This window comes from Macaca fascicularis, chromosome 7, assembly GCF_037993035.2.
Source record: "Macaca fascicularis isolate 582-1 chromosome 7, T2T-MFA8v1.1".
NCBI classification, from domain to species: domain Eukaryota; kingdom Metazoa; phylum Chordata; class Mammalia; order Primates; family Cercopithecidae; genus Macaca; species Macaca fascicularis.
In genome coordinates, this window is record NC_088381.1 from 159769315 (window position 1) to 160215000 (window position 445686).

The 445686-nt window shown below is 42.0% G+C and overlaps 6 protein-coding genes, 4 long non-coding RNA genes and 1 pseudogene across 56 annotated transcripts; 6 read left to right on the forward strand and 5 right to left on the reverse strand.

Annotated features, from left to right (window-relative positions):
- Nucleotides 1–7796: 7796 nt before the first annotated feature.
- Nucleotides 7797–94061, reverse strand: TC2N (tandem C2 domains, nuclear). 12 transcript variants are annotated; one of them, XM_005562042.5, is made up of 13 exons: nt 93674–94061; nt 80843–80996; nt 39696–39817; nt 38154–38387; nt 27668–27835; nt 25824–25915; nt 24223–24298; nt 23543–23643; nt 23028–23144; nt 17665–17856; nt 12843–12957; nt 10492–10691; nt 7797–8196 (listed from the first exon to the last, which is right to left on the reverse strand). In XM_005562042.5, exons 3-13 carry the CDS (start codon nt 39760–39762, stop codon nt 8086–8088), a joined length of 1473 nt encoding a protein of 490 aa, XP_005562099.4. In that variant the 5' UTR covers nt 39763–39817; nt 80843–80996; nt 93674–94061; the 3' UTR covers nt 7797–8085. The 12 variants fall into 12 exon arrangements, with proteins under 12 accessions (XP_005562099.4, XP_045253557.2, XP_015309619.3 ...); XM_045397622.3 differs by lacking the exon at nt 80843–80996 and having other exon boundaries at nt 93787–94061; XM_015454133.4 differs by lacking the exon at nt 80843–80996.
- Nucleotides 62315–97692, forward strand: LOC102143577 (uncharacterized). 5 transcript variants are annotated; one of them, XR_012416075.1, is made up of 6 exons: nt 62315–62417; nt 62922–62985; nt 76945–77002; nt 86694–86781; nt 92554–92728; nt 95159–97692. It is a non-coding gene; the product is annotated as an uncharacterized lncRNA (long non-coding RNA). The 5 variants fall into 5 exon arrangements; XR_012416077.1 differs by lacking the exons at nt 62922–62985; nt 95159–97692; XR_012416074.1 differs by lacking the exons at nt 62922–62985; nt 92554–92728; nt 95159–97692 and adding an exon at nt 66163–67443 and having other exon boundaries at nt 86694–86795.
- FBLN5 (fibulin 5) lies at nt 95937–175016 on the reverse strand. Of its 2 annotated transcripts, none has more exons than XM_005562039.4 (11): nt 174817–175016; nt 170484–170538; nt 168129–168180; nt 164482–164736; nt 123462–123584; nt 119685–119801; nt 115667–115786; nt 111445–111567; nt 109793–109919; nt 105762–105957; nt 95937–96906 (listed from the first exon to the last, which is right to left on the reverse strand). In XM_005562039.4, the coding sequence occupies exons 1-11, from the start codon at nt 174831–174833 to the stop codon at nt 96745–96747; spliced, it is 1347 nt and encodes a 448-aa protein (XP_005562096.1). In that variant the 5' UTR covers nt 174834–175016; the 3' UTR covers nt 95937–96744. The 2 variants fall into 2 exon arrangements, with proteins under 2 accessions (XP_005562096.1, XP_005562095.1); XM_005562038.4 differs by lacking the exon at nt 174817–175016 and adding an exon at nt 174314–174636.
- Nucleotides 100471–103483, forward strand: LOC141407320 (uncharacterized). Its single transcript, XR_012416079.1, has 2 exons — nt 100471–100634; nt 103387–103483. It is a non-coding gene; the product is annotated as an uncharacterized lncRNA (long non-coding RNA).
- A 9588-nt stretch (nt 175017–184604) lies between the features above and the next one.
- On the forward strand, nt 184605–185363 carry LOC102145344 (peptidyl-prolyl cis-trans isomerase A pseudogene; annotated as a pseudogene).
- An 8537-nt stretch (nt 185364–193900) lies between these two features.
- TRIP11 (thyroid hormone receptor interactor 11) lies at nt 193901–264502 on the reverse strand. 4 transcript variants are annotated; one of them, XM_005562045.5, is made up of 21 exons: nt 263987–264502; nt 257356–257414; nt 251050–251160; nt 247312–247590; nt 243325–243393; nt 241030–241195; nt 239562–239924; nt 237085–237125; nt 236327–236413; nt 232978–233190; nt 228775–231807; nt 227003–227143; nt 226284–226477; nt 222360–222523; nt 220833–220936; nt 216412–216511; nt 204222–204303; nt 202978–203092; nt 202434–202550; nt 200507–200651; nt 193901–197779 (listed from the first exon to the last, which is right to left on the reverse strand). In XM_005562045.5, exons 1-21 carry the CDS (start codon nt 264123–264125, stop codon nt 197559–197561), a joined length of 5943 nt encoding a protein of 1980 aa, XP_005562102.3. In that variant the 5' UTR covers nt 264126–264502; the 3' UTR covers nt 193901–197558. The 4 variants fall into 4 exon arrangements, with proteins under 4 accessions (XP_005562102.3, XP_005562101.3, XP_073854208.1 ...); XM_005562044.5 differs by having other exon boundaries at nt 257356–257417; XM_073998107.1 differs by lacking the exon at nt 257356–257414.
- On the reverse strand, nt 264100–332120 carry ATXN3 (ataxin 3). 22 transcript variants are annotated; one of them, XM_073998115.1, is made up of 15 exons: nt 332056–332120; nt 322058–322222; nt 321480–321524; nt 319318–319403; nt 318828–318894; nt 313986–314073; nt 308312–308444; nt 307496–307662; nt 306191–306287; nt 304424–304477; nt 295322–295437; nt 282520–282664; nt 273782–273991; nt 272075–272268; nt 266274–266612 (listed from the first exon to the last, which is right to left on the reverse strand). In XM_073998115.1, the coding sequence occupies exons 1-10, from the start codon at nt 332077–332079 to the stop codon at nt 304444–304446; spliced, it is 906 nt and encodes a 301-aa protein (XP_073854216.1). In that variant the 5' UTR covers nt 332080–332120; the 3' UTR covers nt 266274–266612; nt 272075–272268; nt 273782–273991; nt 282520–282664; nt 295322–295437; nt 304424–304443. The 22 variants fall into 22 exon arrangements, with proteins under 22 accessions (XP_073854212.1, XP_073854222.1, XP_073854209.1 ...); XM_073998111.1 differs by lacking the exons at nt 266274–266612; nt 304424–304477 and adding an exon at nt 264100–264937; XM_073998109.1 differs by lacking the exon at nt 304424–304477 and having other exon boundaries at nt 265972–266615.
- On the forward strand, nt 264607–330992 carry LOC102117378 (uncharacterized). Of its 2 annotated transcripts, none has more exons than XR_010588608.2 (5): nt 264607–264746; nt 288264–288382; nt 324076–324246; nt 329676–329963; nt 330672–330992. It is a non-coding gene; the product is annotated as an uncharacterized lncRNA (long non-coding RNA). The 2 variants fall into 2 exon arrangements; XR_010588609.2 differs by having other exon boundaries at nt 324112–324246.
- Nucleotides 332121–344373: 12253 nt separating the features above from the next.
- NDUFB1 (NADH:ubiquinone oxidoreductase subunit B1) lies at nt 344374–350585 on the reverse strand. Its single transcript, XM_005562050.4, is given in 4 exon segments — nt 344374–344482; nt 345736–345880; nt 350295–350339; nt 350342–350585. Coding segments are annotated over 4 exon segments (312 nt in total). The 5' UTR covers nt 350427–350585; the 3' UTR covers nt 344374–344445.
- On the forward strand, nt 350143–393579 carry CPSF2 (cleavage and polyadenylation specific factor 2). Of its 5 annotated transcripts, none has more exons than XM_015454135.4 (16): nt 350143–350542; nt 355006–355064; nt 359852–360034; nt 362876–363035; nt 363115–363220; nt 364232–364361; nt 367088–367203; nt 370993–371180; nt 371834–372124; nt 383103–383203; nt 384186–384386; nt 385540–385692; nt 386731–386956; nt 388048–388347; nt 390193–390327; nt 390734–393579. In XM_015454135.4, the coding sequence occupies exons 3-16, from the start codon at nt 359886–359888 to the stop codon at nt 390824–390826; spliced, it is 2349 nt and encodes a 782-aa protein (XP_015309621.1). In that variant the 5' UTR covers nt 350143–350542; nt 355006–355064; nt 359852–359885; the 3' UTR covers nt 390827–393579. The 5 variants fall into 5 exon arrangements, with proteins under 5 accessions (XP_015309621.1, XP_005562104.1, XP_005562103.1 ...); XM_005562047.5 differs by lacking the exon at nt 350143–350542 and adding an exon at nt 350623–351006; XM_005562046.5 differs by lacking the exon at nt 350143–350542 and adding an exon at nt 350623–350783.
- Nucleotides 393580–394028: 449 nt separating this feature from the next.
- Nucleotides 394029–418152, forward strand: LOC141407321 (uncharacterized). Of its 2 annotated transcripts, XR_012416081.1 has the most exons (3): nt 394029–394135; nt 408336–408453; nt 417455–417562. It is a non-coding gene; the product is annotated as an uncharacterized lncRNA (long non-coding RNA). The 2 variants fall into 2 exon arrangements; XR_012416080.1 differs by lacking the exons at nt 394029–394135; nt 408336–408453 and adding an exon at nt 410588–411854 and having other exon boundaries at nt 417455–418152.
- Nucleotides 418153–445686: the final 27534 nt, after the last annotated feature.

Below are 445686 nucleotides of genomic sequence, written 5' to 3' on the forward strand. Positions count from 1 at the left end.
GTTGATAAACACATCGAAGAGCCTGCAAGGTGGCACTCCCCGAGCGGGCAGGGAAGTTCCACATCCCTCCCCGCTGGCTTGCCCATGCATCTCTTCCATTTGGCTGTTCCTGACTTGAATCCTTTATAAAAAACTGACATGTACATAAACTGTTTCCCTGAGTTCTGTGAGCAATTTTAGCAAATTACCAAACCTGAAGTGTCATGAGAACCTCCAATTTGTAGTCAAGTCAGACCAAAGTTGTGGGTAGCCTGGAGACCCGCTACTTACGATTGGCATAGGAAGTGGGGGGCAGTCTGTGGAACTGAGACTTTAACTTGTGGGATCTGTGCTAATTCTGGGTAGTGTTGGAATTAAGGTAAATTACACAACACCCAGTTGGTGTCCACAGGGAATTAAAGAATTGTTTGGTGGGAAAAGCCCACACACTTAGTGTCAGAAGTATTGTAAGAATAAAGAAACAGCTTTTCTTCTTTTAATTCTTCCCCCTGCACATCCAGAATACAGAAAGAGAAATAGTTTTTCCATTTACATGTGTTAGTAACCGGTAGAAAATGATTCCAACAAATTCCTAAATAATTATTAGAATTTAAGTGTAATTAACTCAATGAATAGGTTTCTGGGATGACCAACTAGGTAGATGATAGTGCCTTTTACTCAGATGGGGAAAAGTGAAGATCACACTCGTGGTAGGAACGGGAAATCAAAAGTTTGACTTAGAACACATTCAAGAAAAGATGTCCACATTAGCTATATGACAGTGGAACGCACAGCAAGATTTGGGTAGAGATGTAAATTTGACAGCCTTTAGACAGTAGATAGCATTTCAAGTCATGGAAACAAATGAGGCTGCCCAGGACAACAGTGTGGAATGACAAGAAAAGATGGCCTAGGACTGAGTCCTAAAGACCTTCTACTTTTTAAAGTCAAGTGCATGAAGATGAGCCAAACAGAGAAGAAAAGAATAGACTAGGAAGGTGTTTAAAAAAATAAGCATAGCATAATGACATGAAAGTCAGAGGGAGAGATGGTTTCAAGGAGAGAGGCAGATAGAGAGAGAGAGACAGAAAGCTATTGTTAATAAAGTTGATGAGAATAAAGGGAAAAAAATAGCTGAAAAGCATTTATTAAGACTTTAACATGAACTCTGGTGGAGTGGTTAGGATGGAAGATTGAAGAGAATGGACTAAGGACAGAGCGGTTAGAAATTATCTATAGGCCGGGCGCGGTGGCCCACGCCTGTAACCCCAGCACTTTGGGAGGCTGAGGTGGGCGGATCACGAGGTCAGGAGATCGAGACCATCCTGGCAAACACAGTGAAGCCCCGTCTCTACTAAAAATACAAAAAAATTAGCCGGGCGTGCTGGCGGGCACCTGTAGTCCCAGCTTCTAGGGAGGCTGAGGCAGGAGAATGGCGTGAACCCGGGAGGTGGTGGAGCTTGCAGTGAGCAGAGATCGCGCCACTGCACTCCAGCCTGGGCGACAGAGCCAGACTCGGTCTCAAAAAAAAAAAAAAAAAAAAAAAAATTATCTATAAAGGGGAGAACAGATAAGGCAGAATCTAGAACAGGAGAGGAGGTCTAGGAATATTTTTTAAGAAGAAACCACAGAGAAAGGTGACCTAATGGATGCTATGCTGAGAAACCAACCTTCCTATTCATTGAGTTAGTTATACTTAAATTCCAATAATTACTCAAGAATTTGTTGGGATTGTAGACTACCAGTTACTAACACTTGTTGAGCAAGCAGACATGAAGGCTATGCTTGGGAATAGTCAGGTGGAAGAAGGAAAGTGAGGAAAGAAACTCCTGTGAGAATGAAAAAGAGCTTCTGGTGCCCAGGAGAATCTTCACTGGCTATGCGTAGACTCACCCATAGCGGTCCGACCCAGGAAAAGCTTTGGGAACCTGGGAAGACACACCTCTAAGGGGAGCATGCTGCATTGGCTCCTGCTTTATGTAATGTTTCTTAGTCTATTCAGGCTGATATAACAAAATACCATGAACTGGGTAGCTTACAATGAACATTTATTCCTCACAGTTCTGGACGTTGGGAAGTCTAATATCAAGATGCTGGCAGATTTGGTTTTGGGTAAAGGCTTGCTTCCTCATAGAAAGTCATCTGTTCACTGTAACCTTAGCCGGTAGAAGGGGCGAGGGTTTTCTTTGGGTCTTTTTTATACGGGCACTAATCCCTTAACAGCCTAATTACTAATGCCTTAAAGACTTAATCTTTTCCCAAAGGTCCCACCTCCTAATACTATCATCTTGGGGGTTAGCATTTCAACATACGAATTTTGGGGGGACATAAACATTCAGTCCTTTGAAGTTTACATAGGTTCCTTCATCAACACAAAAACCTAACCCCCAAAACTGTATCTGTAGGGTTCTTTGCATCAAACACATCACCAACCAATTTTGCGACAGCCACACACCAGAGGTTTCAAAGATGAAACAAAGAATCCAGTAGAGTGAGTGGGAATGGCTCAAAAATAGGAGAGAATGGGCATAACAAATGGAATGAAATCCCAGAGAAAGCAGAAAGGACTGGATTCAGAAGTCACAAGGAAGCACTGGCTTTCTAACATAATGGGGGAAAGGATGGATATGGGTAAAAACAAGTTTGTGGATATGGTGGTAGGAAGTTGGAGGAAAACCCGACATTATTTTCTTTGCGAATCATGACATAAGATCTTCTACTAAGAGCAAAGAAAGCAGCAGGTGGGCTAAAGGTTAGAAGAGAGTGAAAGAAAGTATAAACTTTTTCACGGTGAGTCAGCTGACAACACAAATGAAGTAAGATGGCTAGGGAGGCAGAGTTAGTGATCATGAACAGCAGTGCTTGGTTTTGTGTGTTTCAGGTCAGGGACCTACCAAACCTTTCCTAATTCCTTCAGGTGCATTAAATTCTTTATTTGAGCCTCTAAAACATTTTGTTCACACCTTCAATCCTGCTTTCTCCTAGAATCTTGCTTTATATTGTTTCATTTACCTACCTAAATATAAAATCTCAGTGTAAACAATGACGGCTTATTCATTCTTGTATCCCTGAAAGCACAAAGCATGGTTCTTTGTGTGAAGTACTAGATTTTTTTGCATTATTAAATATATCACATAAAATGGCTCATTAAAAAATGTGGTTTCAAGATTGACTTCATACATTATATAATCAAGAAAGATGAAAGACGCAGAAATTAAAAGACAATTTTAAACCACAGTCAACCAAATTTATTTCTGCTAAAATAAGTATCCTATCATGAAGGGCAGACATTTTTATCATCCTACTGCCTCAGAAACTAAAGGCAGAGCAGTGGCTCACGCCTGCAATCCAAGCACTTTGGGAGGCCGAGGCAGGTGGATCACCTGAGGTGAAGAGTTCAAGGCCAGCTTGGCAAACATGGCAAAATCCTGTCTCTACTAAAAAAAAAAAAAAAAAAAAAAAAAGGAAAAAAAAGAAAAAATTAGCCAGGCATGGTGGTGGGTGCCTGTAATCCCAGCTACTCAGGAGACTGAGGCATGAGAATTGCTTTAACCTGGGAGCGGAGGTTGCAGTGAGCCAAGATCGTGCCACTGCACTCCAGCCTGGGCGACAGAGTGAGACTCCATCTCAAAAAAAAAAAAAAAAGAAAGTGACCCAGAACCAAATCCCACAGCACAGAATATGAAAATTAATACTGAATAAACATCATCACCATTTAAAATTCATATTCTCATTTGGTGGTTTAGTTTGGCATAGAATCAGATAGCTTTCTATCCTTTGAAAAGACATACAAACCGTTCTTTCTTTTTTTTCGGATAAGAGTCTCGCTCTGTCCCCCAGGCTGGGGGTGCAGTGGCACGATCTCAGCTCACTGCAAGCTCTGCCTCCCGGGTTCACACCATTCTCCTGCATCAGCCTCCCGAGTAGCTGGGACTACAGGCGCCCGCCACCATGCCTGGCTAATTTTTAGTAGAGACAGGGTTTCACCATGTTAGCCAGGATGATCTCGATTTCCTGACCTTGTGATCCGCCCACCTCGGCCTCCCAAAGTGCTGGGATTATAGGCGTGAGCCACTGTGCCCAGCCCAGAACTTTCTTTCTAGACATCTACTGCCATTATCAGAGTCCTACAGTTTAATATAATGATTTATTGTAATCATTGTTTATAGAAATCACATTTTTTATAGATTAAAAAACTTAAAAATAAAAAAGTACTAAGTTAAAAAAAATCCACTAGATTACTAAAAATGCAGGCCACATTCATCTTCCTACAATTCTTCACCCACAAAATAAAATCCAATTTAGGAGGTTCCATTAACTCTTTTAATATATTTCTAAATCTTAAATCTATATTTCAAAATGAACATGGTACTTCATATGGGCCCACTTTTCATAATTCTTTCAACTCAATGTTTTAGCCAAAACTGCAAACATTTGAAATTTAATTTTGAATAAAAATTATAGCTTATGCACCAAGACATTAGAAAGTGCCCTCTGACATTTTATCAGGTACTTTCCCCATTACACCCCAACCAAACACAGAAAGGAAATATATATTTTTGAAATGTCGATTACTGCCATGATATCAAAAGCTGACATTTATTACAAATTTCTGAAATCCTTTATAAGCAAATATTTGATTAAAAAAAAATAAAAAATGTTACTAGGAGATATAATTTCCACCTGGTTGTTGAGTACATTAGTATCAGAGAAATTCATATAACTATATTTAAACAGAACTTCAGTTTAGGTTCTTTTCAGACCACAATTACATAACTTGTTCAAAATCCCACTAGTTTCTTTTTAACAGTCTTGGTAAGAGATGAAACTGATATACTTCAGAGGCCATTTCCGTAGGAGCACTGCTTTTAAAAATCATGCAAAAAGCCGGGCGCGGTGGCTCACGCCTGTAATCCCAGCACTTTGGGAGGCCGAGACGGGCGGATCACGAGGTCAGGATATCGAGCCCATCCTGGCTAACACGGGGAAACCCCGTCTCTACTAAAAATACAAAAAAAAAAAATTAGCCGGGCGTGGTGGCGGCGCCTGTAGTCCCAGCTATTCGGGAGGCTGAGGCAGGAGAATGGCGGGAACCCGGGAGGCGGAGCTTGCAGTGAGCTGAGATCCGGCCACTACACTCCAGCCTGGGCTACAGAGCGAGACTCCGTCTCAAAAAAAAAAAAAAAAAAAAAAAAAAATCATGCAAAAAAAAAGCCAAATACAGATGTTATATTTTAACCCGGGCTGCAGCTATTTGTGTTGATCTGAAAGCTTACAAGTAAATCCACTGTTACGAATCAGCACTGAGGGAGCTATCAGCTATCAATGAGAACCTTTCTGTGGTTTCCTTTGGTCACGTGGCATCATTATGATTCCCTTCTCCTTGCTGTAAGTGGGTAAAGGTCAAGAAATGCCTAGGCAAATACAAAGAGAAGTTATTTTGGCATAGAATCTCATTTTTTACTACCAGCTCCTAATGTTTTTCTCACAATACGTGCACCTATTAGCAGGAGACAGGATTTCTATTTACAGATCCACATAAAGCTTCAAGGAAATAACCAGTGTTAGTACCTCCTCACCTGAAAAGGCTTAAGTAAACACTAATTAAAACATTTAGGATCTTAGTTGCATCAATACTTCTCTACTTGAAAGGTCGTTTAAATGAAAAGGTTTTCTTCTTACTGTTTGATTTACCTAGGACTCTAAGAAACCAAGAAGTCATAGCTTTCCCTTAAATTACACATATACATATGTCGTAAGAATATAGGCCAGGCGCAGTGGCTCATGCCTGTAATCCCAGCACTTTGGGAGGCCGAGGCAGGCACTTCATGAGGTCAGGAGATCGAGACCATGGTGAAACCCCGTCTCTACTAAAAATACAAAAAATTAGCCCAGCGTGGTGGCGGGTGCCTGTAGTCCCAGCTACTTGGGAGGCTGAGGCAGGAGAATGGCATGAACCTGGAAGGCAGAGCTTGCAGTGAGCCGAGATTACGCCACTGCACTCCAGACTGGGCAACAGAGCAAGACTCCATCTCAAAAAAAAAAAAAAGGAATATAGAAAATTAAATAAATAAAATAATTAAATATTGAGTTAAATGCATGACTACATATATTAAATTTGGAAATTGAAAGCATTAATAGAACAGAGAAACCAGCTAAAACAAATTGTAGCTTTTAAAATAAACAATAAAGCCTGTTATTTATTATCTGAAAGCCAGTAAATACATTTACTTCTTTGGTACCCATCAAAATAGTTGCATTTGCAGAGGATGTATAGGGCAGTGAAACTACTCTATATTATAATGATGGATACATATCATCATACATTTATCAAAACCTATAGAATGTATAACACCAAGAGGGAACCCTAATGTAAACCATGAACTTTGGATGATAATGATATTTGAGAGTAGGTTCACCGATTCTAACAATGTACCATTGTGGTGCAGGATATTGATAGCGTGGGAGGCTGTTGAGGGCTTTGTTGGGGGAGAAAGGAAACTCTATCTTCCTCTCAATTTTTCTGTTAACCTACAACTGCTCTAAAAAAAAGTCTATTTTTAAAAACAATTTTTAAAATTTGTATTTGTCTCAGATTCAAAATAGTATCACACAGGTGATTTATCTTAAAAGTCCATGTCAGTATTGACCTATACGTCATTTTTTACAAATCTAAAACAAAAGTATTTCAAAATGTTCAGTGGCAGAGAGTACTGGTACCACAAAATCAGGGCAGTAGAAGCAAAGGGGATATAAGATATGGATATTTTGTAGCTTGAGGAGATGGCACCTAGGGAAAGGAGAATTAAATGTTTATTTGGGAAAATGTTAATGATATACATAGAACATAGGAGCTGGAATAAACAAGGCATGCTTAGGTTATAGCAAGGCATACTCTTGGCCTAAAATATCACCATCTATCTCTGCATGTGTGTGACAAAGTAAGAATGTGGCGGGGGGGAAGGGAAGACTGAGAACACAGAGCACTTGGTCTACTTATTAGCAAAAATAAAGTGAGATTTTCTAACATCAGGTATAATGTCATCTGCCCCTTCAAAAAGCTGTTCTTTTTGGCCACACTTCTTATGGTCAATTAAACTGAAATTATTTCCAAATACTGAGTTCTAATTAAAGTACTGGAAAGAAAACTACAATAGAAAATACTTATTTGTTACACAGTATAATCAGGTATGGTTATAAATAAAAAAAAAAAATGGGAAAATACTCAAACATTGTAAATTACAGAATAATCTAAATTTTAAAAACTAAAAACAAAGAACTGATTATCATAAAATACTGAATTTGCTATTTAAGCTCATTTAATTCTGTGAATTAGGATGGACCATATGGATGATACTCTCACTTTTACTCCAAATAAAACAAATAGTAAAATATTTGAGGGAAGAAAACAGTAAAGTATGTATATTCTGGGTTTCCAATTAAACTTCAACCTTCTGGTGTTTTCAATTATTCCTGCCAAAATGTAGTTTTCTATTTCTGAAGTTTCTTGGAGATAAGTAGCTTACAAAGTGGTAATGTGATGTCTTATGGGTAAAAAATTATAAAACACAGGGATTAAACTTTCCCCCAATATAGAAAATAGTTGAAATGGTTCAATTCATTTTTACCAGGAGAAAATATATAGCAAGAGGTAAACAGTGGAGCCAAGACCCAATCAATAATGTCTAGCACTGAAGTAATGTTGAAGTCTTCTAAATATCAATAGTACTAAGAGACTTGCTATACCAGGTTTTGAATATCTAAGTAAAGCTTAAAATACAAAAGCAAAAACATAATATAGAAAGAACTATCAGCGGTTGATATTCTCATAGACTTTATAATTTATTTAGTCATCTTAATACTATCCTTTGATTTTACTATCTGTGTCGTGTTGCACAGTTTTAAAACATTTCCTTTACTTTGGATATCTGATAAAATTCATTATACTTTCTTATCAAATTTTCTATCAGATACAATATATACTGTAATTATAGCCCCCATAAATTGACAAATTTATTGATTTGTCTCTTCTCATTGGTAGCAAATTGAAATCATAAGTCTTCTAAAAGAATGTCAAATTCTTCACCAAATTAATGTGTGAAGTCTTCAAGATGGATTTAATTTGTGCCACTTGATAACAACCTTTTCTGGATTTATTACTGTCTCTTTCCACTGGTTCACTGCTTCAATGTTATTACTGTCTTCACTTATCCAAATCTGTAAAGGAAAGTAAGTACAATCATTTAACTTGACACAGTAATAATAACTAAGTTCAGACAGTTAGTTACTCTTACTGATGGAAGAAATTTGGAAGTTTGGTTCATATATTTGAAATTAAACATCTTTCTTTTTTTCAAAAGTCAGTTTGATTTCTCTATTTGACATTTAAATGCTAAAACATTTAACCTGTTTAGTCATTCTGAAGACTAGTTTATAAGGTTCAATTCAATTAAAAAATTCAAGGTGAGGCAGTCAGGCGCAGTGGCTCACGCCTGTAATCCCAGCACTTTGGGAGGCCGAGGCGGGCAGACTACGAGGTCAGGAGATCGAGACCATCCTGGCTAACACAGTGAAACCCTGTCTCTACTAAAAATGCAAAAAATTAGCCAGGCGTGGTGGCGGGTGCCGGTAGTCCCAGCTACTTGGGAGTCTGAGGCAGGAGAATGCTGTGAACCCGGGAGGCGGAGCTTGCAGTGAGCCGAGATCGTGCCACTGCACTCCAGCTTGCGCAACAGAGCGAGACTCCATTTCAAAAAAAAAAAAAAAATTTCAAGGTGAAATATTACAAAATCATTTCCCCTAGAACAGTTATTAGTATCCTTTCCTATTCAAGAAATCTAGGAGCTCAACTTAAAACTGATGCCGACCACTCAAAAACATTCTTGTAAAGATCAATTAAAGTGAGGCTAATCATGATTCAAGTTAGATTGGTAAGGAATGTGCATTTTAAAGGAGCTTTTACATGAAATAAACCATAATCTCAATTAAAATCTAATAAATAGTCATTCTTGATCAATAGTAATTTCATAGTACCCATCACTTATGTAACTTAAATACTACATGTGAACACATACATAGTATTATGCAAATTATACAAAAGACATCACAATAATTATATTATTATGAACCTTTATGAAGACAAGGAATAAAAAAACTTGAATTCTCACCTTACCTCTAGCACTAACAAATGCTTTTACCTTGGAGTTAACTTCTCTGAGATTCAGTTTCTAAGAGATTAGAGCAGGTCATTGGTTTAAATCTTTTTCCTTTTCTTTCTTGTTCTAAAGAACCTTCCTTTCAAATGAAATCTTACAAATAACCCCAGTATGTAAAACAGACGTTAGAGTACTTTGGTTGATACAGGGGTGGAAGACCTTGAGTTCACCTTTGGCTGCCCCATCATGGTTCCTCCTAAGGCTACACCAGATAAGCCATAGGGAGCAGATGAACAGCAAGAACCTTTCCAGAATTATTATTCTAACTAAAATCTTAGCCAAGAGAATGGAATCACCACAAATGTTATCATGAAAATCATTTCAAGTAAATTTCCTATTCCATTCATACCATTAAGTTGAGGCTTGATGATATACGAAAACTTTAACTGAATTGACTTCATAGGCTTAATGGCTTTCAAAAGTGTGCTGGTTATATGAATTCTTGAATTCAAGTTATTTTCCAAAGAGTAAATTATAAACAAAACAACATCTTTATTAATATTTTATGTAAAAGTATATATTAAAAAGTAAATCAAGGAGCTGATATCAATCTTTGAAAAGTCATATATAATTTGAGGATTTCATGCAGACTGTCAATAATATCTTATCAAGTTGAAGATTTTAAACCAATAATATAGATTGTGGAATTTAAATGTGGTTCAAACAATTGTAATTAAGGTGAAAGATAATGGATAGCTACCACTAGTCTATTCAGAGTAAGGAAAGGAAACAAGTTCCTAGAAGACTTGCAAGTTAGCAAGTGTTATGTTGTTTTACACAAATTGTACCAAGACTTTAAAATAATTCAGACAGTAGTATTAACTAAATAATATCACAACCACTGTTAAAATGGACATGTTCTAGGAATTCAAAACTAACATAACTCAGGTAAGAGCATATAAAAAGTGCCCATGTTAAACATTAAATCAAAGATTAAACAAAATAAAGTAAATTTGATACTCAAAGTCTTAAGAAATTGATTTAAATACTTAATGTTCCCTCCTTCCACAAGGAACAAATCAGTAGTACTGAAAAACTGATAATGCTCATCGTTTTTAAAGTAAAAAAGCTCAGAAAAAAACATATTTAAAGATAAACCTGATTGCTCAGAAATTCCAACTATTTATATTAAAGCAAAAAGTCTGACAAGTTTTGATTTTTGTAGCAACAATGAATTTTGATTTATGATGCTAAAGAAGTGTACTCTATTTGACTTTAATATTTCCTGTATTCTCTTTGTTAAGTGACTGTTTGAATGCATAGAAAAATACAAGGAAGGATAAAAAATCCTACTAACCTGGCCCACAAAGTGTTTTCTTCTTACAGAGCTTCGACTATAAAGCTTAATGAGAAAAACAATGTCTCTTTCACTCTGTATAAGTGGAAAAATCATAGTCTCTCCCCACTTGACTCTTCCATTGGAGGCCTTCAGTAAGCGTGTCTTTTTCTTGTAAATCAACTCTCCCGAGCTAAACATTCCCACCTTCACAAAAAAACCTTAAAAATTAGAAATACTGGTTTATAAAATGTTTTTCAAAATACCATATAAAGGTGTGTATATACACATCCAAGTTGGAATTTATATATATAACATTTATTGTAAAAATACAGGTAAGTCACTTTTAAATGTTCGATGAGCTACAACCATAACAGAAAACAGCTCTAGTCAACTTTATAACTTTGGCCATACTTTACTACTATAACTTTAAATGAACTTAATCTTTCTGTGGCTGAATACCATTAAAGACTGGAAATGGAGGCATAAACAACAATTACAGTAAGAGTGCACACTGAAAAGGATCACACTAAAGAGAGGTGCCAATTTTTTAGACAGCTGGAGGTATTTATTTCACAATTTTATATAAGTAAAATATAAAATACTCCAGGAGTTAAGTATATGCCCACTAGATAAAACCTATACATTAAATAAATTTGAGATGTAGAGCTTCCAGTAATGGCAGAAAAGTTTGTATAAAGTAACCTTCCCATAAATAACAATTATAAACTTAGGAAAAAAATTTAAAAACACTAAAAGCAGAAAGAAATCGGAGGGAAGTCAACTGGTAAGAGATGGGAACTTCCCTGGGTCAAATTCAGCTTGATACAGCTTTTCACCTAAGCATACTCCCCTATCTGACCGACACAGCGCCTACAGCTCAAGCAGAAAGTACAGTCTGACTAACTGGAGGTGACAGAGCTGGGCTGCCAGGGAAGCAAGAAAGTGAGAACCCCCAGAAAGGAGGGAGCCACAAAGTGAGGGCTGAGAACTGACCATCAGATTGATAGAATGAAGAGCTGTGGTCATCCTGATGAGGATGTTTTAAGGGAAGCCCGTTATAAACCGCAGCTGTTGTCCTTGTTTCCTAGAATTAATTATATATAGTCCTGATGATTTATTCCAAGTTAGGTTTTATTTGCTTATTTTTATTTTAGGATTTTCCATCTATCTACATAGGTGACATTAGTCTATAATTACTTTTTGTGTGTGCTGTCCATTCTGTTTTGGTATCAAGAATATGCTGACCTCACAAAATTACTTTTTCCATCTTCTTTTCATGCTTTGGAGCAGCTTATATACAATAAAAATTACATGTTCCTTGAAAATTTGGTAGAATCTTCCAGTACAATTACCTTGGCCTAGTGCTTTTATTAGAGGCAGTTCTTTAACTACCTTTTCATGGTTATTCTTTTATTTAGATTTTCTTCCTCTTTTTAAGATTCTACTTTCAACCACTGAATTTCTCAGAAAGTCATTTATTTTACATAGATACCCAAAAAATTGGTATAGTTATATATGGTATTGCTTTATATATGATAGAATCTCTTCTGAATTTGAAATTATATCCTCTTCATTGCTCAGAACATCATTCATGTTTTCTCTATTTTTTTCACTTGATCTCACCTGCTACAGATTTGTCTATTTTAATGATTCTTTCAAAGAAACAGCTTTTAGTTTTATTGATTATGCCTTTTGTGGTTGTCTCCATATCTGTCACCTTCAACTTTAGCTTTAGTACCTTACTTCTAATTTCTTTGTGTTTGTTGTTTTTCTAGCTTCTTGAATTGAATGCTCCGTTTCATTTATTTTCAGTCTTTCTAGTTACAGTGAACATGCATTGCTTTTGCCTGCCCCCAGATAGTTCCCTTCTTTTAGTAGGGAAAAGGGGCACTCCTACCCCAACTCAAATCTTTAGGACTAGACAACCAAAGTATCACAACTCCTGGTTGTACACAAAACACAGGGAGGGAAAAGTGTTTCTAGGTTTGTTTTTGATATATATATTTTTTTACAATTAAGTTTCTAGTTAGCAGGGCATTCCACAAAGGGCACAGACCTAGAGAGAGGATAAATCATTTCAGGGGGTAAAATATAACTGAGAATCCTCTAGACATTCAACCTGTATGAACTGATGAGCTAAATAAAAAACAGTATCAAAGGCAAAGAGGTCATAACTGGATAACACTCAAGAGACCACTGTATTAAGGTAGACACAATGGCTAAAATTTGAAATCCTATAATTTTAAAGTAAATAAGTTAAATAATAAAAGTTACTAAGATTTTAATCTCCATTGTAAGAAACGTAGAAAAAATACTTTCTATTACTAATACTTTCTGAAGATTCTACTTTGAACCATTGATATACTTACTCAAAGTCAAAGGTGTTGAGGAGCTTGGAAGGTATTGTGCCTCAAGAATTTGTAACTGAATTCTGCTATTTACTGCTTGAAAACAAGTCCCCAATTCAAGTTCTGCATGGCAAACCTGCATATCAAAAAAGTGTCATTTGGTAGTTAAGAATAAAGTTTTTGGGATAATTAAAAAATTCAAAGAGAAAAAGTTAAGGTTAGAAATTTTGAAAGTATTCCTTTCCAATGATATTCAAAACTATAAGCTACAAGAGAAAGTTAAGAAGATAAATATCATGAATTCTTTAAAGTACTCATTTGCATGGATTCTGAAAATACAGGTTCTATCTACGTACTGAAACTTCAAAATCAGTGACACCTAGAGCCAATTCAAATTAAAAGTAAATTAAATTCATAAGCAGTATCACTGGAGAAAATGCCAGTGAAATTAACACAAAAGGAATACACTTTCAAAAGAACTAAATGTAACCAAATTATTTTTAGAGAACACATGAAATATGATTAAAAAGTTACATATGAAAATCATCATTTTTTTCTAATTGTGGAGATCAGGGTAGGTGCTACCAAAATCAGAAGACAGCAATAAACAGATCTGTGGATTAAGAGTTGAATTACTATGCTGAATGGAAGCAAGCAAGCTAAAGAAAGCTGGCAAGAAGCTAGTCAACGTGATGAGGCAGTAAATAATAAGGAAAAGGTCAAAGAAAACCTGAGGCAAACAGTAAAATGAAGGAGACTTAAAGAAGAGGAAAAATTAAAACGTGTTCTTCAGCACTGCTGACCAACAGCAGAAGAAAGTTGGTAATTTGTCTGTGAAATACAACACAAGTCAGACTACTTAGGTGGATTCCAAGGTCCTTGGACTGAAAAATAAAAGGGAGAACAGTAGTCCAAACACAAAAACACTATTGTTTACATGTTGAAAAGAGTAAGAATAGGAATAAAGTAGGAACATAATGTTTACAGATCATACTAGGGCTCAGCATAGACAGACACAAAAGTCTTTGCTAGTACTGATTCCAATAAAGTTACAGAACAACTGAATGACACTTGATGAGGACATTTATATTTGACATTGCTCAGTATTCCCCAATAACTGGCTCATGGCTCACTGGAAAAAAAAAAAAAAAAAACCACCTTTCCATATACATAACATTGACAGAGGCTTGGTGTTTTCTTAAAATATGATTCTGTATTTTAAACTAGTCATGCCATAAGAAATGAAGAGATAGAAAATGAAAAGTGAATTGCTTAACAAGTACAAACTCAACTGTTGGAATTTAATTCCCCCTTGAAAAGGTCTAAATTGATGATAAAACTTGTTATTTGGCAACAAATGATGACTTCTAATAAGTAAGTTAATTTATTGCTTTTGATTGTAATCAGAATGAGAACGAACTAACAACTTTTCACATGAACTAATTTGATAGCCATAAAACAAAACAAAACAAAACAAAAAAACCTTTGCTGATACAAAAAAATTGCTGCCCTTGGCATTTAAAAAATATATTTTAAAAGATAGAGTCACACTGTTTATAAAACACAAGGGAAATCATGGTTAAATTTTTTTATTATTTTTTATTATGGTTTTGTACCCACAATGTAATAACACTTATGAAAACACATAAAGGTGGCAAAACTTCTCTTATTGTTACACAATTGTAGAGTTCACTCTCATAAAACAGAGCAGCATTTGGCAATAGGCTTACCATTTCCCACTTGCCAAGGTTATTTCACAGATTCAATTCATGTTCCAGGACATTAATTCAGATCATGAAAAACTATTCAAAGATTTAAACTATTGGCCAGGCGCAGTGGCTCACGCGTGTAATCCAAGCACTTTGGGAGGCCGAGGTGGGCGGATCACCTGAGGTCAGGAGTTTAAGGCCAGCCTGACCAACATGGAGAAACCTTGTCTCTACTAAAAATACAAAAATTAGCCAGGTGTGGTGACGCATGCCTGTAATCCCAGCTACTTGGGAGGCTGAGGCAGGAGAATTGCTTGAACCCGGGAGGCGGAGGTTGTGGTGAGCTGAGATCGCGCCATTGCACTCCAGCCTGGGTATCAAGAGCGAAACTCGGGCTCAAAAAAAAAAACAAAAGAGCAGCATTTGGCAATAGGCTTACCATTTCCGGCTTGCCAAGGTTATTTCACAAATTCAATTCATGTTCCACTTATTTTAGATCATGAAAAACTATTCAAAGATTTAAACTATTTAAATCTCATAGTAACCAAAAAATTAAAATTCCAACCAATTAGCAGGTATGTATTGACTGCATTTAATAAGCACAAAACTGCTCCTGAATAATGTATCCTTTTATTCAGAAAAGAAAATATTGTTAGCCTTCCTGGAAGGGTTGAAATGAAATGTTGAGCATCATTATAGAACATCACGATCTGGTGATGTTTGAGAATATCTTCTTAGGGGGGCAATACATGGTAGAGTTAAAAGAGCTGGCTTTGGAATCAGACTGCCTCCATTCAAATCCTGACTCCCCAATACTGGCTGTATGACCTCAGGCAAGCGTTCCCCTGATCTCCACAAAAGGGATAAAGAGCACCGGGGTGATAATTTTGGTGTGATCATTAGATCACATAGCATTGAGGCAGCCGTAAGATAAAATCTCTGTAAATGCCAGCTGTTTCTTCAGGAAAACGTATTTCTTCCACATTATTCAACACCAAAATTTGAGATCTGAAGTAACTATTTACATTACTATTTGTCAAGGTCAAGAATTCTTTATTGAGTAAAAGCCTGAAAGTTGTGCTGCTCATGGTGAAACACTTGTCAGTGTGGATGGTTAAATCCGGCTCTTTTTTTTGAGACAGAGCCTCACTCTGTCGCCCAGGCTGGAGTGCAGTGGCGCGATCTCGGGTCACCACAAGCTCCGCCTCCCAGGTTCACGCCATTCTCCTGCCTCAGCCTCCCAAGTAGCTAGGACTACAGGCGCTCGCCACCACGTCTGGCTAATTTTTTGTATTTTTAGTAGAGACGGGGTTTCACCATGTTAGCCAGGATGGTCTCGATCTCCTGACTTTGTGATCCGCCCGCCTCGGCCTCCCAAAGTGCCGGGATTACAGGTGTAAGCCACCATGCCTGGCCAAGTCTGGCTCTTTAAATGTCACAATTAGAATATTTATTTTCCTCTTCAACACATTAAAACAAAGCATACTATTATTGCTTTAGCCAATAATATGAAACAGTCACACTTACTAACATAAACTCACTGGTCCAGTATAGCCCAAACACTCTTCTTTCAGGGTATCAATCTATAACCCTAGCACTTGGCATTCAGAAAATACACAAATATTTATAAGATCTCTGATACATGAAATATAATTTAGTAGAAATTTAGCCATAATTATTCATTCATATTTTCCAATGCAGATAATAATGTCTCAATTCCCCAGAAAATCCCTGAGTTCTCTTCTTATATACTCTGTTTTTAATGTTTTAATATATGAATTATCTATTTAAATAGTGTATTTGTGCCTTCTGTAAACTATGGCTGCAGATTACTACCTACTAAGCTAGTGTCAAATATGCCAGTGACAAACTCCTGTCATAGTTACAGAACAGCACATTGGGGGTTGAGATAAAGAATAATAGGCAAGGCTGGGCGCAGTGGCTCACGCCTGCAATCCCAGCACTTTGGGAAGCCGAGGCAAGAGGATTGTTTGAACTCAGGAGTTTGAGACCAGAATGGGCAATATAGTGAGACTCCTCATCTCTACTAAAAATTTTAAAAATTATCTGGGCATCGTGGTATGCCTGTAGTCCTAGCTTCTCAGGAGGCTGAGGTTGGAGGATTGCTTGGGCTGGAAGATGGAGAAGGTAGTGAGCTGTGATTGTGCACTGCACTCCATGCTGGGCTACAGAGCTTTCTTTCTTCCTCAAAAAAAAAGGAAGGGAAGGGAAGGGAAGGGAAAGGGAGGGCAAGGGACGAGGGGAGGGGAGGACACGAGGGGAGGAGAAGGAAAAGGAAAGAAGGAAGGAAGGAAACATGTTTCTGCCCCATATCCCCCAAAATTCTGATTTTTTTTAGTTTATGTATGGGCATTTTTTTAAAGCTCCCAGATGATTCTAATGTGTACCCAGAGTTAAGAAGCACTTCCAGTCACCTTAAATATTTTTGGAAAAAGGTAAAATATAAATCCCATATAAATTTAAAACCACATATAGGTTTGACCTTATAAAAGCTTAAGACTGATTTTTATGAATATTTATCCTAACATTTGATCTATATAATTTAATTAGAAATTCCTAAATGATTTAAAAACAGTGTTCAGTTTGCTGAGAGAAGCAAAGAGCAGGTCCCAATCAGCACCATTAGGCAATAAAGCTTTTTACAAAAAAAAAAAAAAAAAAAATCAGCTGTAAAACTTCTAATCAATTTATGAGCTGCTGTATAGCTTACTCATGGTTAAAACAACTTTTCTAATCTATTTCAGGGCAATCTCTGATTGAGTTTGGAATTTATGATTCTTTTTTGTTTTTCCTAAGTTATCAGCTACCTAAAAAATCTTTTTAAAAAAAGGTTATTCATACCTCAAAGTTATTTCCCCTGAAGTATAAAATATTAAGAAGAAATGTGCTAGGAGAAGGTAAACTTGAGGTTATTTTCCAACAGAGAAAGAAAACAGTTCTGTTAACATTTTATCAATAATTTCTAAAATATTATTTGGAAATAATATTATTGCTACTTGAGAGCCTTCTAGATGCTCTAATATTCTATTCAGGTTATCTTCTAACAAACAAAAACCCATCCACCAAATAATTCTAAAAGTATGAAATACTCTTAACATACTATTATCACTTACAGAAATTTTTGAAGGCGGTGTTATATCCAGAGAGTAATCCATTTCCTGTGTGCTAAGGGTTCTGAGTGATAGTGAGCATTTTCCAATGGTTTTCTTCCTGGGAGTCTGGGTTTGAATCTTAAATATAAGCCTTACGGTTTGTAGACTTTGAAGTTTAATAGCAAATACAAACGTTTCCATAAATTCAATAGCCTTTAAAAAAAAACAAGAAAACATAAAATATATAAAAGGCTTATATGCCAGTACAAAATAATATTTTATATTCAGAAAAGGTATATTTAATTCTTTTTACAACAAAACATCTTTTTAATGTGAGTGAAAATAAGAATGGCAATGACTTGCTTTTCTAGAGTTTATCCTGGATACTCCCTTTCTTAATTTGACAAATCATCCTTTAAATTATTTAGGAATTCGGGTCATATCAACACCATGCTCACCACAATACAGCTTTTTCCCTTTTTGAAAATTAATTGTTTTTCCATCTTTGGTTCTGGCATCTTTCCTGTCATCATCACCATTCTTCAACAGTTTAGGAGAGTGGTGCAGGAATCTCATATGCAAGCACTCTCTTGTTCACAGTATCTAACTAGTTCACATAAAGAGACTTGAATTATTTCTTTAAAGGAGTTATTTTTTGTCTAACGAATCTTCCCATCTATCTTAGGCTTCAGTTTCCTTTTTGGTGACATTTATTCCACCCTTTCCTATCTGAAAAACTAACTCCTTGATAGAGAAGACAAAGGAAAATATGAGTTTAAAATTATACTTTCTCTCCTAATCACCCATCTCAGTCAGCAAGTCAGTGTTTTCCAGCCTCAGAACATTTTTAAATGCTCTTGTTACTTTTAATATTTTTAAATCCTTGGCTTACTATGGGCTAACATGTTCTTGACACTAGACCGTTCTTTGCCATACACTTCCTTCTTTCCATCTTTAATGCATACATTTAGAAAGGAACTTTTACTCCTTTTGAAAAGGCAAGATATCTGGGCAACTAGCTTAAATATTTTGAATACAGGCATACCTTATTTTACTGTACTTTGCTTTAATGTGCTTCACAGACATTACATTTTTTGCAAATTGAACGTTCGTGGCAACACTATGTTGAGTAAGTCTATCAGTGTCATTTTTCTAATAGCATGTGCTCACTTCATGTCTCTGTCACATTTTGGTAATTCTCACAATAGTTCACACTTTTTCAATATTATTATATCTGTTATGGTGACCTGTGCTCAGTGATCTTTGATATTACTATTGCAATTGTTTTGGAGTGCCACAAACCACACCTATATAAGATGGGCAACTTGATCGATAAATGTGTGTGTTCTGATGGCTCCGGCAACCAGCTGTTCCATCTCTCTCCCTCTCCTCAGGCCTCCCTGTTTCCTAAGACACAACAATATTGAAATTAGGCCAATTAATAACCCGAAAACGCCCTCTACGTGTTCAACTGAAAGGAACAAACGTATATCTCTGACTTTAAATCAAAAGCTAGAAATGACTAAGCTTAGTGAGGAAAATACGTTGAAAGCCGAGATAGACCAAAAGCTAGGCCTTTTATATCACTTAGTCAAGTTGTGAATGCAAAGGAAAAAATTACTGAAGGAAATTAAACGTACTACTCCAGTGAACATACAAAGTGAAACAGCCTTATTGCTGATGTGGAGAAAGTTTTATTTGTCTGGACAGAAAATCAAATCAGCCACAACATTCCCTTAAGCCAAAACCTAATTCAGAGCAAGGTCCTAACTCTCCTCAATTCTATGAAGGCTGAGAGAGGTGAAGAAGCTGAAGAAGAAAAACTAAAAGCTAGTAGAGGTTGGTTCATGAGGTTTAAGGAAAGAAACAGTCTCCAATACATAAAAGTGCAAGGTGAAGCAGCAAGTGCTAATGTAGAAGTTGCAGCAAGTTATTCAGAAGATCTAGCTAAGAAGGTGGCTACATTCAACAACAGATTTTCAATGTAGACAAAAGAGCCTTCTGTTGGAAGAAGATACCATCTAGGACTTTCACAGTTACAGAGAAGTCAATGCTTGACTGCAAGGCTTCAAAGGACCAGGCTGACTCTCTTGTTAGGGGCTAATGCAATCAGTCACTTTGAGTTGAAGCCAACACTCACTCACTGTTTTGAAAATCCTAGGGCCCTTAAGTATTACACTAAATTAACTCTGCGTGTGCTCTATAAATGGAACAAAGCCTGGATAACAGCATATCTGTTTAAAGCATAGCATGGTTTACTAAATATTTGAAGTCTACCACTGAGATCTACTGCTCAAAGAAAAAAAAAGATTCCTTTCAAAACACTATTTCTCATTGACAATGCACTTCGTCACCCAAGAGCCCTGACAGAGATGTATACAGAGATGAATGTTATTTATTTTCATGTCTGCAGACACATCCATTCTGCATCCCATGGATCAACTTTCAAGTGTTATTACTTAAAAAATAAATTTTGTAAGGCTATCGCTGCCATAGATAGTGATTCCTCTGATGGACCTGGGCAAAAGCAATTGAAAACTTTTTAGAAAGGATTCAGGATTTTAGATGCCATTAAGAAAATTCATGATGCATGAAAAGAGGTCAAAATAAGGACATTAGCAGGAATCTGGAAGAAGTTTATTCTAACCCTCATGGCTGACTTTGAGGGATTCAAGATTTCAGCAGAGGAAGTAATTGCAGATGTGGTGGAAACAGCAAGAGAACTAGAATTAGAAGTGGATCCTGAAGATGCAATTGAATGGCTGCCATCTCATGATAAAATATGAACAGATAAGAAGTTGCTTCTTACACATAAGCAAAGAAAGTAGTTTCTGGAGATGGAATCTACTCCTGGAAAAGATGCTGTGAACATTGTTTAAATGAATTCAGAGGATTCAGAATATTACATAAACTTAGCTGAAAAGCAATAGTAGGGTTTGAGAGGATGGAATCCAATTTTGAAAGAAGTTCTACTGTGGATAAAATGCTATCAAACAGCATCACATACTACAGGGAACATTTTTGTGAAAGGAAGAGTAATAGATGTGGTCAACTTCACTGTTGTCTTATTTCAAGAAATTGCCACAGCCACTTCAACCTTCACCAGCCACCACCCTGATCATTCAGCAACCATCAACATCAAGGCAAAACCTTCCACCAGCAAAAAGATTACAACTTTCTGAAGACTCAGATGATCACTAACATTTTTTAGAAATAAAGTATTTTAAACTGAAGTGTGTAAATTACTTTTTTAGACATAATGCTATTGCACACTTAATGGACTACAGTATAAAGATAACTTTTGTATGCACTGGGAAACCAAAAAACTCATGTGATCTGCTTTATTGCAATGTTCGTTTTAGTGTGGTGGTCTGGAACTGAATCTACAGTATCTCCGAAGTATGCCTATACTGTGCCCAAATTGTTACTCTTGTTGTAATAGTTTATGTCTCTCTGTATAGCCAGAATTGTCTTTCTGAGGGTCTCACAACTACTGAGCTATCTTTTTCTTTTAGAGTCTCAAGTCATAGAATCAAGCCAATTATATATTAAACACAAAATGTTTAATGAGCTTACAAATTAAGCAAGTGTGATGCTTCATTTCACACTTTCCATATTTTGCCAAATAGGAGTCTCCCAAACAACTTTATATATAATAACAAAATTGTAAAATGAAAGACTCCATACAAGTTTTAATATGGGAACATTTTTCCTAACTTTTCCTAAGCTAAATTAGCTTTATTTGAAAATCAAAAAGTAAACTTGTTTAATTTAGAAAGTAGTCATCTATGAGTGTCAAGGTTATAATGAGTTAAGGTTTATTTCTAGCTAGACTTTCAATGATACATATTTTCATAAAGTGAGATCCTAATATATACATATACACATACATATATACACATTCATACATGTATACACATACACACACACCCCAATTTTGATCACTGCCTTTTTCATTTATTAAAAATGTTTTTCCAGCTCCTTAAAAACTCTTCCTAAACATTAGTTTTCATAGCTACCTAGGTTTCTATCACCTGGTGTTATGGGCTGAATTACACCCTTCTAAAAAAGATATGTTGAAGTCCTGAGCCCCAGCATCTCAGAATGTGAACTCATTTGGAAAGAGGGTCACTGTAGACGTGATCAGTGAAGTTAAGAAGAGGTAATACTGAAGTAGGGTGGACCTCTACTGACTGGTATCCTTTTAAGAAGATGGCCATGTGAATACACAGAACACAGGTATAATGCCATGTGAAGACAGAAGCAGAGACTGGAGTGATCTACAAGTCAGGGAATGTTAAGGATTGCTGGCCATCACAGTAACTGGAAGAGAGGCATGGAACAGATTCTCCCTCAGAGAAGGAATCAACACTGCTGACATTTTAATTTTGGACTTTCTCCAAAGCTGCAAGAGAGAAAATTCTGTTGCTGTAAGTCACTCAGTTTGTGGTACAGTACTGTGTTATGGTAGCCCTAGGAAACCAATGCACATAGGTACACCATTAGGTTTTTCAACCATTCCTCTGTATGACGTTTGGACTTTTTTCAATTTTTCTTCAAACAAAACTTCCAAGAATATTTTATATATTTTTGTTTGTATTTTAGATTATTTCCACAAAAATAATTTCCAGTTTCAAAGCAGAATTACTGTTTAAAAGTGTAAATATTTTAAGGTTTTGACATGTAGTGTCAAGATAATTTCTAAGAAGTTGTATGTTCTAGAATACCTGTAAAATTTTTCCTAATTCTAAGAAAGGAAAGAAAGAAAGAGGAAGAAACAGAAAGCAATATGCAATTTAAATTTGTATTTCTATGATTAATAGTGAGAAGAAACTTTTTATATGTTTATTAGTCATTTGAATATTATTTTTAAATGATGTCTTTTAGAAGATATATTTTCATTTGCATAGAAAAACAATAGTCTTTTAACCTATAACAAACGACAGAAATGAACATGTATTTAAATTAATGTAAAATCTAGAATCTACAAAACCAAACTCAGGATCGTAAGTCCTTCTGTTATACTAATTGGAAGTATTTAAAAGAAATTCATTGCAATCATGAAATTATTTTTCAAGGCCAAAGTGGGTTGGGGGAAACAGAAGCCAAGATTTATTTCATTTCACACAAGAAAAGTAAATAGGTTTCTTAGATATTATTCATCTTCTGTATATTCTAGTGAATAAGATGTTCTTTTCAAATGCATCTTAATACTAGACAATGAAATATCAAATATTTTAGAGACTCAAAGTTGTCTTGAAAAAGCAACAATACATAGTTGTAGTTTCCCTGAGATAAAAGACTTTCTTATTCTGATTTGTTTACATGGGTAAAAGTGACATAAGAAAAACAGAAAAGAAATTCAAACACAAACAGCCACTTACGTTGGAACCTTCCTTGGCTGAAGATTTGAAATGCACTGGTTTGGGCAATGTAAGTATTCCTTTTATAGAAACAGTAGGAGTGTCTCCATAACTAGAGGGCCAACTTAAATCTCTGCACTAAAAAAATTAAAAATACAGTTTGAATTTTACAAAGGATCCAACAATACAAACATTTGATGTATTTCTTGAGGTACTGACTTTAGATAAAAACTGTAAAAATAAACTTGTCTACTGAGACCTCATGTTGCATCCACATTAAGCAAATTTTGACATATAATATTCTAGATGTCATGTCAATTTTCCTCTTGAGCTTAAAAGCACACAAACTTCCATCATACTACAGATTTTTTTTTCTTAGATGCTTTATTAAATACTATTTTCTGTAAAAATATTAAAGAATTCCAAATTTCAAAGGTGTCACTGGCCCATTCCCCAGAAAAGGGCAACAGTAAATGTTTACAATGTCTAAATATTCAATTTTGTAATAAAAGCTGGTATTAACTATACTAATTTACCTGTAAAACTGTGATCCAGATCTGTTCTACTGAAGAATTATAAAACAATTTCACATTCAGTCTCCCAAAGTCCCTTTCATCTCCTGATAGAGTAATTGTATCTGAATTATAAAAGGACAAAGATGTTTCAAATGCCATGCAATCCTTCTAACCCAATTAAGCTTTGATACAATCCAATTTTAAGAGCACAATTTTTAAATGCTACAATTATTTTTTAAAGTTCACAATCTAAGAAGACAAAAATCACACTTTAATGTTTTCATTGATGCACTAGAGGGAAGATATATACTATAAAAAGGTCTCATGGGTTTAAAAACTTAACCCAATTGCAGTAAGGGATTTACATTAAAACTAAGAGAAATCTTTCCAAATAATATATATATGGCCTTAATACTGTATTCTTCTGGAGGCTCCTTCACCAGCACACTTTAATACAAACAAAAGATACTCAGCTGCTTCACTTTTTAAAAAGCCACACTTGTACCTGAACACTGAGAAATGTACCATGTGACCTGAGTATCCATATGCTGATAACACTACCAACATAGTTTTATTTAGACTTAATTTATTATATCAACATAGTAGATATAATCATCTAGAGTTTTTCACCTTATATACAATTTCAAGTTACTAGAAATAATTATCTTAAGAGTTTAAAAATAGGATACTTTATTCCTTACCCAGGCTTCTGTTACTCCCCTGAGAATTTTTCCTTGAAGAAGAACTACTGGGTACACTGGACAATGAATCATGTCTCTATAAATAAAATTATTCTTTAGTCAGAAATTGCATATGAAACCTTAAGGATTCTGATACATATGCCTCAATATCCATCCTCATAACAAACTGCATGCTATTTTGACAGTGTTACAGGTCAGAATTTCCCACTTACAGGTAGTGAAAAAGAAAAAAAGGTTTTGGCATTTGTTAGGAATGTCTTAAACATCTTACAAGATAATATACTGGAAAGCCTTTGCTGTTTTTGATTTGGTTTTGTAATAAGGAGAAAGATGTTACTGCTTAGGTTTCATACCTGAGAGTATTAATGAAAATGAGAATTTATTTAGAAATAGCCTGCTATGGAAAAACTTGTAAAGCTGCAATTATCAAAGCATAGTCAATCTGAACCTGCAGCATCAGTATCATTTGGAACTTGGTAGGAATACAAACTCAGGCCCTACTGCAGAGCTACTGAATTAAGAACTCTGGGGATGAAGCCTGTCATCCTGTGTTTTAACAAGCTCTCCAAACAATTCTGATGCATGTTAAACAACTGTTGCTATAAAAATTTAAATCTATAAAAAGTTAACTCAGTTGAGGATTAAGGATTATCTAGAACATATTTCCATTTTATAAAATATATGTATATGTATTCACATGGAAACAAGACCATGAGTACATATAATAATATTTTCACATTGCACTTACTCTGAGTTATAGGAAATACAGGAATTTGTCTTTCTACTTTGCTTACTTCTATTTCCTAATTTAAATAATTACAGCTTACTTGTAATAAAAAAGAAACTTTTTTTTTTTTTTTTTTGAGACGGAGTCTGGCTCTGTCGCCCAGGCTGGAGTGCGGTGGCCGGATCTCAGCTCACTGCAAGCTCCGCCTCCCGGGTTTACGCCATTCTCCTGCCTCAGCCTCCCGAGTAGCTGGGACTACAGGCGCCGCCACCTCGCCCGGCTAGTTTTTTGTATTTTTTAGTAGAGACGGGGTTTCACCGTGTTAGCCAGGATGGCCTCGATCTCCTGACCTCGTGATCCGCCCGCCTCGGCCTCCCAAAGTGCTGGAATTACAGGCTTGAGCCACCGCGCCCGGCCGACAAAAAAGAAACATTTTTTAAAACATCAAAATAATTCTTAATTCCTTTTCAAAACCAAGAGGATGCAGTGTTAATATTAGTGAATAAAGTCCTACATCTCAAAAGAAATATAATTTTTAATAACTAGCTGGTTATATTCGGTAAGAAAAGCTAAATTAATAAGCACTTTTAATTATACCATTTTAAATACCAACTGTTTCAAGGTTCCCTGAGAGCATACCAACTGAGATATAAAATTTATTGAAAAAAGAAAAACTACTGCCTTTTAGCAATCAAATAACAACAGCTTTCTAAAATAATGCACATGGGAAATATCAATTATTTATTCTTCAGATATCAGAACAGATACATCTACAAAAAATATACAACATATTCCTAATGTAATTCACACATTTCTGAATTTTTAATTTGAAAGGAAATTATCACATATAATTAAATTTATGTAGCTAATTCACCTGGATGAATCGCTGAGGTGAGCTTGTAAGATCAAACATAGATTTGCTTAGCCCAGGGGAACCGGGAAGTTTGTTGGTCCTTAAATCACAAACTACAAAGGGATATGAGAAAAATATATATTTTTAAGAAACACTGGAATTCTACTTAATTACCATGAACTAAATCTCTGTAGCAATACATCATGAATATTATGTGTAAATCTACAGAAAAGATAAAGCCTTCTAATAAAATATTTTTTAACTTAAAAATTTTTTTTCAATTATTTTATTTTTGTTCGAAACAGAAATCAACATAAATCAAACAACACATTTTCATATCCACATCAAATATCAAACAGGGAAAATTCACTTTTTTCTTTACATTCCCCATTCCTTGATCCAATAAAAATAATCTAAGAGTAAATACTCTGTATTAAGTGTAATGCAATTATTTATTATTAATAAGCACGTATTACTTTTAAAAATCAATACTCAATCCCATGTGCTCCCATATTTCTAGTCTGTATTTTTAGTTTCCCTCCTACACTGTAAGATCTGTGAAGAAAGGAACTTTGTATGCCAATTATATATTCAAGCACAGTAGTGAATGCAAGGCAGGCCCTTAAATAAGTATTTCTTCTTTATTTTCAGTACCTCACACTAAATTCAGTGGTTGAGATATATAGATATAGATATAGATATAGCCCCTGAAAAATTGAGAATTTTGTGAATCACAGATGAACATGGTAGACTCTAATTCACACAGTCTCAAATATGAAACTACAAAAGCTCTATAATCACTTAAGCAGTTTCTTTGTTTATATTTCCCATCACACTATGAGTTTCTAAATTCATCATTTTCACTGAATACAGAAAATGAAAAAATATTACCGTATTTAGTACAAATATCTATGTACAAATAGCTGTTATAGAGTTCATGAATATACAGATGACAAATGAAATGCACACAAAATAATCTGGGCTGGTGCAGTGGTTCATGCCTGTAATTCCAGCAATTTGGGAGGCCAAGGCAGGAGGACTGCTTCAGCCCAGGAGTTCAAGCCCAACCTCAGCTACATGGCAAAACCCTGTCTCTACAAAAAATACAAAAAAAATTAATCAGGTGTTGTGGCACATGCCTGTAGTCCCAGCTTCTGGGGTGGGGGGCAGGGGTGATGGGGAGCTGAGGTGTGAGAATCACTTGAGCCTGGGAGGTTGATGCTGCAGTGAGCTGAGATTGCACCACTGTGCTCCAGCCTGAGCAACAAAGTGAGACTCTGTCTCAGAACAACAACAACAAAAAGACAAAATAATCTGAAAACTAAACTTCTTGCTTTTTCATGTTTTCTTCCCTTGTACCTGGTATGCAGCTAACTCCCTTCTCTTTTGTTGTATGTATTTATTATGAACAACATAATGTTTTAAAGTATATATACATTGCAGAATGATTAAGTCTAGCTAATTTACAAATGTATTACCTCACAGTTATCACTTTTGAGTGATAACAAAAAGTGTTTTGAGAAAACCTAATATCCACTCTCTTAGCACTTTTCAAGAATATATCATAATTAACTATAGTCTCCATGTTGTACAAAAGAGCTCTTGAACTAAAGCTTCTTTCAAAAAAAGGAAAATTAAATGGAATGTAGAACTACCAACAGATGTAACTCATTAACCTTTCAATTTTCATATTAGATATAATACTACAGAGATGTCATAATGTTTATCACATTTATGAAGCTTGCTTTTTTCTTATTTTTAAATTGCTTTTAATAGTAAGAACCATTTATTCCCAGATCTTAGATTTGATTTCTAAATTTCTTAAAGAGAAACACAAAGAGAAAAAGCAGAAAAAATTTTCATACCTGATCCATACAGTCTCGTCACTTCTGAACGGGGAGGAAAGCGTCGACTCAAATCAGGTGAAATGTGCTGATACATATAGAATGGGTTATACACATCATAGCTGGGTCTGTGCTGGGATGAACTGGAAAGTTCTACCTTTCGATCTCCAAAAGATGCTCTGGCAGATGCTGAAAGCAAATGTTTCTAAAAGTTTATAACATCCTTTTCTTGGAGTTATTAGCCAACAGCTGGTACACCCAGGGCAAAAGAAAAAATATTTTGTCTCAAGTAATACTAAATCACATGCCTTTGATAGCTAAAAATATCAGCACATATTTAGGAAGTTCTCTGTGAAGTATTATGCCAAGGATCAGCCATGAAGCCTGCACTTAAGACAGTTTGGTATATTTCTGGCATTTTTCTTTGCCCCATAGACAATTCTGTATTTTGTGATCTGAGTTTCCTCTTATTTTTCTACTTGCATATAGAACATCTTTTAAATTACAAGATCGGGTGGGGGGGGATATATCCTTTTCAAGAAGACATAGAACATTTATTAAAATTGACCACATGCCGAGATACACTAAGAAACTTTCAAATTTGGAAGGATTGAAATCATACAAAGTACATTTTCTTACTACAATGTAATTAAGTTGGAAATCAAATAGCAAAAATAAAAATTAAAAATATTTATATGGAAACACTGAAGACCAAGAATAACCAAAAACTAAATCTTTAAGAAGAAAAACAAGACTGAAAGATTTGCTCTACTGGGAATTAGGAATATAATATTGGTAAGTGATAGAAAAAGAGATCAATGGCAAAGAAAAGAAGGCCCAGAAACAGATACCCATTTCATGAACACTTAATTTATCATTAAGGTGGCATTGCACAAGAAAGAATGATCTTTTCACTAAAAGGTGGTAAGACAACTGGATATCAATAGGGAAAAAATAAGCCTGCATTCAACTAAACATATTCACAAAAAATTAGTTCCATGGGGACTGTAGATCTAAATTAAATATTACAGGCAAACCAATAAAGCTTCTATATGCAGGTTAACTTATAAGAAAGTTATCATGACCTTAGGACAGGGAAGTACTTCTTAAATGGAACATAAAGAGCATCAATCATATACATAATTTCATTTATTTATTTACTGAAGTTGATTCTCACTCTGTTGCCCAGGCTGGAATACAGTGGCACAATCTTGGCTCACTGTAACTCTACCTTCTGGGTTAAAGCTATTCTCCTGCCTCAGCCTCCCAAGTAGCTGGGATTACAGGCACCCACCACCACGCTGCCTAATTTTTTGTATTTTTAGTAGAGATGGGGTTTCACCATGTTGGCCAGGCTGGTCTTGAACTCCCAGGTTCAAGTCATCCACTGCCTCAGCCTCCCAAAGTGCTGGGATTACAGGCATGAACCACCGCGCCCAGCCTAATCATAGACATATTTTAATAAACTGAACTGCATTAAAATTTAAAATTCCCATTTGTCAAAGACTATTTAAGGTAACCCACAGAGTGCAAGACGATATATGCAACAAGCATAACTGGCAAAGGGCTCATATCCATCCAAGTACTAACCAGGCCCGACCCTGCTTAGCTTCGGAGATCAGATGCGATCAGGAGCATTCAGGGTGGTATGGCCATAAAGGGCTCATATCCAGAATACATGAGGAACGCCTACAAATCAATTTAAGAAAAAGAGAGAAGAGACTATATATAAATTGGCTTAAGACATTAATAGGCACTTCAGAAGACAGACTATCAATCTCATTAGTCATGAGGAAAAAATAAGCTGAAAACCCAAGGAAATACCACTGCACACTCACCAGAATGGTTAAAAGTAAAAAGACTGACAATAGCACGTGTTGACAAGAAAGTAGAGGAATGTAAACAATCATACTCTGCTAGTGGAAATGTAAATTGATATAATCACTATGGAAAAAGAGTTTGACAATTTCTTCTAAAGCTGAAGATATTGATAGTCTATGACCCAACAAGCCATTCTGAACATATACACAACTGAAATGCTTGTACATGTGCACTAAGAGATAGGTATAAGAATGTTCATAAGTATTATTACCCATAATAGCCAAAAAATTGGAAAACTCAAAATCCCATCAACAGTAAAATGGATATAGTATATACTTACTACATAAAAATACCTTATAGTATGCTACACAGAAACACTACTGTACACTATGCCATTTAGAATACAGAACAAATTATAATATACACTTACTGTACAGATATAAAAACAAACTAAAACTACTGACAATTACTTGAATGAATCTCAAAAACATAATGTTGAATGAGAAAACCATAAACAAAAGAATACAGACTGAATAAATTGTTTATTTTATATAAAGTTCAGAAAACAGAAAAAATTAAACTACAATATTCAGGGATATGAGCTTAGGTGGTAAGAAGAAAGGCAAGAGAGTCACGATTGTACCAGTTGTGACACTGAACACTCTAGGGTGACTGAAAGGCAAAAAAAAAATGGAGAGAAGCTTTGGGGTTACTAGTGCCACTCTATTTCTTTACCTAGGTTGTACCTATATGGGTCTTCTGCTTTGTAATAAATCACTGAGCTATATGTTTCTGTTTTGTGCATTTTCCTATGTGTATAGTATTTCATAATTTAAAAAGGATAAAATATAGGTCAAATTCCTTTCAAGGTTAATAATCATGTTGGGAATAATACGTAGACATAAAGGTAATATCTTCAAAGGTTTAAATTACAGTAATTCTCCATATAACAACACTGTGATCAACTATGGACCACATATACAACAGTGGTTCCATAAGATTATAATGAAGCTGAAAAGTTCCTATGGTCTAGTGACATGGCAATGATTGTCATCAAGATGTGAAGGCCTAGGCTAATGTGGATGTTTGTGTCTACGTTTTTAACAAAAACGTTTAAGAAGTAAAAAAAAAAAGTTTTTAATAGAAAAATGCTTATAGAGTAAGGATATAAATATTTTTGTATAGCTGCACACTGTGTTTGTATTTAAGCCAAGTGTTATTACAAAAAAGTCAAAAGTTTCAAAATATTTAAAAGTTTAGGCTGGGCACAGTGGCTTACGCCTGTAATCCCAACACTTTAGGAGGCCGAGGTGGGCAGATCATGAGGTTAAGAGATCGAGACCTTCCTGGCCAACATGGTGAAATCCCGTCTCCAGTAAAAATACAAATTAGCTGTGCGTGGTGGCCCATGCCTGTAGTCCCAGCTACTTGGGAGGCTGAGGCAGGAGAATCGCTTGAACCTGGGAGGCAGAGGTTGCAGTGAGCCAGGATCGTGCCACTGCACTCCAGCCTGGTGACAGAGTGAGACTCTGTCTCAAAACAAAACAAAACAAAAAAAGTTCATAAAGTAAAAAAGTTACAGTAAGCTAAGGGTGATTTATTATTGAATAAATAAAGACATATTTAATAAACTTAGTATATCCTAAGTATACAGCATTTATAAAATCCACAGTAGTATACAGTAATGTTCTAGTCTTCACATTCACTCACTACTCACACACTGACTCACCCAAAAAGACTTACAGCCCTGCAAGCTCCATTCATGGTAAATGCCCTATAAGGTGTGATATGGCTTGGCTGTGTCCCCATCCAAATCTTATCTTTAATTGAGCTCCTATAATTCTCATGTGTTGTGGGAGAGACCCGGTGGGAGATAACTGAATCATGGGGACAGTTTCCCCCATACTGTACTTGTGGTAGTGAATAAGTCTCAAGAGATCTGACAGTTTTATTTTTTTAAGGGGTTTCCCCCTTTGCTTGGCTCTCATTCTCTCTTGCCTGCTACCATGTAAGATGTGTCTTTCTCCTTCCACCATGATTGTGAGGCCTCCCCAGCCACGTGGAACTGTGAGTTCATTAAACCTCTTTTTCTTTACAAATTACCTAATCTTGGGTATGTCTTTATCAGCAGCATGAAAATGGACTAATATAGTAAATTGGTACCAGGAGTGGGGTGCTGCTGTAAATATACCCAAAAATGTGGAAGCAACTTTGGAATTGAGTAACAGGCAGAGGTTGGAACAGTTTGGAGGGTCAGAAGAAGACAGGAAGATGTGGGAAAGTTAGGAACTGCATAGAGACTTGTTGAATGGCTTTGACCAAAATGCTGATAATGACATAGACAATGAAATTCAGGCCAAGGTGGTCTCAGATGGAGATGAGGAACTTGTTGGGAACTGGAGAAAAAGTGGCTCTTGCTATGTTTCAGCAAAGACACTGGTGGCATTTTGCCCCTGCTGTAGAGATTTGCGAAACTTTGAACTTGAGGGAGATGATTTAGGGTATCTGGTGGAAGAAACTTCTAACCAGCACAGCATTCAAGAGGTGACTTGGCTTCTGTTAAAAGCATTCAGTTTTAAAAGAGAGCATAAAAGTTCGAAAAATGTGCAGACTGTCAACACAATAGAAAAAAACACATTTTTCTGAGGAGAAATTCAAGCCACCTGCAGAAATTTGCATAGGTAACAATAAGCCAAATGTTAATCATCAAGACAATGGGGAAAATGTCTTTAGGCTATGTCAGAGACCTTTGCAGCAACCCCTCCCATCACAGACCCAGAGGCCCAGGAGGAAAAAGTGGTTTCATGGGCCAGGGCCAGGGCCCCCCTGCTGTGTGCAGCCTAGGGACTTGGTGCCTTGCATCCCAGTTGCTCTAGCAATGGCTAAAGGAGCTGAGGTACAGCTCGGGCCATGGCTTCAGAGGGTGGAAGCCCCAAGCCTTGGCAGCTTCCACGTGGTGGAGCCTGCAGGTGCATAGAAGTCAAGAATTAAGGTTTGGGAACCTCCACCTAGAGGATGTAAGGAAATGCCTGAATGCCAGGCAGACGTTTGCTGCAGGGGTAGGGCCCTCATGGAGAACATCTGCTAGGGCAGTATGGAAAGGAAATGTGGAGTTGAAGCCCCCACATAGAGTCCCCACTGGGGCACTGCCTAGGAGAGCTGTAAGAAGAGGACCACCGTCCTTCAGACCCCAGAATGGTAGATCCACCAACGGCTTGCATTGTGCACCTGGAAAAGCCACAGACATTCAATGGCAGCCCGTGAAAGCAGTTGGGAGGGAGGCTGCACCTTGCCAAGCCACAGGGGTGTAGTTGCCCAAGACTATGGGAACCCACCTCTTGCATTAGCATGACCTGGATGTGAGACGTGGAGTCAAAAGTGATCATTCTGGAGCTTTAAGATTTGACTGCCCTGCTGGATTGTGGACTTACATGGGGCCCTTAGCCCTTCATTTCAGCCAATTTCTCCCATTTGGAAGGGGTGTATTTATCCAGTGTCTATACTACTATTGTATCTGGGAAGTAATTAACTTTTGATTTTGCAGGCTCATAAGCGGAAGGGACTTGCTTTGTCTCAGATGAGACTTTGAACTGTGGACTTTTGAGTTAATGCTGAAATGAGTTAAGACTTTGGAGGACTGTTGGGAAGGCATAATTGTTTTGAAATGTGAGGACATGAGACTTGGGAGGGGCCAGGGGCAGAGTGATATGGTTTGGCTGTGTCCCCATCCAAATCTCATCTTGAATAGTAGCTCCCCTAATTCCCACATGTTGTGGGAGACACCTGGTAGGAGACAATTGAATCATAGGGGTGGTTTCTCCCATACTGTTCTCGTGGTAGTGAATAAGTCTCAGATCTGATGGTTTTATAAGGGGTTTCCCCTTTCGCTTGGCTCTCATTCTCTCTTACCTGCTGCCATGTAAGACATGGCTTTCACCTTCTGCCATGATTGTCAGGCCTTCCCAGCCACATGGAACTGTGAGTCCATTAAACCTCTTTTTCATCATAAATTACCCAGTCTCGGGTATGTTACTCATCAGCAGCGTGAAAACAGACTAATACAAGGTGTATCATCTTTTATCTTTTATACCATATTTTTACTGTACTGAATACTGTATTCAGTATAGTATACAGCATAGTAACATACTGTATAGGTTTGCAGCCTAGGAGAAATAAGGTATCCATATAGCCCAAGTGTTTAGTAGGCTACACCATCTAGGTTTGTGTAAGTGCCTCTACATTGTCCATGCAATTATAAGATAGCTTAACAACATTTCTCAGAACATATCCCCATTGTTAAATGATTCATGACTGTGCTTGCAACACAATTTTAATCATTATTGATAGCAGTCTGCCCTATTCACTCAAAATCTTCTCTTTTCTCAACCCATCATTCACATATGCATACATACATAAACATATTTAACTTCTATAATTAGGTACCACCTTACTTTCTTGACTCTAATAAAAGTAATTTTCTCTCTAATATATAAAAATCAGATGGTTTTACCACTTCTTCAGTGGACCTATAATTTAGGAGTTAACCAATTTCTTCCTCATTCAACTCAAAAAGCAATGTTTTCTAGTGAGCACAATGTCAAGAACATAAGAAAAACCATCACATACTGCCAGGTGGATATTTCTTATCTTTTTTCTGATTATGAAAATAATAGAGTAAAAACTCAAAATTATTTAATAATAGAAAATTCATTAAACAAATTATCGTATATCCATATGAAGAAATACTATGTATTCATCAAAAAGCAACAAATATGAAACGTTCACAATATATTATGTGGATAAAACAACTTATGGCCGGGCGCAGTGGCTCAAGCCTGTAATCCCGGCACTTTGGGAGGCCGAGACGGGCGGATCACGAGGTCAGGAGATCGAGACCATCCTGGCTAACACGGTGAAACCCCGTCTCTACTAAAAAATACAAAAAATTAGCCGGGCGCGGTGGTGGGCGCCTGTAATCCCAGCTACTCGGGAGGCTGAGGCAGGAGAATGGCATAAACCCGCGAGGCAGAGCTTGCAGTGAGCTGAGATCCGGCCACTGCACTCCAGCCTGGGCGACAGAGCGAGACTCCGTCTCAAAAAAACAAAACAAAACAAAACAAAACAAAAAAACAACTTATAAGACTGTGTGGTTTAATCCCAATGTTGTTAACAAGTATGAAAAAAAGAGAAAGATCAATTGATTACGTATTCTGTAAGCCAGAACTTTTTAAAATTATTTTTGAGAAACACTATTGATATGCACAAAGTAAGATGATAGGCCAGGCACTGGGTTCATCTTTTCTCTTCTTTAAAAAATTCAAACTGGTCCAGGCATGGTGGCTCACGTCTGTAATCCCAGCAATCTGAGAGGCCAAGGTGGGTGGAATGCTTGAGAATATGAGTTCGAGACCAGCCTGCTCAACATGACGAAACCCCATCTCTATAAATACAAAAATTAGCTGGGTGTGGTGGCGTGCACCTGTAGTCCTAGTTACTCAGGAGGCTGAGGCATGAGAATTGTTTGAACACAGGAGGTGGAGGTTGCAGTAAGCCAAGACCACGCCACTGCACTCCAGCCTGCAACACAGTGAGACTCTGTCTCAAAAAAAACAAATTTTAATTTAAAGTCTAATTTAAATTAGAAAATCACTCCAACCAGACCCAACTCTCTTGTAGGTAACAATAAACTCTAGATCGAAACTAAAACAAAGCAAGAAAATAAAAACCTTGAAAGCAATGACGAGTAAAGAAAATAATACAAATCTGGACAGGAGATGACTCTGGGGAAAAAGGTAATGGCACAAAGTAGAGTTCAAGGAAATCAGAGCTGCAGGAAAGTAAGATGGGAATCCTGGAAAGGAGAGATTCCAAAATTCTGTAAATAAAGCCTTTTCAAATATGTGTCTCATCTCTGAACTACCACCCAAGAGCTGCCACCCAAGACAAGATTTGTAGTTTAAGTCCAATCAGTTTACTTGTCTGGTAGAAGGGAGGAAGAAAGAAAGGAAGGAAGGGAAGGAAGGTGGGTTAGTCTGTTTGTGTCACTATAAAGGAATATCTGAGGCTGGGTAATTTATAAAGAAAAGAGGTTTCCTTTGCTCGCTGCTTTGCAGGGTTTACAGGAAGCATGGTGCAAGCATCTGCTTCTAATCAGGGCCTCAGAAAGCTTACAATCACGGCAGAAGGCAAAAAGAGAATAGGCACATCACATGGCAACAGCAGGAGCAAGAGATGGGCAGTGGAGGTGCCAGGCTCTTTTAAACAACCAGATCTCACATGAACTCAGAGCTAGAACTCACTTACCACCAAGGGATGGTGCTACACCATTCATGAGGGATCTGCCCCCATGATCCAAACACCTCCCACCAGGCACCATCTCCAACACTGGGAATCACATGAATTTGGTGGGGCCAAACATCCAAACCATATCAGGAGGGAAAGGAGAAAGGGAAGGAGGAAGGGAGAGATGAAAGAAGAGAAGAAGGGAGGAAGGGAGAAAGGGAGGAAAGAAGGAACATTTTCAGAGGAATATAACTGAATCTAGAGTCTCCACAACATAACATTCAATATTTTTGATATTGATATCAAGAATACAAACCCAAATTATTCCATATACAAAGAAACAGGAAAATGTGATCTATTTTCAAGAAAAAGGGCAATCCACAGAATGACCAAGATGCTGAAATTAGCAGATAAAGATTTTAAAGCTTAAAAACATAAAAGAAAATAGGTTTGCAATAATGTAAAAATAAGAAATTGCCGTAGAGGAAAACTATAACAAAGAACCAAATGTAAACTCTAGAACTAAAAATTGCAATGTCTAAAATAAAAAATTCATGAATAGGCTTAACAGCAGACTAAAGATAACAGAAGAGGCAGTGAACTTGAAAAAAAGATCAGTATTATTGAATCTAAAGAACAGAGGAAAAAAGATACTTGAAAAAAAAAAAGTCTCAGAGACCCATAGAACAATATCAAAAGGTTCAACATAGGTATAATTGGAATCCCAGAAGAAGAAAAGAGAGAAGATAAGACAAAAAATATTTGGACAAATATTGTAGATCTTGATAGAGATTTGGATTACACTGACAGATACTTTCGTCAATATTCAACAAATATACACTTAAAATTCAACAAATACACACAAAATTCTACAGACATTCACTTGGGCAGCTTGTTGTGTATAAAATTTATGCCAAAAGAAGAAAACTGTAAAGAGATAGTTGGACCCAGTAAATGATATATATGTTTAAGCGTTTGCAAGGAAATATATTGGTGTCTTCAATTTACTCTGAAATTCATTCCTCTTCAAAAAGTGGATTACTAATGGATAGAAGAATGGATAGGTAGACAGATATTTGATAAAGCAAGTATAGTAAGTAACGTTAATGGCAGAATTTATGTGGTGGACATACAGGTATTCACTATTAAGTTTTTTTTTTTTTTTCCTATATGTTTGAAATTTTTCTAATAAAATTTTGAGGGTAAAAAAGCCATTGTGACTTACGGTATTTCAATGGACTAACACAAATTGTTTTTAAAAAAACAAGACAAGAGCTACATGTTGTTTCATCTTCTCTCTAATAATTTGGCTTCTACATCAGCCACATTCAGCCAATGGATCTATCTTATTCAAGTAACTATTTAGACTGGGAAGTAAAGACTGGTGAAGAAAGAAGGGAAGGAAAAGTGACTATTAACCAAATATTAGAAAATAATAAATAAGAAACATGTTTTCTATGTTTACTAACCAATACAAAATAACTCCTTTACTTTTTCATTCTAGACATGTGACGGATAACTGAGGTATTCTAATTACAGTCATCCCTCAGTATATGTGGGGGATTGGTTCCACCCCTCCATGGATACCAAAATCCATGGATGCTCAAGTCCCTTATATAAATGGTGTAGTATTTGCACACAACTTATGCACATCCTCCCATATGCTTTAAATCATCTCTTAATTACTTATAATACCTAATGTAAAGGCTGTTGAGATAGTTGTCATACTGTATTATTCAGGGAAAAAAATGACAAGAAAAAAGTCTGCACATTTTCAGTACAGACGCAATCATTCTTTTTTTTTCTGAATATTTTTGGTCTGCAGTTGGTTAAATCCACAGATGTGGACCCCACAGATATGGAGGGCCAATTATATATTATTTCTTGAAAAAAGGCCAAATCTACATACAAATTATTGTATTATCAGATTTCAAAACGGGACCTTTTAAAACTACTGCACATTAAGTTCTTCTACAGAAAGAGCAAAATATAAAAAGTAAAATAAAAAAAATTTATATGAATTTTGTATTAAAAATATAAAAGCGGCCGGGCACGGTGGCTCAAGCCTGTAATCCTGGCACTTTGGGAGGCCGAGACGGGCGGATCACGAGGTCAGGTGATCGAGACCATCCTGGCTAACACGGTGAAACCCCGTCTCTACTAAAAAGTACAAAAAACTATCCAGGCGAGGTGGTGGGCGCCTGTAGTCCCAGCTACTGGGGAGGCTGAGGAAGGAGAATGGAGTAAAACCCGGGAGGCGGAGCTTGCAGTGAGCTGAGATCCGGCCACTGCACTCCAGCCTGGGCGACAGAGCAAGACTCCATCTCAAAAAAATATATAAAAGCAAAATAACAGCACTTATATGTTACATATCGATTTTAAATCCTGCTATTTTATTGTTTACCTTCAAGTTCTTCCATATGTGAAGGAGTTTCTTGTGTCCTGGGTTGAATATAAGATAACTTAAACTTGGGCACCACAAATGGTACTTCTTTGCCATCAGATGGTAATTTGGAAAGCAAATAATCCTCAGTACAGCCAACCTGAGGCTTTACAGAAACAGAAGTCAGTGGAGGTACAGAGATAGTAGCATTTTGACTATGTGGGACTGTTGCTTTAAAATCTCTTTCCACAGAAACTGCACATAAAAGAAAAAAGAAAAGAAAAAAGTCACAAATATGAATATAGGTTACATATAATAATCTAAACCTAGCATACTTCAATATTTATTTAACCATTTTAGAAAAAATTCCTGACATATAAACTACTCTTGGTTCTTACCAAACACTTATGGAATCTACATTAATTTTGTCCAGACAGTATTTGAGAATTAATACACTATTGTTAAAGTGCATTAACTTATCATAACGGTAAAAGCTGCTTTCAAGTCTTATTCCCACAAGAATTCATAGACGGAAAACAATTTTATTTTGTAGTCAGCAGTGCTTTCGAGTAAAAATCTAGTCATTTAAAACTACTGCCAACAAAAGCAATTCTTGTCAGTACTACCGGTTAACATCAGTCTTAATTACATAGAGCAACACTACAAGGAAGCTAAAGGTTCCCAAGCCTATAAAAATCACAACCAAATCACAAAATAAAATGCACTCTGACCCTAGATATACTTCATAATAGCAGCTACCCCAGTCGTAGCTTCTATGACCCATTTTATTCATTCTTTAGAATCATATGTGATTCCTAAGCTACATGATTTAAGATGGGAGGTAAGTTATTCTTTATATATATATATATATATATATATATATATATATAATGCTATCTGTAGACTGAAAGTACAAGTATTATTCTGTAGAAATTTATGAAATGTTTTAATGTAAAAAAGAAGCCTTCATACTCAAATATACTATGAAGCTCTGCTACAGATTAGGAAATAAAAGTGCCAGAGAAGAGTTAAGGAAGCCATGCAATAGAAAAAGAACTCTCCAGGGGTCCTTAATAAATTTGAGTCTTCATAGTTATGGGTCTCTTCCCCATTGGTCATTCATTCATTCAAGGCACTTTAATGTTATATAAATACTGAAGATTCTCTCTATTTAAATCAAAACATTGGTCAGAATATGTTGTCTCCCAAACACACTTCTCTTCCCTCCCTGCCTTTGCCTGTACTATTTCATCCACCTGTAATGCCCATGTCCAATTTTCAGCTTCTCTTCCTTCTTCCCAACCAGCTTCCTAAATTCCTATTCAGATTTCCGTGGCAAATGCAATCTTCTTTATGGTAATATCTTACATATGCCCTGGGTTGAATTAATCTCTCTCTCCCCTATGCTCCAGACTACTTGAAGTTATGGGATATTTACTTAGTGTGCCTTATGTTTCTGCCTCCCCCAAGAAGTTGGAAAACATGCCTAATTCTTTGTATTACAAAATGCCACAAATGAAGGAGGTGCTACATAAATGTTACTGAAGTCAAAACAAAACTCACAGTTGTGTTTTTCTGTTTCACCATAGAAACATCCTCCACAGCAACTCTTTATAAATTCTGTTGCCATTACTTCAATTTCCAATATCCAGCAAAAGATACAAACTTCCAATCTTAATATTAATCTGTTGGTAGAATAGAAAACAAATTAACCTGCTTGTCATGCTTAATACCATTAGATATTACTAAATAAACCACATTATCCGTCTTTTTAAGACATAATGAGGATTCTGAAGCAAAAATACTTAAGAGGAAGACAGATTTTTCTAACCATATGAAATCTTGTATAACTTATTTATAAGTTATTAAAATTATATGTTTAAAAATTACTAAATGAACAATCTCAATATTAAAATCTGAAAAAAAGAAAAATTCCATTCTCAATTTTCTTTCACGAAAAATAAGATGGAAGATTGAGTGGAGAGACAGAGTAACAAGGGGGGGGGTGTGTTTATGAGAGAGAGAGAGGGAGAGAGAGAGAGAAGGGACAGTGTGGAAAAAGAACAGCAACATGGAAGAAACACAGAAAAACAAAGAAAAAAAGAGAAATAAGAAAAAAGAAAGAGGTAAACTCGGACATTTGCTGATAAAACAGCAAGAACCTAAGACAAGAGCACATAGAATTAGGAAGAAATGTTTGGGAAGGGAGATGAAAAGGGAAAAGTCAAAAAAAAAAAAAAAAGTCAGGGGCAAACCTAGAAATAGAGAGTGGAGACTAGACAGCAGGAGAGAGTGAACTGAGGCAGAGAGAGAGAGATAAGAAATAAAGAGGGCAAGAGTAGAATGAAGCGGAGAGAGAGGGAAGGAGAAATGCAGATGAGAGCAAGATGAGAGGTACAAAAGGACAGAGAAATCAAAGAAGAAAAAGAAGGATGGAGAAAGAGGTAAGAAAAGGAGAGAGGGGAAAACACAAAATGTAAAAGAAAAGAGATGAAAAAAATGTTCAAAGAAACAGTGAAAGTTATAAACTGAAAAAAGGATGAAAGATGAGAAAAGGGGAAAAAGATTGAGATAGAGAAGCAGAGTAAATTTAGGAGCACTGGTCAAAGAACACAAAATTAGTTTTGATAGGAGAAATAGGTTGAATAGCTCTATTGTACTCCATGTGAATACAGCTAATGAAGATTTGTGGTACTCTTGAGAGATGCTAAGGCTGGATGTTTAATGTTCTCTCCACAAAAATAACTACGCCAGGTAATGCAGATGTTAGCTATATTTAATCATTTCACAATGGATAGGCACTTCAAAACATCACATTGTATACAATACATACATACAATTTGGTCAATTTGAAAAGTAAAGAAAAAGCATATTTAAAAAATGTAGAGAGAGAGTGGTAAAGGAGATAGGGTTAGAGAGGTAGGAGAATACAGGGATAAATAAAAACAGACTAGGAGGCCGGGCGCGGTGGCTCAAGCCTGTAATCCCAGCACTTTGGGAGGCCGAGACGGGCGGATCACGAGGTCAGGAGATCGAAACCATCCTGGCTAACACGGTGAAACCCCGTCTCTATTAAGAAATACAAAAAACTAGCTGGGCGAGGTGGTGGGCGCCTGTAGTCCCAGCTACTCGGGAGGCTGAGGCCGGAGAATGGCGTGAACCCGGGAGGCGGAGCTTGCAGTGAGCTGAGATCCGGCCACTGCACTCCAGCCTGGGCGACAGAGCGAGACTCCGTCTCAAAAAAAAAAAAAAAAAAAAAAAAAAAACAGACTAGGAGAAATGGAGACGCAATTAAAAAGCTGATAGGGAAAGAAACTAAGTATCTTAAAGGAAAGTTTATTCATTATTATATTCTAATAAATACACATACAGTATAACTAAAACAATTTTTCTCTTTCACCTAATCTATCTAAATCTATGTCCAAGCAAAAGCTAAAAGAAAACATGGCACTGCATAAAGTGTGAGAAAACATTCACTTCCTCCAGATCAATTATTCTGGTAATTCAAAGGCCCTATAACGGGCACCAATAAACAAATAAACTGCATACTTCATGAATTATTTTAATCTTTAGAGTTACACTAATAGAAAAGTATACCTTAAGCACTACATCACATACATACAAAAAGACACTACAAATAAGACATAGTGCAAATAAAGGAAGTCTATTTTATATTTACCAGGAAATTAAATGTGTAAGAACTTCATGTCCAATTTCTTATTGTCCTTGGTCTCAGTGCCTTTGTTCTATTTGCACTCTCTTCATTTATGCCTACTTAAAAAAACTCCATACGCTTTTCACAGGAGGTTTTAAACATATGCGAAGTATAACAAAACCCTAATCACTCAGATTAAAATAATTATCAACTCATGGCAAATCTTATTTCATCTCTGCCTCCCCATTTACCCTGTCCTTTGGATTATTTTGAAATAAATTCTAATCATATAATTTCATCCATAAATACATAAATAATGATCTCTAAAAGATGTGGCAAAGGACTTAGGAGTTAACTTCAAGGGGTTCTCACTGGCTGAAGGTGAATCATTTCAAGTATTAATACAAACAGTAACTGTAATGAATGGTAACATAGTAAATATTTCTAAAACATTGCTCTTTTTAAACATAACCATAATAGTATTATCGTGTGTAAAATAATGCCATCAACTACTTGTTCACTGTTCAAATTTCCCCTATGGTCTCAATTTGTATAGCTGTTTTGTTGAAATTAAGATCAAATTTTAAATTGTTTCATCTTTTGTTATTAGAAATAGTGCCACAGTAGCTTTGTGCAAACATAGTTCTCAGATATTTCTCAGAATATATCTGTAAGATAGATTCCTAGAGATAAGACTATGAGGTCAAAAGGTGTATATATGTAATTTTGCTTGTACTGCCAAAATTCTCTCTGAAGCACATCATTTTGCATTCCCAATAGCAATATATAAGAGTATCTTTTTCTGTTACCAACAAAATACATTGTCAAACTGATGGACTTTTGCCAATGTGATAGGAAAGAAATGATATATTGTGTTGTTTTAATTTACATCTCTCTTATTATAAGTGCTGTTGAGCTTCCTGTCATATAAGATTAATCTGTAATTGTTTCTATGAATTCTATTCATTATCTCCTGCCGATATTTTCATAAAGCTGTTGGTCTTTTTCTTCTCCAGTTTTTGAAGCTCTTTAGATATTTCAGAGACTAACACTTTGTCCATTATACAAGTGGCAAACATCCTTCTGGTTTGTCGTTTGTCTTTTCACTTTGATTATGGTGTTTCTGCTATGCAAAAGTGTGTGTGTTATGCAAATCATAAAATAATTTACCCATATGTTCTTCAAGTACTTAGTACAGTGTTACTTTCTATACTGACATCCTGCTATACAGTATGAGAAATGGATTAAAACTTACCTCTTCCCAATTTACTATCTCAACACAAACACCACATATTAAAAATTCTGTATTTTCTCCACTTACAGGATGCTCCCTTTAGTACACATTAAATTTCCATATGCAATTGGGTTTATTGTGTATTTTCTAGTCTCTTCAATTGTTCTGTCTATTCCTGTACCAATAGTATATCATTTTAATCTTAAATTCATATACCATGTTATAACATGTAGCAAGACAAGTCATCTTTACCCCTCTTCACTTTCTGCATTTTCTTAGCTATTCTTGCTTGTCTGTTCTCGAAAATGAACTTTATAAACTGTCTAGCCTTAGGAGGAAAAATCTGATGGTACTTTCATCAGGATCATATTAAACTTATAAATTATTTTTTTAAAACTGACATCTCTAAGAATATTGAGTCTTCCTACACAGAACATAGTATATCTTTACATTTGTTCAAGTTTATGCTATGCCTTTGGGAGTTTTTATAGTTCTCATAAAAATTCTGAAGATTTCTCATTAAGTGTATGCCTGTATAATTTGCTTGACTATCATAAATGGTATCTTCTCTTCTATTACATCTTGTGACTATTTCCATTTTTAAACGTATACATTTTCAAAAGCCCTGTTCAGCCCCAGCATATCAGAGTAAAATACTCTGTAACCACCCAAATCAAACGAATAGTCTCCCATTTCTAAATGTCTAGAGTCTTTAAAAAAAAAAAAGTTCAACATTTTTCTTAACATTTGATGAGATCTTGTTCTCTCTCCCCCGTTAGAATATAAACTGTTCAAAAACAATATTGTACTCGCTTTCTGCTTAGCACTCAGCACACTACATGATGCTGGGAATATAGTTGGAACTCATCAAATACCTAGTTGATAGATAAGGAAACAAAGTACAACTATCTCCCATAAAAACTCACAATACATTCATCAAATCACATCTCTGACCCCAATCAGCTTGCAAATACCTAACGTTAATCATGACAGCAATGTGGAAGAATTGGTTAAAAATGACTGCTACTTCAAGTGGAAAAGTTCTCAGCACTGATGGCCTTGAATCATCCAAAACGAGTTGGGGAAGATGGAGGAAGGTAGTAGAAAGAGTGAAAAGTTTATATGAATGAAATGTGAAATCTGCTTAAAATGAACACCCAGTAATACACTACAGGAAAGACAGTTAAAAAACACAAGGATATTTTACTTTTGTAAAAAATAGAGTAACAGGGACAGATTTACCCTACCACCTGAAAAGCAAATAAAATATATGGAACAGCAATTTTCAAGACATTGGCTATCAGACAGCAAAGAACTGAGAAACAGGAACTGAATGAAGTAAGCCTTTCACCTTACTCCCTTGAAGGAGTTTCCAGGCCATGGGAATTTACCCAGGCAAAGCTGAGTAGATTTTCTGAAATGAAGAGACAAAGCTGAAAGTATGTGGAGAATAAGGCAGCGAGAGTGCATAACAGACTACTATAGAATAAAGAGGTACATACAGAGAACAATGGAGATCAGCAGAGGGTCCCACTCAAGTATTCACAGAGCACTGATCAGCACACACACAAAAAAGGAAGCTACACAAGACTGGGAGGGAAAAACACCAGAAAAAATTACAAAAACCATACATAACCAGTATTCACCAAGGTCAGGAGTGATGCCTGTCCCCACAAATCAGACTGGAAAAGGGATCAAATTGTTTACACAAAACTTAACTGTGTCCAAAGCAAATTTACAGAAATCCAAAAATATCCAGCATACAAGGTAAAACTCACAATGTCTGGTATCCAATAAAAAAAGTACCGGGTATGCAATGAAGCAAAACATATATAGAACCCATAATGAAGAGGAAAAAAAAAAAAAGCAATCAATTAGAAACAACCTAAAATTGAGGCAAGGCAGTTGAGGACATTAAAATAGTTATAGCTGGACTCGATATGTTCAAAAGGTTAAGTAGAGATATGGAAGATATTAAAAAGAGCCAAATCCAGTCTCTAGAGATGAAAACTATAATGTCTGAGATGGAAAATATACTGGATGGGATTAATACCAGATTGGATATTAAAAAAGAAAATATTAATGAACTTGAAGGCACAGTAAGATTAACTAAAATGAGACACAGAGAAAAGATCAAACATCATAATTTTTAAAAGATTTAACATCAAAATGATAAAAAGCATCTGTGACCCATGGGACAATTTCAAGTTACCCAAAATACATGTATTTGGAATCCACAAAGGAGACTGGAGACAGTGGGGAGGGCACATATGAAGAAATAATAGCCAAAATTTTCCAAACTTGATAACTACCAACTACAGATCTAAGAACCTCCATGAACACTAAGGTCAGGAAACATGAAGAAAACTACACTAATGCACACCACGCCATAATAACATCATTCAAAAACAGTGATGAGAAAATGTTAACAGCACCCAGAGAAAAAATACATGTTACATACATCAGAGTAAAGATTAAGAATAGCAGCATATAACTGAGCATGGTGGTGTATGCTTGTAATCCCAGCTACTCAGGAAGCTGAGGCGTAAGAATCACTTGAACCTGGGAGGCAGAGGTTGCAGTAAGCTGAGATCATGCCACTGCACTCCAGCCTGGGTGACAGAGAAAGACTCCATCTTAAAAAATAAATTGATTAATTAAAAAGGATAGTAGCATAGTTCTCAATGGAAACAAAACAAAAACAGTGGAGCAAGATCTTTAATGCACTGAAAGGAAAAAAACCCATCAACCTAGAATTTGACACTCAGAGAAAATCTCTCAAAAATGGAGGTGACATAAAGACTTCTTCAGACATACAAAAGTTGAAAGAACATATTACCAACAGATCTACACCACAAGACGTGTTAAATGATATCCTTCAGGCTAAATAATTCATATTTCACAGAAATATGAATCTATACAAAGGAATAAAGTGCACCATGAGTATAAATATATGATTTATTATTATTTAGATTTCTTTACAAGTTTATTAAAACTTAAGACAAAAAATAATACTGTGACAAAAGGTTTGTAACATATGTAAAACTAAAATGTATTATATCAATAGCACAAAGGCCAGGGGGAGAAATAAAAGTAAATAATTATAAGGTTTTTATAGTATATGTGATGTGGTATCATATCATTTGAGGACTGACTGTAGAAAGTTAAAGATATGTACTATAAACCCTAATGCAACCACTAAAATAAGAAAACAGAGTTACAGCTTATAAGCCAACAAAGGAGATAAAATGGAATAATCTAAAAATACTCACTTAATAAAAGAAAGCAGAAAAAGAAAGGGGGAACAAAGAGCAGATAGGAGGAGTAGAAAACAAATAGCAGGATGATAGATTTGAACTTCATTATATCAAGAATCACAAGTGTAAATGCTCTAAAATAGGCCAATTAAAAGGCAGAGATTGCCAGACTGGATAAAGAAGTATCATCCAAGTATATGCTGCCTATACAAGAAACACTTTAAATACAGATAAGTTAAAAATAAAAGGATGGATACCCCTCAAGAATATACACACAAAATCCTCAACAAAATACTGGCAAGTCAAATCCAGAAACATATAAAAAGATTTATATATCATAACCAAGCAGGATTTATCCCAGGATAGTAAGATTAGTTTAACATCTGAAAATCAATTCATGTAATGCATCATATTAACAGAATAAAGGACAAAAACTATGGGATAATCTCAATAGATATAAAAATTTGACAAAATCCAATATTCGTGATAAAAACACTGAGAACAGAAGAGAATCTTTCAACATAATAAACAGCATCTATGAAAAATCTATAGTTAACATCACAGGAACCACTGAAAGATTGAAAGTCTCCCTCTAAAGCCATGAAAAAAAAATATTTCTACTCTCTCTACCTTTATTCAACACTGTATTTGAGATTCTAGCTAGGGCAATTAGGCTAAAAATATTTTGTAAAAGGCATTCATCTGGGAAATCAAGAAGTAAAACACTCTTCATTCACAGACAACAAGATCTTGTAAATAAAAAAAAAAAACAACCTGAGAAATTCACTAACAAACTTATCAGAAGATCACTAAGGTTACAAGATATAAGAGGAATATATAAAAGTTAATTATATTTCTATATACTAACCATGAACAGTCCAAAAATGAAATTAAGAAAACAATTCCATTCATAATAACATTTTAAAAAAACTAAAATACAAATACTTTTAAGAAACGAAGTAAAAGACTTACACACTGCAAACCACAAGACATTACTGAAAGATATTAAAGAAGAGCTCAATAATTGTGAAGATATCCCATGTTCATGGATTGGAAGATGTAATATCATTAAAATGTTAATATTATTAATATTGCTAAGGTGGCAACACTCCCCAAATTGGTCTAGAGATTCAACACAATCTCTACCAAAATCCCTTCCAGCTTCTTTACAGAAACTGACAAGCTGATCCTAAAACTCATATGGGAATGTAAAGGGTGCAGAATAGCCACAACAATCTTGGGAAAAAAAAAAAGAGTAAAGTTGAAAAACTAACTTCAAAATTTACTACAAAATTAGTCATCAGGACAATGTAATATTAGTATAAGGACAGACAAATAAATCAATAGAATTAAATTCAGAGCCCAGAAATACACCCTTACATTTATAGTCAATTGATGTTTAACAAAGGTGCCAAGAAGTTTTAAAGGGAAAGAAATAGTGTTTTCAACAAACGGTGCTAGGACACCAAATATCCACATTTATATCCACATTATATCCACATGCCCTTCTCACCAAAAAAAAAGAAAAAAAAATTGGATCCCTGCCTCCCACCATATACAAAAACTAACTCAAAACTGATCACACACCTATATGTAAGAGTTAAAACTTCAAAACTCTTAGAAGAAAACATAGGAGTCAATCTTTGTAAACTTGGGTTAGGCAGTAATTTCTTAGACACAACACCAAAAGCACACATGATCAAAGAAAAATTTGATGTACAGATTTAATTGAAATTAAAAACCTTGTGCTTTAAAAGACACCACTAAGAAAGTGAAAAGACCACTCGGAGACTGAAAGAAGATATTTGCATATCATACACCCAATAAAATATGGATTATATCCAGCATATATAAAAAACTATTACAACTTAATAAAAAAGAAAAATAACCCAATTAAAAAACAGGCAAAGATTTGAACGGACACATCTCCAAAAAAATCTACAAGTGGCCAAAAAGCACATGAAAACATGCTCAACACCATTAGTGATTAGGAAAATCAAATTAAAACTATAAAAAGACAACAATACACATCGATTAAAAAGGATAAAATTACAAAGATTGACCATTCCAAATGTTTATGAGTATGCGACAAGTAGTACTCTCCTATTCTACTGGTGGGACTGTAAAATGGCATAACCACTTTAGAAAACAGTTTGACAGTTTCTAAAGTTGAACATATACCTGCTACATGATTCAGACATGCCATTACTACATATTTATTTAAGAAAAAAGCAATATGTTTACACAAAGAGTTGTACACTGGTGTTCATAGCAGCTGTATTCAAAATAGCCGAAAACTGAGAACTATCAAATATCTATCAACAGATGAATCCATTCAGAAAACAAACTGTGACTCAATGGAACACTACTCAGAAATAAAGAAGTAAACTGGTTAAACATGCAACAACATGGATGAATCTCAAAAAAATTATGCTGGGTGAAAGAATGCCAAAAAAAAGAGTATGTGCCATACAGATACGTGCCATATTCTCTTGTATTTGCTTTATTAATAACAAAGCCATATTTCAGTTCTTATTATTTTTGCTTTAATTTGGCTTTTCTAGCTATCTTATTAATACTGATTTGTAGCTGAACTCCACTGTGTGATTCAAATTATATAAAATTGTAGAAAATGGAAATTAATCAATAGTAACAAAAAGTAGATCAGAGGCTGCCTCGGGAGAGTGAGGAGTGGGGAGACAAAGGGCAGAGAGGGACAGAAAGGAAGGACATGGTGGGGCAGGAGGAAACTTTGTGGGGGTGATACACTCATTATCCTTTTTTTTCTTTTTTGAGACGGTGTCTCTCTATGTCACCCAGGCTGGAGTGCAGTGGCACGATCTCGGTTCACTGCAAGCTTCGCCTTCTGGGTTCATGCCATTCTCCCGCCTCAGCCTTCCATGTAGCTGAGACTACAGGCGCCCACCACCACACATAGCTAATTTTTTGTACTTTTTAGTAGAGACGGGTTTTCAACGTGTTAGTCAGGATGGTCTCGATCTCCTGACCTCGTGATCTGCCTGCTTTGGCCTCCCAAAATGCTGGGATTACAGGCGTGAGCCACCGCACCCAGCCTATACTCATTATCTTGATTTGTGGTGATGGTTTCATAGGTACATACATAAATGAAAACATCAAATTGTAGATTTCGAGTATATGTTACTTACTACATATCAATTATACCTCAATAAACCTGAAACAAAATAATACATAAACAGAATTATGGAACATTAACAGAAAAAGAAGCCTCAAAAACATTAACAGAGCAGAAGGCTTAGAAATCATTTTATCAGGGCCAGGCATGGTGGCTCATGCCTGCAGTCCCAGCACTTTGGGAGGCTGAGGCGGGCGGATCATCTAAGGTTGGGAGTTGGAGACCAGCCTGACCAACATGGAGAAACCCCATCTCTACTAAAAATATAAAATTAGTCGGGCGTGGTGGCACATGCCTGTAATCCCAGCTACTCGGGAGGCTGAGGCAGGAGAATCATTTGAACTCGGGAGGGAGAGGTTGCAGTGAGCTGAGATCGTGCCATTGCACTCCAGCCTAGGCAACAAGAGCAAAATTCCATCTCAAAAAAAAAAAAGAAGAAATCATTTTATCAAAGTCCTTCTAATTCTACCCAAGAAAATAATGAGTCAAGCAACTAGATAATGTTAGGTTTAGAACCAAACCCTAAGCTTCACAACTTTTTCTATCATACCACATTGCTTTAGGTAGGGTATGGGTAGAAGGGCAGGACCAGTCAGGTTAACAGACTATGTGCTGGCTATCTATATAGCCACATGTTTGCTTTTTTAGCAACAAGGAGAAGCAAATATAAATGGTTAAAAGTATACTGCCTAGGTTCCAATCCTGTAACTTTCACTTATTAGCTATATGACCTTAAATCTGTTACTTAACCTAACCTTCAACTTCTTCATCAATTAAAAAACAAAAACAAAAACAACAACAACAACAACAACACAAACACTTCTTAGGGTTATTGTGATGATCAACCAAAGTAATGCATATAAAGTATAAAACTAGTGGCAGGGCTGTTTTAAGAATAAATGTTTGCTGCCATCAGCAGCATCATTATAATATTTATTATCATCAGATCCTACTTACAACTGATCTGATTCATGCTAGGCACTTTACCCAATGCCAGGAATGATATGAGGACATTTAGCTAGAACATTCTAGTATGAGGACAGACTGTAAAAAGACTTAAATACTTCCATATCAATAGATAAAAGCTATAAGCACCCTAGTCACTTTAACTCCCCACTATGTACCCCTGAGATAAATGTCTGAGAAAGCAGGGGCCTCCATGACTCTGCTCCAGTACTATGGTCAGTGGTCATGCAGGACAAGTTGTTAAAATACTTTTAACATCACTCTCTGTTTGGGGTTCCCAAAGGGCTTATTTGCCTATGCTGGCCTGACACAGTCTAGGAACAGCCCTGCCTATGGTATTCTCACAAATGAAGGACAGTACATCATCATGACTTTCCCCTGCAAATCTGCTTTTCCTCTGGAATTTCCTACTACAGTACCACTATCCAGCTAATAACTAAGCCAGAAATATGAGTGCCATTCTTGAGTCCTTCTGCTCCCATAATCCACACATCCAATTCATCCATTCACTTACTTACAAGCATTTATTGAGCATCTACTATGTACTAGGCAATGTGCTAGGCACTGAAGACAAAATAGTGAACAAGACAGGCAAGCTTCTGAAGAGCTTACCACAGAGGAGGGAGACAAATAGAAAAATAGACAAACGTGATACATTCAATCCAATGAGGAAAATTAACCAGGATTCAAGAGGAACTAATGTTAACTTTGTATAATCAGAAAAGACTTCTCTGAGGAGGTTAACAATCCAGCTGGAACATAAACACAAGAAAGGATCAGCTAGCAAAGTTCTTGATGGTGGAGCATTCCAGAAATTGCAAAGATTTTGAGTTGTACCCACTTTGCATTATTTTGCAAGGTACCAAGCAACAGAAAGAGTGGTTAGAAGGTGAACTGTGAAATAGGCAATGGCTAGAATTCTGTTGAGTAGAGTCCCTTAATCCTTGTAATTTTTTTTTTGGGGGGGGGGTGGGGGACACGGAGTCTCGCTCTGTCCTCCAGGCTGGAGTACAGTGGTGCAATCTCGGCTCACTGCAACCTCTGCCTCCCGGATTCAAGCAATTCCCTGCCTCAGCCTCCCGAGTAGCTGGGATTATAGGCACCCGCCACCATGCCCGGCTAATTTTTGTATTTTTAGTAGAGACGGGGTTTCACCATCTTGGCCAGGTTGGTCTTGAACTCCTGACCTCATGATCCACCCACCTCAGCCTCCCAAAGTGCTGGGATTACAGGTGTGAGCCACCGCGCCCAGCCATCCTAGTGATTTTCACACCTTCCTTTCTATTCTCAATTTGACTGTTTTGATTCAGATGTTATGATATCCCAAATTACAGAGAGCCAGCTAATAGGTCTGCCTTTCAAATTCTTTTTATCCCCCCACTGTGCTGCTAAGGTCCTTCATCTGCTTTAAATAATGCTATGTCTCTCTGTCACTTTCAGGATAAAATTTATTCTGCTAAATACAATATGTGACCCTTCTCTTGCTCATCTTCCACTACTTCCTTCTGCAAATACCAAGCTTCAAAACATAACTACCTGATGTGCTAGAAACACACCATTTCTCTTTTTTACTTCTGCGCCTTTGAACTATGTTAGGGTGGGAATGTCTCTAGTTTCTTTGAGACAGATTTGTCTGTATTAGAAAAACTACTTGCCTGCAGATACATGCCATACTCTTCTATATTAGCTTTATTAATAACAAAGCCCTATTTCAGTTCTCCATCTGCCTTATTCTTTTGTTTTTCTTTAATTTAGATTTTCTGGCTATCTTATTGATATTGATTTATAGCTGAATTCCACTGTGATCAGGGAAATTGTATATGATCAATGATAGGCATAGTATATGATCAATTTTAATAAATGTTCCATGTACATTTGCAACTTTGAGGTGCAATGCTCCATGTACATCACTAAATCAAATTTGTTAGCCATGTTAAAATCTTCTGTATCTTGGCAGGGCATAGTGCCTCATGCCTGTAATCCCAGTATTTTGTGGGGGCCAAGGCAGGAGGATCATTTGAGTCCAGGAGTTCAAGACCAACCTGGGCAATATAGGGAGACCCCCATCTCTACAAAAAATTAAAGAATTAGGCCGGGCGCGGTGGCTCAAGCCTGTAATCCCAGCACTTTGGGAGGCCAAGACGGGCGGATCACGAGGTCAGGAGATCGAGACCATCCTGGCTAACACAGTGAAACTCCGTCTCCAGTAAAAAATACAAAAAATTAGCCGGGCATGGTGGCAGGCGCCTGTAGTCCCAGCTACTCGGGAGGCTGAGGCAAGAGAATGGCGTAAACCCGGGAGGCAGAGCTTGCAGTGAGCTGAGATCCCGCCACTGCACTCCAGCCTGGGCGATAGAGCGAGACTCCGTCTCAAAAAAAAAAAAAAAAGATTTGGCATCTAAAAAGAAAACTCCAACTATGACTGTGGATATATCTATTTCTTCTGTTAGTTCTATCAGATTTGTTTCACATATTTTGATTCTAATTTATGAGGTGCATACAAATTTATTAATCTCCCTTTCGATCTCTAGTAATACGTCCCTTAATGTTGGCTTTGTCTGATATAACTAGAATTTCTTTCAGTTAATATTTGCATGTTACATCTTCTTTCCATCATTTTCTTTTCAATCGTTCTGTGTTATGCTCAAGGTTCCTTTTATAAGTAGTATGTAGTTAGATTGTGTTATATTATCCACTCTGACAATCTTTGTATTTATTTGTATTTTAACTGTATTTAGTCCAGTCATAAAGATTTAAAGCTGTTTTAACATATTGGTGATTTAAATCTCTTATCATTATGGTAACTTTTTAATTTCTAAAAATGCGTTTACCCTAAAAACAATTTTGTCTGATAGCAATATAGCTGTGTAGCTTTCTTTTAGATAGCATTTGTATGGAATATCCTTTTCTGTTTACTGTTTCCGTTTGTTTATCAACCTTTCTGTCTCCTCATATTTTAGATATGTCTCTTATAAACAGCATTTAGTTGAAGTGTTTTAGTCCAGATAAACACTCTTTGTCTTTTGACTGTAATATTTATTCCATTTATATTTAAGATAACTGGCTGATATATATTTTAATTTAAACCTATATTTTATCCTGGGATTTCTATTTGTCCTACTTGTTCTCTGTTTCTTTTTCTTTCCTTTCATCCTTCCTTGGATTGACTGAGTGTTTATGATCTTCATTTTTTTCCCTCCAATAGATTGGATATTGTATTAGTTTCCTACTGCTGTTGCAACAAATTACCACAAATTTAATGGCTTTAATAAACTTACTGTCTTACAGTTCTGGAAGTTTGAAGTCTGAAATGGGTTTCATTGAGCTAAAATAGAGGTGTTGGCAGGGCTGCATTACTTCTGGAGGCTCTATGGGAAATTCCATTCCTTTGCCTTTTTCAGTTTCTAGAAGAAACGCGCATTCCTTGCCTCATGGCCCCTTCCTCCACTTCAAAGCCAACAAGACAGCATCTTCCAGTCTCTCTGACCCCTGCTACCATTGTCACATCTTCTCCAACTCTGAATCTCCTACAATCTCTATTTCATTTAATAAGATTCTTGTAATTACATTAGGCCAACCTGGATACTCCATAATCCAAGATAATCTCCCCATCTCAAAATCCTAAATCACATCTGCAAAGTCACTTTTTCCATGCAAGGTAACATTCACAGGTTCTGGGAATTAGGACATGGTAATCTTTGGGAGGCCATTATTCTGTATACTATAAATTTTATACACTCAATTTCCTTTTCTTTAGTTACTTTGGTTGTTTTAATATGCACACTTAACATGTCAAAGTCTAAAGTTAGTCCTTTTATATTCTCCTGTTGCATAGTAAAAGGACTATTAAAGATTTTTAGCTCCTTTACATGCCAACCCATGTGTGACTTAGGCATGACGTCACCATTGCACAAATTTTGATTCTATCTTGTTAAAACCCCAGAAAACATTATCATTCTTTTGTACAGTCAGTGTTCATTTGTATTTACAAACATATTTCACCAATTACTTTCCACTTCATTCCTTCTTACATTCCTTCCATTTCATTCTTTCTTGCATCACCAACTATTCATGTATGATCATATTATTTTTGCTAATATCCTTTATGATTACTTCAGTGAAGGTATGTTGGTAGAAAACCCTCTCAGTTGTTGCTGATCTGAAAATGTCCCTGATTTTTATATTTTTTTGTGAAAAATATCAATAACATACAAAAGTATAGCAAATATAAAATAAATCCACATGGACCCATTACTTAGCTTTAATTATTATCAACTCATAGTTAAACTTTTTTCCACAATATCCTCCCACTTCCAGAAATTTTGAAAAAAAAATCAAGATATAATTTTATCTATAAATATTTCAGTATGTATCTCTAATATTTCAGTATGTATCTCTAAAAGACAATATTGAAGAACATCTAATACCAAATATAACTTATATTTATATATTTATACTTATATTGTATATCTCTTTTTAATGCAACTACAGTACCATCACACTTTTAGAAAAATCTATAATTTCTTCATATTATTAGTATTCACATTTCCCCAATTTTCCTATAATTTTTTATAGCTTATTCGAGTGAAATAGGTTTAAATATTTCTTAAATCTCCTTTAATCTACAAGTATCCCTGTAATTATTCTGATGCTGAAACCAGGTCTCTTATCCAATAGAGTGTATCATAATAGGATTTTGCTGATTGCATTCCCATGGTGTCATTCAGCAAATCTCTGCTTATTTTTCTATAAAATTATAGTTCGATCTATAACTTAATGTAATACGGATTTTTAGGTTTGACTTTTTATTTTTATCAAGACTACTCCATAGGTTGTAGGTACATAATGTTCAACTTTTATTTTTTAACAGTGTTAACAACCATTGATCATCACCCTGTATTACTCTCAATGTTAAAGATATTTCCTCTGGTTATGAATTCTAAATTATAAGCTATTTTCTTCAAGACAAAAATATCTTATTCCATTGTCTTCTGTCCCACCATTGTTATAAAGAAGTCAGCTGCCAGCATAACCACTGTTTTTTTGGGGGGAAAAAAAAAATCTTTTGTCTAGGCCCTAAAGCAATGTAAGATTTTTCTCTTTGCCTTTGGTTTTCTTCATTTCACTGTGATGTTTCTAAGTATATACTTTTTCTTGATTGAAATTCATTGAGATTCTTGAATATATGGATTGGTGTCTTTCCTCAGTACTGAAAAATTCTCATTCATTATCTCTTTAAATATTGTTTTTGCCCATTTCTTTTCTCTTTATTTTCTTGCAGAAATTTTTCCTAATTAGTAGTTAAGGTGAAAGATGAGTTTTGAGTTTTTATTACTGCATTTTTCATTAGTAGAAATTACATTTAGTTATTTTTTCAACCTGCTATGTAGCTCTGTCACTTTTTAGACTCCTGATCCCTGAACGTATCTTTAAATCTGTCTTTTATATACTTAAACTCAGTCCAGTATAGTTATCGTGATGATCTACGACTGGTTTTTCAAGCTTTTGTAGGTTTATTTCGAGTTTCTATCATTCTGCCAATTCTCGCTCAGGATGTCCTACTTCCTTGTACAGCTGGTTATCTTTGACAATGAATTATTCATTGACCATGAAACTTTACTGGTAGAACTTTTTAAGCTAAAAATGAAAGTGTACTCCAGAGAATATCTGCATTTGTTTACCAGACCATTTTCAATTCATGCGTTGACAAATAACCCAATTCTAAAATGGACAAAGGAATTAGACATTCCTGCAAAGAAGATAGACAAATGGCCAATAAACACATTAAGAAATGCTCAATGCCACTGATCATTAGGAAAATGCAAATCAAAACCATAATGAGATACCACTTCACACACACTAATCAAAAAGACAGACAAAAAAATAACTGTTGGTGTGGCTGTAGAGAAACTGGAACCCTCATAAATTGCTTATGAGAATGTAAAATGGTGCAGCTGTTTTGGAAAACACTTTGGCAACTCCTCAAACACTTCACACAGAGTTACCATATGACCCAGGAATTCCAATCCTAGGTAAATATACCTATGAGAATAGAAAACATATTTCCACACAAAAACTTTTTACACAGATGTTCACAGCAGCATTATTCATAATAGCCAAAAAGTAGAAGCAATCCAAATGTCCATCAACTGATGAATGAGAAAACAAAATGTGGTATATAGCCATATGATGGAATACTATTCAACCATAAAAACAAATGAAGTAATGATTCACACTATAACACAGATAAATCTTGAAAACATTATGCTAAGAAAGAAGTGAGACATAAAAGACCACATATTGTGTGATTCCATTCACATGAAATGTCCAGAATAGGCAAATCCACAGACATGGAAAATAGATTAGTGGTTGCCAGTGACTGAGAAGGAAGAGGCAAATGGGGAATGGCTGCTAATGGGTACGAGGTTTTTTGGGAAGGTGAAAAGAATGTTCTGGAATTATATAGTGATGATAGTTGCACAGCTTCATGAATATACAAAAATAAAACCCACTGAATTGTACACTTTAAAGGGGTGCATTTTATGGTATGTCAGTATCTCAAAAACGAAATGATTTTTTAAATTTACATCTTGAAATATTTTTAGACCATCAAGGTAATATAAAACTTCCCATGGTCTGTTTAGTGGTCACAACTTCCCAAGGACAGGCTTTTTTTTCTTCCTTGTTTTACCTGGCATCAAGGCAACTTTTCTTGCATTCCCTTGAAGGAGGCAGAGTGAGTTTTTCACCCTTTTAGTGACATCACAGCTCTTTGTGGTCCCAGAATTAGTCTCTTAGCCTACATTGAATGAACCCTGGGCTGACTTCCAACTATCCTTGGTGACATGCAAATCTACCAAGTTCCTATTCAAATCCATCAAGTTTCCCCAGTTTAGCAAATGCCCTCAGGGCAAACAAGACTTAAAGCCTCCTTTAGTCTCTCATACGTTCAGCTTTCTCTTAGATTTTGGCATATTAATTCCTATCTTTTGAATTGTTTTTTAAATACAGCATTCTTAGCTGTTTTCAGCTAAGGCTGTCCAATACCTCAACTTACACTGTTCCCAAAATGCAAATCCTGTATTTACTTTTCAAGTTAAAATTAATTCTAGCGAGTAAGGAAAGGATTTGCAGTCCGATATAGTCTACCTTAGAGTAGCCTCGGTATTATTTATGACTTCAGGTGATTACAGTAGATATTTAAGAATTAAATAACACATTTTATTCCTTTTAAAAAGAAAAAAATTAAACATTAATTTGAGGAGCAGTCTAATTTAAAAGAAGCATGGGTGGATAACTTGTTCTCACTTTCAAGTATCAATGTGCTTTAAACAGCTAAAGTAAATAAGACTGTGGTAAGGATACACAAACAGATCTGTTTTAGAAAGAGTAGCTTGGAAACAACTACACATATATGGAAGTTTGATCTATGATACTTGTAGATCACTGGAATGAAAAACAGAATATTCAGTTCTATAATGCTGGGAAAAACTGATTAGCCATATGGGAAAAAAAGAAATTGGACCCCCACTTCACACCACACAAAAATCAGTTCTACAAGGATTAAGGACACAAATATGAAAGACAACTTTTTAAATAAACTTTCTTTTTTAGAGTAGTTTTAGAATCACAGTAAAATTGAGAAGGTACAGAGATTTCCCATATACTCCCTTGCTTTTAGTAGAAAATATCAGACTATATTTTTATAATCTCAGGGCAGGTAAAGATTTGTTAAACAAGATGCCAAAAGCACAAACCATAAAAGAAAAAGTTGACATAGTCAACTATATTCAATTATAAAATGTGTTAATCAAAAGACACTATAAAGAAAGTAAAAGACAGGCTGCTCACTTGGAGAAAAAGAAATGTGCCACATACATAACTGACAAGGGATTATATACATATCCAGAATATATAGAGCTTCTATTACAGAAATCCATTTTTTAGACGTAAAAATAGAGTGCTCACGCCTGTAATCCCAGCACTTTGGGAGACCGAAGCGGGTGGATCACCTGAGGTCAGGAGTTTGAGACCAGCCTGGCCAACATGGTAAAAACCTGTCTCCATTAAAAATACAAAAAAGTAGCCAGACATGGTGGCACGCACCTATAATCCCAGCTAGTCAGGAGGTTGAGGCTGAAGAATCGCTTGAACCCAGGAGGCAGAGATTGCAGTGAGCCAAGATCATGCCATTGCACTCCAGCCTGGGCAACAAGAGCAAAACTCCATCTCAAAAAAAACAAACAAAAAACAAAAACAAAAACAAAAAAATCCATGCTTTAAAGTAAAAAACAAAAACAAACCAAAAAAATGGCAAAAGACATAAACACCCACAGAACATAAACTATGAAAGGTTCAACATCACCAGTAATTAAGGAGATTTAAATTAAACCCCCAATGGGATACAATTTCTCACTCACCCGATTGTCAAAAAGAAAAAAATTTCAGGTAATTATGAATGTAGAAACGTCTTACTCGTTGCTTAAAAAGGGAACAAAGTGAACACTTACATCCTGCTTGTGAGGGTATAAACTGGTACAGCCACTTTATAAAACAATCCAGTATTTTCCAGAAAAACTGAGGGTTCTTAAAATTATGAACACAAAGAGACATGAATTAGAAGGGTCACTTAAAAACAGATTTTAGTGGAAAAAAATAAAAATTAAATTTAAAAGCAAAAAAATTTTTAAAAGACTGAAAACATCCTAAATATCCATCCACAGGATAATGGATAAAGAGTGGTAAAGTCACACAATGAAATTATGTACAGCAATAAAAAGTGAACAAACTATAACACATCAGCATGAAGAAATCTCACAGATAGAATGTGCAAAAAGCAAAGCCATAGGAATCACATAGTAGAATATCATTTATACAGCATTCCAAAGTAGGCTGAACAACACAGTGTTTGGAATGCATAGACATGTGGTAAAACCATATAGAAAATCAAGGAGAGTGGAAAGAAAAAGATATAATCAGGAAGAATACACAGGTTGGCTTCAAAAAATGTTGGTTATGTATTATCTCTTAAGCAATACATAGGCACAAGGGTATTTATTTTATTTGTATTCTCTGAATCTGTAGATGTGTCAAAAGTACTATTTTGCACATATGAAATAATTTCTCACTTAAGAAGTAAATAAATGGTTGTGGTACAAAACATCAAAAATTCAGAAAACTATATGAATAAAATAAAAATTATCCATAATTACATTACCCTGAAATAACTATAGTATTTGAAGGAGGTAAATATACTTAAATGATGTGTCTTTCTTCTTTATTTTTATTTAATCTGTTTTAAAGCTTTATTGAGGTATAATTTACCTACAATAAATTTCACATATTTAAAATGTATAATTAAATGAGTGATATATATACAAATAAATACATACACACACATTGGTGGAAGCATCATCTCATCAAGAAAATGAATATATCCATCATCCCCTAAAGTTTCTTCACACCTCTTTTGAATCCATCCCTCCTTACTTTCTCTTTCCCCTACCCCCAAGTAACCATTGATGTGTTTTCCATCACATTAGTTTGCATTTTCTAGAATTTTGTTTGGTATATGTTTTGGCATAGCTTATGCGTATGTTTTACTTTCGCAGACAATGCCAAAAAGTTTTCCAAAATGATTACAGCAATTTACATTTCCACCAGCAGATTATGAGACTTCCAGTTGCTCCACATCCTAATCAGCACTTGGTTGCCAGCCTTTTCCATTTTAACCATTCTTTTCATATTCCTAAGGAAAATACTCATAAAATGATTTGTCTGAACTGTTGAGCAACAAAAAAATCAAACTTTCAACGAAGAACTGAAGTGAAACTCATTACACAGAAATTTTAATCTAAGAGCCATTTCCCCTGAATGCATAATAATAATTGAAGCAAAGGCCCTAAATGATATATGCCTCACAGATTCTGATTGAGTCCCAACACCTGATTTCTACACAAGATCTTTAGAAGAACCATTGGGACATACATAAAAGAACCGCATAACTTAAAAGCAAGTTGGGAACATCAACGTACTGGAACTCAGGTAAAATAGAGTCCAACACAGTTTATATGTGTGACTTAAACACCTGTAACACCTGAACCCAACACACCAAACAAAATACCACTAAAATCGTGTTCATAATTTGGATGGGCAGGGCATAACTACTTTATCACGAATAGTTCTTTTCAATATGTTCAGCTTCTTGCTCTCAGCTTTTGCTACTTAACCATGAGACAGGAACAATATTATGAAATGATGCACTTCATTTTTAAAATTTGTAACTATTATGGATAACATAAAGGTAGTCTACCGTCCTTATTTGTCTTTTTCTTTTCTTTCTTTCTTTTTTTTTAATCATCTCCCTAATCAATGGATCGCCTCTCCTTCTAACCTTTATTTCTCAAAATACAGATTCTAAACTCACATTTACTTGTGAGTGCAGAATCACTATTCTCTCCTCAGATTCATTCAAACTTGGCTTCTACCCTTATGCTGTACTTAAATTATGTCTGCTGAGGTTAAAGCCCCCCTCCTAACTTCCAAAGCCAATAGGTGTAATCAGTTCTTGACTCCCAGATAGACTTCTCTCCTTTTTAAAACTCTCCTCTCCTGGCTTCTATGAGACCACTGCCTCCTAGATTTCCTCCTTTCCTGATGCTCCTCCTCAGACTCCTTGGCTGTCTCTACCCAGCATTAAGTGATTAACTGCCTACCTAAAGGGAGAACTAGAATAATATTTTAATAACAAAGGCAATCTTTTTATATGCTGTATTTTAAATGTTCTAAAGAAATCAGTGCTCTTGGTTTGGCATCTATCTTGTCTCTACACAGACGTCTATCGGTGTGCACTATAGCCCACAGTTCATCCACAGTATCTTCCCGTAAAGAAAAGCATAGCAAAGGAAAACCTGGAAGAAACAGAAGCCAAATCTAAAACCTAGCTGGGTAGATTGTGGTTTGCAGACACCACAGTAAAGTGACACTTTTAACACCCTTTCGCCACTTCACAAAGTTTCAGAAACATCACAGGTAAAAACTCTGCGAAGTTCTTCTCATCACACCCCGCCAGGGAAAGGAAATTCGCTTCTCTCTTTCCGCAAAGCCCAGAGCCCACCTGGACGCGCCGTCGGAAGCCCGAGCACGCAGCAGGGAGCGGGGCGCGCGGCCGTCCCCGCCGGGGCTGGGGTCTCGACCGTCCCTGGTCACGGGTCCCCCTAGGCAAAGCCGCCCACTTGGGCAGCGAGGGACCCAGCCTCGCCTCGTCGCCCACCCCGGTGCCCTCCAGACCACCGCGCTTGCAGCTGTCGCGGGGCCTAAAGCTCCCTCAGACCCCCGCGACACAGGCGTCGCTGAGGAGACATGGAAACATCCCCGGGGCCCGACCACGGCCCCATTTTAGAAAAAGTTAAGGACAAAAGAGACAGAACGGGCGCTCACCGCCAGCCCGCAAGGCCGGGCCGCCCCGACAGGCGCCCCCCACAGCCCTGAGCGAGCAGCCAGCTGGGAGAAGCGCACCTGAGCCACGCCGCGCTCTTCCCCGCCCGGGTCCCGCCGCCCTCCTCAGGGTCTCCACGTCCCACGCTCGCGCTGAGGCGGCGCAGCGCGACCGCGGCTGGTTACCTGCTGGAGGCAGTGGGCGCTCTGCTGTCGCCGCCCGCGGGAACTGTGACTCCGGTCACCTCGCGCGGCCGCGCCTCGAGTTCCCACCCTCCCCAGGGCCTCCCCAGCCCTGTCACTTACCCCCTCCCCTCCACTTCCCTCCCCATCCCCACTCCAACACCACCCACCAGGGCCGCCCTGCCCCGTGGGACGGGCGCGAAGGGGCGAGGCAAGGCGGGGAGGGGCGGGGCGAGGCGGGGCGGGGCAGGGCGGGAAGTGGAGTGGCGCGAGGGGCTGGGCGCGGAGGGGCTGGGCGCAGAGGGGCGGGGCCTCCCGCGTACCTGAGACGAGCTGCGCCTGCGTCCTCCGCGACTCCGCGCTTGGCAGCCCCTTCTGGGAAGGTGTAAAATGCCGCCAGGTATGGGGTGTGTTGTGGGAGAAGAAGGGAGACAAGCGGTAGGAGGGGGACAGAGGGGAAGCTATTGGCCTGATGAAACTTCTCTGACTTGGGTAGGCAGGAGCAGTCTTTCTGGCTGGAGATGTTTCTGCACACTTTTCTTAGAAGCGGAGTAGGCATGTTATTACTTGACTTTTAGAGTTTTTATAAAAAGTCTAATTTATAAAGTCTAATTTATAAAGTCTTTGAGGATCAGCCCTGCTCTCTTCGCTTTTGTTGCTTTCTATCTGCTACTGCCTTGCCATCATGGGTGTCTTGGAAAGAATATTAAATGTATCCACCACAGCACCTCGCACCCCGGATTCTGAGGGAATCCCCTCTAACCCTGGCAAAGCGGGGGCCTGGCCCTTTTCTCTGGGCTTCCTTGGTGGAAATCTCAGCACTGCTTGGAAAGTTGTTGAATGAGTTTCCTAGATTGTATGATGAAGAATGGCTCAGCATTTTTTGTTTGTTTTGTTTTGACAGAGGGTCTGTCGCCCAGGCTGGAGTGCAGTGGCCGCTCATGGCTCAGTGCAGCCTCGACCTTCAGGTCTGAAGTGATCCTCCCGCCTCAGCCCCTCCCCCAAGCAACTGGGAATACAAGCGCGAGCCAGCATGCCAGGCTAATTTTTTAATTTTTTGGTAGAGATGAGGTCTCATTATGTGGCCCAGGCTAGTCTCGAACTCCTGGACTCACGTGATCTTCTTACGTCTGCCTCCCAAAGTGCTGGGATTACAGACATTGAGCCACGGTGCCGGCCTGGGTGGTGGGACTATAAAATCGAAAGAAAGATTCATACTTTTCTTGCTGGAGAGCAGTCTTTCCCAGAGTGAGTTCTGTCCATCTCAAGGTCCTAGAGATGCTGGAGTGGGGGTAGGGGTAGATCCCCAGATCACATTAATCTGGGGGAAAGAGACACACAATACTTGTTTTCCTTGAGATTCACAATGCATGCTAGCATTTTACAGACCTAAGAACCATGTTTTACTTTCTTTGATCCTGCATCTCCCAAATGTGTTTGACCATAGAACTCTTTTCTTGAGAAATGCCTATTTCCAATCTTGGGCATTAGTGTTTCAACAAATACTTTGAAAACCACTGCTTTCAAGTCCTAGTAAGCTCACCTTTAATAATGTATCACCACTGTTTGCAAAGTTCTGCACTGTTTACACAAAGGTTTCATGAGTCATTTCATTTAATCCTGGAAATTGCAATGTAGCTGTTATTATCTTCATTTTGCTTTTGAAAATATTTAAAGGTTAGACAACCTGTTAGTGGTTGCCCAAACATACAGTCAAGATTTGAATCTGAACTTTGAACTCCAAGGCATTTTAGACTAATATTCTTTCTCTCTCTCTCTGCTCTCTCTCTCATTTGTTCCTTTTTTTTTTTGGACAGGCTCTCACTGTTGCCCAGACTGGATTGCAGTGGCACAATCATAGCTCACTGCTGTCTCAAACTCCTGGGCTCCAGCCATCCTCCCACCTCAGCCTCCCAAGTGTGCTTGGACTACAGGCACATGCCATCATGCCTGGTTACATTTTTTAATTTTTTTATAGAGACAGGGTCATGCTTTGCTGCCCAGGCTGATCTGAAACTCCTGGCTTCAAGCAATCCTCGCGCCTCAGCCTCCCAAAGTGCTGGAATTACAGGCATGAGCCACGGTGCCCAGCTTCCCTTGCTACCTAAGGAGAGCACATCCTTGGTTAGAAATTACTGGATTCGTGTGTTAGTTGAATCTTCTCAAGGGCAAGACCATAAGTTTACCTATATTTTACTTCCTTACAGCACCTGACTTAGTGCAGGGCACAAAAGTGTCATTGAAATGTACTGAATGAATGAAGGAGGAATGAATGCTCGATAACTACTAATTGAAGTGAGCTGATACTTGGTTCCTTAAATGAACACCTTTAACAACCTCTTTGCTGATGCAGAAGTACCAAGAGCAGGAGCTTCCCTAATTGTTCCCAGTTTTCTTCCCTAGTCCATCTTAAAACACTTTCCTAGAAGAATCCTCTCTATTGACAGATACAGTTTTTCTTGTAAAATCATGAAGCCAATTCCTTTGTTTTCCTTGAAATGGGCCTCCTTCCTGTTCTATCTGAGGCAAGGCTACATGAATGGAGGGTATTGTACACCTTTCTTTGTGCTCTTATTTCTAATCTCTTCCCACAAAAGGATTGTCCTCAAAATATTATGAACAGGTTTTTGTTTGTTTTTTAATTTAGCAATTTTATATTATTTGAAGCTGATCTAAGGAGAAAAATAGACTGGTCAATATGGATAACGCGGCTGCTTAGATATACTGTGTGTATCAATTCTTTCATTTGATAGAGAAAATCACATAATTCCTACTCTAAACCCCTATTCATTCTTTATTTAATGCAGTTTAGAAGTGCTTTGTGACTCAGCCCAAGCCTACCTCTCCAGCCTTATCTCCCAGTATTTCCATCACACCTTTTTGACCTACTGAAGGAATTGCAGTTCCCTAAACTGTCAAATTTGCACATACCATTCCCTCTACCTTTCTCTTATGAGTATCAACTAGCAAACTCATGTTCATCCAACCAAAATACCACCTCTTCTAGACAATGAAACCCCACAACTCCCATTCCTGACTCAATTAGGTGCCATTTCCCAGCATAACCACCACAATCCATGTGTATGTCTATCATGGTGCCTATGTAATAGCTGCAATTACTGGCTTCTTTTCCCACTTCCCTCTAGATACATTCCAAGTGAGTTACCAATGGGCAGGAATGATGACTTCAACCTCTATTTCCTGACCACACAGCATAGCACTTAACATAGAAGGCACTCAACAATTTGTTGAATAAATGAAAACATAGCTTCAAAAGAGTATGAATTCCTAGAGTGCTTGTGAAATAATTTTACAAATAAATGGTCATGAATATAGTGGGTAGCAGACAGATGTTTGCTTCTCTCAAAATTATTTCCTTCCTATTTTCTGCCTTAGAACATAACAGCAGAAGCCTATACATATTCATTCATTTCATGTATTTGTTCAAAAAATATTTCTGAGTGCCTACCATATAACAGATGCAGTCCTAGGCACTTGCTTCAGAGACAAAGTGACATTTTAGAAATATCATGGATGCTCACCAAACCTCAATTCTTCTCCCTGGGCATGAAGCTAAACTGCTTTGCCCATTCACTCCCCTTGCATCTAGATAAGGTCATGTGGCCAGTTCTGACCAATGGAATTTGAGCAGAAATAGAGTTTTACTTTTGCATCTAGGCAACTAAGAACAGGTGAGCCTTCACCCTACTCTCTCCCTCTTTCCATTCCATGACAACCTTGGACTAAACCATGGTAACCATTGCTAAAGCTCACAATATGACAAGATGGGAGAAATATCTGTGTCCTTGATTGGCTTCATGGAACAAAGCTCTCACCACTGCCCACTAACTTTGATTGGATGGTGATGTGAGTGAAAAATATACTTTATTGTGTTAAGCCACTAGTATTTGGGTTTTTTTTTTCCCAACACCTAGCTTTACCTACTCTGATAGGCACTGTCATGGATGATGACATATAGATTACATTAAACATATCAAAAAAATGTTTCTCATGCTATCGGCATTCTACGGGAGACATAGAACATGAAAATTTATCAAGGAGTGTATTAAAGTCATAGAAAATTTAAGTTTGTCCCAAGTAGATAAAGAAAAATCTTTGTGGATACATAGCTCTCTATCTTTCAGGTGGCCACCTTATGAGAATGCTGACATCTTCACCTGAAAGCAAGCACAGAGTCACCATCATGCCTTCTTCATCATCTTTATCTGCACTTCTCTCTCTCTTTCAAGCACTTCGAAGGGTTTCCCTGAGTGGGCTTCAGGAGATCCAGTGTTACTCAAAGTCTAGTATATATTTGGGAGAAGAGAGAAATAAAAAGGCTAGGCTCTAAAGGGTCTTGAATATCTTACTGAGGAATTTGCCCATTAATCCACAGGATACATAGTCGAATAAGCTAGGAACTATTTGTAGTGAGATGAGTTGCTTTTTTCTTTTTTCATTCCCTCCCTCATCATCTTCTTACCTGGATAACTGTTACCCACCAAACTAAGGTAACAATGGGATAATGCCTGGTCACAGATGCTCCACCAAGAGAACTAATCATGAAAGTCTCATTTCTCAGTGCCCTCCCACAAAGCCCTTCCTCAAAACACCCGTCTGCCTCCTCCAAACCCCACTAATCAATGAAACTTCATAGCACTAAAAGGCTGACACAGTTGTATTAGAGGTCTAAATGAAAAATATTCAGCACCTAGAGCAGGAGGCAATAGCACCAGTGGGGTCAAAGGAAATCTATGAAGGAGGAAACAAAGAGAGAATCCAAAAACAAAAGGTTTTCCACCAACCACATGATTGGCTCACCCAGGCTGAGCAACTGGTCCAAAGAGGATGAGAGCACATGAAACTGATCAGGATTCAAGAACAAAGGCCCCAAACTCACTGAGAAGAGCAGAGAAACATCTAAACCCCTACTTCTGTGACCTCTGTATGGACTGGAAGAAATGACTCAAACCTGAAGCAAATGACCCTGCATTCTTCTGGACCCATGTCAACTTGCTTAAATTGGAACTCCATTTCCCCAAATTTATTTCCCTACATGGTTACAAGTTAGGTTGGCCAAAAAGAAGAATTGAGGCAAGATTTGGAAGGTGAAAGTGGAGCAGAGCCACTCCCTCTGAAGATCCTTGTGACTACACATGGTGGTAGACACACAGAGATTCTGGCAGGTTCCAGCTCGTCCTCCTCCCCATGTCTAGCTCTTCTTTCCAACTCCAGTCCCTGCTGGCCAGAGGACCCAAGATGACTCCAGAGCTTGGTGGGAGACCTCCAGAAGTATCAGCTATCTATGGACTTTTCCACAGCTCCTCTCCTGGGTACCACTCCAGCAGTTAGACATGTGCGGCTTCCTAGAATCATTACAAGTTCTGGCCTTACAAGTCCACCTGTACAGGACTTCAAGATGGCTGGTTAGTGACTTTTCTCTAATCCTTCAATTCTGCTTTCAGACCTTTACTTCACCAGTTTCTCACATAATTCTGCAAGAGATTAGTCTCTTATCAGTAAGATTCTAGTGGTTCTGCTTCCCTGATTAAACCCCTCTAATACACCATTCATGTTCTTGGCTACCTAGCAATAAGATTGTGTGGATTGTACTACCCTTCCCTTCCACCTTTTTTGTTTTGTTTTGTTTTTTAGACAGGGTCTGGAGTGCAGTGGCGTGATCATGGGTCACTGCAGCCTCCACCTCCCAGGCTCAGCTGGTCCTCCCGTCTCAGCCTCCTGAGTAGCTGGGAGTATAGATATGCCAACACACCCGGCTAATTTTTTTTTTTTTTTTTTTTTTTTGTAGAGACAGGGTTTTACCATGTTGCCCAAGCTGGTCTCAAACTCCTGAGCTCAAGCCATCTGCCCACCTTGGCCTCTCAAAGTGCTAAGATTACAGGCATAAGCCTCCATGCCCGACTTCCTTCTCCTACACTATTAAAGGCCAAGTGCTGAAATTATTTATATATAGGAACTACAGAAATTTGGGTAACAATTATGCCCTGGTAGTAGTCTCCCCATAAGAGGGTGACTGGTTGCCCACTGCCTTCACATTGAATTTACGTAATAGAAGAACTGACTTTCAGTTTTTCAAGCTTAGAAACTTGCTCCTTTTCTCTTTTAGCATACTGAGTAAATCTCTCTTGAAGAAGGAAGTTTGGTCAGGCTCACCAGAAGTAGACAACAGTATGTCTGTCTATTAATATAGAATGAGAAATAGGATTGTTGCAAGGCCCAAACATGTGTATTTTTTTGCCAAAACACTATGCCCTGAAGAAATAGCTATCCAGGAAGCTAAATGATAACCAAAAGGTTGCGTGATCAGGGAAATGGAATGAAAATTAGGAGAGATGGGAGTAATATTGAATGTTAGCATTGAGTTATGATAGCTACCATCAATACTACAGAAGGGACTAACCTGTCAAAGTTGCAGATAAGCTATGTGGTTCCACTTTCTGGAGCCACAGTCCTAGTCATATTCCTTCTTTTTAGTAGGTTACAGTATTGGCCCCAGGACTTCATCGTGTACTGTATCCATGCACATATCCAAAGCCTATGACTTCGAAGTTCCTTCCACTGAAGGAGTGGAGTTTATTTCCCTACCCCTTGATTTTGGGTTCAGCCATGTGACTTGCTTTCGTCAATAGAATGAAATGGAAGTAATTGTGTTCAAGTTCTGCACTTAGGCCTTAAGAGACTTCATGTGTTTCTGCTTGCCTTCTTGTACTTCTACAAATGCTAGAAGACTTCCCTGGGCCAGCCAGCTGGTCCAAGGAGGGTAAGACACCCTAAAGCAGAGTCATGCCAGGTAAACCCAGCTTAGAACAGCTAATCCCCAGCTGCCCAGCAAGCATGAGAAATAAAAGATGATTTTTTTTTTTTTGGTACCATGGCATTTTGGGGATATTTGTTACACAGAAATAGTGACCTGACATATCCTCCCACCATGATTTTCTGGAATAGGGAAAATCTAACCCCATCATGGCCCCAGAGTTCCAGACCAATGTTCCCAGGACTCCTCTCCCAAGTCACTAGGCAGCACCAATTTAGCCAATGGTAAGTTAAAAGATTCAGTTTCTCACACTCAATACAATTCTACTTGGAATTTTCTGTCCTTTGGGTTAGATATAAAATCTAAATATTTGTTAATAGCAGAGATGAGAAAGATTTAACAACTTTTCAGAAAGTTACTTCTGAATATTAGTGATTGTACATGCCACTCAAAATCACTGTGTGAAATAACATTCGAAGCCTATCATTTGTAACTTCTGCTTTCATCAGAGCTTTAGGAAAATACCTATGCCCAGCAAAAACCCCAGGCAGTTTTAGGACGCCAAAGCTTTCTTCATCTGTCTTTAAACCCGCTCCACATCCATAAAGATAATTCATGAATAAATGTGGTTGGCAGATGAACCAAATATTCAAGGACATCTTTTTTAAGCCTTTAGTTAAGACCTTTCGTTTGTTAGTTTACACATTAGTCTCTCTATGAATTAGAAGTGGAGGGAGGGGCTCAAAATGCTTTATAATCCTATTTTTTTCAGACATTCCTTCTTTCTCCACCACTCCCAGCCCTTCACTATCTTCCTCCACCCTTCTAGCTTATGACAGGACTAATGATGTTGGGATAGTTTTTGAGGAAATGTGGGAGGTCTGTAATACATTTCCTACTTGACGTGGGTTACATTTTTACCAGAAGAAAGGAAAAGAGAAAACAATGCAAATATATTTCCAGCACAGCTGGGCGGCAGCTCCATAAAGTGGCTTTTAAAGAGCTATCCCATTGCCCTGCGAGTTGACAGCACTCCAGGGAGGGGACAGGGTCTGTGAGGGCCAGAGAGGCATACCCTTCCATTCCTGAGAAACATCCCCTCAGGAAACGATTTGGCATTTCCTACAAAACATGAACTTGTTTGGCAGCCTGACCAACTCATCACCCCTGTTCATCTCATATTGCATGCCTGATTAATAACAATGACATAGTGAATACAACTTCAGTAGGAAAGGGGGGAGGAAGAGCCAAACAACACCGTTGTCAAACAAACACGCATGCGCACGTGCCCACAGACTCACTCACACACCCCAATATATAAAGCCACTCTTTAAATGTTGGGAAATATAAAAATGCTTCCATCAAAACCATATTATGGGCCCAATGTGGTGGCTCATGCCTGTCATCTCAGCATTGTGGGAGGCCGAGGTGGGCAGATCGTGAGGTCAAGAGATCGAGACCATTCTGGCCAACGTGGTGAAACCCCGTCTCTGCTAAAAATACAAAAATTAGCTGGGCGCCGTGGCACATGCCTGTAGTCCCAGCTACTCGGGAGGGTGAGGCAGGAGAATCGCTTGAACCCAGGAGGCGGAGGTTGCAGTGAGCCAATATTGCACCACTGCATTCCAGCCTGGGTGACAAAGCAAGAGTATGTCTCAAAAAAAAAAAAAAAAAAAAAAAAAAAAAGCCATCTTATGTTACTGGGAGGGACCAGGGTTGAAGATTACTTCCTTTCTCCCATCCAAATAGTACATCGACATACTTGGGGATGATAATAGCTGTCATTCTTCATGGACCTACTACGTGCCAAACACTGTGTTAATGGTCCATATAAGTAAGTGTATATACATTGGCTGGGTGCGGTGGCTCATGCCTGTAATCCCAGCACTTTGGGAGGCTGAGGAGGGGGTGGATCACTTGAGGTCAGGAGTTCGAGACCAGCCTGGCCAACATGGCAAAACCCCATCTCCACAAAAAATTAGTGACGTGGCGCACACCTGTAATCCCACCTACTTGGGAGGCTGAAGCAGGAGTATCACTTGAACCCAGGAAGTGGAGGTTGCAGTAAGCAGAGATGGTGCCACTGCACTCCAGCCTGGGCAGCAGTGTGAGTGAAACTCCATCTCAAAACAAATAAATATGTTTATACATCTAGTTTAATTCTTGCAACAACCATTTAAGAATTAGTAGGCATTATCTAGAGGTTACAGATAAGTAACTTTTTCAAGATCACAAAGAAGTAATGGTACAGATTGGACTTGAACCCAAAGCTAGGTGTGACTCTAAAGCTCAAGCTCCTTTTGTTAAGTCACAGATTTAGTTGGTAAATTGTAAAGCCTAGACTTAGGGTTGCTTCCTTACTCAAAGCCCAATGAAATTGTCATCTCTTCTGTGGGTTCTTGCCTTGTTCTGGACAAAATTCTTATGGTTACAAATAACAGAAAACCTCTCCAATTAGCTCAAGTAAAAGTCAGGGAATGGTATTCTACTCCTACCCTTACTTTGGGTAAGAAAACAATGGGAACATATTCAGAGAACTGAACAAGCAGGCATCAGAAAGGGCAGGAGCTAAGGTAGCCCAGACACCCTTCAGCCTCGCATTTCATGGAGACTGCTTCTTTTTGCACACCTGCACATCCCAATCAGCTTATCTGAGTCACCATTCTCTCAAAGCTGCAGTCTACACCTGATTCTCTAATTACTTCCTCGATGGTATATTTGTCCAGCCTTTGGGCTCAGGACCCATCTTAGAAGTAAGTGCTTCTCCCCAGTTTTCTGGGGACGAATCTGATTGGCTCAGCTCATATTTTCCGACCAGGCCACACACAAAGTACAAATTGCTGGCTGGTCTATGGTTGGGCACCCGTTGGTCAGATGTTCGCCCTGGTCCACTCAGAGGTAGCTGGGGAGGAGAGGGTGAAGGGATCTGCTGCTGCACCTCTGGGCAGGGAAGTACCCTGAAATCCAGCAGATAGATGCTTAGCTCTTTCTCTCCTTTCTTTTGTAAGACTGTCACACCTGCATTAGGATTGAATTTTAAGTAGCCTCCCATTGCTCTCCAACTGCCCTCTATTTGTTTTCTAGATTCTTGCAGTAACATCTTGTTCTGGTTCTATCTGCAATGCCTTATCAGAGTGCTAAAAACACAGTGGACCCTAAAAAATGATTTGTTGTATTTAGGTAGAGTTCATCGTGGAAAGGACCAAGACAGAAGATCAATAATTTTTTTTTTTTAATATTTTCCCTTGTCCACCAAAAGATCATCAAAACTAGAGAGAATATCAAATGCCTGGTGACAAGTCTTCGGCTGCACTGGCTTCACAAGAGCTTATGTGGAGAAGAAAAAGAATTTGAGCCAGAGCAACGAAACTCTAAAGTTGTTTCCAGCTCTCTTACCAAAAGAGGCATCCAGCCCAATAGCTCTCAACCTGGAGTAAAGCTCCCACGTGCCAGGTGGAGCATCCTTGCTTTGATTCCATCCCTTTACTCCCATTCAGAGAATTCTATTTGAATTTAAGTAAATGACTCTTCTGCTATTATTGTGGTAAGCTTGATTCTGCTGTGATTAGAAAAGAACAAAAAATGAACAATTGCAAAACCTTTGTGTTAAATTACTGGTAACAAATTACCGGTAACTTTGTTACAATTGGCATTGTGACTGAGAACTGTTAGTTAAGGACATTCTGCTGCCCGCAGCTGAGGTGACACTAACTGTATCAATAAGGATGTTTTCAGCCCCAAATAAACAGAAAACCCAATTCAAAAAGGATGCTTTCAGCCCCAAATAACAGAAAATCCAATTCCAATGGTCATAAAAACAAGGAAGGCCGGGCGTGGCGACCCATGCCTGTAATCCCAGCACTTTGGGAGGCCGAGGTGGGTGGATCATGACGTCAGGAGATCGAGACCATCCTGGCTAACACGGTAAAACTCCATCTCTACAAAAATACAAAAAATTAGCCGGGCATGGTGGCAGGCGCCTGTAGTCCCAGCTACTCGGGAGGCTGAGGCAGGAGAATGGCGTGAACCCAAGAGGCAGAGCTTGCAGTGAGCCAAGATCATGCCACTGCACTCCAGCCTGGGTGACAGAGCAAGACTCCGTCTAAAAAAAAGGAGGCTGGGTGTGGTGGCTCAGGCCTATAACCCCAACTCTTTGGGAGGCCAAGGCAGGTGGATCACCTGAGATCAGGAGTTCAAGACCAGCCTGGCAACATGGTGAAACCCCATCTCTACTAAAAAATACAAAAATTACCCGGGCATGGGGGTGGGCACCTGTATGTAATCCCAGCTACTCAGGAGGCTGAGGCCAGAGAATTGCTTGAACCCAGGAGGCGGAGGTTGCAGTGAGCCGAGATCATGCCACTGCACTCCAGCCTAGGCAACAGAGCAAGACTCCATCTCAAAAAAAAAAAAAAAAAAAAAAAAAAAGGAAATGTTTTAGTTTCTGTAATGGTTTAAATTGTCCACAATTCTTTGAAACTCCTTTCAACAAAAGCTGGAAACTGTGTCCTCTGAACTGCATCTAGGCTAACCATAGTGACTGATCAACCAGCAAAGTACAGTGAAAATGATACTATATGATGGCTGATGGTAGGTCATAAAATGTGATGCAGTTTCTACATAGTTATCTTTGTGTGCTTACTCTTGGAATTCAGCCACCATGCTGTGAGGAAGCCTGCGCAGTTTGTGGAGACCCACATGAAGAGGGCCACGTAGAAAGGAATGAGGCCCATGACCTTCACATCTGACTGAGCCAGCATTGACTTTCCAGTTTGTGAGGGAGCCGTCTTGGAAGTGGATTACCCCGGGTCCTGGCTAAGCTGCGCCACCTCACCCCTTGTCGAGTAGATCCAAGCCTTTCCCACTCAGCCCTGCCCACATTGCAGATTCATAAACTAAATAACGATAAAATGCAGTTGTTTTGAGCCACTGTTTGGGAAAAGTTTGTTGCACAACAATAGATAACTAATATGGTTAACCTATGAGGAAATCCAAAGATAGATCAGCCTTCAGACTCATTTATTTCCAATTCAACCATTTAGCATTGAGTGTTTTCCTTCCCTTTTCTCTGTTCTGCATTGTGTAAGTTTCGTCCTTAATCTAGTTCCATTTGTGGTTGTAGAATGACTGCCAGGGGAAGACCCTCCTCCTTCAACTCAGGTGAAGAGAATAGAATAAATTCTCCTGGAATGCTCTTAAGAGAAAGTCACTTTCCCAGAAGCCAGCAAACCTCTCCTCTTATCTCTTTGGCCAGAATTAGGTCACATGCTTACTTTTGAACCAATACTGGCAAAGAGGATAAGATATCATTTTGACTGATCAGGCCTATCCCTTAAATTGAGACCAGTTTCCCAAACCACATGGCTGCTGCTTATGGGATAGAATGGATGTTGGGAAAGTCGCTTCACCAATTTAAGATATCTGAAAGAAGGGACAGGTAAATGAGAAAACCCTCAGGTGGTGACCAGCCCAGGCACATAACTAAGAGAGAACCCACAGGATTAGGAGTATCCTGGGTAAACCAGTCGAGGGTCTAGCATGATACAGATTGTCTACTTTGAAGACCCACGTGACTGCAGATCCTCCCTTTTCCCCTTTTCTGGCATTTCCTATTTTTGTTAACTGCCTTACCTTCTTCAGCCATCTGCATATTTATTCCAGCTCCCTTGCCTAGTGGGAGGAAAATGCACTATTCAACTTCTGGTAACTTTATTCCAATTTCTCTCTGAAGAAAAACCTCCTGATATATGTAAGGGTTGGTCTCATTATTTTTCCCATTTTTGCCAATGAAATAACTAAGGCTTTATGATAGTCTTGGGAAGATTACTTCTCCTCCCTGGATCTGTCTACTCACATGAAAAATGAAGGGAGTAGACCAGAAGATTAATAACCTCTCAAGCTCCAGGAGTTTCTGTACTCTTCCTCCTGTCTTTTCCAAGATGACTTCAGCCGTGGCTGAAAATTCGTGTCGTTTGTTGCTGCGATGCTGTATGCCTAGCTCTTCTTCGTAGTCATCATCTCTCCAACATTCACTATTTTGCTTTCACTGCTTTGGGCCATATGCAAATCCTGCCTTCCTTTTTCACTTTTTGGGCAGGCTGTCACTAAAAGTAATGAGGATTCCTTAATTTTCTACATGGCTTTTTCCTGTTTCTACCTTTGACCTTGTGCTGCCTCCGTTAAACACAGCACAACAGTGTAATGGAGTTCAGCGAACATTTCATTTCCAGAAATTTAATAGGATATTTCATGAAAAAAACATTTGTGTGAATTAAGTATAGGAGACAGAGTCGACATCTGCTTTTAGTCTCATCATGAGGCCCACTCTTCCTCCATTCCAAAGTTGTGTGGCCGCTGTGACTTCCCACTATTGCACTTCCCCAGTCAGAGTTGATTGGTTCATGAGATGGTATCTAACCCAAGGCGATCAATCAAAATCCTTCCCTAGAATTTTTTTTTAAACTATAACTAGAAAAAAACAGTCAGTCCTCTTTGTAGTAACAGAAGACACTTTAGGTAGAAGAGGTCAATCCATAATAACAGACTGTGAAGTTGATGTGCCGAGAGAAGTAAAGATAAGAGATGGTGAAGGATTCCAAAGGCATTAGATTTCTTGGTTGCATTCTTGGTTGAATTCACCTCTACTTTTCCCCTAGTACTAGTACACAAACCACACCAGGTATAAGCCCATAACTAATATATTTTACCTAAGTTAATACATGTTTAGTTCTTGTCACTTAAACACAAGAGATTTAATATGAGTACTGAGAAAACTGTGTCCCTATAAGATTCTTTAGAACTGAGTCTAGCATTTTTATTCGACTGTGATTTGCATACATTTTTATTTTCTTTAATTGCTTGCCTCTGAGTATTTGTTTATGGCATTAAAGATTGGGTTTAGAGGCCAGGCACAGTCACAGCGGCTTATGCCTGTAATCCCAGCACTTTGGGAGGCCGAGGTGGGTGGAGCATCTGAGGTCAGGAGTTTGAGACCAGCCTGGCTAACATGGTGAAACACTGTCTCTACTGAAAGTACAAAAAATTAGCTGGGCGTGGTGGCATGCGACTGTAATCCCAGCTACTCAGGAGGCTGAGGCAAGAGAATCACTTGAACCTGGGAGGTGGAGGTTGCAGTGAGCCCAGATCACGCCATTGCGTGCCAGCCTGGGCAAGAGTGAAACTCCATCTCAAAAAAAGAAAAGAAAAGAAAAGATTGGGTTTAAAAAATGGGATTTAGAGGCAGAAAACCTGAGTTGAAGTTCGGGCATTAATACTTTTTAAACATGATGACATTGCAAGAGCTTCCCTGAGCCTCAATCTCTTTCCTAAAAAAAAAAAAAGAAAAAAAAAGGGACAATTAAAATTGTTGCCTTAGCAACCGCTCAGAGTCATGATGATAATCAAAATAAAAATTGGGGAGGTATGGGGCCATATTCATCTTTGCATTTCCAACGTCTACTTTAAAGCCTAGGACAGTGTAGTACATACTGAATAAATATTTGGTGAATGAAAGAAAAAACACAAAAGTATTTTATACACTATAAAGCGGGGATCCCCAAACCGCTGGCCTTGGATCAGTACCAGTCTGTGGCCTATTAGGAACCAGGCCACACAGCAGGAGTTGAACAGCAGGTGAGCAAGTGAAGCTTCATCTGTATTTACAGCCTCTCCCCATCACTCATATTGCCACCTGAGCTCCGCCTCCTGTGAGATCAGTGGCAGCATTAGATTCTCATAGGAGCACAAACCCTACTGTGAACTGCACACATGAGGGATCTAGGTTTCATGCTCCTTACGAGAATCTAATACCTGCCCAGGCACAGTGGCTCACGCCTGTAATCCCACCACTTTGGGAGGCCAAGGCGGGCAGATCGTGAGGTCAGGAGTTCAAGACCAGCCTGGCCAACATTGTGAAACCCCTTCTCTACTAAAAATACAAAAATTAGCCAGGTGTGGTGGTGGGTGTCTATAATCCCAGCGACTCAAGAGTCTGAGGCAGGAGAATTGCTTGAATTTGGAAGGTGGAGGTTGCAGTGAACCGAGATTGCACCACCGCACTCCAGCCTGGGTGACAGAGCAAGACTCCATCTTGAAAAAAAAAGAAAACAGTTCTAATGTCTGATGATCTATCACTGTCTCTCATTACCCCCAGGTGGGACCATCTAGTTGCAGGAAAACAAGCTGAGGGCTCCCACTGATTCTACATTATGGTGAGATATATAATTATTTCATTATATATTATAATGTAATAATAGAAATAAAGTTCACAATAAATGTAATGTGCTTGAATCATCCCCAAACCATCCCCTCACCCCTAGTCCATGGAAAAATTGTCTTCCATGAAACTAGTCCTGCTGCAAAAAGATTGGGGACCACTGTTCTAAAGGACTATTTAAATGCGAATTATATAATGAAGACCACTTTACAATAATATAGGGTGTGTATAAATATTAATATTGGCAACTTACGTTGGTCTTGGGCTGAATGACAATTTCAGTGTCATGAACAGAGCTTCCTGTAAACAAACTGCAAAGTGAGTGGAATTTGTGGACAGTACCTCTCCAACCTTTCTTTGGTTGTTCTCCCTCTGTTTGGTCTAAATAGTGTCTCTGGTCCCAAGTTCTGTAAGTGGCCAGTGCTCTAGAGCTGTTTGATGCTGTTGCGGTAGCATCGGAATGAAGAAGTAGGTTTTAAAAATCATCTAAGGCTCTTTCACTTATAATTAGCACATAACCTTACCTGTCCCTTTGAAGTATCACTATGGCTGAGGCTCCCACAAAATTCTCAGGCTGAAAATTGCTTATTTATAGCTCCTTTTTCTCTTCCCAAATGCCTATGTAAAATTATTCAAAGAAGACATGCAGATCCAAGAAGCACACTAGCCTGGTGCCATTCAGCATATGGGCAAACAGACCTCCACACTGTATTATGCCACCAGTGTTTATCCTGAATCATCATGAAGTAGAACTCTATACATGGAGTCTAGCTACTAAGACAAAAAGTGGTCCACACTTTACTTTTAGCATCCATCAAAATGAATAAAGTTATTTAAAGGTTTAGTGCTTCAAAAAATATTATCTGAATTATCTGAAGTACATTTCCCAAAATGATTCATTTTCTAACTATTCAAGATAGCCTTAGTTTTCAAGTATCATTGCTCATTCAATGGTTCAATAAGTTAATCACGGGTTCTAGATTCCCATAATGTAAATTTCACAATCCTTAACATTATACAGTAGGTGAAAACAGACAGCCTCCCAGCAATAGGCATATTCTATTGGAATAAAAATGCAGCCAGGCGTGGTGGCTCATGCGTGTAATCCCAGCACTTTGGGAGGCCGAGGTGGTCAGATCACCTGAGGTTGGGAGTTCGAGACCAGCCTGACCAACTTGGAGAAACCCTGTCTCTACTAAAAATACAAAAAAAAATCAGCCAGGCATGGTGTTGCATGCCTGTAGTCCCGGCTACTCGGGAGGTTGAAGCAGGAGAATCGCTTGAACTCGGGAGGCGGAGGTTGTGGTGAGCGGAGATCATGCTATTTCACTCCAGCCTGGGCAATGAGAGTGAAACTCCGTCTCAAAAAAAAAAAAAAAACAAAAAAAAACATATATATGCTCTGCCTCACTAGCCTTAACTTTTTCAATTGGGAAACCTGTCTTTGATCACATTTCCTAAAGCAAAGATTGTTGTGAAAGAATAGATTATCATGAATTTTTGAATTTTGTTACCCCCACCAATAGATCACTAACTTGTTGTTTAAAACAAATGATCTCCCACTTTCCTACCTTAATAGATGTAATATAATGTGTGTGCTTTAATCTTTGCTTGACCAGTGAACCATACCATATCAAGAAAGTTGCATGATATGTTTGAGGAACTGAGAGGGCCAGAGCCACTGGAGCAAGAGAAAGAGAGAGAGAAGGGTAGGAAGAGAGGGCAGAAGAACATGGGGTAGAGTTGGCCTGGCCCAGTGGCTCACGCCTGTAATCCCAGCACTTTGGGAGGCTGAGTGGGTGGATCACGAGGTCAGGAGATTGAGACCATCCTGGCTAACACAGTGAAACCCCGTCTCTACTAAAAATACAAAAAATTAGCCAGGCGTGGTGGTGGGCACCTGTAGTCCCAGCTACTCGGGAGGCTGAGGCAGGAGAATGGCATGAACCCAGGAGGAGGAGCTTGCAGTGAGCCGAGATCACGCATCTGTACTCCAGCCTGGGCGACAGAGCGAGATTCCATCCAAAAAACAAACAAACAAACAGACAAAAAGGAACATGAGGTAAAGGAGATGGCATGGCTGTTATTAAACCTTTGCTGCTACTCTAAATAGGCTGAGAAGCCATTGGAGAGTTTGGAGTTGAGGAATGACATGAACTGATTTTTTTAGTACAGATCGCCCCAACTGTTGGGTTGAGAATAGAGTGAAAGGGACAGGGGCAGAGGTGAAGGCAGAGGGACCAGGTAACTGATTCTGCCTATAATCAAGGTGAGAGAGGAAAGTGGCTGGGACTCAGAGTGTAGGAGTGAAGGTGCCAGGTATGAGGGTTAAATGATATAACATATGCACAGCATGATAATTGACACAGTCAGTCCCCAGTAGATGTTCACTATGATAACAGCATTCTGAACAACAAGACCCAGTAGTAGATGGTTGGTTCATTGCATGGCAGACCCAGGTAAGTGATTACAAACTAGGTAGTCGACGTCAGAATTAGAAAAGGAACTTTTTGAACATTTCTGCATGTATCAATTGAAGTGAAATTGAGTCAAAAGTAAGAGTTCATGCTGCCCTTCATTGAATTCTCTGCTTGGATTTTTTTTTTTTTAAATACACACACACACACACACACACACACACACACACACAATCTGTGATCAAAAAAGTTATTGAAGTGCCGTGGTTGCCCAGAATTCAGCCTGACCTTGCAGCACTCCTAGTTATTAAAAATCATTTCTATGGGCTTACATTTTTTGGTTTAACAAGCACAAGAGGCCATGAACTCTTAATATCTGAAGCAAACGTGTTAAACATCTGGGATCTGGCATGAGCTTCTCCTGTGGGATGCATTGTTTGTGCAAACTTTTATTGAATTTAAAAAAAAAGTAAGTACTGAGTTTCAAAATATTCGTGTAACCTAGTAAGAATATTTCTCTGAATCCAGAGTCAAAATACAGAGTTTTAAAAACTGATTTATAAACTTAAATTTAAAATTAGGTTAGAAGTCTGTTCTTAAAAAACAGCATGGTTTTGAAGTGGAACCAAACTTCAGCTCTAGCTCTAACAGCAGATGGCTGATCTAAGTTAAATAGGTTTTTCCAGGCTAAAGGCACAGCTTCTGACCACTCTAAGAAAGCCATGGGGTTTGCAGGAAGGGTACTGGCCTAGAGTTTAGGGCAAGTTCTGTGACAAACACAGATAATTTGGGCAACTTACTTTACCCTGGGCTTGATTTTCCTTATTTTCTATAGAAACTGGAAGGAAAAATACTTACCCATGGATCTTAGAAATGTACGAGGATAAGAAATAAAATAAAATAATAAGTGACAGAACTTTTAAAAGTTCTACACATAAGATGAGGAGGAGGAGGAGGGGGAGGGGGAGGAGGAGGAGAAAGAGGAGGTGGAGGAGGAGGAGAAGGTGAAGGAGGAGGAGAAGGAAGTGGGGGGGGAGGGGGAGGTAGAACATACGAGATTCCTATTTGAAGATGCAAAAGACCAAACAAACTGAACAAAGCTTTTTAATGAAGAAAGACTAAGGGTTGTCTTTGGAGTGTTCCTCTAGGGAGGGACAACCTCTTGTATTCCTTTAGTATCTCCTTGAAGTGTTCAGGGAAGCATCCGGACACAGGGGACAGTCTTATCCATCTAGAGTAACTGACAGACGAACAGGTCCCTCTCGACTTTCACAATCCATAGCCTGAACATTCTGAGAAGTAAGAGAGAGCAAAGCCTGGCTCAGCCCACCCCATTGCCTCTGCTAGACTGAAGGACAGGAAATAGAGAAGGAGCCAGTCCTCCCCAGAAAGGGACAGGGATAGCTTTTTAAACTCACCTCTCCCTTCTGACAGGAGGCTGCTATTCCTTGCAATGTATTTTTGTGCAGCTGAGGATCTGGAGGGTTTCTGACCTGAACAGTGGGCTGGGAGCTGAGTGTGGGAGCTGGAGTTCTGCATAATAGAGTAGGATGAATTTGGAGTTTGGGGACTCTGTAGAAAGAGGAGATGAAGAAACAAGTTGAGTCGGGGAAAGGAAAGTGGGAACCAGTGGAACAGCAGGGATGGAGAGCTGAAAAGCAGGTTCCCTTCTGTCCTACCCTCCACTCTCAAATCCTCAGTAAATTTGCCTACACACCCAAATGCAAATGGAATGTATTCATTTCTAGGGCTGCTGTACAATGTACCACAAACCGAGTGACTTAAAACAACAGACGTTTATTCTCTCACAGTTCTGGAGGCCAGAAGTCCAAAATCAAGGAGTCAGCAGGGCCATGCTCCTTCCAGAGGCTCTAGGGGAGAATCCTTCCCTGCCTCTTCCTAGCTTCTGTTGGTCATGTAAATCCTTGAAGTTCCTTGGTTTATAGCCTCAAAACTCCAACTCTGCTTCCATCTTTGCATGGCTGCCCTCTTCTCTGTGTATCTTTGTGTGTCCTTTTGTAAGGACATCAGTCATTGGATGTAGAGCTAACCCTATTCCAGCATGACCTCATCTTAACTTGACTAATTACATGTGTAGAGATCCTGTTTCCAAATGAGGCCACATTCCATGTGGACGTATATTTTCGGGAGGACACTATTCAACTCACTACAGTGTTGTTTATTTTTGTTCTTATGGAAATCAAGTAAGAAGTAGAATCTCATCTCAGGGGCAACTGGCAAGGGACGATTGGATGGTGGGGGACAAGGGGAGTTGTGGCGGGGGTAAAATGGCCTGTGAACCAAACGAATCCAAGGGAAGTGCCGAGGTTGGAGTCAGAAGTGACCACAAAAATAAAAGCCCCCTCCACTTCCCATGGGAGTTTTAGAAGTGTGGGAAGACTTTGGAATTCCACAGGGCATAGAGTAAGTTCAAAGCAATATCATCCAGATCTCAAAGGCCAGGAAACCACAGCTGACTTCTGGGTTACAAATAAAACAAAGACATATGAGAGAGGAGAAAAAAAGATGAAGCAGAAGGAAGGACAAACGGTGGAGAGATGAGCATGAAAGACAGATGAGTTTTTTGAAGAGAGACAAGGGAGGGAAAATCACCAGTTCTTTGGGGTCAGGGTTAAGGCTCTAGCACCTGGCATATAAAAGGTATTCAAGATATGTTTAGGGGCCAGGCGTGCTGGCTCACACCTATAAGCCCATCATTTCAGGAGGCTGAAGTGGGTGGATCACTTGAGATCAGGAGTTTGAGACCAGCCTGGCCAACATGGTGAAACGCTGTCTTTACTAAAACATACAGAAATTAGCTGGGCATGGTGGTGCACACCTGTAGTCCCAGCTACTTGGGAGGCCAAGGCACGAGAATTGCTTGAACCCAGGAGGCGGAAGTAGTTACAATGAGCTGAGATGGCGCCATTGCACTCCAGCCTGTGTGACAAAGTGAGACCTTGTCTCAAAAAAAAAAAAGAAAAAAAAAGTAAGTTTAGGGAAGGAAAAAGGAAGATAGGGAGGAGAGAGAGCTGTGCCTGGGAGGCCTCATGTGGTGTCACTAACAATTGCCTCCCCTGTCCCCAGAGCTGTCTATATTGTGGCTGTTTGTTCATGACCCTAATTAATGTCAAAGCCCAGAGTGCCATGTGGGAACCCTCTCTGCACCACAGGTCTTTAGACTGAAGAGGCAGCAGTCCCTCTTCCACCAAGGCCTCTGGAGTCTCTCCATCCTTTTCCAATGGTGCTTATTCTATCTAAACTCTCATTTGAGTGGCCACATATCCTGGCCTCTTTGTGGTTTTTGCTGTCCCTAGTGCCACCAGAGTTTACCCTACCTTGAAAGGTCACAGAAGTGGTCTAAATTAGGGAATATCCTTCAACACAAAAAGGCAAGGAGAGCCCTGTGGATTAAGCCAATTGTTTTTAGATCACTTGAGATACAAGTAGTTAAAACAGCTTAGGATTGGAAAGATCTTGTGGTTTATGAGAAACAGCACTAGACCAAAGGTAGATCAAGCAAGAGACCCATCTGCCAATCTGCCACTCACTCCCAGCCTTCCCTGAAACTAGTCAATCCCCAACTCCAACCTCAGAGTCCTCATTGTAAAGGCATTTGTCCCTCATGACGGAATTTCTAGATCCTTTCAGTTGTCTTGGACTATATTCTATACTTTTCTGGAAGCATTCTCAACAAAATATAATTAAAATTACCTCCCTGGTACACCCATAGTGCATTTCCAGAGGGAAAATGTTGCTAGAGACTCCCTTCCCAGTTTGTAGAAAGTGGCCAGGAAATGGGTCTGATTTCAAATCTCTCTGAAATGCAATGAGAGGAAAGCACTGAGGGAATGCTGAAGTGGGGTCACTTTTGTCCCCCAAGTTCCAGGAACCATTTATAAACCGAGTCATGGCTTGGGTGAATGGCTTGTAAGTTTGAAGTGAAGAAAGATGTAGGGGTACCAGCTGCTTGCTCAGATAACAAGGAAGAAAGACACCAAGCACCTCCATACACATCACCTTATTTCTCAAAACAACTGGAGGAGGTATTATTATCCCCATTTAACAGATGAGAAAAGTGAGGCTCAAAGAACCTCAGTAAATTAGTCCAGGTCACAAACTAGTAAGTGGCAGGGTTGAGACCCAAATCCAGGTCTATTCAACTCCAATCCCAGCATTCCTTCCACTATTGGCAACAGATTGGCACTATGATGTCCACTCACCTGAACCACAACAAAATTCCTATAAAGAACCAGAGTGGTACCCAGCCCACTTTTCCAAGTTTGCGTAAAGAACAGAGCCATGCTTTTGAGTTGGGAGTAACAGCTGTTTGGGCAGGGACCAGAGCAAGAAATTGTTCATGCAGGGATATTTAACCAGCTCAGTGCCCAGAACAGAGTGGAAGATTGAAGAATATTTGGGTTTTTGTTGTTGTTGTTTGTTTGTTTTTTGAGATAGGGTATTGCTCTGTTGCCCAGGCTGGAATGCATTGGTGCCATCATGGCTCACTGCAGCCTCAACTTCTTGGGCTTAAGTGATCCTCCCACTTCAACCTCTTGAGTAGCTGGGACCACAGGCATGCACCATTATGCTTGGCTGATTCTTTCCTCCTCCTCCTCCTCCTCCTCCTCCTCCTCCTCCTCCTCCTCCTTCTGCTTCTTCTGCTTCTCTTTCTTTTTCTTTTTTTTTCTTTTTTTTGGTAAAGATGGGGTTTCACCGTATTTCCTAGGCTGGTCTCAAACCTCTGGCCTCAAGCAATCCACCAGCCTCAGCCTCCCAAAGTGCTGAGATTACCAGCATGAGCCACCACTCCCAACCAAGAATATTTGTTGAGAAGTTGAGTAAATACAGGATTCAGGGTTGACATCGACATCTTTTCTTTCTTTTTTTTTTTTTTTTTTTTTTTTTTTTTGAGACAGAGTCTTGCTCTGTCGCCCAGGCTGGAGTGCAGCGGTGCGATTTTGGCTCACTGCAAGCTCTGCCTCCCAGGTTCACGCCATTCTCCTGCCTCAGCCTCCCCAGTAGCTGGGACCACAGGCGCCCGCCACCACGTCCGGCTAATTTTTTGTATTTTTAGTAGAGACGGGGTTTCACTGTGTTAGCTAGGATGGTCTTGATCTCCTGACCTCATGATCTGCCTGCTTCGGCCTCCCAAAGTGCTGGGATTACAGACGTGAGCCACCACGTCCGGCTGACATCGACATCTTCTGCAGGTTACCAAAGAAGGATCTGAGGCTCAGAGAGGCCAGATGACTTGCCCTAGGTCACATAGCAGAAAGAATTGGACAAAGAACCAAAGATGTCTAGACTTCAGACAGAGATCTTCCTTCACATCACCATAACTCCTCTGGCCAGGAGAATTTTTCCTGTACATTTTAATTAAATGCAGTATACTTTGAGCCAAATGATTGCTAACCTCCAACTGAGAACACTTATTTGCCTAATGAGTTCTTTAGCAAAAGACTCTGCTGCTTCAGGATGCAGAGATAGCTTGGTTAATGCATGTTTCAGTTTTCATATTATGCTATGAGTCATTTTTGTTTATCTTAGAATTCTTTCCCCATCTGTTGTGTGTGGTGGCCCCAGTCACCAGGGAAAGGAACTTTGTCACTCACTCAGGAAGTGATGGACTGACTCCCTGTGAGTGGATGAAGAAACTGCTTTCATAAGCGTGGTCATGCAGATCAAAGTGTGGGTCCTCTACACATGTTCCCAATTAACTGTGGCCATCCCATTCCGTGTCCCTTGCACTCTCCAGCATAGTTTCTAATCCTTTAACAGCCCAAACAACAAGAGGGAAGCCCAGCCCAGCCAAAACAAAAGCAGAAAACAGCCAAAGGAAGATGAAAACATCCTAGTGATTAGTGAGAGAGATCCAAATATCCCAGTATCTGGAGCCACCTCGGGGTACTGGGATATTTGGAGCTTCTCACCGCAGGGGGTTGCCTCATCTGCACCCAGTGTCACTTCCCACAAGGACCCCAGAGCTCAGTCTGTAGCACTAGACTCTGTGCTTTGATACACACTGCTGGCCATCTTCACAATACCTTCACCCAAATGTGGCCATCTTCAATTCAGCATGTTTCATTTGTCAAACTGTGTAGTTAAGATCTATCCATTTAACTGTATGTAAGTATTACCTTAACAAAACATAAAAATTTTTTAAAAAGAAGCAAGTTTAAAATGACATTCACCTTTCCCTTCTACCAAAACTCTTCCTCCTGAGGTCTTTAGCCCACTCAGGGTGTCCTTTGGCTCCCTAAACCTCCATACCCAATCAATCACCAAGACCTATTGATTCCACCTATTCCATTTCTCTTGAAGCTTTCCCCTTCTCTGCATTTTCCCATCATTGCATTCTGCTCAACCTACTGACACTGACCACCTACTATGGGCCAGGCACTGTGCGAGACTGTAAGTCTACATTATGAACAACACACAAATAGTATCATGCTGGAGTTTGCATTTTAGAACCCCCGGGTGGAAACTACACCACAGGGGCACTGGTAATACAAAAGGAGTGACTCCCTCTACACAGGGGTGGGGGCTTGGTGGGCTGCACAGACCACACAGGTCAGGGATGGCTCTGGAAAGTTCCTAGAGAGGCTGATCTCTGTTGAAAGATAAATAGGTATTTGCCAAGTGGGCAAAGAGAAGAACTGCATTCCAGCCAATGAGAAGAGCTCAGACAGGAGCAGCTGGAGGGAGTACCTCAGCCATTCTGGTTTGTCGGGGATGTGTTTGTTTCTTCAAGAATGTGTTCTAAAGGAGGGGAAAGTGGTAGGAGCTGGAACTGGAGAATCAAGCAGGAACCAGATCACGGAAGGTTTTGTCAATCTTATTCAGGAGTTTGAAACTTAGTCTGTGGGCCTGTGGGCAGACGGAATGTCAGTAGAGTTCTAAGTAAGGACCTAGTCAGCCTTACTCTTTAGAAAGATCACTTTAGGAATAATGTTTCTTATGTGAACAACTGCAATTATTTTTCTTAACTCTCATCTCCCCTCCCTCCATATACCATTTCCAAAGTGGAAAACAAGATGATGTGTTTTCCCTAATAAAAAATGGAAACAAAATTAAAACCTCACCACAGTTTCCCATAGCAGACAGCAGCAATTCCAGACTCCAAGGAAAATTGTTCCTGGAGATGTTAATAGTTGTTATGGGGAGTAGGGGGGCTGGGAAAGGGGGGAAATCATTTCCTTGCAAAAAAAAAAAAAAAAGTTGGATTAACCTTTATATGAAATTAAGCAGGTTTCCTTTTCATTGCAGGACTTCTCAGAGGCTTCAATTTTCTAAAATCAACTGTGACTGTTTGAAAAGGGGATTCAGCATTCAAATTCCCCAACTTATTAAACAAGTGAGTTCCTTGATCTTGGAGCGTTGATTAGCATCTTCATGGGCTAGTCTTCTGTGAAATGCTGACCTGCACAGTATGAAGTCCAAACTCAGCCGGGCACGGTGGCTCAAGCCTGTAATCCCAGCACTTTGGGAGGCCGAGACGGGCGGATCACGAGGCCAGAAGATCGAGACCATCCTGGCTAACACAGTGAAACCCCATCTCTACTAAAAAAATACAAAAAACTAGCCGGGCGAGGTGGCGGGCGCCTGTAGTCCCAGCTACTCGGGAGGCTGAGGCAGGAGAATGACGTAAACCCGGGAGGCGGAGCTTGCAGTGAGCTGAGATCCGGCCACTGTACTCCAGCCCCAGCGACAGAGTGAGACTCCGTCTCAAAAAAAAAAAAAAAAAAAAAAAAGTCCAAACTCAGCTAGAATAGTGTTCTGAATAATCTAGCCTCAACTTTAATCCCTTCCTGCCATACACACATCCTTGTATCCTCTGTTCCAACGACACTTGTCTTCTTAGTGCCCTTCCCCTCTCTCTATGCTTGAGGAATTCTGGGTCATCCTTTAAGCCATAGCCAAATAGCAACTCCACTGTGAAAAAGTGGTCTGTAGTGAGGGTTGCAGAGATACAGGTTGATCTGAATCAAGGCTACTGTCCGTGAAACCCTTTATATAGTATGTGGAAATTATTTGGATGAATAACTCTGTAATCTGTGAATCTGTGAAGAGGGATGGACTACATTTTACAAAGCAATTAGGGGTTCTTTGTGACTGGCAAAGAGACCGTGGCCTCTGGAGACTGTGCACTGTCTTGTGTTTAAAGAGACTTCAGTTTTTCCCAGCCTCTCTGCTCTAGATTACATGAAGAACAGAAGCATCATGTCAAGCCACTGGATACCATAATGGAGTGGGACAAAGGGAGTGCTGGAAAGATGTCTGGAAGTCCATGTTTGGGAATGAGTGGGGGTAGCCTGGATCTCTAACAAGGGCTATTGGAATGAAGGAAATTGACTCTAGGATGGAGAGACTGGAAATCAAAAAGAACCCGGAGAATGAGTCTTCAGAAGAACAGCCACAAGAAAGTACCATGTTCACATAAGTGGATACAGCTACTTTCTTTTTTAAAGCAGGAACAGGAAGAGGGCAAGTAACAACAATAACAAAAAGCTGTGACTTTGCTCAGGAAGAGATGTTCTAGAGACTGCTTCTGTGTGCTTAGGAGAGAAGAAAAGAGGAATTTAAGGGAGAAGTAATAATGCATAAAAAGCTTTGTACTTTGTCCCTTGGACCCAGCTTTGCTTTCATTGGACAGGACCTAACCCTGACTACCACCTTGCAACTTTGGGATGGAGAACAGGTGAAGGGGAAGGTGGGCCAGTGCAGAGAAAGAAAGAAGAGAGAGAAGAGAGGCAGGGGAAGAAACAAGAGGAGGAAGTGGAGGGAAGCAAAGGCGTCACCAGCTCTTATGCAGAAGTAAACAGGAGCTGGACATGATGGCTGATGCCTGTAATCCCAGCACTTTGGGAGGCCAAGGCGGGTGGATCACTTGAGGTCAGGAGTTCAAGACCAGCCTGGCCAACGTGGTGAAACCCTGTTTTTACTAAAAATACAAAAATTAGCCAGGCCTGGTGGTGGGTGTCTGTAATCCCAGCTACTTGGGAAGCTGAGGCAGAAAGATCACTTGAGCCTGGAAGGCAGAAGTTGCAGTGGGCTACCTGTACTGCAGCCTGGGTGACAGTGAAACCATGTTGTTGGGGGAAAAAAAAAAATATATATATATATATATATATGCATTGCATTTGACTCAGCAACTCAATTTTGTAATTTTAACTAATTTTAAACAATTGGTCTTAAATTATAGGCTGGGTGTGGTGGCTCACACCTGTAATCCCAGCACTTTGGGAGGCTGAGGTGGGCAGATCACTTGAGCTCAGGAGATTGAGACCAGCCTGGGCAACATGGCAAAACCCCATCTTTACCAAAAATACAAAAAAATCAGCCAGGCAGGCACCTGTGTTCCCACCTACTTGGGAGGCTGAGGTGTTAGGATTGCTTAAGCCTAGGAGATGGAGGTTGCACTGAGCTGAGATCACACCACTGCACTCCAGCCTGGGTGACAGAGTGAGACTCTGTCTCAAAAAAAAAAAAAAAAAAAAAAAAAAGGAAAGCATGGATTCAGAGTTTGACCCGGGGAGGAAGAGGAAGAGAAAGAGAAAGAGAATCAGCCACATCTCCACCTCCTCTTAGTTTTCACCTCAGCCATCAACAGGTTTGTTGGTCTTTGTTGAACCGGCAAAGGAGTGGAGTGGAGCTGAGGGAAATCTGGTGAAAATTAAGATCAAGAGCAGCCTTGAGGCGATTTCCCAGGATGGAAGCCTCCTGCCGCTGCAGATCAAGTGTGAGCAGCACAGGGCGCCTTGGCTCAGCATTTGCTGGAAGGAGCCACTTCCTCTCCTCCCTGCGGCCTGCCCCATCCCTGCAGTCACGCCAAATGAGGCAGCCTGCTTCTTTTTGGTGTGCCTTATTGTTCCAAAACTTCTTGGAGTACACCTGGGAACTCTTCACCACCTACTGATGAAAAGTCCCAGCTTTTATGGTGAAAAATGATGTCCCGGATTCTTTTTTTTAATCGCATTGAAGTCCCTAAAAAGATAACACATTCCAAAGTTCCAACAGACCAAAAAAAAAAAAGAAAAAAGGCCAGAAGCAAAGGAGTCTACCTCTCTGTATGACTTCTGAGTTGAAAAGATCTCCCTGACTAACTATGGTTTTACTGAGAGATGTAGATGATGATTTTAATAATGCCTTTGCTCAACAAAAATGTAACTGTTACTGGCCATAGGGCTGCTTCTTAGAAAGACTGGTATGGAGAGACTGGCTTAGAAAGACTGGCTGTGTGGAAATGCCAGCCTTGGGGCAGAAACCTCCATGAGATCTTTTTAAAAGTGGAACTAGAACAAAACAAAATAAGACAAAACAAAACTATGAGGTTACAGCATCACCATAAAGATCTAAGGTATCTACAAATATCATAGCTTGGTTTCGATGATATTACCAAACAAAACTGGAGTCGGCTTGCCCAGCGCAGTAAGGCCAAACGTTCACATCAAGGTTTTCTAGTGGAAGAAGGAAGGGGATTGATTTACGAGACACCAAGCAAGGAGAATTGAGCAGCTCACGCCTAAGACCTGATCTTCCCAATGGCTTACAAGCAGGGGTTTCTAAAGGCAAGGGTAAACTTCAGGAAAGCGAAGTTACAAGCAAAATTGTAAATTGATACATGGAGGTTATATGCCGGTTTGGCCTAAAAAGGTGAGATAGCTTGGAGTTGGGGGCTTACAAGGTCCGAGGTGGATTCAAAAATTTTATTTGCAAAGAAGGGAAGCTTTGTCAAAAGACTTGAGTTCGGCAGAAAAGAGTGTGGGGTCTGGCCTGTGGGTGTGACTTCCTCCAGGTCCTTCAGGAAAAAGTTTAGAACAAAGAATGGAGGCCAGGCATGTTGGATCACAGCTGTAATCCTAGCAGTTTGGGAGGCCAAGGTGAAGGGATCACTTGATGCCAGAAGCTCAAGATCAGCCTGGGCAAAAAAGCGAGACCCCAGACCCCATCTCTACAAAAAAAAAAAAAAAAAAAAAAAAGTAAACAATTAGCCAGACATGGTGGCACGTGGCTGTAGTCCCAGCTACTTGAAAGGCTGAGATGGGAGGATCACAGGACAGGAGGTCGAGGCTGCGGTGAGCTGTGATTACGCCACTACACTCTAACCTGGGCAACAGAGCCAGACCCTGGCAAAAAAAAAAAAAAAAAGCCAGAATAAAGAACAGAGGTCAGAATTCAGTCCTCAGTTCTCCCTTATCTGAGGTCTGCATGCCAGGGGATCCATTTGGTAGGGGTCTGGGTTTCTGAAAACAACTCAGGGATATATGTTAAGATGTTACCTTTAGTTTCTACAACTCTAACTTCCCTGACTATTGTTTTAAGCTACTATTACCTTCTTGCTTCTCAAGTTGCTCCTTACTTCTCAGGGCTAGCTGGGTGCCTGGAATTTCCCTTGCAGAAACTCAAGATTTTGCTTTATTTCCATGCTTGTTGGGGAGTGGGGGAAGGAGGCCCCTAAAAGGGGTCCCTGCTTTATCTCAGTAATGCCTTTTTTGGTAAGTTTTCAGATGAGGGGATGTAGAACATTCACAAATAAAACAATCCACACTCGCTTGAGGGATAAATTATGAATGGTTCGTACATTAAAACTCCAAAGATCCCAAAGCACCTACCCTATTTTAAAGCACAGTAGCTATTGTGATACAAGCCAGTTTTGCAATGTTAAATTCATTCTGAGTAGAAGATTGGAAAGGAACACTTAGAAAAAAGGAACAGGTTGAAACCAAAACAATCCTCTCCAAATGAAAACTTATTTTAAACAGAATCAAGTGATCCAATGACTCTGTGGCCTTAAATCAATATTAATTAATTTCTCAAATCCTAATAAGTAGGTATCATGACACTGGTATTTGCATGTGTGTACAATTTACCCTGCCTTCATCTTTTTTTTTTTTTTTTTTTTTTTTTTTTTTTTTTTTTTGAGACAGAGTCTCACTCTGTCACCCAGGCTGAAATGCAGTGGTGCAATCTCGGCTCACTGCAACCTCTGCCTCCTGGGTTCAAGCAATTCTCCTGCCTCAGTCTCTGAGTAGCTGGGATTATAGGTGTGTGCCACCACTCCCACCTAATTTTATACTTTTAGTAGAGACGGGTTTCACCATATCGGCCAGGCTGGTCTCGAACTCCTGGCCTCAAGTAATCTGCCCACTTCAGCCTCCCAGAGTGCTGGGATTACAGGCATGAGCCCCTGTGCCTGGCCCCCCTGCCTTCATCTTTACATTATTGCTCAAGAATATTCCAAATTCCTGAAAAAGTCACTGCCTGTCAACATGCAGTTCCCCTCTGAAAGAACACCAATAATGGCAATTCAGTAGATCATTCCTGTATTGACACCTATTTTTTCACTTTAATGATTTATTTCTCTGATGGCTGCTGGCTAAGACTCATTATTAAGAACCATTAGTAAGTCAAACATTCTAACTTGAGGCTTTCATGCCAGCAAAAGCTACCAAAGTAATAAATTTTGCCTCTGTGCACTCCTTTGTCTTGGAGCCTCTTGGTTATTAAAAAACAAACCAAAAAAAGCATCTTTTAGCTATGTTCAGGGATTCCAACAAAGATATCAGTCATTTGTTAAGTAACAGGACTAAGAAATTTGAAAACAAAAATATCAGCACAAGGAACAATCTGTGTATTTGTTTGTAGTTTATGAGCATTGGCCAATTCCAAAATAATGAAGAGATTTGCTAAGTGCTCACTTTTTTTTTCAGATAAGAAAATATTGCATTTAAAGTAAACACAAATTGTATCAAAAAGAAAAAGTTTATCTAGCATTTATTAGTGTTTCAAAGTATTTAATAATTCTAAGCAGAAACAACTTATTCTAAATTTCAAACACGTCTGTAAATGTTCCTAAGAATTTTTCTTATATAAAATAGATATCTTAATAATTTTTAAAATCTAACTAAAATAAGTTTTGTTGACCCTGCTACTGCACCTACGACATTATATTCCAGTTTTGTCTTGTATGCTGCATAAATCCTTGGATAAAGGTATTATTAAAAAGTTATTAAAGTTTTAAATTAACTTTTAAATTAAAGTTATTAAAAAGTTATTTAAAGTTATTAAAGGTGTTATTATAAAGTTATCGGTGGACTGTCTATCCTGTTCATGTCTCTGAATCCAGCAACCGGCTTAACCAAAGTGGATTCTCAACCAAAGTATGTGATCCTCTCAAGACAAAGACCTTTTACAAACAGGATTTCATCTGGCAAGAGGGGAGTGGAGAAGAGCTCCTTCATCAAGTCTTCTCTCTGTGGGTGAACCCGTTGGCTCAGAATGAACAACTTAGGCACATTACGGTAAACACCCAGGCCACAAAAATGCGTTGAAACCACTGAAAATGAAATAATCAGACCTACTTAAATGTTTTTACCATCTGGGCAAATAACACCCCAAGGGCCAAGATTTACCTAAGAAAGTGTCTAAGTATGTTACCCAAGGCTGAGAGGCAACAGGTAGGTGGATTTTGTGCCAATTAGAAAGTGTTATGATTGGCAAACCACTGCAAAACTCTGAAATTGCAGTGAAATGGAAATGCTGGCTGTCATCCCCAAAGTACATTTCAAGGAATCACAAAACTTCAGAATTAGAAGCAACTGAATTAACGTTTTCACTCATATGAAAGTTGGAAGATGAGGTGGTAACACGAGAGCTTTTGCAGGTGTCCCTGCTCTTAATCTGTGCCCCTTCCACCTTGGTACCTTTCATTCTTCAGGACCTGATGGAGTGGTACAAAGCAGGGGTCACTTGACAAGCTCTCAGCCCAGCTCCTGGATAGGGCAAAGCTGACAAGGAGGAGACACGGGGAGCCTGGAGATCTCAGGGTCCAGGAAACAGCCGCCCCTTTGGAACTGCACAGCAGAGCATAGCACTGGGATCAGAGAGCAGACTCATCCCCAATCTTGTGCAAAAAATAACATTTGATGATTCCCAAGGTAGGTGAAGCAAGTAGCATTTGGGGTTCCAGCAGCCCCTACAACTGTTTCCCAAATGTTTGGAGTTTGACTTTGCAGTGTACACTTTGCCCTGGACTGTTTTTCTCTTAATTTTTAGGCCCAAATGTATTTTAAGGTAAATGGATCCCACATGCCTCTGATGCATTTACACTGAACTCATCAGACCATGTTTTGAAAGAGCAATCTGAGGTCCAAGAAGCCCTTGGAGGCTGCTTTTATGAGCCTCTCTGTGCTTCTTTTCTTAGAAGCAGGAAGCCACATTTTGATACGAACAAATAAAACACAAACCTTAGAGACTCGGATCTGGTTCCAAATGTGGCACCTCTGAAACTGGTGGGTCCTCAAATCATCAAGACAGAAAGCTTCCCAGCCTTCTTTTTGAGAAGTTCATGGAAACGTACCCGTGTTCTGTTGAGCCTAGAGGCAGTGGTTCAGAGGTGCTCGGTGCAAAGCTCACACAAACCTTCAGCGTTTCTGTTTCCACACTTCTTCCCAGCACCTGAGTCTCCTGACACAGCCAGGACCCAGGCTCACTGCTGCCTTCTGGCCTTTGCTCTTCGGAGAGCTGAGCTGAGTGAGTCCCAAGGGAATCACCCTCTGTTTTCTGAGCTTTGAAACCAGAGCATCCTGAGCCATTTGTTGCTGATGTGATTGCTAACACCACTTGACCCTGACTGAAGAACCACAACTAGGGATGCTTTAGATATGCTTAGTTAGAGAAAAAAATAACCACAGCCAACAGCAAAGTGAGGTGTGTGGTGTGGGTGTGAGAAATGTTCTAGGGGTGAGGAGGGAGGACTTGCAGCTTCTTGGATGCTACAGGGAGTGGAACATGCTGTTTCCTTCCACTGAAGGCCTAAGATACTACTAAGTGGAACAGGAGAGTTCCCTGGCCCCCTCACAGTATGTGCAACAGGGGTGTGGCTCTCTGTTCATCTGCCCCAAGCTAAAACCCCTTATGGGAAGGGGAGCACGCAGACAGGCAGGTGCAGGAACCAGGGTGAGCACTTTTGGGCCCCAGTCCCAAGACAGCATCTAGGGGTGGGCGTCTGTGACTTCCAAAGCCCAAGTAGGCACGTGTTACAGTGCATTCTTTCAGCCTTGCCATCTGTGGCAGCTTAAGCATTAACCAGCTTAGTGGACCCTCTCCCTTTTCGCAAGGGCAGAGGGCCAGTATGACAGCTTCCTATATCCCGAGCTCTTGTCCAGCATCCTGGAAGAATCAGGTCACACATGAATTTGCAGGATGAATGCAGGCGTTTTATTGAGTGGTGGAGGTGGCTCTAAGTAGGATGGATGGGGAGCTGGACAGGGGATAGAGTGGGAAGATGATCTTCCCCTGGAGTTTGGCCATTCAGCGGCCAATTTTCAGATCATCTCTAGCCGAATTCCTCCCAATGTTCCTTCTCTTCTCTTCTCTCCTTCTTTGCCGTGCTGTTCTGCCATTCATGTCTGCTCATCTTCTTGTCTCCCCATCTGCTTCTGGAGCCTGGAGCCTGGGGTTCAGGATGTATATGGGTACAGGATAGGGGATGTGGCAGGCCAAAAGGCAACTTTTTAGGGATGAAAACAGGAATACCTGTCCTCATTTAGGGCCCGGGTATTTAGGCTTGAGGGTGGAGCCTTTGCCAGGGAACCACCCTCTTCTACCCAGTATTTCTCTGTCTCCTGTCCATATCATAAGGATCTGTGGAATGCCTACTAAGACTAGGGGTCCAGGGCACAACTCCTGGTAGGCACCGTGTGGGTCCTTAACGAATATCTCGCCAACAGGTAGGACGGGAGCACCCTCAGATGGATCCGTAGACTCCACCTTGGCTATCAGGGAGTGCACTTTTTTCCTGAAGCCTTGGGATGATTCCTGGGGTGGGACATAAAGACAGCCATCCCAACCTGTCCTCCTGTGACTTGCAATGTTGACTGTCGGTTGGCCCCTGCCCAGGGTTCTAAGATTTGAAGGATATCCAGAGGCCCTGACCAGGAAAAGAATAATGAATCCTACAATGAGCAGAAAAGACATTGAAGGTAAGGCAGCTAAGTCTCCAGCCCCATCTGTCCACCTCTCTTTCTACGATTTATAACAATACATTCTCGACTCTGGCTATGTAGTCAAGTTTTCAAAAATCATGATGGCCAGGCCCTACCTAAGCCCAATGACATCAGAGTGTCTGGGGGCATGTCCCAGGGAATCAGTCTTTTCTCCAAAGTTCTACTGGTTATCCTTCTATGCAGCCAGGATCGAGGGTCACTGGTTCAAAGTAACTTGAATACATTCCTGTTCTGCAGGAGCATTGGAAATAATCTACATAAGAGAAGAATTGTTGGTTGTTTTCTAATCAGATGAAACAGGACTCAGGGATGATGCCTCCCCCTAACTTCCCCACCACCCCCATTTCTCTGCCCCACTGCCCCCCTCCATCGACTTGCCAGAGTGACAGATAATGCCCTAGCTCCCTGGAGAGCTTTCTAAGCACATGATAAACAGGTTTAAACAGAACTAGAACCCCAAATGCTGAATCATCTATGATGTCAAAATGAACCAAACACAAGCTCTCTTCAAATATTTAATCAGTTTGGAGACCTCTGCCTTCCAATCCAATTGGGTAAAAATTCTAAAGAAAGCAAGATTAAGGGGTCCTCAAAGAAAACATTGGGCTAAAATGGAGAGGAGACTGAGTTTGGGAAGACAGAACATAGCATGTGTCTGAAGGCCTTTTGAAGGAATTCTACAACATATTTTTAAAAAATACTCAAAATGAACAAGACAGGATTAAACCGTTATACAAATTTACGGACAACTCAAACTTATTTTATGGCTGAAAATACCAGACATGGTTTTGAAATACATTCTCAAACCCTTCCATCCTGCTGTGGTTTGTTTACATAGCCTTCTCAGTGTAGGCAAAAAGCAAACTAGCTACTCCCAGCGTTCCCCACCAGCTCCCGGGTCTTTGCAAAGCAGTAACACAGTGAGAGAAGGAGTGAAAGAGGTGAAGAGGTGACAGCAAGCTGTTCACAGTCTTTGAACACAGACTCAGACCCCCGCAAACCTAATCTATTTTCTTTGAGAAACATGGAAATAAACTGAAGGCCTTGAAAATTCACCAACAATCTTACATCAGGGGAGCAATGATAATACTTTTTGATAACTGCATCATAGGAACTGGGGGTGGCATGTCCTTCAGGGTGACAGGTCTGCAATAGTACAGGTGAGAGTCAGGATGTCGGGGCTGACTCTTCAGGGAAATGTTCAGCAGGAAACGCATAACGTCTGTGTCGCTCTCATTCTCTCTGTTATTTCCTCTTCTCCTGTCCCTTGGTGCCGATGAGAGCCAGCGTCGGAGGCTCCAGCCCGAGGCTCAGAATGGGTACTGCGACACATATATCCGCAGTCGGATCACGGAGCTGCCTCTGAAGTTAATGACAGTGTTGACAGTGATCATTTCCAAGTCCAGCTGGATTTCCCGGGGCCCTTTGATGGGGCGTGTCATCACCAGGGTGGCACTGATGGGGCCCGTTTGCTGTGGACAGAACCGGGGGACACCAGTGAGAAAAAGCCTGCATGGTGTCCCTGCAGCCCCACCAGGACACTCCCCTTGCCTCCATCAGTCAAACTGGTACCCCCTCGGTGCCTCAAATGTGCCACACTCTTTCCCTGGCTTTGCCCACTCTCCACCTGGCTCTTTTCTGCTAATCCTTCAGGTCTCATCTGAAAGGTCACTTCCTAAGAGGAGCCTTCTCTGATTCCCCAATCTAAGTCAGGTCCCCTCTGACCTCTGCCGCTGCAGCCTCTACTTTATACAGGATGGAAAGCATTTATGACTACGCATGATTGTCCACACTGTCTACCTGATCCATGTCTGATATCTGGGCCCCCACTAGGCTATGAGTTCTGTAAGAACAGGTACTGGGGTCAGGCTTTTCACCACTGAGTCCCCCTAGAACCCAGCATGGTGCCTTGAACACAGAAGGTGTTCAGAAAATATATATTGAATGATGAACGAATCATTGATTGAACCTTCTACATGGCTTAGGGCTGTCACTTCACCTCTCTGGGGCTCATCTCTAAAATGAGGGTTTGGCATTGAGTACACATGGACACAAAGAAGGGAACAACAGGCACCATGGTCTGCTTCAGGGTGGGAGGCAGGAGGAGGGAGGGGATCGAAAAACTATCCACTGGGTACTGTGCTTATTACCTGGATGATGACATAATACGTATACCAAACTCCTACAACACAGTCATTTACCTAGAGGACCACCATGCACATGTACCCTTGAAAGCAGAATAAAAGTTTTAAAAAACGTGTTTGAGAAGAAATAAAATGAGGGTTTGGACCAGATCAGTAATTAAAAAAAAAAAAAAAAAAAAAGGCATCAAAAGCTACTGGAACTTTTTTTTAAAACTAACAATTCCAGGGGCCCATTCCAAGATTTTCTAGGTCAGTATATTTTTAGGTGATGCCTGGGCAAGGTGGAATTTAAGAGTTCCCCTCTAGACACCCTAGAGTCATCTCCAGCTTCACCGTTCTGCAACCTGATCACTGTGGTCCTAATAATTTCACGTGAACTCTCTCCTCCACTGAGTCTTTTTCTAAAACTTTCAAGGAGGAAGGCAGAGAGGAATGACATCAGTTGAGCACTCATCATGTGTGAGGCACTCTTCTAACCATGTTTATGTACATCTGCTTATTTAGTCCTCATAAAATGGCTGGGCACCATGGCTCACAACTGTAATCCCAGCATTTAGGAGGCAGAGGTGGACGGATCACTTCAGGCCAGGAGTTCGAGACCAGCCTGGCCAATATGGTGAAACCCCATCTCTACTAAAAACAGAAAAATTAGTGGGGCATGTTGGCAGGTGCCTGTAATCCCAGCTACTTGGGAGGCTGAGGCACAAGAATTGCTTGAACCTGGGGGGCGGAGGTTGCAGTGAGTAGAGATCGCACCACTGCACTCCACCCTGGACGACAGAGCGAGACTCCAGCTGGAAAAAAAAAAAAAAATCTCATAAAATCCTGAAAGGCCTTGCCAAAGTGTGGTCCCTGGACCAGCAGCATGGGCATCACCAGGGAGCTTCTTATTTTTATTTATTTATTTTTTTTTTTGAGATGGAGTCTCCCTCTGTCACCCAGGCTGGAGTGCAGTGGCCAGATCTCAGCTCACTGCAAGCTCCGCCTCCCGGGTTTATGCCATTCTCCTGCCTCAGCCTCCCAAGTAGCTGGGACTACAGGCGCCCGCCAACTTGCCCGGCTAGTTTTTTGTATTTTTTTAGTAGAGACGGGGTTTCACCGTGTTAGCCAGGATGGTCTCGATCTCCTGACCTCGTGATCTGCCCATCTCGGCCTCCCAAAGTGCTGGGATTACAGGCTTGAGCCACTGCGCCCGGCCAGGGAGCTTCTTATAAATGAAGAATCTCAGGCCCTCGCTAAGATCTACTGAGCCAGAATCTATAGCTTAACACAATCCCCAGGGCTTTGTGTGCACATTAATTATTGAGAAGTGTTGATCTAAAAACACACGACCCAGGTGGAGGGCCCTGGCTGTCCTTTCTAAGTGCTGTATGGAAGGTATGACTCATTACTTCCCCGTTTTATGAGTAAGCAAACTGAGATCTCATGAGGTTAAATAATTGCTTAGGGTTACCCAGCTAGTCTTGGGCAGAGCCAAGAGCTTCCATTCGGGTTTTTCTGACCCCAAGCCCCAGGCTTTTTTCACTGCACAGCAGGTATTAGAAAAGGCTGATGTGTGTTTCACTTCTTCCTAGCACCGACCTAATGAGAGATGCTCGCGGTCAGTGCAAGAGACAGATATTGGCACTGGTAGAGGAAACAGCGAGAGGGAGAAAAGGGATGGGCTGGACAATCACTTCCCATACACTGCAGAGCTCAACCCTGTGTCCAGAAGCTGAAAGCAACAGTCTCTGCAAAATAAAGGAACTCAGCTGGTCTACAGCTACACTAGATGTTTTATCTGTCTCCATAAAGGGAGGGCGCCCCATAAAGCTCTGAACATCCCCAAAATCCACCACAGGTAAGACAAGGGTGGGGCTGGCAGACAGGTGCAGGCCAGGTGCTGGGACCTCCCCTATCCATGAGGCTATTGGCAGTCTGACAGCCACACAATTTCCCCTTGGCACTGGTTCCTCCTGTTCCCGTCAGCATCCACGTGATTGGCACCTCCTCATGCAGAAGATCGCTTGGACTTCCTTGTCAGCCCTTATGAAACCTGAGCCCTGGGCCAGGACTTCAGAGGGTAAAGCCACACAAGGAAGTGCCGGCAGCCTTTACATATACAAATATCTCACCAGCTTTCACTGTGTGAACAAAGACCAAGAGTTGAGAACCCTGAGCTGGGGTAGCCCTCCGGAGGGAGATCTGCGGAGCCCAGGGTCTAGAAAGGAGAAGGGGGCAAGTGCAAACTTCCAAGTTGTTCCTTTGGGCTCCCCTGGTAAATTCTCCTGAGTACAAAAGAATCCTAGACTCTCCCATTTGGAATCCTAGACTCTCCCATTTGGAAGTAACTGTAGAAGCTGGGGAGTCCAGCCTCCACCTGGGTCCACCCTACCCACAAGCACCTGGAAGAGCTCAAGTACCTGCCACAAGAGCTGAGGACAGCCACCTCCACATTCAGCTTTTAGGGCAGAGCCAGGGCCTTAATGAAATAACCCCCCGAGAGCCCGTGGGCATTAGTAGCCTTGGTGGTGTGAAAAGATGATGAGGAGGAGGGTGGTGGTGGTGGTAGTGATGATGGTGGTGGTTATGATGCCAGGCATCTGGCTACAACCTTTCCTACACCTCTTAATTAATCCTCATAACCCTATGCTGTAGGTAGGTTAGGGATACTACATAAGGCCACAAAACTACTGCATGGTACTAGATTTTATGGCTCCAAAAATCATGTTTCTAACCACTACACTCTCTGATAAGGTCTCTGTACCTCTCCATTTACTCACCATCCCGTGGGTCTTGACTCGAGAATCACCACTTTGTGTTGTGTTTGCTAGGTTGTTTTCCCCCTCTCCGCTAAGGTGTGTGTGGGTTCCTCCAGGGCAGAGACCACATCCTGTTTGTTTCTCAGCGCTCAGTGCCTGACCTGAAGCCTCATACACAGTGGTGCTGAATGCATGCTGGTGACGGAAGAATGCACACGAATGACTGAACACCAGTGGACTTGACCACGCTGGGCGTCGGCTGCCAGCAGCCCACCAGCCGTATGTCTTCCTGGCCCTGATCCCACATGCACTCAGGTTTGTTCCAATCAGCTTGTGGGATGGCATGGTCTGACCTGTGGCAAACAGCCACGCTGCAGCAGGCCAGCTTCCATGGGCCCTGCCACTTGATCCATGTGTGACATGGAGTAAGTGCACTTTGGCACAGTCTGAACCCCATGACCTTGCTCCTTCTTCTGGCCCTAATTATGACCCCCAAGCCACCTGACCAGAGCCAATCATCAGTCCTCTTTCAAGGGCTCAGTGAGAGACAGACAGCCAGTAAGGCTTATGAATGGGCTTGTGTGTGCATACATGTACGCATGTGGGCATAAGTGTGTGCGTGTGTCCATGCGAGTGTGTGTGGTTTGCCTGTGGGGTGAGATGAAGCTCCTCCCATGTGCTTATAATCAAATCAATGAATCTTAGGGTGTGAGAGCCTGGACGGCCATCCAGCCCCACCTCCCACACAATGCTCTAGTCTCCTGGGTAGCATTCCCAAGCCCTCATGGCCCAGCAGCTCACAGCCTCCTTACAACAGTAGCAGCAACAGTAGCAGTTGCCACAACAGTATCTATACAATCGTAACTGCTATTTATTGAATACTTTCTATTGTAACTGGATGTTAGATTTTTCTTGTGATCTCAATTTCTTCTGAGACCCGGAAGCTGGAAGAGCAGGTAAAACATACCTCCCCATCCTAAAAGAAAAGTGTAACAGCACAGATATTTGGTGCCAGGCTGCTTAAGTTCAAATCCTGCCCCAGTGCTTATTAGTTGTGAGACTAGTTGGGCAGGTTGCTTGGCTTTGTGCCCCAGTGCTCTCGTCTGTAAAATCTGGATAAAACCATCCTATATCATAGGATTCTTGTGAAGAGTAAAGGGTTACTGTATAGAAAGCACTTAGAATAGTGTCTGGCACATACAGGTACTATACACGGCTTGCTGCTGATGCTGTATGTGGAGTTATTGGGGGTTATACAGGACTTACAAAGTTGTGATCCAAAGCCAGATGTTTCCCTAATTCCGTCACCCCCTCCAGCCTACAAACATACTTTTTTGTTTGTTTGTTTTTGTTTTTAGAGGCAGGGTCTCGCTCTGCCACACAAGCTGGAGTGCAGTGGTATAATCATAGCTCACTGCAGCCTCGAACTCCTGGACTCAAGTTATCTTCTCGTCTCAGCCTCCAGGGTAGCTGTGGTTACAGGCCATGCCACCACACCTGGCTAATTTTTTTAAATCTTTTTTTGTAGAGATAGGGTCTCACTACATTGCCCAGGCTGGACTTGAACTCCTGGGCTCCAGCGATCCGCCCACTTCAGCCTCCAGGGTAGGTGGGATTACAGGCATGAGCCCCTGTGCCCAACTCTACATATATTTTATTAAACACACTTACCAGCCTCCATCTCAATCAAGAGGGGTTTCAAGAAAAAAACAAAAAAACTGCTCAGAAATGCAGACCCCTGAAGTTCAAGGATGCAGAAGGTGGTACCAGTCTCTCCAGGAGAAGTCTGGAGGTGTGAGCCCTGAGCTGCCCGCACACCATAGTGAGGAATGGGGAATGCAAGGAGCTGATGTTGACATCCTGAAAGGCCCTTGTGTAAGGTCTGCTGCCAGGATGCCATGACACCCTCCACCTCACTACCACCACGGAACATCTGTATGGGACGTAGCCCCAGAATTAGGGGCTGAGAGGTTTGGAGTAGCAAGTGACCAAGCACAGGCCCTACTGCCCATATCATGGACTGGTCAGTGTGAAGTCCTCAGGCAAATCTCCAAAAGACCCAAAAAAGCATCCTGTGAAAGCCACAGCTTTGGGGTCTCTGCCCCTGAGGGAGCACCAATGCCTGGTTACAATGGCAACAATCAGGGAGGAGCCTCGCTCTCCCAACCTTACCCTTTCTACCACCTGCTCCTCCACCGTGAGCCCTGGAGGATCCAGGGCCAGCACTACCATTACTGGGAGGGTAAGAAGAGGGCAGGGCAGAGGCCAACCACACCCCGTGCCTGCTCTGAACTAGGAGACAGGGAGAAACTTCACAGTGGATAAGAGACAGAGAGGTTGAAGTTTCCATTTAAACTAGCACAGACTTTTGACGTGAGAGAATGAGACAGTCCAATAGAAATAGAACATGCCTGTGAATCCTAGGGAACTGACCTGAGATGTAACCCAGGTGCTCAGAGGTTTGATCCAACAGCGTGAGAAAAAGAAAGTCATTGACTGTTTCACTCCCACCACCAAACTCCGCTTCTTTGATAAAAACAGTATTCCAGACAGGGCGCTAAGTGGATGATCTCATCTAATCCTAAAGTAAACACTCATCTAGAGGTCCAGAGAGGTTAGGTCACATCACACAATTGTTAAATTGTTAAACTGTAGAAGAAATGGTTCCAGAGCCCACATTAGAATGACTGAGTGGCTTGCCGGGGAGGGTCCCACAGCTTTGGACAGCATGGACCCTTGGAAAGCCAGCCTTATCGGACAATTTCTGTCTTCCTGCTTTGTGGCCCATGACTTCATAGGGCCCAGTCCCTAATGAAAGCACATAAACTCCCATGGACCTGTCCTTTTCAATATGGCTCCCCACAGTGACCCTGGAGGATCACAGCAGCATCTGTTAGAAATACAGATTCCTGGGTGCAGTAAACTGAATAATAGCCCCCAAAGAGATCCAAGTCCTAATCCTTGGAACCTGTTCTGTTATAAGGAAAAGGGTTTTTGCAGATGTGATTAAGAATCTGGACAGAGAGACTATCTGGATTGTCTGAATGGTCCCTAAATCTACTCACAGGTGTCAATATAAGGAGACAAAGGGAGATTTGATACACACCGAAGAGGAAGAGGAGGCAGCGTAACCACAGAGGCAGATATTGGAGTGATGCAGCCACAGTCAAGAAATGCTGGCAGCCCCCAGAAGCTGGAAGAGACTTGGAACAGATTCTCCTCTAGAGCCTCCAAAGGGAACACAGCCCTGCTGACACCTGAATTTCAGCTCAGTGAAACTGATTTCAGACTCCTGACTTACAGAACTATGAGACAATAAATTTCCTTTGCCTTAAGCCACCAAGTTTTTATTTTTATTGTTTTTCAGAGATGGGGTCTCCCTCTGTTGCCCAGACTGGAATACAGTGGTGTGATCTCAGTTCACTGCACCTTCGACCTCCTGGGCTCAAGCAATCCTCCCATCTCAAACCACCTCCCTACTACACCGCCCCAGGTAGCTGAGACTACAGGTGCCTGCCACCATGCCCGGCTAACTTTTTTTTTTTTTTTGTAGAGACAGAGTTTTGCCATGTTGCCCAGGCTGGTCTTGAGCTCCTGAGCTCAGACATCTGTCCACCTTGGCCTCCCAAAGTGCTGAGATTACAGGCATGAGCCACCACACCCAGCCTTACTATTATTATTTTTTAAAGTAAAGGCAGGGTCTCACTACATTGCCCAGGCTGGTGTCAAACTTCAGGCCTCAAATGATCCTCCCACCTTGGCCCAGCAAAGTGCTGGGGTTACAGGCGGGAACAACCACTACTGGCTAAGCCACCTAGTTTGTGGCAATTTGTTACAGCAGCCCCGGGAAACTGGGAAATTAATACACCTATGCCTCACTCATCATCTTCCGAAATTGATTCTCTGGAGAGGGAGCTCTGGAATCTGCTTTCTGGGCAAGTGCCCAAATTCACACTGAAATGTGAAAAACATTGTTCTAAGCCAGTGGTCTCTATTTATTAATTTAAGACGGAGTCTTGCTTTTGTCGCCCAGGCTGAAGTGCAATGGCAAGATTTCGGTTCACTGCAACCTCTGCCTCCTGAGTTCAAGCGATTCTCCTGCCTCAGCCTCCTGAGTAGCTGGGATTACAGGTGTGCGCCACCACGTCCGGCTAATTTTTATATTTTTAGTAGAGACGGGGTTTTACCATGTTGGTCAGGCTGGTGTCAAACTCCCGACCTCAGGTGATCCACCTGCCTTGGCCTCCCAAACTGCTGGGATTACAGGCGTCAGCCACCGCGCCCGGCCAGCCAGTGGTCTCTAAAGAGGGGTGGTCGCTCCCAAGAGTTGCAGGATATGAAGCTCAATAATACAAATGACACAGTATTAGATGCATACAATTTACAAAAAAAAAAAAAGTAAACATATTGTAGCATGTCTGCTTTAAAACCTTTTGCTGATGTGGGTAAGTCAGTGTTGTCTAATCAAACTTCCTATGGCAATAGACATGTTTGTATCTAGGATGTCTCATACAGTAGCCATGTGTGGCTTTTGAACACCTGAAATGTGGCTAGTGCCCTGAAAAAACTGAATTTTTAATTTTATTTAATTCATTCAGTTTTAAAGAGCCACAGGGGCCACTGTGCTGGACCACGCTGATAGAGCCCACGTCTAATAGAGCCCACGTCTGCGAGCCACACCTTTAACACATTCTCTGTAAAGTAAGTACCCTGAGGGCAAGGATTTGGGGAAGTTTTCTGCATTGCTGTATCCTTGGTTTCTAGAAGTGCGTGGTAGGTTGTTTTGTTTGTTTGTTTTGTTTTGTTTTTTTGTTTTTGAGACAGTCTGGCTCTGTCACCCAGGCTGGAGTGCAGTGGCATGATCTCAGCTCACTGCAACTTTCGCCTCCCAGGTTCAAGCGATTCTCCGGCCTCAGCCTCCCAAATAGCTGGGATTACAGGCTTGCACCACCACACCTGGCTAATTTTTTTATTTTTAGTAGAGATGGGGTTTCACCATGTTGGCCAGGCTGGTCTCAAACTCCTGACCTCAGGTGATCCACCATCTCAGCCTCCCAAAGTGCTGGGATTACAGGCGTCAGCCACTGTGCCTGGCCTGCATAGTAGGTACTTAAGAAATACTTGTCACATGGGTGGGTGGAAAAATGGAGAAGTGAATGCCTCTCCAACAGAATGTTAGGAGAAAAGAGGCCTGAGATTGAGTCTTGGCCTAACTTCCCATTTCACAGATGAGAATCCTGAGGCTCAGGAGGAGAAGTATCTTTTGTAAGACTACACAGAAAGTGGTGGAAACCAGGACCTTGAACCACACTCTCCACTCTTCTCTCTCAATGCCTGTCCCTCCTAGCTCCACTCTTACCTGCCTGCATTCAGCATGTTCCTGGGAGAGACAGCACAAGGCCACTGTTACAGATGGTGTCCCCAGTCCCCACTCCCTCTTACCCGCATATAAAATTCTCTGCCCTCATTCCCAGATTTGATCTGGAAAATGTAATAGGCCCCAGGGTAGCGGGTCGTGGCTTGCATTTGGAAGATGTCAGCAGGAACGGAGCGTCCTGACACCACGTCCATGTCCCGGTACAAGATGGTAAAGGGCTGGTCTCTGCAGCCAGGGTTCTCAGCAGGACACATACAGCGGCTGTGGAAAGGGAAATCATGTGAGAACTCAAGAAATCCATTCCAGGTGCTGGTTGTGCCTACTTCCTCTCTTAAAACACTGAAAATGAGGCCATCCCATTTTTAACATCCAAATGCCATAACTGTAGAATGTCTCTGCTCCTAGCTTGAGTCTAAAAACTCTCCAGCATGTAGGCGAGCTCTGTTTCCTAGAGAATGGACTTTTCTCACCAATCAGACGTTCTGGTACTAAATAGAATATAAACCTTAGATCTCTGGTTTTCAGAATGTTAGAACATTCTCCAAGATAGTTTACACTTGCCATGTAGGCCAAATATGCCGCTCCAGCCTGGGCGGCAGAGCAAGACCCTGTCTCAAAAAACAAAACAAAAAGAAAAAAAAAAGGAAGAAAGAAATTTTTAAAGTAAGAAATTGGATTAACAGGTCTTGGAGATCCTTGTACATTCTCTATTGCACTCAGCTCAGTCTGCATGGAATGGAATTGAATAGAATATAATCAAATATTGTCATTTGATAATTGATAAACAAGAGTTAGAACTATGTACAAGATAAGACATTGGACATTTTGGAAATTCAATGAATAATAAGATCCTGACCTCAGATAGTTTGCTTTCTAATAGGAGAAATAAATCACAGACACAAATATCTCTAATACGAAGCAACTATTAACAGAGTGCCCTAATATAAAATCACTGACTTTTACTACCAAAGAATGCCTGTTATAGACACCCCTTGATTCACCCCTAACACCCCCTTCCTCTGTCTCCGACCCTGCCCTGAGACTCCACAATAGGGTTCACAATAGGATGAAGATGTCTGTTGATACGTGCGGTGGTGGCCAACGCTAGGAGTCAGTCTTACTGTGTTTCTGCCGCTTTCTAACTTCCAGTCTATCCACAAAACCTGTTGGTTCTATTTCCAAAAGAGAGTCCACATCCAACCATCTCCAGTGCCTTCGAGGCACTTTTGCCTTCTAGCCCTTGCACATACTGTTCCTTCTGATCTTCCACTCTATTTAGTTAAAATCAACTCATTTTCCCGTTCCAGCCCAAATGTCATTTCTTCAGAGAGGCCTTTGGACTCCTCCATCTAAACCATCCAGCCTACTCTTCCTTTTTATAAATTTCCATTCATTCTAAGCAGAGTATGGTGTCTCATGCCTATAATCCCAGCACTTTGAAAGGCTGAGGCAGGAGGATGACTTGAGTCCAGGAGTTCAAGACCTCTGGCTTTACCAAATATATATATATATAAAATATATAAAAATATATTATATAATATATAAATATATATTATATATTATATAAAATATATAATATATAAAATATATTTTATATAAATATATTATATATAATATATATAAATATATATTATATATAATATATATTATATATTATATATAAATATATAAAATATATATTTTTTTATATAATGTATATAATATATAAAATATATATTTTTTATATATTGTATATAATATATAAAAATAAATATATTTTGTATATATATATATGCCAGGCACACTGGCACACACCCATAGTCCTAGCTACTTAAAAGGCTGAGGCAGGACGATTGTTTGAGCCCAAAAGGTTGAGGCTTCAATGAGCTGAGATTGCACCACTGCACTCCAGCCTGGGTGGCAGAGCAAGTTTCATTTTTTTAAGGCTGCATCAAAACAGCCAAGTCAAAACGTCTCTAGTGCCTAAATGGCCACAACAAAGTATCATGTGTGGCATATAAAATCATTGTTTTCTAAAAGAAGTTTGGAGGAGGGAGTGATGGCTCCCAGCTGAAGAGGACCACAAACAGCTGGGAGAGGTGGCATCTGAGCTGAAGTCTGAAAGATGGGGCAGCTCTGGCTATGTGGAGATGAAAGGAATGCCTTCCCTATGGCTGGAAGTATGTGCACACAAGCAGGGAGGTTGGCCATTCCTGGACACGGGTAAAGGCGTGAGCAAGTCCTATTCAGATTGGCAGAAGCACAGGACACCTGAACCGGACAAGGAGTTGGAAGGGGCTGCTGGCGTCCTACTGGACTGGAGCCTGGAGCGAGGGAGTCATGGAGCATTGTCAGCGTCATGCCAGAGACTCCACCAGTAACTCCAGCTCAGTGCTGCGAGCTGAAACGGATCAGCTCCCCAGCCACAGACAGGGGCGGCCTGGAAAAACCCAGAGAGAACCAGGAAAAGCAGCTGGGAAGAGCAGCCTGGAGCTCTGCTCTGCCACAAACAGCCCTTATATCGGGGGTCAAAAAGCCCTGTTCTAAAGAGTTGCTTAGAAGCACAGCTCTTAGCAACAAGTGAAGATGTCTCTAATGGACCCACCTGTCCCGGCATCATCCTCTCTTTTGCCAATTTGTTATCAAAGTGGGAACCACTGGTAAGCCATGAATTCCTCTCTTAGAGGCTGTATTCTGAGAGGGCAGGATGGGTGTGTTTGATTCATCCTTTCATCTCCCATGCGGGGGTTTGGTGTTGCTCAAGGGAAGTCAATGTGTGAACATTTGGAAGATAGGAGGCCAAGGAGCAACTAAGACGGTTTAAAAAAGGGATAAAAGAGAAGGAAAAGGAACTCCTAGTATGCCAGGAACAGAAAGCCACTGTCCTACTGCATTTACCTTTTGGAAGTTGTCTTCACTTTAATTCTATCCTCAACTCTAATATTTGCCATCTGGTGATTTAGTAAAATGTTGACCAAGATGACATCAGAAACTTGATTAGCACCAACTAGAGAACTGTCCAGCACCTCAATACTCAACTCTCCAGCACCTCAATACTCAACTCTCCAGCACCTCAATACTCGCAGAGCAGTCCAGGGAGATTGGAAGCATTCATTTCACCTGGGAGCTTGCCAGAAAGGCAGAATCTTGGGCCCCACCCCAAACCCACGGAATCACACTCTAACGAGATCACCAGGTGAGTCCTATGCATGTTACATTTAGGAGCCAACCTCTAAAAGACCCCATGTTTCCAGAACAAAGTCATTAGAGGGAAGAGGAGATTCTAGAACCCTGACTCAACTCTCAGCTTGGTTAGCTTTCTAGAGAATCTTTGCATAGCTCTGGCATGAGTGAGGGAGTGATAGATAACACTGTGTGTGTGTGTGTGTGTGTGTGTGTGTGTGTGTGTGTGTGTAGACAGTCTCATTCTGTCACCCAGACTGGACTGCAGTGGCACAATCTCAGCTCATTGTAACCTCCTCCTCCCAGATTCAAGCGATTCTCATGCCTCAGCCTCCTGAGTAGCTGGGACTATAGGCGTGGCACGCCCAGTTAATTTTTTTGTATTTTTAGTAGAGACAGGGTTTCACCATGTTGGCCAGGCTGCTCTCGAACTCTTGAGCTCAGGCAATCCACCCACCTCAGCCTCCCAAAGTGCTGCGATTACAGGCATGAGCCACCACACCCAGCCTTGTATGTGTTTCTTACTATGTGTTGTGGTCAAACATTTTGAAAAATAGTTGTTTCTTGTATGTAGGTATGTGTTTCAGATCCTATAACTTGTAATGGAATGTTCTGCAAACTTTCTGACAACCCACAGTAACACATTTTGCACTGCAAACCAGTAGCACACAAAACTAAAAGAGAAGTTGCAGAAAACAATATTGACTCTCGCTATGTGCAATGTACTCTGATATTTTCTATTCCAGTCTGTTCTATCTATTCTACTCGGTTCTATTCTATACACACACACACACACACACACACACACGAGCACATGACATAGGTAGTGAGCCAGGTCCCCTGACTTCCTGGCTGGTACACTCTTTCACACCACACCGCCAACCTCCTGAGCCCTCGTCAGGTTTCTATTCCCCAAGGGGACACCATGACTTACTTATCACTGATCCTCAGATAAGGTTCCTCACAGCGGATGGGGTCAATGCATTTGAACCCCCCTTGTAAATTGTAGCAAGTCTGCTGCAGGTTGCACGTGTGGTTTCTGTGCTCACATTCATTGATGTCTGAAATGCAGGGTAGACAAGAAGCAGAGGCAGAGCATTATTGGCCAGGCCAGATGTGTGGAGGTGGGGTAAGCTGGGTCTTACTACAGAGCTGTACTATCCAATATGGCAGCCACAGGCCATATGTGGCTACTGAGTACTCGGAATGTGGCTGATCCAAACTGAGATGTGCTGTAAGTGGAAAATACACACCAGATTTTGATGACTTAGGATCAAAAAGTAATGTGAGCCAGGCACAGTGGCTCATGTCTGTAATCCCAGCACATTGGGAGGCTGAGGCAGGAGGATCACTTGAAGCCAGGAGTTCAAGACCAGCCTGGGTAACAAAGCAAGGCCCTGTCTCTTAATTTAAATATATATATACATATATATATGTGTGTGTGTATATATACATAATTTTAAAAAGAATGTAAAACATCTCATCAATAATTTTTATATTGAATACATGCTGAAATAATATTTTGGATATACTGCATTAAAGAAAATATAGTAGTAAAAACAGGAGTTCGAGACCAGCCTGGTCAACATGGTAAAACACCGTCACTACTAAAAATACAAAAATTAGCCCGGCATGGTGGCATGCACTTATAGTCCCAGCTACTTGGGAGGCTAAGGCAGGAGAATCACTTTAACCTGGGAGGCAGAGGCTGCAGTGAGCCAAGTGCAGTGAGAACCACTGCACTCCAGCCTGGGCCACAGAGTGAGACTCTGTCTCAAAAAAAAAAAAAAAGAAAAAGAAAAAAGGAAAAGAAAAGAGAATATAGTAGTAAAAGTAATTTTACCCATTTTCTTTTCCTGTTTCAATGTGGCTACTAGAAAATGTAAAATTACATAGATGGCTCACATCTGTAGCTCACATGATACTTCTGTCGCCTGGCATCACTATGGAGAATTCTTGCTTGGCGATGGGCTAAGGCAGGTTCAAGGAGGCTGAGAATGGGTCAGTCGCTTCCACAATGACCCCTCAGTGTGTGGAGCATGGGGCTGGAAGCCAGGCCAAGCAGGCAAACAGGAGAAGACCCACCCTTTTACAGTCTGGGGTCCCAACCCTTCCAGGAACAGAGCAGTCAGGTGTGTGAGGTCTCCCTGGCAACCATGCTCTAGGAGAGATCACTTGGAGAAAGGCTAACCAAACTGCCCTCTAGGCCACGTAAGAAAGCCCAGGCTCTGGCCAGGCCATAAAAGTCCTGCTTAGCTCTGGAGCAGTTCTCAGAGGAGCCTCAGAGATCTGGCTGGGGAGGCAGAAAGCCACGCTTAGAGGCTGCCGTCTGCATCTGCAGAGTTCATTACAGAAGTTTAAGTGGCCAATATCCTGGCCAAAGGATGGGTTACAGGGAGGGAAGACACCAGGCCAGGCATCCTGCCCAGAGCTGCCACTATGACAGCCACCAGCACCCACTCACACCCCCACCCCTGCCACCTTCCCAAAGCTGCACACGATTCCCCAGGTGAGGACCTCCAGATGACCCCCTGAAGCAGCTCCACCTCACACACACCCCAGCCAGGCCCCTCCGGACAGCCTTACCCTGGCAGCTTCGGTTGTCATCCAGCAGGATGTAGCCTGGAGGGCAGGAGCAGAAGTACGTGCCAGGCTGGTTCACACACTCATGTTGGCAGAGGAACTCAGAGAAACTGCATTCGTCCATATCTGGGGTGACAAGTTATACCTGCTGTATATAATCCCAGTCTACGTGGGGATGGGAGCTGAGTGGTCATCTACTCCAACTCCCACACTGTCTCGATACATATGATGGCTTTACTGAAAATAAGCTGTCAATTCACTTCCTGAGCACTTCTAGCAATGGGGAGCTCACTACCTGCTGAGGATACCCATTGATATTTGGACAGCTCTAATTGTCAGAAAATTCTTCCCTGCATGGAGCTGAAATCCACCTCCATCGAGCTTCCAACATCTGCCTCTCACTCGGCTGCACCTTCCATTCACGATAAACTTATTTCACCAGGTAGGGGAATCCGCCCTCCACCTCTGACCTGCCCAAGGGGCTGATTTCTTTGCCCACTGGGGTTTTCTGGGGGTTTCCCCAAGACCCAAAAAAACATTCCCTGGCCCTAGAGGGTCCTCCGAAGGGGCAGCTTTCGCAGTGCCAACTCCCCTTCAATCACCCCTTTCGCCAACTTCAGGAACAATATTGTTCCTAAAGTCATAATGAAGGGATATATCCAAAAGGCCAGGATTTTTTAATTATATTAAAACTTCACTGTGAAAAACAAACAAACAAACAAACAAAAAACTGCCTGAAAGAGAAAACTCCGGAGTGGTGAGGGATGGGCAGGGATATTATTTTTCTCTTTGTGGCCCGCCTACCTTGGCTCCTCCCTGGGACAAGGGAAGCAGCAGCTTCCAGCCAGCCTGATGTGGAGGGGGAGCCCCTGTCCATGTGATTTACAACTCATCTGCATGGGCTATGGTGGTTGATGCAGAAGCAGACGTTCCAGAAAAGCCAACTCTTCATCACACACAGAGTTTGGCAACAGAGCCCCTGTTTGAACCTTATTCGATAAGCATGCCAAAGAAAACATGTTTTTCTTACATTTGTTGTTTCCCGAAAACTTGCTTTCCCTAGTTTCCCCATGTGACATGTCCTCGGATTACTCTCTCACTCACAGACCGCTGGTGGCTGCAGTCACCCAGAGAGGGTGTCAACGCAAAAGAAGCTACTTCTCCACCATCAGATAATTCCGGGTGTTACACGCCTCGTGCCTCTCACATCCCAGAAGGAAAAACTCCTTCCTGTCTCTCTCAGGGGTCCTCAGGTGATGGGTTCTCAGCCAGCAGAATTAGGATGCTGATTTGAAAAGTCAAGTGTGCTCAGGTAATATCTGCTTCGGTCGTGCCTCCCCACCTCCCCCAGAAGCCTTGTAGAGCCCCGGGTCTCTGGCTCCAGCCCATCATAACTGAGAGTGTCCTATTTTATGTCTAAGTTTGTAGATTCCATTCATACTTTCAGTAGAGTAGTAGTGATGTTTGTCAATCCCTGAGGCTCCCTACATGCCAAGCACTGGGTTAAATGCTTTACATGCCTCCTCTTATTTAATTCTCGCCTCAACCCCATGAAGGAGGTGCTATTACTCTCCATATTTTCCAGAAGAAAAACTGAGGCTTACACAGGTTAGCTGACTTGTCCAAGTTCACAGATAACAAGTAAGGAGGAAAGCTGGGACTTGAACCCAGCCTCTAGATCTCACACTTGGAAACACGACACTGTAATGTCTCCCTGAGGAACTGTGCTGAGGGATCAGTGGAGCTGGGGAGCCCTGAGGTTGGGGCAATCGCCCAAGAAGGGTTAGCGCCAGGGCAGATGGAGAGTGTAGCACCCACTCCCAACTCCCACTGGGCAGGGAGGGGCTCTAACAGACCCTACTCGGTTTATCTTTGGGTCTGCAATTCCCAGACTTTGCTTAGGGCTGTGGCTCCACCCTCCAGGGGAAAGCTGAAATACAAGGTCAGTTTCTGGCAGGGAGCATGTATTAGGCCACTTTCACTCCTCCACAGGAGAACGCACCATGGTTTCCAGGAACAGCTCAGCTTAGCAAATCCCTAAGAGACAAGGTTAGGAGGGGTCGGGGGCTACATGGAGGGGCCACTCAGCTGTGATAACACAGTGAGGATAACAGTGCCTGCGGGAAATGGAGAAGTGCAGAAAGGGGTTAAGTAGGAAGGCGCAGAAACAGACTCTCTCCATCACCCTGTTATCCTGGGCCAGTCTGCTCTAGAAAGCCTACATATCCCGGGGTCACATTAAATCTTCAGGAGGGTGTGCATCATGGAGAACATGGAGGACAAGTTGGCCATTTGGGGCAAAATGAGTCAACTGAAAATCTTTGCCAAATTGACATGGATGTAAGCTTCTCAAGAAGCCAAAAGTCTCTTACACCTACACTTAGGGAAGATAAATTAACACGTAATGACTAAAACTCCACTGTGTCCAAAAAAACCTCCTTGAAAGAGAAAAGTCCAGAGTGGTGTGGGGTGGGCACGAATATTTGTCTCTCCATGGCCCGCCTACCTTGGATCCTCCCTGGGACATGGGAAGCAGCAGCTTCCAGCCAGCCTGGAACCAGCCTGGAGCTGGGCCACCCTCTGGACTGTGCCAACCTATTTAACTTTTGACCACTCTAGGAGGGTGGTTGGTTGGTTGGTTGGTTGGCTGGTTGATTTTTTTTAACAAAGGATGAAACTGAGACTCAGGGAGTGACCTGCTCAAGAAAAATAGTACATGGTAGAGCTGGAATTTGAACTCAGCTCCTCCAGGGTCACTCTACCATACAGCCTACGCAGTGGGGCAATAAACATCTGTGGATTAACAGAGCATTCTGGAGAAACAAATCATCTCACCACATCATGTTAGATTTTCTAAACTTCTTAGTTCCTTGGCCCCAATTCCCCAAGGAATGCCATGGAGGGAACTGAAATCTAGGAAGAAAGTGGCTTTTCATGCCTGAGGGTATTTTATTTCTGTTTCTGGGCCTTGTATTTAATCAGCCCAAGGCTCTCTGTAACTGCCTGCTTGTGGCTCTGACTGTCCTGGCCCTGGGGAGAGGTGTTCATTTGTTTCATGGGACTCTGTCCCCAGAACACTTCAGGCGTCAGTGAGACTATCACACAAGTTCCATTCATGACCTGGGTCAGTTCCTGTTACAATAAAACCCGGATTAGGAAACTTTCCATTCTGCAGGACAAAAAGATTTTTCACGCCCTAGTGTATGGCCCACTTATTTTGAAAAGCACAGTGAAGCATTATTAATTTAGACTTTGCTAATTCACAACTGCTGATGATGCCAGAAGTGGCTGAAATGAAGTGTACTTTAATCCAACCTTTAAAAAAAACAAGGCAAGAAAGGGAAAGAGAGAGAAAGAAAGAAAAGGAGTTGTGTGTGGTTCTATGTGGGATGCTACAGAGATAAATATGAGTAAGAGGTGGCCCCCATTCTCAAGGAGTTTACAATCCAGTAATATTTTTCTAACTAAGAAAAAAAATTGAACTTTCTAGGGGAAAAAAAGAGGGAGTTAATAAGAAAATTATAATAGAGTCCATAAACTAGCATGGGCAGAAAATCATATTTCCTTGGGCTTGGAAGGAATTTATAAAAGGTCAACTAACCCATCACATCTATGTTCTCACAACAAATTATTATGATTTCGTTCATTCAACATTCAATCATTTATCCATTGATTCGAGAACTATCTTTTTTTTTTTTTTTTGCATGTTCCCTGGGTGCCAGGCCTGGAGTGAGGCACTGATTATTTCAGAAGTTCACAGAGCATGTGTGCTTCCATACATGATCTCATTCATTCAATGTTCCCCCCAACCCTGCCCAAAAAGATATGCTATTATTCCTGGGTCACTGTCCTCTGTAAGTACTTTCTGTGATATCGCCAAGACTTGAGTCGGTGCTGGGTGAGGACAGACAGCTCTCAAACCAACATGCCAAATCGGGTGACTCCTCTCCCTCATCAACCCTACCTCTGTCCCAGAAGGTAGCCCCATTGATTTTTGCGTCAAGGGTCAGATGACAAGGAAAATGAGACTCCACATCACCTTTTGGGAAGTGACTCATCTCTGTTCTGTGTGATTGTGACCCCACTGCCCTGGAGGATGTCCCAAACTAGACATGTGTCCAGGAAACGAGAGGAAACACCTATGAAGGAAGCCCTTGCCCTTCAACCCCCAACTCTTGCCAGGCCCCAAGTACAGGTGGAAGTTTCCAATGCCAAAGCCCATTACCACTGCAATGAACGCCATCTTCCTCAAGTTCATATCCTGGGTCACAGCGGCAGACGAAAGAGCCGTAGGTGTTGACGCAGGTTTGCACACAGGGGTTCTCGGTGGCACACTCATTCACATCTGTGGAAAGCCAAGGCACATTGCTGACTGTCCTCCCAACAGAACAGCCACAATAACTAGGCAGAAAAAGCACCAGCAACTTAATCTACCACTACTAGGAGACCAGAGTTGCAGGTACCAAGGCTCTCCATCCAGGACCTTTGGGAGCATGATCTCAGATCTGAAAGTGTTCACTTAAGGACCAGGGCCTCCATCCACATGTCCCTTCTAGGGTCAAAAGTCAGGCAAGGTGGAAACCATATGTATACACATGATATAAACATATACGCATATACACCTGCTAGTAAGTCTATGCTCCAACACCCCCCCCCCAGGAATTTCCAGGCAACACCTGCTCCTTCCTATCACCTGTTACATTTCGTCCATGAACTCCCCTCACCCTCACTGACTTGGAAGTTTCAGGTTAACAAATAACCATGATGATTCTAATAATATATTTATTATGCATAAATAACTTTGCTCATTAGGAAAGGATCTTACACTCACTTAATCCTTACAATGAGGACCATTGCCCCACTTTAGAGGTTAAGTAGGTTAAGGAGAAGACCACCAAAGGACACAAGGAGTAAGGGGAAATCTATTATCTTGAGTGCGGTGGTGGTGGTTTCATGCAGGTACACGTATGTCAAAATTAATAGAATCATGGTGCGGTTTATTATACACTGATTATGCATCAATAAGATTGTTTAAGCATTTTTCAGGCACAGCGGCTCATGCCTGTAATCTCAGCACTTTGAGGCAGGTGGATCGCTTGAGCCCAGGAGTTTGAGACCAGCCTAGGCAACATAATGGGACTCCATCTCTTCAAAAAGATTAAAAAATTAGCCAGGTGTTGTGGCACATGCCTGAGGTCCCAGCTACCCAGGAGGCTGAGGAAGGAGAATCACTTGAGCCTGGGAGATTGAGGCTGCAGTGAGCTGAGATCATGGTACTGTACTCCAGCCTGGGTGACAGAGTGAGACCCTGTCTCAAAAAAAAAAAAAAAAGTATAGGCAGGGTGCGGTGGCTCACACTTGCAATCCCAGCACTTTGGGAGGCCAAGGCAGGTGGATTACCTGAGGTCAGGCTTTTGAGACCAGCCTGACCAACATGGTGAAGTCCCGACTCTACTAAAAGAATACAAAAAAATTAGGCCAGGCATGGTAATAGGTGCCTGTAATCCCAGCTACTCAGGAGGCTGAGACAAGGGAATCGCTTGAACCCGAGAGGCAGATGTTGCAGTGAGCTGAGATCATGCCACTGCACTCCAACCTGGTAGACAGAGCTAGACTGTCTCAAAAAAAAAAAATATATATATATATATATATACACACACACACACACACACACATATACACATACATACATATAATTGCTTTTGAAGATCGACAGGTGTACCCAAGTCCACTAGCTAACAAGGACATAATGGGAACTGGAACATGAGTCAGGGACCTTTCCATAAAAACCAAGATTCATTCTGCACAGCTCATGGTGCGGGGAGGGCAGGGAAGAGCCCCTTTCCCACTGGCGTTGGCGGACCCACAGTAAGTACCATCCCACAATGCTCCATACACCAATGGCCAAAGTTCCAGCTGAGAGATTTTCTATCCTCTTCCCAAGTCCAGGTAAACCTCTTAGGCCTCTGAAAAGAGATGTCAGTGTTTTTAGAGCTAAAAGCCTTCACAGTGAGCAGCTTGAGAGGCTTTTCTTAAAGGGGAGGCGAATCCCATGGCCACGAAGTTCCTGCCTCCTGGCATCTCTGGAGCTCTCAGGGAGAAAACAGATAAATAAATGAACAGCTCTAGAGAGAGGGTCAAGCAAGACACCGGCCCCCACTGGTGCCCGTGGGAGGTTGGGGTTTCCTCACTGGGGACAGGACGGGGTAGGAAAATGTCCACTGTGCTAAGCCACTGAGTGCAAGTTCAGACAGGACAGTGCTGGCAAGTGTTAGGGCTGGTGGCCTCAGCCTCTGGCCAGGCGCTGGCCACTCAGAGATGAATGAACTCATTCCACCCTCTCACCGCTCTCAGCTGCTTCTGAGAGCAGGGCGACCAAAATGATTCTGCCCACCTGGGGTTCTCACTGCCCTTTCCTGCCAGCCCTTTCCAAATGCCCTTCTGAATCTGCTGAGGGCACACAGGGCCCCACTCCAACCTGCTGGACAAGAAGTCTGGGTTCCTGGTTTTACTCTTAGCTCTGCTACCACTTGGCTGCATGACTTTGGCCAAGCTGCTTAACCTTTTTGAGCCTTGATTTCCTCCTCAGTAAAGCAGAGCCACAAACACCTGCCTGCTGACCTCACGAGGCTATTTATGATTAGAGCTCAGTGAGATGAACAGACGTGATAATGCTCTGAGTGTGCAAAGCACTCTCCCACACACGAAGAGTCAGGATTGCAAAAGCTCACTGGAGTATGCGACACCCTGTGCTGCCCATCAGCCCTGCTGATGCAGCATCCCAGTGGCCAAGTGCCCATACCCAGGCCTGGGTGCCGGGCCTGCTGCTTTATTGTGCTGTGGACTTGGCACTGCCAGGTGTATTATCTGCTTTTTCTCACACACCTGTCCCTCAGAGACCTGAAGGACACAGGTGCCTTTTGGATTGAGCATGGCTATGCCTCAGGAGGTACTGGGTGCACTGTGCCAGCCTGTGGCTGGTACCTCCAATCTCAGGCCTTGGCACAGAGCAGCCTGCATCTGCCCTAAGCTGCTTATCGCAGCAGTAAGGGAGCCAGGCGCCCGCTCCTGCTCCAGTGGGAAGGAAGGGCCCTTGTTTATCCGCTTCCTCAACCTCCCGGCCTGGCGACTACTCTCAGAAGAAAATGACCTCTTTTGGTGTGAGGAACACAGTCCAGACTTCTTGGAACAATTAGCAGAACGAGCTTTGGAGGAGAGACTTAGAAAGAATCTAGGATCAAACTCTTTAACACTGATGCCTTCCTGTTTACTGACAATTTAGCTACAATTAAAGTAAAGGAGACATAATATCCTCCAAATTCGATGGCCAGGAGCCTGCCAGCCAGAACTCCAAGGGTGAATGAAACAAGGAAATGGGCCTTGCAAAACCTGAGGTCTCCAGACAAAGACCTCATTCTGTGTCGCAGCACTGCCTCCAACTCCAACCTGGGCCAAGCAGCTGCCAGGGGCTGGAGGCCTGGGCCGGGAGCTGGAAGTTGAGGAGGAAGCCGGGGGCCAAAGCAGGATTTGCGCTAATTCCTTGGGTCTTAAGTCCCCCGTTCACTTCCTGAGCAGAAGAAACCTTCAGATGGAAACCACAATAGGCATGCAACTTGTTTTTCTTACTTATCAGTATTGCAAGTGATCATGTGAAAGCCAAAAAATGCCTTTGTTTCAGTCTGGTTTTGTGGGGGCATGCTGAGCAGCAGGGGACGTTACCACCACCACTAGACCCTTTGCTAAGGAACAGGCCGTCCTGGCACAGGTTGGAGGGAAAAGTGTAATGAGAGGCCTCAGAATTGCCCACGACACCCCTGCCTAGCATGGATGTGTTTATTTTATGATTCATGGAGGGTCAGGGACCCTGACCAACCCTCCTCAGACCTCAGAAACTGAACTTAGGCTATAGGACATGGAACCAAATTTCTGATTAGGCCAGAAAGCCAGCAAGGCTACTTCTGGATAGTAGACACAGAAAAGAAGCAAATCCATGAAACTGTACACTCCCAGCCGGTGGAGGATTAGGGTCCTACCCTCAGCCATATTCAGAGCACTTTTTGAGATGCTTCGCATAGCAAGGTTCAGGTCTCGGGTTTCTGCAGCAATGGGGATGGGTGCACAGTGACAAGGAATGGGAATACACCGTAGCAGCAGTGTTTCCCACAAACATAAGCTGCCAGGGGCTGAAGAAGGCTGCAGCTAGTGTCTCACATCGTGTCCAAGTTATCATGCATGTCACATACCTTGGCAAGACCTTCCATCCTCATTGAGGGTAAAACCAGGATTGCATGTACAAGAATAGGATCCAGGAACATTCGCACAGAGCTGCTGGCAGTAACCATAGCGACATTCATCAATGTCTGGAAACAGAAATGCACGCAAAGTGAGACAGGTCTCCATCTCACTCAATGATGCCCCCACTAGTGTGGCATGATTGCCTAGCTCTTCCCAAACAGGATCACGAAGGGAAGCAAAGGGGAACAAGAGCCAAGACAGTGCTTACTGAGTGTCATGGATGGTGATGCTGTCTCAATTACAAGGCTCAGTCTCCCCACAATCTTTCTCCTCCTCAACCCATCTCAGTCCCATAAATACCTGAACCTATCCTAAAAGTTGCAGAAGAAATTTCTGCTTTGAGTGGGATGTTGGGCAAGATGAGCTCTCCAATTTTACCCAGCTCTAAGATTCAACACTAAGGTTTGTCCAAGATGGGCTCTCCAATTTTTCCCAGCTCTCAGATTTGAGATTACCCAGCTCTTAAGATTTATCCAAAGTTAAGATTCAACTAGAAGATTCCATATAGAGGCTCCACTACCCGGGAAGGGTCCAGTCTGCTTAACATGTAAGAAGAATCCATAGCATCACTCCAATAGGCTCCTTGCCAGCTCCATGAACAATGAATATGTCCAGCTGTCAGGAACAAGAGCCAGTTAGGCTGGGACGAGCTGGGCAGCATGACCCTGGAGACCCATGAATCCAGTAATATGAGGACGCTGGAGTTCACCCTGGATCTCCTCCTTGCACCAGAGTGAACATAAAACTCTGGATAAACACACCTCTTCCAAGCCATAGCTGGCCTTGCCAGGGAAAGTGGCGGCACTGTGGGTGAATGGATCCTTTGAGCAGAGCTGGGCAATGTGACCTCCCTGTAACATGTATCCATCAATGGGGAGCCTGACATCATTGGGAAAGCACTTCTCAACACCCCAAGCTGATGTGATAATGGGCTGGAGAATTCATTCCTGTGGGGTAAGGGTAGTGAATGAAATCACCAGCCTCCTGGCAGACTCTGAGATGGCACCAGTACAGGCTCCTGCTGTGACCAGTTGATCTGACTGTAGCTGGAACTGGTCCTTATCCCCACCTCCCCAAATCTCACCAGGTTTCCTCCCTGGTCCCCCCGTTCCTTTGGAACCAGGGGCCATCCAGGTCTCTGGAGGCCGGCTTAGAGCCTCAGTCCTTGGGCCTGGTTTCCACCTACTGCCAGGAAGGACTCCACCTCCGAGACCCATTTTGATCCCTTACCTATTGTTTAGCCCTTCTCAGATTCTGTGCCCTGTCCTGTGATTCTGTTTTGTCTCTAAGTCCCGGCTACTTCTAACCTGGCCCATTGCACTGCACCTGAGTGCAGGGCAGCTCTTGCACAGAAGGTCCATTGGCTGTACAGTGGCTGGCCCTGACTTCTTCACAGAGTGCAGCTGGGCACATCACCAAGGCCAGGCAGGCAGCAGGGGCTGGAGAGGGTACCCTTCACTGGGGGTAGCTTGGAGAAAAGGCAGCCCCCCCGACCCCTCATTTTTCTGCAAAAGCAGCATCTCCAGTGGTACACAGAACAGAGAGTGTGTGGCTATGGAACTTGCATTTTGAAAGGGAAAGGTGAGTTTAGCCAGGGGAGGGCAGGAGTTCAGCCATAACTGGGAGAAGTCTTCCTTTCAGATGTGAATATGAGTGGCTGGGCCACATGGTACCATGCTAGGCATCTATGAGCATCCTTCCCAAAGCTCCGTGCTCCCAGGAGGAGAACAACCCTCCCAGGCAGAGGAATGTCCGAGTTGCTGGCACCCTTCACATCAGAGGGTTTCTGTAACAGGGCTGGTATATCCCGGTCTCCCCCACCACTCCAGCGCCCCTTGTGGTGGGGAAAAAAAAACTAGACTGAGACACAGGAGACTTGGAAGTTTGACCCAACTCGCTTTAACTTTGTCTAAAATGTTCCTTCTCTTTGAGTCTCAGTCTGCGATGCTATAAAAGTTGGATGACATAATATTCGACATCCTTTCCAGCTCTGAAATTCGACATATTAAGTTCCTGTACAAATAACTCTCTCTCACTGATCTGCTTATGTTCAAATAAGTAGCATCAAATTTTCCATTATAGCAGAGGTTGGTTTGAATGCACAGGAACTGTCATATTCACAGACGCCCGCGTGCAAGCCTGGAAAGGAGAATCAAGCCAATCTAGGCCTCAAGGAAGCTTCGGACGGGGCTTGAGGGCAGACCTACTCAGCCTCAATCAAGAAACTTGGAAAGAGGTAGCTTTCCTTTGTTTCCATGATTTTGTTTGGATCTGTTTCTCAACTCCTCCAGGACTGACTTTCAGGCAACAGAACGGTGTCTTAGAGAATTCAAACTGGCAGGGCTTTTCTAGAAAACACAGCATAGAAATCACACCCTAGAATTAGAAATTGAAGTGACAGCTACAGTTTGCTATGAATTCATTCACTTGGCTAAACCCAAAACTAGAAGGGAAGAAAGGAAAATAACCTTCCAGTAAAAATAAACAGAAAGATCAGATAGCAGATGCCAACTGCAAAGGCAGTTCTCCACTGGTGACGACTGACTTCTCAGGAGTAAAAGGCTAAGGCCATCGCCCGTGGGGTGGGTGTGGTCATCGGGGGGAAGGGCAAAGACAGGGTGTTGGAAGGAACTGATATAAGATCAGGATTTACTGATCCACATTCAAGACTTGCCACTTTTCTGTGACTAAGCGAAAGTGTTCCCTTCTCTTAGCATTATTTCTAACTAAAGCAAAATAATCCTCACCTCTGTCACTTCCTGGCCTGGATATAAACTTCGTGAAGACAGGAAGAAAGTTGAGGTAAAATCAAACTTAAAAAATATATCCAAAACTATAGCCCTTAAAAAATATATTTGAGGCTGGGCACGGTGGCTGATGCCTGTAATCTCAGCACTTTGGGAGGCTGACGCCTGTAATCTCCGCACTGTGGGAGGCTGAGGCAGGCAGATCATTTGAGCCCAGGAGTTCAAGACCAGCCTGGCCAACATGGCAAAACCCTGTTTCTACAAAAAATACAAATATTAGCTGGGCATGGTGACACACGCCTGTAATACCAGCTACTCAGGAGGCTGAAGCAGGAGAATCACTTGAACCCAGGAGGTGGAGATTGCAGTGAGCCAAGATCGTGCCACTGCACTCTAGCCCAGGCAACAGAGGGAGACTCCATACAAAAAAAAAAAAAAGAAAAAGAAAAACAGAAAGAAAAACATTCAAGGCCATGCGTGGTGGCTTACGCCTGTAATCTCAGCACTTTTGAGGCGGGCAGATGACTTGAGCCCAGGAGTTCAAGACCAGCCTGGCCAACATGGCGAAAGCCCCATTTGTACAAAAAGTACAAAACGTATCTGGGCATGGTGGCACATGCCTATGATTCCAGCTACTCAGGAGGCTGAGACAGGAGAATCGCTTGAACCCAGGAGACAGAGGTTGCAGTGAGCCGCAATTGCGCCATTGCACTCCAGCCTGGGTGACAGAGTGAGACTATGTCTCAAAAATAAATACATACATTCAAAAACCATAATGATGACAAGATGGCGATGATGGCAACTGATTTTCAAGGGTGGGGTTACACATGTAAGTTCAATAGCCTTCCACCCCTCCCACCCTTCCTGGCAAAGAAAAGCTTACTACCCTTAGGCAGCCAGCTATGCCCACACCTCACAATGCCCCTGGCAACTGTTAACTTCCAGGAGTCCCTGTGACCCCCCCCAGAGAGCTGTTACCTAAGCACTGGCCTTCCAGAAGCCAATATCCATCGGTGCAGGAGCAGGTGTACCCGCCCTCAGTGTTGATGCAGATCTGGGTGGGGTTGCACTGGTGGGAATCCGTTGCACACTCGTCCACATCTGTAACACAAGACATAGGTCAAAGAATGTCACCCACATCCATCTAGAGCCCTGGAGCCACCAGGGGTGCCAGTGGCTTGCTTGTCTTGGCCGGGAGGCAGTTGATAAGGTTGCTAGGTTACACCCAAGGAGGTGGCAGCACCTCCCTGATGGGCACCTCTAGGAGACACTAACCTCTAATGAGGGCTGAGCTAGTCTGCTCACCAGAAATCCACAAAGGGAAATGCCAAGAAGGGAACACATATCCTCAGGCACCCTTCTGCCATCCTATACCATTGCTCCCTGAAGGTGCATCACCTTGACAATAACCATTACTTGATTTAGAAAGCCATTTTGTATTAGGCTTATTCATTCATATGTTAAACAGGGGTCTGCTGCATACCTACTGTGTCCACAGGACTGTGATAAACACCACTGAGAACAAAACAGAAGTAAAGGAAATGTCCCCAGCCAGGCACGGTGGCTCACGCCTGTAATCCCAGCACTTTGGGAGGCTGAGATGGGTGGATCACCTGGGCTCAGAAGTTCAAGATGAGCTCAGGCATCATGGTGAAACCCCGTCTCTACTAAAAATTTTAAAACTAGCTGGGCCTGGTGGCATGCGCCTGTAGTCCCAGGTACTCGGGAGACTGAGCTGGGAGGATCACTGGAGCCCAGGAGGTGGAGGTTGCAGTGAGCCGAGATTGCACGATGGCACTCCAACCTGGGAGACAGAGTGAGACCCTGTCTCAAAAAAAAAAAAAGTTCGCTGCCAACAGAAGCTGGCAGTTCAGTTTCTTAATGGTATTTACTCATGAAAATCTTTCAGTCTGAAGCTCTCCAGTCTTCCCTCCACTCCACAGTTCCTGGGGCTAATCTTTGTCTGTCCTCTGCTCACAGCAAGTCTCTCTAGGCTGCTCTAGAGCCCACTACCGTCTGTCTGGTGGCATGAAGATACCTGTATCCATGTCGGTCCCTTCTCCTTAACTTAGAGCTTCAGAGCACAGATATCAAGCCATACTCATGGCCATTCCCAAGTCATCTGGCACAGACACTTTACAGAGTCAGTGTTCAAAACTGTTGAAACTGAAACATCCTCCTCTCCTTTCTTCCCTGCACGGCACTTTAGGGGAGAGCGCCCAAGATCCTGAAATGGACCTCCTGATGCCACGCTCTCACTTTGACCTAAAGGAAGAGACTTTTCACTAAACATTCACACACTAATTTACTCCACAAGGATCCATGGTGCCTCCTGGATCTGCCTGGCCCCGCGGACCCCAACACCTTTCCTCCTTGTCAGCCCTGCCTTCACCAGCACCTTGGTGGGTCGCCTGCCCTCCCCCTTCATTCCTGCATCAGGGTTTGCTCATCTACACCCTTTCTCCACCTTCACCGAATGGACCATCGTGCAGTCCGAAGTAATACTGAAAGCTGCAATTCTCTGAGCCTGTGTTATGTGCCTGACACCTACCTTGTTACTTGTATTTACTCTCACATCACCCTGTGAGGTGGGCTCACAATCCCCATTTTACAGATGGGAAAACTGAGTGGAAAGAGCTAATAAGCACCATGCCAAGAGCTGAGTCCAGGCCTCCCTGCCTGCCTGACTCCAAGTCTACTCCATGCAGGTCTGACAGACGTCATACCACCCAGGACCAAGCAGATTCGGTGGCGGGGAGCTGGCAGACTGGGCTGAGGAGGGAGGACTGAGCTTTTGTTCCTTTTTACTGACCCCACTCCCATGCTGTCTGCCTCCCAACACTGCAGATTGCAGACTTGATCATCATCTATTCAGTTGGCTTCTTTGAATACGTACGGTGGGGATGGGGGTGTCTAAGACCGAAAAGTGTAAGCTCCTTGAGGACAAGGGCCTCGTGTAGCATGGGGCTTTGTTCAGTAAAACATTCAACTGGGTGAGCAGTGGTCCCTCTGGTTCAGGGGATATGACCACAAATCCACCATCCACCTGCAGCAGCCCCACACTAACAACCCTGATCAGTCCCCACCCTACCCCAAAACGACAGCTGTCTGGGAATCCCACGAAACTGCCTTTCCCTCCTCTAAACATGAACAACCTCCAAGAACCTGGTGCCAAGATGACGGTGGCCTCCACTCCACCCTGATGTTCAGCATGTGCAGCCTCAGCGAAAAAGACTCAGCCCTGTTCTCAGCTGTGAGGACTCCAGCCTCCCCTTTGCCTCCCTCCCACCCAGCTCTGCCCACCCAGCATAGCCTCCCAGGGGAGCTGGTGAATAATGCTTGGCCAGAAGCCGCTCCTGCTCAAACCCACAGTGAAGTCTATGACAATAAATAGTGCCACTATCGACTGGTGCATATTTACATTTTCCCAGCAGGGAGTGATGGATGGCAATTGTGTCCTGGGAACAACACTGCCTTAGGAATTTCTGTTCTTTTTCCTGCCTTGAGGGGAATGAAGGGTGAGGGTGACCAACACAGGAGAAGAATCACTGGAGGGGCTTGGTGGCGGCAAGTTCCCAAGCCTCTGTGCTTGTGTAATTTGCGTCCCACACAATGTGCCTGCCAAGTCCTACAGAGAGAAACCAGACACAATCAAGTAGGCCAGGCTGGACTCAGAAGGGCACAAAGGACCCCATCGTGGGCATGTGTGCGAAGTATTCAGGCCGAGAACCAAAATCCTTGAAGTTCACTCTTTTAAAAATTCCAGCACTTTTACTGAACTAAAGAATTAACTCAGCCAGGCGCAGTGGCTCATGCCTGTAATCCCAGCACTTTGGGAGGCCAAGGTGGGTGGATTGCTTGAGTCCAGGAGTTTGAGACCAGCCTGGGCAACATGGCAAAACCCTGTTTCTACTAAAAATACAAAAAATTAGTCGGGTATGGTGGCGCACACCTGTAGTCCCAGCTACTCAGGAAGCTGAGATGGGAGGATCACCTGAGCCCAGGAAGTTGAGCCTATGGTGAGCCAAGATTGCACCACTGATCTCCAGCCTAGACAACAGAGCAAGACCCCATCTCAAAAAAAAAAAAAAAAAAAAAGGAATTAACTCAGTTATATGACACTTTTGTTTATATAGATTTTAAAATTAAAATTTTAACTTTCACTAACTTTAATGAATTGTCAATAGAAACTATATTTTGAGAAGTCAATAAGTCCTTTTATATCCTCAAAACACACCTGGTGTCATGCTGTGTCCCTGGTAAATGTTCAATAACTATTGAATGAATGAACACATGAACGGCAAACATCAATCCCTCGCAGCCCCCAGAAAGCTTTTTCCAGCCAACTAGCTGACAAGCCCATCTGGGCGTGTGTACTTTAAAAACAGCCACCACCATGCAAACCACTGTCAGCCTACACACCTGATGCAGCTAAAACTGGAGTGTTCACACGGTGGGCTTCCTCGGGGGGCTGAAACACTCATCACACATTCCAGCTCCCAGCGGAACTTCTTACATTAAATACATTTGACTTAAATCACAGAAGGAAAAATACATCGAATCACTCCAAGGACATTCTTTGGCAAGGCCTCCGTTTCTGCATCAGTGGAAAAGTACAAGCTATGACAACCTGAGCAAGCGTCAGTATCCTCATGTGCAAACAGGGTCTGCTTTCCTTTCCTGTGCAATAGTCAGGAAGAGTCTCCTAAGAGAAAAGAATGCTGGGTGCATTCAATCCTTTATTCATTCACTTGTTCGCTCATTCATTCGTTCATTCTTTCTTTCTTTCTTTTCTTTTTTTTTGAGACAGAGTCTTGCTCTGTCGCCCAGGCTGGAGTGCAGTGGCGTGATTTCGGCTCACTGCAAGCTCTGCCTCCCAGGTGCACACCATTCTCCTGCCTCAGCCTCCCGAGTAACTGGGACTACAGGTGCCCACCACCACACCTGGCTAATTTTTTTGTACTTTTGGTAGAGACGGGGTTTCACCATGTTAGCCAGGATGGTCTCAATCTCCTGACCTCGTGATCTGCCCGCCTTGGCCTCCCAAAGTGCTGGGATTATAGGCATGAGCCACCATGCCTGGCCCCCATTCATTCATTCTTTATGCTCTACAGTGGTTGCGTGTGCATGTGCGTGTGTGTGTGTGCGTGTGTGTGTGTGTGCGTCTGCCCTCCCCAGCCTCCATGACCTTTGGAAGAACTGGCATCGAGCATATTCCCTCCCGCTGTATGGTACCCAGAAGCGGACTTTACTGAGAGTCCTCTTGTCTCCCTGTTCCCTCCTGGGTGCTGTCACCCCAGTCAGCTGCCTGGGCACTTGGAGGATTCTGCCACAGCAACCATGGCTTGGCTCTCCCCAGGTGAGGCAATGTCTATCTGCTGCCCAGGTGACCAGCACCCTGGCAACTGGAGGAAAGCGCTCACCAACTCTCCCAGAACCTGGAAAGCCCAGCGCTGCCCCTGCCAGGAAGAAGTCGTCATCTGCGTCAAGCAGCACAGCTCTGCCCACCTAGCAGTCTCGCCTGCACTGGCACCTCTCCCTTGAGACATCCACCGAGTGGCCTTTTCAATCTGAAACAACTGCTCCCTTAGGAAAGTCATCAAAACCTATCAGTATCACCTCCTCGATGCCTTCCAAGGAGGCCATAGACAGAAAGGGCTTTCAGGCCCCAGGACAGTGGCCTACATATTCGGGAAGCTCTTTTAGGATTTCATACCCTTAGCTATGTCTCACATTCCCCAGCCAGACAGTAAGCTTCACGTGGGCAGATATGCAAAGACAATGGAAATAAAGGGATGTCCCTCAGGCTGGTATGTTTTAAAGGAGTAAAAGAATGTCCTTAAAGTATAATCAAGATCTTACAAAGGCACCAGATGAAGGAACTGGCCTCAACACATCAAAATAGAAGTGTCCAACAATCTTGGGGACAACAAAGTGAACAGAACCTTCCATTCTGACTCACAGGACAGCATGGGAAGGGGCCACAGCCCACACACCTGCTGACCATTCTAGTCCTTGGAGCAGGACTCTGCAGAGGAAGCCAGTGGGGATTGGCACTCCTCTCCTTCACTGCATGGACTTCTCAGACAGCTTCGTGGGTATCACACGGCTGATTTATGCCCATTTTATGTCCTCCCCTTGGGAGTGGGCTGGTTCTCAGAAAACATCACACAACCCACTTTTCTGTCCCATATAAAAGTAATGGTTCCAAGTACGATCTTAGTATTAACTCACATATTATTAAATAAAATCTCTATAGGCAGTTATAACAGACTTAATATACCACACTAAATATGCATAAATATGTTCAAATATAAATAACATGTACATGTATGACAGCTATTTGTTCTATTTGAATGCACATATTATATACATACACGTGTTTGCAGTTCAGCATTTATTCCTGAAAGCTGAAAATACTTTGTTTTCATAACACAAATTCTAACAGAAATAAAATGTCCTTTAAAAACTGTACACAACAAAACAAAAACACTAATGGTTCCCCATGCCCATAGGTAGAACATTTTCTAGGTCATTCTCCAAGCACCAAAGTTTAAAAGGAAAACACACCAAAGGGCTGAGAACTCCCTAGAAAAGGCTAGCAGGTGAAAGAATAAGAACTTTGGGAGCAGACAGAGCTGGGTGTGAATCCAGGCTCCCACATTTGATAACTAAATAAGGCAGGGCAATTTACTGGATCTTTGGGGGTTCTGCAACAGGGCTGATGTAGCCTGCCTCGTAGAGAGATGTGAGAGTTCATGAGTTAAGAGGCGCACAGGTGCCAGCCTGACGGCCTGACACAGAGCTCCCTTCCCCGGGGAGGTGCTGTTTCTGACAGATGTGGAAGACAGAAGAAGCTTGGTTTCTGCCTCCTGCAGACGCTGTTCTAGAATTCACTAAAGACACCAGGATGACAACGCAGGGGTTTCATGGGCTATAAGTATGGTTAGTTCTGTGATTCAACCACAGCCAAAGGCAGGGACTTCTCCCCCTTGAGCCCCAGGCACATGGCGGAAGATCTGGACAAGAGGTAAGGAAAGCCAGGGTACATTCCTTCATGGAGTCTCCCTCTCCACCTCTGCACCCAGGCATCTCTGGGCCCATCTATGATTCTATAACTGTAGGCATCCAAAAGCATAAAGGTACATGTGTCTAATGGCCATGTATGATCAACCTTTCCACAATCTGATTCTTGCCTCTTCCAGTGCCTTCTTTGCTCCAGTACTGTGAACAGGCAAGGTCTGACTTTGTGAGCCTGTGTACATAATGTCGGCCGAATGTCTCTGTTCTTGTGTGAGAACGGCCATCAGCCAAAGGGAAACATTCTCACTGGGTGACACTGGGAGAAGCTGTCCAAGAGCCCTTGGAAGATACACCTTTCCGAGGCCTCCACTCTTCCTTTTTTGGACATGGCAAAAATCATTTCCTTGGTAGTAAATTTTTACCCGGTGAAATAACATGTTTTCCCAGCCCATTTTTGTTCCTTCCTTGCTCAAGCTAATGGGGCTTGATAAGAAAGAAGAAAATAACAATGGCACATTCCTACGCCTCCAAGTGAAGCCAGTTTCAGGCCTGCTGCTGGGCTGGGTCGGTGCCATTTTTCAGCAAGACGAGCCCAGCCAAGGCTGGAAGCTACACAGGACCTACTTCCCAAACACCTGTTTAATTAAAGATCTCAACGTTGGAGAACTCGCTGTTGAATTCCTAGGCCATCTGCACTCCATGTGTCTTACGGTCCTGGCCAATCACTAGGAGCCAGATCTTTTTGTGTTTACAGCACTTTCCCCGACACTTGAGATTAAGCATGGAATACAAAGTTGGTTCATTTTGCGCCTCTGATTAGGCAACAAATATGTGGTCCGTTTTCCAAACAACAACATATCCTTCCCTGTTGAATGAAACCAGCTGGAATCCAGGTCCCAACCTCTCCATGGATTCTCTTTGTCTATCCCTAAAGTGAGAGCTGGAGGAGAGTTCTGACAGGCCCCTTCAAGCTATGATCTTCTACAGAGACAAACTATGCAACTAATGGAGATCACATTGTTTGGTTCTTGGGTAATTGCTTTCATCCCCAGAGCACTTGGTAAACATCAGCTGACTTTAGTTGCTTTCAAACCGGGCAGTGAATTGGCCAAGCCCATTCAACTTTTGCCAGTGTACGGTGCCTGCCACGGGCCCAGGGGAAACACACGTCCTCTCGAGCGTCATGCATCAAGATGTCCCCAGAGGAAGGGGACAAGTCATGTCTAATGTCAATCTAGACATGCTTGTTTGTCTTTTTTTTTTTTTTCCAAAAAGCCATGAGGCTTTGGCTATTATCGTGAATGTAAAGCAAACAGATGTGGAGTTCAAACTAGATTTCCATTTACTAAAATTTTTGCCATTTTGTCCATCGATAGAGATTTTGGAATCTTTAGAAGGCAGTAGTTTCCAAACCTGGCTACCCAAGAGAACTGTCTGACTACATATCAGAATTTCTAGGGCTGAGGCTTGGAAAGCTGTGTTATTTCAAAGTTACCTAAATGAATCCAATGCAAAACTGCATCTAAAATCCACTGTGCCAAATCAATACTTCTCCAACTTTAATATGCGTATGACTCAGTGGGGATCTTGTTAAAATGCAGATTCTAATTCATTGGATTCTACATTCCTAACGAGCTCCCACGTGAGGCCAATGCTGCTGGCTCAGGGACCACACTTTGAGCAACAAGGTGCTAGACTGTTCCAAGTGGTATTTGGTTCTGTATCCATGCAACCTGCTCAGAGTTTCAGAAACTATTAGGTTGGTGCATAAGTCATTGCAATATTTAAGAGAGTCTAAGAGGGAAGTTAAGTTTTCAAAAATCAAGCAGCATGTTCACTATAAGCGGGAGCTGAGCATGAAGATGGCCACAGTAGACACTGGGGACTACTAGAGGAGGAAGGGAGGGAGGCAAGGGTCAAAAAACTAACTACTGGGAACTATGCTCAGTATCTAGGTAATGGGATCCCTCAGACCTCAGCATCACACGAAATACCTAGGCAACAAACCTGCACATGCACCCCTGTATCTAAAATAAAAGTTGAAACTATTTTTTTAAATGGGGAAAAAATCAAGCAGTGATTCTTAACTAGATTCTTCTCTAAGATAAAGCCTGCTGGTTATAAGAGAATTGTTATTTTTGGAGTCTTATTAAAGACTCTAGCAGTCTAGCCAAAACAGAATGCTTTTCTGGTGTAAGGACAGAGCCTTTCTTTAACTCCACCCTGCAGTGGTTGGGTGCCTACGGCTGCAATGCCTTGAGCAGGGCATTGTGTGCTTCCAGAAGGTTCTCCTCCCTTCAGGTCACTGGTGGGGTTTTGATTTCCTATGAACTCAATTCCCTGAATCTTGACTAAGTTCTTAGGAATACTACCCACAAAGAGATGACAAAAAGTACAAAAGATTCCAATGGGGAGAAAGGACAACATATTTCCTCCAACACAGAGCATCCCTTTTTTAACTGAGTACTCATGAACACGGTTTCTATATGCTGTAGATCCTGACTCCCATAATCGCCCCATCTCCCCAAGGGCCCCTCCTTCTCATTTCCTCTGAGCCTATTCCTCACCCATCCTGACCCGTATCATAGTCTGTGAACTCCTTGCCCCTCCCATCTACTCCCCACGCCAGCGCTCTCTTCCCAGCACTCTGTCTCCGTTCACAGTGCCACCGTTTTCCAGTGGCCAAAGGCTAGAGACCACAGTCATCCTAAGATCTTCCCTTCACATCCCACTCTCAAACAATTGCCAAGGCCAGGCAGTTCTTCTAAAAATCTTGCAAATTTCCCACTTTCCTTATATCCCCTACCCCGAAGACTCCAGGTCCTCACTGTCTTTTCTCTAAATGATTGTAATAACTTCATCACTTGTCTGGCAGCTCCAATCCCTCCCTGGTGAAAGCGCACTAAATATTAAACCTCCAGAACCACTAAAACACAAAAATGGCAAGTTTACGTTTCCTCTTTAGAACCCTCATGGCATGCGCTATATATTTTGGCAACACTGCGAGTTAAGCCTACTTTCCTATTCACACATGGGCCAAGCACATCTACTTTTATAGCAGTTCACTTCCTACAATATAGTTAGCCACGTGCATCGGAACCTCCAGTTTCTTGAAAGCAGGAAAAGGACCTTATTCACAATCATATCTTAAGCACCCCACACAGTGCCTGGCATACTAGAGAGTATTAAAACGAATTATACTGGAAATGAAGATACTTGACTCGAAGACTGTTCTGAAAGGAAGAGGGAAATTCAGTTAAGCCACCAGACACATTGGAAGAGACAAGTCCACCATCTACCTTATTGTGGCCCATCTCTCATTCCCAGAGGACGAAGACTATCTAGGGGACATTGGCTGACAATTCCAAATCCAACGGAGCCTCAGGCTGAGGCTTATAGTGCCTGGAGGCCTAGTCCTACCCTACCCATGGCCCAGGGCTGATTTGAAAGCGTCCTCAACTTCCAGAAGTTCTAACATACTATGTGTGTCTTAGTCCTGTGGCGCTGCTCTGACAAGAATACTATAGACTGGGTGGCTTAACTAAGAGGCATTTATTTCTCCCAGTTCTGGAGGCTGGAAGTCCATGGCCAGGTAACCAGCACGGCCAGGTTCTAGTGAGAGCCCTCACAGGGCGGAGAGAAAGCTCAGGGTTCTTCATCCCCTTATCAGGGCACCAGTCCCAACGTGGGGGCTCCATCCCTGTGACCTCATCCAAGCATAATCACCTCCCAAAGACCCCACCTTGTAATAACGTCACATTGCAGATAACGGGCTTCAACATATGGATTTGGGAGGATACAAACATTCAGTTCATAGCAAAGCGCTTGGCCTGATGGAGTAAGGAATTTCCTCTTTCCTCCCGGGAGAGCTTGACATCCCAGAAGAGAAAGAACTTTATTCTCAACAATCACAGGAGGGAGGAGCATAATAGAAGGGAAAAGATACACCTTCCTGGCCTGAAAACTGACATCAACAGGACCTCTCATGCGATACCCAGGAAACCTATTTTTCAAGCTGGCTGTGAGAATCCGCGGTGCGCATGCTGGGATCAATCAGCCCAGCAGCAGCAGCAAACATTCCCAGCTGGGTCACTCTCAGAGCATGATCTTGAAATACACACGTGCACCCTTCCCACGCCTGCAGTGAGAAGACCCTGCCACCACTTCCGATCCTATCACAGCTCACCAGGGTGATCTTGTGCACATCAGTGACCTTCTGCATGGCAGCCTCCTTATGTCTAAAATGGAACTCCTATCACCTGCCCCCCCTAGAGCCTGCAGGCAAGAGAGGAGGGCAGACATGGCACACAAACAAGCATGTGAGGGCGCTGCAGAGGGCTAGGAACACACAACAGGGTGTGTCATGAGGCTGCTGACAGGTGAGGACAGGTCTAGATACTGGACAATGACCTAGGGGAAGGGGGTCCCTCACATACACACATTCCTGGAACCCAAAGCCTCCTAGGACAAGGTGCAGAAGTGCCAGAGGGCTCTTTCACAATAACAAGTTACAAGAAACAGGCCAGTAGGTGACTAACAATATGAGTTTGTTTTTTTTTTTTTTTTAGATGGAGCCTAACTCTGTCGCCAGGCTGGAGTGCAGTGGTGTGATCTCGGCTCACTGCAACCTCCGCCTCCCAGGTTCGAGTGATTCTCCTGCCTCAGCCTCCCAAGTAACTGGGATTACAGGCACACGCTGCCATGCCCAGCTAATTTTTGTATTTTTAGTAGAGACAGGGTTTCGCCATGTTGGCCAGGATGGTCTCAATTTTCTGATCTTGTGATCCGCCCGCCTTGGCCTCCCAAAGTGCTGGGATTACAGGCGTGAGTCACCACACCTGGCTGAGTTTTTTGTTTGCTTTTTCACACAAAGTCTCACTCTGTCACCCAGGCTGGAGTGCAGTGGTGCCATCTTGGCTCACTGCAACCTCTGCCTCCTGGGTCAAGTGATTCTCATGCCTCAGCCTCCCAAATGGATGGGATTAAAAGGCGTGTGCCACCACGCCTGGCTAATTTTTGTATTTTTAGTAGAGACGGGGTTTTGCCATGTTGACTAGGCTGGGTCTCGAACTCCCAACCTCAGGTGATCTGCCTGCCTCAGCCTCCCAAAGTGCTAGGATTATAGGCATGACCATGTCCGACTGAGAATATGAACTTTTTGGTCACAGACCAACCCACTCTGCCAATCCCCTGCCCTCTCCCCACCCCTCTACCCCAGCAGGGTCCAAAGCTCCCTGCTCCTCATCTCTAGCAGACGACCCCAGTGTAGCAGAAAATAGCGTGGAGGCTATGATCCAAGAGGAACTGGAAGCCCTGGAAATGAGGGGAAGAGGCTAAAGCCTGCTGGGACCATAGGGGTGGGGGAGAGGGAGCAAGAGAGAAAGAGCCTGAAACATGCCACCTCTCGGTCAAGGGGCGGCCACATGCCCTGGGAGTCTAGAAGTGCGAACCACACCCACAAACAGCGCAGGACTCAAACAGCCACGCCCTGCTCCCCATCACCCTTTGGACTTGGTAAGAGTTAGATTCGATTACATGAACCTAATATAAATATTTGGATGGATTAAACACTTTTCAGGATTGCATGTTTACCTGGCTGAGGAATGTGGGGTGGCACCCTTTCCCAGCCACCCCTCTGTGGGCACCAGCAGATTCCTGGATGTCTCCAGTGAGGAAGGCAGGGAGGCGAGGGAGTTACACGTGGGGCCAACCAGCTGGCTGACCTGCCAGACCACCCTTGCCCTCCCTCCCACCAAAAAGGCACAGTGCCCGAGTCCCACTGCCCACAATGCCTCTGCTCAGGAGTCACTTATGCTATACCAGTGGGGCAACACTGCTATTGGTACTAGGGATTCAAAGATAAATGACACACAGACCCTGTCTGTTTATAGTCTGGTTGAGAACGGACAAGGGACAAGGTAATCCCAACTCAGGATGGTGAGTGTCATGCTGGAGAGAAGAATGGGGGCATTTCCAGGTGAAACAGGCTTCCTGGAGAAGACACCAGACGGATCTAGAAGGATCCTGCAGCAGAGGCTATCATCCGCCAACATCTATTCTCCCAACCAAAGACTGCATTTTTAAGCTTCTCTCACAGTGAAGTGTGGCTACATACTAAGTTCTGGTCAGTCAGATATAAGTAAATGTAACATGTGCAATGTCTGTGTCGTGCCTTTAAAAAGAATTGGTGCATAGTCCCCTTGTCCCTTCTCTCCTCCTTCTAGTTGGGATGCAGATGTGATGGTAAGAGCCAGAGCAGCCATTTTGGACCCAGAGCTGAAAACTACACATTGAGCCTCCCTACCAGCCCTAAACCACCTGCCTGTGGACTGCAGCATGAGAGAGAAATAAAATTCTCTCCTATCTAAACCAGCGTTTTGAAGGTCTCTTTGTTACAGTGGCTTAGCATGTACCCTAATACAAGTGAGTAGGAGTTCACCAAAAGAAGAAGGTGGGGGACAGCACGTGCAAGGGCACAGAGACATTAGAGGCACTGTACAGTCAGAGAGCCGAGGGGAGCTTAACTGGAGCAGTTAAAACACATGGGAGTGCACTGGAGCAGCCAGACACGTGGGAGGACACTGTGAGAGCTGGGCTGGGGGTGGAGGATGAGATGGGAGCCCATCTATAAAGGCATCGTGTGCCAAGCAAAGGAAGCAAAAGAGAACAAGGAGGATAATGGAGGCAGAAAGGATGGTAAAGAGGAAAATAAAAGAAAAGAGAAAGATGAAGATGGAAAAGTAGAGAGAAAAGGAGGAGTGAAAACACAGCCATCCCCTCCTGCATGTGGGAATTGGTACTGGCTCTGTCTTAGGAAATGTTTTCTCCAGTGAGACGCCCCACAGACTCTAGTCCTAGCCCCTTGTAGGTCAGCAAAAAAAAAAAAAAAAAAAAAAAAAACTGGCATTAAGTTTTATGCTTTGATAATGTTTCTGAGTTAGCTTCAATCAGAACAATTTGACTTGCATATTTAAAAAAAGGACAAAAATCCCAAATGCCATAATAAAGTGCTCCCCAAAATGTATTCACTGACACTAAAGGGTTGCATCAAGAGTCTGCTCATAAGTGCCTGCTCAATTGGGTTGTTAATAAACGCTTTTCCAATCAGTGTTAGCAGTAGTGGAGGAAATTCTAATAAAAAACAACTGGCCCAATGTACTTCTCCATACTTCTCTGCGCCCCTCTGCCACAGACTTCCTAGAAGTTGCTATCTACAGTCACTGCTCTGCCTCCAAACCTCCCGTTCTTGACTCCAATCAGACTTGCTTCTCTTTCATTCCATTAAAGCCTCTCTCATCAAGGTCACCAATGACCTCCTCAATGACAAATCCAATGATCCTTTTTCATTCCCAGTCTATATCCTTCACACCTTCTCAGCAGCATTTGGCACAGTCAACCTTTCTTCATTAGGCTTCCATCACCCTCTCTTGGTTTGGGGACTTCTCAAAGGTTATCCTGGTCGTCAGTATGAATGAGTCAGGAGACGAACTCAGGCCTTCTATTTGAGCCCAGTCTTTTCTTGACCCTCACACCCTAGCTGACCCAGAGCCCTGAACAGAGGAGACAAGTCAATAAATATTTGCTGAACTAAAAAATGCTCCTGGGGGCAGAATTTTACAGCTGGAAAGAATTTAGAAATCACCTAGTGTTCCGCCAAATGTGCCTTGACTGTACATTTGAATCACCTGGGAAGTTCTAACACATAGGAGCCCATCCCAACCCAGTTAAGTCAGAACCCCTGGGAGGAACCCAGAAATCGATTTGAATGTACAGCCAAATTGAGAACTACTGATCTAGCCCAAAGGTGTACACAAGAGTGTCTTTGGAGGCTTACTTAAAATAAAATAGAGCTCTTGATTCAGGAGGTCTAGAGAGAGTCCCGGGAATCAGTTCTTTCACAAACATTCAGATGATGCCAGTGCAAGCGTTCGCACCTGCAGAAACACTAGACTAGCCCAGCCGTAAGACTGTGAGTGGTACGAGCGCAGGAACCACACTTTATCTTCGTAGCCGCTACCCCAAGCACAGTGCCTGATACAGAATATCAGTGTAAAACCCAGTCACTCACCTCATAACTGTTAGGATGATTACTGCTATGGTTTGAATGTGTCCCCCAAAGTTCATGTACTGAAATTCAGTTGCCACTGTGACAGTATTAAAAGGGTGGGAAATCCAACTAAAATTCTTAGGCTGATTACAGCTGGGGCCTTTGGGAGGTAAATAAAATTAGATGAAGTCATCAGGATGGGGCCCCCATGATGGAATTGGTGGCTTTATAAGAAGAGGAAGACAGACCTGAGCTGATATTCACACTCTTGCTTTCTGGCCACATGACGCCTTCCACCGTGTTATGACACAGCCAGAAGGCCCACCAGATGCTGGCACCATGCTTTAGGACCTCTCAGCCTGCAGAACCATGAGCTAAATAGGCCTCTATTATCAATTACCCGGTCTATGGTGTTCAGTTATAGCAACACCAAAGGGACTAAGACAGCTGATATGATTTAAAACAACAATTAAGAACAAAAAACAACAACAAAAAATAGAAAAGAAACAAGTGTTGGTGAGGACGTGGAGAAACTGGCACACATGTGTGCTGTTAGTGGTAACGTAAAATTGGGTAGCCACTATAGAAAACTGTATGGTGGTTGTTCTCCCAAAAATTAAATACAAAATTACCACATGATCCAGCAATATTACTTCTGGATATATATACAAAATAACTGTAAGGATCTTGAAGTGACAATGTTAATGATGGTACTTCATTCATGGGGTTTTATGAGAATCACATGTAACTAAAGCTTTTAACACAGTACCAGGCACAGAATTGGCCCTCAGTCAAGACTGGCAATAGCTTCATCTCAAGGAGGAGGAGGAGGAAGAAGAGGAAGAGAAGGGAGTGTGAGGGTGGGGAGCCCACCTCCTAAAAGAAAAGATAAAGAAGGAACTGAAAGCCAGGTTCTAGTCCGGAACCTTCCACTAGGTCCACAGTGGTCCTCCAGCAAGTCTTTCTCAGCTTGTTTGAGAAGGTGATACCTATACACCTGTGTTCACAGCAGCATTATTCACAACAGCCAGGAGGTGAAAGCAACCCAAATGTCCATCAGTAGATGAATGAATACACAAAAAGTGGTAATTCACACGGGAGAATATTGTTCAGCCTTAAAAAGGAAGGTAACTGGGCCAGGCGCGGTGGCTCACGCCTGTAATCACAGCACTTTAGGAGGCCGAGGCGGGTGGATCACGAGGTCAGGAGATTGAGACCATCCTGGCTAACACGGTGAAACCCCACCTCTACTAAAAACACAAAAAATTAGCCAGGCGTACTAGCGGGCGCCTGTAGTCCCAGCTACTCGGGAGGCTGAGGCAGGAGAATGGCGTGAACCCGGGAGGCGGAGATTGCAGTGAGCCGAGATTGCACCACCGCACTCCAGCCTGGGCGACAGAGCGAGACTCCGTCTCAAAAAAAAAAAAAAAAAATAGGAAGGAAACTCTAGCACGTGCTACAATATGAATGAACCTTGAGGACAGTATGCTAAGTGAAATAAGCCACTCACAAAAAAGACAAATACTGTATGATTCCACCTATATGATATATTTAAAGCGGTCAAATTCATAGAAACAGAAAGTAGAATGGTGGTTATCAGGGGCTAGAGAGAAGGGAAAGAGAGTGTTGCTTACTAGATTTGGAGTTTTTGTTTGGCAGGATGAAGAAGTTCTGCTGCACGACAATGTAAATGTACTTCACACTACTGAACTGTGCACTTGAAAACGGTCAAGATTAGAAATTTCTTGTTATGCATTTTTACTACTATAAAAAAGTGAATATTTGTAAATCAAAACATATTTCTTCATTGATTGCATTCTAAGTTCTATAAATGGTGCCTACTGAAATAATCAACCTGTGATCTAAAACAAAACCCCGTGAAGAAAAGTCCAGCAGCCATCCTGTGCTCCTGAGAAACTGAACTCCACCCAAACAGCCCACATCTCTTCTGTAGCCCCCATCTCCACAGGGGAATTCAAATTCAAGTATCACGGAATGGGAGCAGAGTGCTGGGGAGAAAGGGATGGAGAGGAGAAAGATGAAGGTGGAGAAGGGGTGGCAGGGAAGGACAGAAGCAGGAACAAAGAGGTCTGGACTATCATGTGGGCATCTTGAGCCTCTAGTAACTCGAATCAAAGAACAACACAGGCAGGTGGGAACACCAGCTTTGGTGGTTCAAATCCTGCTGCCCTCATTTTTTTAGCTTTGTAATTTTTTTTTTTTTTTTTAATACGGAGTTTCACTCTGTCACCTAGGCTGGAGTGCAGTGGTGCAAGCTCAGCTCACTGAAACCTTCACCTCCCAAGTTCAAGTGTTTTTTTGTTTTGTTTTGTTTTGTTTTGTTTGATACGGAGTCTCACTGTCACCCAGGCTGGAGTACAGTGGCATGATCTCGGCTCACTGCAACCTCCACCTCCCGGATTCCAGCAATTCTCTTGCTTCAGATTCCCAAGTAGCTGAGATTACAGATGCACGCCACCATGCCCAGCTAATTTTTGTATTTTTAGTAGAGACAGGGTTTAACCATGTTGGCCAGGCTGGTCACAAACTCCAGACCTCCGGTGACCCGCCCGCCTCAGCCTCCCAAAGTGCTGGGCTTACAGGCATGAGCCACCATGCCTGGCCAGCTTTGTAATTTTAAACAAATTTTTTGGTTGGTTGTTTGCTTGCCCCTAAAAACCTTGGTTTCCTCGTTTGTGAAAGGAGTTAATGATGGTACTTAATTCATGGGGTTTTATGAGAATCACATGTAACTAAAGCTCTTTTTTTTTTTTTTTTTTTTTTTTTTTTTTTTTTTTGAGACGGAGTCTCGCTCTGTCGCCCAGGCTGGAGTGCAGTGGCGCGATCTCGGCTCACTGCAAGCTCCGCCTCCCGGGTTCCCGCCATTCTCCTGCCTCAGCCTCCTGAGTAGCTGGGACTACAGGCGCCCGCCACCGCGCCCGGCTAATTTTTTGTATTTTTAGTAGAGACGGGGTTTCACTGTGGTCTCGATCTCCTGACCTTGTGATCCGCCCGCCTCGGCCTCCCAAAGTGCTGGGATTACAGGCTTGAGCCACCGCGCCCGGCCTAAAGCTCTTAACACAGTACCAGGCACAGAAGTGGCCCTCAGTCAAGACTGGCAATAGCTTCATCTCAAGAAGGAGGAGGAGGAAGAAGAGGAAGAGAAGGGAGTGTGAGGGTGGGGAGCCCACCTCCTAAAAGAAAAGATAAAGAAGGAACTGAAAACCAGGTTCTAGTCCGGAACCTTCTACTAGCTCCGCAGTGGCCCTCCAGCAAGTCTTTGTCAGCTTGTTTGAGAAAATAAGGCCTCTGAGGTCTCTGTCTGGAAAGGTTGGTGAATCCGAACGCTCTGGGGCCCAGTTGAGCTCCCTGCCCTCACTACTCCCTGCCTAAACCTCTTACCTCTGCAGGGCTAAGGAGGCCCTCTGGAGGATGCAAGAGGAAAAGACGATAAAAAAAAAATGGCTGGGAGATGCCCACACTGTGCCTCTGCACACAAAATGAGGGCATGACCTTGTAGACCTATTAGCAAGTAGGAAGAAAACTTGCTAAGAGGGTAACCTGAAAGGGGAAGACCTCCTCATCTGATGTTATTATATTTAGGAGCACAATTAAGTTATTTTCCAGATGGTCTCATGTCATATGTATATTACACTGTGCATCATCGTTACATTGTATGCAAATTAGTTTAATGCACAAACATTGTTCTAAATGTTGTTGCACTATCTAAATGTTATAATGTATAAACACTGCCATATTTCCTAAGATTTGCTCTAAAATAAGGATGTTCTAATATTTCCCTCTGGACCTCTTTCAAGACTTTTTAAATAGGCATCTTCAAAAGGCACTTCGGGGTCGGGTATGGTGACTCATGCCTGTAATCACAACACTTTGGAAGGCTAAAGTGTGAGGATCGTGTGAGACCAGGAGTTAGGGACCAGCCTGGGCAATATAGCGAGACCCTGTCTCTACAAAAAATGAAAAATAGAAAAATTAGCTGGGCAGGACGCAGTGGCTCACACGGGCAATCCCAGCACTTTGGGAGACTGAGGTGGGCAGATCACTTGAGGTCAGTAGTTCCAGATCAGCCTGGCCAATGTGGTGAAAACCCGTATCTACTAAAAATACAAAAATTAGCCAGGCGTGGTGGCATGCACCTGTAACCTCAGCTACTTGGGAGGCTGAGGCAAGAGAATCAATTGAACCCAGGAGGCAGAGGTTGCCGTGAGTCAAGATTGTGCCACTGCACTCCAGCCTGGGTGACAGAGCTAGACAATATCTCGAAAAAAAGAAAAACATTAGCTGGGCATAGTGGTGTACACCTGTGGTCCCAGCTACTCGGGAGACTGAGATTGGAGGATTGCTTGAGCCCGGGAAATCGAAGCTGCCATGAGCCATGTTTGCACCACTGCACTCCAGCCTGGGTGACAGAGTGAGACTCTGACTCAAAAAAAAAAAAAAAGAAAAAAAAAGAAAAAGCACTACTTCTTAGGGACTCAGGAATAGACTGAGACACCTTTCTTCTTTAATATGCTAAAGAGGTTGTTGATCCAAAAAGCAAAAAATGTACTCATCAAAATAAGCACTGTTCACTCATCCATCCATTCATCCATTCATTCATTTAACCAATATGTATTAACCAATGTGTAATAACTCAATGTGTACTCCATATTGAGTAGTGTAGAATGGATTAATATTTTTCTTTTTTTTTTTTGAGACGGAGTCTCGCTCTGTCACCCAGGCTAGAGTGCAGTGGCCGGATCTCAGCTCACTGCAAGCTCCGCTTCCTGGGTTTACGCCATTCTCCTGCCTCAGCCTCCCGAGTAGCTGGGACTACAGGCGCCGCCACCTCGCCCGGCTAGTTTTTTGTATTATTTTTAGTAGACACGGGGTTTCACCGTGTTAGCCAGGATGGTCTCGATCTCCTGTCCTCGTGATCCGCCCGTCTCGGCCTCCCAAAGTGCTGGGATTACAGGCTTGAGCCACTGCGCCCGGCCCAATATTTTTCATTATTTGTCTTCAAACGTCCTTTTACAAGTATAATTCAATCACAAGTTTTTATCTACCTCTATTCCCTTAGGGAAGTCTAAGGTGTTACTACCCTGTCGTTATAAGTGATAAAAATGAGGTGGACATGGTTCGTGTACAGAACAAAAAATACACATCAGGAACCCAACCAGTCCCCCCGCTAACTAGCTTTATGTCCGTTTCCCCATTTTTAAAGTGGGAATATCGTGCCTGAATATTTTGGAGGATTCAATGAGATAAGAGATTCCACTGGAGGAAATGCCACCTAAAATGTATTAATAGAGCCTATTACTATTAAAGAAGAAATGCTTTTCTCTGGGTCGTAGAAGAAATAAGAGGGAGAGCCATTAACTAAATCTATTATGTATAAGACTGGGTCTGATGGTCTCACACTATCAGTGTTACAAGTATCCTCTCGCTCACCCACTCAGTGTCTGTTTCCCGGGCCAAAGGAGGAAAGGAGTGAGCGGCATAGAAGATAATTTTGAGGGGACATTATATTTCCAGTGCCCATTTGCAGAGTTATTTTGGAATATCAAGTAGCTGTAAGGATTGGACAATTTGAGCAGAAAGAGATAATTCCTCTAACGCCTGGTCAAAAGACATCCACTCATCTATCTTTCAATTATATCAGCAAATACTTACTAAACGACATCTACGTTCTTGGCATTGTGCTAGGCATTGTGGATACCAAAGTGAATAAATCATAAAGACCATATATCCTGATGACAATGCAATTAAGTTATAAATGAAAAACAAAAAGATAATTTAAATCCCCATAAATGTGTAAAATTCAGAAACTCATCACTAAATAAATCATGGACAATAAGAAGTGATTACAGGGAAAATTAAAAATTCTTACAACTTAATAGCAATAAATACCATACATCCAAACTTAGAGGTCACACTAAAAACTACGTAGTCTTAAGTGCTGACATAATGAAAGAAGAAAAGCTTACAGTTAATGAGCTGAGCAACCCGCTTAAGAAATTAGAAAGGGGGCCGGGAACAGTAGCTTATGTCTGTAATCCTAGCACTTTGGGAGGCCAAGGCAGGCAGCTCACTTGAGCTCAAGAGTTCGAGACCAGCCTGAGAAACATGGCGAGCCCCTGTCTCTACAAAAAATACAAATATTAGCTGGGCAGGATGGTACACGCCTGTGGTCCCAGATACTTGAAGCCCAGGAGATCAAAGCTGCAGTGAACCGTGATCACGCCACTGCACTACAGCCTAGGCAACAGAATGAGACTCTCGAAAAAAGAAAGAAAGAAAAAAATTTAAAGAGAAACAAATCCAAAACATAGAAAGAAAATAATAAAAAACAGAAATTGATGCAATAAAAAAGCAAAAAGAAAAGAGAGAGATAGAGGAGAGCAACAAAGCCAAAAATTTCTTTTTGAAAATACCAAACTGATATGCCTCTGGCAATATCTCTGCCTGTTTTCTTTTTGTTTTTTGTTTGTTTGTTTTTTGTTTTTTAATTAAAGAACTAGCACAAGGCTGGGTGCAGTGGCTCATGCCTATAATCCCAGCACAAAGTTAGATCATTTTAACTTTCCAGAGAATAGGAAAGGAACAATATCTCACTCTATCAAGCTTATATGTGGACACCAAAACTAGCAAGAGTAATTTAAAAAAGAAATGTGGCAGGTCATTCTAATTTATAAACATTGATGACAAAAGTCCTAAACAAAATGTTAGCCAAACAAATCCAGCAGTATATTTTAAATAAATCATACTATAACATGGCCAAAGATAATGATGGTTATACACGGTAAAAGTCTCCCATTCTTTGCCTTTTATTTTTTGTTGTTCCTAAGGGCAGGATGAGAAAGAGCAGCTCAAAAGAATTCAGGTGGCCAGGCACAGTGGCTCACGCCTGTAATCACAGCACTTTGGGAGGCCGAGGTAGATGGATCACTTGAGGCCAGGAGTTTGAGACCAGCCTGGCCAACACAGTGAAACCCCATCTCTACAAAAAAATTACAAAAATTAGTCAGGCGTGGTGGCCGGCTCCTGTAATCCCAGCTACTCGGGAGGCTGAGACAGAGAATCGCTTGAACGTGGGAGGTGGAGGTTGCAGTGAGAGGAGATCGCGCCACCGCACTCCTGCCTAGGCGACAGAGCGAGATTCTTTCTCAAAAACAAACAAACAAACAAAAAAGAATTCAGGTGAGGCACTAGGCATTTCTTCAGATGTTCTATAAAGAGGATTCATGGTATTATCTACCTGATAACTTTTAATGAAAGGGAGAGTTAGTTCTCTTTGGGGGCAGTATTGTTACCTGCCTACCTGAGGACAAGTGAGCAGCTCAGATGGCAGCTCCAGGCCCCTCCTTTCATTACTAGGGACCATCCCCTGATGTCATGGAAAGGTGTGTGTATGACTGAGATAGTGTATCCTTTAGTGAGTGAAGTGCATCCTTTGTTATCTGTCACTGTGGGCTCAGAACAAACTTTGGGTCCTTCTGTTTCTTCTCTTTCCATGCAGAAGCTGGGATTCCAGGTATAGCTCTTTGCCTCCCACCATCCGAACTTCCTTCATCCGGTAACAGCACCCTAATTTTCCTTTAAGGAACTGCCTTTCAGCACTTTTAGTCCATGCATGGCAGGTAGCTTTGGACCCACTGCTGGTTCCAGGGGTGGGCTTGGGATATAGGCTTGCTAAATCAAACCCCATGTGTTGCTAGTCATTGTGATGAACTCAGGGATGGGCTTGTGACCCAAGCTGGCTACTAGAGCCCACCTATGACCTTTTGCCAGAGCTCGAGATTGAGGCAATCTCTCTGGGTTGTTAAACTAGTAAGACATAAGCCTGGAGCTACCAATGGCCTCCACTTGAGAGATCCTGCCCTGAGAATGAAGAAGCTTATGTTTTGGAGATAGGCATTGGAGAGAGAGAAAAAAATGAAGGCCATATGACACTACTTAAGCCCTTGCACTCAGGCATGTCTGAAGCTAGCTCTACTTCTCAACTTTCGGTTATGAAAAAACAAATTAGGCTGGGCATGGTGGCTCATGCCTATAATCCCAGCACTTTGGGAGGCCGAGGTGGGCAGATCATGAGGTCAGGAGTTCAAGACCAGCCTGACCAATATAGTGAAACACACACATTAAAGCACACATATTAGCTGGGCATGGTGGCGTGCAACTGTAGTCCCAGCTACTCAGGAGGCTGAGACAGAAGAATTGCTTAAACGTGGGAGGCAGAGGTTGCAGTGAGCCAAGATCAAGCCACTGCACTCCAGCTTGGGCGACAGAGTGAGACTCCATCTCAAAAGAAAGGGAAGGAAGGAAGGAAGGAAGGAAGGAAGGAAGGAAGGAAGGAAGGAAGGAAGGAAGGGAGGGAGGGAGGGAGGGAGGGAGGGAGGGAGGGAGGGAGGGAGGGAGGGAGGGAGGAAGATAAATGTGTTTATGTAGTTCATTGTTGTTTTGCTTAATCTACTTGGAGCTGGGTTTCTGTCAGTTGCAACCAAAAAGTCCTGATGACTAATACACTGAATTTAATCAAATTTCTCTATAGCTTTATGGAGACACAGAGTCCTAATATTGGCGTTTGCTTCATCAAAAATCAGAGCACCAAGAGTAACAAGTGAATGTATTTCATTTTAAAAGGTAAATGAGAAATTTGCTCTATGTTCCTAGAAATCTCTGCAGAGCACGCCAGTCTAAAGTTGTCCTTCTTAACCTTTTTCATGTTGAGGCACACATAGAACATTACAAAGGTGTGTAAGGCACAATGGAGTGGGCAAATTGGCCCAAGGACTCAGCTCTCTGAAGCCCCTGCCAACCAACACAAGAACTGAAGAGATCAATATTCAGGTACCCGTACCACCTGTGAACCAGCTGGGAAGGTCACATCTAGAATAAGGTAAAAGTGGGAGGTCAGGGAAGCTGTTTCAAGGGACAGTCCTCACATGAGTCTTCTCTTAACAAGATGGGTGACCTGCCTCATCTGATGGTACATTCCTCATCCTCCACACACCATTTGGGAACAAAGTGCTTCTAAGTGATTTGAAGCTTTTCAGAATCAGCCTGCCAGCACCCAGCTGTTTCTGCACAGTCAGGCTTTCTGGAGTGTGTGGCTCTGGATTCGTGAGAAGGACCCCAGTTCTGCTGAAACTGCTCCTGCTCTCTACAGCAGACCAGATTTTCAGCCAAGAAACAAGAGGGCAGAAGGTCAGGGGACTGGGGGCGGAAGAAGGAGTATCCACAGAGCTGAGCCAAAAGAATGACATTATTTAAGATATGATTGAAGAGTCTCTCCAAGACTGGCCAAAAGAGGAATTTGATTTGAACTCTGAGGGCTTAAGAATGCTGAGCACCCAGTTTGTAGATTCTTCTGTTGACCTGTTGGGGCCAAACAAGGATGGAAGGATGGAAAGAGCATCTTTTCTTTATAAATCCAGTAGCTTGACTTTGTCTACGAGTGCACACAATCTAAGGAAAGGCATGTTGCTGTTGCTGTGTTCTAACAACCTCATCTTCCTGTTTATCCAGCACTTATTACTCAACTTTCTTGGACAGCTGACCTATCAACAAGCCAACAAACATGATTGACCCTGTTCTATCTGCAAGACAGGAGATGGGGGTATGAAAGAGACATAAAGATAACAGAACATGAAGCTTTAATGTGTAAGTGACACAAGCACATTCCTAAGTCTAAGGTAGATGGTGAGAAATGTCCCAACAGAGGCACAAGCACGGTGTTTTGGGAACTCAAAGAAGGGGAGGTTCCAATGGGCTTGAGATGAGACCAGTAAAGATTGAAGAAGGCCTCTGGGAAGAAATCACAGATTTAGGTCATTAAGGATAAGAAAAAAGAATGGCAGCCGGGCACTGTGGCTCATGTGTGTAATCCCAGCACTTTGGGAGGCCGAGGTGGGTGGATCACTTGAGCCCAGGAGTTCGAGGTCAGCCTGGCCAACATGGTGAAACCCTGTCTCTAGTAAAAATACAAAAATGAGCTGGGCATGGTGGCATGCACCTGTAATCCCAGCTACTTGGGAGGCTGAGGCAGGAAAATCATGTGAACTTGGGAGGTGGAGGTTGCAGTGAGCGAGATCGCACCACTGAACTCCAACCTGGGCGACAGAGCAAGACTCTGTCTCGGAAGGAAGGAAGGAAGGAGGGAGGGAGGGAGGTAGGGAAGGGAGGGAGGGAGGGAGGGAGGTAGGGAAGGGAGGGAGGGAGGGAGGGAGGGAGGAAGGAAGGAAGGAAGGAAGGAAGGAAGGAAGGAAGGAAGGAAGGAAGGAAGGAGGGAAGGAAGGGGAAAGAAAAGGAAAGGAAGGAAAGAAGGAAAGAAGAAAAGATATTACCGGGGGTCTCTGACCTCAAAAGGGTCCCGGCTGGAGGAAGAGGGCTGTGTCCTGTGTTATAGGGTGAATCATGTCCCTCCAAAATTCATATATTCAATTCCTATCCCCCAGTACCTCAGAATGTGACTGGAATTGGGGACAGGGTCTTCAAAGAGGTAATTCAGTTAAAATGAGCCCGTTACGGCAAGCCCTACTCCAAAATCTCTAGTGTCCTCCTAAGAAGAGGAAACTCAGACACAGACACCCACAGAGGAAAGACATAGTCAAGTAAAGGAAAGGAAAGACACAGGGCCAGCTATAAGCCAATGAGAAAGACAAGGAACAGATCCTTCTCTTGCAGCCTTCAAAAGGAGCCAACCCTGCCGACACTGTGATCCCAGACTTCTGGCCAGCAGAACCAGGAGACAATACATTTCTGTTGTTTAAGCTGCCCAGTCTGTGGTGCTCTGTTATGGCCACCTTAGCAAACTAGCACATTCTGTGGGCTTTCCCCCTGGCCCTGAGCACCTCCCAAGCTTCCAGAGGGAAGTAGATGGCCTTGTCCTTCCCCCTCCCCTGTCTGGTCTCAGAGTTCTTGTTGACTAGAACTTATTAGTGTGCGTGTGGCTCTCGGGGCTCAATCTGGAGTCCCACACACTCTTCCCCATGGTCAGTAGGCTGTGCTGGAATGCAATCCTGGCAAGCCTTCCCTCCTCCTCAGAGTCAAAAGCCAAGTTGCACTATCTCCTGTTGTCTTGATGACTTTCTATTTTATTAACCCATTTGTGGCTTGTCTGCCTGCTAATGTACCAGGGTCTCCTGCCCCATATTTTCTGTCTTTGGAAGGAGATGATGCTAACAGTCAAATTCATTCAATGTACAACTATTTATTGAGCTTGAATATGGAAAGAATAGGGCTCTATGATTTACAAAGAGGACTGGTCACTTACTATCCCCAGTGTCTCGAAATGAATGAATTATCTCAATGAATCTTAAAGATCATCCTCCAACCATGGAGAAGTGACTTGCTCAAGGTCATTCAGTTGCTGAATCTGATCTCTTTCCACAACTCATGATTTTTGGGGATTAAGAAACCAGAGACTTTGGGCTTCATTCAGCGCTGCAAATGGCCTGCTAGGTGATCTTGGACAAATTCTGTCGTATCACATACCTATCCTCCAGATTTCTCAACCAAATTATAAATGTCCCTTCTTGGTGAAGACTTCCTCAACCCCCTTGGGCAGAATCAGCTGTTCCCAGGATTCTCAGTCCATAGCAGCCTTGTGGTGGTTTACCCAAGAGTTGCCAACCCTCCTCTCTGAAAGCCTCCAACCCACATACTCCATTTCCTGTGGCCCCCACCCCGGATGGTAGGATGAAGTATGGACCAGGTCAGCCCAAGCCTACCCTCAGCACTCCCTTGGCCAAAGCAATATCTTCGGGAGATCTATCATTAGAACTGGTCTGCAACTCCTCTTTGTCAGGGAAGATAACATTTCATGGTTAAAACCCAACTCCAATCTGGCAAAATTTCAACTTTGTTCTTCTGACGCCAAAGGCTAGTAGGCCTGAGACAAAGAAGGTTCTGAAAGTACCACTTTGGGAATTCTAAGAGGTGTTCTATGCAAACCAGTCACGACATTTTAATTCTCTTACCCAGATGTCCTGTGGCTTGGTTGGAATCCTGAACCCAGAAAGTAAAATCCGTTACCTGGGATTTTATAAAAATTATCCATGTAATCTTTACCCAAAATTAATAATGACCCTTAGAAAAGGCTCAAGTATGAAAAAGTTAAAGAAAAAGGTAGTAAAGGAGAGAAGAGATGAGACAAAGTGGCTCCCAGAGTCTCTACCAATGCTTGTCCTTCTTCCCTCTCAGGTGCAAGATGATTGATTATGAAGCAAGAGGTTCCAGCTGAGCCTTCAGCCAGTAGCCAGCTAACAGGTACTTAGCAAGCACCAACTATGGGCCAGGCAGTGGGGATGCAGCAGGTAACAAGGCATCGTTTCTTCCCCTCATGAAGTTTACAGCAAAGGGATGGGAAAATCAACAAACAAATACATAAAAAGCCACCAATCAGTGGCTCTCAAAGTGCAGCCCCCGGGCCAGTAGCATCAGCACGACCCAGAAGAACACACCCCACCCCAGACCCCAGAGTCAGAAACTGGGCAGCAATCTGTGTTTGAAGCCGTCCAGCGGATTTAATGTATGCTCAAGACTGTGCTGGAAAATGATGAGGCTGTGACTGGGAGTAACTGCGGTGTAATTTCAGACAAGGCGGCCTGTGTAGGACTCTAAGAGGTGCCATCTGAACTGAGCTGAAGCCCAAGAGGAGAATGAGCCCAAAATGTGAAGAGCCAGGAGAGAGTTCCAAATAGAAGGAAGAGAAGGTGCAAAGGCCCTGAGGTCCGGAAGGGCCTGGTATGTTCGGAGAAGAGAAAGGAGCCGGCATGGTGCCTATGACCAACCAGGGCACCTTGTGGGATGGCCTAAAAGGGCCTAAAGCTGGCAGGCCCACATGCTGGTCAGCCTAAATCACAAGTGAACTGTGGGATGTGGGACAGTCATGGAGTCCTTCCACATTTTCTCTAAAATGAAGGGGTGGACAGGCGCCGTGGCCTGTAATCCCAGCACTTTGGGAGGCCAAAGCGGGTGGATCACCTAAGGTCAGGAGTTCAAACATGGTCAACACAGCAAAACCCCATCTCTACTAAAAATAAAAAAATTAGCCGGGCATGGTGGCACACGCTTGTAGTCCCAGTTACTCAGGAGGCTGAGGCACAAGAATTTCTGGAACCCAGGAGGCGGAAGTTGCAGTGAACTGAGATCACGCCACTGAACTCCAGCCTGGGTGACAGAGCAAGACTCTGTCTCAAATAATAATAATAATAATAAAGTTAAAAAATAAATAAATAAAATGAAGGGAAGAACATTCCTGGGCCTGCCTTCCTCCCTGGGCTTTTTTGAGAATTCCATGAGCTGGTGGACACGAAAGCATTTGGAAGAGCGAGAGGCAGTGTTCCAGTGGGAATTACTATAATGAAAGGACTCATGGCACTAACCGCAGGACCCAGCCTCCACGGGGCGAAGTGGAGGCCACAACAGACCACAGGCCAGTGCCGCCTGGCCCCCAGCCACTGTCTGCTCTCTGGAGAGAAATGAGATGGAGACGATCCTGGAAAAAGGATCTGTTGAGGAGGTCTGAGGTGGGATTTTCCAGAGATGTCTGACAGTGGGATCACTTACATCTCTACCTTGTTGGTCAATCTGGGAGGATTCTTGGCTTCCTAAGGAGCTTGTGCTTTGCTCCTGCTGCTTGCAAACTTCCCCCAGGGGTTATAAAGTCAGTATCAGTTTTCTCACAGGACGAGACCAGGTCCCATCATCACAGTGAGGGCCAATTTCATCCATCCACTGATGCCCCTTTTTCAGGGGTCTTGGCAAAGGGATCATCTCTGTTTCAAGCTTAAAGGAGACTTTGATCAGGACCCTGAGAACATGGAGGTGATGTAATTACAAGATGACCCAGTTATTAGCCCCTATAGCTTAGACTACATGCAAAATCACTGCCTCAAATGATAAGACACCATTTCTGAAAGCTGCCTGTCTCCACAAGCCCCCCTTCACCTGGTTGTCAGAAGCATCTTCGCATCCTGAATGGTCAAGGCTGGAGGGAGCCTCACAGATAATGGCCCAGCCCCTCTCATGCAGATGTGAACTGGAGCCCCAGAAAGAGAAGGAACTAGAGCACAACACCCAGTGAGCTTGTGGCAGTGCTAAGGCTAGACTAAGCAGAAATCTTCAAATAGGCTTGTAAACATTTCACTCCCCTGCTCAAAAACCAGTGTTCACAGAATAAAGCCCAAGTCAACTGCATGGCATTCGAGGCCCCACAATCTGGTGGGGAACCTTGAGTGCCAACCTTCTAAGCCTCATCTCTTATTCTATGCTGCCCTGCCCACAACCCGTGCCCAGGCTGCAGCCACACTGGGTGTCCTAAGTGTGCAGGTGACTGGTTGACTCATGACCAAGGCTGCTCACCATGCAGTGAACTTTCTTGCCTCCATGTCTGTGCCCACGCTGTTCCTTAACCCTGAATGCCCTTCCTCATCTCTGACGAGGAAATCCTATTCAATCCTGCAAAGACTAGCTAAAGACCACCATAAACATTCACTTTCCTTGTGGGCACTCCCATAGCACCTGGGACATATTGCCCTCATCAGTCACATCTGACACTGGCTCATGAAGAGAATCTGATGAGTTATGTACACCCCCTCCCAAACCCCCACTCACACCCACTCAGCAGAGAGATCCTGAGGGCAGGGACGGCGTCTTGTTCATCCTTAGACCTTCCTAGCCCTTGGCAGTGTCTGACACAGAAAAGTGATCAGTCAATATCTGTTTAATCAAATGGACACACAGATGTGCAACACCTGTCCATAGGAAAGCTTCTGTGACCACTCCAGCCAGAGCCAACGAAGTGTCCCATACCTACACATGTTGCCATCCTATTTCACTGGGCTACGTATAATTATTTGGGTTTCATATTTCCTGCCAACCCACCTAACTCCTGCCAAGAGGCTGTGAACTCACCAGGAGGTGATGATGTCTGATAAATTATGCCTAGTGTTCCATTATTGGAACACTAAGCATGTGGGAGTTATTTATATCCTCCTGTTCAAGGTCATCACCAAGGTCTGATTGCAAAAATTTTAAAAATTGCTACATCAGGCTTAAATGGGTTAATCTTTACATGCACAGCTCAGACCTCAACACATAAATGGTAAATGGATAAATGAATTCCATCAATGGGTCATAAGTTAACCTATGTAGAAACTAATATATAATCCATTTCTCTTTCTCATTTGAATCCCACATATACAGTTCACTCAGGTAGCTTTTCTGCTCATTTAACAAATATTTATCAGGCACTAGAAAAATACAATGGTGACACCAGGTGTGGTGGCTCACGCCTGTAATCCCAACACTTCGAGAGGCAGAGGTGGGCGGATTGCCTAAGCTCCGGAGTTTGAGACCAGCCTGGCCAACACGGTGAAACCCCATCTCTACTACAATACAAAAATTAGCTGGGCATGGTAGCACGCGCCTGTAGTCCCAGTTACTCGGGAGGCTGAGGCACGAGGATTGCTTGAACCCGGGAGATGGGGGTTGCAGTGAGCCAAGATAGCACCACTACACAAGAGAAAAAGAAAAAGAAAAAAAAAAAAAAACACAATGGTGAATAAGACAGAAAGCTCTGTTGGGTGGAGAATTGTTAAATAAATAATCGCAAATGTCTATTTATCACAGCTATGGAGTGTGAGCCGGAGGATAAGTACAGGGTGCTGTGGTCACCCCTGAGTCCACTCTGAGCTCTCAGTTGCCCCAGCAGTCCTGTCCCATCATACTTCATCCCTGTCCCCGCAGAGAAGGCCACCCCTCACTCAGCTCAGATGCAGAAAACAGATGACCCGTCTTTTTCCCTAATGGAATGAAGCAGAGTCAGGGTTTTTTGTGTCTTTGCATTGTTTCATATAATCGCCCTCCAATTCTTAACCCCCCCCTCCCATGAAAACTGTTGAAGATGCCAATTTCATACTGATTCCGGATGCAAAGTCTGTTGTGTCTGACCTCACTGATTCCTGGGGGACATGTTAAGACCTGTGAAATATGTAGAGCTCATAAATCAACTCTGGCTGGATTTCCACAAATGTTTCAGTTTGAAAGAAAGTCAGACAGCACTGACAAGACCCCAAGTATTCTGCTTCCCCGGCCCCAACATACCCGCTGGCCCCAGAGTCTGTGGATGCTGGCTGCCTGCAGCAGGGCCCAGCACTGGCTGTCCCCATCTCCCCTCTGGCCCGGCTCCGACAAGCTGGAGGGGAACAGGCGGTCAGTCCTTGACATCTAGTCTGTTGTCTGAGGCCCTCTGGAGGGAAGGAATCCTGTGAATGTCCTTTCCCTGCCAGCCCCCAAGGAGATGGCCCAGAGACCCTTCCCCAAGTATGCTCCTCTGTTTCCAAGACAAACAGGAGCCTCGGGATGGTTGTTGGGCTCCAGGGGGTGCCAGTGACATGTAATACAACTGAGCAGTGCCCTCTGGAGTTGTGCAAAGAGCTAGCGCTGGCTGGTGGTGAAGCCCTGGGAGCCAGTCTCTCCCACGGCAGGAGAACAAAGCTGTGGCTTCAAGGTATGAAGGGCACAGCCTCCCACAGAGTTTCCCCTTAGGGAAGGGGACAGAGGACGTGGGTTTATCTGCAAATTAATCTGACTGGAAGGTTCTTCACGGGCATCTTTTTCCATTAGCCCATCAGTGCTGCTGTACATTAGATTAGACTGCATCCAACACTCACGGAGCGCCCGTGGTGCCCAGCATCTTGCTGGGTGCGGGACGGCCACAGTGCCCCTGGCCCACAGGGCGCTCAAGGAACAAGGAGACTCTTGGTCACCTTAGTCTCCACTTGACATCCAGTACAGTGGGAGGAGTCAGCAGGGGGTGCGTTGGAGGTGAGTGCTGGGAGACTGAGTGACGAAAACAGTGGCGCTCCCCTCTGGCTAGCTTGGGTTCAACAGCACCCGCACTCTTCCTTCCTGCCATTCATTCATTCAAAAATCACTCCACGAGAGCCCCACTCTGCCAGATGCTGTGGATAAACCGTGGAGGCTGGCACTGTGCCTTTGTCTCAGGAATCCCCCTGCCAGGCACCCCACCCACTTCCCTGAACCCCCGACAGCCATGCCCTCCATTATGAAAGACAAAAGCCCGTGGGCACCTGCCTGCCCTCTGTGCACATACCTGGGGCTGCTGGGAAGCCCTGGCCTCTCTGCCTCCATGCTCAAGGCCCAGGGCTGGCTGCTGGAGGGAGGTCTCTGGCTCGTGGGTCTCTCTGATGAGGGGTCAGCCCAGCTCACCAGCACTTCCCCAGTCCCAGCCTGCCCGGCCTGGGCACCACGTGGCCTGTGTGGTACATGTGTCCACAGAGGATGGCAGCCCAATGGATAGGAGAACGAAGGTACCCAGGTAGCTCTTCAGCACTCCCAGAGTCTAAGACGACCCCAGAGAAAGGCTCGAAAGCTACCTCTGTGGCCTGAGTGAGGTCAGAGTGGAGACAGAGCGGGAGAAGTGTCAAGACATGATCACGAATTGAAAGGAGGTCCCTCTTCTTCTCCCTCCCCAACTAATGCTCCTTCCCCAAACTTCCCCATCTGAGATAAGTAGCCAACAAGCACTCAAAGCTGAGGTTTCGATGCTTCTCTAAGGAGCATCGTAACATGCACCTCCGACTAATTTAAAAGACATGTGCTAAACAGTCAGCCCAGCTCTGGCCCCGGCATTCGAGGCTATTTACAACCTTGAAGGTAGCTTCAGCCTCCTGCCCTCCAGGCAGTGCTCTCTGGAGACTTGGTAATGCAGCCACTTTTGCCAGACCGGAGCTGAATGGTCCTGCCATTAAAAAGTCCACACTTCATCCATCCTCTGCAACACCACTTGCTTTTCGCACACAACTGGCTAATTCCAGAGTGGAGTAGAAATAAAAGAAACATGACCAGACCAAGGAACATAAGATGAGAGCCAAGAAAAACTTGTAGGTCAATGAAAAGACTGCCACGCTAGACACTGGGGAAGTGACCTACTACACAAAGGCACCAAGGGCTGGGCATGGCCCACCAGTGGGACCCCACCCAGAACGTGAGGCCAGCCAGTGCAGCGAACCTCACCAGACCAGTGCCAGTAACCAAAGCCAGCTACCACTGGGGGTGGGAGGGACTTCCTCACAAACGGAGACTTGGTAGGGCCCCGGCAGATGTCAGTAGGCATGTGTGCTGTTGAAATACACACAACAGAGAAGAGCCGCATCACCTGGGCAATCCAGGTGGGAAAGGGTTAACGCAAAAAAAACGATGTTTCCTAAAGATTGGGAAGATTTAGAATAGTAGAACATTCTTGAGTTGCAAGAAACCTGAGAAATCATCAGAACCAGGGAATTTGAACTTTTGTGTGTGTGCCTTGAACCTGTTTGGCAGACTGCTAAAGCCCATGGACTCTCTTCTCAGAATAATGCTTTAAATTGCATAAAATAAAACTCAGAGGATTATGAAAGAAAACAATTGTATTGAAATGCAGCTATCCAAATATTTAAAAATCAAATGTATGGCTGGGCATGGCAGCTCACACCTGTAATCCCAGCACTTTGGGAGGCCAAGGAATGAGGATTGCTTGAGCCCAGGAGTTAGAGACTAGCCTGGACAACATAGCAAGACCCCGTATCTACAAAAGATACAAAAATTAGCTGGGCATGGTGGCATGTACTGGTAGTCCCAGCTACTCAGGAGGCTGAGATGGGAGGGACACTTATTTCCGGGAGGTTGAGGATGCAGTGAGCAGAGATCATGCCACTGTAATCCATCCAGCTTGGATGACAGAGCAAGACCCTGTCTCAAAACATACACACACACACACACACACACACGTGTGATACAGTAATACAGATACTTCTTTATCAGTGCATTAAAAAACAAAATTAGGCAGATCTAGAATCTTCTACAATTTTGAAGTGATAAGCATAGATAAGGTTTCAAAATATTTCAAAATATTTCCAAGTATTTCAAAATAACTGCCACAGCTGTAAAGTGATATGTAAATATCTGATTCTCTTGTCAATACCATCCCAGGTACTACTAATAGTCCTGTGACCTGTTGACTACAATGGACAGTAATGCTAAATCTCAATTCAAAGTTAGTGGGGAAAAATATAACGATAGATCCCTTGATTTCTATCCACAGACCCCAGATTACGACCCTTAGTATAACACCATCCTTTCTTTTTACAGATAATAAAACTTAGGCCAGAGAGGCCAAGTGGCTTTCTAAATGCCACACAGGTAGTAAGTAGCAAATCTGGGATCAAAATCCAATTCTTACTAATGTCTCGTCTCATCCCTTTACCACTACAGCATGCTACCTCAATCTAGGCCTTAAAATCATTTCTTTCCGGTTTGTGTTTTGTTTTTAAATAAGTAATACTTTCTTCTAAAAAATTCAAACAATACACAAATTGCATGAAAAAAATAAACCTTCTACCTTTCTTTAAATACAGTTCTGTTGAAAAATAGACAGATGAACGAGGGCCCTTCTAACTAAAGGGTGGTCCCTGGAGCAGCAGCGTGGCATCACCTGGGGGCTTCTAAGAAAATGCAGACCCTCGGGAGCCACCCCAGACCTCTTGAGTCAGAACTGCATTTTCCCCGGTAATTCATGGGCACAGTAACTTTTGGGAACAGCTGTCCTGGACAACTTCCTGGGGTCCTGTCTGTGTTTGGGTCTCCCTGGAAGCACAAGTTAACCCCAACTCCTACTGCTGAAAACTGGCAAAAATTCAACTTTCAACCCCCTAAAAGACACACACTATTAAATCTAATTCCCAGAGGAAAGAATAAAAAATAATGGAATAACAGGACTAGGGGTTTGGAGCAGGAGAAGTCATCATGGAATGATGAGATTTGAAATAATGAAAACAATAATTACAGTAACTAACTTATGAAGCCCCTACGATAAGGCAGCCTCGATGTTAGACAATTTGCATGCATTATCTCACTTAATTCTCCAAATTTCCTGTGGCAGTTAGTACTGTTATCCCTGTTTACAGGAGGAAAATCTGAGGTTTAGAGAAGTGAAGCCACTTGCCCATCATCCCAGCAATGATAAGGAAAGACTTGCAGCAAGGTGGGAAACCTGGGCAGGCCATGCCCGTGAACAAGCCTGCTGGGGCCAATTCACAAAGACATCTAAGCAAACCCAGCTGCAGAACCCCCGCCTCAATGCGGGTCCCATTTCCTCTCTGGGCCTGCGTAGTCCCAACGCCCTCAGCAGCTAAAGAATCAGTTTCAGGGTTTCACCCATTTTCCTCCAGATCTTGGTTTCACGCATTTTCCTTCTGGTCTCAGCCTGAGGACTGAGTTTCAAGTTACAGCCCAAGCCAGAGGCCTGTATAAAAAATAAAAAAAGTCTGTTGGAGTGAAGGATGCCTTCTCCTCCTTAGTTTTTGTTAACCACAGTCCTGCCAACATTAGGGGCTGAGGTTTCTCCTTGCCCCCGGCCTTTATGCCACATTTGTTCCCACTTCCCACTTTTCTGTCTCACAAGCTAAATAATCCCAGGCTCTGCTGCCATTTCCAAGCAGATTCTAAGTGAAGCCACATCAGGCTTAGCTGGGCAAAGCCCTTCAAGGCCTGGAAGCTAAATGTGCACTGGGTTCAGTTTTAGGTCATTTTAAAGGTTTTGAAGAATTAGACGTGCGATGCATTTTCAGACTCTCTGAATCTTCCCATGGGTTATCATCTCAAGACCCTAGCAGCCTCTTCATGAATCTTTCCCAGTTAACATTTACTGCGGGGTACTCCGCGTAAACACCAGGCAAGGTGTTTGCACGTGTTATCTATGAGACAGGTGTTGTTATACCCATTTTACAGACGAGGAAACCGACCCCCGTTCTCACAGGTAGGAAGTGGCCAAACCAAGGTGAGGCTCAAAGCCTGTCTGACTTCCAAGTTCCAGCCCTCTCCACCCCAGAAGCCTTCTTATCTCTGCCTTCTCTTTGTGCCCTCTCAGGAACTCATCAGAGGCCGTCTTGAATTTCAGCTGCTTGTGTTGTGTCTAATCTCCCTCCCTTATCCACAAAGTCCAGAGACAGCTCCATGGCCGTGCACAGCTCCACATCCCCCTCAGTGCCTAGGCCAGAGCCTGGCACCAAGAATGCACTCTGTACACATTGGCTGGCTGAAGAAATACTGGCTGGCTTTCAGGAAAAATAACTCGAGAGAAAGCCTCAGACCAACACCACCCCATGTGTTAAGATCCCATGTGTTGCTCTCTGCCTGCTTGGGTGCCCTGATCAACAACAAAAACAAAAATCCTGGACTAGAAGAGAGAATCAAGATATTGCTTGTAACTTCACAAATGGCCAGAATTCCTGCAGTCCCCTGAGTCGAGGGCTCTAGTAAAAGGCTGCTTTCTCAGCTGCAAAAAATTTCACAAACAAGAGTTACGGATGGAGTCCCTACATTTGCCACTGAGCCACGCTGGTTAGCGAAGCTCGAATTTGGAATGTCCACCCAGAGAGATGACAAGGTGAGCCCCCAAGGGAATAACTGACAGAGTTGAGTGGCGGCCACATTCAGCGACCTGGTCTCAGAGGCAGAGTGCCATGAGAGGAAGGTTCCTGAATGGGAGTCCACATCTTGGGTGCCCCAGTCACTTGGCACCAGCTCACCCCACTCCCTGAGGCTTCAGTACCGCACCATCTTCAGCCCCACATCATCCTTCTCTGGGATGTCTATGTGACCCGCTCAGAACTCTATGCATGCATTTGATTTGGCCTCTGTCTGTGTCTTGATTGTGAGCTGTTGGGTGAGGCTCTCCTCCAGCAGCCCCTCCCTGCTTACCAGTTAACCATGTTTGTCTGGCTCTCCCTCCCCTGAGAATCTGGTCACCAGATCTCCCAAGGGTCCAGGATCTGGGTGACACACTCTAATGAGCCATGAGTCCCATCACTGTCATGCCAAGATGCCAGTTTTCTGAACAACACAAAACTTACTTGGCTCATGGACTGTAATTACTAGGTCACTGTTCACTCTGTCTGCAGAAGTGTCCCAAGTGATCCAGCTTTACATCTAGGGGCCCGTGGACTCAAACCTACGGCCAAACATTGTTTCAGAAGGGCAGGGTCTAGTCACCTCCAAAGTGGAACCAAAAACAGAGAAATTGAGGAGGAAGCTCTGAGGGACTGGCCACCCAGGCGCTGAGCCCGGCCCCGCCCAGCCTGTGGAAATAGGCACGGCCTCATGCGGCACCAAGGGATGAGAGTGATTCCTTGGAAGTGGGTCCAAACCCTAGAAAAAGTAAACCGCAGTGAAAGGGATGCTCATTTGCCTCCCAAGGCAGACTGTCTTACACTTTATGAGAAGAAATCAGTGCATGAAGAGGGCAAAAGATCAAAGATGCTACCTACAAAATAGCCTGCCCAAAAATTTAACCTGAATTGGATCAAGTCTATTGATTGGATCAAGCTCTGTTAGCAGCTTACAAGAAAATATAGGGGACTAAGGAATAAGATAACCCGCCCCCGACAAGAGTGCAGTCAGTCACCTCCCAAACGTATGAAATTCTACAGAACGAGCAGCTCGGCCTCTTCAGTAAATAAGTGGCCAGGGAAACAGTAAAGACTAAAAGACATTTAAGAGACTTGTCAACCAATGCAGTTTGCAGAGCTTGCACGAGTCTGATTCCAAGAAACCAACAGACAACCGGCTGCTGAGATGGTTTCGTACGCATGGCCCCTTTGGGGCTCAGCTTGTCACCCCTCTGGGTGGACATTCCAAGTTCTGGCTTTGCTAACCAACTTGGCTCAGTGGCAAATGTAGGGACTCTAATAACTAATGTTAGTGAAATGTTTCATGGCTGAGAAAGCAGGCTTTTGCTAGAGCCATGCTATTCCGGGGACTGCAGAGATTCTTCCAGCCATTTGTGATGAAATTGCAAGGCATTTATGAGACAATCAGAGAGATTTGAATACTACCTGGATATCTAATGATAAAAAGATTATTATTGACTTCTGTAGGTTTGATAATGGTATTGTATTTTTTGGAGGTTTTTTTTATTTTATTTTTATTTTTTGAGCTGGAGTCTCGCTCTGTCGCCCAGGCTGGAGTGCAGTGGTGCAAACTCAGCTCACTGAAATCTCCGCCTCCTGGGTTCATGCCATTCTACTGCCTCAGCCTCCCCAGTAGCTGGGATTACAGGCGTGCACCACCACACCCAACTAATTTTTGTATTTTTAGTAGAGATGGAGTTTCACCATGTTGGCCAGGCTGGTCTCGAACTCCTGACCTCAGGGGATCCGTCCACCTCAGCCTCCCAAAGTGCTGAGATTACAGGCATGAGCCACCATACCTGGCCTTAAATTTGTTTTTGTAAATAATTTCTTTATCTCTTAGAGATAATTCTGAAGTCTTTAAGGATGAAATTATATGAAGTCTGAGATTTGCTTTAAATTAATGCACTGAGTAGAGTGTAAAGAAGAAAGGAGATTGTGCCTGTGCTGATAACTACAGAAGTTGGGTGATAAGTAAGTAGGTGCTCACTACGTTCTTTCTACTTTTGATTAGGTTCGAAATTTTACAGAGCAAAAAGTTTCATTAAGAAAAAGAGAGACAGAGAGCTGGGTGCCACGGCTCACACCTGTAATCCCAGCATTGTGGGAGGCTGAGGCATGAGGATTGCTTGAGCCCAGGAATTCGAGACCAGCCTGGGCAACATGGCAAAACCCTGTCTCTACCAAAACAATACAAAAATAAGCCAGGCATGGTGGCATGAGCCTATAGTCCCAGCTACTTGGGAAGCTGAAATGAGAGGATCACTTGAGCCCAGGAGGCAGAGGTTGCAGTGATCGAGGAGCATGATGGCACACGCCTGTAATCCCAGCTACTGGGGAGGCTGAAATGGGAGGACTGCTTTGAGCCCAGGAGGCAGATGTTGCAGTGATCGTGCCACTGTACTACAGCCTGGGTGACAGAGCCAGACCCTGTCTCAGAAAACAAAAAGAACAAGAGAAGGACCTTGTTTTTAATCCTGACTTCAGCACTGACTCTGAGCACCCTTGAACAAATCTATACCTCACTGAGCCTGTTTTCTCATTCAAAGCTTGAATTGTTCAAATCGTAGCTCAGCCCCTCACTTGCTGTGTGACTTTGAACAGGTTTCTTAGCTTCTCTTCTTCAGTTTCCTCATGGGTGCAAAAGGATTGATAATAGTTTTACCTTGTAGATGGCTGTGAGGATCAAATGCATTAATTATTGTAAAGGTTCTAGCACACAAGTACTATCTAAGTGTTTGATTTTATTACCACCGCTGCTGCGGATGTTACTGTTGATCATTACTTTTATTTTGATGAAGAGGAGAAGACACCTTTGGAGATGTTGTCCTCCTCTCCTAGAACGCTAAAGTTTCAGAAATGTTTCCCAAGCCTCCCTGACTCACCCGCTGCTCATGCAAAGCCTCCTCCATAGGACCAGAGCTGTGCTCTGGAAAACACCCACATTCTCTGGGCAGTGACACCTGCACACTCACCTCCTTGTCTTTTCTCAATGATTTCCCCATCTTGTCTCCTTCCCTCCCACCTTCCACCACAGTGCCTTGCTTCCCTTCCACCTGCTCCCAGGCCCACCTCTCTTCCATCCCAGTTCTTGGAAGGAGCGGTAGGTAGAAAGAGCCTCCCTTCCCCATTCCTTCTCTTACCTCCTCCCACCCCCACAATGCCAGCTCTTTACAATACGCAGAGGGACCTCAGCGAGGGCCATTTGAAAGCCTTCTGTAAACCAGGAAACCATGGGGTGGGGTGAAGGGAAGTTAGAAAGAACTCAGGACTTATGAATGCATAATGCTGAACTTTTTGGAAATGGATGGGCCTGGTGCCAGTCCTCACTAGGGCTCCTAGATTGTATTCTCCTTACAAAAGGGCCATTATGAAAGTTCCGCATCTCCCGTGTGACAGGTTCAGAGCCATAAATGGCATGACGTCAGAGGGACCAGGGGAGGAATAGCTTTCCCAGCCATGTCCTCGTTGTAAGGGCACTGGGACCCTGGAAGGAGGTCTAGGGGAACGAGGGAGACACTTTGGAGAAACCCGCAGCAGCTCCCAGCTCTTCTGCAAAAGAGGCCACTGAGCTTGCCCAAGGCATCAGCTAGAGCTGTCTGCACCACCACCACCCAAGGCCCCTGCCAAAACCGCAGAGTGCCTCCAAGGAGTCATTACACCCTCTTCCTCAAGACATTTAAGGGCTGATCACTTGGCTCATCCAGCCCCCATGTGACATCCTGGAAGAGCAGCACCTTCCACCTCTCTATCTCTGCATTTTCTTTTGGGATCATTTCTTTTCTACCAGCTAGGAGAGGTCATTTCCTATAGTTAGGAGACTGCAGACACGGGAGAAGTTAGGAGAGCTAGAAAAGAAAAAAAAACAAGTCCCTTCCAGTTACAAAGGTTTTTCCTCCTGATGCTGGTTATAAGGAAGCATGTTACCATCTTCTCCACCCCGTGCTGGCTTGACTGGACCCCATGCTCATTCCCTTTGCACACTCATCAACATTTAAGGTAAACAGTAACCAGCTCTCTCTTTCTCTTCCCCGCCCCACCCCCATCAACACACACAGAGACCACACCCCTTGAGACCAGTGAAAATGTAGAAGTTTGGGTTCACGCATATCCAGCGTTTCCTGGTAGCTCTGAAGACACTTGTCTGCATATTATTCATGTGTATTCGAATGAGAAGGCACGCTCCTTCACATAAGCATGTAGAAGACACTTTAAATTAACAAACACAGCTCCCCTAATAGTGGGTTACAGCTCAGCACTCCAGAGCCCTGAAATAGGACAAAGAAAAATCTTGCTAGACCAATGGTCTTCCAAACTTTTGGGATAGAGGAAAAAATATTAAAATTTCAATTCATATATATATTTTCTTAAGAGACAAGATCCCGCCATGTTGCCCAGGCTGGAATGCAGTGACTATTGACAGGCGCGATCATGGCGCACCACAGCCTTGAACCCCTGGGCTCAGGTGATCTCCCCCTTCACCCTGCTGAGTAGCTGAGACTACAGGCACGTGCCACCACTCCCAGTTTCATATTTATTTTTTATCTCGTCCTTTTAAATTTGATATTTCTTATGTGAAGTTTATATCCTGCAATCCATATTAGTATGACAGGGTACGTATGTAACTTATAAAAATCCATATAGTGGGGATCCAGGCTCAAAAAGATTTTGCAGATGGGATGCATGATCAAAAAGTCTAGAGCTTTCACTCTATACACCATCTTCCAGAGCTGGAGACAGTTGCAAGATTTTGGCCTGACCACAGCTAAAGACCAGGGAGGATCCTAGGTAACTCTCCTCCAAGGCCACACTGGCCCACAGAACCTAAAGCTCTCTTGGGCACTGGTCACGCCCCTTGCCAATTCCTTTGTGCCTGCTTCTTCCCAGAGGTCCATTCTTGCTATGAGTTCCTATCAGTGAGGCTCCTTTTGGCCAAAAGCGCATTAGTTCCAACCCAAGTAACCTGCTTTCTTTCCAGAACAGTTGGCGGTGCCCTTCAAGGCTTCTTCTATTGCAGAAGCACATGTTCCAATCAAAGGTGTGGGGGCTGAGGGCAGAGCTGTGGTCCTTTCTAGATCTTCCTCTGAGATTTACTTACTGTAGTAAGTCTGACCAGATGTATTTGTTATTTAATTGAGAAAATATTACCTTGGTCTTTAAATATATAGATGAGTGATAGATAGATATAGATAGGTAGATTGACGAAAATAAAATAAAGAAAAAAATTGGTTTTCTGGAGAACTGTGAACAAAACAGCAAAATAACCTCCCTAGTTGGGCAGGAACCCGGAGATACAGGCTGCTGGGAGTGAAACTGGGAATGCAGAAAGTCAGTCATTGTTTCACTGGTGCATTGAATGGCAACTACCAACCCATTTGGGGTGAGCATGCTAGATACAGACGACGTCTTCCCCAAAGCACAGCAGAGAGGAACAAAAGGCTGGGCTACTTACCCACACATTGGTTGCCTTCATCCATCTGGTATCCAAAGCGGCATATAAGAGGCCTGGAGATCGTGGGATAGTTTGGAGCTGAGAGCGGTGGGGCAGCTGCTGGGTACGGACCTGAGTAGGGGGTCGAATAGGGGTTCGAGTAGGGCCCTCGGTACACGGGGTTTGTTCGGGGAATGCATAAATACCCGCCATTTTGGTTAACACACATCATGTCTCCTCGGCAGGCCTCGGGGATGGTCCGGCATTCATCAATATCTGCAAGGCACAGAAAGGACAAGCATTAGTGCCCCCGCCTCCCCAAGCTGCGTTGTGTCCGGTGCATATTTAAGCAGAACTTGGCACCAGGCGTGGAGGAAGCACTCCCAAACACACTTCACCAGCATCTGCTCCTAAACACCTGGGGCAGCCCCAGCTCATCATGGGAAGGTACCTTTAAATGCTGGCTGAAGTGAATCAAAGTAACCAGTGTCACCCAAACATCAGCCTTGCAAATACCACCATCATGATTTTGACCATATCTACAAAAACCTTGCTATAGTTTGAATGTCCCTCCAAAACTCATGTTGAAACTTAATCCCCAGTGTTGCAATATTGAGTGGTGGGGCCTTTAAGAGGTGATTGGATCGTGAGGGCTGTACTCTCATGAATGGATTAACCTACTCATAGATTAATGGGTTAATGGGTTATCTTGGAAATGAAACTGGTGGCTTTCTAAGAAGAGGAAGAGAGACCTGAGCTAGCAGCCCAGCCCCCTCACCATGTGATGGCTTGCATACTTCAGAACTCTGCAGAGAGCCCCCACCAGCAAGAAGGCCCTCACCAGATGGAGATCCTCAACCCTGGACTTCTCAGCTTCCACAATTGTAAGAAATAAATTCCTCTTCTTTATAAATTACCCAGTTTTAGGTATTTCGGTATAAGCAACAGAGAACGGACTAAAACAAACTTGTACGATCATTTGCACATACTCTTTCTTTAAATAAACCCATATTTGAAGCACAAATAAATGTATTTTTAAAATCTTACATGACTACAGCAGGTGAAAATTAGCATAAATAGAAGGTAACAGTAAAAATAAATATATACTATTAAAATAAAGAGTGTTTATCTGCAGGTGTACCATCTAATATGCCAAGGACCCTCGTGTACATACTACACTCTGAAAATACTGGAATGGGCCAACAATTGTCTCCACTTCTATTTCAAGTAACAGTGGTCGGGGAGAAAGAGTCTCTTGCATCAGGAAAGACAAGGCTTAGGCTGGGCACAGTGGCTCACGCCTGTAATCCCAGCACTTTGGGAGGCCGAGGCAGGTGCATCACCTGGGGTCAGGAGTTCAAAACCAGCCTCCTAACATGGTGAAATTCCATCTCTACTAAATACAAAAAATTAGAGGGGTGTGGTGGCGCATGCCTGTAATTCCAGCTACTTGGGAGGCTGAGGCAGAAGAATCACTTGAACCCAGGAGGCGGAGGTTGCAGCGAGCCGCGATTGCGCCATTGCACTCCAGCTTGGGCAACAAGAGGGAAAATGCTGTCTCAAAAAAAAAAAAAAAAAAAGAAAGAAAGAAAGAAAAGAAAAAAGAAAAGGCTTGACTGAGAGCTAGTTGCTTGTTAAGAAAGCAAAGCTTTGCTTTCTAGTCAGCTCTGTGCCAGCCAACAAAGCCCATTTCCAGCCAGGCTGGGCTCTGCTTGTTATGTCTGGAAGGGGAGAGGTGGACTCTCTAGAAAATCAGCCTTGCTAGGTAGGGTACAGACAATGGGAGGCCTGAACTGTGGCTCCAGCAAGCAGCAGACATGATCCCATATACCGAGCCATCTCACCAGCCTTGGAGTCTGCTCTGTGCAGGGCTGGAGACTGGAGACCACACGCCTGCACCCGACAACTCACCCCCAGCATCTCATCTGAGAAACTCACACCCAGTCCTACCAGAGGAAGGAGCAATGGCAAGGTGCAGAATGCAACAGCCTGTTCTTCAGCTTGAAGCCTGAAGCCATTGTTGAAACTGGGGGGCCAGAAAAGAAGGCCACTGCTCCACTCTTCATTCCTCATCAAATCTTCAAGTCAAAACGCCTTACTTTAAAATCAAAATGTTAGCCCAGATTTCCCAGGACAGGGTTTATTCCTCACCTTTCACCAGTTTTTCAAACCATCTATCTCCCCTCTGGAGTATGCCTGACATGAGCTTGGAGAAGACAGATGATTTTGCCTAAATTAAGTATAATGTAAAAGCTAAATACTTCCCCTAAGGTGGGGGGAAGTAAGGCTGTCTTACTCCGTTCATATGCCCTATGCTCTGAGCGTCCTTTCCACACCCTGTCCTTGTTAATGCTCTTCCTTCTACCTGGAATGGCATTTCTTAGGATCCTATTCATCCTTCCATACCCAATTCAAATTGACCTCCATTAATGCTTTTTTTTTTCTTTTTTTTTTTTTTTTTTTGAGACAGAGTCTCTCTCTGTTGCCCAGGCTGGAGTGCAGTGGTGCGATCTCAGCTCATTGCAACCTCTGCCTCCCAGGTTCAAACCATTCTCCTGCCTTAGCCTCCTGAGTAGCTGGGGCTACAAGCACATGCCACTACACCTGGCTAATTTTTTTGTATTTTTAGTAGAGACAGGGTTTCACCATGTTAGCCAGGCTGGTCTTGCACTCCTGACCTCAGGTGATCCACCTGCCTCGGCCTCCCAAAGCGCTGGAATTACAGGTGTGAGCCGCTGCACCTGGCCCCGTCAATGCTTATTGACTCTGGACATAAGGTATCACTCTCTCCTCATCTTCCACAGAGTCCATTGCAAAAGATGGCATGCTAAGAGAATGCCCCTCACAAACACTCCAAAATCTCCTCTTCCTAGTCCTCAGAACCTATGAATATGTTGGGTTACATGGCAAAGGGGAATTAAGGTAGCAGCTGGAATTAAGCTTACTAAGCAGCTGACCTTGAGATGGGGAGGTTTTCCTGGATTTTCTGGGTGGGCCCGATATATTCACAGGAGTTCTGAAAAGTAGAAGAAGAAGAGGCTGATTGGTCAGAGAGATGCTACAACAGAAAAAGAAGAGATTCAAAGTGAGAAACACTTGACTTGCTGTGTTGGCTTTGAGGATGGAGGGAGGAGCTGCCAGCCAAAGAAAGCAGGAGGTTTCTAAAAGGTAGGAATTGCCCTCCACTGACAGTCAGCAAGGAAACAGAACCTCAGTCCTACAACCATAAGAAACTCAATTCTGCCAACAACCAGAAGGGAACAAAAGTCTCACTTAGAGCCTCCAGAAAAGCACACAGCCCTGCTGACACCTTAATTCTATTCTGGTGGAGACTCAATTCAAACTTCTGACCTACTGAACTGTAAAATCATACACTGGTGTTGTTTAAGCCCCTAAGTTGGTGGTAATTTGTTGCGGCAGCCCTAGGAAACACCAATCCAATAGAAACCTTCAAGAGAACAGAGATCAATTCTTCCACCCCTCTCAGTGCTTAGCTCAAGGCCAGGCACAAAGAAGGTGATCAATAAAAGGGCACCATTGACTTCAGTCATTCCATGTCACTGTGTTCTTCCATGGGCATGGCTAATCACTGAACAACAGAGAAAGAAACAGCCCTGCAAGTCGGCGGAATGCCTCCACCCCAATGAAGGATCCGCAGTGGCTCATACCTAAACACTGTCCTGACTGGCGATCCAGGTCAAAGCCATTCGTGCACTGTGCCTGCAGGGAAGGAGAGAGGAGAAACAGGCTAAGTCATTTCACACCATAGAAGTCTTATTGCTGCAACACAGAAAGTTGGGGAAATGGAGCAAAAAAGAAAGGCCTGCAAAATACCAATACCTGTATTATAACCCCTATTTGTTCTTCTAAAATTTTTCCTTACAATTATTTTACACTTAGAACTACTTTCTAAACTCCCCACACCAGGCCAGGCGTAGTGGTTCATGCATGTAATCCCAGCACTCTGGGAGGCTGAAGAGGGAGGATTTCTTGAGCCCAGGAGTCTGAGACCAGCCTCAAGACCCCATCTCTATGTTTTTAGAAAAACTTTATTAAAAAAATAAACTCCCTGCACCATTGCTTCATAGCTCCCATTTTTAGCAGACAGTTTTCAGGTTTTTTAATGCTCTAGTTATGAAGAGCAAGAGGAATCACATCTGCTGAGACTAATGTGGCATGCTCCCTGTTCATCCCCTTTCTGGGAATGAATGAGACTGCTTTTAAGGGCAATGACTCTTTCTTTAGGTGCGACCTCACCTTCAAAGCGCCGAATATGAGTTATTTGCCCCCATGAAACCCTCTACCTGATTTTGATGTCTGTACATAAATAAAAGCTACACAGAGATGCAGTCGGTTTTCTAAGAAAAGTTGAATTGAGTAAATTTCTCCATTTCAGTCTCAGCAAATCAATGACACAAAGATGCTTCCAGAAAGAGATAGACCTCAACAATCCCAGAGGGTTGTAGCTTTTACATACAACTTGAGCTACAAGTTTATGTACTTTAAAAAAAAAAAAAAAGTGTTGGGTGGGCTGTTTGGGAAGATCCCGGGGCCTGACATTTTCCAGGAACTCCCATCCCTGGCCTTTTCTACAGCTTCGGAGGTTGGGCTTCCCTGAGCTATTGGCTGATTTGCGGAGACGATGGATTTGGCCTGCACTCCCAGGAGAGGGTTCAGGGGTCCCAGGGAGTTGGGGCAAAGGAAGTGGAGCAGACGAGCCAGGAAGCTGTGCCGGGAAGCTGGGAGGCCAGGAGGCCCAGGTTCCAGTCCTGGCTGTCAAGGACTGGCATAGGTTCAAGTCTGCTGGACCAGGGCACAGCTTCAAATTCTCACTCTAGCCCCTACTCTCTGCGTAACTGTTCTATGCCTCAGTTTCCCCATCTGTAAAATGGGGGTATGTACATAGTTCAAAATGGTGGTAAGGACGATGTATGTTAATCTATTATATAAAGTGCCTAAAGTGCAGTAAACACAACCCTGAATCGCTGCCCTCAGGGCCTACCTGTCTTCACGTGTATGCCATGAGGCTGCCTTAGAAAACCCCAAGGTCTAAAATTCTTTGTTACTCTTCCCAAGATCCTTCCCATTGCCAGTGGCCTGAATATGCTTCAAAATTCTTAACATGAAGAGAGAAAATGCTCCCCTACCTGCCTGCAGCCCTCAGCCTGCTCAGAGATAGGGCTTCTCTCATTTCTTTCCCGAGCCAGAGCCACAGAGAGGCCACTCGGAGTTTTCAGGAGGGATCTGCCCACATTTCAGGGCTGACACACAGGGGTCCATCTCTCCGGTTGCTTAAAATAAAGCCCAGGATGCTGCAAGCTTCTTCCAGAACTCCTAAGGCCCTGAGCCTGGCCTTGCCCACCCGCTTCTTACTCCTCTGAGGGGTTTCGGCCCAGCGATGGGCCCTCCTAGGTTTGGAGCCGAATTATGCAACACTGCATGCTGGGATGTTTGGGTAACCCCCACTTCCTCTCCCACCTCCTCCAAGAGGGGTGTGTCTGTGGCAGCACATGCAGACCCGTGGGGGTCCTCGGGTGCCACTGCCCAGAAACATTAGAGCATATTGTACTTTTCAACATTGAAGGTAGGTTGAGGCCTGCTGTGAGCGGCACAAATGAGGCCATGCAACCTGATTAAAAATGTATGCTGGGCTTAACACCTAGGTGATGAGTAGATGGGGGCAGCAAACCACCATGGCCCACGTTTACTTATGTAACAAACCTGCACATCCTGCACATGTACCCCAGAACTTATCATAAAATAAAATAGAAAAGAGTCTTGGACTGGGAGTCAGGAAACTGAGCACCAGCCCCAGCCTTGTCACTTACAAGTCATGCCACCTGGGCCGAGTCTCACTTTCTCTGAGCTTCCACTGTTAACCTCTGAGAATGAAGAGCTCAGATGAGGTCAACTGTAAAGCCGCTCCCACCTCCAGAACCCTAGGGTTCCATAACACAAGGCTGGACTCCCTCACCCTGGTTTTTAATACGCTTGTAGATATTTTTTCAAAATAAAAATCTTACCTGTGCATTCCCAGGGCTTGGAAGACAGAGAGCCAGAATGGTAACAGTGAGTATCCTGTGGAGGTGAAAAGTCAAATATAAATGCCCAAGGCAGATTCAGGTCTAGGGGAGTGTGGGTTGCATGCGGCCCATGACGTGTAACGGAGATATCACCTTGGGCTTGTATGGGGGGGTGTGCTCCAGGGAGGTCATGGTGATTCCAGACACCCCAACTACCCAAGCAGAACCACACCTCTTCCACTTGTCTCCTACATTGGGATAATGTGTTAGATCACACTTTTTAATAAAAGGTTTGGCTGCTTCAAAAAAAAAAAAAAAAAAAGGCTAAGGTCAGGTGCAGTGGCTTACACTTGTAATCCAGGCAGGAGGATTGCTTGAACCCGGGAGTTTGAGACAAGCCTGGGCAACATGGTGAAACCCCATTTCTACAAAATTAAAAAAAAAATTAACTGGGCATGATGGCATGCACCTAAAGTCCCATCTACTCGGGAGGCTGAGGTGGGGAGGATCACCTGAGCCCAGGGGGTTTGAGGCTGCAGTGAGCTGAGATTATACCACTATGCTCCAGCCTGGGTGACAGAGCGAAACCTTGTCCTCCCCCCACCATAAGAAAAGCTAAAACCTCCCACTATGGTATTAACCAATTCCTTGGTCTTTATTCTTTATGCGAGATGTGCTTGACTTTTGAACATCTTTATGCTGAAATGATTACAGAGTGAATAAACCATCATCGTGCCCCCAAACAATGAAAGGAAAAGAAAGTGAGAACATGAGGCACTTTGAGTGGCACTAAAGAAAGGTGTCATAGGAAGTCACTTAACCAGAGCATTGAGTCCACATGCGTGAAAATCCCCCGTCAGTGGACGGGGTTGGGGTGGCCCAGTCCCCTGAAGAGTGTGGCCTGCGGGAACTGCTGCCAGCAAGTCCTGATGGAGGAAAGGACTCAGGGAACCTGCGCAGCCTGGGGAAAATGAAACCCACGGAAAAATAGGAGGAGGAGTTACAAACCCAGGGCTCAGCTCTGCCATGCACAAGCCAGTGATGCTCTGGGAGCCTGCAACTCTGCCCTTCGCCACGCACAGGCTTTAATCCAGTAAGATTGTGGCCAGCAAGATTGCTTTAAAAATATAAAATCTGGCCAGGCGCGGTGGCTCTCGCCTGTAATCCCAGCACTTTGGGAGGCTGAGGCAGGAAGATCACCTGAGGTCAGGAGTTCGAGACCAGCCTGGCCAACATGGTGAAACCTTGTCTCTCTACTAAAAATACAAAAATTTGCCAGGCATGGTGGCACATGCTCTGAGACAGAGTGAGACTCTGCTTAAAAAATAAAAATAAAATAAAAATACAAAATCTCTACTACTACACACTGATGAGGCTATTAAAAAATGGAAAAGAGCAAGCGTTAGGAAGGATATGGAGAAAGTGAAACCCCTGTGCACTGTTGGTGTAAATATGGTACAGTCTCTATGGAAAATAGTAGGATGACTCCCAAAACACTAAACATAGAATTTCCATGTGATCCAGCCATTCTACTTCTAGGTATATACCCTCAAAAATTAAAAGCAGGGACTTGAACAGGTATTTGTAAACCTGTGTCCACAGCAGCATTATTCACAATAGCCTAAAGGTGGACACGGTCCTTTGATGGATATGTGAATAAACAAAATGTAGTCTGTACATACAAGGGAATATTATTCAGTCTTAAAAAGGAAGGAAATTCTGACATATGCTACAATATGAATGAACCCTGAGGGCATTATGTTAAGTGAAAAAAGCCACTCATAAAAAAGACAAAGGCTGCTTGGGTCCACTTATACGAGGCACCTAGTGTAGTCAAAATTACAGAGACAAAAAGTGGAATGGTGGTAACCAGGGGCTAGTGGGAGGGGAAGATGGGGAATTGTTGCTTAATAGGTACGGAGATTCAGTCGTGCAAGGTGAAGAGTTCTGGAGATTGCACAGCAACGTGAATGCATTTAACACTACTGAACTAGACTTTTCAAAATGGTTATGGTAGAAAAAAGTACAAAATCAGGCCGGGCACAGTGGCTCATACCTCTAATGCCAGCACTTTGGGAGACCGAGGTGGGTGGATCACCTGAGGTCAGGAGTTTGAGACCAGCCTGGGCAACATGGTGAAACCCCGTCTCTACTAAAAATACAAAAATTAGCCAACCGTGGTGGCGCACGCCTGTAATCCCAGCTACTCAGGAGGCCAAGAAGAAGAATCACTTGAACCCAGGAGGCAGAGGTTGCAATGAGCCGAGATTTCACCACTGCACTTCAGCCTGGGAGACAGCGAGACTCCATCTCAAAAATAAAAATAAAAAAATAAAATCTATGCAAAAACAGAGCTTTATGTAGTACTATTATTCAGTTCAACAGCGGTTTATCCAAGCAACTACTGCTTGTGGGTGTGGATGCTAGACAGAGGAGCTACAGAAACAACCAGTATCCTTGAGAACCAATTGGAGAGCCACGACAATGTCTATACACCTTGGCAAGGGCATGGAAAGAAATACCTATTGGGTGCCATGACAACCAGGCTGTGCGTAGCGACGACTTCCTGGAGAAGGTGATCTTGAAGGCTTCTTCAATAGAGCAGTGAACCTGGGGACATGGCTGAATTCTGTGGCCCGTTACTACAAACGTGCACTGCAACAACATAATCCCTCCCTTTCAGGACACATGGCTTATCTGAATTAGCAACCCTGGGTATTAGAGGACCTGGAATTAAGGTTACATCCAGAGGGAATAGGGCCCTGATGTGATCTTAGGAGATGCAAGGCCATTTCCTTTATCTAGTCCCCAATCCAAAAAATAAGGACGCTGAGAGTCCACAAGTTTTCATCTAAGTGCCTGGGTGAGCCAGATTCTAGAACACTGGAGACAGCTCTGACCTTATAAAGTGAAGAGCCAAATCCCAGGGCTTTTTGATATTTGCCATGGCCAGATTTATATCTGGAAGGAATGAAAGAACAATAACAAATTTATTTTCCAGTCTGTATATTATGAATTTCAATGTTTTCCTGTTTCTTCACATGAAGTTTCCTTTCAGTTGGTTATAAAACCCTGTCTCGTTTATGTTGGAGACAGAACAGGCTGACTGCAACACAGTGGACTTCAAGAGCTAGTGGCAAAGGCATGCTAACCCCATTTTCCCCTCACTCCCCACAGCCCCATTCCCTTTGGCTAGAGGCAGCCCCGGGACAGGTCTTGCCTCAAGCCCAGCCTCCTGGAAGAGCCACAGCTGAATCCTGGAGGCCAAACAGGTTCCAGGCTAATAGGATTTTCCTAAAATGAAAGAATACCCAAGCACTTACTGCCTCACAGCATCATGAACAGCTGCACCTTGTGATTAAAAAAAAAAAAAAAGACCTAGAAACTCCAAAAACGAACTAACTATAAGAACAGCTGGGGGGAGGCAGGTTGGTGCTCATAACTGGTCCTGGGAACTTTCTAAAGCAGGTGAGTTCACTCGTTTTGTGCCTCAGCCTAAAACACAAGGAAAGCCGGAGAGACCAACCAAATACCAGGACTGCCTGTCACAGAAGTGCTGGTCCCCAATCCAGGATGACATTGTTACAGCTTAGTTTTCAGCACACACACACACATACACACACACACACACACACACACACACACACACACACACACACAACCCACAGACACGTACATGCACACACAAGGTTAATTTGTTCAAAGCAGTATGTTTTCAAGAACTCGCTGAATAAAGACTGTGGGTGTCATCTAGGTAAAGTTCTCCAAGACTTAAGGATTACTTAGCTGGAATTGCAATTTCCTTAAAGAATAGCAAAACATTTGCTTACATGTATCTCTGTCTGAAGTTCCCACTTCTCATTGGCTTGAAACTTCTGTGAGAATCCCACACAGACATAGAGCAAATCCAGCCCCGCGATGTTTAGCTGGCCCGTCTGCTTGTCTATCAGCCGATGCGGCACAGTACTTGCTAGTGAACTAGTAATTGGCCTCCCAAAATTTAAAAAAATATATACACGAATCCCTTAAAACGACAAAGTTGCTGCCCTTTCCAAAAAAGAAAGAGGAATGAAGCGCTGAGAATTTCGCAGCCCTCTCTGATGCTGACTTTTGAAACTGTATTAGAAAATACCCACTCCCAAAAGAACCCTTCAAGATGGAAATTACAGAGGCGCAGCTTTTTATAATTAACAATATCATTGCATCACTAGCTCATGCCTTTTCCAATATCCTGACACCGCCTGAATCACAGCCATAACCAGTTTCCACCCATCGGATTTTTAGCAAGGCTTCCAGACCCTGGAGAAAGAAAAGTCCAGCGCCGAGAACCCACCTTTTTATTCCTGGCATGTCCAAGATGCGCGAGGAGGAGATGCGAAGGCGAGAAGAAAGCTCGCGGGCGGGACCCCCGGAGGAGCTCGGGCACGTCGGCCTCCTCTGGGCCCTCGGGGCTCGCGGGCGTTTTATTCCAGAGGGGCCGAGCGAGTCGTGGAGAGGACACGGGGAGAGCGCCAGGGTCCTCCGAGCCACTGCAGAGCCCGCAGCGCAAGCACCTGGTTTTGCTTAGCCCTCTTCAGTAATTCAGCATTAAACCAATTGGAGGAGGAATGTTAAAAATGAACACTTCATTTTCTAAGTATGTTAAACAATGCAAATGGGGCCTCCGTCTGGACACAGCTGGTTCAGATTACAGCGCTCACCAACTGGCTAGACTCCTCACAACAATCTTGGGGCGTCTGCCAGGGCCCAGTGCTCGGCGCTGGGAGGAGAGCCCTTCCCCGGCCGGGCTCGGCTGCGAGCGCCCGGGCAGGAGGCGAGGGGCGGGCGCGCGCAGGGGTGCGGGGGGCTGGGAGGGCCCGGGCCCCTTGACCTTCCCACCCAGGGGCGGGGCGGGTCTGGCAGCGCGGCCCGGCGGGGAGGGGCGTGCACGCCCGCGCTGCGTGGCACGGGGACCCGCGGGAACGTTGTCGCCTCCGGAAGGAAAGGGACTTGAACTCACGACCCACGCAGCTCCAGGGACTAGAAACTCATGATCGATTGGGAAACCAGAACCTGCGAAGCAGAGGCTTGGGGCGAGTCACGGGAGAGTCGCGATCTTCCCGAAGAAGGGGTGGGGAGCAGCGGGGTAGGGAGGAGGAGGAGGATGGAATCCCGCTGGTGCGAATTCCAGACTTCAGCTTGTGCAATGCAAGTCTTAGTTAGGACGCTTTTCTCTCCCTGCCCTCATCTCCCGATTCTCCCTGGCATTTTCTCGCTTTCTGCCCTGGCTCGAAAGTGATTTTAACAAGTTAAACGGTGATTTGAAGAAGGGACAGTCTGGAAAAGCAGAATGGTGGAAACAGCACATAAGACATGTTAAGTCCTTTGCGTTCATTCTAGTGGAGGCTTCAACTGATTTCTTTTTCCTGTTTTGTTTTTTGTTTTTTCTTTCAAGCCATTGGAGAACTTTGGTCAATGAAATCTTACAGAAGGCAGTCACTCTATAAAACGCCAGTGGATTGACTGTGGCCTATCCCATCTGCTTCCACCTGCATCTTCTACCTGCAGCCGAAAAGCCCTGATCCAGGTCCCCTGTCCTCACCACCACTCTAAGCAGTAGGAATAATCATCTCCATGTTATTGGAGGTGAAGATAAGAGAGGTTAGGTAACTTCCCCATAGTCACACAGCTATTCATTGGTACAGCTGAGCCTCTGAAGTCTACATATTCAGCCTTCCCTAAGGCATTTTTGGGGGTAAGTAAATGGAATTCTACTCAAAGGAGAATAACAGAATGTGGATAGTTGTTGAAGCTGTGTCCATTATACTAGTCTAGTCTATTTTCTGTGTATGTGTTTGAAATTTCCTATAAAACACTTTTTAAAATACCTTATGTTTATATGGTTGTTCATCCCCCATTGTTTGTAAAAGCAAAAGATTATAAACACCTTTAAGGTTGATCAGCAAGGCACCAATAGGGTTAAATAAAGTAAGGGGCTTCCAAAGGGACTATTGTGCAACCAATTAAAACCTAGACACATAAGAGTCCACACTGGACGACTCCATTTATATAAAATTCAAAGTCAGATAGTGACTGGGAGGGGGCCTAGCCCCTTCTGGGTGCTGGTAATAATCTAATTATTGATCTGGATGCTGGTTATGTAGGGATGTGTACACTTAATATTTGTGAAGTCTTACGTATGTTATACTTATTTTGAAAGACTGAAACAGCTCTGTATGCACTGATATTGAAGGATTTCCAATATATTTTGTGGGTCAAAACAGTAGAATATTGGTAATTTCACATAGATTGATCTAATATAGTAATAAATGTAAAAAGTAAGCTGCAGAACTGTGTGTAAAGCATGCCATCATTTGCGGGGAAAAAAAATAAATACATAAGTTCTTGCTTGTACACGTACAGAAAAGATATCACCTGAAGGATGCATGAGAAACCATGAGTATTATTGGTCTTCACTCAGGCTGCCATAACAGAATACCATAGACTGGGTGGCTTATGCAATAACATTTATCTCTCCCAGTTCTGGAGGCTGGAAGTCTAAGATCAGGGTGTGGGCATGGCTGGGTTCCCATGAGGGTCCTCTCCTGGTTGCAGATGGCTGTCTTCTCGCTATGTCCTCACATGATGAAGAGAGGGAGACTGGTGTTCCTTTTTTGAGATGGAGTCTCCCTCTGTCACCCAGGCTGGAGTGTGGTGGCGTAATCTCGGTTCACTGCAACCTCTACCTCCTAAGTTCAAACGATTCTCCTGCTTCAGCCTCCCAAGTAGCTAGGATTATAGGCACACACCACCATGCCTGGCTAATTTGTGTATTTTTAGTAGAGATGGGGTTTTGCCATGTTGGCCAGGCTGGTCTTGAACTCCTGGGCTCAGGCAATCCACGGGCCTTGGCCTCCCAAAATGCTGAGATTACAGGCATGAGCAACCACGCCTGGCCAGAAACTGGGGTTCCTTTTATAAGGGCACTGGTCTCATTCATGGGGGCTTCACCCTCATGATCTAATCACCTTCTGAAGGCCTCATCTCCTAGAGCCATCACCTTGGGGATTCAGATTTCAGCATATGAATCTGGGGGTTTAAACATGTGGTCTGTAACCGTCTCCTAGGAGGGAAACTGGGCAATTGGAGAATAGATAGGAGAGGAAAATTAGCTCCTTATTGCTCACTTTTTGGTATAACTTGAATTTCGTGCCTTGTACCTGTATTATCTATTCAAAGTATGAGTAATATTCAAAATAATAAAACAAAATATCTGATATAGAACTAGTTGTGGGGGTAGGGAGAGTTTTAAGGGACTCAGTCCATTCACCTCGCAGATACTGTCAACCTTCCTGAAGAACAGGGAAGCAGAGGAAATCAATATACCCGTTTCCTACATAGGTAAATTGAAACCATTGGAAGCAAAACTGTCCCGGGACCCATCTTGGATGAGAGATTGTTTCCATCTTAAAACTGCAGGGTTGGAAAGGGGGAGAAAACGAAGACTGCCATAAAACACTTGGGTCTGAGTCTTGGTTTTGCCTCCTACCCTCTCGACATCTCAGTTTTCTCATCTGCAAGATGGCGATGATAACATCTCTCAGGGTTGTTGCAGGAATGAAATAAAAGTTATCCTTTTGATTTTCACTGTGTCCACATTCCCATTCCCTACACAATGCCCTCCAAAATATCCTTAATAAATAGTAAATTACACACTTCCGTGGACAAGGAAATCACAGCCTTACAAAAGAGCCGATCTCACTATTGAATAGCTCACATTGTTAGAAAATTCTCTCTTCAGTTGAACCCAAATCCACTTCCCTGTATGTAATTACCGTTCATGGAATCTAATTCTCCCTTCTAAAGCCAGGACCCCCTCCCTCACTTGGAAACAACGAGCATCCTATTACCCTTCCACTCATTGCCCGCGCTACTATTCATTCTTATCTACAGGCTGAACATCCCAGGGATTTTCAACTGGTCCTTATGTGCCCCAAGACCCGGAGGCAGCCTGTCTATCTCCTCTGGCAGTTTCCGCCTCCTGGTTCATACTGAATTTGCACCAACAAAAACAACTTGTAATGCACAGGCTACGTAAGAGCGTCTTCTCTGCCCTGTACTTGGACTGCAAATTCTTTTTAAGCAAGAACAAGGTTTTACATATGTCCTTATTACATTTTTATTCACTGTTTAAGATCTTTCTTTCGGCCAGGCGTGGTGGCTCACACCTGTAATCCCAGCACTCTGGGAGGCTGAGGTGGGCGGATCATGAAGTCAGGAGATGGAGACTATTCTGGTCAACATGGTAAAACCCCGTCTACTAAAACTACAAAAATTAGCTGGGTGTGGTGGCATGCATCTGTAATCCTAGCTACTCAGGAGGCTGAGGCAGGAGGATTGCTCGAACCCAGGAGGCAGAGGTTGCAGTGAGCTGAGATCTCGCCACTGCACTCTAGCCTGGCGACAGAGTGAGACTCTGTCAAAAAAAAAAAAGATATTTCTCTCAACATGAATTGTTGTCTAAAGTACTAAATGTCGCTCTCAGCTTTGACAGCTACAGAGCTGCTGAATGTGACTTCTTTGACTTTATCACAGTTATCAATAAAAATGCTATCAGGAGGGCGGGTGCGGTGGCTCATGCCTATAATCCCAGCACCTTGGGAGGCCGAAGCAGGCGGATCACCTGAGGTCAGGAGTTTGAGACCTCATAATAATACAAAATAATACTAATACTACTAATAATACAAAAATTAGCCAGGCATGGTGGTGCATGCCTGTAATCCCAGCTACTAGGGAGGCTGAGGCAGGAGAATTGCTTCAACCTGGGAGGTGGAGGTTGCAGTGAGCCGAGATTGCGCCATTGCTCTCCAGCCTGGGCAACAAGAGCAAAACTCTGTCTGGAAATAAAACATAAATAAATGTTAGCGGGACAGTCAGAGTGAAGCAATCCACCCAGATTGGCACTAATCCCTTCTCTTTCTTCACTATTTTGGGGTCACTGCTCATCGTCTGACTCCAGTCGAGACCATCTTCTCTCACAAAAGAGCCAGTCTTACTATTGAACATCTCTAATTATTAGAAAGTTCTTTCTTGAGCTGAACCCAGATCTGCTTCCCTGTATGTAACTAACATCCACGGATTCTAATTCTCCCCTCTGCAGGGACATTCCTCCCTCTTCTACATAACAAGCTGCCTATCCATTAAAACGGTTCCCCGTGTCCACAAAGACTTTGTGAGACACTTTGTCAAGCGATCTGCTAACATCAAAACACATGTTACCTATAGCATTTCCTGACCTAGCAAGTCTATTTTAAAAAGGAAAAAACTTCCTCTGGCATAAACTGCTAAATAACCCTTGCTGGCTTCCAGAGATCATCGCTTTCTTTTCAAATGTTTTTGCTGGGCCAGGCACAGTGGCTCCTGCCTGTAATCCCAGCCTTTGGGAGGCTGAGGCAGGCGGATCACCTGAGGTCAGGAGTTTGAGACCAGCCTGGCCAACATGGTGAAACCCTCCTGTCTCTACTGAAAATACAAAACTTAGCCGGGCGTGGTGGCATGCAGCCTAGTCCCAGCTACTTGGGAGCCTGCGGCAGAAAAATCGTTTGAACCTGGGAGGCAGAAGTTGCAGTGAACCAAGATTGCACCACTGCACTCCAGCCTCGGCGACATTTGCAAAATGGGAATCCTATCATCTGCTCCACCTCCTATCATCAGAATCAAACACAACCAAAACTATAAAACAACTTTACAAAATGCAAATTGGAGTATCAATGTAAGAGGTTATCATCCGCTGAATGAGATCTTCCTGGTTCCAATGAAGCTCAATTTCTTCACTTTGTCACTGTGGGCTGAAAGACAAATAAGCAATTTTATTTTTTTGTAAAGCAATATGTCAAATTGGCGGAAAACTCACAAAATTATAGATTGAATGATATATGTTGACTATTAATATTAAATCAGAGCTGGGCAATGCGGCACATGCCTGTAATCCCAGCAACTCGGGAGGTTTAGGCAGGAGGATTGCTTGAGGCTAGGGGTTCGAGACCAGCCTGGGCAACACGATGAAACCCTTGTCTCTATAAAACATTTTAAAACTTAGCCAGGCATGGTAGTGTGTGCCTGTAGTCCCAGCTACTCACTAGGCTGAGGCAGGAAGATTGCTTGAGCCCAGGAGGCCAAGGCTGTAGTAAGTCATGGGTGTTCTACTGCACTCCAGCCTGGGCAACACAGCAAGACCCTATCTCAAAAATAAACAAAACTTTTATTTTTTTACTGTCCAAAAATAATTATATTGTAATGCCTTTTTATGAGCAAATGCAAAATAGGGAGGGGGCATTATTGAATGTCTATGATTATGTTAGACGCTACAGCTCCTCTCCTTTGACCCCCACAATAACCCTGTGAAATAGGAAACCCTCCGTTTTGTGGATAAACAGGTGCAGGAACATTGGGGCCATGCAGATAATCAGGGGTCCAAACTCCAGCCCTCACCAGCCTGTTGGATTCTAGAGCCTTCCTTCCTTCCAGTTTACCAAGCCTGCTTTCTCTACTCACAGCTTCCCTGGCTACTTTCCTCCCTGTCTCAGCCCCACAGGAATATTCCAGAACTCCATGGGCCCTTCCATTATTGCTCTGTCTCGCTCGCTCTCCTTTTTCTGAACACTAGTAAAGCCTTTGGTTTCATATATTATCCAAACTTGGCCCAAAACAGTCAGAAAACTAAAATGACAGCCAACACCTGAGTTCAGCATTGGGCAGAGGCTCCACCCCACTGTTCCGCCCGTCCTGCCGTTGGGGAGTGGGGGAATGTCTGTTGTTCCTGATGCCCCCAGAGGCTTCCTCTCTTCTCCTCCCTTGGTCAGACTTCTCACTGAGTACTTGTCTCAGCCTCCTCCTCACTACCTAGTCCCACCTTAACGCTCTAAAATCTGGCTAAGTTCTCACCATTCACCCACATAATGCTCCCTAAGTTGCCTAGTGATTCCTCCTGGCCAAACACAGTGCTCTTTTCTCCACCTCTAATTGTTCCTGTGTCTCTAATTGATGATGCATCTTCTCTCTTTCATCCATGGCTTTAAGTTTTCCTGAGTGTTTACCCCTACTTTTTTTTTTTTTTAAGTGACAGGGTCTCATTCTGTCACCCAGGCTGAAGTGCAGTGAATTATCATAGTTCATTGTAACGTCAAACTCCTGGGTTCAAGGGATCCTCCTGCCTCAATCCCTGGAGTAGCTGGGACTACAGGTGTGCACCACTATGCCTGGTTAATTTTTAAATTATTTTTAGAGATAGGGTCTCGCTATGTTGCCCAGGCTGGTCTCAAACTTCTGACCTCAAGCAATCCTCCCACCTCAGTCTCCCCAAGTGCTGGGATTACAGGCATGAGCTGCTGAGCCTGGCCTTTCCCTCTATAATTCTGATCACATACTCTTTTTTTTTTTTTTTTGAGATGGAGTCTCCCTCTGTTGCCCAGGCTGGAGTGCAGTGGTGTAATCTCGACTCACTGCAACCTCCGCCTCCTGGGTTCAAGCAATTCTCCTGCCTCAGCCTCCTGAGTAGCTGGGATTACAGGCACCAAGCACCACGCCCAGCTAATTTTTGTATTTTTTTAGTAGAGACGAGGTTTCGCCATGTTACCCAAGCTGGTCTTGAACTCCTGACCTGAAGTGATCCACCTGCCTCGGCCTCCCAAAGTGCTGGGATTATAGGCGTGAGCCACAGTGCCCGGCCTGTACTTCCATGTAACCAACTGGTTTGAGAATGTCAGGATTTTCTAGACATACCTGGAATTTCCAGGAAATTCAGCAAATCATTAAAACACCTGGGCTTTTCTTATTGTTTTCGCTGACTGTGGTTTTGACATATAACCATGTGCAAAATGTGGGCTCTGTCCTAAAGACTTCAGGCAAGCAGACTCTGCCGGGGAGCCCCAGAGCTGCGCTCAGAAACTGGTAATGGCCTTCTTTCATCTGCCGTCTCTGTTTTGTTCTTGTCAATTTGTTTTCTGACATTTAATATGGATTGAGATTTTGGGCAACCCTAACATATTTACTGTGACTGTAAAAGGGTATGATGGTCCATTTACCTCATTTCCTATTTACAGTCCACATTAGACTGTATTAGTGGCTCCCAGATTCTTGAACGTACCAGACTAGTAAAGTCAACCACCTTGAAATTGGAGAGAATAATATTAGGTGCCAATTTTTAATTTTGCCAGTAAAAACAAAAGAAAATACAACCATGATATATCACATCATCATATTTCATAAGAGAAAGAACTTTTAATACCACATGTAGGAGGGACAGGATCTCATAGCTTGAATGTTTGGTCTTGAAGACAGTTAAGACTGTCTTAAAACCGAGGTTTCAAATGACAGAGTGCAGCAGCGTCATCTGAGAGCTTGTTAAAATGAATAAACTAGGCCTTACATCCTGAGATTAAAGGGGTGGGGGGGGAGGAATCTGCATTTTACAAACACCCCAGGTGATTCTGATGAGAAAATTGTTACTTTCTCAGCAGCTCCGAATGATTTTTAAGCAACAGGTTCTCCCAACACAAGCCTTCCCTGTAAGTATTCTTACCTAAAAGTATTGGACTTGAATTTAATCGAGCTTCTAGAATGGCAACATCAAGCTGAACTTTCTGCCATGCTGGAAATGTTCTGTGTCTGCCCTGTCCAATGTGGCAGTGACTAACCACGTGTGCCCACCGAGAACTTGAAATGCGGCCAGTGCAAATTTTTTGTTTCATTTAACTAATTTAAGTTTACTTTTTTTTTTTTTTTTGATACGGAGTTTTGCTCTCGTCATCCAGGCTAGAGTGCAATGGCAAAATCCCGGCTCACTGCAACCTTTGCCTCCCAGGTTCAAGTGATTCTCCTGCCTCAGCCTCTCGAGTAGCTGGCATTACAGGCGCCCGCCACCACGCCCAGCTAATTTCTGTATTTTTAGTAGAGACGGGGTTTCACTATGGTGGCTAGGCTGGTCTTGAACTCCTGACCTCAAGTGATCTGCCTGTCTCAGCCTCCCAAAGTGCTGGGATTACAGGCGTGAGTCACTGCTCCCAGCCTAAGTTGACATTTAAATAACCACATGTGGCTGGTGGCTCTCATACCACCCAGCACGGCTCTAGATCTGACATGACTGACAGTTTGCAGGAAGTATAGAGAATAGAGGAAAAAAATTAAAAGACCCTTGAGGAAGAAACAATAGCAAAAAAGAATTCAAAAAGGGAGGGAGGGTGTAAAGACATAGAAAGAAGGGGAAAAGCCTGTGTCAGTCAGGACCTGTCCAGGAAAAAAAAATAGCCTGTACCAGGTAGTTCGGCAGAGGAATTGAACACAGGGAACTAGTTTCAAAAGAGTCAAAAGAGCTGAAATGCCAAATGGAATGTTGAGACAACCCAGAGCTATGCTCCCTCAGGAAGCCACTACCTCCCCTAGAGCTAGAAGGACTAAGGAAGAGGAGATGATGCGACCAGAACCCAGGAGTGGGGGCCACCTACAAGAATCGCATCAGGTGGAGGCTGCTAGAGGGCTGGAGAAGCGGTCACTGTCAGAGGCAGAGGCTGGGAGAAATGCCCTGGCTTTTCCCTCCTCTCACCCTTTGAGTCTCCTATGTGTACTTCCCATTGAGTTGGCTGAACTCAGTGGGAAGCCATTGGCAAAGAAGCTTGGGAAGAAAAATGTGCAGGATAACAGCAGAGCAAGGAGGAGACAGGTCAGTGAATAGATCCAAGATCAGAGGCAAATGACTGGTGCAGAAACAGAATAAGCAAATGCAACATTTGCATTGTGTTTGGGTCCTGATTTGTATTAACCAAGTGTGCGTAAAGACACACCTTCGATACAATGAGAGAATCTGAATATAGACTAGGTGTTAGAGAATGAAGGATTGTTGTTATTTTGTAAGATCTGATCATTTCTAACGTGTCTTTATCACTTAGAAAGGCCTACTAAATTAATGGAGGATAAATGAAATGAGATCAGCAAAATCGTGTTAACTATCAAAGCTGGAATGGATTCATGGATGTGTATTAACTCTTCCTTAGACTTTTCTGTTTGGGAAGAATTATGTAACAATTTAAAAATGAGTTTCAATAGATTTTTTCCACTTTATCATGTGTGATAAAAGTCTGACTTTCAGCTTTTTGCAGATGCTGCCGCCGAGGAAAATCCTGTACTACTAGCCATGGTCAACCCCACTGTGTTCTTCGACATTGCCGTCGACGGCGAGCCCTTAGGCCATGTCTCCTTCGAGCTGTTTGCAGACAAGGTTCCAAAGAGCAGAAAATTTTCGTGCTCTGAGCACTGGAGAGAAAGGATTTGGTTATAAGGGTTCCTGCTTTCACAGAATTATTCCAGGGTTTATGTGTCAGGGTGGTGACTTCACACACCATAATGGCACTGGTGGCAAGTCCATCTATGGGGAGAAATTTGAAGATGAGAACTTCATCCTAAAGCATACAGGTCCTGGCATCTTGTCCATGGCAAATGCTGGACCCAACACAAATGGTTCCCAGTTTTTCATCTGCACTGCCAAGACTGAGTGGTTGGATGGCAAGCATGTGGTCTTTGGCAAAGTGAAAGAAGGCATGAATATTGTGGAGGCCATGGAGCGCTTTGGGTCCAGGAATGGCAAGACCAGCAAGAAGATCACCATTGCTGACTGTGGACAACTCGAATAAGTTTGACTTGTGTTTTATCTTAACCACCAGACCATTCCTTCTGTAGCTCAGGAGAGCACCCTCCACCCCATTTGCTCGCAGTATCCTAGAATCTTTGTGCTCTCACTGCAGTTCCCTTTGGGGTCCATGTTTTCCTTGTTCTCTCCCATGCCTAGCTGGATTGCAGAGTTAAGTTTATGATTATGAAATAAAAACTAAATAACAATTAAAAAAAAAAGTCTGACTTTCTTTTCCCCCCTCTTCCTTGACCCGTTCTCCTTTCCTTCAGGATACCTGTGAAAACCATCAGTAATACTTACAGGCACGGTGAGTTTTTACCATTATCCACCTTAATCTACGGATAGGATCTCTAATTACTCCTGGGACTCCTCTAAGGAACATTCTGTTCTAAAATCTCAAATCTAAAGCTGCATTGGAAGTTGGTTTAGGATGAGAAATTATGACAGCAAAAGTATGATAATTTAATTTCAAATTAGACTTTTTTGAGTCTACGATGAGACAGTAGTCTTGAAACACAGACTTTGCTGGAAGAAACGTTTTCTAAGGTCATAACGTAGAGAAATTTTATGATATCAGAACAGCTTTTCTGTGCCCAGGAAAATAAATGTGGGGGAGAAGACAGGAAGTAGAGAGGATCAGAGGATGAAAGCAGAGTAAGAAACTACCTGGGCTCAACCCAGGAGGTGAGGGTTGAGACTGTAGGATCATGTAAGAGCCCCAGATAAGTTGAAGGAGAAGTGGAGAACACGTGGGCTTCACTTCCCTGCAGCATCCAACTTAGAACCAAAAGAATGGGATTAGTGGTGAGACGAGCCTCGGGAGATGGCTGGGTGACGCCATTGTCCTACTGCCCTGTGCTTTGCACATGACAGGTGCACAAGTTCCTGCACCCCTCTGGGGCACTGGTGGACACTGATCAAATAGCAGTTCACTTCAGGGCAAAAAGAATGCAAAGTACAGAGGCCCCAGGCCAGGTCACAACCACAGAGGGTAGCACAGGGTCCAGGATCCGTCAGGAGACCCCCCACACCCTAACTGGCCCAAAGCCATGTAAACTTCTCAGTGTATACTGATGGGATGTCAGATTTCAATAACATTCCTGTACCAGGCCAGATACGGTGGCTTACACCTGTAGTCCTAGCACTTTGAGAGGCCTAGTCAGGACTGCATGGGCCTAGGAGTTTGAGGCTATGGTAAGCTATGATTGCACCATTGCACTCCAGCCTGGGTGATACAGACCCTGTCCCTAGGTGAAAAAAAAAATATATATAAGTAATTTTAAACAGTTGGTCTTAATTTAAATTATAGGTTGGCACAGTGGCTCACGCCTGTAATCCAAGCACTTTGGAAGGCCAAGATGGGCGGATCACTTGAGCTCAGGAGTTCGAGACTAACCTGGACAACATGGAGAAACCCTGTCTCTACCAAAAATACAAAAATTATCCAGGTGTGTGGCGTGTGCCTGTGGTCCCAGCTACTTGGGAGAATGAGGTGGGAGAATTGCTTGAGCCCAGGAGGCAGAGGCTGCAGTGAGCCGAGATGACACCACTGCACTCCAGCCTGGGCAACAGAGTGAAACCCCCCATCTCAAAAATAAATAAATAAATTATAAAGGCATTTTTCTTTTTTTGGCCCATGAAGTCCTACATATCATTTACATCTCCAATAAAAGTATTAAAATATCTAGTAATTTTAAAAAATCTACTTACGCAAAGAGTATGACTAGAAAGAAAAGTTTTTGTACACGCATGAAAATTTCTCATGATTTAGTCTTTGAGCCACTGTAGGTTTGGTAGATAATCAGTGTCATTTAAACTTATCTCAAACATTATTCCATTTTGAAAAATGAATGAAAATACTCAACATAGTTCAGGTGGATTAATTTACATATAGTTGGGTTTCATTTATAGTTCTGAGTTTTGAGAAAATCTGAATGAATTGAAAATAAACGGAGAACTTTTTCTTTCTTTCTTTTTTTTTTTTTTTAAAAAATGGATGGGGTGTTGCCCCATGTTGCCCAGGCTGGAGTGCAGTGGCTATTCAGAGGTGCCATGATAGCACACTACTGTAGCCTTGAACTTCTGGTCTCAAGTTATCCTGCCTCAGCCTCCTAAGTAGCTGGAACTACAGGTGCACACCACCATGCCTGTCTTCTTTTTCCATTTGACTTACATGTATTTAGACTATCGGACCGTGCTTTTTTTTTTTTTTTTTTTTTTCCAATAAGCTGTGAATCTAGGTTTCTCAGTTTTGTTGGCTATTTTTGTTTGTTTGTTTGAGACGGAGTCTCGCTCTGTCGCCCAGGCTGGAGTGCAGTGGCGCAATCTCGGCTCACTGCAAGCTCCATCTCCCGGGTTCAGGCGATTCTCCTGCCTCAGCCTCCAGAGTAGCTGGGACTACAGGCACCCGCCACCACACCTGGCTAATTTTTGTATTTTTAGTAGAGACGGGGTTTCACGAGGTTAGCCAGGCTAGTCTCGAGCTCCCGACCTCCAGTGATCCACCTACCTCAGCCTCCCAAAGTGCTGAGATTATAGGCGTGAGCCACCTCGCCCGGCCTTTTTCTGGTTTTTGATTTCTTAGACATAAACAGTTTTTAAGCCATGCTATATAGATGATGCTAGCGTGGATCCCTCTAGATTCTAATCTTTTGGCTAGTATTTTCCAACTTGTAAGAAGACAGATCAAATGGCACCTCTCCTGTGAGATTATTAGAGACCTCCAAAGTTGGATCTCCCAATTTTTTTCCCACGATATCTTGACTCTGCCTCCATTTTATAACACATTTTATAATGCTCTCTTTCAGTAAACAGTGAATTCCTCAAAAGCACTAACAGTCCTTTTCACCATTATAACTATGTGCACAGCCTGACATGTACTCAGTAATATCTGCTGAATAAAGACTAAGTTTTTCCTGGTAGATGTTATATCCTAATGAAATTACTTCAGCAAGTATTATCACTATAGTGTAATATTTGGGTATTTTATTAAATATAAATCACATGAACAGTGTAGAGCAAGCATGTCCGGTCCCTGGCATGTGGCCCAGGATGGCTCTGAGTGTGGCCCAACACAAATTCATAAACTTTCTTAAAATATGATTTGTGTGATTTTTTTTTTTTTTTAGCTTATCAGCTATCAGTAGTGTATCTTATGTGTGACCGCCACTGTGGCCCAGGGAAGCCTAAAGATTGGACACCCCTGGTGTAGAGAGTCTTTATCCAGCATATCTCAAGAATTAGACAATAGAGGAATTCTGTTTTCCTAGATCGAATTTCGAATTAATTTTGTAATAAGTAATTGTGATCTAAATTGCCCATCTAAAGCTTAAATGATGTGTGTGTGTATGTGTGACACACGAGCTGAACATGTAGCCTCCTCCCAACAGCATGGTCCCATGATCACTTTTAAGGGAATGTTCAAGAAGTAATTGACCCTTTGGCTAATTTTTCTCAGGAGCAACAACTCATATCACTAATGATCAAAACAAAATTTTTGTTTTTGACAAATGTCACCAAACACCTAGATAGACTGATAGATTGCTGCTTTATAACATGTTTTACAGTCTGCTGTGGAAACAAGAGTAGCTCTGACAGTTTGGCTATGGGGTAACTTCTTTCCTCCTTTGTGAAATGGGATCATAATACCAGCCTCACAGGTATGTTTTTGTTTTTTAAAAATATATACAAAATGTTTATTTTGGCTTTATTTGTACTGTCAAAAACTTAAACCAAACTGAAGGTCCACCTGGAAAGGAATAGTTGAATAAAATTGCTACACTCCTGAAAAACAAAACAAAACCAAAACAAACCCCAAAACATTCCTAAGAGTTCAGGAACAGGAGAGACAGACATCATTTGATCATCTACATTGTCCTAAAAAGAATAACAAGATTTGTTACTCCTCTTTGCTTCTTATGGTAGTTTTAAGATGTTATGTAAAAATCCTTTCAAAATTTTAAAAAAGGAAGTAGGTGGGGGCCCAAGATGAAACAAGAGTTGATAAGCTTGGGGTCGGGCGTGGTGGCTCATGCCTGTGATTCCAGCACTTTGGGAAACTGAGGCGGGCGGATCACCTGAGGTTGGGAGTTGGCAGCCAGCCCGATCGACATGGAGAGACCCTATCTCTACTAAAAATACAAAATTAGCCGGGCGTGGTGGTGCATGCCTGTAATCCCAGCTACTCGGGAGGCTGAGGCAGGAGAATTGCTTGAACCCAGGAGGCTGAGGTTGCAGTGAGCCGAGATCGTGCCGTTGCACTCCAGCCTGGGCAACAAGAGCAAAACTCCGTCTCAAAAAAAAAGAAAAAGAAAAGAGTTGATAAGCTTGAATGGATAATTGTTAAGGCCGGTGATGGAATCACTATGTTACTGACTCTACTTTCATGTCTATGTTCAAAGTTTTAAGCAAAAGTATTTTTTAAATTCTTTAGAAAATGTGGCATCCTGTTTGATTGAAAATACGGCACCTGATTTGATAAAGCTAGGGAATTAGTACGCAAGTGTTAATATCTTACTCGGTGTTCTTAGACATACTTTCCTTTAATACTTCATATTTACGATTGCTGCTTTCAAGTTTTTGTGGGTTAAATCCAACTTCCAGGTCCACACAGTTTCTTTGGACTGCTTTTTTCCTGAGTATGGGCCTCACTTTCTTCTTTGTCTTACTCAAAATTTCTGGTTAAAAACTAGACGATTTATAAAGTATTGATTCTGACATAGTTTGATTTTTTTTAAAGCTTGATTGAAGGTAACTGCAGAATCTGCCTCCCACACAAGAGAATGTGGCGGCTGATGTCTCTGCTTAGTTTTACAGTCTTTTTATCTTTTGGTCTGGCTTCCCAGGGGTCGCTCCTGCATAGCTGTGCTGGTTAAATACCTGGAGCCTCGGAGGGCTTCCATGCACCGGGGATGGATCTGAGTGTAGGTTCAGCAGCTCACTCAAAGGCCAGTCTCATGCTGGTCTAGGCTTTTCCGTCCCATGGGGTGCTCTCAAGTCTCAACGGTGGCCCTTCTATGCCTCTCTGTTTCAGGATGTCCGCTTTAAATTTCTGCTGACCACTTGCCCTATCTGGAAGTGCAATCTCAAGCTAGCAAAACAGAGTTTTCTCCATTTGTTTCCTTCCAAGTTCACCACTTTTAATTGACATCATGGGTCCTGCACTACCCAACCTCCACCATTGTTCACCACCTCGGGTAACAAAGCTGCTGGTTTTCATACCAGCTTAGGGCTAGAAAAGCCAGGAGGTTTGAGGGGTGACGGAAGCCCCAGGTAGGAAGGCCACAGACTCCAGGTTCCCACCCAAAGCTCTAGAAGCTTTTCAAAAATAACTCAATTTCCAGAGCTCCCAAATGGTTGGTTTTGACAATTTTAGTTTTATACTTGTTTCTTGCAAGGAGAATTGGCTGACCTCTTCACACCACCATAGTCGGCTGTCCCTCCTAATATCCAATTGTCTCCTCGTAAATGTTTTAAACATTTGACACATACACATGCATACACACAAATTAAAGAATGACATCAGGGCCGGGCACAGTGGCGCACGCCTGTAATCCCAGCACTTTGGGAGGCCGAGGCGGGCGGATCACCTGTCAAGAGTTCGAAACCAGCCTGGCCAACATAGTGAAACCCCGTCTCTACCAAAAATACAAAAATTAGCCAGGTATGGTGGCACACACCTGTAATCCCAGCTACTCGAGAGGCTGAGGCAGGAGAATTATTTGAACCCGGGAGGCGGAGGTTGCAGTGAGCCAAGATCGCGCCACTACACTCCAGCCTGGGCAACAGAGTGAGACTCCGTCTCAAAAAAAAAAAAAAAAAGACATCGAGGTAAAATTTCTTTTCAGCAAGTAACACTGGTGTCTAAAGCGGGGGGAGTGGAAAGACTCAGAAGAAAAGTCTTAATTCCTCAAGTAGCAATTTTATGAAGGATTGATTTTTACGATCATCATGTTTTCAACACAGAAGCTACAGTTGCCAAGTGCACTGCCGACGAGAGCAGTACGGGTTGAATGCAGGCAGGTGAGACTGCCCTCGGAGTACGTGTGCATGTGGCATGGAAATGCTTTAGGGAGAAGACTTTAAAATGATTCCAAAAAATTTCAAAAACTAAGCAGTCCATATAAATTTTCAAAAATAAAACTTATCTCATTAGATCTTGTAAATTCATCACCACCATCATCTTTTTACTCAGAGAGTGTCTGAATATACCTTTAGTAAAGTGATCCTTTAGTAAAGGGATTTATGTGTTGACTCACATCTTTAAATACATCTAAACAGATGAAGAGGAAACCAGAAGCAAATATATATTTTCTAATTCTTAGAAAAATCATGTCTTCTTTCACCATCTGGAGGTGGGAACCTTGTCCTTTGGGAAATGTATGAATTTCGAGTACAGTACGTTCCCGTTTACACATGGGTTACCAAGGGCTTGAGACTGACTCATTGTGAGAGGAAAACTCACAATATCCTTCAACATCTAAGTGCCTTACATTTTACAGGAAGAAATGATGTATCTTATATTTTTAAGAGTCCACGGACACTTACAAAACAACTTTACCAACTCTTAAGTTAGCAGTCAAATGTTTTCAAATCATTGAGATTTAATTTTTAAGGTAAAAAATAATTCAGTGAAGTCAAAGAATGTTAGAGCTGAAAAGATTACTCTTGTAAAAAGTCACAGCTGAAAATTATCACAGTTAAAATATCACTACAGTGCAAATTATTACTCTCTTAACCCCAGAAAGGCTAAAAAGACTGATATACAGGAAGATTCCATTTTAGGAGCTAAGACAAAAACCAGCTAAAGGTTCAAATATTTGCCCTAAGTGATCCATTTTTTAAACATTTTTCTCTCAGTAACATTTTTGAATTTTTTTATCTTCAAGACAAATATTGTTATAATTATAGTGGCTTATTAATTTACTGGATGTACTAAATTATGACAATAACATGCTATAAAACCCTCAGCTATATCATTATTCACATGACCTAAGTCCCAAAGGCAGGAAAACAAGTTTTTGATTAGTGACATTTTGTATTCAATTGGTTAGGGCAAGAACCATTAGGCTTTTATCTGACATTTCATTTCCTAGCTTGCTTCCTTCCTAAGTGCTCAAATGTTTCTTTCAAGACGTGCTGAATAACCACTCCCCCTCCTCCCATCAGTCTTCCAGGCCCAACTCAGGGCCCCTAGTGCTTGGCATGAGCCCCCCGAGTGTTTCTCGTACTTCTTTAGTAATCTGGACATGTGTCTGTCTCTCCCACCTGTGAATTTCTCAAGCCCCAAGCCCTACTCCCCTTGTTTTTAGCAGATAAGCTTCCTTTCAACTGCAGAGAAAAATTCCCGCAACTTCCCCCACCCAAATCCACCCGCATCTACATCTCCTGTCTCTTCCATAGTGCCAGCCCCGATAAAGGGGTCCTTCCCATCTAAGGCCAATCCCTTCAAAACTGTTCTCCGGTCCTGTTTCCCTTTCTCAGGAACTCTTCGCTCTATACTCTCTTCAGCCTCTCCATCTAATCGTGTCCTCACCATAAGCATTTACCATAAGCTCGAGTCTCTCAGCTTCTAACAACTCTCCTACCGCCCCCACTTTCCTCTCCTACTCATGCCCTCTTCCCCTTCTGCAATCTGGTTTCTCAGCAGAGTTGCTTACAAACACTATCTCCACTTGCTCCCCGCCCACTCAACAATGAGGCTTTGTTCCTACCATTCCATCTACACGGCTCTAGTCAAAGGCAACAACCACCCTCTGGTCCTCGAGTCCGCACAGGATTCTTAAAACCCCTCTCCAGCCCTCACAGCAGCAGGCACTTCATGCATTGACCTCTCCTCACCTTTCGGAAAGAACTCCTGGCTTCAGTAACTCCCTGACATTCTTATCTACCCTTCGACAGTGATAAACTTTGAAAATCTGTATAGAATTTTGGACTTTAGAAGGCATTTCCACAAGTGGCACATTTATTCGTTTAATAAACATTGTGAATGAATGTGTCATTTGAATCTAACCCCATGGGGTTTACTAGGTAGGTGCTGGCTCATTTCAGAGATGAGAAAAATAAGACCCACAGTCAAGGTTAATTCTGACAGGTCACACAGAAAGGGTCAAAATCAGTACTCCAATCATGCTGTCTACTTTAAAAGCCACGATCCTTCCAGTATTGCCATCATATGAACCACTTAGCAGCACTCAAGATCCACAGCTAAGAAAAAATGAAGACATACTGATTATCTTGCAAAAGGACCAGAGGCCAATGATGTACAATACCCTCTGAAGGAAAAAAAAAGGCTGGTTAAAACCTCTCACATCCTCTTTTAATCTTTTTTTTGAGACAGAGTCTCGCTCTATCACCCAGGTTGGAGTGCAATGGCGTGACTCTATCACCCAGGTTGGAGTGCAATGGCGTGACTTCGGCTCAATGCAACCCCCACCTCCCAGGTTCAAGCAATTCTTCTACCTCAGCCTCCTGAGTAGCTGGGATTACAGGCATGTGCCACCATGCCTGGCTAATTTTTGTATTTTTGTTGAGACGAGGTTATGCTTGAGATTATGTATGAAAACAGGATTTTCAAATCCTGTTTTCATACATAATCTCAAGCATCTTATAAATTGTTCATGCTTAAAATTTCCAAGGCTCAAACAGTATCCTAATAGCAGACATCCGGTGAATAAAGACATTAGCTTCAGTAGTTCATCAACTCCTGCTACAAACAACATGTGTAAGTCATTTCTAAAGAAAAAGTCAGCAGCTGTTTGCTAAACATTTTTTTATTGTGAATGAAGACATTGCCAACTTACATATATCATTTTTATTTGGAGTATTTTTTTTGCCTTGCAGTGCTCCTGAGAAATTCAAAAATGCATTAACTTTAGCTCTATAAATAACACAACCTAATATTAAGGTTGTGTTGGAAATTTCCCACATTTAGATATTTCCCTAAAAATCAAAAGACAATTTAAATTGTTTTACATAGAGAAACCTTAATAAGTATTTAACTTTTTAATAAATTAAAAAGTAAAGACTGGCAAATAATCACAAATGTCAGAACATTAAAGCAGCATTTTTTTCCATAGGAATATATAAAATAAATATCATCTATACTTACTTGATATTTACAAAACTTAAAGATAAATTTTTGTGGATGGAAGATGTTTTAAATACTTCGATATGTGGAAAACTTCATTCTTTAAAAATCAGGTTCAAATGCTTTTAAGTGTGACGCATAATAGCGTATCCTAAAAAATTCTCATCACTCTCCTGTCCCTGAAGACACAGCTCTTCCCCCCATTGATTGGATAAGTATTTTGATAGTTTCTGTACCCTTTTCAATTAACCATTAAGACGTTAAAAGAAACCTAAGGCTTTAGGACGTTTTAATTGGCTAGTTGGAAAGAAGCCATTCCTTTTTTCCTACGGTTTTGTTGTTTAGTTTTGTTTCATTTTTTAAAAAGCAAAAATGACAGGAATGAAAATTCAAACAATTTGATCCAGTATTATGCTAAAACTAAATTCAGTAGTTGGATGAATTTTCTACTACAGTATAGAGGTTGAAAACCATTAGGAATGTGGTAAAAAAAAAACTATGGCAGCGAAGGTGGAATTCAACCACAAATTCTACTGAGTGAATAGAGAAATAAACAGAAAAATTACTGTAGTTAAAATATTGCAGTTAAACGCACTGTTAGCAATGTCCTGTGCCAACATTAGAATTATATGCTTCATCACTGTCTGGTTACTAAGATGGTTCAGTGAGCAGGTGGTTCATCCCTGACACAACTAAGTTTCAGAAAACTCGATGACTTATATCTGGTTTAGATCAACGAACACTTAGTATACATACCAGTCAGCTATAGTTTCAATGGCACAATGAAAACATTAGGTACTACAGCTTTTTTTTTTTTGAGACGGAGTCTCGCTCTGTCGCTCAGGCTGGAGTACAGTGGAGTGGTTGCTCACTGCAACCTCCACTTCCCAGGGTCAAGCGATTCTCCTGCCTCAGCCTCCAGAGTAGCTGCGATTACAGGCGCCTGCCACCATGCCCAGCTAATTTTTGTATTTTTAGTAGAGATGGGGTTTTCAACATGTTGGCCAGGCTGGTCTTGAACTCCTGACCTCAGGTGATCCACTCGCCTCAGCCTCCCAAAGTTCTGGGATTACAGGCGTGAGCCATCATGCCCGGCCAGTATTATAGCTTTAGGACAAGGTCACATACTTATTTAAATAGCAGCCATTTAATATCATGCTCTGTGATGTTTAGCTATGCAATCCACCCACAACAGCTTTTAAACTTACATTGAACTCTGGGATGAGAGGGGGACAACTTGTTTTGGTCAGAGAAGGAAATACTCAAAAATATCACAAAAGGCATTTCAAATATGATGACATAGTACTTAAATACCAACCATGCATCTCTTTTTCAAATTAAAAGAGAACTTTTTTTACATATTCTATTTCTTAAAAATAAAGGACCATGTGTCTTTTTTTTTAACTTAGAAAGTAGTATTTCATTTCTCCACACTGAAATGAAATTTCAGTGGCAAGCAGCAAATAATGTAGGATAGTCAGTGAAAGTATCTTTGTTAGGAGCATATAAAAACCAAGGAGTAATAACTCACAGAGAAATAATAATAGGCAAAAACCAAGAAGAGGCAGTTTGACAGTTCTAATATAGAACTTGTATGACAACTTCCTTTAAAGTATAGTAAATAAAGAATGGCAATATAAATTAGTGATCTAAGGAGATACAAGACATTCTGAAGCAGCATTCTCAGTTACTTCATTTTTCAGAAAAACAAGTTTCACCCATCAACATGGAATTAAGACTTCTTGTCTTCCAAATACATTAGAAAGTACAGTTAATCACAGTAAAACCTGCAAATAACCAAATCCAGTTCTGACCTCAGCCAGGACTATTCACATATTTGAATTTGTTTTATTTTCATCCTTCCTTGTTATACAAATGTTTCTATTTTAAAAGCATATAGAAATTTACAAAATTTGCAAGAAATGTCTTTTTAAATGTACAACTTCAACAACTAATAAAAATATGAACATCCAGATACAGTTAAGTTCCAAGTTGGGATTTTTTTAAATAATGGGTTTATGAAAAATTAAAGAAATACTTTAAGTTTCAAACATCTGGGTACTGGTGCTATCAAAGTGATTTCACTGCCCTCAGTGGCCACCGTGATGAGAACAGTTGACTCTCGGATTGCTGTACCTCGTATGTCAACACTGTGGACGGAGGCAGGAAGTGGCATGCTCAGTGATATTGCTAATTATACTTATGTAGATGCAGCTGTATGGTTTAATGCTTATATGAAAGTTGTATGAATTTGTGTAAAGAAACATTTAGTTTTAAGATGGTATCTTTAAATAGATAGCTTAGCTGCTAAAACTAAGTGATATACCTGCACTATATGCTCAACAATAAAAAGGAACAAACTAGTGGTACATCCAAAACCTTGGATGGATCTCAAGGTGATTATGCTGAGTGAAAAAAAGCCAGTCTTAAGAGGTTATATATTGATTCAATTTATATAACATTCTCAAAATAACAAAATGACTGAGATGGAGAACAGTTGGTGGTTGTCAGGGATTAAGGAGGAAGGGCCAGGGAGAGAGGTGGCAATGATTATGAGAGGGCAACATGGGGGATGCTTGTAATGGAAGTCTTCTGTGTGAATCTACACACAGGGCCAGGTGCGGTGGCTCATGCCTGTAATCCCAGCACTTTGAGAGGCCGAGGTGGGAGGATCACTCGAGCCCAGGAGTTTGAGGGCAGCCTGGCGACATAGTGAGACCCCATCTCTACTTAAAACAAACAAAAAAAGAATCTACACACATGATAATATTGCACAGGACCAAATACATACTTCACCTCAGGGTACCTATCACCTTCCAGCAACAATCTTGTTGGCCTGTCTCCACAAAGTCCTCCAAAGATGATCAATATATGCTTCAAATCAACTTTCGGCACTATGCAGAGAAGCCAATACTAGTATTTTTTTATCCTTCATTAAAACAAAAACAAAAAAACAACTCTCTTGATAAACCACAATCTCTAGCTTAAATGAGCTTGGAAATCATAGAAGGAAATAAAAAGCTGCCATACAGGTAACTAGTACTTTTGTCTGTCTGTATTTTTGTAAATTAAGGTAAAAGATAAATTAAATGTTCCTAGCTTAAATTAGGTCAAATCAGAAGGAATAAAGCAGATTATATAGCAAACACTTGCTCCTGACACCTGCAGTTTCTAAAAGCATTAGGAATATTTTTATTAAATTCAGAGAACGCATAACTGCGAACAAATACATGACTTTTTCCCAAAGGCCACTTTGTGATAAAGTACATACATATAGTGTTCATGGTTTCTTTAAAGTGCTAGATTGTCTCTGGCTGAGAATCATCTATTGCTTTAAAAGGTCTTTCAGCACAACCCCAGCGCTGCTGTCAGGCAACGCTGGCAAAGGTGTAAATGTGGGCAAAACATCTGAGATGGGTTTGAGAAGAAGATGCCCGGGCCCACCAGGTCCAAGTCCAGCTGGGTTAATAAGAGGCACAGCTGCCGAGCGAGGAGCCAAAAACGGATTTACATCTGTTCTTCTACCAGACCTGGATTCCGCTGTATCTAAAGAATAAAATATGGATTTAGTCTCCTATCTTGCACAAAGAAGTCAAAATGAAATAACTCTCTGAATATAAGTAATAGCATGAAGAAAGTTATCTATGTAATATTGTTAAATTGATTAACAGATAAATAAAAATAATCAATGTATCACTTATCAACTTAAAATTTCTTCCTTGACAGTAATAACACTGATATTCAGCACATCTTTTTGGACTGTTCTTAATTCAAAATGAAAACATAGCCAGGCGCGGTGGCTCACGCCTGTAATCCCAGCACTTTGGGAGGCTGAGGTGGGCAGATCACCTGAGGTCAGGAGTTTGAGACCAGCCTGGCCAACATACTGAAACACCATCTCTACTAAAAATACAAAATAAAAAATTAGCTGGGTGTGGTGGCGGGTGCCTGTAATCCCAGCTACTTGGGAGGCTGAGGCTGGAGAATCGCTTGAACCTAGGAGGCAGAGGTTGCAGTGACTGGAGATTGCACCATTGCACTCCAGCCTGGGCAACAAGAGCAAAGCTCCATCTCAAAAACAAAACATTAAAATTAAAAAAAAAAAATGAAAGCACAAATAGGCCTCAATTCCTAAACACAAATACTAATCTGTATGGCTAAAATCTGACTAATGTTCACTCTTGGTATTTCAAAACATTTTCTGATAAAAAACCAATGCTATACATGACAGGAGGATGAAAGAAGATAAGGAATACGAGGAATGAATAGGGAAAGAAAAGGCAGGAGAATAGTATTTGTATGCTTATCTAATACTTTATTAAACACATTAAAACTCCTGTTTTATACTTAAATACCAGTTATGTAACTGATGAACTTCATTTACCATAATAACAGCTTTTTAAATGGTGTCATCTATGTTGCAAGGCAAACTCTTTACTTACCCACCTGAATAATGAAGGATTTGAGGAGTTATATTTTCCCCAAATAATTATAATAAAGAAAAACAAACCCATATTACAATAACAGTTCAGAAGAAAAAACAATATATACATACCTTACCTGATCATGTTTTAGGCGGTCAAAAGTTTGAAAACAATCTTGATTAGATTATTTTTCTGTGACGTTGGGCTAATACAATTCCTTTTTATTGGAATAGGTAAATTCCTAATGTTTTAGTGGACAGATTCTGCTTTAATACCCAACACCACTAACAGCTTCAATGGTAAGAGACAAGCAATCCTCTGAAGGTACCCACTTCAGCAATGGGAAACTCAAATAAAAAGACCTCCTAAAGCAAAGAAAGCACTAAGACAAATTCATCAAATCTGCTTATCATTGAGCACTCTTAGGGTTCCCAAGCTGTACTTTCCTGTGAATGACAACTTTCCAAACTCTGGGCAAGCTTCCGGTGTTACCTAGTGAGCTCTGACATACTTCCAAATTCAGGATTAAAGATTAAGCTTGCTTTGTTCATGCAATGCCTATATCAACCCAAACCATCACTAGCTTTTGTATCCTATCAATGCAAATCAAGCTGGGCATGGACTTAATAAAATAAAGGGGAAAGGTAGGAAAGAGGAAGAAAAGGGAGAGAAAAGAGGGAAGAAAAGGGAGGGAAGGGAGGGAGAGAGAGGGATAAGAAAGAAGAAGGGAAGAAAAGGGGAAGGAAGGGTGGGAAAAGAAGGGGAAAGGAGGAAGGGAAGATAGGGGGGAAAGAGCCTGCCATAACGAATTTGGGAATCTATTTCAAGATGCTACCACCTAGTGTAACAAGAAAAACTGTTTTCAGTATAGTCTACATCTCTTATATAAAGTTATGACTTTTCACTAAACTTAGCAGTCAAAACTACTATCTAAAGGGCTGATAAATTTTACTACTTTCCCATCCTATACAAGTCCAGAAAAATAGAAATATTTATCTAAATGACAGAAGTTTTAAAAATTTCAGAATATAAATTCTTTATTATTTTATCCAAATTTAAGCACTGATGTGTGATATAAATGAGTATATAACATATACCTTTACAGTCCAATTAGTAAACACGTTAGTCTATATTAAAATATGAAGATTTCAGAAAATAGCTCTTTCAATAAAGAATTTGTTTATTGTCCAACAGATTATAATTCAATTTCAATTTGACAAATTTTCCTGCATGCCAGTATACATGACATGAACATAAATAAAACCCTTACAATTTAGTGGGACAGAAAAATATGTACACATGTTAACAACCACCAACCATCCGCTCTAGGAAGATCTTTCAACATAAAAGAGTGATTTCTACATTCTTGGAGTCTCAGTCAGTTTGTTAAACTGCGCTTATATACATTAACATGCCTATGTTTGGTTACTGAGTGTAGCACTTAAATTTTCAAAGGAGAAAAACCCTTCTCAAACTATATACACACATCTAACTTGGATTAGCAAGAAACACCATTAGTGAGAAAGGAAAGCAGGTGGCCAAGAAAGATGTAACCAGTTCCCCATTACTTCCAGAGGAATAATTCAAAGCTGGTTAGGCAGACAGAGAATTATTATTCGGATATAGAAAGGGAGGATATTTCTTACCATTTAAATTAATCTAAGTCAATTAAATATCAGATTGCTACAAGAATATATGAAGCAAAAGTCTGATGCCTTATTGGAATTCTGGAAGTCCTCATTACACAGTTTCAAAAACACTAAACATTTAGTTAATATCACTGTGAAACATAATCATACATTAAACATTCAATTTTTAAATTATAGAAAAATTAAATCTCTAGTTTTACCTTTAAAACTTTCTGGTGCATTTGTATCTCGTTTTCTTCTTCCTGGTGAATCCAGAGGTTTCATATCATGAACAGAAAGCTTTGGTGGTGGAATGGATGGATGAGATTCTGTTTCTAGAAATTTAACAAAAAGTTCTGAAAAAGACTAAGAAAAAATATTTTGGTTATATTAGGCTAGATAATTACGTTATATTCACTACAACTAAGGACATGTACCAGCTTTTCTAATTAAATATTAAAAACTAATCATGCCATTTGAATAATTTTTTAACAAATCAGCTTTGTGAACAATTGAAAATACTAGCATTTTTTTAATTTTTATTTTTTTTGAGACGGCGTCTCGCTCTGTCACCCAGGCTGGAGTGCAATGGTGCTATCTCGGCTCACTGCAAGCTCCGCTTCCCAGGTTCAAGTGATTCTCCTGCCTCAGCCTCCTGAGTAGCTGGGATTACAGGTGCGTGCCACCACGCCCAGCTAATTTTTGTATTTTTAGCAGAGATGGGGTTTCATCATATTGGTCAGGCTGGTCTCAAACTCCTGACTTTGTGATCCGCACACTTTGGCTTCCCAAAGTGCTGGGATTACAGGCGTGAGGCACCACACCCAGCCTAAAATACTAGCACTTTAGATAGACGATCATCATTACAAAAATTTAACAATTTAATCAATAGTCTTTGATGGTAACACTCACTTCTAGCACCTCATGGTCAGAATTAGCCAACTGATAATACTTATTTTTCTTGCCATCAATGAATAGCACTTAATGAATCTGATCATTTTAATAACTATTAACACAAACATAAAAAATTAAATGAAAGGAAAACACACATTAGACATAATTTTCTAGTTAGGTCCAACCAATGAATATAACAGCAAAAGATCACCAATAACATTATCAGATTAAAATAATGTAGTGTAGACCTTTCCTTTAAATTAAATTTTATGCCAGTCAAGTAAAATGGGTTTTATCTTTAACCAGCTCTGGGTAAGTCACCTATCCTTCATGTGCTCTTTATTAAAAAAGTAAGAGAGGTCGGGTGTGGTGGCTCACACCTGTAACGCCAGCACTTTGGGAGGCCGAGGAGGGCGGATCACTAGGTCAGGAGTTCAAGACCAGCCTAGCCAACATGGTGAAACCCAGTCTCCATTAAAAATACAAAAATTAGCTGGGCGTGCTTGCTGGTGGGCACTTGTAATCCCAGCTACTCGGGAGACTGAAGCAGGAGAATTGCTTGAACCCAAGAGGCCGAGGCTGCAGTGAGCTGAGATCGTGCCACTGCACTCCAGCATGGGCGACAGAGCAAGACTCACTCTGTCTCAGAAAAACAAAAACAAAAACAGTAACAAAAAACTAAGAGAAAGAAACTCCACATTCTAACTCATAATGCTACTCAACTCAATTAATATTCATCTAGAGCCTACAACATACCAGGCACTGTGTTTTCATGTTTATTAACTGCCTCCTCCTTTGAGAATCTAAGTTTTATGAGGGCAGGCGCCTTGTCTATCCAGTTTGCAGCTGCATCCTCAATGCTTAGAACAGTCTAGTTCATAGCAGGTACTCAGTAAGTATTTACTGGCTCAATGATTTGGAACATATATACACAAATAAAATAAATCCTCTATCTTGCTATCATAATTTAGTAGCAAGACTGCCTATGGCAGCATGATCAAGTACAAAGGAAAAGTTAATATTTTGAAAAATAAAAGCACCATATAAAGTTAAAATAAAACCTATATGCAATAAATTATGAAAACTGGCTTGTTATCCTTAAGCTTAATCACCTCTCTGGAACTCAGTTTCTGCAACTTCAAAATAAAAGGGTTGTATAAAATAATTTAAAAAAGAAATCTGATTCTTTGCAAGTGAATGTAATATATAGTCATTTCACTATTCACCTTAAGCAAGAATAAAATTGGTTCTTACACTATTAAGCACAGATTGCTGATTTGGTCTCAAAGGTGTGTTGGGAACACTTTTTGATCCTCCTCCAAGCCACCCAGTCATCCACCTGGTAACACCGCCCTGATCATCATGAAACAACTGAAAGATTATTTTAAAACAGACAAATATTATCAGTACAAGAAAAAAAAACAAGGACCAGTTTTACATAATTTCTGATAGTTGTAAAGCATGCTCTTCAAGTTCAAGTCCTAGTAAACGTTTCCTACTGATAGAGGCTACAAATACAATAAAATGCCATCCCAAGCACCATCGCAAATGAAAGTTTGGGGATATTTCAACATTTCAGCAACCTGATATGAGAAGTGGTTTGTAAGTTACAAAACATTTAAACTATTATCATACATATTGAACAAATCAGCCTCTTCAATGTTGTATGAAGTAATTCCATTTCCACACTGGGAAAATTACACTCAGTAAAAGTTACATAGAGTAAAAGGAAGTAATTGTCTACAAAGCCACTATCTGGGTTATGAATGTGTTCAGATGGCTTTCATCATCCAGTCACCTGCTCCATCTCCTCCCTTCTGACGCCCAGGATGCTCCCCATCAACCGTAACACTTCATGACGCTGATTTTTCGGTGTGTGGAAATGACCAATGAAGAGGTTTCTCATTAGGACTCTGAAAATAAAGGCAGAAACAGCTCAAGTGAACTCAACATTAAGTGCACGCAAACACTAAACATAGAAATATTTAATTATATTAAACAATTAAGTATTTACTTATTAAAGTCTAAACAAAATATTTTAAAGTGTCTTTAAAAAATCTTGACAAGTCTAATATTTCAAACAAAATAAAATAAAAAAGAATATTTCAAACATCCCAAAATGTATTTTTTTTTTCTCGCTCTGTCGCCCAAGCTGGGGTGCAGTGGCCAGATCTCAGCTCACTACAAGCTCCGCCTCCCGGGTTTACGCCATTCTCCAGCCTCAGCCTCCTGAGTAGCTGGGACTACAGGCGCCCGCCACCTCACCCGGCTAGTTTTTTTTTTTTTTTTTTTTGTATTTTATAGTAGAGACGGGGTTTCACCGTGCACCATGTTAGCCAGGATGGTCTCGATCTCCTGACTTCGTGATCCACCCGTCTCCGCCTCCCAAAGTGCCGGGATTACAGGCTTGAGCCACCGCGCCCGGCCGATGTATACCTTTTAAAACCTCACTTACTAGCCACCCACTTTCTTCAACCCAGTAACTGACTGAGGTGGTGCCTCCTTAGTAATTCCAAGCGCCTGACTGGGCCAATGTTCACCTGAAGCAGAAACTTAAATGGTGATGACTGTTGTGTTTAATGTTATGCTTATATTTCCCCATCCAAATTTATTAAAAATTTACTAATAATATATACATTTTAAAAATATTAAAGGAGCTACTGTTACATAGATACCGAGGTTTCAGATCTAATACATTTGAGCAAGATTACATTCATTTAAGGACAGTAAAAGAAGCAACAAAGAATGGTAAACGTAAATTTTTTATTTTCTAAGTACTTCTTACTGAGGTGATATTTTAGCTCTTCCATATGGTTTTAAGAAAAAAAAATGCATTGGAAAAAAATCTACATTAAAAATAAAAGAAGGTAAGTGATTCTGCTGACTTCTCATTAAAGCTGCATCCTTCCTTACTACAGAGTAAGGGGAAAAAAGGCTTTTGAAAAATTTAATCACATATAAATATCTATATTTAGAAGTTTTTTTTTTAACCATAAAAGCAATTTCCACAAAATATACAAACATTAAAAGGAAAAAGCATACTTGTCCACTTTTCCTTCTGAGCTGTTTGCTAAGTTCATCAATTTCTTTTGTACATCATCCAGCATTTCTTGTCGGAGCTCATCTGTTGTAAAATATGTGAAAAAAGATAGCCATTAACTGATTAAAATAGTCTGGATGACTATATAATGAGATTTATGAGATCTTTATTATAACCTCTGAATATATACACTTATTCTAATTGGGAATATTCAATAACTTCCATTTCTTCTTTGGTCCAGGGAACCAGGCTCTCATATAGAAATCCTCTAGAAGCCAGAGTGCATTAATTCACATGGTTTACTCCCAAGAAAGTAATCAACTCTGTAATACAATGCTGAAAAACCAAGAAAGGTTTTCATCCTCTTTAAAAACTTAATAGCAAAGAAGATATTTTCATCACTGCCTCCTTGCATGAAACATTTCCAGAGCCACTCTTATTTAATGGGAGGAAGTGGAAAGGACAATTTAATATTTTCCTTTTTCTATTTTCCTGGCCAGACTGTTTTTGGTGAGCTGACTAAGAAGTGTATCTAACACAACTAAGACCATGGCTCAAGATGCAGCAGATAGGACAAACCATTCTGGGGGTAAGGAAATTGCAAAATGTAATAATCGGCTCTAATATACAAATCAAGATACTACAGCTTACGACTGGCTTAGAAAGATGCCCGGACTATTTTATTTTTAAATTAATCTTTTAAAAGGAAGCAAAATCCATAAAATCTTGCTGGAATAGCTGAAATTTAAGCAGTATTAAAGGCAAAGTCTAGAATTACAACAGGAGATACCCTGTTCCTAAATTCAGCCACGCCACAGGGCAAGGATTTCTGGACTTAAGGAACTCTCCATCAAACACGGAGTTTACAGCTGTTATGCCAGAAATGAATAGTTTGAGCTGAAAGAGATGCTCACTAATTTTAAGCTAGATTATCAGTTTTTGTTCTGAAAGAAATGAAGAGGAGAGCTCTGTCTAGAAACATTCACATCCAAATGCTAGACTCTGCCACAAACCTTTTTCTTTGAATTATGCTGTATTTTCCTAGTAGTAGCTGGATACAAGTTCCTTTACCAGATATGACTTACAAACATTTTTTTCCCCATTCTGTGAGTTGTCATCTCACTTTCTTGATATCTTCTGAAGCATAAAAGTTTTCCATTTTTATGAAGTCCAATGTAGTTTTTCTTTTGTTGCTTGTGCTTTTGGCGTCATATCTAAGAAACTATACCTAACCCAACACCTATGTTTTAAGCGTTTTATAGTTTTAATTCTAAAATTTAGGCCTACTCTCCATTTTGAGTTAATCTTTGTGCATGGTGTGAGGTAGGGGTCCAACTTCATTCTTTTGCACATGGATATCCACTTGTTCCAGCATTATATGGTGAAGAAACTATTCTTCTGGCACCCTTGTTGGAAATCAATTGATCATAAATGTATGGTATATTTCTAGACTCTAAATTCCCACTGTAAGAATTCTGCAAATGTTTTGTCATTTTTTTTCTTTTTTTCCTGCCTGGAAAGCTCTTTTCCATCAGGACTGCCTATTAACTCCTATTCACCTTTCATGTCTCTGTTTCCAACTCACTTTCTTAAAGAATTTTCCTCTGAGCCTTACAGATGAGGCCAGGTATGCTTTATGTTTTCATTCTGCTCTGTACAATGCTTCTGTACAATGCCCAAAATTCCGATTTGTGGTACTAAATTCATTATAAAATATCTTGTTTAACTGTTTACGATGGCTTGTGGTTTTCCTAAATTGTAGAAATCTAACTTGCAAAATGTCATTCATATAATAGGCCAATTTTACCAAAACAGAGATGGTTGCCATAACCATATTATAAAAGCAAGGTCTGTATTTGGAAAATCTACTACAAACTTTTCCTTTCCTGTCTTTCCAGTAAGGAATTTAAACTTGGATGAGAGAGGGAGAGAGAGAAGGGGAGAGAGAGGGCGAAAACGTGGGGGTGGACAGGACTGTTATTAAAGTCTGAGTCAGTAAAAGACACTTTAGATTCCTAATGTGCACATGTATACTACTAGCACATGGTGTTATCTGGGCCTTTTCTAGTACTACATTCTGAATGTAAATAGAACTCAGCAAATAAGTCAATCTCTTGTTACTGTTTTGACTTAACTGTCCCACTCACAAACTAAAGTAAGAGCCAGTAAAGATGGGCATGGTCTTCTCCTTCTTCATCCATTCCTCCCCAAGGCTACAGAAAGATAGCACAGAAACAGAGGTGAAACTTAGCTACCCTACCCCCAATCCTCACCTTCCTTTTCTCTGAGATTTCCCTTCTCCTACCTACTTTCCTCTAAAATTAATAATTTGTATATTGATTACATGTCTATATAATAATTTGGTTATATTGGGTTATATATAAAATATATGTGTGTGTATATATATTTGAGACAGGGTCTCGCTCTGTTGCCCAGGCTGTGGCATGATTACAGCTCACTGCAGCCTCAAACTCCTGGGGTCAAGCCATGCTCCTGTCTCAACCTCAGGAATAGCTGAGATTACCAGTGTGCACCACCACAACCAGCTAATTTCTGACTTTTTGTAGAGATGGGGTCTCATGATGTTGCCTAGGCTGGTCTCAAACTTCCGCATTCAAGTAATTCTCCTGCCATAGCCTTCCAAAATGTTGGGATTACAAGTGTGAGCCACTGTGCCTGTCCCTATATAAAATATATTATCAAACTTAATTTCACCTATAGCCTTTTACTGTTTTAACATGGTCACTAAAAAATTTAAAATTACACATGGCTCACAGTATATTCCTACTGGACAGTACTACTTTAGAACATAACCAGGATATAACACTACACTATACTGTCTCATATTAAAAAAAGACAGGCTGGGCACAGTGGCTCACGCTTGTAATCCCAGCACTTTGTGAGGACAAGGTAAGCACACTGCTTGAGCTCAGGAGTTTGAGACCAGCCTGGGCAACATAGCAAAACCCTGTCTCTAGAAGAAATACAAAAATTACCCAGGTGTGGTGGCATGAGCCTGTAATTCCAGCTACTTAGGAGGCCAAGGCGGGAGGACCGCCTGAGCCCAGGAGGCAGAGATTGCAGTGACCTGAGATTGCGCCACTGCACTCCAGCCTAGACAACAGAGCAAGACCCTGTCTCTAAAAATAAATAAATAAATAAATAAAATAAAAAGAGAGAGAAAGTGAAATGACAGACATCTTCAGAGTAAAATTCACAAAGCAGAGCTGAGCCTAATACAAATTTTAGTAAAATAAAGTAGAAAATTTTAACTTTGCTCTATGAAAAACTGATCAAGAAATCAAACTGTTTAAAAGTCCAAATCAAAAATACTTTCTTGATGAAAACTTACTAAGATTGGTATGATTTTTATTAAAGTCTCTGTATTCAGAAAGATAGAGTCAAAACATCCTTAAGGTGAAAATGACAGGGTTAAAATTTCCTAAACTCACTATCAGAACACACAGTTTGTCCCTGAGCTACTGTGATGTGGAATACAAAGGGCGTTTAAACTCAAGCAGTAGTTTAAATGTATTCTGATATTTGAGACTGGGGGGAAACTCGGAATTTAAGGAAGGGTGCTAAAAGGATGGTATTAACTATGAGGGGTTCGGAAAGGAAAAGAAAGTCAAACACCTACTACAAAGGTCTCCATAGATGCCTCTGTTTCTCCAGGCACCCTTATTTTCCTCCCATCAGAGATTCTGAATATTTCTCTACAAAAACTGAACTCTAATTCAAACCACAATTTTAAATCAGAACTGTATTTATATGGGCAGAGAAAATATGGTTATTCAGAAATGAGTTTTAAGCCAAATGAAATATTTCTGTGAAATAATCTCACATGCCAAAATAATTTTTTGGAAGTTAAAAAAAAAAAAGGTGGAGGGGCGCACTTTAAAAGTTCAGCAATAAAGCAACTGACATTTAGTCTAGTTTGGAAAAAGAGAAAAAGAATTACTCTACATCTATGACATAGTAAAACTTGCCGTATCAGTCTTTTCTCTGGAACACCTAGACATGGTGCCATGGTCTTCAACATTTGGTTTAAAATAAAATTGAACATAAAATGTAATTGATTGCAACAAATCAGCACATCATAATTTTACATTTCATTTGTAATTAATGACAGTATACTACAATGCTGCCTTCAGAGAACATCTTAAAATGAATCATACCACATCTTAAAATGAATCATACTGCTTACAAAGTCATTTGGATATTTCATGACTAAGCTCCTGTAGGCAAGATCCAAGTCAGATTTACTGAATAGTCACCTGACTGAGAAAAAAAAGGAACACAGAACTTGAGAGTAAGTGGACATGAATCATGGACCTATCACCAGGGCCAGACTTTGTTGCCTATTTTGTAAAATGAACATGCTTATCTCAAAGGATTTGAGGGAATCAACTGAATGATCAAATGTGACTTTTCTAAATAGTAAAGTGTTATATAAAGCATGAGTACTTATCATCCAATTTCTTAAAATAACTAAAAAGTTCATATTTCAATCTAGCCTGAATCAGTATCACATATACTACTGTCTCATGTCAATATTTTGTGAGGTTTTCCCACCTCCATTTTGCATGTTTGTCATCTTTGAGGCCAAGGAGTCAATAGAAGGAAGAAAAAAATGTTAGAAAGATGATTTCACAAATATATATATATGTAAATAAATAAATTGCATCTGGTGTCTTATCTGCATCTGGATACCTTAAAAATAAATTTAAATATGATACAATATTAAACCTAATAAGGAAATTTAACCTCTTCATTTAACTAAATATAATCAAAGCAAAAGCTAGAAATTAGGTCTTTTTTATTACAGAATTTCAAGTTATACAAGATCACTTTTAACATATAAAATTATATATATATATATATATATATATATATATCTTTTTTTTTAAAGACAGAGTCTTACTCTGTTGCCCAGGCTGGAGTACAGTGGCGCCCCAGCTCAGTGCAACCTCCACCTCTCAGGTTCAAGCAATTCTCCTGCCTCAGTCTCCCGAGTAGCTGGGATTACAGGTGCCTGCCACCACGCTAATTTTTGTATTTTTAGTAGACATGGGGTTTCTCCATGTTGGCCAGGTTGGTCTTGAACTCCTGACCTCAAGTGACCCACCCACCTCAGCCTCCCAAAGTGCTGGAAGTACAGGTGTGAGCCACCACACCCAGCCCAAATAATATATTTTTAAAAGATACCATACTATTTGCAATTTGAGGTTAAGCTTTATAAGCATCTGCTTTGTCTTTCTTTTCTTTTCTTTTTTTTTTTAGACAGAGTCTTGCTCTGTCACCCAGGCTGTAGTGCAGTGGCACACCCTCTGCTCACTGCAACTTCTGTCTCCCAGGTTCAAGTGATTCTTGTGCCTCAGCCTGCTGAGTAGCTGGGATTACAGGCATGCGCCACCATACCTGGCTAATTTTTTTATATTTTTAGTAGAGACAGGGTTTCACCATGTTGGCCAAGTTGGTCTCCAACTCCTGACCTCAAGTGATCCATCTGCCTCAGCCTCCCAAAGTGCTGGGATTACACGCATGGGCCACCGTGCCCAGCCCTGCTTTGTCTTTTAACTCTATTTAATTTTCAACTGTATCCGACCCAGAATTTGAAGGTCTAGAGTATACGGTAAATGTTTTGTTGTCCCATAATCATAATTGTTCATTGCTGAGTGAAAAGTATCTTTTAAAATTCTAGGCCTGGCCCAGTTGCTCACGCCTGTAATCCTAGCACTTTTGGAAGTCAAGGCAGAAGGATCATTTGAGGCCAGGAGTTCAAGACCAGCCTAAGCAATATCGAGAGACCCTGTCTCTGTCTCTATAAAATAAATAAATAAATAAATAAATAAGACCTTGCCTCTTAAAAATAAAAGTAAACTTCTACTTCTTAGCAATGAACTCCTAGGAAAATAATTTTATTAATACAGTATAACTTCATTAATCTGAATTCCACTAGATCAGAATCTGTGATTGGTTGAGGTCTACTGGATTATATATAAACCAAATTTGGATTATTCATCAGAATTACTACGTACACTTGATTTTACATAAATATTTTTAATGTAACCGAATTGAATTTATTTTTCCTCACCATTCTCTTCCCTCAACCCTTCATTATGAATTCAGATAATCTGTACTATATTTCTCCATATTGAAACAGAACTAATTTTTTTAAAAAGAGTAAATATTATGAGTGGTTATATATTTAATTTTTACCCCTCTGGCATGTGAGACAGAATATATATTTAATTTTAAAAGTGTTACCCACTTTCTTACTTATAGGCGGGAGCCACACGTTGGGTACGTATGGACATAAAAATGGGAACAGCAGGCACTGGAGATACCAGAGGGGGAAGAGGGAGAGGGAGAGAAGGGCTGAAAAACAACCTAATGGGTACTATGCTCACTACCTAAGTGACGAGCTCATTTGTACCCCAAACCTCAGTGTCAAGCAGTATACCCATGTAACAAACCTGTACAGATACCCCTGAATCCACAAGTTGAAATTAACTTTTTTTTAATGGGATATTTCACCAAAAAAATGCAGATTTCCAATGTCTCTTCAAAGATCTGAAGACATGGCAACACTGGGCCCACATTCTTGCATGGCAGCAGCTGGATGGAGCTGAGAATCTGCTGCCTCCATAAGAAACACTCTTCAATTGATTAGTCTCTACCTAGTTTCATGTGCTCTTTTATATTATCATCATAGCCTCAGTTTACAATTTGTGCTTATGATCCATACTAAGAGATTCTTATTTCCACACGGCAACCCACTTCCACCTCCACCTTGTCAGCATTCCACTCCAACACATGCATGTGCACACATACCCACCACCCTTGGTCATTACTAGTCAACTGTATCTTCAGCCAGTTTCCAGATTATGCCAGTTTCACAGGAATTCCTCCCTCTGTCTAGAACACTCTTCCCCAGTTCTGTCTTCTTAGCTATACCTATTCATCATTCAAGTAAGTTCAAGTGAGCCCTTCACTAGCCTTTTCTACCCTTCCATGCTACCAACACCAAGTACAAAGGATAGCTCTTTCCTTTCTAAACCATTTGTTGCATGTATTTGACACATGTCATCTTCCCTTCCTGCCTGACTGTAAACCTGAAGGCAGGACCCCTGTCTCCTGCCTTTGTATCTTTAGTGCCTATTGCAGTGCTTAGCACACAGCAAATAAACAATGAATATTTGATAAATAAGTCAAATAATGATTTTCTCTGGGAAAAGAGAATATCTGCAAAGAACAGAACACTGGACAAAAAGAATAACTTATGTTCTGAATTATGTACTCATCCATACATAAATAAGGGCAAGGACACAAAACACATAACTCAAAACATTCTTATTGCTATATCATTTACTTTTCCCTTTAAACTTAGAGGAATTTTTTTTAAACTGCAACTTCTAAAATACAGTTCAGTTGAAAAAGGTTTAATTATTTACCTAATTGACATACACTTTTTTCTTAACTCATAATTTGGCATTGTCTAGTATACCCAGATGTTTATATCATCAAAATAATTTTTTAACCATTTATGGCAATTCAGAAAACTGCATCTGGTACTTCTTATATGTTTCCTCTAAAATCACCACTTCTGCCAAAAACATCTATAAAGAAATCCCTCAAAAGGTTTGGGTAACAAAGCGTCTGGGAATGTATTTGGCCTATGTTCAACAGGACATTATATGTTTTCTTGTATAAATCATGTCCTGGAAAACGGAATGTCTTTATTTAAAATAAAAGCTTTACCATCCAGCACCGTAAAGGTAGTTCCATGGAAAACATTTTAAGCTTCTTTTATATCTGTAGTTTTAAAACATGTTTTCATGCTTCATATTACAGTAAGTTTTACTGGGACTCATTTTATACATTCTTCTAGATTTTCTTTTAAAAACCGGTCTAAGGAAATTTTCCATCCTCAACTCACAGGAGACTTTTAAAAGTAGTCATTCAACCTTCTTAAAAAAAAAATCAGTTATGCTGCCCTTTCAGATACAGGTATAAATGAGCAGACAGACCAAAAGATCTTCCTGATGTTAGAACTAAATTTGCATTGCTTATGAAAATTCACTTTTCTTTGCACAACATAAAATTCACCACCTTTCTGAATCATAGTTATCAAAATAACAATACCTTGTGCTTTCTATTTCAATTTATCCAATCATTTTCTTTTTCTTTTTTTTTTTTTGAGACTGAGTTTCACTCTGTTGCCCAGGCTGCAGTGCAGTGACATGATCTCGACTCACTGCAACCTCTACCTCCCGGGTTCAGGCAATCATTGTGGCTCAGCCTCCCAAGAAGCTGGGACTACAGGCATGAGCCACCATGCCTGGCTAATTTTTTTGTATTTTTAGTAGAGACGGGGTTTTACCATGTTGGCCAGGCTGGTCTCAAACTCCTGATCTCAGGTGATCCACCCACCTCGGCCTCCCAAGGTGCTGGGATTTACAGGTGTGAGCCACTATGCCCGGCCAAATCATTTTCATTTAAGCAGGAATTTATGTCAAGGATGATGGTAGAGAACAAGAAGGAAAGGAAAATGTCAAATTTGGCCATAAATATAGCAAGATAACACATTTTAATGGTTCAGTCACAGGTGTATATTTTCTCATCAATAACAATTCCATGGAAATTCTGAACTCTGATCAGCTCAGAGCAGTTAATGAAAACCACTGTCATATGTGCTTCATAGGCCACTGTATTGAGTTTGGATATGGGATGGAATGTGAAGTCTTTGGAACTGTATTGAAGAACGCTTTCAGGTAAAATGCTGAAAGAATAATTTTTAAAAGGAAGGATAGCAGTAAATCTTTTACCAGCCAACACCATCTACTAAACTATAGAACTCTTAGGATCATGGGATTTATTTTCTTCGTTACTTTCCCGGGAAGAGGGATAGACGGGGAGGGAGACAGGGAGAAAGATTTAAACAGTTCCCTACTACTGGTTTATGTCTCTACTCAAGTTCCTTTTCTCCATGGAATGTTGCCTGATCCTTAATGGGATTCTGGAGGAACTAAATATGCCCTGTCTTATGATCACTGTTGTGCACCACTGTCTTCAATTACTAACCTGCGGGGTATCTACACTATGTGTCATTTCCTTAGCTAAACTCCTTGGAAAAGGGATACTATCTAGTATCTCATACAGCACCTAATGGGAAGCCAAGCAGTTGGTTCTCATTAAATACTTACTGCCTGATAAGCATCTGTCTTCATACTTTTCACACAAGGCCCAAAAATACTCTTAATTCATAACCACAGATGCACATACATACTCTTAAGAAATGACTGAAATTATCAACAGTCTACTGTTTCAATATTGGTGTTATTTGCAACAGCTCTCTTCTTCATGTGTTTGACCAGACTGAATCATCTCATCTCTGGTAGCAATGACATAATCAACCATTTTGAATAAAATACTTTTTAAAAGTGAGCTTCCTATTCTTAATATTGTTTAAATGCTGAAACTGTGCATCAACTAATCATTAGTCTACAGATGCTTAGAAGTAAAACAATACTTCTTCTTTACAATTCAAGTCTCCATGTACTTTCTTCCAACAAAAGGCAATCTGTCTTTTTCAAAATTGTTTCTCCTGGCAAATACTTTTGCTGTCTGGCCAAGTTTTGTGTTAAAAATAAAGTACAGTATTACAACATCAATCAACATTTAAAGTACTTAATGATCTAGGAGAGAAAATATACAGTGATTCTTTTGAAACAAGTGAGCCAATAAAAGTTTTGTTTATATTATCGAATCAAGAGTGCAGCTTTGAGAAAATAAAATTGCATTTGTATTTAGAGATATAAAAGTGATATTAAAGCACTTAGGTAATACAAGAAAACAGATTGTTAAGAAGAGCTGTAAATGGCAAGAATGACTTAGAGACATAACAGAACCAACTGTCTCTTTACACCCCTTCCTGTCTGTGCAACACTGGCCTCCTGCCTGCCCTTTCAAATACTAGTTATACAAGCATAATCAGAGCTTTCTCTGTAGCTAATCCTGATTCCACAAAATAAGTCCAAAGTTCATATACATTTACAATGAATATTAGTATTTTTTATATGAATAGGAACCTAGGCCACCTAAGCCTTATCATCTATAATCAAGAACATCTGAAAATATTCTACTAGTGAGGGCTTAAATGAGTGTCTGAACAAGTACTAAATACAGATTGAGTATCCCTTACCCAAAATGCTTGGAACCAGAAATGTTTCAGTTTTTGGATTTTTCAGACTTTGGAATATCTACATTATAGTACTACCGGCTGAGCATCCCTAACCCAAAAATCCAAAATCCAAAGTGCTCCAAGAAGCATTTCTTTTGAGCATCATGTCAGCATTCAAAAAGTTTTAGACTTTGGAGCATTTCAGACTTTGGATTAGGGATGCTCAATCTGTATTTCAAGAACTCTGATAATATTTATTAACTACAATAAATCACAGAATTTTAAATTTACCATCAACTATTGGGAATTACTCAGGTAGGTGTCTAAAAGAGGATGCGGCCTTAGATATTACAATAGCATAACATATAGCACTGAGCTGTCACAAAGCAATGAGCTGATTCACAACACTGCTGTTTCATCTCCATCAGTCTAGCCCAACCCGAAGATTATCAATTCCCAGTGTGTCTCCTCTCAGTTGCCCATATGTCTTCTAGATAATGCTGTAGTTGCACTGGCCTTCAATCTAACTAGACTGTTTTCTAAATAAATACTGCTTTTGGTAAAGGCAACCATTTCAACATTAGGGCACAATACAGAAGATGCTACCATATTTTCAGGGGAAATTGGAGATATATAGAACAAAATACAAGTCAGACTATAAATAACCATTTTCCTGACAGAACTACAATAACATGGAAAGACCATGAATTATGAATTATGGTAATAGGTAAAAAGATCGGAGTTCAAATCTTGCCTCTTTAATCCATAAAATGGAAGTAATACCACCTATTTTAGAGATGCTTATAAGAAGTAAATGATGAGAAGACTAAACACATAAATGTTATGTCAAATGTCCATAATAGACACTCAATGTATAATTGTTTCCTTGCTGCCCATTTCCAGGCCCTCTACTAGATTTAGAGATCCTAGCCTGGCCAATCTTACAAGGTAGAAGACTTTTGGTTGGGCAGTAACTTGCCTCAGAATCAAGTCATTTTGAGGAAAATTCCTTCACATCTGTCTTTTTTTCTTTATATTCCTAAAAATCTCCCCTCTCCCGTCTCCTACTGGATTTAGGCCAGCTTACTTTGGCTTGTCCTTTGGTGTCCATGCGTCAGTGGTTCCTGCTGGCTTGCCTCCCTAGTGCCTAAGTCACTGCTTCTGTTGTTCACAGTTCCTCTGCTGTACCATCTCCTATTTTTGCTTATTTCTAATTTCATGTTAGGTGGTATTTATTAATTACATGCCTTGTTACTATTGTGCCTAACCTAGACATCTAATGTTGATGCATTTCTAGGCTCCATTATCACCTTTCCAATAACCTTGAATCATTACCTACTAAATGCAGCCCTAGAATAGTTTTGACTTCCTGGTTGCCTCTAAATCAGAGATGAAATGAGGATATGCCATCTTTGTCAGCTGTTGGATTCAACAAAGCCCTGTAAGCCACCTGATCATTGAACCAATTAATAATCCTAAGCATAGGACACACCTTAGGGAATGGACAGGGCATATAAGACACTTTATAAACATCAAAAAATACATGATGTGCCTGTGGTAAAACACCATCTACAATCATAAAAATCTAGCTATACCCAGACGTTCATTCCACAGAAAGATACTCTTTTATTTGAGAATTCTGCCTTCCCTAACAGATCAGACGGCTTTAGGTAAGATGCATGTGAACTGATAAAGGGAGAAATCATATCCACAAAAAGTCCAATCAGTCCAATCAATCCCTCTGATGGTCAACAGGGTGACAGTCAACGCAATGGCATTGCCTCAACATCCAGGAAAACTAAATGGACAGCCAGGGCCAACTTAATGACTCTAGTTTCACTAGGACCATACTTAAATTGAAGCAAATCAGTCAGGGAAGATACAAATGGAAGTCACACATCAGTGAAGTTGGTCTCAGTCAACTGTGCCAATTTATGACAGAAGACTACATTTGACTTAATACTAGTATTGTAGTGGGGGAAAAATGAAACGAAAAAAAAACCTACTTTGTTTTTTAAGTTCTTCGATTTGTTCTTCTTTTACATCTAACTGTTCTGTAAGTCTTGATGCTGAATCCAATGCAGCGTTTGCTTCATCCAAACGTTCCTGAGAAAGAAAACTTTATTAAAAAGAAGTATGCAAAAATTATTTCACAAACTAGAAGGCTGAGAGACATCTTAGAGTCAACCTTTACATTTCGGCTGGTGAAGCTGCACCTCTATGACCTTGGGCAAATGTATCCAACCAATAAGTATCAAAGGCAGAACCCACATTCTTTTCAATACAATACTGCCTCATGTAGAGGAACTACATAAAAAGAGCAGATACTACTGAAAGACAACATGACAGAAGTTAAAAAACAACAATATAAACTACAAAAAAACAAAGATACAGAAAGTCCAGAAATACAGCAACAAAAGTTCTTCTCTTTTTAATTTTTGAAAGTCCAATAAAGTGATGCTTGATTATGACTTTGTTACTTTAATTTCCCTGACCACTACTAGCGAATTTGAGCATTACTTTTCATGTTTGTTTACAGAGCAAGCTGGATCTGCCCTTCCGTGAAAACCTCTTAGGATACATTGCCCAAGATTCTACTGAGTTGTATTTCTCCTGTCCATCTGTAAAAGCACCTTGTATAGTAGATATGAAACTTTTTCACCTCTGCTATGCAAATATCGTTACCATATCTGCCATTTTTCTACTGACTCTATGATATCTTTTGTCATGTAAACATTTTAAATACTATATAGTCCAACGTGTTCTACTTTGCTTTTACAGCTTCTTAAGTTTTAGTCTTGGTTAGGATCCTCCTTGCCCTTAGAATGTACGTGCAGTCTTCCAGATTTTATTACAAGATATTTTGTAATATATTTACATCTTTAACATAGTGTTTCTTAATGGGAGTGACTTTGACATTCCTTGCCCAATAAATGCCATCTATCCCCAGATAATCAGCACCACTCCCAGTTGAGAATCCCTGCTTTAATATAACTAGACTTTACTTTTGTTTATGGTGTAAGACGGTGGTCTATTTTTTCTTTCCTTCCTTCCTTATGGACAGCTGGTTTTATTAACATTGTTAATTAGATAAGCTATCCTTTTTCTCATTAAATTAATTTCGGTTTTAGTTTCAAATTCTCAAATATATCCTGGGCTCTATTTCTGGATTCTCCTTAATCCACTAATCTAGTCAATATTGTATCAATTTATGGCTCTATTATGATATCTAGTAGGCAGATCTCTCCTCACTGCATTATTTCTCATAATTTTCTTGGCTATTCTCAAGTATTCTCCCATGTAAATTTAAGGTCAAGTCTTGCCATCTTCAATCAGTGTGATAGCCTTTTTACTGTGTGTCATCTTGGATAGGCCACAGTCCCCAGTTATTCAATCAAACATAATCTAGGTGTTGCTGTGAAGGTATTCTGCAAATGTAATCAAAGTCCTTAATCAGTTGAATTTAAGAAAGGCACATTATTCTGGATAATCTGGGTGGGCCTGATTGAAGCACTTTTAAAGTTCTTAAAAGCCAGGGTTTAGGCTTCCCCCTAAAAGAGAAGAAATTCCTTCTTTGGACCGCAGCTTCCGCCTGTGCCTATGGAGTTCCATCCTGCTTGTGACTTTCCTTTCCTGGCTGCCTGTGGACAACAGCTTTGGCCCATGCCTGTTGAGTTCCAGCCTGCCTTTGATGTGGTCTTCCCATCTTGACTGCCAACCCAACAAATTTCAAACTTGCTTAGCCAGCCCCTACAATCATATAGCAAATTCCTTGTAATGAATTGCATGTGTGTATCCATATACATCACATATATAAATTTGATACATATACATGCATACCCTACTGATTATGCTTTTAGAGGATGAACCCTGATTGATTTATAGAGTGACTGAAATTAAAAATTTTAAATGAAATATTTAGTATTCAAAAATCCACAAAACTAAATTTAGTGTGAAGGAAATTTAAACTTTCAAATGATTTTTAACCCCACAGCATTTGTACTTATGAGGTTATTAAAGCTTAAATCTACACTTAGACTTTTTCCAAAATCAGCATTTAGATTTTGTTATTCTTTCTACCAATAGTTTGGTTTTTATTTCATTAATTACAGCTTTTATTGTTATTAATTCCCTCAGTTTCTTCTCATTTTGTTGTTCTTTTAAATGTATATTACATTTTAAATTTTTAAAAATAAAACTAGTTTTAAAAGAAGATTTGGCTGGGTGCTGTGACACACGCCTATAGTCCCAGCTAGTCAAGAGGCTAAGGCAGGAGGATTGCTTGAGCCCAGAAATGCAAGGCTGTAGTGCACTATTATGATCACACTGGTGAAGAGCCACTGCATTCCAGCCCGACAAACATGGCAAGATTTCATCTCTAATTAAAATAAGAAAAAAATGACAGGCATAGAGGCTCACACATGTAATTCCAACACTTTGTGAGGCCAAGACAGGAGGACTGTTTGAGCCCAGGAGTTTGAGACCACCCTGGGCAACAAAGCAAGACTCTGTCTCTAAGAAAAAAGAGAAGAAGATCTGGACTTCCATTCTAGCAGTTCCACAGACTGTATACTCTGGATCCACTAGAAACTGCTAAGCATGTTGGATAAAATACATCTTTTTAAATGTGTTAATGAGCTGACAAGAAAGTGAGTATAAATGGTCAATAAACATATTAAAAGATGCTTGACCTCACTGGTAATTAGGGAAGTGCAAATTAAAACCACAGGAAGATAGCCCTTCTGCTATGGCTTGAATGTATCCCCACAAGTTCATGTGCTGGAAGCCTGATTTCCAATATGGCAGTATTGGGAGGTAGGGCCTGATGGGAGGTGTTTGGTTCATGGGGGCACCACCCTCATGAATAGATTAATGTCCTTATTGTGGGAATGGGTTCATAATCAAGGGAGTAGGTTCCTTACAAGAGAAGGAGTTTGGCCCCCTCTTGCTGTCTCATCTCGCCCTCTCTTTGCCATGGGATGATGTAGCAAGGAGGTTTACCAGTTGCTGGTACCTTAATCTTGGATTTCCCAGCTTCCAGAACCTGTGAACTACTAAGTTTCTGTTCATTATAAATAATCCAATCTGTGGTGTTCTATCATATCAGCACAAAATGAACTAAGACACTTCCTATCCATCAGATTGGCAAAAACTTTGAAAGTCTGATAACGTCAAGTGTTGACAAGGATATAAAACAAGAACTCATGTGCACTACTAGTGGGAGTAAATTAGCACAACCACTTCAGACAACAATTAACCATCATCTAATAAAGCTGAAGCTGGTCATATATATCCTATAACTCAGCAATTCCAATCAAGATATACATCTAAAAAAACTTCTTGTATGTATAGAAGATCTCTGAAATACCCTTTATTAATAAAATGTGTAAATTATATATTAATGCAATGCATACAGAAGTGAAAATAACGAACCACCTACATACACTAACACACAGTAATATGACTGAATCTCATAAACACTATGGTAAGTTCTTTAAAAAAGCAAGTCTCAGCCGGGCCAATGGCTCATGCCTGTAATCCCAGCACTTTGAGAGGCCGAGGCGGGTGGATCACGAGGTCAGGAGATCGAGACCATCCTGGCTAACATGGTAAAACCCTCTCTCTACTAAAAATACAAAAACTTAGACAGGTGTGGTGGTGGGCGCCTGTAGTCCCAGCTACTTGGGAGGAGAATGGCATGAACCTAGGAGGCGGAGCTTGAAGTGAGTGGAGATTGCACCACTCCATTCCATTCCAATCTGGGCGACAGAGTGAGACTCTGTCTCCAAAAAAAAAAAAAAAAAAAGTTTCTCCTAAATCTAAAAGCACATTATTTTGGTGTCCTATCTTTTCATAGGGGTTCATTTTTATTTATTCCTTATATATAATTTTTGTATGTATGAAATGTAGCATGTAATAGAAAAATCTTTTAAAGGATGACATTATATAAAAGAAAAAGATTTAATGGAATTATGTATATTGTTTTAATCCATGTGAAATAGAGTGCTCAGTAAATTTTGCTGAAAAAAGAAAATTACACGCCAGGTGCAGTGGCTCTCGCCTGTAATCCCAGCACCTTGGGAAGCTGAGGTGGTGGGCGGAGCACCTGAGGTCAGGAGTTCAAGACCAGCATGATCAACATCGTGAAACCCCCATCTCTATTAAAAATACAAAATTAGCCGGGTATGGTGGTGCATGCCTGTAATCCCAGCTACTTGGGAGGCTGAGGCATTTGCTGTGTCTACTCTAAACTATGACACCTTAGGGAAATCCTGGGTATCCTGTTCACTGTCAGGCTGCAGCAGAGGGATTCAGGGTAGAAAATTTACTAAATGAACAGTTTAGGAGATTATTTCCAAGACAAAGACTCTACAAGTAACTGTTGCATGAATAATAAAACCTACAAGAGAAAACTATTTTGTCCTACCTGTAATGATATCACTTTTCCTTCCAGATTTTCTGCCTTTTTCTTCCATTCAGCTATAAGCTGTTTTTGCTTTTCGAGTTCAGCAGAATACATAGCTTTTTCCTCTAAAGAGAAAAGAAAGTTATATTAGTATTTTGCAATCGTGATAAACTAGAATGTTAAGCCATTTGAAATTTTAATACTGTAACGAAAACAGTCCAAGTGTCTCAAACAGAAAAGAATATACGCTTTAGTGATGATGTTAAGTGGTACTACAGTAATGAGATGACTTTCTTCTGCCTAAACACTGCTCCATCTTGTCTATCTTGCAGATTCTTCTCTCCCTTCATAACTCTACTCAAATATTTCCTCTTTGGCAATGCTTTCTCTACAGTCTCAGTTCTACACTGCTTTGTATACATACCCACTCTAATAATTACATTATACTGTAAAGCAGACCTCAAGAATTTGTTTTTTTTTTTTTTTTTTGAGATGAAGTCTTGCTCTGTCACCCAGACTGGAGTGCAGTGGTGTCATCTTGGCTCACTTACTGCAACCTCCGCCTCCCGGGTTCAAGCAATTCTCCCTGCCTCAGTCTCCTGAATAGCTGGGATTATAGGCATCTGCCACCATGCCTGGCTAATTTGTGTATTTTTAGTAGAGACGGGGTTTCACCACATTGGCGAGGCTGGTCTTGAACTCCTGACCTCAGGTGATCTGCCCGCCTTTGGCCTCCCAAAGTGCTGGGATTACAGGCATGAGCCACCGTGCCCGACAAAAATTCTTATATCTAAAATTTAAGATTTCAACCCTGAAGAGACACAGGTACAGATTTAAAGTTTTGCTTAGGCACAAAACTACAAGTCCCTGTTACTTCCTCATTCTCATATTCCCTAATCACCTCCCCCAACTAGCAGTTAATTTATTGCCAATAATTATTGAATGCACAAATAAACAAATGGATGGATGAATGATCTAAAGTGAGTAAATGTAAGGATAGGAGGTAGAATGTGAAAAGGTATATTTGGTTCTCAGGGTAGAACTGCTCGGGTTACTATTATTGTGTCTCCAAAAAAGTATCTTCCATATGGACTAGAAAACGCAGTTACCTCAAAGCATAGACGAACTGCTATGATCATGTGAATCACTATTTCAAAGAACAGTAATTAATGATGATTATCTGAAGTAGGTTCAACCTCTAGCCCTTATCTTAAAACCTAACTATTCTTTGTATGTACGTATCTCTCTTTCTTTGTATTCTCCTCTTTATTACTTGATCATCTTTCCTTGTATTTCCTCAACTCTCACCTCTCACTGGTAATAGGATACTAAAACAAATTTTTAATAATTACTAAATAAAGTTTGTTTTCTTGTCTTAATTGTAAAAGGAGTCTAAATTAACTTTTTGATGGCTACTCACCCTTCCCCTCTACCAGTGGGTAACCTTTCAGAGATTTCCCCATGCCTCATCTAAAACAGGTCTCAAATTAGGCGAAATTACCAATAACTACACTTTTTCTTCATTGAAAGAGTGACCGTAGAGCTTACCTTGTTGGAAATGCTCTAGTACCATCTGCAGGTTGGTCAGTGACAGAGCATACTGCTTTACTTGTTCCTGAGAGACAGAAAGCTGCAGCGCAGTTTCATCCCTTTGCTTGGAGACTACATTCAATTGTTCTTGCAATGACTCTACCTGCACACTGGCTTGATGGCTTCAAACAAAAAGAATAAAAGTCAAACTACTTCTATCTATTTAGATACTTTAAGAAGAAGAAGCCACCTTCCCTACATCTTACTGCTTTATTTTATTTCATTTTTTTGAGACAGTGCCTCACTCTGTCACCCAGGCTGGAGTGCAGTAGCGCAATCACAGCTCACCGCAACCTCCACCTCTCATGTTCTAGCGATTCTCCTGCCTCAGCCTCCTGAGCAGCTGGGGTTACAGGTGCCCACCACTGTGCCCCACTAAATTTTGTATTTTTAGTAGAGATGGGGTTTCACCATGTTGGCCAGGCTGGTCTCAAACTCCTGACCTCAGGTGATCTACCCACCTTGGCCTCCCAAAGTGCTGGGATTACAGGCGTAAGCCACCGTGCCCGGCCTCCCGGCCTCTTATTGCTTTAAAATCAAGTTAGATTTCAAAGTATTTAGATACTTTAATAAGATGAAACATCCTCCCTACATTTTTTATTATGGTAAAATACACAGAAAATTTACCATTTTAACCAGTTTTAAGTGTACAGTACAGTGGCACTAAGTACTTTCACACTGTTGTACAACCACCACCACCATCCATCTCCAGAACTTTTCTGACCGTCTCAAACTGAAACTCCATACCCATTAAATAGTAACTCTCCTTTCCCTTGAAAACTACCATCCTACTATCTATCTCTGCTAATGTGATCTTCTCTACACTTTACTGCATTAAATTCAAGTTAAATTTCAAAGAAACTTGAAGAGTTCTTCTGGTACTTGTTGCCCTGCTTTTGTAAATTCAATCACCCTTCCTGTGAAAGTGACTTTGAACAAATGGCAGTCCTTTTAAAGACTAAGAATTAAGTTAAATAAGAAAAGTCAGCAAAATAAAAATGTAGGCCAGGTGAGGTGGCTCTCACATGTAATCCCAGCCCTTTGGGAGGCCAAGGCAAAAGGACTGCTTGAGCCCAGGAGTTTGAGGCTGCACTGAACTATGATCACACCACTGTACTCTAGCCTGGGCGACAGAGTGAGATCCTGTCTCTAAAAAACACAAATAAAAGAAAAATGTACAAATGAATAGCCTGTTAAATATATTTGAAAATATATTATGAAAAATAAATTTGTACTTCCAGGCTAAAACTCTAAAATTCATGAAATGTTTTGTAAGGAACCCTGGAAGTCATTGTGTCCAGCTCCCAATTTAATACAAAATGGATTCTATGACACTCCCTTGCCTTAGACCCCTTTGCATTCACGGTGAACTCACAACTTTCCAAAGGCTATCCCACTGATGAAATGCTCTGAATATTAGTTATCTTTTATTATCATCTTTCTTTTTGCCTATATTAAACACAACCTCTATCTCTGACTCCAGAGATTCCTAAGAAGTAGATACAGATATAGCACCTATCTAGGCTTATGTCACTGGTGTACTTCCTTAATGTATAATGATTACACTCAAAATACTGCAATAGTCTCCCAGGGGTTTTAATTTCTGTTTAAATTTTTATTCAAGAGCAGCCCATTAAAGTTCATTAGGATCAACTCATTTTGAAGAGACTTTACCCATTAGCACCCTCTTGTGGAAAGAGTGTAAGTTGGTCATCAGAAGGTGTAAACTCAGCTCCCAAATATCTCTGGACCTTATTCAACTTTGCTGGTTAGCAGTCACTCAAAGGGTGACTGTAGGAATGAAAGGGGGATGAGTTATGATGGCACTCTAAAAGTTAATAAATACCAGGTGTTACTACTGTTAAGTAAGGGCTCACACCATCGTAATCCGGTTTGTACATCTGAGTTACTCATACAACAAGTATTTACTGAATAGCTATTAAACTGTGTAATATATGCTATGCGATAGGTAGAAAATGAATGGGCCCATTCCTACCTCCCAGTGACTTTACATTTCATTGGGTGGGAAACAGTATAGGATATGTCAACAATTACCTGTACCCTAAATTAAAATATAAGTGTCCTCAAACTACAAGACTCAAACTAAGTATTATGCAAGTTTAAAGGAAAAACATCACACCCGGAAGGTTTGTTTTTGGATATGACAAGTGGGGTGCTAAATAAAGCATCTTTTAGGAAGAAATGGAATTGAAGAATAGGCACGATTCACAGAACAACTTGCTGGGGATCAGGTTCACTCTTCAGGCAGAAGAAGGCATATGAAAAGAAAAAGCAGAAGAAAAAGAAATCGGAAAACAGTGGCTCTATCTGAGAAAGTGAGTAATACAGTTTGGCTGGATGTAGCTGACAATGTGAAAAAAGGCTAAGGTGGTAGGATCCTGGGACCATCCTTGAGTCAAGACCAGTTTTTGAAAAAAGGAGTAACAAGATCACAGCTCTAATATAAGGAAGGTTATTCTGGAAGTTATTATGAAAAATAAACGAAAAGTGCAGAGACTAGAAACTATTTTAATTAAGAGAAAATAAGGGCTTGAAAAGTGCAAAAAAAGAGTGAGAATATAGAACGTTATAGCGTTTCTGCCAAAGTGAAACATACAGCCAAACGATCACTCATTGTTTTAATCCCCGTTTTAAATAAGTTTTCCAGCTGAGTCTGAAGGTATAATAATACACTCTGCAAAGGTGGGGTAGGGGTTAATTCTCAGGAATATTGACTCTACTGGCCTATAATCTCTTTGCAGACAGATAGAAACTATTATCTCATTTTATCTCCCTTTGGGTCATAAATAGCAAAAAGATAAATAAAAAGATGCATATACAACTAATAGGAATACAAATGGACACAATTTTTTGTAAAATAATTTGGCAGTATAATCCCAGAAGTTTTAAAATGCTTCTTAATCTAGAAGTGCCATTTCTCAAAACTTAACACTAAGGATATAATCTGTCATCAACAAAAAATTCGTGTCTTGGGATATGATAACACTCAGTGATTTTGAAAAGCTGTAACATAATAAATGACTGGGTTAATCAAGGCAAATCCAAATAATGGCATATTATGTAGCCATAAAATATTGCAAACATACATGGCTTAACATGTACTGACATTCATATTATTGATAGAAACAGGTTACAAAACAGTATATTATAATCTCAGTTTTGCTTTAAAAAGGGTTTATAATATATACACACAGACATGAAAGTATAAAAAGGCACACAAAAAGATTATCTCTGGGCATGTGGGGCTCTGTGTGATTTGTGTGATTTTCCTAAACATGAAAAATATAACCTTTTTATAACTAAAAAAAAAAAAAAAAAAAAAAAAAAAAAACCAGGAAAAAATTTTATTGAGAGAAATAAAAATCTAAAGTATATAAACAGGGACCAGGTCACTCAAGAGTGCTAATAAACCCAGTTAATTCTTCATACTGACCTTGGTCTCTACTTTGCTACTTCCTTTACTCTCTTCCTTCTAACATCCACACCCTGTTCAACTTTAAATCATTCGATGAAAAATAAAACCACATAAATAGTTATTTGGGAGTTGGACAGAGCCAATTAAAATTAGTCAGAATTTCAAACTATACTCCTAAAATGGTATGGTAAGAGGCAATGATCCAGGGTGACGGACAAGACACAGAGAGTTTGAACGCCAGATCTGCTTAAGAGTCACAGCCTCAAGTGTGAAACCCCCACACACTGTTTGTGCCTACCTTGGGCAGGTAATGAAATGAAACTGTTTCTTCATCCATAAAATACAGATAATGAATTTTGCAAGGATGAGCTAACATACAAAAAATACTGAGTCTGATATTTAAGAAGTGTTCAATTAAAGTTAATGCAAAAAAATGAAACAATTACCTTGCATTTTCCATTGCATTAGAGGATGAAACTAGCTTTTCCTCCAATACTGTGACTTTCCTTCTTAGTTTAGCCTCTCTATCTTCTGCAGCCAAAGCTTCACGGGTATAAGAATCTTCTGATTCTAAAAGATGATTACGCAATCTCTCTAGCTCCTGGTTTGACCGAAATTCTTTGTCACGTAAACGTTGAACCTGTAGAGAACATTATTTTTCTTCTACAAAATGTTCCCTTACCCCACTACAAACCATTGTCATCAAATCTTTTTCCCATTATTGAAGTGTATTGATTATATACCAATTTCTCATACTGCAAAATGTATTTATGCTAGGAAAAAAATATCTTGAAATCATCTTGAATATGCATCTGGAAGCTTTACTTCGCAAAATTTAATTCCCTGTGGCTATAATGGAAAATGGAATTATAAAATTCATTCTGTATAAAGTACTCTTTGTGACAGGCCACTTTTTCAGCAAATCTCATTTTTTTCATACTGTATGGGTGGGCAATTTTTCTTATATCCGAGATATGCCATGGTTTTCACTTTTGAAGACTGAAATAAAATGCACCATGGGAGATTAAAATTTTACTACTGCACAGCAGAGGAAGACTAAGAAAAATCACCTAAGAGAGAAATTCATTTTCATTGGTCATCTTTCCAGTTCTCTTAATAGTTATTAAACTTGTTGATTCATAATTCCTTTAAAGTGAAAGTATACCTCATTCTGTAGGGCAGTATTTTCCATTTGTTTTTGTTTCAGGGCCAACATGACTTGGTCTCTCTCCTGTTGAAACACAACTGTCTTCTCCTGCATTGATTTAACTGCGTTTAAAAGCTGATTTAACTCTCCAGCCTTGCCCTTTTGGAAAGAAAAAATTTTAGCTTTAAAAACACACACACACACACATATCTTAAAAGAGACATTTTCTTCATTAAATTATTAATTCATTTAATTTTTAAATCGGGCACTGGCAAATGAAGTTAAATCACTTTGTATCTCATGCCTGGCAGCATGTAGTGTTCAAGAAGTGCTAGTTGAATATTTTGTTTTGCCTATCATCTCTTTTCAAAATTTCTGCCACTAAAAGCACAGAAATCATAGCAAAAAGGCACCACCAAACAAGCCCTACACAGCACCCTATACACCACCGAACAAGCCCTACACAGCACCCTATACACCACCGAACAAGCCCTACACAGCACCATCATATAGTACAGTATATAGTGTAACAGGAAATCCCCAATAATTCTTTCTAAAATGAATTGTATATAAAAATTTAAATATTATCAAAAGTTTTATATAGTATAGTATATAGTGTAACAGGAAATCCTCAATAATTCTTACTAAAATGAACTGCATATAAAAATTTAAATATTATCAAACGCTACTGGCACTATCCATATAACTGCTATGACCTCCTGTTATATATGGCTGAATAAACCAAAAAGGTCAAAATATACCCAAAGTCACATCAGTGACAGAACTGGGATTAGATTATTTACTGAGCCTATTATGAGAAAAACATTACCCATGGCTAATACTTTTCAAATTCCAGGTTGTGACTAATCAGTTCATAAAAATCAATTTAATGAGTCATTCAGCACATTTTCTTATTATTTTTTAAAAATTTCTAACCGAATGTGCTACCTGAATAGCACATTTTTTTTTTTTTCTTTTTCTTTTTTGTTGAGACAGAGTCTTGTTCTGTCACCCAGGCTGGAGTGTAATGGTATGATCTCAGCTCACTGCAACTTCTGCCTCCCAGGTTCAAGTGATTCTCCTGCCTCAGCCTCCCGAGTAGCCGGGATTGCCCACCACCATGCCCGGTTCATTTTTTGTATTTTTTTTAGTAGAGACGGGGTTTCACTATGTTGGTCAGGCTGGTCTCAAACTCCTGACCTCAGGTGATCCACCCACCTTGGCCTCTCAAACTGCTGTGATTACAGGCATAAGCCACCGCGCCCAGCCAGCACATTCTTTTTCAAACAGAGTATCACATGTAATAAGAGCAATTTCTGGTTCCTGAAACTTTTCAGTTACACACACACACACTCTTACTGTGTCATGATGTAAAATGTATTTTTTACTGCAGATGGTTAAAGATGTATGTGTATTTCACAGTGCTTTCCTTATATATAAGAATCTCTAAAATGTTAGCTACTGAAATATACCTAAAATTTGATTAAATTGAAGTGACTTCAAAATTCTCTCATGACACACTTGTTTTCTAAAGAAAAATATTAAGTACTACTTAGTAATCTGTAAAAAATTAATGTACTACCAAAAGTATTTGGAAGTATCTAACAATTTGAGGGAGAACTTCCAAATGTCTCTGAGGAAAATTTATTTAGAATGAATCACACCTTGAAATAAATATTTCTGAATGAACAAATGCACAGTCCTCTTCAAAGACAATATAAATGAAATAACATTAAAAAAAGTCTCCTCCACCTCCAACTTACTTCTGCAATACTCCATCCAGAACATACCTGTTCTTTCTCTTTCAATAGCTGTTCAAAAGCAAGAGCCTTCTCCTTCATTGAGTGGCACTCAAACTCTTTTTCTCGCAGCATCATAGAAAACTTCATGTTAGTCTCTTGTAATGCTTGATATTCTGTTTCCTTTCCCTTGGATGTTTCCACTATTTTTTCATTTTCTCCTTTTAGTTTGCCAATGTCCATCTCTAGAATTAATACTCTCTCCTTCAGGTTTGTTACTGCCTGCCTCAAAAGTTCGTTTTCATTTACTTTGTTAGTGAAATTTTCATTGGAAGAAAGTAGTTGATCACTTTTGGCTTTGATTAAGAGGTCTTTTTCCTTAAGTAACTTTTGCAAAACATCTTGTTTCTCCTTTAGCTGCTTGATTTCTGAATCAGTTTGTTCGTGTTCTTTTCTTTCTAGCTCTGAGGTGGCAGCAATTGAATCAGACAATCTGTGATTATTTTCCTGGAGAGTTCTAATTGTTGCATCTTTTTCCTGTAGTGATTTTCTTAGCTCTTCTACCTCTTGCTGAAGCAATTCAGAAGATTGACTCAATACATCAGACTTACTTGCTCTAAGAGACTCTGCAGATTGGGGAGTAAGCAATGATGCAGAAGACAGCTGGGGTGAAATAATATCAAGTTTTCCTAAAAGAAGATCCTTGGTATTGCAAAGCTGCCCAATGCTGTGCTGAACTTGTGCTAATTCCTGCCCAAAATTTTTGAGTTTGGTTTCATTCTGCTCATAACTTTGGATCAGGCCAGTATAGTCCACTTGTAATTTAGAATTATTATCACTGTCAACCAAAACCTGTGCCTGAAGTTGGTGAAGTTCTTCCTGAAGCTGGGCTGACTCGTGTTGCATATTTTGTACCGTGGTCATTACCTGCTGCTTCCACTCTTCCATTTTCTTTACTTGCTGTTTTAACTTGTCACGTTCCTGTAGAAGCTCCTCAAATTGATTACTGTTAACACCTCCAGCCTCATTACCAGTGCTGGATGTCTGTAAGACTGCCAATAAAGTCTGACATTTCTGACTTAGAGCATCTATTTCAATGTCTTTTTCTCGAATGATACGTGATAAATTCTGAATAGTTTCTCTAAACATATCTTGGCCACTACTTTCAAATCTAGTAGACAATTTTTTATTTTCATCTTGCAGTTTGATGAGAGCTGCTTCCTTGGCAGCAATGATATCCATCATTTTGTGATATTCTGTTTTTAAATGGCTATTTTCCCTAGTCTTCTCATTCAAAACAGCGAATACCTTTTCTCTTTCCATAGCATAAGCCTGCAGTTGCTGTTGAAGGTAAACAACATCTTGAGTATAGGAAGTTGAAGAAATTCTAGCATGAAGAGCTTGTATCTCCAAGTCTTTCTGCTGAATAATCTGAGTTAGTTTACCAACTTCATCTTTGGATAACTGATCAATCTGTTTAGTTAAAGATATATTCTTTTCATTTAGAAGTTTAATCTCCAGTTCTCGCTCCTTTATTCCTTTCACTAATCTTTCCGTTTCAGCTTTAGATAAATCATGCTTTTCACTTCCATTTTCTATATTAAGGCTCTGAACTTTTGTTTCTTGAAAAATATCAGAGTTATCTGTTTGAATGTCCTGTCTTTCTTCATGTAACTGGGTTTTGATTTGTTCGATTGTTTTTTGCAAACTCTTAATTTCCTCATCTTTCTCTAAAAAGAGCTGGGTGTGTGTGGCGTTCATTTGCTCATGCTGGTATCTAAACTCATCCATTTCCTTCTTTTGCTCTTGTAAAGACTGAAGTAGTTGCATCTTACTCTGGTTTTGATCTTCAATTATCTTTTGATGATGTTTAATTTCCTCTTCAAGATGATCCTTGATCATATTCAGTTGAGACACCTCAGATGCTAGTTCAGCAACACTATCAAGGGTTTTAGGGTCAGTCACAGGTGCGGTTCGACTCTGCTGTTCCCTGAGTCGTTCCAATTCTTCTTGCAGATGATTATTTTCTTCTTTCATGGATCCAAGACTTCGGTCCTTTTCCTCTATGGTCTGTCTTAAAATTTCATTTTTTCTTAAGGCCTGAGAATATTTATCCAATTCCTCCTGCAGCTTTGAACTTCTTTCTTTAAGCTTTTCAATAAAAATTTCTTTCTCCTTTATAAGTTGTGCCAACTGCCTCTGCTCTTCTAAACTAGATGACAAAATGTCCTTAGTTTCTTTATGGTCAGTATCCATTTGTTCAATATTCTTTTTGAGTTCTGCTATTTCCATGTCTTTCTTTTGATTGAGTTTAATTAAATGCTCATGTTCCAGCTGTAAGGGAGAGGTATTCAAATTACCTGCATTTGACAGTTCTTCAATGGTTTTCTCATACTTGTTTGCTTCTTCCAATAGCCTCTTTTTAGCCCGACACAATTCTGCTTCTATCTCTCCTTTTTCCATTTTTAGAGTCTCCACAATAGTGTTTTTTTCCAGAGAAAGCTGCTTGTTACCAGCAAGAGATTCTTCTAACTGATGCCTCACATCTTCACATGCTAAAACTAACTTTTCATTCTCCATTTTGACATCAAAAGCAACTTTCTTTAAATTTTCATTGAGCTGTTCTAATTCTGAAAGATTTTGCTTTAAGTTTCTAACTTCAGCTTCTCTTTCTTTAAGTAAGGTATCCTTAAAATTATTATCAGAGTCTTCTTGATTTAGAGACTGAGTTAACTCATTCCTCATTCTAGAAAGCTCCTCCTCATTTTGTCTAATACGCTCCTCAAGTTCTAAATTCTCCTTCTGGATGCTTACATTACTTTCTTGTGATTTATTTAGCTGATCTACTAAATTTTCTACTTTGTCCTCAAGTTTCTGCTTGGTTAAATGTAAATCATTTAGGGCCACTTCACTTTGAAGTAGCTTTTCTTTCTGTACATCTAACTCTTTAGTAATGTCCATTTTATCATCTTCAAGTTGATGAACTCTATTTTTTTCATCATTTAGATCTTGTTTCAGTTTACTGATGATGTTATCTACTTCATTTTGTTGCTTTGATAGCTGATCTTTTATCAAAATCATGTGCTGAAAGAAAAATTTGCATGGTGACTTTACATGTTCTCATTTTACTACTTAAAGAAAATTTTATAAAATCTCATACATAATAAAAGAATAATCCTCAGATATTTCTAATCCTTCTTCAAAACATTGTTTTTCTATCAAAACACCCACTGTGAAATTACTTATTACTATTTTACAGCAAATCCATCTTGCCTTTTTTTTTTTTTTTTGAGACAGAGTTTTGCTCTTGTTGCCCAGGCTGGAGTGCAATGGCATGATCTTGGCTCACCGGAACCTCCGCCTCCCAGGTTCAAGCAATTCTCCTGCCTCAACCTCCCGAGTAGCTGGGATTACAGGCATGCGCCACTACACCTGGCTAATTTTGTATTTTTAGTAGAAATGGGTTTCTCCATGTTGGTCACGCTGGTCTCAAACTCCTGACCTCAGGTGATCTGCCCGCCTAGGATTCCCAAAGTGCTGGGATTAGAGGCATGAGCCACCACACCTGGCCCCATCTTGTCATTTTTTAAAGCATTTTAGGGATAAGAATTTAAAACCAAAGATGGTAAATAGTACTTTTTTTTTTTTTTCAGACGGATTCGCTCTGTTGCCCAGGCTGGAGTGCAGTGGCATGATCTCAGCTCACTGCAACCTCTGCCTCCTGGATTCAAGCAATTCTCTGCCTCAGCCTCCTGAGTAGCTGGGATTACAGGCACCTGCCACCACGCCCAGCTAATTTTTTGTATTTTTAGTAGAGATGGGGTTTCACCATCTTGACCAGGCTGATCTTGAACTCCTGACCTCGTGATCCACCCGTCTCTGCCTCCCAAAGTGCTAGGATTACAGGTGTGAACCACCGCGCCAGGCATATTGTTTATTTTTAACCCTACACTAGAGTAAGAGTCAACAAACTATAGCGATTGGCCAACTCAGGGATGCTGCCTGTTTTGTAAATAAAATTTTACTGAAACATGGTCATACTCATTTGTTGATATCACAACAGAGTTGAGTAGACTGAGACTGTATGGCCTACAAGGCCAACGATATTTACTATCTAGCACTTTACCAAAGAGGTTTGTCAGTCTCTATGAACTAAAATATTAATTAAATCAAACCCATCATTTCTGCATGTTAATCCAGTGTTTAGTCTACTTAGTAGAATGTGCTGCCTCACTGTATTTAATACAGTGTTACCTTTGTAGCTTCTTGATTCTGTCTGTCCAATTCTTCTATCTCAGCTATCAGTGTTTCCTTTTCACTAATACTCTGATTGAGTTCTTGTTCCTTTGCCTCCAAATTAAGTCTTAAGTCATGTAATTCTGAATCCAAACTTATGTCTCTTGTAGCTGTACTTTTAATTACTTCATATTCATTGTTCAATTTTAAAAGTGACATCTGAAGTTCTTCCTGAAATGATAAAAGGAAAAAAGCAACACATACTTTCAATTGGAGACACCAAAAGATTAAAAACATACATAGAAGCAAAACTTGGGAATCTATTTTGAGTGCTCTATATTGGAAACAGTACTGAACAATACCTCAATAATTGTATGTAAAATTCAACAAACCACATCCTTCATTCATGTGCAATTTTACTTGTAGCTTCAAGCAAAACATTTCTACATCCCTAGACAGATGCAACGACTCTAAGTTTGTCCTCTAGCGCCAAGTTCTTCTTTATAAAAACATTCCCATTTGAGAGCCTCTCCTATCCTGCTCCACTGTGGCTACCCTTTGTCCATCCCCTGACCCCACCCACCGTACATACATACTTTTCAAAATGTCCCCAAGTCTTTCTGCCTTCCTCACTTCCATTCTCTAACATCCAGTCATTAACAGCCTCAGACTAAATAAAAATATAAAAAAATCAATGCTCCTTCACCCAAACGTTTAGCCTCTCTAATTAGAAAATAAAAAGTTTCTTTTCTCTTACTAAAGGAATTTCCTTTATTACTTTTGCTTCTGTCAGAATATGGAACTTTTTCTTGACCCAAGAAATAATCCTCCTTCCTTCCTTTACCTTCTAACCTGAGCATGGACTAGGTTCCCCTCTGTCACACCTGACATTCCTAAAGATAGTATATATACATTTTATAGTCTACTACCTGGTATTTAATGCTTTCTCCAAAATCTCAGAAGTGGGACAGGTCTCTATGCTTCAACATTATTTCAGTCTCTAGTTATAATGTTTGTAATAAACTATATATTAAAGCCTTCTTTCACTGACAGATTTTTAAACATCAAACCCATATGGGATCTACTTTAAATAAGAGTCTTGAACCAGGCGTGATGGCATTTATCTATAGTTCCAGAAGGCTACTTAGGTGGCTGAGGCAGAAGGATTACTTGAGCCGAGGAGTTCAAGGCTGTAGTGCACTATGATCATGCCGTGATCAGCCACAGTACTCTAACCTGGGCAACACAGCAAGACTCTCTCTAAAAAATAAAATTAAAAAAAAATAAGAATCTCAAATTCCTTCAAATAAACAGCCTAATAGAAACCTTATAAAAGAAACTCAACATCGCGTTGGAGAGTTAGTTGAAAAAACAGAGATCTGATAAAAGCTATACTAGAGCATCTGTATCACAATTCCTATTTCCTTCCAATTCAAAAATTTATTCTGACTACAGCTGAAAGATGGAAACAGCATTCTCTTAAGTCTTTCTGAAGTTATCTGTTCAAATTAGGAGAACCACAAAAATTTTCTTCAGGTGGATCTTAAAAGCACAGACAGCCTCACAGGTACTTTTAAAAAAAATTATTTAGTGTGTTTTTGTAGATATGGTGTCTCACTATGTTGCCCAGGCTGGTCTCAAACTCCTGGCCTCGAGCAATCATCCCACCTTGGCCTCTCAAAGGGCTGAGATTACAGGATAAGTCACCACACTCGGCCCTCATAGGCACTTTTGGTATTCTTAATCAGTAAGCAGACACAATTCATGGACTACTTAACATCAAAAGAAAGGAGAAACAGCTATCAGAACTAGCTACTGAAACCAAACACATCATGAAAAGGTTACAGGTCCTACCAGATAAGTGCAGGGAGTTCTGCCAACTACAAACTACTAGGTCAGTCAGGGAAAGAGCAGAATACAATGGGAGCAAAAACAGGAAAGATAAAATATATATAATATAGTAATTTTTAAAATGATGGGGAGATACTGCTAGCACATAGTGGGTAGAAAGAGTGGCAACAAAAATCCCACAATACACAGGGTAGCACACACAACTAAGAATTTTCCTGCTTAAATGCCAATAGCAGTCCCTTTGAGAAACACTGCATATATACTAATGTGGAAAGATGTTGGAAATATGGTATGTAAAAAGGGTATTTATAATAAGCTGAGATTTGTATTTTTTAAAGCTACTGATATATACAATCATACATGCATAGACATAGTCCAGAAAGAAACACTAGAAACTGGTAATGGAGACTGCCTCTGGGAAAGAGGCCAAGCCACAGAGGTACAAAAGATGCTCTACTTGTACTGTCCGAAGGTTTTCAGTATGTATGTTTTCTGAACACATATATCAGAAAATATGTATCACTTTTTAAAATTAAGAATTTAGATTAAGACACTGGTCTTTAACTTAATAATACTAGCTTACAACTCTCCTATATTTAAGCACCTGCCTTAGCCAATAAATTTCACCCAAGTGGTTCAAACATAAAAACACTTCTAAATACCTTTCCCTTTCAGAATCTTATTCCTTCCTGATATGAACACATACAATAAAGACCTTCTTTCTACCACTGAAACTGTTGCTCTGTACCCCTATAAAGACCTTCTTTTGCCAGGCATGGCGGCTCACGTCTATAATCCCAACACTTTGGGAGGCCGAGGTAGGCAGATCACCGGAGGTCGGGAGTTCGAGACCAGCCTGACCAACACGGAGAAACCCCGTCTCCACTAAAAATACAAAATTAGCTGGGTGTGGTGGCTGGCGCCTGTAATCCCAGCTACTCAGGAGGCTGAGGCAGGAGAATCGCTTGAACCCAGGAGGCAGAGGTTGCAGTGAGCCGAGATTGCGCCATTGCACTCCAGCCTGGGCAACAAGAGTAAAACTCCATCTCATTAAAAAAAAGAAAAGAAAAAAAAATTTAACTTCTTTCTACCACTGAAACTGTCGCTCTGTATGCCTCACCACTAAGAAAGTACTGTCCACCAAAATGGACACATTCTGAAGCACATAAGTAGCCTATACAGTTATTACAGTATGCCACTCCAGACCTCCTGACCTACCTGTGTCTGCTCCCGCTGTCAGGACATCATCAGAAACCAAAACAGAACCTCCACCTATCTTTTCTGCTTGTTTCTGTGTGCCTACTAGCTTATTTCTAAATATGAACTCAAGCCAGCCACTTACACTCTGAACTTTGCCCAAGTACTTCCACCTAGCCTGACAAGCATCAATGAGATCAGCTTTATTCTAAGGACTTGAGCTCAATTACTCAACATTCCATTTGGATATCAATTGGCCTTTGGCTGTGAACTATAACACACAACATTTTAATTCTGCCCCCATTTTTACAGCACCAACCTTTTCTTGACTCAGCAATGACTTCTCTTTTTCTAAAACTTCGATATGCATTTTAAGTTTCAGATTGTCTTCAGCAAGACTGTTATCCTACAAAAATATTAAAGCAGTGTTTTCAGGTAACAAGAAATTTCCAGTTTATAAAAAAGCAGGCAATCTATACAACTGTGTGTTTCTATTCAGTATTTCTTTAATGATATGTAATAATTATAAGAATGCAATACTTAGCCGGGTGCGGTGGCTCATGCCTGTAATCCCAGCACTTTGGGAGGCTGAGGTAGGCGAATCACAAGGCCAGGAGATCAAGACCATCCTAACACAGTGAAACCCTGTCTCTACTAAAAATACAAAAAATTAACCGGGTGCAGTGGCATGCTCCTGTCGTCCCAGCTACTCGGGAGGCTGAGACAGGAGAATCGCTTGACCCCAGGAGGCGGAGGCTGCAGTAAGCCGAGATTGCGACTCCAGCCTGGGTGACAAGCAAAAGGCTCCGTCTCAAAAATAAATTTAAAAAAAAGAATGCAACACTTATAAGAGTGTGTAAAATGAATGAAAAAAGTCATGCATTTTTGACACTCTTACAGAAGACTTCCTTATTATGCTTGAAAAAATATAAAAATATATTTACAAAATAACTTCTAATTATTAGAAAAGAAATAACTCTTTGAATCACTTAAGGAAAATTAAAACTCATTTCGCACTTGGTATAGGATCTGCTTCCACTGTCTCTATGCATATAACATTTGTCAAAATTAATTTACCTGGTTTAAACTACTCAATCTCATTATTTCGTTTTCGGCATCTGCAAAAACAGCAAATGAACCTGACATTAAAATTATTTAGAGTAACCTATTATCTTCAATATTAAACTCAGAAATGTAACCCAATTAAAACAAAGTGTATATCTAAGCACCAATGGCAAAAGCAGTAACAGTTCTGAGTGAAACATGTATTTGTATTCCTGTTTTGTTGTATCAAATAAATCATAAATGCCCGTTAAAAACCACATTAAAATCCAATTCTATGGATAAGTATAAGAAAAAATTAAAATTGTATTGTGGATGAGTCGCAAGTTATTGCCTTGATAAAAATGCTAAATGTACTATTTTCCTGCTTCTCAAACAGGACAACCAGGTTTCAACATGAATTGACTAGTTTGAGAAGCAGGAAATAGTACATGGTTTAAGACTGGAGGAAAACAATTTAAAAGTAATATTTTATTATGTATATTTATACCACCACAATACCATAATCTCTCAATTATCTAACGTGATTTAGATGTGAATGCTGAGAAAAAGACCATTCAATCTGTTATTATAGACAGATCCATAAATAGAAGAGGTACACAAAAAAACACAGCTGAAATCATTGATTTGACATTCACTCAGGAATATTTAGCATTTACTATGAGGCCAGGTGCTAGACAAAAAGCTGGAAAAACTTAGCCTTTGCTCTCGAAGAACTTACAACTTAGAGAGGAAGAAAAATTAGTAAGCACAGGATTATAACACAGTATGACAGAGCAAGCACGGGATGCTACGAGAACAAACAGGGTAAACGCCTAATCCAGACTAGGAGGAGCAAATGGGGCCAAGAAGTGGCAGTGCTAGGTACTTCTCAGGGGAGGTTAATACCTGCACTGAATCAATATACTGAGAGTCGACTAAAAGAGCCATAGAGACACCCCACACAGAGAAAGCAGAAAATGCAAGGGTAACAGAGTGAAGAGGCAACATTGCTTGTTTAAGGAGCTATAGAAAATTCAATATGGCTCAAGTTTAGAATGCAGGAGCATGGGAATAGTTGAAACTGAAGAGGCAGGCAGGAACTAGATCATGAGAGACATTATCACGTCTAAGAAATTTAAACATCATCCCGAAGTTCACAGGGAGCTACAAAGTACTAAAAGCAGGGGAGTAACCTGCTTTGCATTTCTGACAAATTATTCTGGCTGCAGAATGAAAAAAATAGATTGAAGGAATCGTGGAGAAGAGAGAATTTTAAAAGCTAACTCTTCAGCTGGGGGCAGTGGCTCACGCCTGTAATCTCAGCATTTTGGGTGACGGAGGTGGGTGGATCATGAGGTCAAGAGATCGAGACCATCCTGGCCAACATGGTGAAACCCCATCTCTACGAAAAATACAAAAATTAGCTGGGCATGGTGGCACATGCCTGTAGTCCCAGCTACTTGGGAGGCTGAGGGAGGAGAATCACTTGAACCCAGGAGGTGGAGGTTGCAGTGAACCGAGATCATGTCACTGCACTCCAGTCTGAGCTACAGAGCGAGACTCCGTCTCAAAAAAACAACAAAAAAAGGCTAACTCTTCAACATCTACTATCGGCTAGACACTATCCTAAAGAGTGGCAGATAGTAACTCATATAATCCTCATTACTAAAACTACAAGGAAGATACCATTATTATCCCAACCCTATAGATGAAATAACCAATGCATAGAGATGTTAACCTGTCCAAGGTCAGCTAATTAGTGATAGAGCTCGATTCCAACCCAGTCATGTCCTTAACCACTATGCTGTTCTGCTCCATTCAGAGAGCTGCCATAGTTAACATAGGCAAAAAGCAATTATGACTGGCTGAAGTAATTCTATGGAAATGGAAATAGAAAAAAGAGGAAGGACTAAGGCAGTGGGTTTTTCAGGCAAATAAACTCATCTGGATCACCCAACATGATAAATAAGTAAATGTATTATTCTTACATAAGTAAATTTATTTTTTAAATAAGTAAACATTTTTTAAAACATAAGTACAATTACTTTAAAATGTATTTTATTTACTGGTGTTTGGCCTATTTCATTTAGCACTAATTTTTTATAACACAGAATACTGGTATAGTAACTAAATATCATCATGAGCATAGAAAATGGTGGAAGACCTATGGCTCTAAGCACTCAGGGCTTTGCTTGGATATAGGAGATCATTTCAAACAGGTAACAACTGACTTTGAAGAAGAAAGGCTGTATTCCCTAACTGGAGGATGTGGGCTGTGATGAGTTACAGAAAGTATAGCAATACTTAATCCTTTTTAACAGGAAATTCCTATTTGCAATCTATTAACTCTTACACTGAATCCAAACCACACAATTCTACCCAAATGACACACAGTCATTTCCAGGAATATGCCATTTCCACTAAGTATTCAGTTAGTGAAGCATCTGTCTCTAAAAACAACAACTATGCAATGAAACAGCAATCTGAAATAAGTTCCAAAGACTGTATACCAGACAGTGCTTGTTGTAGTCTGAACACTGCTTCCACTGATGCACTCTGGGCAAGAATTCTTTCCTTTTCTGTCACAGTATCACTTTGCTTCACAGCAGAAGGCTGCAATTTACTACATTCCAATTTTAAGTTTTCACATTCTTCCATTATTTGTCTCTTTTCCACATTTAGCTGTTCTTGTTCTCTCCTCAAAGTATCTCTGTCATTTTCTGCAGAAGATAATTTTTTATTTATATCTTTTATTTTATCCTCAAGTTCTTCCATTTTTTTGGTAGACTCCACTTTTTCTGTTTGTAGAACTTGAATAGTTTTTTGCATCTCATAAATTTTAGAGATATCAGTTTCTACAACTCCAGAGCCACCTAGAACATAAACACAAAACAAGGACATCAAATGTTAAGTACCAAGAAATAAACGGCTTGCTATATACAACTAAGAGATTTAAGACAGTTCAGAATTTGGAAAGCTTAAAAGTTAAATTACTATAATGAACTAAGTGTTTTAAAATAAATAAGTTTGGGGAAAATCTTTGAATCAACTACATAAAGGCCTATGTCTCTTAGTTTGAAAGGAAGTGATAATATCTCTAATCATTTATTACCAAAGTATTATCACCAAATAATACAAAGAAATCTATAAATTATAACTATTTACCACAAAGGCAAAAAGGACGTTTCCATTTTCACATAATTTTTTTTTTTTGAGATAGAATCTCACTCTGTTGCCCAGGCTGGAGGGCAGTGGTGCCATCTCAGCTCACTGCAACCTCTGCCCCCTGGGCTCAAGTGATCCTCCCACCTCACCCTCCCAAGTAGCTGGGACCACAGGTGAGCACCACTATGTCTGCTAATTTTTGTATTTTTAGTAGAGATGGGTTTTCGCCATGCTGGCCAGGCTGGTCTCAAACTCCTGGCCTCAAGTGATCCACACACCTTGGCTTCCCAAAATGCTGGGGTTATAGCCATAAGCCACCACTCCCAGCCACAGAATCTTAAAAGGAGAGGTGCCACTGCAAATTTCTGGCAGATAAGCAGAACTAGTCATTTACTCTTCTTTATAACTTAGTGCAAGTTTACAGCACTGTCCTGGTCTTAGAATGCTAAGTCTATCATTTAATTATGTCATCTAATATGTTAAATTAATAAAACTATCAACTGGCCAGGTGCAGTGGCTCATGCCTGTAATCCTAGCACTTTGGGAGGCTGAGGCAGGTGGACCACCCGAGGTCAGGAGTAAGAGAACAGCCTGGCCAACATGGCAAAACCCTATCTCTACTAAAAATACAAAAATTGGCTGGGCATGGTGGCGGGCACCTGTAATCCTAGCTACTTGGGAGGCTGAGGCAGGAGAATTGCTTGAACCTGGGGGGCGGAGGTTGCAGTGAGCAGAGATCGCGCCAGTGCACTCCAGCCTGGGCAACAGAGGGAGACTCCATCTCAAAAAAAAGAAAGAAAGAAAACTAATAACCTTGTTGTAACAGATTTTCAAGTTCTTCAATTCGTTCTTCATAGTCACTTAATTCTTCTCGATGTCGTCGACTTATTTCTGTCAATTTCTGTTGGTGTGCATTCTGCAGTACTGACATTTCATGTTGATGGTCATCAATTTCCTGACTTCGGTTCTGTTTTAGTTCCTTAAAAATTAAAAACAAAGTTATTCACATTTATAATCAATAAATTTATATAAGCTATATATTTAATTGTTGTCCAAAAGTCTGCATTATTAAAAAGAATTCTCAGAACATGTTAAGGCTGAAAAGAATTTAAACACAGACCCAAAATTAGGACAATTCTGAACAACTTCACCCTTTCCTTTCCTAGGTCTCAAAAACAGTTTTTCTACTTCTAATGAGGGAACATCAGCAAGAAAAGGCTGAAACAAATGATGAGTAAAAATGTCTTTTCTTGAATATCTGTGACCATGAACTTCTCCTTTTCCTAATGACACATTCCACCAATACCAGTGTCACCCCTCTGACCAATCTGTACCTGCTGTCCCACTACTTCCACCCTCTCACTCAGCCTTTCCTTTCACCAGGAAAGGAACTCCCAAACTGTCAAACTGGCGCCTTCTTACCCAAGTTGAGCTCACTGTGTCTCTCACAGGAACCTGGATCTTGAGCTGAGTCCATCAACTAGGAAAACTGGTTTGACAGGAAGCACCAGGACAGGTGCCCTCTCAAGAGTCTGTCTACTGGGTCCCGCCACCCAGATTCCTAATACTCTTCCCACTCCTATCCACCCTGAGGCCAAAATATTCAACTCCTCCTTCAATCCTGCGGATGGACTACCCTGGGTTCTTCCAGTAAATCCTCTTTTGCTTTGCTTGGCCGGAGATGGTTTTTGTTGCTTGTAACCAAAAATCCTAATCTATGGAAAAATTGATGCTCTTATGGAAAAAAAAAGAAAAAAAAATCCTAATCTATAAATTAACTTCTTACTTAAGTGCCAGCACTTAAGAGCTTTACATTTAAACCTCAAAACAATCCTACAAGATAGGTATTATGATAGTCTCTATTAATAATAAAACAGAAGTAACTTGCCCAAAGTTAGCATAGCACGTAAATAATACAGCCAGGATTCAAACACAGGTCTGATCCGGATTCTGTCCACTTTAGTATTGGAAAAATAATGAACCCAAAACTAAAAATTCTGTATCTGACAACAATTTTAACAATAAAAATAATTCACTGCCACAATAATATATGCAACTAAGACTTTTCTTTAAAGAAATAATAATTGGCTGGGTGTGGTGGCTCACGCCTGTAATCCCAGCACTTTGGGAGGCTGAGGCGGGTGGATCACGAGGTCAGGAGATCGAGACCATCCTGGCTAACACAGTGAAACCCCATCTCTATTAAAAATACAAAAAATTAGCCAGGCGTGGTGGTGGGCGCCTGTAGTCCCAGCTACTTGGGAGACTGAAGCAGGAGAATGGCGTGAACCCAGGAGGTGGAGCTTGCAGTGAGCTGAGATTGCGCCACTGCCCTGCACTCTAGCCTGGGAAACAGAGCGAGACTTTGTCTCAAAAAAAAAAAAAAAAGAAATAATAAATGACACGAATTAGCAAAATTCTACCGCTAAGGTAAAATAAGTATTTCCAATGCATGATATTAGTATTTTATTTTGTCCATATCCTTTAACCCTAAACCTTGAAACTTCAGCAAGCCTGCAATTATGTTTTAATAAAGACAGTTTTACAAGATACAATAGAGTATAGAGACTTATGAAAGATAAGCTCCGTAATAAATGTTCAAAACCAAATGATTCTGGAAAGACAGAGATTTTTATATACTTTACTTGCCATAAATAATAAAGAAGATCAACAAAATTTTTAAAAAATGGGCCAGGGCCATTGGCTCATGCCTGGAATCCCAGTTTTGGGAGGCTGAAGCAGGAGGATGGCTTGAGGCTAGAAGTTTGAGACCAGCCTGGGCACCATTAGCAAGCCCCATCTATAGAAAAAAATCAGAAAAAAATTAGCCAGGCATGGTGGCATGTGTGCCTGTAGTCCCAGTTACATGGGAAGCTAAGGCAGGAGGATCACCTGAACCCAGGAGTATGAGGCTGTAGTGACCTGATCATGCCACTGCACTCCAGTCGGGGTGACACAGTGAGACCCTCTCTCTAAAAGAAAAAGAAGTATCATAATCTATAGAATGATAACGACTTTTATAACTGAGACCTTTACTAATTCAGGCCTATGCTTTTATAAGCAGATTTAGATGCATAACTCCCCCCATCAATCAACAATTTGACTTACCTTAATGATATTTTGTAGTTTACATATTTCACTTTGCTCAGAGTTATGTGTTCCTTGTGCTTTGGAAATCTAGATCAGAAAAAGAGAATTAGTAAATAATTATACTGATTTTCTTGTCACCAGAAAGCCACAAACTAACTTCATTATAAGATAGTTTTTTAAAAAGGGGGATTTTCACAGATTCTGATTAAAGAATAGTGAATAATACACAATAAATAAAAGATGTCATATTTAAGAATTTATTAACTAATGGGGGGACAACAATTTGACAAAATAACTAAGTTAAGGTAGAAAAATTTATAGAATATTTTACTTAGCTTGACAAAATGTAAGGGTAAAGATAATTGAGCAGCTTTCTAAAAGGAAATTTCTTTTTTCTTTCTTTATATTTTGAGACAGGGTCTTTCTCTGTCACTCAGGCTAGAATGCAGTGGTGTGATCATGGCTCACTGCAGCCTCCACCTCCTGGGTTCAAGCAATCCTCCCACCTCAGCCTTCCAAGTAGCTGGGACTACAAGCACATGCCAGCATTCCTAGCTAATTTTTTTTTTGTAGAGACAGGGTCTCACTATGTTGCACAGACTGGTCTCGAGCTCCTGGCTGCAAGCAATCCTCCTGCCTTGGCCTCCCAAAGTGCTGGGATTAGACATGAACCACCATGCCTGGCAAAATCAAATGATTTTACCCAGAAGATCTCTACCCAATAAAGAATAACCTTTGTTTTAACAAATAAATATAACAACCTTTGGATTCTTCTCATTCAAAGCTGTATGTTGTTCATATATCTTTATTAGTATTACTATATAGCATCTTAATGAACCAAAAGCTACTCTAGGACTGAAAGAAAGAATAAAGTATAATAGAAAAAATACAGGATTTAGTCAAAACACGTGTGTTTGAATCATAACTTAACCACCGCGGCAATGGATAGTATGACTTAAACTTTTAGTTTCTTAGGGCTGAGCACGGTGGCTTACACTTGTAATCCCAACACTTTGGGAGGCCAAGGTGGGTGGATCATGAGGGGAAGAGATCAAGACCATCTGGCCAACATAGTGAAATCCTGTCTCTACTAAAAATACAAAAAAAAATTAGCTGGGAGTGGTGGCGGGCGCCTGTAGTCCTAGCTACTTGGGAGGCTGAGGCAGGAGAATCGCTTGAACCTGGGAGGCAGAGGTTGTAGTAAGATGAGATCACGCCACTGTACTCCAACCTGGCAACAGAGTGAGACTCCATCTCAAAAAAAACAAAAACAAAAACAAAAAACCCTTTCCGTTTCCTTATCTATAAACTACAGGTAATAAATACATCTCATAGTTATTAACATAATAATCTACTGTGATAATACATACGGAAGCATCTTATAAACTGTACTGCAAATGTTAATTTTATTATGTCTTGCTAGAAAATTAAGTCCTCTGAAAGGTCCCAAGTACACCTTTTTTACCTTTATAGTCGAGTACAGGTCTGTCATGGAGTAGGCATTTAAGATACATTGAAGTGAACACACCAAAAACCATTCTCTTCCCTATGAAATCTTGCCCTAACCAATGTTTCTTAAAATATGTTCCTCAGGTTATCAGAATCACCAGGGCTATTTGTTTAAATACAGTTTAAGGCCCTAAAACTGGCTAACAAATTGGTATCTCTGAAGGTACTACAGAAGATCTCCAATACTGCCAAGTTCCCCAGGTCAGTTCTTATACATATAAAGTTTAAGAACTACTGCTTTTTGGAGATGAGATGGACAAACAGATCATCCTCTCTAAGGCTTATTTTGGGTACTGAGAATGTCTAGCAACTTGTGAAAGAAGGAGATAATTTTAATTGGGAAGATTTCTCCTTTACATAACTAGATTACATTCACAAAAACACAAAAAATAATCTCTTTACTCATATAATTTGTTTCCTTACATTGACGAAATTAAATCTAAATGAACAATGTTTCAGTTTACTCCAGGTCTCATGTCTACTGACAATTTCCATAGTATACAGGTTGAGAATCCCTAATCCAAAAATCCAAAATCTGAAATGCTCCAAAATCTGAAACATTTGAGTGCCAACATGAAGCCACAAGTGGAAAATTCCACACGTAAGTAATTAATGCAAATTTTGGTTCATGCACAAATTATATAATATTATTTAAAATTACCTTCATAAGTACCTATGGGTATAAAGTTTATATGTAACATAAATGAATTCCATGTTTGGACGTGGGTCCCATCCTCAAGATATCTCATTATGTTTATGAAAATATTCCAAAATCTGGCTGGGCGAAGTGGCTCACGCTGTAATCCCAACACTTTGGGCGGCCTGAGGTCAAGAGTTTGAGACCAGCCTGGGTAACATGGTGAAACCCCATCTCTACTAAAAGTATAAAAAAACATTTAGAACTACTGCTTTTTGGAGATAAGATGGACAAACAGATCATCCTCTCTAAGGCTTATTTGGGGTACTGAGAATGTCTAGCAACTTGTGAAAGAAGGAGATAATTTTAATTGGGCGTGGTGGTGGGCGCCTGTAATCCCAGCTACTCAGGAGGCTGAGGCAGGAGAATTGCTTGAACCCGAGAGGCAGAGGGTGCAGTGAGCCGAGATGGTGCCACTGCACTGCAGCCTGGGCAACAGACTGAGACTCTGTCTCAAAGAAAAACAAAAAACAAAAAAGAAAGAACAAGAAAAGATTCCAAAATTCAAAATCTGAAACACTTCTAGTCTCAAGTATTTTGGATAAGAGATATTCATCCTGTATAAAATCTAATATGTAAGACAAAAAAGGGTTCCTTGGAAGGAAGTTTACAGCCCCAAATAACAAAGAATTAATTTCTAGTGCATGAGAAAAAAGACAAAATAGTTTATCATATTTTATAATATCAATTGCTGGATTTTCATTTTACATGTAACTAGAGCTAACAGAAACCTCAGACAACATCTAAGCAAGCAGTTTCAAACACGGTGTTTCAGAGTCCCGGTGTTTCCACCAGAGGAGTCTCAGGAACTCCAGAAGATAAGGTTCTTGGTTCAACCACAGCAACCCAATTTTTTTTCCTCTCATAATGTTTTATTTAAAAAAAAAAAAAAAAAAAAAAAAGGGTCTGTTGCTTTAATTTTTTTTTCCAAATAGTGTACAGAAAGGGAAACTGAGACTGGGAGAGAAAGATGACATGACCAAAATCAATTAGAAAGGCACCAGCAGAGGCCAGGCGCAGTGGCTCACGCCTGTAATCCCAGCACTTGGGAGGCCGAGGCGGGCGGATCATGAGGATCACAAGGTCAGGAATTCAAGACCAGCCTGACCAACATAGTGAAACCCCGTCTCTACTAAAAATACAAAAATTAGCCAGGCATGGTGGCACACACCTGTAATCCCAGCTACTTGGGAGGCTGAGACAGGGTTCATTTGAACCCAGGAGGCGGAGGTTGCAGTGAGCCAATACTGTGCCACTGTATTCCAGCCTGGGTGACAGAGTAAGACTCTGTTTAAAAAAAAAAAAAAGAAAGAAAGAAAGTAAGTCACTGGCAGAGGTCAGGTGCAGTGGCTCACACCTGTTATCCCAACACTTTAGGAGGCTGAGGTGGGCAGATCACCTGAGGTCAGGAGTTTGAGACTAGCCTGGCCAAAATGGTGAAACCCCGTCTCTACTAAAGATAAAAAAACTAGGCATAGTGGTGTGCTCCTGTAATCCCACCTACCCAGGAGGCTGAGGCAGGAGAATCGCTGGAACCCAGGAGGCAGAGGCTGCAGTGAGCCAAGATCGTGCCATAAGATCTGTCCTCTAGCCTGGGAGACAGAGCAAGATTCTGTCTCAAAAAAAAAAATAATAAAAAAAATAAAAACACACACAAAAAGAAAGTCACTGACGGAATTAGAATTTCTATTTCCTAGTCCAGGGTTCTTTCTGATATCAAAAGCTCTACATACAGCTTTTTATATTACACCTGTAATTTTACTCAAAGTTTTCAAAAACTCTAAAAAATTTTTATCTACCTGAGCAATATGCCTCCAATGGCCAACTTCAGACTCAAGTCTTGAAACTTCACTTGAGAGTCGGTTTATTTCTTGCTGGGACGAAATTATATCACCAAAGTCCATGTCATCATCATGGAAAGTTGAAGGATGATGACTAATCCCGTAAGCGAATGAAGACGATGCAGTGGTTGCTGGTACACCACCAGCTCCTGAAGGTACTGAATGAGTAGCTGACTGCAGTTTCAGCAACTGATCCTGGAGTGCAATCTGTCTGGCTTTAAGATGGCTGATTTCTACCTATATATTTATAATCCATGTTTTAGAAAAGGTACTTTAAAACAATCATATTGACCTTTCATAGATTTGTATTAAAAGACACAATATAATAATTTAAGATTATCCAATGATGGTCCTCTATTAACTGAATCTAAGTCTTTATTAAAAAAAAAAAAACATTCTAACTATAACATTTTTATTTAAAACACACTCACAATTAAGGCATAAATAATGTTACAAATAGTAGAAATATCAGAATTTTGTACGTTAATAAAAGAATGAATTTCTCAGTTAAACACGGGTTTGCTATCTTCTCTGTATGAAGTAGTATAGGCAATTTCTTAAGGTTCTGTTTGTGATTACCAAATCTTAAATGATGCGAAAATGAAAGCTGTGTCAGTCTATACACTGGAAATTTTCTTAGAATATCTTCTGTTACAAGAGTGTTGTGTAACTGATTATGGCTGGATGTAGGCTTAAAATGCACCATGAATCAGAGGTAACTTTGTACTGGCCTGCACAGCACAGCTGGAAGAATGCTTTGATTTATAAATCCAATCTTTTTAGATAAGAAAACAGTGAAACAGTGAGCCCATGGTTGTTATTAGCCCATGAATCTTAAAAAGAAATAATATACTGAAAGAGGTCTTAGCTCTAGCTTTGGCAAAGAGGAGCCAGTGAAAATCTGACCTATTTAGGAAGAGAACAGTATACAAGTTCTGAAATTACCAGCAGAGTTTTGACTGAAGGCAGGTAAGTCTTAGTGCAAAAAAAATTATAAACACGGACCTACCAAAATGCTACATCCATTCTTGTAAAAGATTATTCAAAACACAAAATCAAACAACCTAGACAGAACTGAAATAAGTTTTCTGTAAAGTAGTCAAAAGTAGTCCAGAAGACACTGCCACAACTGAGGAAAATTTGATATTGGGAAGACAGTCAACAAGTAAGGTATTTCTATATGCATAAAGTTAAGCAAGTAGACAAAAATTAAACACATTTATGTCGTATGCCATAACAAACAAGTTTTTCATATTGGAGCCCCTTCTCGAATGGAAATCTATAGTAGTGTGCAAATTTCATTCATTTTCCCACAAATGACATGAAATAAATTACATCTTGGAGAACATGAACATCACAATGAGGCCCACACATAGATTCAGGAAATAACAGATCTATATAATCATATCTTTCATCCTTGTAAAAAGTACTAAAATCCACATCTTTTTCAAAGTATCTATGATATTTAAAAAACTATCATTACATGGTATTTATATCAACTTGTAGAGTTACACAAGTGCAAGCTATAATAACAGATGCTTCCAAACCTGAATGCTTAATGTGCCCTCTAACATTGATAGTTAAGTAGAAAATACCAAAATTTCCCACACCAGTGTTTTCAACTGTGAGGTAAGCATCAGAATCACCTATGGATCTTTCGAAAATGACCAATACAGGTTGAGTATCCTTATCCGAATGCTCGGGACTAGAATCGTTTCACATTTCAGGTATTTTCCAATTTGAGAACATTCTCATAAATATAATGCGATATCCTGGGGATGGGACCCACGTCTAAACACAAAATTCATTTATGTTTCATATACACCTTATACCCACAGTATAAGGTGTGAAAGTAATTTTATAAAACGCTTTTAACAATTTTGTGCATAAAACAAAGCTTGTGTTCTGTACTTATGTGTGGAATTTTCCACTTGTGGCATCACACTGGCACTCAAAGTGTTGGATTTTGGAGCATTTCGAATTTCGGTAGGAATGCTCAACCTGTACCAGGGCCTCTTTCCAATACACTAACTTAGAATCTCCTAGGTGGTGTAGACATGTATATGCTTTTAAAGTGTCATAATGATACAGCTGTAAACCCCTGGGTAGGAGGAACTACTGTTCTATCATAATATTTACAACTCAATGCTACTCAAAACGTGGTCCACGGATGAATGCAGTGAATGTTCACTACCAGTTCAGAGCACGTATAGCAATGTGAAGAGTTAGATTTAAGACTTTTAAAGCAATTTGGTAGTAATTTTATATCTACTGAATCTTTTTTTTTTTTTTTTTGAGATGGAGTCTCGGTCTGTCACCCAGGCTAGAGTGCAGTGGCGCGATCTCAGCTCACTGCAACCACCACCTCCCAGGTTCAAGCAATTCTTCTATCTCAGCCTCTCGAGTAGCTGAGACTACGGGCATATGCCACCACGCCCGGCTAATGTTTGTATTATTAGTAGAGACAGGGAATCGGGAAAAATAAAAAGGTAGGTTTGTAACTTTACTTTGAACTTGTGGACAGGCACGGTGGCTCACGCCTGCAATCTCAGCACTTTAGGAGGCCACCTGAGGTCAGGAGTTTGAGACCAGCCTGGCCAATGTGGTGAAACCCTATCTTTAATAAAAATTCAAAAATTAGCCAGGCGTGGTAGTGCATGCCTGTAATCCCAGCTACTCGGGAGGCTGAGGCACGAGAACTGCTTGAACTGGGATGCAGAAGTTGCAGTGAGCCGAGATCGCACCACTGCACTTCAGCCTGGGTGACAGAGTAAGACTCTGTCTCATCAAAAAAAAAAAATTAATTGAACTTGCAACTTTGCTTTTTTTAGTATTCACTTTATTTTTATAGTAATTCATTTTTTATTGTATTTTATGAAATTATCACTTTCCAACAAATTGGAAATTTAAGCACTACTCTCAAAACCTATGTATATCTTTAACGTGCTATACTTTTATCTTTCATCTTAGCATGTCACTAAAGGAACTAGAAAGCATGACACCTAAATCTTAAAAACCCAAATATAAAGTTATGGTAGAAATGAACATTTAGTCAACAAACGAAAAAACATCCAAATGATCTGGATAATAAAACAGGAAACAGGTCAATTCAATGTAAGTATTTATTCGGGGCCACTCACGTACTAAACACTAAGGAGAATTCAGTAACAGCACAACACATGAGGACACAGACTGTATTTTAAGGATTCAGAGTAACGTTAAATTATATAATATCTACTACCAGCACTGTAAAGCAAAGATAAATAAATTCCAAAGCAGCCATTTCAAACTAAAAAAACCCAAAAACATTTATAAAGCAATTATACATAAATTATATTTAATATTGTTTTTCCATGGAAAATCAAGCACATGCCAATACAACAAACATTAGGCTTCATAAAATCAGAAATTATAAGCAACAGATGCCTAAAGATATTTTATACAAAAACTTTTTCTCCTTTTGGAAAGAAAAAATTATACTTCACACAGGTTGGTTTATATAATGTAAACTTAATAGAAAACCTTATAAAGTTCTTATTAAATAAGGGATATCAAACTGAGTCGAAAATTATTAAATTCATCACTTTTTCAACATTTTTGTAGATCTGAATACACCTCGATTTATATTCTAACTCTAAAAACATACCTAAATACATTATAGTGAAGTACGTATGAAGTAACTGTGATCACATTTACCTCTTTTTGTTGCAGTTGATTTCGATAACTTGTAGACTGCTGCTTTATTTGAATCTCTGATGCTTCATGTTTCTCTTCTAGATCAGTACAAAGTTTCTTAAGCCTTTCATTCTAGGAAAAAAAAAGTATTTTCAACAAAAAGACTGCAAGTAAAACATGTAATTAGTTTTGTGCATGGCTTTATGAAAAACGTACTGCTTCCCCCCAAAAAAATGTCAAATATAAAAGGTCTCGGACAGAATTCTGGACTTCAAAATATGCTTTTAAATTAAAGTTAAAAATGCACTGACCAGCCGGGCACGGTGCCTCACGCCTGCAATCCCAGCACTTCGGGAGGCCAAGGCAGGCAGATCATGAGGTCAGGAAATCGAGACCATCCTGGCCAACATGGTGAAACCCCCATCTCTACTAAAATACAAAAAAAAATTAGCCGGGCATGGTAGTGCGCACCTATAATCCCAGCAACTCAGGAGGCTGTGGCAGGGGAATTGCTTGAACCTGGGAGGCAGAGGTTGCAGTGAGCCGAGATCATGCCACTGCCTTCCAGCCTGGTGACAGAGCGAGACTCCGTCTCAAAAAAAAAAGAAAAAAAAAATACACTGACCATGTTTATATAGAATATGCATAATTCTAAACCAAACAGTGAAATAGTAACATTTTGCTCAGATTGATTTTCTGTTAAGGCCACTAATCAATGTTTCCCCAACTTTGTCTACCCAGTTCTAGCATACAGTAGTCAATACATATCTAGTAAATACATGGATTACATGTTTTGAGTTTTTGTTTTCTCCCCAAACAGAACTTTTTTTAAAAGAAATCCTTCTGGGTGAAGTACAGGGAGGAGCTAAAATCTCACATCGTTTGCTTGTCCTTCAGAGTCCCTGAAGGACCTCTGAAAAATCCAATTTGAAAACCACTACTAGAACTGCTTGAAAAAAGTTCAAAGTATACAAAATAGCCTAATTCAATGAATCTAGACATCACACACTGTCTTTTAAGATGTTGAAAAACATGAAAAAAATTACTCAAATTGTATGTACCTAAATATTAAATTATCTTAACCTATTATCATTCCTTATTTGAATGAAATATGAAGAATATAATGGGGCAAGAGAAATGGACACTAAAACTATCTACAAAAAAGAATTTACAAATCACTGCAGATAACAATTTACTAAGCATTCTACTAATATACCCACAAACACAGTTTAACAACAATGAATGAGAAAAAGGAGACTGATGGTGAGAAAGAAAGCTCTTGCTAAAAGGTGAAGACTTTTTCACTTTGGGGATGTCATTTGTTTTCTTCTTAGATTCTAGGAACTTCTGATGTCAACAGATGTGAAAATAATGATCCAGGAAGATTACATAAATTCGCAGAGAAAATCAATGGAATAATCAAAGGAATAATTACAAAATCCACAAATCCTAGTTTGGGACTCTATCCCCAGAAATCTGACACAGACCTTAATTATCCTGAAGAACTAGTAGTAAGAAACAGGACCAATGGTCACAACAGCTGATTACTTTCTATTCTATTGGCTGCTTTTGCATGATTTTCTGTAAGCTGTTAATAAGAAAAACACCATATATAACTTAGCAATATAATATACTGAAGTCAAACCCTGGTTATAAAAGATCACTTCAGGGTTTTTTTTCACACAAAAATACCTAAGGCTATTTATTTAACTCTGATTAATAAACAGAACTTTAAAACTTTGAATATGGTCAGTATCTACTTGGTTGTCTGCCCTCATCTACATAGCCATATGAGAGTCAGAAAGATTGAGAAAAGGCTAGGCATGGTGGCTCATGCCTGTAATCTTAGCACTTTGGGAGGCTGAGGCAGGAGGATCACTTGAGCCCAGGCATTCAAGACCAGCCTGGGCAACATAAGGAACAAAAACTACAAATAGAAAAATTAGCTAGGTGTGTTGGCTTGCACTCATAGTCCCAGCTACTCAGGAGGCTGATGAGGGAAGACTGCTTGAGCCTGAGAGGTCATGGCTGCGGGAAGCCATGATCACACCACTGCACTCCAACTTGGGTGACAGAGCAAGACCCTGTCTCAAAAGAAAAAGAAAGGCTGAGAGAGCAAATGAAGGACAGTTTCTCTTCATGTGGCTGAATCCATAAAATATGAAGAGAGTTGCCAGAGATAGTATTTTCTATTATATGGAATATGGAACAGAGGGGGCTGGTCTAAAAGGAGAAAAGAATAAATGCATGGAAAGAAGACAAGAGAGTACAAATGAAAAGAGAGACAGACTCCTGATGGCCTCCAGGTCTAGCTGCAGTCCCTCTAAACTCTGACTACATTTCTGCTGTTGAGTCCATAGGACACTCATATCTTAAAATATTCTGTCCTACTTAATCCTTGGTTATACCATTAGGGTCCACAGAAATCAACTTAATTTCTTTTTTAGGCAGTCCTAACTATTTGTAAAACTTATTCTTTCTGAGAGGTCTACCAACAAAGAGAAAATTTACCTATTTTTAAAAATAGAATAAAACATTCTATCTTACAATTACCATAAGGGTACCATGGATCCTTTTATAAATCTAACAAAAATCACAGGATCATAATCAACTTGTATTTTCTGTATCTTAAAACATTTTGCTCTTTTACTATCACGGCAATTTTTAAAAAAACATTTAAAAACTTATTCCCAACTATTTTAAAAATGACAATAACAAAACGGAAAACCTATGAAATCACCTAGGAGAATGATACAATGGTAAAATAACCAGTTTTCTGACTGCATTGCCCAAAGTATTACATCTTTTTTTTTTTTTTTTTTTGAGACAGAGTCTCACTCTGTCGCCCAGGCTGGAATGTACTGGCACAATCTCAGCTCACTGCAACCGGGCTGGAGTGTAGTGGTACAATCTCAGCTCACTGCAACCTCCGCCTCCCAGGTTCAAGCGATTCTCCTGCCTCAGCCTCCTGAATAGCTGGGATTACAGGCACACACCACCACACCTGGCTAACTTTTGTATTTTTTGTACAGATGGGGTTTCACCACGTTGGTCAGGCTGGTCTCAAACTCTTGACCTCATGATCCGCCCGCCTCGGCCTCCCAAAGTGCTGGGATTACAGGCGTGAGCCACCACACCTGGCCTATATCAACTTTTTAAAAGAAAACAGCTGTCTACAGACACCACTTTTTGCAGTTGTTATTTTGTCTCTTTCATTGAAGACAGCTAAAAACTCAGAATTTTTAATTACTTGATGAAGAGAAGAAAACTGACAAAGGTAAACATTTCACAATTATCAGACAACTCAGAAGATGAATGCAAAGAGACAGAGAGCAGCATCCTAGAGTCTAATGGTTATGGTGAAATGGACTGTAGAAGTGAAATCTTATACAAATCTTCAGATGGCAATATCCTGGATGAATTTTCTGAAAGTCAAGAATTGATAAGTGAACAATATATTTCTAAGAACAAAAAAGAATATGGCTTTCACATCATTCAACAGGAAAATACTTCACTCTGCATTGTTTTGTGACAAGGACCTATACCATTTCATTTTGCTAAGCAGATATGTGACAGTATTATTTATTTATTTTGAAACTGAGTCTCGCTCTTGTTGCCCAGGCTGGAGTGAAATGGCGGGATCTCGGCTCACTGCAACCTCCACCTCCCAGGTTCAAGTGATTCTCCTGCCTCAGCCTCCCCAGCAGCTGAGATTACAGGCATGCGCCACCAAGCCCAGCGAATTTTGTATTTTTAGTAGAGACGGGGTTTCTCCATGTTGGTCAAGCTGGTCTCCAACTCACATGATCCACCCGCCTCAGCCTCCCAAAGTGCTGGGATTACAGGCGTGAGCCACCGCGCCTGTCCACGTGACAGTGTTCTTTCATCATGTATATTTGTACACCAACATTTACTTGATATGTTCATATGTAGAAGGCTGAAGGCAGGTGTGTATACAAAAGCAACTGGGAGGAAACAGATGACACAGAAATGAAAAAAGCTCAGTGGACTGACCATTCTGATTGGCATTTATAAATCTAAGAATAAACATGCTTTGTAATTATGGAGCAAAGATGACAGCCATCATCTCTTCAATAAAATCATGAGCCATTACAATTTTCAAAAGTATTCGTTTTAATGACACAATCAAGAACCAGGCTGGCCATGGTGGCTCACGCCTGTAATCCCAGCACTTTCAGAGGCCAAGGTGGAAAGACTGCTTGAAGCCAGGAGTTTGAGACCAGCCTGGTCAACAGAACAAGACATGGTCTCTACAAAAAAATTTATTTATTTATTTACTTACTTACTTATTTATTGGAGACGGAGTATTGCTTAGGCTGGAGTGCAGTGGTGTGGTCTCGGCTCACTGCAACCTCTGCCTCCTGGGTTCAAGTGATTCTCCTGCCTCAGCCTCCCAAGTAGCTGGGATTATAGGCGCCCGCCACCATATCCAGCTAATTTTTGTATTTTTCGTAGAGACGGGGTTTCACCATGTTGACCAAGCTGACCTCAAGTGATCTGACCACCTCAGTCTCCCAAAGTGCTGGGATTATAGGCATGAGCCACCGTGCCCAGCCTATTACAAAAAAATTTTAAAAATTAGCTGGGTGTGGTGTCGCATGCCTGTGGTCCCAGCTATTCAAGAGGCTGAAGCAGAAGGATCGGTTGAGCCCAGAAGTTTAAGGTTGCAGTGAACTATGATTGTGCCACTGTACTCCAGCCTGGGCAAAAAAGCAAGACCCTGTCTCAAAACAACCACCACAACAAAAATAACTAGAAGTAGTAATAACCTGAAATCTATTAGGGAGGTAACTGAAATTTGGAATCAATATTTTATGAGATAAAGATATTCCATGTTATGCAATTAAAGGTTAAAAAGCAGTTAACTGAATTCAAAGAACATTGGTTATTTTGAGTCTTTCAAAACCAGAAAAAAATTACATAAAAATTTGGATTTGCTGTATTTAAATTATTAAAATGTCTTTTTCTTTTTTTGATACAAGGTCTTACTCTGTCACCCAGCCTGGAGTACAATGGCAGGATCACAGTTCACCGCAGCCTTGACTTTCTGGGCCCTAAGATCAGGTAATCCTCCCACCTCAGCCTCCCGAGTAGCAGGAACTACAGACACCCACCACTACACCTTGGCTAATTTTTTTATCTTTATTTTTTGTAACCAGTCTCAAACTCTAGGCCTCAAGCCATCCTCCCACCTCCACCTCCCAAAGTGCTGAGATTACAGGCATGAGCCATTGCACCTAGTCTAGACACTAATAATGAATAAAACAGTAAAATTAATTTGCTACTCCTATATCTTTTTTTCTTTTTTTGGATGGAGTTTTTCTCTGTCACTCATGCTGGAATGCAGTGGTGTGATCTTGGCTCAATGCAACCTCCGCCTCCCAGTTTCCAGCAATTCTCCTGCCTTAAGCCTCCTGGGTAGCTGGGATTATAGGTGTGCGCCACCACATCTGGCTAATTTTTTTTATTTTTAGTCAGAGATGGGGTTTCACTATGTTGGCCAGGCTTGTCTCGAACTCCTGACCTCAAGTGATCCACCTGCCTTGGCTTCCCAAAATGCGGGGATTACAGACATGAGCCACTGTGCCTGGCTGCTATTCCTATATTCTTAACTTCTTTGTATCCAAATATTATTATCATTTTAGTGTTTAAAAAGCTCCAGGTTAAACAGAATTGCATTCTTAATATTATACTTAGTCAGGCGCAGTGGCTCACGTCTGTAATCCCAGCACTTTGGGAGGGTAAGGCGTGTGAATCACAAGGTCAGAAGTTTGAGACCAGCCTGGCCAATATGGTGAAAATACAAAATTAGCCGGGTGTGGTAACAGTCCTATAATCCCAGCTACTCAGGGGGCTGAGGCAGAGAAATTGCTTGAACCCAGGAGGTGGAGGTTGTAGTGAGCCAAGATGGTGCCACTGCACTCCAGCCTGGGTGACAGAGTGAGACTCTATCTCAAAAAAAAAAAAAATTATTCTTAAATAAATGTACCTCTGCAATTTAGTATGCTGTTAGAACACAGTAAACCCCGGATTATGATAAATTATTGATACTATTATTTCTACATTTGGCAGTTTTCCTACTTATACAGAAATAGAGATGGAAATATTAAAGAATAGCAAACTGCAGTACCAGGTAAATACATTTTTCATCTACAGAGGTTGATAAAAGCTCAAAAAACAATCGAGATTAAAGAAGAAAAGAAAAAAAAGTGCTAAGCAGTACATTTAAAAAGGATCAAAATAATGTTTGTGTGACTTTCATGACTTTGAAAAAGAAAAATCGAAGTAGTCTTTGATTTTCCTTACCTCTGATCTCAAGATTGCATGAATGGCTTCAATTTCCTTTGTTCTAGAATCAGGTAATTCTGCTACAAGAGAAATATCAAATATTGAATATTTAATCAATACCATACGAAGTAATAAACAGGTATTTTCAGGAAAATATATTTCACTGAGTTTATACAGAATAGTAGGCTGATACGAGAGGATTCAGAAGAAAAAAATTACTTTATTTCCATAACAACTTTTCACTGATACTAATGTTGTCATAAAAGTCATTCTTTTTGCCTATGCCCTCTATCTTAGGATGTCTACCTTTATCCCTTAGAAATGTTCATTAAAATTTTGCTGTGGGAAATTAAGCTTTAGAAATTAAAACTATTTCTCTGTGGGCTTATGCTGCTATAATTTTAGATGAAACTTATTCAACTGGGGCTTCAGGCCTTATTTCTAACTGTAAGAATTAAAGAAAGAGGAGACAAACACAAAGGGTGGCTTGCCAGTTAAGACAGGTTTATTTCAGAGAAAACAAACTTGAGAGGGGCATTTGGCTGAGTTAGGTTAGAGGCACTCTCTCTTCCAGACTAAGAGTTTTTAAGGATTTAGGGTGGGAGAGCATATTAGAGGCTTAGACTGCCTCTGTGTTTTTTTGTAGTGCTTATCTGGGAGGGAGAGTTGTGTGTTTGTTCCATTTTTTCTGGAGTTGCAGGCATACCCCCTGAATCTGCTTTAGCTTCCCTATGTTAGTGCACCTGAAGGGAAATGAAAGTGCTTATTAAGGCCCACTGCTTTAGTGGGGCCCATTGTATGAGAGTGAAGTTTGGCAGTTATCCAAGAGACTTCCCCCCACCTCCTTTTGTGCTCGAGTACCCCCTCTGTATGTGTTTTACTGTCTGCTTTTTCTGGCTGCTTGTAGTTAGAAGAGAAGTGACTTCCTTGAAATGCATGAGGCTAGAAAGAGAGCTAGAGGTCAGGTGCGGTGGCTCACGCCTGTAATCCCAGCACTTTGGGAGGCCCAAGTGGGCGGATCACATGAGATCGGGAGTTTGAGACCAGCCTGGCCAACAGGTAAAATCTCATCTCTACTGAAAATACAAAAATTAGCCAGGTATGGTGGCACATGCCTATAATCCTAGCTACTCAGGAGGCTGAGGTAGAAGAATCACTTGAACCTGGGAGGTGGAGGTTGCAGTGAGTCGACGTTGCCCCACTGCACTCCAGCCTGGGCGACAGAGTAAGACTCCGTCTCCAAAAAAAGAAGGGGAGCTGGAACTTAAAAGTGGCAGTATTTGTCTGAGATAACAGTGTACCTGCTCTGTCACTAACTTCTGCTCTTAATACTATCAAATAATGACCTCTAAACTAAGAAAAATATACTGAGAACACTTAAAGTAACATAGACGCAATTTATTAAAAATGTGAATGAGCTCAGTCTGGTTTTGTACATTTTCATTTTTTAATTTTCTCGGAGAAAGTCTCACTTCACTCTGCCACCTAGGCTGGAGTATAATGGTGTGATCATGGCTCACTGTAGCCTCAAATTCTCTCGCTTCAGCCTTCCAAGTAGTTGGAATTACAGGCACATGTGACCACACCTACCTAATTTTTTTACTTTTTTGGAGAGATGAGGTTTCACTATGTTGCCCAGGCAGGTCTCGAACTCCTAGCCTTAGGCAGTCCTCCACACTCAGCCTCCCAAAGTGCTGGGATTACAGGTGTGAGTCACCATGCATGGCCCTTGGTTTTGTATATTTTCATTTAAAGTAGAGACAGAGCCCAGCAATATCAACATGGTAACCACAAATGCTAGTAGAAAATCATCATCCGGCTGCTCTCGGTGGCTCACACCTGTAATCTCAGCACTTTGGGAGGCCGAGGCAGGTGGATCACTTGGTCAGGAGTTCAAGGACAACCCTGGCCAATATGGCAAAACCCCATCTCTACTAAAAATACAAAAAAACTGGTCAGTCATGGTGGAGGGTGCCTGTAATCTGCAATCCCAGCTACTTAGGAGGTGAGGCAGGAGAAATTGCCTGAACCGGGGAGGCAGAAACTGCAGTGAGCCGAGATTGTGCCACTGCACTCCAGTCTGGGCGACAGAACAAGACTTGGTCTCAACAACAAAAAAAAAGAAAAGAAAATCATCATCCAGAGTTAGATTTTTTTTCCTAGGTACTAGTATTTTTTTCATTACTCACAGCTCCTTAATATAAAAATAACTTCTCTGGACTACAGTTTATTAAGAGTTTCCAATTTTTTGGCTTCCCTGGGCCATACTGGAAGAACTGTCTTGGGCCATACATAAAATACACTAACGCTAACAATCGCTAATGAGCTTTAAAAAAAAAAAAAAAACGCAAAAAAAACTCTTTCTTTTTTTTTTGAGACAGAGTGTCCCTCTGTCGCCCAGGCTGGAGTGTAGTGGTACAATCCCAGCTCACTGCAACCTCCACCTCCTGGGTTCAAGTGATTCTCCCAACTCAGCCTCCCCAGTAGCTGGGACTATATGCCTGTGCCACCACGCCCAGCTAATTTTTGTATCTTTTACTAAAGAGACGAGGTTTCACCATGTTGGCCATGCTGGCCTTAAACTCCAGACCTCAGGTGATCCTGAGGTCCTCCTCGGCCTCCCAAAGTGCTGGGATTACAAGCGTGAGCCACCGCGCCCAGCCAGAAAAACTCATAATATTTTTTTTTTTTGGGACGGAGTCTCGTTCTGTCGCCCAGGCTGGAGTGCAGTGGCCGGATCTCAGCTCACTGCAAGCTCCGCCTCCCGGGTTTATGCCATTCTCCTGCCTCAGCCTCCCGAGTAGCTGGGACTACAGACGCTCGCCACCTCACCCGGCTAGTTTTTTGTATTTTTTAGTAGAGACGGGGTTTCACCGTGTTAGCCAGGATGGTCTCGATCTGCTGACCTCGTGATCCGCCCATCTCGGCCTCCCAAAGTGCTGGGATTACAGGCTTAAGCCACCGCGCCCGGCCAAAACTCATAATATTTTAAGCAAGTTTGTGAATTTGTGTTGGGTCTCATTCAAAACCCATCCTAGGCCACATGTGGCCTGCAGACCACAGGTTGGAGAAGCTTGGTTTAAATCAAAAGAAGCATGCAATAATTACAGTGACAAACACTCTTGTTTAGAAAATCACCAGGGAGGGTTACATCTGTGGTTGGTTGTACGTCTTGCTTGAAAGTATGAAAGGACTGTTTAATTGCTACTCTGAAGAGGACAAGGTATAATCTAATTTGTTTAGGAAGGTAATTGTTAAAAGCAGCAACTATTTTAAAGACGGATTTTACAAGTTCATGCAAACTTCATACCCTCCCCCACAAGAAAAACTTGGCCTTTTTAGGTATAAAGGGGAGATATTATGCAGACAAAAATATTCTGACTTTGTCAATGAGGGCAAATATGACATTTACCCTTCATTAATGTTTACGATTTGCTAGGCACAATTCCAGTCATTTTGCACTCATGATTTCATTTAATACTCTCAACCTCACAATAGATATGATTATCCCTGTTTAAAAGATAAGGAAACTGTGCTTTTTGGAGGTTCATTTCTAATAATTTGCCCAAAATCCCACAACTTGTAATGCACAAAAGCAGAATTTCAACCCATGTCTCTCTGATTTAAAAGCCCAAGCTCCTAACCTTGAATAAATCAGTAGTGTTAGGTAAAATTGCAACCTTCTGATATTACAAATATGGATGGCTTTTAAGTTGTCTCCATAGTGCTATTTTGGAACTGTTTCATTTTGCATTACTGACACAGGGTAAACACTAATAAATACTTGTTGAATGAATAAAAGAACTGTAGTCTGACCCTCCTTTCCCTTTATTTTTTTGAGACAGGGTCGTCTCTGTCACCCAGGCTGGAGTTCAGTGGTGCAATCACAGCTCACTGGAGCCTTGAACTCCTGGGCTCAAGCAAACCTCCCATCTCACCTCCCAAGTAGGTGAGACTATAGGCACATACCACCACGCCCAGCTAAAAACTTTTTGTAGAGATGAGATCTCTACAAAATCATACGTTGCCCAGGCTGGTCCCCAACTCCTGGCTTTAAGCTATCCTCCCACTTGGGCCTACCAAAGAGCTGAGATTACAGGTGTGAACCACCACACCCGGCCAGACTCCTATTTTTAAAAATTTACAAAATCAATAAATTAGGTGTTAAGCAAGTCTCACTGAAATACAAAGGGAAAAGAATAAAGGCATTAAGCAACTTTGCAGATTTCTCATCACCCACTTATGCCATTTTTATTAATAAGCATCTACTATGTGCCAAAAGCAAGGTGCCACATATTTGGGAATATAAAGAGCAAAAAAATTCAGTCCCCACCCTGGGCATCAGGAAAACAGATAAACTATAACTCAACATGTTAAATGCTGTCAGAGAGAGATCCACAAAGTTCTGTTAGAACACAGATCACCAAATTCAACTCAACAACTCAACCTGTGTGGGAGTCAGAATGGTTCACCAAATACTTAAGTACCTGACATGTGAGCAGGGTTGTACAGGAAAATTGTTTTCTGGGTGAAGGAGGAAATAGAGAAGAAAGGGCTTTCCATACAGAGGCTTGAAGTTGTGTAGGTGCCTGACAAAATCCCACATGACAGAAGCTGTGCGTATAAGCAAGCTTATGTATGTGCACATGTACAGCAACTGGTATGGCAACTAGAAGAGGTTCACTGAAGGTCAGTCACAGTGGCTCATGCCTGTAATCCCAGCACTCTGGGAGGCCGAGGCGGGAGGATCACCTGAGGTCTCAGGAGTTCAAGACCAGCCTGGCCAACATGGTGAAACCTCATCTCTACTAAAAACACAAAAATTAGCTGGGTGTGGTGGCACACGCCTGTAATCCCAGCTACTTGGGAGGCTCAGGTAGGAGAATTGCTTGAACCCAGGAGGCGAAGGTTGCAGTGAGCCAAGATCATGCCACTGCATCCAGCCTACGCAACAGAGTGAGATTCCATCCAAAACTGAGAGGTTTGGATTTTGTTCTGTAACAGGGTCAAGAAATTTTTAAGCAGGTTTGTTTTTAAAAAGTAACTGACAATACAATTGAAAATGGACTGGAGTAGGGAGAAATGGGTGACAGGACATGAAAGACGAATAGTCCCTGGGAAAGATTATAGGGATCAAAAGAATAAGGAGTAATAAAGGAACGGACAATTCTGGCATAGGATAAACAAGATTTCATGACCAACTGGAAGTAGGAGATGAAAAAAGACATAAAACAAAGACATGAAGAGTTACAGTTTAGGAAACTGAGAATGAAGCCATTAAGATTGAGAAAATAGCACATTTGGCAGGAAAACAAAATGAATACCACCTTAAACCTGGAAGACATCCAGGTTGAGGGATGCACATTCTCTGGCTTAGGGTCAAAGGAACAGCCAACCGTTTTCCCCTATCTAGGATATAAGGAGCGACTAGTCATTTCCCATAGTTATCCAGCTCTTCTGTGCTTCCGACTGCCCTCAAGGTCCCATGCTTTCCCCAACACATAAAGACGCCCTTTCATTTCTATACCCAAACCTGTCTCACTGATGCACCTTTATGGCATGGGGAACCTCAAGCGGTAAAGTGGATTTCGGTAACTCCCCAGTCTATTCTTCCTTCCATCTAAATAGACCCACAGAAACTCAAAACATAAGCATTATCTTTCTATCAAACCATCTTTCCCGATTTCAACCAAATAAATATGAAGGACCTGTTAAATAAGCAATTAAACAAAACTAAGCCAGAATACTAATTTATTAAATTTATTTATAAGAAATACAATTGTCAAAGCAGCAGCTCTCACCCAGAAGAACAGTCCATTATCTCCCTGGAGCAGACTTAGATTGAAACTTAAAAACTGTTTCGATCCAAACATTGCTTACTGAAATGCCAAGAAATCAAAATAGTAATTAATGGATAGTAATTAATGTAGCCATTGATTACCATGTAACTCTGGGTCACTATTGTGTGTGACTCAATCTTGTTTTACTAACAAGATTGAGGACTTCAAAAATGAGTGAAGATTGCTAAGGGTACCTTAATAATAGGGTTGTCTTCCCTAGTCTACTGTCGAAATACGGACGAAATGAGCGACTATACACAAAAATACATTCTCAGCTGGAACGCTACAATGTATCATCACAATAAGGAAAAGTAAAAAATAATTAAATGGAAAAATATGGACGTGTTTCATAACATACTCAAGACAGAAAAGAGCAAAACTCACCGAATGTTTAAATTATGAGTTATTTCAACTGTTACAAAAATAGAACACATACACAATTCTTTAAACTGTGTCAGAATACAGGGAAGTAAGAATGAGCTCAGACCCCAAACTGAGGGCAAAGTGGTGGGCGTGGATAAACCAAACAAAAATAAATTCGACATAACGTAGGAGCAGTTTCACTCTACTGTACTTTGAGATATCCAGAATATTTAAAGGAGGAGAACCAGGAGTCTTCCCCTGGCCCCCAGTGGTCTTTCATCATAGAAAATCTGTTGAGAAGAGGCAAGAGGAGGTGTGTGAAGAAAAAAGGGAGGAGCAGCATTCCTTGGCGACCTGTCCGCGTCTCCTGACTGATGGAAGTAGGGACCAAACGGACGTTCCCAGGGTCTTAGAAAAGCCCTCCCTTCCCTCGCTCCAGCTGTTACCTTCCACTTCCTCCGTGCCCTCCATCAGCATATCCTTTGTAAAGTTTGAAATCTGGCCAGTGAGGGAAGCCAGGCTGCCCCCGACATGACCCAGAGACTGGCCCAATCCGGAGCCGAGGCCCCCAAGCCAGGACGACATCGCAGCGAGTTTAGAGAACGACCTGGTCCGCTCGGGAGAAAAAAAAAAAAAAAAAAAAAAGTTTAGCGCCGTCGGACGATCGGACCAAATATCCTTGAACGCCTGCCTTCGCGAGACAGGATACGATATCACAAAGCGGGGTTCTCAAGCAAGGCCGGCTCCAGGTTCTGCCTAGCAACGCAGAGGCCTGGTCTGGAATTTTACCAGGGTCCCGCCTCTAGTGACACAGTCACCCACGGAGGGCCTTCTGCTCATTCCCGCCGTCCAGATTGGGCCACTTCTTCCTCAGCTCTAGTGAGTTTCCCCAGTTCCGTGGGCTACTCCTGCCAACTCGACGCCGGCCGCCATGACACTCGCTCGGAAAGCGGCAGCGGATCATAGAAAGGCGTCGCGGTGGCGTAGACAGGCCCCGCGAAGCCGCCGGACGTGTCCGTGGCGCAAGGGAGGCTGGGATCGCGGAGGACCGCGCGCCGGTTGGATTGACTGCCGCTAGCGCCTAGCGCAAGGTTAGGTACACGCAGCCGGCCGGCTTTGGCCGGGGTAGGAATGGCCTGGATAACTGGGGCATCGCGGCGCTTCTCGGACTCCTGCAGCTGCGTTTCAAACCAGAGCCGACCCTTGGTGGGTAGTCGGGGGACCCTGCGAACCCTCCTTGTGTTGTTGAAACCTAATGTTTTAACTGGGACTACCTCCAGCGGTGCCTGGAGACTTGGCGGGGACTTTCCATTGCGCAGGAAGCGGCTTCAAATAACTTATACGCCTCACTGTATCGATTAGCTGCTCCGTGACAGGCACTATGGTAGGAACTGAGGCTGCAAAGATAGAACGGACGGGTTACAAAAAAAAAAAAAAAAAAAAAAAAAAAAAAAGAAAGAAAAAGAAAAAAGAAAGAAAGAAAAGGAAAAAAAAGGATGGGTTGAAAATTCAGGTGTCCAAGCAGGAAACACACTTTCCTTCTATAGGAGAAATCTCTGGTGCCTTTATAGCTCACAGTTGAAACCCTACCTTCTTTAACATAGGATGAGCTATTTCCGTGAAGCTGCCCTCACCCAAGTAGTTAAAAAACGGTCAACCGTTTTTCAAAATGACTCTTTAAAGGACAGCAGGGCAACTTAATAGAGAAGTGCCATTTAGTGTCAACGCTCCTATGGTATTGGCGGCACTCGCTATGCAAGTGCTACACCTCCCTCAGTCCTGTTAGCCACACTGTGGCTGTAACACAGTGTCCTGCCTTGCTTGCTTCCTTCCCTAAAGGAAGAAAAGTTGTCATGTGACTTTCAAGCAATTGGTGCAGGATACGTGGACACACAGCATCTAGCCAGGGAGACTTCCACATTTTTGGTTTCAAAAGGATATAAATCTGCAGTTCTTTTAAGCATAGCAATAGGTATACTGGCATCTTTCACTTTGATTGTATTCACAAGAGGGGCTACTGCAGATTGCACAGTTTGTGAACAGAACATTGGGAATGCCTCCAGTATTTGAGATCTGATAGCAGCAGGCAATAGTAGTTCTCCCTGAAAGCTGAATTTTTTTTTTTTTGATATGGAGCCTCGCTCTGTGACCCAGGCTGGAGTGCAGTGGCGAGATCTCGGCTCACTGCAACCTCCGCCTCCTGGGTTCAAGCGATTCTCCTGCCTCAGCCTCCGAAGTAGCTGGGACTACAGGCGCCCATTCTTCATTTTACTAATGAGAAACCAGTGCCCAGAAATGTTAAGTAACCCATCCAAGGTCATACAGCTAATAAGTGACAGACCCAGGCAGTCAGGCTTCGGAGTCTGCACATCTAACCACTGGGCTATGATGTTCACATGAATGCAGGGAAAGCATTTAATAAACACTTAAAGAATGAGATGTAAATTTTATTTTAAGCACATTCAGATATCCAGTGTGACTCCTGGATGTTTTAAAAAAAAAAAAAAAAAAAGCAGGGCCGGGGGCAGTGGCTTACGACTGTAATGCCCTGTAATCCCCTGTAATCCCCAGCACCTTGGGAGGCCAAGGCAGGCGCATCACCTGAGGTCAGGCCTTCAAGACCAGACTGGCCAACATGGTGAAACCCCATCTCTACTAAAAATACAAAAATTAGCCAGGTGTGGTGGCAGGCACTTGTCACACGCGTCCATGTGAAGAGACCACCAAACAGGCTTTGTGTGAGCAATAAAGCTGTTTATTTCACCTAGGTGGAGGTGGGCTGAGTCCGAAAAGAGAGTCAGCAAAGGGAGCTAAGGGTGGGGCAGTTTTATAGGATTTAGGTAGGTATTGGAAAATTACAGTAAAAGGGGGTTGTTCTCTGGTGGGCAGGGGTGGAGGTCACAAGGTGCTGGGTGTGGGAGCTTCTGAGCCAGGAGAAGGAATTTCAAAAGGTAATGTCATCAGTTAAGGCGGGAACCAGCCATTTTCACTTCTTTTGTGATTCTTCAGTTGCTTCAGGCCATCTGGATGTATATATGCGCAGGCTTGGGCTCAGAGGCCAGACATTCCTGTCTTCTTATATTAATAAGAAAAATAAAATAGTGTTGAAGTGTTGGGGCAGTGAAAATTTTGTGGGGTGGTATGGAGAGATAATGGGCGATGCTTTTCAGGGCTGCTTCAAGTGGGATTAGGGGCGGCGTGGGAACCTAGAGTGGGAGAGATTAAGCTGAAGGAAAATTTTGTGGTAAGGGGTGATATTGTGGGGTTGTTAGAAGGAGCATTTATCATATAGAATGATTGGTGATGGCCTGGATGTGGTTTTGTATGAATTGAGAAACTAAACGGAAGACACAAGGTCCAAATAAGAGAAGGAGAAAAACAGGTATTAAAGGACTAAGAATAGGGAGGACCCAGGACATCCAATTAGAGAGTGCCTAAGGGGGTTCAGTATAATTGGTTGGCAAGTTTTTGGGCTCTATTACTGAGTTTTTTTATGTTGTCATACACCAGGCCAGATTGATTTAGGTAAAAACAACACTCTTCATTTAAAAATATACAGAGCCCTCCTTTTTCAGCAGTAAGTCAAGGCCTTGGCGGTTTGGAGGACAACTGCAGCTAGAGAGTCAACTTGGGCCTGAAGGACTGATAAAGTTTGTGATATGTCTGTGATGCTAGCAGAGAAGTCATTAGAGAGGCTATGGAAGGTTGTGACAGAGGTTGAAATGCCTGCTATTCCAGTACTGAGAGCAATAGTGGAGGTAGAAAGTCCTAAACCGACAAGCAAGGGAATTAGTGGAATAACTCTTTTTTTGTCGTATCAGTGTCATAAGGGGAAGAGGAAGTTTATGCCACCCTCTACCTCTCCCCAGCTATCTCCACCATACTATCAATCTTATCATAAGGGGAACAGGAAGCTCTTCAGTTCCATTTGCAAATTGAATTTTGGGAGTAAGGAAAACTAGTGTACATGTGCCTGTCCAATTAGCAGGTAGACACATGTAGGTAGAGGATCCACAGAGGAAGAAAAAGCCTTGTGCAAGGCAAAACTGGAAATGCAAAGTAAAAAGATGAGAAGGAGTGCTGAAAGGGGTGTGTTTTACCCAGACTCCTAGGGCTCCAGCTAGGGCGGCAGCCATCAGAGGTTGTAATGGGGACTGACGCAGTAACTGTGTAGAGGGGGAGGTTCAATTTTCATGGTGTATGAGAAAACGTTGAGTGTCTACGAGCAACCTTTCAGTGTTATTTCTGGGGCTGGGTATAAGTAAACAAGAAGAAGGCCTGGGAGGACAGTCTCATGAGCAAGGGGAAGGTAGCCAAGGATGGAGTGAAATACAGGGTAAGTGTCTTCCTAAGCAGTAATTACTGCTAATGTTTTCAAGTTTGCGTGTATTGATAGAGGGCTTATCTGTAATATGGAGCTGGAAGGCTCCAATTGTTTCAGTGATGCGTGTAGTTGGACTTTGGAGATAAAGAGTGAAGGAACATCGAGAAGGTGAAAGGTTACCCAGGGGAATTCCAGTGGGTCTTTCCCGAGAGATACATAAAGGAGCGGCCACAGGAATAGTAGTTTGTGTTGTGAGGGGTCCAAATATGGGGGGAGTAGAGTTGATAGAAGGAGAAAGGTTTTTTAAGAAAGTGTGGAGGATGGCAGCAGCTTGCTCATGTGAAATGTCTGGGGAGGTCTTGCTGGACCTGTCTAGAAAGTAAAGAAATTCTTTAGGAGGGTAAAGGTGAGGGCTGTTAAAGGAAGTTCGGAGGTGTACGGAGACAGGAGATGTTGACCAGTCTGTATGTAAGGTGGGGACAGCTGTGTAGGCACAAGAAGAAAGGGAAATGCAAAGCCAGCAATTGTTCGCTAAGGAGGAATTAGAAACGGCTAGGAGAGAGTGAGTAAGATTGATAGTATGGTGGAGATAGCTGGGGAGAGGTAGAGGGTGGCATAAGGATGGGAATGAGAATAAGAGTGAGTATAAAAGTAAGGAATAGAGCTTCATCAGGGTGTAAGTATTGGAGGGTGCCCTGCCAGCAAAGATCATCTATCCACTCTAAGAGGGAGTTAAGAGTGGCAGTTTGGGGATAGCACCAGGAGATATCAGCTGTGATGGCTTAGAGAAACTGTAAACGGGCAGTGTAAACAAAAGCAGGGCATTTATGAGTAATTGAGAATGGTGAATAGGAGTATGACTAGACAGAAGATAGTAGGGATGACAAGTTTTTGGGGCACAGTCCAAATAGTGAGGGTGACTGTGTAAAGCCCTGTTGCAAAAAGTAGGGTAAGGACGAACAGACCTAATAGAATGAAGAGATGTATTAGGCTCATGAGGGTTATTACTGTTCTTCAGAAATGCAAGTGAGTTTAACGGAAGTAGGGGAGTGTTTGCGACTTCCAAGAGGAGGAGGAGGGATTAGGCTGGCTGTCCGACAAATACAGCTTTATTCTGGAACGGTGAACCCAGTGGGAGGATCCTGCAGGTGGATGGCAGTTGGGGTGCTATAGATGACTAAGTACGGTTTGGTCCATTGAGGTTGTAGCGTGTGAGGGATCAGGTTTTTAACAAGAACTGATCATCCAGCTAGAGTGTCTTCATATGGCTGGGAATCTCGAGTAGGCAAGAGAAGATTAGCAGCCTGGTGAATTTCCTGTCTAGCCTGCTGGAGGACTAGAAGATTGTCACCTAGAGGGCTGGTGTCTGGGACAAGGTTGGGGCCGAGCAAGAAACTGCATCCATTTAAAAGTTCAAATCGACTGTACCCTGTAACATCTTGAGGACAGGCTCTAATTCTGAGAAGGGCAAGAGGTAAAAATACTGTCCAGTCCTTTTAAAGTTGGAGGCTGAGCTTGGTGAGGTGTGTCTTTAAAAGACCATTAGTCCGTTCTACGTTTCCTGATGATTGAGGACAGTAAGGGGTATGAAGTTTCCACTGAATACCAAGAGCCTGAGAAACTGCTTGGGCGATTTGACTAGTAAAGGCTGGTCCATTATTGGACTGTATAGAGGTGGGAAGGCCAAACTGAGGAATTATGTCTGACAGAAGGGAAGAAATGACCACGTGGCCTTCTCAGACCCTGTGGGAAAGGCCTCTACTCATCAAGTGAAAGTGTCTACCCAGACCAAGAGGTATTTTAGTTTCCTGACTCGGGATATGTGAGTAAAGTCAATTTGCCAGTCCTGGGCAGGGGCAAATCCCCGAGCTTGATGTGTAGGGAAGGCAGGGGGCCTGAATAATCCCTGAGGAGTAGTAGAACAGCAGATGGAACACTGAGAAGTGATTTCCTTGAGGATAGATTTCCACGTTGGAAAGGAAATGAGAGGTTCTAAGAGACGGGCTAGCAGCTTTTAACGTACATGGAAGAGGTTATGAAACAACAATAGAATAGAATGGGCCAGTGAGGTTGGAAGGAGATATTTTCCTTGGTCTAAGAACCATTTGCGTTATGTGGGAAGAGATTGATAGGTGGAAGTTTCAGTCTGTGAGTAGGTGGGAGTGACTGATGAGAAGGAGAAAAACTGGCCATGAGGGACAGAAGTTGGAACGCTAGCTGCTGCTTTAGCTGCCTTATCAGCATAAGTGTTGCCCAGAGCAATAGGATCTGATGCCTTTTGATGGCCCCTGTAGTGAACGACTCCAGCTTCCTTTGGAAGTAAAGCAGCCTTGAGAAGAGTTTTTATTAAAGAGGCATTAATGATGGAGGACCCTTGCGTAGTGAGGAAACCTCTTTCTGCCCATATAACAGCATTGTGGTGCAGGATATGGAAGGCATATTTAGAGTCAGTTTATATTGACAGGTAGTCCTTTTGCACGAGTGAGGGCTTGAGTTAAGGCAATGAGTTCGGCTTGCTGAGAGGCAGTGGAGGGGGGCAGAGCGGTAGCCTCAAGGATAGATGTGGAAGATACTACTATAGCATAGCCTGCCTTTGCTGGTGAATGGCAATTAGGCCTGCCATCAGTAAACCAAGTGTGATCAGGGTGAGGAACAGGAAAGAAGGAAATACGGGGAAATGGAGTGAATGCCAGGTGGATTAGAGAGATACAGTCATGGGGATCAGGTGTGGTATCAGGAATAATGTGGGGGCTAGCCTAAAACAGTAAGGTCAAGTTGTTTGGACAGAAAGGCTACAAGGCACAGTCCTGGCTCTTGTGTAAGAATTCCGACCACACAGCCCTGCACTTCGGCTGTGTGTAATGAAAAAAGAGTTGGGATGAGTTAGGGAGAACTAGTGTGGGAGCAGCTTTTAGGGCTGTTTTTTAAGGAATGGAAAGGGAAGTGGGGAAAGGACATAGGATTTATGGGGTCAGCTAGGTTTGCTTCTGTGAGTTTATATAATGGTTTTGTTAGGATGGCACAACCAGGTTTCCAAAGGCAAAAATATCCAACCATGCCCAGGAAGGAAAGGAGTTGTTGTTTTGTAGAAGGGGTTGGGGTTTGAGAGATCAGTTGGACATGATAGGCAGGGACAGCATGTATGTTTTTATGAAGAATTATGCCGAGGTAGGTAACGGATGGAGAAGAAATTTGAGCTTTGGAGGGAGATACCTTATATCCCTTGGAGAATAAATGTTGAAGGAGCAGGAGGGTGTTTTGTTGAGAAGATTCAAAGGAGGGGCTACAAAGTTGAACGTCATCACTATATTGAATAAGGTGAGAAGCGAAGGAGTGGAAAGTAAATCATGAGAAAGAGCTTGGCTGAAGTAATGAGGGCTGTCCCTGAAGCCTTGTGGCAGTACAGCCCAGGTAAGCTGCTGAGACTGAACTGGGTATCAGGGTCAGTTCAGGTAAAAGCAAAGAGAGGCTGGGACAAGGGGTGTAGGGGAATAGTGAAAAAAGCATCTTTAAGATCAAGAATGGAATAGTGAGTTGTGGAGGAAGGTACTGAGGACAAAAGAGTGTACGGGGTTGGGCACCACAGGGTGGATAGGCAAAACAATTTGGTTGATAAGGCCCAGATCCTGAATTAACCTGTAAGACTTGTCTGGTTTTTGAACAGGTAAAATGGGAGAATTTTAAGAAAAGTTTATAGGTTTTAGAAGCCCGTGCTGTAGCAGGCGAGTGATAACAGACTTCAATCCCCTTAAAGCCTGTTGTGGGATGGGATACTGGCGTTGAGCCGGGTAAGGGTGATTAGGTTTTAATGGGATAGTAATGGGTGTTTGATCAGTTGCCAGGGAGGGAGTGGAGGTGTCCCATTGTGGGTTAAGGTGGGGGGATAAGAGAGGAAGACGCAAAGGAGGCTTTGGGTTGGGAAGAAGGTTGGCAATGAGATGTGGCTGTAGTCCAGGAATAATCAGGGAAGCAGATAACTAGGTTAAAATGTCTCAGCCTAATAAGGGAACTGGGCATGTGGGGATAACTAAAAAAGAGTGCATAAAAGAATGTTGTCCAAGTTGGCACCAGAGTGGGGGAGTTTTAAAGGGTTTTGAAGCTTGGCTGTCAATACCCACAACAGTTATGGAGGCAAGGGAAACAGGCCCTTAAAGAGAAGGTAATGTGGAGTGGGTAGCCCCCATATCAGTTAAACAGGGGATGGACTTACCCTCCACTGTAAGAGTTACCCAAAGCTCAGCATCTGTGATGGTCCAGGGGGCTTCTGAGGCAATTGAGCAGTGTCGGTCTTCAGCTGCTAAGCCGAGAAGATCTGAGAAAGAGTCAGTCAGAGAGCCTTGGGCCAGAGTTCCAGGGGCTCTGGGAGTATCTGCCAGGTTGGACAGTCCGATTTCCACTGGAGTCCTGCACAGATGGGACATGGCTTAGGAGGAATCCTGGGCTGCGGGCATTCCTTGGCCCAGTGGCCAGATTTCTGGCACTTGAAGCAAGATCCTGGGGTAGGCGGTCCTGGAGGAATGCCTGACCACTGCGGTTCAGGCATTTGGAAGGTCTTGTGTGCTGGAGATGTGGCTGGGGTTTGTCTCACAGTGGAGGCAAGGAATTGCAACTCAGAAATATGTTGCTACTTGGCTGCCTCTACTCTGTTATTGTACACCTTGAAGGCAAGGTTAATTAAGTCATGTTGTGGGGATTGAGGGCCAGAATCTAATTTTTTGGAGCTTTTTCTAATGTCGGGAGTGGGTTGGGTAATAAAATGCTTGTTGAGAATAAGACGGCCTTCTGGCCCTTCTGGGTCTAGGGTGGTAAAGCATCTAAGGGTTGTTGCCAAACAGGCCATGAACAGGATTGAGTTTTTATATTTGATGAAAAAGAGTCTAAACGCTAACTGATTTGGGAGAGGTCGGATAAAGAAAAAGGAGCATTAACCTTGGCTATGCCTTCAGCTCCAGCCACCTCTTTAAGAGGAAATTGTTGGGCAAGTGGGGGAGGGCTAGTCAAGGAAAGAAACTGTAAGCCAGATGGGATGTTAGGAGGGGGTGATAAAAGGATTATAGGGTGGGGGAGTGGAGACTGAGGAAGAATTGGGACCTGGGTCAGCCTAGCGAGGAGCAGCCTGGGGAAGAGGGGAGAGGTCAGATGAATCTGTAGAAAAGGAGGACGCAAAGGACTCAGAGCTTGGGGTGGAGACTGAAGGAAGAGACAGGAGAGAAAGAAGAAAGATTCGGAACGAGTCACATTGGGAGCAGAGACTAGGGAGGGACCAATGTGTAAAAGAATGTGTGGACGTCAGGCACCTTAGACCATTTGCCCATTTTTCAACAAAAATTATCTAGATCCTGTAGGACAGACAAATTGAACGTGCCATTCTCTGGCCACTTGGAACTACTGTCGAGTTTGTATTAGGGTCAAGCAGTATTGCAGAAGAAAATAAGACTTTTAAGTTTTAGGTCAGGTGTGAGTTGAAGAGGTTTTAAGTTCTTGAGAACACAGGCTAAGGGAGAAGAAGGGGGAATGGCGGGCGGAAGGTTGCCCATAGTGAAGGAGGTAAGTTTAAAGAGAAAGGTAGAGACACAGAAAAGGGGGTGGGTGAGCAGCCAAAGCAGGCGTCCCCGCAATTGACTTGCCACCAAGGGAATGTGGGTGAATGACCAAGGCAGGTGCCCCCCGATGATCAGTCACCAATGGAGTGTGAGCGAAAAATCAGGCAGGTGTCCCCACAGTGATTAAACACCAAGGGAAGACTGTCTTCCCGAGTCTGTGACCAGCGCCAGAGTTTTGGGTCCATGGATAAAATGTGTCTCCGTTGTCTCTACTAGAGAGGAAAAAGAACTGGAATTGGAAGGACAGGGAGACTGAAGGGTAGCAAGAGAGGGAGATTGAAGGGTAGCAAGAGAGGCTGGAAAAGACCGCTTACCTGATTTGAAATTCATGAGCTGTTCCTTGGGCTGGTTGGTCTGAGGACCCAAGGTCGCAAGTGGATCTCCTCATGGAGTGAGGGCGAGGACAGGGGACCGGTCTCCCAGAGGAGTCCTCCTGTCAGGTCGTCGGCACCAAATGTCACACACATCCATGTGAAGAGACCACCAAACAGGCTTTGTGTGAGCAACAAGGCTGTTTATTTCACCTGGGTGAAAAAGAATGAGACATGTAAGTATCTGGGAAAGAGCAATCCAGGCAGAAAGAAACAGCTGATGCAAATACTTTGAGGCAGGAGAATCCTTGGCAGGTTAGTAAATTAGAAGGAAGGTAAGGATAGCTAGTGCAGAAAATTAGAAGGAAGGCAAGGATGGCTAGTGCAGAAATTAAGTAATTAACATAAAAGCTATGTCCTAAAAGTTTCTCATGGGGGATTTCTTTCTGTGAGATAGACTATGACCCAAGAAACTTAATAAATAATGTGATAAATAATGCGATGTGATGTCTTGGATGTGCTTCAAAATAATGGAAGTTGACTTTGCTCCCGTGTGTGTGTGTCTGTGTGTGTGTTTGTATGTGTGTATAATAGAGGTGGGGTAGGTGAAACAAGAATTGTCAGGAACTGATAATTGTTGAAGCTGGGTGGTGGGTACATAAGGTTCATTGAACAAGTCTTTTGCTTTTGCATATGTTTGAAATTTTTTATAATAAAAAGTTAAAAGACATACAAGTTTGATAGCATTTGAGCTGAAGACATCTCTTCCTTTTTCTGCAAAATATCTCAGTAGCGAATACATTGCTCTTCATCACTCATTAAGCAGCAAAACAAACCCAGCACAATTGAACATAATATCTCAAACAGCCTATGAACCTCAGTGGCTACAGGTGGTGGGATCAAAGCTGCCCAGCTGAAATTTCAAACCCAGGACAATGGATAGAACAGGAAAAAAGACAAAAAATAACTTATTAGCTGCAAGCTGCTTTCCATTACTCAAGCAGTGGGATCATCAGTATTCCTTAAGGAAAAACAATTCATCTGTTTTTTGTTTTTTGTTTTGAGATGGAGTCTCACTCTGTCGCCGGGGCTGGAGTGCAGTTGTTCGATTTCAGCTCACTGCAACCTTCGCCTTCCAGGTTCAAGTGATTCTCCTGCCTTAGCCTACTGAGTAGCTGGGATTACAAGTGTGCACCACTGCGCCCAGCTAATTTTTTGGCTGGTCTGGAACTCCTGACCTCAAGTGATCCATCCGCCTTGGCCTTCCAAAGTGATAGGATTACAGGCATGAACCACTTTACTCAGCCAGTTCATCTGTTCTGAGAAAACCATCAAAATGAATTTATTTATGAAACTATAAAGCAAAAACTCAGTTTTAAAGTAGACTTTAAAATTTAGTCTGATATTTTTCTGAATTTCTAAGCATTAGGCTTATGATTGTCATTTTATTATTTTATACATTACCAACTTACGGAAAAAAAAAAGATTTAGCACTCTGGTATTTCCCTTTATTTCCCTTGCTTCTGGGCTTTCAGTATGGTGATATCATAATTATTGGTAAAGTAAGTAATCAATGCTTACCTTATTTGACTATGTAAGTCTTATTCATTGCAGCTGAGTCAAATGTTGTACCAAGATTATATTGCCTTTTCTACCTTTTGTTCTTCCTGAAATTAACAGGTTCCATTTTTTAAATTTGCACAATTTACCATTACTACAGAAACTTTCTAAAACTTACCCAGAGAATTATAAAGTGCTTCTGTTTTCAACAAAACATCAAGAATTCTATCAATTGGCTAGACTCAGTTCTCTCTACCCAGGACCCTGTTTTCCTGCTCTACTCTCCTCTGATTATTCTCTGTGCCTTGTTTTCTTCCAAGAAGCTTATCAGATCTTCTCTTTATTTCTGATGCTCTGAAATTAATAATGGTGTACTTTGATGTGGGTTTGCTTTTGTTTTGTACATTATGCTGGGCACCCTGAGCCCATTCAAAAAGGGCTTTTAGTTCTGCGAATTATTTTAACTCTCTCTCTCTCTCTCTATATATATATATATTTTTTTTTTTAGTGATGAATGTCTCCTCTCTAGGGAATCTGCTGTTTCTTTTTTCTTTCTTTCTTTTTTGAGATGGAGTCTCTCTCTGTCGCCCAGGCTGGAGTCCAATGGCATGATCTTGGCTCACTGCAACCTTCCCCTCCCAGGTTCAAGCAATTCTTCTGTCTTAACCTCCTTAGTAGCTGGGATTACAGGCATGCGCCACCACGCCTGGCTGATTTTTGTATTTTTAGTAGAGATGGGGTTTCACATGTTGGTCAGGCTGGTCTCGAACTCCTGACCTCGTCATCACCTGCCTTGGCCTCCCAAAGTGCTGGAATTACATGAGCCACCACACCCAGCCTCTTTCAAAGAGTTTTAACCACACCTCCTGATTTCAGTCTACATCTAACCCCACCTCCCGGGATACTTGTTGCTTTCCTTTCCTGCATATTGCTAGGAACTCTTAAACACTGAGTATCCAGCTTCCTGGTTCTGCTCATTCTTGCATCAACTTGTCATCTTCCAAAAAACAAAAAAATGTTAGCATCTCTCGCTGGGCGCGGTGGCTCATGCCTGTAATCCCAGCACTTTGGGAGGCCAAGGCGGGCGGATCACCTGAGGTTGGGAGTTTGAGACCACTCTGACCAACATGGAGAAACTCTGTCTCTACTAAAAATACAAAATTAGCTGGGTATGGTGGTGCATGCCTGTAATCCCAGCTGCTCAGGAGGCTGAGGCAGGAGAATCGCTTGAACCCAGGAGGTGGAGGTCGCAGTGAGCCGGAGAGTGCACCATTGCACTCCAGCCTGGGCAACAAGAGCGAAACTCTGTCCCCCCACCGCACCCCCCCAAAAAAGGGAAAATTTAGCATTTCTCTTCTGTTGCTGTCTCACCTGGAAATGACTGATAATTATTCCTTAAAGTCTGTTCTCCCTTTCATATATAGTAATTGAGCCCCCACTTTTTACCTGGATGCATGACAGCCAAGATGCCAGTGTCCCTATTGCACCCGCTCATCCCTTTACCACTTTTGTGCACACCAGCCAGCACCTGTGTCTGTCAGCAGACTGCCTCCAGGCTACTGGAGCCCATACTTTCCAGGTGCCCGGAGAGCTGAAACGCAACCTTATTCAGCCAGAGTTGAAAATTCTGCAGCTTGCCTGTCCTGTTTTGGACAACTCTAAGATGTGAATATCCTGCCTCCAAAATGTCTGCAGGACTGAGGCTTTGCTTGATAGGATCCCCTTGCTTGGCTTCCTTCCTTTCCATTTTCCACTTTCTTACTCCCCTATGCCCTTTCCGTTTCTTCCTGGAACACTTTAAAAAAAATCATTTTCGGCCAGGCGCAGTGTTTCACGCCTGTAATCCCAGCACTTTGGGTGGCCGAGGCAGGCAGATCACCTGAGGTCAGGAGTTTGAGATCAGCCTGGCCAACATAGTGAAATCCTGTCTCTACTAAAAATACAAAAAAAAAAAAAAAAAAAAAAAATAGCCGGGCATGGTGGCACATGCCTGTAGTCCCAGCTATTTGGGAGACTGAGGCAGGAGAATTGCTTGAACCTGGGAGGCAGAGGTTGCAGTGAGCCGAGATCATGCCACTGATCTCCAGCCTGGGTGACAGAGTGAGACTCCATCTCAAAATAAATTAATTAAATAAGTAAATAATCATTTTCACAGGAATCCTCGTCTCAGGATCTGCCTGTAGGGTACTCAAGCTAAGATGCATGGCAACCCAGAATAAAAACCACCTTGTAGCTAGTAGTTGTCATGTTAAGCTCTGGCCAATATAATGTAAATGGAAGGGGTATGCACAACTTTGAGAAGGTAACCTGAAAGAAAAGGTACATAGACTTTTTCTGCCCTCCTTTTTTTTTTTTTTAATTGTTTGAGATGGGGTCTCACTCTGTTGCTCAGGCTGGAGTGCAGTGGCGCGATTATAGCTCACTGCAGCCTCAAACCTCCAGGTTCCAGGTATCCTCTCACCTCAACCTCCTGAATATCTGGGACCACAGGTACACGCCACCATGTCCGACTGTTTTTTTTATATCTTGTAGAGATGAGGTCTCCCTATGTTGCTCAAGCTGGTCTCAAACTCATGGGCTCATGTGATCCTCCTGCCTTGGCCTCCCGAAGTGCTGGGATGACAGATATGAGCCACCAAACCCGGCCTCCCTTCTCTTTCTGATTGCTGGGCATGATCACCAACACAGCCATATCAGATCCACGAGCTGACCTTAACCATGGAAGCCATGTACATAAAGCCATTATGTCAGAGGAATGTAAACCAGAGCAACTCCATCTTTTCTTCTTTTTCCTCCCCAAGACGCAGTCTTGCTCTGTCGTCCAGGCTGGAATGCATGGCGCGATCTCTGCTCACTGCAACCTCCACTGCCTCCTGGGTTCAAGTGATTCTCCTGCATCAGCCTCCCAAGTAGCTGGCATAACAGGCGCACGCCAACCACGCCCGGCTAATTTTTGTATTTTTGGTAGAGACGGGGTTTTGCCATGTTGACCAGGCTGGTCTTGAACTCTTGACCTCGTGATCCACCCACCTCAACCTCCCAAAGTTCTGGGATTACAGGCATGAACCACCGCGCCGGGCCGCAACTCCATCTTGAATAGGAGCTGGGTAAAATGAGGTTGAAACCTACTGGGCTGTATTCCCAGATGGTTAAGACATTCTAAGTCACAGGATGAGATACAAGGTCAACATAAAATACAGGTCATAAAGTCCTTGCCGTTAAAACAGGTTACAGTAAAGGAGCTGGCCAAAACCCACCAGACCAAAAAGGCCACACAAGAGTGATTTCTGGTCCTCCTCAGTGCTACGCTCCCACCAGCACCATGACAGTTTGCGAATGCCACGGCAATATCAGGAAGTTACCCTATATGGTCTAAAAAGGGGAGGCATAAATAAATCCACCCCTTGTTTAGCATATCATCAAGAAATAACCATAAAAATGGGCAACCAGCAGCCCTCCGGGCAGCTCTGTCTATGGAGTAGGGAATTTTTATTCCTTTCTTAATAAACTTGCTTTTACTTTGCACTGTGGACTTGGCCTGAATTCAAGAACCCTCTCTTGGGGTCTGGATCGGGACCCCTTTCCTGTAACAATTATACAGAAAGAGCAGATTCCTGACACTGTGATGCTGTATCATCCCTGGACTGGCCGTCTCCGCATTTCTTGAAGATGAGAGGAGAAAAAAAACCCATAGCATGTAAAGTCACTGTTATATTAGTTTTTGTTTCCATTTGAGACGGAGTCTTGCTCTGTCATCTAGTCTGGAGTGCAGTGACACGATCTCAGCTCACTGCAACCTCTGCCTCCCTGGTTCAAGTGATTCTCCTGTCTCAGCCAACTTCAGTAGCTGGGATTACAGGCATATGCCACCACACCTGGCTGGTTTTTATATTCTTAGTAGAGATGAGGTTTTACTATGTTGGTCAGGCTGGTCTCGAACTCCTGACCTTGTGATCTGCCTGCCTCAGCCTCCCAAAGTGCTGGGATTACAAGGTGTGAGCCATCGCGCCCAGGTGTTTTTTTTTGTTTTTGTTGTTTTTGTTTTTGTTTTACAACCAAACCTAATCCAATGAATGCATCTCCTCTCCTGGTCCCTGTGTTCTTGTGGGTTTATATATTTTTCTTTAACCTAGGTGGGATTTTGGAAGGGAGCAAATATAGTGATCAGTCCTCTGTATTTTTTATGTGATAAGATATGCATAACACAAAATTGACCTTTATAACCATTTTCAATTGTTAAATGGTTATACGGTTCACCGACATTAAGTACATTCATATTGTTGTGCAGCCATCACAACTATCCATCTCCAGAACTTTTTTCATCTTCCTAAACTGAAACTCCATACTCGTTAAATGACTCCCAATTTTCCCCTCTACCATCCCCCGGCAACCACCATTCTACTTTTTGTCTCTGTGAGTTTGGCTATTCCAAGGATCTTACATAAATGGAATTATACACTATTAATACTCTGTATTTAACTAGAAGCCCCTGGAAGATGTGTGAGATGGTGGTTCAAAGCAGTTAAATCTGGCCGGGTTAGGTGGCTCATGCCTGTAATCCCAGCACTTTGGGAGGCCAAGGCGGGTGGATCACCTGAGCTCAGAAGTTCTAAACCAGCCTGGGTAACATGGCAAAACCCCACCTCTAAAAATACAAAATTAGCTGGAGGTGGTGGCCCGCACCTGTAATCCCAGCTATTCAGGTGGCTGAGGCAGGAGAATTGCTTGAGCCCAGGAGGCAGAGTTTGCCGTGAGCCGAGATGGTGCCACTGCACTCCAGCTTAGGCGACAGAACGAGGCCCCGTCTAAAAAAAAAAAAAAAAAAAAAAAAAAAAGGCAGTCTTCTCTGGGTCTGGTAAAAGGGGTTTCAGTGTTGGAGACAGAGATGCCCCTGCCCCTGTGCAGAATTCAAACACAGCTTTTGGAAAAAATGGATCTGGAGAAGGCGCAGAAGCAATGGAGGTGGCATAGAATCTGCTCCCTCCTGGCCTCCTGTGCTAGTTTGAGCCACTTTAGAGGAGTGAAGAACAAGACTTAGCAGGACTCTGAGCACAAGAAGAGCTGCTTGGGGCCCATGTAGTGACATGTGGCTCAGGGCTGAGACAAGGGCCATTCCTTTCTGCTCAGCTTGAATTATAGTACCTCTCTGGTGTTCAACAATTTGACATTTTTGGGCTTGGTATTTTTCCATCTTATTTTTTTTAACCAGGTTACTGGTATGTAAAAAAGCTATTGGTTTTCTTTGATGGATAAATGAATAAGCAAAATGTGCATATATCATTCAATGGAATATTATTCAGCTTTTAAAAAGAAGAAAATTCGGACATATGCTACAACATGGATGAACCTTGACATGCAAAGTGAAATACACTAGTCACAAAAAAAACCCTACAAATACTGAATGATTCCACTTATATGAGATACTTAGAATTACAGAGACAAAGTAGAATGGTAGTTGTCAGGGGCTGGGGAAGGGAGGAAGGATAGAGAGCCATACTGACTGAGCTCCTTTCTACCCTAATACAAGAGACTCTCATAGGCAGGAATATCATCACCCTTATTCAGCCTGAAGAAGTTACAGAAGATGGATCTTCATCCCTCTGCAACCCTTAGGATTAAGGGTTGTCTTACAAAAGGGAATAGGGAAATATCAGAGGCGTTTGAACCAGAGCAACTCCATCTTGAATAAGGGCTGGGTAAAATGAGCCTGAGACCTACTGGGCTGCATTCCCAGATGGTTAAGGCATTCTAAGTCACAGGATGAAATAGAAGGTCTGCACAAGATACAGGTCATAAAAAACTTGCTAGTAAAACAGGTTGCAGTAAAGAAGCCAGCTGAAAAAGCCAAGATGGCGATGAAATGACCTCTGGTCCTCCTCACTGCTGCACTCCCGTAAGCACCATGATAGTTGACAAATGCCATAGCAATGCTGGGAAGTTACCCTAAACGGTCTAAAAAGGGGAGGCATGAATAATCCACCCCTTGTTTAGCATATCCTCAAGAAATAACCAGCCAGGCGAGGTGGCTCATCCCAGCACTCTGGGAGGCCAAGGCAGGTGCATCACAAGGTAAAGAGATGGAGACCTTCCTGGCCAACATGGTGAAACCCTGTCTCTACTAAAAATACAAAAATTAGCTGGGCATGGTGGCACACACCTGTAGTCCCAGCTACTCAGGAGGCTGAGGCAGGAGAATTGCTTGAACCCAGGAGGCAGAGGTTGCAGTGAGCTGAGATCATGCCAATGCACTACAGCCTGGCAACACAGTGAGATTATCTCAAAAAAAAAAAAAAAGGGGGGGCGGGGTGGGCAACCAGCAGCCCTCAGGGCTGCTCTGCCTATGGGGTAGCCATTCTTTTATTCCTCTACTTTCTTAATGAACTGGCTTTCAATTCTTTCAATTTATGGACTTGCCCTGAATTCATTCTTGCACAAGATCCAAGAACCCTCTTGGGGTCTGGATCGGGATCCCTGTCCTGTAACATACTATGTTTCAAAATTTGTGCCCAATCCTAATTAAAGCTAAAATGAATAGACAACCCTAAATGTGAAGACAATATATTCCTCAATCAGTCTAGGTGGAGTCCAATCATTACATTTGGATTCTGGTGTCCAGAGTTAGATACAATGAGGAAAAACAGCACTCTTAAAAATTGCTACTAATGTGCTTTGTTTGGCCCTCAGGGTTAAAAATCAATTGAGCAAACATTTATGATTTTTTTAAGGCAGCATTCTGTCTCTATTTTTTTTTTAATAGAGATGGGGTCTCTTTATGTTGCCCAGGCTGGTCTCGAACTCCTGGGCTCAAGTGATCCTTCCACCTCGGCCTCTCAAAGTGCTGGGATTAAAGGCATGAGCCACTGGCACCCTGCCAATTGAGCAACCATTTTAAAAATATATTTCAAATAAAAATTTGGAATTCTTAGCTTCTCTTGGAAAAGACTCGGGATCCAGTAATAATGGACCTTTTGGCAGGCAGTAAGCTGGAATAGAATATCAATGGACTGTGCTGGCCTGCGTTACTCATATTCACCACCACAGCTGGTTAAGAACAATCCATAAAACCGTGCTTCTCAAGCTTCACTCTACACTTCAGTGTCCTGGGGATCTTGCAAAAAGTGCAAGTTCTGATTCAGTAGGTCTGAGTGTGGCCTGAAACTCTGCATTTCTGAAAAACTCACAGGTGATACAGATGTTGCTGGTCCTCCATCCACACTTTTTTCCTGCTTTGTCGACCAGGCTAGAATTACAGTGGCAAGATCATAGCTCACTGCAGGCTCAAACTCCTGGGCTCAAGCAATCCTCCTGCTTCTGCCTCCTGGGTAGCTGGAATTACAGATGCAAGCCACAAAGCTCAGCTCTAATCATACTTTGAATAGCTATGAATTAACAATAAACACAAATTCAAAAGGAAATAGAAAAGCAGACATTATCTTTATTTAATAATCTTTGATATTTAAAATACAACTCATTGAACATCCACACTAACAACAGAATCCTCAGTGTTCAACAGTGCTTTGGAAGCCCGTCTTTTCTAAGGACCAGACAGGAAGGCCTGTGTGTGTAATAACAGCAAATGAACTTACGAGGGAGCACACACAGAGGGGCTGCAGGGCTGGGTCCTGAGCAAGGGGCACTGCCACAGTGCACTTGTATCATGGCCAAACAACAATGCTTTTTGTTTCAGATATTTTCTGCACTTGAATTTCAAATATTTTATTTATACAGAACAGTAATTTTTAAAAAGTTATTCCTAATAGCCCAGTGTTGTAAAAATTAGATAATCACATTTAAAATGTATGTTTTTGTCTTTCAAAAAAAAAAAGCATTAAAAAAATTCAGAAAACATTCCTTGAACTATGTAAGAGACAACTGAGAGCTTCCTAAGTGCCTCAGGAACATCCGTGTGTATTTCACTAGTTTCCCATTGCTTTGTCTATGCATCCACCAGCTTAAAATGTTTTTTGATATGCTATTAAACATGCCAATGACGATAAATTTAGAAGTTAAGTTATTAGCATTCATTCTTAAAATGTCAGACCATTTGGAAAAAATAAAAATAGCAAAGGTTTTCTTCAAATTAAAAAACAAAATCAAAATTCTAGAATTTACCAACCATGTCAATGATCTTCATTCATGAAAGCAAATAGAACAAAAGACATTTTTCTTATGTTTAAAACTTTAAAAAACTACAAAGCCAGCTCATTTTTCAAAGCAAAAAATGCTGGTTATAAAGGGACCAGGAATAAAAGAAAGTTTTTATTTTGAATATGAAAAATAAAAAGTTATTTACATTGCTGACATGATTAGTTGATCCAATCTGGTATTTCTTAATTAGGATCACATATATCATATGTCTATACTTGTTAAGGACTCGATACAACAAACAATTCACTTTGAAAACAGTAGCCCAAGGCCAGGCATGGTGGCCTGCACCTGTAATCCCAGCACTTTGGGAGGCTGAGGCAGGCGGATCACCTGAGGTCAGGAGTTTGAGACCAGCCTGACTAACATGGTGAAACCCCGTCTCTACTAAAAACAAACAAACAAACAAAGGAAAAGAAAGGAAAGAAAGGAAGAAAGAAAAGAAAGAAAGAAAGAGAAAATAGTAGCCCAAGGAAAAAAAAAACCTTTAAGACAAGAGTTTCACTCATTGCCCAGGCTGGAGTGCAATGGCACAATCTCAGCTCACGGCAACCTCCGCTTCCTGGGTTCAAACAATTCTCCTGCCTCAGCCTCCCAAGTAGCTGGGATTACAGGTGCCCGCCACCACACCCAGCTAATTTTTATATTTTTAGTAGAGACACACACACACACATATATATATACACATACACATACATATATTTTTTTTTCGGAGACAGAGTCTCACTCTATTGCGCCAGGCTGGAATGCAGTGGTGAGCCCTCGGCTCTCTGCAACCTCTGCCTCCCAGGTTCAAGCGATTCTTAGTCTCCTGAGTAGCTGGGATTACAGGTGTGTGCCACCACGCCCAGCTAATTTTTGTAGTTTTAGTAGAGACGAAGTTTCACCATGTTGCCCAGACTGGTCTTGAACTCCTGCCCTGAAGTGATCTGCCCGCCTCAGCCTCCTGAATTGCTGGGATTATAGGCGTGAGCCACTGTGCCCAGCCTGGAGGTCATCAATATTAATTATCGAATCCTCCTAAAAATTTAAAACATCAAGATTTATTTTTCTACTTAAGATTTTAAAATATTTTGATTATGCATTGAATCTATTTTGTATTTGTACAAGTCCAATGGGCCAGTTTTAAGAGTTTTAAGAATTTCGTAGCTCTTGGCACTAGCATGATTTTTTTTTTTTTTTTTGAGATGGAGTCTCACTCTGTCGCCCAGGCTGGAGCGCAATGGCACCATCTCGGCTCACTGTAACCTCTGCCACCCAGGTTCAAGTGATTCTCCTGCCTCAGCCTCCCAAGTAGCTGGGATTACAGGCACCTTGCCACCGCGCCCAGCTAATTTTTGTAGTTTTTACTACAGACGGGGTTTCACCATCTTGGCCAGGCTGGTCTTAAACTCCTGACCTTGTGATCCACCCACCTTGGCCTCTCAAAATGCTGGGATTACAGGTGTGAGCTACCACGCCCGGCCGGCACTAGCATGATTTCAAAAATAGTATCAAAAATTCAGACATTCAAAATGTGATTTAGGCTCTGACTGGAATAAAATTTATTCAACTTAATATTAAATGAAACAATATGGACTACTGGTAGTTTTGTCTATAATGATACTCAACTGGTTTTGAGTTTTTTTCCTCATTGGCTTTGGCATCATGAATAAAGCCTTAAGAAAAATCAAGTTTTAAGGACAAAAACAAAGCACCTCCTTAAACAAAATATTCTGTGAATTGTAAATTATTTGGCCAAGATCTTAGTATAGAGTTTACCTGCAGCAGCCTTTTCAAACAGTTTATATTACTGAAATATTTATATGTTGATTATTGTAAAAAACATATATTGATGGTTTTAGATCAGAGATTAACTATTCTGAATTTTTAAAACATATTAAATCCATGACATCTGAAAATATGAAAGTGGTATTTCCAAGGCTTATTTAAACTTCTACTAGCATCACCACTGTACATACTTGATCCCAGTAATACAAATTATACATTAGAAAAATGATACCAATAGTTTAAATATTAAACATTAAGATGTTCCCAATTAGTAAAACAGAATGGAAATCTTTAATACAGTTCTTAGCAGGACAGTTCTTGTGAATTTAGTTGTTCCTGACTTTCTTGCAGGTGGTTTACAGTAAATGGCAGTACCTGATATATAAGCTATAGCTTTGCATAACTTTTAACTTTTGTGATACTATGGTTACTTGCACTGGCATATTTTCATACTGGCCAATCAATTAAGAAATAGAATCTAAACATTCAATTACATTTAAGCCAACCCCACCAAGATGGCAGTTCACTAGTGATTCTGGATCTGCCTGCTAAATGTAACAATTTCACAACAAACTACACAAACACATTCAAACGCATCCAGTGTGTGCTCACCTCTGCTTTAAAAACTCTCCAGCTGGCCAGGCGCGGTGGCTCATGCCTGTAATCCCAACATTTTGGGAGGCCAAGGCAGGCAGACCACCTGAGGTCTGGAGTTCGAGACCAGCCTGGCCAAACATGATGAAACCATGTCTCTACCAAAAATACAAAAATCAGCTGGGTATGGTGGTGGGCGCCTGTAATCCCAGCTACTCTGGAGGCTGAGGCAGAAGAATCGCTTGAACCCAGGAGGTGGAAGTTGTAATGAGCCGAGATCACGCACTGCACTCCAGCCTGGGCAACAGAGCGAGACTCCGTCTCAAAAAAAGCAAAAACAAAAACAACCAAAAAAACCTCTCTAGCAAATAAAAGTCAAACATGCCGTATTTTCTTAAGTGCTTTAACTAGGGTATATATGAACTTTATAAACGCTAAAATTAAAATTTTTAAATGCATATTGGTTTTCTCATTTTTATATTAGGTAGCTCATCAATTCAAGTGTATGAAAAGTTTAACGTAACTTTTCAATGGAAAAAGGTAATGAACAAATATCCATGGAAAATATGACTAACACACCTGTAATAACATAAATGTTCAGTCTTAAAATATTTAGCTTTTTAAATCTTGAGGGAGTAGTACTAAACTCTAACATCTCTTATAGTTTTAAAGTTTTATAATTCTTCTGAAACATTTTTAATTATTAAAAGAAAACTTTAGATTTTAAAATAAAACTATCCTTTTGTGTAAGGGAAACTTCAGAAAACTTTGGCACAAAATAATGACTTAAAAAATCTGTTATATCCAAGAAAAAGCTATTTCATAATCATAAATAAAAGATATTTTTTCTTCTCTTTTCAGTTAGCAATAAATCCTAGATCAAAAAACTTTCCCTGATGAAATGTGTGCAGCCACACACCAGTAGGGCAATATACCATACTTTAATTTTCTAAGTTGTCAGCTGAAATTTCTTGGATTTTAGCTTATGAACAATTCAACATTCAAAAGAGCTTCAAAAGGGGCTGGAGAATGAGGGATGGGGAACACAGAAACTAAAACATCAAATTCAGAGAGACACGGTTTTCACCAAAATGGTACTATCCTACTGACCCAGCAAGAAACTCTCTATACATCTCAGTTAAAGAGAATATTTATCAAAACTATGGACTTTCTTATTTACAGACCCACTAAGTACTGTGACTTCTACAGTTCTTAAGCTATCTAAACATGATGCAAGTGCCAAATCACAGTATAAATTTAAACATTTTCATTAATTATTTTCATGTTCCAGATCACCATCTTTGACAAGCTATACCTACTAAAAGATGTGAAGTAGACACCTATATTCCATGACTCAACTGTAAAGAGAACAGAAAGCTCCAGTCATAGGAGAAAAAAATAAAATAAAACTGCTATTAAAATTGAAGGCCAAATTTCATGTATTATACATTCATGGTGGGTACGTATGTTTAGTCTTCTAACAGAAGGAGACTTGCCTGCATACTATGCTTCTCCTAGTTTTCTCAATTGGAGAAGGAAAAAATAAGGCGCAGGAAGAAGGGGTTGCAACAAAGCTGTAAGGTTTTGATGTAAGTGAAAAGATATTCATAAAGCATCTGGGAAAGCATCTGGGAAAGCACATGCTCACACATTTTAAAAAACGCTCATTTATTCTCAAGTACTTGCGCAGGGCTGATTTCAGAGTTTAGGAATGCACCAGTCATGAAATAATGATCCCATCACAGGACTTAAAATGCTAGACCTCAGAAAAGATTACCATCTTTCAAAAGAATTGTGGGAAAATAATGAAAACCAGGTCGCAGAAAAGTTGTGATCAGAGAAAATAACACAAGAAAACACTGGAGCACACAGTATACAGTTGAAGGGAGGACTGTTTATCCTTCTAGAACCATTACTATTATCAACACAGACTAGAGATACTTTCCTGAAAGGTTAATTTGGTTAATAAGAAATGAAAGTCACTATTAGATGATGTGAGCCAAATTATCTACAAGAGAGAAAAAGAAAACTGGAAAAAGCCTGAGGCAAGAGCTAATTAGCTGGTCTGCAAAAAGATCCAAGAAAAATGCCCCTAATTTTAGACATGTTAGATATTGCACACTCAAAAAAGAAAAAGAAACATTTAGAAAACTATTTTATATGTCTTTAATTGCTGAATGCCTCTTTGGCTAATATTTGGAAGATCATTATTTAGTCCTACAACTGACGCATTGTTCCACTTGCCCATCATTTTGTTTGCAAACCACTAAAAGTCTTATTTCCTCATCTCTTTGACACATTACCAAAGTGGACCCTATGCTGTAATCACACAGAATAATGTTGGAAAGTATGAATATCTCAATTATTTTTTAAAGGTATTATTTTTTTCCTTCTGTTTTCAAATCATTTCTGACAGTTTCTAAAGACATGGTCACAGCTGCCTGAAGCATGTCTTCTTCACCCATAGCATCACCTGTTGGGAAACAAAACCACATTTCTTTAAAATTTCCAGAAAATTCTCAAAGTCATCAAAAGGTAAGCTCTCAGAAAATGTATTTCTATTTGAGCACGAGTTTCTTTTTTTGATTTAATGCATATAAAGCAAAACTTACTTTTATAGTTCTATATATTTTGACAAATACACTGTCAAGATATACAACCATTCCATTGCCCCAGAAAACTCCCTCATGCTGCCCCTTTGTGGTCAATCCCCAATTCCTAATCCCAGCTAGCCAACAGTATATTCTCTGTCCAACAGTTTCATCTTTTCCTGCATGTCATATAAAAGGCATCAGTAGATATGTAGCCTTTTGAATATGGCTTCTTTCACTTAGTGTAATGCATTTGGGATTTGTTGTGTATATCACCAATTTGTTGTGTATATCAACAATATCAGCAGTTCATGTTGATATACTCATGTTGTGATATACTCATGTTGTGTATATCAACAATTCATGTTGATATACTCATGTTGATATACACAACAAAAACCCAACTTTCTATTTTGAAATAATTGTCAATTCAAAGGAAGTTGCAAAGATATTTCAGAGAGGTTTCGGGTATTCTTTTGCCCAATTTCACCCAACAGTTACATCTTACGTAACTAAAGATCAAACTAAAACCTAGATAGTGACATTGGCACAATGTTATATGTAGTTCTACATGGCATTTTATCACACATGTGTATTCATGTAACCATGAGCACTACAATCAAGACATAGAAGTGTTATAATACCACAAAGATCTCCCTCCTATCAATTTATATTCACACCCACCTCTCTTTCACCCACTTTCTCTAACTAGCGGCAACCACTAATATGTTCTCTATCTCTATACAGCTGTCATTTTTAGAACGTTGAACAAATGGAATCATACAGTATAAGACCCTTTGAGGCTTTTTTGCACTCAGCATAATGCCCCTGAGATCCAGCCACGGTGCTGCCTGTGCCAACAGTTGGTTTCTTTTTAATCCTGACAGTAGAGTATTACATGCTATGGATGTACTACAGTTTGTTTCACTGTAGGACATTTTGGTCATTTCCAGTTTTTGATTATTACAAGTAAAGCTGCTATAAACATTCATGTACATGTTTTTGTGAGAATATAAATTTCTATTTTTGGCTGGGCACAGTGGCTCAAGCCTGTAATACTAGCACTTAGGGAGGCCAAGGCAGGCAGACTGCTTGAGCCCAGGAGTTCAAGACCAGCCTGGGCAATTGTGTCAGTGGCACAATGCATCAGTTGTAGGTCTAAATAATGATCTTCCAGGCTGGGCGCAGTGGCTCACACCTGTAATCCCAGGACTTTGGGAAACTGAGGCGGGTGGATCACGAGGTCAGGAGTTCGAGACCTGCCTGACCAACATGGTGAAACCCCATCTCTACTGAAAATACAAAAAATTAGCCAGTCATGGTGGCACACGCCTGTAGTCCCAGCTACTTGGGAGGCTGAGGCAGGAGATTCGCTTGAACTCAGGAGGCAGAGGTTGCAGTAAGCCGAGATCACGCCACTGCACTCCAGCCTGGGTGACAGAGTGAGACTCTGCCAGAAGAAGGAAGAAGAAGGAGGGAGGGAGGAGGAGGGAGGGAGGAGGAGGAGGAGGTGGAGGAGGAGGAGGAGGAGAAGGATCTTACAAATATTAGCCAAAGAGGCATTCAGCAATTAAAGACATTTAAAATAGTTTTCTAAATGTCTGTTTTTCTTTTTTGATTGTGCAGCATTGCCCAGGCTGGTCTTGAACTCCTGGGCTCAAGCAATCTGCCTGCCTTGGCCTCTCTAAGTGCTAATTACAGCACTTACGGAGTGTAATACTGAAAAAAAAAAAATTTTTAATTAAATAAATAAATTTCTGTTTTTCTGGGACAAATGCCCAGGAGTATAGATGCTATGTCATATGGTCAGGGTATGTTACGTTTTTAAACAAATAGTGAAATTACTTTCCAAAGTGCCTGCATCAATTCAAAAGAAATATAGAAAGGTTACCTCCCTTTATATACTTTGACCCTCCTTCATTTGTAACATAATTGCCTTAAATATTTCCAGTATATATACTGAAAAACAAATCAGTGCTATAATTCTTGCTTCAACCATCAATTTAGAAAATTCAAAAGGAGGGTAAAGTCTATGTGTTTACCCATATTTTACTCTTTTTATTGTTCTTTCTTCCTTCCTGATGTTCCAAAATTACTTCTTTTATCATTTCTTTTTGGTTTAGAGAAATTCCTTTAGCCATTCTTTTAGGGTAGGTCTGCTGAAGAAAAATTGTTAATTTTCCCTTCACTCCTGAAGGATATTTCTCTGGATGTGTAACTCTGGGTTTAGAGTTGTTTTCTTGTTTTTGTTTTTTTAGACGAGGTCTCGCTCTGTCACTCAGGCTGGAGTACAGTGGCACAAGCTTGGCTCACTGCAACCTCCACTTCCCGAGTTCAAGCAATTCTCCTGCCTCAGCCTCCTGAGTGCTGGGACTACAGGTGCCCACCAACAAGCCCGGCTAAATTTTTTTTTTTTTTTTTGAGACGGAGTCTCACTCAACTGCCCAGGCTGGAGTACAGTGGCCCAACCTTGGCTCACTGCAACCTTCGCCTCCCAGGTTCAAGCAATTCCCCTGCCTCGGCCTCCAAAGTAGCTAGGATTACAGGCATGTGCCACCACACCCAGCTAAATTTTGTATTTTTAGTAGAGACAGGGTTTCCCCATGTTGGCCAGGCTGGTCTCGAACTCCTGACTTCAGGTGATCCTCTCACTTCAGCCTCCAAAAGTGCTGGGATTACAGGTGTGAACCACCGTGCCCAGCCTAGAGATATTTTCTTTCAGCACTAGAAAAATTGTTGTATGTATCCCTTCCTTCTGGCCTTTATGATCTCTGATGGGAAATCTGCTGTCATTCAAATTGCTGTAGGTAAGGTCGTTTCTTGCTAATTTCAAGATCTTCATTTTTTGTCTGCAGTGTTCAGAAATCTGACTATGATATGTCTCTGTGAATTTCTTTGAGTTTATCATATTTGAACTTCATTCAGCTTTTTCAATCCATAGGTTTCTGACTTTTGCCAAATTTGGGAATTTTTCAGCCATGACTTCTTCCTCCAATATTTTTTCAGCCCCACCCTCTTTCTCCTCTCCTTCTGGGACTCCATGACATAAATTTAGATGGAGTCTTGCTCTATTGCCCAGGCTGGAGTGCAGTGGCGCAATCTTGGCTCACTGCAGCCTCTGTCTCCCAGGTTTCAGTGATTCTCCTGCCTCCGCCTCCCCAGTAACTGAGATTACAGGCATGCGCCACCATGCCTGGCTAATTTTTGTATTTTTAGTAGAGATGGGGTTTCACCATGTTGGCCAATCTGGTCTTGAACTCCTGACCTTAAGTGTTCAGCCCACCTCGGCCTCCCAAAGTGCTGGGATTATAGGTGTGAGCCACCGTGCCCGGCTTAGTGATTTTCAATTGAATCTTGAAAATTTGGGGTATTACATTATGAGAATGTGAATCTTATTTACATCTTCCAATTTGGCAAGCCTCCTCTGACACAGCACTGGCAGCAGGAAAAAGGGAGTGCCACCTCACTACAACCAGAGGGGAGTGAAAGTTCAGGCTTCTTCAAGGCCTGTGATAACACGGAGTGGTGGTCATGGGCATTACTGCTGAATGCACATGGGAGTTCTAGTCCCCTAGTCTTCCACTGACATCTGACTGGGAGGGAGAGGAATGCCTTGTTACTGATCCCCACGTGGCCTCCACGGACATTGTGGAGGTGTCCTTGTTACTGCTGGATGCCAGCAACAGTCTGGATTCTCTACTAGGCCTCTTCTCTGACATTACCCCCATAGGAGCCAGAGAGATGCCTATGTATTATTAGGTGGACGTTCAGGCTCCCTGTGACCACTGACACCGTGGCAAAGGAGTGTTATCACCTCCTGGAGGGAAGGAAAACCCCAGCTCCCCAGGCAGCCTTCTCTGACACCATGTTGGCTGGGAAAGGGGAGAAGTGTACCTTATGACTTCCAGGTTGCGGTACATGTCTTGACTTCCACTCGGCCTTTGCTGACAGGGTTTGGGGCCAGTTTATTCTGTGGTGTTTGACTATAGTCAAGTGCTTATTATCTAAAAGTTTTTGTCTTGCTAGGCTGCCTCTTTTGGCTAAAGAGAGCAGGCTTTTTATGGGGTTTTCTCTTGGTCTGAGCCCACAGCTTCTCCAGCACCAAGCCCAGGATAAATGAGGCAAAAAGAAAATCCAGGCCACTCCCCACCACGCTGCTCCTCTGGTTCCAAGGTCTGTCTTCTCCCTGCCTTTGAGATTCAGCTCATGTTTTTTTCTTTTTGAGACGCAGTTTTGCTCTTGTTGCCCAGGCTAGAGTGCAATGGTGCGATCTCAGCTCAGCGCGACCTCTGCTTCCCGGGATCGAGCAATTCTCCTGCCTCAGCCTCCCAAGTAGCTGGGATTACAGGCATGCGCCACCATGCCCAACTAATTTTGTATTTTTAGTAGAGACAGGGTTTCTGCACATTGGTCAGGCTGGTCTTGAACTCCCAACCTCAGGTGATCTGCCCACCTCAGCCTCCCAAAGTGCTGGGATTACACGTGTAAGCCACCGCGCCTGGCCCAGCTTATGTTTTATACAAATGTTGAGGTGTTTTGGCTGTACTTAAGAGGAGGAATAGAAAAAAGTACCAGTTCATCCCTTTTATTATTCAATTGTTTGGATATACCACAGTTTGTGTATTCGTTAACTAAATGAAGGTCTACATTTAGGCAGTTTATAATTTTGGGCAATTATGAATAAAGATGCTATAATCCTTTTTTGTTTTTTTTGAGATGGAGTTTCGGTCTTGTCGCCCAGGCTGAAGTGCAGTGGTACAATCTTGGCTCACTGCAACCTCTGCCTCCCGGGTTCAAGTGATTCTCCTGCCTCAGCCTCCTGGGATTACATGTGCCCACTATCACACCCAGAAAATTTTTGTATTTTTAGCAGAGATGGGGTTTCACCATGTTGACCAAGACCATGCTGGTCTTGAACTCCTGACCTCAGGTGATCCACCAGCCTCGGCCTCCCAAAGTGCGGGGATAACAGGCGTAAGTCACTGTGTCCAGCCCTCTTTTTTTGAGACAGTCTTGCTCTGTCACCCAGGCTGGAGTATAGTGGCACGATCTCGGCTCACTGAAATTTCCGCCTCCCGGGTTCATGTGATTCTCCTGCCTCAGCCTCCTGAAGAGCTGGGACTACAGGTGCCCGCCATCATGCCTGGCTAATTTTTGTATTTGAAGTAGAAGACGGGGTTTTGCCATGTTGGCCAGGCTGGTCTTGAACTCTTCACCTCAGGTGATCCACCAACTTCGGCCTCCCAAAGTGCTGGGATAATATGCATGGGCCACCATGCCTGGCCAGCTATAAGCATTTGATACAAGTTTTTATGTGAACCTAAGTTTTCTTTTCTCTTGGTTATATATACATGATTAGGATGGCTGGATCATATGGCTAAGTATACATTTATCAAAAAAATGCCAAACTGTTTCCCAAAGCTGTACACTTTTACATTCCCATTAACAGTGTATGAGTCTCAGCTGCCTGGATCCTTGTCAACACTTGGTATTGTCAGTTTTATTTCCTCATTAAGCCACACCTACAGGGGTGCCGTGGTATCTCATTGTGGTTTTATTGTGCATCTCCCTGTGACTAGTGATGCTGAGAGTCTTTTCATGGGCTTGTCATCCCTATGTCTTATTTGGTGAAGTACCTTTTCAAATTCTTCACCTTTTTATTGAGTTGCTCTCTTATTGTTCAGTTTTAAGAGTTCTTTAGGGCCGGGCGCGGTGGCTCAAGCCTGTAATCCCAGCACTTTGGGAGGCCGAGACGGGCGGATCACGAGGTCAGGAGATCGAGACCATCCTGGCTAACACGGTGAAACCCCGTCTCTACTAAAAAATACAAAAAACTAGCCGGGCGAGGTGGCGGGCACCTGTAGTCCCAGCTACTCGGGAGGCTGAGGCAGGAGAATGGCGTAAACCCGGGAGGCGGAGCTTGCAGTGAGCCGAGATCGCGCCACTGCACTCCAGCCTGGGTGACAGAGCCAGACTCCGTCTCAAAAAAAAAGAAAAAAAAAAAAAAAAAAAAAAAAAAAAAAGAGTTCTTTATATATTCTGCTTATAATTTCTTTGTCAGATACAGTTACTTTTTCTCTCAACTTCTACTACTAATTGGCCAAACTTTAAGACATATTTAAACCGAGACCTGGAAAGTAACTCTGCACTTCCCATTGTTATTTAGATTATACTCAAGTATTTTTCATTTTCTGGGTGGTAAAATGTATTTATTTTTCACCTACTAATATTCATGATTTCTGGCCGGGCACAGTGGCTCACACCTGTAATCCCAGCACTTTGTGAGGCCAAGATCATGAGGTCAGGAGATTGAGACAATCATGGCTAACACAGTGAAACCCTGTCTCTACTAAAAATACAAAAAATTAGCCAGTTGAGGTGGCAGGCACCTGTAGTCCCAGCTACTTGGGAGGCTGAGGCAGGAGAATGGCGTGAACCTGGGAAGCGGAGCTTGCAGTGAGCTGAGATTGCGCCACTGCACTCCAGCCTGGGTGACAGAGCGAGACTCCGTCTCAAAAAATAAAAAATAAAAAATAAAAAATAAATCATGATTTCTAAGGAATTTTTGGAGACTGTACAAATTACTGTGAAGTTTAAATTATTATGTTAAAGTAGTCATTAAATGTTCTAGCAATCCTCTCCTGCCTTGGTTTCCCAAAGTGCTGGGATTACAGGTGTGAGCCACCACGTCTAGCTTTTTTTTTTTTTTTTTTTTTTTTGGTAACTGCTCCTTAATCCAGGGAAATTTAGTAGATTAAAAATTTACTTAAGAGTCTTAATATGATTAAAGAGGGGATGAAGAATAATGTAAAGCAAAAATCAGAGGGAGCCCATATGTCAGATAAAAGTGTGAAGGTAGCGAACATGATGAAGCAGGCCTTACCTAGATCACTCCCAAGTGCTCCTGAACTGGTGGTTGGCCTTTCACATGGATGTGAACTCTGTCCTGATAGGTCCCCCTGCTGCTGCTGCTGCTGCTGCTTCTGCTGTTGCTGCTGTCTGAAACATTCAAAAGTGAATGTATATTTAAAAAACAAAACTTAAAAGAATAAATACACCATGAGAAAAACTATTCATGTGGAAAATACACTGTTCCACAAATCAAAGTAGTCACTGACATTAAAAGAATGCAAGAGCAGTTAGTCTGATATAGATTACTTTAAAATATAGAAGTGTTGATCCTAGGAAACCTAGACATAAAATTTAAATTTATCAGACAAATTAAGAGGTAGGTATTTTCATCACAAAATAACCTATCATGGCCAGGCATGGTGGCTCACACCTGTAATCCCAGCACTTTGGGAGGCCGAGGCAGGTGGATGGCCTGAGGTCAGGAGTTTGACACCAGCCTGGCCAACACAGTGAAATCCCATCTCTACTAAAAATACAAAAATTAGCCAGGTGTGGTGGCAGGCACCTGTAATCCCAGCTACTTTGGGAGGCTGAGGCAGGAGAATCACTTGAACTGGGAAGGTAGAGATTGCAGTGAGCCAAGATCGCGCCACTGCACTCCAGCCTGGGTGACAGACTCTGTCTCAAAAAACAAACAAACACACAAACAAACAAACCTATCATACAAAAAGATTCACTGGTAGCTATTCTTATGCAAATGAGTGTTGGTTTATAGACCCTTAATATTGTTGAAAGTCACTGAAAATAAGTACCTTTGATCAGATAAAGCATCTCAAACTACCATGTGAGTTAACATAATGTTTCCATGGCTGGCTCATTCTTTTGATTCAGGTCTGAGCTTAACAATCTCCCCAGAGATGCCTTTCCTGACCATCCCACCAAAAGTAGCCATCTGACATTCTCATTATTTCATCACTTCGTTTTAATTCTCAGCATAAACTTACCATCTGGTGTTCTCCTTATTTCCCTCTTTATGGCGTGTAAGCTAATGAGAGTGCAAATGTTAACTTGTTCATCTATTTCAACAGTGCTGATAACCGTGCTGTTACAACATAGTAAGCATTTACTGAACACTTGATAAATGAAAACTACTATTTAACACACATTATCAGATTTTAAGTAATATTGATTGCATTCAGCTCCTCTGTAATTTTTTCAAAAGGAAAAACAATGTAATTCAAATCCCCACTTTTAAAATGTTTAAACATGATAGTTATGATGTAAATATGTAGGAATATATTCTTGTACTCAGAAAATACACACTGAACAACTGAGACATAATGGAAAATCATATCTGCGTATTATTCCCAAATGGTTCAGAAAGGCCAACAATTGGGGAATCTGGGTGAAGGATATAAGGCGCTCTGTGTACTATTTCTGCTTTTATGTAAATCTGAAATTACAGGTCAGGCATCCCAATCCGAAAATCTGAAATCGAAATGCTCCAAAATCAGAAACTTTTTGAGCATCAACATGATACTCAAAGGAGGTGCTCAGTGCAGCACTTCAGATTTGAGATTTTGGATTTGGAATGCTTAACTGGCAAGTATAGTGCAAATATTCACAAATCCTATAAAACCCCAAATCTAAAACACTTCTAGTCTCAAGCATTGTGGATAAGGGATACTCAATCTAGATTTCATACATGTAAATACAAACACAGAAAACCAAAAACCAAAACTTACCAACAGCTGACAATCTCAGTGAGAAGCCATAGGTTAAAAAAAAAAAAAAAAAAAAAGATTGCTTCTCGGTGTTTTGGCTAAGATCAAGGTATTAAAAAAAAAAAAAGGGGGGGTATATAGGAATTTGAAAAGGAACCAGAATTTTTAAACTACCAGCAACAATTATTAATAGAATGACACATTTTTTCTAGAGTTCCTCTCAATTTTGTGTTTTAAAACTGTGAACAATAAAGTTCAACCAATGAGAACTGCAATTTTTCCCTGTTGGTCTCTAAGCCCGAATACTGACCTGTGTGTAGGTGTAAGACTTTAGTGTGCATGGCTAATGATGCACATAAGGGCAGTACCCTCCCATTAGCAAATCCTGATGCTGCGACATGGCACAAGAAAGACGGACTGAGTATGGAGAATTCCTGGCACATCAGCTATCACTCCATGCCCTCTTCCCCTCCACTCAAGAAGGTAGGTGAGAATGCAAGGGAGTGACAGGTAAGATAGCAATTTTAGAGGAATAGCCTTTATTCTACTTTTAGTTTATGAAAAGTGAGAAGTAAATCAATTGCCCACCTTGAAACAATGTTGACACCTTCCAGCTGTGAAGACACTGAGATGGAACATGTTTAAGTGGCACTCAGCATCCACTCCCACTGTGCCATTAATATTATAGAGGCTACAAAGCTAAAAGCTACATGTCTTAGATTATTTTACAAGTAGGATTCTGGTTACAAATTAAGTGCTCACATGAGCTTTAAAAGGCCAAAATGGGTTGGGCACGGTGGCTTGCGCCTGTAATCCTAGCACTTCGGGAGGCCAAGGCAGGTGGATCACCCGAGGTCAGGAGTTCAAGACCGGCCTGGCCAACATGGCGAAACTGTCTCTACTAAAAATACAAAAATTGTCTGGGCATGGTGGCTCATGCCTGTAATCCCAGCACTTTGAAAGGCTGAGGCGGGCAGATCACGAGGTCAGGAGTTCGAGACCAGCCTGGCCAACATGGTGAAACCCCATCTCTGTTAAAAATACAAAAAAATTAGCTGGGTGTGTTGGTGCGTGCCTGTAGTCCCAGCTACTTAGGAGGCTGAGGCAAGAGAATTGCTTGAACCCGGGAGGCGGAGGTTGTAGTAAGCCCAGATCATACCACTACACTCCAGCCTGGGTGACAGAGCAAGACTCTATCTCAAAAAAACAAAACAGAAACAAAAGTTAGGCAGGCATGGTGCTGCACAGCTGTAGTCCCAGCTACTCGGGAGGCTGAAGCAGGAGAATTGCTTGAAACTGGAAGTCAGAGGTTGCAATGAGCCAAGATGCCACCATTGCACTCTGGTCTGGGCAACAGAGTAAGACTCCATCTCAAAAAAAAAAAAAAAAAAAAAAGGCACAAATGGGCCAGGCATGGTGGCTCACGCCTATAATCCCAACACTTTGGGAAGCTGAGGCAGGTGCATCACCTGAAGTCAGGAGTTCGAGACCAGCCTGGTCAACATGGCAAAAACCCACCTCTACTAAAAATAAGAAAATTGGCTGGGTACAGTGGCGGGTGCCTATAATCTCAGCTACTCAGAAGGCTGAGGCAGGAGAATTGTTTGAAGCTGGGAGGTGGAGGTTGCAGTGAGCCAAGATCACACAACTGCACTCCAGCCTGGGCGACAGACAAGAGTCTGTCTCAAAAAATAAAATAAATAGGCAGAAATAAGGCCAGCCATCTCCCTACTTTGGTTGTTCTCTGGTGGCAAGCAAAGTCATGGAGATGCCAGTCCCAAAATTCTGCTTCACTGCTTTTGCAGGGGGGGCCAGACTTCCCATGTCTAGGCAATTGTGGTGGCAGCTTTCTAAGCCCAGGATCATTGCTATAGCAGTGTGTTCTTAAATTTAATATCCTCATTACCCATTGTGCCAATTGGGGCAGTGGTTACAGCTCTTCCTGCAAGTTGGTTTGTGGTACTCTGGAGGCCTGGCTAAGATCTGCACCTTCATCTTTTCTTAAGATTATGTAAAACCCTAATTTCTCTATTAAGTACTTTTTCTCCTTAAAACATCCCCAGTAGTTTCTGTTTCTCAATACTGTTTGATAAATTATACCATCACTGAAGTGGTGGCTCAAGTATTAGTCAATCAAAAACTCATAGCAATCCATGTCCATGAAGATATTTGTGTCTCACCTTGTTACAAAACATTTGTAACTATGTTTTTTGTAGCAGAAAGAATCTGCATCTGTTTCAAAGCCACACCTAGAGAAGACATTAATAATTGCCAACATGCATGTATGGAATCCTTTACAGTTTATAAAATAGTTTCACACACATTGCTTAATTTCATACTGATGTGAGTTAAGGCAGGTTTTACAGTGACACAGCTGAAGTAGTAGAGTTTTGCTTGGGGTTTTACAGTGGTAAAACAGATTTAGAGACTCCTGCTGGAAAAAATGTCATGGCTTAAAAATATTATTTAATGACTCATAAATTATGAATCTGTAATAGGGAGACTTTTTAACAGTCTATATATATATATATTTTGAGATGGAGTCTCGCTCTGTAGCCCAGGCTGGAGTGCAGTGGCACAATCTCGGCTCACTGCAAGCTCTGCCTCCTGGGTTCACGCCATTCTCCTACTTCAGTCTCCTGAGTAGCTGGGACTACAGGCGCCTGTCACCACGCCTGGCTAATTTTTTGTATTTTTAATAGAGACGGGGTTTCACTGTGTTAGCCAGGATGGTCTCGATCTCCTGACCTTGTGATCTGCCCGCCTCGCCTTCCCAAAGTGCTGGGATTACAGGCGTGAGCCACCACTCCCGGCTTAACAGTATTTTTTACACTAGAGAGAAACTAGTTTTTGTTGTTGTTGTTGTTTTGAGATAAGAGTCTCACTCTTGTCGCCTAGGCTGTAGTGCAACGGCATTACCTCGGCTCACTGCAACCTCTGCCTCCCAGGTTCAAGTGATTCTCCTGCCTCAGCCTGCTGAATAGCTGGGATTACAGTGCCCACCACCACACGGCTAATTTTTTGTATTTTTAGTAGAGAAGAGGTTTTGCCATATTGGCCAGGCTGGTCTCGAAATTCCTGACCTCAGATTATTCGCCTGTCTCGGCCTCCAAAAGTGCTGGGATTACAAGTGTGAGCCACAGCGCCCGGCCTAAACTAGTTTTTTTAATGCATGAAAACTATGATTACTTTATGGATTTATGCAATTACTTTATGATTTTCTTTATGCATGAATACTATGATTACTATATTCAGTATGAAGCTTCAAATACTCAAAAAGGGAAAAGAAAAACTAGAAAATCATACGAATAACAAATCAGAACCAGGGTCAATTTGGGAAGGGTAAGAGGTAAGAAAGAGTTAGCTTGATAACCTTAGAGCCAGGCCGGGCGCGGTGGCTCAAGCCTGTAATCCCAGCACTTTGGGAGGCCGAGACGGGCAGATCACGAGGTCAGGAGATCGAGACCATCCTGGCTGACACGGTGAAACCCCGTCTCTACTAAAAAATACAAAAAACTAGCCGGGCGAGGTGGCGGGCGCCTGTAGTCCCAGCTACTCGGGAGGCTGAGGCAGGAGAATGGTGGGAACCCGGGAGGCGGAGCTTGCAGTGAGCTGAGATCCGGCCACTGCACTCCAGCCCGGGCGACAGAGCGAGACTCCGTCTCAAAAAAAAAAAAAGATAACCTTAGAGCCAAGCTCCCAAAGACAGAACCTAGAGAGACAAGGAACTACCTAGGCTAAGTAATCAGGAATTTTAGTGAAAAGCAAATATTAGCTTCTCAGCTCTCCTACTAATGAGCTCTATAAGGTTTTGAATGCAAACCACCATTAAAAATGAACATCAAGAAGTTAGTTCTTAACTCTTCTCAGCAACATGTGACTATGTAAGATATTCTCAAGCTCTTTCCAAATTCTCCACAGTATTTGCAAAGTCAAGCCAAGAGGCTGAAGCTGGTAACCATCACTGCACACTTTCCTCCTCAATCAATCCTGCTCCAATTAGGAAGGAGTTATATCAAGATTTGAACATTTTTAAAGGGTACAAGGTTGCCTGACCCTGTTTACTAAAAAGCACTAGTTATTGCTGACATTGTTCTTGTTATAACTTACTTAGTCATTATTGGGCATTACTGAATTATCTTTACTACTATAAAATGTTCAGGCTGGGTGCAGTGGCTCATGCCTGTAATCCCAGCGCGCTGGGAGGCCCAGGCAGGCAAATTGCCTGAGGTCAGGAGTTCGAGCCCAGTCTGGCCAACATGGTGAAACCCTGTCTCTACTAAAAATACAAAAAAAATTAGCTGGGCGTGGTGACATGCGCCTGTAATCCCAGCTACTTGGGAGGCTGAGGCAGGGGAATTGCTTGAACCAGGGAGGTGGAGGTTGCAGTGAGCCAAGATCACGCCACTGCACTCCAGTCTGGGTGACAAAAGCAAGACCCTGTCTCAAAAAAGAAAAAAAAAAAAGTTCAATTTGTTGGAAGTTTCATATTTTTAATCCAATTTTTTAAAAATTTTAAGTAAAAGAGGGGTTTATTTTTATGCTTTAAATATACTTTCATTTTCTTAGATATACCTATAAATTTTGTATTATAGTTTCTATATGATGTATGTCTTTAGACCATTATATGGCAAAAAATGGCATAAAAAAAAGTCTGATGGCCGGGTGTGGTGGCACACGCCTGTAATCCCAGAACTTTGGGAGGCCGAGGTGGGCAGATTGCCTGAGCTCAGGAGTTCGAAACCAGCCTGGGTAACATGGTGAAACCCCATCTCTACAAAAAACACGAAAATTAGCCGGGCATGGTGGCACTTGTCTGTGATCCCAGCTACTTGGGAGGCTGAAGGAGAAGAATCGCTTAAACTCAGAGGGCGGAGGTTGCAGTGAGCTGAGATTGTGCCACTACACGCCAGCCTGGGTGACAGAGTGAGATTTCGTCTCAAAAAAGGAAAAAGAAAGTCTGAAATAAACATGATGAAAGTATCACATGGGAATTATTCTGGAAAGCAATTTAGAAATCTGTACCAAGGTCTTAAAAATATTCATACCCTTTAACCCAGTAATCTGACATCCTCAGAAAAAAGAAGAAATGATGAGACATTTGAGGCATAGAGGCAATATAAGAATTGTTCATTGCAGTATTAATTATAATAGCATAATTCAAAAGGCACATATATAAATTATGCCACATCCATTCATTTTATGAAATATCATGCAGCCTGTTACAAAGACTATTTACTGTCATAGGAAATGAGTACAACACTTACAAGGTAAGTGTGTATAAGTCACAGAAAGAGAATGTGCCAAAATACTAACATCAGTTACTAAAGGAGGTGACGGTTTTTTTTTTTTTTTTTGAGACAGAGCCTCGCTCTGTCGCCCAGGCTGGAGCGCAGTAGCGCCATCTCTGCTCAATGCAAGCTCCGCCTCCTGGGTTCACGCCATTCTCCTGCCTCAGCCTCCCAAGTAGCTGGGACTACAGGCGCCTGCCATCACACCCAGCTAATTTTTTTTGTATTTTTTAGTAGAGAGACGGGGTTTCACTGTGTTAGCCAGGATGGTCTCCATCTCCTGACCTTGTGATCTGCCTGCCTTGGCCTCCCAAAGTGCTGGGATTGCAGGAGTGAGCTACCGCACCCGCCCCCTTTTTTACTTTTTGAGACAGAGTCTCGCTCTGTCACCCAGGATAGAGTGCAGTGGCACAATCTCAGCTCACTGTAACCTCCACCTCTGGGTTCAAACAATTCTCCTGCCTCAGCCTCCAAAGTAGCTGCAATTACAGGTGTGCGCCGCCATGCCCGACTAATTTTTTTGTATTTTTAGGAGAGACGGGCTTTCGCCATGTTGGCCAGGCTGGTATTGAACTCGTGGCCTCAAATGATCTGCTTGCCTCAGCCTCCAAAAGTGCTGGGATTACAGACATGAGCCACTACACCTGGCCATGTATGCTTTCTTTTAATTTTGCTATTTCTTTTTTTTTGTTTGTTTTTTTGAGATAGAGTTTCACTCTGTCATCCAGGCTGGAGTGCAGTGGGGTGATCTCAGCTCACTGCAACCTCCACCTCCTGGGTTCAAGAGATTCTCCTGTTTCAGCCTCCTGAGTAGCTGGGATTACAGGGGCTCGCCATCATGCCCAGCTAATTTTTGTATTTTTAGTGGTGACGGTGTTTCGCCACATTGGCCAGGCTGGTCTTGAACTCCTGACCCTTCTGACCTCAGGTGATCTGCTCGCCTCAGCCTCCCAAAGTGCTGGGATTAGAGGTGTGAGCCATCGTGCCCGGCCAATTTAGATATTTCTTAAAATAAAATTTCCAGAATATTAGTTTTTCTAATTAAGTAGATTTAAGTTATTTTTTTATTATTTATTTATTTATTTGAGACAGAGTTTCACTCTTTTTGCCAAGGCTAGAGTGCAGTGGCAAGACCTCAGCTCACCACAACCTCTGTCTCCCTGATTCTCCTGCCTCAGCCTCCCAACTAGCTGGAATTACAGGCATGCGCCACCACGCCCAGCTATTTTTTTGTGTTTTTAGTAGAGATGGGGTTTCTCCATGTTGGTCAGGCTGGTCTTGAACTCCTGACCTCAGGTGATTCGCCCGCCTCCGCCTCCCAAAGTGCTGGGATTACAGGTGTGAGCCACCGCACCTGGCCTTAGATTTAAGTTATTTTTTACATTAACTAGATAATTGGTGATATAGAATTACAATTAATTATCATGATTATTTTATGACAATAGCATTTAACTATGTTAAAAAAAGTTCATATATTTTAGAGACATATATTAAAATGGTTATAGAACAAATGATATGATGATTGAGATTTGTTACAAAATAATCCAAACTTGTAGGTGGGACAGTGGAAAGAATGGGAGATGGGAGTATTATAAAACGAGACTGGGCCAGGTGCAGTGGCTCATGCCTGTAATCCCAGCACTTTGGGAGACCGAGGCAGGTGGATCACTTGAGGTCAGGAGTTTAAGACCAGCCTGGGCAACATGGTGAAACCCTGTGTCTACTAAAAATATAAGAATTAGCTGGGCATGGTGGTGTGCACCTGTAATCCCAGCTACATGGGAGGCTGAAGTGGGAGAATTGCCTGAACCCAGGAGGCAGAGGTTGCAGTGAGCAGAAATTGTGCCAATGCACTCCAGCCTGGGCAACAGAGCAAGACTCCACCTCAAAAAAAAAAAAAAAAAAAAAGGCAGGATTGGCCGTGTGCTAGTATTTGTTGAATCTGGGTGATAAACAAGAGTTCATTATGCTAGTTTTTCTACTTTTGTATAAATTTGGAGTTTAATAAAAAAGTTAATTTTGAAACTTAAAAGTAAAAAGCACTAATAAGCACTACTTTGAAATGTAACATATAATTAGCCATTAATCTATGCTGAATAAAGACTAGAAATATCTCACATTAAGAGGATGTCAGCTGATCAGAATTTTCCTTCATCTACTTCTGAGTTGTGACTTAAAAACAAAACAGAAAAAAAGGTAAATATTTTCTTCATTATACCATCAAATGTAAAATGAGCCAATATTTTTAGGTGCTGCTAATATACTGTCAATTATGATTGTAAGATACTTCTCAATTTCAGAGACATTGAAATGTGAAACTATGTGCATCTTAGAATGGATGAAATACAGCAATGGCAGGTCAGATTCAGCTATGAGTCTTTTGTTTTCTGACCTAGGATCAGCGGGTCTGATTATTTATCTTGTAATTTTTAACATGGAGTTTTTCTTTTTTTTTTTTTGAGACGAGGTCTCGCTCTTGTCCCCAGGCTGGAGTGCAGTGGCACAATCTCAGCTCACTGCAACTTCTGCGTCCCGGATTCAAGCGATTCTCCTGCCTCAGCCTCCCGAGTAGCTGGGATTATAGACACCCACCACCACGCCCAGCTAATTTTTGTTTTGTTTTGTTTTTTTTAAGACGGAGTTTCACTCTTGTTGCCCAGGCTGGAGAGCAATGGCGCGATCTCAGCTCACCACAACTTCCGCCTCCCGGGTTCAAGCGATTCTCCTGCCTCCCAAAAACTCACTCCCAAAGACCCGCCTTGGCCTCCCAAAATGGTGGGATTACAGGCATAAGCCACTGTGCCCAGCCTTTTATTTTTCTTTTTTTAAAAAAGTGGGGGACAAAAGTCTGAATGATAGTTACTTGAAAAGAATGTATTTTCATACAGTGGAATTCCTATTTCATACAATGGTGGGATTACAGGCGTAAGCCACTGCACCCAGCCTTTTCTTCTTCTTTTTTTAAAAAAGTGGGGGACAAAAGTCTGAATAATAGTTACTTGAAAAGAATGTATTTTCATACAGTGGAATTCCTATTTAGCAAGCACTTACAAGGCTGGGCACAAGGTAAAGTTTTAGGAGTTGATCCAGATTTATGGTTTGCATCCATTCTCCTGATGCTAACAGGCCTACAGGACCCCCTGCAGCAGCCATGAGCAGCTAAATGAACTACCCATGTCTATTTGGGAATGTGCTCCCATACCTCAAAAGCTGTTTTTCTTACTGATTGGTAGAGAAATTTTGCAGGGTTAATCAGGTAAGCAAGAAGCACATCCAAAGGATCAATAGGTATTCTTCTTGCCTTGTCCTAATTTCATTTTTCTTTTAATAAATGAAATTGTACAAGGTTTCCTTCACTCAGTTTCAAAAATTTATCCAGTATTGAGGCAAACTTTTTCATTAAAACTACATTTTGCTTCATGTTATTTGCTGTAAATTTTTATTTTTATTTATATATACACACATATATTTTTGGAGACAGTCTCACTGTATCAACCAGTCTGGAGTGCAGTGGTGCGATCTCGGCTCACTGCAACCTCCACCTGCTAGGTTCAAGCAATTCTCCTGGCTGAGCCTCCCAAGCAGCTGGGACTACAGCGCACACTGCCACGCCCGGCTAATTTTTTTGTATTTTTTAGTAGAGATGGAGTTTTACTGTGTTGCCTGGGCTGGTCTCGAACTCCTGACCTCAGGCAATCTGCCCACCTTGGCCTCCCAAAGTGCTAGGATCACAGGCGTAAGCCACCGTGCCTGTCCTATTTGCTGTAAATTTTTTAAATATGCATTCAAATATTCATAGGATTCAGGCAGTAACCATTTACAAACAGACAAAATAGCCAAAGCAAATATTAAACGTGCTACTTTAATTTGTACCAACTACTTTACTTTTCAAAGTAGGCTTCTCGTCTCTTCCGAAGCTCTTCTGAAGTAAGATTTGTACCTGATGTCTGTGGAATATCTTGAGATATATTTCTGGAACTACCTGAAAACAAAACACAACAGAACAAAAACCAATCACTGTATTTACCAATTCAAGCAACAATACATTTGTTTATACTCATTTGAGTAAGCTTTTAAAATGTTTTTTCTTGAAGAATATTCTACTCTTCTGGCTGGGCGTGGTGGCTCACACATGTAATCCCAGCACTGTGGGAGGCCAAGGCAGGTGGATCACCTGAGGTGAGGAGTTCAAGACCAGCCTGGCCAACAGGGCAAAACCATATCTCTACTAAAAGTACAAAAAACTTGCCAGGCATGGTGGTAGGTGCCTGTAGTCCCAGTTACTCAAGAGGCTGAGGCAGGAGAATTGCTTGAACCCGGAAGGCAGAGGTTGCAGTGAGCCAAGATTGTTGCACTCCAGGCTGGGCGACAGTGAGACTCTTAATTCAAAAAACAAAAGAAATCTAAAGCTGATTTCTGTCCCTGCTAATCCAGCAGGACTCTATTAATCAAAAATGGGATTGCACACCATATGGAGTACTCAGAGGTGTGCCTAGAGGCAAGAAAAGTTCAGGATGAAAATAATCTTCCCATTAATGGAATCTCAATTTTATCTGGATATCTAAGGAAATCAATTGATAAATAATTTCATTAGAAAGTAGAAGCAAATACACATAAGTTAGAGAAAAATAAAACAAAAAACCCACTTCAAACTTTTAATTAAGAAACTTCGAGCTATGTCTTAACATTTTTCTTTGCCTAGACTGTATAGGGGATATGTTTTCACTTTTGAAATTGATAGTTTATATCACTAAAAAACTGGGCCCACCAAAGCGGGCTTAAGGTTTAAGTTGCATAGCCAATAAATGTTGGCTTTTTGTATAATCAGTTTATATCCCCTGTCCAGGCCCTTCCATAGTGTCTAATGACATACATTTATGAAAGAGCTGATTTGGGTAAGGGTCAACTGATACCCACAAAGATTAACACCACAATTGACTACTGTGTTAGTACAGGTTATTGAAACCAAATAAATAACCAGGAGTAAAAATATAACTACTCCTAATAAAATATAGGTTGTAAAAAGTTATTTCCATTATAAGAAATCTAAAGGGAAAGCCCACTATATAGCTATTGCTTCTGCAGTAATTGTCAAAACACTTCTAAGAGTACATTAACTTCCAGGAAACCTAAGAATAATTGGAATCAATTCTTCAGCAATGAATACAACACACATCAGAATGTCTTTACCTTGCATACTTAGCTGAATAGCCCTGCGGAGATCTGCTTCCTCATCTTCCATGTCAATTTCTTGGCGACTTAGTGCCAGAGCCCTCTGCAAATCCTCCTCATCTTCATCTAACATTCCTGAGCCATCATTTGCTTCTAACACTCGTTCCAGGTCTGTTTTATGGACTCTAAAGAACAAAAGCACTGGTAGTAACTGCAACCAATCTTCTATTTTAGACATAACATAAAGGCATTTGTAATGTAAAGGCTTTACGTAAGCCAAAACTTAAAACGTTTTCTGGCAAATAAGCTCTAGTAATATAATGATTGTGTTGTAATTTGAATCCAACTAAGTTTTTTTTCTCTGTTTCTTTTTTTGAGACAGGGTCTGACTCTCTTGCCCAGGCTGGAGTGCGGTGGTGTGATTGTGGCTCACTGTAGTCTCGACCTCCCCAGTTTTGGGTGATCCTTCCTCCTCTGCCTCCCAAGTAGCTAGGACTACAGACACGCACCACCACGTCTGGCTAATTTTTGTACTATTTGTAGAGGTGAGGTTTTGCCATGTTGCCCAGGCTGGTCTCAAACTCCTGGGTTGAAGCAATCAGCCTGCCTCAGCCTCCTGAAGTGCTAGGAATACACCATACCTGCTAACTTAGTTAATATATTTAAGTATTTCAAAGAGTTGATTCACGTTCGAACTAATAAACTTCACTAAAATGTAAGGTCCAAAATAGAGGTGCCGACAACACAAGGACCACATATTCAATGTAAGCATGAAAATTTTATTCTCATAATGAAATATCGTCATATGTTCCATACTGCAGGCCTCATTTTTACCTTTGCTCTTTCAGTTGTGCTAATTCTTCTCCAATAAGTTTTGGTCGGTGCATCTGTTGGACCCTGATCATCTGCAGGAGTTGGTCAGCTTCGCAATCTGGCAGGTCACCCTTAACAACAAATATAGAATAACCTAAAACAAAAAGGCAAAAATCAACCTAAACAGCTAGTAAAGAGATTCAAAATTGATGTAAAATGCTAGTAAAGAGGCAGCACAGTACACTGGAAAAAAATACAAGCTGAGGATTCAGAAAGATTTTAGTTCAAATAATGATTCTTATACTTACTAGTAAAGTCATCTAGGATAAGTTACTTAAAATCTCTGAGCCTCACTTTCTCCATTGTAAGACTGGAATAGCCGTCTCACTGAGTGACTGTGCGAAGTAAATGTCTGTAAAGGGCCCTACTAATATAGCACTTGACTGAGCAGGCTACTCACTTACTGGTATGAGAGAGAGTAAAGGAGTCGGTAAGAGCAACTGATTGAGAATCAGACTGCCTGCATCTGATCCCAGTTCTCCCACTTCCTAGCTGCATTTGTCTTGGTTTCTACTGTTAAACATAATGATACTGGTACCTTCCTGTGATGGTTAATATTATCAACTTGATTGGATTGAAGGCTACAAATTATTGTTTCTGGGTGTGTCTGTGAGGGTGTTTCCAAAGGAGATTAACATTTAAGCCAGTGAACTGGGAGAGGCAGACCCACCCTCAATCTGGGTGGTCACCATCTAATCAGCTGCCAGCTCGGCTAGAATAAATCAGGCAGAAATAAGAGTGTGGAAGGACCAGACTTGCTGAGCCTTCACCTTTCTCCCATGCTGGATGCTTCCTGCCCTCAAATATCACACTCCAAGTTCTTCATCTTTTGGACTCTTGAATTTACACCAGTGGTTTGCCAGGGGCTCTTGGGCCTTTGGCCATAGACTGAAGGCTGCACTGTCAGCTTCCCTACTTTTGAGGTTTTGGGACTTGGACAGGCTTCCTGGTTCCTCAGCTTGCAGACAGCCTATTGTGGGACTTCACCTTGTGATCATATGAGTCAATATTCCTTAGTACATTACCCTTCATATATACATCTATCTTATTAGTTCTGTCCCTCTAGAGAACCCTGACTAATACACTCACAGGGCTGTTTCGAGGACACAGTCAGATAATGTGTGCAATAACTAGTAACATGGCTAAAACTAATCATCTGTGGAAAGAGCTACCCTGACCCACACATGTATACCCCTTGTAACTAAAAATAGGAGCTGAGAAGCCAAATACCTAAAAGCTATTTAAGGTGTCAAACGTGTGGTTTGCATCCCAAAAGAATTACATTAGTCTAGTGTGACTGTGTATAAATATGATTCCAGAAATCCAGGGTTTCCCCAAGCTAGATGCTACACACAAAAACTAAGAGTGGGCTATACCTAAAACAATCTAAGTTTTTCTATTATTAATTATTATTATTATTTTTTATTTGAGATGGAGTCTCACTCTGTCACCCAGGCTGAAGTGCAGTGGTGCAATCTCAGCTCATTGCAACCTCTGCCTCCCAGGAGGTTCAAGCGATTCTCCTGCCTCAGCCTCCTGAGTAGCTGGGATTACAGGCGCCCGCCACCACGCCTGGTTAATGTTTGTATTTTTAGGAGAGATGGGGTTTCACCATGTTGGCCAGGCTGGTCTCAAACTCCTGACCTCAGGTGATCTGCCCACCTCAGCCTCCCAAAGTGCTGGGATTACAGGTGTGAGCCACCGCACCTGGCACATTTTTCTTAAACTCTGGTGTTTGTTATTGGATATCCTTTGTTAGAATTAACACATAATGGGACAAAGATTGTAAGAACTACTAATGGAAAACCTCTAAACAGTACAATGAACATTTTTTATGAGGACAACTGTATTCAGAGTTCAAATGGTTTAATGTGTTTTCTGCCAGTAAAACTGTTTCTATATCGTACAATAAATATGCCAGCTCACCATGGTATTCTATGAAGAGTGTCTGAAGAATGGATACTCTGCCCTGTTCAGGGGTCATGGTCAAGATCTTGGGTTTTATTCAAGACTTCAGATTTTATTTTACTTTTCAATTTTTTTTTTTTTTGAGAGTCTTGTTCTGTCACCCAGGCTGGAGTGCAGTGGTATGATCTTGGCTCACTGTAACCTCTGCCTCCTGGGTTCAAGTGATTCTCCTATCTCAACCTCCCAAGTAGCTGGGACTACAGGTGCACAACATCACGCCCAGTTAATTTTTGTATTTTTTTTGGTAGAGACAGGGTTTCACCATGTTGGCTAGGCTGGTCTCAAACTCCTGACCTCAAGTGATCTGCCCCTCAACCTCCCAAAGTGCTGGGATTACAGGCATGAGCCACCACACTCAGCCTAAGACTTCAGATTTTATTCTAAGTGTGCTGGGAAGCCACTGAAAGACAAGGAGTGAGGGTGGGACATAACAGGCATTACACTGGTTAAGAAGCACTCTGAGCGGCTCTATCAGTATAATATATAGGAACCAGAGTACAAGAAGTGTCACCCTTATGGAAATGGAAAACCTGATAGATAGCATGGATAGAAAAAAAAATAAGTCTTTCATAGACATGTTCAGTTTGAAATGCTTTTTGGACTTCAAAGTGGAGATGCCAAAGCTAGGAGTTAGTCAAAGCTAGGTGTTCAGGGTAGATGTCAAGACTAAAGATAAAAGTTTGGTAATTACTGACACACAGATCTTATTTAGAGATATACCTAAGATCCATGAAAGGGATCTGAAAGATGCAGGCAACAAGTTAGGAAAACCACAGCATGGTGGGCTGGAGGTCAAGGGCAGACAGGGTTTTTAAGAAGGGATATCATTAGGAACCAAGGTTTTAACTATAAAAGAAAAAAGATACAAGTATCTAAAATCAAAGAATTAAAAACTCTATATTCCTAAATGTGAATTCACAATAACTACATAACAAACCCAGTAGCAATAAGCATGCCAGCACTCAAATTGTGATCTCTAAATACCATTACTAAAAGATGGTTAGGCACAGTGGCTCATGCCTGTAATCCCAGCACTTTAGGAGGCCGAGGCAGGTAGATCACCTGAGGCCGGAATTCGAGACCAACCTGGCCAATATGGTGAAACCCTGTCTCTACTAAAAATATAAAAATAAAAAAACACTTAGCCAGGGGCCAGGCGCAGTGGCTCATGCCTGTAATCCCAGCACTTTGGGAGGCTGAGGTGGCAGATCACCTGCAGTTAGGAGTTCGAGACCAGCCTAACCAACATGGAGAAACCCCTTCCATCTCTACTAAAAATACAAAATTAGCCAGGCGTGGTGGCTCATGCCTGTAAACCCAGCTACTGGGGAGGCTGAGGCAAGAGAATCGCTTAAACCCGGGAGGCAGAAGTTGCAGTGAGCCGAGATCACGCCATTGCACTCCAGCCTGGGCAACAAAAGGGAAACTCCATCTCAAAAAAAAAGAAAAAATTATCCAGTCGTGGTGGCACGCACCTGTAATCCCAGCTACTCGGGAGGCTGAGGCAGAAGAATCGCTTGAACCCAGGAGGCGGAGTTCAAGAAAAGGAGAAGGCACACTAGAGACAATCCTAAGGAAAAAATAAAAATGGGGAGGCAGCTGGAGTTTCATGGAATTAAGAGAAGATTTTTTTTAATTACTGGAGTTAAAAAGCTTATTTTTCTGCTTATAGGTATATTACCAAAAAAAAAAAGGGGGGGGGGAACTGATTATACAAGAGAGTGGAGAGATGAAAGCAAGAACATCTTGAGTAGGTGAGAGGAGCTGGGATCCAGCCCACAAGTGAGGGACTGGTCTTCGCTAGAGGTAGGGGACCATTCATCTATTTTAGTAGTCGCAAAGCACAGGTGAAGATATAAGCAAATTAGTACACTTGCTGGTAGAAAGGTAAGAACATAATTTTAATTGCTTCTATGTTCTCAGCAGAATGTAATGGAAGGCCATACGCAAGGTGTGTAAGGAAGGGAGAGGAAAGTGGTTAAAGGTTTGAAGACAGAAGCTGTGAAATTAGTCACCTTGGAAAGTGGCACATGATTTTTTATAAACATCTGAAGAGTGGCACATGATTTTTTATAAACATCTGGAGAGTGGCACATGATTTTTTATAAACGTCTGGAGAGTGGTACATGATTTTTTATAAACATCTTGGAGAGTGGTATGGGGATTTACTAAGAAAACATAGTAGAAATATCAGGCAGCACTAAAGGCTCATCTGAATTTTGTGATTATAATAAATTTAAAGTAAAACCTTAGCTAGGTGCGGTAGCACAAGCCTGTAGTCCCAGCTACTCAACAGGCTGAGGCAAGAGGATCACTTGAGGCCAGGAGTGTGGGGCTACAATGAGCTGTGATCATGTCACTGCACTCCAGCCTGGGCTTCAGAGAGGCCTAGTCACTTTGATAGACAGATGGATGGGTGAATGGATGGATAGATCGTTTAAGAAAAAAGTAAAACCAATCATCATGTTTTATGTTATTTTTTAGCCATATCCTGCTACTCTGGTACAGGAATGGACAAGGCCAAGATTTGGTTTTAACCAGGGTTGAGATTTTTGTCATTCAAGTATGATGGAGGGAGAGAAGGGGGAAACAAGCTGAAGAATGCAATGGAGTGATTATAACAATGAATTACAGAAAATAAGCAGCAGAAGAAAGGAAGAATGCATATAAAGGAAATGCTTGGGCCCCACGGTAGGGTTTAAAGAATGGCTGGAATAAAAAAAACAGATAAAACATGGTTTAAGGATAGGAGGTGGTAGTTAAAGAGTAATACGCTTGCAATTGAGATTTGACAGTGGTTATGATTATTGGTAATAGCTAAGCAAGAGTGAGTGATTTTGAAACTAAGAAGCAGGTACTGGATTACTGGATTGATTAGCAATACAGAAATCATTAAGAATGATAAAAGGAGTTGAAGTAGAGAAAAACACAATGAGTCAGATCCTAAAATCACTGATGAAAAGAGACTTTTGGATGAGTGCAAAAGGGCAAGGGATAGTTTAATCTAGGGGCGCGTATTTCTTTCGTCTTTGAGATGGAGTCTCTGTCGCCCAGGCTGGAGGGCAGTGGCACAATCTCAGCTCACTGCAAGATCCACCTCCCGGGTTCACACTATTCTCCTGCCTCAGTCTCCCAAATAGCTGAGACTACAGGTGTCCACCACCACAACTGGCTAATTTTTTGTTATTTTTAGTAGACACGGGGTTTCCCCGTTAGCCAGGATGGTCTTGATCTCCTGACCTCGTGATCTGCCCGCCTCGGCCTCCCAAAGTGCTGGGATTACAGGCGAAAGCCACCACAACTGGCCCTTAGGGGCATGTATTTCAAAGAAACTGGAGTTTATAGGGAAGAACAGTGGCCTAGAAGAGGCAAAAAAGAAAAATATCTATCCCTCCTCTCAGCTGTGTGGTATGTGATGTATAAAAGAAAAAACCATTACTTAGAAGGGCTGCAAAGAAAGCAGCATCCTCAGAAGAGGGAGGGCCAGGTGCCAGTGAGAACTCTAATGGAACAGCGTCACCCAAATCACAGCCTATCACCACGTCAAACCTAAAGATTGTTTCACTGCCACTGCCAGAAAAACAGTATTGTCACACTGTCATCTAATGCTCCAGTTTATTTAACTACTTCGAAAGATAACGTTACAAAATTTTCAGCCTTTACTTACCTTCCTGTTGTAATTGAGCCAAGAAAAGTGCAAGATATGTATCTGATATTAACTCTGGACCCGTCAAGAGAGAATTCAAGTTAAACCACTGGAAAAAAAATTGTCAATATTTAAGTTAGTGCATATTATAGGTAATAAAGTAGTTTCACATGTTAAGAACAGATATAACCCATCAAAGTTTAGTAAGATTGTTTAAACTCTGGAAATATTTCAAGTTGAGCTCTTTCCTCTGACTGAATAATATCTTAAAAGAGAATACTGCAGATTTATCACTATTACTTTTTTTTTTTTTTTTTTTTGAGAAGAGTCTCATTCTATCACCCAGGCTGGAGTGCAGTGGCATGACCTCAGATCATTGCAACCTCCGTCTCTCAGGTTCAAGCAATTCTCCTGCCTCAGCCTCCCAAGAAGCTGGAACTATAGGCCCGCGCCACCACACCCAGCTAATTTTTGTATTTTTAGTTAGAGACAGCACATTTGCCACATTGACCAGGCTGGTCTCAAACTCCTGACCTCAAATGATCCTCCCGCCTTGGCCTCCCAAAGTTCTGGGATTACAAACATGAGCCACTGCACCCGGCCTCTGTTAGATACTCTTTTTTTTTTTTTTTTTTTTGAGACAGAGTCTCGCTCTGTTGCCCAGGCTGGAGTACAGTGGTGCAATCTCGGCTCACTGCAAGCTCCGCCTCCCAGGCTCATGCCATCCTCCTGCCTCAGCCTCCCGAGTAGCTAGGACGATATGCGCACACCGCCACACCCAGCTAATTTTTTGTATTTTTAGTAGAGATGGGGTTTCACCGTGTTAGCCAGGATGGTCTTGATCTCCTGACCTTGTGATCCACCCGCCTTGGCCTCCCAGAGTGCTGGGATTACAGGCGTGAGCCATGGCGCCCGGCCCTGTTAAATAGTTTTTTAAAAACAACACTTTGCTTTAAACTATAAACATTAAACCCTCCCAAAAGAATAAAAATGGATAGTCCGTAGTTGAAATGTCTTTATTAATAGCTATAGTTAAATCTTTTTTCAAAGTATCAGTCCAACATAACTCTAATCGCATCTATCATACTGATGGGAGGAAAAATGACAACTATACAAAGTTTTCCCATTACCGATAATTTTTGTCAAAAGATTCCAATTGTGAGAAAGTCAGAAGTTCCAGGAAGATAATTTATAATTACCAACTCAGTTTTTAAAAATCACTAAATTAGGTGGGCATGGCAGCTCATGCCTATAATCCAAGCACTTTGGGAAGCTAACGTGGGAGGATTGCTTGAGCCCAGGAATTTGAGACCAGCCTGGGCAACATAGTGAGACCCTCTATAATTTAAAAATGTTTTTAAAAAACACTATCACATATAACATATAAACACATTTTTTTTTAAAGAGATGGTCATCTAGGCTGGAGTGCAGTGGTGCAATCATAACTCACTGCAGCCTTGAACCCCTGGCTTAAGTGATTCTCTCGCTTCATCCTCCCAAATAGCTGGGACTACAGGTGTGCACCAAGATGCTTGACGAATTTTCTAATTTTTTTTGTAGAAATGGGGGTCTCTGTGTTGTACAGGCTGGTCTCAAACTCCTGGCCTCAAGACATCCTCCCACCTCAGTCTCCCTACATGCTGGAATTACAGGTGTTAACCACTGCACTCGGCCCTAATTAACATCATTTATCACTACCACAAAGTAATCCTAATTTAACCCACAAGATACAAAAAGTGTTTAAAGTTACTGTCAGTATCATGACCAACTATTTTCCTGGATTTTGACAATGTTAATACTTTTTCCAGCCTTCTTTTTTATTATACAGGGACCTCAGACAGAGTCTATAGTGAAAAATATAGTTTTAAACAAAAATATAAATTAGAACCAAAGAAAATAAAATAAACCAAAATTTGACATCTTCTGTATTTGTTTTTTTTTTTGTTTTTTTTTTTTTAAAGATAGATTTTCACTCTTATTGCTCAGGCTGGAGTGTAATGGCGTGATCTTGGCTCACTAAAACCTCCACCTCCCAGGTTCAAGCAATTCTCCTGCCTCAGCCTTCCAAGTAGCTGGGATTACAGGCATGCGCGAACACACCCAGCTAATTTTGTATTTTTAGTAGAGACGGGGTTTCACCACGTTGGCAAAGCTGATCTTGAACTCCTGACCTCAGGTGATCCACCCACCTCAGCCTCCCAAAGTGCTGGGATTATAGGCATGAGCCACAGCGCCCGGCCAACATCATCTGTATTTGTCAAAGATAATGTAATTCAAAATGTGAAAATTCAATTTTGAAGAACTAAAAATTTTTAAATCTCTCAAAATAATAAGATAGGCATTTATTTGCAAATTAATACGAGGGTACTTCTGAAATCTAAGTCTACAGACCTTAAAAATTCAGTGCTTACTTTATACAAAAAAAGTAAAGAATACTGGATCATAATTTTTAAAAACACGTAAATAAAACCCAGAGGTTAAATAATCTCAGCAGTACCCTACCCTGGTTTTTACCTAGAGGTGATTCCCACTCGTGTCAGCCTCTACTGCTCTAAGTTGCACTTTTTAAATTTTTTTTCGGTAGAGACAAGGTTTCACTGTGTTGGTCCAAGCCGGTCTCAAGCTCCTGGCCTCAGTGATCTCCCTGCTTCAGCCTCCCAAAGTGCTGGGATTACAAGCGTGAACCACTGCACCCAGCTAGCCTCCACTGTAAGCTTCTAGATTACACCTCCTTAACTTGCTCTTGGCTCCTCAGGAAGAACTTTAAGAAAGAACCAACTTAGGGCTGGGCATGGTGGCTCACGCCTGTATTCCCTGTATTTGAGAGGCAGAGATGGACAGGATCACCTGAGGTCAGGAGTTCAAGACCAGCCTGACCAACATGGAGAAACCCCGTCTCTGCTAAAAATACAAAAATTAGCTGGGTGTGGTGGTGCACACCTGTAGTCCCAGCTACTCGGGAGGCTGAGACAGGAAAATTGCTTGAACCCGGGTGGCGGAGGTTGCAATGAGCCGAGATCCCACCACTGCACTCCAGCCTGGGTGACAGAGCAAGAATCCATCAGAAAGAGAGAAAGAGAGAAAGAAAGAAAGAACGAACCAACTTAGGATGAAGCTAAGTAGGTGACTTTTCCCAAATTTGATTTGGGTGACTTAAAAGATAACAATAGGGTTTTTGTTTTTGAATTATCTCTTATAGATTTAATTCAATATACTTTCTTGACATATCTTTTTTGGCTTTTATTTACTTTTTTAAAAAAACAAACAGCTTTATTGGGGTATAAGTGATATATAATAAACTTCACATATTTAAAGTGTACAATTTGAAACTTTTTTTTTTTTTTGAGAGAGGATCTCCTTCTGTCACCCAAGCTGGAGTGTAGTAGTGCGATCATGACTCACTGCAGGCTTGACCTCTGGGCTCCCTCCTCATCCTCCCTAGCACGTAGGACTACATGCATGTATCACCACGCCTAGCCAATTTTTCTTTTTTTTTTTTTTCATTTTTTTGTAGAGATGGGGTCTTGTGACATTGCCCAGGCTGGTCCTGAACTCCTTGAGCTCAAGTGATCCTCCTGCCGTGGCATCCAAAAGTGCCAGGATTACAGACATGAGCCACTGCACCTGGCCTTTGAAATGTTTTGACATTTGTATACTGTACTCCCATGAAACCATTACTACAACCAACACTGTGACACATTAATCACTGCCACGTTTCCCATGCCTCTCTCTGACCCTCCCCCCTCTCACTCTTCCTTAGCCTTTTCATCCCCAGGCAACCACTGGTGGATCTGCTTTTCATCACTACAGATGAATCTGCACTTTTCTAGACTTTTAATAAATGATACCATACAGCATGTAGTATTCTGTTTCGGGGTTATTCTTTCAGCATAATTATTTTGAGATTCATCCATGTTGCTGCATGTATCCCTAGTTTATTCTTTTTTACTGTGCTAGCTGGTTTTCAAGAACCCTCTTTCAAAGATTCAAAATTCTAATAAAAAGGATGTTAAATGATTGTTTCTTAAAATAGCTTGCTCAAGACATATTTCATGTTTTATTTAACAAATAGAAGTGATTTTATGTAGACGTATGTATTACATGGCTTTTGGAATCATATGAATAATCTTACACTAAAGCAAGCATAATTGAATGCTTTATTCATGCTTGACACTATTTCAGGCTTTGTGACAGCACTATGCTAAATACAAATCTACAAATGTAGTAATTAACTGACAGAACATAGTCATCACATAAAAACCCACTTCAAAGTAACCACATTTGTATTATATTTAATATAGAATTTTTCTTATGATATAGTTAAATTGCATATACTTGTCACAAATAAATTTACAAGGAAAACTGATATGTTTTAAAATGACAAATTTCTATCTATCAAGATAGATAACCATGCCACAAACACACACATTACTAGTCAGTTTCCTAATTTTAAAGTCAGCAATCCTTTTGTTTTTTCTTTTTAATTTTAAAATTTCTTTTTCTTTTTATGTTTTATAAAACAGAGTCTTACTCTGTCACCCAGGCTGGGGTACAGTGGCACAATCATAGTTCACTGCAGCCTCACACTCCTGAGCTCAAGTGATCCTCCTGCCTCAGCCTTCCAAGAAAGCTGGAATTACAGATGTGAGCCACCATACCTGGCTTTTTTTTTTTTTTTTTAAGAGACAGGACCTCCCTTTGTTGCCCAGGCTAGTTTCAAAGTTCTGGCTTCAAGTGATCCCCCAACCTAAGCCTCTCAAACTGTTGGGATTACAGGCATGAGCTACCACATCTGGCCCACATTTTAGTTTTAAATGGGGCACAATATAAGAAAAAAAGACAAGGAAGGGTAAGAAATGTTACCTGTTTTCCTAATTTTCTAACTGTAAACCAGTGTTCCTTATAATTGCATATAAATGATCTTTCATTTCTAAAAAAGAAAACACACAATATTAACTTGAAATATTGAATTCATACTTATGTTGTCTACTGGCAAACATTATATAAAATTTGTGATAATTTAAGATTAGATTTACAGTTAAGTGTCACTGATGTTTTTAAAAGATCACACAACCATATGAACGTCTCTGCAGCAGCTTAGTGATGCCGGGCCAAAAGATGGCCTCACGCACCACTTACGGGGCAGCTCTGTGCTGCCACAGACACTGGGGTGCCAGGAAGGCTACAGGGCAGATGCTCATGGACATCACAAAGGTGAAATAGGAAAGTCTGAGGGAATGAAACAGGGAACATCAAAACACAAGTATTCCAAATATATTTCTCTTCTTTAAGAAATATCTTTAAAAATCAAATTTGGGAAAAGAAATGTATGAAATGCAAAACAAAATCTTACATAGGATCGATCCTGAGCCTCTGATACTCTGGACTGTTGAACAGGATTAGTTCTAAACCCCAAACTTTCAAGGCATTGCTTATAACCTGTTAAGAAAAATAGTAACTTTTCATAAGCCAAACCACTCCATTCCAAATTGAAGAAGTATAGCTATGTCAGTTGTGTAAACACTTTAAGAAGTATAGCTATGTTAGTTGTGTACCTCATATATAAATTTCTCTAGAAGGCTACAGGTTTTTTTTTTTTTTTTTTTAAGACAAAGAGTCTTGCTCTGTTGCCTAGGCTGAAGTACAGTGGCATGATCTCGGCTCACTGCAACCTCTGCCTCCTGAGTTCAAGTGATTCTCCTACCTCAGGCTCCCGAGTAGCTGGGATTGCAAGCATGCGCCACCACACCCAGCTAATTTTTGTATTTTTAGTAGAGACAGGGTTTCACCTTGTTGGCCAGGCTGGTCTCAAACTCCTGACCTTGTGATGTGCCCGCCTCGGCCTCCCAAAGTACTGGGATTACAGGCATGAGTCACCACGCCCAGCCAGCTATAGGTTTTCAAAAGTGTGTGTGTGTATAGATATATCACTAAATCCATAAAAAACATACACATATATATTAGAAGAGTGCTTTTCATACCAGGTCTCTGAGATGTTCCAGAAAACCACACAATTCCTACATAAAACTGTCTCAAAAATCCAGATGTATGTATATTCTACCCATAAGTGCTATTCTTAAAACTAGTCTACTATATACATCTGGTAATTTGGCTGCCGTGGGTGCTACTTTAGAAAATGTATATTCAACTTACTACTTGCAATGTCAGAAATCGTGTCTACCAAAATAAGTTCTCCCTGGGCACTTAAACTGAAGTTTCCATAGGTATCAGACTTCCAGGGTCATGGGCTTGCCACTTGTAGAAAAAAACAAAATGCAAACCTGATTATTTCAATCTGTCTGACAAAAAATGGGAAATTTCTGAAAATTCACTATCTACCCTCCAAGGTAGCCAACAAAGAAGCATGTCAACCAGGTACCAGCAAAGACAGAAAGTGAGTGCAAGGCAGTGGGTACCAAGAGCAGCAAGGCACAAATAGGAAACGCCAAGTGCTGGGCCTACTCTGACCTCTGATTCCAGCCCTGCAGTAGCCATTACCTGTTAACAGTGGCACGGTAAAGCACTAGATGGAAATGCTGGTGGATGAGGAGGAGTCCAGGAGGGCAGTACAAGAGAAATACAAACAAAGGTATCTGCAGAGATAGGTCGCTCAGGAGAGGTTCTGAAAGACCTCTGGATACAACTCACAGTGTCAGAAAAGAATGAAAGACACGCAGATAAAAGAATCTTTCAAGTACATATATATAACCACCAAAGAACTCAAAGAGAAAAATCAAAAGCCACAGACCATAATAAGGAAATCCAGTCTGGTAGGCTGATTTAAAAGGATGGTAGCAAGGTACTGCATTTTCTTAAGTTTACCCAACAAATGGTAAGTTTGAGACATTGGGACTTATTATAATTAAGGGTATTTGGTTTTCTTTGAGACAGAGTCTTGCTCTGTCACCAGGCTGGAGTGCAGTGGTGCGATCTTGGCTCACTGCAACCTCTGACTCCCCAGTTCAAGCGATTCTCCTGCCTCAGTCTCCAGAGTAGCTGGGATTACAGGCTTGCATCACCACGCCCAGCTAATTTTTGTATTTTTAGTAGAGACAGGGTTTCACCATGTTGGCCAGGATGGTCTTGATCTCCTGACTCTGAGGTCCGCCCACCTCGCCCTCCCAAAGTGCTGGGATTACAGGTGTGAGCCACCACGCCTGGCCAGAATTAAGGTTATTATTAGCATCCAGATGCAAATTAAATAATCTTTCTCAAAAAGGAATTTTTAAATGCCCCACTCTAATATGAAGATTCTACAATCCTTTCATGTTTATCTATATAAAAATCTAGTACTCTAGTTGGCCGGGCATGGTGGCTCATGCCTGTAATCCTAGCACTTTGGAAGGCTGAGGCAGGTGGATCACAATCTAGTGATCTAGAGTATAATCTTATACTCTGTAGACATGATCTATTAGAAGAACTTCTGAAGGTCGCCTTGTTATAGTGACTATTGAAAGGCTGTGAAACGGGGCCTGGGATGTAAGCAACACATAGTAGATGCTTGTGACTACTTACCTGAATAGAGAAAAAACCACTGTCATCCATATTTCCAGAAGGCTGCTGTTAATTTTGACAGGTAGTTGAAGCACGCGTGGGGGTGGGGAAAGAAGGATACAAACTGTCATTAGCGTGCATATTTAAAATAACATCTTTGCATTTCCATTTCCAAAGTTAACAGTGCAGTTATAATTCACCAGTCAGATCCCTATAGGAAGAATGGCACATCCTTTTCTAAATAGTATCTACGTTTTTAAAAGAAATGTAAGCCGGGTGTGGTGGCTCACACCTATAATCCCAGCACTTTGGGAGGCTGAGGCAGGTGGATCATGAGATCAGGAGTTCCAGACCAACCTGACCAACATGGTGAAACCCCGTCTCTAACAAAGATACAAAAAATTAGCCAGGCATAGTGGCGTGTGCCTGTAATCCCAGCTACTTGGGAGGCTGAGGCAGGAGAATTGCTTGAACCCAGGAGGCAGAGGCTGCAGTGAGCTGAGATTGCGCCATTGCACTCCAGCCTGGACAACAGGGCAAGACTCCGTCTCAAAAAAAAAAAAAAAGAAAATGTGACTTAGTGAGTTTAACATCAGTACCTGTAAAAACGTGCGATAATCTTCACTAGTAACTCCTCCTTCTGCCATTCTCATCCTCTCCTCCTCATCCAGCTGATGTGCAATTGAGGATAATTCCACAGGGCTAAAATATTCTCCTTGCAATAAATTATTCAGGCAATGTTGAGCACAAAGTGAGCCTTCTTGCTAATATTTCCAAAAGAAAAAATTAAAATGTGACTTATTAAACAGAATTGCACAGTATTTTCCCCTAAATAATTTAATCATTAACTTTTCTTTCTTTTTTGAGACACAGTCTTGCTCTGTTGTCCAGGCTGGAGTACAGTGGAGTACTCTCGGCTCACCACAACCTCTGCCTCCTGGGTTCAAGCAATTCTCCTGCCTCAGCCTCCCGAGTAGCTGGGACTACAGGCATGCACCACCATGCCCGGCTAATTTTTGTATTTTTAGTAGATACAGGGTTTCACTATGTTAGCCAGGATGGTCTCGAACTCCTGATCTTGTGATCCGCCTGCCTCAGTCTCCCAAAGTGCTGGGATTACAGGTGTGAGCCACCGCGCCTGGGCAACTTTTTTTTTTTTTTTTTTTTTTTTTGAGACGGAGTCTTGCTCTGTCACCCAGGCTGGAGTGCAGTGGCACAATCTCAGCTTACTGCAAGCTCTGCCTCCCGGGTTCACGCCATTCTACTGCCTCAGCGTCCCGAGTAGCTGGGACTACAGGCGCCGCCACCACGTACGGCTAATTTTTTGTATTTTTAGTAGCGATGGGGTTTCACCGTGTTAGCCAGGATGCTCTCGATCTCCTGACCTTGTGATCCACCCGCCTAGGCCTCTCCAAGTGCTCGGATTACAGGTGTGAGTCACCGTGCCCGGCTCCAACTATTTTTTAACATAGTTGAACTGAACTTTCAGCTTTAGATAAGTATAATTAACATAGGTACATGCATTTTCATTTGTTAACATTTATTTTACAAATCTACTATTAATGAAACTACATTACATGATCAAAAATTTAAGAATTATTTTAAACAAACATTATCGGTCGGGTGCAGTGGCCCACACCTGTAATCCCAGCACTCTGGGAGGCCGAGGTAGGCAGATCACGAGGTCAGGAGATCAAGACCATCGTGGCTAACACGGTGAAACCCCATCTCTACTAAAAAATACAAAAAATTAGCCGGGCGTGGTGGCGGGCACCTGTAGTCCCAGCTACTCGGGAGGCTGAGGCAGGAGAATAGCATGAACCCAGGAGGCGGAGCCTGCAGTGAGCCAAGATCACACCACTGCACTCCAGCCTGGGCAACAGAGCAAGACTCTGTCTCAAAAAAAAAACAAAAAACAAAAAAACATTATCATCTATCAAATGCATCAAATCTCATACTTTACTAAAAACCACTGTATAAAACATTTAGTCTCCCTCATTTTCACTACCTAAAATAAGTTCATTCTTGGAGATTCCACAGTAAATTACTAATGGTGAAAGGAAATTTTAGTCTCTAGAACAGTTATTTATTTATTTAAAAAATGAGATCTGACTATGTTGCCCAGGCTGGACTTGAACTCCAGGGCCCAAGGGATCTTCTTACCTCAGCCTCCCGAGCAGCTAGGACTACAGAAACATGCCACTGTGCCTAGCTGCCTAGAACATTTATTCTTTTAACATAATGCCGGTCAAGCATGGTGGCTCACACCTGTAATCCCAGCAGTTTGGGAGGTCAAGGCGGGTGGATTGCTTGAGGCCAGGAGTTCGAGATGAGCCTGACCAATATGGCGAAACCCCATCTCTACTAAAAATACAAAAATTAGCCAGTGTGATGGTGTGCACCCGTACACCTAGCTAATCGGGACTCCAAGGCATGAGCATCGCTTGAACCTGGGAAGTACAGACTGCAGTGAGCCAAGACTATGCCACTGCCACTCCAGCCTTCTGTCTCAAAAAAAAAAAAAAACTCCACACAATTTAAATGCTTGTTGACAGAATTTCAAATCTTAAGAATCAATACAGGTGAGAAAAATTCTGTTCCATGTTAAAACTTGCAGTTACAGAGCTGAAGTTCTCTTCATGGAACTCTACAGATAATGTACACGCAGCGTAATGCAATGAGCAGAACTGTCCCAAACAACCCTGGAGCTCACTCCTGGACAAGCCAGCAAGAGGGACTGCACCCAAGCTCAGCTCCCATGGGACGACAGGCTTCCTCCTTATGGGAGGTAGGTACAACCTCCCACGGGTTCAGAACCTTCAAGTGCTGGGCAGTTTCTCACACAACTGGCAGCCTGAATCCAAGTCCAGGGTGCCTGGTACCGAGTAACCTGTGTGTAACCCTCCTCCCCACAGCAGTAGCTTTCCCATGCTACCTGGTAAGAAGGGAGAATCACGTATAGATGGATCCCTCCCTGTGAACACAGACACCAGGTTTGCCCCTTCCTGAAATGACAGCAGATGAGAGAACATTTCCTCCTGCTAACCTTGGCCCTCCAAGTTCTCTCTTTCCCCAATAAGGTCTACTCCTTAACCCAACTTATCTGACATCACGCAATTTGTCCTGAGCTATGTTACACAGTAGACTCTAAAGAGAACCACCTTGCAAGACGGAATTTTTTCCTGATAAATCAATTTTCTAGGAACAAAATTCAGCTGGTGAAAAAAATATGGGTTATATGTGTATAATGGAATAGGAAGACAGCATTGAGACAGCCTGAGTCTGAGATAAGTTTATCCTCATCTTTTGGTAAGGAATAAGTAGCTTGGAGCCAGAGAGAACACTAGCCCCCAAGTCTTCTCATGAAAATAGACTTTTTGTTTCCACTTCTTTCTCTTTCTTCTATATTTCTACTACCAGAGTGCAACTCTTACTGAATGATATGCAAATTGAAGGGATATACAGATGTTCTACTTATAACCTATTGAAAAACAGCCAAGGCTGGCTGCGGTGGCTCATGCCTGTAATCCCAGCATTTTGGGAGGCCAAGGCAGGAGGATTACTTGAGTCCAGAAGTTTGAGACCAGCCTGGGCAACATGGTGAAACCCCATTTCTACAAAAATTAAAAAATTAACTGAGCATGGTGGTGTGTGCTTGTAGTCCAGCTTCTTGGGAGGCTGAGATAGGAGGATAACCTGAGCCCCAAAAAGGTTGAGGCTATAGTAAGCTGATATTGCACCACTGCACTCCAGCCTGGATGACAGGGCAAGAACCTGTCTCAAAAAGAGGGGAGGGGAGGGGAGGGGAGGGGAGGGGAGGGGAGGGGAGGGGAGGGGAGGGGAGAAAGAAAAGAAAAGGCAAGACAAACAAGCACTTCACAAGACAGTCAAATAGCTATAAAGAACACAAAAAAGGTACTCAACTTCATTAGTCATCAGGGAAATGTAAATTAAAACCACAATGTGTTATTACACAAACTCTAAAATGGCTAAAATATTGGAGATCAGAGATATAGAAACTGTTGTATACTACTGGTGAGAGAGTAAATTGGTATAACCAATAATAACTAATAATTATGTAATGCATCTACTAAAGCTTAACATGTACATCTCCTATGATCTAGCAATTCCATTAGTAGGTACGTAATGTAAACAACAGAAATGCAAACATATATTCATCAAAAGATATGTATAAGAATGTAGGGCCGGGCGCGGTGGCTCAAGCCTGTAATCCCAGCACTTTGGGAGGCCGAGATGGGCGGATCACGAGGTCAGGAGATCGAGACCATCCTGGCTAACACGGTGAAACCCCGTCTCTACTAAAAAATACAAAAAACTAGCCGGGCGAGGTGGCGGGCGCCTGTAGTCCCAGCTACTCCGGAGGCTGAGGCAGGAGAATGGCGTGAACCCGGGAGGCGGAGCTTGCAGTGAGCTGAAATCCGGCCACTGCACTCCAGCCTGGGTGACAGAGCGAGACTCCGTCTCAAAAAAAAAAAAAAAAAAAAGAATGTTCAAAAAAGCACTATTTTTGTGCTACAAATAGCATTACTATTTGTAGTAACACAAAATAGCATTACAGATAGCATTACTATTTGTAATGGTCCCTAAACTGGAAACGACCCAAATGGATAGCTGGGATCACAGCAGAATGGAAATTGTGTTTACTCACAAAGGAATACTACATAACAATGTGAATGAATTAACTACAACGACCTGGAACAGTATGGATAAATCTCTCAAACAATGGTAAACTAAAGAGGACAGAGTCAAATGGGTATACACACTGTACGATTCCAGTCACAAAAGCTCAAAACTAGGCAAAACTCATTTATGATATCAGAATTCAGCATAGGGGTTATTTTTGTTGGGAATGCAGTGGAGAGAGAGTACCTAGAAAAGGGAATAATGGGAGGTTATAGGATGCAGGTAAATCTTCTGTTACTTGCTGTTTACACATGTTCATTTTGTGAGAATTCACTGAGCCGTACTCTTTAACGATTTGTGTGCTCCTCTCTGTATGGTACCTAATTTTTTAAAAATTCAAACAGTAAGAAAAAAGCCTTTGCTAACACAAATTTCCTGTCCTGCTGTCAGTTTGGAGTTTACAAACTATGGTCACCATACTTAATATCACATATAGCAATAGCGACATCCAAATATTTGATTAAAATTATCTCTATAAAAAATAGCTTTAAATTATGAAAAATAAGTATTTGAAATCAAACTTCATCAAAGATACACTGTATTGCTACAGGAAATATCAAGTTCTGTACTTCTAATATGATTTAATGGAAGGAAAGGACAAACTGTTCAGTACAAATTTAAAAATGACTTAAGGCTAGGCACAGTGGTTCATACCGTAATCTCAACTGTTTGAGAGGCTGAGTGGGAGGATCACTTGAGCCCAGGAGTTCAAGGCTACATGGAGCTATGATTGTGCCACTGTATTCTGGCCTGGGTGACAGAGCAACACCATGTCTCTCAAAAAGAAATAAAATAAATAAAAATAAAAATAAAAATAAACGTAACTTAAGTCATAGGACAGATCAAATGCCACACAGACCAAAAGAACTGTACAATGACAATGAGCCCACCTAAGATTATGCATTTTCCTGCCTTGCCCTTATCTCAAACTATCCCCAGCCACCTCTCTCATCAAGCTTCAATCAAAGCAGTAGTTCACTTTGCCATAATCAAAGTTCAGCAGTATTGAAATCTCATGATTTGGCTGGGGATGGTGGCTCATGCCCGTAATCCCTGCACTTCGGGAGGCCGAGGCAGGTAGGTCACTTGAGATCAGGAGTTCTAGACCCACCTGGCCAACATGGTGAAACCCTGTCTCTTCTAAAAATACAAAAATTAGCCATGTGTGATGGCAGGCGCCTGTAGTCCCAGGTACTCGGGAGGCTAAGGTAGGAGAATCACCTGAACCCAGGAGGCAGAGGTTGCAGTGAGCTGAGATTGCACCACTGCACTCCAGCCTGGGTGACAGAGCGACACTCCGCCTCAAAAAAATAAAAAATAGGCCGGGCATGGTAGCTCACGCTTATAATCCCAGCACTTTGGGAGGCTAAGGCAGGTGGATCACGAGGTCAAGAGATCGAGACAATCCTGGCCAACATGAAGAAACCTTGTCTCTACTAAAAATACAAAAATCAGCTGGGTATGGTGGCACACACCTATAGACCCAGCTACTCGGGAGGCTGAGAGGAGAATCGCTTAAACCCAGGAGACGGAGGTTGCAGTGAGCTGACTTCACGCCACTGCACTCCAGCCTGGTGACAGAGCAAGACTCCGCCTCAAAAAAAAAAAAAAGAAGAAGAAGAAAAGAAAAGACATGAAATGAATTAAAAATTTTAAAAAATAAAAGAAATCCTATGATTTTAGGCCCAGACTTCATTGTGTTGGGCTCAGAGAATTAGCACACTGCAGTTCTACAAAGATAATTTATAAAATCACAAGGGAACTGCTACCAAATCATTTACCCCCAACCTTTCCAGGTTTTCAAGACCAACCTGAAACTAGTTAAAATTACCACAGACACTACTAACTACAACACAAATCAGGTATAAAGCTAAGATGCTCTCAGGAATGGGCTATCTGGGGACAAGCTGTCAATCTAGCAGCATTCTCACCTCCTCTTAGTGCTCTCCGAGGCCTTACTATGAGGATCAGCAAACACAAGCATCTGAGTAATGGCAATGGCCAGTACTTCTACAGCACTATCTGCCAGGGAGCCTTCTCTACACTCTAACTCTGAGGTTATGTCTATGTTATTATCCCCACCACTACACAGGAGGAAACCAGAGGACAGGGATCCTAAGTAACTTGCTCAGGATCACACAAGTAGTAAAAGGCAGAGCTGAGACTCAAACCCAGGCAGAGGTTTCAAAATCTGTGCCATTAGCACTTCAAGTCATTTATACAGAATTTGGCTTCTCCTAAAGCTCAAATATCCTAAAGACAGCTAAAATCCAGCAACCACAAAAGGGCATAATGAATGCCACAGAGTCAATACTCAGCATCTTTTCAATAACTTTATGTACAATCCCAGCAAGTTTAGTTATTATTCCCAGTTTGCATTACATTAAAATCACCAATACAAATGGCACAGTGACTGCACCAAGAAACATCAGAAAGAGAAGTGATTTAAAAAAAAAAAAGACAGAAAGCAGGCACCAGAACTAAAACAAACAACAAAAATCCAGTAGTTAGTGGTCATAAAGTTAGTACAAAGGTTTAAGTTAGGGGTTGGCAAACTCTAGCCCATGGGCCAAATTTAACCTGCCCTGGTAGCTAAGAATGCACTTTACAATTTTAGATGGTTGGGAAAAACATGCACACATAAGAATGTGTGACAGAGACTACAGCTGGCCTGCAAAGCCTTAAAATGTTTACAGAAAAGTTGTTTACTTTAGATAAACAGCACCATATATATCTCAGAAACTCAAAGACCTCTCTTTATCCATTCAAATATATACATTTTTTTCTTTTGGGACAGGATCTTGCTCTGTCCCCCAGGCTGGAGTGCAGTGGTGTGACCTTGGCTCACTACAGCCTCGACCTCCCAGACTCATGCAATCCTCCCACCTCAGCCTCCCAAGTAGCTATGACTACAGGCGTGTGCTAACACACCCGGGCTAATTTTGTTCATTCTTTGTAGAGACAGGTCTCACTACGCTCAGCCCCATTCAAATATTTATTGAGTACTTACTCTGTGCCAGGCCCTATCTCAGGCACTGTAGATGTATCAGTGTGAAACTGTTTTTACATTCTAACTTAATAAAGGGTACTCAAAGTGACAACTCAGAAAGAGGAAACCAAGGTTCCAAGAGGAAGTGGTTGCAAGGCCCTTTGTAGGCAGATATTCCCACCTACCCAGCTTCTCTAGGGCCAAAGTTGGTTCTCTGGCTCTCCAAACCCAGCACCTAGCAAGGGTTAAAGGTATATTGCAGAGGGGAAGGCGGTGAACTGAAAAATGGCACAGTAAGCCCAAACATTCCTAGAATGGACTGTATAGGAGATTAACAATGGGCCATATGGTTATAGGTGCATACTCTTGAGTATGCCCAAAAAACTAAATTGTTGAATCTTCACTTGCTATGTACGTACAAGTTAATGATAATGGTAAATACATTCCTGAAGTATCTGTAGGCCTATACACATGCTGATAATTCAGAGGGACTCTTTTTTTTTTCTTTTCTTTTCTTTTTTTAGACAGAGTCTCGCTTTGTTGCCCAGGCTGGAGTGAAGTGGCGCAGTCTCAGCTCACTGCAACCTCTGCCTCTTGGGTTCAAGCTATTCTCCTGACTCAGCCTCCTGAGTACCTGGGATTACAGGCACCTGCCACCACACCTGGCTAATTTTTTGTATTTTTAGTAGAGACGTGGTTTCACCATGTTGGCCAGGCTGGTCTCAAACTCCTGACCTTGTGATCCACCCACCTGGGCCTCCCAAAGCGCTGGTGTGAGCCACCGCACCCGGACTAAGAGGGACTTCTTTCGGGTAAGTAGATTTTCGCTAGGCTAGCACCCAGCTTTTATTGATCCCATGGTTCAGTAGAAATGCGTCCCAACTAGGTAACAATCAATATTGTTAAAAATCTTGTCTGATTCTCAGGAAGTAGTGTGGAACATGTTTAAGGCCTTCCATGTTGAAATCTGGTCCCACACCAAAGCCTTTGAAAATTAGTAACAAAAATATGGCCGGGTGCAGTGGCTCACGCCTGTAATCCCGGCACTTTGGGAGGCCGAGGCGAGTGGATCGCCTGAGGTCAGGAGTTGGAGACCAGCCTGGCCAACAGGGTGAAACCCTGTCTCTACTAAAAATACAAAAATTAGCTGGGCGTGGTGGTGGGCACCTGTAATCTCAGCTACTAGGGAGACTGAGGCAGGAGAATAGCTTGAACAGGGAGGCAGAGGTTGCAGTGAGCCAGGATCGCGCCATTGCACTCTAGCCTGGGTGACAAGAGCAAAACTCGATCTCAAAAAAAAAATGTTTTTAAGAAAGTACATGTGTATTTTTCACACACTTTACTCAGCCAAGCAACTAAATCTCTATTGTCTATGATTTATAAATCATGTCAATCAAGTCAAAAAATCAGTGACAACTATACGACTGAGGCCTTCCTCCCCCACTGTAAATCTGCCTATTTCAAAAGTTTCCGAGATGTTTTCTACAATGAAAAGCATTGTACTTAACAATTTGTTCCAGGCACAGTGGCTCACGCCTGTAATCACAGCACTTCGAGAGGCTGAGGTGGGAGAATCACCTGAGTCCAGGAGTTCTAGACCAGCCTGGGCAACACAGCGAGACCCCTCTCTCTCCAAAAACATTAGCTGGCCCTGGCGATATACACCTGTAGTCCCAGCTACTCTGGAGGCGGAGGAGGGAGGATCGCTTGTGCCTAGGGAGTCAAGGCTGCAGTGAGCCATGATCTCTCCACTGCACACCTGCCTGGGTGACAGAATGAGATGCCATCTTTAAAATAAAAATTAAAAAAAAGATTTATACTACAGATTTACATCTGGTAAATGTATTCTTTTGTCTTTGCTTTATTTGTTGTGTGTGTGTGAATTTTAAATGTCTGGGATAAACGATCATTTATAAGCATTTAATAAAACAAAAACCCTTTGCTCCTCCTATTAAATAATAGCCTTACCAGCAACTCTTTCCAAACATGATACTATTATGAAACAAGATATCATGTGCCAAAGTTGTCCCGGGGAAGGCTTCACTCACATACAAATGGATGGATAATAGCATGTGAGAAACGAGGAGTTTCTCCACATGTCACAAACAGTATCTTCAAGTGCATGGTCACTGAAGAGTTAAAGTGACAGCAGGCTAGGCAGACCACAACAAAATCATTCCAGTCCACTCCTAATACCTAAAAACAAAGCTGGCTGCCTGCTCCGGAAAGATGAGAGTACCAAAAGAAACCAAACCCAAACATCCCGTAATAAAAACTCGTGACGACTTCCCTGTTTAGGGGCACAACGGGTTTCCTACTTCACTTCCTAAGTGTCAGGCCCTACAGTGGGCGAGCCAAGGTCTCCTCCCTCGGGAGGCTCGCGGACCTGGTGCAGGGGAAAAAACATGAACAAGACCTCAAAGATCTAAATGTAGGGAAGACTCCAATATAGAATTGAGCAGTCTGGAGAAAGAAAAGTTAATTCTGCCAGGAGTAGGGTAGGAGGGGTCGAGGGAGGTGTCCCAGAGGTGACTGTAGCTAGACCCTAGGGAGAGGGAAGGATTGGGGAGGGGTGAAGGAATCCTCCGAAAAGCTATGGAAAGTGACTTAGAAAGGAAGAAGCAAATCCACTGGGCGCCACCGCGCTCCCGTGTCCCGAGACGCCCCCGGCCCCGCCCATACTCCCTCCCGGCTCCCAGGGCGGGGGCCGCGGGGGAAGTAGGAGCGTAGGTGATGCTCCCCTCCCCGAGCCGAAGAGGCGGGGGGTTGCGGCGTCGCCCCTAGCCCGGCGAGATCGGCATGGGGGCGACTCGGACCCCACCCAGCCCTCCGGGAGGCTGTGATGCCGCGCTCCACGCCCGCCACCGCGCGGCAGACAGCTCCCCACCGCACGCGGACACTCACTTTCTCGTGGAAGATGGACTCCATGTTTATTTGTCTGGAGCCAACGGCCCCCACACCGAACCACCCCCTCCAGCTCCGCCCCCTGTCCCTCCCCTCCGCCCACCCCGCCCCGCCCTGGTCCCCCCGCCCACGTGCCGCACGCAGGCCAATCACCCGCGAGGATGCGAGTCACGTGAAGCGAAGAGCGAGTGAACGCCGGGGACACGTGACCTTGGTAGCGCGTCCTCCTAGTTTCTGTTAGAGGGCCTTCTGGGGGATGCTACATCGCCACCTGCTGTCTGGAGGATCTTCTCCGCTTCCCACCCATTTCTATGGGTTCTTAGGTTTCTGGGGGGAGGTTTGGACCACTCACCTGGGTTCGATACTCTTTTTGTTTTCCACTTTGTACTTTCTACTGTGTTCATATAACTATTTACTTTCTTTCTCCTCCTCCTCCACTGAAAATTTAGTAAGAAAAAGCCATCATTACATTCTCCCAAAACCTAGCACTTGTATAAAAATGATAGCTAGGCCGGACGCGGTACCTCATGCCTGTAATCCCAGCACTTTGGGAGGCCGAGGCGGGCGAATCAACTGAGGTCGAGAGTTTGAGATCAGCCTGACCAACATGGAGAAACCCCGTCTCTACTAAAAATGCAAAATTAGCTGGGCGTGGTGGCGCATACCTCTAATCCCAGGTACTTGGGAGGCTGAGGCAGGAGAATCGCTTGAACCCGGGAGGCGGAGGTTGCAGTGAGCCGAGATGGTGCCATTGCACTCTAGCCTGGACAACAAAAGCGAAACTCCGTCCCCAACCCCCCAAAAAAGGAAAAAAGTGATAGTTAATATTTATATAAGGCTTTCTATGAGCTAGGCCCTTTTCTAAATGCTTTGCATATATTATCAAATTTAATACAGCAAACTTTGATGTAGGTGTTGATGCTATTCATACACATGAGGAAACCGAGGCACGGAGACGTTAAGAACAGCACAATGTCCAAGGTCAGATGGTAAGTTGCCTTGCCAGGATTCAAATCCAAGTGACTTGTTACCACTGTAGGTGTTCGGACCCTTTAGAGGGAACTTAGAAGTCTCATAAATTGTGTGGGAGACGGGGAGGTAGCAGCGGTTTGATGAAGCTTGAATGGAAGGATAGGTGCAGATCTTGCACCTTGAAACCAGATTAAGGTGTACTTTTTTTTTTTTTTTTTTTTTTTGAGATGGACCTCTCTCTGTCCCCCAGGCTGGAGTGCAGTGGCACAATCTCCCCGCTCACTGCAACCTCCACTTCCTGAGTTCAAGTGATTCTCTTGCCTCAGCCTCCCAAGCAGCTGGGATTACTGGCACGCATCACGACATCCAACTATTTTTGTGTTCTTAGTAGAGAAGAGTTTGTACCATGTTGGCCAGGCTGGTCTGGAATCCCCAACCTCAGGTGATCCACCTGCTTTGGCCTCCCACAAGTCCTGGAATTACAGGCGTGAGCCACCGCACCTGGCCAAAGTGTACTTTTAAAAGGATGTGGGGAGCTATATAAATATTTTAAAAGAAGACACGTGGTCATGTTTGCATTTTAGAAAGATCACTGGCAGGCCGGGCGCGGTGGCTCACGCCTGTAATCCCAGCACTTTGGGAGGCCGAGGCGGGCGGATCACAAGGTCAGGAGATCGAGACCACGGTGAAACCCCGTCTCTACTAAAAATACAAAAAATTAGCCGGGCGCGGTTGTGGGCGCCTGTAGTCCCAGCTACTCGGGAGGCTGAGGCAGGAGAATGGCGTGAACCCGGGAGGCGGAGGTTGCAGTGAGCCGAGATCGCGCCACTGCACTCCAGCCTGGGCGACAGAGCGAGACTCCGTCTCAAAAAAAAAAAAAAAAAAAAAAAAAAGAAAGATCACTGGCTGCAGAAAAAAAGCAGTTGCTGTTGAAGGACTCTTCGGAGAGATGATGGTGGTTTGGACTACAGTGGTGTCTTAAAGATGGAAATAGGCCATTCTGAGAGATTATTTGGACGTAAAGAGACTCAACAGAACGTGGTGATGATACGGCTTCAACCGGTGGAAGAATGCTAGGGTTTTCGTCTTGAGTCGAATTACATAAAACGACATGGACAAACCTGGAGTGGTTTTAAGGAGCATAGAGTTTAATAGGCAAGAAGGAAGGGAGAAGAAAGAAAGAGGAAGCTCCCCTGTAGACACAGAGGGATGGGGGCTCCAAAGCCAAGAGAGGAGACCTGGAGAGTAGGGGAGATACCAGCCAATTATATGAGGAGGCTGCAGGAGGCGGTGTCTGATTTGCATAGGGCTCAGGGGACTGGTTTGACCACGCATGTCATTAATGTAGCCCTCTAAAAAAACTGGCCCTCCCACCCTAGCTTTTTAATACCCAAATGCAGAGCGCCACGATGTTCTACACACGTGGGGATATGCAGGGGTGGCCATGTTGCCAGCACATGTGAGAGCAAGGGCAAGGGGACAATGGTGGGAATCACCCTGTAGGTGGACCCAGTTTCTAACTGCCAGCATTTGCATATTAAAGGTTGCCAGCTTGGGTCTAACAGCCAGGGCTTTCATGCTAGACAGGAAACATTTCTGGAACTGCTTCAAAAGAGACAAAAACTTTTTAAGGACCCCTTTTCCTCTCTATCTGCCTAAAATAATTTCTTAATTACGCCTACCACAGTGAGGGATTGGGGAACGCAGGAGACCGAAATGTGAAGGTGACTTCTGGGTTTGTGCCCTGGGCAGCCACTGTGACAGGAGTGATATTGAGAGCAGAAACAAGGGAGGAAAGCAAGGTTTTGGGAAGAGAATAAGATAGAGTTTACATTTTGGAGACACTGAATTTGAAATGTCTACGGACATTCAAGTAATTATGTTGAGTAATGGTTGGATACCAGGTCTGAAGTTCAGGAGGCTGCTTTGAACTCAATGAAGAATTGCCATTTAAAAAAAAGCTAAGGCCGATGTGGTGGTGCACGCCTGTAATCCCAGCACTTTGGGAGGCTGAGGCAGGCAGATCTCTTGAGGCCAGGAGTTTGAGACCAGCCTGGCCAACATGGAGAAACCTCATCTCTACTAAAAATACAAAATTTAGCTGGGCGTGGTGGCTCATGCCTATAATCCCAGCTACTCAGGAGGCTGAGGCAGGAAAATTGCTTGAACCCGGGAGGAAGAGGTTGCAGTGAGCCAAGATTGTGCCATTGCACTCCAGCCTGGACAACAGAGTAAGACTGTGTCTTAAAAAAAAAAAAAAAGTAACTGAAACCATGGGAGTGAATAAAATCATTTTAGGGAAAAAGAAGTGCTTGAGAAGAGGGCTACAGCTGAGCCCTGAGGATAGAGAAGCAATAGCCAAGGAGGAGGGAGAAAAAGCAAGAAAGTGTGACATTGTGGAATGCCTGGGCAGGGGACGCTTCAAGGGGTAGTCAGTTTCAGTTGCTGCCAGTACGTCAAGCAATACAAGGACTTATAAGAGGCCACTAAATTTTGTTGCTATGGAGACAATTGGTGACTTTGGGGACTGCAGGTTCAGAGGAGCAGAGGGGGCAGTGAGAGGTAAGGGAATGGAGACTGCCAGAGAGGACCAGGTGCTGAAGGAGAGGATTCGGTACCATTTATTGAGCATCTCTGTGTGCACAGTTCACAGCCTTGTATGGGGAAAAGTCCATGTTCTTAAGAAATTGTGTGGCCTACCCAGGGAAATAAATCATAGTCTCATGAAGTGAAAAAAATTGCAAACCACCTTTTCTGTTTTTGTTTTTGTTTTTCTTTTAATTGTAGTTGATGTCTTTCTTTTTTTTTTTTTTTTTTTTTTTTTTTTTTTTTTTTTTTTTGAGACGGAGTCTCACGCTGTTGCCCAGGCTGGAGTGCAGTGGCGCGATCTCGGCTCACTGCAAGCTCCGCCTCCTGGGTTCACGCCATTCTCCTGCCTCAGCCTCCTGAGTAGCTGGGACTACAGGCGCCCGCCACTGCGCCCGGCTAATTTTTTGTATTTTTAGTAGAGACGGGGTTTCACTGTGGTCTCGATCTCCTGACCTTGTGATCCGCCCGCCTCGGCCTCCCAAAGTGCTGGGATTACAGGCTTGAGCCACCGCGCCCGGCGATGTCTTTCAAATGAATTAATGAAGTCAAATGTCTTAGTCCTTTTGGGGCGCTATAACAAGATATCTTGGAGTAATTTATAAACAGAAATGTATTACAGATCTGGAGGCTAGGAAGTCCAAGATCAAAGCTCTAGCAGATTTAGTGTCCGATGAGGGCCCATTCCTCATAGGTGGTGCCTTTTTTGTGTCCTCACATGGTGGAAGGGGAAAAGGGGCAAACAAGCTTCCTCTCTGTGTAAGGGCACTAATCCCAGTCACAAGACTTGGCCTTACAATCTGATCCATCTCCCAAAGGCCCCACCTGTTAAACCAACACACTGGGGATTACATTTCAACAAATGAATTTTGGAAAGATACAGACATTCAGATCATAGCACCAAGTATCTGGGAATCATTTTTTATTCTCTTCCCACAACTTCTCCACATCACCCCTTATTCCAGTCAGTCCTCAAATGCTACGAATCCACTCCTAACTCTCTCTCGCCCTTGTCTTCATTGCTACTACTTAGTTCAAGCCCTCTTGCTATCTTGTGTAGTCCAGTCCAAGGATCTTTGAATTGGTCTTCTGATTCCAGTCTCAATAGGTCTAATTCATGGTGCTGTCAGTGATCTTCCAAAAATGCAAATCGTACAAGATTTTCTTTTGTTTAACAAGTATAACTGTGTATCGGCCCTGGGACTATAACCATGAAAAAGACAGACAGTCTCACCTTCAGTGGACTTACATTGGCAGGGATTCTTAAATAATTACACAACTCTTACTTCAAAATCCTTCAGTGACGGCTGGGTGCAGTGGCTCATGCCTGTAATCCCAGCACTTTGGGAGGCCGAGGCGGGTGGATCACCTGAGGTCAAGAGTTCAAGACCAGCTTGGCCAACATGGTGAAACCCCATCTCTACTAAAAATACAAAAATTAGCTGGGCGTTGTGGTGGGCACCTGTAATCCCAGCTACTCGGGAGGCTGAGGCAGGAGAATGCTTGAACCTGGGCAGCAGAGGTTGCAGTGAGACGAGATTGCACCAGTGCACTCCAGACTGGGCAATAAAGTGAGACTCTGCCTCAAAAAAAAAAAAAAAAAAAATTCCTTCAGTGACTTCCTATTGCCATCCTATTGCTGGCCTGAAAAGCTCTGTGATCTGGATCAACCACCTGTCCTGTTCTGTTCTCCCCAGATTCTCTCTGCCCCAGTCACTCCAGACTCTAGTCATACTAGCTTCTTCCTTTTACTTCTGGAAAGTTCACTAAGGAAAAGTCTTTTGTGCCACCGCTACACCTGGAGCATGCCTACATTAAAGCACCATTACATCATACTGGAAGTATTACTTTATATACTACTGAACTAGCAGCTTTTGAGGGGCAGAGGAATCTTACTTTTTTTTTTTTTTTTGAGACAGAGTCTTGCTCTGTCACCCAGGCTAGAGTGCAGTGGTACCATCTCGGCTCACTGCAACCTCCGCCTCCTGGGTTCAAGCCATTCTCCTGCCTCAGCCTCCTGAGTAGCTGGGACTATAGGCGCCCACCACCATGCCTGGCTAATTTTTTTGTATTTTTAGTAGAGAGTGGGTTTCACCATGTTACCCAGGATGGTCTTGATCTCCTGACCTCATGATCTGCCTGCCTCGGCCTTCCAAAGTGCACAAATCTTACTCTTTAGGTCAAGGGTTACTACAGAGCAATGAATTAATGCATGAAGTTTTTTTTGATTGACTGGTACAAAAAAATACCAATAATTCAGTAGCAGAGAGAGAAGTTACTGAGCTAATCAGGAAAGACTTCATGGAGACAGAAAAGACCAAATAGATGCACTTCTAGTACACTTCCTATGTCATCTTAGGCTACTCACCTTTTGTCTAATCTTCATTGAAATCTTGTGTTGGCCAGGCATGGTGGCTCAAATCCTAGCACTTTGGGAGGCCGAGGCAGGCAGATCACCTGAGGTCGGGAGTTCGAGACCAGACTAGTCAACATGGAAAAACCCGATCTCTACTAAAAATACAAAATTAGCTGGGTGTGGTGGCATATGCCTGTAATCCCAGCTACTCGGGAGGTTGAGGCAGGAGAATCACTTCAACCTGGGAGGCAGAGGTTGCAGTAAGCCCAGATCACGCCATTGCACTTCAGCCTGGGTGACAGAGTGAAATTCCATCTCAAAAAAAAAAAGAAAAGGCTAAGCGCGGTGGCTCACGCCTGTAATCCCAGCACTTTGGAAGGCCAATGCGGGCGGATCACAAGGTCAGGAGATCAAGACCAGCCTGGCTAACACGGTGAAAACCCATCTCCATTAAAAATACAAAAGTTAGCCGGGCGTGGTGGCGGGCGCCTGTAGTCCCAGCTACTTGGGAGGCTGAAGCAGAACAATGGTGTGAAACTGGGAGACAGAGGTTACAGTAAGCCAAGATCGTGCCACTGCACTCCAGCCTGGGTGACAGAGTGAGACTCTGTCTCAAAAAAAAAAAAAAAAGAAAAAGAAAAAAAAAATCTCGTGTTAACAAGAGACATTGCATAGAGATATTTCCATCTTCTTGAACACTGTACCTATTAAATCCAAACTGGCATGAATTTTGTTACCCAAGACGAAATACTTTAACAGAATTTCAAATGTTGGGCATTTTAAAAATTATGCGTATTAAGTATTCGGACTTGCAACACAAATCAGCAGTAACTAAAGGGTATTGTTTCACTGTAATCTTACTCCTCCTAAATTCAATCCTACCTAAAACAAATTTAATAAAATGTGGCTTCCAAGAAGAGGTAGTAGAACTTGGCTATTTATTTTATTTATTTATTTATTTATGACGGGTCTCACTCTATTGCCCACGCTGGAGTGTAGTGGCGCAATCTTGGCTCACTGCCAACCTCTGCCTCCCAGGTTCAAGCAATTCTCCTGCCTCAGCCTCCTAAGTAGCTGGGATTACAGGGATGCACCACGATGCCTAATTTTTGTATCTTTAGTAGAGATGGGGTTTCACCATATTGGCAAGGTTGGTCTCAAACTCCTGACCTCAAATAATCCACCCACCTCGGTCTCCCAAAGTGCTGGGATTACAGGGGAGTCACTGTGCCCAGCCATGTTTTTAAAAATTGGTAACTAATCTTGATGATATTGTGTCATAAAAAATGAATCAAGAGAGAATCCAATTTACTATTACAGATGTTGGCATTAGCAATTTATGTTTCATAAAAAATACTACACATATTTCCAGGAAAGGGAGGTAGAAAAAAATACATACAACAGCATTGTGTTGAAACTCTCCATATATCCCTTAAGGACAAAAGACTTAGGTGTAATATTGCTCTCAATAAAGTATATATGCTTGAAACAAACCAAAGAAAACAAAAGAAATACAACCTAATGTTTCTGATTAGTGCTATTTTTGTCCTTTCTAAAAATATTCTGCTCCTCAAATTGATTACAGATTTTTCAAGTATTATTCATCAATCTGCTTTTTTTCTTTTTTGAGACGGAGTCTCGCTCTGTTGCCCAGGCTGGAGTGCAGTGGCGCCATCTCGGCTCACTGCAAGCTCTGCCTCCCGGGTTCACGCCATTCTCCTGCCTCAGCCTCCTGAATAGCTGGGACTACAGGCACTCGCCACCACACCTGACTAATTTTTTTGTATTTTTAGTAGAGATGGGGTTTCACCGTGTTAGCCAGGATGGTCTTGATCTCCTGACCTCATGATCTGCCTGCCTCAGTCTCCCAAAGTGCTGGGATTACAGGCTTGAGCCACTGCACCTGGCCCATTAATCTGCTTTCATATATTGAAGGCAAAGGAATATTTTTAAAAGATATAGTTTATTTACTTCTCTATTGTTTTTATTTTATATTTTATCTTATTTTTTGACACAGGGGCTCCCTATGTCTTCCAGACTGGAGTGCAGTGGCACGATCACAGCTCATTGCAGCCTCATCCTCCACAGGCTCAGGTGACCTCCCACCTCAGCCTCCTGAGTAGCTGGGACTACAGGTGTACCCCACCACACCCCAGGTAATTTTTGTATTTTTAGTAGAGACGGGGTCTTGCCATGTTTTCCAGGCTGGTCTCGAACTCCCGGGCTCAAGCCATCTGCCCACCTTGGCCTCCCAAAGTGCTAGGATTGCAGACATGAGCCACCTTGCCGGCCTGCTGGTGTTTTTTAGAATCGTCCCAGTAACTAGTACCTCAAGAGGTTATACTTTTTTTGTGTGTGGCTTTTTGTAACTCTTGTACTATATCTGTACAATTTAAAAGTATATGATTTGAACCACAATGAGCTGCCACTTCACATCTGTTATGATAGTTATTATTTTAAAAAAACTAAAAAATTAAAAAGAGACTACCATATGATTCAGCAATCCAGTATCTGGGTATTTATCCAAAAGAATTGAAATCACATAGAGATATGTGGACCCTCACATTCATTGTACCATTGTTAACAACAGCCATGATGAGGAAATAACCTAAATGTCCATCAATGGATGAACAGATACAGAAAATACATGCAATGAACCATTATTCAGCCTTCAAAAAGAAAGAAATCCTGCAATATGTAACAACATGGATGAACTCTGAAAACATTGTGCTAAGCAAAATAAGCCAATCACAGGACAAATACTGCATGATTCCATGTAACATTCCATGAGTTATCTAAAGTAGTCAAACTCATAGAGTAGAATGGTGGTTACCAGGGCCTGGAGTGGGGAGGGCAGAAATGGGAAATGGCTAATTAATGGGCATGAAGTTTCAATTATGCAAGGTAAGTTCTAGACATTTGCTGTACAACACTGTGCTTATAGTTGACAATACTGTATTGTACATTTAAGATTTTGTTAAGAGGCAGATTTCAAGTTGTGTGTTTTTGTTTGTTTGTTTGTTTGTTTTTTTGCGGGGGGGACAGAGTTTCACTCTTGTTGCACAGGCTGGAGTGCAATGGTGCAATCTCGGCTCACCGCAATCTCCGCCTCCCAGGTTCAAGTGATTCCCCTGCCTTAGCCTCCTGAGTAGCCGGGATTACAGGCATGCACCACCATGGCCGACTAATTTTGTATCTTTAGTAGAGATGAGGTTTCTCCATGTTGGTCAGGCTGGTCTCGAACTCCTGACCTCAGATGATCCGCTCGCCTCGGCCTCCCAAAGTGCTGGGATTACAGGCATGGGCCACTGCGCCCGGCCTCAAATTGTGTTCTTATAATAATTTTTTTTTTAAAGAGCAAACAATGCTAATCCTTGTCGTTATGGGTTTTAAAGTCTATGTGGAATAAAGAGGGAGAAAAAAAGGCTACAATTTGATAATCTTGACACACACATACATAGAACAGATGGCATGTATACACCTGTGAAACCATCACCTCAATCAAGAAAATGAACATATTATACCCAAGTTTCCTCTTTTTTTTTTGAGACAGAGTTTCGCTCTTGTTGCCCACGCTGGAGTGCAATGGCGTGATCTTGGCTCAATGCAACCTCTACCTCCTGAGTTGAAGCAATTCTCCTGACTCATCCTCCCAATAGCTGGGATTACAGGTGTGCACCACCATGCCTGGCTAATTTTGTATTTTTAGTAGACACGGGTTTTCACCATGTTGGTCAGGCTGGTCTTGAACTCCTGACCTCAAGTGATCCACTGGCCTTGGCCTCCCAAAGTGGCTGGGATTACAGGTGTGGGACACTGTGCCCGGCCTTTTTTTTTTGAGACATAGTCTTGGTCTGTTGCCCAGGCTAGTGTCCAGTGGCATGATCTCAGCTCACTACAACCTGTGCCACCCAGGTTGAGGGGATTCTCCTGCCCAGTAGGTGGAACTACAAATGCAGGCCACCATGCCTGGCTAAGTTTTTTAGTAGAGACAGGGTTTCACCATGTTAGCCAGGCTGGTCTCAAACTCCTGACCTCAAGTGATTCCACAGCCTCGGCCTCCCGAAGTGCTGGGATTATAGACATGGGCCACTGTGCCTGGCCCAGCCTCTTTGTAATTCTTTTCAACACCTTCTAGACCCTGATCTCTCAACCACTGAACTGCTTTGTTACTACAGATTGCTATTTATAACATTTTCTATTTATAGAAATGAAATCCTATCGCATGGGTTCTTTTTAATCTTTCATTCAGCACCGTTAGTATGAAATTCATCCATATTATGTTATCAATAGATCATTCCTTCTCATTCCTGGGTGATAGTCTATGATATGAATTCAACACACTTTATCCATTCATATGTTGATAGACATTTGGGTCATCTCATTTTTGGCTGTTACTAATCAAGCTGCTATGAACATTCATGTAAGTCTTTGTGCAGATGTATGCTTTCATTTCTCTTGGGTAAATAACTCAGACTGGGATGGCTGGGTCAAGTGATAGGTGTGTTTTACCTGAAACTGCTGAACTTCTTTCCAAGGTGGGACAATTACTGGTGGCTACATTTTATATTCCTGCCAGCAGTGTGCCTTCTAGCTGCTTTACATCCTTGCCAACAATTGGTAGTCAGTCTTCCAAATTTTAACTATTTTATTTTTACTTATTTAAATCTATTTTTTGAGAGTTTCATTCTTGTTGCTCAGGTTGGAGTGCAATGGCACGATCTTGGCTCACTGCAACCTCTGCCCCCGGGGTTCAAGTGATTCTCCTGCCTCAGCCTCCCAAGTAGCTGGGATTACGGACATACACCACCACACCTGGCTAATTTTGTATTTTTAGTAGAGATGGGGTTTCACCATGTTGGTCAGGCTGGTCTCGAATTCCTGAGCTCAAGTGATCCGCCCGCCTAGGCCTCCCAAAGTGTTGAGATTATAGGGATGCGCCAGCCTAACTTTAACCATTTAATAGGTGTGTAGTGCCATCTCATTTTGCTGTTAATTTGCATTTCTCTAGTGACTACTAATGTTGAGTACCTTTTCATGCGCTTACTTGCCATCCTCGTATCTTTTTTGGCAGTGTTTGTTAAAATCTTTTGCCCATTTAAAACATTAGGTTGCTTAAACTGGGCACAGTGGCTCACGCCTGTAATCCCAGCACTTTGGGAGGCTGAGTTGGGTGAATCACCAGGTCAGGAGATCAAGATCATCCTGGCTAACATGGTGAAACCCCGTCTCTACTAAAAATACACAAAATTAGCCAGGTGTGGTGGCGGGCACCTGTAGTCCCAGCTACTCGGGAGGTCGAGGCAGGAGAATGGCGGGAACCCAGGAGGCGGAGTTTGCAGATCACACCACTGCACTCCAGCCTGGGTGATATAGCAAGACTCAGTCTCAAAAAAAAAAAAAGTTAGGTTGTTTATTATTAAGCTATAAGGATTGTTTACATATTCTAGATGTTTTTCGAAGAGCAAAATTTTAAATTTTGATAAAGTACAAACTTACTGATTTTTAAAACTAGTTCATGTTCTGTGTGTTGTATTTTAAAAATCTTCGCTTCCTGTGTGTATCCTACATTTGAAAAAAGGAAAAATCTTTGCCAAAGCTAAGGGCACTAAAATTTTCAGTATGTGATTTTTATCAAATAAAATCTTGGCCTCCTCCTTTTTAAGTCCCGTTGAAGCACAAAGTTTGAGATTTTTTTTGTGAAAAATATATGATAAAAAATTTGCTCTATGATTTAATAGTACTGTGGTCCAAAATGAGAAATAGCAAATTAAATGCTAATTATAAATTTAATACCAACGTATACAATCAGGTACCTAATAGTTATTATTTTATTTTTTATTTATTTTTGAGATGGAGTCTCACTCTGTTACCTGACAGGACAGGTATGCGCCACCACACCTGGCTAATTTTTTTGTATTTTTAGTAGAGACAGGGTTTCACCACGTTGGTAAGGCTGGTCTGGAATTCCTGACCTCAGATGATCTGCCTGCTTCAGCCTCCCAAAGTGTTGGGATTACAGGCGTGAGCCACCATGCCGGGCCCTAATAATAATTATCATTATTATTTTTTTGAGACGGAGTCTCACTCTGTTGCCCAGGCTGGAGTACAGTGGTGTGATCTCGGCTCATCGCAAGCTCCGCCTCCCAGGTTCACACCATTCTTCTGCCTCAGCCTCCTAAGTATCTGGGACTACAGGCGCCTGCCACCACGCCTGGCTAATTTTTTGTATTTTTAGTAGAGACGGGGTTTCACTGTGTTAGCCAGGATGGTCTCAATCTCCTGACCTTGTGATCCGCCCGCCTCGGTCTCCCAAAGTGTTGGGATTAGAGGCGTGAGCCACCGCACCTGGCCTTAAGTATGCTTGTTACTAGAAGGACTGCCTTTGTATGAAAAGAAAGACATTTCCGATTCTTCACGTTTTTATTTCTCTCAGAAGTTTAAAATGTGAGCATTCGATAGTTCAGCCAGACTCTTCACTTCCAGGTAACTTCTTCATTGGGTCGCAATTCCCTGTGTGAAAAGCAAAAAAGGAAGAAATGGAAAAACTGTAAATAAAACTTTGATAAGAGATAAAAGGGGAAGTCAGAAGAACATGATTTCAATATTTCATTTTCTTTTTTTTTTTGAAATGGAGTCTGGCTCTGTAGCCCAGGCTGGAGTGCAGTGGCACGATCTCGGCTCACTGCAAACGCCACCTCCTGGGTTCAAGCAATTATCCTGCCTCCCCCTCCTGAGTAGCAGGGATTACAGCTGTACACCACCACACCAAGCTAATTTTTTATATTTTTGGTAGAGACGCGGTTCCACCATGTTGGCCAGGCTGGTCTCGAACTCCTGACCTCAAGGGATCCGCCTGCCTCAGCCTCCCAAAGTGCTAGGATTACAGGTGTGAGCCACCGCACCCAGCCAATATTTTATTTTCTATTACACTGATCCGTTTAAAAAACTTACATATTAAATTCATGATATTTATTCTTTTTATTCATGACTTTAACTTTTACCATATTGTCAGCTTCATTTTTCTGGGTTAAAGAATTGTGATTACTTAGTTTATATGAAAGCTATTATCTCTGCTCAGTGAGTTCATTCAAAATGTTTTCTAAACCCTTTCCAGCTTATTTTCTCTTTCTTGAAATCCCTGATTTGTGAATCACCTCTACCATCTCTCCATACCCACTGTGGATGCTGCTCACTTCTCTTGCCCCTCAAGCTTCCTCCTACCCAGCTGTATGCCCACTGGCAGGCATCCTGTCTTACTAACGGGAACTCTCTGCTGCCAGAGGAGCCATCTCTAAGGCATAATGGGACCAGGCAGCTGCCAGCTGCTATCACTCTACCACCAGGTCTAAAGCTGTCAGGTAGTGTTGCTAAGAACACAGCACCTAGCTGCTATTATTACTATTTCTCTCAGCTACAGCATGTCTTAAGACAATATATGACAATATATGTGGAAGCTGTAATATAAGCTAGGCTTTGGTCAGCTACTTTTAAACTGTGGCTGTATTAAAATGCACTTTGAATTAAAAAAAAAAGATACTTTCAAAGACCTGAAACAGCCTATTCATTAAATGAAGACTTTACATTCTAGAGGTAATCATATTGTTTTATCCAAGGATTCAATAACAAACAAGACTAAAAACAGCATCATTTGAATCTAAGTCCTCAAGGGGGAAAAATTACCCCTTCTATTTATTTTTGGCACATATAAAAAAGAATATTCCCCAAATTTGGCCAATTGCTGGTTTAAAAACATGCAGACTAACCTTTTAAATAACGCACTCTTGTTCCGGAAGGCAGTTAGCCGTTCATCATTCTTTCTGTCTAAATAACATCCAATGACAAATCCCATAGGGACAAGAACATGAACCCAGTGGTCCCGCACAATCTGAAGTAAGTTCACCATGATAGCTAAAAGAAAAAAAAATTATCAGAAATACAACTGCTTTTTTTGTTTTCTTTGAAATAGCTTTTAAATTGCATCTGGGCTGGGCACGGTGGTTCATGCCTGTAATCCTAGCACTTTGGGATGCTGAAGTGGGCAGATCACTTGAGATCAGGAGTTCGAGACCAGCCTGGCCAACATGGCAAAACCCCATCTCTACTAAAAGTACAAAAATTAGCCGGGTGTGGTGGTGCGCATCTGTCATCCCAACTACTGGAGAGGCTGAGCCAGGAGAATTGCTTGAGCCTAGGAGGCAGAGGTTGCAATGAGCCAAGATCATGCCATTGTACTTCAGCCTGGGCAACAGAGCAAGAGTCCGTCTCGATAAAATAAATAAACTGCATCTGAAACAGGAAGATAATAGACATAGATGTAATAGATGTTAAAAGCCTAATAAGCCTCTTTGTTTGCCTGGCATCAGAATATTGTATAATACTTAAAAATCTAATTGATGAAGATTACACACGGGACAATGATTAATATAAAATTACACTGCACTAAGTCTACTTATTAAATTTTACTACTAGCTTCAATAGTGATGTGATACGATACAGAGCAGAGAAACAGAGAGGGTATGTAAAACATTCTGCCTGCAATAGCTGATTGTTTGCATCCTCCTCATGTTGTTTTGGAACTTTTTCTTATAAAAGAGAAGAGGTCTTGCTATGTTGCCCAGGCTGGAGGGCAGTGGCTATTCACAGGCACTATAGCTCTCAACTCCCGGGCTCAAGTATTCCTCCTGCCTTAGCCTTCCAAGTAGCTGGGACTATAGGCATGCACCACTGCACCTGGCTCTCATTTAGAACTTTTACATGTGTAGGCCGGGCGCGGTGGCTCAAGCCTGTAATCCCAGCACTTTGGGCGGCCGAGACGGGCGGATCACGAGGTCAGGAGATCTAGACCATCCTGGCTAACACGGTGAAACCCCGTCTCTACTAAAAATACAAAAAACTAGCCGGGCGAGGTGGCGGCGCCTGTAGTCCCAGCTACTCGGGAGGCTGAGGCAGGAGAATGGCGTGAACCCGGGAGGCGGAGCTTGCAGTGAGCTGAGATCCGGCCACTGTACTCCAGCTTGGGCGACAGAGCGAGACTCCGTCTCAAAAAAAAAAAAAAAAAAACAACAAAAAAAAAGAACTTTTACATGTGTAAAACATATTTAGAACCTCTCGCAAAAACAAATACAATACAATTTTGCCAAAAGTGGAATTCTTTAGGTAAAGCTGTAATTACTGAAAACTAAATTTAGAAAGAAAAAAGATATGAGAGGAAAAAAAAACTATATTCAATAATGTCACTGTAGATATGAATATAGATTAATCTAAAAAAGGTAAAAGGGCCAGGTGTGGTGGTTCACGCCTGTAATCCCAGCACTTTGGGAGGCTGAGGCAGAAGGACAAGGTCAGGAGTTCGAGACCAGCCTGGCCAACATGGTGAAACCCCATCTCTACTAAAAATACAAAAATTAGCTGGGCATAGTGGTGCATGCCTGTAATCCCAGCTACTCAGGAGGCTGAGGCAGGAGAATCGCTTGAACTCGGGAAGCAGAGGTTGCAGTGAGCTGAGATGATGCCACTACACTCCCGACTGGGGGATAGAGCAAGACTGTCTCAGAAAAAAAAAACAAAAAACAAAACAAAAACAAAAAAACAAAAAAACAAGGTAAAGGGAGAAGAAAACTTACTTTTATAGTGTGGCTACTAGGTGGCTCATGCCTGCAACCCCAGCACTTTGGGAGGCTAAGGCGGATGGATCACTTGAGCCTAGGAGTTTGAGACTAGCCTGGTTAACATGGAAGACCGTGTCTCTACAAAAAATAAAAAAATTGGCTGGGTGTGCTAGTATATGCCTGTAGTCCCAGCTACTTGGGAGGCTGAGGTGGGAAGATTGCTTGAGCCCAAGAGACGGAGGTTGCAGTGAGCTAAGATCACACCACTGTACTCTAGCCTGGACAACAGAGTAAGATGCTGTCTCAAAACAAAAACAAACAAACAAAAAAGACTACTAGGTTACTAGGTACCAGAGCCATATATTTCTATACGTAATGTGAATTAACTATTATTTACATTTTACAGATAAGAAAACAGCTTAATCCAAATACTATTAAGTATAGAGCTGCAGTTCAAATTCAGCTTCACTCTACAGCTCTGGCTCCTATTATATAGCTCATGCCTAAGAAACCCCTTCCTGAATTGATGTTTATGGTACTTAAAAGCTTTTAAATGCTGAGTGTCCAGAAGGTAGATGAGGAGGAATAGAACTACAGGTTTTTCCTTATCCAAAATGCTTGGAACCCGAAGTGTTTTGGATTTTTTCAGATTTTGAAATATTTGCATACACATAATGAGCTATCTTGGGGATAGGACCGAATTTAAACATAAACTCCATTTGGGCTTTACATATACCTTATACACACAGCCTGAAGGCAATCTTATATGAAACTTTTTTTTTTTTAAATAGTCTTGCTCTGTCACCTAGGATGGAGTGCAGTGGAGTTATCATAGTCCACTGCAGTCCTGAACTCCTGAGCTCAAGTGATCTTCCCACCTCAACCTCCTGAGAAGCTGGAGCTACAGGTGTTAATTTTAAAAAATCCTTAAAAAAATTTGTAGACACAAGATCTTGCTATGTTGCCCAGGCTGGTCTCAAACTTGTGGCCCCAAGTTTCACATTTGGGGGCATTTTGGATTTCCAATATTCTGATCAGGGATGCTGAACCTGTAATGGTCATCAGGTGGAAAATAAATTGCACTAATTCAATAAAAACATAGTTGGATTGCCAATTTCCTATAAAAATTCGTGCATACAGATGAATTCAAAATACACCTGTGTGCATTTGGACCTAACCTAATAAATCATGTACAATGACTGAGAAGACATATGATAACATCCTAGAAAGACAATACATTATTGCCAACAAAACTGCTTAGCACTAAGCTCTGCTAGGCCTATGTAGACTGAATTTCTGCCTCTCCTCTGACACTGATTGGCAGTTATACAATTCATACATTTTTCTTTCCTTTTTTTTTCTTTTTTCTTTTGAGACGGAGTTTCGCTCTTGTTGCCCAGGCTGGAGTGCAATGGCGCGATCTTGGCTCACGGCAACCTCCGCCTCTCGGATTCAAGGGATTCTCCTGCCTCAGCCTCCTGAGTAGCTGGGATCACAGGTATGCGCCACCATGCCCAGCTAATTTTGTATTTTTGTTAGAGACGGGGTTTCTCCATGTTGGTCAGGCTGGTCTTGAATTCCCGACCTCACGTGGTCCACCCGCCTAGGCCTCCCAAAGTGCTGGGATTACAAGCGTGAGCCACCGCGCCCGGCTTTTTTGAGACAGATTCTCACTCTGTGGCCCAGGCTGGAGTGCAGTGGTGCAACTACAGCTCACTGCAACCTCTGCCTCCCAGGTTTAAGTGATTTTCTTGCCTCAGCCTTCCGAGTAGCTGGGACTACAGGCACGTGCCACCATGCCCGGCTAATTTTTGTATTTTTAAGTAGCGACGGGGTTTCATTGTTGGCCAGGCTGGTCTCGAACTCCTGACCTCTTCATCCGGTCACCTCGGCCTTCCAAAGTGCTGGGATTACAGGCCTGAGCCACCGCGCCTGGCCATACGTTTTTCTTTTAAAAGGCAAGGTCGGCCGGGTGTGCTGGCTCACGCCTGTAATCCTAGCACTTTGGGAGGCTGAGGCGGTTGGATCACGAGATCAGGAGTTCGAGACCAGTCTGGCCAACATAGTGAAACCCCGTCTCTACTAAATATACAAAAAATTAGTCGGGTGTGGTGGCGGGCGCCTGTAAACCTAGCTACTTGAGAGGCTGAGACGGGACAATCGCTTGAACCCGGGAGGCGGAGGTTGGAGTGAGCGGAGATTGCGCCATTGCACTCCAGCCTGGGTGACGAGTGAACCTCTGTCTCAAAAATAAAAATAAAAAAGCAAACCAAAAGGGTAAGCGCATCATTTTGGTGCAACGGTGTCGGCTCAAGAGGATTTGCGGTTTGGAAGAGAGCGAGGTTAGCGAGGAGACAGAAGGCTAGGACTTATATGAACGTAAGCTGCTTGGGGAGGGGAGGCAGCCAGCGTCTTCCCTGCTTCAGGCCAGGCATGGGATACCGGCTAGCGGGCGGTCACTGGGTCACATCTCTACGGACGTTTTCCTGTTATAACAGCCTCAGAAAACCCATTCCAAAAGCTCCGGCCCGGAAATCCCATCCTCCACCCGAAGAAAACTCCATTTTCCTTTCCCGTCACCTTCGCTCGGAAGCCCCGGGGAAGCTCAGACCACCCCTCCACACACGCACAGCACCGAGGGCCTGCCTAGAACCCTCCCCGTCACCCTCGCCGTGATCCGCGGCGCGGCGGCCCCCCAGGCTCCCCAGACCCACCTGCAGCCTCAGTGCCAACAGGGACCCCGAGACCAAAGGCAACTCAGCCACCCGCGCCAGTGGAAGCTGCGACCTCGGGACCTGCCATTCGCCGCGCCGGCACGGAGCAGAGGGGTGACGCCAGCAAATCATACTACTTCTTCCTCCTCAGGGTTGACTCCTTTTTTTTTTTTTTTTTTTTTTTTAGCTTCCAAACATTATCAATAATTTCTGAATACAATTTCGCTCCACTCAGACGAGGCGTGCAGGTATGAGCGCCGTCGCCTTCCCACAGCCCCGTGCCCACCCCCCGGAGATGGTCTCGCCCTGGGTCCTCCTCGTTTACGCCGCTCGCCTCCAGCTCCAAAATGGCGGCCGCCGCTGGGGGGGCTTCTGCCGGCCGGTAGTGCCCCGCGCTGCTGAGCCAGCATCGGCTTTTCTACCTCTTGAACCTGGATTCGCTTAGGGGTTGGGAAGGGCAGTGGACGGCGTTGGGGGAGGCCTGACGAGGCAAGTGAGGGCGGGAGAAAGGAGTAAGCCTCTGGCGGGGGAAGGCGGCGTCACTGGCCCTCCGGGAGCGCCGGGCCCCGACTCCGACCCGGTCTCCCCCGAGGACTCGCCCCCGCCGCTTCGGCTGCGACTGTCCCTGTCGTTCCTGGCAGAAGTGGTCAGCGAGGGAAAGAGAAGTGACTTCTCCATGGGTTTCAAGCTCCCAGCTGTTTTGCGGCAGCTCGTACGGTTCCCTCCCGGGATCTTCTTTCCTCCTTTCTGCTTCCCTCTGCTTACCCTTTCATCTCTTGGCGCTGGAGGAGTTAAGCCGACGCCAGCTTTAGCTGCTTAGCCTCGTGGCTACGGCGTTCTCAGCCTCCCCCGCTCGGGCTCTTCCCGTCGTTTTGGGTTGAGAGACCACGAGGTTACTAAGCTCTGGGCACCGCGTAGGCGTCCTTTTAGTTCATCGACTCCAGAGACCTTTAGGATGTTTGTACCACGCTGTACTAAAAGGGTCTCGGCCCTTCGCGCCCTCCCGCCATTGCCCCCCCAGCGCTTCCACTATCACTGTGAAGTTATAATTCTTTTTTGACTTCGTACTGTTTTACGTGCTCTTTAGAAAACAAGAGGTCAGACTGTAACCCCGGCAAGTCTGGCCTCCTGTGACCAGGCGAACCTGAGCTATCATTTATACCCATCCCCTAATTTTTAATTTTACAATCCCTTTAACCCCTTTTTTTCCTTTCTTTTTTCTTCTTCTTCTTCTTTTTTTTTTTTTTTTAATAGAGACGGGGTTTCACTATGTTGCCCAGGCTGGTGTCGAACTCCTGGGCTCAAGAGAACCTCCCATTTTGGCCTATGCTGGGATTACAGGCGTGAGCCACCATGCCCGGCCTTGCAGCCCCAATATGAAATTGCTGCTTTCCCTCAACTGACAGGAAAGAGACTTCCCCACTCAGTGAGTTCCAGGGCTAACCCAAACTCCTCTGTTTTCCCTTGGATTTTGCTTAGTTCACCTTAGTTGTCATCAACATGCACGGTCATGATTTTTTATTTTTTATTTTTGAGAAGGAATCTCGCTCTGTTGCGCAGGCTGGAGTACAGTGTCACGATTCTCGAGGCACTGCCACCTCTGCCTCCCGGGTTCAAGTGATTCTCCTGCCTCAAGAGTCACGAGTAGCTAGGAGTACAGGCGCGCACCACCACGCCCGGCTAATTTTTGTAGTTTTAGTAGAGACAGGGTTTTACCTTGTTGGCCAGGATGATCCGCCCGCCTCGGCCTCCCAAAGTGCCGGGATTACAGGCGTGAGCCACCGCGCCCAGCTGATTTATTATTTGAGACGGGGTCTCGCTCTGTCCCCCAGGCTGGAGTGCAGTGGTGCCATCTCAGCTCACTGCAACTTCCGCCTCCCGGGCTCAAGCAATCCTCCCACCTCAGCCTCCCAAGTAGCTGGGGTCACCAGCGCAGCCACCGCGCCCGGCTACTTTTTTGCGTTTTTAGTAGAAATGGGGTTTTGCCATGTTGCCCAGGCTGGTCTGGAACTCCTGAGCTCAAGCGATCGGCCTTCCTCGGCCTCCCAAAGTGTTGAGATTACAGGCGCAAGCCACTGCGCCCGGCAACATGCACGATCATTATTGAGAGGGCAAGTAACTGTGAGATATTGGGTATTGGATATTCAACGATGATCACTTTTACTACTCTATACATTGAAAATCCATTCAAATACTTTATGTGCCCGCTTTATAACAAAATAACTTGGGTTAGGGCAACAAAAAGGCTTTATAAAGGAGTAAATATGTGAGTTGGGTCATGTAGCATCAAAAGGAATTTGCTGAGCTCAAAAGGAGAAGGTAATTTCGGGATTCAGTACAGGAATATAGAGCTTTGAGAAGCTTTAGCATACTTAGGGAGAGTGGGATAATCAACCTGCTTGAGCATTTAGTGCATGAGTGATTGGTGAAGCAAGAGGTAGGTTAAGATCAGCTTGTGAAGGATCTTGATTTCCAATAGGGAGTTTAGATTTTATTCAGTAGTTAGCAGGAATCCAGTGGATATTTTGTGCAAGGAGTGAGCAGGAGGGTATTTGTTTTTTTAGGATGGTCTCTGACAGCTATATAGAGGATCAACTGGGAACAGAAAAACTAGATGAAAGGAAATTGGCAATCATTCAGGTAAGGCAATGAGGGCCTCCATGGAGGCAGGACATAAAGGAGGTCAGAGAGACACTAAGTAAATGTCAAATGGGATTCACCTGCTGACTGCTAAGTTAATGGTAAGAAGGTGACTTGAGTTTTTATTCTGGGAGAGTAAATGGTTGGCAATACTATTAAAACTTAGTCTGAGACATGCACACAAACATACGATGGTGCCAACCTGCACTTTAGGGGTGACAACACAATGCTCTATAGTGTAAAGCATTGATTTTTATGGTCTGGAGTCTAGATCTGCACTGTTATAGTAGTCACTAGCCACATGTAGCTACTGAGCACTTCAGATGTGGTTAGTCTAATTGAAATGTGCTGTAAATATAAAATACACAGTGGATTTTGAAGATTTAATATGAAAATGTAAAATATTCAACATGATTATATGTTGAAATAATATTTTGGTTCTACTGGGTTAAATAAAATACATTAAAATTCACCTGTTTCTTTTTCACTTTTCCATGTGACCACGAAGAAATTTAAACGTACATTTGTGGCATGCATTATATGTCTGTTGACAGAGCTGTTCTAGTCTAGACTAGATGTGGGAATTTGTAAGGAGGTGGAATATGAGCTGGGCCCAAAGACATTGAGCAGTGATGTCAGGGTGGCTTCCTGGCAACCTCCATTGCCAGTTAAGGCATTTGGTTTGTCTTTTCTCAAGCAGTAAGAAGCCTTCAAAGATTTCTGAGCAAGGGGTAATATGTGCAGGGTATTTCTGAAGATGAATCTGGTAGCGATGTTTAGGTTGGATGAAGGGAGGAAAGGAGGCAGAGAAACTGAGAAACCCAAACATAAGGTAGTGAGGCCCTTCCTGTATTAGGGTACTGGCAGTAGGGATAGAAAGAGAATGATATGCAAAGCGTTGCTGAGGGAAGAATAATCAGGAGGTGGTAATAATAGACTGTCCCAGAAATGAAGAATCAGCATGTAGCATTCCAAGCCTTGGTTACTTAGATAACAACTAATATATTCATGTCGCAGAGCTGTAAAATACAATTTGAGACTGAAGAAATTTGGTCTCAAGGTAGAATCAGCAAAGTTAGGAGGGAGTGGTCCACTAAATACTTTCTCTTTTTATCACCCTGCTTTCTGTATCATCTTATCAATCATACGCACCAGCTAATATCCCCAAAATACAGAATTACCTATGTCATGCCATCTTTCTACTTGATAATGAGTCTTAAAATGTTTCTGTTGCCTGCAGGACTAGGTTCACAGTTTCCAAGGCCTTTCATTATCTGGCCCCTTTCTGTTCATTAGGCCTTACCTTTTCTGCTTTTGTGAATGTGTGCCAGGCTAGTTTTTTCACTGGTACTTTAAAACTTTTTACTCAAAAGTGCGGAGATCTGAGATCTCTGGTACTCCTTTACTCCTGTTATTCCTCTGTTTTAAGTACCTTCTCTTTGTTTCTACCCATGTCTTATCCTTAGTGAGTAATCTTAAATCCCACCTCTTCTATGATTCTCAATAACATAAGGTAATATCAACTTAAAAAAAAAACTTCCCATATATATATATATATATATTTTTTTTTTTTTTTTTGAGATGGAGTCTTGCTCTGTCGCCCAGGCTGGAGTGCAGTGGTGCGATCTCGGCTCACTGCAAGCTCCATCTCCTGGGTTCACACCATTCTCCTGCCTCAGCCTCCCGAGTAGCTGAGACTACAGGTGCCTGCCACTGTGCCTGGCTGATTTTTGATATTTTTTTTTATTAGAGACGGGGTTTCACCGTGTCAGCCAGGATGGTCTCGATCTCCTGACCTCATGATCCACCCGCCTCGGCCTCCCAAAGTGCTGGGATTACAGGCGTGAGCCACCGCGCCTGGCCCCTAAATATTTTTATGTCTTTTATTATCTGTTTATGTAAGCTTAAGCTTCCTAAAATTAAGACAGATCTCTTTTTTATAAAAGGACCACATATTATACTACTTGGTGCTGCTCCTGATGCCTTAGGGCAAGATACAAATTAAACACCATAATTGTAAACAGAATGAAATCATAATACCACATTCATAAGGCTTTTATTTATTTTTTAGATTGATAAAGAACTCTTCAGAATTCCTGGTGTTTCATCATATATACGACTGAGATATCAGTAAGTAGTGAATGTTTAATAAAGATATAGCTTTATTATGAATAATTGTAGTGAAAATATCTTTTCATCTGTTGAAATCTTGGTCTGTCTGCAAAAAAAGTTTTAATATGAACGTACTCAGTTCTAGCTGCAAGATACCGTGCATGTTACTTCATAATCTAAATGAAGAAAGTGGGAATTAAGGAAGACTTAAGTAGAAAAGAATTTCCTTTAGGCCATTGTTATAATTGTGGTACAGTAAGCTTTTTGGCAGGGATAGTTTCCAAGGTCCTTTCCAAAATTGTATTTATAAACATTTTTCATCAAATAGAGAATTAATGTCTTTGTACCCCAAATAAGAACACACAAAGGCCAGGTGTGCTGTCTCACACCTGTAATTCCAGCATTTTGGGAGGCCAAGGTGGGTGAATCACTTGAGCCCAGGACTTAAAGAGCAGCCTGGACAACATAGTAAAACCCTGTCTCTACAAAAAATTAGCTGAGTGTGGTGGTGCATGCCTGTAGTCCCAGCTACCCAGGAGGCTGAGGTGGGAGGATCACTTGAGCCCAGGAGGTTGAGGCTGCAAATGAGCCATGATTGCACCACTGCACTCCAGCCTGGGTACCAGAGCAAGATCCTGTTTCAGGAAACAAAAACAAGTCAATATATTTTAAATTTTAACTTACCAACAGTTATTTATTGAATAACCACTATGTGCAGGGATGTGCTAATGTACTAAGGATAAAAAAATGGGTCAAGCCAACTCCTGTACTCAGAGAGCTCTCCTAAGCAAGGGCAAATATATGTAGATGGGTTCCAGTTTATGGTGTGGTAAGTGAGCTTATTTAATACTAGCCATGCCCCGTTCCTTCATTTAAGAAACATTCATCGGCTACCACTGTATGTTAGGCACTGTGGAGGCATTGGTAACTGTGATCAAAACAGAGAAAGTCTTTACCTTCATGGAGTCCACATTCCAGTGTGGGCACAGGAGGAGAGAAGGTGACAGACAAAGCAAGTAAATAAATAAGTAGCAATTAGCACTAAGTATTTTGAGGGAAATAGAATGATGTTGTAATGGGCGTGAAGAAGGGCTTTAGGGTGGTCAGAGAATGACTACCTCTGAGAATGACTCAGTAAATTAGAGACAGGGAAAATATATAAACAAGTTAGAGGTTTTGGTCACAGTGAAGAGAGAAGAAAATTTGAGAAATATAATGAGTTGTTATGAAAGTATATCCCTGGAAGTGCTTTATAAAGGTCCTTGATAAGTCTCTGTACAACTTAAGCCAACGGACATTTCTCTGGCTTCTCAGACTTAGTGCAAATGGGAGGTGAGGAAGTGGAGACTTAGTGCAAATGGGAGGTGAGGAAGTGGAGACTTAGTGCAAATGGGAGGTGAGGAAGTGGAGATATATCTGTGGACAAATATTTTGAGAAGTTTTTTTGTGAAAGGGAAATCCAAAAATGATGCAGTGGTTGTTGGGGGTTGAAGGGTTGAGAGAGGGTTCTTATAAGTTGGGAAATTCTAGAGTATTTTTATAAGCTTGCAGGAATGGTCCATCAGTGATACACTGATGCAGGGGAAAGAGCAAATGACTGAAGATGTCAAGTCTTTCAGAAGGTGAATAGAAATGGGATCAACAGCGCACATAGAGGGACTGACCTTGGGTGGGAGCAGGACTGTTCTATACAATAGGAGACCCAACAGTGTACATGCAGATAGGCTAATAGATGTAGTATCTGGAAAATGAGAAATTACTCTCTAATTTTATCAGCTGAGACTAGGGTGGAGGGAGGGATGGGTGATCTTTGAACAAAGAGGAGGAGGTGTGGAGAAGTCATCTCAGAAATTGAAAGTCAACCTACTAAGAAAAGTCAGATTGAAGGGTAATACTTAGGGCCTACTTGAGGCCTTTGGCCATGAATTTAAAGAGCAAATAGCATTAACTGGGCATGGTGGCGGGTGCCTGTAATCCCAGCTACTCGGGAGGCTGAGGCAGGAGGAATACTTGAACCCAGGAGGCAGAGGTTACAGTGAGCTGAGATCTTGTGGCTGTACACCAGCCTGGGCGACAAGAGTGAAACTTTGTCTCAAAAAAAAAAAAAGAAAAAAAATGAGCTGGGTGGATCATGAGGTCAAGAGATCGAGACCATCTGGCCAACATGGTGAAACACCATCTCTACTAAAAAAAAAATTAGCTGGGCGTGGTGGCGCATGCCTGTAGTCCAAGCTACTCAGGAGGCTGAGGCAGGAGAATCACTTGAACCTGGGAGATGGAGGTTGCAGTGAGCCAAGATCGTGACACTGCACTCCAGCCTGGCGACAGAGTGAGACTCAGTCTCAAAAAAAAAAAAAAAACAAACCAAATAGCACAGCTGTAATTCTCCTCCATATCCCATCCCCCCCAACCCCCGCATGATTGGAGTTAATCAGGACTGGGGTTTTTCCAGCCTAGTAGAGAGAAGGACTAGAGGAGCAAGACATTTGAGTGTTTGCAAATAATCTTAACAGATCATGAATTGAAGGTGAGGACCTGAGTGAAAACAGGAGGGGGTCGTGGATAGGGAAAAAGTAGCCAGCGAATTAGAGAGATACCACTGAGCACAGAGGATTTTTGCAATGGGAATACTAGAGTAAGTAAGGTGTTAGAGAGTGAGATGCTTGAAGGTGAAATTTTCAAAGTAGTACAGTTACTGATAGTGATAAGTTTTAGGGTGTAATCGTAATGCTGGGTGGCTGAAGTGAAATGAAGATTATTGGAGTTGAGGAAGTCAAGGAACCAACAGGTCAGTATTGAAGTTACTCAGAGGAACAAGGGTCATGTAAAAGTCCCCAGTGAATGAGGCCGGGTTAATGGATGCCATAGTGAAGGGGAAATGTGAAAGACGAATAGTGAACTGCTGGGTGGCAAGAGCTTTAATGGGACTAGAATATTTGAAAGAGGAAGGAGAAGACATGGTTTAGAAGCTGCAGTGAGGAGCAAGGAGCACATACCTCCTGCTTTTCAAGTACAGGGGGTACAAAAAGTTAAAACAACAACCACAAAAAACCTTGAGAAGGCTGTAAGAGAAAGAGTATGATTAGGGAACAGCCAGGTACCTGGGAAGACAAACAGGTGAAGAGAATTTTCAGAGAAGCAGTTGCAGTTACAGGTGAGTAGAATCATAGTTCCAGAGAGCATCCTGAAAGGATTTGAGAGGGAGAAGAGGTAGGGGATTAGGTCTTACTGGGAGATGTATGCATCATTGATAGTTGATAACCTAGCAGTCTTGTGATTTTGGAAAGCTGGGAGATGTGGTGGGTTTAGCAGCCCCTGTCAGCCTCTTGTGAAAGGTGGATTTCAGTTTACCTCAGTTTGTTGATGACCTTGAGTAGTGGTGAGAAATTATTAGGTAATTCAGTGGCCTTCTCTCCTATTTGCATAGTTAGCCAGGAAAGGCTCATTTATTTTAGGGAGCTGAAATATGAAATGTTGCTGTGGGGTTGAACTTTGTTAATGAATATTTTCATAACTTCTGCTTAATAGCACAGTTCCAGGTTCTAAATCCCATTTTTTTTTTAAAAAGTATATATTTTATTTTATTTTATTTATTTTTTAGATACAAAGTCTCCCTCTGTTGCCCAGTCTAGGGTACACTCTAGGGTTTCACTCTGTGCCCAGTCCAGTGGCACACTCATAGCTCACAGTAACCTCAAACTCCTGGGCTCAATCAATTCTCTCATCTTGGCCTTCTGAGTAGCTAGGACTACAGGTACATGCCACCAGCCAGTATTTTTATTTTTTATTTTTGTAGAGACAGGGTCTCACTACATTGCCCAGGCTGGTCTCAAACTCCTGAACTCTAGCAGTCTTCCTGCCTCGGCCTCCCAAAGTGGTGGGATCACAGGCATGAGCCACCATGCCTGGCCTATAGATGTGTTCATGTTATATTTTCCTGAAATATATGTAGTAGGCATCCCAATTTGCATTCCATCAGATATATGTTGAGCGTGCATCAGGTTCTATTTAGGAGTTGCAAACATATGCCACCTGTGTTTTTCTGTTGCTCACATTCCAATGCAAGGGTTCTTAATGTTAAACTCCCTGAAAAGTTTGTGAATTTCTGTGTGTATATGTACTCTTGTTTTTTGTTAGGTTGTGTTGAGAGTTGGTGGGGGAGAGGGGAGGGCCCATAGGTTTTTATCAGATTCTCAAAGGGGTCTATTTAAGGACCACTGGTCTAATTAGTAGGAGAGAAAGACACATAAACTAATCGTTGTAATGCAGTGAAATCAGTGCCATCAAAAAGCACGATAAAAGACGAACAGATTCACCTTGAAGGATGAGTTCATTAATTCCTAAACATTTATTTATTGAGGAACTTGGATGCAGTAGTATCTGTTGTAAGTAATTTATACATTATTTGAAATACTTCATCCTTTTTACATATCTGTTAATACTAATGTTTTATAGACTGAGATACACAGGTGAGGAAAGTTTAATTAACTTGCTTCAAATCACATAGTAGATTCATATATGGGTCTATTTGATTGCAGCATTCACGACCCCACTAGGAAGCCACTAAAGGGCTCATTGTGTCCAAGATTATGTTTGTGCTTTTAAACTTGGCAGTGACTTAATAAACTTGCTTTCACTTAAAAAATAAGTAAACTTGGCAGTGATGGAAATGGGCCTTTAAACTGCTTTTTGTGTTAATGGAATTTCTATGAACTTAAATATTTGAACTAATTTTAATCAATTTGTCTATTATATATGCCAGATGGTGCTTTTATGTTTATTTATGTTTTCATTTCATTTGAAAGACCCTTCTAGCTTGCTGTTTCTGGACCAAAAAAAATGACGTCTATTATCAAGTTAACTACCCTTTCTGGGGTCCAAGAAGAATCTGCCCTTTGCTATCTTCTCCAAGTTGATGAGTTTAGATTTTTATTGGACTGTGGCTGGGATGAGCACTTTTCTATGGATATTATAGATTCCCTGAGGAAGTAAGTTACATTTCATAATTCTAGGTTTTTATTAAATCAACTTCTCTTTTCTGTACCGTAATACCATTTCAATGTAATAAATATTGCCTTTTTACACTAGTTTATAGCAAAAGGCTTAATTTTGCTTATGCCAAAAACCTATAGTGACCATTTTAACTTGTAGAGTTTTGATTGACTTATAAGCTTTGCTTGTTGAAATTCAGCAAAATCTTAAGCTAATGGATTTCAGTAGAAATTTTTGCATGCTAATTTTTGGAAAGAACAAGAATACATAAGAATTTGAGAAAAGGAAACATTTTCCACGTGAAAGTTCTGTGGTCAGATCACATTAGCTTACTTTTCTACATCTTTTGATGCTAAACATTGTGAACTGGTTCTCAGAATGACCATGAGATACTGATTCATCCAAAAAAAAATCATTTATGGGCTGGGCATGGTGGCTCGCACCAGTAATCCCAGCATTTTAGGAGGCTGAGGTGGGCGGATCACTTGAGTTCAGGAGTTCGAGACCAGCCTGGCCAACATGGTGAAACCCCAACTCTACTAAAAATACAAAAACTAGCCGGGTATGGTGGTGTGCACCTATAGTCCCAGCTACTTGGGAGGCTGAGGAAGGAGAATTGCTTGAACCCAGGAGGCAGAGATTGTACTAAGCCTAGATCATACCATTACACTCCAGCCTGGGCGACAGAGCAAAACTCTGTCTCAAAAAAAAAAATCAATTATGTTTGCAGTATTATATCAATTTTGCAAGAAAAGAGGACTTAAATATTTAAAAAACTTTAGAACTTGAAAAAAAAATCCAAACCATTTTATTAATTTATTGTGTCAATGAGAACATATGCTTCCCTGATTAATTGAAGTTTTACTATTCAATTAGCAAAACTGTTTGTGGTTACTGTGCGAAAACGCTGGGATAAAAATCCATTATAAGTATGTGGTCATATAAATATCCTCTCCTTAATAATTTCTGAAATTCTTCTCTTTTTTTTGAGATGGAGTTTTGCTCCTTCCTGTTGCCCAAGCTGGAGTGCAATGGCATGCTTTCGGCTCACTGCAACTTCCACCTCCAGGGTTCAAGTGATTCTCCTGTCTCAGCCTCCCAAGTAGCTGAGATTATAGGCATGCACCACCCGCCCGGCTAATTTTTTGTATTTTTAGTAGAAACAGGGCTTCACCATGTTAGCCAGACTGGTCCCGTACTCAAGACCTCAGGTAATCCACCCACTTCGGCCTCCTAGAGTGCTGGGATTATAGCCATGAGCCACCATGCCCAGCCAATAATAATTTCTGAAATTCTAAGCTGAGTTCTTGAACTTAATAGTTTGCAACTGGGCGCAGTGGCTCACGCCTGTCATCCTAGCACTTTGGGAGGCTGAGGCGGGTGGATCACTTGAGGTCAGGAGTTCGAGACCAGCCTGACCAACATGGTGAAACCCCATCTCTAGTAAAATTACAAAAATTAGCTGGGCATGGTGGCGCATGCCTGTAATCCCAGCTACTCAGGAGGCTGAGGCAGGAGAATCACTTGAACCTGGGAAGCGGAGGTTGCAGTAAGCCAAGATTGCACCATTGCACTAGAGCCTGGGCAACAAGAGTGAAGCTCCATCTCAGGAAAAAAAAAAAAAAAAAGAAGTGTTAAGTGAACCTGGGTGCGGTGGCTCATGCTTGCAATCCCAGCACTTTGGGAGGTAAAGAAGGGCGGATCACCTAAGGTCAGGAGTTTAAGACCAGCCTGGCCAACATGGTGAAAGCCTGTCTTTACTAAAAATACAAAAATTAGCCAGGCATGGTGGTGGACACCTGCAATCCCAGCTACTCCAGAGGCTAAGGCAGGAGAATCACTTGAACTGAGCAGCTGAGGTCGCGCCAGTGCACTCCAGCCTGGGCAACAGAGCGAGACTACATCTCCAAAAAAAAAAAATATCATGCAGGATAGCTATTAAAAATCAACTTACAGCCAGGCATGGTGGCTCACCCCTGTAATCCCAGCACTTTGGGAGGCTGAGGCGGGCAGATCACCTGAGGTTGGGAGTTCGAGACCACCCTGACCAACATAGAGAAACCCCATCTCTACCAAAGATACAAAATAAACTGGGTGTGGTGGCACATGCCTGTAATCCCAGCTACTCGGGAGGCTGAGGCAGGAGAATCGCTTGAACCCAGGAGGCAGAGGTTGTGATGAGCTGGAGGTCGCGCCATTGCACTCCAGCCTGGGCAACAAGAGCGAAACTCCATCTTAAAAAATATCAACTTATTTGTGGTGTCTACTGTTCTTTTTCATTTTTGTTCTTGTTTTTATTTTTAGGCAGGGTCTCACTCTGTCACTCAGACTGGAGTGCGGTGGCATGATATCATCAAGCTCAACCTCCTGTGCTCAAGTGATCCTCCCACCTCTGCCCCCCAAGTAGCTGGGACTACAGGCTCATGCCACCACACCTGGCTTTTTTTTTTTTTTTTTTGTATTTTTTATAGACATGTTTTGCCATGTTGCCCAGGCTAATCTTGAACTCCTGAGCTCAAATGATTTGCCTGCCTTGGCCTCCCTAAGTGCTGGGATCACAGGTGTGCACCATCACACCTGGCCTTCTTTTCTATTTAAAATGTGTCTACACACCATATATTTAAGTGTACCTTATACTACATTTTTTATAGCTATGCAGAGCACAGGTAGTAATAATTGAAATTCATAGGTAATCATAATTTTAGCTCTTAGTTTTGCTCTTCTGCCCCAGCATAGTCTTCAATCCAGAATTCCAGAATTGGGGAATAATTTTGAATATTCTGTCTTTACCCTTTGAAAAGATTCAAGTAGTCGTCCTTTGGATTGTGTTCTTGTAGGCACGTTCACCAGATTGATGCAGTACTGTTGTCTCACCCTGATCCTCTCCACCTTGGTGCCCTCCCATATGCTGTCGGAAAGTTGGGTCTGAACTGTGCTATCTATGCAACCATTCCTGTTTATAAAATGGGACAGATGTTCATGTATGATCTTTATCAGGTAATTTAAGCAATTAAAAAAATTTTGTTAGCACTCCTTCAGTGATAGTTTTTCACCTTTATTTGTGTTATTCTTTTAGTCTCGACACAATACGGAAGATTTTACACTCTTTACATTAGATGATGTGGATGCAGCCTTTGATAAAATACAGCAGCTAAAATTCTCTCAGATTGTGAATTTGAAAGGTAAAAAGAATTTCCAGTAGTAAGTACTTAGATGAATGGGGTTTAACTTGCTAGAAAATACTGAGAATTCAGAGAGAAAATTATAGGCATTATGGTCTGAAGAATAAAAAAATTAGCACGTTCTGCCTTGATATAGAACTCTTAACTTCCATTTGAATTTTAAAATATTTCAGAATAAATGCCAACAAAATGTTAATAGCTCAGGCTTTTTCAAATTTAACTTGGGAAAGACTCATTTAGTGTTTACCGTGTATAATAAACAAAAGATAATTTGGCCATTTCCTCCTCCTCAGAGCTTACAGTTAGATTGAGGCGACAAAGTAGCTGAGATGGCTAAATGTAGTGATTGGGGTAAATGAAGTGCTATGGCAGCAGAGTAGATAATGAATTCTAGCATTGGACATTAAAAAGTTTATTATTGAATTAGGTCAGGAAGTCCTATATTAAGTCTATATTTATCATCTACAGAGAGAATTGTATTAGATATTTTCATAGAAATGAACCCTGGCATTGATAAAATAGTGCAATAATGGACTGAAGATTTAGCCCAGAAATAACAATAGTCTCAACAGTTTTGCTTCTAGTTAGTTTTTCTGTAGGATAAATTCTTTAGCACAATGAGATTTAAATTATTCTGTTAGTTTAGGGGTTAGCAAAAATGGAAACATTTGATAATTGTATATATAAAATACACATTAAAATTTGCTAGTTCATACTAAATAATTTAATAGTGTACTAGCTTTTAAATCTAATCTCTAGCCTTGTACTTATAAGCACAAATATCTCTACAAGAATACATAATAAAGTAACAAGAATGTTTGCCTCCAGTGAGGGAGTGGAGTAGCTGGGAGATAGGAGAATGAAGCCTGCTTTCACTATATGCATTTTTACTTTTGAATTTTGTGTTATTACATATACAGTATTACCTATTAAAATATTATCATTTAGAAATAAATAACCTTTCTTTAGGGTTGTAAAAGAAATCTGAGTGTTGTTACCTTGTTGACATAGGTAAAGGACATGGCCTGTCTATCACACCTCTGCCAGCTGGTCATATGATAGGTGGAACAATATGGAAAATAGTCAAAGATGGAGAAGAAGAAATTGTTTATGCAGTTGACTTCAACCACAAGAGGGAGATGTAGGTATATCAAGACAAAAACTAAAGGAAATGCAATTGGTATTATTTTATTCTTTGAAGGGAAAATAAGAAACACAGTTTTTGTTTTGGTTACCAGAAATTTAGGGCAACTTAAAAGCATCAAATAGGGATGTTTTCAAAATTAATTATTTGCATAGTAAGGGGGAAAAGTATGGTATAAGACATAAGAGATTTTAAAAATTTACACGTTAAGTATACACTCTACAAAACAGATACCTCCCTGGAGATGTTGCAAAGGAGATGAATTTTAAATATGAAATTATGTAAATAATAGCAAGTTCTCGACCTGCTATTTAACAAAACTTTGTGGATGGGTTGTTCTTTTGTTTTGTAATGTGATATGGTTTGGCTCTGTGTCCCCACCCAAATCTCATCTTGTAGCTCCCATAATTCCCACGTGTTGTGGGTGGGACCCAGTGGGAGATGATTGAATTATGGGGGCGGGTCTTTCCCATGCTGTTCTTGTGATAGTGAATGGGTTTCACGAGATCTGCTGGTTTTAAAAATGGGAGTTGCCCTGCACATAATGTAATTACCATCTAATATAACTGCCCTGAATGTTTAAAGTTAGTCCCTTTGAAAGGGAACTCAATGCTAGTTATGATTTTACACACTTCATGTGGCACTCAGAGCATTACTATACAATATTTTGGTGTTTAGTCTCTTACAGGCTTGTTTTGTTTTATCTGTACATTAAGTTCATAGCTATTTTGTGTTACATTACAGTAGTCTCAGAATCTTTATATTAAGAAATATTTAACACAAATAGACTGAATTTTAGACGCTTATAACCATAGATTAATGAGGAAAGGATGGTTATGTTGCAGGCTGAAAGAGTGAGGGTCGTGATAACTCAGTATACCACTGGAGGCTATATGAGTAAACAGCAAGCTGTTCTCATAAATGCAGAATGTTGGCAAACTGACAAACTGTGTTTGCCACCCAGAATGCTGAGGGCAGTCATGCCTCAAGTGCAAGTGTTGCCTGTGACTAGGCACATCTGAAGCCTGTTAGCAGTAATGTGAACCTGTGATCAACTAAGCAGCTGACCAATCGTTACCTCCTCCTCCCTGGTCTTTCTACCCAATAAATATGAAGGGCTGTGGAAGCTTAAGGCGGCTGCCTTTGCTCACTAGAAACAGGGAGCTCTCTTCTTTCCTGATCCCTTCCTTTAAAGTAGTTACTTTTGTTTTAAGTTTTCATTTCTACGTTCGTCCTCCTTCGTTCAGTCTCGTAGTAACCATGGCAAACTGTGGCATGGCTATTTGAGTCAATGGTATTGAAGGATTCAACCATTTTGGAAAAAAATCAATTTGTGTCGTTTTAATTATATAACAAAAGAAATTTCAGATGGATTAGAACTAAATAGAAATGAAGCAATATTGGTGAGTCTGATCTCTGAATTGGAAAAGACTTTGTAAGCATAAAAATAATGGACCAAGTTACAAAAGAATAGTTTGATAGATTTGATGACATACACGTTCAAATGTCTGAAACAACGAATAAAAAAAAAATCAAAGTAGGAAAATATTTGCAGCAACTTGCCCAAAAACTTGCAACATATATATAAGATCAAGTATTAATTTATTAATAAATATATACCAGTTGCAAAATGGACAAAAGTTATAAAGTCAAAAAAGAGAAAATTTAAATGATTTTTTTTGTTATACACCGTTAAAATTATTATTCTTATTTATATTTTTATGTATTTTTTTGAGACAGAGTCTCACTCTGTCGCCAAGGCTGGAGGCAAGTGGTACGATCATGGCTCACTGTAGTCTCAACCTCCCAGCTTCAAGTGATCCTCCCATTTTAGCCTCCAAAGTAGCTAGGACTACAGGTGCGCTCTAACATGCCTGGCTATTTTTGTATTTTTAGTAGAGATGAGGTTTTGCCATGTTGCCCAGCCTGGTCTTGAACTACTGGGCTCAAGTGATCTGCCCACCTCTGTCTCCCAAAGTGTTGGGATTACAGGTGTGAGCCACTGCAGTAGTCAAAAATTATTTTTAAATGGTGATTTTCTTCTGGGAAGTATGTAGAATTGGTCAGTCTTTTTGGTTGAACTTTTCTGGGTAATGTTAAATCTTTCTGGAAAGCCTTTTAGCAGTTCTATATATTACAGTAAATACATTTCTAGGAATGTGACCTAAAGAAACAATCAGAAATGCAATTGAAGCTTTTGTAAAAATGTTCTTTGAAAGATTATTATGGCAAAAATAAATGACCTAAATATCAGTAAAGGGAAGGGATCAAATACAGTGTAGACACAATAAAATGTTTTTATAACTGTTAAACATTTAGTTTACAAAAAAAGTTTATGTCATGAGTAAAAACCAGGATATAGAACTGAGTATATAGGAATGTATATGGGATATCAGCTTTGAAAAATACATATGTATATCAGTACCCTAAGACAGGGCGAAAAGAAAAAAAAAAATGTGTGCATAGAAAAACTTATATGATTAGAAGGATGTACACCAAAATATTATGTCAGTTATCTCTGAGTAATGGTACTCTGGAAGATTTTTATTTTCTTCTTTATACTTGTTTGAAGTTACTAGATTTCTTATCAATGAGCGTGTCTACTTTTATAGTTAGAAGAGGGAACACCTTATAAATGAAGCTGCTTATTTTTTAAGTAAGAGAAGCTATTATTGTTTACTTGAAATGATATAAAATATTCCTCTTCTTAAAATTTCTTATAGCCATTTAAATGGATGTTCCCTGGAAATGCTAAGCAGGCCTTCCTTACTTATCACAGATTCATTCAATGCTACATATGTACAGCCTAGAAGAAAACAGAGAGATGAGCAGCTTCTGAGTACGTATTCTTTCATGTCCTTATTATTATTTTGTAACTTTTTGTATATTTAGGGTATAGAAGTACAGGTTTCTTTGTTTTTTTTCATTTTTTTTTTTGAGACAGACTTTCACTCTTCTACCCAGGCTGGAATAAAGTGGTACGATCTCGGCTCACTGCAACTTTCGCCTCCCGGGTTCAAGTGATTCTCGTGCCTCAGCCTCCCGAGTAGCTGGGATTACAGGTTTACACCACCATGCCCAGCTAATTTTTGTATTTTTAGTGGAGACAAGGTTTCTCCATGTTGGCCAGGCTGGTCTCAAACCTCTGACCTCAGGTGATCCACATGCCTTGGCCTCCCAAAGTGCTGGGATGACAGGCATGAGCCACCGCGCCTGGCCACAAGTACAGGTTTCTTAACGCATATATTGCACAGTGCTGAAATCTAGCCTTTTACTGTATCTGTCCCCAGAATTGTGAATGTTGTACCCAATGTATAATGTCCTTTTTAAGTAGCCGTGGAAATGCTTGATAGTGGGAATGACTGTATTCTGTTTAACACTTTTCTTGGTCATAAGAGATTGGTTAACTTTAGTATTTTTGAAAAAATATGGCCGGGCGCGGTGGCTCAAGCCTGTAATCCCAGCACTTTGGGAGGCCGAGACGGGCGGATCACGAGGTCAGGAGATCGAGACCATCCTGGCTAACACGGTGAAACCCCGTCTCTACTAAAAAATACAAAAAACTAGCCGGGCGAGGTGGCAGGCGCCTGTAGTCCCAGCTACTCGGGAGGCTGAGGCAGGAGAATGGCGTAGACCCGGGAGGCGGAGCTTGCAGTGAGCTGAGATCAGGCCACTGCACTCCAGCCTGGGCGACAGAGCGAGACTCCGTCTCCAAAAAAAAAAGAAAAAATATTATGTGACCATCAGTTTTTGTATAAGAAGAAACTTAGCTGGTTTGAATTTAACTTTTGTGGAAGAGTGTAAAGATTGGCTTCTTTTTGCCAGTCAGTACATAGCTAGCTATCCCTGGCACTCACTGGCATATGTCTGTATATAAAAACCTCATACAAATCTATTAGAAAAATATACTCTAGAAGAAAAATGAACAAAGAGCTAAGTGGATAAATGAGGGCACAAAGAGTCCACTAATTTTGGGTGTTTTACACTCTAATATAGTAGGCCATTCATTGCTGCTTGCTTCATCTTACATTTTTTTTTTTTTTTTTTTTTTTTCTGAGGTGGTGTCTTGCTCTGTCACCCAGGATAAAGTGCAGTGGCACACTCGGCTCACTGCAACCCCTGCCTCCTGGGTTGAAGTGATTCTTCTGCCTCAGCTTCCAGAGTAGCTGGGATTACAGGCATGTGCCACCATGCCCAGCTAATTTTTGTATTTTTAGTGGAGCTGGGGTTTTGCCATGTTAGCCAGGCTGGTCTTGAACTCCTGACCTCAGGTGATCCTCCTGCCTCAGCCTCCCAAAGTGTTGGGATTACAGGTGTAAGCCGCTGCACCCGGCCTTATAGTCTTTTTAAATAAACTATATGGGATTTCAGCAGGGAAAATTGGATTCCATTTTTAAACATGTTTTCAACCATTGTTTTTAGTTCATCTACTTTAAAAGTATAACTATTAATAATATACTGTGTTGCACCAATTTTAAGAAGCTCAAGCCAGACACTGTGGTTCATGCCTGACATTGTGGTCAATGGTCAACACTTTGGGAGGCTGAGGCAAGAGGATGGCTTGAAGCTAGGAGTTCAAGACCAGCCTGGGTAACACAGTGAGACCCCATCTCTTTTTTTTTTTTTTTTTTTTTGAGACAGAGTCTTGCTGTGTCGCCCAGTCTGGAGTGCAGTGGTGTGATCTTGGTTCACTGCAAGCTCTGCTTCCTGGGTTCATGCCATTCTCATGCGTCAGCCTCCCGAGTAGCTGGGACTACAGGCACCTGCCACCACGTCCAGCTAATTTTTTTGTGTTTTTTAGTAGAGACGGGGTTTCACCATGTTAGCCAGGATGGTTTTGATCTCCTGACCTTGTGATCTGCCCTCCTCGGCCTCCCAAAGTGCTGGGATTACAGGGGTGAGCCACTGCGCCTGGCCTTTTTTTTTTTGAGATGTAGTCTTGCTCTGTCACCAGGCTGGAGTGCAGTGGCGCGATCTTGGCTCATTGCAACCTCTGCCTCCTGGGTTCAAGCGATTCTCCTGCCTCAGCCTCCCGAGTAGCTAGGATTACAGGTGTGCGCAACCACGCCCGGCTAATTTTTTGTATTTTTAGTAGAGACGGGATTTCACCATGTTGGCCAGGATGGTCTCGATCTCTTGATCTCGTGATCTGCTTGCCTTGGCCTCCCAAAGTGCTGGGGATTATAGGTGTGGGCCACCATGCCCGGCCAAGACCCCCATCTCTACAAAAAAAAAAAAATTTTTTTGCCAGGCATGGTGGTACAGGCCCATAGTTCCAGCTGCTTGGGAGGCTGGGGTGGGAGGATTGCTTGAGGCCAGGAGGTTGAGGCTGCAGTGAGCTATGACCACACCACTGCACTCCAGTCTGGGTGACAGAGTGAGACTCTGTCTCAACACACGAACAAACTAAAAAACAGAAAAAGGAGCAGCTCTTTAATTCTTATTTTTGCTAGAGTTCAGTTTTACGACATATTTCCAAGGGGACTTTCATCTAGAGCAAGGAAATCCATAAAGATACACTTGTTGAGAGGGAATATGATCTATATTTTATTCTATAGGCATACACGCATACGAACTATGTGTCATACATAGTTGGCCCTTTGTAGCTGCTGTTCCACATCTGAGGATTCAACTAACTGTGGATTGAAAATATTTGAAAAAACAATAAAAGAAGATAATGCAATAATTTAAAAAAATATAAGTAAAAAAATACAGTGTAACAACCATTTACATAACATTTACATTGTATTAGGTATTATAAGCAATAGAGATGATTTAAAGTATATAGGAGGATGTATGTAGGTTGTATGCAGATATATTTTTTTTTGAGACAAAGTCTTTATTGTACATGCTGGAGTGTAGTGGCACATTCACGACTCTCTGCAGCCTCAAACTCCTGGGCTCAAGCACCTCCCTCTAGCTTCCCACATAGCTAAGACCACAGGCGTGTGCCACCATGCCTGGCTAATTTTTTTATTTTTATAGAGATGTGATCTCCCTATGTTGTCCAGGCTGGTCTTGAACTCCTGGACTCAAGCCATCCTCCTGCCTTGACCTACCAAAGTGCTGGGATTACAGGTGTGAGCCATTGCGCCTGGCCACCATTTTGTATGAGGGACTTGGGGCATCTGATGGTTTTGGTATTCGTGGGGGTCCTGGAGCCAGTACCCATGGATACTGAGGGATGGCTGTATATATAATTGTGCGAGTGTATATATATGTATGTACATAAGTTTGGGACAAAGTTCATTGGGGTGGATAGGCGAGACTGGGGTAGCCCAGAAACACCAGGCTGGTTACATTTGGCCTAGCCAAACAATTTTCTCAGTGATACACACACCATTTTCCATGTGTATTATAATGTATAGAGTGTTGAGGACTACTGATTTATAATTTTTCAATGAAAAAAGATGGAGAGTTAATGACACTGAATTTCTGAAGAGATAGTCAACAGAATCAAAAGCAGTTGTAATGACCTGAACAAAATTCCTTCATTTTTTACCTGGCCTAGTAGTTGCTTATTTGTAAATTACAGTCTTTCTAATAAAAACACAGAGAGAAAATTATCTGTAATTTTGTAGCATAGTATTGTTATGTTCTATAGGGATTTTACATTCTTGTTTTCTAGCAAATGTCCTGGAAACACTTCGAGGTGATGGAAATGTGTTAATAGCAGTGGACACAGCAGGCAGAGTTTTGGAACTTGCTCAACTTCTTGATCAGATTTGGAGGACTAAAGATGCAGGACTGGGTGTTTACTCATTGGCACTCCTAAATAATGTCAGTTACAATGTGGTAGAGTTTTCTAAATCCCAGGTTTGTTCTCATGTTGTCACTTGTAATAAAGAAGTTTGCTACAGTGATTGGGTCTGTGGAAGTGGGTGTCTTCATTGTTTTTTGGATTTTATTTTTCCCTTGAAGAGATTGTTAGTAATGATGATAACTTGCCATTAACCATTTACTGTTCTGTGTGCTTTAAATGTATTATTTCATTTAATCTGTATTTATTCTACTAAGTAGTTTCCCTTTTATCCCTGTTTTAAAGATTAGGCAAATTGCTTCTCTTCTAACTCTTTAGTATCCCAGTCTGTAAAATGGGGACAAAAATAGAACCTACCTCATAGCATATACATGTTAGAATTCATTGTTCTTTCTTTTAAATAAGCTTTTTGCCTTGAAATAGCAATCTCTGGGAGTAAGATTTTCATTTAGAACATATACCTTGCCTTTTCAAAAAGATTTAAGGTGATTTATACGTGAAATATAATGCAAAATTGGGTTTTTTTGGGATGAAAACTAGGGTGGGATAATCTAATGGGAAATGGAAGCAGAAAATAAGCTGCTTGTCAAAACATTACAAATTTAAGCAACCAGTGGGGGTAAAAGATAGAACTTGGATTCCTTGACTATTAGAGAATATATTGAAGTTATAGGATTTCTAATTCTTGTCATCTTTCCCCCCACATTAGGTGGAATGGATGAGTGATAAATTGATGAGATGTTTTGAAGACAAAAGAAATAATCCATTTCAGTTTCGCCATCTCTCTTTATGTCATGGTCTTTCTGACTTGGCCCGAGTACCTAGCCCTAAAGTTGTACTTGCCAGCCAACCTGACCTGGAATGTGGATTTTCAAGGGATCTCTTTATCCAGTGGTGTCAGGATCCTAAGAACTCAATCATTCTAACTTACAGAACTACTCCTGGGACTTTAGCACGTTTCCTAATTGATAATCCTTCTGAAAAAATTACAGAAATAGAGGTAAGCACTTGTATGTGAACTTTATCTTAAGACTGTTTGGGGGATACATTGTGCGTGATGTATAAAAAATAGTGACCAAAAATAAAACTTGAAGTTGTTTTAGGATTTTGATCAGAATTACTCTTGAGAGCCAGGAGTGGTGGTGTGTGCTGTAGTACCAGCTACTCGGGAGGCTGAGGTGGAAGGATCACTTGAGCCCAGGAATCTGAGGTCAGCCTGGGCAACATGCCAAGACCTACCCCCCATCTCTTAAAAAAAAAATTACTGTAGAAGAGAGCCTTTAATAGCACAAATTTCAGAGTTCCTTAACTGGAGGTTCTCTTTTTTTTTTGAGATGGGGTCTTGCTTTGTTACCCAGTCTAGAGTGCAGTGGTGCTGTCATAGTTCCGTGCAGCCTCAAACTCCTGGGCTTAAAGGATCCTCCTCCCTCAGCCTCCCAAGTAGCTGGAACCATAGACATGTGCCACCAGGCCTGGCTATTATTTTATTTTTATTTTTTGTAGAGACGTCTCATTGTATTGCTGTGGGTGGTCTCAAAAGAAGTTCTCATTCTTAAACTTTTCCTTGGTACCCTCTAGTTTACCCAGAGGGTAAGCCTATACAGTGTTTTCTCAGTCTCTGAAAGGTTCCTTTCCTGTCTCTTGCTTAATTTAAATCAGACTCTTTCCTAAAGACGTTCTTTATCCTGTAGCCCCCAGAAGTAATTACTCTTTCTTTCAGTGTTGCATGTACTTTGAATGGAGTACATGTCTTCCTTGTTCTGTATTGCAGCTTCCTAGCTATTTATCTTCCATTTGCAGTTTTTGCCTTCAGACCTGCTGATATGCTGACCCCTCCTTGTTTCTGACATTTAATGATCTCTTGGTCATTCACCATTTGACCCTGATTCACAGTCTTCCTGTCCACTTGTATTCAGGACTTTATTCTCACTGACTTTAGCTTCCATGTATATGATCTGTCCAATTCTTCTCAGTTACTTGACACCTTATTTCTTAATCTTTTCCTTCATCTTACCTCAGACATCCATTCCTGCTGTCATGCTATCTGTTCCTGTGGTCATGCCTGTAACCTTCTTTTGGCCGAACAGTCTCCAAGCATCTCATTCTGAATTTACAGCTGACTTTCCCTGTTATTCTCATGACAACAACTCTTCAGTTCCATTGGGACTTTCAGTTCATGAACCTCACCTTTATACTGTCTATCATCCTTCCAGCCTTAAACTCAGTGGTTCACAATTAATCAAAATTTTGCAAATATCTTTAACTCTCTTACACTTCTGTTTTAGTCCCTGGAAAGGCTTTGACCTTAGTTAAACTATTTGCTTGGTGCGTGCCTGTACTTAAGCAGCTTTATGTTTCTGAAGTTAAACACTACAGTGTAGACAGATTTGTTTTCACATGCATAACTTCACATCTCAGAAGGGGACCCTACACCAGTACTCAGCATTCAGTAGGATGTTCCCGTTCTCACTGTAAGGCAATTTTATATCTTCTTTCTCCTCAAACATCCTACAGCTCACTCTCAGCCTTCATTCATAGCACATGATCTTGTCTCAAACTTAACATAGAAATCGAAGCAGTGAGTCAGGAATTCCTTTATCTTTCCACCACTAAATATACTAACTTGATTCTGCATCTGCATTTGCTGCCTTATCTCCTGTTACAGGAACAAGACAATTAGCTCAATGACTAGTATACCCAAAGATCGTTTGCTTAATAACCAGTGCATCAGTTCTATCGATTTTTCAAAACTAGTATATCATTAAAGTTTGTAGCATTTGATATAGTGGGATGGTTAATAACTGCCAGAGTTGCAAAAGTTTAGGCGACTAAACCTTAACATAAAGCTGTAACATAAAGCAGTATCATAAAGCTGCTTCTTATTTTGTCTTTGTAGCACTCATGTAATTATTTAATTAGAGATAGACTCTCTCTCTGTCACCCAGCCTGGAGTGCAGTGGCACCATCACAGCTCACTGTAACCTCGAACTCCTAGGCTCAGGCTGTCCCTAAACCTCCCCCTAACCCACTCCACCTTGCAAAGTGCTGGAATTATACATGAACCACCGCACCTGGCCCTTAGCAGTCATTTTAAGGAAAGTTTAGTTTGTTAAAAGCTATGTGGTAGGGATATCTGTCTTCCAACTCTACTTAAGAAAAGCATAACATCAGTTACTAAAATCTGAGATATATGTACTATAATTATAGAATTGTTGAGCCAGGATTCTGAGCAAGCATAGCAAAGTAAAATGGTGTCTTTGAGGTTATTTAGGAGCTTGGAAATATAAGGTTAAAAGAACTAAGAAATACTTGAAACAATTTCATCAGATAGGAAATACTGAATTTGAAAATTTTAATTACTAGAAATTAAATTGGGTCTAATAAATCATTTGAGGAATTAGTAAAAGAAAAATGGTTTAAGTTTGGGAAAAAAAATAGACAGTGATGTTCAGAAGCATGCTAAAGAAATGAAAAACAGCCAAAACATCAAATGTTAAGTTTTTGATCTTTTTAATAACTAATGCTCATGCTCAGGGACCTTTTCTTGCTCACCTTCTTAGTGATAGTTCCTTTGCAGTTATCCCTCCTATCTTCGTTATCTAGCAGTTTCCCCTCTACTTGATCACATCCAAAACAATTTTTATTCTTCCCCTACTCCCAGTACTATTCTTCTGTCTTATCTCAGAGAATGCAGCACTTCCCACATATTCAAACCAAAAATCTGGAAGTTTAAAAAATGTTCACTGAAGTATAATATATACTGAAACCTACGTTAAGTGTATAGCATGATGAATTTTTACAAATTGAATGCACCTGTCTAGTCTGTACCCTGATCGAGAAATAGAATATTTCTATAGCGTGTTGGGCAGAGCCAACTAAGGTAAAAAATAGAAATGTAAAAAAAGAAATAGGGGACTGGGTGTGGTGGCTCACGCCTGTAATCCCAGCAGTTTGGGAGGCAGAGGCGGGCAGATCACGAGGTCAGGAGTTCAAGACCAGCCTGGCCAACAGAGTGAAACCCCGTCTCTACTAAAAATACAAAAAATTAGCCAGGCATGGTGGCAGGCGCCTGTAATCCCAGCTACTCGGGAGGCTGAGGCAGGGGAATTGCTTGAACCTGAGAGGTGGAGGTTGCAGTGAGCCAAGATTGCACCACTGCACTCCAGCGTGGGTGACAAAGCGAGACTCCATCTCAAAAAGCAATAAAAAACACATACAGTTCACTGTCTTAACCATTTTTATGTGTACAGTACAGTAGCGTTAACTATATGTACATTGTTGTATGACAGATCTCTAAAACTTTTTCATGTAGCAAAACTGAAACTCTGTACCGATTGGATAACAACTCCCAGAGAGATCTTTTAAACATTCATCATTTCATGTCATTCACTTGCTTAAATGGCTCCAAAGCCTTCCTTCTTCTCTTTCAATAACATCCATATACTACTTACGCAGGCTTCTTAGATCCCACATGATCTAATCCCCACTTACCTTTTGACCTTAGCTTATTCCACTTTCTCTATGCCCTACAGTGCATCAGGATCTTTGCACTAGCTGGTCTTCTGCCTATAGTGTTCTTTCCTGGCTTTGTGTGTGGCTGGCTCCTGGTCATTTAGGTCTCAGGTTAAACCTGAGGCCTACCCCCTCAGGTAGGCCTTTGACTACAGATTTAAAATACCTTCCTGGTTTAGCTGCCCATCACCTTACTTGAATTATTTTTCCTAGCACTCGTCACCATCTGATGTATTCCTTGTTTGTTGTCTTCCTCTTCCCACCATCAACTAGAATTTGAATTCCATGAGAAAAAGGCCCTTGTTTTTCGGTATCTTTAGCACCCAGAACAGTGCCTGACATGTTGGAGGCCCTCAGTGAGAGCATTGGTTGAATTCATGAATGATCAAAAAAGTGAATATGGAATAAACCAGATTTCTGATTGTGTTAGACAAGAAAAGTTTACCAAGTATGGTATTTTTTCATCTCTATCTAATGCCCTTCTAAGTCAAGTCTTATTCATTTAGAAAGAGCAAAAATGAACAACGAATAAGGATTCATAGGTTGGAGTAGATTTGGATCAGAAAAAGGACTAACTTGGAGGTAATACGGTGAAGGAGTAGGAAGAAAAATATTTTAGAGTTGGTTATTCTAGAAATCTGTTTCTGAATAAGCTATTAATCTTACATATTTTAAATGAAAAATAAGATAGAAAAATTTGTTATAGCAACAGGCATAAACTAAATCACAGAGGTAAATACTTTGTTAAAGATTATTGGTGGGTCAAAGGCATCTGTGTAGGTTGCTAACTGTTTAAAAAAAAAATCCCACTAGTTTCTGAATGAAACTTATTTTCAAATAAGTTATTAGGCAAATGTGAGATGCCAGATATAAACATGTATTTACTTTTTTATTTTAACTTCTTATTTTTTTGAGACAGGGTCATGTCATTCCCTGTCACCCAGGCTGGAATGCAGTTGCCTGATCATAGCTTACTGCAGTCTTGAACTCTTAGGCTCAAGCGTGCCTCCTGCTTAAGCTTCCCAAGTAGTTAGCACTGCAGGCATGTGCCGCCATGCCCAGCTAATTAAAAACATTTTTTATAGAGATGGGAACTTGCTGTGTTGCCCAAGCTGGTCTTGAACTACTGGCCTCAAATAGTTCTCCCACCTTGGCCTCCCAAAGTGCAGGGATTACAGGTGTGAGCCACTGCTCCTGGCCTTAAACATGTAAATCACCCATTTATTTTAGACATGAAAATAATCTGATTTTGGTTTAATTTTTTTGTTGTTACCTGTCTCCCTTCCCCTTACCCCACTGGGCAGCCCCTGAACTAGAAGAGTCTCAGAAAGATTCCCTTTTTTTCATTACTTTTAATTTAAAAAAAATTTCAAACAGGAAAATTACAAAATATTATACCCAGATTCCCCAATTGTCAACATTTTACTGGATTTGCTTTATCACTTATATACACATGATACAATATTACTTTTTCTGAACCATTTGAAGAAAAATTACAAATATTTCATCATTATCTCTAAATATTGCCAGTGTGTATTACCTGAAAACAAGGGCAATCTCCAGCAAAACCATGTTACATCCATTGAAATCAGGAAATCAACATCGATACCATCCTACCCTTTCACTCACTGACCCCATTCAGCATTCACCTTTTATCGATGATCACGTTGTCCTTTATAATTACCCTTTCCTTTTTTGTCCAGGTTCCCATCCGTGACTACATACTGCATTTAATTGTCATAACTGTTGACATTTTTGAAGCATATATATTCTGGAATTTTTTTTTCTTATTGATATACTAATATCTGGTTTTTTTTTTTTTTTTTTTTTTTTTTTTGAAGAGAGATGGGAGCAAGGTGTGGTGGTATGTGGCTATAGTCCCAGCTATTGAGGCAAGAGGATTGCTTGAGCCTGGGAGTTTGAGGCAACCCTGGGCAATATAACAAGGCCTTATCTCAAAAAATATATATGTGTGTGTGTGTGTGTGTGTGTGTATGTGTGTGTGTGTGTATATATATATATATATATATATATATAGTGAGAGAGAGAGAGTGCGCGAGAGAAAGAGATGGGACCAAATTATCACATATTTCACATATCCTGAGACTTGTATTTTCACTTGAGTCCTTGAACAATGTAAGAAGATATAGATCTACCTTACATAGTACCTGGTATATTATAAACATTTAAATGTTTTTGAATAAATAAAGAATGCTTTTTAGTAATTTTATAATAGTACATTGTATATGTGTACTGTGATTATTTAATCTAGTGGTTCTCAAAAGTGTGGTTTGAGGATCCCTGGGAGTCCCTGAGACCCTTTCAGGGAGTCCACAAGGCCAAAGCTATTTTTTATAATACTGGTAAGATGATATTTGCCTTTTCACTGTGCCTACATTTATACTGATGAGTAAGATCAGTGGTGCATAAAGTCCTTACACCTTGGCCTAAAACTCCACTAGTAGTCACTGCATTTTTCACCACCATACACTTGTCATTTAAAAAAAACAAAAAAACAAAAAAAAGGCTAGTTTCACTTAAGAATGTCCTTCAGAGGCTGGGCGTGGTGGCTCATGCCTATTCCCAACACTTCAGGAGGCTAAGGTAGGAGGATCACCTGAGGCCAGGAGCTTCAGACCAGCCTGGCAATATAGCAAGACTGCCTCTACAAAGTATAAAGGTATATTAAACAAAAGAAATTTGAAAGAGAATATATTTGAGGGGCCAGACATACTGACTCATGCTTGTAATCACAGAACTTTGGGAGGCTGAGGTGAGAGGATTGTTTGAGGCCAGGAGTTTGAGACCAGTCTGGGTAGCATAGTGAGACCCTATATCTATAAAAAAGAAAAAAAATGTCCTTGAGGGAATAGTAAAAGTTACTAATATTACTAAGTTCTTTTAGTAAAAGTTTCTTGGTTTTTTTGAGATGAATCTTGCTCTGTCGCCCAGGCTGGAGTATGGTGGTATGATCTCAGCTCACTGTAACCTCTGCCTCCCGGGTTCAAGCGATTCTCCTGCCTCAGCCTCCTGAGTAGCTAGGACTACAGGTGTGTGCCACCACGCCTGGCTAATTTTTTTGTATTTTTAGTAGACATAGGGTTTCACTGGGTTAGCCAGAATGGTCTTGATCTCCTGACCTTGTGATCCATCTGCCTCAGCATCCCAAAGTGCTGGGATCACAGGCATGAGCCATTGCACCTGGCCTAGTAAAAGATTTTTTAAAAGCTGGGTGACAAGATAGGAAGTATTAATAAAGTACTTGCATTGTGTACTAAAAGTACAATGACTGTCTCCAAGAAAAACACTTGTATGTTTATTTGAGTCGTGAGTTAAACTAGCCACTTTTTTCTGGGAACACTTTTTTTGTTTGTTTGTTTTTGTTTTTTGTTTTTGAGATGGAGCCTCGCTCTGTCGCCAGGCTGGAGTGCAGTGGCGTGATCTTGACTCACTGCAACCTCCACTTCCCGGGTTCAAGTGATTCTTCTGCCTCAGCCTCCCAAGTAGCTGGGAGGACAGGTGTGCATCACCATGCCCAGCTAATTATTTTTTTTTCATATTTTTAGTAGAGGTGAGGTTTCACTGTGTTGGCCAGGCTGGTCCCGAACTCCTGATCTCAGGTGATCCACCCGCCTCGGCCTTCCAAAGTGTTGGGATTACAGGTGTGAGCCACTGCACCCGGCCCTGTTTTGTGTGTGTGTGTGTGTGTGTGTGTGTGTGTGTGTGTGTGTGTGTGTGTTTTTGAGTTTGGGTCTCTGTTGCCTAGGTTGGAGTACAGAGGCACAGTCATGGTTCACCACGTCCTTGAACTTCTGGGTTCGTGTGACCCTCCTGCCTCAGCCTTTCTACCAGCTAGGACTATGGGTGTGTTTCATCACATCTGGCTAATTTTTTATTCTTTTTTGTAGAGACTGGGTCTTGCTATGTTGCCCATAGTGGTCTCGAACTGGCCTCAAGCAATTCCTCTCACCTCCGACTCCCAAAGTGCTCGAATTATAGGCCTGAACCACTGTGCCCAGTCTGGAACACCATTTTTATGTGAACTAATGACAGGGCCATTCAGATTTGGGTGTTTGGCAGACATTTTCTTGAAAATTAATACATTGAGCCTGTCACTCTAAAGAAAACAATTGACAGCATTTGTTGGCTTAAATCTGAAAAAATTCTAACTTTCAAATGAAAATTTAGAATTTTGGAAAACTTATACCCAGCACTGTGAGATTGACAACTTAAACTGAAAAGACTTCTGATAAGATTGGTGGTGATATTTGCAAATGTGATTTTAAAAATATTGTCAACATTTGTAAGATCTGGATAACCCGGTGAACTAGTATATTCTAAATAACCAATTAAGTATGTGACAAAATAATGCACAAATTAAAAGATCCATTCAAAATTTAAGATACAGACTGGGCACCGTGGCTCACGCCTGTAATCCCAGCACTTTGGGAGGCTAAGACAGGAGGATGGCCTCAGTCCAGGAGTTCAAGACTAGTCTGGATAACATAGTGAGACTTTGTCTCTACAAAAAATAAAAAATTAGCTGGGCATGGTGGTGCACATCTGTGGTTCCAGCTATTCAGGAGGCTGGGAGGTTGAAGGGTTGCTTGAACCTGGAAGTTCGAGGCTGCAGTGAGCAGTGATCATGCCACTGCACTCATCGTAGGCAACAGAGCAAGACCCTGTCTCAAAATGAAGAAAAAACCCACAGAGTGTAAGATACATAAAAAAAAAATTTAATGTAACAGAGTACAAAAAGTCTATCCATATGGTTTCAGGTTCTGCATTAAAACTAACCTTTAAGAAACTACCACTTTCTGAGTTTTAATGTAGTATCGAAGAATAATATCCATGAAAGGACTATTTACATATTTTTCCCTTTCCTACTATACATGTGTGTAAGCCTGGATTTTCTTCGTATACTTTAACGAAAACAGCATATTGCAAGAGAGTGAATGGAGAAGCAAATGTGAGAATCCAGCTGTCTTCTGTTGAGCTAGACGTTAAAGAGATTTGAAAAAATATAGAATAATGCTATTGGCCAGGTGCAGTGGCCCATGCCTGTAATCCCAGCACTTTGGGGGGCTGAGGAGAGCAGATTGCTTGACTCCAGGAGTTTGAGACCAGCTTGGGCAACATGGCAAGACCCGGTCTCTACAAAAAAATACAAAAATTAGCTGGGAGTGGTGGTGTGTGCTTGTAGTAGTCCCAGCTACTCAGAAGGCTGAGGTGGGAGGATCGCTTGAGGCTGGAAGATTGAGCTGCAGTGAGCTATAATTGCACCACTGCACTCCAGCCTGGGCAATGGAGCAAGACCCTGTCTCAAAAAAATAAAATAATGCCGTTCTTCACACTATCTTTTTTTGCTTTGGAAAATGTAATTATTTTTTGTAAAAATTTGTTAATGTTGGCATGTGGTTTTATCATTATTTATTTTGTTTTTGAGACAGAGTTTCGCTCTTGTTGCCCAGGCTGAAGTGCAATGGTGCGATCTCGGCTCACTGCAGCCTCCATCTCCCAGGTTCAAGTGATTATCCTGCCTCAGCCTCCCTAGTAGCTGAGATTACAGGCATGTGCCATCACGCCTGGCTAATTTTGTACTTTTAGTAGAAAAAAGCCATATTGATCAGGCTTGTCTCGAATTCCCGACCTTAGGTGATCCACCCGCTTCGGCCTCCCAAAGTGCTGGGATTACAGGCATGAGCCACCGCGCCTGGCCTATTACTATTATTAATTAATTAATTCTTGAGCTGGAGTCTCACTCTGTTGTCCAAGCTGGAATGCGATGGTACGATTGTGGCTCACTGCAGTTTCCACCTCCCAGGTTCCAGCGGTTCTCCTGCCTCAGCTTCCTGGGTAGCTAGGATTATATGCATGTGCCACCATGCCCGGCTACTTTGTGTATTTGTAGTAGAGACAGGGTTTCACCATGTCGGCCAGGCTGGACTCGAACTCCTGACCTTAGGTGGTCTGCCTGCCTCAACCTCCCAAAGTGCTAGGATTACAGGTATAAGCCACCATGCCCGGCTGGTTTTATTATTTTTTAATGAACATAAATATTTTAAAAATTGCTCAGTTTTAATTTCTGATAAGGTAGACATTCAGAAATAGAACCCACAAAAACAAAAAGCTCTTTGGAGTTCTCTAATTTTTAGGAGTCTTAGGTAGTCCTGAGATAAATATATGAGAACTACTGATTTAATCGTTCCATTTTGATGGATTTTAAAATTTTGTCCAGTTTTTTACTATTATAAACATTGCTGCAATATACTAATGTACTTTTTTTTTTTTACACATTTGTGATTGTTTCAGTAGGATAAATTCCTAGAAGTAGAAATACTGTGTCAAATGATAATTTTTATTTTTAGATGTTAGCAAATTGCCTTTTAACATAGTTGCACTAATTTTCCCACAGACAATGGAAGAAGGTGCTCTTTCCCCATGTATGGCATTGCCAATCTCATAGATGAAAACAATTGTTTTTTATATTTTGTACTTTTCAGAAATTAGTAAAGTTAAGGGTCTTTTCATGGCCAGTAGTTATGTGTCTTTCTTAGTATGTAAATTGCCTTTCTAAGTATCTTGTCCTTTTTCATGTGTTGATCATCCTTTTCTTAACTCATTTGGAAGAGCTCTTAGGAAAAAATAGTTTTTGTTGGTCACAGTGCTGAAGATATTTTTCTGTTTCTTTTTTGTTTTTCTTTACAGTTTCTTATTTTATGAGGTTTAAAATGTCAAAGGGAGATTTTCTTCATTCATGTTGCTGCATTTATTTGTTTCTTGTTATGGCTTTTGGGCCTCACCTACTCCAAATTATAAAAATGCTTATCTGTATTTTCTTTTCCTGATTGGGGATTTTTAACCAGTTTGATTGATTGATCGATTGAGACCGGGTCTTGCTCTGTCAGACTCAAGTGATCCTCAGTCTCAGCCGCCTGAGTAGCTGGGACTACAGGTGCATGCTACCACTCCTGGCTTTTTTTTTGTGTGTGTGGAGACGAAGTCTCATTATGTTGCCCAGGCTAGTCTCAAACTCAAGTGATTTTCCTGCCTCGCAAAGTGCTAGGATTATAGGTGTGAGCCATCGTGCCCAGCCTCCCAGCTAATTTTTAAATTATTCCTAGAGACAGAGTCAACCTATGTTGCCCAGGCTGGTCTTGAACTCCTGACCTCAAGCAGTCCTCCCACCTTGGCCTCCCAAAGTGCTGGGATTATAGGTGTGAGCTACTGTGCCTGACCAACCAGTTTGATGTAAATTAAACCCATTCTAGATGATGTGTGACAGCTCAATTTTAATACTAATCTAAGTAGGACCTATAATTGCATGTAATGGAAACTTGATTAATTTCAGAGGAAAAACATCAGTTTAAATATGACAGAGCAATTTAGAGATGCGGTGTATCTCATATCCCATTGCTTTAACCCCCTAATATTAACATTTCCTTTCATCTGTTACTTTTTTTTAGTTGAGGAAACGTGTGAAGCTTGAAGGGAAAGAACTTGAGGAATACTTGGAAAAAGAGAAACTAAAGAAAGAAGCTGCCAAAAAGCTTGAGCAGTCAAAAGAGTGAGTCATTTTCAGACAGATTATAAACTTATAGATGCAATTTAAGAAGAGTGTGTCTTTGACTTAGATGTTTCATTAAAAATATTTTTAAGTTTTCATAAGACTTAATTTTGTTACAGACATCTTTCAAATGTCTAGAATACCAGATCCTGTCAGTGCTAATATTATTATGCATTTATTTGTTATGTTTTATAAAATGTCAGTCCAATAATATTGAATGTTATTCCAGTCATGCTTCACTTAATGATGGGGACACCTTCGGAGAAAAGTGTTGTTAGGGGATTTAGTCATTGTGCAAACATTAGGAAAAATGTTTACACAAACCTTGATGGGGCCGGGCGCGGTGGCTCAAGCCTGTAATCCCAGCACTTTGGGAGGCCGAGATGGGCGGATCACGAGGTCAGGAGATCGAGACCATCCTGGCTAACACGGTGAAACCCCGTCTCTACTAAAAAATACAAAAAACTAGCCGGGCGAGGTGGCGGGCGCCTGTAGTCCCAGCTACTCGGGAGGCTGAGGCAGGAGAATGGCGTGAACCCGGGAGGCGGAGCTTGCAGTGAGCTGAGATCTGGCCACTGCACTCCAGCCTGGGCGGCAGAGCGAGACTCTGTCTCAAAAAAAAAAAAAAAAAAAAACCTTGATGGTATAGCCTACTGTGTGTCCAGGGTCTATGATATGGCCCATTGTTCCTAGGGTACAAACCCGTACAGCATGTTACTGTACTGAATACTGTAGGCCATTGTAACACAATGTTAAGTATTTGTTTATCTAAATGTATCTAAACATAGAAAAGGTACAGTAATCTTATGGGACCTCTGTTGTATATGTGGTCCATTGTTGTTGACCGACATAACTGTATATTATCATTTGAGTTAATATTGAATGATTAATATTGAGGATTGATTCAGTAATAAATAGATAAATATTAATTTAAAATATCTTTGAAACTTTATGACCTCGATCTATTCTAAAATCCTCCTAGGGCAGATATAGATTCCAGTGATGAGAGTGACATTGAGGAAGATATTGACCAGCCATCAGCTCATAAGACGAAGCATGACTTGATGATGAAAGGTGAAGGCAGTCGTAAAGGAAGTTTTTTCAAACAGGCAAAAAAGTCCTATCCTATGTTTCCTGCCCCAGAAGAAAGAATTAAATGGGATGAATATGGAGAGATTATCAAGTATGTGAGCAAAACAAACTTTTCTCTCTTGCGAATTGGAGGTATTAACTGTGTTATCATTTTTCAATTCATGAATTTGATCTTTCTAGTCACATGTACGTGGTTAGCTTCTGAGTACCTCAGACTGAAGACACAGAAGACTTGTAACTTGAAACATAAAAATAGAGATGCTGAGAAACATAGAGAATATTAGGAGAAAACTGGCAGTTTTATGACTTAGTTGTGTAAAGGTTTAAAAACATGATCACATGATCAAGACTTTTTTTTCCCACTTAAAAAGAGAGGAAGATTAGAATAGGAAGAACTTTGGGGCTGTGCATGGTGGCTCATGCCTGTAATCCCAACACTTTGGGAGACCTAGATGGGAGGATCACTTGAGCTCAGGAGTATGAGACCAGCCCAGACAATATAGTGAGACCCCCATCTCTATCTTCAAAAAAAAAAAGAGAGAGAACTTTGGATGACTGGTGATTGCATTACCAATGGATTATGTCTTAAGTATTATACAAGTTTTATGAGATTAAGAGGAATATGATATAGCATGAGTGAAACCATGGAAAATTTACAAAATCTATACTCATTATTAGAAAAACAACTGCAATCACATGTTGTAATTGCAAATTTGAAAACACTACTATCCTGTGTAAAAAAAAAAAAGAGAGAAAAAGAAAAACCTAATACAGACTGGGTGTGGTGGCTCACGCCTGTAATCCCAGCACTTTGGGAGGCCGAGGCGGGCGGATCACGAGGTCAGGAGTTCAGGACCAGCCTGGCCAAGATGGTGAAACCCCGTCTCCACTAAAAATTCAAAAAAATTAGCCGGGTGTGGTGGCAGGCACCTGTAATCCCAGCTACTCTGGAAGCTGAAGCAGAGAATTGCTTGAACTGGGAGGCGGAGGTTGCAGTGAGCCAAGATGGCGCCACCGCACTCCAGTCTGGGTGACAGAGCGAGACTCCATCTCATAAAAAACAAAAAACGCAATACATACAGTCATCTGGTAATTGATATCAAATTTCATTGGCTTTGGATGAAATGTATATTTAAATCTTGAGATATGTGAGGACTCCAAAAATTATGCCGCCTACCAGTTATATATGTTATGTAGTATTAGCTTGCTTTTTTACTGCTTCTAATTAGAGACTTATTATTTAGACCAGAGGATTTCTTGGTGCCAGAGCTTCAAGCTACTGAAGAAGAAAAAAGCAAATTAGAATCTGGTTTGACAAATGGAGATGAACCTATGGATCAGGATTTATCTGATGTTCCTACTAAATGTATTTCTACAACAGAGTCTATTGAAATAAAGTAAGTGCTTCTGTGACATTTTGAAAATAGATTATAAGATAAAATTTCAAGCATTTGAATTATATAATTTACATTATTTCAAGCGAAATTTCTGAATATTCTTTAGTAAGTTTGTGCTTTTAAAATTTAATTTATTTTTGTATGAAGAGACTTGTGAAATATGGTGGCATGATATTTTCTCTTCATTAATGGTATTTGAATGCCAAAGTAATTGAATTGGTGGTGAGGGGTGTACTTAAATTGTAACATTAAATTGTCCATTATATGAAGAAAAATTATTTCTGGCCTTTTTAGTCTGTAAGCAGGTGAAAGGGAATAGTGTAACTCACAGTTTAATTTTTCTGAGTCACTGCTTGTTTCATAAAATATACTCCGTGACTTAAACATCTCTAAGACCCTAATGTCTGGAAAATACTGTTGTGATCTGAAGTAGTTAGAAACCTTTTCCCCCTGCTTTCTACTTAGTTAAATAATACCAGTAAATGATCATTTTGGAATTTTTTTTAAGTCATCAGAGAACAAAATTTGTCCAGCAATATCATTTAGTATATATTTTTGGGTGTAGATAAGATCTAAATAATACAGATAGGGCTGGGCACGGTGGCTGATGCCTGTAATCCCTGCACTTCGGTAGGCCGAGGTAGGCGGATCACTTGAGATCAGGAGTTTAAGACCAGCCTGGCCAACATGGTGAAATCTCATCTCTACTAAAAATGCAAAATTATCCCTGCGTGGTGGTGCACACCTATAATCCCAGTTACTTGGGAGGCTGAGGCAGGAGAATTGCTTGAACCTGGGAAGTAGAGGTTGCAGTGAGCAAAGATCATGCTACTGCACTCTAGCCTGGGCAAAAGAGTGAGACCCAGTCTCAGAAAAAATAAATAAATAAATAAATAAAAATAAACAAATCATACAGATACTATAACACATGTGTATTTCTCAAATCCTAGTGTTATATGTTATATACATGATAAAAGCCATTTTTTTTTTTTTAGAATTATGAGAAAAGTTACCTTGAATAATCATATATAATTACAGAGCCCGGGTTACCTACATAGACTATGAAGGACGCTCTGATGGGGATTCCATTAAAAAAATCATTAATCAGATGAAACCACGACAGTTGATCATCGTCCATGGCCCACCAGAGGCCAGTCAGGATCTGGCAGAGTGCTGTCGCGCCTTTGGTGGGAAAGATATTAAAGTGTACATGCCAAAGCTGCATGAAACAGTTGATGCCACGAGTGAAACTCACATCTACCAGGTAAACATGCCAGGAGTTGCCAGTGAGTAGAAATAAGTACTTTTTGTGGCAGGTTAGGACAGGTAACATTAGAAATACAGAGATGTGTGAGACAGACAGACATGGATGGTCTCCTGCCCTAGCAGTCTTGATACTGTATGGGGCTTAGAACAAGGAAATACCATTTATCACGTTGTTGTGCCTCTGAGAAGAAGTATAGGATGCTATGAGAGTATTAAGAGGGGAAACCACCCACCTTCAGAGGTTTAGAAAAGGTTTCCTGCAGGAAGTGATAACTAATCCTAACTGATGTTTAGATGGGTTATCAGGACAGACAGAGTAGAAAAGTGGGGGAAGAGCATTCTAGGCAGAGGGAACCATATTTGCAAAAGTACAGAGGTAAGGAAAATGATTGTTTAAGAATTAAAAAGTTTTAGAAGAATTCCCGGATATCAAGGTTCCACTCCTAATTGGAACAAATGGAGACGGATGCCGAATATAGGACTAGCGCAGTAGAGAGATAAACTTTGTCTGGTAATGGGAGATGGTGTCAGTTTAAGGCTGGAGTGATGTCTATATCTGGAAGAAATGGATGTGCACATATCAGGCAGGAAATTTATTCTGGGCAGAGTAAGAAGAAGCACCCTTTCAAGAATATGGAGATGGGAAATTCTGAAAGGACAAGCAGTTCAGTACCTAGTGAAGTATGCCAAGTACTAGAGGATGGGACTGATCAGTGGTTCTCAACCTTGACTGCACATGAGAATCATCTGGGGAGCTTTGTGAGGGTCAGAGGGATTCAGTGTTCTGGTCTTAGTCTTACCAGTTATGTTAGAAACACTAGATATGAGGCTCTGATATACTTTTTGTTTTAATTGCCATGTGATTCCATTTTGTAGTCAGGGTTAAGAATCTCTGTTTTGGAAAGTAGGCAGGGGCCCAATGATCTGCAGGGTAATGAGGTCATTGCGGGTCATTGTGAGGCTCAGATGAGTGAAAGATTTTCCAATTTTAACATATTACCAGAGGCAGAAAATGATAATAGGTTATATTTAATTTGTTAATCTGTATTCTGTGGGTTTTATTTCTCTCCCCCTCCTTTGCATATCTAGGTGAGATTAAAAGACTCACTTGTCAGCTCTCTTCAGTTTTGTAAGGCAAAAGATGCTGAATTAGCTTGGATAGATGGTGTCTTAGATATGAGAGTTTCTAAAGTGGACACAGGGGTTATTTTAGAAGAAGGAGAACTAAAGGATGATGGAGAAGACTCAGAGATGCAAGTGGACGCTCCCTCAGATTCTAGTGTTATAGCACAACAAAAGGCCATGAAAAGTCTGTTCGGAGATGATGAAAAAGAAACAGGTGAAGAAAGTGAAATCATTCCTACTTTGGAACCCTTGCCACCTCATGAGGTAAAAAAAGCATGTGCTTTTTTGATTTCTTCCTGAATTTGTCATCCTTCTAGTTTTCGTGTCTTTTGGTTTCTTTTTTCCCCCTTCCAAAACTAAGTGGGTCTGTGGAACCTTTTATATTTTTAACCATTTAAAATATGTGTCAGCTGGGGGCAGTGACTCAACGCCTGTAATCCCAGCACTCTGGGAGGCTGAGGTGGGAGAACTGCTTGAGGCCAGGAGCTCTAGAGCAGCCTGATTAATATAGTGACACCCTGTCAAAAACCTAGCGGCATGGTGGCATGCGCCTGGAGTCTCAGCTAAGTAGGCTGAGGCAGGAGGATTGCTTGAGCTCAGGAGTTCAAGACTACAGTGAGCCACGATTGTGCCACTGCATCTAGCCTGTATGATAGAGCGAGACCCTGTCTTGAACATAAAATATGTCTCACATTTGGGCTGATTTTGGAGTTTTTAAAAAAGAGAACTTGCAGCGTGCTTCTGCGTGTTTGTCTCTGTGTATATATCAATTCTATACAGCTAAGGAATGACATATCTTTAGCAAATCTTTTAAGGTACGTAATTGTTTCATGATTTGTTTTTTTGGTATGGATTTTTAAATTTTAAGTTTGATGATTGTGAAGATCACCTGCCTGCTTCCAGTCTGGAGATTTATAGTTTTCTAAGAAAGTCATACTGGTGTGTTTTTTGTTTTGTTTTGTTTTGTTTTGTTTTGTGATGGAGTCTTGCTCTGCTGCCCAGGATGGAGTGCAGTGGCATGATCTTGTCTCACTGCAACCTTTGCCTCCTGGGTTCAAGCGATTCTCCTGCCTCAGTCTCACAAGTAGCTGGGATTACAGGCATGAGCCACCAGGCCCAGCTAGTTTTTGTATTTTTAGTAGAAATGGGATTTTGCCATGTTGGCCAGGCTGGTCTTGAATTCCTGACCTCAGGTGATCCACCCACCTCGGCCTCCCAAAGTGCTGGGATTACAGGTGTGAGCCACCGCCCCCAGCCAAAAGTCATACACTCCATTTTTTTTGTGTTTCATTCAGTTCAAACAACTTTTGGTTTTGATATAGTTAGAAAACTTTAATTAAGTGTACGTACAATTTAGTCTAGCATTTACATATTCTTGAGAGGTATCTAGTTAACTAGCAAAGATTCTAGGTAATTAAACTTGGAAAAATACTAAAACTATGAATCTTACATGCATGTCAAGTGATGTCTTCAGCCCTACTATGAAATTAAGAATAGAGAGACAGCCTCTGTCGCTAGATTCCCTTCTAGTACAACCCTCAAAATTGGGAGGAGGAATTAGAATTTTTTTTCTTCTGTGCTAAAGCTAAAGCTCTTCAAAGTAATGTCAAAGCAGAAAGCAGCAGCATTAGGCAAGAACCACTTTCCTTACTGATTGTAGAACCTGTGGCATCCATTGCATTTGCTCTGAGGAAGGAGGGACAGGGAAAATGGGATTAGGGAGGAATTGTCCTTTGAAGTAAGCAAATGACTGGGATCTAGAAAATGAATTTTTGGATCAGTCCTGCCCATGGCACTCTAGTTAATCCCGTTAGGCAAGTGGGTGAGTGAAGAGCATAGCATTACCAAACGTCTCTGTTATGATGAGGCATGACTAACAAAACTGATTGTGAAACAGAAAATGTGAAGGGCGTTGTAATGTTAAATAATGGGGTAAAATGTAGAATAACAACTTGGAATGTGATTTGCAGTCTTGAAATGATCTGTCAGAGGACTTCAGGGAATAATAGAAAATCTCTTAGAGATCAGGTAGTATTTTACTTTATTCAGTACAGTTGTATGTCTGGTGTTTTACTTGAAGTTATTCTTTCCCCTTTGACTTTACCTAAGGTTCCTGGACATCAGTCAGTTTTTATGAATGAACCAAGACTGTCAGACTTCAAGCAAGTTCTCTTACGGGAGGGGATTCAAGCTGAATTTGTAGGAGGTGTACTTGTTTGCAACAATCAAGTAGCAGTCCGCAGAGTAAGTGTGTTTTCAATAAGGGCTGAATTGAACACATACTTCTGATGTCTTGTCATTTTGAAATTCTGTAATTCTTGATTGGTATTTTCACAAAACTGAAGATCAGTAATTTATGTTCATGATCATGACCTCAAAGGCTTACAGAAGTCTTACTGACTTGAAGGCTTATGAAAGACTCTTGAAGAAATGGTATAAAATTTTATAGTAAATTTTAATTATTTGAATCCTCTGACATTTATGTGTCTATGTAAAATTCATGACTTCAGTATATATCCATATGCTGTGAATCAGAGCAACCTGTGTCCTGACCAATCATAAAGTAATCTATTTCATATATTTCAGTTTTTATGTCTGCATATTAATGAATAGAAAATGTACTAAAGAATTTTTTTTATTTGGTTTCTAGACGGAAACTGGACGCATTGGATTAGAAGGCTGCCTTTGTCAAGATTTTTATAGGATAAGAGACCTTTTATATGAACAATATGCCATTGTGTAAAAGACATGATGTCAAGAAGGATCTGCTTGACCTTTCTAAGAAAAAGGGAATCTTATCTTACTTTGAGCTTTTGATGTTTTGTTTTGTAACATACAGAAAGAATCTGCCAGAAAAACTTACATGTATTAGATTTTTAAAAATATAAATAGAGAACATTTTGCAAATGCTCAAATGAGCATTCTATCTTTTGGCTTTCAGAGTGACAGAGCTCCTAACAGGTGTACAGGCCCGAGAGTTGAAGGTGATTGGTTTTCTCTACAGACTCCTTGTTCTAGAAGGGCTTTTTACTTGAATAAAACAATGCAACTTAGCAAACCAATTCATGGCCTTAGAGAAACATTTTTGCATGAGTTCTTACAAACTGTTATATTTTCTGGAATGATAAGTGAGAATTATTTAGAAAAGACATGCTCAAAAAAAAAAAAAACCTAAACTGATAGAACAGTTTTTTGAAGTTTATTTTTAAAAGCATATGTGCTCTGACTCTTTCCAGTTGGAATATGCAATTGTTTTTCTGCCTATATTTCCCAGTGATTTACTCTAGGGTAAGGTACTACACATTTGGTTCAGAAATCAATTTTTATTTCTCCTATATCTTGTTTTATCAAGATTTTGTTGTGGCATTTCAATGTAAATTATAACACCATCATTTGAATATACATAATTCAAAAGAACTCCTTGATGCAGTATAGTCTTTTTTTTTTTTTTTTTGAGACGGAGTCTTGCTCTGTTGCCCAGGCTGGAGTGCAGTGGCCGGATCTCAGCTCACTGCAGCTCCGCCTCCCGGGTTCACGCCATTCTCCTGCCTCAGCCTCCTGAGTAGCTGGGACTACAGGCGCCCGCCACCTCGCCCGGCTAGTTTTTTGTATTTTTAGTAGAGACGGGGTTTCACCGTGTTAGCCAGGATGGTCTCGATCTCCTGACCTCGTGATCCACCCGTCTCGGCCTCCCAAAGTGCTGGGATTACAGGCTTGAGCCACTGTGCCCGGCCGATGCAGTATAGTCTTAAGGGTTCTGCATACCTTTTAGAAACATCTTAGCCATCAGTTAGGTCCTGTATTGAACTGTTTAGTGCTCTGTTTTTAAGAAAACAAATGTTGAACCTCACACTTTTATGTGGTGACAGTATAATTTAATTAAAAGGTGTAAATGTTTTCATCTCTTAAGCTTGCTCTTTCCTAAGGTCACCCAAGCAGTGGTTGGATTTTATACACATTACTACTAAAATAATACTGAAGTTGGATAAGGTTATCCTTTCTGTGTTTGTGTCTTTCTTGTGACTAACCACCCTGATATAGTATAAACCACTGTGTTCAAGAGTAAAAACAATATATGCAATTTTCATTGAACTTAAGGAGTGAAAACCATGTAAACTATTGAAACTATTGTAATCCATTAATGCTTTTTAAGAAGGTAGCTTAATCATGGCAGACCTTGATGTTTATTTCTCAAATGGTTAAGCCCTCTTCTTTACACTTAGTTTTTTTTTTTTTTTTTGAGACAGACTCAGCCAGGCAGTGGTGAGATTTTGGCTCACTGTAACCTCTTTCTCCAGGGTTCAAGTGATTCTCCCACCTCAGCCTCCCAAGTAGGTGGGACTATGGGCACATGCCACTGCACCTGGCTAATTTTTATATTTTTGGTAGAGACAGGGTTTCACTATGTTGGCCAGGCTGGTCTCAAACTCCTGACCTCAAGCGATCCATCCACCTAGACCTCCCAGAGTGCTGGGATTACAGGCATGAATCACCACAACTGGCCTACCCTTAGATTTTTGGAAGGATCGATATTCTTATTTAACTATGTGTGGAACAACCCAGTAATATCAGAGTTGACTTACTATTTCATTCTCTTTCAGATGCTTACAAAGCTTCTATTGTAGATTATAGTGTTAATGCAAAGTTTACAGACTTTTGATATGGAAAACCAGATATACAAAACAATGTTACAAAAGGCAGATATAAAGAGTATGTTTTCTTTTTAGTGCTTTGGAAAATTTTCACTTTAACTCTTATTACTGTATAGATTAAGCCCTGTAGTGCTATTTATATTCCAGGGGAAAGAAAATCTGAATTTGTTTTATGGTTTAAAGCATCTGGTTTACATATTGTATTGTAATACTGATACGGTTTGGCTGTGTCCCCACCAAATTGAATTGTGTTAATAGTTCCCATAATCCCTATGTGTTGTGGGAGGGACCCAGTGGGCGGTAATTTAATCATGGTGGCAGTTACCCTCATGCTGTTCTTGTGATGGTGAGTTCTCATGAGATCTGATGGGGTTTTTTTTTTTTTTGAGACGGAGTTTCACTCTTGTTGCCCAGGCTGGAGTGCAATGGCACGATCTCGGCTCACCACAACCTCTGCCTTGCGGGTTCAAGCAATTCTCCTGCCTCAGCCTCTTGAGTAGCTGGGATTACAGGCATGTGCCACCACGCCCGGCTAATTTTGTATTTTTAGTAGAGACGGGGTTTCTCCATGTTGGTTAGGCTGGTCTCAAACTGTTGACTTCAGATGGTCCGCCTGCCTCGGCCTCCAAAAGTGCTGCTGGGATTACAGGCGTGAGCCACAGCATCTAGCCTGAGATCTGATGGTTTTATAAGGGGATTTCCCCCACTTTGCTCTTCACTTCTTCCTGCTGCCATGTGAAGAAGGACGTGTTTGCTTCCCCTTCCACTACGATTGTAAGTTTCATGAGCCTCCCCAACCTCCCTAATTGAACTGTGAGTCAATTAAAACTCTTTACTTTATAAATTACCCAGTCTCGGGCAATTATTTATAGCAGTGTGAGAACAGACTAACATGAATACCAATACTGAAAAATTGTTTCTTGCCTCACCTTTTTATTGTCCTATGAACAGGAATTAAATTTTAAAGTATTGCCTTAAGATGATTGTGCTAAATAATAGTCATTGCAAGAGCAATAGTTTTACCTGTTTCTAGATGACAATATTACTAAAATTTCTCAAATGAAGACTTTGTTTTAACTTCTGTTACTTCAGAAAAATATAAATTTTAAAAATGACTATGAGATAAATCATGAACTCAGTGGAATTTTCAGATGAGATGGGGCACGTTCAGGGTGGTATGGCTGTAGAAGGAATTTTCAGATCTTTATTATTTAGAAGCAAGTATAGGTATAACATGTGGACTATCAACTGATATCTGCAAATAATTTGGTTAAAAAGAAATTTGATTGTAGTATTTGTTGCAGTAGGATTATAAATGTCAAATATCATTGTAAACATTTCTATATTTTTAGAAATATCTTGGTGGCCTGAAACAGAAGTGAGGAAATCCATTTTTTAAGGTGAGCCATTTGGCTTTTTAAAAACATTGAGATACAATTTACATAACAAAATTCACTCTTTTAAAGTGTACAATTCATTGGTTTTAGTATATTTGCAGAGCTGTACAACTATTACCACTATATAATCCCAGAACATTTTCATCACTCCAAAAAGAAACACCATACCCACTACCAGTCACTCCTCATGCCCCCTTCCTATGACCCCTGGCAACCATTAATCTACTTTCTGTCTCCTTGAATTTGCATTTTCTGGACATTTCATAAAAATTGAATAATATATGATATTTTATGTTTGACTTCTTTCGTTTAGCATAATGTTTTCAGAGTGCATCACTGTTGTAGCATGTGTCAGTACCCTTTTTGTGACTGAATATTATTCCATTGAATGGATATACCACATTTTACTTATCCATTCATCTGTTGATGTATATTTGAGTTGATTCCAAATTTTGGCTATTAAGAAGAATGCTGCTGTGAACATTCATGTGCAAGTTTTTTTTTTTTGTATGTACATATGTTTTCAATTTTCTTGGGTATATATCTAAGAATTAGAATTGCTGGATCATACAGTAATTCTGCTTAACCTTTTGAGGAGCTGCCAGGCTGTTTTCCAAAGTGGCTACAACATTTTGCATTTCCACCAGCATGTGTTTGAGCATTCCATTTTCTCATTCTTGGCAACATTTATAACTCCCTTTTTAAATTTTAGTCATAGTGTGTGTGAAGAAGTGTCTCACTGAGGTTTTGATTTGCATTTCCTTGATGACTGATGATGTGGAGCCTGTTTCCATGTGCTTATTGACTATTATGTATTTTGGAGTAATGTCTGTTCAAATCCTTTGTCCATTTTCAATTTGTTTATCTTTACTGTTGAGATATAAGAGTTTTTTTTTAATATATTCTGGATACTAAACCATTATATATTGATTTGCAAATATTTTATTCCATTCTGTGGCTTGTCTTTTCACTTTCTTGATAGTGTACTTTGAAGCACAAAAGTTTTTAATTTTGATAAAGTCCAATTTGTTTTTTTCCCTTTGGTTCTTTGTGCTTGGTTTTATATATATATATATATAAAAATTTTTTTTTTTTTTGAGATGGAGTCTTGCTTTGTCACCCAGGCTAGAGTGCAGTGGCGTGATCTCAGCTCTCTGCAACTTCTGCCTCCCAGATTCAAGCGATTCTCCTGCCTCAGCCTCCTGAGTACTGGGATTACAGGCACCCACCACCATGCCCGGCTAATTTTTGTATTTTTAGTAGAGACATGGTTTTGCCATGTTGGCCAGGCTGGTCCCAAACTCCTAACCTCAAGTGATCCACCAGCCTTGGCCCCCCAAAGTGCTGGGATTACAGGTGTGAGGCACCTTGCCTGGCCTTGGTTTTATATATTAAAAGCCATTCCTTCATTCAAAGTCACGAAGGTTTACACTAAATTTTTTTTCTATCTAAAAAACCATTCCTTCATTTAAAGTCATGAAGATTTACACTCCTTTTTTTTTTTCTAACAGTTTTATAGTTTAGGCTCTTATAGTTAGGTCTGTCATTTTAATTATTATCTTTTTTTTTTTTTTTTTTTTGAGGCAGGGTCTCACTCTGTCATGCAGGCTGATGTGCATTGGTGCAGTCACAGCTCACTGCAGCTTCAACCTCCTGGCCTCAAGCAGTCCTCCCACCTCAGCCTCCCAAGTAGCTGAGACTACAAGTGTGTGCCACCATTTCTGACTAATTTTTAAAATTTTTTTGTGAAGACAGGTTCTCACTCTGTTGCCCAAGCTGGTCATCTCAAACTTCCAGACTCAAACAATCCTCCCACTTTGGCTGCCAAAGTGCTGGGATTACAGGCATGAGTCACTATTCCTAGCGTTAATTTTTGTATATGGTGTGAGGTAGGGGTCCAGTTTCATTTTTTTTGCATGTGGATATCCAGTTGTCCCAGCATCATTTGTTGAAAAGACTATTTCTCCATTGATTTTTTCTGCCACCCCTGTTTAAAATTGGTTGCTCATGAGTGTATGGGTTTGTTCTTGGACTTGAAATTATGTTTCACTGATCTGTATATCTATGCTAGTACCACATGTCTTCATTACAGTAGCTTTGCAGTAACTTTTGAAATTGGGGAAGTGTGAGTTTCCCAACTTTTGTTCTCTTTCAGGATTGTTTTGACTGTTCTGGGTCTCTTGAATTTTCATGTGAGTTTAAGATTCTGCTTATTGATTTCTTTTTTTTCTTTTTCTTTTTTTTTTTTTTTTGAGACAGCATCTTGCTCTGTCACCCAGGCTGGAGTGCTGTGGCTCAATCTCGGCTCACTGCAACCTGCCCCTCCTGGGTTCGAGAGATTCTCCTGCCTCAGCCTCCAGAGTAGTTAGGACTACAGGCACATGCCACCACGTCAGGCTAATTTTTGTATTTTTAATAGAGATGGGGTTTCATCATGTTGGCCAGGCTGGTCTTGAACTCTTGATGTGAAGTGATCCAGCTGCCTCGGCCTCCCAAAGTCCTGGGATTACAGGCATGAGCCACCATACCCAGCCTAAGATTCAGCTTACCAATTTCTGCAAAAAAGCCCACCCATTTTTAATATGAGGTAAAAAGCAGTTGACATTTATCACTTAGAGTCTTTTAATGTTAGGGCTGAAAGGGACTATAGAACTCATATAATTCAACCCACTTATTTTAGTATTGAATGAATGGCCCTGTGCAGGGAAAGGGATTTGGTTGAGATCCACATAACTGTTTAAAGGCAGAGTTGGGATTGGAACCAAGTCTTAGAGAATCTGTTGTTACTTCTACACTGCGTTATTGCTTCGGTTCCCTAGTTTACATTCACTTTGCTTAGGAATAATATGTTCAGTTTATCTTCTCTAAGAATGGCAGCTGTTATTTAGGACAATGGCATGCTGAGAAATAGATTGATTTCTATTCTATATTGTGTCCAGTAAAGGTTGGGGGAGAAAGAGTAAATCTTATTCTTCTGTACTTTTCTTTGATTAATATAAGATTCTAGAGTTTTATCAGAAGATTATTGTCCTTTAAAATATTGATGAACTGATTATCACTTAAAGGATATAAATAGTGGGTAGTAATTCAGTGATTGAGAGGTTGATTGCAGGTTTTTTTTTTTTTTTTTTGTGGTAACCATAGAATGAATGTAGAATGAATTTGCATTCAATAATGGGAACTAAGGTCAGACATGGTGGCTCATGCCTGTAATCCCTGCACTTTGGGAGGCCGAGGCAGGTGGATCACTTGAGATCAGGAGTTCAAGACCAGCCTGGCCAACATGGTAAAAACTCGTCCCTACTAAAAATACAAAAAATTAGTCAAGCGTGGTGGTGGGTGCCTGTAATCCCAGCTACTTGGGAGGCTGAGGCAGGAAAATCACTTGAACCTGGGAGGTGGAGGTTGCAGTGAGCCAAGATCACGCCACTGCACTCCAACCTGGGTGACAGAGCGCAACTCTGTCCTCACCTCTGCAAAAAAAAAAAAAAAGGAACTAGAGAAGGAACATTCAAATCTTCCCACCTGGGCAGGTTCCAACCAAATGTTTATTTTATTTTTTTTTACCTCCTCTTTTGTTTTTGTCTCACTTCAATCACTTTGTGTTTATGTGAAAATACCAAAAATTACCAAAATGTAAAAACCCAGGGCTTTGCTGGAAGTGAGAGTATCTTCTTGGCTTTTCCCTTTCTTTTCCTCCCCACCACTATACACACATGCACACACAGCTCTATTTTTTGGTGCTTTTCATTCGTTGCTCACTCCCACTTCATTTTAGCTCTTGAAGTCAAAATGTGATTCCAAAGAGCAAAATAGAAGTTTGGAGAGTTTGAAATCTCTCCTCGTGGCTGGATGCCATGGCTCACACCTGTGATCCCAGCACTTTGGGAGGCCAAGGCAGGCGTAGTGCTTGAACTCAGAAGTTCAAGACCAGCCTGGGCAACACGGTGAAACCCTGTCTCTACAAAAAGTAGAAAAATTAGCTGGGCGTGGTGGCTATAGTCCCAGCTACTTGGGAGGCTGAGGTGGGAGGATCACTTGAGTCTGGGGAGGTTGAGACTGCACTGAGTCCTGAATGAATGAATCCATCTCTCTCTCTCCATATAGTCGAAGAAAACCAAAAGTGTATGTGCTTTTTTGTGAAATTGTTAAGGATTCCATGAATCCTACTAAAATTTTTGATAGTGATAATTTCAAGTGGAGAATATATAAAGGATTCGTGAGACCTTCCTACCTCATTTTCTGAGGTTATGTTGACTTTAATATCCAGTTTATCATAGATGTTTTCTTTTTTCCCTGACATAATTGTTATGTTAAAAACAGAAAAAAGGAACTACATATTATACATTCAAAACTATCAAATGTAACGCTGTGGGAAACTTTATTCCAAGGGTGCTGCCACTGCCCTTGTTTTAAATATTTTTGGAACTTCATTTCTCTTCAGGTCTATTTAACAAACTTATTAGGAATGTTGTAAATTATTTTAGAAACACATTGTGGTCTTGGCCCCAGTGGCGTTGCCATTTGTTACTACATGACTCCCTACACACCCTAAAAAGAAAAAGGACTTTAAAAACTCTCTAAAGACAAGCATTTGCTATCACAGTTGATTTTTAAATTTTATATTAACTATTTAATATCAAACTATAAAATGCAAGTAGTGGAATTTTACTTTTAGAAAGTATCAAATTATGTAGATAATGACAAAGTTATAAAGTTACTATAATTTCCAACTCACCCAAAGGTCATAGTATAGTTGAAATTTCATATTTAAATATCAAAACAAATGTCTAAAGAGATTGTGTAAATTCTTTATCAGTTATAAGGAAAAACCAAATACTTGTCCTGAATATACAGAAATCAAATTGTCAAGGTTTTTCTTCTATGTGATTTTTTTTTTTTTTTTTTTTTTTTGAGACAAACGCAGGGAGAAAGAATTATGTGTCATAAGGAGGATTCGGAATGTTGTTCATTTTATCTACATTACTGCCTATTAAGAAAAGCTTCACAGTTATTTCAACTATTTTGTTGAATACTTTTACCTAAGATAATAAAACCGTTAAGTAGAGATTTTTCTAATAGTATAAAAATCCGTGTAGGCCCAGCACAATGATTCACACCTGTAATCCCAGCACCTTGGGAGGCTAAGGCAGGAGGATTGCTTGAGCTTAGGAGATCGAGACCAACCTGGGCAACATAGCGAGAACTCATCTCTATTAAAAATCAGAAAAATTAGCCAGGTGTGGCGACTCATGCCTGTAGTCGCAGTTACTCAGGAGGCTGAGGCAGGAAGATTCCATGAGATTGAGGCTTCAGTGAGCTAATGATCGTGCCACTGCACTCCAGCCTGGGTGACAGAGTGAGACCCTGTCTCAAAAACAACAAAAATCTCAGTGTGACAAATTCCTAACAGCTCAAAGACTACTTGTCTTATTTGTTAACTATTTTGAAATAATTTTAAACTTACAGAAAAGTTAGAATAGTTCAAAAGATCCTGTATATCCTTCCCCTAGATTCTTCTATTGTTAACATCCTGCAATATTTTCCATACCACTCTCTAGCTATGTATTCACATTATTTTTTGAACTGTTACTAAGTTGCAATTGTGATGTCCCATTAGTCCTAAATACTTAAGTGTATACTTTTTAAAAACAAGGACACTCCTACAGAACCACAGTACTTAAAATCAGGAAACCAGCATTGATAAAATTCTACCATTTGATCCACGAACCCCATTTGAATGTTGCCATTTACTCCAAAAATATCCTTATAGTAACCCTTTCCTTTTTTGGTCCACGGTCCAATTCAGGGTGAAGCATGCATTTAGCTATGTTTTCCCTTTAGTCTGCCTCAATCTGGAGCGGTTCCTTGGTTTTTCCTTTTTTGTGACCTTGACATTTTTGAAGAATGCAGGCCGGGTACTTTGTAGAATGATGTGCACTTTGGATTTGTCTGATACTTCCTCATGATTAGATTCAAGTTGTGAATTTTTGGCAGGAATACCAGAGAGGTGATGCTGTCTTCTTCTCTGCATGATATCAGGAGGCACATCATGTCAATTTTTTCCATTACTGGTGATGTTAATTTTTAACAATTTTTAACAGTTGTTTTCAAGATTTCTCCACTGTTAAGTTAATATTTTCTGCACTTATATTTGTTTTTTGGTATAAATTTTAAAAGTACAACATTATGTTTTGACATATGTATCCACAGTGAAATATTTATTACAGGTACTTATTAATTAATGAGGAATTAGGTATTTTGTGGGTAGCTATTTTAAGACTGTCAATATCCTATTTCTCAAAATTTTACCCTTTACTTTTCGCATCCATTGATGATCCTTGTGTGGATCAATTATTGCCAAATGGTGGTTTTCTTTTCTTTTCTTTTGAGACAGTGTCTTGCTCTGTTGCCCAGGCTACAGTGCAGTGGTGAGATCATAGCTCACTGCAGCCTGAAACTCCTGGGCTCAAGCCGTTCTCCCCTCAGCTTTTGGAGTTAGCTGGGACTACAGGCATGCATCACCACACCCAGATTATTTTTAAATTTTTTGTAGAAATGGGGCCTCTTCTTCCCCGTTTATTCAATATTCATATCAGTATAGAACATGGGTTCCTGTTTCATCGTCTGTAAGTTATGATTTATTCTGATGCTGCCATTGTGGAAGATTTGAGTAGTGGGAACACTTCCCAGCTAGCTCCTGTGTCCTTTGAATACATCCCCATGGTTCGTTGAGTACTTCCTTGCTTTCTGGCACCACAAGATGTTCCAGGCTCATCTTTTATTTTCCCTACCCCAGTCCTGACATCAGCCACTTCTCCAAAGAGTCCTGGTTCATATTACTGGAGAATGGTATTTAAAACCAAGATCCGGATGCTAAGGCTGTGCTCATTGCCCCTGTACTAGCATTGGCACTGTGCGTTCTCCCAGTGGACACATTTGGAAATATATGCATCTATGCTTGTTACCTCATCCATCCATATATATATTAAAAAGAAGTACACACTGATACCCTATTTCACATCTACTCCACAGAGTTTATTCTAGTCTTCTCCCTTTCCACAATTGTATCTTCTCCACCCTACATTTAAAAACTGGACTTCCAAAGTCTTCAATACATTGGCTTATTTGTTCATTCTCCCTGTGATTAACCAACCTCCTGACCATGTGGCTGGCTCCTTTGCTCCATCTCTGCCCCTCACCCCCTACCGTGCATCACTGCTGTGAGGACTGAGTTTCCTCCCTTTCCTCGATCCATGACAGCACCTGCCAACTGAACCCCACAGTGGGGATTTTAAGGAAGGCACTTTTGGCTCAGATGGCAGTGCCAAAACGGGTGTTCCAATTCACATGGTGCTTTAGCAGTTGTGGAATAAACAGATTCTGAAGGTCTATCCTGGACTGCGTATAGTCTTTGGGTTTTTGTCTTGCTCATTTTGTTAAAATGTTTTCCTGATGACTTTCTACTCTATAGTTAAGCCTTATACGTAATGTTCAAGCAGGCGTGAGACAAATTAATGATCATTGTGGAGTGGAGTTAGGAAGGAAAAGATGAAAAGGAAGAAGGTGTAAACCCAGTATTGAGAGGGAAATGGGTACAGCAGGAGTAGCCGTCTCAATCTGAAATGCTGTCTGAGCCAGGACACATTCACAGTTAGAGATCTTAAGTAATGTGTTAATATTATTTTATAACTGTCCTTGGAAAAAAAAAAAAAAAGCAAAACTGCCTGTCAGTGCATTTGGATCATCCACCCTCTTAACTCAGTTTTAGGAGTGTCAGGACCAAGTTAGCTGCATTGAGTGCTGAGGTGTTCTTTTATTAAACAGCAGCTGTTCAATCTTAGTGATTTGTAGTGGGAGGAGTTAAATGCCCCTGGACAAATAATTCCTTGGAAAGCTCAGGTTGGAGTCCAATTACGTAACAACTGTGGGCAACCTGCATAATAATCATTCGAACTTTACCTGTGGGAAAATGGAGTCTTTGGCCATAATTATTTCCATTTCAGAGATTTGTTTCACCTGTTAGGAATAATTGCTCAAGTGCCCTTTTTCTAAAAAATAACTGAGCACTTAGCAATAGTAAGTGTCATGGAGTATTTTCTGCATACCAAATGCTGCGGTAGCACCTCACATGCATTGTCTTATTTAATCATAACAAGTGTGGGCAGTTTGGGTACTGTTATTATCTCTATTTACAGATGAGAAAACTGAGGCTGATAGTCATTGGTAATCCTCCACTGCTCACACATGATACGCATTACAGTGTGTCGTGGTTTCGACATATCAATTCTTCAGAGTTGAGCAAAAGAAACGATCTCTAGCTAACTTAGGAAAAAAGTGGGTTTAATGGGATGGTAACCACAGGTAGCTCTTTGGATCCAGGCAGCAGGCCAAATAGTCTTTTTACTTTGAAACAGTCTCGCTCTCTTGTCCAGGCAGAATGCAGTGGCACAAACATGGCTCACTGCCACCTTAACCTCGGGCTCAAGTGATCCTCTCACCTTAGCCTGTCGAGTAGCTGGGACTACAAGCATGTACCACAGTGCTCAGCTAATATATATAAAATTTTTTTTTTTTTTTTTAAGATAGAGCCTCTCTCTGTTGCCCAGGCTGGAGTGCAGTGGCACCAATCTTGGCTCACTGCAACTTCCGCCTCCCAAGTTCAAGTGATTCTTCTGCCTCAGCCTCCCAAGTAGCTGGGACTACAAGTGTGCACCACCATGGCCTGCTAATTTTTGTATTTTTAGTAGAGATGGGATTTTGCCATGTTGGCCAGCCTGGTCTTGAACTCCTGACCTCAGGTGTTCCACCATGCCTGGCCTAATTATTGTATTTCTTGTAGAGACTGAGTCTCACCATGTGGCCCAGTTGTTCTCAAACTCCTGGGCTCAAGTGATCCTCCTGCCTCGGCCTCCCAGTGTGCTGGGTTACTGGTGTGGGCCACTGTGGCCTCCCCAAGTAGGCTTTCAAGGCATTCCTAAGGGAAGGAATCAGGTCTCTCCATGTATAATGTCATGAGGGAAATCCAGCCTGGCTTTTGTCATGGCTAGAGAGATGGACATCCTGATTGTTAGTCTTACCAGGATTAGACACAGATAGGGGGAGTCTAAGAATTTAAGGGTCTGTTACCAAAAGATAGAAGAATGGATGCTGGGAGGCAAAAATAAATATTCACTCAGTAGATGTAGTCCTAAGAGTGCAGGCTCTGGAGTTGGGCTTCAAATGCCAGGGCCACACTTTCTGTGTGGATCAGGCCAGTTACTTTATATCTTAGCATGTCAAGTATATAGGGATGGTCATCGTACCGCTTCCTAGGGTCATGTGAGGACTAAATGATGTGAACCGTGCAAAGTACTGGAGTGTGGCACACAGCACCTTAATATATGTTAACAATTATTAATTGCCTAATTCTGTCTTTAGTACATCCCCTAAGGCTAGGTATCATCTCCATTTTCACAATTGAAAGAAGCTTGCTGTGGGGGCGGGGGGTCCAAGTGGCTTTTTCAAAGTCACGCAGCTGATCACTGGCAAATCAGTACCTTTGCCAAGCTATGTGACCTATGAAAAGGTGCTCTAGTATTTATCCTTGTAACTTGTAGATAAGAATCCTTTAAGGTAACTTCCAATGTATTATAATTTCCTCTAGATAACAGTGGAATTTATACCATATGACCTCTAACACATTTTTATCTTTAGACATTTTCTAAGACAATTTTTTTTTTTTTGAGATAGAGTCTTGCTATGTTGCCCAGGCTGGAGTGCAGTGGTGCAATTTTGGCTCACTGCAACCTCCACATCCTGGGTACAAGCGATTCTCGTTTCTCAGCGTCCCGAGTAGCTGGGATTACAGGCACCTGCCACCACACCCGGCTAATTTTTTGTGATTTTAGTAGAGACAGGGTTTCACTGTGTTGGTCAGACTGGTCTCAAACTCCTGACCTCAGGTGATCCGCCTGCCTCGGCCTCCCACAGTGCTGAGATTACAGGTGGGAGCCACCATGCCTGGCCCTAAGACAATTTAAATGCAGCAAACTTTCTGGTTTGGTCAATGTGATATGCATTAATCTAGAGATACTGAATCTTTTCTTATCTTTACTACTGATTTTATGCTATTTCCCATAGAATAGCAGAAAACAAGTATCCCTTAGTCAAAAATAAGAAAATTCACAGGCTGTATGAGAATCTTACAACATCTTTATCCAGGAATGTTTATGTGTTGGTTCCAAAGAGTCATCGAACAATTTCTCATAAAATCTTTGGATAAGAGGGAGAGATGAGGGTTGGGTAGGGGTTTAATGAAGTGGGTGTCTAACCCTTCCAAAGCTGTTTTCAAAGGTTGCTCATTGATGGATCTGTGCTGGTGTGAAATCACAGTTTCTGTCCTCATTTTACCTTATGTGGCATTTTAACAAATTTCTGGTTTGAGGATACTGGGGGCAGGTTAAGAAAATTTGCAAATGACCTACCACTGGAAGAAGTAGCTCTTGTATGAGAAGACAAAGTTGGTACCAAAAGGGATCCTAACAAATTTGGACAATGGGCTAAACCTAGGAAAATGAACTGTCACTTGTCTTTCCAAACCATTGGTACAAAATAATGGAGAGATAAAGTCTAGAATTCTTGGTTTTACAAAAAAGGTTTTGGTGGACTATAAGCTGAGTATAGAGATAGCAGCCAAAAAAAGGTAATGGACTTAGGGCCACATTACTAATAAACAAACAGACTCAGTAATTGCTAATATACTGTTTAAAATAAAGGTCGTGGTGGGGCTGCTTCATTCTACTGGTAAGAAAGACCCTGATTAAAGCCCTGCATTCAGCAAACACTCTCCCTTCCTTTATTTTAATTTCCACTCTAATGAGTAGTAAATGCACATTATAGAAAATTTAGAAGGCATAGAAAAACAAACAGGAAAGTGCCACTAAATGTAGTACTTTTATCATTTTGTTGTATCTCCATCTTTTTTTCTGTGAAATGTTTATATAATATGTATATAATTTTGTATCATGCCTTTAGAAAACTTTTCCATGTTTATAAACTTTTTTTCTTTAAAACATCTTATAATGGCTGCAAATACTGCATCATGTGGCTATATCATTATTTATTCAGTTCTCTTCCATTTTTGGATGGTTTCCAATTTTTTCTCTGTAATCTGAAATGCAGACATTTATGAATAAAACTATGCTTCATGGTGGATACTAGCAAATCATTGCAAAAGGAGTAAATCCCACTTCTTTTTTTTTTTTTTAATTTATTTTTTTTTATTTATTTATTTTTGAGACAGCGTCTCTCTCTATCATCCAGACTGGAGTGCAGTGGGTCAGTCTGGGTTCACTGCAGCCTCTACCTCCTGTGCTCAAGTGATCCTCCCACTTCAGCCTCCTGGGTAGCTGGGACTATAGATTTGCATCACCAAGACCAGCTAGTTTTGTATTTTTATTTATTTATTTATTTATTTAGAGATAGGGTTTTGCCATGTTGCCCAAACTGGTCTTGAACTCCTGGGCTCAAGCGATCCACCCACCTCAGCCTCCCAAAGTGCTGGGATTATAAGTGTGAGCCACTGCACCCGGCCCCTGAGTCTCACTTTTTAGGAACATTAATAACTGATGTAGGCCCAGAGGGGAGAAACTAGCTTGTTGAAGGACCTGGAAACTAACAAATAGGAACTAAGGGTATTTGATTTAGGTTGGAATAGGCAATAGGGCTCATTTTTGGAAGAGAGAGAACCTCAGGAAGGAATGAGCTCAGGGTCACTAAAAGGCTCCATGAAGCTGATCAGGTAAATTGCAGCATTCCTTCATGCCCAGGATGCCCTGGCTTTGTGTGTTCTACATGTAGTAAATTCTCTTTCTTTGGGAAAGAGGAGGTAAGTCTTCAACATTTACCAACTAAATGAGAGCATCAGTAGTCTACTACCATCATCCCCAAATACATCACTGCTTGAAGAATTTGCTTCCTGTTCCAGCATCTTATATGTTAATTATCTCCATTTGCCTTTCCTCCTCCTGTTTTTTTTTTTTTTTTTTTTTTTTTTGAGACGGAGTCTCGCTCTGTAGCCCAGGCTGGAGTGCAGCGGCCGGATCTCAGCTCACTGCAAGCTCTGCCTCCTGGGTCCACGCCATTCTCCTGCCTCAGCCTCCTGAGTAGCTGGGACTACAGGCGCCCACCACCTCGCCCGGCTAGTTTTTTTGTATTTTTTAGTAGAGACGGGGTTTCACCGTGTTAGCCAGGATGGTCTCGATCTCCTGACCTCGTGATCCACCCGTCTCGGCCTCCCAAAGTGCTGGGATTACAGGCTTGAGCCACCACGCCCGGCCCTCCTCCTGTTTTTTAAAGAAGGTTTCTTTCTCTCATAAAACTTAGGAGACCATATTAGACCCCAATCAGCTGGGAAAGACAGAACAAGGTTTTAAAAGATTTGTTAGAACTGTCACTTTCCTCATTACCTTATTGCTAATTATTATTATTTTTTTGAGACAGTGTTTCGCTCTTGTCACCCAGGCTGGAAGGCAATGGTGCGATCTTGGCTCACTGCAACCTCTGCCTCCTGGGTTCAAGTGATTCTCCTGCCTCAGCCTTCTGAGTAGTTGGGATTATAGGTGTCCGCCACCATGCCCAGCTAATTTTTGTATTTTTAGTAGATATGGGGTTTCACCATGTTGGCCAGGCTAGTCTTAGACTCCTGACCTCAGGTGATCTGACTGCCTTGGGCTCCCAAAGTGCTGGGATTACAGTTGTGAGCCACCATGCCTGGCTTAATTATTATTTAATATGTTTCACAATGGGAACAAGCAGGGCTGTTGTGGAACTGTCCAAAACTCACCCATAGGCTTCAGCCTCAAGCAGACATCCCAAGAAATGCCAGTGCTTAAGTTTTGGGTGAGTTCTTCGTTCTATAACTTAGGTTTCCTTGGATGTGAGGCCAATGTCAGCTTAGTTAGCTCTGGAGTGCTCTCAAAGGATTAACTTCTCCTGGCAATTCCATGGAAATCAATGAACAGCAAATACACTGTAAGCTATATGATAGGGCACGTTATACACTATTTAATACACTAGGCCCAGTGTTTCCATTTAGTTGCCGGCCTAGACTGAAGAGCACTGTTATTGAGCACTCACTATGTATCACATACTTGCCATCCATTACTTTGATTAACCCTTTGATAGCAGCCCATGCCAGATCTAACAAGTTATCCCCACTATACAGATGAGGAAGTGAAGACCCAGAGAGACTGAGCATTTCTCTGGGTATCAATCACTAGTAAATAAGAGCCGTAGCCAAGGTATGAATTCAGATTTCTGTGTATTCTGAAGTTCACACTCTTGGGCTAGGATAGTTAAGGATTTCAACGGAGTAACTACAATTGTAGACCATATGTGGCAACAAATAGACATTCAAAAAAGAGGAATCATTTATATAGATTGAAAGGAGACTCATAAAATTATAAGACGAGTGTATTTCCTATACTTTAGAAAAGGAAACCTCCATGCTTCTCTGGTCGTTGGATTGAGAATTCAGGATCTTTTCATTTCTAGGGCTTTGATTTGCTTTTCCTCACCACCCTTTCAAAATAGAAACAATGGTCACCTTAGTTAGAGCTGGAGTTTAATCCAGAATTGCATGGTGTTTTCCTTGCTCGAAATGCTTTCACAGCGTGATGCTGCTCCACCTGTCCCATTCTGGAGCATTTTTTTACTGCTGTTAGAGCTACTCCAGACAGATGTAACATTTTGAGATCTCTGCCTTTGAAATAAAGTAGGGAAAGGACTAGTGCCAAATGCAAATTCAGAAACCAAGGAAAACTTCCAGACTCAGCAAGGAGAGATGTACAAAATAATTAGTAGTGGGGTATTTGGAGTTGCTAACCTCAGTGTCCATTCTAATTCCCTTTCTGACTATGAAGGCAGCAAAATAGCTAAGGAAGATAGGAAACCTAACATTTGGACTTACTATGTGGCAGACGCAGGGCTAGGCACATTATTACTGCATTGTTTACAATAGCAAGCCCAACTACATTCATAAATAGGGGAGTAGTTGAGCTGATAATGTATATCTATATGCAGGATATCTAACACATTAAAAATAATTTAGATTGAGAGATGGTTATTGCATACTGATCTGGAAAGATGTTTATATTAAAATGACAGTAAGTTGCAGAGTAATATATTTTCTTTCTTCTTTTTTTTTTTTTTTTTGAGACAGGGTCTTACTCTGTCGCCCAGACTGGAGTGCGGTAGCACGATCTCGGCTCACTGCAACCTCCATCTCCCAGGCTCAGGCGATTCTCTGGCCTCAGCCTCCCGAGTAGCTGGGATTACAGGTACATGCCACTACTGCCTGACTAATTTTTGTATTTTTAGTAGAGACAGGGTTTCACCATATTGGCCAGGCTGATCTTGACAGAGTAATATATTTTCTAAAGATGTGTGTGAGGCTGGGTGCAGTGGCTCATGTTTGTAATCCCAAAACTTTGGGAGGCGCAGGTGGGAGGGTCACTTGAGGACAGAAGTTCAATGCGAGCCTGAGCAACAAAGTGAGATGCCCATCTCTGAAAGAAAGGGAGAAAGGAAGGAAAGAAGAAAGGAAGGAAGGAGGGAAGGAAAGAAGGAAGGAAAGAGGGAGGGAGGGAAGGGAAGGAAGGAAGGAAGGAAGGAAGGAAAGAAGGAAGGAAGGGAGGAAGGAGGAAGGAAAGGGAAGCAAGGAAGGAAGGGGAAGCAAGGAAGGAAGAAAGATAGAAAGGGGAAGGACCTATATATTTTAATGGCTGAGGGAAGATTCTCACCCAGGTCTGCACTAAAGTTGAAAATTTTCCACATGTTCAATGGATTTTACTAATTCTTTTTCCTCAATGAGTACCTAAGCTGAAAGAAAATGATATGAATGTCATATGAAAATCCTTACCGCCTCTGTCCTCAGTGCCAGTATACAATGGAGCTGAAGAGACGCAGTAGAGGAGGTGATGGAGAAAGAGGGGAGGAAGAAGAATGAGCAGGAGGCAGAGGAGACTTCCTGGAGGCATTTCCCCCGGGACATTACTGCCCTTGGGCCCTAGGGTCCGCCACTGCCTAGCCTTGCATTAAGTAGACTCCTGTCTCTGAGGACATCACAATGTAGTCCAATCTATGCCCCTCTCATTTCCAATATATGATTCACTGCATTTTTAAAAGTCTGGACAAGTTCTGATATTAAATATGGCTTTATGTGAGATGTTTTAAGAACATGTACATTTGGTTTGGCACCAGTATTTAGGGTTTTGTCGGCCTTGGCTATCCAAAATGAATGACAGTCATGGTGAGTGAGAACAAATGAGTGCTTGGTGTAGAAAGAACACTGACTAGAGATTTGGAAGCCTTGATGCTGCCACTTTCTACGTGAAGAAATCTCTGGCCGTCTCTGACTCTCGGTTTATTTATCTGTAAAATGGACCTTGGGTGGTGATATGGTTTGGCTGTGTCCCCACCCAAATCACATCTTGAATTGTAGTTCCCATAACCCCCATGTCGTGGGAGGTAATTGAATCGTGGGGGTGGTTACCTCCATGCTGGTCTTGTGATAGGAAGTGAGTTCTCACGGGATTTTATGGTTTTATAAGCATCTGGCATTTCACCTGCTGGTGCTACTCTCTCCTGCCACCTTGTGAAAAAGGACGTGCTTGCTTTCCCTTCTGCCATGATTGTAAGTTTCCTGAAGCCTCCCCAGCCCTGTGGAACTGTGAGTCAATTAAACCGCTTTTCTTTATAAATTACCCAGTCTCAGGTATTGCTTCATAGCAGGTGAAAATGGACTAATACAGGTAGGGTTAAACTGGATAATTCATTGGATCTTTTTCTACCTTATGATTCTATCATCTAAGACAAACATATTTTGCTGCTTAGGGCATGCCAAAAATAGATAGGGCATCTATTTTTTTAGATCCAAGACACTGGGGAATAGGTAATAAAAGTGAAACCTGGTAAATGAATGCCTTTCTGGGTCTCCAGAGCTGTCATCCTCCACACGGCCCTCCCCTTCCTCATTACCATCATAATTTACTGGGTAGAAAACAAATACTACATTAATTCAGCCCACTGTTCTCAGCAAAGAAGAAAGCTGTGCACATCATTTTAACACTTACAAAGAACATTCCTTTGTTGGATGGATTTACTGTAGATCTCCTCAAACTTGAACAGGGGAAAATCTTTCTTGTACAAATGGCTGTCTCCTGTAGGTATTTTACTATTGAAACCATGTTCTGTTCATAATAAATTGGTTTTATTGGTAGTTTTCAATGGTGCTCAACGTAAAGGTTTCAGCCTAATCTTAAAAGGTGTAATTAGTTGGAGTTATTAAAAATGCACCATCCTACGGATTTTTGAAAACTCATGCAGAGCTTCAGAAAACATTAATTCCCCCTTTAAACATGTTCTTTCTTTCTTTCTTTTTCTTTCTTTCTTTTTTTCTTTCTTTCTGTCTCTCTTTCTTTCTTTCTCTCTTTTTTTTTTTTTTTAGACAGAGTCTCATTCTGTCACCCAGACCCGAGTACAGTGGCGTGATCTCAGTTCAGTGCAACCTCTGCCCACCAGGTTCAAGCAATTCTTCTGCCTCAGCCTCCTGAGTAGGTGGGACTACAGGCGTGTGCTGCCACACTCGGCTAATTTTTGTGTTTTTTAGTAGAAACAGGGTTTCACCATATTGGCCAGGCTGGTCTTGAACTCCTGACCTCATGATCCGCCTGCCTCGGTCTCCCAAAGTGCTGGAATTACAGGCGTGAGCCACCGTGCCCGGCCCTTTAAACATTTGAGAGAAATGAAATGTATCATTTCATCAATATCCATCTCTAGAAAGAATGTAGATATACAAAAGAAGAGCTTTTTACTGGGAAGAGCTAGGCTAAAGAAGGACACCATCCAGAGAAATTACTTTTAAAAAAATACCATAAAGCAACCAAATGATGCTTTGATTAAGAAAATAGCCCGAAGACAGATTTGCATCCTATGCAATGCCTCTGGAACTGCTCCCGTCCACTCTGGAACAACCTGTTATCAGAAAGTCTAGAAATAGAAATGACTAATGTCTATCTTACATTGTGCCTATTAACCCTCAAGTCACCCCAAAAGTGGGGCTGGTGCAAGTTAGAACCATTTATTGAAAGTGGCCTACAGGCAGAGTGCTGGACTCTGGGGGAGGAAAAAGAAATCTGGCACAGTCTTGGCACTGTTATATGTGTAAGAACATGGACAGAGCAGCCTCTTCAATCAATCAGAACTGGACAGATAGATAGACACTCAAGAGCGGGGTAATGGAAAGAAAGAGGGAAGTAGGGGGAACTATGAAAGTACCTTAGTTGGGGTAACCTGAGAAGGAGAAATAGAGGCTGGGCCCTGGATGGCTTTCCCTTTGCCTCCCAGCAAATCTAAAGGAAGAACACAGGGAGGCTTGACCATTGACTTACTGTATGCCTGGGAATATGTTCTTTCTAAATGAAAGGTGTTGCTTTACAGGGGAGGTGGTAGGTGATTTGCCAGAAATGCGAGGCATGGTAGGATAGGGGCAAGCTGGGATTCTGACAATAAGTGTGAGTTTAAAGCCAGAGAGCTGATGGACTGGGTTTTGCTATCAGTTCAGCCATTTTAAGTCATGTCAATGAATTTCTCTCCACCCATATGGAAATGGGCCACGAGATCTGGAGTCTGCGATCTGGTTATAGGACCCAGGACAGCGCTGCTCTGCTTCAGCTGAATGGTGAGCATGGTGACTGTAATGGACATCTGCAGTTTCTGCCTATCCAGCATCCATTCCTCCTCCTGCTAGTTACAACACCTGGTTTTCCTCTGAGAAACCAAGCCTTTCCCTGTGCTGAGGGGAAGGACCACACTCCCAGCGCCAGCGGTGAGCCTGTGACACAAGGCAGAGCCGCCTGGTTGGTTCAGGGCCGAGAACCAGACTTGGGCCAGGCCAGAGAGTCCCAGCACCAGACCTTTAAAAAACTGGTGGGTGGGCCGGACACGGTGGCTCACGCCCGTAATCCCAGCACTTTAGGAGGCTGAGGAGGGCGGATCACCTGAGGTCAGGAGTTTGAGACTAACGTGGCCAACATGGTGAAACCCCCTCTCTACCAAAAATACAAAAATTAGCCGGGTGTGGTGGTGTGCACCTGTAGTCCCAGCTACTTGGGAGGCTGAGGCAGGAGAATCCCTTAAACCTGGGAGGCGGAGGTTGCAGTGAGCCGAGATTACGCCACTGTACTCCAGCCTGGGTGACAGAACCAGACTCCATCTCAAAAACAAACAAACATACAAACCAAAACAGCCACCAGGCTGCAAAGTTGGCAGGATCCAGTCCTGGGGGTGGTGATCATCTTTGTCTCTTTGCCACATCTTGGGGGCAGCCTACCTGAGAATGTCACCCACACAGGAGACAGGGAGAGAATATGATATTGTTTGAGGTCCCCTCAATCCACCTCTTGAACTTATTATATGAACCAATGAATTTCCCCGGCCTCCTTTTTTTTGGTTGGTTTGTTCGTATGATCTAGTTTGAGCTGGTTTTTCCTAAATTTGCAATAGAAGAGTTCTCACTAAAACGTGCCCACCCCATGGAACCAAACAACTGTGACAGCCACACAAATATTTGTTAGTTTTTTTTTTTTTCTAAACTTAATCTTCCTCTGACCTGTAAACTGGAGCAAGTGTCCTGTTTACCATGCAGGGTTGTTGGGGATGGGGATCAAATATGACGGACAGACAAGCACTTTGAAAAATCAAAGCATCACACAACTATAGCAGTGGATAATTTGCAGTCAACTGTTCTCTCTAACCAAAAAGTCTTCAGAAAATTCTTGGGTTTTTTTTGGTTTTGTTTTGTTTTTTTGAGACGGAGTCTCACTCTGTCGCCCAGGCTGGAGAATTCTAAGTGGAGCAGAAATGTTGCCAAATTGCCAAATCAGAGATTTTCCATATATATAAGTATATTGGCAGGCTAGAGTGCAATGGCGTGATCTCAGCTCACTGCAACCTCCACCTACCAGGCTCAAGCGATTCTCCTGCCTCAGCCTCCCGAGTAGCTGGGATTACAGGTGTGTGCCACCACGCCTGGCTAATTTTTGTATTTTTAGTAGAGACGGGACTTCACCATGTTGACCAGGCTAGTCTTGAACTCCTGACCTCAGGTGATCTGCTCGCCTTGGCCTCCCAAAGTGTTGGGATTATAGGCATGAGGAACTGCAACCAGCAAAACTGTTTTTTTCTTTTCTTTTTCTTTTTTTTGAGATGGAGTCTCACTCTGTTACCCAGGCTGGAGTACAGCAGTGCGATCTTGGCCCACTACAACCTCCACCTCCTGGGTTCAAGCTATTCTCTGGCCTCAGCCTCCCAAGTAACTGGGATTACCAGCACATGCCACCATGCCCTGCTAATTTTTTTATTTTTTAGTAGAAATGGGGTTTCACCATGTTAGTTAGGCTGGTCTTGAACTCCTGGCCTCAAGCGATTCTCCTGGGTCTCCCAAAGTGTTGGGATTCCAGGCACAGGCCATGGTGCCTGGCTGACATCAGCATCTTCATCCTCATTCCCTGGAGTCCTCTAACAGTTTCACACCTCAGTGCACATTGGTTGAGAGGCCACATCTTTTGAAACTATACATGATACTATCATCAGAAATAACAGGGAACGATTCTTCCTGTGGAAACATATTTAGACTTCTATATCATAAGCACTATAGTCTTTTAAAAGTGTGTGTGTGTGTGTGTGTGTGTGTGTGTGTGTGTTTTTGAGATGGAGTTTCGCTCTTGTCCCCCAGGCTGGAATGCAATGGCGTGTTCTCAGCTCACCGCAACCTCTGCTTCCCAGGTTCAAGCAATTCTCCCGCCTCAGCCTCCCAAGTAGCTGGGATTACAGGCATGCGACACCATGCCTGGCTAATTTTGTATTTTTAGTATAGGTGGGGTTTCTCCATGTTGGTCAGGCTGGTCTGGAACTCCTGACCTCGGGTGATCCACCGGCCTCGGCCTCCCGAAGTGCTGGGATTACAAGCATGAGCTACTGCACCCAGCCGTATTTTTTTTTTTCTTTCACAACTTCCCACACAATTGTAAGGCCCTTCCCTGAAAGGACTAAATCAGCATTAAGTGTTTCTGTCTCTTTTTTCATTGTTTCTATCATGCGATTATCAAGATCTTTACAAGCATTCCAAATTGGCATTGACTGATTTTCTTCAGACTAATGTATCTTCTCAAAATAGTATTTTAATGTTCAAGATAGCAAGAGAGCTTTTTCTGTAACATGCTAGATTTTGTAAGGACCTGAATATAGGGCAGCTCCCTTTTTTTGAGGGATAGTTTGGGGGGAAATCTTAAGTTTGCGTGTCTGTAGAAATAGCTTAAAAACAGTCACTGGGAGAACTTAGACCATGCATTATTCTTACCTCCCAATCAGGAATCTGACAGCTGCTATGTGACAGGTCAAGAGATCCTTGATGCTTATGTTTATATGCCAGGAACAAAAAGTATTAACATGCTCCCCACACCCTTGCCTAGCGGGCAGCTTCTGGGCCTGGGTGGTTGGTGTGCTAACTATGATGGTGGATGAAATCAAAGAAATTTTAAGGGTCAAAAAAATGTAGATTGACACTGGGTGCAGTGGCTTATGCCTATAATCCCAACAGTTTGGGAAGCTGAAGTGAGTGGATCATTTGAGGTCAGGAGTTCAAGACTGACCTGGCCAACATGGTGAAACCCCATCTCTACTAAAAATACAAAAATTAGCTGGGCATGGTGGCGGAGATTGCAGTGAGCCGAGATCACGCCACTGCACTCCAGCCTGGGCAACAGAGCAAGACTCTGTCTAAAAAAAAAAAAAAAAAAAAAAATTGAGTTGTTTCCAAAAGGGCAACAATCTGCCTGCAAGAGAAAAAGGGTAGATTCTGAAATGCAAGGAATTGTGAGTAAGGCCTTTATTAGGTTAGGTTAGGTTAGGTTTTCTTTTAAGTTTTGGGAATTCAAGGTGAGAGAAAGGAAGGGAGGGAGGGAGACACAGATTGAGCCTGAATGGAGTTTCAACACAGCTTCCGGTTGATGTTGCAGGAGATACAACTTGTGTCACACAAGACAAGCAAGAGAACGTGATTTCTTTTTGGCAGTTTTCAAAAGATGAGAGTAAAGACTTAGTTTGGCCGGGCACGGTGGCTCACGCCTGTAATCCCCGCACTTTGAGCACTTTGGGAGGCTGAGGCAGGCAGATCATGAGGTCAGGAGATCGAGACCATCCTGGCCAACATGGTGAAACCCCGTCTCTACTAAAAATACAAAAATTAGCCAGATGTGGTGATGCGTGCCTGTAGTCCCAACTACTTAGGAGGCGGAGGGAGGAGAATTGCTTGAACCGGGAAGCAGGAGGTGACAGTGAGCTGAGATCGTGCCACTGCGCTCTAGCCTGGGCGACAGAGTGAGACTCCATTTCAAGAAATAGAAAAATAAAATAAAGATGTAACTTGCATTCCAGTTCATTTTGGGGTTGCTTTTAAATGTGATAGCATGCTGTCCCATGTGAGATGGGTCCCACATGCTGCTTAGGTTTTTGTATTTTTACTTATTATTTTAGGAAACTTAAATTTGCTGACTGCTTTATAATCTTTACTTTTATTTTTTATTTTTATTTATTTATTTATTTGTTTGGAGATGGAGTTTCACTCTGTCACCCAGGCTGGAGTGCAGTGGTGTGATCTCGCCTCACTGCAGCCTCCACCTGGGTTCAAGCAATTCTCCTGCCTCAGCCTCCCAAGTAGCTGGGATTACAGGTGCCAGCCACTGCACCCAGCTGATGTTTGTATTTTTAGTAGAGACGGGGTTTTGCCATGTTGGCCAGGCTGGTCTCAAACTCCTGACCTCAGGTGATCTGCCCACCTTGGCCTCCCAAAGTGCTGGGATTACAGGAGTGAGCCACCGTGCCCAACCAGAATGCTTTATCATTTTTACAGTGCATTGTTATTCAGCATCTCACTGAGGATCCTCCTCAAATGGATTTCCCCTGGCTTTTTCTGGTTTTTGTGTGTTGTTTTGTTTTGTTTTGTTTTGTTTTGAGACAAGGTCTTGCCCTGTCGCCCAGCCTGGAGTGCAGTGGTGCTGTCATAGCCCACTGCAGCCTCGAACTCCTGGGCTCAGGTGACCTTCCCACCTCAGTTGGTGGAGTAGCTGGGACTACAGATGTGCGCCACCACACATGGCTCATTTTTAAGTGTATCTTTAGAGATGGGGATTTTGCCATGTTGCCTAGGCAGGTCTCAAACTTGTGGCTTCAACTGATCCTCCTGCCTCAACCTCCCAAGCTGTTGGGATTACAGGCATGAGCCACTATGCCTGGCTCCTCTTCTGTTAATGTGGCTCAGGGAAGGGATCAACCAGTTGATGAATGGGAGAGCTGAGGGCAGGGTCCAGGGCTCCACCTTCCCTCTTCCCTTTCCTCCCAGGGCTCTTCCTGCCTTTCCTCCCTGCTCTTCAATCATCTCTTCCTGGCCTTGCCTGCTGCATGCCAATCCCATTCTATCTGCTCTCTGAATTCACTGCAATTACAGTGTCCCAAAGCAGCCCAAGGCAAAGTCTGATTCCCCATAAATAGTCCATCACTGATGTGTGTGTTTCTCTGCAAAGATGGCCTGCCCATTTCTTCTGTCTTACACACCCCCAAGGAAGGTGAGTCAGGTGGTAGAAGACGTGGGATTTAGTGGCAAAGCAAAAACCTCAAAAACCACTTGCCCTTATTTTCCCCAAGAGCTTGACTCAGTAACCTATACCAAGGTCATAGTTTCCTAATCCATAAAATAGGGATTACACCACATTTCATCCATTCCGGGAAGCGCACATGCCCATATTACAACACGTCTGAAATTGGGAGAGTGTTACAATTGTTTGCACATCAAAGTTGCATTAGAGTTCCTCCCTCCCTTTTCTCAGTGGTATATAAAATAATGGTGCATTGTAGAGTTGATGAAAAATGGTAATGTATTTACCTCTTAGGGTTATTGTGTGGGCTTGAAATCACAAGAGTGTGACAAAAGAAGAATTCATCTGATATTTCGGTCCTCTCCAGTCTCACTGGGAGAGTGTGTCCTGGTAGTCAGAGAAAGGCCTGTGACCTACTTGAAGTCAGAGTTTTTTTTTTGTTTGTTTTTGTTTTTTAATAGAGACAGGGTCTTGCTGTGTTGCCCGGGCTGGTTTTAAACTCCTGGCCTCAAGCAATTCTTTCACCTTGGCTTCCCTAAGTGCTGAGATTACAGCCCGAAGTCAGTTTTAAGTAGTGGAATTAACATGAAGACCCTAACTTAACAGGAACTCTTATCTACTCTTCTAGGCCCCTAAGCTGTTATGCAAGACTTGGGGTCTCTGAGCCGATGGGATCATCCTGCAGGAAGCCTGGCACCCCTGTTCTTGAGGGAATGCACTTCTGGTGGTGGAGTATGGATCCTGGCTGGGGACTGGGCCTGTGTGTGGTGCAGGGAAGCAAAGGGCTTCTGGCTTGCCTCTGCTGGTGCCTGGGGAGGAAGCTCTGGGTCCCAGACTCCCCATATGGCCAACAGAGTTATGAAGGTGGCACCAGGCAGAGTTGGTGCAGGACAGTGTGGAACCCCAGGGTTTCTAACTGGAGAAGCCAGGGGGCCTGAAACTCAGACCTTCTCCAGCCCCATATGGTATGGAAGACTCTGACTCTTGAGAGAATGATGGAGGTGGGGGCACAGGTAAACAGCACCCTCCTCAGTAACATCATAGCCAGGGGATACTCTGGGTTCAGTGCCATTCTGACTACCATGAAGCAGTACTGGGAGTGTTAGCCCATGAGCTCCGAACCAAGACTACAAGACTAGCCTTAGACGTTTCTGTGCCTCAGTTTCTCATCTGTAAATTGGGGTTATAATATTACCTATTTTACATTATTGTAAAGATTAAATGAGCTTATAGTTGTAAAACACAAAGAACAATGTCTTCTGGAAAATAAGTGCTCAAAAAATGTGAATTATTTATATTATTAAAAGTGTCTTTGAATAATTCTGATTGTGTTGATTTCATGTGGATTCTGTAATTTACCCTTGGAGGTAAATTGAGTTACATCCTTTCCATGTCCTTGGGAGGAAAGTCTGTTGCTTGTTAGCATTCAGTCCTGTACATCATCCTCATCTCCTCTTTTATGCATTCGTTAATTCATTAATCATTTATTCATTTATGTTAGTCCACTCTCACATTGCTATAAAGAACTACCTGAGACTGGGTAATTTATAAAGAAAAGAGGTTTAATTGGCTCACAGTTCTGCAAGCTGTAAGCTGTTCTGGAAGCAAAGTGGCTTCTGCTACTGGGGAGGCCTCAGGAAACTTACAATCATGGCAGAAGGCTAAGGGGAACCAGACATGTCTTACATGGCTGGAGCAGGAGCAAGAGAGAGAGAGAAGGGAGGTGCCACCTACTTTAAAACAACCAGATTTCATGAGAACTCACTATCGTGACAACAGCACCCAAGGGGGGATGTGTTAAACTATGAGAAACTGCCCCCATGATCAAATCACCTCCCACCAGGCCCCACCTCCAGCATTGGGGATTACATTTCAACATGAGATTTGGGTGGGGACAGAGATCCAAAGCATATCATTCAACTGTGAATTCTGTCTCTCTGTAGGCGACAGTTTGGTCTCTTTTTTTGTTGTTGTTGCCTTGAAACCTGGTAGGAATTCCAAATGGATACTTTCTCCTCAATCCTTTCCCTTCCCATTTGAATCATGCTGTCTCAGGGCATGCGATCTAGGCAGCCAAATAGGTTACTGGCCCAGCACTCTCATTATACAGGTGAGGAATGAGGCCCGGAAAGGGAAGGAGGCTTGCCCAGGTCTCCTGGTGAGTGGCAGGGCAGGGACCCAGCCAGGTCTCCTCATTTCCGGATGACACCAGCCATCTTCTGCAGAACTGGTGCATGCTGGCTGTAACCCTGCTGGTGAGAGGTCCTGGAGGAGGGCCAGGTGGGGAACAGGGCAGTGCTAGCCTTAAAGGTATTGCCTCTTTAGGTGAGGGTATCCCCGCAGCTGGCTTCTCTACCTCATGACTGACTCTTCCTCCTGTCAACCCTTTTGTAAACATTTAGAGCAGCAAGTGCTTATTCTCAGCTAAAGGGAGCACCAGTCCTTTGCAGATGGGAGCTGCTGGGCCTCTGGTTGGAAGGTTGCCCTAATCCTGCTCTCTCCCACTCTAATTCCCTGCAAATAATCTTCCCAGGCTGGCCTTAGCCTACTTCCCTGGGTCTGGAAGGCGTATGAGGTAAGCCATTCAGCTTAATGCTGATGTGGAGACACTCAGAACTTACAACATGTTGCTAGCACAAACCACCCAGAAGGGTGGGTGCTAGCACTCCCGTTTCACAGGCCAGGAACTGAGGCTGTGCTAGGCTAAGTCGCTGTCCCGGGCCATGCAGTTCTGGGTTTGGATTCTGACACTGCACTACGAAGCTCTGATTGTGGCGAAAAATCTCTCGCTGTGAGGTGTTAATTATTAATGAGGCCTGCTCCTGCTCCTGAAGCCTGTCTGCCTTCCTGGAGAGGTGCTGGCCATGGAGCTGGCCTCACTGCAGCCCCTGAGGGGAATGTCTGCTTAGTTTTCCTGAAATGACAGGTGCAGCGTGCCTGCTCATCACCATTGTAAAGGCTAATTTGGGAACATGCGCCATGGAGCCCACTTTAGCCTGGCTCCTGTGCAAGCTTGTGCTGGCCAGTGTGTGGGTGGGTGGCTTCTACATGTTGGCTGGACCACCTGCAGCAGAAGAGCTGACTCAAGTTCGTCAGAGGCTCCAAGAGCTGTTCACTCATTCAACAAACACTGATCTAGCACCCACTATGTGCCGGGCACTGTTGTGAGAGGCTCAGGAATGTTAGTTCTCATAACAACTCTAGGAAATGGATTCCGTGATTATCCCCAGTTCCTCTGTTTATGGGTGGGGAAACTGAGGCACAGAAATGAAGTTACTTTCCAAGGCCACACGGTTGGCCGATTGGCAGAGCTGGGATTGTACACACACTATCTGACTCCAGAGCCCTCATGCTTGGAACCACCACACTGTGTAGTCACTGTTGAAAGTCTGTTCCCATGCAGCCCTTAGAGATGGCTGGGATAGAAATGGCCAATCCCCCAAAAGATACTAACTGGAAAATCAATACCCGAATTACAAGGGAGAAAGGCAACAGTGCCCAAAGCAAAGTACAGCTAAAGCCTCTGGGACTTTGGAGGAAGGGAGACACATTTGATTAGCTAATTCAATATATATATGTGTGTAAGTATATATATATTGCTTGTTTTTTGTTGTTGTTGTTGTTGTTTTGAAATGGAGTCTCACTCTGTCACCCAGGCTGGAGTACAATGGTGCAATCTTGGCTCACTGCAACCTCCGCCTCCTGGATTCAAGCAATTCTCCTGCCTCAGCCTCCCAAGTAGCTGGGATTACAGGTGCCCGCCACCACATATGGCTATTTTTTTGTATTTTTAGTAGATACAGGGTTTCACCATGTTTGCCAGGCTACTCTTAAACTCCTGACCTCAAGTTATCTGCCCACCGTGGCCTCCCAAAGTGCTGGGATTACAGGCGTGAGCCCCCGCGCCTGGCCATATATTGCTTGTTTAGCTTTATTTGTTCACTTGTCTGTTGTCTGTGGCCCCACACTCAAACGTAAGCTCCATAAGAGCAGGAACTTGTCTTGCCACCTCTGTATTCCCAGCATTTACAATAGTGTCTGGAAGGTAGTAGGTGCTCAATACATATATATTGTTTGATAAATGTGGCAAGTTAAAGATGGTCATAAATTCTTTGCTAATTCTCTCATTTGAAACATGGGTCTAATTCTCCTCCCTTTGAATTCAGGCTTGCCTTAATAATGACTTGCATCACCAATAGAACATGGCAGAAGTGATGTTCTGGAACTTCTGAAGCCAAATCGCAAGAAGCATTGCAGGTTCCATTGGGGTTTCTTAAAATTCGTACTCTAGGAATGCTCTCTCTTAGAACCTGGCCTTCTTGCTTTGAACAGTCTGAGGCACATGAAGAGGCCACATGTAGAGACGTCAGTCAACAGCTCCAGTGGAGCTCCCAAGTGACAGTCAGCATCAACTGCTAGTCACAATAGTGAGCCAGTTAGGACATCCAGCCCAGAAGAGAATTCAGATGACCACAGCACCAGCCAACATTTGATTACAACTATGTGAGAAGCTCCATGTGGGAACTACCCAGCTGAGCTCAGTCAATCCAAAGAATCATGAGAGAGGCAAGTGGAGTTCTGATGTGGGATGAGAGGGGAGGCGGCCACATACCTAGGATAAAACAGCATGTGTATCCTGGGCTCATTTAAGTAAGATCGTATATGTATGTGTGAGCATGTAGGAAGAGGGACTTGGAATATGGTCACCAAATCGTTAATGGCGGTTATCTCAGGATGGTGACAACCAGGTGACCTTCACTCTCTTTATATCTTAATGAACTGTTCAGGTTTTTTACAATAGGTATATATTATTTATGTAAGTACATATAATCAGTAAAGTTACTGAGGATGGAGTGGGAGAAAAACAATAAGTTGAAGTCAAGGTATTTCTACAACACAATGGATACCTTTGAAGATTGTTATGGCGACTATGTTTGGGTGGCAAAATTAAGAGGACTTAAAATTTTCATCATTAGGCTTCTGTTCAGATCCTGGTTCAGGTGAGGTTAAGGAACTTACCCAACATTGCAAGGCTGGTATATCAGTCAGGGTTTCTACTTGAAACAGACACCATCTCTGGCTAACTTAAACATAAAAGAAATGTACTAAAAGGTTGGACATCTATTCAGGATAAAAACTCTCAGTGAACTAGAGTTCACTAAAGGAAAATTTCCTCACTGTAATAAAGAGCATCTACAAAAACCTATAGCTAACATCACATTTAGTGGTGAGACACTGGACACTTTCCTTCAAAGACTGGGGAACACTCAAAGATGTCTGCTTTTACCACTCCTACTTAATACCTTAGTCAGTACAAAAAGGTCAGAAAAAGAAATAAAAAGCGTAAGAATAAGGAAGAAATAAAACTATAGACAATATGGTTGTCTACATAGAAAAGTCCAGAGAATTTCCAGACACTATTAGATGTAACAAGTCAGTTTATCAAGAATGCAGGATACAGATAAATATACTAAAATCTATGTATTTATTTAGTTGTATTTTTTGTGCTAGCAATGAACAATTAGAAATGAAAGTTTAAAAAAAAACGTTAACAATAGTATCAAAAAGCATGAAGTACTTAAAGATAAATAATGCATAATATTTGTAAACTGAAAACTACAAAACACTGATGAGAGAAATTTTAAAAAGACTTAAGTGATATATACCATGTTAATGGATCTGAAAACTCAACACTGTCAAGATGCCAGTTCTCCCCAAGTTGATCTCCAGGTTCAATGCAATCTCAGTCAAAATCTCAGCAGGCTTCTTGGAGAAATTGACAAGCTGATTCTAACATGTATATAGAAAAGCAAAGGACCTAAATTGGCTAAAACAATGTTGACAAAGAAGAACAAAATTGTAGGATTCATACTACCCGATTTCAAGACTTACCATATAACTATAGTAATCAATATAGTTTGATATTGGTGAAAGGGTAGATGCATAGATCAACACAACCAAAAATAGAACCCAGAAATGGACCCATACATATATCAATTGATTTTTGTCATAAGTGCCACAGCAATTCAATAAAGAGAGCATAGTCTTTTAAACAATGGTGCTGGGACTATTAGACATCTATATGCAAAAAACCAAAAAAGCCTCAACCATATCATACACAAAAATTAATATGAAATAGGTCATAGATGTCAACGTAAAAACTAAAACTATAAAACTTCTAGAAAACAGGAGAAAATCTTTGATACTTTGGGTCAGGTAAATATTTCTTAGGAAACAAAAAGCATGAATCATAAAAAAATAATAAGATGAACTTCATCAAAATTTAAAACTTCTGCTCTTTGAAAGACTTCTGAAAATAAAAAGACAAGCCATGAACTGAGAGGAAATATTTGTAAAAAAAAAAATCTGATAAAGGACTGGTAACAATAATGTATAAAGAACTATTTAAACTCAAAAATATAAAAATAAATGACCCATAAAAAATTACCAAAAGATTTGAAAAGATATTTCACCAAAGAAGATGCGAGAACAGCAAATAATTACATGAAAAGATGCTCAACAGCATTTGTACTTAGACAAACACAAATAGAAATCATTATGAAATATCACCACATACCTTTTAAAATGGCTCAAAAATGTTTTTAATTTTTAATTTTTAAAAAATTTCCATAGGCTTTTGGGGAACAGGTGGTATTTGGTTACATGAGTAAGTTATTTAGTGTTGATTTGTGAAATTGTAGTGCACCCATCACCCAAGCAGTGTACACTGTACCCAATTTGTAGTCTTTTACCCCTCACCCCCCTTCCATCCTTTCCTCCAAGTCCCAAAGTCCACTGTATCATTCTTATGCCTTTGCATCCACATAGCTTAGCTCCCACTTATGAGTGAGAACATACAATGTTTGGTTTCCATTTCTGGGTTACTTCACTTAGAATAATGGTCTCCAATTCCATCCAGGTTGCTGTGAATGCCATTATTTTGTTACCTTTTATGGCTGAATAGTATTCCATGGTATATATATATACCACAGTTTATTTATCCACTCATTGACTGATGGGCATTCAGGCTGGCTTCATATTTTTGCAATTGCAAATTGCACTGCTATAAACACGTGTGTACAAGTATCTTTTTTGTATAATGACTTTTCCTCTGGGTAGATACCCAGTAGAGGAATTGCTGGATGAAATGGTAGTTCTACTTTTAGTTCTTTAAGGAATCTCCACACTGTTTCCATAGTGGTTGTACTAGTTTACATTCCCATCAGCAGTGTAGAAGTGTTCCCTTTTCACTGCATCCCTGCCAACATCTATTATTTATTTATTTATTAATTTATTATTTTTGAGATGCAGTTTCACTCTTGTTGCCTAGGCTGGAGTTCAATGGCGCAATCTCGGCTCACTGCAACCTCCACCTTCCGGGTTCAAGTGGCTCTCCTGCCTCAGCCTCCCGAGTAGCTGGGATTACAGGTGTATACCACCACACCCAGCTAATTTTTTGTATTTTTAGTAGAGACGGGGTTTCACCACGTTGGCCAGGCTGGTCTCAAACTCCTGGCCTCAAGTGATCTGCCCACCTTGGCCTCCCAAAGTGCTGAGATTACAAGCGTGAGCCATCGCACCCTGCCTATTTTTTTTTAACTTTTTGATTATGGCCATTCTTGTAGGAGTCAAATGATATCACATTGTGGCTTTGATTCGTATTTCCCTAATCATTAGTGATGTTGAGCATTTTTTCATATGTTTCTTGGCCATAAAATGGCTCAAATTTTTAAAACCTGATGATATCAAATACTGGTAAGGATATGGAACAACTAGACCTCTCATATATTGCTGGTGGAAATGGAAAATGGTACAGCCATCTTGGCAAACAGTTTGGCAGTTCCTTATAAAGTTATGTATATGTATAGATTTGCTATCTGATGCAGTAATTCAACTCCTTGATATTTATCCAAAGGAAATAAAGACGTGTGCACACCAAAACCTATATGTGAAAGTTTACAGCAGCTTCATTCATAATCACCCCAAGCTGGAAACAACCTAAATGTTCATAATGTCCATCAACTGGTGAAAAGATGAACAAATTCTGATAAATTCATAAAATGGAATTATTATTGAGCAGTAAAAAGGTACAAGCTACTTATATATGCAACAACATGAATGGCTTAAAAACGTATGCCAAGTAAAAGAAGCCAGACTCAAAAGGCAGCACACTGCATGATTCCATTTACATAACATTCTGGAAAAGGAAAAACTGCAGGAAAGAAATCAGGTCAATTGTTGCAAGGGTCTGGAGGCTGGGAGAGGGGAGTGACTGCAAAGGGGCAAAGGGGAAATTTTTGGTGTGCAGGAAATAGTTTATACCTGAATTGTGGGGGTGGTTATGCAACTGTATAATTTTGCCAAAATTTATAGAACTATACACTTAAAAAGAGTGAATATCACTTCATATGGAATATACTCTAATGAACCTGAAAGAAAAGAAAGGTTGTTGGGTGGGCCAGAGAAGCCACGAAGGCCATGAAAATGCCCGAATCACAGTGCACACTGGGCTCAGCCAGCATCAGTGAGGGTTCAGCCAGGAAAGCAGAAAACGCCCCAGGTTTTCAAGCAGAGACAGTCAACACACAGGCCGAATTCAAGGAATACATGGGGCCTGGGTCGTGTTCCTGTGCCTTAGAAGCAAGGGAGGCGGGGACTGGAAGAATCTGGCATTTTCTTCCTTTTTTTTAAGACGGAATCTCGGCCGGGCGCGGTGGCTCAAGCCTGTAATCCCAGCACTTTGGGAGGCCGAGACGGGCGGATCACGAGGTCAGGAGATCGAGACCATCCTGGCTAACACGGTGAAACCCCGTCTCTACTAAAAAATACAAAAAACTAGCCGGGCGAGGTGGCGGGCGCCTGTAGTCCCAGCTACTCGGGAGGCTGAGACAGGAGAATGGCCCGAACCCGGGAGGCGGAGCTTGCAGTGAGCTGAGATCCGGCCACTGCACTCCAGCCTGGACCACAAAGCGAGACTCCGTCTCAAAAAAAAAAAAAAAAAAGACGGAATCTCACTCCGTTGCCAGGATGGAGTGCAGTGGTGTGATCTCGGCCCAGTGCAACCTCCAACTCCCGGGTTCAAGTGATTCTCCTGCTTCAGCCTCCCAGGTAGCTGGGACTACAGGTGCGTGCCACCATGCCCCCCTAATTTTTTTGTATTTTTAGTAGAGGCAGGGTTTCATCATGTTGGCCAGGATGGTCTTGATCTCTTGACCTTGTGATCCACCTGCCTTGGCCTCCCAAAGTGCTGGGATAACAGGCGTGAGCCACCACACCCTGCCAGAATCTGGCATTTTCAACTGCTAGAGTGGGAGACAGGCTCCACCTTTTCAATGGGAGATTCACCACAAAATAAAGGGGTTCAGATGCTGGGAAACAGAATAAATGTACACCATGGCCAGTAAGTATGAAAGTTGGGTTTCCAACTGTATCTTTCCAAAAAGGACCAAGCCGTTAACTGCATACTACGTAGCAGATCTTAAGGCAATGCCTAAATGATGCTCCCAGGATCCAGAACCACTTAGTTCTGGGTTAAAAGCTGTGGACAGACAACCACATACCACAAACAAAAATTAATTTGAGGCAGGGTGTGATGGCTCACACCTGCAATCCCAGCTCTTTGGGAGGCTGAGGCAAGCAGATCACTTGAGGTCAGGAGTTCAAGACCAGCCTGGCCAACATGGTGAAACCCCATCTCTGCTAATTATATAAAAATAAGCCAGGTGTGGTGGTGTACACCTGTAATCCCCGGTACATGGGAGGCTGAGGCAGGAGAAACACTTGATCCCAGGAGGCGGACGTTACAGTGAGCCGAGATCACATCACTGCACTCCAGCCTGGGTGACTGAGCAAGACTTCATCTGAAAAAAAAATAATAATAATTTGAAATAGGTCATAGATGTAAATGTAAAAGCTAAAATTATAAAACTTCTAAGTAACAGGAGAAAATCTTTGATACTTTGGGTTAGGTAAAAAAAGCATGAGTCATAAAAGAAAAAATAATAAAGTGTACTTCATCAATATTTAAAACTTCTGCTCTTTGAAAGACTTATGAAAATAAAAAGACAAGATTTCCTCCCAGAAAAGAAATACTTCCTCCCAGTCTGTGGCTTATCTTTTTATTTTCATGTCTTTATGAAATATACACGTGCACTCTGTCCACCGTAAGAGTGGAGAGCTCGGGGCTTCCTGATGGCTTCAGCTGGTCCTGTCCGCCCTGCCCACACTGAGGTCTCATCAGGGCCCTTCATTACCATGTAAAGAATGTCCTGTTTTAGGCCAGGCTCAGTGGCTCACACTTGTAATCCCAGCACTTTGGGAGCAGAAGTGGGCAGATCACTTGAGGTCAGGAGTGTAAGATCAGTCTGGCCAACATGGCGAAACCCTGTCTCAACAAAAAATACAAAAATTAGCCAGGTGTGGTGGCGTGTGCCTGTAATCCCAGCTACTCGGGAGTCGGCTGAGGCAGGAGAATCACTTGAGCTTGGGAAGCAAAGGTTGCAATGAGCTGAGATTGCGCCACTGCACTCCAGTCTGGGTGACAGAGTCAGACCCTATCGCCAAAAAAAAAAAAAAAAAAAAAAGAGGTGTGTCCTTTTTTGACTTAGGAGCAGACAAGTCCCCCAAGAACAGAAGGAGGAGCAGGAGAGGCACCTCCTCACTGGTCCCACATGCCTGGGGCTGGAGCTTTGAGTAGAATCAGTATCCAGAAGGAACAGGAAAGAGGAGATGAAGGGCAGGCTGGTAATGAGGAGGAAGAGAAGAGGCCAAATTGAGGTTTTGAAATAAAAACGCTTTCCTCCCCTGTGTCCTCCTTAGCCTGTTTCCAGAGAAGCTCTGGCTTAAGGCCGACCAGGCTTCTCCCGCCTCCTCCAGTCTCAGCCTCTGTTGATCCCCAATGCTGCTTAGTCATCTGTCTGCTTCCTCCCTCCAGATACCTGGATTTCTTTCTGCCTAGTTCTTTCTATCCCTCAGCGCATCCTCTCAAAACTCAAACAATCCTGGGCCTCATTCTCCAAACGCCCACACACCTACCAAACAACACCTGCAGCCTCTCTTTTCAAACAGAATAACACAGCTGTGAGAAAGGTATGGATTCCCTAATTCAAAATCAGCAGAGCCTGAGGGTGCCTCGGGAAAAGGAAACCCAAGAAGAGCAGAGAGGAAAGGGGAGAAAGATGCAGGGAAGCACTTGGATGTACCACCACCAACCGTCTCCAGCCCTTCTTCTCCCCCAGCCAAGGGCTGACATGGCCAAATACATGACATTCCTATCCTCCTTTGCAACAAAAATGGGTGCATATGCTCTAATGTTGGCCAGTGGGACCCATAGGTGGAGGTGTTCTCTGGGTAAGGTTTTCTTCCCTAATTCAAGGAGATGCCTGGGTGGAAATGCTCCTCCTCTCTAGCCAAATATTGTCATGTCCATATGCTTGAAACAGGGCCCCCAAAATCTGGCCAAAAACTGGCCCCAAACCTGGCCATAAACAAAATCTGTACAGCACTGTGACATGTTCGTGATGGCCATGACGCCCATGCTGGAAGGTTGTGGGTTTACTGGAATGAGAGCAAGGAACACCTGGCCCACCCAGGGCGGAAAAACCGCTTAAAGGCGTTCTTAAACCACAAACAATAGCATGAGCGATCTGTGCCTTAAGGACATGCTCCTGCTACAGATGACTAGCCAGACCCATCCCTTTATTTTGGCCCATCCCTTTTTTCCCATAAGGAATACTTTTAATCTATAACCTATAGAAACAAGGCTTATCACTGGCTTGCTGTCAATAAATACATGGGTAAATCTCTGTTCGAGGCTCTGAAGGCTGTGAGACCCCTGATTTCCCACTCCACACTCTGTATTTCTGTGTGTGTGTCTTTAATTCCTCTAGCGCTGCTGGGTTAGGGTCTCCCTGACTGAGGTGGTCTTGGCATCCATATGTGATGTTGGAACAATCGTCTTGGGACCACAAGGACAAGCTTAGGACCAAGCCATTATGCTGAGGAAGGCTGAGCAGACACATGGAAAAGAGTCTGGGTCTCTGATGACATCCTTGAGTACCAACCCTGGAGCTTCCCTAAGGTAGATTTTCTGATTATGTGAGACAGCAAAGCCCCTTATTGTCTAATCCCCTAGCAGTTGGGTATTTTGTCCCAGATTGGAGTGCAATGGCACCATCATAGCTCACTGTAGCCTCAATTTCCTGGGCTCAAGTGATCCCTTTACCTCAGGCTCCTGAGCAGCTGGGACCACAGGCATGTGCCACCGCACCTGGCTAATTTTATTTTTGGTAGAAGCAAGTTATTTTTATGTTGCCAAGGCTGGTCTCAAGTTCCTGGGCTCAAGTGATCTGCCTGCCTCAGCCTCCAAGATGTTGGGATTACATCCCCAGAACTTTCAGGATACCCGACATCATACAGGAAATGCTTAATACATGTTTTTTAGAGCAGATGTTTCATTACATCTCTTTTTTTATTTTTTTGCCTATAAAACTAAAAAGATGTGTGAGACACCGTGCTCGGTCAGTTGAAAATATTCTGACAGACACAGAGAAAAACAGCATTTGCTAAATTTCCCTGTTTGTAAGACTGTGCCAGGGCTTTATATAAGGTAATTGGTACATTACCCCTGTTTTACATGGGAGGAAATAGAGTCTTAGGTTAAATAGCCTGCACAAGTTTACAAATTAGGTGTCAGAGGCAGGACTCCAAGCTATCGTGACTTAAAAAACAGAACAAAACAAAACGTATTGTCCATCAACAAACGAATGGGTAAACAAAGTGTGGTTTATCCATACATGGAATATTATTCAGCCTTAAAGAGGAAGAAAATTCTGGTATGTCTTACAACATGGGTGAAGCTTGAAAGCTGACTAAAATAAGCCAAAAACCAAAGGACAAGCATTGTATGATTCTATTTATATGAACTACATAGAGTAGTTGAATTCATAGAGGTGGCAAGTAGAATAGTGGGTACCAGGGACTAGGGGAGTGGGAACGGGAAGTGATATGGTTTGGCTGTGTCCCCACCCAAATCTCATCTTGAACTGTAGCTCCTATAATCTCCATGTGTTGTGGGAAGGGACCCTGTGGGAGATAATTGAATCATGGGGGCGGTTCCCCCATACTGTTCTCATGATAGTGAATAAGTCTCATGAGAGCTGATGATTTTATAAGGGGTTTCCCCTTTCACTTGTCTCTCATTCTCTGTCTTGCCTGCTGCCATGTAAGACGTGCCTTTCACCTTCTGCCATCATTGTGAGGCCTCCCCAGCCACGTGGAACTGTGAGTCCATTAAACCTCTTTTCTCTATAAATTACCCAGTCTTGGGTGTGTCTTTATCAGCAGCATGAAAACAGACTTTTTACAGGTACAGTTTCAGTCTGGGAAAATAAAAAAGTTCTGGAGCTGGATGGTGGTGATGGTTGGGCAACAATGTGAATGCACTTAATGCCACTGAACTGTCTGCTTAAAAATGGTTACAATGGTAAATTGTATGTTGTGTATATTTTATCCCCAAAGAACTAAAAAAAGAGACGAAATGAAACTTCCGCTCTAAGAAAAAGCAAAATGTATAAAGCATTTCCTCTATGATGTTGGGCACCCTCCAAAGGCTGGGGATGTAATGCAAAGGAGACTGACGAATCTGGGCTTTTGTGGAGCTTCCAGTAGGAGAGGCTGGCAATAAACAAGTAAACTAATAGGACCGCTGCAGATTAGTGATCGTTGCTAGAATGGTAATAAATAGGTGCTATGATAGAAAATACTTGGGGTTTCTGGTGTGTGTTAGGCAACATTTTAGATAGGGTAATTAACCTCATTGAGGAGTCGTATTTGAACAAAGGCTTGACAGACAAGAAGGAGCCACCATCATTATGTGAAGGCACAGGGAAAGGCTTTCCAGGCAGAGAGAGTAAGAAGGGCAAAGTCCCTGTGGCAGGAAAGAACTGGGGACATTTGAGGCCATTGTGATTGGAGCTCAGAAGCTTGGGTTGGAGAAAGTCAGAAGCCAGATCCTGTGGGGCCTGGTGGGCCATAGTGGAGGGTCTGGATATTATTCTGATTGAGATGAGAAGTCACTGAAAGGCATGATCTGATTTACATTTTTGGCAGGTCTTTCTGGACACTGCAGAAATTGGATTATAAGGAGCAAAATGGAGGCAGCAAGACCCGTTGGGAGGCCACTGGTGTAGCTTCAGAGAGAGGTGATGGTGGCTGGGAATTGGGGGTGGTTTAGAGAGAGGTGAACAGATTCCACTCAGGTTCTCAAGACACAAACAACAGGGCCTGCCAATGGGTTGGATGTGCAGGCTGCAGAAAAGGGAAGAATCAAGGCTGACTCCTAGGGGTGGGGCTTGGGCAACGGGACAGGGGATAGGGGTATGGTGAGGCCTTATGGAGAGGAAGAGGTTTGGAGCAAACTCAAGAGTTCTGTTCTGGATCTTGAGAAAGTGCGCTCTTTTCCTCTTTCCACTCCACTCCGTCATCTTCCTAAAGTTAATAAAGTCAGAACCCTAAACCTATCGGCCCTGTGGGCAAATCTAAGTGGGCGATATGGCGTGGTGCTAGGAAACATGCGAGAGTCTCACGGACAGCACAAGCTGCAAGGGAGTATTTTCTCATCACCTCAACAGTGTTTAGAAGAGAGAAGTGCTACCATTTGACCGCTGAAGTTGTTACATTAGCACAGTGTGGATAGGGCTTTCCCAGGAGCAGATCCTGAGACAAGGGTGTGCGTGCAAGGAGTGTGATTGGGAGGTGACCTCAGAAGGCACTGGCAGGAGAACAGGTGCGTGAGGGAGGGGAGGGATGAACCAAGTCAGGGTTTGTCAACAAGCAGGTTATACTGTGGACAGCTGGGTGTGGTCCTGCTGGGACATCTGGGAGAAAGCATCGAATGTGCACTGAATTGCCCCTCCCGGGGACAAACACTGGGCTATTTATCTTCCAGGTCCTGCTCATCATTGAAGGATGGACCTGGGGGCATCAACTCTCCAGCATCTGTTGACCCCTCATGCTGGCCCTCGGAGAAAGCCTGCCGGTGGAGCATCGCAGGTTTTTTCAGGAGGAACCTGCTGGTGCGTGCCAAGGGGACATGGAGGGGGCCTTGATAGTTTCTATTATTGCTGATACCAGTATCATGCTTTTACTTCTGCTAATTCTTTACAGCAAGTCTTAAAGCTATTAGACGGTACTTTTCTTTTCTTTTTTTTAAATTAATTAATTTATTTTTTATTATTATTATACTTTAAGTTCTAGGGTACATGTGCATAACGTGCAGGTTTGTTACATATGTATACTTGTGCCATGTTGCTGTGCTGCACCCATTAACTCGTCAGCACCCATCAACTCGTCATTTACATCAGGTATAACTCCCTAGACGGTACTTTTCAAAGTGTAGTCAATAGATCTGTGTCATCAACTGTTTGTTACCGTTTGAAATAAAGAATTTGTAAATCACTCCCTTGCTTGCTATAAAAAATTAGCTGATCTAGACGGTGTGCCTAGTGATGAAAATGAATTTACATTCTGTGAAAGCTCCTTATCATATCGCATACTGGGAGCAAACAGTTCACAGACCAGGACATTCTGCAGCACTGTGCTCAACTGTGAGATCCCTGAGGACAGGTCCCATGCACATTCATCTCTGCTTCCTGAGGGCCTGGCACAATGTCTAGTACAGAGGAGCACTTGGTGGGTCTGTATTGTCCCATTGTACAGATGAGGAAACAGGAACACGGAGGCGGTGCTGTAGTTGGGGTGTTTGTCCCCTCCAAGTCTCATGTTGAAATTTGATCCCCCATGTTGGAGGTGGATCCTAAGGGGAAGTGTTGTTTGGGTTGTCGGGTGGATCCCTCATGAATAGATTAATGCCCTCCTTGTTGAGGGAAGTATTGAGGGGGTAGTTCTTAGTCCATTAGTTCCCTTGAGATCTGGTTGTTGAGAAGAGCCTGGCACCTCTCCCCATCTCTCTTGCTCCCTCTCTTGCCATGTGATCTCTACACACACAGGTCCCCTTCCACCATGAGTAGAAGCAGCCTGAGGCTTTCACCAGATGTCCCATCTTCCAGCCAGCAGAACCATGAACCAAACAATTCTCTTTTCTCTATACACAATCCAGCTCCATTTATGTATAGCAACACAAAATGAACTAAGATAGGCGGCCTCTCATCTCTGGGGCTTGGTGCCTCCAAACTTCAGTGCTGCCTCCTGCCCTGACGGATCCATTTGGGAAGAACTCTCTCCTAGGAGGGTGACACTAATCAGATTCAAGTTCAGTGTCATTTCCTCTCCCACTCTAATAATTGTGTATTAGGCAGTGTCTATTTCTAGGGACAACTCATGCAGCCAAAGATCTTCCCCATCTCTGCTTCTGCCTGGACCAGGTTTCATCCTGTTCCTAGGTGGACACCATCGAACACTCTCTTGATGAGACTGATGCTGATTCTATGATTCCACCATGAAATGGAAATCCCATGTACTGAGGCATTGCCTTTTTGTGGTTATTCTTTTCAACCACATAAGGCTGGCAAAGAACTCAGAAACTCCTGAGAGTTCCCAATGAAGGAAAACTTTAATATTTGTCACAGTAACTCATGGACAGATGAATGGGAGAAAAGTCACAGAAGTGGTGATGGGAAGAAGGAGAGGATAAGGGCAGAAAGAAGAGAAGTGGAAAGATGGAAACACTTTGTTCATTGGTAAGTCATCTGTTAGGACCTTTATGGTTCCGTATCTAGGACTGTTATTTTCCTAAAGTTGGGACAGCTGAGATTCAGGATTTTCACTATTTTTAGCCAGGGGTGATAATCTGGCTCTGCCATGGGTCAAATTCCACCACTACAGACTTTCGTTTGGCCAGCAAGACATTTTAAAAATATTTGCATTTCCAATGGCTAGGCTAGGTTAGGTTATACTGCAGTAACAAGTAACTCCCATGCCTTAGGCGCTCAACACAACTAGAGTTTATTTCTTGTTCATGTCACATGTCCGAGGATGTATTCTTCTCATAGCATCCACGCAGGGACTCATGCTCTTGGCAGCTTTCTCTTGACATAGGCTTGCAGGGCCACTGCCACAGTGAAGGCAAGGAGGCAGAGTGAATGGCTCACTGGTTCTCGAATCTTTGTCCTGGAAGGTCACCTGCCACTTCGTCTAGATTTCATTGCCAGGGCAAGTTGCATGACTCTCCTAACTTCAGAGGAAGAGGGAAAGGTAAACTGTAGCAGATGCCTGGAGAGCTGATCAGCTCTAATGGGGCACAGCACTGATGACAACCACGGCTGTGCCCTCTGCAGCTGGCATGATCCCACCCTCCCTATTGTCTTACATTTTATGTTACCTTCCAGTTCCAAAAGGCACTCTAACTTTAGTGTAGTCTGGAATGCGAACATCTCAGGAGGGATGTTCATGATCCTGTCTAATTGGACAGATGGACTGGGAGGGGAGAGGGGCTGGTTCTAGACCTGTCCATGGTGGAGTTGCACTCTAGTTTGCTAACCCCTGAGCAGGAGAACTTGAAGCATTCCATGCCCAGCTCTCTGGCACTCACCATTTAGTAACTTAATCTCACTCCTCAGGCATAATCACTAGCCTTTTGTTCCTTTTAACTTGCCCACTCTACCACCTGTTCATGTTGGATTGTTAGCTATTTACTGCACCTGGGCCCTTCCATCAACATAACCTGACCTTCCTTAAACCTTCTGTTTTTTTTTTTTTTTTTTGATGGAGCCTTGCTCTCTCGCCAGGCTAGAGTGCAGTGGCTCGATCTTGGCTCACTGCAATCTCTGCCTCCCAGGTTCAAATGATTCTTCTGCCTCAGCCTCCTGAGCAGCTGGGACTACAGGTGCACACCACCATGCCCAGCTAATTTTTGTATTTTTAGTAGCGACAGGGTTTCACCATGTTGGCCAGGATGGCCTCGATCTCTCGACCTCATGATCCACCTGCCTTGGCCTCCCAAAGTGCTGGGATTACAGGCTTGAGCCACTACACTTGGCCCCTTATTCCCTCTTTATCTGGACTACTGTCTGTTGCCAATCAGTGTCCTCTTCAGTCACCATGGCCTCTCCTTAGTATAGGAGGCCTTTTGGGGGTGCACCTTCCACTGCTTCCTTCCCCTAGCCTACCCCCAGCCTCCATTCCTCACAACTCCACCATGGACAGGTCTAGAACCAGCTCCTCTCCCCTCCCAGTCCATCTGTCCAATTAGTCAGGACCATGAACATCCCTCCTGAGATGTTGCATTCCAGACTACACTAAAGCTATGGCCACATAAACGATACAGCCATCCGCTATTTCCATACGCTTAGCCCCCCAGGAGGTATATCTAAGGTTGACGTAACGCCTGCCTCCGGGCTGAGTGCGGTGGCCCATGCCTGTAATCCCAGCACTTTGGGAGGTGAGGTGGGCGGATCATGAGGTCAAGAGTTCGAGACCATCCTGGCCAATGTGGTGAAACCTGTCTCTACTAAAAATACAAAAATTAGCTGGGCGTGGTGGCGCGCGCCTGTAGTCCCTGCTACTCTGGACGCCGAGGCAGGAGAATGGCTTAAACCTGGCAGGCGGAGGTTGCAGTGAGCTGAGATTGTGCCACTGCACTCCAGCCTGGTGACAGAGCGAGACTGCGTGTCAAAAAACAAACAAATAGACAAATAAAACCAAAAAAACACCTGCCTCCATTCTGCCCCAGGAAGTGTAGAAATATTATCTGTTCCTACTTGAGGTGCTGACCTGAGCACCTCCCACAGCAGGTGAAGGGTTGAAGTGAGGGGCATTTCCAGAAAAAGAGGGTGTTGGGACCTGGATGAGCTGCTGAAACATTTACTAATGACAGTGAAGCAGGGCATGCTGGGGTGTGAACCTGAAAATGGTCAAGGGGAACCAAAGTCAAGGCCAGGAAGACAGTGCTAAGTGCAAGGGGCAAGGAGAGGATGGGAACTTAGGGCACAACCCGGGAGGGCCTGTGCCAGGAGGCTCAAGAGTAGAATAAGAGGGAGAGTGTGGGTGGACAGGGCGAGGTTCAGACCCAGGCTGTGAACAGCCCAAGCACCCTGGGCCACCTCGCTTGCCTTCCTGGCTCTTCACACCTGCCAGGCACTTCTAATCCGGTGTCTAGAAAAGCTGACTGAAGAAACAGAGGCAAACATTAGCTGAAAATCCGTGGGCCTGTTGCTGTGGTGGTTCAGCACCACCTGAGTAAGTGCAGTGAACCAAAGGGCAGGACCAAGAACACCGCCCCTGAGGGTGTTTGGCTGGAGGGGAGGGGTTTGGCATGGGCTCCGGGCTCTGGGCTCCACAGAGGAAGAGAACACGTGTGGAGTCTCTCTCAGGTCCCCCTTGGCCTGGCCCTGCCCAGGCAAAGCAGAAGGCACCCTTTGGGGACACAAGGGCACCAGCAGGGCTGGTTTGATGCCGGGTGTGAGCCTAGGTGAGGGAGAGGGGGAGGAGGAAGAGGAAGGGGAGGAGGAAGAGGAAGGGGAGGAGGAAGAGGAAGAGGAGGAGGAGGAAGAGAATGAGGAAGAGGGGGAGAACTCTGCTCCCCGCTGGCAGATCCCAGGGGGGCTCCATGAGGATGCCCCAGAGGGCAGCACACTCTGTGGCCCTTGGGACCGGCAGCTGGGGCGTGCTGTGGGACAGCTCCCTGAGTGACGTTTCCCTAAGGGTGCCTGTGAGAATGGCTTCCAGGGAGCAGGCCTCATAATGGTCCCAACATCCTCTTATTCCAGAAATGCCCCTCACTTCCACCCTTTACCCACTGGGTGGTATTCAGGTCAGCACTTCAAGTAGGAACAGGTAATACTCCTACCCTTACTGGGGCATGGGATGGAGTATGAAGGGGTCGCCTCCAGGGCTCCCCAGGCTGTTGGAGGGTATTGCGCAGGGGTGCTGCTGTGATGCCATGGTGAGGGGAGGAGAAGCTCTTTGCACTGGGGCTATGTCCTACTGGCTAGGGAAACCTCAGGTAACATGAATGCCTCACCTGGAGCCTACAGTTTCCCTAAGGAAGTGTGGAGCCTTCACAGGCAAACCTCAGCCTCTCAAGGGTCTTCGTGCATCCTTTGTGGTCTTAGGGTCGGAGGGTCGGGGGAGACTTCTGTCTAAAACGTTGCACTGCATCCAACATCAGGGTGGCACTCCTGGTTCTCTGCATGCCGGGAACGCCCCAGGGCTCTGGCTTGTGCTCCCAAGCTCCTCGCAGGGTCCCATCCGCTGGGCAGCGGGCCGTGCGCCACACGTGCCTGGGTTTAGAGGAGGGGTGGGCGAGGGCTCTTCCGTTCTATCCCCGTGTGCAGTCAATTTTCCTTCTCTCAGTTCCCTTCAGCCACAGTTTTCCTTTTGTCTTCTTACCATGAAGACGGGAAGATCACAGAAGCTCTGTGTGCTGTCCGAGGGCAATGTCTTTTAGCCGTGTGCCCAGTGGAACCCCGCAGAATTCTCAGCACTATCCCTTCTCCCCCATCTCTTGGAACCAGAGCAGAGTGAAGAAGTCCTGTCTCCCGTGTTCTGCCCACCCTGGAAGGCACCAGGGATGCCTGCCATCCACCGTATGCAACACTTTGAGCTTCACTGGCCCACCTAGTTCCTCCTCTCTTCAGTGAAGCTTGAGACAGGTCCTAGAATACCCCCTAACTTCTTTTTTTTTTTTTTTTTTTTCTGGAATCTGGCTCTGTCACCCAGGCTAGAGTACAGTGGCACGATCTCAGCTCACTGCAACCTCCAACTCCCGGGTTCAAGTGATTCTCCTGCCTCAGCCTCCCGAGTAGCTGGGACTACAGGTGTGCACCATCACACTCACCTAATTTTTGTATTTTTAGTAGAGACGGGTTTTCACCATGTTGGCCAGTCTGGTCTCGAACTTCTGACCTCCAGTGATTTGCCTGCCTCGGCCTCCCAACGTGCTGGGATTACAGGCATGAGCCACCACGCCCGGCCTTAGAATTCATTTTATTTGTATCTCTTTGAGGGTATTTGCCATCTTTAGGGCTTCAGCAGGTAAAACTCCAGTCAGCAGTCCCCTTGCTTTTAGAAAATAAAAGATGCAACATGCCTGCTAAAACAAGGTGATTTTGCATGCACAGTTATTTTTGTTCTTGTTGTTTCTTTTTGACTTACATTTTTAGCTACATTTCCAGAACCCTGAGGGAAAGTGGCAAGAAACTCTCTGGTGACTGCCATACTCATTATGCCTGAGAGATGCTGTAGAGAAACTCCCTCATCTCTGTAGATACGGTCTTGTCATGTTCTGATGATGAGCGTTTTGGAGGTGAGATGCTGCTAAGCTCGTACTGAACAGAAAGAGGTTGACTCAGAAGCGATTTATGACAGGACTGGAAGGAAGCCTGCCGAGGCAGTTGCCGAGGGCCCGTGAAGAAGTGCTGAATACGGAAATCTTATCATTGTTTAAAAATGAGCAAACTCAGAAACTCCGTCCGCCTTCAGAGAGCTCAGCCTCCAACAGCAGCGGGAGGCAGCCAGGAGGGGCCCGCCTGTGATCATGCCCCACAGAAGGGGCTCGCTCGCTCTCTGAGATCCCAGTCATGGAACACAGCAGACCACAGGCCTAGCTCTGGCTGCAGCCTGGAAGCCTGGCATGCTGGATGCCAGCACAGGGCCAGAGGGTCTGGCAGCAGAGGCCAAGTAAGGGAACGAAAACAAAGGGGCAAGGAATGAGGATGAAGGCTGTGTTTGCCTAGACAGTGCCTGACACATTGCAGACGTGCAGTAATGTCTGTGGAGTGGATGCACGAATGGATGAATGCCTCCTCCATGCCACCATTCTATGTACTGGGGATATGTCCAGAACACATCAAATAGTCCAACATTCCTGCCCCTGTGGAACTTCTATTCTAGAAGCAGGGGAGACAGATGACAAACATAACAGATGCACATGCGATGTAGTTTCCTAGAAGGAGACGAGTGTTCTGAAAACAATCAAGAAGGCTAAGGGGGCTTGGAAATGCTGGGGGCTGGTGGGTGTTGCAAGTCTTAGTGGGGTAGTCAGGACAGGCAGTACCTCGCATGCCAGAGCTGAGCAAGGCCTTGCAAAGGGGTGAGAGAGTCAGTTGTGTGGATAAGAGTATCAGGCAAGAGGAGGTAAGAAGAGAAAGCCTGTGCAAAAGCAGGAGTGATCGAGAGGGAGAATGATAGAAGACACAGTCTGAGAGACAAGAAGGGAGTCAGTCAAAATCCATCTGCAGGAAGCAGATGGCCTACTCACATTGGAGGACTGGGGGAGTTTACTTAAAGGACCACTGTAGAGAGTAGGCAGATGTAGAGATACCCCAAAGAATAGCACAGCACCCCCCACCCCAGATGCCATGGCCACCCCTGGAATTGAAGGGACAAGAAAAGAGAAGCTACAGGGACCTGGGGAGAGAGGAGAAGGCTGCTTGCTGGTTGATTGACAACAGCTGGCCCATGGGGACCCCTGCAGGGAGAAAGCTGGGGGGAATAAGTACCCCAACTCCACTGTCCTCTCACCCAGTCTCTTGCCCAGGTTCCGTTATTGTTGGATTCCAGTGCAAACCTAGAGAACCCATTGCAGGTTGGCCTCCTAAGCCAGGGACCTGCAGAGAGCAGAGTGGAGAAGGGTGGGGGTGGACATGGAGAGGCCAACCAGAGGCACCCAGACGGTGCAGGACGCTGGGGCTAGTGAAGGACTTTGGCTTCCCCTCTGAGTGAGACATAAGCCCCTGGGGGTGCTGGACAGAATGACAGGATCTGACATCCTAAATAAGCACCAGCTGCCAATCATAAGTGACCAGGAGCTGAAGAAAGGAGGTGGTTGGAGAAGGAGGCGCAGGAAATCAGAGCAGGTGGTTTGTGCAGGCTAGATGGGGAGGGATGGGTGCACAGTGCTCAGCACCTCCAGCCCGAGGCAGCTTGGATCCGCCAGGGCTGTTCTCCTCCTCCCCACTGAGAGGAGTGCTCTGGATCTAAGAGTTTACTCTCCACCCAGTGAGGTAGGCCTGGGCCTCACCAAGGACTGCCACAGACACCAGGTATGTGGGTGGCCCTGAGCCATCCCAAGGAGACCTTATGAAGCCCCCAGTGCCAGCATGAGTTGGACTATGTGTTGCCCTTTGCTTACTGTTGTGGGCTTAATTGTACCCTCCCAAAATATGTTGAAGTTCTATCCCCCAGTACCTCAGACTGTGACCTCATTTGGAAATAGGGCCATGGCAGATGCAATTAAGATGAGGTCACCCGGGAGAAGGGTAGGCCCTTAATCCAATATGACTGATGTCCTAATAAGAAGGAAGAGAGTGTGGAGATAGATGTGAGACACGCAGGGAGAAGGCCACGTTTAGTCAGAGGCAGAGACTTGAGTGATGCCAGAGGTTGGTGGCTGCCATCAGAAGAAACCAGAAAAGGCGACAAAGGATTCTGCCCAGAATTTCAGAGAGAACACAGCCCTGCTGACACCTTGATTTTGGACTTCTGGCCTCCAAAACTGTGAATGAATCAGTTTCCATTGTTGAAGACATCTAATTTGTGGGGTTTTCTTCTGGAAGTCCTAGTGTGTTAGTCCATTTTCAACTGCTGATAAAGACATACCTGAGACTGGGTAATTTATAAAGAAAGAAAAAGAGGTTTAATGAACTCGTAGTTCCACGTGGCTGGGGAGGCCTCACCATCATGGTGGAAGGCAAAAGGCATGTCTTACATGGTGGCAGACAAGAGAGAATGAATGAATCAAGTGAAAGGGGAAACCCCTTATAAAACCATTAGATCTCGTGAGACTTATTCACTACCATGAGAACAGTATGAGGGAAACCATCCTCATGATTCAATTATTTCCCACCAGGTCCCTTGCACAACACGTGGGAATTTTGGGAGCTACAGTTCAAGATGAGATTTGGGTGGGGACACAGCCAAACCTTATCACCTAGGAAACCCATATGCCCACTCTCTCAGTTCAGATGCTCGATGAGGGGCTTTCAGGCTGCTTGGCTGACATCTGGCTACATTGTGCTGACTTCCTAACTTGGGTTCTTTTGCTGGGTGCCTATGATAATTTCACAACCAGACTGACCAGGAAGAAGTGGCCCTTTGCTTGGCAAGCTCTGGCCCTCCCCTATTGGTTGTGGCCCTGGGTTGCTCGGGGGGCAGCAATGGCAAATAGCTGCCTGGCCAGGCACGGACTACAGGATGAAGGTGCAGTAATTGTGCAAGATGCTGTGAGGCCTCCGGTGGGGGGCTACAAAAGACACTGAGTCCAGCATGAGTCTGGCATAGAGTTGGCATTCAATAAATCCTTCATGAGCCACCTTCTCTGGACTTTTGAGCTGGTATTGTGGTTGAACAGTGGCCTCCAAAAAGACACGTCGACATTCACATCCTGGGAATCTGTGAAAGTGACCTTTATTATAAAAGAGGTATTTGCAGATGTAATTCGGTTAAGGATCTTGAGATGAGATCGTCCTAGATTAACTGGGTGGGCCCTAAACCCAGTGACAAGTGTCCTCATAAAGAGACAGGAGAGAAGACACAGACATCATGCAAAGATGGGGGCAGAGATTGGTGTGATCTGGCCACAAGTGAATGAGGCCAAGGATGACTGGCAGCCACCTGGTGCTGGCAGAAGCAAGGAAGTCTTCTTCCCTAGAGCCTTTGGAGGGAGCACAGCTCTGCTGACACCTTGACTTCAGACTGCTGGCCTGCAGAACCAGGAGAGAATAAATTCCTTCAGACACGAGTGGCTTCTCCATTGTCATCAGAACCAGCCTTTCCTTTAGCTAAGGCTACCACCTCTGTGGAAGCTAACAGAACGTCTGAAGAAAGCCCAGGGGTGGGACTGAGTTGGTGGACTCTGGAGGGATCCATTCTAAGGAAGGTCAGAGAGAGTTGGATGAAACCAGGGGTGAGCATAGCACATTATTAAGTATGCATGGGCATTTGTGCTCCTGCCTGCCTGGCTCTGGTTTGCTTCTCTTATTTGTTATTTGTCTTGATCCTGGTTCTTGCCCCTGATGAAAACGTTCTTTAATGAAGAGTTTCACATGGAGATAAATGGCCTAGTTATGGGTCCATCTCAGGGCAATGTTCTCTTCACAAAGACAGTTCCTCAGCTTCCTGGGATCCCACTGGCAGTGGCAAAGGCTCCCTGGGCCACCAGGAGGACTATTTACTTCTGTTTCCTGGACAGCCGGTTTGGCCTGGGTGGCCCAGAGCAGGTTCCTCACCTCTCTGCTGGGTGGCTCCTCCCGGAGACAGCAGGCTGCAGTGCTGACAAGGTTTGGCTGTGTCCCCACCCAAATCTCATCTTGAATTGTAGCTCCCACAATTCCCATGTGTTGCAGGAGAGACCTGGTGGGAGATAATTGAATCATGGGGCAGTTTCCCCCACACTGTTCTGGTGGTAGTGAATAAGTATTATGAGATCTGATGGTTATATAAGGGGAAACCCCTTTTGCTTGGCTCTATTCTCTCTTGCCTGCTGCCTTGTAAGATGTGCCTTTTGCCTTCTGCCATGATGGTGAGGCCTCCCCAGCCATGTGGAACTGTGAGTCCATGAAATCTCTTTTTCTTTATAAATTACCCAGTCTCGGGTATGTCTTTATCAGCAGTGTGAAAATGGACAAATACACCGCCTTCTCAGGCATGCATAACGAGGTGACTCACACTAAGGCTGGGGCCTCTGCCCCATGTTTCCATCCAGCTGACCTTGCCGGTCTTGCCAGACTCGGAGCCCAGTGCAGAACATAAGTTCCCCGCCTCCGCCTTCCCCACCCACATCTGCTTTTTTGGACTGAGGATTCTTCTGACCAAATGACAACACAAGCATGGTATGAAGAAGAGATGAAGAACCTGAGGATGCTGAGTTAGTCTGGAAAGGAGAAGATAGAGGGACCCATGAATGCAGCCTCAGGTGTGAGAAACTTACTATCTTCCCATAGCCGAAGATTAACTGGGGCTGTTCTGGAAGGTTCCTGACCCAGAGTGGGTAAGACTCAAGAGATACATTTTAGCTTTGTATGTAAACACAGACTTGACAAACTCTCAGAATGCAGTGGTTGTGCATGGAGAGCTTTCCCCATGCTCTGCCCATCTCTGTGGTGACTACTGAAGCCCAAAGCCTCCATGGAAGGAACAGATCATGACACGTCCATAGACCCTGACCACTGAGCGGTGGATGGATGGGATGAGGGCCACCATCTGACCCAGGACAGTCCTTTGACTGACCACTGGCCAACCAGGTGCTTTCTCTTATGAATTTGAACTAAGAGACATAGATTTGTCCACAGAGGGGCCGGGGAGGTGGGCTTGCAGGAGATGATGCCATCAGCATCCCATGCGTGTCCCCTCCAGTTTCACCTCTACATGCTCAAGGCAGCTTTGTGGCCATGCCAGTGTGCTCTCTATCAAGTTAATGACCCTAGAAGTAGCCCTCACCATGATGAGCTGATTTAGTGGGTAAATGCTAGGTTTCCTCATCCCTTGGTTGGGATAACTCTCTTTTCCAGAGTTACCTGGCAGGATTGAGTTTCAGTTGTCCATGGTGGTAATTCGTTTGATATTGTCCTTTTTATTGATGTCCATCTTCCCTGTCTCACTTCCTCACTCCCTTACAAAGGAATTCCTTTCAAATAAACTACTTGCCTAAAAGCTTTTTAATTTAATTTAATTTTTTTCAGGGTCTACCCCTGGAACAACTCAAATGAAGACGGGATTGGATATACTAGGTCATGTAGACTTGAGGCTGGTGACCATGTTGGGTCAGATATTAGTGGGAAGGCAAGCCTAGAGAAAGATGGAGTGGAGGGAACCTGACTGTGAAGGTCCCCATGGCCTCTGAGAGACAAGGAGATAGAGGCCAGAAGTCACCTGGGAAACAGAGGGAAGAACTCTGAGCCCACACACCCACAATCTCCTTGTCTTCTGCTACACAGTTTCTGTTCCTTGCAGTCAAAGCATCTTAGCAACGGTTAACTCTATAAAACTTACTATATGCCAGGCACTGTCTTAACCTCCATGCCAGCAGGGTAGCCAGATTTAGCAAATAAAAAATCCAGGATGCCCAGTTAAACTTAGGACATAGTTATACTAAACAAATATTTGTAATCTATAATTCAAATGTAATGAATTTAAATTTAATCTGGCAACTCTACATACTATCGTATAAGGCACATTCTCTTACTGTTTTACAGTGGAGGAAACAGCAATTAAGTAACTTATCCAGGTTCATACAGCTGCTAAACAGTAGGGCTGGGCTGGGCCCCAGGCAGTCTGACTCCAGAACTTGGCCTCTGAGCTGCCTCTTCAGTATCTTTGCTGGTCCCATATCACCCAACAGTGAGGTGAGCTGTCTCTCAAAGGAGTGAGTTCCCCATCATTTACTTTTTGTGGCCAAGCAGTTGAGGAGCATCATGGGTTGGTGCTTGACTTCTACCTGGGAAATCTTTAAGGCAAGAGAGATGAATCTTAGTGTTGCCTTGGCAGAGGAGTAAATGGGAATTGCTGCTCTGAAGGCACCAGAGCTTGTCTGAGCAAAAGATGTGTGTGTTTTCCTATGAATCAGCTGTGAGCCATTGGTATGCAGCCACTCTCCCTAGTTTGCCCAGGATGGCTCCTGTTTAGGCGTGTCATCTTGCAGTCCTATCCGGTTCACCATTTTACTTCCAAGCAAGGTGTATTATAGTAATAGTTGCATTCAAGCAGACTGGATAGGTTTGGTAGACCACTTGAAACTGCTAGCTCCACGCCATGGCCTCATCTAGTTGTGTGGACCACATTTGATCTGTGGCTAAATTCAGAAGCTTCCTAGCAACATCTCTCTTTGTTGTACAACATAACCAACACTCTCTTGTAAGGACAGCACACAGGGCACTCCCAAATAAAGTGCACTATGACACGAGTGATTCGGTAAATCTAACTGCTGCCAGTCGTGCCTCATGAGAGGAGAAAGTATTTGGTGTGATGCTGCTGATCTCATGGGCAGTTGGCACGCCAGCCAGTTGTGCCAATGGTCTGTACCAATAGCCTGGGCTATGGCCTGCAAAATGCTCAAAGCCACCAGGCTGTCAGTTGATAGTGTCAGTGGGAAGATGGGAAATTATAGATTAGATACGTATAAAATATGTGTGGGAAATTCAGGCTTAACAGTCCTACCCGGGGCAGGGGGTGATATATAGAGAGAAGACTGAGTGCCTTTGCTGCAGTTGCATTGTCATTTATCACATGGTGCAACTCCCCTTATTTATTGTATTGTTTGGTAATGATTTTTACATTTTTCAATAAACCCTTCAGGCCAAAACGAGCTCAAAAACATTTCCATGCATATTTGGTAAAAACTTAAGTACCACATTTCTGTTTCTCCAGCAAGTTGACAATGAACACGCACCTAGCACAAAGTGTTGATGTTTGCCAGCGCACCACAGTGGCTAAAGTCACCGACCATTGAAAACCGACCATTGAAAACCAGTTAGTCACAAATCTACCACAGAAGCATCAACATCTAAGGTGAAAGACAGTGGCTGTTTGTAGGAGACAATGCCCAAAGGAGATGATTTAACACGAGCAGTTACAGAAAAATACACTCACACACCACTTTGCACACCGCGATTTTTTGTTTGTATCAAATGATTGTTCTTTAAAATTAATCTTATTCATTTAGGTGGGAAAATATTTGAATAGACACTACTCCAAAGAAGATATACAAACGGCCAAAAAACGCACTAAAAAGATGCTCAACGTCATTAATTGTTAAAGAAATGCAAATCAAAACCAGTGAGATACATCTCACACCTATCAGGATGGCTTTTATCACAAAACAGAAAATAGCAAAAATAACAAGTGTTGAAGAGGATAGGGAGAAATCGAAAGCTTTGTGCATGATGAGTGGGAACGTAAAATGTTACA

What these genes read in the sequence shown, in the direction of transcription:
- TC2N (XM_065549240.2), bottom strand. Translation starts at nt 62,576, where the DNA reads ATGCCTACTCCGCTTCTAAGAAAAGTGTGCAGAAACATCTCCAGCCAG. An exon ending in GGGGAGTAACAGAAGCCTGG is followed by an intron (nt 23,644 to 24,222) that starts GTAAGGAATAAA and finishes TTTATAATTCAG; the next exon opens with ATACAATTACTCTATCAGGA. An exon ending in CTCAACACCTTTGACTTTGA is followed by an intron (nt 10,692 to 12,842) that starts GTAAGTATATCA and finishes CTAATTTTTAAG; the next exon opens with GTTTTTTTGTGAAGGTGGGA.
- FBLN5 (XM_005562038.4), bottom strand. Translation starts at nt 174,381, where the DNA reads ATGTCTGTGTGGGATTCTCACAGAAGTTTCAAGCCAATGAGAAGTGGG. An exon ending in AACTTCAGACAGAGATACAT is followed by an intron (nt 170,539 to 174,313) that starts GTAAGCAAATGT and finishes TCACCTCCACAG; the next exon opens with GATACTCACTGTTACCATTC. An exon ending in TGACAACCGAAGCTGCCAGG is followed by an intron (nt 109,920 to 111,444) that starts GTAAGGCTGTCC and finishes CCTGCATTTCAG; the next exon opens with ACATCAATGAATGTGAGCAC.
- TRIP11 (XM_005562044.5), bottom strand. Translation starts at nt 264,125, where the DNA reads ATGTCGTCCTGGCTTGGGGGCCTCGGCTCCGGATTGGGCCAGTCTCTG. An exon ending in ACTACAACAAGCACTGTCTG is followed by an intron (nt 237,126 to 239,561) that starts GTATACAGTCTT and finishes CTGTTTTTGCAG; the next exon opens with ATGCCGAAAACGAAATAATG. An exon ending in GAAGGGAGGAGATGGAGCAG is followed by an intron (nt 202,551 to 202,977) that starts GTGACTGGATGA and finishes ATAATCTTTCAG; the next exon opens with TTGTTTCATGATGATCAGGG.
- ATXN3 (XM_073998108.1), bottom strand. Translation starts at nt 332,079, where the DNA reads ATGGAGTCCATCTTCCACGAGAAA. An exon ending in ATTATCGCACGTTTTTACAG is followed by an intron (nt 321,525 to 322,057) that starts GTACTGATGTTA and finishes CAAAATTAACAG; the next exon opens with CAGCCTTCTGGAAATATGGA. An exon ending in GTGGTTTTTTCTCTATTCAG is followed by an intron (nt 319,404 to 321,479) that starts GTAAGTAGTCAC and finishes TTTTCTTAACAG; the next exon opens with GTTATAAGCAATGCCTTGAA.
- CPSF2 (XM_015454135.4), top strand. Translation starts at nt 359,886, where the DNA reads ATGACGTCTATTATCAAGTTAACTACCCTTTCTGGGGTCCAAGAAGAA. An exon ending in TCAGATTGTGAATTTGAAAG is followed by an intron (nt 363,221 to 364,231) that starts GTAAAAAGAATT and finishes TTGTTGACATAG; the next exon opens with GTAAAGGACATGGCCTGTCT. An exon ending in AACCCTTGCCACCTCATGAG is followed by an intron (nt 388,348 to 390,192) that starts GTAAAAAAAGCA and finishes ACTTTACCTAAG; the next exon opens with GTTCCTGGACATCAGTCAGT.